The sequence below is a fragment of the Rhinopithecus roxellana genome, chromosome 3 (genome assembly GCF_007565055.1).
Source record: "Rhinopithecus roxellana isolate Shanxi Qingling chromosome 3, ASM756505v1, whole genome shotgun sequence".
Taxonomy (NCBI): Eukaryota; Metazoa; Chordata; class Mammalia; order Primates; family Cercopithecidae; genus Rhinopithecus; species Rhinopithecus roxellana.
The window spans coordinates 85,836,250-86,405,275 of NC_044551.1; the positions used below are offsets into that span (position 1 = coordinate 85,836,250).

General features: G+C 40.9%; 5 protein-coding genes, 1 non-coding gene and 2 pseudogenes across 10 annotated transcripts; 4 read left to right on the forward strand and 4 right to left on the reverse strand.

The window, feature by feature from the left end:
- Positions 1 to 14,146: 14,146 nt before the first annotated feature.
- LOC104656706 lies at positions 14,147 to 15,205 on the forward strand (annotated as a pseudogene).
- A 20,809-nt stretch (positions 15,206 to 36,014) lies between these two features.
- On the reverse strand, positions 36,015 to 427,894 carry ADAMTS12 (ADAM metallopeptidase with thrombospondin type 1 motif 12). Of its 2 annotated transcripts, XM_030927984.1 has the most exons (24): positions 427,437 to 427,894; positions 416,118 to 416,479; positions 266,510 to 266,654; positions 186,418 to 186,614; positions 185,277 to 185,360; positions 162,724 to 162,848; positions 159,028 to 159,177; positions 149,823 to 149,966; positions 149,098 to 149,242; positions 143,665 to 143,757; positions 142,098 to 142,243; positions 137,833 to 138,002; positions 130,904 to 131,037; positions 123,909 to 124,029; positions 118,459 to 118,703; positions 116,922 to 117,060; positions 98,220 to 98,346; positions 90,814 to 91,024; positions 77,660 to 78,778; positions 68,805 to 68,957; positions 57,107 to 57,283; positions 53,436 to 53,579; positions 43,672 to 43,831; positions 36,015 to 36,205 (listed from the first exon to the last, which is right to left on the reverse strand). In XM_030927984.1, exons 1-24 carry the CDS (start codon positions 427,561 to 427,563, stop codon positions 36,027 to 36,029), a joined length of 4,797 nt encoding a protein of 1,598 aa, XP_030783844.1. In that variant the 5' UTR covers positions 427,564 to 427,894; the 3' UTR covers positions 36,015 to 36,026. The 2 variants fall into 2 exon arrangements, with proteins under 2 accessions (XP_030783844.1, XP_030783845.1); XM_030927985.1 differs by lacking the exons at positions 123,909 to 124,029; positions 130,904 to 131,037 and having other exon boundaries at positions 427,437 to 427,789.
- On the forward strand, positions 381,874 to 382,525 carry LOC104678759 (60S ribosomal protein L29). The gene is given in 2 exon segments (XM_010384109.2): positions 381,874 to 382,012; positions 382,015 to 382,525. Coding segments are annotated over 2 exon segments (465 nt in total). The 5' UTR covers positions 381,874 to 381,912; the 3' UTR covers positions 382,380 to 382,525.
- On the reverse strand, positions 422,896 to 422,999 carry LOC115896652. The gene has a single exon (XR_004056561.1). It is a non-coding gene; the product is annotated as a U6 spliceosomal RNA (small nuclear RNA).
- A 40,956-nt stretch (positions 427,895 to 468,850) lies between the features above and the next one.
- On the forward strand, positions 468,851 to 471,374 carry RXFP3 (relaxin family peptide receptor 3). The gene has a single exon (XM_010384108.2). It carries the CDS (start codon positions 469,182 to 469,184, stop codon positions 470,589 to 470,591), a length of 1,410 nt encoding a protein of 469 aa, XP_010382410.2. The 5' UTR covers positions 468,851 to 469,181; the 3' UTR covers positions 470,592 to 471,374.
- A 6,166-nt stretch (positions 471,375 to 477,540) lies between these two features.
- SLC45A2 (solute carrier family 45 member 2) lies at positions 477,541 to 531,555 on the reverse strand. Of its 2 annotated transcripts, XM_010384106.2 has the most exons (7): positions 531,064 to 531,555; positions 529,094 to 529,270; positions 495,695 to 496,020; positions 485,542 to 485,685; positions 484,535 to 484,658; positions 480,142 to 480,353; positions 477,541 to 477,790 (listed from the first exon to the last, which is right to left on the reverse strand). In XM_010384106.2, exons 1-7 carry the CDS (start codon positions 531,446 to 531,448, stop codon positions 477,566 to 477,568), a joined length of 1,593 nt encoding a protein of 530 aa, XP_010382408.1. In that variant the 5' UTR covers positions 531,449 to 531,555; the 3' UTR covers positions 477,541 to 477,565. The 2 variants fall into 2 exon arrangements, with proteins under 2 accessions (XP_010382408.1, XP_010382409.1); XM_010384107.2 differs by lacking the exons at positions 477,541 to 477,790; positions 480,142 to 480,353; positions 495,695 to 496,020 and having other exon boundaries at positions 484,390 to 484,658.
- LOC104678755 lies at positions 508,777 to 510,857 on the forward strand (annotated as a pseudogene).
- Positions 531,556 to 533,466: 1,911 nt separating the features above from the next.
- On the reverse strand, positions 533,467 to 556,885 carry AMACR (alpha-methylacyl-CoA racemase). 3 transcript variants are annotated; one of them, XM_010384103.2, is made up of 6 exons: positions 556,496 to 556,885; positions 554,614 to 554,757; positions 553,448 to 553,608; positions 547,352 to 547,538; positions 537,787 to 538,178; positions 533,467 to 534,850 (listed from the first exon to the last, which is right to left on the reverse strand). In XM_010384103.2, the coding sequence occupies exons 1-6, from the start codon at positions 556,740 to 556,742 to the stop codon at positions 534,746 to 534,748; spliced, it is 1,236 nt and encodes a 411-aa protein (XP_010382405.1). In that variant the 5' UTR covers positions 556,743 to 556,885; the 3' UTR covers positions 533,467 to 534,745. The 3 variants fall into 3 exon arrangements, with proteins under 3 accessions (XP_010382405.1, XP_010382406.1, XP_010382407.1); XM_010384104.2 differs by lacking the exon at positions 533,467 to 534,850 and having other exon boundaries at positions 537,424 to 538,178; positions 547,352 to 547,493; positions 556,496 to 556,860; XM_010384105.1 differs by lacking the exons at positions 533,467 to 534,850; positions 553,448 to 553,608 and having other exon boundaries at positions 538,160 to 538,178; positions 556,496 to 556,860.
- Between the last annotated feature and the right edge of the window lie 12,141 nt (positions 556,886 to 569,026).

Here is a 569,026-nt window from a genome sequence, read left to right on the forward strand (position 1 = left end):
AACCACCATGCATAGCTTCTATTTATCCATTAATTTCTCCCCGCTCGGGAAGTGCAGGAGGGAAGACTGTAGATAAAAGCCTATAATCTGGGTGAGTTTTAATCTTTACTTGGGTAAATTATTTACCCTCCTTATGCCTCAGGGCCTTCATTTGTAAATTGGGAAAAATAAAGATTCTTTTCCTGGGATCATTTATTGAATACTTAGTACATCCCAGGTCTGTTTTAAGCACTTTGTGTGTGTGAAGTTTTAGAGCTCTCACAACAATCCTGAGGCCAGAACTGTTATTAATCCCCTTTTACTAGAGGAAAATATCATTAAATGACCTGCCCATGTTTGTCTTGTTAGCACTCCCTTACTCACTCTACTGTACTTACAAGTAGATATGGGGAAAGAATTAAATAAGATCGATGCAGGAATTTTCGGTGCTGCTTCACCAGTCAGGGACCTCCACAGCCAGCGACACCCTTGCCTGGGCCTTGCTGGGCTCTGGGCTTGCTGCTGGAGGTACCCCACCCACTCGACTCAGTGGGCTGCGCTTGGCTTGTTCTCCAGCTCTGATCCCTCACTCACCATGGGATCCGCTCTCAGCCTGCAGTTGGGCTGGACATGCCGGGACCTACTTCTACTTTGGGTGCCAGCATCTGGATGAGGGGAACGTGGTGGTACCCAAAAAACTTGGAGATGTCAGCAACCCTGAAGCCCCAAAGTGGGTGTTACAGCATGCTGCAATTTTGGCTCGGGGAGCCCCGAAGTCTAGGTCCCCAAAAGGGTTGTAGCTCTTCTTTCCTTCCTGCTACTCACAGCACGGCGAATGGGGAACAGGGCAGTGTTTCAGCCTGTTTGTACTATAGCTCATTCAGTCCTGCTGCCCCACTCTGGCTGGCGGCTCTGGGGCTGGCCTGGCCCTGCCACTGCTTCCTGTTGCATGGGGCAGCTGCTGGACACCAGCAGAGGGTGGAGAGTTACAGTGTTACAGTAGCTCCTTTGTCACTGCTGTTTGTCAGGTCCCAAGTTTTTGTCCTGCATCCAAGAAGAATGAGGTTATGCAGACAACCAGAGGGTGAGAAGGGCAGAGAAAAGTTTTATTGAGTCATGGAACAGCTCCCAGTGGAGAGCCGACTCAAGGACCCGGGTGGTCCCCAACCCAAAGGCAGGTAGTTTCCCAGTGTGGCTCAGAATGGGAGAGTGCATGCTGACTGGGTGTGAGTATGCAAAAAAGGATAAAAAAAGAGGCACCACTCAAAGATGGGCATGGCAGTGCAAACAAAACAAAACAAAACAAAAAAAACAATTAGGGAAGGGTAGGTATATGTAAAATAGGTGAAGGGTGGGGATCAATCAGAGGAAACTGCCCCAAATGGGAAGACAGATTCTCAATCCAGTCCGTGGATTTATCTCTGACCCATAGCTTGGTTTTTCAGACTTTAAACTATCTTCAGCTTGAAGGTCAGGTTTCACCAGGGACCCGCTTCCATCTGCGTAGGCATTTGGCTGCCTCCTGCCACTACCAAGATCACCACTGAAAACTCTTAGATTGTCTAGGTGTGGTGGTCACACCTGTACTCCCAGCACTTTGGGAAGCCAAGGCGGGCAGATCACTGAGTCTAGGAGTTTGAGAGCAGCCTAGGTAACATGGTGAGGCCCCCATCTCTGAAAATAAAAGGTAATTAAAAATAAACAAATAAATAAAACTCTAAGGTAAGTGCTGACAATGTTGAATTTTACCTGGGCCCTGTGATCCTGGAAAACAGCCATGGTTAAAAATACCCCCCACTATCTGTGTTCCCAATATTGCTTTATTGCCAAGAACCATACTTTCCCATATGACTTAGATAGGATGCACAGTTGCCTCTCTTTTTTACCTTTGTAGGGCCAAGGGAAAACTGACCAAAGTCAGATTAAGAAAAAAGGCATACAAATTTATTAATGTGTACAGAGATGAGGGGGAGAGAATCACAGAGTGATTACCCAAACTCCCCAGTGGGGTAGAGAAGCTTACATACCCTTATTTCAGAGGGGAGGGGGAACTGAGGAATATGGTAATTCTGGGAGAAGGAATACATGATTACTAGGGAGAGTGAATGGATGAGGAAACAGAGATTAACTTGTAAATGTTTCTCTTTGGGAATTCAATGAGCCTAAAAGAAGATACTATCTTGTGAAAGGGTGCATTCAAGGTGGTTACATTCATCAGGTCTTCAATCATGCTTTCGCTCTCTCTCTCTTTTTTTTGTTTTTCCTTTTTACTCTGCATCTTCATGATTTTTTTTTCCCCCAGTGGGTAATGAGAGAAAAGAAAAATAATTGTTCTCCTTAGCGGATCTCTGGGGTCTTTATATACATAGGGGAAAAAGACTCGTCTAGATCTCTGTTGATCTTTAAGGGCCTTTAATTTAAAATATTCACCATACCCAGGAGAAATATTTTCAGGTGAAATATTTGGTTTCCTTCACCTTTGACAAGGCCAGACAAAGATCCTCTAAATTCCTATTCTCTGCCTCGTAACTGACTAGCTGAACTTCTTGTGCCCATGGAATCTAAATCTGAACAAAGTGCTTGTTAATCAAACTTTGGTTAAGATTATCTCTTTCCCCTAAATCCCAAAATTTGACCCATCCTCAACCTGAGCTAGCATACAACTCCTTCTTAACACCTCCTCCTGAAAATAGGCTGGCTCCAGGGTCAAGCAGTTTCTGACCTACTACTATCAGATTAGCCACCTCACTCTTTCATTTCTCTGTCCCACCCCAGATTCTTTCTAGCCAAGGGTCTGACTCTGTCCCCCAGGCTGGAGTTCAGTGGTACAATCATACCTTACAGCACTTGACCTCCCAGGCTCAAGCAATCCTCCCCAACTCAGCCCCCCAGTTAGCTCAGTTAGCTGGGACTACAGCATGTACCACCACACCCAGGTAATTATTATTTTTTTGTGTGTGTAGATAGGATCTCACTATATTGCCCAGGTTGGTCTTGAACTCCTCAAGCAATCCTCCCATCTTGGCCTCTCAAAGTGCTGGGACTACAGGCATGAGCCACCATGCTTGGCCTACCATTTTGCCTAACTCTTGAATTTGCAGATCTTGTTGAAGACTTCTCCCTGTTGCAGTAGTCTCCCTCCTTCTATTGCAAAATTCCTTCTTTCCTCTCAGCTCTACTTCTTGAAATAATCTTTTAAAATAAAATTTCTCCTTATCTAAGTGCAGATTTAGTTTTTATTTGACAATGCCTGGCTAGTATGAGTAGATATCACTGTTAGTATTTCCTTAATCCTCTTCCTTCATCGTGGCTAAAACTTATTCAGTATAGACAGGAAGCAACAGGAGAATTCATCTTGCTTTCTATGCAGTCGCCCAATGGGTTCTTCCTGCTCTCTGCATAGACAAAAACGATTCTCTGAGACTGTGGTATTGAAGTAGAGAAAGAGCTTAATTAATTAATGCAGAGCTAGCCAAGCAGAAGTACTGGAATTATTACTCAAATTAGTCTCCCTGAGAACTAGAGATTTTATGGATAATCTGGTGATCAAGGGTCTAGGGAATGGGTGCTGCTGATTGGTTGGAGATAAAATCGTAAGGGTGTGGAAAACAGTTCTCGTACAATGAGTCTGCCTCTAGGTAGGGGCCACAATTCTGATTGAGTCATAAGTCCTGGGTGTACGTAGAGTCAATCAGTTGACAGAATGCAAAAGTCTGAAAAACATCTCAAAAGACCAATCTTAAGTTCTACAATAGTGATATTATCTATAGGAGCAGTTGGGGAATTCACAAATCTTGTGACCTCTGACCACATGACTGTCGAACAGTAAGGGATTATAGGAACTATGCTTACATTTTAGCAGAATTCAGGCCCCTTCCATTATCCTAATCTTGTGATCTTTCATTTGTTTAACAAAGGCAGCTTTGGTCCTTGAGCAAGGAGGGAGGTTAGTTTAAGGGAGGGACTATAATTATCCTTGCTTCAAAGTTAAACTATAAACTGAATTCTTCCCGTGGTTAGCTTGGCCTATGCCCAGGAATGAGTGAGGACAGCTAGCCCGTGAAGCTGAAAGCAAGATAGAGTTGGCCATGCTAGACTTCTCTTACTGTCATAACCTTTACAAAGGTGGTTTCACTTGTACTTAATGAGTGTACATTAATTAATTTTGGTCTCAAAAAGAAAGAGGTGGCATAATTAGACCCTGAATGATTTGAGGGGGATTTATTTACAAGAAAGACCAGTTAAAAAGGTATGGCTGGTGCAAGAGAACCACAAATGATAGTAGCAACAGAGTTTTCACCATTTCTAGGTTTGAGGGGACAGAAGAAGAAAGATACTACCAGTATATGGAAGGATAGAGTCATGTTGAACAGGGCAGTTGGAGAGCAGCATTGACCTACAAACAGCGAAATAACACATTCAACCTGGATCAGCGGAGCAATTATTGTGAAAGTTGACTAAAGCCATCTTCATCAGGTTCACAAGAATTCTGTACAGAAATATAGTTAAGATTAAGCATTAATTGGGCTGCACTTTGGCCCATTTCCTTGTAACCAAAAGTCACATAGCATTAGATGTTGACCATTTGCATGCCTGTTCTTCCTATAGATAGGATTTCTGATGTTAGAATCGTAAGACTTTTGTGTAAGGATTATTTAAGATGTTTTTCAAATCCTGAATTCCAGCAAAACAGCTGACACCAACCAGAGAAATGAAATTCGGATGAGAATACAGTTTCTTCACCTCTCTGTCCTGTGCCTCTATACTGCACTCTTCAACCAATCAGTGATCTCCATACTTTGTCCCACTCTAAAACCTTTAAAAACTTTAGCCCCAAGCCAGGCACGGTGGCTCACACCTGTAATCCCAGCACTTTGGGAGGCTGAGGTGGGTGGATCATTTGGGATCAGGAGTTCAAGACAAGTCTGGCAAACATGGTGAAACCCTGTTTCTACCAAAAATACAAAAAAATTAGTTTGGCATGGTGGCACATGCCTGTAATTCCAGGTACTTGGGAGGCTGAGGGAGGAGAATTGCTTGAACCCAACAGATAGAGGTTGCAGTGAGCCAAGGTCATGCCACTGCACTAGAGGCTGTGTGACAGAATGAGACTCCGTCTCAAAAACAAAAAACAAAAAAACTCTAGCCCCAAACTCCATAGGGAGACGGATTTGAGATTTCCTCCTGTCTCCTCATTCACCAGCCTTGTGATTGAATCTCTTTCTCTGATGCATCTCAGTGTCTGGCTATTGACCTGCCATGTGCATTGAAAAATGGACATATTATGGTTATATGATTATATGAATCGAGTCACTGTTGTAGTACCAAACTAAAACAGGGTGGAGAAGCTTGTGGGGGAAAGCGCTCAAGACACACAATATTACTCCAATAAAGTAATTCTCTGCAAGTCCAGCTGCTGAAACTACCTATTGTAACCTGAAACCAGTTTCATCTATAGTTGCTGAGATAACATGTGCAACTCTAAGACTCATTTTGCACATTGGTGTTGCTCACAAATCAGAGTTTCCTAGCTCTTCAGAACCTTACTAGTGCCAATGAACTTTCTCAGTGGTCAATATGTAACATTTCTCCTTTTTATAAAACTTCTGACCTTCTCTATTCTTCAGATATTCTGATGAACACCTGGTCTGCATGTATGCTCTGAATTGCAATTCCTTCTTCCTGAAATAAATGTTGAATTTCAGAGATTTGTTTGCATATTTTTATTTTGACTTCAACACTACCCCGCCTTATTTTCCTCCCTCCCTTGAATCCTTTGTGGTGGCACTCTTTTGACTACACCCAACAGAAAGTCAAATGTCACATACTAAACTCAACAGAAAGCCAACCGGGCACATAACTTCGGCTCCCGTTGGATTTCTGTTGGTTTTAGTCAAAAGAGTGCCACCACAAAGGATCCAAGGGAGGGAGGAACAGCAGTTCATATAATTCACACAAGTGAGCCTCCGGAGGCAGAAAGTCAGGAGGGAGAGTGGAGGCCTGGAGGAACAAATGGAAAATACCTATCACATAGTGGTTCACAGGCTCGTGTCTTAGACTGTGTTCCCTGGAAACAGTCTCTCAGACTGACAAAATATCTGTAGCTCAATCCAAGAGCTACTTAATGGGAAATATCAAACTTCTTCATTTTAAAGTTAGGGACAAGGCAAGAATATCTATGCTTACTGTAATTATTCCACATTTTTCTGGAGGTAGTAGCTAATATAACACAGACATAAATTATATAAAAGGCACAAAAATAGGAAAGAAGGAGTTAATTTTTCATTAGAACTATAAAGATAAAATATGTTTTACCAGTCAGATTCACACAGACTAAAATGATTATCAAAGTGTTGGATAATGCACTTCATTGGTAATTGTGTAGAGAAACAGGAAATGGGACAGGAAATTACTACAGCCCTCTCCAGGGGACAATCTGGCAACAGCTATTAAAATTAGCCATTAAAATGAAATACATGCATACACTTTCACTAGTGGAGGCAAAAACAAATATATGAAGATGTTAATGTTAGCTCGATTTATAATTGTAAAGGGAACAAACTAAATATCCACCAATGTGGAGTGATGAAATAAATAATAGTAAAATCACGGAAATGAAATGTTATGCAACTTTAAAAATGAATGAAACAAGTTTGTACTAATAAGAAATAATTGCCAAAATATATTGTCGCATAAAAGGAATCAAGATGCAGAAATATGTCTATGCTATGCTATTTTTGTTTGTTTAAAAAATCAACTTATATGCATAGAACATCTTAGGAAGATTACATGAGAAGTCTCGTAATGATGGCTACCTCTGGAGATCAGAACAGGGTACTTATTTGGGAGAAGAGAATAAGAAAGTTTTATATTACATTGTTTTGTACGTTTTGAATTTTATGCCCATTTAAAAATCAGTATAAATAAATTGATAAAAGAGATGGATCCAAATCAAGCAAGTATTTAAGACAATGCAACTGACCAAAGTTTTATAAACAGTAACTACAAGAGCTACAAAATAATCAACTCCCATTCCCCAAAAAGGGAGATGGGGAGATTGACTAACGAAAGACGTGAATTAATAGCAATCTATAGGAGAATGTATTAGAGACTATGAAGATTTATCTGCCCCCAGCCAATAGCTATGGAGCAGAGGGTTGTTTTGTGTCTTGTGTTTAATGACCAGTTAATGGGGCAAGAGCAATGACTGTTAGAACATTCCCTGACATCTAATCCACTTTTCATTTTATAGACTAAATTCAGATGTGGGCCAGGCTTGTAAGGCCTTATCCCACAATGGGCTTGGGCCAGACCCAAGGATGCACCACTTTTGAGCAGGTTAGTGGGTGTCTCTCAGTCTGTCCGTAAAGTATTTCAGTTTCCAGAATTTGCAGAGAGTGTGGCTTGGGCTGGGATGTGCCTGGACACACTGGACTGTTTACCAGCAGAGGGACAATAACCTCTGTTGCTCTCTTGTTTTAAGCAGTAAGTGTAAGAATATCTTGTGTGGCTAAGGGACAAATGTGCCTTAACACTAAGCAATGTGAGACAGGTGACAGTGATCCAGAACTTGAAAATGTTGGGGGTCACCAGTGTGAAATTGAGTTTGAGGGTAGTCCCTCCCACTGAAGAAAGGAAAAATGCCATTGCCCTGTGTTTTGGAAAAACTCTCCCAAATCATGTTTTCCCTCTGCTCTTTATACTACCATCACAATCAACACAGAAGACTTCTGTGACCAAATGTGTAGGAGTTTTCCCCACACACCAGGCAGCAGATGCAAGTTGGTTGTCTTCTAATTCAATCTGGACACGTCTACCTAGAAACAACATCAGATCCCACAGGTTGAGAGCTCCGTCTCACAAGACTGCCCCCTCTTTCCCACCAGTCACAAATCTGGGCCTCTGGAACTTCTGACCAACTAATGTCAAGTTGGGGCTCCCATGATCCCCCCTTTGAGTTTGATTAATTTGCTGGAGCAGCACACAGAACTCAGGGAAACACTGAGGTTTACTGGTTTATTATAAAGGATACTACAGAAAATCCAAGTGAAGAGATGTGTAGAGTGAGGTATGGGGGAAGGGTGCTGAGCTTCCCTGTCCTCCCTGGGTGCACCACTCTCCCTGTGTTCAGCTATTGGGAAGCTCCCCAACCCAGTTCTCTTGGGTTTTTGTGGAAGCTTCTTGAGTCAGCATTTCTTCTCCCAGTTACAGGGTGGGACCCTCTCTGGGGCTGGTCTTGAGACCCACATTCAGAAAGGCTGGAGCAAGAGAAGGTCAGAGAGATTCTGTTTCCTGAGACCTAACATACCAAACATGATAACAAAAGACTGTGTACAAGGGTTGTGGGAGTTATGAGCTGGGGACGAAAAACCAATGTATATACACATGTGTATATGTACGTGTGTGTGTATATATATCCGTGTGTGTCTGTATACATAGGTCTGTGTGTATTTATAAGTATGCATGCGTATGTATCTTACATATCATAACACTACACCCTGCTAACCAGGTTGAACCTGGTCACTCATTGGACAATCCTTACTTTAACTTTTGCAGGGCTTAGTAGAGACCCCTAAATCTTAAAGCCTTTCAATATCCTTTTTTTGATGCTCTTTCAAAATTCAAGGGAGCCAAGAAAATGTGGTGAGATCAAACATCAGTCTCTAGGGTTATAAAACATAAATGTATGTTTTATCTAACCTATTCTTTAACTTACTCTTCTTTAATGGGAGGCCACTTTTTGGTAACTGGAATCCAAACCTGTTTGCCAAAGTAAGTCACAAGTATGTCTTTATATGCTTATGATAGGGTTTTATTTATTTAATTTGTTTTATTTTTTTGAGACAGGGACCTTGAAATAGTGCCCAGGCTAGCCTTGAACTCCTGGGCTCCAGCGATTCTCTCACCTCAGGTTCCCAAATAGCTGGGATTATAGGTGTGTGCCACTGCACCTGGCTACGATAAAGTTTAGTATGTATTAATGTCTCTATCAGCAATTGTTCCTACTATTTAACTTCTGCCAGAAAGAATGGCTCAAGTGTCAATTACTGCCCTCCCTAGGTATTTGTAGGTGAGAAAACATAATTTCTTTTCTTTCTCTTCTTAGGTTTTTAGTTGAAACACTCTCCTGAAAACAAAATAAGGTTAACAAGAGAAAAACAAGCACAAGTTTGTTAACCCGTGCTGTACTCAACATGGGGGAGAGGTCTCAGTTCAACAGTAGTTCTCTCTCAAGACAGTGGCTTAGAGGCTTTGCTTAAATGGTATTTTAACAAAGAGCCATAAATCCCACATAGTGACAAAACAAAGGAGAGAGCAGTTCTAGCCTTTTTTTTTTTTTTTTTTTTTTTTTTTTTTTTTTTGTGACGGAGTCTTGTTCTCTCGTCAAGCTGCAGTACAGTGGCGTGATCTCGGCTCACTGCAATCTCTGCCTCCCGCATTCAAGTGATTCTTCTGCCTCAGCCTCCCAAGTAGCTGGGACTACAGGTGCACGCCACCTTGCCCAGCTAATTTTTGTAATTTTAGTAGAGACGGGGTTTCACCATGTTGGCCGGGATGGTATCAATCTCTTGACCTCATGATCCACCCACCTCTGTGAGCCAGCACACCCGGCCTAGACTTTTCTTTTTCTTTTTTTTTTTTGTGTGTTTGTGTCAGAGAGAGGGCCTCATTATATTACCCAGGCTAAAGTGTGGTGGCAATCATGGCTCACTGAAGTTTCTGTCATCCAGGCCCGAGCAATCCTCCCACCTCCATCTTCTGAGTAACTAGGACTATGGGTGTGCACCACCACATCTGGTTACTTTTTAAATTTTTGTAGGCAGGGTCTTTCTGTGTTGCCCAGGTGGTTCTCCAACTCATGGCCTCAAGGGATCTCCTGGCCTCAGCCTCCTAAAGTGCTGGGATTACAGGTATGAGCCACTGTGCTTGGCTCAGTTCTAGTCTTTTAAAGGGTAGGGGCTGGGCGGCAGTGGCTCATGCCTGTAATCCCGGCACTTTGGGAGGCCGAGCCGGGTGGACCACCTGAGCTCAGGAGTTTGAGACCAGCCTGGCCAACATAGTGAAACCCCATCTCTACTAAAAATACAAAAAATTAGCTGGGTGTGGTGGCGGACACCTGTAGTCCTAGCTACTCGGGAGGCTGAGGCAGGAGAATTGCTTGAACTCACTGCAGAGGTTGCAGTGAGCCGAGATTGTGCTACTGCACTCCAGCCTGGGTGACAGAGTGAGACTCTGTCTCAAATAAATACATAATAAATAAATAAATAATAGTGGGAAAATGTGGGAAGATAGTAAAATCTGTTCCCAGATTCCTCTGGTGCCTGCTGGTACCTGCTCTGGGCCGATGAGCCAGTGCTGTCTCCAGTCAGGAAGGGTTGATGTCCTGCCATTGAGCAAACAGAGACTGGGGCAGGGCATTTCCCTAAGTTCATTCAGTGTGTTTAACTTAACAACCCTCAATATCTTGGGGGAAATAATTTGGCTTCCTTCACATTCACCAGAATTTAAATAGCTCCATGCAACAGATTATGGCGTGCAGGTGCCTGGCTGTGCAATAGAGTAGCTAATTCATTCTGGCAGGTGCATCAGGAAATTACCCCGTTCAGAATCCACCACTCCACAGGAACATTGCTGGACTTTTTCTACAGCTGAGTGACAAAATGGATGATAACTGCTCCAAAAATTTTCTAGTTGGAAAATAACCTTGAATTATTGATTATTTCACTACTTTCAACAGCTAAGCAGAGGAAAATGACATTTAGTCCAGATTGTCTTAGGGAATATGTTATTCATTTACTTTGTGTTGAATTGTAAGATCTGTATATTACATTAATTATAATAAAGCTATATATTTATGTGACATTAACTTAGTCCTCTCCTACTCATTATTTAGTTTAATTTTTAGACAGTGTGAGGATCAGATTTGCTGTAAAACCATTCAGGTTATGGATTAAAATGACCTACAGTGTGTCCTATATAAGGCACCACATGATGAGTTTATTTTAAACTCATTCTAAAAAATTGATTTCCTTACTTCCCATTCCAAGCGTTATGCAACACATTGTATCACTCTTTTCTAGGTTGGCACGGATAGAATTGACATCACTCTCATTTATGATATGAGCCTTTTGGGAAGTATATACTTCCTCCCCCTTTTTATAACTTTAGTATTCCATTTCTACCCCAATAAAGGTATTATATATGTATCTCTTACTGGTATCCATTATTTTGAGAGGATAAGTGTTGAAAATGAAACTACTGAGTCAAAGGGCATACACATTTTGAACATTCTTTGATATATAGGGCCCAATTGCTTTTCAGAAATATGGTACTAACTGATAATTCTATTCTCACTATTTGTGAATTCTTATTCTTTGATATTTTGGCTATTCTAACACAATGTTCCCGTGTTAGAATTTTATAAACATTAGCTAATTTTGTCGATAAAACAGTGTATTGTTTTTAATTTGGATTTTTTAATGTTTCTAGGCTAGTTTGAGGCCATAACTACCAGTTCCTATCCTTTTCTCATGTTAAGAAAAGCATATTTTTCTTTTTTTTTTTTTGAGAAGGAGTCTCGCTCTGTCACCCAGGCCAGGCTGGAGTGCAGTGGCCAGATCTCAGCTCACTGCAAACTCCGCCTCCCGGGTTTACGCCATTCTCCTGCCTCAGCCTCCTGAGTAGCTGGGACTACAGGCGCCCGCCACCTCGCCCAGCTAGTTTTTTGTATTTTTTTTAGTAGAGACGGGGTTTCACCGTGTTAACCAGGATGGTCTCGATCTCCTGACCTCGTGATCCGCCCGCCTCGGCCTCCCAAAGTGCTGGGATTACAGGCTTGAGCCACCGCGCCCGGCAAGCATATTTTTCTTATTACCTTATATAAGCTTTTTATATTATAAAATATTTATTTTTTGTTATGCAACAAAAATTACAGATAAAGCCCTAGCCCAAATTTCTAACCCTAGCCCGATTGCAGATTGCATTCTCAGATAACAATGCAATTTAGATAGAAAATCAAACAAACAAGCAACAAGCCATATATCTGGAAGTTTGAAACACATTTTTAGGGGCCAGGCATGGTGGCTCACAGCAGTAATGCCAGCACTTTGGGAGGTCAACATAAGGAGACCCCCTCTCTATAAAAATAAAATATTAGCTGCGCAAGTGCACACTTGTAGTCCCAGCTATTCTGGAGGCTGAAACAGGAGGATCACTTGAGCCCTGGAATTTGAGGTAACAGTGAGCTATGATTGCACCACTGCATTTCAGCCTGGCCAACAGATATCCTGTCTCTAAACAACAACAACAAAAAATTAACAAACCCATTTTTTTTATTTTAAAAAAGTTTGATTTTTAATTGACAAATAATAATTGTGTGTATTTATGGTGTATAATCTGATGTATGTTATAAATATACACTTCCTGAAAGGAAGTATCCACAGTAGGTACCTAAGTAAGGCAAGACAGAGGTCAGGTCCAGGAAGGCCAGCTCTGAGAGTGCAGAGCAGGGAGTCCGTGTGGAATGGAGGTTTTGTGAGTCAAGGCAGGAAGTCCACATCAGTGAGGTCAGATCCTGGCACCAGAAATCCAGGACAGTTGAAAGACGAAAAGCTGGGGCCCCAGGCCAACAGGAAACAAGAAACTGGAAACCAGTGCCAGAATGATCAAATCAAGGTAATTAGCACATCCATCACTTCAAGTATTTATCATTTCTTTGTCATGAGACCTTAAAATCCTCTTTTTCCTATTTGAAATACATAATACGTTATTACTAACCATTGCCCTTTCAGCTGCGGCTTATTTTTATTCTTCACAGTCCCTTCTAAACTCCAGCAGTATTTCAGAATGGTATTCTGGATCCCACCCCAGATTATTTAAGTCAGGATCTTAAAGTATGGGACCCTTTCAAAAAGGCCTCAGATAATTCTGGTTTATTGGCGGGATTGAAAACCATTGGGTTACTCTAATTTCTGGAATCATTATTCTCTACCTACCTGTTTCCAATTTTCACTAATCACTTTCTTATTAATTTCCTGTAAGCTGGATGCTGAGTCCTCTGCTTGAGTCCTCTGCTTTTTTAAAACCAATAACTTTCTTTGGATCCAATTAAACATGATTCAGTCCTGAGAGTAGACGGTAGACCCAAAAGTTGACTCTTATTCCCCAGATATATTTTTTTCTGTTAATTTACAAGTTTCATATTTGCTTGTTTCAAAGTTTCATGTTTTTAATGTATGCTACTTATTGCTCCATTACAAACCACCCCAAAACTTAGTGGTTGAAAACAACAAAACCCAGATCCTTGTTAGTGGGATGCTGCCACGTGGGCAGGACTGGGTAGGGCATGCTGGTCTCTGCTCCACTTGGTGTTGGCTGGGACGCCTTGACCGGGGCTAGACATGTCTGACTCACATAGCTGCTGCCTTAGTTGCTTTCTTTTCTCCAACAGCATACTGCATTTTTTTAATACAGTGGCTCATGACCATAGAGAGCAAACTGGAAGCTGCCAGGTTTCTTAAGCCCAGGCCTGCGATCAGCAGGGTGCTTCTTTTCCCCCATTCTGTGGGTCAGAGCAACCACAGGCCAGCCCTGATTCAAAGAGAAAGGAAATAGACTCCACTGTTAATGGAGAGGAGTGACAGGTGTGAAGAGGGATGGAAGCTTTAGTTGGGGAAATATCCCAGGTATGTGGAAGGTATGTAAGCTTGAATCATTAAGTGAATGGATGAATGAATAAAATAATAAAAAAGGTATAAAATATTTATTTTGCCTAAGATTTTATTTCTGATAGAAATAAGAAAAAATAGAAAATATTTAAAAAATATACAGACAGGAGACATAGACAATAACAATGTTTCAATCTTTTATATAAGGAAATGTATGTGATGGTATTCATTTTTGCACCAGAAAAGAGGCTAAGGAAAGCAATGGACATGTCGTATTAAGACAGACTGTGTCAGGCCGGATTGTGCGAATCTAGGGCCAAGTCAGCCAGCCCAGAAGGAAGTAACCACAGCAGGTACCTAAATGAGGCAGGACAGGTCGGGAGCAGGCGCCACCGCCAGTGAGAACCCGGGCCCTGAGCCGGGCGGGAGTTTGCTGGGGCTGAGTCTGGGGCGCGCAGGCCCTGACCTTCGCCCTCTGACCTCTCCCCTTGCAGGTGACCATGGGGATCATGTTGGCAGCCAGCTCGCTGCTTGCAGGGCAGCCGCCACCACCTCTGCCGGCCCTCATGGGGCTGCCACCACCTCCGTCCTAGCATCCGGGCTTCAGGTTGCAGCCACTGGGAGGCGGCCTGGGCGCCAGGACCAGTGTGGGTGGAAGTTCGGAACGGACCCCCAGGGCTGCAACTGCCAGTACAGCAGGGGGTGCCGAGGATGTGGCCTGTGGCTGCCTGCCCAAGCCCTGCACATTCGAGGAGTGCTACCGGAAGATCAAGGCGCTGTACATGGAAGGTGTCAAGTTCACAGTGAACAAAAGGTTGAGGAAGCATTTCCAGGTGAACCACATAGTAACCCTCAGCACAATCAGGGAGTCCAACTACCACTCTGGTGTCACGTATATGGGGACAAAGCAGCTGAGTCCCACAGAGGCATTCCCTGTACTGGTGGGTGACATGGACAACAGTGGTGACCTCAATGCTCAGGTCATTCACCAGCTAGGCCCCAGCCTCAGGTCCAATACGGCCATCCAGACCCAGCAGTCTAAGTTTGTGAACTGGCAGGTGGATGGGGAGTACCGGGGCTCTGACTTCATAGTGGACGTCACCCTGGAGAACCCAGCCGTCCTGATGGGTTCAGGAATCCTCGTAACCCACTACCTACAGAGCATAACGCCTTGCCTGGCCCTGGGCAGAGAGCGGGTCTACCACCGACGGCCTGGGGAGGAGCGCACTGTCGAGTCTCTAACTGGGAAATACACATTGAACAACTAGTTGGCAACAGTAACGTTGGGTTGGACATAATACCACAAACCCAGTGACCAGCTGCAGGTGGATGTGGAGTTTGGGGCCAGTACAAGGCTGCAGGACACCAATGTCTCCTTTGGGTAAAAGCTGGACCTGCCCAAGGTCAACCTCCTCTTCAAAGGGTCTGCAGAAAGCAACTGGATCCTGGGTGCCATGCTGGAGAAGCTCCCACCCCTTCCTCTGACACCGGCCCTCGGGGCCTTCCTGAATCACTGCAGGAACAAGTTACGGTGTGGCTTTGGCTTCACCATCGTCTGAGCCCTCCTGACCCTTCCATACCCTATCCTCCTTCAGATTCTACCTCCACCCTCCTCCTGCCACAGAGGGTAGACCTGGGCCCCCTCCCCGTCCCTTCCTTCCCTCCTCTGGGGTCAGGTGGACAGCAGAAAGGAGGGACTCAACCACTCCAGCAGCTGAGAAGGGGATTCTGGAACCAACTGGCGCTTCTGGATTCTGAGTACCAGGGGCAGCGTGTCCAGTGGGCCTGGGGTCGGTCCTGGAAGGGATTCTGGAATTGAGTGGCACACAGGATTCTGAGAACGAGGGGTAGAGGCAGCCAGACAACCTCAGGGAGGAATGTATTGGAGTCCCCATCCTCCAAAGGGCCTGGGCCTGCTCCAAGGGGGCAGTGAGAGGACTTCCCCATCCCTGGTCAGTCTGCCCTGCCGCTATCCACTTTCCCATCTACCCCTCGGTATAAATCATGTTTGTAAGTTATGGAAGAACTGGGACATTTTACAGAAGAAAAATATATATGTATACGTGGAAAAAGAAAACAACAACAAAAAAAAATGAGGCAGGACAGAGGTCAGGTCAAGGAAGGCCAGCTAGTTCAGAGAGTGTGGAGCAGGGTTGGGAGTCAGCATGGAATGGAGGTTTTGTGGGTCAAGGCAGCAAGTCCACATTCAGTGAGGTCAGACCCTGGCACCAGAATTCCAGGACAGTTGAAAGACAGAGCTGAAGGCCTAGGCCAACAGGAAACAAGAAACCAGACACCAGCACCAAGCATAGAGCTTGACCCTGAGCACATTGTCTTTGGAGCTCCTCTTCGACTCCCAGCATGGGGCAGGACTGATCATGCATGATGCTGGGACTCAGTTTATAAAAGGAGACATGTGGCTAGAGTACAGGAATGAGAAGGTCAGAGGCCAACAATTCCTACCAAGTTGGGCTCAGTGAAAACCAGTATCTTCTCTTTGATCAGTCACTCCAAAAAAATACCAGGATGTTCAGGCCATCTATTTCACTGTTTGATCATGCTACCCCAAAGAGTCTTTTGTATGGATATGTAGTTTTTGCCTTACAAAGCCATAGAATACAAAGAATATGCTGATTTTTTTCTTTTTCTTTTTCTTTTCTTTTTTTTTTTTTTTTTTTTTTTTTTTTTTTTCATTTTTTGAGATGGAGTTTCTCTCTTGTTCCCCAGGCTGGAGTGTAATGGCACCATCTCGGTTCACTGCAACCTCTGCCTCCTGGGTTCAAGCGATTCTCCTGCCTCAGCCTCCCAAGTAGCTGGGATTGCAGGCACATGCCATGACACCCAGCTAATTTTTGCCTTTTTAGTAAAGACGGGCTTTCACCATGTTGGCCAGGCTGGTCTTGAACTCCTGAACTTAAGTGATCCATCTGCCTTGGCCTCCCAAAATGCTAGGATTACAAGTGTGAGCCACTTTGCCTGGCCCTATGCTGAATTTTTCTAACTGCCTGACTCTATCGTCCATGCTGAAAACTATCAAACCTATTATGTAACACGTGATATTTTGTATTACTTGCCAAATGTAACAATTCAGTTTTGGAATGGAATCTAGGCAAAACTATAAAGCGGGAAGAGTTTTAGTATGAGTTGGTGATAATAATTTTTTTGCCGGAGGTATTCAAAATGTGATGTGGTAGCCAGCCTCCACGAGGACTCCCTGCAATCCCCACTCCTTGGTATTCACACCCTTGTCTAGGCCCCTCCCACGTTGTATAAGGGTTGGTCTGTGTGACCCATAAAACACACACACATTGTCAGCATTCTGGTCCTTTTCTGAATTAGTGTTTCCCAAAGTGATGTTCTTCAAAATCAGATTGAGCAGAAATGACAATTGTTGTTATGACAAAGAAAACGAAAAAAAAAAAAAAAAAGGAAAATAGTGTGCTAAGCAAAATGAAAAAGTTTCCTTATTTTTAGGACTTCCTAGAGCTTTTAATATGCTAAGTGTAGTGTGAAACTATAGGAAGAATATTGAGAATGCAGGGTATTCTAATCCTATGTGACCCTGGAAATCTTCTTTTTTTGGGGAAGGTTTGCAGCATTATGTTCACCAGTATTCACTTTGGTGAATGCTTCTCTAAAGTTTTCTTGGCTGGGCATGGTGGTAATCTCAGCACTTTAGGAGGTTGAGGTGGGCACATCACCTGAGGTCAGGAGTTCAAGACCAGCCTGGCCAACATGGTGAAACCCTATCTCTACTAAAATCACAAAAAATTAGCCAGGTGTGGTGGTGCATGCCTGTAATCCCAGCTACTCGGGAGGCTGAGGCACGAAAATTGCTTGAATCCAGAAGGCGGAGGTTGCAGTAAGCTGAGATTGTGCCACTGCACTCCAGCCTGAGTGACAGAGTGAGACTCTTGTCTCAAAAAAAAAAGTTTTCTTTGTTAATATTGCTTTGAAAATGTAGTATACTAAACAGAGCATGATACCTTTCACGTGACTGACCAGTAAAAAAGAAAAAATATCTCGTTATAAGATGCAATTTCAACTTTATTAAAACAAAGTCTTCTTTCAACCCATTGATAGCTGAGACAATCCTTTCATTTTTTTTCTTTCTTCTTGGTACCAGGAACCTCCTATACAGCCAGCCTCTATTCTGATGTTGGGGGGGAAAGCACATATGGCATAAATAGGCTATAACATTTTTTAAGAACCAAATTATTTTAGAAAATACTTGAGAAAATATGTCTTTGTGGTTAGATTTGACATGAATACTGAACCAAGATCCCTGAATGATAGACTACAACTCTCAGCTTCCTGAAGATTATTACTCCTTCACTTGTGTTATTTTAAAAATTCATTTATTGCCTTGGATTTAAATCTTAAAAGGTTAATCACAAAACATCAGCTTGATACATTTTTAAAATTAATGGCCCAAAATTGAATCTTAGAAGTTCAGAATTTTTTAGTAATAATTTTTTTTGAAGGAAGAACAAAGACTTCCTTATTTCCAAATCTATCAAATTAGAGAAATTAGAGTAAACCTGTAATACACCTAGTGATAATGAGCTCATCTCACATAAAGCCAAGGACTCAATTCTTATCAAGGGAATGTTTCAGTAATTTGCATGTTTATATCTTGGTTCCTCCTTTCTCACCTGGAAAGTACGTTGAAATTACTTGTTGTAGTAGTCCGTTTTCACACTGCTGATAAAGACATACACCCTTGAGACAGGGAAGGAGAAGAGGTTTAATGAACTTACAGTTCCATATGGCTGGGGAGGCATCACAATCAGGGCCAAAGGCAAGGAGGAGCAAGTCACGTCTTACCTGGATGGTGGTGGGTAGAGACAGAGAGAGCTTGTGCAGGGAAACTCCCATTTTTAAAACCATCAGATCTTGTGAGACTTACTCACTATCATGAGAACAGCATGGGAAAAACCTGCCCCCATGATTCAATTACCTCCCACCAGATTTCTCCCAAGACATGTGGGAATTGTAGGAGTTACAATTCAGATGAGATTTGAGTGGGGACACAGACAAACCATATCACTTGTCAACAATCTCACTTTTATTTGAAGCATAGAAAAGTGTCTTGTTATTTACATTAGGTAAATACATTAGGTATATCTCCTAATGTAAATAACAAGACACTTTTCTATGCTTCAAATAAAAGTGAGATTTTGCAGTACACCAACATGGCACATGTATACATATGTAACAAACCTGCACTTTATGCACATGTACCCTAAAACTTAAAGTATAACTAAAAAAAAAAAAGAAAAGTGTCTTGTTAAATATGAGAAATAAGAGAAAATGTGTAGAAGTACCCAGTCATCTTTAGGAAAAAAGAACTGTCTCAGAGATTCATGGAAAGGACTATTTCAGGTACTCTGGGTCATAGGCTTCTAGGGCACAAGCTTCTGATGGCATTTCTTGTTTGTTTGTTTTTTTTTCAGACAGAGTCTCACAGTGTTGCCCAGGTTGGAGTGCACTGGTGCAATCACGTCTCACACTGCAGCCTTGACATCCTGGGCTTAAGCAATCCTCCCACTTCAGCCTCCCAAGTAGCAGGGACCACAGGTGTGTGCTACCATGCTTGGCTAGTTATCTAACTTTTTGTACAGACTGGGTCTCACTATGTTGCCCAGGCTGGTCTTGAACTCTTGGGCTCAAGCAATCCTCCCTCCTTGGCCTCCCAAAGTATTGGGATTATAGGTATGAGCCATTGGGCCCAGGCTGATGGCATTTCTTAATTATTTTTGAGACCATACCACTGTACTGAGTCAAGATTTCTAGAACTCTAGTGGAGAAGCCAATGGGTTAATGATATTGCTAACCCAGGATTGAACAGAATAATAATTAATTATATATGACTGAATAGATTATGGTTCTTTGAATGAATTACATAGGACTTATAAAAAATGATTATGGATTTGGTTTGGAATCTTGTGGATGCTGTTCTATGTTTTGATTATAAGGAACCTCTTTCTCTCTTCTACATTCTTTGTAATGTGTAACAATTTAGTAGATTGTACTTTTGTAAACAGAACTGGAACAATTCTATTTTTCCTTGGCTTGATTCTTCCAGAATCTGCAAATTCTTATATTTTTATTTTCATGGCAACATAATTTTTCTGCATAGATTCAATGACTCTGACCCCTTTGTTAACAGGACGTAATTAGAAACATTGGTTATATAAACCAAAGCTTTGACTGACTTGACTGACATGTCATATTTGAGAATGACGGTCATAGAAGCATAGAATCGACTGTTAGGAGCTAAGGTTGATTTTATGTAGCTAATGCCTACAAAGATCTCTTGGGAAAACCCAGCCTGGTATCTGGCTTACAGAGTTTCCAGCCTTATAGGTGAGTAAGGAAGGTCACATCCTGGCAGGCCTGGGAACTTTACAATATTTTGGAAACCTTGAGAAGAGAGGAGTTCATCCAAATCTAAAGGTACTGAAGGTAAAGTCTGGTATTGAGCTATTGGCCTGGCTTCCTAGCCTTGACATGCTTTTAGAAGTCTAATCTCAGATTCCTTATGAAAAATTTCAGTAAAGCAAACTAAAAAAGGTCCATGGTATAAATTACCATTCTTTCTGTATTTATGTAAATGATCAGGCCAAATCTAATGATATTGACCCTATTTTATAGTCAAGAAAAATTTTTCTTTGGGATTGTCTTTGATCATAAAAGGATAACTATTGAGAAAAATTTTGTTTTTCATAGAAAATTATAGCACACTATTGTGGTTTATCAGATTCTGATCATATCCATTGTCTTTGAGCTATATAGCATCTCTTTGTTAATTGTAGGTAACTAATGAATATGAAAAAAATCTCCAAAACATGTTAACATGTTACTTACCTGTAAATTGAACTGAATCCTGTCATCTTTCATTCATCGCCAACTCTTACCAAATTTTCAATTCTTCCATTTCTTTTTAAACTAGCCACAACCCTCTCCCTCCTGATGTGGCATCACTGAGAATTAAATCCTAACTGCTGAGATTTTTATTGGAACTCTAGCTTGCTTTGTAGCTGGCCTTCCCCACACCCCACCCACAAGGATCTGAAGAAACATTGAGAGTTAAAGCCCAATGACTTGATATGTACTTCAAAAGTCTCATCACCACAGCAGTCCATGCATGCGCTGGATCTCTCCCTGGACCAGCCATTGTCTGGACCACTAAGGAAGTCTGGCAAAATACTCAGGTCATGCTCATGCATGCCCGTATTGATAGGTCACTCTGAGTATGAACAACATCACCAGTTTTGAAATCTTTGCTTGAAGGAACTCAACCAGCAGCCTCTGGTAACCACCATTCCACTCTATTTCTGTAAGTTTGAATGTTTTAGATTCCACATGCTGTGAGATCATACCGTATCTGTGCCTCGCTTATTTCACTTCACATAATGTCCTCGATGTTTATCCATGTTGTCAGAAATGACAGAATTTCTTGGGTTTTATTTTTTGTTTATTTATGTATTTATTTTTAAAGGCTGAATAGTACCGTATTCCATTGTATGTGTATACACCGCATTTTAAAAATCTATTCATTCATTGATGAATGCTTAGGTTGCTTCCACATCTTGGCTAGTGTGAATAATGTTGCAATAAATGTAGAAGTGCAGATATCTATTCCACATACTAATTTAGTTCCTTTGGGTGTATACATAGCAGTGGGATTGCTGGATCGTATGGCAATTCTATTTTTAGTTTTTTGAAGAACCTCCATACTGTCTTCCAAAATGGCTGTAATAATTTATAATACCACCAACAGTATATAAAGATTGCCTTTTCTCAAAAACCTCACCAACACTTGTTATCTTACATCTTTTTGACGATAGCCTACCTAACATGTGTAAGGTGATAGCTCGTTGTGGCTTTAATTTGCACTTCTCTTATTGTTACAGATGTTGAGCATTTAAAATATGTATCTATTAGCCATCTGTATGTCTTCTTTTGATAAATGTCTATTCAAGTCATTTGCCTGTTTTTGAATAAGGTTATTTGTTTTCTTGTTATTGGATAGTTTGATTTCCCTTGTGTATTTTGGATATTAGCCCCTTATGAATGATTTGCAAATATTTTCTCCCAGTCTGGGGCTTGTCTCTTCACTCTGTTAATTGTTTCCTTTGTTGTACAGGAGCTTTTTAGTTTGACACAATCCCATTTGTCTATTTTTGCTTTTGTTGCCTGTGCTTTTGGGGTCATATCCATAAAATCACTGCCCAGACCATGTCATGGAGTTTTTTTTTTTATATTTTCTTCAAGTAATTTTATAGTTTTAGGTCTTATGTTTTACATCTTATTTCATTTTGAATTGGTTCTTGTATGAGGGGTGAGATAAAGGTACATTTTTATCCTTTTATATGTGAATATCCAGTTTTCTCATTTATTGAAGGTACCGTCTTTCCCGCATTGTGTGTTCTTGGCATCTTTACCAAAAATCAGTTCACCATATGTTTATTTCATTGGTTAATGTGTCTTTTAAAAAATGCTTTTATTTTTCTGGCTTATTTCTACAAGAAAGAAGCCCTAAGGCTTTAGGTTGGTCTGCGTGTTCCCTTCAGGACCATTGCGCCTACACATTATACCAAGGCTGACCACCTTAGGAAGGCTTCATGTTTAGACTTTGGCTGTTTACCTCAAATGCAATTAGGGGTATGTGTGTGTGTGTGTCTCCTATTTATATAAACATTTACATTTTGATAACTTTGATAATTCTTCATTTTTAAATATGCTGGAATCTTCTAAAAATAGAAATGGTCTAGAACTCTTCAAGACCTCTGCCAGACCCTGGGTCCATTTTGCTGACCAGGCCAAGCAATTGAGAGAATAGAGAACTGCTCTGTGACCCTTGGGCCATCTGTATCTGTATCACCTGAAAATTCTGGGGCCTACACCAGACCTGCTAAATCCTCCTGAATCACTGGAGTTGGAGCCAAAGAGCTTGCATTTAAAAAATATTCTTCCATGTAACTTGTGTAAACTCAAGTTTGAGAGCACAGGGCTGAGGAATTAGATGGGTCATTAGACATTGAATTTCTCAAAAAAAGAGTAGGACTGGCAATGGGAAGTGAGGATGAATATACAAATAGACAATGTCCAGACCATAGAACTTTGACCCACAACCTACAGCAACCTTCCCAGGAAGTCAACCTCCTTATCTGCAGTAGGCAACCCAAGAAGCCAGCCTGCTGTAAGTCAGTACTGCAGGAAGCCAGATTGCTGTTTCTATTTTTTGAGACAGAGTCTCACTCTGTTGCCCAGGCTGGGGTGCAATGGTGCAATCATTGTTCACTGCAACCTCCACTTCCCTGGCTTAAGTGATCCTCCCACCTCAGCCTTCTGAGTAGCTGGGGCCACAGGCACACGCCACCATGCCCAGTTCATTTTTATTTTTGCTTGTTTGTAGAGATGGGGTTTTGCCATGTTACCCAGACTGGACTCAAACTCCTGGACTCAAGTGATCCACTTGCCTTGGCCTCCCAAAGTCCTGGGATTACAGGTGTGAGCCACCATTCCCAGCCTAGATTGGTATATTTTAGTGACAATCCAAGAAGCTAAACAACTCCGGTAGCAATCAGCCCCAAATGACCAGGACTTGATTAATAACTGAAAGCTTCCCAAATTTTTGTCCCTATTTGTAATGTAGGACCAAACAGAGAAAGTCAGATATGCACCCTTAATCAATGACATAGGATGACTGCTTCTCATTAGCCTCCTACAGCTTCCCAAGCCAACAGCTTCCCATCAGGGCACACCTGAAGCCTTCCCTTTTGTCCACTGTAAGGTTTTCCCACTCCTCTATCTGTCCTTGAGTCTCTGCCAAAGGACACTGACAGTGGCTGACTCCCTTGCTATAGTAAGTTCAGAATAAATAGACTCTATTTTTCTCATTTGGTTGGTCTTTGTTTATTTCCAGAAGGAAGACTGAAGCAGGAGCCAAAGGCCTTGATAAATATGGAGGAGAGATGAAAGATGATAGAGATGAGGAGTGGAAGAGGGATATTAGGTGGATGGTGTGACTCTCAAGGACACAGGTTCTCCTATGGGTGGCTGAGTGGCAGTGGATGTATCTTGGGCCCACCATCTTTGCCAGGCCCTTTCCTGTACTCTGTTTTAGCTCCGCAGCCACACTGAGAGGTTCTGAGGTAGGCCAAATATTGTTAACACCATCCTACTGATGTGCAAAGAGGTAACAGATATGCTGTCTCTTGGCACCTGGTCCTGAAATCCCTTCTGGGCATTCAATTCCCGATAATCCCTATATGGGAACAACAGAAGCAAAGTCCCAAATGGTCCTGCTGTTACTTCAGCCCGCAGATGTATTCATCATGCTTGATAACTTGATAAGGAGTTACTGAGTTTGGCTTCCTAGAGTGAAATGTGGGAATGTTTTGTGAAATCCCAATAGTTTATTAATGATTCAGAGTGATAATTAGATTCTTTGTCTGAGTGCAGAGAAAAGATAATTGGTACATTTGACCTTGATTTTTTTTTGAGATGGAGTCTTGCTGTGTTGCCCAGGCTGGAGTGCAGTGGCACGATCTCAGCTCACTGCAACCTCCACCTCCTGGGTTCAAGCAATTCTCTTGACTCAGCCTCCCGAGTGGCTGGGACTACAGGTGTGTGCAATCATGCCGGGCTAATTTTTATTTTTATTTTAGTAGAGACAAGATGGGTTTCATAAGGTTGGCCAGACTGGTCTTAAAATCCTGACCTCAAGTGATCCACCTACCTCAGCCTCCCAAAGTGCTGGGATTACAGGCAAAAGCCACCATGCCCAACCTGATAATTGGTGCATTTGAGATAGGCCTTGCCTATATAGCCCCTCTGCCTATGTCTTTTTCTTCTGGGTCCTTTGTGAATCACATTCCTTTCATTAGGCAGGAGTGGAGGCTGATGGGCTGGAAGTGGGTTGGAAGCACACCTCAGAGTTTGAGCTCAAGAAACATTGGTTCTAATTTGTTGATCCCATTCTGGCCAGTCAGTCATGACTAAACAGCTTGCTTTCCTGAGTGGCCCTCTGAAACCTGGGCTTCAGGGCTGGAGCATGCCAACAACTTTCCTAGTCATTCATCTATCCTATTGCCCAGGATAAGCCTGGACCCTGGACCCTACTTGGCCACAAGGTCCTTTTCCTACAAGCATCTTTGCTCATAATTGGAAATTCTCATGAACTACACTGGAGTGGGCAGTACTGCTTCTAGGGCTGGCAAGAGGAGCCCCTGCCCCAAGCCTGGCTTTCTAAGGGCCTGTATTCCAAAAGGCTCAAATGCAAATACTTTTGTCTTTGTGGCTTGGAAACAAAGTTTTTTGAGTTTTGTAACAGACTGAGTGAATAAGAATTATCAAAATACAATACACACATTGGGCTCCCCAGGCCAGAGAAGGATATGGGCCTGACAGCCTATAAGTGCAGGCTAGGGATGCAAAAATCACAGTCTGGGCCCAAGGAAACTCGGGAAAGAGCTGAGCTTATAGTTCGCAACCCCATAGCACCCATGGTGAGTGTCTAGGGACCTGGGTGGACCAGGTCTGTGGATAACTGGCTCCCTCCCCTTTCTCTGCCCATGTGATATTGTTGGAAGGTTTTTAGAATTGTTGCAGGTTATGAGGTGGAAAAGTGAGGCATGGGAGCAAGGAACCTACCTCTCCAGACTCCCTAGGGAGCTTGGCCAGGTCAGTCTCCATCAGGGAATTGGGTTTAGTCATCACCTTGGAGACCTGAGTCTGAGTCACCAAATTCTCAGGAGGCAGGGCTGGCCCAGTGCTAGCTAATTTAGCCTCTCCATCACATGGCTTGTCCTTGGGGGGATGGCTGTGAGATGTTGGATGAGAACAGAGGCCAGGCCTAGAATGTAGCTTGTTTCATGACTTTTAAACCTTTATACATTTGGTATTTGGTCCTTCCATTGTACTCTTACCCCAGGCCTCAAATCCTAAGGAGTAGGCCTGGAGCAAGCATCTTTCAGGTCCCAGAATGGGCAGGAGCACACCAACCACCTGCCTGACAGAGAAGCCATACACAACTTTGGAGAAGCATCTGGCACATGGCTTCCTCCACTCCCTGAGCTGCAAACAGGCTGGGATTAGCAGAGACAAGAGGAGGCTTCAGGTTAGTGCAAGCACAGGGAGGAAGTACCTTCCCCCCGAGTCCCTTCTGAGATGGCCCCATCTGTGCCCTCAGTCTCCTGCCATAGTGCATGGACAGGGAAGGGCACTGTATCTGTACACTTCAGCCTCTGATATTTACACCTCAACTCCTCTCCGTGACCTCAACACACACACCCTACCACATTCGCCACCCCATTGTCTGCTCTCTTGTCCCTAAGCATGACCTGTGTGTTCTCACCTTTTCCTCTCCCCCCCACCCCAACTCTGTTTGCTACCCTCTCCTCCCTCAAGACATCTTTTCTATGAATGGACGAACAAATAGAGATGATTTCCACAAGTTATGAAATTCTTACTATATGCTAGGAGCTATACTAGACATTGGAATTCTCTGAACATCCCTACCACTCACTTGCTGAGTGAGACCAGGGAGAGTGGAGGTTGCAATGTCACAGTAGGTGGTCAGATGGCTGCTCACACTGGGCCTCAAGAAGTGGCATTTTGGGGGGAATGTATCAACTATATTTCAAGGTCTGACCTTTGTTTTGGCAGCTTTAGAAATAAAATTTTCTCTGATTTGGAAGAACTAACATATACTAACCAAGTTCACAAGAAACTGATATATAAACCAAAATATCAACTTATTCTATTTCTAGGGGTATGATTGAAACCAACTTTGCAAAGATTATGACAGTGAGAGAAGTCTATATGGCTTATTCCATCTTGCTTCTAGTCTCAGAGGCTGGCTGTTCTTGCTCATTCCTGGGCATAGGCCAAGCTAACCATGGGAGGAATTTAGTTTATAGTTTAACTTTGAAGCAAGGATGATAACAGTCCCTCCTTAAAACTGATCCCTTCCTTGCTCCAACCGAAAACTGCCTTTGTAAAACTAATGAAAGGCCACGAGATTAGGATTATGAGAGGGGCCTGAATTCTGCTTATATGCAGGCATAGTTTCTATAATCCCCTACTGCTCAGAACCTCTGGCCACAGGTCACAAGATTTGTGACTTCCTCAATTGCTCCTATAGACAACATCACTATTGTAAAACCTAAGATTGGTCTTTCGAGATGTTTTTTCTGATTTTTTTTTCATTCTCGCAACCAACTGACCCCACCCAGACCCTGGACTCATGACTCAGAATGAGGGGAGCAGAGATGATAAGTTGTAGGCCAGCTTCTCAGGATGTGAAAGAATGGAGGGCACCCAAAGCTGGGCTCCCTGTCCCCAAATACTCTTTCACTGTGGGTTGACAATACTTCATTCCCTGAGTTCCAGCACACCATTTTTCTTCCTCCTGTGAGTATTGATAGTCTGTGTTTATTAATATTTGGGGATAAGGGTGTATTTTAAGGTTGCCTGGCATATAGGAGGGAGTTAGGGCAAAAGATTCCCCCACATACCTTAGATCTAGATCTATAAGGCATCAAATTAAGACAACTCAAGACAGGAAGGATTCAGAGTCAAAACCACACAACTCAATAGGATGGAGGCTACAGGTGTGCCCGAGATACTGAACTCCTCGGTGCTCAGGGTGGTCAGGCCTGGTCACATCCGGCTGCTAGTGGTTCACAGTTACTGCAGTGGGCTATGGAAATATGATCATCTTTCTGTGTGCGGTATGTAAAGAGCTTGGGAAGTGCGGTTTTTGCCAACCTGTCTCTTCAATGACAAGGATAAGGCAAAGTGATATAAGCCCAAGAAAGCAGAATCCAATTCTGCAATGTGAGGCATTTAATGTGATTGAGACTCCCAAAGGGACTTAGAGGTCAGGCAGAGCATCTGCGAGAGTGAGAGGTCAGCACCCAGTGAGCGGCCTGAGAAATGGGCTTGAGTGACCCATAAGAAGAATGGATCCTGACCAAGTGTTCAAGGCTGCAGTGAACTATGTTTGCATCACTGCACTTCAGCCTGGGCAACAGAGTGAGACCCTGCTCCCCACTCCCCACCTCCCAAAAAAAGAAGAATGGAGCTTGATACTGACCCATCTGTACTCCTCTCTGTGACACCACACTACCACCCTGGGCTGTGGCCTGACCAAGGCCAGACTGAAAGAGTGGGTAGATTCTGTTTTGCAGGAGAATCAGGTACGCCCACTAGGTTCAAATAGGAGATGCCAGATTTGGTAGCAACACAGCACATTCAGGGCCATTGTTCTCCATATTTCTCTTCTATGATAATGTCAGATGCTGACATTATATGATATAGTTTGGCTGTGGCCCCACCCAAATCTCATCTTGTAGTTCCCATAATCCCCATGTGTCATGGGAGGGACTCAGTGGGAAGTAATTAAAACATGGGGGTGGGTTTTTCCCATGCTGTTATTGTGATAGTGAATAAGTCTCATGAAATCTGATGGTTTTATAAAGAGCAGTTCTCCTGCACAAGCTTTCTTGCCTGCTGCCATGTAAGATGTGCCTTTGCTCTTCCTTCACTTTCCACCATGACTGTGAGGCCTCCCTAGCCATGAAGAACTGTGAGTCCATTAAACCTCTTTTTGTTTATAAATTACTCAGTCTCAGGTATGTCTTTATTAGCAGCATGAGAACAGAATCATACACTTCCCTTGTCCTCATGTTCAGTGTCCTTTCATTTCCCAACATCCACCCAGTTGTCTTACTTCCCCAAAGCAAAACGTGAGACAAGGACTTGGATGCAAATAGCTTATTTAGGAGGTGATCTCAGGAAATAAAAGCAAGAGAGTAGGAAGGGTGAGACGGGAAGGCAAAAGGGCAAACCTGGGGGTGTGTTATAGAGCTTGCTGTTGTGGGCAACTGGGGCTCAACAATGCTGGGACCTCATACAAAGCATGCGGAATCCTCCCAGATTGGTGCATGTGAAGGATGAGAGGTCCAGTGGTCTTAACTCCTTTGCACTTCAGAGCCGTGCATATGTGAGGGTGCTCTGGAACAGAAGGCAGACAGATGCATGCGTGCGCTTGAAGCAAGGGGACTTTGAGCACATACAGAACTTAAATGGGCCTTTGGGAATGTGACATGGGCACCAGAGGTGTCTGCTGCTTCAATCAAAGAGGTTATGTTAGAGCTGTAGTTCTCAAAGTGTGATTCTTCAGAATAGTTGTATCAATATCACTGGGAACTTATTAGAAATGCAAATTCTTGGTTCTGAATCAGAAATTCTGGGGGTGAAGCCTAAGAATGTCCCATACACACCTCCAAGTCAACCCTCAGCCCCACCCAACCCCTAGAGGCAACCACTGTTCTTAATTTTTTCCACTGTAGATTGATTTTGCCTCTTTTCAATAACAATAAAAAAAGGATTATATAGTAAGTACTCTTTTGGGTAAAGCTTCTTGCACTCAGCATAAAGTTTTGAGATTTTTTTCATATTATTGTATCAATAGTTTATTCCTTTTTATTGCTGAGTAATATTCCACTGAATAAATACATCAGTTTGTTTATTCATTTGTCTGTTGATGGATGCCAGATATGTTTCCAGTTTTTGATGATTCTGAATAAAGCTGTAATGAACATTCTTGTACAGGCTTTTTGGACAGGTACCATACTTCTTGCAGGCCAATAATAATAGAGCACATTATGACTGCTTCACCTCTAAACCCCATGGTTATATAACACCATATTCTGTGGCAATCACTCTAACCCAAGGGCTTTCAAACTTTAGTGTGCATATCACAGCCTTCTTGTGCTTCGAAACATCAGACAGCATTGTAGCCCCGCAGTTGAGGGCCATTTGAAATAGAAAAATCACCAAAACAAATACGCAAAAGACATGGCACTAAACGGGCCTTGAAAAGGAAGGCAAAAGGCTGGGTGTGGTAGTTCATGCCTATAACCACAGCACTTTGGGAGGCCAAGGCAGGCAGATCACTTGAGGTCAAGAGTTCAAGGGCAGGCTGGCCAACACAGTGAAACCCCGTCTCTACTAAAAATACAAAAATTAGCTGGGCATGGTGGCTTGTGCCTATAGCCCCAGTTACTCAGGAGGCTGAGGCAGGATAATTGCTTGAACCAGGGAGGTGGAGGTTGCAGTGAGCTGACATTGTGCCACAGCACACCAGCCTGGGCGACAGAGCGAGACTCTGTCACGAAAAAAAAAAAAGAAAAGAAAAAGCAAAAAAGGAATGCAAAGTATCTTATCATCGGAACCCAGCTATGAACATATGTATAAGGATGACTGGAATTTTTCACTACTCTGTGCATGTCCGCAGAAGTGCTGCTACAAACACATTTTATCAAGTAGGTATATTTGCAAATATGGAACTGCAAATAATGAGGATCTATTGTATTTAGAACTTGAAATTTGATACTTCTTTCTTTTTTGAGACAGGGTATTGCTCTGTTGCTCAGGCTGAAGAGCAGTAGTAGCCTGATCATAGCTTACTACAGCCTCTAACAGGCTCAAGCAATCCTCCTGCCTCAGCCTCTCAAGTAGCTAGGACTACAGAGATGCAACACCACATCCAGCTAATTAAAAAATATATATATTTATTGTAGAGACAAGGTCTTACTATGTTACCTATGATGGTTTCAAACTGGCTTCAAGTGATCCTCCCACCTTGGCCTCCCAAAGTGCTGGGATTACTGGTGGACATTACCACACCCAGCTAATTCTTTTTTTTTTTTTTTTTTTTCCAGAGATGGGATCTCACCACGTTGCCAAGGCTGGTCCTGAACTCCTTGTCTGGAGTGATCCTCCCACCTCAGACTTCAAGTGCTGGGATTATAGGCATGAGTCACTGTGTCCAGCCCATGTGGTAGTTTTTAATCAATGTTTCCTCTACCAGGTTTTTCCTTCATGCTAATCTTACCTCTTTCCCATAGGGGCATGAAACCTCCACTTCCAGAGTGGACAGTACTGAGATATCCCTTTGGGGTCTTTATGATAACCCTTTTACATGCTCCTCCCAGGGTAGGAGAGGGTGCTGCTGTTGGTGAAAGTTTGCTGGCCGTGAGACTCTTAGTAACTGAGGTTAATAGGTTGAGTGGTCCATTTCTCTCTGTTTCTTTCTACTCCATCCCCATCTCTCTTGAGCTTGAAGCCTAGAGCTCAGAGAACCACTGGAGGGAGGCCTGCAGATCTCCAGCTGCTTGCCATGCGGGGATGCAGATGTGAAGGGTAGGAAAACCTTTTTTCCATTTGCACCCAAGACATGCTCTCCAAGCCAGCTTTACCACTACTGAAGCTGATATTTTGATCTGGCTGATTATGTCTATTCTCAGTTTGATTGGAAATCTCAATTAGAGGAGGATGATTAATTCAAACTCCTAACATGCCAGTTTTCCATTTTGCTTGCTTTTGATTTATTGCCATAGCTCTAGGATCGAAACATCTTTGTCCCCAGGGGCTGGTTTAAGACTCTTTTGAGCTGTGCTCATTATCGTGTATCCCCTTCAACATCAAGATTCTTTAATCAAGCTGGTGTGCTCTGAACCCTGATGTATTTTTTAGTTCTTTTGAGGTTTTCTGACTTACCTCATCAGTCCTTTCGAGAAGTCTGAATTTTAGTGAAAGTTTAGTTTTACTCAACCAAGATCCCCTGCTACTCATTACAAGGTGATAATTGTTTTAGTGCAGGGTTTTTCAACTTTGGAACTGTTGACATTATGAGCCAGACAATTCTTTGTTGTTGAGGGAATGTTGTCCCATAGAATGTTCAGCAACATTCTGGGCCTCTGTTCACTAGATGCCAATAGCACTCCCTCCCTCTCCCACTGCCCAATTGTGGAAAACAAAAATGTCTCCAGACATTGTCAAAGATCCTCTGGGGAACAAAAATCACCCCTGATTAAGAGCTACTTTTCTAGTGGAAAATATACCTAGTATAGTGGGAGCAGAGTATAGTGGAAAACAGACCCTGTCTTTCTGGCAGGCTCAGGGTAGGTGTCCCAGGGGAAGTAGCATTTGAGCTGGGCTTTGCAGTATTAGCAAGATCTCATAGTCACAGATAGAATAATTTTTCAGGTATAATCAGGGAAGTATCCATGGCTCTCCGCGATGCCTTCTTGACCAAAACTACATTTCCTGCTACTCCCATTCATGCCCTCAAACATCCTAGGGATCACCTGAAGAGACCTGGCTCTTCACTACCCCTGTGGTTTTGTTTATTCCTTGTGAATAGACTCGATCGCTATATGTACAAATTCTGCTTTTGCTAGCTGCATTTACTGAGCTGTGCACCCATCTTTGAATAAGGATTGAATTCCCAAAGCAAATTCCCCTAGAGATGGGTCATTTTCTCTTAAGCATTAAGCCTAAGCTTTGAAGAGATGAAGGAGTAGGTTATGCTGTGAGCAGCATGAATATGTCAAATTCAGTGTTTTGGGGAATTTTAGGCATCACTTCAGATTATCATATGGTGGACTGTGGCAGTTGTTGCACATTCATGAGAAGAGACCGGCTCACCTGGGATGTGACTCATCTGATGATGTACTGATCTAGGGGTAGGGTAGGAGAGAATCTGCAAAGAGTGTGGGAGGAAGAAATTGACAGCATCCTTCCCCAGGTTGCTAAAATCCGTAGTAACATTGGTGGGTGGTGGGAGTTTCACAGCAGGGGTAAAGGAATCACACAGAAACATCAATGAGTTTAGCCATTTATTGATGCCACACACAGGGAGGCTATGATTACAATCTGGTTTTAAGTACCGAGATACCAACCAAGGTACCCCTTGAGGAGGCTGGGTAGAAGGGGAAATGGCGAAGCAGCACAGAGATGCAGGGAGGGCAATGGGTTGGGCCGTGTATGTCATACAATTATTTTGGAGGACAATGACGGGTAGGATTGTGCTTTACCCACCATGTTTTTTTAATAACATAACTTAGAATAATACTTGAATTAGCAGTACAGACAACAGGAGTAGCATCAAATATGTTAGCTAGGTTGTAACACCAGGCAGTTCATGTCATGTGGCCTCTCCTTCAAAAGTGAATCACTGCCGACTGAGCACCAGATACATCGTCCCAGAGATTCATCTTGAAGTCAGAAAGCAGAAGAGCTAAGACCTGCATTCACTGGAGTAGCAGTGTGCAGCTTTCAGAGTTTGGAAGATTTTAGTCACCTGAATGGGGTGTTATTATCGAAAACAGTATCATCCCTCACATTGTGTTTCAGATACTAGATGAAAGTTATCAGAAACATTCACTGACTATCTGAAGGCATCACAGTGGGATGTCAGCAGAGACGTGGATGTCTCAGGAGACTGGACGGCGGTGTGCTCTTCTTTAAGAAAAGCCATCACAAAACAAAGCATTCCTACAAAGGAGGCACTGAAATGATTTCCTGATTGAAGAAAGTAATCACTATTAAGTCTCCTGGAATATTGTTCTCTTGTGGTGTGTTTAATTACATTTTTATTTTAAAGAATTATATTAACCCACAACTGTCCAGAGAAGAGCTAAATATACTACTGTGAAAGACAATGTAAACCAAACTGGGTTTTAGAACGTTAATGCAGTTAAGTACCAGGCCCTGCGATGGCCCTATTTCATAGAGATATGTATCCAGTGTCTCCTGATACACTTCTCAGTTGCTTGTTCCAGGTGAGAAGAAAGAAGGGCCTAGATAAAGTAAACCAACAACTCTGCTTCATGTCAGCATCCAAGTATCAAAGATGTGAAGACACCATGCAGGGTCCTGCCTTCAGAGTCTTCCTGTTGATCTGAGTCCCCTCTTGTACAGCAAGCACTGGGACCTGTCAAAATACTGACGACTCATCACTGAGTGATCGCCAAGGCAACAGATGATACCATCAGGACAGAAAACAGCAAGCCCTGTCTTCATTCTGGAGTCAAGAATGATGGACATCACACAGCTGTCTTACAACACAGCTCTAGTACAGGAAGCAAATATCCATGGCAAATAATTAGGAGCCAATTTTCTGCCTTTGAGAAACTGGAAAAAGACCTAGAATGGAGCACCTGGCCAAACTCTCTCCACACATCTACCATCTTCTCCACCACGTGGGTTGTAAATAACTTGGTCCATTTTGTATACTGAGAAATTTGGCCTAGTTTAGTTGGTTGAGGTCAGTAGGAATCTGAGTTTGTTCCTGAGTTTTGTAAGCCTGGTCATATCCAGGTCTCTGATGACACGTATTTGACCCTATGCTAGTACAGTACCAGGTTAAATCAATACAGCTTACTAAATGAATCCCCCTGAAAGCCTACACTACACTTCAGGGACAGTCTTTGCAAACTGCCTCATTAGTAAATATCAGATTCTTCTCCACTCATGTCACTAACAATTTGTCTCCTATCCTCAAAAACCATTATTCACCAGAGATTGCTATCGGCCAGCAATGTTTACGTTTAAAGGCAGAGAATACAATAACGTAATTATCATCTAGAAATAAATTCTCTGGCTTTAGGTAAACATTTATACTTTCCTCCTGTTTCTGGTCTATCTTGAATTTCATTCCAATCCCACTGTTTTATTTTCCACAGGAATTCATGAGAGTAATACACGTTAATGGCTTGGAAAAAAATAAAAAGCACATACTATTAAATCTTAAATTCAAGGTACCCAAGCAATATAATTGGCATTGGACAGCAACACCATTACATGTTTAACAGAATAGCTATATGGAGAGTTTCACATACACTTACCCATTTGTATGCCTATCTATGTTTACATTAGTTCTGCCACCATCTAGATATTAGCACCATTTTTAAATAGCACCATTCTGCTGAACGGATAGGTAAAGGGAGACAGGGGACACTGTGTTCCATGGGGAGTATTAAGTGTATCTGTGCATGAGTCAGAAAATATGCTGCCCATCACATGAAGGCCACATCCTTGCCTTTCTCCCTGTCAAGAATTGGTTCCGAGATCTTCTTCCATTTGAGGCTTATGCTCCTCCACCCACCCACCTACCCTCTTTCTCTGGGTTCAGTTCATGTAAGTACCTTCCCTTAGAAATCACTTTGTCTAGAAATTTGCTCTGAATTTGAGACCAAGCCTACTTTGACTTCTGGTGGGAGGTAGGAACATCCAGAACAAGCATTCTAACTTTTATTTCAGTTTCTTTGGACTCCCTGATTCACCTGTTCTCCCCAGGGTGAAAGACCTTTATGACTTTCATTTGTGAAATGGAAAAAATACTTGTCCAATAAGACATATTGGGTACACTGAGAAGTAGATCCTCTTTACCTTACTTTTTAGAAATGTTTTTTTCTCTAGATTAGAAGTTTGCACTATGTTCTTGTACTTAGTACAATTTACCTGGTTCTTTGCAATATTTTAATATGGAACCTCGATTTTCCAACCTGAGGGGAGGTGAGGACAGGTGGCAGCCCTAGAGCTGGTCGTAGTGGTCTTAGCTTATACACCCCCTGCAGCAAGACGCTGGTGGCACCTGAGCTCAGGCTTCCTGTATGGACTGTACAGAAGAGAGGAAGTCAGCCAGGAAGACCCATTTTCCCTTCTGCGAAGGAGTGTGTATTTGCCAGGAAAGTGGGAAGAATAAAGGCCCACAGTTCCTTTTCTATAATAGTAAGAAATTGATTTCTGCTCATTTGCTTTTTAAGAGTTTTCATAGAAATGCTCTTTAAGCCAGAAGTGTTTTCTGTGTAAGTGACCTAAATCCCTTAGGCTGTGTTTCTTATGCCTGTTTCCTCTTAGTCTAGTGTCTTGAGGTTGGCAGGGAACTCTAAGTAGCCGAGATATGGAGCCCTACAGGGATGGAGGAAGAGACTGAGGGATGTAACAAGCACTTTCTCTTCCTGCCCTAGTGGAACATGGGGTGAAGAAAGCAGTCCTCTGCCTGCATAAATTAAAGGAATGTTCCTAAAGCTCCACTGTGACATTTTAAATAGCAGCTGCCCCAGGCAGGGAGGAAAAAAAAAAAAAGAAAGGTATTCATCAAGATAAATTAAGAAGATTATTTGTCCCCTGGGTAAGGGTGGCTCTGTTGCCTGATACTCTTGAGGTAGTTGGGGAGAAAACTGGTCTCTTTGTTTTTATCTTCAAGGGAGAACAAAAATACAACATTTCACAAATCTGTAACCTGGCACCTTTCCCAGGAGCCAATACCAGGTGCTGCCTGATTCTCCTAGCTATTTCACCTTCCTATCAGGGAGCAGCAAGTACGGCAGCCTAGGCCTCCTGTGAGGGACATTTTGTGGCTAGAGGAACACAATGGATTTTGTTTCATTATGACCCAAAGTTGAACCTGAAATATATGAAGCAAAACCTCAATGAAGCAGCTCCCAGAGCTAAAGCATGTCATGGTCAGCAGGCTGCTGCAGTCTGGTGGAAGGTGGCTTCCTTTTGGGCTTAGAGTGCTTTGGGCTTTTGGAGCAACCGTTGCCTTCTTTGCCTTTGGCTGTGGGTGATGTGTGTCTGGGGACACGAGAAGCAGCACTGAGCCCTCACGGTGGGCACAGAACATTTCTTCATGGCTTTCAGTGTCTGGCAGAAACTGGCTGACAGCTTGTCCTTGGTGCAAAGTAAATCTGTGAAGGAGAAAAAGAATTAAAAAAAAAGTCCAAAGATTATCCTTTGTAGATATACAAGCACAACTTCTATTAATGTAAGACTTTATATGTCTACCAAGAAAGGAGCCATAACAATTCATAATAGGTGGTATCTACTGAATGTTTATTATGTTTCAGACACTGTGCAAAGTGTTTGTGCTAGACTGAACTATCAGTCATAATTCTTCACTCCCATGTAATTGTGCTATACAGAACATTCCCACCTTGCCATGGCTGCCTGGTGGGTAGAGAATCCTTCTCAACTACTTGTCTTTGGGTTCAGCTCTGTGACTTGCTTTAGACCATGGGATGCTGGTAGACACGATCTCTGTAGTGACTTGGAATGTGCAGGAGGACAAGCCTTCCCTGATGAGCTTCCGTTGTCACCGTAAGAAGAACCTGGCTTGTGCAGCCACCGAGGGTGATAAGAGACACATGGGGTAGACTTAGACTCAACCTACAGTTAGTAGCCAAGGCCAACCAAAGCCCAGCTCAATCACCTGAACCTTGGCTGACCTATAGATGCTCACCAAAAAATACATGACTGTGCATTATATGAAAAACACACACACACGTTTCTAGCAGCATAATTCACAATTGCAAAGACATGGAACCAACCTAAGGGCCCATCAGCCAATGAGTGGATACATGAAAATGTGGTATATATACCCCAGGGAATACTACTCAACCAAAAAAAGAAAAGAAAAAAAAAAAAAAAGGAGTGAAATAATGTCTTTTGCAGCAGCTTGTGTGAAGCTGGAGGCCATTATTCTAAGTGAAGTAACTTTAGGAATGGAAAACCAAATATATGTTCTCATTTATAAATGGGAGCTAAGCTATGAGGACTCAAAGGCATAAGAATGATATAAGGGCCCTAGGGGACCCAGGGAGGAAACTTGGGGGTGGTAAGGAATAAAAGACTACATATTGTATATAGTATACACTGCTTGGCTGATGGGTGCACTAAAATTTCAGAAATCACCACTAAGGAATGTGGGTTTTGGTTATCCCCCACAACTACTTTGGTATCCCCAAAACTATTGAAATTAAAAAAAAGAAAAAAAATACATGACTGTAGTTTTAAACCCCTGAGTGTCAGGGTGCTTTGCTATGCAGTATTGCTATGGAAATAGTTGAATGCAGTGTTTTCCATGCTTCACTACATTTAATCTTTGCAGTGCTACTAGCAGACAAGTATTTTTTCCATTTCACAAATGACTAAAGTAGGGCCTCAAGTAGTGAAGAACTTGTATAAGGTTGTCCAGCTGATAAATGGCAGGGCCAGATCTGAACACAGGTAGTCTTAACTCTACAGCTCATGCTCTCATCAATCATACTATTCAGAGTGTCAGGCCAACAACCAGTCAGCAAAATAACCAGTGCTTCCATGACAGGCGCAGTGGTTCACGCCTGTAATCCCAGCACTTTGGGAGACCAAGGCAGGTGGATCATGAGGTCAAGAATTCGAGACTAGCCTGGCCAACATGGCAAAACCCTGTCTCTACCAAAAATACAAAAATTAGCTGGGCGTGGTGGTGGGCGCCGGCAATCCCAGCTACTCGGGAGGCTGAGGCAGGAGAATTGCTTGAAATCAGAAGGTGGAGGTTGCAGTGAGCCGAGATCATGCCATTGCACCCAGCCTGGGCAAGAGGAGTGAAACTCCATCTTAAAAAAAAAAAAATAACCAATGCTTCCAGAGCGAGTGAGGGATACAGATATATAAACTGTGATCTCTGCCCTGCAGAACTTTACCATGGAGATGAAGGCAGAAGACATGTACAGATAATTCCCAGAGTAAGTATACAATTAGTCACCTGAGTTCCAACCCTTGTTCTCCTCTAACTAGCTCTGGGTAAGTGTGTCCCTTAATTTTCTTGGCCTTACTTTTCCCATACATGAGTTAGGGAATGAGAGTGGGTTGCTCAGGGACCACCCCATACACTCGTACAGGTGGTTCTCAGAGGGCACTGGCCCACAGCTTCCGGGTCTGTAAAGAATTCAATTAGATATTTTTTTTTTCTAGAAAGTGAAATCGTTTTAAGCTTGCCTTGAGTGCCTCTTGGAGCTCTCGTCTTTCTTTCTCCTTTATTCATAGTTCTGAAGAAAAAAGCACTTTCATAAACAGGCCACTATCCTTTGTAAATGGAACAGTCAGAAAAAGTAGAAATGGAAATAAGATCCTCTCCACCCCAAATGTGTGACAGTATCTTTGCGTCTCTATGCTTTTTCCACCTTCAGATCATAAAGGCAAAAAATTCTTTTTATCTCCTCAGAACTCCTTATTCTCTTAACTGTGCCTTATTTTTGTGAACAAATGAATGTCTTCTGTTAGCTTCCAGAGTCCCGTTTGGGGCTCAAGTTTTAAGTGCCCTTAGGAATCGGTAACATATAATGCTCCTAGAATCCAAAACCTGAGTCTTCATCTTTCCTTCTTCAGGGCTCTGCTTTTAGCCTCTTATAAAAACCCCATCTCTCTTAAAACCCCACAGGAAATTGCCTGACACACTTGGAAGTTTCAGAGACAGTACACGTTTTTGTTTTTTGAGACAGCTCCCTCTGTTGCCCAGGTTGGAGTACAGTGGTGCAATGTCGGCTCACTGCAACCCTCCTGGGTTCAAGTGATTCTCCTGCCTCAATCTTCTGAGTAGCTGGGACTACAGGCATGTACTACCACGTCCAGCTACTTTTGTGTGTGTGTGTGTGTATATTTAGTAGAGACTGGGTTTCACCGTGTTGGTCAGGCTGGTCTTGAACTCCTGACCTTGAATGATCTGCCCGCCTCGGCCTCCCAAAGTGCTAGGATTACAGGTGTGAGCCCCTGCGCCTGGCCTTGTTTTTCTTTTTGTTTTAAATTTCCTCCTCAAAATTCAACTTCAGAGAGTACATGTTTTGACCAAGCATGTCTCTTGTGGAATATCCCTCGAGCTCTTCATCTCCCGTGTCCCAGCAGAGCAGAGGGTGTTGTTCATGGGACCTGGGCCGTGCATTGTGTGCGCTGCTGATCGGAACAAGGCAAGGCTTCCTTCCCGGGCTCTGGGAAGCCCCTTGGCAGGGTAGTCCAAGCATCATACAGTCGCTCCAGTTTCTTAGCCAGCCTCTCCTGAAGTCTCTGTGGATGGAGGCTGGAGAGAGCACAGGAGGGGCAGTTCTTTGCCCCACAATCTTGTCGCTGTGAGTCTGTGAGTGCTCTGGGGCTGTTGCCCAGGAGGAGAAAGACAGGAAGGGTAGAGGCTCAGCTGACAGCCACCATCCCACAAAGCTTCTTCTGGCAGCGCTGACCCACATGAGTCCCCTCTGTCTCCATGTCCAAGCAGGCATTATTGTACTACACACTTGGGCACCACACCATACGCTCTCTTGAACTGCTCTGTAAATGGAGTGTGCTAAGGGATAAAGTGCGAGCTCTCAAAGGTATCTGCCATTATAGAAAGGACCTCTAGGAGTCCCCCAAAGTCTTTGCCCTGGTTGTGGGTTGAACTGTATCCTTTGAAATGTACCCCAGCATTGAAGTCCTCACCCTTTGTATCTGTGAATGTGATCTGATTTGGAAATAAGATCTTGGCAGATAGAATTATGATGTCAATTAAGATGAGGTCACTATGAACTAGGGTGGGCCCTTCATCCAACCTGAGTGGTGTCCTTATAAAAAGAGGAGAAGAGACACAGAGACAGACACACAAACAGAGGAGGAAAAGCTGTGCTGAGACACAGATGCAGAGAGGAAAGACAGCCATGTGGTAATGGAGGCAGAGACTGGAATTCAGTTTCTGTAAGCTGAGGAATGTCAGTGATGGCCAGCAACCGCCAGAAGCCAGGAGAATGAGTGTGGCCCTGCCAATACCTTGATTTTGGACTTCTAGCCTCCAGAACTGTGAGAGAATAGATTTCTGTTGTCTTTAGTCACCTAGTTTATTACAGTTTGTTATGGCAGCATGAATATTTGTGCTTGTAGCCCAGGAAGCTAATACACTCCTTCCTCCATGAAAGTAGAAAAAACACAGACACAAATTATTAAGCATATACCACATACTAGGCAATGTTTGACATATACTATACCATTTGATTGTCACAGAAATCAATAGATGTGGGTGCATCTATTCTTTTAATAACTGAGGGTTCCACAGAAGCTTAGCAATAGACCCAACATCACACAGCTGGCATATAGATGGTGCCGCTGTAAACTGAATGTTGTCTCAATAGCTCCCAAGCTTTGTCTCTGAGAGAGTGAATCTCGTGTACTGGTGATGGGGCAGGAGAAGATCACATGAATAGGTCTTCTCTGCCCAGAACATCTTTTTTCCTCAACACAGGAGGCCCACTTGTCAGGTTAGGTCAACACCTAAATGACTGAAAGAAACTCAACCAAGCCTGGAATCCTCACATGCTCCTGGAAACCATGAGATCAAGAGCCTTGCTTTTCAATAGTCCTTGGAGTCTGGATACATGCTAGGTCCTGGGGCCCTCCTTTTTGAGAGTAGGGGACCAGAAGGAAGAGTGGAAGATGAGAGTGGCTTATATTGGCAGTCTGTGTTCCAGAGCTATGTTTAGCAACTTGTTTAGATGATGACCATGAGCCCAACATGATGACAGGGCTCAATTACATCAGTTCTCCCTATTGCTGTGAAACAATGAAGGCTTGTTGTGTTCATCAGTCAATTGGATTCCACTTCCAAAGTACATACAATGCTTATAATTATGGGCAACTTGGAGGGGATATCCCAGTTTGCCTCCGCTGGTTCAACAGAAACCACATTTGGAAATTTAAAGGGACAGTTATACGCCTGTATCTTTGTTGTCATCTGTGTTACAGGGGATAATATTTTGTTCACCAAAGAAGCCTGGAAAACAATTTCAATGTTGTTGACAAATATAGTGTCCATGATTTTGGGTTCCTTGAGGCCAAGAACTGTGTTTTACTCATGTCTTTCTCCTCAGCTCTTAGCACTTCTTTGAGACATTTTGTGATCAATAATATTTTGTTGAATAAGTGAATGAATGAGATCCTATTCATCTGGCAGAATATTCTTTAGCAGAAAATTTAACAACTCAAATGTTCATTTGTATCAACACTGGATCTAAGTATTCTTTCTTTCTTTCTTTTTTTTTTTTTTTTGCCTTTTCTACCCCTCCTCAAATTAAAAATAGCAGCAGCAACAATAACAAAACAACCCCAGGAATGGTAGGCTTAAGGGTTTTGCTCTTGTTTTTTAATCAATATGAATGTAATGCTAAGAATAAAGCTTATACTTGGTAAATGAATTTTCTTGATTTTTTTTTCCACATAGATACATGGAAAGGGTTTTGTAGGCACTAATGTGGAAATAGTAGTTCCAATTTAGATTTTAAGTCATTAAAACTTCAGATGGTTTCTAAAAGAAGTAAAATGACCTGGAGAAAACTAAACCTTACATGAATTCATACCTGATATTATAAAATATACTTAGGATTATGTTATGTTTATTGTGAAAGCTGACTGACAAGAACCTGGGCATTGAATGAATATTTTCAAAGAATTTTAGAGAATTATAGGGGTCAGGGTGGGTGGCTGGCTTCTTAAATCAAGGAATTTCTTACAGTTCCTCTTTCATTTTCCTTCTATGTGAGTAGGCACGGCTCTGCCTTCAAAAGAAGCTAGTAATTAACTTTTGTGGCCCTGATATTTGTCAGTGAATGGAATTCATTGTTAAGCACATCAATTGCCAGCCAACTATTGGTCGCCATTTATTCTGTGTGAGATTTCAAGATGAAAACTACAATCTATGCACTTAACCCTGTTTTGATTATTGAAGATTTTATTGTCCAGCCATAGGACAGTTGAAGTCAACCTACATATAATTCAAAATAACAAGCCCTAACACTAGGCATGATCAACCAAGAGTAAGTGGCTGCTTCAGTTATATAAAAAATAACACAACATAGAAGGGATTCTATAGCCTCAACTGTTTAAAGTATGGTACCATAGAAGGAGATGGAATGAAAGGAAAAGAGTCTCAGATTGGTCCCTTGGTCCAGAACGAGGTGCTTCTCAAACTTTGATGTGCATGTGAATCACCAGGGATCTTGTTAAATGAAGATTCTAATTCAGTAGGTCTAGAGTGAGGCCCAAGAGCCTCAAATTCCCAGGAGATGCCAAGTCAGCTTGTCCAGGGACCATATTTTGAGAAGCAAGAGTCTGGAAGACATGAATAACACCTCAGAAAATGAGCTCTAGGTGACTTCTTCTGTAATTTCAAGTAAGGCCAATGAAAGCCACCCTTAAGTGCAAGTCAGTAAGAAGCTACCTGTGATAATCACACCTAAAGCATTTCCTTGCTCAGTGCATTTTGATCAGGATTTCCAGACTAGATCTCTCTCCTGGCCTCCACACCTGTACAGCAAACGAATCACAGGACACCCCTACCTAGATGACTCACAGACTCCTTAACAAACACGTTCCAAACAGAACTCACTACCTTCCCTCTTTCCCAAAGCCCGTTAGGCTTCCTCTCTCAGTGCATGGTAGCTTCATCTACTCAGCTGCCCAAGTCAAAATTATGGGCATTAGCCTTTCTCTCCTTTCTCCCGGCACAAAGGGCTATCAAATTTTTCTTTTAATGAGCTACTGAATGTACTCACTTTGCTGTTTTTAATTTAATTTAGAAATTTTACATGTCAATGAAGCCCAGACAATCAGTGGAATGGACATTATAGATCGTAGCTGAACCTACCCAGCCTGTAGGAGCTCCTTTGTCTCTCAAACAGAGAGCCTCCTGCAAATTCACTTCTCCTGGGGTAGCCCCTGTCCAATGGCTGAAGAGCGTGGGAGTGTGAATGTACAGCTTGCTGGCTCAGGAGCGGACGACTCACAGGTATAACCTGTGCTCTGGAGCTGCCTGGAGGACCAGTCTGAAGCTAGGACTCAGGTTCCTGAGAAGGCATCCTGGCTGTGTCTCCTCCTTTTTCCATCTGGCTTACTCCACTCCCTTCATGATCTTCCCCGGAAATACTTAATGAATCCCTTGCACACACACTTTCACCCCAGAGCCTGCTTCTGGGGAACCTGGCCTAACACAGTGGTACCAGATTTATAGAGGACCATTTCACACTTGACTGGGTTCCTGAGAAAGGCTGGGATATCTCTTAAGACATTTTTGAAAGCATAGAAATAATTCTCATCCATGTTGGATGACATCAGTGTGAACAGGGTTAGAGAGAGAAAATCATATTTTATGATAGTCAATAAATAATAATAATTAAAAAAGAAAAATGGATGAGATACTCTCTCAAGAAGTTAAGATTCAAACCTCACCAAATCAGATAGCTTGTTCCCAGGGTTACCGGCTGACCTCTTTAACATTAAGATTTTCTGTTGAGTAAAAGAAACGTAAAGCTATCTACAAGCTGCATCATGTAGGATGACATTTGTGCAAAGATCTCTTTCTCCCCAAGCAAACCCATTCACCCACCGGCACTTTTCTTGCAGGCCTGCTGGTTGCATTTTTTGAATTCTGGAGGTCTGGGTTCGTGATCACACAGGCACTGGTCTTGGTCTTCAGTTTGATTGTTCTCTGAGGGCACACAATGGACAGTCCTCTTCTGAAAGCCACCTCCACAGGAAGTGGAACACTGAAAGAGAGGGTGAACAGAGAGTCAGAAGTCGTCCCCACGACTCCCAAGAAAACACCAGTAGAACACCTCCAACCCCACTGTGGTCAAGAATGGAAACATCTCAGTAACTAGAAACCTTTTTGAAGGAGTCATAGAATAAAGGTACTAATAATTTGGAGATGTGAGTTTAGAAAGACTCTGTACTATAGGCTGTGTGGATTGGATCTGACTGAGTTTACTATTAAGTTCTCTGCAGAACGTTCTCTTTCACACATTTCAGAATGGTCTGATGTCTCTCGTCACATGACTACAGCACTGGGCTCCAGGAACCTATGTTGGTGCCGTGGGACCCAGCCAGGCCACACATGACTGGTCTAGGGAAGGTCCCTGCATCAAGCGGGGCCAATAAGTCACTTCCTTGGGAATTTGAATTGAGACCCACCCAGCAAGAGATTCCATCTAAGGCTGAAATTTGAGAACTTGGGTGTTGTTGGTGGCCACATTTCCTGCTAAGTAAAATGAGTGAAAACCAAATGGAAGAAAAGGTGAATGGAATGAAGCATGTGCTTAGAGACGAACAGGAAGGAGGGAGGCATTGCCCATGGGGTTCGCACCCTTCGTTCTAGCTGGAACTCCCAACCCAAACATTCATTTTTGCATCATGAGTATATGGAGTGAAACATATGGAGGGAGGCTGAACTGCAAGCAAAGCAGAATACAATTCCACATCTGGGTCGTGGTACCTTGGTCTGAACTAATTTTGATTTGGGGCTGGGGATTGGATGTGAGGAAAAGGGGTGGAGCTACTAGGAGAGATGAGCGTTGGGTAAAAAGGAAAGTGGGAGGGAAAAGACCCCAGTGGCATGGAGAGAATATGGAATGGGGGTAGGGACAGGGCTGAGCATGGAAGCTGGGGAAGAAACAGAGCAACAGCAGACCCGGGTCTGTGCCTAGCTGGACCAGGTCCTCTCAAGCCATTCTAATGATAAGGTTCCACTGCAATGTTATGATTGCCCACCTGGCTGCAGGAGGGAGATTCGCTGGCCTGTAGAAGCAGTTTACATAAGATTCTTCAGGATGTAAAAAAATGTGCCTGAATTTACCACATATGCTCTTTTCTTAAATTATTATTTTTTGAGGTAAAATATATAAAACATAAAATACACCATTTAAACCATTTTTTTGAGACAAAGTCTGGCTCTATCACCCAGGCAGGAAGGCAGTGGCACAGTCTCAGCTCACTGCAACCTCCCTCTCCCTGGTTCAAGTGATTCTCCTATCTCAGACTCCCAAGTAACTGGGACTACAGGTGTGTGCTACCACACCTAGTTACTTTTTCCTCTGGCACACTCGCTAAGTCAACTGGAAGTTTAGTCATCTGTTTCCAGATTCCAATTTTTTTTTTTTTTTTTTTTTTTTTTTTTTTTTTTTTTTTTTTTTTGGTGAGGGGGAGCTAAAGATAGATCAGGGTAATTTTACAGATTCCAAAATTGTATGGACCCATCTCTCTGCTCTTGTCTCCTGCCCCCATCTTTGTCCTTGTGGGCTTGTGCCAGTTGTAGTATTTTATCCCTTCTGCCTATTTAGTGGAGTTTTGGGAACAAAGGCAAATGTATATGTTCAATCCATAGCTTGTGTAGTTTCACCTAATAATAGATCATGGAGGTTATGAGTGATTCCAAAGGCTGGCCTGGTAGGTGTTAACCACTCTCTCATTATCCCCCCATTCTTTGCTATGCATAATTGGTGAATTCCTGACACACAGCTCTTCTAAGGAACTTCAACCCATGTCCACTCCCAATAGACTCACCTGGAACTCCTTCAGGGAGTTGAAAGGGAGGCTTAAAAATGTTCTTACAATTTGTAATCTTCCATGAGATTGTTTCCCTAAATGGGCCCAAACTTACAGCATTTTTATGACCTCGCATTACATCACATTTTCTCTTTTAGATGTCATGTTTGCTTTGATTAGAGGTATGTATTCTGTTATACAGAGTTCTGAGATATTTATGAAGAGCCTAGTCCTGAAATATATCCAGGCAGCTGGGGCAAGGCCTGCCAAGAGTAAGCATGGTCTCTGCTCAGGCCCATGTGGCTGGAGAAGGCCACTGCTGCCTTGATCCAATCTGCCATTACATTAATGATGAATTTTGGGAAGTTCATGGCTAGACTAGGTACACAAATCTTGCTCATAGCAGTGAATATTAGTTTGGTAACTATTTATTGGGTGCCAACAGATAAACATCCTAACAAAGGGGAAACTGTTAAGTAAATATGATCAATCAACTTGATGGAATATTACTGTAAAGAAAGGATTAACATTGGTCCTGGTTCAGAGTACTTGGAGAGAAAAATGACCTTGAAGTATGGTTTCCTTGGACACTACAGAGTTAAGGTAAATGCAAAAGATGATGACTGTCTTGTCTACTAGGAAATTCCTGACTGTAGGACTGTTCTCTACTGGAGGCCTGTGAGTTGGCATGTGGCCTTGGGCATGTGTGACCAAAATAGTTTAAAATATTGGCAGGAAACTGAGGCTGAGGCTTCTTTGTGTCAGGGTGACCTGCGTGCACCTTGGCTCTCATTTCTTGCTACTCATACATACCACGCTTGACAGACAAGGAAGCAAATGAAGTTGTACTCTTGGATAGTTGCTGAACTTGTATCCTTCGGTAGCAACCTCCTGCAGAGATGAGGCTGTTGTGCCTAATATAATTCCTGCTTGTATCTTTCTACATAGCTAAGTGAATTTGGTGTTAGAGTCAAGCCTATTGTGCCTCACATGTCTGACTGCCAATAGACCGCCAATTTGACACAGCATTAGAGTGGATCATGGCTGTGCCGGTGCAACTATGCAACTATGAACAATGAGAATTACGAACTGTATAGCAACCTACAGATAGCTGGGGGCATTATGTTGGGCAAAATACTGCATTCCCGTGTGTGTAATAATTACAACCATCAAAACATACATGCATGGGAACAAGTTACTTTATAAAAATGTTAGTAGTTGTGATGTTAGTGTATCAGACCATCTTGGCTCCCCTGTCTCCCAGCTCGTGACCCTAGGATCTGTCCCAGCTGAGGTGGCAACCAACTTTCTGAAAGCACAGCCCAGTGGCCTTCACCTCATGCCACTTGTATTAGCCTGGTTTCACACTGCTATAAAGACATACCTGAGACTGGGTAATTTATAAAGAAAAGAGGTTTAATTGACTCAGAGTTCCACAGGGTTGGGGAGGCCTCAGGAAACTTACAATCATGGTGGAAGGGAAGAGGCACAACTTACATGGCAGCAGGTGAGAGAGAGTGGTAAGTGAAGTGGGAGGAGCCCCTTATAAAACCATCAGATCTCATAAGAAATCACTGACTATCACAAGAACAGCATGGGGGAAACTGCCCCCATGATGCACTCACCTGCCTCTGGGTCTCTCCCTTAACACGTGAGAATTACAATCTGAGATGAGATTTGGGTGGGAGCACAGAGCCAAACCATATCACCATGCCTCATGCCTCCCTGCTTCTGATTGGGCTTTCTTGTTGCCAATTAGACATGAGACACAATGGGACTTGCTCAGTGCCCATATCTGGACAATTCAGAAGTATGGCGATATTAGCCCTGTAAAGGGAGACTCCACCAAAGGGAGACAGGAGTTAGTGGATAACTCTTCTCCTTTCCTACTCGTCCCTCCCTTCCTGGATAAACTGCCACAACATGCAGTAGGTCACACAGGTTTTAGAAGCCTTCCTGTGAGAACCAGCAATCAGTTGCTCCTGACACCAAGCGATGGTCAGTTAGGTAAGATAATCAGTCTAGTAACATACCACTTCATTTTTGACTCCCCTTCTCTGCCTCCTTTCTCTTTTCTGTCACCCCTGCTTCCCTGGCATTGAATTTTCAAATAAAGTTAAATTTTTTCTCGAGACTTTATTTGATAGAAAACCTAGGATAAGACAAGTCAGAATGATGGCAGACTCTGTCCATGGGATAATTTTCTTTATTTTGTTTTTCTGAGATGGAGTCTCACTCTGTCACCCAGGCTGGAGTGCAGTGGTGCAATCTCTGTTCACTGTTACCTCCACGTCTTGGGTTCAAGTGATCCTCCTGTCGCAGACTCCCAAGTAGCTGGGATTACAGGCATGTACCACCACATCTGGCTAATTTTTAAATTTTTAGTAGAGATGGGGTTTCACAATGTTGGCCAGGCTGGTCTCAAATAGAAATCCTGGCTTTTCCTAGAGCAAAGAGGAGTTGGCATCTGTCCTAAAGCTTTAGGCATAGTTAGACTTAGTGAGTTTCAGGCCTCTTGTCAGTCCACAGATCAGTTTGCCAGATGGCCAGCCTGTTTGATGGAACAAAATAATTAAACTGTAAATGAAGGAAAGAGGTATTATTCTCCCTAAGTTTGTTTATTGCATAAATAATACTCTATCAGCAATATTGAAAATAAAATTCAGGCCAGGCGTGGTGACTCAAGCCTGTACTCCTAGCACTTTGGGAGGCCAAGGCAGGTGGATCACCTGAGGTCAAGAACAGAGCTTGATGGAGAATGACTTTGACAAGTTGACAGAAGTAGGCTTCGGAAGGTTGGTAATAACAAAGTTCTCTGAACTAAAGGAGCATGCTCTAACCCATCACAAGGAAGCTAAAAACCCTGGAAAAAAGGTTAGATGAATGGCTAACTAGAATAAACAGTGTAGAGAAGACCTTAAAAGACCTGATGGAGCTGAAAACCATGGCATGAGAACTTCGCGATGCATGCACAAGCTTCAATAGCTGGTTCAATCAAGTGGAAGAAACAGTATCAGTGTTTGAAGATCAAATTAATGAAATAAAGCGAGAAGACAAGTTTAGAAAAAACAGAGTAAAAAGGAACAAACAAAGCCGTAGATCTGATCTACGTGAAAAGATCAGATCTACGTTTGATTAGTGTACCTGAAAGTGATGGGGAGAATGGAACCAAGTTGGAAAACACTCTTCAAGATATTATCCAGGAGAACTTCCCTAACCTAGCAAGGCAGGCTAACATTCAAATTCAGGAAATACAGAGAACACCACAAATGTACTCCTTGAGAATAGCAACCCCGAGACACATAATTATCAGATTCACCAAGGCTGAAATGAAGGAAAAAATGTTAAGGGCAGACAGAGAGAAAGGTTGGGTTACCCACAAAAGGAAGCTCATCAGACTAACAGTGGATCTCTCGGCAGAAACCCTACAAGACAGAAGAGAGTGGGGGCCAATATTCAACATTCTTAAAGAAAAGAATTTTCAACCCAGAATTTCATATCCAGCCAAACTAAGCTTCATAAGTGAAGGAGAAATAAAATCCTTTACAGACAAGCAAATGCTGAGAGATTTTGTCACCACCAGGCATGCCTTACAAGAGCTCCTGAAGAAAGCACTAAACATGGAAAGGAACAACTGGTACCAGCCACTGCAAAAACATGCCAAATTTTAAAGACTATCGATGCTTTGAAGAAACTGCATCAATTAATGGGCAAAATAACCAACTAACATCATAATGACAGAATCAAATTAACACATAACAACACTAACCTTAAATGTAAATGGGCTAAATGCCCCAATTAAAAGATACAGACTGGCAAATTGGATAAAGAGTCAAGACCCATCAGTGTGCTATATTCAGGAGACTCATCTCACATGCAGAGACACACATAGGCTCAAAGTGGAGGGATGGAGGAAGATCTACCAAGCAAATGGAAGGCAAAAAAAAAAAAAAAAAAAAAAAAAAAAAAAAAAAAAAAAAAAAAGCAGGGTTTGCAATCCTAGTCTCTAATAAAACAGACTTTAAACCAACAAAGATCAAAAGAGACAAAGAAAGCCATGACATAATGGTAAAGGGATCAATTCAACAAGAAGAGCTAACTATCCTAAATATATATGCACCCAATACTGGAGCACCCAGATTCATAAAGCAAGTCCGTAAAGACCTACAAAGAGTCTCAGACTCCCACACAATAATAATGGGAGATTTAACCTCCCACTGTCAATATTAGACAGATCAACAAGACAGAAGGTTAACAAGGGTCTCCAGGACTTGAACTCAGCTCTGCACCAAGCAGACCTATTTGACATCTACAGAACTCTCCACCCCAAATCAACAGAAGATACATTCTTCTCAGCACCACATCACATTTATTCTAAAATTGACCACATAATTGGAAGTAAAGCACTCCTTAGCAAATATAAAAGAACGGAAATCACAACAAACTGACTCTCAGACCACAGTGCAATCAAATTAGAACTCAGAATTAAGAAACTCACTCAAAACTGTACAACTACATGGAAACTGAACAACCTGCTCTTGAATGACTACTGAGTAAATAACAAAATGAAGGCAGAGATAAAGATGTTCTTTGAAATCAAAGAGAAGAAAGATACAACATACCAGAATCTCTGGAACACATTTAAAGCAGTGTGTAGAGGGAAATTTATAGCACTAAATGCCCACAAGAGAAAGCAGGAAAGATCTAAAATCGACATCCTAACTTCACAATTAAAAGAACTAGAGAAGCAAGAGGAAACAAATTCAAAAGCTAGCAGCAGGCAAGAAACAACTAAGGTCAGATCAGAACGGAAGGAGACAGAGACACAAAAAACCCTTCAAAAAAATCAGTGAATTCAGGAGCTGGTTTTTTGAAAAGATCAACAAAATTGATAGACCGTTAGCAAAACTAATAAAGAAGAAAAGAGAGAAGAATAAAATAGATGCAATAAAAAATGATACAGGGGATATCACCACTGATCCCACAGAGATACAAACTACCATCAGAGAATACTATAAATGCCTCTATGCAAATAAACTAGAAAACCTAGAAGAAATGGATCAATTCCTGGACACATACACCCTACCAAGGCTAAACCAAGAAGAAGTTGAATCTCTCAATAGACTAATTACAGACTCTGAAATTGAGGCTGTAATTAAGAGCCTACCAACCAAAAAAAGTCCAGGACCAGAAGGATTCACAGCCGAACTCTACCAGAGGTACAAAGAGGAGCTAGTACCATTTATTCTGAAACTCTTCCAATCAATAGAAAAAGTGGGATTCCTCCCTAACTCATTGTATGAGGCCAGCATCATCCTGATATCAGAGCCTAGCAGAGACACAACAAAAAAAGAAAATTTTAGACCAATATACCTGATGAACATGGATGCAAAAATCCTCAGTAAAACACTAGCAAACCGAATCAAGGAGCACATCAAAAAGCTTATCCACCATGATCAAGTGGGCTTCATCCTTGGGATGCAAGACTGGTTCAACATATTCAAATCAATAAATGTAATCCAGCATATAAACAGAACCAAAGACAAGAACCACATGATTATCTCAATAGATGCAGAAAAGGCCTTTGACAAAATTCAACAGCCCTTCATGCTAAAAGCTCTCAATAAATTCAGTATTGATGGAATGTATCTCAAAATAATAAGAGCTATTTATGACAAACCCACAGCCAATATCATACTGAATGGGCAAAAACTGGAAGCATTCCCTTTGAAAACAGGCACAAGACAAGTATGCCCTCTCTCACCACTCCTATTCAACATCTTGTTGCAAATTCTGGCCAGGGCAATCAGGCAAGAGAAAGAAATAAAGGGTATTCAATTAGGAAAAGAGGAAGTCAAATTGTCCCCGTTTGCAGATGACACGATTGTATATTTAGAAAACACCACTGTCTCAGCCCAAAATTTCCTTAAGCTGATAAGCAACTTCAGCAAAGTCTCAGGAGACAAAATCAATGTGCAAAAATCACAAGCATTCCTGTACACCAATAACAGACAAACAGAGCCAAATCATGAGTGAACTCCCATTCACAATTGCTACAAAGAGAATAAAATACCTAGGAATCCAACTTACAAGGGATGTGAGGGACCTCTTCAAGGAGAACTACAAACCACTACTCAACAAAATAAAAGAGGATACAAACGGAAGAACATTCCATGCTCATGGATAGGAAGAATCAATATCGTGAAAATGGCCATACTGCCCAAGGTAATTTATAGATTTAATGCCATCCCCATCAAGCTACTAATGACTTTCTTCACAGAATTGAAAAATACTACTTTAAAGTTCATATGGAACCAAAAAAGAGCCCGCATTGCCAAGACAATCACAAGCAAAAAGAACAAAGCTGGAGGCATCAGGCTACCTGACTTCAAATTATACTACAAGTCTACAGTAACCAAAACAGCATGGTACTGGTACCAAAACAGATATATAGACCAATAGAACAGAACAGAGGCCTCAGATACAACACCACACATCTACAGCCATTTGACAAACCCCACAAAAACAAGCAATGGGGAAAGGATTCCCTATTTAATAAATGGTGGTGGGAAAACTGGCTAGTCATATGTAGAAAGCCGAAACCGGATCCCTTCCTTACACCTTATACAAAAATTAATTCAAGATGGATTAAAGACTTAAATGTTAGACCTAAAACCATAAAATCCCTAGAAGAAAACCTAGGCAATACCATTCAGGACATAGGCGTGGGCAAAGACTTCATGACTAAAACACCAAAAGCAATGGCAACAAAAGTCAAAATATACAAATGGGATCCAACTAAACTAAGGAGCTTCTGCACAGCAAAAGAAACTACCATCAGAATGAACAGGCAACCTCCAGAATAGGAGAAAATTTTGGCAATCTACTCATCTGACAAAGGGCTAATATCTAGAATCTGCAAAGAACTTAAATTTACAAGAAAACAAACAACTCCATCAAAAAGTGGGCAAAAGATATGAACAGACATTTCTCAAAAGAAGATATTTATGTAGCCAACAGACACATGAAAAAATGCTCATCATCACTGGTCATCACAGAAATGCAAATCAAAACCACAATGAGATACCATCTCATGCCAGTTAGAATGGCCATCATTAAAAAGTCAAGAAACAACAGATGCTGGAGAGGATGTGGAGAAATAGGAACACTTTTACACTGTTGATGGGAGTGCAAATTAGTTCAACCATTGTGGAAGACAGTGTGGTGATTCCTCAAGGATCTAGAACTAGAAATACCATTTGACCCAGCCATCCCATTACTGAGTATATTCCCAAAGAATTATAAATCATGCCACTATAAAGACACATGCACACGTATGTTTATTGCGGCACTATTCACAATAGCAAAGACTTGGAACCAACCCAAATGTCCATCAACGATAGATTGGACTACGAAAATGTGGCACATATACACCATGGAATACTATGCAGCCACAAAAAAGGATGAGTTCATGTCCTTTGTGGGGACATGAATGCAGCTGGAAACCATCATTGTCAGCAAACTATCGCAAGGGCAGAAAACCAAGCACCGCATGTTCTCACTCATAGGTGGGAATTGAACAATGAGAACACTTGGACACAGGGTGGGGAACATCACACACTGGGGCCTGTCAGGGGGTGGGGGGCTGGGGGAGGGATAGCATTAGGAGAAATACCTAACGTAAGTGATGAGTTGATGAGTGCAGCAAACCAACATGGCATGTAACCTATGTAACAAACCTGCATGTTGTGCACATGTACCCTAGAACTTAAAGTATTTTTAAAAAAAAAAAAGCTAAAGTAAAAAAAAGTATGAATAAACGAGTCTTACCAGGTCCCAGTTCCCAGTGGCCCAGTGACAGCAGAGGTGCTCATTGCAAGACATGGTGGATGTGGGTCTTTTTGTCCAGTCACAGAGGCCTCCTGGACAGAACACTTCTCTCTCCTGAACTCCGCCTCCACAGGACCTGGAGCACTGATATACAGCAGTGACAAGATTAGGTAAAAGTCAGGTGGAGACATGTTTAATGATAAGTGAAGAACTTCATATTGTCATTTTTGTTGTGTACAGTGTTATTAGGAATATAGGTATATGTATTGGAATTTATAGCATTCCTGCAAGTTCCTTACAATGACCACTCACTATTTTTCTTTTAAGTGGGGAAACAAGAATTAAAGAGAGGTAGAAATATTGATGAAGCAAATCCTGAAGACATAAGGAGGAGAAAAGTCAGAAGATGCCAAATAGTCTAATGTTAAACAATATGTCAAAAGGAAGGAATTGTTTTTAAAAGCCTAAATGAGTGGTCATTCCAGAATGGACATTATTTTATTTCACAGAATTGAAAAATACTACTTTAAAGTTCATATGGAACCAAAAAAGAGCCCTCATTGCCAAGACAATCACATTTTGTCTTTTGCATTTTGTCTTTTGAAAAAAGCTTTTTAGAAACAAAAATGTAAAATTTAGGTTTTTTATAATGATTATCTCTGACAGCCCCAAAGGGGGCACACATTTGCAATACAATTTTGTTTGCCTCATATTAAAATGAGATTTAGTCTTCCTTTTCCACTGCATAAAGTTTTAGAATTAAATTTGTCCATAGTAGGAGTAATAAAATGGATGGATTCACTCAGGACTTAGATGCATTGGCTGTAACACTCATAAAATAAATTCAAGATGACAAGTCAGACTTCTAAAAGGGTAGAATTCTGAAACATGTCAGGTTTTTGCTTACTAGAATAATTCTATAAGATACATTATCTCATGTGCATGAGTTTTTTTAGGAGGAAACAAAATAATTCGCCAAGAATATTTGAAAAGTTCTTTGAGTATTTTGAAAAGCACTTAGAAAAATCTTAGTTTTAGCATGGCTACAACAATAACAACAAGAAAATTATGGCTGTCTTGCAAACATCATGTCCATCACATCAGGTAGTATGTGTGTGGTAGTATCATGAAAAACAGGGAAATTATATGCAATTAATCTTTTCTGCTCGATAAAAGAACTAATGTAGCACACCTTCACAATATTCCAGCTTTGAGAATCAACATCAACTTTTTCCCACTTATTCAATCTGTTTTTAACCCCATCTGAGGAGACAGGGAGAGGAATTCCACATCTGGGGTTCTTGTGCATACCTACCTATGTGCACACAGGTTCAGCACCACCTGGGCAAGTAATTTCCAGGAAAATGGGGTCAAAAAAGTGGTTTTCAAATGTTCCTCAGACCAGCAACTTTAGCATCTTCTGAGTATTTGTTAGAAATGCAAAATTTCAGGCCCCACCTCAGATCCCCTGAACTGGCCATTCTGGGGGTAGGACCCATCCATCTGTGCATTGACAAGCCCTCCAGGTTGTCCTGAAGCATGATAAAGCTTGACTACTACTGGTGTAGAGATGGTCCCACAGCTAAAATGCATCTGCCATGGAGGGTAGTCGGGGCGGGCCGATAGCCTTGCCAGATGGGTTCATAACATTCCCAGGATGGCAATCAGCACCACGGGCAGGGAAAGTACCTAAAGATGCCCAGTTCCTTAACAGCAGCTCCGGGTACTCAACTGACTTTTACATTTTCTATCTCTACTGCTGCTTAAGAGGGAACTCTACCACTTTTGTGGTTTGCTCAAAACAGGGCAGTTTAGAAAGAAGGGTGACAGAAGGGCTTCAGGGAACAGGCTCCTGATGGGGATCCTAGAAGCTACTGAGGAAACAAAAGAATAGATCTTTTTCATAACCAGAAAGATTTGATTGCTCATCTTTGATCGCCTGCAAATGCCATTTCTCTGACAGGGCAATCTAAGCTCCTCTCTGAATTCCTGGATTGTGGAAGCTGCTGCCTGAACAGGTCCAGGCCAGGCTCAGTACCTATGGAGAGTTTGGAGGTCTGGGTTCAGAGCCTGGGAGTAGCAGGCACTTCATGTACTCCGGAAATAGGCAGAGGAAGGAGGATGAAGAGGGGACAGTGGTGGCTGCTGCCCCAGAAAACTTTAGGTAGTGGCCCAGAGCCTCAGGAATCAGTGTGGATGCTTGGCCGGTGGGTGGTAAGTAAGTCGGGGCTCAGTCCTCCACAGGCTTTGACACTAACTCTGTAGCCTCAGGTTGGGATTCTTTGCCTTCCCTTCACTGGCGCATGGTAAGTGCCCCGCAAAGTAGTTATTGATTCATTCTTTCTCCTTAGTTCACTTTTTGTTCAATGCCTATTGGGCTAAGTTCCATAGCACAGCAGGATCAAAGATGGGTAATCAAAGATGAGCAATCAAATCTTTCTGGTTGGGAGGCCGGGCGCGGTGGCTCAAGCCTGTAATCCCAGCACTTTGGGAGGCCGAGACGGGCGGATCACGAGGTCGGGAGATCAAGACCATTCTGGCTAACACGGTGAAACCCCATCTCTAATTAAAAAAATACAAAAAACTAGCCGGGTGAGGTGGCGGGCGCCTGTAGTCCCAGCTACTCCGGAGGCTGAGGCAGGAGAATAGCGTGAACCCGGGAGGCGGAGCTTGCAGTGAGCTGAGATCCGGCCACTGCACTCCAGCCTGGGCGACAGAGCAAGACTCCGTCTCAAAAAAAAAAAAAAAAAAAAAAAAAAAAAAAACTTTCTGGTTGCGAATGCCTTGTGTTTGAATTAAAACTCCATTTATTTTCTCATTGTGTGTCTCAGGTACGTTTCTCAACCTAAGTCTCAATTTCTTCCCCTATAAAATAGGATTAAAAATGCCTACCATCCAGGTCATGGAGAGAATTAGACCAAGTATTGCAGGCAAACTGCCTAGCTCCTGGACGCACTCAAAATATGCGGGCTTCCTTTTTTAAATTTTTATTTTTTGGTCTTCTTTCTATCATTTGTGGATGTAGTTGGGAGTGTTTTAGCTGTTGAGATATTTAAACATTTGCCTGTTGAAAACTGAGATCATCACACTTCACCAAAGAACTTCACCAAAGTAACCTTGTTTTCATGTGTCAAAGTAAAACTAAGACCCAGCAGAGCCAGGGCCCTCATAAAGAGAGCACACACACACACACTCACTATTTGTACAATGATCTGAGAGACAGAAGAGATGAAACTCTAATATTATACTGTGTGGAAAAGATAGGGCTGTTTCTCCCAGCCTGACTGCAGAAGCCTCAGAGAGGCATGTTAGGCTCTGTCTGCAAATGGCTCTCATCAGACTCGTCCTTGTTCAGATAATCCCATTGTATTCATTTCCCCAGCAGGAACACCAATTCCCTGGTATATCCATTGGGAGACCAGATTGCAACGTAACACTGAACTGTTGTGATTAAAACCATAACACATTGTCTTTTCCATGGAATTTTTTCACCTCCTCAAACTGTTAGACCCATTCGGCTTCCCAGATACAGGGTTGGGTCACTGAACAGAGGCCAGTCATTGGCAGGACACAGGTGTGGTCTTCCCTGATTTCTACACTTAGGCAGTAACACTGAGATTCATGGCTTGCCAGGTTGTGTGAAGACATCTCTCCCTTTCTGGGGGCCATACCTGGCTCCAAGGCTCCACCTGCCACACCCCACAGGGCTCGGGGTTACAGCTCATGCTCAATGGGGGAGGAATGCCGGCCAGGAACTGGCAGTGAAATGGCCTCAGGTTCCGGTGGTCCCGGCTGTCCACGCACTGTATCTCGCGTATCTTGAAGCCCCCACTGCAGTTTCTGGAGCACTGTGTGGAGAGCAAAAGCAAAGGAGATCTCTGAGTCATTGGCATCAGGCCTCCCTTCCTTCCCCTCAGCCGTGGAGGTGCCAGGCATCCAGTCATAAAGGGGGGTTAGGTCTAGTTCCGGTGAACCCTGCTTTCACTCCCACACCACAGAGCAGGAGGCACCCCAGCAGCTCCTGATGTCGGGAAACAGATGCATAGGAGTGTGCGGGTTTTGAGGGCCAACAGAGGTGGGTGAGAATTCCAGTTCTGCCACTCACTAGTCATGAGCCCCTGGGCCTGTCACTGAAGTACACTGAGCCTCAGGTGTCCCATCTCTAAACTGGGATCATAACTGCTACCTCGCAGCTGTGGGGAGATTATAGACCCTGGGGCTGGAGTGCCTGCTGGTACAGCATCTGCCCCAGTGGGTGGCCATTCCCTCTGGAAGTCACTACTTACTGGAGGCAGAGTGGCCTGCCTATCCCTTCCCAGGAGTAGGCATTGCTGCTAAGCCTTCTCCATCTTTCCTTAAGAATGCTGGTTTTCTCTATGATGCTGGATGCAGAATAGGTTACTATGTGTCTCTCATGAAGGGCCTTGAGTAGGGAAATAAACTGAATCACTACTCAGTGGTTTGACTTATGGGTGTGAGCAAAGGCTGTCCTTGCCCCCACCCTCACCATTCTTCCTGCAGCGCCATCACCTGCAGCCATCACTGAGAGTCTTCTCAGCACTTGCCCCGGATAGCCACTACACAGGCGCTACTCACTCCCCTCCTCTCTGACCCCACCCGCTGTGCAGCAGCCCAGGTTTCCCAGCAGGCTGCTGACTTCCTTTGGACGGTGATAAACACTGATGGGCCTGGGTCACCTACAACCAAGTTTACCCAGCCTGTTCCAGAGTGCTGCTTTTGTTGACTCTCTGACCACTTGGATTTTGGCAGTTCCCTACTCCCCCACCTATAAAGATTTTATCTGATCATAACTTGAGCGTCTGGGACTTGCTCTCTGGTCTGTTTAGAACTCTAGTGCTTGCCATAGCCCTTCTGCTTATCTTCCCTCTGCAGCCTGGTGTCTCATGGCCAGACCTGGCCAGACGGGTCTTGTCACTGCCCACACTGAGGTGGGGAACTGAGGTAGGTGGGATGGAGGCTAACATCTGTGCTCGTCAGCCCAGGTTCTTCCCCAGGTTCTCCTCAGCTTAATACCATGTCCTTGGGGTTCCCATGTCCTGAATGTTCCTTCCTCTATTCTCTGCATTACCCACTACTGTTCCTTTTTTTTATGCCTCAGTTTCAGTGGCACTTCTTCTGAGAGGTCCTCCTGGAATACCTGATCTAAAGGAGGTGATTTCTCTTGTAATTTGTCTCAGCTCCTCTTCTGTTTTCATTCCATAAAGCTAAACTGCAGAGCAACTTTTATTGATTTTGTCCATCCTTTCTACTATCCATCACTGCCATGAAAGCACAGCCTGCCCTGCCCTGTTCTGCATCACACCATGGGTCCCTAGCACAGGGACGGGCACAGTGTAGATGGCCATTATGAAGCTGTTGAATCAACATTGAATTATGAGAAAATGCCAGCTGGAAGGGCTCCTAATGGGCTAAAGAGATCTCTGGTAATTACAGGATAAATAATGTGTTTCTTTACCCTCTGAATCCTTCCATCAATGATCTCATTGGCAGTCTTGGCCAAGGAAACAAGTCACCAAGAAAGGGTGTCCCTTGCTGTAAGGTATATTTTCATCTGGCTCTTCTCTCTGAAGGGTAAAAGACCACACTGTCTTTCTGGCTATGGTGGAATAGCCATGATTCTAGGGCTGTGGTTGAGGAAAGAAAATTCTTCAAGACTTTTCGGTAGACATAGACCCCAAAACACTGCTCCCCCTTCTTCCTCTGATTGGCAGATTTCACCAAGTCACCTGACTTCCAACATTGGTCTGTAGCTTGGAAACACATGGGCCCATGTGACGAGGGGGCAGATTGATGCTCTGATACTTCCATAAATCAAGTGTGTTTAGGTTATCAGAAAAAAGCAATACTTGCTAACAGCTTCCCAAAAGTACAAATGGAAAACTTTATTTTCCTGCCACACAGGAAACACACAGAGAAAAACAGTAACAGCAAGCTTAAAATTTACCACAGAACAAATGAGAAAGCATGTGAATAGCTTCCACTCAAAGCAACTATTTGTCTGACAAAATAAATTTCCAGGAAATAGCACATAGTTAAAACAAGAGTACTTTTTATTAGGAAAAGGGGACATAAAATAAGCATAAAATGAGACTTTACTTTTTTATTTTCCATTTGTTGGTATAATCTGTTATTCCTAAATTTATTTGTCAAATTAGCATTACTCTTTTGTCAAGAGCATGTTCACATTCAGTGGGAAATAAAATTTATTAATACGCTGAAGTCAGTAATGGAAGACACTCACTAAATCTATGATTATTCCATTCCATTTTCAAAAGAGCCTCTGATTCTGTTAGCAAGAGGGAAGTGACAGCATATTAAGTCACTCCAGTCCTAATGCTCTTTTGCTTTTGTGTGCTGAATGACAATTGTGATATTCATTTTCTTATTGCCTGAGAGGAGGGCCATTTGTATTCCTGTTTTCCTAATGTAAAGCCTGCAAATCAGACTAAGGACAAGAGGCAGGCTAATGAGAACAGAAAGACTGGCGAATGCCCTGTTGAAACCAAACAGGTCTGATAGAATCCAGTTACCACATCACTATATCAGTTTGTTTAACTCCTGTGATTTGCAAAGCAAACTGAGTTAGAATGAAAAATACTCTTAGCTTACTGGGGCCACTGGCAGAGGTAAAATGAAATCGAAATGTTTTCTTTCTTGTGCTATTTTTTATTTATGAAGTCTTCCTAATACACTTCCCAGGTTGGACTCCTACAGAGTGTTCAGAGAAGTATAGCACAACTAGCAAACATAGGATTGGGGAACTAACAGACCAAATCCATCTATGACCCTGGCATCAAGTGGCTATGTGACTGCAGATTAATCACTGTACTTCTCTAAGCCTCCATTTCTCCATTGGTATTCGAAAGAGGATAAACTAGATGATTAAACTATCACAGCATTCTACAGTGTCATAAACGTATGAGATCACTGAGTTTGTGCTCTGTTTTGATTTCAGAATACTTTCTTCCTCTCAAAGTTATACATCAAATACTAAATTGGGATATGGAAAGAATTCCTTTCTGACCTTTTCCTTATGCTAAACACATTCATAAGACCCTTAAAATAATTCAAAGATCAGATAGTTGTAGGTGTGCAGTCTTATTTCTGGGTTCTCTATTCTGATCCATTGGTCCATGTGTCCGTTTTTTTTACCAGTACCATGCTGTTTTGGTTACTATAGCCCTGTAGTATACTTTGAAGTCTCTTAGCCTGGTGCCTCCAGCTTTGTTCTTAAGCAATTACAATAAAAGCAGAAATTGACAAATGGGATCTATTAAACTGAAGAGCTTCTGTACAGCAAAAGAAATTATCAACAGAGTAAACACACAACCTACAGAATGGGAGAAAACTTTTGCAAACTATGCATCTGACAAAGCTCTAATATCCAACATCTCTAAGGCACTTAAATTTATACCCAAAAACAAAAAAACCCAAAAAACAAGCAACCACATAAAAAAGTGGGCAAATGACATGAACAGACACTTTTCAAAAAAAGACATACATGAGGTCAACAGTCATATGAAAAATAGCTGAACATCACTGGTCATTAGAGAAATGCAAATCAAAACCACGATGAGATACTATTTCATACCTGTCAAAGTGGCTATTATTAAAAAGTAAAAAAATAACAGATGTTGACGAGGCTGTGGAGAAAAAGGAATGCTTGTACACTGTTGGTAATAGAGTATATTAGTTCAGCCATTGTGAAAGACAGTGTTGGTGATTCCTCAAGACCTAAAGACAGAAATACTATTTGACCCAGCAATTCCATTGCTGGGTATATACCCAAAGGAATATATATTATTCTGTAATAAAGACACATGTACACATATGTTCACTGTGGCACTATCCACAACAGCAAAGACACGGAATCAACCTAAATGCCCATCAATGATAAACTGGATAAAGAAAATGTGGTAATATACACAATGGAATACTATAAAGCCATAAAAAAGAATGAGAACATGTCCTTTGCAGGAACATGGATAGAGCTAGAGGCCATTATCCTTAGCAAACTAACATAGGAACAGAAAACCAAATATCACGTGTTCTCACTTATAAGTGGGAGCTAAATGATGAGAATACATGGACACATGGAGGGGAACAACACACACTGGGGACTAATGGAGGGTGGAATGTGGGAGGAGGGAGAGGATCAGGAAAAATAACTAATGGGCACCAGGCTTAATACCTGGGAGATGAAATAATCTGTGCAAGAAACCCCCATGACACAAGTTTACCTATGTAGCAAACCTGCAATTGTACCCCAAACTGAAAATAAAAGTTAAAAAAAATTTATTCCAAAAATTCCAAGCGGAACAGCATCAAAATTCATGGGTCTGCCTGTCCCTCTCCCCATCCCACTTTCCCCTCATTGAGCACTACTATGTTCCAAGTTCTGTATCTCTACCCTAAGTGGTTTGCAATCTAGCTGGGGCAGGGGAAGTCACATAAATGAATAGAAGAAATAAAGATTACAAGCCATAGTTATCTACAATCTAGTGAGACACAAAGGAGGACACAGTCAACTTCACCTGAAGAAGTCAAGGATAGCTTAAATAAAGGAGTCAAAGCTTGAGCTGAATCTTAATGAGTAAATGCTCACGTGACTGGCAAAATAGTGTGGGGGACATTTGAAGTGGCGGCAATGGCATGCACAGAGGCTGTGAACCCACACGGCTTGACTAGGAACAGTAAGTTGGTCAGAATGCTAGAGTAGGGGGTAGGGGTAGACAGAGAAGATGGGCAGAGGCCATTATGGAGAGCCTTGTGGTGTGGACATTGGTGGTCTTGGGGTCATTTCTTATGTGTTCCTAAAGGCTTCCATTTAATTGGCACTTGTCTAACCATTTCTTCTTGAGAATCTCTTAATCTGAAATGCTCAGGGATGTCAAGAGAGGGTGATGGTTTAGATACAGAAAAAAATTGTATCAAGAAGAAAACTGTTGGGAACAAGCCCCCCCAAAATCTGGCCATAAACTAGCCCCAAGACTGGCCATAAACAAAATCTCTGCAGCACTGTGACATGTTCATGATGGCCATAACGCCCATGCTGGAAGGTTGTGGGTTTACGGGAATGAGGGCAAGGAACACCTGGCCTGCCCAGGGCAGAAAACCGCTTAAAGGCATTCTTAAGCCACAAACAATACCATGAACGATCTGTGCTTTAAGGACATGCTCCTGCTGCAGTTAACCAGCCCAAACTATTCCTTTAATTGGGCCCATCCCTTCGTTTCCCATAAGGGATACTTTTAGTTTATTTAATATGTATAGAAACAATGCTAATGACTGGCTTGCTGTTAATAAATATGTGGGTAAATCTCTGTTCGGGGTTCTCAGCTCTGAAGGCTGTGAGACCCCTGATTTCCCACTTCACACCTCTATATTTCTATGTGTGTGTCTTTAATTCCTCTAACGTCGCTGGATTAGGGTCTTCCCAACCGAGCTGGTCTCGGCAGAAAATAAATGCAGGGATACTCAGTGTATGATCCACCTTTCTGGCTACTCGATTTTTGCCTTCATAGGATAGAAGCTCTCCTATAACATACAATCCTAGGTTTGACTTTTGCACACTGGACTTTAGTAAATGTTTTTGGGAACATGCTGTGTATGAAAGTATGGTTTGTCTGTATTTAGCAAAACAAAGGCTATTCCCCCATTTTATTCATTTGTAAAACTTCAGGTCCATAAAATGCAGCACTGCCACAGACAATCTGTAAAATTCAATAAACATGGAGACAAGAACTAGAATAAGACAGAAGGACTAGTTAGCAAATACATGAAATCCAAGGCCATAAGGAATGGCTGTCACTTCCTGTTACTTTCCAGCAAATAACTTAGATGATAAAGTTACCGCTAAAATAAAATGGCAACATTGCCTATGTGGGAAGACAGATTATTACAAATAAAAGGTAAAAATCTTTCTGATTCATTTCAGAAATAAATCAAGATCTGCTAGACTCAACTATGAAAAGGGCAATGTTCATTCTAACAGAAGTAATAAAGGGGTTGTCAAATCAGCAGTTCCCAAAACTTCAGAAGCAGCAGACAAAATGTCAGTGAGGAAGTGTGTGGAGCTGCCGATGATGCATGGCTTTGCTGTCAAACCCAGCTGAGGATTTTTCAAGCTCATTATTATCTCTTACTACATTTCTTCCATCAGAAGAATCGCTTTTTCTCCCATATGAATTTTTTTAAAAAAATGGGGTCTCACTCTGTTGCCTAGCCTGGAGTGCAGTGGCAGAATCTTGCTTGGCTCACCACAACCTTTGCTTCTTGGGCTCAAGTGATCCACCCACCTCAGCCTCCTGAGTAGCTGAGACTACAGGCATGCGCTCTACCAAGCCGGGCTAATTTTTTGTATTTTCAGTGGAGATGGGGTTTTGCCATATTGCCTAGGCTGGTCTTGAACTGCTGAGGTCAAGTGATCACCTGCCTTGGCCTCCCAAAGTGCTGGGATTACAGGCATGAGCCACTGCGCCTAGCCGCCCCCATACAGATTTTAACATTCTGAAACTGGCATGTGTCCTACAACTGATGTACATATTAGTTGTGTAGTGTTTCATTTTTTTCTGAAAAGTTGTAGTTAAAATGACATAATCCCCCAGGTGACAGTTTTCTTAGAATTGAGACTATTTAGTATTAGTTTTGTGATCAAGTATATATTGATGATTTAAATACTCTAAGCCCTAGTTTCCTTAGTGGGAATTATAAAGTCCTGTATTATGGTAAAAATAAAATTGTTTATCCAAAGCTTCCATGCAATGTCTGGCACGTGGCAGCACTAGCACCCACGGTAGGTCAAATCCTCCAGAGTTCAGGAACATGTTGAGCACCCTGACTGTGTAGTACTGGGGAGTGAACACTTTCTCAGGTCAATTTCTCCATTGGCAGGGCTTACTTCACTAACCTGTCCACAGGCCTCCTGCCCCAAGCCCAGGAAGCAAGAGATTAGTAAATGTCCAATAGCCAGCCCTAACCTTTACCTAGAGCTTGACGTTTGTCCAGGTCCTTATTTGAATGGTCTTTTATCATGTACAGAGTTCATTGCATACATTTTCTCTTTTGATCCTTACAACAATTCTACAAAGTAAGTAGAGGCAATATCATCCACTTCATTTCAGGAATGAGAAAACTAAAGCTCCTAAGTAGTTAGATGAATGGCCAGTGTCACGTGCTGATTAGTGACAGAGTAGGGTTATCATCCCAGATACGTCTGATTCCAAGTCAAGCCCCTCTGGGATTCAATACTGCAGAATTGCATTTTTACAAGACTGGCTCTGGGACAAACCTGAGGATGACAACCTTGATTTTGTTTCAGACAGATTAGTGCATGAAGAGGAAGCAAGCCACTGTGATAAACTACTTCCAGACACTGGAAAGGTAGAGATCTGAATGTCTCGGTCCTCTGTCATGTTGTAAGGAACATGGCTGTGGTTTGGTGAAGGATAGGCCGAGGTAGGCTGCTTACATCCTGTGTGACTCAGCAAGTTTAGAGTGCAGGTGTGTAACTACACTTGTTATCACAGCCATGTAGCCCTAACATGGGAAGGCCATCACTTGGCTCTAAGCCACTGTTGTCTGCAAAAGGTATAACTGCCCTGTTTGACACTGTGCGGTCATGCTAGCACCAAGAGAAAGAGAGAGAGCCAAAGCTGTCCATCTGCAAAGATGGACAGAGGGGAGCCAGGACACAGCTTGACTCGCTCATGCCCAGAGAGAAAGAAAGAGTTAAGCTGCTGACCCTGAAAGCAAGGGAGAGTCAGCCGTGCAGCTGTGTGTGGGAGCCAGACTAAGCAACCGAGACGGGGCGGGCAGTGTAAGAAAGCTGCTGATGAGAGTTGGTGCTGAATAAAATAATCTTTCACCAGCCTACGTCCCCTGAGTGTTCTTTCTGCTCATCCACCCACTCCCTTCAGACTGTAACATGACCTTTGGTATAGTCATAAACCTGACATATGTATATGAGAAAATGTTCACAGCCGTTCTATCAGGCTTCATCAAGAAGTATGGTATTAGAGAAATAAGCCAGTAAAATAATTGCAATCCAGACAGCAATCACAGTGGTAAAAGTTCCTGGTGAGTAACCTGGATGCCTCAGGTATGATACCTGTGGGTTCAGGTGAGGCTGCAACATACCCCGTCATCCTATGAGAATTAAAGTGTTTCTGGATCTGGAGGAGAGATTGCTGGAATAATGCAGAAAATTCCAGTTAAAATTATAATTTTTCTTTCTGAGAAAGTATCTGTGAAAAGGCAAATGATCAGTTTGGCAGAATCTAAACTCTCTGGATATTTAAAGGCAAAACCAGGGATCCTCTTTCCTCCTCTAGATTTTGGAGGTCTGTCACAAAGACAGCAGAAAAGGCCTATCAGAATTAATGAAGCTGAGAGGGAAGGCCTTCAAATCTTTCCTAGCCCATGATGTGGACTTCAGACATCCATATGAAAAAGGGGTCTCCAGCTACTTGAGGCTGAGGCAGGAGTATTGTTTAAGCACAGGAGGTTGAGACTGGAGTGAGCTATGACTGGGCCACTGCACTCCAGTTTGGGTGACAAAGTGAGACTTCACCTCGAAAAAAATATTAATTAGAAAAAGGGGTCACAATAATCAAGATTTGAGATAAAATTTAAGTTAATATCTCTAGGAAAGACAAGCCATGTATGTCAGGAGTCCCCAGTCCCCAGTCTGTTATATTTCAGCCTGTTAGGAATCAGGCTGCACAGCAGGAGGTGAGCATCAGGTGAGCAAGCAAAGCTTTATCTGTATTTACAGCTGCTCCCCATCTCTCACATTACTGCCTGAACTCGACCTCCTGTCAGATCAGCAGCAGTATTAGATTCTCATACGAATGCAAACCCTGTTGTGAACTGTGCATGCAAGGGATCTAGGCTGCACACTCATTATGAAAATCTAATGCCTGATGATCTGTCACTGTCTCCCATCACCCCTAGATGGGACCGTCTAGTTGCAGGAAAACAAGCTCAGGGTTCCCACTGACTCTACATTATGGTGAGTTGTGTAATTATTTCATTATATATTACAATGTAATAATAATAGAAATAAAGTACACAATAAATGTAACGTGTTTGAATCATCCCAAAACCATTTCCTCAGTCTGTGGAAAAGAATTTTGTAGAGATCACAAAACTGGTCTCTAGTGCCAAAAAGGTTAGGGACTGCTGATGTGTGCAATACCCATAACAGAAGTCAGAAAATCAAAAACCAGGGCAACTGACAATCAGTAGTTAAATAGTGTCTTTGATATAAGGTTTATCTATTATCTAATAAAAGAGAACTTTCTTTACTGGTAGGAATAGAGTAATTTTGAGGATTAGAGTTTAGATAGAGCAGTTACCTCATTCTAGTTGAATTTGATGATGTGTTAGAAATAACTCCTACAAAACCACTCAGGGCACTACAGAGATTCATCAATATATCTGCAACCCTACAGGCCATGAGAGAGAGAGAGAGAGGCATGAGAGAGACCCTATAGACAAGGCAAGGAGTCAAGCCAGGCTTTCCTTAGGAGGCCGGACCCCAGAGATGAGCTTGCTGATTCCTCATCCAGGGTTTGCACTGGCTAGAGTCCCTCAGGCTGGAGCTGACCTTTTCAAAACGCAAGCTATTTCACACATCTGTCCTTTTCATGAGCCATGTAATTTCCAACGAAATGATTATTCCCAGTGAGAAGAAAGTGGAACTTTAGGACTTGGTCAACATTTGGCAAGTTCAGGTATATGAGATGTTTCTTGAGATTTCTCTGGATATGGAAGGGAAGTTGTAGCCAAACTTGCAGTCCTTGTTGGATCCTGAGTTTGTTATGAGTTGGAAGAGAAATAAAAAAACCCAGTATTGATCCTTGAAAGAAAAATGATATAAAAAGAGAAAGATGGTGGTAATTTTCTCAAGGAGTAGCCTCACAACCCCTTTCTTCCAAAGACCAGAGCCTTGCTTTGGGAAAGGGTCCTAAAGACCAACCATCAGACAGGAGCATCCCATGTTCCTGTCTGATGGTAAGTCTGCCAGGAGAACTAGAGACAGAAATGCCCAGTGCAACACCTCTGGGTCCTGTTTGTCTGGGGACATGAACTCTTCACTAGATGAAGAAATGAATGTCTAGAGTGATATCAGCTTCCCTAAACCTCTTGGATAGCTCTTTCTTTTCCTTTCTCCTGTGTCTCAGTTATCAAGAGGAACCAGCTCCCTGGAGAGAAGACAGGGGTTAACCAGGCTTCCTAGGGTTGAGCATGTATGGCAAACAGGTATATGCACAGCTCACACCTCTGTACTCCCTACCTGCCAACTGGCCCTCGATCTCGCCGCTGACCAGTGTCTTATAGCCCGGAATTATTCCCCAAGGGCTGGCTAAGCCCTAGTACAGCCATGATAAGCAGATCAGGCCTAGTTAGTGTCTCAAAGCACCAAGGTGTACTAATCTGAAAACCTGATACATTCCTTTCACAAGGAACTATGCAGACAGCACAGCAAAATGAGTAATCACAGTAAGATTGGCAAAGATGGTAAAATTGCACTTTAAAAAGATCAGTATGGTTGGGTGCGGTGGCTCACGCCTGCAATCTCAGCACTTTGGGAGGCCGAGGCAGGTGGATCATTTGAGGTCAGGAGTTCAAGACCAGCCTGGCCAACATAGTGAAACCCCATCTCTACTAAAAATACAAAAATCAGCCTGACGTGGTGGTGGGTGCCTGTCATCCCAGCTATTCAGGAGGCTAAGGCATGAGAATTGCTTGAACCCGGGAGGCGGAGGTTGCAGTGGGCCAAGATCATGCCATTGTACTTCGGCCTAGGTGACAAAGCGAGACTCTGTCTCAATAAATAAATAAATAAATAAGAAGATCACTGCGGGGAGTATGCTTTTAAAGACCAATTATTCTTTATATCTCAGCTTTCTTTTCATTTTGGGTCTGGAAGATTAAACTGTATTATTTGCTTTGTAAAGCACAGGTGATTCATGATTTAATTATATACGTGATAATATAGGATTATTCATTAAAATGCTAAATTGAAGTAATATAGAAATAGCATTGCATGCTAGAGAAGCAACTAATAACCCAAACTTAACTTTTCTGGTTTGTCTTGTAAGAGAAAGGTCAGGTAGGTTACCACATGTGGGTTAATAAAAACTGTACTTCTAAGACTTTTGTGTAACTTGAAGTAGTCCTATGGTAATGCCCATGATTTACTCATCCCTGATTTCATAAGAGGCAAAAGGGAAGCAGAAAGGTAGAAAAAAAACGACTTTGGCAAGTGCTTATGTAAGATTCCCTCCCCAACGCATCCCCACCTTCTCTACCTCCAAGACTCTGCCAAGCCTGATAAGTTACCTTGCTCCAGTTTCCCACTTTCCAGCCAGCACAGGGACGGAGGTGGCATCGCTTTGCTGGGTCAGGTCTCTGGATGGCCGCACAGTCGGAATCCATCTGGGTGCTGCACTCCACCCTTCTCCAGTAGGCCCCCAGACCACATGTGGTGGAGCACTGTGGCAGGGAAGGAGAGAGATGACAGAGGCTGAGTGTCACCTTCCCACACATGCCCCATCGCTGGGATCCTGGAGTCAGTTCTTAGTCCCGGCTGCTCACTAACATTGCCTGTAGAGCTTTTTAAAAATTACCAACACTTGGGACACCCCACTTACACAAATTAATCTGAATCTCCTGGGGTAGGATGCAGGGATGCTCAGTATTAAAAATAACTCCCCAGCTGATTTTAACAAACAACCACGGTTGAGAAACTGATTTGTATGTGGAAGAAAAATTCAATGCAAATGGAAATTTGCTTCCCTTTAAAACTTATCCTGGCAGGCCAGGTGCAGTGGCTCATGCCTCAGTCTTTGGGAGGCTGAGGCAGGAGGATCCTTTGAGCCCAGGAGTTTCAGATCACCTGGGCAACAGAGAGAGAACCCATCTCTAAAGAAATTTAAAAATTAGCCAGCTGTGGTGTTGTGTACTTGCATTCCTAGCTACTTAGGAGGCTGGGTGGTGAGGACTGCTTGAACCTGGGGATTTGAGGCTGCAGTGAGCTATGATTGCACACTGCACTCCGGCCTGGGTGCCAGGGTGAGATCCTGTCTCAAAAGAAAAAAAAGTTAATTATCCTGTCATGATTGCCCAGGGGGCTGCAGAGAAGCTGCCACATTTCCTACGAATGCTGTTCACAGTGGATGTCAGGTCTAGGTGTCTGCCCCTTGCCTCTCCTCTCTAACACTGAATGATACTATCTCACCTATTTCCCTCCATGACAAACCTGCACTGTAGACTGGTATCACTATGGTGTAGATGAAGAGACAGGCTTTCAGAGCTGACCTGCCCAAAGGGTTTTCTGTCTCTAAAACCCAGAACAATATTTGTTACAGTAGTGCTCCTCAAACCTTAGGGACCATATGAATCATCTGGGGACCTTGCTAAATGCAGATTCTGATTCAGTAGATCTGGGGAGGGGAGGCGATTGTGCCTTTTAGCAAGCTCCCAGGTGCTGCCGATGCTGTTGGTCCTCATATCACACTTGGAGTTAGAAAGATGTTATAACATGATGCTTTTCATCCCTCTATCCACTGGTGGTGAACTCAGTTGCCTTTTGCCACACATACAGCTCATTCCCCTCAAAGTGTTTTTGTTTGTTTATAATTCTTAAATATCTCAGGTTTAGCAGGGGGTCACTTTGAAACTATGCAAATGTCCACCACATAATTTGTTCCCTTTTATGTACCTGATTCTTTCCTGTAACTGATTTTTCTTGCATCCCCTCTCCGCTGCTCATCCTTATTAAAAGGGGCTGTTTCTGGACGAGCTAAACACAGTGCTGAACTAAAAAAAAGACAGGGTGGAGGTTCCGTCTATGACATGCTTAAGGTTTGATAGGCTGTAAATAAAGACCAGACTTATGTTTCTCTTGCTGTATCTTCACTCTCCATATAATTTTTTTTTTTTTTTTTTTTTTTGAGATGTAGTCTTGCCTCATTGCCCAGGCTGGAGTGTGGTGGCATGTTCTCGGCTCACTGCAACCTCTGCCTCCCAGGTTCAAGCAATTCTCCTGCCTCAGCCTCTCGAGTAGCTGGGATTACAGGTGCGTGCCACCACACCTAGGTAATTTTGTATTTTTAGCAGAGACAGGGTTTCACCATATTGACCAGGCTGGTCTCAAACTTCTGACCTCAGGTGATCTGCCCTCCTTGGCCTCCCAAAGTGCTGGGATTACAGGCATGAGCCACCATGCCCGGCCTTCACTCTCCATATAATTTTATGTTTCATTTTGTGCACGTTCTTGTGTTATAACACATATATAACATAATAGAGTTCTTAGGTAGATAATCTGTAGATCACAGAAAGAGAAAAGTAGAAATTATTTTCTACTACATCATCATCTTTTCCAAGTGGGTCATTTATAAAGGTAATATATTCTCCTCCTTAAAACTCTTTAGGATTTGATTTCTTTTGTTAAGTTCCTAGCACTTTCTCCTTTGTATCATATTATGTATCTAGGTAATAGAGATAACAGCTGAAGTGCTATAGATTGATTGCACTAATGGCCTGCGTCATTCATACTTCCTTAAACCCATGCTCTTTGCAAGGGGACTTTGTAGCTTCTCTCATCCAGAGGTGGAATTTATTTATCCAGCTCTTGAATCAGGGCTGTTCTTGTGACTTGCCTTGGCCAACAGAAAGCAGTGGATGATGCTGTTCCATTTCTCAAGAGTTGGTGCTTTCCATTCTTGCTCTTGGACCCCTGCCTCTGCTATGAAAGTAAACCTGGGCTGGCCTGCTGGAGGATGAGGGCTCATTACACCCAGTGACCCTGTGGTGACTGACTAACCAAGTCAAGGGTCAGTGTCCAGGTGTTCAGAACTGGAACTGATGTTCGGGGTCACATCAGCACCATATGAACACTGCTCTGAAATGCTGTGGAAAATTGTGCTGTCACTTCCATTCTATACGACCACAGTTTACAGTTAACTGACTGGCCCAAGGGATCTGACTGAATGATGAGGCAATTCAATGACAGGTGAGTCTCTATCAAAATAAGAGCTATACCCATGCACGCTGCATAGCACTGAAGTACTCTGTTTTGTAAATATGGATCAGAGCAAACACTTACTGAGTACTTCCTATGTGCCCGACATTCTTCTGAGTACCTTGCATAGAGTTATTCCTTTTATCTCCTAAGTCATATGAGTTGGGCATTATCATCATCCTCATTTCACAGATGAGGGAAATGAGGTAGAGTGAGGATGTACAGCTGGTAATTTACTGAGTCAGGACTAAACCCCAGAAAGTCTGACTTCAAGGTTTATACCTACTTACAGTGTTAGCTCAGCTTTTATATCAATTACTTAATATTTGAAAACACAATTAAAGGAATGTGCTGTGTCCAGTGGGGCTGTGGACAGACTCCCACAGGCCAGAAGATGGGAGGACATTGCAAGAGCGATTTCAGATCACACCCAAGGAACTTTATAAATCACTTCCCGTTTTAGGGATCAGGAAAAGCTTTGTGTAAGATCAGACTCAAAGCTTGATCCTGAACAGGTAGGATTTAAAAGGGCAGAGGAGAAGGGGAAGGAAATTCCGGGGAGAGGAAGCAGCATGAATAGAGACCCCAGACTGGGAGAGGCAAGAGGTTTAAGGCAACTGAGCTGTTGAAGCTTAGCATGGATGAAGAAAAGTAGGAGGCAGTACGTTTTGAAAGCTTGATTATGTAAGCCTGGGAAGGCTGTTGGATATTGGGTTACAGTAGATTTTATCTGAACAAGTATGAAATGAGGCGATATCAAAGACTTATGTGCAGGGGTTTGGAATGATTAGAATAGCTTTTTGGAGGATGAATTTGGCAGACTGACGTCTTGTGCAACGGTGTGTGGAAAAGATAGGAGAAGGGAGAGGCTGGAGGTGTGTAGACCAGCAAGGAGGCAAGGGCAGGTGTTCTAAGCAGGAGTAGTAACTGAGGTCCTTCACTCTCATCTATTGGGCACCATTGGCATTTGGGACTCAACAATTCTTCCTTATAAGGGACCTTCCTGAATGTCACGAGACTTTTATCATTCATGCCTCTCAGACATTGAATGCTAGTTGCAGCCCCTTCCCCACATTGTTGTAACAAACAAAAGCATCTTCTTTCATCTGTAAATTCCTCCTACCATCAGATTAGAAACCACTGGGCCTTAGACTAACAGAGGACATAAAGAGGAGAGGGCAGGAATGATGAGGTGACACTGACTTGAAAAACGATTACAATTTCTTTTTCTGTAGGACAGAGGAAAATTGATACAAATGGTGATTCTATGGGCTCTAAGATGCGGTGAATGGGAGATAAGTGACTCATTATGGAGAGAGGCAACCCCGAAGAAATAGCTTCAGGAACAGGCAGAAATAAAAATCAAGGACAGTGAGGAACTCAAAACTCAGAGTTTTCATTCTGAACCATGACCTCTCTGACAGTTATTTTTTATTATTATTATTATTATTATTATTATTATTATTATTATTTGAGACAGGGTGTCGCTCTATCATCCAGCCTGGAGTGCAGTGGCTCGAATTTGGCTTACTGCAACCTCTGCCTCCCGGATTCAAGTGTTTCTCATGCCTCAGGCTCCTGAGTAGCTGGGACTACAGGCATGTGCCACCAAGCCTGACTAATTTTTATATTTTTTGTAGAAACAGGGTTTCGCCATGCTGCTCAGGCTCGTCTTGAACTCCTGACCTCAAGTGATCCACCCACCTCAGCCTCCCAGAGTGCTGGGATTACAGGTGTGAGCCATTGTGCTGGCCTTCAGTTCTATTTATTAAACATTTTCTCTCAAAACATGCACAAAGGGAGCAGGCACCACGCCCTGTCACAAGGGGGAACTCCTGCCGAATGCGGAGCTCTGTTCTAGTAATAGTCTTTACAGCTTTGAAAACTCTAGAATCTGAGCCAATATTCTTTTTCCAGCCAAACTGCCAGGAATTAATAGCTGTTAATGGTTCCACAGCTGCTGCCAGGTTTTTTTTTTTTTTTTTTGGTGAGCTATAATGTATTCAATAATAGTTTATTTCTGTCAAAGTCAGATACTGACGTTTGAGATAGAATTAATTCTTTGTATTTTGATTTATTATAATCAAAATGTGTTAATTAACCTTTGAGCTCAAACAGTAATCATAGTTGATGTGTACTTTATTTTGGCTTAGTTTGCATGGATATAGTAATGTCTCATTAAATCAATTGACATTTATCAATTAATTAACATGTATTAAATATTCTCAAGCCAAAATAATTAAAACACACTTAAATGCCATAATTCCACAACTGCTCTGGGTTTTGGTGATGAATGAAAAGATAAGAGGATGGGGAAAAAAGACTAATATCTGGGTGATCATACAACCATTTTGTTTTTAGAGACAATTTCAGTTCATAGGAGCACCATCCAGCAAACAAAAATTCAAATTAAATAGTTGATTCAAATTGAATAGCCAATGACAGTCAATTCAAACGGAATAGCCAAAAACCCAAATCGAATAGTGGTTCATGCCAATAATCTCAGCACTTCGGGAGGCTGAGGCAGAATTTTGCTTGAGGCCAGGAGTTCCAGACTAGCCTGGTCAACGTAACAAGACTCCTATCTCTGCAAAACATAATAAAAAAATTATCTGGGTGCAGTGGTTGGCGATGATAGCGATGAGCTATCATCAAACCACTACACTCCAACCTGGGTGACAGAGTGAGACCCTGTCTCAAAAAAAAGTCAGTGAGTCAGTGACAGACTCCTTCTCTTCTCCTCTCTCTTCTTCCTTCCCCATATCCAATTATTTACAAACCCCAATTTTAAGTTCAAATATATATCAGATATATTTTCCCCTCTTCATCCTGAACATTCTTCTTATAGTTCTCATGCCTCATCTGGACTATTACAATAACCTCCCAATAGGTCAAAATCCTCATTGCTTTGGAATAGGCTCCCTAGAGTCAGCGGCAGAGAGTGCTAGGTATTCGCCATGATCCTCTTTCTTCTTCTGGGCACACAATTGGGTTGCATTTCCCAGCTTCCTTGAGTTTGGTTTGATCTTGTGACCTAGTTCAAGACAATGGAATGTAGGCAGAAGTGATTTGTCCCACTTCAAGGCTTGGGGCATACAACCTCCTGCCGGAGTGCCTCTATGCTCTTTTCCCTTTCTGATTGACTGGGATGGTGTCCCCAGGGCAAATTTGATGATGGGAAGATGGTAGAGCCATTGTCAGCCTGGATTCCCAAATGACTGCACCATCCTCTACCATCAGCACTGCAGACTGGAATCACCTTGTATTGCCACATGACTGATAAGTCAACATCTCTTCTGGTGAGCCATTACTTGTTGGGCTTTATTTGTTACAGAAGCCTAGCCCTCCTAATGTGTGTGAGTGTAGACAAGTGTGATTTCTAATTACATAGGCATACGCACACATGTCATTTGTATTTTAATGGTTCTGATGTCAATCCTACACGTATGCCTTTTATCGCCTACTCTTTCATATTCTGTTTGACCTAGGCTGTTTTATTCTCATGGCCCACAGTGTCATTAATTGTAAGTGCTTTCAGACCTTATCACCATTAACTAAATATCAAAATACAAATTAACTAGTAGCCTCCACTTCCACAACTTGTTTTCTTTGTTTCTCAGTCCACAGAAGCCACACACTATCTAAACCGCGTCGACTGAAGGAAGACAGTAATCCTGCTTATCTGCCCTTTAGGGATACCATGATTTAGGAAGAAAATATATATCTTGAGAGTACTGTTTGACAGGTACTGGCAGGTGCCTCTCCTCAGTGTTCCCTCCGCATTCTGTAGGGCATGCTGAAGCACAAGTAGCTGGACTGCCTTTAGGGGAATCTGAACACTATCACTTCAAAAACACCTAAACAGATCCATTTTGTTTCAAAACATCTAGCCTGGACCCACTGTGGTAATAGAGGGACAATTTGCCCCTGTGAACTCAAGTAACCATGAGTGGCCTCAACGTTATTTTAAATAACTTTCTTGTGAACTATATGATATTCTCATTTGTCTACCCAAGGTCACCACATAACTGGCATTACTTTCATATGTAATATGACCAAAGAAGAAACAAATAAAATCAAAGACACAGAGGATGGTAATATTTTCTGATTTGCAGAGCCAGGGGTCATGAGTTCTGAAGTCCATCTGTCTGAGTTCAAATCCTCGTAGCTCACAGGTTTGTACGATTCTGGCTAGCCACTTAAATTCTCTCAGCTTCAGTTTCCTTGCCTCTGCAATAGGGAAAATACTACCAATCTCCTGGGACCGTGGTAAGGATTAAATGAGAGAATTTACGCTCATTAGCATAAAATCATGCTTATAAAGCCTGATGCATTCTTAGGAAGGAAACTGATTAGGAAAGAAACAGGACTGAAATGTCAGGAGTCATGAGACCCACTCATCTCCTTCCTTCAACAAATTGGCTTACTGTAAGCATGAAAATCTTCTCTATCTCTGAATCTGAATTCTTTACCTCAATGGAGATGATAAGATGACAGAAAATGTGATAACTCATTTTAGAAATCAAACACAAATCAAAGTGAAAACATAGCTCAAATGCAAACAATTGTAGTATTTAATGCAAGAAATTTTGGAGGTGGTTTGAATTTACCTATTTATTGCTTCTAGTCAATTCCATGACCAATGATGTTGATTAATTTATATGAAAGAATTTTGTATAGTTAAGTTGTCAGTTGGTGCTAAAATCCACTAGAGAGATAGCAGATCAGAGTGGGAAGAGATAGAAGGTTCGTCATCCAATTGTGTCTTCAAAGAAATCAGTTAACTGTTACAAATCTCTTTTTCTATTTGTAAATTGGTATCAGTGAGACACTTACCTACTCATCAGGACCATCAAAAGGGAAAAATAAGAGACTACCTGTGAAAATAGTTTGTAAATTACATGCTTTATAAATTGTTATACTTAAAATTGCTATTTTTATATTAGCTGCTAATAGTTTACTTCCCTTTAGCTGGGGAGATGAGTCACAAAATGTCATAAAAATGCTGAATGATTTGAACATGTGATTACTTTGCCGCAAAGTCCTCTTTTGCATTGTTACATTATACTAACGAGTTTGTATACTGCATATTCAGATTTCAAATAGGTGAGAAATGATTTTGATGCTTCAAAGGATGTAATTAGTTCTAGAAATGGAAAGACAAATATCTAGCCAAATTTCTGGAACATGAAAATAGGGGCTAGCATGATGTCATCATGCTTATTTTCTTCTTCCTCTATATTCTAATTCTTTCAATAAGCCAAAATGAATTTTTTAAATGCAAGCACTCAAACAAACCAAAAAGAAAAGGAAAAAAAAAATCACTGATATGGCGAGCTATACAATTGTTTTAACAAGTTTTGTCTTAGGTTTCCATTCTATCTGTGATTACTTCACAATTTTAAACCACGTCTCAAAACTAGGTTTTTTATTGAAATGTGAACTCAGGCCTTTTCAGTCATCCTTCATCATAGAATCATTACAGTTTATAGCTGGAAGGAACATTAGAGGTAATCTACACTTGCCTTATCATTCTGTAGGCAAAAAAAAAAAAAAAAAAGGCTCAGAAAGATAGATGAATTTGCCGTGATTACACAGCCAACTGCCCAGGCTTCCTGGCTTAGTTCAGGGTACATTTCAGTATATCTCACTGCATTTGTTCTCCTTCCCTATATATAAATTTTTAGATTCCCTTTCCAATTACATTTTAAGTCAACCACCAAACAGTTGGCACTTGAACATAGACCACCCAGGGGTCTTCACTGGTCAGTTTATGTTTCTCTGTCTTGTATCTCTGACCTCAAAACAGGTTTCTTAAAGATGGGGACTGCATGATGATTTCAAAGGGCTGCACAGACATTATTCTGTGTGATATATACAACAGCCCTATGAAATGTACAAGGCAGGAACTCTCATTTGGTTGTGGCAGGTAGAACCAGATTAAAAGCTAGACAATATATCTATACAACTTCACAAGTTATATAATTTATATATATATTTTTCCATTTGGAGAGTTGGGGGGTAAGGAGGGAGGTGAGGGCATGGTCTGACTGCTTCCTTTTGTTTTCACAGAATATATTTTAATGCAAGTTGATTTTGAAATTTTCACATGAATTTAACACTCCTAGCTTTTTTCCATGTAACACCAGGCCTTGGGTAGGAAGTGTCTTACCTCGCTCCAGTTTCCGACGATCCAGTGTGCAGAGCCATGGTCGTTTGTGAGCTGCTTGTAATTGGAGGCATTCAGCAAAAAGCCCTCGGCAATCAGACTTGTTGCATCCTCCTCAGTCAGGACTGGTTCAGTACTTTCTGTTTGATTCATGTCGTTTGGAAGTTTCAGATGGTTATGGTTTGCTGTCTTTCCTGAGGGTTCTGGCTGGTGGTCTCCTCCCAGAGGGAGTAGAGTGTCAGCTGGCTTTTCAGTAACCATCCCCTCAACTCTGGGTGTCCCAGTTGTGGGAGTACTGGGCCTTTGGCTGGGGAGCAGTCCTTCCATCACTGTGCTGAAGGGTGGCCACGGGGACTCCCCACTGAGATCTGGTGTCAGTGGAGGTGCAAGTGGCATTTCTGTACTTTCCACTGGAGCGTCATTTCCAGGTACTCTGATCTTGGTCCATATTACAGGGTTGCTTTCATCTTTGCCCTCAGGCTGTTCCCTGTCTTCCCCTGAGCCACTGTGAATCTCCATTTCTGGACCTTTGGTCAAGGTATTGTAAAATGGAGTCACAGGCCAAGTCATAGGGTTGCGGGAAGATGACAAGTCAGAACCACTTGTTGTAGCTACAAGGCCTCCCTCCCATGTAGGACCAGCATCTGAACTGGAAACATTTTCCTCACTTGGCTGAATGCTCATGGATTGGGAAGTGAGGATGGGCTGAGACGTGCTTCCAGTGGAAATGAGATAGCGAGAGCTCAGCTCAGGTTGGGTTGAGCTATCTTGCCACTGTTTCCCACCCATGTCTCCTTCTTTGGAGGCTGTGATAGGACGAGGGCTGCTGATTGCTGCAGGGCTTGTGCTCATAGACTCAGGCCCTATGGGTGTGGTCAGCATTCTGGGCCTGGATGTAGGTAGAGGGACGGGCTTTACGGGGTCCTGCTCAGGTGTTGGTGGGTTTTTTTCATTGGAAATAGTGCCTTTGTTGGGTTTCAGACCTCTCCGGCTAGACGGGCATTGCTGGAGGCCACACAGAGCCCGGCTGTTGGGTTTCCTTGTCACATCGCAAGGTTCATCATGGTTCTTGGCACATGTGACACTGCGAATCCGCACTCCACCACCACAGGAAACAGAACACTAGAAGAGAGAAACAGCTGTTAGTCTGGTGAGAGAAGATGCTTTTGTTCTCATGTTCAGGTCTATAACAGATCAAAACAGGCCTGATGGAAACCGAACTATGCAGCTAAAATTGTCTGCTATCTCTACATTTGGTTTCTGTGCTCTTTCAGTTTTCCATGGAAATATGTATATCCTGGAGACCAGCTGGGACTCAGTCTCAACCATTTATTCTTCACAAACTGAAAATGTAAACCATGACGTAGTCAAACTACATTTCTTTTGGGCTGTGAACCATGGATGGTGGGATCCACAATGAGTGTAATGGTTTATACAAGTCGCCAAATCTTTTAAAGAGCTAGTAAGTCACATTGTCTCTTTTCTGGGATTGTGATTTTATTAAATTAATATATAATGTGTGCATATTCTCTGGAATATGAAATTCGGTATAAGGAACCTTTCCCTTTATATTTGGAAAGCAACCATCATAACTCACACATTTTCCCCAGGTACCTTAAGCTCCATTTTCACTTGCCTGTGGCAGGTGGAATCACATTAAAAGCTAGATAATCACCATACTCACACATGTGCATAGATGTAAGACCTACTCTAAAATTTAAAGGTACATAGTTAATCAAAGGTAGGAAATAGCCCTTCCCAAGGAGTTAGTTGAATCCCTCAGCATGGCACTGAGGTATACATTGGGGTACTGGTAGGGGCCCCTCCCCAATGTTCCCTCCATATTCTGTATGCCACGCTGAAGTCCAAGCAGCTAGACTGCCTTTGGGGGAATCCTAACGGAATGGGCCTTCCTCAGGATACATGGTAAAGAATGTTCATTGCATCAATTTCAACACATGTGGATGGCAGATACGGAGTTGCTATAAAACATGAAATGTCTAAATATTTTGAAAAATCCATGCTTTTACCAAACAGTTCCATTTTTAGCTTCTCTTTCCAATGGCATTTGAAGTCAACCACCAAACAGTTGGCACTTGAACACAGACCACCCAGGGGTCTTCTCTGGTCATTTTACATTTCTCTGTCATGTATCCCTGACCTCAAAGCAGGTTTCTTAAGGATGGGGACCGCATAATGATTTCAGAGGGCTGCACAGACATTATTCTGTGTGACATACATGATGTCCCTATGAGATATACAAGGAAGGAACTGTTATTCTGCCTTCCACAAGTGAGTAACCTGAGACCCAGGAACTCACTTGAAAGGCAGCAAGTCCGCTGTAGAATAAGCATTAGCTTTATTTATTTATTTTTTATTTTATTTTATTTTATTTTTGAGACAGAATCTCGCTCTGTCACCCAGGCTGGAGTGCAGTGGTGCGATCTCGGCTCACTGCAAGCTCTGTCTTCCGTGTTCACACCATTCTCCCGCCTCAGCCTACCGAGTAGCTGGGACTACAGGCGCCAGCCACCACACCCGGCTAATTTTTTTGTATTTTTAGTACAGACGGGTTTCACCGTGTTAGCCAGGATGGTCTCAATCTCCTGAGCTCATGATCCTCCCGCCTTGGCCTCCCAAAGTGCTGGGATTACAGGCGTGAGTCATCGTGAGCAGCCAGCATTAGATTTATTTTTACCCCCATCCCCAAACCTAGCGCAACACACTGTACAAGTAGCTGTCCATGGAGTTCACTCAGGGACTTTTGATTTATGAAAAGCTACCCAAAAGCAGGAACTGTTTTTTATTCGTAATGGAATTCCAGGATAGTTCTGAGGACACAGTGATCACCTTGTACATATTAATTAAGTGACTCTTTTACCTGAAAAAAAAAAAATCAGGAATGGAAAAATTCTCACTCATGAGCTTCTGCATTTAGTTTAAGGTCCTTGCCTTCTCAAGTTCTATTTTCAATTTTCTCTAAGTAGGAACATAATATTGACATAGAAACTTCTCCTTTATTTTGTTTCAATCAAACGTAATCACTCACTGATATATAACGGCTCTGTGAAATCAGTTCTTTTGAAAAGCAGGAGATGCTGTGAGCACAGGAGAATGTACAGCTGAAGGAGTGTCCAACTGTGGATTTGGACCCAACCAGTGAAGCTGTTGACTTAAGATATCCACAAAATATTAAAACAAGTTGCTCCAAGATGGAACTTTCAGGTTTGTTTTGAAATAATAATAAAAATAATTTGGGCGGAAATGATGCTTAATGCACACTCATTTCCTACCAAGGTGGCGGCTACCAACTGCAAGTATCGGAGACCAACAGGGAGGGAACAGTCTCTTCTGGCATGGTCCATGACTCACTTCTCCCTGGACCTGGAAAGGGAAGGCAGGAGGTATTTATCTTCCTGATGTGCTGCATTGTTTCTTCCCTTCTTGTGTAGGAGGATACTCTGTGCTCCATCTATTTTAGTCATGCGGAGTACTTCTCCATTTGTTACATTCTAATCTGAACTTCTTGGATTTTCAAATCCCCACTTTGTAAAATTTATCAGTTTTGTATGTGTGAACACATTTCCATGCTGGCTGCCTCAGGCAGGCTCAGTCTTGAGAGCTGACTGATAACTGAGATCCCAGCTACTGCCAACTCTTCTCAGGCAGCAGGTGACCCTCTTTTGGCTTTCCTTTCCATGAAGTATTAGACTAGATAGTGACATAATAGGAAACGCTTCTATTTTTCTTTTCTTTCTCTTCTTTCTCTTTTTCTTTTTGGTTTGTTTTGACTTGAAATGTTGCTAATATCTCTAAAGAAGTTAGCTTTACTTATACACTTTTACAAAAATTCTTAAAATGCAAAATTATAGGGGCATATCCCCTCCACCTCCCCAGTGAACTATGAAGTAAAAAAACAAAAACAAAAACAAAAACAAAACAAACAAAAAAAAAAAACTATAAAACCTCTGAGAAATAGCTTACATTCCCCGATCTATCATATTAACTCCCTGCATGATTCAGTGACTAAGTCAGCTTCCTCACCTGGAAACAGAGACAGCAGCACCTACCTTTGCAGGCTACTGTGTGGATTACCTTCAACAATAGGCTTAACAGAGGTGGCATAATATATGAAGACAATTAGTGATTGAAAGCTATTATTATCACTGTTCTAATAATGATGCTGATAATAATAACAGTGATCACAACAAAAGGCTTGGGGTTCCCCAATTTCCACTGCTCTTGTGGGTGACACACAGAACTGTCTCATCAGGGAGGTGTGAAGTGAGCAGCTGTCTTGGTGAGGTGAGTGCAGGCACATGTCTACAAGATACTGTGGAGACCCACACACCCCCTAATGGTTTACTGCTGGATGTTTTTAGATTCAGATTTCCTAAAGCTAACAGATGGATATGTGGTTTTCAAATTTACAAATAACAAGAACTAAGTAATCTTACTGATGGTGTGAATTTGCTCAACCTAAAAGAGTAAGGCAGGAGTAAAGAATAGCTACTGTAGCCAGGCGCGGTGGCTCAAGCCTGTAATCCCAGCACTTTGGGAGGCCGAGACGGGCGGATCACGAGGTCAGGAGATCAAGATCATCCTGGCTAACACGGTGAAACCCCGTCTCCACTAAAAAAAATACAAAAAACTAGCCGGGCGAGGTGGCGGGCACCTGTAGTCCCAGCTACTCCGGAGGCCGAGGCAGGAGAATGGCGTAAACCCGGGAGGCGGAGCTTGCAGTGAGCTAAGATCCAGCCACTACACTCCAGCCCAGGCGACAGAGTGGGACTCTGTCTCAAAAAAAAAAGCTACTGTATTAGTTTGTTTTCATGTTGCTATAAAGAAACACCAAGATGGGGAAATTTATAAAGGAAAAAGGTTTAATTGACTCACAGTTCTGCATAGGTGGGGAGGCCTCAGGGAACTTACAATCATGGTAGAAGAGGAAGCAAACACGTCCTTCTTCACATGGTGACAGGAGAGAGAAGTGCAGAGTGAAGAGGGGGAAAGCCCCTTATAAAGCCATCAGATCTCAAGGAAACTCACTGTCACAAGAACAGCATGGGGGAACTGCTCCCATAATCCAATCATTCCCCATGAGGTCCCTCCCTCAACACATGGGGATTACAATTTTGATTACCACTCAAAATGAGATTTGGGTGGGGACACAGAGACAGACCATTTCAGCTATCTAGCTGGTTGCTGAATTAAAATACATTAGATTTTAATATTTTGAAACAGAAGATGGTTCTTGGAGTTCCAAGTAGCAGCCTAACGGTTACATGTGGCCCACTGACATGTATTCTTTGACTTGCTCAATCTTAAAACCCACCAATCTACCAACCAACCAACCAACAAAACACAAAAACCAAAATAGTAGCCAACATTTTAAAAATTAGAAATTTTATGTTAATAAAATTCCTGATTTTTAACTTCTCTTGGAAAAGCTGATGATCTCATCTATAGTTCTCATTCCCAAATAGCAACCCAAAACCTGATTAATGAAGACCTGGGATCTGGGAGTTTATATGTCCCTCAGTGCACCAACCTTTCATCTACCTCTACTTTTCTTAGCCAGCAGACGCTGAATCTTCCAAATAACCCACGATTGCCATTCCTTAGTTCTGGGGCACAGTATGCCCAGCTGGACAGTATTAGCTGTCTGCCAAGCTTATTGGGCCTGAATACAAACTTGCCTTTTCGCCTAGTCACTGCAGAACAGGCACTGCTGCTTTGTATTCAACTCCACGCTTCTTCCAGTACATCTTCCAACTGTGTTAATCTCCTCAGGATCTGTCAAGCTCTACAGATGAGATAAATGCAGTACACAACACCACACTCCAAACCCATCTCAATTGGTAGCTTCAGAATTCTCCAAAACAACTTCAGCTATGATTATCGTATGCCCTTACCTCGTAATTTTGAACCCTGGACTATGCAAGCAGCATGTCAACCTGTTAACCTGCTCTCTAGGAGTCATTTTGCTCTCACTTGTCACCATCCTGGATACAGGTTTCTTGTGGGGGAACCCACTGAGAAAGGGGTTTGCTGCCAAATTTATCAACTCCACCAACCTGTGGTCCACTGTTGGGGGTGAGGAGGCTCACAACTGGCACTGAGCTGTAGTGCTGAGAAAGAGTTTATTCGAAAACACAGTCGGAATTTATCAGAGGGTTTGGGCTAAAGGGCTGAGTAGAGAAACAGTGAATACTTTGGGCATTAAAACATTGAATGCACAATCTCAGAAATTTATAAATGAATAATTAGCTCTCATACAAACACCAGCTTTGAAAACAAGCTAAAACACATAGGTATCTGTTTTGGGTTGAATTGTGTCCCTCTCAAAAAAGATATGTCAAAATCCCAATGCCCCCAATCTCAGAATGTGATCTTATTTGGAGAAAGGATCTTTAAAAAGGTAATCAAGTTACAAGAAGGTCATTAGGTTGGGCCTAGTGGTATCCATATCAAAAGGGGAATCTGAACGCAGTGATCACAGGCAGGTAGAATGTCATCTGAAGATGAAGGCAGAGGTTGGAGTGATGCATTTACAAGCCAATGAGCACCAAAGATTGACATCAAACCACCAGAAGCTGGGAGAAAGGCATGGAGCAAATCGCCCTCCCAGCTTTCAGAAGGAATTCATTTTGCCAACACCTTGACCTTGATTTTGTAGCTTCTGCAGATGTGAGACAATAAATTCCTGTTATTTAATCTGCCCAGTTTGTGGTACTTCGTTAGGGCAGCCCTCGGGAACTGAGACAGTAGCCTAGGTAATTAAAACAAATCAGACCTGATGAGGACAATCAACATAGCTCTCAGCTGGTTTTTTGTAAGTAGTTGTTGCAAAAAGAGGTGCCCATATCTGTTCTCCACAAACCCTGGCCAAGCACAGGCTACTGATGCCTGGGAAGAACTGAGATGTTGACACTAATGACACTCCACACCAAAAGAGGGAGTGACAAGGTCAGAATATCAGGTGACCAGCCCCACAGGAGTGCCTGGAATTGGGGAATCCAGAGGGTCAGCGACTCTCAAAAATGTCCTTATCCCTCCATGCTCTCTCTTCCCTCAGGTGGCAGGGATTTCACGAGTCTAGCTTTGCTTCCCACTTAGCAATAGACATAGCATTGCCTTTTGAGCCACGCCTTCTGTCCCAAGAGCCAGAGACAGCTCATTTGTGAACATCGGCATTCGGTCTATTTGGTTACTCTGCATTCCAACACCCCTGTGATGAGCTTTGTACTATATCGATTCTCAGTACCTTGGTTAAGTGAATGTTTTGTTTGTGTGTTTTTGTCAGGCACAGGAAGGGTCGGTTAAAGATCTTCCTAGACTCTTGGTGTGTCTGCTTTTAAAGCCTCCACCAATGTCCTGTCAAATATATTCAAATGTATTTCTCATCTCAAGTAAAATGTAACTTTTGCTATAAAAAAATTTGAAATTTTTTTTTCCATTTCACTTTTTAAAAATGTTTATGCGTACATAGTAGGTATATATATTTATGGGGTACATGAGATGTTTTGATGCCGGCATGCAATGTGAAATAAGCACATCATAGAGAATGTGGTATCCATCCCCTCAAGCTCTTATCCTTCCAGTTACAAACAATCTAATTATACCCTTTAAGTTATTTTAAAATGTGTAATTAAGTTATTATTAACTATAGTCATCTCATTGTGCTATCAAATAGTAGGTCTTATTCATTCTTTCTATTTTTTTGTACCCATTAATCATCCCCACCTTCCCTGCAAACTCTCACTACTGTTTCTAGCCTCTAGTAACCATCCTTTCACTCTCTATGTCCGTAAGTTCAATTGTTTTGATGTTTAGAGTCCTAAAATAAGTGAGAACATGCAATATTTCTCTTTCGGTGCCTGGCTTATTTCACTTCACATAATGATCTTCAGTTTATCCACGTTGTTGCAAATGACTGAATCTCACTCATTTCTGTGGCTGAACAGTACTCCATCATGTAGAGGTACCACATTTTCTTTATCTGTTCATCTGTTGAGGGACACTTAGGTTGTTTCCAAATCTTAGCTATTGTAAACAGTGCTGCAAAAACATAGGAGTGCAGATATCTCTTTGATAGACTGGTTTCCTTTCCTTTTGGTATATACCCAGCAGTGGGATTGCTGGATCATGTGGTAGCTTAACTTTCACCTTTTTGAGGAACCTCCAAACTGTTCTCCACAGTGGTTAAACTATTTACATTCCTACCAACAGAGTACGAGGGGTCCCTTTTCTCCACATCCTCATCAGCATTTGTTTTTGCCGTCTTTTGGATGTAAGCCATTTTAACTGGGGTAAAAATGGTATCTCATTATAGTTTTGATATGCATTTCTCTGATGATAATGATGTTGAGCACATTTTCATATGCCTGTTTGCCACGAGTATGCCTTCTTTGGAGAAATGTCTATTCAAACCTTTTGCGAAAGGCTGTATCTTTTTCCTGCACTTTTGAAGTTATTCAGGGATGGCAACATTTAATTTTGGGGAAGCTCTGATTTCTCAGCAATCGTTATGCACAGTCTGAAATTCCAACAGAATGAGAAAAGCCAGCCTGCAAATCATTTCCAAACACAAAACATTTCTTACGAATACTAAAAACTGTCATATTGCTACATTTTGCAGATATCTGAGACGTAGTATGGCAAAGTATATATTCAGAGTAGACACTGTGCTGCCTGCATTCAAATCCTGGCTCCATGTGACTTTGGAAAAATTTCTAAATGTTTCTATGCCTCAGTTTCTTCACTTGTATTAATAAAATGGGGCTCAATAAGTCATGGTGAAGATTAAATGTGCTAATACCCATAAAAGTACTTAATAGATACATACATAATACATAGTAATAATGCATACAAAATGCTTGGTATGTATTTGCTATTAATATGTAATTAAATATTGATTTCCGATTTTGCAGGGTCCTTTTGTTTTTATAGAAGCAATGCATGAGGTTTTTTTTCAGGTCTCAAATAGTTGTGCAGGCCCTTGAAAAATCTGTAGGCCAGAAGCACTGCACTTACAGTGTTTCATGCATAAAATGAATGAGCTCCTTGAGCTCAGGGAGGGGCCTGAGCTCCCTGAGTGAAAACTTACGGGGCCACAGATCAGTTCCTTCAGCACATTTGGGTACAACTGATTGAACAAGGTTTGCAAAATCAGATTAGCATGGAAAATAGACTTTTGCCTTCTTGTCTGATAATAATTTAGTGAACACTTACTATTTACCAGGCACTATGCTAAGTGTTTGCATGAATTATCTTCTTCAATTCTTACAATAATCCTATGTTTCTCAATGACAACAGGCTAGGAGAGAATTAACACTGGCTCAAGGCCACACAATTAGAGATTGCCAGGGCTGGAAAACCTAGAAAAATTATCACCCATCATTACATTAGTCTAATTAATAGGAGAAATAACATGTTGGTTTATAGTTGAGGAAACTGAGGTCCTATAAGGAAAAATCATTTTCCTAAGACTGTATAACATGCAATGCAAGTTTATGCAATACAAGACCAGAACTAAGATGGTTCTCTGCGATCTCAGTCAGGACTCTTCCTACTTCCCTTTCTGCCAAGGATGCACTAATCAAACATTTATTAAGTACATGGTGGTTATCCATGCATCCATCCATCCATCCATCCATCCATCCATCCATCCATCCATCCAAGGAAAAAGATGGCACAGCTTTTTACAAAGTATCTGACTGAATCATTCTCTAGTTATATCCTTGGAGTCATTATTACAAATCTCATATAATTTTGGCAAGTTATTTTAAAGCCCTCGTTGGGGGTACCACGGGTGTCTCTTGAAGAAGTGGTACCCTTCCATCTATCAGATAGAAAGAATTATGGAACCCACTGGGCTGCCCTTGTTGCCCTGGTTGTCTGGATGCACTGGGTTAAAGTGAAAGCTTCATCAAAATAACCCTATTATTCTCAGGTTTAGCATGTTGCTCTCTGCTCCCAGGTATGGCTACAGCTTCCAGTTCACCACTTCAATGTCCACAGCCCTTTTATTGTAAACTGCCTGAAAAGCCTTTGGAAAGGAAAACTGTATAAATAAACACACACATCCTGGCTTCTGGAGTGTCCTGTTTGCCACACATACACATTTGAACCCAGGAAGCCATGCTCTAGGGACTGTGCCCCTCACTACTAGACTGGCTGCCTCTCACAAGGCATGCCCCTGAAATGGTGTATCTGGGAAGCAAGAGAGCCACAATAACTTTGATACCTGGTCTCTATTTACAATAAATAGAGTTCCCTTCTTTACCCTCTAAGTCCACAAAGTAGGGTGGGCAAAATCAGGATAAGATTCTTGGTAAAACCTGAGATTGGAGGTGGGAGTCAGGTATCTAGAACATAAGCTTAGAGAAAAGGGGCTGGTCACAGGGGGCAGGAAAGCCTGCCTGGGGCAGCAGGGGAGAGAACTCCCCTTTCTGATTCCTGCTGGAACAGGGAGGAGTGTACTGACCTGGCACAGCTGGGCCCACTCTTCCCTTACTGCTTGAGTTGGTGGAGTGCTTTGATAGGGAAGGGAGCTCATGAATGTACTTTCTCTTTCTTCTCTCTTAGGTTAACCCAGAGAAGGCCATTTTATAGCAATCTAGAAGGCTGTCAGTTCTTGGGCCTTTTGGATCAGTAACCTTACAGTTTTAGACCATCCACAGTGACCCAAATGACACAGTGCAGACCAAATGATGGCTGGAGTAGTGCTCCAACAAATAATGTTGTTCTCCAGACAAAATCTAGACAATAAATACTGCCTGCCAAGAATCGCTATGTCATCTCTCTTTAAAAAAAGTATCTGGGCATAGTTAGAATGTCAAAGACATTTCATCATACTCCAGCAAAGTTCATTAGAAGGTTATTAGTAAGACAGCAGAGACAAGAAAGGAAGACCCGTTTGATGAATATTTTGATACTGATTTAACTAAAAGCACTCCAATGACGTCTTCTGAATGACGGCATTGGCCCAGCCTTTCTGCTCAGCTCTGTCAAGTGGAAGCTAGAAACTGTCCGTGTGTGGTCCACTGACTATGCAATGGCTGCATACGGAACCACAGACCTGAGTGCTTCTTACATCATGCCAACTTTTTGGTCTCTTGTTCTCCAGTTAAGACAGGTTACTACGCTTCCCATAAACATGAACACAATAAGAACTCCTCAGCCAAATCTGTAATTGCAGTCCTCTGAAAAAGCATTAAGATGTTGGCAATTAGTAAATTCTACATGACAAGAATTGTTAACAGTTTTGGATGCAGCCAACACATTTTTGGCAAACAGATTTAATAGGCCAGTCACAATACTCTATTCAGCCTTATTTTGACAACACTGTAATTTACAGAAACCTAGGTTGTGGTGGACTAATAAGGCAGGACAGCCAAATGCTGTGATTATACTCCTCCAGGAATAGCAAAAAGAATGTTTGGTTTATCACTGATGTGTGTACATACATTGGTGAGTGAATCAGTAATACACCCGTATTTGTATGTAGGTATATTTCTTTACCTGCATACCTTTGTCCTTCCTTTCCTTTCTTTCCTTTTTTCTTTTTCTTTTCTGGATCCTATCTCTCCCACTGGATGGAAGTTCTTACCATCTAGGGACTATACTTTCTGTTTCTTTTCTTTTTTTTTTTTTAATTTCACCTAGATGCCCAAGACAACATCCTGTACAGATTCAGAAGGTAAATAAACCTAAACTGTGACATAAGCTAATAAAAGGGAGTCTTGGAAATAAGGTTTCATCAAAGCTGCTGTATTTAAATGAATGTTTTGCTTTCAAATAGGTATCTTCAGAGATGGTACCTTTGCTTAGACACATTTTAGAATTCTTCTTTCAGAGCAGGTGCAAAGCAATCTGTCACATATTTATAATCAAATATTTTTTAAACACAAACATTTTGATCTCATTATTCATTTATCCATCAGGCCCCATTCTAATCGGCTTTCTGTGGCATTCTCCTGAATCAGATATTCTCCATTTTCTCCTGAGTCCTCATAGGAGTTCCTAAAATATCCTGAGCAATGGTGACATTATTGTTATTATTATTTTGAGACAGAGTCTCACTTTCTCAACCAGGCTGGAGTACAGTGTCATGATATCAGTTCACTACAGTCTCGATCTCCCAGGCTTAAGTGATCCTCCTGCCTCAGCCCCCCCAAGTTGCTGGGACTACAGGCATGCCACCATGCCAGGCTAATTGTATTTTCAATAGAGATAGGGTTTCATCATGTTGCTTAGGCTGGTCTCAAACTCCTAAGCTCAAGTGATCCTCCTGCCTCGGCCTCTGAAAGTGCTGGGATTACAGGTGCCTGGCCAGTGGTAGCATTATTATGGAAGCATATGGCTATTCAAGGAAGTTTTTAAGATAAAGTCAGCATCCATCTCTAAACACTGGCCTGTTAATTTTTAAAAAACATGTACTTCCTAGTTATTCCTTAGGTTATTCACTGAACTGCATATAGGGAAGCAGAGCTGAGGCCCTTGGAGACTTTGGGGCCCTCCACTAATAACTGGGAACATGACAAGGCCTGACAAAACCAGATGCCAAAGTGACCCAAAGAAAATTAAAGCCTGGGAGAGCTTTTCATAACCTTCCAGCTTACTGATTTTCAATTATAGTCAGATAATTAGATCAAATTAATTTGGGGAAAATGCAACATTCATCTGAACTTATGTGTCTGATAATAGATGTTATAAACCTTGGTCTGGTTTGGCCTTGACACATGGTGAACAGACGGATAATTTGAGGGGATTTTTCTTAGTGTCAAGTGACACTCTTTTGGTTTGGGTTTACTATAGTGATGTGCTGGTCAATGTTTTATAAATCACTTTTGGGGTGCGTGGGAGGTCCCTGATCTGCTACCAATGGTTTAACAACAGGCCCGGCCAAGCTTCTGATTTATTAATTAGTCGTTATGATCCTGTACTGGCGGGGCGGAATCTACCTCACCCCTGTCAGGTAGTAAGCTGACCATTGAGCAAGTTAGAGCAAGATCCCGTATGAATGGAAAATGAGCAGGCCAGGGATATTTTGCAATTTTACCTAGGGTCACCTCGGATCGGATAATGAGAAGGAAGGCAGGGGCTGATGAAGCTTGAATAATGCCAGTTTCCCCTCTGAGCCCTGAGCTCACCTCACTCCAGTTGCCCACTGTCCAGTCCGAGGGGCACAGGATGTCTCTGTTACAGGAAAGGAGGGTCTTGGGCTTCAGCAGGTGCTGGCAGTCTGTGGGCGGGAGAGCCTGCTCGTCAGAGCCCATGGTCTGGATGCACAGCACGGTTCGCTTCTTCTCCCCGTGGGGCCCGCATGTCGCGGAGCATGCTTCCCACTCCCCTGCCCACCACCTGCAGGCAAACATGGACATGTGAGAGAAGATCGCCAACGTAAGCATACATTCCATTCAACCACTGAGAAAGCAGGGGCAGAAATGCAGATCACAGGGCTGGGAGGGCCATGCAGACACTCCAACCCACTAGGGGGCGTGCTGCAGACAGGGCCACGGTGTCTTCAATCATAACTCCAGAGCTCAGCAGAGTGCCTGGCATAAGCAGTTGCTAAATACGCATGTTTTTGAATGAGAAAAAGATATATATGCATGCCCTCTCTTTTCAGTAAGAAAACTGAGGTCCAGGGTTCTGCTGTGCAACTTTAAGCAAGTTTAAGTCTCACTTTCTCATCTATTCAATGGGTGTAAAAATATATGAGCGTTGGCCGGGCGCGGTGGCTCAAGCCTGTAATCCCAGCACTTTGGGAGGCCGAGGCGGGCGGATCACAAGGTCAGGATATCGAGACCATCCTGGCTAACACGGTGAAACCCCGTCTCTACTAAAAAGTACAAAAAACTAGCCGGGCGAGGTGGCGGGCGCCTGTAGTCCCAGCTACTCGGGAGGCTGAGGCAGGAGAATGGCGTGAACCCGGGAGGCGGAGCTTGCAGTGAGCTGAGATCCGGCCACTGCACTCCAGCCTGGGTGACAGAGCGAGACTCCGTCTCAAAAAAAAAAAAAAAAAAAAAAAAATATATATATATATATATATATATGAGCGTTGTTGCGCATTAAATGAAAGACCAGTTCATGTCAAGTGTATAGTACAGAGCCTGACATATAACAAGAACTCAAGCATTTGTTATGATTTGTTGTTATTTTGACCGTGCTATTGAGTAAAAGAGTCCAATTAGACTCTAGGTCTCCTGGCTCTTAATTGAATGTAAAAGTAGGCACTTTAACATAAATTTTTAAATTATTTAGGAGGTGATCAATTAGGGACATTGCCTTTATTTTTTCCCCTACCTCCTGAAGTCTACTTGTTAATATTTTCACTGCTCCCTTTGATAAGAAATGAGTAGAAAAAGAATAAACTTAAATGAAATAATTTTTTACTCAAGAATCTAGGATGTGGGCCCACTGGTTACACAGAAGTAGCTTTTGAAAATGGCAGGGAGCCATCTCTTGTCCTTCTTCTCCATTATTGTGCAAATCTTCCCCAGCACCGAAGATAGAACAGCTGTCTTCACTCAGTGTGGTTTGGGTCCATTATTGTTCCTCTGTACAGCCCACTTTTCCATCCCTTCGTATAGTAACAAGTGGGACACTTTTATTTCTCATGGGAAAATAGTACACTGAGGGAAGTCCTTCATTCCTGACTTCAAGAAAGCCTCCTGACTTGAGACAGCATTGAATTTTGGTAATTTTGAAGATAAAACTTTTTACTTTTATTTACTAAATATTGGATTTATTTATGTATAATTTCTTTTGATTGTGATACTTTTAGTCTCAAGTTAAAAATATCAGAAGAAAGCAATTCCTCAATTCAATCATATTCTTCATTTAATAAGTAATTGAGATTACTTATTTACTCTTTGGTGTTTAACCTTAGTGGGTAAAGAGCTAATAATATTGGAACAGTATGATGTGAAACCAATAAGTGCCCCACTGTATTAATCTAATTACTTTGTCCTACCTCAGGCTTTTCTAAAGGAGGTCAGGCCAAGAGAATCTATAAAATGCCATTCTGAAAAGGCCTTAATCTGAGTTGATTGAAAGTTTAATTTATCTAAGTACTTGCTATAGGGCTTTCAGCTGTATCACTACAAAGTGATAATGGACGTTCTTGTTTTCTCTTCTTGGAGTTTTCTCTACAGTCCCTTAGGGAACATATTGCCTGTGATTTTGCTGTGGTCTGAATGTGTTCCCTAAAACATATGAGTTAGACACTTAATCCTCAATATAACAGTGTTGGGAGGTGAGGTCTGATGGGAGGTGTTTAGGTCATGATGGCTTTACCATCATGAATGGATTAAGGTCACTTGAAAAAGGATTTGGGAGTGGTTTACTCCCTTTCGCTCTTCTATATGAGGACACAAATGTTTGTCCTCTGTTGCCCTTCCTCCTTCAGCCTTATAAGGATGCAGCAAGAAGGCCCTCGCCAGATCAAATGCTAGTACCATGATCTTGGCCATCCAATCTCCAGAAATGTGAGAAATGTTTCTTTTTAAAAGAAATTTATTTTTTCTTTTTCTTTTTATACAGAAGGGGTCTTGCTTTGTTGCCCAGGCTAGTCTCGAACTCCTGTGCTCAAGTGATCCTTCTGCCTTGGCCTCTCAAAGCTCTGGGATTACAGAGTGAGTCACCATGCCTGGCCAAGAAATAAATTTGTTCTTTATAAATTATCCAGTCTGTGGTATTCTGGTACAGCAACACAAAACGGACTAAAACAGCTTAGTCTTACTCTCACAAGATTAAAGTGAAAACCATCTTCTTTTTTCTTTCTTTTTTTTTTTTTTTTTTTTTTTTTTTTGCTGTAAAGGTCTTCCAGGCCCAGGGCTCAGGAGCCATGGTCCAGTTGTTCTCTGCTGTCCATCTCATTCTTTTGGGTGTTTGCCATAATCCCACCTCTTGTAGGAGATTTCTAATAGAATACTGTTTTTATATTTATGGAGATTTTATGTTTTATCTAAATGTCTGAGAGTGCGTGTGTGTGTGTGTGTGTGTGTGTGTGTGTATGTGTGTGTGCCTATGTTTGAGATCTTTGAAGAGCCTGTAGTTGTTCCAGAATTCTGTAAAAGTTTACTGTACTTTGGATACGAGTCTTCTCTGAGATCAAGTAGAAGGGATGGGTTAGAGACCCTTTGAATCTTTCTTTTATTTTTAAAATAACCCCTCTTTTATCAGTAGCTTCTACCGATTCCCCTATCAGTATGTGCTCCAACAGCGCTGATCGCCAACAAACCAGGACACCTCACTCTTTCTAACCTTCATTACTCAGATAAATGAAAGTCCAAAACTGAATTTGTTAAACCCTTGCTGAGAATAGTAATTTACTTTAAGAAATCAACTTTTATAATTATAATCTTTCTTTGTACGAATCTTTTTCCTAATAGAATTTACATTCCAAAATCCAATTCAACTAAACATTTCACATTCTGACAAAACCATGACTACAGTGCAAGCACTCTTACCTCCTGGTCCTGTGTACACATTGTCTCCATATTCCCATTATATCCCATTCCTCCAGCCTCATTTTCCCTAGCTTTCTTGTCCCCTACACACATCATGCTCAGTCCTTTTTCCCTCTTTCATGGGCTTTTTCCAGTCTCAATGACCTCATTCCTTTCATTTAGATCAGAAGGTCTCAATCAGCAGAGATTTCTGCAGCTTCCCTCCCCAGGGGACATGTGGGAATGTCCAAAGACATTTTTCATCATCACAAATTGGTGGTGACAGGGAAGGGGGGGTGGGTTGCTATTGGCATCTAGTGGATACAGTCCAGGGGTACTGCTACACCTCCTACACTGGCACGAGACAGCTTCCCACAACAAAAAACTATCCAGCTCAAAGCAGCAATAGTGTTGAGGTTGAGAAACCTTGGTTTAAGTCATATGCCATTATTCTGTGGACTGAAACCTACATATAGCTGCCAGAGTTTAACAAAATCACTGTCAGAGGTTTATTGAGTACTTTGGATATGCTAGGCACCACCACAGCTGTGGCCTAGCAGAGTTTTGCTTTTCTGAAAACCAAAGTTCAGAGAGAAGTCAGTAGGGAGAAGGGACACAAATAACCTCTTTCTGGAATCAGATATATTAAATTTTCGAAGAATTTCTTTCTTGACAGCCTCCTCTCTCCTGGAACATGCTCTACAAGGCTTTCATCCTGAAAGCCATTGGCTATGTAATACATTTTTTTATGTTTAATCAAAAGTTTTTATTAAATCTTAAAAAAATCTGTCTCAAATACTCCTTTGGGGAAGAACACAGAATGTTGAAATTGGTTGTAAAAACAAGATATTACTGAAGAAAAAATAAGATTTTTTCTTATTTACTGAAGAAATTTCTTATTTACTAAAGATTTACTGAAGAAATAAATAAGATTAAATCTTGCACGGGAAATTTTTTGGGAAAAGAAATGACAGGTCTCAGTGATGGGTATGAACTTTTCAGAGATCATGGAAATTAGGTGACAGAAGAAGATATTGCAGCTTGAAATTCATATACAAGGAAACTAGTGAACTAAGCTTGCAAAAACAAATAATATTAGTTTATTACTTATTCTTAAAAAAGCAAATCGCCAGGCACGTGGGCTCATGCCTGTAATCCCAGCACTTGCAGAGGCTAAGGCGGGTGGATCACTTGAGGTCAGGAGTTTGAGACCAGTGTGGCCAACATGGTGAAACCCAATCTCTACTAAAAATACAAAAATTAGCCAGATGTGGTGGTGTGCACCTATAATCTCAGCTACTCAGAAGGCTGGGGCAGGAGAATCGCTTGGACCTGGAGGCATGACTTAGTTTTGGAGTCAGCTTTTTCTGTGCATTCATAACATTTTTATTGTGTTTTAATGTGAGCAAAATAGTTTAAATGTAGGGTTCTAGCACTGAAACCTGCTTATCCTGAGATCCTAGGCAGCAGCATGGTGTAGCAGCACATACAGAGGCAGCAGAACAGGCAGATCTGGGTTCAAATCCCAACCCTAAAATTTGTAGCTAAGTGACCGAGGAAAATTTTTGTGAAGGCTTTAGAGTCTTCATTTGTATAATGAGCATAAATGTATCTACAAATTAGGGTTGCTTACAGGTTTAAATGATATGGTTATGTGGAAACAGCTTGAAAAATAGTGGGTTCTTAAAAAGTACTAGTTTTTAATACAGGAACAGAAAACCAAACACTTCATGTTCTCACTCATAAGTGAGAGTTGAACAATGAGAACACATGGACACAGGGATGGGAACATCACACACTGGGGCCTGTAGGGGGTTGGGGGGCAAGGGGAGGGAGAGCATTAGGACAAATACCTAATGCATGCGGGGCTTAAAACCTAGATGCAGCAAACCACCATGGCACATGTACGTCTATGGAACAAACCTGCACGTTCTGCACATGTATCCCAGAACTTAAAGTAAAATGTAAAAAAAGAAGTTCTAGTTTTCTCTGCCGCTGTTTCCCCTAGGGTATGGCATCAAATTTCTCTGAACTTTTATCTCCTCATATACCACCTCAGAGTAATATCCATACCTTGTCTTATGACTATTTCATAAATATCTGTAGAAGCTAAAATGCAATCATAAATAAAAAGGACTTTTGTAAATTGGCCATTGATATGGTTTGGCTGTGTCCCCACCCAAATCTCAGCTTAAATTGTAGCTCCCATAATTCCCACACGTTGTGGGAGGGACCCGGTGGGAGATAATTGAATCGTGGGGGCAGATTGCCCCATACTGTTCTCGTGCTACTGAATGTCTCACAAGATTTGTCGGCTTTATTAGGGCAAACCCCTTTCACTTGGCTCTCGTTCTGTCTTGTCTGTAGCCATGTAAGATATGCTTTTCGCCTCTGCCATGATTGTGAGGCCTCCCCAGCCACTTAGAACTGTGAGTCCATGAAACCTCTTTTTCTTTGCAAATTATCCAGTCTCGGGTATGTCTTTATCAGCAGTGTGAGAATGGACTAATACAACCATTATATCTGAATGTTTCATGGAATTCTACTTAGCTTATCGTATCCTACTTGAGAGTGCATTTTCAGAAATTGAACCTGTAAGTATTATATTATGCCTCATTAACATTCTCAGGAGTCAAAAATCTCACAATTCATGAATTCTGTGCAGTAGTAGGCGATGGACTAGCTCTAAGAAAGGCTCTCTTTCCTGGCTCATTCTTCCCTGAGAAAGTAACATAACTGCAATTTCATATAAAACCTAGTGCTAGCCTTATCTTCCCTTGTCATTTCTAGTTCTTCCTGGCAAAAGAGCCACAGGAAGGAGCTAGAGCAAGGCGAGGCGATGACATATTGCTCTCCTGCTTCAGTAGTGGTGGGGTCCAGCTCCTACCTAGGAAAAGCCACAGAAGAGAAAATAAACCTCTCTCTGAGTTGAGAATACCCTGGCTTCTGGGTCCTGCTAGTTTGGACCACTAAGAGACTGTCATCGGTTTTTTGCAGACAAGAGTCTTGTCTTGACTCTTCTTTCTAACTTAGTTCTTGGATATTTGTTACATTCTAGCTCTTCTTTAGAATCGGCCCTGTCACCTGTTTGATTTATGATACCAGTGAGTCTCCCCCTTGTTTAAATGCCTCATAGTTTGTCTGCGTAGAACTGGGATGAACGCTTGCTGGACTCTGCAACATAAATACATCCCTGTTTAAGGTCGCTAGAGAATGAAGACACTTTTTGGAAATCAACCAATATTCCTTCCTTTCTTCCTCTTTCCTCTCCATCTTTCCCTCCCTCTTTTCTTCTTCTCCTTCTTCCTCCTTTTTCTTTTTCCTTTCTTTTTTCTCTGTCTCTTTTTAAACATAAGCCTGGCATAATAACATCCCAACTACCTTCTAGGATCCCAATCTCTTGAACCAATGTGGTTAGCAATACCCTGAATATTGCTGAATATCTCTATAACAGTGACTATCAACTGAGGATGATTTTACCCTGTAGTGGATATCTGTCAATGTCTGCAGACATTTTCAGTTGTCATAGCCTGGATTCGGAGGGAGGGAGTTCTATCAGCATCTAAGTAAACACAGGCCAGTAATGCTGCTAAGCCTCCTGCAATTCACAAGGCAGCCCCCCACACAAAGAGTCAGCTAGCCCCACGTGTCAGTAATGTTGAGGTTGGGAAAACTTGCTCTCTGAGCCCCCTCTTCTGGGCAGCCTGAAGTACACGTGGGCACTGTGATTAGAAGGTGCCAACCTTTCGTCTGAAGGCTGGAGTTGCACTGGTTATGCCCTTGGAAAATACAACTCTATTAGTGAAACTACTTTTGTGTGATCCACTTAGCATTCTCTTCACCAATGCTTTGGCACTTAGTCTTGCCAAATAATTAAACACAGAACACATCACCTTGTGAAAATACTGCTCTTGGGAGAATTATGTCCTCACAGCTTGCCACAGGCTCCAACAGCATAGCCACAGAAACCTCTAACAGCGTTCTTGTGTTTATCCAAATAACAAAGCCACACATTATTTCTTTATCAGCAAGCATTGGGTCACTCTTGAGTCAGACATCACTGTAGGCAGACACACAGAGCTCCAGCTGTTAGCGATGGTTACCTGGGTGGACAAGCCTTTTCATAGCACTTCTTCTGTCTCCCATTGGGCTGTGTTTCTGGGTCACAGAATGTAGCTTTCACCATCCCACGGCCCTTCTTTATGCAATGGGCAGTCTGGCGGCGGATACCTGGGGGTCGGACAGAAAGAGTCACATGTACTGAATCCTGAGCCCATACGCTCATGGTCAGGTGAGGTGCCTGACCATGTCAACGATCATGCTGATGGCTGATGGGAAAGTTGTTCAAAAGTTACTTGGTTTTTAAAGAAGGGATGAAGAATGGGGACCTCTTGTGATTCACCCTCATGCTGCAATTGGCAAGGGGAGGAGGAGAGCTTGCCTAGGAAAGACTGCAGGTCATAGAGGTAGGAGGTAGTCTGTTTCACAGATTACATTCCAGCCATGGAGACGACACTAACACACACATGCCAGATGGAAAACAAATGAGATTTAAATAATGAAAATAGGCTGGGTGCAGCGGCTCACACCTGTAATCCCAGCGCTTTGGGAGGCAGAGGCAGGTGGATCACTTGAGGTCAGGAGTTCGAGACCAGCCTGGCCAACATGGTGAAATCCTGTCTCAACTAAAAATACAAAAATTAGCCAAGCATGGTGGTGGGCTCCTGTCATCTCAGCTACTCGGGAGGCTGAGGCAAGAGAATCGATTGAACCCAGGAGGCGAATGGTGCAGTGAGCTGAGATCGTGCCACTGCACTCCAGCTTGGGCGACAGAGCGAGACTTCATCTCCAAAATACTCCTGCTACTAATAATGAAAGTAGATGTCATGAACAGGTGTTATGAGGCAATTGCTACATTATTAGCTTAATTAAAGGATAGAAGAGACAGGTATCTTTATATTAGTTGAGGTCGGCAAACTCTTAGAGACTGAAGTACAATTTAAAATAATGTGAAGTTTGAGATGTTATGTTTTTTAAAATACAGGGATTTGATAGCAAGGATTGATAATCCTGCTGCCTTCAGAGACCAGATAGTTAGTGCAAGTAAGGGACTCACACAGAGTCTATAGGCAAATGACGCCTTGTCCCAGGCATTGTTCTAAACTATGTGTATTTATATCATTAATATATTACCTGTTATCTATTATGATGTATAATAACCCAAACCTCTCAACAACCCAATGAGTTCAGCACCATCATTATCATTATCTGACAGGTGAAGAAACTGAGGTACAGTGAAGTCACAAAGGTTGAGAAAGGGAAAGGACCACTGACTTTGATAACTAGGACATCATTACCAAGGGAATGTAGAGGAATGGCCAGACTGTCATGAACTGAAGTGAAGGGGCAGTGAAGAAGTAACTCAGCATCTCCCTTGTACAGGCTAGTGCTTCAATGTGACATGTGAAATACTGGGTGAGAATACTAAAGACTAAGACCCCTGAAAGGCAGAGCAGTCTGTACAAAGGCTGGCACCCTGAGCTCTCGGGATGTCTAGACCTTGTGTGGGCTCATTGGTGTACAGAACTCCAGAACTGGAAAGGCCCTGAGCAATCCAGTGAGCTGATCACCTCCTCACTTTACAGCCGAGGACACTGAGGGGCTTTCCCACAGTCACACAGCTGGCAGGACTGACCTGGAACCTGCTGTCCTACCACCCACCACCTCGCACTGCCTCAGCATGGACTCGCTTAGGCCAAATCCCCCTGATGCCAGATGGCATCTTGTCACTTAAAAAAGTGTCAGAGGGGCTTGCAAAACAGTAAGTAAATCCTTTAAAAAAGATTTTTTTTTTTGAGAAAATTGTGTTTTCAATAGAAAAGTAAACCTTCAATCACTCAGGCTTTCTCAACTAACAGATGTCAGTGGAATAGAGAGTTGGATCATTGACATCAGAGAAGCTGACATGCATCTGCCATTGGAGAGTGGGGAAAAAAAGTTTAGCTGCTTAGAAGTTTCATTCAAGCTTGGGTGGTTTGGCAAATTCTTGACGTCAGAACATGAAAAGGACTATCAGATGACTGTAACAGGTTGGAAACATTCCCAAAAGGCTTGTATCTGTGCATGAATAGCAAAGATAAGTGTGCTTAGTGTTCCTGTCTCCAGAATGGCACAAAACCTTACATAAAATCCCCTTCGGAAAGTTCATAACATTGCATGGGTCAATCCACTGCACCAGCTGGGAGATGAACGGAGAGGCCAGGCAGATGTCATCAAGGGCAAAAGGAAAAGGGATAAGTATGTATCAGAGTTTCTCCACTGACATTAATGGTCCTGGTGACCATTACTCTTCTGTCGGCAACTGCATTCTTATATACGACAGCCCTTGTATGTGCCAGGTACCAAGCTAAGCCCAATCTTCCAATGAGGGCCCCAACACAGTAGGTCGACTTCCCTGACGTTATAGGATAGCAATCCCTGGCCAAGTGCTTCTTTCTCATCTGATGCTTGTGTGTTCATTCGGTAAAATTTGATTTATCGATTCATTTCTTATCTATTTCTGGTTAAATAATAAAAAAAAAGAAAGTAAATAGAATCCAAGGGTCCTGAGTTCTAGTCCCTACTTTCCCTTCTACACAACACTGGGTTTAGTCTGTGGGAAAATGAGAACAGTGATATTCATGCTGTTGGAGGGCAGGAAGCTCAGCTGTTTATCCTGGAAGCATCTCTTACATTTTAAAAGCGATGCTCCATAAAGGGAAGACAAAGTTTAATCATTGGAAACCTTGGATAATGAAAAGATCTGGTTAATATAATTTTATGGTTAACCTAGAAAATGGTTTGTTGCAATGATTGTCAGAATGTTTCAAAATGATACTAGTTCACATTGCCTTCGTGAGTGTGCATATGGCAGCTCATATTTTCCAAAGGTGGCTGCAACAATATTCTCCCGTTCAGCATTCTCTTCTACAACATGACCTTGTCATCCCTCGCTGAGACACTGAATCTAATTCTTCTGGCCTTGAACTAAATGCAGCAGTGATGCCGTGTGACTTCAGAGGCCAGATTAGAAAAGGCCAAGCAACTTCATCGGCTGCATCTGTGTCTCACTCTCGGGACACTCCAGCTACCAGAGTGGGGAAACTCAGTGCCCTTGGAATGGCCACATGTAGGTCGACAGTCAGTCCCAGATGAACCTAGCCCTTGGATCAACCGGCTTAGGTGCCAGTCACATGAATAAAAGAGCATTCACATGGTTCAAGCCCCCAGGCATTTCAGTCTTCCTAGCCAAGGTGCCAAACATAGTGGAACAGAGGCACAGCATACCCAGTGTGTCCTGTCTCAATTTCTGACCCACAGGATCTGTGGCATAATAAAGCGGTGGGTGTTTTACTACACTAATTTAAGGGTGGTTTGTTGTATACCAGGAGTAATGGAAAGAACACTCAATAAGTGTGAGCTTTCTTCTTTCCTCCAGTCAGGACCCAGAGCTGCAATTGAGCTTGGCTTGCTATAGTCCAACCATGATTGATTATATTGATTTTTCATGTTCTCGTCTCTTGTGCTACAGTTCTTCTGTTTTCCCTCCAGATCCACTGTGCCCACTTCGCTTCCCTGCTCTCAACCTCAAGAAGCTCATCCTGTGAATTGCTGTGGCTTCCCATGAGATTTGGGAAATGAAGGCACTACCTCTTTGTTTAACTGCTCCTTCCCCTTAGTTCTTTAGGCCTAGGGGTGGTAGCCTGATTCCCCTGACCCTCCACTGTTAATGGGCAGGGGCAATAAATTACCTTTCCTAATTTCCCTAAACCCTACCCATGTCTTTGAAAGTAGGCAAGGTTGTCAGCTTGACTGTGCTAGCTGTTTCCTGCTGGGTCCCTAACTGGTGATATCTCCTTTGTAGTAAAAATCCCAAACTATTCCTCTTCAGTGACACACTTGTTAACTCTGAAAATCAATTACTGAAATAACAAAATCTTTCTTTGACATAGGATATTGTAATATCTCTTGTGGAGGGGGTTCGAATCAGTCACCCTTTTAAGAGCAGTTATCATTATTGACACTGCAAATGCAGGAAACACAATACGTTCAGCTAAGTCTATGTGACTTTGATCTTTCCCTGGAAATTAAAGAAAGATAAATGATATTGGCTTTTTATTTGGCTTGCTATTTTTCCCTTTCTCTTCTATACTAAATATAGTCCCAAAAGAAATTCCAGCTAATTAAGGATGCCAATAAATCAATGTGTTGCCACAGCACTAAGTTAACTGTTTATCTAGAAGCACTTACCTCAAAAGACACAAAGTAAAAATCAGTCGCATTCCAAAATATATGAGAACTAAATTCAAAATGTTATTTCCAGACCATTCTGAATGCCTTTCCCCATGTAGCAACCAGAACATTGCCATGCAGCAGTAAATACGTAGTAAATCTCATTGGATACTAGCAGTGAAAGGTCAACTAAGTGCCTTTGAAAGAACTGTCTTCCTGTACTTTAAACAGGAGTACTCATCTTGAATGAAAATTATGCCTCAATATAAGGAACAAGCAATGTTCCTTATGTCTAAAAGAAAATGACATAGCACATCATATTCTCAATTCAATATCGAGATTGTAAAATCGAGGGAATTTGTTATGGTTAATTTAATTTGATTCAAAAATTCAGTTTAGACAACTGAAAGACTTAGATAAAACAACTGAAGACATAGCTCATTGTAATGACTTATGGCAAAAATTATAGTATTTCCTATTATGTATAAACTTAAGATTAGATACTTAAGACAGTGAACATTTAATTGCAGCATGTGAAAGTTTCAAGGCATTGTGTACGCAGTCTTTAAAATACTGCTAAGGTCTCCTTTTTAAAATAACCATTTAAGTGAGAATGATACCAGTACAAGTTCAATTGCACATTAGCACATAAATTATAACCCTCCCCAAATTAGACACAACATTGATTTTAATAACAAAAAATGATAACAATCCTGTGACTCAATAGAGAGCTTGTCACTTACAGTTCTCCTAAACAAGTAACAAACATTAACTTCACAGGAAGAAGAGAAGTATAGGAATGGTATATCTAACTCTCTTGTCAATGAGTCCATTCTTAGCCAACTTTCAATTTTGGTTCCCACTAAATATTTACCTTTTTTCTTTCTGGATCTCTTGGTTTCTTCACTTGTTTTCATGCTCTGTGAATTCGGATCCATCCTTCATAATGAAGGCTTTGTCAAAGACAGCTTGGGTCTCATGACTATAGAAGGTCAAACACATTGAAGTGCGTGTGTGTTTGTGTGTGTGTGTATGTGTGTGTGATCAAAAACAATCACAACATCAACAGCACCATCAAAACTGGAACTGGTTTTGAATTCTGCTTTTAACGTTTACTTACTGAGTGATCATGGACAATCCTACTAACCTTCTCAAGCCTCAATTTCCTTGTCCTCATCTTCATGATGGCAAAAGATTATAGTGTAGGGTTGTTGTGAGGACAAAATGATGTATGTATGCATCCTCATATGCCCACGACGTACCCTAAGTCCTGGTACTATGCTGAATGGACACAGAGGGACCCTGAGAAAAGTTTTGGAACCTGAATCCAAAGCCTCTAGGTAACCCACTCATCCAATCATGAATATTAACTCCCTCTAAAATTCTGCTTCCTGCACCTTTTAAGATCAGGGTTGGCTTCACACACTGAGACTAGGGAATAAAGCAAACTCAACTCAGCCAATTCACTAAAGCCCTAGTTTTCATACTCCTGTGATGTAAACTCCTTCCTACAAGCAACTAGACCCTTGTTACACAATTCATTTTTATTTGCTAGCTCAAAAGAACATTGACATTGACTTCAATAACTACAAATATTGAATGTATATTAGATAATAAGATCTTATTTTACTATCATCATTTGTTGAAACCCATACCTCTCACATCAGTAAAACTCCAAGCCACTACATTTTCTCTCCCTGAAATGCCAATGAACTGTTACGTAAGTTCATAAGTTAACTGTCATGGTTATGAGTAACATAAGAATTTATATAAGAAATGCTTAAATAAGGTGCTTAAAGAACGTTTAACAGTCTTAGGTAGAAAAATTCTGCCCTATGAAGGAGATATTTTAAAAATTCACCACAATTGAGAAGTATTCCTGCCTGATTAGGACTCCCCTTCTGTCTCCAAGTCAGGGACCTCATTCACTTAAAGAAAATCAAAGGCCTGCAATGTCTCACAGCTCTCATGGGTTAACAAGAAAAGCAGAGAGCCAGCATTCCACAGAGCACACTGAGCAAGGCAAAGCTTCACAGAAACCAACTGAGAAATTCCAGGCAACCACATTATTAGAGAACAAAACTAGGGGCTTGAAATAAGGGCAGGATGAATCTCTGCTGGCTGCACAGGGTAAAAATGGAACTAGGAAGACTAAATAACAGACCATTCGATTAGCCACTCTGATTAAGGATTCTCATTTCTTCATTAGTGAACTATGACAGAAAGGTTATCAGACCTCCACTGTATATTACTAGTAGTTTATTTTATATATTTATGCATTTAGTAAACTATATAATCCTCATTCCAGAGCATCCATCTCTCAATTCCAATAATTTAATTCCATTAAAATCATCTGAATTCATCCTCCTATTATCTTTATGAAGTCCTACATTATGACAGATCAATATCTGAACTCGGTGGATCCTACCTGACCATTATGGTGGACAAATCAGATGGATTAGCACCAAGATGAGTGCACTTTGAAAATGTTAAAGAAGTACCTGACTCTGAATTTCCAAAGAAGTGTATTCTGCTTTCTAAATATCAGTATATGGTCACAAATCAGGGTCATAGTGGAATAGGTGCTTCTATTTATGAATCTTGTGCTTTATCAAGGATATGTGGACAGTATCTCAAGCATGGTTACACTGAGCTTTAGTAGGAATACTATTGGATAAATCCTGTAGGAACTAATTTCAGTTAACAGAAGTATCTGCTCCACACTAATTTATTTCCAATGAATGTGATCTAGTTTATAACTCAGTTTAGAACAGTCAAACAATCTCCAGGAACTTTGCAGGCATGGTCTTTGCAGGCATGGTCTTTGCAGTTTTCAATATTTGCTTTTCCCTACCAGCACATGACATTTTTTGAACAAAGGGACGATGACTAAACTCCAGAGAGAATTTACCCAGGAGATAAAGGAAACGGAGAAGTCCAGGGTAGGGCAGGAGAAAGTGTTCCCTCTTTTGTGTAGGCCACTGTTGTACCTACAGGCCCCAAAAGGCAGAAACAAGATCACTGAGCACAAAAATGGCAAAGGTCACATTCAGAAGTGAGGAGCTATTTTCCAGAAGTAGGGTCATTCCAGGACACAGAAAATTTTGGTTAGTCTCTATTATAACTGACAGAACTCTGCAGTACTAGGTCTGCAATGAGGGAAAAAGGTGGCTTTTGCATTTCTCTAAAAGTGATCCTGAGCTTTTGCCCAAATATTTTCTTATAAGGAGTCCTGAAGCTTCCTGTGGAGATGCATATCTGTGTCAAGCCATTTCTGCAGATGTTTCTTCACAGATAATCTATTGGCTGAACTGTCATTGGTGATCTTTTGATGGGTGACTCAGATAAATGACTTTCATTAAGCCTTCTGTAATGCATGGTAATTCTCTTCCAAGTTTCCTGAGGAGTAGTCAGTCCTAAATTCCCCTAAAGTCAGAGTGTCACTCCCCATGGTAAGGCAGAAGTAAAAGCAAATGTGGCTGAGGGGAGAGAAGAACATATACTGGCTTGGAGACAAGAATGTCACTGGTGTTCTCTGAGAGTGCCCTTTACCTCTGAGTAGTAAACTGTAGAAAACAGGCTGGCTTTCATACCAGTGAGCTCAGTTTAGACTATTGTCTTGCCAGTTTTTCACATAGATCTCTGATCAAGAACAAAGGTAATAAAATATTTTAAAAATTCAAAATAAGAAAACAACATCTTAGTGAATTTATGCTTAAATACTTCTTTGTTCCAAATGTGTAACAGTAATATATAACATGTAAACATGTAAACAAAATTAGATTATAAAATACAAAAAATAAGGCACCACACTCAAAAGCAGTCAAACAGCCCTGCAAAATACTGAGCAGAACTTAAGTGAAGTGCTTAACTTAAGCAGAGCTCTGTCAGGCTCCTGGCCTTGTTAGTGTCTTACTACCTTCCTAGGCCTGGAACTCATCAAGAGTGAATGCAGTTATTACAAGTATGAATTTATATCATATTAAGTAAACTCTATCCAAGGAATGCCAGTACAGCTCGGTAACAGAAAATCTATTCATAGAGTAACCAAATTAGCATATTAATAGATATAAAACATGATCATCTCAGTAGATACAGAAAAATATCAGGTTGAACACTCATTTATAATGAAAGATGTCATAAACTAGGAATAGAAGAAAATTTATTTTCCCTGATAAAAATCTGAAGGAGCAGGAATGAAGTGGGCAGATCACCTGAGGTCAGGAGTGTGAGACCAGCCTGGCCAACATGGCGAAACCCCGTATCTACTGAAATTACAAAATTAACTGGGTGTGGTGGTACATGCCTGTAATCCCAGCTACTCGGCAGGCTGAGGCAGGAGAATCACTTGAACCTGGGAGGCGGAGTTTGCAGTGAGCCAAAATTATGCCACTGCACTCTAGCTTGGGCAAAAAGACCAAAACTCCATCTCAAAATAAGAAAAAAAAAAGAAAAGGAAGAACCACCACCGCCGCACCCCCAACTACTTAGCACAATCACTCTTGGAGAGTTTTAGGCCTGGGAAGTTAGCAAGACAAGAATTCAATTTTTAATCAAGAGCTCAGCCGACCTACCTGCTGGCTCCATCACTTTATCCAGTATATTGTCAATGTCACCATGAGACAGCAGTTCTAAACAATCATGACAAATCCTGGTCCTGAAATGAGGTCCTGCAGTGTGGTCAGGTAAAACTGCAAAAATGTTAGAAAGGGTGGGGTGCATACAGAGAGAAGATGGGAGAAAAGAGGCAGGAGAGAGAAAAAAGAAAAATGTACTAAAAGGAAATGACACTCTAATCAAGCCTGTAAATTATAATTCCAAAATACATTTAGAGAAATCTAATGCTAAGACAAGCTACAAAGTAATTAGAATAGGAATCCACACTGGGTGAAATAAATTTGATAGGGCACTCTGATAAGCCTTAAAATAAGCATGTTACTGCCTCTGGGCATTTTAATTAGACATATATAAAAATAAACTCTTCTTCAGACCTGTTTCTTGTTACACGCTCTTTGTCGCAGTGAATGATACCACCATTTGGTTACTTACCCAACGGAGCACACAGGGTGTTACCTTTCAATCTTCCCTATGCTCAAATCACTCTCCACTAATAGGTAAATGGAATCAACCACTGAGCCCAGTCTAGCCTATTTCCTAAATAGCTCCACATTTGTACAATTTTTCCATCTTTGTCACTTTAATTTCAGTTCTAGCCACTGTATTATTTCCCTTGACTGCTGCAAAAACTTTGGATCTCTTCTCCTTACCTCTTGTACTTTTCTCCAACACAGAAATAAAATGTTGAGGATGTTCCAATAAATTTTAAAAAGATATAATTTCTATTAGTCGAGCATAATAAATTGTAAAAATGGAAGAAACAAGAATAGATAAATATAAAAATGACAACTAGAAAACTTGGGGAAAATATATAGTCATTGAAATAAAAAATGCTGTGTTGAGGGTAAATTCTAGACAGGACACAGTTGAAGAGTGAGTGAGTGATGTTGAATAAAGTTCTGAGGAACTCAGAATTCAGTTCGAAAGGAAAAAATATTTGGAATATATAAAAAGCATTTAAGATGTGTACAGGGTAGATTGAGAAGTTTTAGCATTCATATAATAGGAGTCACAGAACAGAGAATAAAGAGGATAATCAATGAGTAATATTTAAATAGATAATTACTAAGAATTTTCTGGCACTTCTTTTTAACAATTACATTTTACATATATTCATTCATTTAATTCTCATACCAACCATACAAAATTTCTCACATTTATAGATGAAGAAATTGAAGCACAAAGAAGTTACACAAGGTCATACAGTTGATAGCTGGTTAAGCTGGGATTTAAATCTGAACAGTCTGGTTCCAGAGGCCACAATCTTCTTTTTCTTTGAGACAGAGTCTCACTCTGTTGCCCAGCCTGGAGTGCAGAGGTGCAATCTCAACTCACTGCAACCTTTGCCTCCCTGGTTCAAGTGAATCTCCTGCCTCAGCCTCCCAAGTAGCTGGGACTACAGGCGCGTGTCACCATGCCCGGCTGATCTTTGTGTTTTTTGTAGAGATGGGGTTACATCATGTTGACCAGGCTGGTCTCAAACTCCTGACCTCAGGTGATCTGCCTGCCTTGTCCTCCCAAACTGCTGGGATTACAGGCGTGAGCCACGGCGCCCATCCCAGAGGCTACAATCTTAATGAACTACCATGATATACTAATAGGACTATTTATTACTTAAGAATGAGAAAGAGAGTCATGGGACCAGGGAAGATTTTATACAATTGCAGGAGACACTTGCCTGAATGCATCTCTATCTTAAAGGAAAATAGTAGTCAGTCAACAGGAAGAAAGAATAATATAAATGAATGAGAAAATGAGGAGTACCTATTGACCCATATGGTCAAGGAGAAGTGTGAAGAAACTATAAGGATGAGTTGCCTTCATGCACAGACCACTGTGTGCCCACTCTAGCCACTTGATCTGCAGACAGCTTACCTTTGAATGCATTCCTGAGTCCTATGTGAGGACAGAAGCATGAAGAAAAATCTCCCCCACCTAACTAAAGTAGGACTGACTAGAACCAGTGGAGAAATTTCTTTGGAAGCAAGAACGGCAATGGACAAAACCCACTGTTATTCTTATTTTATATAAAGTTGCAGAGAAAAAAGAAGAAAAGTAACCCAACTCATTTATGAGCCTTCTATAACTTTGACACCCAAGTGAACAAGGAGAGTGTTGGAAGGGAATATTAAAGATAGATCTCATTCATGAATGCAGATACAAAAGTCCTAAGTGAAATATTAGCAAACAGAACTCAACAGTGTATATAATACATGTATGAATTTATACCACATTAAGTAAGCTTTATCAAAGGAATGCCAGTACAGTTCAATAACAGAAAATCTATTCATGAAATAACCAATTCTTTTAGCATATTAACAGAGAAAAACTATATGATCATCTCAGTAGATGGAAAAAAAAATTAAACAGATTCAACACTCATTTATAATAAGGTAATAAGCCAGGAATAGAAGAAAATGTTTTTTGCTGATAAGGATCATCTGAAGCATTCTTATCAAAGTCAGGAGAAAGGCATACATGTCTCTTATTGTCTATTATGATCTATTCCATTCAGCACTCTGCTAGAGGTCCAGTGCAATGTAATGCAATGACTTCAAAAAACAAAAAGTAAAACATCTGGAAGGGAGACAAAAATCTTCTTATTACTGAAACAAAAATTCAAAAAGTTCTACAGACAAACTGAGAACTAATAATAGAGTTTAGAAAGGTTGCTGGATACAAAATTAAAACGCAAAAATGAAGAGCATTCCTAAGTATCTCTAAGGAGAAAATAATTCTTAAAGAATCCCGAGGACTTGAATAGAGAGATCTATTGTATTCATACCTTGGCTAGTCAGGCTCTTTTTTGGTTTCATATGAATTTTAAAATAATGTTTTTCTAGTTCTGTGAAGAATCTAAATGGTAGTTTAATAGGACTAGCATTGAATCTGTAAATTGCTTTGGGCAGTATGACCATTTTAATGATATTGATGCTTCCTTTCCATGAGCATGGAATGTTTTTCCTTTTTTGTGTGTGTGTTATCTCTGATTTCTTTGAGCAGTGTTTTGTGGTTCTTTTTGAAGAGATCTTTCACCTCCCTAGTTAGCTGTATGTATTCAGACCCAGGAAAACTCAGTTTTAAAGGTATCAATCCTCACATAAGAAACATACAAACTGATTACTATTCCAATAAGGATTTTCTTGGAGTTTTACAAATTGATCCTAAAATTTAATAAATAAGCAAAGGCCAGGAATAGACAAGAAGATTTTTAAAGAGAAAGAACTAGATAAGGAATTTTAATACTAACACATACATAAAGCTGCAAAAATTAGAGAACTAGATCATTGCAACAGAATAGGAGACGGGAAAGAGACCCACACCTATAAGCAAATTGGATAAATGCCAGTGAAAGAGCTTCCAGATGGCTGAACACATGGAAGTTCTGGGAGGGTGGAGCACCCAGAGGGTGCATGGAAGCTCTGTGACCTTTTCACACGCCTTGCCCTGTACATCTCTTCATCTGTTTCCTTTGTAACATTCTTTATAAGAAACCAGTAAGTAGCACTGTGCCACACCTGGGAAGGAGGAAGGACACACAAAAAGAATCAAGCATGGAACCTGTCATCCAGGAGTTTACAGTCTGACAAAGGAGATAAGATGTGCACACAAATATTATAATTAAAATTACAAGTCGGCAAATAATCAGAGGCAGATGAAGATGTAGTTTGATCATTTTAACAAGAGAATTTTGTTAAAAACCAAGCTAATAAGATTTTAATGACTACAATTCCTAAAAAGTTGGGTCTTTTTACAGCTATGCTTACAAAACTGGATGGAAAAAGGAAAACAAAAGAGAATCATCACTTATCACGCTTAGAGTTCTCACAGATAGGACACAGCGAGTTTGTTATTTGAGATGCAATTCCTTTGACTCTCTGACAGTGGCAAAGCATCACACAGCTGCCCCAGAGAAGCCACAATGAACTCCGTCTTTTCACATGCAGCTGCAGGAACAAGAGGAAAGAAAACCAGTTCCACCCAGAGGTACAGACAAAGAAAAGAACCCTCCCAAGGAGGCCGCATGGTAAGTGACCATGGAGAGCATCACTCTGTTGGAAAGGCAGGCAAGTTATTAACTTAGTCCTGGCCTTCCTATTTAATGCAAGGCAGTGGTAATGTTTAACAAACCCTGGCTGTAGTGACAAGCCTGGGATCTGATGGAGGAAATCCAATTGAAAAGCAGCCAAGAGAAACAACAAGCTAGAAACAGACGTTCCAGCTACTAGGATGCGTACACATTTAACCTGAATTACATGTAGGTGGGGTGGGATGAGAGGATGAGAGCATTCATTCTAAGTGCTCTCTAGAGATTTCACCTCCTCCCCCATGTAGATATTGTCAAGTGCAGTTATAGCCATCCACTTCAGTTTTGTCAAATTCTCAGTAATTTCTTTAAAATAAGATATTAAAATAATAACAGCTTTAAAAGTGCCAACAAGGAGGGGTTGTCATATTAAATAAATGTGGTTGGAATAATTGATTATTCCTAAGGAAACTGGATTCCTACTTTATACCTCACACAAAAATAAATTTAGGTGGGTTAGACTCCCTATGTGAAATTCAAAATTCTAAAACTTTTAGAAGAAAATAAAGGATCATATCTACATATAGGATAGAAAAGTATTTTTAGTTAAGACATCAAAAGCACAAACATTAAAGGGAACGCAGACAAAATTCATTATATTAAAAATTTAACTTTTTTTTTTTGAGACAGGTTCTCACTCTGTTGCCCAGGCTGGAGTGCAGTGGCAGGATCACGGCTCACTGCAGCCTCAACCTCCTGGGCTCAAGTAATCCTCATGCCTCAGCCCCCAGAGTAGTTGGGACTACAGGGATGCACCACCACCACTACTGGCTAAGTTTTGTGTTTTTTGTAGAGATAGAGTTTCACCATGTTGTCCAGGTTGATCTCGAAATCCTGGGCACAAGTGATTTCCTGCCTCACAAGTGTAATATTTCTACTTAATATGAGTTCTGCTCGGTGTAAATAAGTCAACGCAAACAAAGTTTAAAAGATAAGGCAAAGACTAGAACAGAGACTTGCAACATTTTTGGTTCATATTGTCCTTCGTGTTTCAGTCATTTTTCATGTGGCCTCTATGCAAAATAAGACATTTAACAGTTCCATTCATTAAATAATTCAGTCCTAACTTAATAAAGATTTATGGTCCAACAACTTAGTAGCCATCTGAAAGAATAATACATATAAACTGAGAAACAGGCAGGGCATGGTGGCTCACGCCTGTAATCCCAGCACTTTGGGAGGCCGAAGTGGGCGGATCACCTGAGGTCAGGAGTTCGAGACCCGCCTGACCAACATGGAGAAACCCTGTCTCTACTAAAAATACAAAATTAGCCAGGTGTGGTGGCGCATGCCTGTAATCCTGGCTACTCGGGAGGCTGAGGCAAGAGAGAATCACTTGAGCCCAGGAGGTGGAGGTTGCGGTGAGCCAAGATCTAGCCATCGCACTCCAGCCTGGGCAACAAGAATGAAACTCCATCTCAAATAAACAAAAAAAAAAAAAAAAAAAAAAAAGAAAGAAAGAAAAAATAGTATTTTTGTTTCATTTTAAACTAACTTACGCTGATGAGATGTGTGCATCTATTGGATATTGTACAATTTTTCAAATCTTGGAATGAGACTAGATGCCATATTTCTAGTTTCACATTGATTTTCAGGTGGTACTTGATTTTTTAATCAAAGTAACCACTGAAAAACCAGTTTCACAAACATAGAATGTCATTGAAAAGAATGTAGTGTGACCTAACCTTGAACTACCTCGAGCTAATAGCAGACACATGATGTCCAAGAAATGTTAACTCTTGCTGTGTTTCCCTTTAACATTTCATTGTTTCCCTGGAAAATTTAAAATATTCCATGGCACCCTATGAGTTCACAGATTTACCCCTACAATATGCACAGACTGTATGACCTAGGAATTTTACTTTTAGGTATACATATTAAAGAAGCCCAAATATTGAGGTAATAAGGGAATAATCATAAGGTATTCATTACAGAATTGCAGAAATATTTATAGCTGCAAAATAGTAGAATGTATAAATAAGTCATGATATATTCATGCAATAGAACAGTACACAACCCTTAAAATAAATGTATGAGAGATTGGGCACAGTGGCTCATCCCTGTAATTTCAGCACTTTGGGAGGCCAAGGCAGGTGGATCACTTGAGGTCAGGAGTTTGAGACCAGCCTGGCCAACATGGTGAAACCCCGTCTCTACTAAAAACACAAAAATTAGCTGGATGTGACGGTGCATGCCTGTAATCTCAGTTACTCGGGAGGCTGAGGCAAGAGATCGCTTGAACCCAGAGGCAGAAGTTTCAATGAGCCAAGATTGTGCCATTCCACTCCAGCCTGGGCGACAGAAAAAAAAAAGTACTAGAGCTACTTTAATCAATGTGAATTTACCTCAAAAGCATAATGTTGAGGGGAAAAAAAGACAAAGCATGGTATAGTGCATATGATACTATTTGCAGAAAACTTAAATGCCTGAGAAACAATCCTATATAATGTGTACAGCTATACATATGTATAGTAAAAGTATTTAATCGTATACATAGAATAATAAACACTAGTTTCATGACCCTAGTTAACTTTGGGGAAAAAGTGAAGGAAGTGGAGGTGGAATGCGCTTCTTGATTGTAGTTGTGGGATTTTTTTTTTTTTTTTTGTCTTTAATAGTAAAGATTGAAACAAACAACAGGCCGGGCGCGGTGGCTCAAGCCTGTAATCCCAGCACTTTGGGAGGCCGAGGCAGGCGGATCACAAGGTCAGGAGATCGAGACCATCCTGGCTAACACGGTGAAACCCCGTCTCTACTAAAAAGTACAAAAAACTAGCTGGGCGAGGTGGCGGCGCCTGTAGTCCCAGCTACTTGGGAGGCTGAGGCAGGAGAATGGCGTGAACCCAGGAGGCGGAGCTTGCAGTGAGCTGAGATCCAGCCACTGCACTCCAGCTTGGGCAACAGAGCGAGACTCCATCTCCAAAGAAAAAAAAAAAAAAAAAAAGAAACTAACAACAAAATGGTAAGAGCAATAAAGCTGAGTGCTTAGTGCAAAAGAATTTGTTACTATATTCTCTATTTTGCTAGTATGTTTGAAATGTTTCTCAGTAAAACTAAAATAACACAATAATTAAAAAAATAAAATGATTGCTACCGCCTAGTTGTAACCCATTTAGTATGGAAATCAGTTTGGTAATAAGTTAATATTATCTGGTAATTTGGTGTAAGTCAATTATCAGAATATTTATATTCTTTGAACCTAGAAATTTCACATAGAAATTAAAACTCACGAGACCATTTTTTTTCACAGGTCCCCAAATGCTCATCAGAAGAACAGCAATAAGGAATTGGTTAAGGAAATTTTGCTTTATCTTTTCAGCAAATTAAATGCATCTTTAAAATTGATAGCTATGAAGATTGTATAACACCTGAAAAAGTATCCCTATTGTGATCAGCAAAAATACATGTGTGTAATGTACACAGATGCATCTGTATGCATACAACTTATACATCTATGATTAGAAAAAAATGCATTGAAAGAAAGAAAAGTAGCAAAAGTGCATGTGTTAGGGTGGTGATAATTTTTCATGTTTCAGTAATGTGTTTAACTTACTTTTAAAGTTAAGCTTAAAGTTTTAGCTTAGATGAAATAAAAATCCACCACTGAATGATTCAGTGTTTCAGGCAACATTCCAATGTTATATTTAGCAATGTGTGTCCTGTGTGAATAACAGCATTTCATCCTCTATGTTTGAGAGTATTACAGTAGATAGGCTCTCTTTCTTCTTTGCCAGAGTAAGATTCGCCCTTACTCAAACAAACAGTGAGGCTGAAGTCCAGGTGAGCATGTGAGCATTGTGATCTTTCCCATTAAGGCTTAGTAATCAGAGTGACATTTACCTAGGTAGGTGGAGGTGCTGCTGAAGGCTTAGGCTGTGACAAAACCAAATGTCTGATTCACATCTGGTAAGAGTGTCCAATTTCCTAGCTGACTTCAGATGTCTTTTTATGATCACTGCACACATCAGCCACTTATCTCTTGATTCCTGATGTTCTGAAGTACTGTCTGTGTGATGCAAAGGGTCCATTCTATCTTGAAATAGAAGAGGGTGGAGGATGTTCTCTTGTTTCTTTCGGGAGTCCCTGCCATCAGCACTGGCTGTTTCATTCCATGGTGTCCTGGGACAAATGACTTAGAGCTTAAACTTGTACTTCATAGAAAGATGAGGACAAAGGGGATGACAAATCGACAAAGTATTTATATCTAAAGTCACAATGACTTCATTTTCCTCCCATTGCTCCTCAGGGGAAGATTTTTTCACCGACTTATTTTCTGCTTTAATTGTCTTTGCCTAACTCTAAGCCCAGCCCCCAACCCTGGGCAGTGGTGGGCAGTACGTTTGGAAATGCTAGAGGCAGCAGTAGGAATGGCAGGACTGATTTTCCTATCAACACCGCTCATGGCTGCTGCCACTGACTGCACCTTTGACCTTGATAGATTTCCAGAGGGTTAGTTAGCATTGTCAAAATATCACACAATTTAGAATGAACGTTTTATTCTTATGAATTCTAAAAGCTAACCTTGGCTTTCTGTGCTGAAATGGGGAAAGAAAGAAGCTGATAATATAAAAATTGTTTATAAGGTTGATGGTGCACAGCTCTCAGGGCTGGGAAAGCCAGTGAGCAGGTGCTGCAGAGACCTGGCATGCGAGAAGGAAGCCTGTAGAAGAGTAGGCTATGGTCTTCTGGTTCATTCACTGCTTCACTTTTCTTCCCTTTTGCTACATCACCAGTTCTGGCACATCACTCTATAGCTGCCCTAGTCTTGCAGGTTGCAGTTATAGGCTAGAGGCAAGAAGTTTCAGAACAGACTTAGACGTGACCCAAAGGAGAAAGAGAGGTAGAGGCTTTTGCATATGGTGATATTACTAAAGCCCCCTAAATGAGTGATATAGCCCCATGTATTCAACAGGCCCTGACCCCTGCCTTCATAGGGTTTGGGAAAGTTCATCCAGCACTGCAGCAGAGGGATCCCATGCTCCTCAAATGTCCATGTACCCCTCCATAATTGCTAGCCTCCCTTTGCAGTTAGATGGTACCCATGTGACTAACGCCAACCAAAGAGATGTGAGTGGAAGTGACTTGCAGCACTTCCAGGCCAAGGCTGTCAAAAGAGCCAGGGTGCCTCTCCCATCTTTCTTTCCTTACAGGGCAAGCTGGAAGCCATGTGTTTTGTATGTCTTATGTAGGAAATGAAGCAGAGTCTTCTAACCTGCTTCAGGCATATGATGGGTTAAAAATCAACCTTCATTGTGTTGAATTACTAAGATTTCAATGTTTTTGTTCTTGTGGCAGAACTTATCTCATCCTGACTAATACATGGCAGCAAGTGAACCTCTCCAGTGCTTGATTTTGTGAGAGCAAGCTGCTCCCCTGCTATATGTGTAAAAACAGCTAAACAGGAGATGGAGAAAGAGCACAGGGTTAGGAATCAGAAGAGCTGATTGTAGTTTGAATTTGGCCAAGATTTATGGTACATGTTTGAGGAGTTGTTCCACTTTTGTGGTTCTCAGGTTCTCAACCAGAGCAGTGGCTGTTAATGCTTTTTGTTTGACATGTAACGAAACCTTCAAACAAAGGTTTTATGGAAAACTTTTATCAAAGTTTTTATCAGCTCTATAAAAGGCCAGTATATAGAGCTGGTAAAAGAAAAAATGCCTCTCTTCAAACCATGACCCTGCAGGCTCACTGTTCACAGATGCCCCTGGCCATCTCAGTGGAGCCCTGCAGATCCATGGGCAGACAGCACAAAGCAAATCACTGGTGTAATTGCCTCTACGACCTGCTCTGAGGCTGGCATGGTTTCATAGTGACAGCGGCTGTTTCTCACCTGTCCCGCAGGTCACACTGCACTCTGTCCAGCGGCTGTACTGCCAGAAGTACACCTGCTGCTCAACATCATTGTCGAGGCCATCTTTCTGGATTGTGTACTCATACTTGATGCCAGGGTTAGTCACCTGGAATAGAAGCTAAAAGGCGAGAGAGGGGTCATGTCAAACTGTCATGACTTCATACTGTAAGCCAGTCATGTAAAAACACCACACAATGTCAGTCATCTAAAATTAGTAATGGAAGCATGCATTGGAACAAATGCCATTCAATAGATCTATACCTATGTCTGTGTCTAAGTTCATAACTATAAGTCCACCTCTACCCCTGTAGCTATATATTCTCCATCTAATTATTTCTTGGCTGGATTCCCATGGAAATTTCAGTTCACATAAATGGGGAGATCAAATCATATGGGGAGTACTTTGTGGAAATGGCAAGGAGTGTCCTTTCCAACAATAGGCTGATAGGTTACTTTGTGTTCTTACGTACTTACCAGCTTTGTGAATATAGGTAAGTGCCATAGTTTGCCCATATACAAAGTGGGGATAATAAATAGTGTCTATTTGTAGGATTGTTCTGAGGGTTAAATGAGCAAACACATGTAAAGTGGTTAGAACAGTGCCTCAGCGAATGTCAACTTGTATGATGTTTGTTATTGTTGTCTTATGATGGCTTTCCCTACCTCTCAGGCTACTCAGTACCTTTAACAAATAGTAGTTCTGAGCTGACAATGGTCATGGGCTTTAGCTTAGCGATGCTGCTCTTGGGATCTTCCCCTTACTTCCATCTCCTGCAGGCAGTCTACTCATCACATGTTTAAAATGGATTCACCTTAAACATAGAGGCAGTGGATTGGTTGCTCCCTGGGACTGGGGAAGCAAAGTCTCCTGACACTCACGGATCACAGCTGGCATGCTTGACCTTCAGCTTCTGTGAGCGCTCTGATCTCTGGCTCGAAAAGGATGTCTCTCTAACTTTAGACTGTGGCTGGATCTAACTCCTTGGTCATTTGTCATCCTCAATCTGCTTTGCTGCTATTGGTATATTCATTCCACTCCTTTTCTACAGTTCTGTGCCCAGTATGAAAGACAAATTTCTTGTACCTTTGAAGAACACATATTGTATTCTAACTCCTCTTTCCAGCAAGAATTTCACAAAGCCAAATGCTTTGCTTGAGGACAACACAGAGTAACATGTCAGTTTATCCTCACTGCTGGAAAGCTACTTGGAAACCTGTGCCACAATGACAATAGACTTGAGGAACAATCACCCTCAAACAAGTCAGCCCAGAAGCTGAACTCAAACCTCCCAGTGGGTGGTTTTAGAGCACCTTGCATTTTGTTATGGGGGTTTCAGCAATATCTAGGCAATAAAGGATTAACAGCACAAACTAATATCTCATTCCCCTCCCTGCTCCTTGCTAAAAGAGGTTTTAAAGATTCTTACTTGATGTCACCTAGCAAATACCTAGGGGAAAAAATGAGAAGTATTCTAACTAGTATACATGTCAGCAGTTTCCCTCCTTTCTGCATTACCTGGATCCACACAGACTCATTGGTGGGACCTGTGGCCATCAGCTTTTCCAGGTCTCCTTTCCTGTCATACTGAAAGACAGTCCCTGCCAGCTTATAGTTCCCGTTCCACTGGATAATAAACCCTCCATTCAGGTAATATTTTTCAGGGTCTTCACTCCTGATGGCCAGGAAGTTTCCAGCTCCCTCAATTTCCATTACTCTTATGTCCCTTGCTCCTTTCGGAATGAGCCCAATGTCAACATAACCTAAGGAGAGAAGACATAATCATGAAAGAGGCACGCCAGCTTCTCAGCTGAATGCAAACTGTTTCTGACCCATTGTTCATCCTCTTTCTAGCCTCCCCATCATTTAGTGCCCTTGCTGGATGGCCACTGGCATTGGCAGAAGCACTAATTATGGGGGATTTTCGAGAACTTGGACAGGACCAGAATTCTCAGGAGTTTTGTGACTCAATATGTGCCTGGTTTTGTAAGGAGGGGTGAAATAAGTGCGGATTGGACTCTGAAGCTTTTGTGGTTGATCTAGTATTTATTTTTCTGTAATTTTATGTTGATTGTTCAAAACCCTAAAGCTCCTTGCTAGCTTCCTGCTAGTATTTCTGCTTCCCCCTTTGTTGCTATTAAATTAGACTTCCTAACCATTGTATTGGATACATACTTTACCTCACCCCCCCTTGCCAGCAGGTAATCCTAGCTTCCATTCATTAAGAAAATCCTAGAGGGAATCTCAGATTGTTTGCCACCTGGCTATCTTTAATACAGCCTGTTACGAGGAACTCAACTCTGAGTACAGCCTTTTATTTATATTGCTGAAATAGCAATTTATAATTTATTCTCATGTGTTCTAATTCAGCATTCTGAAAAAGCGTCATATGTTGACATTTACTTAAAGATAACAATCAACTCTAGCCACAGTCTTTTTCTTGTTTAATGGTCATTATGGTAAGAGGCATACTGGTGATAAAAGGAATGAATACTTAGCGGTTGCCAGTGTTTGCCAGGCTCCATGCTAAACATTTTATGCATTCACCTTATTTATGCTTCTTGAGAACCATTACCTCATAAAATGGAAAGAACATGGACTCGGAGGTTGGCATTGTGCAAGGAGTTCTGGGGCAATGGGAGTTGAAAGACTTGGATTCTAGTCTCTGCATTTCTGCAAATCAGCTCTATGACTTTCATTGATTCATCTAACTTTTTGAATCTCATTGCACACAAGGGGACTGAATGATGACGTCTGCGGTCCCTCTCAGCTCTAATAGTCAGTGATTTACTCTTTTGTAGGCTAACTATTCTTTGTTCTTTCAACTTTTTAAAAAAATACATAAAATACAGTTTTAAGACGCTGAAGATCTTGGTGATTTTTCCACTGGATATGCACTAGGTTATTTGGTCTGATGAGCAAGCCCTTCCTCTTTGTCACCTGAAAGTGCCTCAATTTCTTCATGTTCCTCTGGCGCTAAAGAAGTATGGGGTCCTGGGGGTCAAACCCTGGCCTGTCCAGCAAGAATAATTTGCTCTGAAACTGGATACAGATTGCAACCTCAGCCTCATTTTTCAAATTGGCAGCTCTCATCCAGAGGAACCAAAATATGGTTTGTGTAGTATTTAATTAAGTTCCATTTGGCTCTCAAACACTGATTAAAACCACTAATGTATAACCACCTTGGGGAAGATATTGATCACATGTAATTGAGGCTAATGTTTTTAAAAAATAAATGCCCTTCAAGTGTTGCTATCTGCAGTCATTTTCTTACTTAAGATGTTGCATGCCTTTTCATAGCAGAGCTCATGCAGGTAAATCAACTGGCATGAAATACTGTGTCTACCACCTTGCTCCTTGCTTTTAAAAAATGAAAACCTAAATAGAAAAAAAAAATAAACAACAGAGTTTGCTTTTTATTCTTCCACTTAAGAGAGAGAATCCAAAATTAGAAATATTTATTAGGGTTAGATTGAAAGAGGCATACTTAATTTACTGCTTCTGAATAGCTTGTAGATAAAAGAAGGACCAGTAAGAATAGCTCCAAAATACAAGTGGTCCTTCAACAACACAGGGGTTAGGGCATCAAGTCCCTATACAAGTAAAAAACTTTGTGTCTAATTTTTCACTATCCCCAAACTTAACTACTTGACCAGAAGCTTTACCAATAACATCAACAGTCCACTACTACATATTTTTTGTGTTATATGCATTATATATTATATAAGTGTAAGCATTAGCTACTTGTACCAGTATTAGGGGAAGAGGAGAAGCATAATTCCGACCTCAAATAAGAAGTCTCTGGGTCCAAGGAGACCACCTGGAGAAACAATTCCATCACTATCCCACTCTTGAGCACCTTGAGCTAAAAGAATACTCAGGATGCCTGTAATCCCAGCACTTTGGGAGGCCAAGATGGTTGGATCATGAGGTCAGGAGTTTGAGACCAGCCTGGTCAACATGGTGAAACTCCATTTCTACTAAAAAAATACAAAAATTAGCCAGGCATGGTGTCATGCACCTGTAATCCCAGCTACCAGGGAGGCTGAGGCAGGAGAATTATGTGAACCCAGGAGGCAGATACTGCAGTGAGCCTAGATTGTGCCACTGCACTCCAGCCTGGGTGACAGAGCAAGACTCCATCTCAAAAAAAAAAATAGGATGTTTGAAGATGGGGCAAAAGATAGGCCCTCATTTCTGAGATTGTGATAAGAGACATCATGCATTATTGACGCTAACACACATCTTATCCAACAGTTTTTGTGGTCCACAAAAACAGACTTTACTCGCTGGCATATTTGGTCTCCAGTCTTTGACATTTGTAATAAAAATGTGTTCATAAAGAGGTTATATCATTAACCCTGGGCAATTTATCTACAGTGGCCAACTTGTCTCTTTAAAGATTTATGCTGTCCATTTGAGACAATGCTCATTGCAGGCCAATATCTCATGATGATTTATGTGTGGAGGCTCCTGGGAAAGGCTGGTCCATGTCTGATCCCAGGCTTGAGAGCACTGACACGTATGTGTCTGGTTCAGAAACAAATCAGTGTTTGACAGGCTCACAAACCACAGAGTGAGGAAGAAATATATAAAAATAACAGTACCTGGTAGATGTTTTGAGAAGTTAAAATGCTTTGCCTTAGATTTAGACTCTTAGTCTCAGTTATCTCAAAAGAGGGTTGTGAGATAATTGGAATCTTGTAACACACCGCGAGCAACCATAACCCTCTTGTTAGAAACTGGTGGAAAGGAATTGTAGAAAAGGGACATGGGAGAAAGAGAACTGAAAACATAAAGGCACAGGGAGATGTCAAATGCTCAGTGGTGGGCATGTGGTCAGAGGTATTGAGATCTTGCAGGCAGGCAGGGGTAGGGATGACGGGGGAGCAGAAGACATTTAGAATCCCTTTTTCTCATTCCCAAGAGACCAGGGCAGTGGAAAGAACCCAGAATCTATTAGAGTCGGATTTCCTAAAGGATTAAAAGGTTAAGTGGAAGAGACCTGGGGACAACAACTCTGGTTTTCAATTGAGTTATCATAATATTAGAAGAATAGCACTTCAGAGGCCAAGATAGGAACTCATAAAGAAAATTAAATAAAACAAGTCAGCCAGTCGTGGTGGCTCACACCTGTAATCCCAGCACTTTGGGAAGCCAAGGTGGGTGGATCACGAGGTCAAGAGATCAAGACCTTTCTGGGCAACATGGTGAAACCCCATCTCTACTGAAAATACAAAAATTATCTGGGTGTGGTGGCGCATGCCTGTAGTCCCAGCTACTCAGGAGGCTGAGGCAGGAGAATCACTTGAACCCAGCAGACAGAGGTTGCAGTGAGCTGAGATTGCAGCACTGCACTCCAGCCTGGTGACAGGGCGAGACTCTGTCTCAAAAAAACAAAAACAGAAACAGAAACAAACAAACAAAAAACAGGTTAAATGAAGAAATACGATTTTAAGTGTAACTTTTTATAAGTAAGTAAAGCCACTATAAATAATGGAATATATTTACAAAACACCTTTGTAAAGCTTGTAAAAACACTGGCTATCATAGAGTGCTTAATCATAAGCGTAAGACATATGGGTTATCATTCACATTCCGAATAAGTAATCCAGAGAATATTTTTCATCCGTAATAAAGCTAACAATCAAAGCTTTACAATCTTCCAGTGGTAATTCTCATGGGCAGGACAAGCATTACGTCTCACAATTTAACCTTAGTAATCCAATAGCCAAAGATGAAAAAGAGGAATGGAAATTAAATTTAGACTGTTGGTTGTTATGATTACTAGGGAACAATAGGTCATGTAATTAACCGAAGGACACACTTGATCCTCTCAGGATCCTACTCAATAACTTCATCCTGGGTAGGAAGAATGTTTAGAAGAGAGATGTTGTTTTTCCAGAATCCAGGAAAACAGGGCTTTACCATCTCTGAAAGTGGCTATCACTTCCTGTCCTGGGCATCACCGCTGTGTAGCAGACACTGCCCCTCTCCCCTCAGGCCCTACTACAATAGTGCATGATGGATTCTCTACTCCCAGCATCTCTACGTAATCCAGAGAATTAATAGTCTGATCTCCCTAGAGTAACCTCAACCCATGACTGGTGGAAAGTGGTGCATATTATCTCAATTCCTTCACCCCTCAGGTGGGGAAAACTCAGGGGACCAAGATCTGCTGTGGCTCCCATATAATGGTTCACCCTTTCTTAGCTGCCTTCCTTGGGAACTGACTCTTCATTGGGGTCCACCTTTGAAGGTGGACTCTTCATGCCCTGAGGACTATCCATAGCCCAAAGCTGCACAGAAAAGAAACTCCGCAAAAAGTGACTATGGGAAAAGAATAGTAAAGTGTGAGTAAGAAGGGGATGCTAGGTGGAGGAGCTGTCTGGAAAGTCATAAGGCACCAGTGGGTGGGACCCTCTCCCAAGGAGCAATTGGGAATAAAAGAGATTTGATACAACCCTGCCTTGTTTCTCTTTTGACTTTGAATTGAAGGTGTACCCCAATTCTTTTGCCTGTAAACCCATTGCTGGCTTCTGTCCTCACTACAGAATCTGCCCTTGTGTCTGCAGCCTTCCCAGCCAGCTTCTGATCTCTTCTCTCCCCTTGTTCTTGGTCTGTTCCAATGCCATTGGCTTTAATGTTGGATCCTCTTGTGATGCCCATTCCCAAAGAGGATCCTCTCCCAGGGATCACGCTCTTACACCTGTTCCTGTGCACAACCACAAGGCCATTTCAGATCTCTATCTCACTGTGATGCATCTTGTATTTTGTAAGCAATCAACCCCTTTCCTAAAACTGCCAAGGAACCCTTACTGCTTTATGGTAAAGGCTACATTCCATTTTGAATACTTTGAATGTCACAGACTGTTTTAAAAAAAAAAAACAAAAACTAGGAATCAACCAACCATTTATCTTGCCCCCCCACCTTTGATCTCCTGCCACATTATTTATTTGTTTATTACCAGATCCTTCCTTCTGCTTAAACATCTTTCTCACAGTCTGGCAGGAAGAGCCATCTCCCAGGCACACACCGCAGCGATCCTCTGTGGCATTGGAATCGATCTCATAGTCACAGCCAACCATCTGTGGGGAAGAGAGGTGGAGGATGAATACCCAGGTAGGGGATGCCACTCTTGCCTGGATCTGTGACTTCTCCTTTCCCCTTTGGTGCTTCATAAGACTGGACAGGAGGTACCAGGGTACAAGGATAAATGTTTGTTCCTGGTAGCAGCAAGAGGAATATCCAAGCATCCACCAATGGTAAAGGCACTACTTGCTCAGAGGTGAGGGAGGCACACATTGAGTGAGGTCTCTAATTTCCTGAGTCAGAGGCAGAACTGAACAAAATCTATGAAAATGTTCCAAAAATCTAACTATGAAAACGTCTTGGAGTTGAAGCTAGTAGAGCAGCAAGTCTCTTTCAGACATGTTCTCATCCTGGAAAAGGAGAGCCACGAAGCTTGGGGTGTTCTGTGGAAGTGGATACCAAAGAATCATGACACTTAGATTGAAAGTCATGAACCATATCTGACCTTCACCTGGACGTTTCTGTGGCTTGCTTTCTTCTATGACCACAAGGGAAAGCTATACCATATTCCTTTAGTCATAATTTTCTTTCTTGTTTGGGAACGATTGTGTCCAGATAGTTTCATTTCCTTTTTGATCTTTAAAGATCATTTTCTTTCTAACTTGAAAGCCACCTCAAATCTACTCAAAGGAAGAATGGTTTGAATCTTTTTTAAGAGAGAGATGGAATCTTGCTATTTTGCTCAGGCCAGAGTGCAGTAGCTATTCACAGTCAACAGCCTTAAACTCCTGGCCTCCCACCTCAGCCTTCTGAGTAGCTAGGACTATAGGTACCACACCAGGCTTATTTTGAGTCTTTAAATACACCCTCTACCATCTAAACAGAGAATGAATGCCCACAAACAGAAAATAGCTTGATTCTTTAGGTTAATTGTCTTTAATTTCCTTTAGGTCCAAAGACTGTGCTGCTTCACCCAGTTGGGGGAAAAAAATAAAGTGCGATTTTAAAAAATTAATTATGCTAATAACAATAGGAAAAAAAGCAATGTGCGAAACAGGTGCCTTCAGTGACTATGAATAAAATGCCAACCCTTCACAAGCAGTAAGTTTGCGTCAAGCTTGAGAACCCTCTAATAAGCTGACATTTACAACCATATTCCCAGTGGCCTTCATTCCTTCACTGATTTGAAATGATTGCTAGGGAGATTGACTCTGAGGAATATTAATTTTAAAGTATTTTCTTTAATCTCTATCAACAGGGAAATAGATATAAAAATGTGAAGAATAAAGGAAGGAAAGTCAGAAAAGCAAATATCTGAAGCTCAAGTCTTTCTTCTTGAATGGGTAGTTATATTTCTAAACTAATATCTGCCTGCATAACTGAGACACAAGGGTTGGGGGAAGGAGACACACCCATGTCCCCAACATTCTGTCCCACAGCATATTAAATGGGTTCTTGCAGAGACTCACCCAATTTAGTTTTCCTGTGAGCTGTATGCAGTACAGTAAAAATTGAATTAAGTATACAACAGAAGGTCTAGGAAGACATGAACCAGTCTTCCTTGTTGCATATAAAACATAAGGGGCTGGGCCGGGAGCAGTGGCTGAAGCCTGTAATCCCAGCACTTTGGGAGGCCGAGACGGGCGGATCATGAGGTCAGGAGATCGAGACCATCCTGGCTAACACGGTGAAATCCTGTCTCTACTAAAAAATACAAAAAACTAGCCGGGCGAGGTGGCGGGCACCTGTAGTCCCAGCTACTCGGGAGACCGAGGCAGGAGAGTGGCGTGAACCTGGGAGGCGGAGTTTGCAGTGAGCTGAGATCCCACCACTGCACTCCAGCCCAGGCAACAGAGCGAGACTCCGTCTCAAAAAAAAAAAAAAAAAAAAAAAAAAAAAAAAAAAAAAAAAAAAAAAAACCATAAGGGGCTCTCAGAGGAAAAGAAACAAACCTCAGTCTTCTTCGTAACACACTCTGGCAACACAGAAAGCCCACAACAGTATGCTCTTTCTGCCTTCAGCAGCATCAGAGGTGGCTCTGCTGCTGCTACCTAATGTGGGAAATGACTTCAGCATGGCCCTTTTCTGATGTGACTCTGAATATGCCAGGGAGTCACCCCAACAGGTAGTGTGTTTGTGGAAAAAATCACTTTCGTTTCCCATCTTATCAGTTACAGTGGTATTGTGAATAGTGATGGTGGTGGTGGTAATGATGTTGAAGGTGGTGATAATAGTGATGATGTAGTGGTGGTGGTGATGGATAATAATGGTGGGGGGCAGGATGGCGGTAGTGATGGTGGTGGTGGTGGTGATAGTGATGGTGGTGCAGGGTAATGGTGGCAGTGGTGATAGTGGTGATGTGGTAGTAGTGGTGGTGATTTGATGGTGGTGGTGGTGATGTGGTAATGGTGGTAGTGATGATGTGGTGGTGGTTATGGTGGGGTGATGGTGGTAGTGATGGTGGAGTGATGATTGTGGTGGTGGTGGAGATAGTGTTAGTAGTGGGGATGTGGTAGTTGTAGTGGTAATTTGATGGTAGTGGTAGTGGTGGTGGTGATGACATGGTGGTGGTGATGGTTGGGTGATAGTGGCTGGTGGTGGCAGTGGTGGTGATGTGGTAGTGGTGTTGATTTGATGGTGTTAGTGATTTGATGATAGTGGTGGTGGTGATTGGTAATGGTGCTGATTTGATGGTGGTGGTGATAGTAGTGGTGACGTGGTAGTGGTGGTGATTTGATGATGGTGCTTGTGGTGGTGGTGATGATGTGGTGGTGGTGATGGTTGGGTGATAATGGCTGATGGTTGTGGTGGTGATGTGGTGGTGGTGGTGATGTGATGGTGGTGGTGATTTGATGATAGTGGTGGTGGTGATGTGGTAATGGTGCTGATTTGATGGTAGTGGTGGTAGTAGTGGTGATGTGGTAGTAGTAGTGGTGGTGATTTGATGATGGTGGTTGTGGTGGTGATGTGGTGATTTGATAGTGGTGGTGATGATGGTTGTGGTGGTGGTGGTGATGTGGTAGTGGTGGTGGTGGTGGTGGTGGTGGTGGTGATGTGGTAATGGTGGTAGTGATGAGGTCGTGGTGATGGTGGGGTGATGGTGGTAGTGGTGGTGGTGATGGTGGAGTGATGATGGTGGTGGTGGTGGTGATGGAGGTAGTGGTAATGGTGGTTATGTGGTAGTGGTAGTAGTGGTGATGTGGTGATATGATGGTGGTGGTAATGGTGGTGGTGGTGATGTAGTAGTGATGGTTGGGTGATAATGGTAGTGGCGATATGGTGGTGGTGATGGCAGCAGTGGTGGTGGTGATAGTGGGGTGATGGTGATGATGGTGGTGGTGGTGGTAGTGGTGGTGGTATAGCAAGTAATTAACTATGAGAGGAGAGTTGAGAAGGACTCAAGAATGACTTACTGATTTCTGGCCTAGATATCAGTAAACATAGATGGTTTTAGTATCATTCCAAAAAGAAGTACTATAGAAGAACAGGTTGGGGTAAGAATTAGGTATAATTTTAATTTAGAAATGTTAAGATTGAAGTAACTTTTGGGCTTTTGAGGGTCAGGAGATAGGACCTGGTATTCTGAATGTAGATCTGGCTCAGAGCAATTGATTTAGGGATGTTTAGTGTATCACTGAGATGGCCAAAATGGCCTTGGAGATGAAAGAAGGTTCAAATCAGTTTTTGAGAGAAATTAGTGAGGAAGCTAACTCAGGACAGTGGGAAGACTGTCAGGTAAGGATAAAAGCTTAGGTGGATTGAAAACATTGACTTTGTAAGGACATACATATATAACGTTGAATTTTTATTTTAGGGAGTGCATAGTAGGCTAACAGTAAGATCAAAAAAGGGGTGTGATGGGATTGATCCAGAACCTTATCCAGAACTGCGGTAAGAGATTGGGGGAAGGCTAAGAGAAAGTTAGGGAACAGCTGATGGATAGACCAGAATATCTGGTCTATTTCAGAAGGAAATTCAGCCAATGTTATGCTGACTGTGTGAAGAGGGAGGAGTCCAGGAGCTGAAGTCAAGCAACCGGTTACCAGGAGAAAGAGGGGAGAGAGCTGGAAGGTTAGCGAGCCAGCCTCAGATAATGGGTATGAGAGTGAGAGTTCAGAGCTGGAAGAGGGTGGAGGTGAGTAGGGCATTTGCTCATTTTTAAAAGCTTATTCTGTCATCCTGGTAATTTAAAATGGAAGGTGTCCTGAAAAGTCAAAGTTTAAATCTGTATCTTTGATAAACAAGCTTACTAAAGAAAAACTAAGGGAAGGGCACACATAGTTACCTCCCAGAACAAATTCAGTTCTGATCAGGGCTTGATAATTTCCTTGACAATATAATCTGCAACTCTAACATACCAAAATATTGGCAAATAGTGTAATTTCAAAATAGACATGAATATAAGCAACCAAATTTTCATATTCACAAAAAATGTAGATTAGACAAACACTGCATACATTGTTTTCCTGAAAGCATATGTTTTTATGTCAATACATGCTCAATCCCCTTTGAAAAAACTAGTAAATGAATAAGGAGGGTAACAATAAAACTAGCAAATAAGGGGCCTGGAACTACCTACAACCTGGATCCTTGAAGATAAAGTATTTAGGCTATTAAGTATATTTGATTTGACACCATTTTTTTCAGCTTAAAAACTCAAATCAGTGTGGTATAGACAGAAAGTGGGCAAGTATAACTTTTAAAAGGTCTTAAATGGCACCCAGAAAGAGGGAGGCAGGCTGATAAAATCTGGCTTATTCTATCGGGTTCATGTGATTGGCTTCATGAAAGACATCCAACTTGTAATGGTTCTCAATCCTGGCTACTTATTAGAATCGCCTGAGAGCTTTTAGAAATTACTGATGTCTGGGTTCTATTTCAAACCTGTTAATTCAGGATCTCTGGGATGTAGGGTCTGGGCAGTGATGTTTTAAAATCTCCCCAGGTGATTATTATATGCAGCTAGGGCTAAGGACTTTAGTCACTGAGGAGAAAATGTGATGCTGAAATTATCTTTTAGATCTAAATAACTTTGCATTTATAGAAATAGCATCTTTAGCCTGTGATGGAAAACAGGTGCCTTGAACAAAATAAATGAAAAAGCAACTGTATAGAGAAATACGAACCTTCTCAGAGTGCTGAATATTTAGGGGCAAGAGCTTGTCACAGGGAATAATTTTGTCCAGTGGAAAAAAATATTATAAATATTTTTGAAAAACAAATAAAATTTGTTGAGTTTACAGATCTATTTTCTAAGAGTTTATCTTACACCAGGGCCTCTGTTAAGAGCTCAACATATATTACCTGTGAAAGTTGTCAGAATCAAAACGGAGCAACTAATGTTAAGAAAAAACTGGCCGGGCGCGGTGGCTCACGCCTGTAATTCCAGCACTTTGGGAGGCCGAGACGGGTGGATCACGAGGTCAGGAGATCGAGACTATCCTGGCTAACACGGTGAAACCCCGTCTCTACTAAAAAATACAAAAAACTAGCCGGGCGTGGTGGCGGGCGCCTGTAGTCCCAGCTACTCGGGAGGCTGAGGCAGGAGAATGGCGTGAACCCAGGAGGCGGAGCTTGCAGTGAGCTGAGATCCGGCCACTGCACTCCAGCCCGGGCGGCAGAGCGAGACTCTATCTCAAAAAAACAAAACAAAACAAAACAAAACCCTGATAAATACGGCCAGGGAAGGCTAGGAAGAATGAGTTCTCACCCTTGTATGCCTGATGATGAAAAAGGCTCTGCAAAAACCAAAACCTTGCACAAAGGCTATTACAACCTTACACAAAAAATACTTTTGCAATGACATCTGCCCAGCAACTTCCTGAGCAACCTTGAATTGGTGTTACCCTTGTTATTGATCTCTGCAGGAAATAATAATTATTTAAAAACAATTTTGCAATTCTCTTCAACTTTTTTTCCTTTAAAAATTTTCATTTTCTTTTAAAAACCCCTCTCTTCTTTTACCTTCCTAAATATGCACACAGTTAACTGTGGCATACATATTCCCATTGCAATGCACTATTCCCAAATAAGCTTCATTTTCTTTTAGAGAGCCTCTCTCTGTCTGTTATTTAGGTTAACAGACCTTATTTAATCTTTTGACAACCCCAACTAGGCAGATACATAAAAAATTCCAGTTCTATGACAGAAAACTGAGTCTTAGAAAGACGTATAGTATCATACAACTAGTAAATGATGGTACTGAGTTCATATTCTAAAACCCCAGTGCTAAACCATTAGGATTTACTAACTGATCAAAACATTTTCCTTTAACCGATTAAAAACACTTTCTCTCTAAACTGAAATTTATGCCTGGTGGTTGGATCACAAGTCCTGCTCCTCAGTTCCTTGCAAAATAAAATGCAAGCAACAAGAAGGAATTCTTTAATGGTTACACACTTAAAAGCATCAACACATCAGGTCTAAATAATTTATATCAACTTGATTAATGAAGTGAGTGTGGAAAAATCACATAAAAATCAGAAACCTGTTTTGTAACTACTGTCATGCCATCTCTCTGAGAAGCTCGTGTTGATAGTCAATGGAAAGCTAAATGTGAAAATGCATTATGGAAAGCACCATAGAAGCTATTATTAATTTTAGTTTTTCTCAAATTTAATGTCACTGAAATAATCTGGGCTGGGCTTTCCTAATAATTTCTCTTTTTCATGCTCAATGTCTAAAATAATATCATAGTGCACATAAACCAATCAAGAAATGAAGATGACGGCAGAAGGAAAAAAACCATTAAATCCAAAACTGTGACTTTGATGAACACTGAGAAGTCTTGTCTTTTCATTTCACGAACTATATATAAAAAACAGATGAGGTGTAAATGCCATGAAAGCACAAACTTAGAACATCTGACTTCCCAAATTAGTAAAAGTCATGATTTTATAAAGTTGTAGATTAAGGAAACATACCCAATACCTTACATATGCCATTAATACAGACATTTCTGCTGTTGCCGCCTTCAAAGCAAGGGGTACCATCAATGACAGCATCCAGCATTTTCTCAGAAAACTGGCCATCTACGGGTCGGCAGTAGAGCTCACAAGGATGTGCTGAAGGGAAAAAAGAAGGCAAATCCTTGCAAGTTAGCTTTTAGCTCGGCATCCTCCCCTAGGATTCCTCTGTACTTATAACCCCCAAGTGTCATTTACTCTGACGATCCTATCTTTTTACCTGCTTGAGACACATCCTGAAATGTGCCTCAAGACACATTTCACACATTCAGGTGCTGAATCCAAGGATTATTTTTCCTTTTTGAAAACAAGTTTTATAATGAATTAAATTAAAAGATTGCTTTAAAGTACTCTATTCTTTGCTGTAAACGATGACTCCTTTCTATTCAACATTGAATTGTGCTGATAAAAATAAGGCACTGAGCATCTGGGGTTAGCTTAGAAAATAAGTTATTGCAACCAGCCATGAAGGACTCCAGGCAAGCAGGATGCCTGCTTGTTTCTTGCAGCAAAGTAAGTAGACCTCCAGGGGATAGGCATCCCCTCCCATAGGGCCAGCTCATTACTACCACAACCTCCATCACCACCAGCATAACCTGCCCCAACAAATGTCCTCCTCCAGTCTAAGAGGTGCTTAGATTGACAACTATGTGGAAACATTTTTTTTGTTTCCACTGAAGCTGACCTGCTTCTCATAGTGCTCCATCCCATCAACTTGAGTCCTACACTGATTTCATTCTAAGGTTCAGTTTTCTACTCCATTGTGAATGAAGACAGGGTGATCTAGAGCACAGGAATATTTACTTAATAAAATACATACCCACATGTATGTACACAGAATAACCAGAAAGATAGATCACATTTAAATCATAGATTGCCTTAAACATTTTAATAGCGAATACACGCATGTGATAAGAAGAATTCAAATAATTTTCTTATGAATGTAATGAATGCTTTTCTTTAAGTGAAAAACACAACAATGTCTTCTTTGGCAGGGATTTTGGGGTCTCTTCTGGGTGTGTTTATTATGGGCAGGGCTGTTAGTTGCTTCTTTGTGTGATCAGCTGAGGACTCAATAGTACCAGCCACAGGCTATTTGTCATGGGCCCACCTCACTGGGCTGGGCACCAAATGCCAAGACTGAGTGCACAACAATAGCTGTGTCTGCTTGAGGATGCAGTGATCCATGTGGCCAGGAAATGAAAGTGCAAAATTCACACAAATGTAACCATGAGCAAAAGCTCCAAATGCTGAAACACTGAACAAACTTGAGACTGAGGCCAAAAACATCTGTTCAGAGCTTAAAAGAGATAAGTGAACTAGCTCAGAAGCAGAAAATTAGATATTACATGTTCTCACTTTTAAGTGAGAGCTAAACATCGGACATACATAGACATAAAGATGGAGATAGACACTGGGGACTCCAAAAGCAAGGAGGGTGGAAGGAGGGTGAGGGTTGAAAAATTACGTATTGCATACAGTGTTCAATATTTGGGTGCTAGGTACACTAGAACCCCAATCCCTACCATTATGCATGTAATACCCAGGTAACAAACAAGCACATGTGCTCCCTGAATCCAAAAACAAACAAACAAACAAACAAACAACAAAGCTTAAAAGAGAAAGATATGGCACGTGTATACATATGTAACAAACCTGCACGTTGTGCACATGTACCCTAGAACTTAAAGTATAATAATTTTAAAAAATTTAAAAAAAAGAAAGATAAAAGCCAACACGTAAATAAAAAAAACCAATTGATTTCACATAAGGTGCAGTGGATAAGCTGTCTGACAAGATAAAGTCAAAATGAGTTGAAGAGATAATTGGATAAAGAGCCAATGGAAAAGTGTCAAGACTCTGGGACAAAGCATGACTTGGGATTATTGTGTAGCTCCATTTCTGGCAGCATGATTAGCTCTGTTACTGGGCAAACTGGAATAGAAGTACTAAAGGGAGCAACCTGGGAACAAGTCTATTCTCCTAATGATGAGAACATCAATCCAGGTGCTGAATCCAAGGATTACTTCATTAAGACTTTGGTTTAAACTTTAGAATTGGATTTTGGATTTTGTATTTGGAATACATAAAGCAAAAATAGAAAGCAGCCCTGGATAACTCCGGAGCTTTTCTAAGGAATCATCTGTTTCAAGGCTACTGGAAAGAGTTGGGACCACAGCATGTTCATTGCCGCAATGGAATGTTTATTCAGAGAGAAATGGACAGATTCACTAAGTTGCATTTACATAATGGACTGCTATGCAGCCACTAAAAGGAATGAGGTAAACCAGTAAACCACAATGCCATGATCTACTCAGTGAATCAAGATGCAGAATTGGCAAATTGTGGTTCTATCTGTGCGCAGATGAAAACCTGCTGTTAGCATGGTTATCTTGGAGGAATACATTCAATGCAGTGGGATAATAATAATTCATTTTTGTTTCATTCTATGATGTGCACTTGCATTTTTATAAGACACATCTATTCCTTTTAAAAATAATAAGTCTTGGCCCTCACACAGGAAAACTGGAAAAGTCTTCTTTCCCCAGTGATATTTATGACGCATCCCCAGTGATATTTATGACGCATCTCCATAAAGAGGGGCCCTAATTTCAAAACTTTCGTCCACCCTGTTTCCATAACACAGGACTAGTACATGCTTTAAGGTTAGACAGGTTAACTGAAGTACACGGTCCACAAGCAACACACATGTGTGTTGACTATAAGTATAGTGGTTTATGGAGTCTTAGAAATTATCTAGGAAATAACATTTGTAATAACAACAATGACAGCACACAGATCCTCTGCTGCGACTCTCCCAGAGCTCCCACCACCATGACCTATAGGTGTGCCTCAGGCCAGGGAGAACGCTGTGTTTGAAAGCAGTCATCCTAAATGGAAAGTTCAGTGCTACTGAAGACTTTTATAAGGCTGAGCCTGAGGCCCTCCTTCTCTGTCCCCTCCTTCTCTGGCCTTTGTCTTTCATGGTGCTCTGGAAGGGCTCTCGTTATATCATTAAGTTGTCCTGTGACACAGGGATCTAAAGGAGGAGGCAAGGGTGGTAATGGATGGTCTTAATTCTTGGGAGTCATCACTGGTATCAGAGATTCTCTGTGCCGGACATCAACCTTGTTGAGTTCATCATCTCTATAGAGTTGAGTACTTTCCTCGTCTCACATTTATTCCCCTGCCCTGATGCAGCCTTTTGTAGGGTCATGTGATTTTTTTGCCCTCTAGCTTTCAAGAGCTTTCAAGTCCATTTATAATTCAGCTAAGTGAAAGCTCTAAAACTAATTTACTAGTGAACTCTCACCCTCACATTGTCTGATTAATCCTCTCAAAGGGAACTTAGGAAAAGAGATGAACTTACCGAATCAAAGTTCGCATTTTCAATTTTGCAGAAACAGGGTGGCTCAACATTTTTGGATAACGATCTTAATAAATGATAGAAATGAAAGCTCTAACTTGCTAAAAAGAATGAAAATATTTCTTAGGTAAGGAAAAGTTTCGATGCATTTCATGTTTTGTGAATAGACTGGAATGTGAGTTTCATCATTTTAAAGAATCCAGTTTCTAAAATCCATTCACAGGCAGGGCTTCATGGGCATAAGACCTGTGCTTTTACCCAGGACCTCACACTTGGTTGAATGCTGTTGTCTCTGTCTTGCAATTCTTAATCATTTTACCTTTGAACTTGTGCTCGGTAAGGGAAGGCCAAAATGGGAAGGCGGTGTGCACATGAAGAGAAGTGGTGTGCACCCCTGCCGCTCCTCAACAGAGCCCAAGAAATACTAAACCTCAAAGCAAAAGGCATAACTTAAAATGTTTTATTGATGCAAGAAGTTATGTTTAACTTAAAAAGGAAGCTCAGCTTAAGGACTAAAATCAAATCGGCTTGGGGGAAAAAACAAAAATGAAAACTTGTGACTGTATCACAGCCCAAAATCAATCAAGTAATTACCAAGTGTCTGAACTCTTTGGCTAGTCTAAAATGGCATTCTTGTACTTTCTAATACGGTAATCTTATTGTAATCCCCACAATACACAGAAATATGTATTAGTGAAATATAAGAAGGCATTAAAATGAATATATTCTATAGTAACCATAGAAAGGTATAAAAACAAAAGTAGAAATAATTTTTTAAAAATGAATTAAACCCTTGTCATTGATGTTTTATTTTAATTTTATTTTTTATTTTTAAATTTTTTCTGTAGAGGCAGGGTCTTACTTTGTCACCCAGGCTGAAGTGAGGTGGTGCAATCATAGGTCATTACAGCCTCAAACTTCTGTGCTGAAGCGATCCTCCCGCCTCACCCTCCTGACTAGTTAGGTTTACAGGCATGCACCACTATGCCTGGCTGTATTGATGTATTAGATTAGGGTAAGTGCAGTACCCTAGAAATAGAAATAGAAAAAAGAGTTTTCTATTTACTGTGTAGTTTTAAGTTCTGTCTTTTGGTTAAGATGCTTAAGAAGTAAACTTAGAATCACAACTTAAATTATTTAAGCAATATAATAATTAGTCATCAATGCTTATATGTTTAGAAAACACTGGTTTTCAAGGGCAAGATATATAGGTTTAATAAACTAAGCCTTAATCATAATAAAAAGGGTTGTTGGGTTTTCCACCAGAGCTCCTGGCTTATGAAATAATCGAAGGTTTTAAAGACATGAACATTGCCTTAGGGAAAATTAAAAATTCAGTGCATTGGTCCTAAGGAAATGAACTTAACCCAGTCCTTGTGTGTTTTTGTGGTTAACGACCAGGCTGCAGAGTCAGGCCTGGGCTAACTCTTGGTTCTATCTCATAGTCTGAGTTTGGGCAAGTTACATAGGCCCTCTGAACCTATTACCTCATCTCTAAAAATTGGGTCAAAAATAGCTTTCCTTGAAGGGTTATAAAGTGTTGTGTAGTATCACTGTTCACTGAGGGAGTAGAAAACTCTGCTGTATGTTTATTTTATCCTCTGGTGATTTCTAAAAGGATGCCTGGGAGGCTGTAAGGCACTCGATATCTGGCACAGAAAAAATGCTCCATACATCCTTGTTGACATGAATGAACTACTGCCAGGGATGCCTGTTAACTAAGCAAAATAGCAACTCTGTAGACAGAGTATAATGGGGAAAGTAATCAGTGTGCTGTTCAAGGTAGTAGTTATTTAGGTTAGCAGATAAGTCATTGTCTGCTAATGACCAAATAATAGCATAGGAATCTGTAAAGAAACTACCGGGATAGAGGATGAATGCTGATAGACTGGGTAGGAAGTAAGGTCAGAGGGTGGCAAACTTCATCTGAGTTAGAGAAGCAAATCAATCACTCCAAAGTGAGTGGGATTGATGTCAACTTGTGTAACTCTCACTTCTTTAGTACCTATTGCTTTGCTAGTCAAAAAGTAGGCACATGATGAATGCTTGCAAACAAATGAAAAGCAAAGCTGAATCAAATCTTTTTATTCCAAGTCCAGCTACTTGAGCCATCAGAGTTAGATACACACAAATCCAACCGTGTATCTGGGAAGGGGATCCCATACTAAGCACATGTGATACCACTGGAGCAGCTATGCTATCTTAGCTCTGACAGGCTGCTCATTCAGAGTCTACAGGACCACTGACCCAAATAGTTTTAACAAATTGAGAATGTGCAGGATATACATATAGATAGCACGGACTGGATGTGCCTTTCATCACTTGGTAATTTGGGAGTACACCTGGGTATATGCATGAGTTTTCCTGTATTCAAATGCCTGACTCAGGAAACTAAATTGCAACAATAACCGAGTGGTTTTCCCCTCTAGAGCATAAATGACACCGAACAATTGGGGGCAAGGAGCAATCATTGCCCTTGACAACTGAGAGCCATCAGGGTATTTTGGATACTTGAGCTGAGCAAAGCACTGCAGAATCTTTCTTTCAAAAGCTATTGCATAAGTCTAACAGCCCAAATACACGATTCTCAAACCTGTGATTTTTCTTGCGTCCTATCACCCTGGATTTTCTGGAACTCAAAAATCATGAACAATTTGATTAGCTATTTTTTACTACCTTGCCTTAAATTTCTTTAACACAGGAAAATCTTTTCTGTTTCATTTCTTACTCAGATAACAACAAACAACACGAATATGTTTTTAGATGTTGATCTCTAGCTAACGGTCACTGATTCTTCCTCATTTTAAGGAGAGAATGTGTCTGGAAGTTTTGCCAAGGCCGCTGTTCCATTCTCCAACTCCATTATGTCCTCATCCCTCTTGTGCAACATTCAGATGTTTGATTTTACTTTTTACCCTTCTCATACTTCTGTACATATAAAAATGTTGATTTCTGGCCCAGAGCTGGCTTTTGTTCTTTCATTCCTATTTTCTTGCCTTTCCGCCTGTTATTCTACTCCCACTCGGAATGACTCTATTTTGAATGCCTTCCCTTTTCTTTCTTCTGGTGAAAAGACTGCTCATGAAAGCATGAGTAGTCTTCAGAATCATCAACTGCTTCACTGGAAGCCTTTTTGTTGCAATTACTTCAAACCCATAATGACCTTCTCTTCTGAATTTCTGACAAAATCACAGTCAGTTCCTCGTGTCCATCAACAAGCAATTAGTTACTGAATTCCTACATGCCCTATTAATGGCTCAGTTGCACCTCAGCTGTTTTGAAGTGAGTCACCATGTTTTATAAACTTTTATCTCCCACAAAGCCCAGACAGAGTTGAATATATTCAGCCTTCAACATTTACTGATCAACTTAACCAGGTCAGTGTTTCCATCTTCTAAATTACAAAATTCCTGGGGTACAATTTTCTTTGTTAAACTTGGTATGGATCACAGAAACCTTGACTGACAGACAAATGCTTTGAGAATGGCTGTTCCCTAGATCTGAGATACACCATTACAGCTCCTTACCTGGGTTAAAAATGGGAAACCAGTGGTAGAGTTCATTCTTGTAGGGAACAGTGTCAAATTCACTGCACTGCATCTGCCGAAATGTTGGTGCCTCTGAGCGACAGGGGTGGACGTTGCACAAGCGATAGCGTTTTCTTTCTCCAGTGCAATATTTTCCTCCAAACTTTGGCCTACAAATGAAACAGACAAGCTATTCTTTTAGTTTGCTTAAATGCCAACATTTTCCTTTAAAATTCCTGTGGTATCTGGCCTTGACAAACGATGTCTCTCTATGCCCTCAAAATTTACCTTTTAAATAAATGCTTCAAATTTTACACAATTTTTCCTTGCCTGCCAACATTTCAGTCCTAATGTATAGTAGCTTATTTTGAAATAGTTTATTTATCATTTCCACCTATATATCCTCCAGCTGAAATCTATGCCAAAAAGGACACATTTTCCTTTCAAGTAGGCTCCTTCTCTGATTCATATTTGGTGAATTAAAAGTGGTCAGATTTCAGAATCATCCATCTGTGCCTTCCTTGGATCCCACAGTCAATCAGTTGCCTGGTCATCAGCTGTCTACTTACATTTGTTTCATACACTTCAACTTTATAAGAATCAAATCAGTCCAATTCTCATCTTCATTCCTATCTCTACTTTTAAAATTCTTATCTCCATTTCTATCTCTACTTTTAAAATTAAACCCACAGTACAAGCAATTATCAGGTTAAATTTTCAGATGACCTTCATTATTTTAGCTTCTGTTTTAAAATCTCTAATGGCATCCAATGGTCACATTAGCCTCCTGAGCTTGGCATTCAAAACCCTCACAATCCTGCCTTAAGTCACCTTGACAATTTACTTCCCACACTCTGCTTCATGTGACACTGCTCCAGTGGTGCCACCTGTCTTATTTACTATTTCTTTTCTGGGCCTTTGGATAGATTTTTTCCTCCCTTAAAGTCTCCACATGTCTACATATTGCTCATGCTTGAAGAACCAAATAAATGCTACCTCCCTCATGAATCCTTCCTGGATTTCCACCAGAAGTAATTTTTTTTTCTCCTCTTCAGTGACACTTTGTGTGCCAGTTGCCTACACGTCCTGAACCTATCATTCCCAAAGATAGTTCTTTGATGGCACAATCGAAGCTCTGTGTCCTCTATGGTGCCTAATAGTACTTTGGGCATAGAATGCTCTTAATAGATATTCAGTGGGTGAATAAAGTTAATCTTATTTTAGAAAAATCACTCTTCGATTTTTCTTTCCTTTGTGATACACTTGAGGGCATAACAGCCTTACTGTCAGGATCAATGGATCACTCAAAATGGGAGAGGGGTTTACAGCTCTCAGAGAGGTGAGGAAACTATCCTTTGAGAAGGTTCCCAGGCATGGCTTCTGGCCTCCATCTTACGGCAGTATCTGAATCGGGGAGTGTGCCTCCTATTGCAGGAGTGCCAATAGTCTGGAGTTTTAATTTGGCATTATCTTTTTGTTAGGTGGATCTGAACAAGTTACCTTATTTCTCTGAGCCTCAGTTTTTTTTTTCATTTGTAAAATGAGCATAATAGTTTTTATCTCACAAGTCATGAGTACTGCATGAGACAATGCACACACAGATTTAGTAGAGTAGCTAACACAGAATGAGAGCTCAATAACTGATAGCATTTTTTTTTTTGTTATTGTGAATAATAATCAATCAGTATTTATATACTACCATGTGCTCAACACTATGTTCAGGGAGAAGAGAGTGCAAACGAGGGTCAACCCATGCTTTATGCTTCCTAGAAGTTTACAATTTAGTTGAGGAGAAAAAAATAACCTATATAAGAAATGAGAGAAAATTTAAGACAGGAGTTATGTATCACAGACTGAAAGTACAATGAAAGTTTTGTGAAGGGGGAGAGCCATGGAAATGAGGCTAGTTGGGAAGGATTTACAGAAGGGCTTGTAAGACCACTCCTGGAGAATGGTCTTAAAGGATGGCTGGAAAGTGCTTCTCAGTGCAAAGGCAGAAGGCATGTTGAGTGAGCAGTCCAGATGAAATCATATTCCAGAGACACAGAAAGCCAGAACAACTCCACAAAGGATACAGGTGGTAGTGGCAGAGCCAAGATTTGAATCGTCATCTTCCTTGATCCAAGGTCTGAGCTCTTATCCACTGTGTTACACTGCCTGACCACGAAATCCTGAGAGACAGAGAACTCAAATCCTGGCAGTCTTGTCAAGTACTGGTTGCAGCTGTAATTCTTGTTGGTTCTGCAGTACTTTGTTCTCCTTGAATGCCCATGAGACTTTCTATACCTCCCCTCCCTCAATGTGGCCCGAGAAAGCTTGTGTTCCTCGCTCATGAAAGAGCTTTGACCAAGGCAGCTCACATAGTAGGCTCCTCATTTGTTGACTCCCTGTAGGAGGTACCAAGAATTGTCCTTGCTATTTAAGGTTAGGCTAGTTTTCCGTTTGTGATGATGGAGTCACACTCTATGACCCGGTATCTCTCCAATTCATTTCCATCCAATCAGTATCACTGACAGCCTCTTATGAGCCAAGCTCTGCTGGGTTCTCACTAGACAGTTGACCTACAGCAAGGATGCATTCCCAAGATCAGCTGGCTCATGTGGTGGCCTGACTCTGTAACTTGAATCACAGATCCGAATCTATGATGTGGTGCCACTGGCAGTGTTAGCAATGAATTTAAGCAAACCGGCAATGAAGAACAGGCATATCCACTCACCCAAAGAGACTCTATGACAAACTGTGGCCTTGAAGGTGAGAATTAGAACTACCTTTCTCCTGAAGCCAGGTTAGAGATTCATCCTTCACTTCCTCAACTAGGAGTTCCCTTCTCTGGTAGCCACAGGTCACTGACCAGCCTCCCAAGAAGGTTACACACTGGTGGTGTCTGAATATACAGCATTGACAATAAGTCTCAGAGCAAATTGCCTTTCTTTTCTGATCTCTCAAATGAAAACGGAAATCACATTTCTGGATCACATGGAAACAAACTGTTAAATGACAATTTTCTCTAAAAATAAAGTACTCTATGAGAAACTCTTGGTTTTGAATTTTGGAAGTCACAGAAATCCAATATTTAAATGAAAACAACTTTCATCAAAGGGTGAAATTTTGAAATAATTTTGTGAAGAATTTCCAAATGCATGTTTATAAATGTGGTAAATGATAAAGATATCATAATAACTACTGTTTATTGACACCTTATTTTGTAGTAGATACTGTGTTAAATTCCTTACACATACTAACTTATTAACCCTTAGAAAAAATATATAATATATAGCGCATATATGTATATATGTAATGTATAGATGCATATATATACATATATACATATACTTATATATAAATACCATACATCTAGGTAATACAATTATTAACAAAAAGGATAAATAATCTTTGGAACTGAGAAACTGAGGGATAAAATCACTTTTATTGCTTGTCTTTTAAAAATTGTGACTCCGACTCTTCAAAGTAGATAAATGCAAATCTAGGTAAAAGAAACAATATAATTTCCACTTAAAGGAGGTATCACATATACACTTTCAAGAAATTACTTGGGAGACAGTATATCAGAAAATAATGAAATTAAGAATGTAATGTGTATTTGGAAAACAAGCAAGTTTAAATTTACCTCATATATAATATTATCATACAAATAGAATATATGAAAAATTAAGCAATTTGCTTAAACAATTGAAAGTCACTTGTAAAATGACATTTACAGAATCCTTAACAGGCTACTATGGAACTTTAGGGCTTATAAAAATCCTTATCTAAAAATATTAAAATTAATTGTCCTCAAAAATGTATCTATTTTACTAGTTGCTTAAGGAAATAAATATTCTCATAACATTGTATATTCATTATCATTGAAAACAAGCTATAATCTTATCAGCAAAATTGGGTTTCACTAATCTCTACTGATAAAATGGAGTTATTTAAAAAGAGTTAATTGCATAATCTCCTAGAGGCTTTCACATCGATTGCACATTTAAAATAAATTTGCTTTATTTCCCCAAATGATAAAATCAGCTTACTTATCCAAGTTTTAATAAGAATCCAGTGCCAAGCCAAAATGAAACATCACAAAACAGAACCACTTATTTTCCCACTCTCTGTGGATCTTCTTGTTCCTTTTTGTCTCGGGGAACCCATTTAATTTCGCCGGAGGAGGCTTGGGGTCACTGAGGTCATGCCATTCAAGACTGCCTCCACCCCCAATCCCCAGCACATGTGGAGGGAAGGGAAATACATTTATCTGAACTCACTCAGGGTTGTTGCAGAGCCTCTCTGCACTCTGGACTCCAGCCCCACAGGTCCTGGAACAGTGGGACCAGGGTGACCAGCGGCCCCAGCCTCCAGGGATGCTCTCTGGTTTCTTCCCCACTGTGATGCACTTGCCTGCCATACACCACTGGAAAGAGAAGAGACAGAAGATGGCCGTGTCAGCAAGGTTACCATAGCAAGCTGAGCCAAGAGCCCTAGAAGTCCAAACCCAATTCCTGCAAGCAAGCCAGCTTTCTAGAGTCACACATCAAATGTAAAACAAGGAGGGGCCCATACAAGTTTCTGCCAAGAGTCTTGAGTTTTAGAATCAGAGTTTCAGGAATGGAAGGAAACTTTACATTGCCTAATCACAGAGGTGCCACACAGTGTGGATGGCAGATTGCGCTGGAGATTGTAAATCAACATACTACTTCTTTCATTGAGAAAGTCTTGTTATGAAAAGCATGTCAGCTTAGTATGCTTAGTAACATAGTTGCTTAGTAACATAGTTGATTTACTTTCTGGTGCATGATCCTTATCTTGTTGCAAACCACGATAGTTCACAGACTGGTACAGTGACTAGCACTTCTTTATAGCTCTCTGGGTACTTAATGACTGCAGCAGAGAACTCATCCTCTGCAAAAAGTCAATTTCACTGCCAAAACACACTAGTTGTTAGGAAGTTCTTCATCATATCAAGAAAAAAATTCTGCTTTCCTTTAACTCTACCCATTGTTTGCAGCTCTGCCCTTTCAGGCAACTAAGAAAAAATCCACTCTCTTCCCTCTTCAAGGCAATCCTTCCACAACTATCGGTTTAGGAGAGTGAATATACAAAAATGAAAACAAAGGGAAATGCTACGTGGTTGTCATGAATAACCACATTTCCTGGAGGATTTGGACGTGTTTTATTGCCTGATATCCTTTTTGTCCCCTTGTTTTTTTTTGGCCACTGTGCATTTTGTCCAGGTTCAATAATCTCAGTGAGGGGTCCTGCCACACTCAAGCTGCATAAAGATGCCCACTAAACACATAAGCTCTAGGCCCACAAGAAACCCAGTCTAGAGGATATCAAACCTCTCTTGAGTTCTGTGGTGTCTGACTTGCCTGCTTAGTAAAGTAGCAGAACTTCAAGAAATGCAGTCATGTCAGATGATGAGAAAGAAGATGATAAATGGCCTAAATCCTGCATTTTTGGGAAGAAGAAGCTGCTGGCTTATCCTTTCCAATCTTCAATATGTGAGAAAAAAAGTCAAAAGGAAGGCTGATAATAAGCTTAGGAAATGCTGACCGTAAACTCCATAGAAGTTCATCAGGGAAAGATGAAACAGATGTTTTGCAAGTGAAGCATGAAACTGAACCTCAGCCCTCTCTCCTTAACTACCTGCTCCCAATGCAGGTTCGCCAGGAGTGGTGGATGTAGGGTGCTCTCCTGTGGCTGGTCTGACTGTATGACCTCCATCCACTGCTCTTCCCTCAGAGAGAGCTGCCCTCTAGGGCCTTCTCCTCAGCTCCTCCCAAGAACTCTGCCCACTGCCCTCCCACCTCATTCCGTGGCCTGACACATCACCTTCTTCTCACCACATTGAGTTCCATCTGCAGCAGCATCCAGCTTAGAGCGACAAAAGCCCTTCACGGAGCACCACAGTGTCTGGCAGACGTTCTAGAAAACAAATTGCACTTTTTTTTTTGTATTTTCAAAACGTGCCCCAAAGCATTTCTATAGTTATGGTAAAATATGCACACTCATCCCACACACTCATAATAAATGCCACTGTTGCTAGTGACTAAGAGTGACAGAAAGTAATCATTAGAGTTTGCAGTTCAAGCTTAACTTGGACTTTGTCATGATTCATAAACAATGGTCTATAGATCATACTAGGTAATATAGAAATGAGGGATAAAACCTATTTTCTAAGGGTTGAGAGGGTCATTTCTATATGTTTGGCACAATATCCAGCACTCATTGCCCTTGGGAAGGGTAACTGGTGATCGTCTATGAAAGGTAAATCTAAACTGTGGCTAGAAGGCAACCTGATTACTAACAGTTGGGGGTTATAACTTAAGCCTCCTCAGTGAAGAAAACGGAAACTCTTCCATCTAGAAAGCCTTAGCTTGTTCACTTTTACCTAAAGTAGTCAGCTGGTTTCAGTTTCCAGGAAGAGAGCTGCATATTCCTTCTTATTTCTGGACAAAGGAAGGTTGGCAGGATTATCAGATGCCATCTGAAATGGCTTAGCTGCTTCCATCTATCTATTAGTATTTTTTTCTGTCTATTCATCCTCCATAGTTCTGTCCACTTATTGTGTTCTACACTGCATGTTCTTTCATCATATGACTTCATATTTTAAGCCATTTTAGAAAATTATCAATCTTTCTCTCTCTAAACTTTGCCTCTCCTTTCTCTCCTTTTGGAACTGTAATTGTTGCTGATGGACCTTCTTATTCTGTGCTTTGTATTTCAACCTCACTTTCATATTCCTCAGCTCTCAATCTTCTTGTATACGAAAACTGAACAAACTTTCTCCTCCATCACACACCCCTAAGAAGCACCCAAATGGGATGGGAAGTAATTTTCTCAGTTCTAAATTCCAGTTGATTGATTTTCTTTTCAACTGTGTCAAGTCTGCTCTTTAATCCATCCTCTGAATTTTTAAGTCAATAACCACACTTTCCACTTCCAGAAGCTTTATTTATTCCTCCTCATATCTGCCTTACATATATCTTATGGTATTTTTTTCTCATATACAATTCATTCTTATATATTTATTTTATTATACCTATATAAAAATTCAAATTTTGAAAGTTCTTGAGGGCTTATTGTCTCTTCTCATTTAACTGAAGATAGACTACATTAGATTTTGAATTAGAGGCTGAATTATGAACTCATCTGAAGGGTGGCTTTTTTTTTTAATTTTTATTTTATTTTTTTATTTTTTTGAGATGGAGTCTCACTCTGTGGCCCAGGTTAGAGTGCAGTAGGGCAATCTTGGCTCACTGCAAGGTCTGCCTCCTGGGTTCACGCCATTCTCCTGCCTCAGCCTCTTGAGTAGCTGGGACTACAGATGCCCGCCACCACACCTGGCTAATTTTTTGTATTTGTAGTAGAGATGGGGTTTCACAGTATTAGCCAGGATGGTCTTGATCTCCTGACCTCATGGTCTGCCCACCTCAGCCTCCCAAAGTGCTGGGATTACAGGCATGAGCCACTGCAACCGGCCTAGGGTGGCTTTATCTATTGGAGTTTCGTGCCACCTTGGTTGAGTGTTGGTTCCTCTGGGCCAGTTTCACCTTTATTTCCAGGCATCCATGGTATCTCCAGGCCAAATGTTTTATTTATTATTATTATGATTATTATTGCAATGAAGGTACTCAAGCTATACAGGGTACAAATTTAAACTCTAGATTAGCATGAGCATGGCCTGTAGTAAAGAATTTCCAAGTGAGAAAGTTATTCACCAATATTTCCACACCCCCCCCCACTTCCCCACTAGAAACCAAGCTGAGATGAAAGATGCTTCTCTCTCATCTCTCTTTCCTTTTGGTTGATTTCTTCTAGTTCATCCTTTCAGTGAAGCATAACTCTATGAGAATAGCAGTTCATGCAAAGGTCTCGGTTCTAAATCCTGGCCCTGTTCAAGGAGAATAAATCATTGTCTCTTCCAATGTGGATGTGAAAACCCACATAACTCTTCTGTTATCTCCACTTCAGCCTCAATATCTATTCATGCTTATCACTCCCCCTTTTATTCTTTTTCCTTCTTTCTGTGGATTTCTTTTACTTTAAGTTCACTGAGCATTTAGAAAGGATGATGTGCTAGGTGATTGGTACACAGAAACTTTGTACTAATTTTTTTCAATTTATTTGGAGTTTGAACTATTTCAAAATAAAAAGTTATAACATGGGTGATGCTACATTTTCTGGTATTTTAGGGTGTTGTTAATATGGAAAATGATGAGGTTATCTTGGCTGCCATATAAAGGGATCTGAAGTCTTCATTCACTTATCTATTGAGTGCCTACTATGTGGTAGGCATTGCTGAGTGTCAAGGATAAAAATTTCCTCAGAGAGCTGACATGGTAGGAAAGGAGACAGTCCAGTAAACAAGAACCTAGAATACAGTCTAATAAAGCTTTGACATAGCAAATTCAGGATAGGATATAAAAGAATATTTAAGCTGAAACTGAAATGATGAGCAGAAGGGATGATTCCGAGGAACCAGAGTGTGCAGGTTTCTAGAGGTTGTGGAGAACCCAGCACTTTCAGAGAATGGAGGCTGTTCACGACAGATAAACATGGAGTGCAAAAGAGGAGCTGACCAGAGATAAGTAGGGTGTCCTGTTTCTAGTAAACAACAAGATACCCTGGAAAATCCTTACTTCTATAAATCTTCTAAAATCGTGCATAATATATTTTAAATGCTTTTTTAAGTGCATCCTTGAGTCACCAAGAAAGTAAGGAAACTCCCCAAAGGCTAAAAATGTAGCAGAAATGTTAATCTGGAGATGCAAACCTAATTACTTAGATCTTCGATTTATTAGTCACTTAGATACTGGAGACAATGCCTAGGGCCTATGTAAGGTAGGAAGTTGGAGACCTTCATATAAGACCTTAAGTAAAAGGGTGACCTGAAATCTAGGTACACAGAAAACTTGTCTCTTTTGACTTTAACTCTAGAAGGAGTGGTCAGATATTACTCCTAAGAGTTGGTATCCACACTCGCCCCCATGCTGCTCACGAAGTCAACACAACATCAAATCAATAACCTTTTAAACTGACCCAGAGACAGAAGTGAAAATTTTCTCTGAAAGAATGTGCTAGCCATCTGAGCCCTAAAGGAAAACCTGACATAAAGTTTTATAACTAAAAGCTCACCATAAAAGCAAAAAACCACAAAAGGAAATAACACATAATATGTGAAGAAACCCCAAACAGGAGAAACAGATGCACATAGACTCTGAACACTGAAATTACTCAGTATAAATTGCAAAATAAATGTCACATGTTATTAAAGAAATAAAAGATTACATCGAAAGTTTAAAATTAGGAACAAAATACCATGAAAGTGAGAGAAAATTCAGAAAAATAATCAAACAGACTTTTATAAATAAAAATATGATAAATGAGATTAAAAAGTCAATAGACAGGTTAAATATAATGTATAATTGGACAAATCTGAAGAGAGAACTAGTGAACTAGAGGATAAAGATAAATTATACAAAACACAGAGATATAAAGAGATGAAAATGTGAAGGAGAGGCTTCCTGGATAGGGAAGATTAGTGATAAAATTCAATATACATATAATCAGTAGCAGATTAGAGAGTGAAGGGCTGAAACAACATTTTAAAACATAAGGCCAGAGAGCAAGAGAAGAGCAAATTCTGAAGCCTCTTCTTAAGCCATTTTAGGAAATTTGTACTTTATTGCAAGAAAATAGGAAGGCCATGAGATATCCTACTCACAGAGGAGTATTTATAAATCCATTGATAAATGGATTTCCACTTAGAAAGGTTACTTAGGCTGCATTTTGGAAAATGAATCAGAGTTAAGGGGAAGCGTTCAGACTCTACCAATCAGGAAACTGCTATAGTCATCTAGGAATAGGTGGATTTTAGAAATATTTAGGCGGGGCACAGTGGTTCATTCCTGTAATCCCAGCACTTTGGGAGGCCAAGGCGGGTGAATCACCTGAGGTCAGGAGTTTGAGATGAGCCTAACCAACATGGAGAAACCCCATCTCTACTGAAAATACAAAAATTAGCCGGGCCTGTTGGCGTGTCCCTGTAATCCCAGCTACTTGGGAGGCTGAGGCACGAGAATTGCTTGAACTGGGCAGGTGGAGGTTGCAGTGAGCCAAGATCATGCCAGTGCACTCCAGCCTGGGCGACAGAGAAAGACTCTGTCTCAAAAAAAAAAAAAAAAAAAAAAGATTAGGAGGCAGAATTGGCGTAACTTGGTAGCCAGTTAGAAGTGAGGGGTCAGGATTTTTGTATCAATTTTACCTTCTCTGTTAACTTTGCTTGTTCTGTCTAAGCATAGTTATTTACTTTCCCCTTTAAGTTTTTTTCTATGTTTCGGTTTGAATTTATCTCACTGTATTAAAGTTTTTATGCCTGCCTCCTCTACCATGAGCTCCTCGAGGGCAGAGACTTTGTCTTATTAATTTTTGAGTGCTTATATTTTCTTCTTATTCAGTACATAACAGAATCTGGCAGGGATTCAGCGAGACTTGCCTTGTCAATATGTATGTATTAACACAGATACTTTTGCATTATAAGAGATGAGTTCAGAGAACAGACAGTTTCCAAATCACGAAGGACTGCCTCAAAAGGAGCTGGGACTTTATCCTGTGGTCAGCGGGGACCCTAACAGCAAGAGTAGACCATGGTTAGATCGTGTTTTTAAAAAATAACTTGAGCAACAATTTGAATAGGAGGGAGAATAGTAGGAGATAATTACGATAGCAAGGAAAGATGATGAGAGACTGAATTGAGGCAGTGACAGTGATAATGAAGAAGACAGAACAGAGCTATAGATTCTTCAGAAGGTACGGTGTCAAATCCTGAATTATTATTTGGACATTGAAAATAAATGAGAACAATGAATTGGTGAATAAATCCTATTTCTACCTTGGGAGCTCCTGGTACACTTTAGCCAGATGTGAAATTCAAGAAAGGGAGGAATTTTAGGGATTAAGTTAGTTGCTATGGAGTCTGCAGTTGTGAATCACTGTGAATCCTGAAAATCACTGTGGAACAGCCTCAACCACCACCCATTTGCAATGGAATGTAGGGTTTGTAGAATACCAAGGTAGCAATGTCAAGGAATATGACTCCAGCTTAATGTTTTGCCTTACAGACACACCTTGACTTAAAATAAAGCTTCTATTTCTGTATCTGGATGTTCAAATTTCCAAATATTGCCCTGGTCCTTCCTTCAGCATGCTGGAGATCTGAAGCCCTGCATATGCCCAAGAGGTACTAAGATAGCCAACACTTACTTCTACTTCCTGACAGAAGGTAGCATTGGGTCCATACTGTAGCTGGCACTGGTGGTGAACATCATAGATCACTCCGGGGGCAATGACCTTGGACTTCAAGCCTTTCTTTTTAGGTATGTCATCAAGACAGAACCCCCAGCCTCGGCTGAAAACAAGTTGACAGAAATGAGAGGAGTTGTTTAGGATTCCCTTCACTTTGAGCCTTTCATTCAACAGAAACTTCCCTCTGGTTTACTCTTTGTCTTAACTTTATTTTTTACAAGGTAGAGAACCCTCTAGGCCCAAGGAGGGAGTTATTAAAGAAAATGTAAATCATATCCCACAACATAAGCTTAGTTTATCTAGAAAATACAAGCCATGATAAAATTAGAAAATCATTATCCTACTCTCAGTGAGGTTTGAGTGACCACTCTGATCTCCATTGGGTGTTCCTGCCGGTTGCCAAGGACTTAATTCATAATTGGCTCATAAAAAGTTATTTTGGGGCAACAGCAATCTGGGATGGGACAGGATGTTCACCTGCCTGTGGCCAGAGGGCAGAGCCCATCTAGACCTCAGGATCAGAATGCAGAAGTGAAATCTGCCCCTTCTGATGCTACCCTGACACGGTGGCCTGCGGGATGGAACCCAGCCTTTTCCAGGCATCAGCTTCTCTGTGTAAAACTCAACGCAGCTTCCGATTTAAAGAGACCCAGGTAAGGGTATCACAAGACACTGTCACTTACTCCAAGAAGCGGGTGATGTACTCCTCGCTGCACTTGGACCATGTCAGTGGGGTGGGATCGTACTGGAGCTGGCGGGACATGATGTATGGGTGTCTGTCCACGGGCTCACAGTCATTTTCTTTCCCATCATGCTGGATGCCAAAGCTGGCAGGGAGGAACCAAGCACAAGAAGAGCCAGCAGGCAGGCATTAAACAGGAAGAAAAGCCATAGTTTCCCTAAGATCATAATAACCCACAGAGAGCCACATTTGTACAGGAGGCAACTGTTTTCAAAGTGAGGCTTTGAAGTTGGAGGGCATAGCTAATTTTCAAATGAAAAAGTATAGGGAACATTGTAGGCATGCTTTACCTCAGATATGCATCCATGGGAGCCATGCAGCTAATTCAGAAACTTCTTCTTGGCAGATGGCTAAGAGCTCTGTCTGGCTTTGTTTTTATGAATCAGGAGTCAAGAAAGCAAATCCTGCCCCCAGCTATTTGCTTTCTCCTGCTGCAGTAACCACAGCGCATAGCACAAAAAAGCAAAATCTTTCTTCTCCCTTTTTGTCATAATTTAAGAGAGCGTGAAAGGAGAAGCCTCTGGGAGACTTTGTCAAAGCCTACAAGCTTTGAGGGATTGACGTCTTTCTACTATTGCTACAGGAGTTCTCCAACAGGGGACACGTTAGGGAGACCTCCTAATTCAGTAGTGAAGAGCAGCATTTTTAAGACAGATGATCTGTATTTAAACTCTAGCCTTGCCACTTAAATGACCTGTAAATTATTAAAATTTGCCTCATTTTTCCTCTCCTAGAAGATGGGGTAGTCATCCTAGTGCTACAATGAGATCTGAATAGAATAGTTTGAAAACCACTTAACAGGGTACCTGGCAGATAATAAGGGCTTCATAAATGATAGAATTAAAAAAAAATTCTTGTTTTCTTTTTATCACGATCTAGCTTATTTTCCTTTTCCATATGAAAAAGTTTAGACTTTGAGATTTGTCAACAGTCATACAGCTTGTTAGTGGTAAAACTAGGTTTCAGACACAGATCTTTGTGTTCCTAACACAGTGCTGTTGTCCATGTGTCACTTGGTCTGTTCCCTGATGTTCCACTGCCAGGGCTGACCCAGTGAAGCAGCCTTTAAGGGCCTTGAAGAGCAAAACCATTCATCATGGCACGAGGGTGCCTAGGGAAGACAATTCAGAAGCCTTTGTTTATAAGCTATGTTCTCAAGATCACCCAAAGACACTTTCTGAGATTCCCAGAACTCTCTCCACTGGGGTGGACTTTGAGACACTAGACATCTAAACCTGGAGACATTGGCTTAAATTTCCAAATCTTCATGACCTTTCACTCTTTGTAGTGAAATTCAACTCCTCTGACTGGGAAGCTCATATCCAACTTTAATGAAACCTTCTGATCAGTAGTAGAAACTCTTGCTGAGAAGAGTCTTTGGGGGATTCGGAGATTTTCTTGTATTTTCATGCATTATGGTATTATCAGTGTACTTAACAAACTCTAATCACATTCCACATGAATATAAAACTCACAAAGGAGTCAGAGCATTAATGTACAAAGCTCTTACCACTCACCCACAAGGAACGCGATTCAATGAAAGCTTCCTTCTGAGCAGGCTTTCCCTAGCCTGTTATAAACACAGCCCCACCCAGATAATGAAGTACTCTACATGTTTGACTGTTCAGTAGTTAAAATCCTAAACTGCAAGCAAGGTTGTAAAAACCTAAATGAATAATGATCTTCTTAGCTGTGGATATGTCAATACACCAAGTCATATAATCTAGGGCCCTCACAAATGGATTTTTAAGTTTTCTCTCAAAATAAAATTATTCACTTGGGTGATAGCACAAGTTACTTTCTCTTTTGCATTATACACAATCAGTGATGAAACAAACAAGTGTGCAAAAAACAAAGGGATATCTTTGTTATTAAACTATGATGAGTATCTTCTTGGGATATTGATTTATTATATTTTTCTCCTTATGGTCTATCTCAGGCCATTTCATTGACCTCTCCAATGTTTCTCAGTTTGATCCACAGCTAATTAGAATTATACAACTAAAGAAAGAAATACCTGAAAGGCACCTTAACATTTTTTTTTCTATTCTTTATTTTTATAGATTCAGGGGGTACATGTGCAGGTTTTTTACATAGACATATTGTGTAATACTGAGGTTTGGGCTTCTAGTGTACCTATCATCCAAATGGTGAATGTTGTACCCAATAGATTTTCAACTCATTCTCCTCCCACTCTCCCCAGTTTTTGGAGTCCCCAACATACTCATTGTTTAGCTCGCACTTGTAAGTGAGAATATGAAGTGTTTCATTTTCTAAGTTATTTTGCTTAGGATAATGGTCTCCAACTCCATTTATGTTGCTGTAGAAGAAATGATTTCATTCTTTTTTATGGCTGTATAGTATTCCATGGTGTAAACATACCACATTTTCATTATCCAGTCATCTGTTGGTTGATTCCTTGACTTTGCTATTGTGAATAGTGCTGCAATAAACGTATGAATGCAGGTATTTTTTTTACACAATAATTTCTCTTCCTTTGGGTACATAACCAGTAGAGGGATTGCTGGGTCAAATGATAGCTCTAGTTTTAGCTCTTGAGAAACCTCCATACTGTTTCCTATAGAGTTTGTGCTAATTTATATTTCCAACCACAATGGTGTATAAGCATTCTCTTTTCTCCACATCCTCGCTGACAGCTGTCATTTTCTGATTTTTTAATAATACTCATTCTGATTGGTGTCAGATAGTACCTCATTGTGGTTTTAATTTGCATTTCTCTGATAATTAGTGATGTTGAGGATTTTTGATATGTTTATTGGCCACTTTTGTGTCTTCTTTTGAAAAATGTCTGTTCTTATCCTATTCCTACTTTTTAATGTTTTTTTTTTTTTTTTTTTTTTCTTGTTCAGTTGTTTGAATTCCCAATAGATTCTGGATATTAGTCCTTTGTCAGATGTATAGTTTACATCTATTTTCTCCACTGTGTAGGTTGTCTGTTTACTCCATTGATTATTCCTTTTGATGTGTAGAAGCTTTTTTGTTTAGTTAAGTCCCATTTGGCTGTTTCTCGTTTTGTTGCATTTGCTTTTGAGGTCTTAGTCATAAATTCTTCGCCTGGACCAAAACTCCAAAAGAGTTTCTCCTAGGTTTTCTTCTAGGATTTTTGTAGTTTCAGGACTTACATTTAAGTCTTCGATCAATCTTGAGTTAGGTTTTGTATGTGGTGAGAGATAGGGGTCCAGTTTCGTTCTTCTGCATGTGGCTATCCAATTTTGCCAGCACCATTTATTAAATATGGTGTCATTTCCCCATTGTACATTTCTGTCGACTTTGTCAAAGATCAGTTCTCCCATTGTAGATGGGGTCCCCAACATATACAATGATGTTAGGGATAGTTTTGTTTCTTTCTTTCCCATATGTATGCTTTTTATTTCCTTTCCTTGTCTTATTGCACTGGCTGAAACTGTTAGTACTATGTTGAACAAGAATTGGTGAGAATGGACATCCTTGTCTTGTTTTTGATCTTAGGGGAAACATATTCAGTGTTTCAGCATTAAGTATAATATCAGGTTTAATTTTTTTGTAGATGTTCTTTATCAAGTTGACGAAATTTCAATTTCTGAGTGTTTTTTATGATGAATGGATATTAAATTTTGTCAAATGTTTTATCTATTAATATTAATATAATCATGTGGTTTCTCTGTTTTGCCTGTTACAGTGGTAGATTATGCTGATTTTCAAATATTGAGCCAGGCTTGCATCCCTGAAATAAATCCCACTTGGTCATTGTGTCTATTTCTTTTTTTCTTATATTGCTGAATTCTACTTGCTAATATTTTGTTAACTTTTTTTACATCTATATTCATGAAGGGTATTGTTCTTTAGTTTTCTCTTTTGCATTGTCTTTGTCTGAAATTAGTGCAAGGGTAATACTAGCTTCATAAAATTAATTAGAAAGTGTTTCCTTCTCAACCACTTTATTTAGTTTATGATTCTGGGTTGTTGACAGGTCTTTTCTTTTAGCATTGAAAAATATTGCACCACTTCTTTTTTTTTTTTTTTTTTTTTTGAGACGGAGTCTGCTCTGTCGCCCGGGCTGGGGTGCAGTGGCGGGATCTCAGCTCACTGCAAGCTCCGCCCTCCGGGTTTACGCCATTCTCCTGCCTCCGCCACGCCGGCTAGTTTTTTGTATTTTTTAGTAGAGACGGGGTTTCACCATCTTAGCCAGGGTGGTCTCGATCTCCTGACCTCGTGATCCGCCCGTCTTGGCCTCCCAAAGTGCTGGGATTACAGGCTTGAGCCACCGCGCCCGGCCTGCACCACTTCTTTGGGTCGCCATTGTTTCTGATGAGAAATCCACTGTCACTCCAATAGTTTCCCTCCTGTAGATGAGGTATCATTTCTCTCTTGCTGCTTTCAAGATTTTCCTTTCTCTTTAGATTTCAGACATTTAACTATGATAGGCCTGGGTTTTTCTTTGGGTTTAACCTTGTTGAGTTTCTCTCATCTTCTTAAATACGTAGGTTTATGTCTCATCCAATGTGCAGAATTTTTAGCCATTTGTTCTTTGAGCACTTTTTCAATGCTATTGTCTTTTTCCTCTCTTTCTGAGGCTCCAATGACATGAATATAAGATCTTTTGTTATATTCCATGGGTCTCTGAAGTTGTGTTCAATTTCTTTTAGTCTCTTTCTCTTTGTTTATATAGATTACATAATTTCTATCGTTCTCTTTTCTAGGTCATTAATTCTTTCCTCTGTCTCATCCATTCTACTGTTGAGCCCTAGTGTTCACCGAGCTTTTTATTTACATTATTCCATTTTTCAGTTCTACATGTTTGACTTTTCTTTATGTCTTTTATTTCTTAGCTGATACATTATTTTTTCATTTGTTTAAATGCTGTTGGTAATTGCTCATTGAAGCTTTTTCACCATGGCCACTTTGAAATATTTGTCAGCTAATTCTAAAATCTCTGTCATCTCTTGACATTCTTTTTTTTTTTCATTCAGTTTGAGATATTCCTGGTTCTTGGTATAATGAGTGATTTATATTGAAACCTGGAGGTTTTTATATTATGTTATGGATCTTATTTAAATCTTTGGTTTTAGCTTGCTTTTCTGACACTGCTCTGGAGGGGAAGGGAGTGGGGCCACTGCTTCATTACTGCCAAGCTCTGTAGATACCTGAGTTGTGAAAGGGATGGTTCCTTGTTACTGTCTAGGGGTGGATGAAATTTCTGGCTCCCCATGTAATTTGTCCTGACACCACAGGGGTGGGGTTAGGGGAGCCCTCATTACTGGCCTATAGGGATCAAAGTCTTAGTCCCTAATTGGTCTTTTTGACACTACCCAAGTAGTGGTGTTTGGTGCTTTGTTATAGCTCCACACAGATGCAAGTCTAGGCTTCCCACTCAGACTTTGCTAGCATAGAGCCACCGTTTTATAGTTTTTTCTTTCCTTTGCTGTTCACCTGGAGTAGAAGAGTTACTGTCTAAAATTTTCTGTCTTGTTAGACTGTCCCTTTCCTACTCCTTTGGATAGAGATAACAGAATTATGTGGGTGATTTTGCGTGTGTGTGTGTGTGTGTGTGTGTGTGTGTGTATTTCCAGGTTGTTGCCATCATCAGTTCCAAGTCTGGCATATACAAGAGAAAAGAAAAGCCAGGGAACTGACCACCGTGTCACTCTTCAGGTTCTGTGGTTCTCAGCCTGCCTTCCTTCTCTCCATCTTTCAGTCTTCCTACGTTTGTTTTTGATATAGTGTTCAGTGTGTTTCATCATACTAAGTAGAAGGCATATGGAAAAGTATATATATTCTATCTTCCATGACTTAAAACTTTTTTTTTCTTTGACTTAAAACTTTTTAAGGGGTGGCATTTAATGCCCCTGAGTAAGCTATTGGTAACAGATACTACTGGTACCTGTTCATAGACTCACCACTAGCTGACTTCCAGCTGCTAGTATAAGCATCTCTTTACCTGGGATTTCTCCAGAGCCAAATTAGACTGCTCTCCTGAAAGTATCAGGGAATTATTAATAACAACCTCTGGGAACAGCCTTTAACCAACGACTTAAGGGTGTTGGTATATAAAACAGCCCAGTTCTTCTCACCTTGGGTAGGGTAACTCTGAAACGTGTGTTGTATATCGTTCTCGGAGTTGGTCCGTGGGATTAAGGTTCAACTGCTCAGAGTGGAAGCTGCGATAACGAACTGCTTATTGTCTACCTTCCCTGTTCTGTTTTACACTGTACTTCCCTACTGCGATTTCCTTTACCTTCCAAATAAATTAATTGCTCTCAAATCCTTGTCTCAGCGTTGACTTTTTTTTTCAGTTTTATTTATTTATTTTTATTTTATTTTAAGTTCTGGGATACATGTGCAGAATGTGCAGGTTTGTTACATAGGTATACATGTGTCATGGTGGCATGCTGCATCCATCAACCCATCATCTAGGTTTTAAGTCCTGCATGCATTAGGTATGCCTTGAATGCTATCCCTACCCTTTCCTCTGAACCCCGACAGGCCCCAGTGTGTGATGTTCCCCTCCCTGTGTTCATGTGTTCTCACTGTTCAACTCCCACTTAAGAGTAGGAACATGAGGTATTTGGTTTTCTGTTCCTGTGTTACTTTGCGGAGAATAATGGCTTTCTGACTGAACTCAAAGACTGTTCTCTAGTTCTGCCTCCAGTATTCTTTAATTCTTTTACTTAGAAACTTGATATTTAGTTAAAGAGTTCTTTTAGGAGCTAGATTCTCACTTTTTTCATTCATAATTTGAAATAGAACAACAATAACAACAAAAGTATAGGATAAAGAAACCTTATAATAGTTTTATTTCCACAATGCATCAGATAGTTCTGAACTAGTGTTCAGTTTAACCTTACTACAATATCAAAGTGATTCAGGTAGTGACTCCGTTCTAGTCTGTTAAATAATCCACCACTCCCGATAACTACTAAACATCTACCACTATTTGTTTTTGAGTGTTCAGGGAAATTGTGCCCAAGTAACGTTACCATGAGGTTCTTAACTTTATTAGAGAAAATTTGAAATCTGAAAGGAGGATCACACTTGCCATTAGCTTTGTTTACTTAGGTGGCCTTCCTTACAAAGGTGATGTGTCCATGCCCAGGAAGTTAAGTCAATGATTGCCTCAAAAATTGGGCAACATTGCTTTTGAAGGACATGCTTAACATATTCCTTGTTACAAGGTCAGGTTGAACTTGAGGATAGAAAGAACCCATCCTTGGAACACAAAAAGTGAGGATTCAAGAATGTCTTTTTTTTTTTTTTTTTTTTTTTTTTGAGACGGAGTCTCACTCTGTCCCCCGAACTGAGTGCAGTGGCTGGATCTCAGCTCACTGCAAGCTCCGCCTTTCAGGTTCATGCCATTCTCCTGGCTCAGCCTCCCGAGTAGCTGGGACTATAGGTACCCGCCACCTCACCCGGCTAGTTTTTTGTATTTTTTAGTAGAGATGGGGTTTCACCGGGTTAGCCAGGAGGGTCTCGATCTCCTGACCTTGTGATCCGCCCGTCTCGGCCTCCCAAAGAGCTGGGATTACAGGCTTGAGCCACCGCGCCCGGCCTAAGAATGTCTTTTATCAAGCAAAGTCTTTCCCACTTTTCTTTGGTTTGAGTATACCATTGTTGGGATGGCTTGAATGATAACTTCTCAGTTTGAGCCAGTTACAGTCACCTAGCGTTGTTTGGTCAGCAGGTGCTGCTTACAACGATGTCTTGACTGAAGGCCACAGGAGCCATGTCCTTCCACATATCACAATTGGGGACTCCTGTCTGTTTGTGCATAACAATAACTTAACATTTTGCCAGGTTTTATTATCGACATGCCAACAACTATGGCCTAGCCTGATCAAGATGGCCAGCTCCCCTGCATCCCTAATTATTATTTAATGAAAGCAAGTCACTTAGTTTCTCTATCTCTGAATTTTTGACAACTAAGGATACTGGAATATGTCACATTTCTCACCAAGGCTTTTTTGGTGAGAATCCAATAAATCACCTTAAATATTGCCTAGTTCAACCTACTAGTTTTATAGATGAGGAAACAGGTATAGAGTGGTGAAGAGAATTATCTAAGGTCATAATACTGGTCAACAGAAAAGTCAGAACAACAATTCCTTTCTCCAATTCTCAAGGCAATGCTCTGGCTTTATAATACAGGTAAAATTGTTTTAGAAGTGTTATATTAGAAAAGTGGTGAGCAAGCCAAAATTAGAGAGGCCAGGCCTAGAATAATTCAGTCTCCAGTGTTTTTTCCAATCCTGCCTCTTTTCTAGTTGTGCACTAAGAATATTCCCCAGCATTTTTCCTTCTTCAAAGGGAGGAGATCCAAGCTGGTGGATACATGACAGGCGGGGGATATAGTTCAGTGGTTCATTTGCCTCCCCACCCAGTTTCATATTAGTATGATGCTCTCTTATTTGTAGTGAGCAAATATAATGGCAAATAAAGTTACAAATAAGCTAAGATCTTTCCTCCATGGAAACCTCTGATATCTGGTGGAATTCAGAATCTCATTATATCTTCACTCAAGCATTCTGCAACCTGCCTTCAAGGAATTCACCTAATCAAATTCACATATTTTTGTGAACAACGTGGACATCCAGTTAACTGGTGTTCACGTTAAAGTCTTTCCAAGTTTACAGCAGTTTTCAATTTTTTATTTATTCCATGTCCTCCTTTAATAAACATAAGGAAAACGGGACTAACAGTACTATCTATTTCAAAAGGTTGTTGAGCAGATTCAGTGATGCAATAAAAAGCACAATGGCACAAAGTAAGGGTGCAAAAATGTTAGGTTTTGTGGCTTTTTGGTGATATTAACATTATCATTTCATAGGAACTAACCAAGGGTTATTCCTCAATTAAACAACTGAGTTGAAGCTTATCTCTGTCCTTCCTCCATTCTAATCCAGAGAATTGGAGTGGCCTATTTGGTTCTGTGATATGTGTGGGTGTACGTGGTCTGGGCAGTGGGACATTGGAGCCTATGAGGTGTGTTACTATCCCCACTTTACAGATGAAAGCAGAGGTTGAGGAGGGTGAGTTGCAAGCCACATTGTAATTTGAGTCTCCTGACCCCCAATTTGAGGTGCATTCCATTCTCTCTGCTGATACTGACACTTGAATATGGTGAGCAGTCCTCCTTATCATTGGCCCTTTACCTGTGTCCTAGCTCATGGGCAATTGTGAAAGCCAGGGGGAGTCCCGAATCTTCATTGATGTTACAACTGCGGTGAGGCTGACACATTCCTGAAAGGTGAGACAGGCCCAGGGTCTCGCAGGGGCGATTGAAACCAGCACAGATGTCCTTTCTGAAAGCAGAGAATAGAGAAGCTCAGGCGCCCAAAGAAACATCTGGAAAAACCTCCTGGAAAAAAATCTGGGTATAAACTCATTCAATATGGTCTATAAAGTATGCTTGGCATTTTAAAAAAAGTCTACATGAATGTAGGCAGCAATTTTGAATTCACTAAGATGATTCTGATTTTACCTTTTGATTATTGAATTTCACCAACACAGAATGTGGGAAAATGTAGCAAATGTGTTATTTTGAGCTTATTTTGTTCTGGATCTCGGGACATCAAATTACATGATTTGGCCAACAAAAGATTTTATTGAAAACTGAAGTTATTTTGAATTTTTAAATATGGAAGAAACAATCAGCAGTGACTGGAGTTTTTCAAATATGAAAATCCTTTTTAGTCTTTCTGAGGTCTGTGCTCGAAACTCATCTAAGAAGTTCTTTTTCCCATTCCTGAAAAAGACAGTTGGTCCCATCAACCTATCCAGAGATCTAAACATTGTCTATCCAGCCCCATTCTACTGACAATATTGCATATACGAGAGAATGCATGCCTGCATGTGCATGTACACCTAGAATCTCAGAAAATACTAATTATGGCTTTTAAATAGAAAAAACATGCTCCCATAAACTGGTAGAGATTATTTCAATCACAGACAAGAGTTTCGAAAGAGTCATTAATTAGTCATCAGGTTTTCTTTAGCTCAAAAGGAGCTCTTTGCCAAGAGTGACTAGCAGAAATGGCCACAATGTTCTGAACTCTAGTTAACTGAACACCAGCAGCTAACGGGGTTTGCGTGGGCACCATTTCTAGCAACAAATGATCTCCTGCTTTTTTCATCCATTGGGCCATGGAAAATATCCAGACTTTGAGAACCCATGTGAATCTTATAGGACAGGAGAGAGCAGGCCCAGTCTCAGCACATACACCACAAACTCAAATCCGCACTCTCACTAGCAGCAGCAGTTACTAGGGGTTCAGTCCTGGAGAGCAAGATTATACAGCCCAATCATTCACATAACTTCCAGGTCTGTAAGAGAACCAATCAAACACTTTTCTACCCCTGCTGCAGAATGTACTTGTTATTTCATTCAAAAAGCCCAGGTCTGCGTGAAGCTGCTGGAAAAAGATGACTGGTGCTCATTGCTGATCCCCTGACTTTCTCATTTTGATATGGCAGGAGGTCAGGCACATTAAATACTGATTATGGAGTGCCTATGAAGTGTCCAGCACTAAAGAGAAAAGTAGCTAACAAAAGAATTATAGGAGCATGGTTCTTACAGGCAAGCAGCTTAAGTTCTACTTCCACCATGCACTGGGCCATTATGTAACAGAAAATATGCCTTGGCTTGCAGCAGCCACTAGTTGCACATGTGGAACCCACATTGGGTGTGTTCCATGCCAAATCCTCCTTCTCCTGAATGCTGTTCTGTAGAGAACTCTGTTAATGTGGATCTCAGGATAGTCTCTCAGAGGCAAAGCTCAGTCTCATACCTCCCTTCCTTCATGATCCTACCTATTTTTTCAGGCAAGTGGTTTTCAATGAGGGTGGGTGATTTCGCTGTTCATCCCCTTCTAGGGGACATTTGGCAATGTCTGGAGACAGTTTCAGCTGTCAGAGGTTGGAGGAGAGTGCTACTGACATCTCATGGGTAGAGGCCAGATATGCTGCTAAATATCTTACAACATAATAGACAGACCCAACAACAAAGAATCATCAGCCCCAAATGTCAATAGTGCTGAGGGTGGGAAATACTGCTATAGAACTTGAAATGCTCTCCACTGTCTAGGAGCTGTTGAGGTTCAACACACTTTTATGCAAAAAGACCCCTGTCCTAAGGAAGGAAAGTGACTATAAGAAAAAAGGAGAGCAGATCCTTTGTATTCATATTGGGTAATAGCTAAGGGTATGGCTGTTGGGATCAAACTACCTGGACTTAAGTCCCAATTGTACCCGTTAACAGCAATGAGATTTTGGGCAAGAGATATAACCAAGGCTCAGTTTCCCTATATGTAAAATATGAATGATTAATAGTAGCCAACTACCGGTGTTCTTGTGGGAAGTAAATGGAACAATGGCTGTTCTAATAGACATAGCACAGTGCCTGGCCCATAACAAACATTTCACACATGTAAGCTATCATTAACTCACCCATTTCTTCAGGTGAGAATGACAGGAGCATCTCATTCTGCTCTTAGGGAAAGGAAAGACTTTCTGAGACACAACTTAGTGGCCAATGCCATTCCCTGACTTTGGGGTTCTTCCCTATAGAAGTTTCTGTCTGACTGAAGCCTTCACCTGGCCTCTTGACCAGGTCCTCAGTGTCCCCAGGCTGTCTGCTAGCTCCCCAGAGCCCCTGTGCTTACATTCCATACCCACGCTATTTCTCAGAGGAGCTACTGATCAACCCAAGGTCTCTTAGAACCTAATGAACCTGTCACAGGCTTGTGTCAAAAACTTCCTATGGGATACATTTGCATTTAACCAGCGTTTTAATACTTTCACTCAAAAGAGTGATTCTGATGACTGGAGTTTTGGATTACGGCAAGGTAGACATTTGGATAGGGTGGGGGCTGATTATCCTTCCTTGTAGGGATTCTATGCATTGACATGATCTTATCACAGGGACAGATCACAGGGCCAAAATGTTCACAGGCAGCCTATCCTCCACAGGGACAGTGCACACCAAGGGCCTTTCAGTGCTTAAGGTTTTCTGTGGTGGAAGGGCAGGGCCAAGAGGCCTCCCTTACTATACATCCCTGGATTTCTGGACAAATAGGCATAGGGAGCCCGTTCTAATATAAGCCCTTCTTTCATCTAGATTAAAATAAGTGCCTAGTATATATAGGTGCTCAATAAATATTTTTTGAATCAATGAGCAAACATAGCCTTCAAAGAGCAAGAGTTGATCAAGAAAGTTCACTGGATTTTTACAGCTATGAGTTCTGGAAGGTTTGATGGTTCTTATTAGCACTATGGGTTCTATTTGTGATTAGAACAAAATGATATTTTCATGGGAGTAGAAGGGAGAAAGGTGTAATCAAACCAGTCTGCCTACTCAGTAGGGACCTGCTCCCCATATCCTATCCTCAACATCAAACAGTTAAAAAGTGGACTGTTTTCTGTAAAGATATTTCATGTTTCTACATTGTAGAAAAATAAAATAGCAAAGGATTGGAAAGCCCACTCGCTAAAAGTAACAAGAGTCTTTAATGAGGCTCTGCAAACAAGCTTCCTGATTGTTTATAGAGCTACATGAAGAAACCAGTTTTAAAAAGGAAATCATCCTTTTTAAAGGATGGAATAGGAAAGAGGTCTGCATTTTGCCAGCAGATGCAGTTTATTCACAATGAGAGCTTTGTCGTATTAGCAAGTTTGTTGAGCTGTTTCTTCTACTGACAGGGAAGTCAGGAGTTGACTAGATCAAAGACACTGTCTTTATGACAGCAACAAAGAATAGTGAGAATGTCATGAGTTTGAACACCTGGTAAGTCTTTCACATGCCTGCCCTCCCTGCTTTACTGCCCCTGGGTTCTGTATAGTCTCTGGTGTACCTGGTGAGAAGGACAGCCACATCATGATGAACAGGATTGAGGTCACTCTTGGGATTGATACTCTTCTGCCACTTGCAGAAGCTAGACAGTGTCTTCTCTGCATGATGAACTATTTTCAGTCCTTGCTGGAGAAAGAAGAGGAAGAGATTAGCATGGGTGAGCTCACTGTGGTCAGGGACCATTGCATTAGGCATTCGTCTCCAGAGGCATCCAAGTTGGATGAATTCAGGGTGGGTGCATCAGACATTTGGCGGTCATGTGTCAGAGGCCAACTGACTGCTCTTTACTAATCTTCTGCCTTAAACACTCCCACTCTAATGACCTCCACTAGAAGAACCTGAAGGAGAAAATTCCAAGACAGAAATTATCACTGGGATAAGCAACCCTTGAAGAAAATTTTGAAATATATTAGCAATAAACAAAAGCTATTTGAAGGTCTATTGCTGTGTCTCTCTGCATCCTAAGCCAATGCAATATCAAAGAGGCATTCTTATTTCTAATGCAAAATAAGCAGATTGTCAACAAAAGTTTTTTCTTCTCATGAGATATCCTGCAAGGCTAGGGTTGCACTGGATGTTTTCTAACCCTTGAATTTTATCTTGGTTTGACACTCAAGGGTGAAGGACAGTGGATGACAGAATCTCTCCTGGCTGCTGACCAGTTAGAATTGGTCACCTGACAACAAGTAGGATGCTGTAGCAGATGCCCCCAGCCTGCAGTTCCAAGGGCTTCTGAGGCCCATGCCAGCCCTGTGGCATCTGCCTGGCTGGTAGCTACTATTGGGGCTAGGAGGGAAGGGATTACTCCAAATTATCTGAATGAACACTTGTTGAATGGGTAGAAGAAGAAAGAGATAATCAGCCCTTTAGGGGTAATTTGAATTTCTAAAGGAGAAATTACTTTCCCTTGCCTCATTTCTTCAGGGCCTCCACATAGAGCCATCCCTGGTACAGGATGGATTCCACCAGGAGGATGATTAACCTCCACTGGTTAATGTGAGCCTTGCTCTGGGCTCGGTCCAAGAACTTCAGGACAGTCTTTGCATCAAATTATGGGCTTGCTTCTCTACCATTCTGTATTTTGCTGAGGCCCACACCCAAATCATAAAAGGCCTGAGGGGCTTCAGTTATGTGTCAGAGGCATTTTCAGGTCTCTTCATCATAAGTAACTATTATAGACCAGTTTCCTTTTGTGAAAACACCAAAAGGTGGCTTATCATGTGTTCAAAGTCACTGAGCTGCTCAGCATAAAGAATTTAGATGGAAGAAATCGACTTCATTATTTTAATAATCTTCATTGTTACATCATCCAGCAGCATGATATATGGTAGAGGAATTCTGGGGGACGAGCTGGGAATGAGGGAGTCAGCCTCCAATTCAACCAGCCAAGCTGCTGCTAGATTAACAGTCCTCCCCAGATGGGAGCAAACGTGCCCACCGATCATAAAAAACTGGCCAGGTGGCATGAATCAGGAATAAAGGGAAGGGAAAAGAGAAAAGGAAAGAAAAAAAAGGAGGGAAGAAGGAAAGGGAGGAGAGAAAGGAAGGAAACATTTCTTTTGTTTTTTTTTTTCCAGAAAACTATAGTATCCTCTTTTTATTATTTAAGTATTATTCAATGATATCATAAAGCTGGTTGAAAGTGAGGTAAATTATACAAGATTTGAAACAGACAATTGTAGAAGTAAAAGGACAGTAGATATAAACAGTACTGAGAATGATGCCTAGCACATAGTAGGTGACAACTAAATATTTGATAGATTATTAAATAAATGGCAATGGCTGTGTATTAAACTATTGCTTTTAGAGTATATGAACATTTACTATGGTATAACATTTTATTGTTCATTGACCAAATGTCAATGTCTTGAAATTTTATTTAAGTTATAACACCTGAAAATATCATTCATTCTGAAGAACATGCAGGAGAAAAAAATCCAGCATTTGAATCATATACTAACATGCTAATTTTTATAAATAATATTAAAAATATTCCCAGTAGCTTATTTCATTTTATATAAGATTTTGAACAAATAATCATGAGGAAATTCTTCAAAAATATTAATTATTCCCTGTTTTATAGAGAGGATATTCATGAGGTCAGAGAAACGCTTTCCTTTTTTCAAAATGCTTGGTAGTTTTTAAAAATTAAAAAATTATTTTAGAAAAAACTCTCTTCAATGGGAAACATTTCTTGATCATTTACTATGTGCCAGATACTTTTACATACGCTGTCTCTTTTAATTGCATCTACTCAGTATTATTTGTAAAGAAGGCATTGTCATTTTTACTTTATAACAAGGGAAATTAAACCTCAGAGAAGTGAAGAACTAGATTAAGGTCACTTAGCTCAGATATTGAGTCAAAGAATATCAGAAAGGTTCCTAGATAAAACTTGGAGCTGCAGTTGGTCACCAACCTCACTGGGAGGGTGCCTCAGTTCCAGCTCCTTCAGACAGGAAGGCATATTATCACATAAAGCATCAACTATGATCAGATATTTTTTTGGTCTGTTTTTAACCCTACATTTCTTTGTTGTGTTTTGGGAGAGGTCTTTTAGAGAACACTTATTAACTTAACATTACCGTTTACAGTTACCAATAGTATTACCACTTACAATTGTTACAAAAAGTGAAATACTTAGGTATAAATTAACAAAACATATACAGGATCTGTATCCTGAAAATTATAAAATGCTGCTTAAAGAAGTCAACGGCCTAAATCAATAGAGAAACATACTGTGTTAATGGATTTGAAGATTCAACATAATAAAGACATCATCTATTCTCCCAAGCTATGAATGTATAGCTTTATTGCAATTCTAATCAAAATCTCAGCAAGTCTGTTGTAGACACACACACAAGCTCATTCTAAAATTCATGTCAAGTTTATTTAAAAAGTTCCAGGCTTCAGATTAGCTAAAGAAATTCTGAAAAAAAAAAATAAAGTGGAATGAATCACTTCACCTCATATTAAGGCTTACTATATAGCTGTAATAGCCAAGACAGTGTGATATCGGTGCACGGATAGTCACATCGATCAATAAGACAGACAGGGGACCCCAAAAGTAGCCCACCTAGACATGCCCAACTGATTTTTGACAAAGGCAAAAAAGCAATTCACTGAAGGAAAGATAGCCTTTTCAATAAATTATGCTGGATAGCAAGAAAACAAATAATCCAATTGAAAAATGGGCAAAGGACCCAAATAGGTATTTCTCAAAAGAAGACATACAAACGGTCAACAGATTATATATATATATATATAAATTCAACATCACTTATCATCAAGGAAATGCAAATTAAAACTACAATATGATATAGTCTCATACCTGTTAAAACAGCTATTATCAAAAAGATGAAAGATAAGACTTCGAGAGGTTGTGGAGGAAAGGGAACCATTGTACACTGTTGGTGGAAATGTAAATTAGTAGCCATTATGGAAAACAGCTTGGAGGTTTCCCAAAAAATTACAAATAGAACCACCATATGATCCCACAGTCCCATGGGGTATATATCCTAAGGATATACAATCAGTATGTCAAAGAGATATCTGCTATGTTCACTGCAGTATTACTCATAATAGCAAGATACAGAATCAACCTAGGTGCACATGGACTGACGAATGGATAAAGAAACTGTAAGATATACATATCATATATATTCCATTATATGTATATAGTGGAATACTATTCCACCTTAAAAGAGAAGGAAATACTGCCATTTGTGACAAACATGTCACTCTGAAGACATAAGTGAAACAAACCAGGCACAGGAAGACAAATACCACATGATCTCACTTATGTGGGATCTAAAAAAATTAAACTCAGAAGCAGAGATCAGGGGCTGGGGGAAGAGCTGGGAGAGGTTTGTCAAAGGATTCAAAATTTCAGTTTAGATAGGAGGAATAAGTTCAAGAGATCTATTGTACAACTTAGTGACTGTCGTTAATAACAATGTACTATACCGTATACTTGAAAATTGCTAAGAGAGTAGATTTTTAAGTAGTCTCATCATAAAAAAGCAAGCATACACAGTAATGTATGCGTTAATTAGCCTGATTTAGCCATTCCACAATGTACACATATTTCAAAACATGTTGTACACCAAAAATAAATATAATTTTTGTCAATTAAAAAATAAATTTAAAATGTACAAGAGAGAAAGAGAGAAATCAAGAAGAGGGGCCTAAACAAAGCCATGGGCAACAGCCAAGAATTACACCAAATGTGAGAGAAAGACATTAGGTGGAAACCATGGATGTTGTGCCAAACCTCTATTAACCTCAATAGGGAAGACACCAGGTTCAAGAGGCTGCAGAAGAGACCCAAGGCCAGCAAATGAGATGCCATGTCTTATTAGGTGCTTACGTGACAGGGAGAGAGTCCAGTGGCGGGCTGGACAATATACCTGCCGTCCCACCATCGATCCCTCTTGCCTCCCATAAAGATTTATGGGGATCACATCTCTCAGTGGGGAGATGAAACAGGAACATAAGGTCTAGAGGCAGGGAAAACATAAGGCCCATTCACACTTCGGCTATCACAGGAAATATCCTCTCCCATATCACAGGAAATATCCTCTCCCAGGGCATATCCCATAAATGACTTTGTAACTTTACTTCATCCTCTCCATTTACAAAGGGTGTACACCAAGTAACAAATGGAATCCTCTATGGGGTATTTAAACTCCCCAACATTCTGTAACGGGGCCTTTGAGTCTCTAAGCTCAGTCCTGCTCCCACACTGTGGAGTGTACTTTCATTTTCAATAAAACCCTTCATTCCTTCCTTGCTTTGTTTGTGTGTTTTGTCCAATTTTTTGTTTAAGACGCCAAGAACCTGGACACCCTCCACCGTTAACATACACAGTCCAGTGGCGCAGAGCTGGCCAGAAAAACTACAACCACCTGCCGACATCATGTAGTCTATATAGTATTTTCACTTAATAACCTCCTGCTAATAACCTCCACCTGGCAACCTTCATTTACTCCAAAACTCAGGGCCTCAATCCCCTGTACGGCCTGTGTTCCACAGGACGGGGGAGAGGCTCCGGTGTTTATCATAGATAAGGAACAAATCTCTGGGGTGACTCCTCTCGATTCCCTAGCTTGTAACACACATTCACATGTATCTTCCATACAGGGTCTTTTTTATTTATTTATTTATTATTTATTTATTTTTTATTGAGACGGAGTCTCACTCTGTTACCAGGCTGGAGTGCAGTGGCGTGATCTCACATCACTGCAACCTCCACATCCCAGGTTCAAGGGATTCTCCTGCCTCAGCCTCCTGAGTGGCTGAGACTACAGGTGCACACCACCATGCCCAGCTAATTTTTGTATATTTAGTAGACTCAGGGTTTCACTATGTTGGCCAGGATGGTCTTGATCTCTTGACCATGTGATCTGCCTGCCTTGGCCTCTCAAAGTGGTGGGAATACAGGCGTGAGCCACTGCGCCTGGCCACTATACAGGGTCTTTTAAAGGGTATGCTTAAATTATTGCTATTAGGTGTGTTTATACCAGATTAATCAGTTTTTTTATATATGTGAGTCCCAATGAGGTTCTTACATAATAATAAATCCACATTTCATGCTTAGCACGTTATGGCCTATCAATTACTTCCATACTTTATCTTATTTGATTTTGTGAAAAACTGTGTGAAATATTAATAGTTAGGAGAGTGATGATTAACCCTGTCTACTGATAAGAGGAAAGTTTACTTTAGTAATTAGAATTGATCACTAATGGTTCTCAAGTGGTAAAGCCACAAATAGCACATAAAGCTTAAGAGTTACCACTTACTGAAACCCCGTCTTTACTAAAAATACCCAAATTAGCTGGGTATGGTGGTGCACACCTGTAATCCCAGCTACTTGGGAGGCTGAGGCAGGATAACTGCTTGAACCCAAGAGGCAGAGGTTGCAGTGAGCCAAGATTGCATCACTGCACTCTGGCCTGGGCAACAGAGTGAGACTCTGTCTCAGAAAAAAAAAAAAAAAAAAAAGATTTCTCACTTACCAAGACTCACACTTGAAAGAGTAAATATATAAACTCATTAATAAGAATAATTCTGTATGGTTGCAATTGGTTACACCATTGGTTGTATCTGTAGCATTTTTGGCATATTTGCATTTTCCCTAGGTCCTCCATTATTTTATATGCACCTCAAAGACTATATTTTCTCTATAACTCTCTACTTTGCTATGGTGGATGGGAAGATATTGAAGCCCTGCTGATGATTAAATAACCTGAAAACTTACCAAACTCTGTTTAGAGCCCCAATAATGCCTAGCATGGTTCTAAAACACCTTATGAATGATAGCACTCATTAAATCAAAGACTTCTAAAGATAACTGGATAATTAAATATCTATGTATGTTCTATCTTCTAAAAATAATTAGATAACTAAGGATCTCCTCAGTTCTCAGCCACATTCTCCTGACAGCTGTCATTTGAACTGGAGTGGAACTTGGTACCATTTAAAAAGTCATTCTCTATTACTTAGGCTGCCAGAGGCAAGATGGGGAAGCCCAAAGGCAGCAGTTTTGGGGAAAAAAAAAAAAAAAGAAAGTTAAAAAAAAAAAATTCCTGAGCTCCTTTGACAGACTTTTGTCAATTAACTTCACCATACTACTACACCTGCTTCCAGTATCTTTCATCCTAGCATTTGTTTGAATGTGTGCAAGATGCTAGGAAGCAAACCTGACAAATTCTCACCCCAGGCAATAAGAAATAAATGACACAGATACTCCTTGAGTTACAAATGAGTTACGTCCTAATAAACCTGTCATCAATTGAAAATATCATAAGTCCAAAACCCAATGAATACGCCTAACCTACCGAATATTGTAACTTAGCATAGCCTACATTAAATGTGTTCAGAACACTTACATTAGCCTACAATTGGAAAAAAATCATCTCATACAAAGCCTATTTTTCAATAAAGTGTTGAATATCTCATGCAATTTACTGAATATTGTACTAAAAGTGAAAAGATCACATGGGCACTCGAAGTATGATTTCTACTGAATGTATATAATTTTCTCAAGTCAAAAAATCATAAATGGAACCACTGTAAGGGGACACCTGTATTTGTGTTTTGATATTTAGTGCTCCTGGCATCTATTTTTGCCCAGGGATCTGTTCCTTGATGACTGATCTACTGATTGACATTACAGTTACACCTGCCTTGGAGGATTTTTTTTTTTTTTTTTTTTTATGAGGCAGGGTCACCCAGGCTGGAGCGCAGTAGCACAGTCCTCCAGGGTTTAAGCAATTCTTGTGCCTCAGCTTCGTGAGTAGCTGGGACTATAGGCCTGCACCAGCACACCTGGCTACTTTTTCTATTTTTTGATAGAGATGGGGTTTCATCATGTTGGCCAGGCTGATCTCAAACTCCTGACCTCAAGTGATCCGCCTGCCTTGGCCTCCCAAAGGGTTGGGATTACAGGCGTGAGCCACCACACCCGGCCTCTGGAGGATTCTAATCAGATAGTTAGATGATTTGTTCCTCCCTCTTACCCTGCAAATCAGTCACCATCTATCAGACCTGTAACTTTCCCACTGGTAACACAAGTTCAGGGCAAATATCTTGATTCCATAGCAACTCAAGTTCTCAATTTCTTTGTTTTTTGGGGAGAAACTGCAGACAGCAAGCAGAGTCAACCCAAAATAAAAGGTGTTCAGACTAAAACAATAATGAAACATGCATTTTAATAAAGAGATGTAAAGTAAACAAAAATGGGGCTTTGCATTCATTTGAAAAGAGAAAAACAATGGTCTGAATGTAATCAACACAATTAGTTGGTGGACATAAACTTTCGAACAAATGTTTGAAATTTTATTCGAAACTTTTGAATAAAATTGAACATGTCTATGTTCAGCAAATCATAATTCTTTACAGTCCTCCCTGGATTATTATGGATATTTCTAAAGCTCTTTTCCATAAAAAAAGAATACTCTTTCTCCAGTCTTTCTCCTGTTTTCTACCACAGTCTTTTGTTTGTTGCAGTGATATCATCCAGGTCCCTGAAACTTTTGACAACGTTTCACGTTGCCCATGAGGATGTTGCCCATGGGGATGGGGAAGCTCTTACCCAAGCCATACTCAAGCTGTGAAACGTTCCACAGTGAATCCTGTACCAACAGGTAAAGTCCAGGCATCACGTAGGATATGTTATTAGTTCTACTGTGTGTGTTTATTGTGTGAATAGTATGACCTGGGAATAATTCCATTCGCTTTTGGAATACATCACTATATTTGCACTCTATAATGTAGTATATCTGTTAAACTTTTACTTAAATTAATATTACGCTTATTCTGCACTTCTTGAATATATGAGTTGAAGGCCAGAAGGTATAGTATTAAAAGAAAGGCAAAAGTCTTAGATTAAGAAATTCGTAGTGAAAAATTCAAATCCAGATTATAAAGCATTATTTGCACTTGGGAAAAATCAATATATAGTGCTGGAGCAACTAGATATCCATAGGCCAAAAACAAATAAACAAAAAGAGAGAGAGAGAGAAGAATTTCAATCGAAACCTCACAGCTGGTACAAAAATCTTGGTAAGGTCATAGACTTAAATATAAAATGTGAAACTGTGAAACTTCTAGGAAAAAGAAAACATAGGAAATCTTAGGAACCTAGGGATAGGCAAAGAATTTATAGACTTGACACTAATAACACAATTAATAAAAGGAACACTGATAAATTGGATCACATCAAAATTTAAGCACTTTTGCTTTGAAAGAAACCTTATGAAGAGGATAAAAAGATGAGCTACAGCGTGGGAGAAAATACTTGTAAACCATATATTTGACAAAGGACTTACATTTAAAATATGTAAAGAGCTCTCAAAACTCAACAATAAAAAAATAAGAAAATAGGCAAATATCGTAAAGAGACACATCACCAAAGAGGTTACACAAATAGCAAATAAGCACATAAAAAGATATTCAACATTACTAGCTATCAGGGATTGCAAGTTAAAACCACAGTGATGTATTACTCACATTTACCAGAATGGGTAAAATAAAAAATCATGACAACACCCAAATGCTGGTGAGGATGTGGTAAAACTGAATCATTCATGGCTGGTGAGAGTGGAAAATGGTACAGTCATTATGGAAAAACAGTTTGGTAGTTTCTTAAAAATACTACATAGGTGGCCGGGCACAGTGTCTTACGCCTATAATCCCAGCACTCTGGGAGGCTGAGGTGTGCAGATCACTTGAGGATAGGAGTTTGAGACCAGCCTGGCCAACATGGTGAAACCCCTTCCCTACTAAAAGTACAAAAATTAGGCCGGTATGGTGGCGGGTGTCTGTAATCCCAGCTACTCAGGAGGCTGAGGCAGGAGAATTGCTTGCACCCGGGAGGCAGAGATTGCACTGAGCCGAGATCGCGCCACTGCATTCCAGCCTGGTAACAAGAGCGAGACTCCATCTCAAAAAACAAACAAACAAACAAAACCCTACATAGGCAATGACCAGTATAATTTAGCAATTGCATTCCTGTGCCTTTATTCCAGAGAAGTGAAGACTTATGTTCACACAGGAACCTGTAGTTGAACGTCTATAATAGCTTTATTCATAATAGCTAAAACCTGGAAACAACCCAAATGTCCCTCAGTAGGTGAATGGTTAAACAAATAGGTACATATCATAGAATACCACTCAGCAAAAAGGGGACAAACTCTTGATACACACAATTTGAATGGATCTTAAGCGAATTATGCTGAATGAAAAAAATCCAGTCTCAAAAGTCACATCTGGTATTATTCCATTTATATGACATTCTTGAAATGACAAAAATCATACAGATATATTATTACAGAGCAGATTAGTGCTTTTCAGGGATCAGGTAGGTAGGGAAGTATAAAAGGTATGAAAGGGTAGCACGAGGGATACTTGTGAGGTATCTAATGTTATTAGGTATCTAATAACTGTTCTAATGTTAATTGTGGTGATGGTCACACAAACTTATACGTGTTACAAAAATCACATAGAACTAAATGTATACACACATGGTCATGCGCATGCACACACCACTGTGTGCATCTGAAGGTAGGTGGAATTGTTGAAATATCACGTTCTGGGTTGTCTTATTGTACTAAGACTACACAAGATGTTACCATTAGGAGCAAATGAATGAAGGGTAAAAGGAATTTCTCTGTACTATTTCTTACAACTGCATGTGAATGTACAATGAACTCAAAACAAACAGAAAAATACAAAAACATCTTAAAAATAACTGGTCTGAACCAAGGCTGGAGGGTTGCAATAGAAGATCTTATAACACTTTCTGGTATGATCCTATGCAGATTACTCACTGATTATATGTGAGAACTCATACCTTTGAATCGAAGGGAACCTGCAGTCTTTCAGATGAGTTACAGTGGGGAGGAAGAGCCCATGCACTCACACAACCACATACTCACATACCCATAGACACCCACATACTCACAAACACACACATCCACATACATACGCACACACATCCACACACACATCCACATACATACGCACACACATCCACACACACATCCACATACTCACACATCCACATACTCACATACACACACACACCCACATGCTCACAAACACATATCCACATACATACACACCCCCCACATACATACACACACACCTTCATACTCACATACCCATACACACCCACATACTCATAAACACACACATATCCACATACATACACACACATACATACACACACATCCACATACTCACACAGCCACATACATACACACACACACACCCACATGCTCACAAACACATATCCACATACATACACACCCCCCTACCTACATACACACACACCCACATACTCACATACCCACACACCCACATGCTCACATGCCCATACACACCCACATACTCACAAACACATATCCACATACATATACACACATCCACATACTCACATACCCACACACCCACATGCTCACATGCCCATACACACCTACATACTCACAAACACATATCCACATACATACACACACACCCACATACATACACACACATACATACATACACACACATCCACATACTCACATACCCACACACCCACATACACACACCCACATACATAAACACACCCACATACTCACATACACACACGCCCACATACATACACACACCCACATACTCACCCACACACCCACATACTCACATACACACACACTCACACACATACAAACTCACATACTCACATACACACGCACATACTCACATACATACACTCACATACACACACACCCACGTACATACACACACCCACATACACACACACTCACACACATACAAACCCACATACATACACACACACACGTCCACACTCATACATACACACACTCCCACATACATACACACATACATCCACATACATACACACATACACACAGATCCACATAATCACATACACACACCCACATACATACACACCCACACATGTATACACACACCCACATACTCACATACACACACCCACATACATACACACAGAGCCACATACATACACATGCATACATACACATGCATCCACATACATACACACACACATCCACGCTATTCTACATCCACACACTCACACATGGATACACCCACACTAAAGTTAATTAAGATCCCTAATTAAATAGCCATGAATATAAAAGCTTATTAGAGTTGAAGCAGCCACACAGGCAGAAATAGAGCTCTTGTTCTCCCTTAGCACACAGAATCCCTGGCAAGGGCACACTGTTGAAAGGGGGATTTTATCAGATCTGAAAAGCTCTTTCAATATTGTCCTTTTATACATTGGCCTGAATCACCGTTTTGAAAATCTTACATTCCAATCTCTGTGTGTCTGTTTGGAAAAAGTGAATATTGACGAAGGTCCAGTCTCCCACATTCCCGAACCAAATTCAGCATCAGCAAGGACCCACCTTCATCATTGTGGAGAAAGTCATCTTCCAGATGTTGCATTCCAAATGCGGCCTCCAGTGTTTTCATCATAATTGAGAGCCCATTTCCCTGAAGGGCTCCAGGAATTATGCATTTAATAGTCTCATTTAAAGAGTGAGGGACAGTACCTTAGCCAAGTCACAAAGCAGGCATTGGCAGAGCAGGGCTTGGAACACAGGTTTGCAGCTGTGAGTTTAGGACTAGTGGTTTCCAAACTATTGAGGACTTCTCTAAACTCTGCTTTGAATAATTGGAAAGACTTAGCAATTAACCAATGAATGATTATGGCTTATTTCTACTCCTCAACCTCACAATCCTACCCTCAGTGAGGAGACAAACAGAAAAGCAGATAACCTCTTCTTTCGAGATCCTTACCTCTGTCCTTTTCTTACTCTCTGTCCACTTCCCAGGCTCCTCTGTGAGCCCTTCTTCTTCTGCCTTTCCTTTGGTTCATTGCTTAGTTCACTCTCAATCAGTCATAGTTTTGGAAATCACTCCAAAATATGATTGTTGGCTCCCACATCTGTATCTCATTCCAAACCTCTCCCAGAGTTCAAATTTATGAACCTAAATCTCCTGATGGTCACCTCCACAGGTACTTTCAACTCAGCATCCCCGAAATCCTTTCCTCCCACTTCAACCTGCGATTCCTTCTGTGCCTTCTGTGGTTGCAGGAACCACCATGAGCCCAGTTGCCCAATCTAGAAATGCCAGTGTCTTGTTAGCTCCCTCTCCTCCCATATCCTGCATCCCAATCTGTCATCATGTGCTGCTAATTTTACCTCCTCTACATCTTTGCTACTTACTGTCCTTAGCCCAAACCCTCATTTTATGCTTGGTTTACAATATCATGCCCCTTTTCAGATCCATCCTCCTCACTGTTGCCAGGTGGATCAAATCAAAAGTCTGTCCATATCATGACCCATGGCTCAAGATCCTTCAAAGTCTAGCCTCCAGGAAGCTCTCCCTTCATTTGCAACCTCACAGTTCATGCTCCAGCAACAACTGCTTGTATTAGCACTCCCTCAGATCCCCCGCATGTACTCCCACACACCTTCCTTTCTTCTATATGTTCCCTCTTCCTAGATTGCCTTTTTCTCTTACCCCCTTTAACCCATTCAACGTCTACTCATTCTTTAAGATTTAATTTGGGCATTTCCAGGAAGCTTTCCCTGCCCTCTAGTCTGGTTTAGGTTCCTGCCAATATACCTTCTTCAAACTTGGTTCACAGCACTTCCTGTGCTAGGTGGTAATAATCAAATTGTATGCCTGTTTTCCTCTTAGCTCCTCCAGAACAAGAATCGAGGTTTATTCTTCTCCTTGTCTCAGGCATTGAATATATCCTGGTTTACAGCAGGTGTACTGACTGACAAAACTGAGGATGCACACCACCCATGAAGGAAAAGAGAAAAAGGAGAGAATATATCCATTAGGCCAGGAAAAGTGAAGACTAGGTGAATGCGAGGTTTTGTGATAAACTAACAAAGAGGCATGTTCTCCTATGGGTCAGGGAAGGGGCAGTAAAGAGGCCAGAAGTTTGAGAATTCAGTAGAAAATCTGCAATAATAATTCCAGTGCCTGTAATAGGAACTGCTAGTAGAAGATTCTACATGAGTGTCTCATGTTTCTGCACATCATCTGAGCAAAGACATAGGTTTTGTTCTGGAGTATTCTTTGAAGGTTGTTGTAAAGGGAACAGCCTTAGAAGATAACATTTTTCCAGGGAAAAGGAAAGATTTACTTTATGTCCATAATAATAAAGGTGATGGCTTCCTCTGGGGCAAAAGTTGAATAAGTTTGCTTACAATATATTTTAAAGGATTGGGGCTTTCTTATTTTGGGGGTCTTAAGCTGGGATAAAACCCATTGTATGCATAGCATACACTTGGGCTGCCTGCAACACCCCAGTGCAACTTATAGGACAAGAGGGACAGGTGCAAACCGACGCTCGTGTCCCATTATGCTGTGAGCAATAAAGTCCTTGGTCTGTGACTCAGAATTTTCATGTCTTCTGCCAGCATTGCATTCATAAAAGCATGGCAGACTAACTTGTTAGCTTGCAAGCAGGGTAAAATCTTAGATTGCTATGGCTTGAATGTCCCCTCGAAAAATCATGTTGAAATTTGATTGCCAATGTAAAGACATTGGGAGGTAGGACCTTTAAGAGGTGATTAAGAGCCCTTGTAAATGGATTAACGGTTATCACGGGATTAAGTTTGTTATTGAAGGGATGAAAAGGATGAGTTCAGTCCTATTTTCTCTCTCTATCTTGGATGCTTGCTTGCCATGTGATGCCTTCCACCATGGAATGACACTCACCAGATGCTGGTGCCATGCTCTTGGACTTCCCAGTCTCCAGAACTATGGGCCAACTAAACTTCTGTTCTTTATAAATGACCTAGTCTGTGCTATTTTGTTATACAGAATGGAGCAGCAGGTGATGGACTAAAACACAGACCCTGCCTAGTTCTTGACAGGAATAAGGAGGATAACAGAGAAAAGGTGATCAAGCAGTAGTGAGAACCACGTTAAGGTTGGACCACCTGAATATATGGACAGGTCTGCATGGTTGTTGAGATTTCTAGCAGCAGGGCTGTTGGGGAAGGAGTACAAGAGAGGGAAAGACGCTGAATAGTAAAATAAAATCTCAACATAGGATATTCTTCTTATATTCCAGTTTTGCTATAAGAGTAGTTCTGGAATAACCTGAGAGATAGTCATTGATGAGGGGAAAAAATGCTAGGGCTTTAAGTGTACTCTCAAAATCTTTCTTGCTTTATTCCCATTCCTATTTAAAGTTCCTCGTGCAGACAAAGCAAGTGCACAATTAACTGGGTTGATGATTACTTACAGCTTGATACTTTGCCCCTGTGTAGAACTTCCATCTGCAATATGTGACATTTAACACAAATTCAGGGACAGTGTCTTTTCTATTAAATGTCACAGAAAGTTGTAATTGAGCACATTTTTTTCAACCTCTTCAGCATCTTAATCTCCAAGTCTCAGAAGGGGTTAAGTCCAAGAAACACTCATTGAATTTACAGAATGCTCTCTATCGCAGGAGCCTTGAGAATAGTAATTAGTTATGGATTAAAATGAGGCAGCCCTAAGCACACAAAAAATGCAACAGGACTTCAGAGAGACTATGATGGCTCACAATAAATGCGAGGGAACTTGTGGTAAACATTTTCCATAAAGCATCCTGGAAACTATTTGAGCATGTCAAAACAAACCCCCATTCACACTATTTTTTCCTCATTTCCTTTGCAAACAAAAATAGATTGCTCTTTTTGTTTATTTTTTTTTCCACTTCATCTTCTCAAGCTAATCCAATTCACTTTCCACTTCCCCTTTTCTATACATTTGTGTACGTGAATTAACGGGACAGGAAGCTGACCTAGGGGAAATCATAAAAAGCTCATAAAATAGCTCCACATGGGAAATAATTTTGCAAGAACATGCTTCTGTTATAAATTGTTCTCTCTCTTTGTAAGCTCTCTCTATAATGAAAAAATATTGTATTGATTTCTCTTGGAATTTCTGACAGCAGTTTTTGACTCAATGCACAATCTGACCATGCTCTGCTAGTCAGACTTACGCTACTGAAAGAAAGAGGATGAGGACAGAAGAGACAAGCTGTAAAAGGTTGAGTCTGAAACTTCTCATGTGTCTAAGGGACAACTTATCTGATTACCAGAGGAAAGGATACTTTTTTTAAGGTTCAAGGCCAGCTTGGGGAACATAGTGAGACCCCCATCTTTTTAAAAAAATAGCTAGGCATGTTGGCAAGTGCCTGTATTCCTAGCTACTTGGGAGGCTGAGGTGGGAAGATGGCTTGAGGCCAGTAATTCAAAGATACAGGGAACTATGTGCCACTGTACTCCAGCCTGCTTGACAGAGTAAGACTCTGTTCTGTCTTACACACACACACACACACACACACACACACACACACACACACACACAAAGAATAAGTCTAAAAATTCTTTGCCAGTATTTTTGATATTTACCCTGAAAGAACAATACAGACCCACACATCAGCTGTGGGGAGGGGTAAACCACCAGCCTAAATTTTTAAAATCAAGAGGCTTTTAATTCTAGAGTTTCCAAAAAAAAAAGTAGACTCAACACTAAACCACTTTCAGTACACCAAGAAGAATTTCTTTGTGAAAGTGGTCGTCTCCTTCCTGCTGCTATCAGCCCTACTGCTGTACCTTCAAGCCAGCCCAACACCATTAGACTCCTCTGCTGGATGGCATAGTCACCTAGGATGGGATTTACTTGGCTTCATCCAACTCACTCTTATTCCAGTTTTGTCTCTATCTTGTTCTTAAAAGAAGTCTCCAACATCTTATGATCCTGATTTTGTCCTTTAGGTCTTTTATTTTCCTCCAAGGATTTTGAAGTCCTTGTGAAATGAGCATAGTATTAATAAGCTTACAGGGTTTTTGTGGGAGCTAAATGACGATGATGCTGATAAAAAGAATAAGACTGACATTAACAAGTAACACTTACTGAGCAGTTTCTACAAGCCAGATACTATGCTAAGTATTACATGAATGAAGACTTTTGATTCTCGTGACAATGCTATGAAATACATATAATTATCACTATTTTACAAAATGAGGAAATGGAGACATGGACAAGTTAAGTAACCTACCAAAATTATATGGCTAGTAAGGAGTGGAACTAATGATAAATCTGGTACTCTCCATGGTGTCAAGCTGCTCACAAGATTTGGAGGGAAGAGTCTAATCCCATCCCTAACCCCAGGGCAAGAGGGGAGCGGGGAGGGGGCATCAAACAAATTGGTCTAAAATGGAAAGGGCTTAGAGGTCAAGTTTGAGTCCAAGTCCTAGGAGAAAATTAAAAGGATAGAATTTGGGCCATAAAATGAAAATAAGAGCTCAATTAAGGGATAGACAGGGACATGACAGGAATGAGAGCAAGCTGGCTCCTATCTGAACCCACTGTCTGTTTTCTTGGCCCATGGTTTCTTAATATGTTTGACATGTCTTTTCAGAACATGGTTTTGTGTACCTCAGTTACCTCAGTTTCCACTGCTTTGAAATATGACTATCTAGCCTATGAGAAAGCCTCCAAATTGTTCCAAAGTGAGTTTTACACCCAGTACTCCAATTTATTCTCAAAATGTGATGAAATCCCATAGTGGTCTTTAGATGGCAGTAACTGACAAACAAGCTGCATCTTTTGTGTATACCCTAACCTCAAAGTCTCTTGAAACTCACCTCAGAAAAATAAAGCCCCAAATAGTGTTACCCATGAGACGTATTTAGAATAAGAAAGATAAGAGTGATAGAAAGTCACTGATAAAAGGAATCTATCTCAGAGACTCAATCTTGGGATTCCCTACCTCACACACTTTCCACAGAGCCTGAGTGATCTCTCTAATTCCATTTGTTGGTTTGGAATAATCTAGAGTATCCCACAGGATTAGATCCAAAGTCCTTATGTGGCCACAAGGCCCATGGCAACTTAGTTGCCATTGGCCCTGGTTCACTGACAGACTGCTGCCCTCATTCGCACACTTTCTCCTATGTAGTATTTGAACAAATATTTACTGAGGGTCTATTATATACCATTGAGCAACACCAAACTCAACTTCTGCTCTTAAGTCTTACATACTAATTGAGGAAACTGTATCAATCAAATAGATCTAAGATTACAACTGTGAAACATGCTGTGGATGAGAAATGCAGTTTTATGGGAGTCAATAACAGAATCTTACTAGGAAAGGGGGTCAGGAAAGGCTTCCCCATGGAAGTGACACTGGAGTTGTGATCTGAGAGATTAGGTTGTTAACTAAGTGAAGACAAGAAGACAGTCCAGGCAACAACAAGACCAGAGGCAGGCCTTGAAAAACCCTGATGAATAAGACTATTGCTACCTCTCAAGAGCAAAGGCAGGAATAGCGAGAGATGAGAAAGGGAATCAGAAAACCACTGGACTAAACTAAGCCAGGTGTGGCAGAAGGGGTGGCAGGAGGGTGGGTATGATCAGATTACCATTTTCAGATTATCCTAACTACATTGAGGAAACAAGATGAAAAGAAATTTAATTGGTTTTGAGTAGACCAGAAAGTGTATACCACTATAGTCCAGAAAAGAGAAAACTGTAGCTTTAATTGAAGTGATATAAATGGTCAATTTATATGGAGATGGTCAGATAAACGGTCAGTACCTGATAACAGACTTGACATGGGAGGGAGAGAAGGAGGTATCATCAGTGCATCCAGATTTCTGGCTTCTGCAACTGAAAGGATAATGTCGTGTGCAGACATGAGCAACATGGGACAAACTCAAGTGCGAGTGGAGATGGGCAGGTTTTGATTGGCTGCTTTCTCCCCTGCCTCCAGCACAATCACTTTGTTTCCTTTGTATCACAACAAGACTTCTTAACCTCCCATTGTGTGGTCCAATATCAGTGATATGTCCACTGCCTGTCATATGCATAGTGCTGGCTTAAGAATAAAGCCACTGTCCATGCAGGTCCCTCCACCTGGAATTTCCTTCCTGTGTTAGTCCATTTTCACATTGCTATAAAAGAACTGCCCAAGACTGGGTAATTTATAAGGGAAAGAGGTTTAATTGGCTCACAGTTCAGCATGGCTGGGGAGGCCTCAGGAAACTTACAATCATGGTGGAAGGTGAAGGGGAAGCAAGGTACCTTCTTCACAAGGTGGAAGGAAGGAGAAGTGCCGAGCAGAGGGTGAATAGCTGCTTATTAAACCATCAGATCTCATGAGAACTCACTCACTACCACAAGAACAACAAGCGGGAAACCACCCCCATGATTCAATTAGCCTAACCTTATCACTTCCTCACTAGTTAATTCCTTTTATTTTCTAAAATCCCATCTTAGACATCCAAGTACCCTTTCCTATTGCAGTACTTTTATACTCATGCCAATCTTAACTTGAATTTTCTGTTTGTGCTTTTGTGCAGTAGACTCAAAGTTCCTCAGAATCAGGAAATGGGACTTCTGTTCATATTTGCATCCCTGGTGCTAGCACAGGATTTGACATACGCCTAATGATCCACAACTCTCTTCTCATTATGGATTAAGAAAAATGGGCATGGCCGGGCGCGGTGGCTCAAGCCTGTAATCCCAGCACTTTGGGAGGCCGAGACGGGCGGATCACGAGGTCAGGAGATCGAAACCATCCTGGCTAACACGGTGAAACCCCGTCTCTACTAAAAATACAAAAAAAAAAAACTAGCAGGGCGAGGTGGCGGCGCCTGTAGTCCCAGCTACTCGGGAGGCTGAGGCAGGAGAATGGCGTGAACCCGGGAGGCGGAGCTTGCAGTGAGCTGAGATCTGGCCACTGCACTCCAGTCTGGGTGACAGAGCGAGACTCCGTCTCAAAAAAAAAAAAAAAAAAAAAAAAAAAAAAGAAAAATGGGCATGGAGCAATGACGTAACTTCCTTAGAGTTGTTGAACTCAGGTCAACTTGCTCAAAGGAGTCATAGCACTGAATCTCACACTCTGCTTCCTGTGCCTGCCATGGTGACATTAGTTAAGGGCTGGAATCATTGCTGTCTGTTGTTGGGCTGCTTATTAGTCACACATGTGAAGAATGGCTTGAGCCGTTTCCTAGGAGTTAGGAAAATGAGAATTGTGGACTGCAATTCTGCTGTTAACTTGTGAACCCTGTACCAATTAGAGACTCCATAAAAGCTTGAATGAGGATAATATTTGGCAACTGGGATGTAGAGAGTCATGGCTTCCTGAAGCAAGCCATGTGTGTCTATTTACACTTGCAAAACCAGTTTGGTAGAGAAGAGGAGAAACAATGTGACTGTGATGGAGTCAGGGGGCAGTGGCCAATCAAGCTCCTTCAAACAACTTCACTGGCATCAATATGCCACGGAGATGCCCTGGTGACATTATTTCTCGGGAATGAAGAGATGTGGAGTTTAAAGGGGCCTAATCCGTGGAAGCCACATTATGAAATCCTACCAGTGGTGCTGCTGGGACTACAGAGGGTCAAGATTTTTCCTTCTGTTTTATATGACAGCAATTCAAACCCAAGGATTTTTCCTTCTTACTCCCAGAAGTAGCTTTCTCTTTGTTTTTCTTTTTTTGGTCTGAAAATGCTAAATGTTTCTTCACATTTGTATCTAGGAATGCCTATGTGTTCAACCAGTATGACAAAGAAAATTTTTTCTCCAAAGTATCAAAGCATGCTTTTAAAAAGTCAAAAACACAATTCTCATATAAATATATAAGGAGCACATGTTCAAGATATATTTAACTCATTAGCGAGGAGACAGGCAAGATAATTTGGTTCCTTAATGAGGGGATAGGCTAGATGGCAAAGCTGGTTCAAAGGCAGATGCAAAAAATTGATGCAGCTATAGCCAGTGGGGGAGAACTGCTGAATGAGATTGCTAAGTTAGATACAAAATTAGACATCAATTTTTCTTCGTCTGGTTCCACCAACCAATACAACCATCTTCAGAATTATCTTCTCTGCTGGACACAAATCATTTTCACCTCTACTAGGCAAAAACCATTTGTACCCTATCATTTACTACATGTCAACATCTAACTTTACCGCATCTGTGCCCCAATCAATGGTAAACAACCAGTTACATTTTCATAGAGGTGTCTTTAAACCTTGAAAGGATATATAGTTTTCATGTTGCCTGTTTTCCAAGTTTTGGATACATTTTCTTAATAAAAGACCACAGGAAGGGAAATGACATACCCATTGGTATTCCAAGATACCCAAACTGTGTTTCAGGTGACAGAGGGAGATGGGGTTACAGGGGAAAGGAGAAAAAATGGATCCCCACTCCACAGATTGTTTTAAAAATAAACTTCTAACACACATGATCATGGAGATTTTTCCTGTCAAGAAAACAATAAGCCTTCCCTTGGCATTTTGACTGCAGGTCTCTTGCTGATGGGGAGATGAATGATGCGGTTCTTTACATATCCCAGCTGCTGGTTAAGCTCTATAGATTGCAAGGGCATTTCATCAGTTGGTTGGTCCTACTATTCATTACATTTCACTCATTCATTCATTTGTATCCCAGGCACTGTGTTAGGTGTTGGGGATCTAACAGAAAAGAGACACATGGCTTCCGTCCTCATGGAATTCACATTCTGGTAGAGGTGTGATAGGCAAAAAAGAGTAAACAAATACACAGAATCATGATGAATTCTGAGACTGCCATCATTCTGTGATGAAAAGCAATAAGAGGGGTCTACTTTGAATGAATTGGTCACTGAGCCCTCTCTGAAGAGGCAGCATTTATGGAGCATTTACGGAGCATGAGGCATGAGGCATGAGAAGGTGCCAGTCATGTGCAGAACCAGGAGAGGGATGTTTCAGGCACTGGGAACCACAAGTGCATAGACAGTGAGTGTGAGAGTAGGAAACAAGGAAGAGAGTAACATAAGCAAAGACCAGAAAGGCAGATGGAGGCAAGATCATGAAAGTCTCCACAGGTCACAGTAAGAAATTTTGAATTTGTTCTAAAAAGAACCAGAAAGCCATTAAAGGGTTTTGTGCAGTGCAGCACCTCAGTTTGTATTTAAAATGATCAACTATGGCTGCATTTAAAATGATCATCCGTGGAGAATGAATTCTGATGCCAAGGCTGAAAATAGGAAGCAACCATTTGGGAGTTCACTGCAGTAGCCTATGCAAGATATGATAAGGCCAAAACAATGTGATGACTGCAGAGATGATGAACAGTAGGTGGTTTTGAGACGTATTTTAGAAGTAAGACCACGGTGGGCCTTGTTATTGGATGTGGAAGATATGATAAAAGGAATCAAGAATGTCTCCTGGGCTTACATAACCAATGCATAATAGTACTGTTGGGTAAGGTGGTGATTTGGGGAAGGAGGCGGCAGAATTGAGATGATTTAGGCAGGGAGTAGTCAAGGTTCCTTTCTGGATTTATTACGTTTTCAAGACTGAATTGACTTTGACACATTCAGGTGGAGATTTCAAGTAAGTAATTGGATACGAGCCTGAAGCTCAACGAAGACGTCTTGGTTGGAGATATCAATTGAGAGTCTCAGGACATAGATGACATATAAATCTCTTACATTTATATAAGACTTATATTTATATAAATGTAAGTCTCTAAGAATAGATGAAATCTCCAGAGGTAAATGTGCAGATAGACAAGAAGTCCCAAATCTGAGAGACTTGTGTTAAATATGCAAGAAGTAAATTAATAGTATCAAAGGTTCAACATTTCCATGTTTTTCTTACCTTTTACTGAAACCATCCAACCATGTCGTGATTTAGTCTATTTCTTTTGCGGAACATCTTTGGTGACTGTGGTGAGTCTTATGTTTATGTTATTAGATGCAATGACTGTCAAGAGATTCCAACTATGTATATTTTGGAAATGTTATCCATATCCATATCCATATCCCTCTCAGTATCACTGAATTCCCAAGAGAATAACACAGAAATAATATTTTCCTTCTCAATGGACTTCCAAACACTTTCTGGTACCCTCTTTCTTGTCTACCAAGAACTCCCCTGAAAAAAGGAGGTAGGAAGTGTGAGGATATATAGCAGAATAGTGAAGGGAAAATGTTACCTCTTCTTCTTCAAGTAGAATGAGCCGAACCACAACAATGTGAATTGCATTGCCAATGCTTGGGTTATGGAACAACCCGGTGACCTAGGGTCAGAAATAGAAAACCATTAGCTCCACATGAAGAGATAATAAATAAACACCAGAGGAGACAATAGCATTATAATGCACATAAAATAAAGGTTTTCTTATAGGTCAGAAATGTTTAGTGGTATGCTAAGAAGAGTGAAATGTGCCCATGGCTCATTCCACATTACAATATTTAAAGACAATCTTTCAGGGTGATTGCTTGGCTGTGTGTTTGAGGGATTAACATTTTTCTTTTCTTAACCCAGCCCACAGTGTTCTCCTCTTTTATTATCAGTTACTCAGGCAAATACCTTTTCCCATCTCAATAGGACTAACATCCTCTTGAAGGCAGACAACATCAATCATGCAAATAGAAAGCTTTAAATTAGGAGTCATTAACTTTATTCCAATTATATTTCTAACTACTTTGAGGAAATTATGTTCTAGTTCTTGGCCTCAGTTTACCCCTTTGGTTTACCAACATAAACCGATGAGACAAAGCTGCACAAAAAGGATTGAGTCACTTGGTAAATACCTACGAGAAATATATAACTAATAAATGATAAAATGTTCCCAGCATATACAATTTTAAGGGAAAGACTAATTTATCCTGAATTTTCATCCATATTCATCCTTAGGCAGGTAGTAGTTTCACATATATATTTACAAAAATAAGTTAAAAGGACCAAAGAAAGGCCTTTTTTATTTATGTAAGCATTTTTTTTTTTTTTAGATGGAGTCTCACTCTTTTGCCCAGGCTGGAATGCAGTGGCACGGTCTCAGCTCACTGCAACCTCGGCTTCCCGGGTTCAAGCAATTCTCCTGCCTCAGTCTCCTGAGTAGCTGGGATTACAGGCACCTGCCACCACACCAAGCTAATTTTTGTATTTTTAGTAGAGATGGGGTTTCACCATGCTGGTCAGGCTGGTCTCGAACCCCTGACCTCATGATCCACCCACCTTGGCCTCCCAAAGTGCTGGGATTACAGGCGTGAGCCACCGCGCCCAGCCCTATGTAAGCATTTCTAATGATATCTATTCACCAGCTGCCCCAGCCCCCATGTAGTATGGCATACCATGTTCATGATGGTGAGGATGTAGGACTCCACATTCTCACTCCTATGGTATTCAATCATCTTTGTGTCGGCCACCACCAGTGTCTCCACCCATCTCTCCTTGCTGATGGAACGCCGAGAGAGGCTTCTGCTTGGCAAGTTGTGCCTTTCCCACTTCTCCCGCCATAGCTCTTGCTTCTGGGAGATATTAACACTATCTAAACAGTAAACAGAAGACAATGGTCTACCACTGTATATGTCTCATATATTATCTACTTATGTTTGTAAAGATGCAAGGCCATACATTTAATCTACTTTAATAACATAAATGCAATGTCTTTACATACATGACTGAAATAGACCAATTTAAATAAATATGACCAAGAGAAATTTGAATCTTACAGAGAGGTTCAAAAAGTACTTTATAAAAATGTTTATTACCTAGTACATTAAATGATGTCTTCCACTATTGAAAAGGCGTAACCAACAATGGGAACTTTCTCTTTCTTCTCCTCCTCTAAATTATTCAGTGCCTACTGTGTGCAAGGCCATATACCTGGCTTTTAAATGCCACACTGTTTATCCTCATGAATAACTAAGGTACATATTCTTCTCTCCATTTTGCAAATGTGGAAATTGATGCTCAAAGTGGCTGATTAAATAACTTTCCCAAAGCTGCGCAGCCCATCAGTCAGTAAAAGATTCAGTATTTTCTATGCCCTAAAATCATGCATTTTAAAAAATATACACCATACTGTTTCCTACAGAGTAAACATGTATAAAACCATAGTATATATAAGCTGAAAACCTGCCGAAGGTTCCAGGCATTCTACTTGAAGATGGCACAAAAAGAGGTGGAAAAGATCCAAAGAAGGACAGCAAAATTATCAAGGTGACTAACAGATTTTAGTATGAAAAGGATTTGATATATGAGGGTCGTGGTTTGGAAGATGAAATCTAGGAGAGGCTATAGAATGATAAAGAAAGTCAGACAGTAGCTTCACGGAGTCATTCTCAAAATCCCAGAATACTGTAAGTAGGGAGCACGTTCCAACTTGAAAGAGGTCTGTTCAAAACCCAAATGAATAAAAGGCTACCTCACACATCAGGAAGCAAGAACTTAACCCAAGTGGAAGTCAAGTGTAAAAAGTTCCAGTGGGCTCAGAATGGCTTAGGGTGCCAAGGAAAGACAGGTTGACCAGAAGAGAGTAAAGAAAGAAGCCTGGGCTGATACAGGGGCAGCGCCTGGGTCTTTGAAGATTCCTATCAGGATCACAGCCACGAACACTTCCTGCCTCTCCCTCATCTGCACCCGGGGCCCCTGGCAGGGGCAGAACATCGAAGCAGAGTGGCAAACCTCATGTCCCCTTCCTAATCTCGGGTAATGGCTATCCAGTCTGAACTTGAATACTTCAGCAGGAGGAGGGGACACTCAACAACTCACAGGGCATCTTGTTCTATTGGGAAATTCTCGACTGCATTGAGCTGAAACCGGCCTCTCCGTCATTCCTCCTCGTTAGTTCTGGTCCTGTTCTCTGAAACATCTAGAACTACACCCCCTCCTGAGGTCCTGCCTCAGAACCTGAGTTGGAACAACTAACACCATATCCTACCCTCTCCCCTGATGCTCTCTAGGCTGTGGGAGTTGCTTACATTGATTTGTGTGTAACCCTTCCTGGTTCCTCAGTTTCACTGTCCATATGAAGTTAGAACACGTTTGGTGATATTGACAAAAGAAATGATACATCATCATAGGTCTAAATAAATTCAAACTCTAGCGTTGTGAGTTTTACTTCAAAATAATAATGCTGTACTTTGATATAACACTTCTGAGAAATAATCCGGGATTATGTAAACTTTGGAGGGAAGTCCTGTGAAGATTTAAAAACGGGGAGGTGGTTAACCCCTCATCTGAATGGAACCATTTTCTAGTTTCCTTCTCCACTCACTTTGCATGGGGAAGCATGAATTCCGTAAGAAATATCAAGATTTTATCAATGGTTTCTAAAACTTTCTGAAACCCCCTCCCTCATTCCCCCATCAGCTTTTGTCCCTTTTTTGAATCTCATGCGAATGTTTTCAAATCACTATCTGCTTTCAGATGTCTCTAGATAAGCCAAGCAGCCAGCCTCCTTTGAGCCCACGTGGGCTGGTGTTTTCTGAAAGGGCTGTTACAGGTTGGGTTGAGTACAGGAATCGCGTCAATGTGGATTCGGTCCCATCTTTCTCTCAGGCCCCTCCTATCTTGCTGGGCGGGGACAGGTCTGCTGTAACCAGGAGGCTGCTCCGCGCCGCCCTGACCTTGTGTGTGAGGGTGACTGGCAGACAGTTTTCTCACCCAGTGCCCTCACAAAGCCCTTGAGGCCTTAGCCCTTCTTCTCCCTTGGCCCCTGCAGGCTCAGCCTCCCTCCCCTGGGTGCCGGTCCCCTCACAGAGGCTTCAGCTCACCTCAGCAGCCAAAGACTGTGCGGTGCATAGCCCCTCATTAAAGCAGAACCCTGTGCTCCTGGCTGCAGCCTCTGTCCTCACCCTCAGATATCTACTGTTAGGTGCTAGCAGGAAGCTGTCATGGGTGAGAAACATGTAGAAAAAAGAAGTAGTTTCTCTGCTTCCCTTAGTCCTGTCTTTCTTTACTTACTTCTTCTTTACTCTCCCCTTTTTCTACCTTTTATCCCTCAGTGTTGACAAAGAGAGTTGCTAGGCACTGAATGTTTGCATCCTGCCCAGACACAGATGTTGAAGCCCTAATCCCCAAGGTAATGGTATTTGGAGGTGGGGCCTTTAGATGGCAGTTAGGCTGAAATGAATTTGTGACAGTGGAGCCCCCATCACGGGATTAGTGTCCTTATAAGAAAAGGAAGAGACATCAGAGCCCTCTCTTTCTCTCAGAGAGAGGAGACAGATGAAGACACAGCAGGAAGATATATACATCTCTCTCTCTCTCTCTCTATATATATATATTCTTTCTCTCTCTATATATAGACACTGAATATATATTATATATATTTATCTATTTTCTCTTTCTCTATATAGGCACTGTTTGTGTGTGTGTGTATATGTATATATATGAGAGAGACAGAGAGAGAGAGAGAGAGAGAGAGAGAGAGAGAGAGAGAGAGATCTTGGACTTGGCCTTGGACTTCCAGTCTCTAGAATTGTGAGAAATAAATTTCTGCTGTTTAGGACACCCAATCTATAGCATTTTGTTATAGCAGCCTGAGATAACTAAGACACAAGTTTGTTTTTTTTTTTTTTAAAGACATCTTTAAAGTCCAAGTTACTTTCATTTTTTCAGCAAATAGGTAGTTACTCAGTAGTAAACAGTCATATAGGAGGAAATATGGAAATGAGAGATGGGGTCTGCTAAAGGCATGTATCTATGTAAACTTTTTCAACAAAACCTACATTAAGCACTTATTAAAGTTCAGGTCCTATACTAAGCACATAGCACCATACCTCATTTAACTGTGCCAACAAATCTATGAGATAAGCCCTCTTATGATCACCATCTTATAGATGAAGAACTTGAGGCTCAAAAAGATTAGGTAATTGTCCTAAAGTCACATAGTAAATGACAGATTCAGTCATCTGTGTGATTTCACTACAGCAACAACAAACATTTATACAATAGGTTTTCTGGGCAACGCCTGACTTACTGAATCGAGACAAAGAAGTATGTGATGTGATCCTTGACTTTACACAACAACCAATCTATTTCTGGGTGATGAGACATAAACACAAGAAAAATTGCCATCATTGGGGTTCAAGTAATTCCCAAAGAGAAATATCAGTTATATTATAGATAGTGCCGGAAGCTTTGCGGAAGTGGTAGGATCTGAACTGGGCCTTGACAGGACTGAGCTGGGGGAGAGGACTGTATATATGCGGACTGACTCTGCACAGTTCTAGTGAAATCTCAGATTTGATGGAAGAATTGTTTCTACTAAGCAATTTCAGAAAGTACGAGAAACCAGCCCTACACATTTATCTCCAAAGCTGATAACAAAGACAGCTAGTTCTTTGGGTCAGGTGAGGGGCTGATGATTCTGGGAAGCTCGCCTGACTGTTCCCCATCATACACATCACTGCGTTTAGAGATCCCTCTTCTCAGCTGGCATAGCTTCTGGCCACACTTCAATCCGAGTACTTTTTATATTGCTATAATTTCCTGTTATTTAAGGAGCTTTCTAATTAGGCTTTAAGCAACTAAAGGGCTAGAAAAACATCTTCTTTGGCCTTTGCCCCAATCCTAATACCATAACAGGCAAAAGTGGCACCCAGTAAATACCAAATGCACGAGCGAAGAAATGAAGATGAATCAGAACCAATGTATGAACCATACACAAAGAACTGCCAGGTTTGTCAATTTTTTCCATTTGATGACTTTTTTCATTTAAGGAATTATCCCCACTGAAACCATGATGTGCTTTTTTCAAGCAGAGAAATCCAGCCAAATGGGCAGCTTAAGTAAGGAAAATTTCCAGTGCTGAGAGAGGACACAGAGAACTGACTTTCCTAAATGGAAGCTAACAGAGTACAGATGTCTGTCCGGCATTGGCTGAGGTGTTCAGTATGCCTGAGCACTAACAGAACAGAAGTCCTAGAAGATCCCTGGAAAATGCAATTTACTGAGTACTTTTTCCTTCCCCAAGTACTGCAGGCAGCTCTTCACAAAGCTCTCCCTCTTTAGGGATTTTGCAGGTAGCAGAGCCTTCACCTACTGCTGATCTCTGAGTCAGTGTCCACTGCAGCCAGGCAAGGATCATATCTTGATGAAGCCACACGGAGGAACCTGGAGTAGTGCTAGGGAGCAAAGAAAGTGGACACAGATGGTGGAAGACTCTGGAAATTACAAAGTTTCCAGTACATTCAGGAGTGCTTTTTAACGTGCCAGTAGTTTCCAGTTTGAGCAAGGAGGCTGTCTATTCCACTTAGAAAATTGTTCAAGGCTCTGCCTCCAGCCTAACCCTTCCCTCATCTGGATTCTCTTCTACAACCTTATATCAGATTTCCAACAGAGAAGGATTTCTGCCCAGTCAATGCAGCTTGACCACTAACTGGAAATTGGCCACTAATTACTACTGCCTTGTTTGAGGTCCAGCTTCTCCCAAGATGACCTTCTCAAGTTGATCTTCTCCAGCCCACACTCTGCAGCTTCCAGATAAGTGAGACCTAGTACCCTAACTGTCCCACCTTTCTCACCACCTCTGCAAAGTTTCTGAAACATGACACCTGGGCAACAACACAGCAACATAGCTACTAACAGCCACCTGGGATCCAGTGCCTATCAAGAGCCCAACTGGTGCTAAACACTCTTGGATTTGATCATTTATCTTAATTCTCACAATAAAAACATGTAGTAAATGTTATTGCCATTTTAAAATGAGAAAGCTGAGACCCAGAGAGATTATAGAGTTTATTCAAAGTCTCATAGCTAGTAAGCAGCAGGACCAGCATTTTAGCTGGGTTAGTGTGAATCTTATTTAACTTAGCAGCATGGAGATGGGGATGGGATTTCTGGGATCACCTGCCTAAAATTTTCAGCATGAGGAATGGAAAGGATCAACTCAAAAAAAAAAAAAATCATCTATAGAAGAAGTTGGACCCCAAACCAGCTGAGTCCTAGTCCTCCAAGTCCCCACCAGTCTTCAGCAATGCATGAAGGACATTTGTCCAGGAGTGCAGTAGGAGGTAGGTGACCTTTTGATACTAGATTTCTGGAGACAATGTTCTGTTCTTTATATAACTCAGCAAGTGCTACTCAGGGAAGATGTTCTGGACCCAGGGTTGAGGGCTGGAGAGATAGTATCAGGAAAAAAGAAGGAAAGCATCTTAAGACTAATAGGTCCTATCCAGGCCCACTATTGATAGCTGCTCACTCCCCATGCCTACTGGCCTGGCCCAAACCACCTGTGACCTTGGACAAATATTACTATCTCTTCCCCTGTCTAATGAAGAAACTGAATCGAATTCCTATTTTTGTGAGTCATGGAATCTTTCCTTCATACAAAGATTATGCAAAAAGTAAAGAAGAGAATGAACCCCAAAGTTGCTGGGGTCATGGGGTGTGGTGGGTGGCCCCAAAGGGGATTCCACATGGCGCATCGTTAAACCACCAGATGACACCATCTCTGGGGTTCTTCCAGTTCTAGTGTTCTCTGAGTTGGGCAAACACACCTTTCCACTGCCAAGGCATAATTGTGAGCTATCTGCTGCATGCTAGCATTTACTTAGGGTTACCACACACTTGCACCCAGACCCTCTTCTTGGCAGGTCATTGTGGCCTGCCCCAGCAGAGTTGAACACCAGTGCAGGTGTGTGCATCCATTAGCAACAATGGCTGAGCAGCCCGAGGGGCCCAACTCCCCAGACCAGCTTTGGGTAGATTTGAAGGGTCTCCGTAGGAAGCTCATTTTCACTCCACAAAAAGTTTACCTTGCTAACTGTGAACAAAGAATTTTTTTTTACACTTAAGTAATAGACTATTCATTTCTCAAAACTGGCCACTGTTGAAGTACAAACAGCTGCCTTTAAAGAAAAAAAGCAACCTGAGTCTAAGTGTTAGAAACTGCTAGATCCCCAAAAAAAGTACATCCCAGCTTAAGGGTATGGACAAAAAGTATAAGCACCTGAAAAAAAAAGAAAAGAAAAAAGAAAGAAAGAGATGTATTCCCAAAGGCTGGATGGTCCTGCCTGACACTGCACTCACTTCATTCAGAATACATCAAAAAGATGGAAATGGTAGATCATTTGGGACACATGACTCTTCCCAAAATACCAACATAATTACATCAAATATAAGTAAAAAGTATGTTTGAAAATCCTTCCAGAGAGTCAATAATCTGAATGAGTTGAGAATTTATAATGAATTTATATTAAATCCATTATTTATACATTTATATTAGATATAATAATGGATTTATATTAAATCCATTAAATTTATATTAAATCCATTATTATTTTGTTCATTATCTATTTAACATTTGTAATACAAAGTAATTCCACTGATTTGAGGTCTGACCCCACACACTTTTTTCCGTTCCACACTCTCTCATAGAAATGTGCTGATGCATTTCTCACAATGAAGACCAGATGTGGAGGAGGCTGCTGGGGGCAGAAGTAAAATAAACAAAAAATGAAGTAATCAGCCAAGTGGATAATGAGTCCCAGCATGCTTAGACATCGATAGAACTCTGCTGACACACTTCCCTTAGCTTCATGACTGAGGACTAGGGAATAACTCAGGGACTTTCACGCTTCACCCAAGCCTCCCAAAACATTTCTTACAGTTTCTACGTCCATGTCCTCAATGGTGAGCTGGCCATTGCTGCAAGGGTTCAAAAAGAGTTTACTCCTGCACAGTTACATTTCATGTAGGGTATAAAGTTTCTACCAGCCTATAAAAGAAAGACTACCTATATTGTGACTCTCCTGCTGGGAAATTTAGTACATGTTTACAAAGCTCTCTAGACAATGAGTCTCACTTTGTTTTTAGAGGTCCCATTAATACCTAGTGTTCTGAGGAACATTGCTGGAAAAAATACAACTTTTAGGGGATACTAGCTCAGGAAGGAAGTGAGATTCAATGAATATTAAAGTCTTTTCATATTATAAGCCTGTCATTCTATGATGATGTATATGGAAATGAAGGGGAGCAAAGTCTTATCCAGGAACCATAGAGTGGGAACACAATGCTTTCTTCTTAGGGTTCTCCCTGGTCTTAAGGACAGTTTCCATCTTGCCGGACCAGAAATACTGTTAGTTAAATAGAAGCACTAGGGAAGCAGGCGAGACATGGAAGAGAGGTCTCTTGGAAAACGGAGTTATCTTCCATCTGTGGAAAGATAGGTGATGGACCAGCAGGGAGTCATGTTAGCATTTACTTAGGGCTGGTCCTGAGGTTCAGCAGGACCTTCCAAAGACAAGACCATGCTGGAACTCCATGTCTACCTCCTTACACATCCTGGCAGCACTTTTAGAGATTACTCACTAAGACCTACAAGTATAGTATGTGCTCAATAAATATAGTGCAAACTGCTTGAGAGGCTTTTCTTAACGTTCATACCAACCTAAGGCTAACTATTGACCTAAGAATAAAAAATGAATTAGTGCTGTCTAAATAGATCTGGACTATCCTAAGGTGAGACCCCTCTCAGTGTCCCTACCCCACTGGCCCAGACCCTTCTCTGTTGTTTGTGTCAAGTCCTTAAAACTTACCAGGTCAAATACTGAACATGCCTGAGGCAATTTGTGCCTTCCTTTATGATGACTGTGTTAGACTGCCAGTTGTCCTCAACATTTGTTCTTCCTCTCTTCCTCCTTGATTTTTTTCTGGGTGCATGGCTTCCTAGAATATAGACTAAATTTCCTTGCCCCCCCCCTTGCCGTTAAATTCTGACCAATAAGACACAAGGGGAAGGGCTACATGTAACTTTCAGAATTTAAAGGGAAGGCAGAGCCTCTTCTCTTCCTTTGCCTCCTTCCTGGCCTGAATGTGGATGGTTTCAACAAAGTGGATGCCAGATGTTGAAGAAGATGGAATAATATAGAAGAAAGACAATAAAAGGAGGCTGGGTTCCTGATTATGGAGATAAAACCTGGGATGTTTTATTTCCAAATTCCATTTATATGTGAGAAAAATGAAAGTATTTTTCAACTTGAATAGAAGAGGGCTGTCTTGTCTGTTTTGTTTACTCCTTTTACCGCCAGCACTTAGAATAATTCCTTCTACTCAGTAACAATATTTTAAATAAATCAATCTTATGTGAGATTTTCTGCCAGCCAAAACCCATATTATCCTAAGTAAGTGACATGATGACTTAACTCTCCCCTTCATGTTTGGAGGCACTATCTCTTCTCAGAGTCCATAATCCTAGGAGTGAGCTGCTTTCATCTCCAAGTGACAGCATTCGATCTGTCCCCTCAGATCAGCAAGTTGATTACATATAAATAAACAGTGAGTTCTCTTTTACTACCTTCAGTCTGTTAACATAGGAATAAGACTGATTTCCCACAATGGCTTCCAAAAATAGTATTTTCAGAGAAGTCACATATTTACTCTTGTTCTGGAGAAAATAGTCCCATGAGTCCTATGTGTATCTTCTTAAGAGAACTGAGGGTTCCAAGGTTTAGTTGAGAGGGAAAGTGGACACTATTTATGCTTGGAAACCTCATATGTACTTTTAAATGAAACAAGAAAATTCTGGGTGATTCCCACTGGACTGCTTATTTAGTAACACTCTCTCCACTGTCATCAAAGGGTCAGCAAGTCTGTTAGTCAGAAGCCTGCAATTCAAATATCTCTGTTACTGCTACACCCAGCTCACACATAACTGCTTGATATTTCATTTCACCAACTTGACTGCAGGGCATAAATAGATTTAAGTTCTTCCCATACTCCCAGATTGACAAATATTAAGTCGGTGAGTCAACAATAATCAAGCTCAAAGTCAAGAGTAAAAATTCTGTATAATTAGAGAATATATCATAGAGACCCTGAGAAACCATCTGCTCTGTCTTTCAACAGACAGCAACAAAGTAATTCCATACTGTTGAGACTTCAATTTTAAAGAACATGAAAGAGATCATATTTACATATGGCTATATTTACATATATACAAGTTTATTGCATACCTGCGTACACATGAGCATATTTACAGTTCATTCTAATTATCTAATTTCATAAAAATACAATGTCCTACATGCCAACTTATTATAAAAATAGTATTTTATTCATTCAGCTTTTAAAATGTTCTGTTTGAACTAAAAACAAAACACACATGATCAACTCCATAGATGCAGAGGCAGCTTTTGATAAAATGCAACATCCCTTCATGTTAAAAATCCTCAACAGACTAGGCATTGAAGGAACATACCATACAATATAAAGGGCCACCTATGATATATCCACAGCTAATATCATATCAAATGACCAAAAGCTAGAAGCATTCCCCTTGAGAACCAGAACAAGATAAGGATGCTCACTCCCACCAATCCTATTTAGCATAGTACTGGGAGTCTTAGCCAAAGCAATCAGTCAAGAAAAAGAAATAAAAGGTATCCAAATAAGAAGAGAGGAAGTCAAACTCTATCTCTTTTTGCAGATGATATGATTCTATAGCTAGAAAATCCCACTGTCTCCTAGATCTGATCAATGACTTCAGCAAAATCTCAGGATACAAAATCAATGTACAAAATTCAGCATTTCTATATACCAACAACATCCAAGCTGAGAGTCAAATTAAGAATGCAATTCCATGGGGAGAGCCGCGGATCTCCCAACGCGGAGCTTGAGATCTGAGAACGGACAGACTGCCTGCTCAGGTGTGTCCCTGACCCCTGAGTAGCCTAGCTGGGAGAAATCCCCCACTAGGGGCAGTCTGACACCCCACACCTCACAGGGTGGAGTACACCCCTGAGAGGACACTTCCAAAGGAAGAATCAGACAGGTACACTCGCTGTTCAGCAATATTCTATCTTCGGCAACCTCTGCTGCTGATACCCAGGCAAACAGGGTCTGGAGTGGACCTCAAGCAATCTCCAACAGACCAACAGAGAGTCCTTCTGACTGTCAGAAGGAAAACTATCAAACAGGAAGGACACCTATACCAAAACCCCATCAGTTCGTCACCACCATCAAAGACCAGAGACAGATAAAACCACAAAGATGGGGAAGAAGCAGGGCAGAAAAGCTGGAAATTCAAAAAATAAGAGCGCATCTCCCCCTGCAAAGGAGCGCAGCCCATCACCAGCAACGGATCAAAGCTGGTCAGAGAATGACTTGGACGAGAGGAGAGAAGAAGGCTTCAGTCCATCAAACTTATCAGAGCTAAAGGAGGAATTACGTACCCAGCGCAAAGAAACTAAAAATCTTGAAAAAAGAGTGGAAGAATTGACAGCTAGACTCATTAATGCAGAGAAGATCATAAATGAAATGACAGAGATGAAAACCATGACACGAGAAATACGTGACAAATGCACAAGCTTCAGTAACCGACTCGATCAACTGGAAGAAAGAGTATCAGCGATTGAAGATCAAATGAATGAAATGAAGCGAGAAGAGAAACCAAAAGAAAAAAGAAGAAAAAGAAATGAGCAAAGCCTGCAAGAAGTATGGGATTACGTAAAAAGACCAAATCTACGTCTGATTGGGGTGCCTGAAAGTGAGGGGGAAAATGGAACCAAGTTGGAAAACACTCTTCAGGATATCATCCAGGAGAACTTCCCCAACCTAGTAGGGCAGGCCAACATTCAAATTCAGGAAATACAGAGAACGCCACAAAGATACTCCTCCAGAAGAGCAACTCCAAGACACATAATTGCCAGATTCACCAAAGTTGAAATGAAGGAAAAAATCTTAAGGGCAGCCAGAGAGAAAGGTCGGGTCACCCACAAAGGGAAGCCCATCAGACTAACAGCAGATCTCTCGGCAGAAACTCTACAAGCCAGAAGAGAGTGGGGGCCAATATTCAACGTTCTTAAAGAAAAGAATTTTAAACCCAGAATTTCATATCCAGCCAAACTAAGTTTCATAAGTGAAGGAGAAATAAAATCCTTTACAGATAAGCAAATGCTTAGAGATTTTGTCACCACCAGGCCTGCCTTACAAGAGACCCTGAAGGAAGCCCTAAACATGGAAAGGAACAACCGGTACCAGCCATCGCAAAAACTTGGCAAAATGTAAAGACCATCGAGGCTAGGAAGAAACTGCATCAACTAACGAGCAAAATAACCAGTTAATATCATAATGGCAGGATCAAGTTCACACATAACAATATTAACCTTAAATGTTAATGGACTAAATGCTCCAATTAAAAGACACAGACTGGCAAACTGGATAAAGAGTCAAGACCCATCAGTCTGCTGTATTCAGGAGACCCATCTCACATGCAGAGACATACATAGGCTCAAAATAAAGGGATGGAGGAAGATCTACCAAGCAAATGGAGAACAAAAAAAAGCAGGGGTTGCAATCCTAGTCTCTGATAAAACAGACTTTAAACCATCAAAGATCAAAAGAGACAAAGAAGGCCATTACATAATGGTAAAGGGATCAATTCAACAGGAAGAGCTAACTCTCCTAAATATATATGCACCCAATACAGGAGCACCCAGATTCATAAAGCAAGTCCTTAGAGACTTACAAAGAGACTTAGACTCCCATACAATAATAATGGGGGACTTCAACACTCCGCTGTCAACATTAGACAGATCAACGAGACAGAAAGTTAACAAGGATATCCAGGAATTGAACTCATCTCTGCACCAAGCGGACCTAATAGACATCTATAGAACTCTCCACCCCAAATCAACAGAATATACATTCTTCTCAGCACCACATCGCACTTATTCCAAAATTGACCACATAATTGGAAGTAAAGCACTCCTCAGCAAATGTAAAAGAACAGAAATTATAACAAACTGTCTCTCAGACCACAGTGCAATCAAACTAGAACTCAGGACTAAGAAACTCAATCAAAACCGCTCAACTACATGGAAACTGAACAACCTGCTCCTGAATGACTATTGGGTACATAACGAAATGAAAGCGGAAATAAAGATGTTCTTTGATACCAATGAGAACAAAGATACAACATACCAGAATCTCTGGGACACATTTAAAGCAGTGTGTAGAGGGAAATTTATAGCACTAAATGCCCACAAGAGAAAGCAGGAAAGATCTAAAATTGACACTCTAACATCACAATTAAAAGAACTAGAGAGGCAAGAGCAATCACATTCAAAAGCTAGCAGAAGGCAAGAAATAACTAAGATCAGAGCAGAACTGAAGGAGATAGAGACACAAAAAACCCTCCAAAAAATCAATGAATCCAGGAGTTGGTTTTTTGAAAAGATCAACAAAATTGACAGACCGCTAGCAAGGCTAATAAAGAAAAAAAGAGAGAGGAATCAAATAGATGCAATAAAAAATGATAAAGGGGATATCACCACTGACCCCACAGAAATACAAACTACCATCAGAGAATACTATAAACACCTCTACGCAAATCAACTAGAAAATCTAGAAGAAATGGATAATTTCCTGGACACTTACACTCTCCCAAGGCTAAACCAGGAAGAAGTTGAATCCCTGAATAGACCAATAGCAGGCTCTGAAATTGAGGCAACAATTAATAGCCTACCCACCAAAAAAAGTCCAGGACCAGATGGATTCACAGCTGAATTCTACCAGAGGTACAAGGAGGAGCTGGTACCATTCCTTCTGAAACTATTCCAATCAATAGAAAAAGAGGGAATCCTCCCTAACTCATTTTAGGAGGCCAACATCATCCTGATACCAAAGCCTGGCAGAGACACAACAAAAAAAGAGAATTTTAGACCAATATCCCTGATGAACATTGATGCAAAAATCCTCAATAAAATACTGGCAAACCGGATTCAGCAGCACATCAAAAAGCTTATCCACCATGATCAAGTGGGCTTCATCCCTGGGATGCAAGGCTGGTTCAACATTCGCAAATCAATAAACGTAATCCAGCATATAAACAGAACCAAAGACAAGAACCACATGATTGTCTCAATAGATGCAGAAAAGGCTTTTGACAAAATTCAACAGCCCTTCATGCTAAAAACGCTCAATAAATTCGGTATTGATGGAACGTACCTCAAAATAATAAGAGCTATTTATGACAAACCCACAGCTAATATCATACTGAATGGGCAAAAACTGGAAAAATTCCCTTTGAAAACTGGCACAAGACAGGGATGCCCTCTCTCACCAGTCCTATTCAACATAGTGTTGGAAGTTCTGGCTAGGGCAATCAGGCAAGAGAAAGAAATCAAGGGTATCCAGTTAGGAAAAGAAGAAGTCAAATTGTCCCTGTTTGCAGATGACATGATTGTATATTTAGAAAACCCCATCGTCTCAGCCCAAAATCTCCTTAAGCTGATAAGCAACTTCAGCAAAGTCTCAGGATACAAAATTAATGTGCAAAAATCACAAGCATTCTTATACACCAGCAACAGACAAGCAGAGAGCCAAATCAGGAATGAACTTCCATTCACAATTGCTTCAAAGAGAATAAAATACCTAGGAATCCAGCTTACAAGGGATGTAAAGGACCTCTTCAAGGAGAACTACAAACCACTGCTCAGTGAAATCAAAGAGGACACAAACAAATGGAAGAACATACCATGCTCATGGATAGGAAGAATCAATATCGTGAAAATGGCCATACTCCCCAAGGTTATTTATAGATTCAATGCCATCCCCATCAAGCTACCAATGACTTTCTTCACAGAATTGGAAAAAACTGCTTTAAAGTTCATATGGAACCAAAAAAGAGCCCGCATTGCCAAGACAATCCTAAGTCAAAAGGACAAAGCTGGAGGCGTCACGCTACCTGACTTCAAACTATACTACAAGGCTACAGTAACCAAAACAGCATGGTACTGGTACCAAAACAGAGATATAGACCAATGGAACAGAACAGAGTCCTCAGAAATAATACCGCACATCTACAGCCATCTGATCTTTGACAAACCTGAGAGAAACAAGAAATGGGGAAAGGATTCCCTATTTAATAAATGGTGCTGGGAAAATTGGCTAGCCATAAGTAGAAAGCTGAAACTGGATCCTTTCCTTACCCCTTATACGAAGATTAATTCAAGATGGATTAGAGACTTAAATGTTAGACCTAATACCATAAAAACCCTAGAAGAAAATCTAGGTAGTACCATTCAGGACATAGGCATGGGCAAGGACTTCATGTCTAAAACACCAAAAGCAACGGCAGCAAAAGCCATAATTGACAAATGGGATCTAATTAAACTAAAGAGCTTTTGCACAGCAAAAGAAACTACCATCAGAGTGAACAGGCAACCTACAGAATGGGAGAAAATTTTTGCAACCTACTCATCTGACAAAGGGCTAATTTCCAGAATCTACAAAGAACTCAAACAAATATACGAGAAAAAAACAAACAACCCCATCAAAAAGTGGGGAAAGGATATGAACAGACATTTCTCAAAAGAAGATATTCATACAGCCAACAGACACATGAAAAAATGCTCATCATCACTCGCCATCAGAGAAATGCAAATCAAAACCACAATGAGATACCATCTCACACCAGTTAGAATGGCAATCATTAAGAAGTCAGGAAACAACAGGTGTTGGAGAGGATGTGGAGAAATAGGAACACTTTTACACTGTTGGTGGGATTGTAAACTAGTTCAACCATTATGGAAAACAGTATGGCAATTCCTCAAGGATCTAGAACTAGATGTACCATATGACCCAGCCATCCCACTACTGGGTATATACCCAAAGGATTATAAATTAGTCTACTACAAAGACACATGTACACGTATGTTTATTGCGGCACTATTCACAATAGCAAAGACTTGGAATCAACCCAAATGTCCATCTGTGACAGACTGGATTAAGAAAATGTGGCACATATACACCATGGAATACTATGCAGCCATAAAAAAGGATGAGTTTGCGTCCTTTGTAGGGACATGGATGCAGCTGGAAACCATCATTCTTAGCAAACTATCACAAGAAGAGAAAACCAAACACCGCATGTTCTCACTCATAGGTGGGAACTGAACAATGAGATCACTTGGACTCGGGAAGGGGAACATCACACACTGGGGTCTATCATGGGGAGGGGGGAGGGGGGAGGAGGGAGGGATTGCATTGGGGAGTTATACATGATATAAATGATGAATTGATGGGTGCTGACGAGTTGATGGGTGCAGCACACCAACATGGCATAAGTATACATATGTAACAAACCTGCACGTTATGCACATGTACCCTAGAACTTAAAGTATAATAAAAAAAATAAAATAAAATAAAATAAAAAAAAAAAAAAAAAAAAAAAAAAAAAGAATGCAATTCCATTCACAATATCCACAAAAAGGATACAACACCTAGGAATACAGCTGACCAGGGAGGTGAAAGATCTCTATCACAAGAATTACAAAATACTGCTCAAAGAAATCAAAGATGACACAAACAAATGAAAAAGCATTCCATGCTCATGGATAGGAAGAATCAATATTCTTAAAACAGTCACACTGCCCAAAGCAATTTAAAAATTCAAATTTCTTCTCCAATTCTTTTATTAATGTCTGACCTCATAACATAAAAACTAAGGGCTATTCTCCCAACCATCTAAATTGCTCCTCTAGCAAGAGCAATCACACAGTAACCGATATAATTACTGAGAAATATAAACCTATGCAATTTGAGTTTTCATTGATTTCTTGGTTGTTTAAAAGGCAGAAAAGTAGACCTAGGGAAACATGCAAAATCAAGGAGAGAAAAATTACCCTTTTGGTAATAAGGCTTACTACCCTTTTGGTAATAAGCCAGCCATTCTTCTATGATGGTACCTGACAAGTAAAAAGGTTAGAAAATCAGAGCCAGCATTTCTATTAAGGAACTACTGACACACAAAGTATAAAGGGAAAGACTGAACACAGAGAGCCACATGAACGCACTTTCCGGTGAAAGAAAGAACACTTTGGTCTAGAGAAGTCCAGGCCAATATGGCGGCTGCCAGTTATATGCAGCGATGGAAGCTTGAAATGTGCTATATACAAAATGAGATGTGCTGGCTACATTTCAAAGACTCGATATGATGAAAAAGAATGTGAACTATCACACTAATAAGGTATATTGATTACATGTTGAAATAATAATATTCTGGATTATCTTGAGCTAGGAAAAGTATTAACATTCATTTCACTTGTTTTTTCCTTTTCTTCATTTGGCTAGTAGAAAGTTGAAAATTACTTATGTGACTTGCATTGTGACTCACATATTTTTATTGTAGAGCACTTGTTTGGAGCTCAAGACACTTGGATATCCATCTAGGGTCTCCTAGTTATTTGGTATTTTATCTAAAGTCAGACTCACATAATTGCTGTAAGAAAGGAGTCAAGCACCTTACTTGCCACATAGTAAAGTCACAGTATTATTATTCTGTTTTCTTCAGTCCTATCTGCAACTAAAGAGATGAGGTCCATAATAGATCAAAACTCTAACTCCTCTTGTTTTCAGTTAAAGTTTATTTAATTCTGATTAGGGACAGCCTTGTCTTTAACCAGCCTGGCTGTTTTATCCTCACCCTCACCTTGTGAAATGGCTGCCTAGTTACTCACCCACTAGAACAAAGTGACAAGAAAGCAGAATTCAATCAAGAAATTTTTATCAATTATTTCTTCATTCTCTTTTTTAAAGAGAGAGGGGAAGAAATAGAAAGAGAGAGAGAGAGATCAGTAAATTGTGACATAGAGATTTAAAGAGTAACTTCCTATCCATAAACGAATAAATAAAATGTCATATATACAATACAACGGAATATTGTTCAGCCTTATAAACAAAGGAAATTTGGACACGTACTACAAAATGGATGAATCTTGAGGATGTTATACTAAGTGAAAGCAATCAGTAGCAAAAGGACAAATACTGTATAATTCCATTTACATGAGGTACCTTGTGTAGTACAGTTCACAGGGGCAGAAAGTAGAACTCTGGTTTCCAGAGGATGGGAGTAGGGGAGGAAAAGGGAAATGGGAAAAATTGTTTAATTTGTACAAAGTTTGGGTTTGGGGAGATGGAAAAACTGGAGAGGGGATGGATGGTAATGATGGTTGTCTAACAATAGAATATACTTAAAGCCACTGAACTGTACATTTAAAAATGGTTCAAAAGGTAAATTTTCTGTTATGTATATGTCACCAAAAACAAAAAGTAATGTCCATGGTAGATGGTGGATGTCGAATTGAATACAGATTCATCCAATTTCCTGCACTTTAATCGCTGCATTGACAAGTCCCATAGTGCCCCTAAAGAGACTCATCCTTAATCACTGATTCACAATCACTAACATGTGATTATTAAGGTGTTACTGGTTCAGTACTTGTAATTGGAGTTATCAAAATCAGGGTTTTCTGACTGTCAATTAATAAATTATAATTAGCCAGAAATTCCATTGTCCAAAACCTTTCAGTTGTCCAAAGCATTCCAGTTAAATGAGGTTTGACAATAATACAAGTTGAAGATTCTTTTCTGGCACCCTAACTGGATCCTTGATGGCAGTGTGGTTGGTTTTTCCCTCATCTAATTAGAGATGGAGGTCAGGGATAGTGTCACAGCTGGCGAGGGCAGCAAGAGTCTCCTGACATCATGCAGCTGGCTTTCCAGGAAAATCAAAGGAAGGGAAGTAAGTCTGCACTGGGAGGCTGCTTCCAAGACTAGAAAAACTATGGAAAGGCTCAAGTTTGAGTTGATTTTTTCAATAGAGATATTGACTAAAGCTTCATAACCTCTGTGATGTTATCAATACTGACAAACCAGTCTTGGCTTCACCTATGGGCCTCCGCCCGTTCCTGCCCTCTTGAAGCTATTAGAGTTTCCTAGGCAGTTCTTTTTGGCTTAATATGGTCAATGTGAAATGCTGTTCTTCACAGTTCAGCTTGCTTTTTTGGACTATACATTTTAAGCATCTAAATTTTGTTGTCTAATTCTTTCACTCCATTAATTCCTTGTTAGCCCAAGAAAAAAAGCTTTTTATTACATATTTCCCTCTCTAACTTCTCTCTAATATGTAGTTTAAAGCCATCAGTCTTTAAAAATAGGAGTTCTGGAATGTCCTCTTCTCAAAAATGGGATAATGAATTCAATATACTTAAACTGTGATATTTAACTAGGCATAAGGTGTTGTGTATGTATTCAGAAACTGCCGGGCTCTCTACGGAAAGATAAGGTACAAATAATGCCTTTTAATCTCAAGATGTTCTCTTATTTATCGGAGGAGACAAAAGTCATACGTAAGAAACAGAATCACACAAATGATAAATGATTAAATGTCACTAAGAGTGAAGAGAGGCATTTAAAGTGAAAAAGAGATCAAGGTAAACTGAATTCAGTGAGCACCTGTTTGTTTCCCGTTGCCATGCCAGGCTCAGAAATTACAGAGATGAGTAAAAGCAACTTAACTGACATTAAGGGACTCACTATCTAGAGAAGCAGATTGTGGGATATGATGAGGTTTCTCTTCAAATAACCTGATCAATCTTTTATTCTTTAATTCATAGCACCCCCTCCTTTTTCCCTTTTTCTCCTTTTTTTCCTTTTTGCCTTTGTTAGATGCCCAGGCATGCCACAATACCAGGCTTTATTAGTACCGGCTCACATTCCTTTCCTTATTTGGAAAGAGGACTTTCTAGCTTATCACAGACGCCCCTTCCCCTTTCCTCTCCACTTTCTTTTATGTGCCCACCTTATCTAAAAAAAAAACCCAAATGTTTAGCCAACTGGAATTAGTTTAGATTGTACAGCCTGACCCCGGCCAATGGGGAAAGGGTACAGGGCCAGGACTTGCTTCAGGAATAAAGGCTCTCATGCCCCTTTGTTTGGATGTGCTCTCATGGCGACTGGCTAAGGAGGCACCCCTCTGCGCAGAAGTAAAATTGCTTTGCTAAGAATCCTTTGTTTGAGTGTTGAATTTCCTTAGGATTTTGAACGTTATTCCTAACAAGATGGAATAGCTTTACCTCTCAGGGTGGTAAGCAGGTCTTTTGGGATGTGCAGAATACAACTAGATGGAGGAGAAGGGAGAGCCAACTGAGTAAGCAGGATGAACAAATCTGTGGAGAGAAGAATGAACGTCTAGCTTTTTGAGAATTCAGAATAGCCTGGATAATTTCAAACTGCCCAATTCTAAGTTATTTCTATTTGCCAAGTGACCAGAGGATATCAGCTCTCCTAAATGTGACATAATGATGTCACATTTTGCTTATTAAGGTCATCTTATCTTTCTTATTTATTTATTTTTTAAATTATACTTTAAGCTGTAGGGTACATGTGCACAACATACAGGTTGGCACATATGTACACATGTGCCATGTTGGTGTGCTGCACCTATTAACTCATCATTTACATTAGGTTATCTCCTAATGCTATCCCTCTCCCCTACCCCCACCCCACGACAGGCACCAGTGTGTGATGTTCCCTTTCCTATGTCCAAGTGTTCTCATTGTTCAATTCCCACCTATGAGTGAGAACATGCAGTGTTTGGTTTTCTGTCCTTGCGATAGTTTGCTGAGAATGATGGTTTCCAGCTGCATCCATGTCCCTACAAAGGACATGAACTCATCCTTTTTTATGGCTGCATAGTATTCCATGGTGTATATGTGTCACATTTTCTTAATCCAGTCTATCATTGATGGACATTTGGGTTGGTTCCAAGTCTTTGTCATGGTGAATAGTGCCACAATAAACATATATGTGCATGTGTCTTTATAGCAGCATGATTTATAATCCTTTGGGTATATACCCAGTAATAGGATGGCTGGGTCAAATGGTATTTCTAGTTCTAGATCCTTGAGGAATCGCCACACTGTCTTCCACAATGGTTGAACTAGTTTACAGTCCCACCAACAGTGTAAAAGTGTTCCTATTTCTCCACATCCTCTCCAGCACTTGTTGTTTCCTGACTTTTTAACGATTGCCACTCTAACTGGTGTGAAATGGTATCTCACTGTGGTTTTGATTTGCATTTCTCTGATGGCCAGTGATGATGAGCATTTTTTCATGTGTCTGCTGGCTGCACAAATGTCTTCTTTTGAGAAGTGTCTGTTCATATCCTTCACCCACTTTTTGATGGGGTTGTTTTTTTCTTGTAAATTTGTTTGAATCCTACAAAAATCATCTTATCTTTCTGAATCTACACAAGCTGGGATGATGAGAGGAATCCAGCAAGCCTGCAAAAGGTCTGCAGATAGAGGCTGGGCAGGAATCCTAACTTTGCTGCAAAGTTTCCATACAGTGGACCATTCTCATGTCCCTAACTGAGCAATAACTCACTCATCATGGTTCCCAGAAAACAAATATAAAAATAGAAGAATGCCAATGAGATAAGCTGAAAAAATGTAAAGGCAGAATGAGTGACATCGCTATATTCTTCTCAATAGTAATATATTACATTCAGATATTGCTTTACAGCTCACAGCGCCAATGCCTTTAACACAGTAGTTGCTTCTTCTAACAACCTAGGGGTAAGAGAGCAGATATTACTAGTCCCATTTTTCCCCAATAGGTCCATTACATTTTTAAAAGCTTAAATTAAGCCCAGGCACAGTGGCTGATGTCTTTAATCCCAGCACTTTGGGAGACCCAGGTGGGCAGATCACCCGAGGTCAGGAGTTTGAAACCAGCCTGGCCAACATGGTGAAACTCCGTCTCTACTAAAAATACAAAAATTAGCCAGGTGTGATGGTGCATACTGCTAAATGTCTTTTGGAAATAAACTCACTTACTTGTTTTAAGTAAGTTAAAAATATGTGGCTGGGGGTGGTGGCTCATGCCTATAATCCCAGTACTTTGGGAGGCCAAGGTGGGTGGATCACCTGAGGTCAGGAGTTCAAGACAAGCCTGGCCAACATGGTGAAACCCCGTCTCTACCATAACTACAAAAATTACCCTGGTGTGGTGGTAGGCACCTGTAATCCCAGCTACTTGGGAGGCTGAGGCAGGAGAATCGCTTGAATCCGGGAGGCAGAGGTTGCAGTAAACTGAGATCACACCATTGTACTCTAGCCTGGGCAACAAAAGTGAAACTCCATCTCAAACAATAAAAAATAAAAATAAATAAAAATAAAAAGCTTAAGTTAGGAGGCCTAGACATATAGATTAATGGAACAGAACAGAGGACTCAGAAATTGACCCCCATAAAGATGCCTAACAGATTATTGATGAATGTGCAAAGCAATTCAAAGGAGAAAGGATGATCTTCTCAACTAAGATGTTATAGTAATTGGGAATTAACAGGCAAAAATCTTTAAAAAAAAAACCTTGAACTAATATTTACTTCTTATATAAAAATTAACTCAAAATGGATTAAGAACTTAACCATAAAATATAAAATTATAAAAAATTTTTAGAATAAAATATAGGAGAAAATATTTGGGATGAAGGACTAGGCCACAAATTCTAAGACAGTCTATAAAAGAAAAAAATAATAAATTTGACCCCATCAAGTTTACAGTTATTTTCTCTACCCATGTGAAATCTGGAGTTTCATTTTGGATTGATAAAAAGCTCTAAAATTGATTTTGGTGGTGGTCGTACCACTCTGTGCATATGCTAAAAACCACCAGATTGTTGTACACATTAAAATAGTGAATTGTATGCAAATTATATCTCAAGAAAGCTTCTACTAAAAAGAAAAAGCCCATTTGAGGAGAATGAAAAGAAAAGCTACCTACCGGGAGAAAATATTTTCAAACTATATATTTAACAAAGGACTAGTATCAATAATATAAAAAGACTTTCCAAACTTAAGAGTAACAATACAAAAACAAGGAAAATACACAAAGAGAACTGAAGAGGATATCCAGATGTCAAAAAAGCACATGAAAAGTTAGTCAACATCATTAGCTATCAGGGAAATGCAAATTAAAGCCACAATGAGATATTGCTACATATCTATCAGAATGGCTAAAATAAAAAAAAGTGACAACACCAAATGCTGTTGAGGATGTGGAGAAACTGGATCACTCATATACTACTAGTGGAAATATAAAATAGTCTAGGCGCTCTGTTTTAACAAACAGTTTGGCAGTATCTTATAAAACTACACATTCAATTACCATTCAACTCAATAATTTTACTCTTGGGCATTTATCCCAGAGAAATGGAGACTTATGTCCACATAAAAATCTGTAGCAGCTTTATGCATAATAGCTAAAACCTAGAAACAACCCAAATCTGCCTCAACCAGTGAAGGATACATTCATACCGTGGAAGATTACTTGATCATATAAAGTAGAACAAACTCTTGATGGATACAGCAATTTGGATGACTCTCCAGGAAATTATTATGAGTGAAATGAGCCAATCCCAAAGGGCTACACATTTTATGATTCCATTTCTATAACATTTTTAAGTGACAACATTTTAGAAATTTTAGGACAGATTAGTGGTTGCCAAGGGTTAGGATGGAGGGATGAGGGCATGGTAGGGAGGCGGGTATGGTTTTAAAAGATCAACATGAAGGATCCTTGTGGGGCTGGAGCTGTTCAGTATATTGACTGTCAGTGGATGCACAAAAATATACTTGCAATAAAACTGTATAGAACTAATTACACACACACACACACACAAGTACAAGTAAAATTGGGGAAATCTGAATAAGACCAGTGGATTGTATCATTGTCAACATCCTGGTTGTAATACTGTACTATCGTTTTAAAAGATGTTATCATTCAGTGAGACTGGGTTAAGGGTACATGAGATCTCTTTGTATTATATCTTACAGCTCTATGTGAATCTACAATTATCTTGATAAAAATTTTATTTAAAAGGTATATGTCTAGGCTCATACAATAATAGCTTAAACAAAACCTACATGTAACTCCTCAAATTTCTAGTGCAGAGCCAGTGGTGAACTACAACTCTGGCCCAGACAGCCCTTCTGTATTCCCTTCTTGAATGGACTTAGCACCAAGGATAGCAACTTCTGAGGCATGGAGATGAGGGAGTGAAAGAGAAAGTGACAAAAACAGCACATACAATATAATCCCAAGCCGGGGAAATTATAGATATGAGCATAAATAAATGAAAACAAGATAAAGTTAATCAAATACAATTAGCCTATGAAAGGGCCTACTGGGGCTGTCATCTACTAAGGGATTTTTTCCAGGTTCTACTCCCCAGCATCTGAGCACCCTAAGAACCTATGTCCACTTGTGGTTTCCCTGGTGCTGCAGAGCTACTGCTCTCTTCCAAAATCTGTTCTTTCCTCCTTCCTTACTAGTTGAGCTCTGGCTGCCTGGCTATTCTTTTCGTCAAGTATGACCCAATGAATTCCATCTGCACTAATTATAGACTGACCAGGCCAGTATTCACTTCTTTCTCTTGAGCTTTCCCTGAAGCTCAAAGGGGAGTGCCATTGACAACCACCCCACCCACCCCAGCATAGTTCCTGGGAGCAGATCTGAATCAATAAGAAGTTACTCAAATCCTAACATCTAGAATCACTGAGAAGTTATCTTCAGATCTTAAATGGTCAAAATATAAAATAAAATTAAACAAAACAAGCAAGCTCATCCACGCCACGGCAAAGGTGTCTTGAGACTGCCATATAAAGTCAGAAGAAACCCAACAGCCTTGGCCTTCTAAATAACCACTCTCAGAGTTGGCAATCCAGGCAGGGTGGACCCTCATCTCCCAAGTGTTTTGCAAACTGGAGGCTTAACTTGTGGGATTCAGCTTGAAGATACAAAGCCCGTATAACCTTCAGCACAAGATCTTTCCCATTGCCTGCCTTAAGCCGTTTGAAATGAAGATGGAAAATTCCCCATGGCCACAAATCCTAAAACATCCTCATCATTTTCCTTTTTCAAGTTTCCTCTTAATGTGAACTTAAAGGAGAGTGACAACTTCTGACAGTAATCCTTAAGGGACTCTGGTGGTGCATGCACTGGATCAAGTGGATTTTCTGTTTCACAGATGGCTAAATCTAGTCTCCCATAACCCATCCCATAGAAGAAGAGTGTCACTAACACAGCACTAAATGACTGTGTTCACAGAATCTTAACGAGCGCAAAGCTCAATTTAATACGCAACTAGAAAGTCATTCCTCCCCTTAGACACTTTTACAAAAGAGGGGAAATTGACTAAGTGATAAGGTAATTGATGTTAATGTATATAAAGCAACTTCCAGCACTGGTTCTAGAATCAGCCTAGCATCTCTACCAGGGTATTATTTCTTCTGCTGCAGCATTACCTGGTATTGTTGGCGTTCGTGAGTCTTTGACGACTTACACAGGTCTTCCCAATCATCAAAGGAATAATTGTGCCCATCTGAGTTTTCTTACTGAATACTTTCCATCATCTCTTGTGTTTTTAAACAATGGGAATGTGTGGTGGTAGAGACAGGAGTGTGAGTCACACAGAAGGTGTAACTTCCCTGATATTTCATTAGCTAATATTTTTAGACAAATAAGAGTCTACTGTACAATAAGCTTCAAATCAACTGGCTCACCCAGTACAAAAGTGCCCATGAGTGGCAAATGGCACTACATCTATTTTTTCAACTCAGTCACCACAAACTCTACTTAGATGAGAGTTGCCTTCTTTACGAATCAACTGTACATTTTTTTTTCATTGACAAAACCTGACCTTTTATTAAACATTTATTTCGAAAGCAGGCCCAGGAGAGTTCATACAACTGTGAGCTTGATGGATTCTACCTCTTGACTAGAAATTTCTCTTGAGGCAGAAGTAATGCTATTGCAGATGTAGGACCCTCATGCCTTGGCATTAGGCAACCAGAAAGCCTCCTAACGAGTGGCTGGAAATCAGACTGTCTGTAGATGGTACCTCAGTGCCATTCTACAGGCACAGCCATGGGTCTCACTGGATTCCTACAAACTGTTCATCCACAGGTGGGGAGCACCTTGATGATACCCCATTCCTCAAACTTGAATACTTTGAATCTTACCATTGAGAATCTATTTTGATATGCATCACGTGACTAGCAAGTCTCTCATTTCACCAATAAAACCATTTCTGACATTCTCTGTGCTAATTTTCAAAGCCTCTAGTGATGATTAAGATCTGAAGAGTTACGGTCTTTCTAATATAATACCAGCTGACCACCCCTGGAGGATGAATTTTCTTTTCTTTTCAACTGTTTTATTCAGATAGGCTTGACACATGAAAAGCTGTACATATTTAATGTGTACAACTTTATGTGTTTAAAGATAAGTATATACCCATGATACCATCAAACCATCATCACTGTAAGTGTCATAAACTCATCCACAACATCAAAAAGTTTCATTCCACCCCCATTTGTGGTAAAAGCACATAATATAAGATCTGTTCTTTTAGAAAATGTTTAAGTATATAATACAGTACTGTTAATCATAGGCCCTATGTTGTACAGATCTCCAGATCTTATTTATTTTGCATAACTGAAACTTTGCACTCTTTGACTAACACCTCCCCATTTCTTCCTCCCCCCATCCTCTGGTAACCACTGTACTACTCTCTGCTTCTACAAATTATTTCAGATTCCACACATAAACAACATCATATGGCATTTATCTTTCTGTGTCTGGCTTATTTTACTTGACCTAACGTCCTTCAGGGCCAACCATAAGGTCACAAATGGCAGTGCTATCCTTTCCTCATTTTTAAGGGTGAATGGTGTTAAATAAAATTTATAGGAGGCATTGGTTTAGGTTGAGCTTCTGCACTAGGCCCAAGAAACCAAACCAAAAGGGAGTCACTTATGCTAAGTTCCATGCCATTGAGACAAAACTAAGTTGTTACCTGATCTTCCATGAAATCAGGAAAGAGAGCAATAAAAGCCTCATCCCCAGACAGGCCAGTTTTACCTAGTACAATAAGAAAACTCTTCTGCTTTAACCTTTACAAGGAAATTAACTTTCAAATGACCAATTAAGTTTTTTGTTCCCTGTTTTTTTGCATTCTTCAGCCCTTTTCTGCTTATAAAGCCAAACTTCTTTGCACAGCTTATGGGAACACCCATTCTATTCTATAAAATGAGTTGCTGTTTGATCCTAAAATCACAAATAAAAACCAACTAATATCTTTAAACCAAATCTGTTGTAATTGTGTCCTTTGACAATAGTATTCCATTGTATGTATATACCACATTTTCTTTATCCATTCATCTATTGATGAAAATTCAGATCGCTTCCATATCTTGGTTATTGTGAATAATACTGTAATGAATATGAGAAAGCAGATATCTCTTGAAGATCCAGGTTTCAATTCCTTTGAATCTACACCCAGAAGTAGGATTGCTGTAATAAATGGTAACTCTATTTTCATTTTTTAAGGAATATTTGTATTGATTTACATAGTGTCTACACCAATTTACATTTCCACCAAGAGTGTAAAAGGATCTCCTTTTATTCACATCTTCACTAATATTCATTTTCCTTTGTGTTTTTGATAATAGCCCTCCTAATAGGTGTAAAATAATGTCTTAATGTGGTTTTGCTTTGTATCTCCCTTATGATTAGTAATGTTGAGCACATTTTCATATGCTTGTTGGCCATTTATATGTCTTCTTTGAAGAAATTCCTATTTAGGTCCTCTGCCTATTTTTTACATGGCTTCTATGTGCTATTGAGTCATAGGGATATATTTTGGATTTTAACTGCTTATCAGATATGTGGTCTGCAAATATTTTCTCTCATTCCATCAAATGTCTTTCATTTCGTTAATTGTGTCTTTTGCTGTGCAAAAGATTTTTAGTTTAATATAGTCCCACTTGTCTATTTTTGGTTTTGTTACCTATACTTTTGGTTTCATAAGCAAGAAATCATTTCCCAGTCCAATGTTTAGAAATGTTTTTATCCTGCATTTTATTCTAAGAGTTTTATTGTTTCAATCTTGGGGGTTTTTTGTATATAGTGTGAGATAAGGGTTCAATTTTATTCTTTTGCATGTGGGTATTGCTTTTTATCCCTTCCTGTCTACCAGCCTTCCTCTGAGACCCCAAAGTCCATTGTATGATTCATATGCTTTTGCATCCTCGTAGCTTAACTCCCGCTTACAAGTAGAACATATGGTGTTTGGTTTTCCATTTCAGAGTTACTTCACTTAGAATAATGGTCTCCAACTCCATCTAGGTTTCTGAAAATGCCATTTTTCCTCCTTTTTATGGCCAAGCAGTATTCCATGGTATGTGTGTGTGTGTATATATGTATGTATATACATACATACACATACATATATACACATATATATACATACACACATATATATACACACACACACCACATTTTCTTTATACATTCCTTGATTGATGGGCACTTGGGCTGGTTCCATACCTTTGCCTTTGCACAATTTTTAATTGGATGTTTTTTGCTGTTGAGTTGTTCGAGTACTTTGTATATTCTGGATGTTAGTGCTTTATCAGATGAATAGTTTGCCCATATTATCTCCTATAAAACAAGCTGCGAAGACATAAAAATCAGTCATTTTCTTATATGCTAATAATGAACTAGCTGGGCTGGGCATGGTGGCTAAAGCCTATAATCCCAGCACTTTGGGAGGCTGAGGTGAGTAGATCACGTGAGGTCAGGAGTTTGAGACCAGCCTGGCCAACATGTGAAACCCTGTCTCTACTAAAAATACAAAAATTAGCGGGGTGTGGTGGCAGGCACCTGTAATCCCAGCTATTTGGGAGGCTGAGGCAGCAGAATTGCTTGAATCTGGGAGGCAGAGATTGCAGTGAGCCAAGATCACACCATTGCACTCCAGCCTGGGCAACAGAGTGAGACTCCATCTCAAATAAAAATAAAAATAAAAATAATAATAATAATAATAAACTAAAAAAGAATTCAGGAAAGCAATCCTCCTTAAATAGCTACAAAAAATATAACATATTTGGAAATAAATTTAACCAATGTGAAAAACTGATACAAGAAACTATAGAACACTTATGAAAGAAATTGAAGAGGACACAAACTGATCTTCCATGCTTATGAATTGAAATAATTAATATTGTTAAAATAATATGACTAACCAAAGCAATCTACAGATTCAGTGTAACTCCTATCAAAATACCAATGACATTTTTCACAAAAATAGAAAAACAATCTTCAAATTTTTATGTCAACATAGAGTCTTTTTGCATGCTGTTTGTTCTGCCTAGAATACTGTTCCCTTCCCCCTTCATCTCATGAACTCTCATGAGATGCCTGGTCCAGAGCTGAGTTCAAGTCCTGAATATCCCTGTTAATTTTCTGTCTCATTGATCTAATATTGACAGTGGGGTGTTAAAGTCTCCCACTATTATTGTGTGGGAGTCTAAGTCTCTTTGTAGGTCTCTAAGAACTTATTTTATGACTCTGGGTGCTCCTGTATGGGGTGCATATATATTTAGGATAGTTAGCCCTTCTTGTTGCATTGATCCCTTTACCATTACATAATGACCTTCTTCTTCTTTTTTGATCTTTGTTGGTTTAAAATCTGTATCATCAGAGACTAGGATTGCAACCCCTGCTTTTTTTTTTCTCTTTTTCTTTTTTTGCTTCCTATTCAGGTGGCAAATATTCCTCCATCTCTTTATTTTGAGCCTATGTGTGTCTTTGCACATGAGATGGGTCTCTTGAATACAGCACACTGATGGGTCTTGACTCTTTATCCAATTTGCCAGTCTTTGTCTTTTAATTGGGGCATTTAGCCCGTTTACATTTAAGGTTAATATTGTTATATGTGAATTTGATCCTGTCATTATGATGCCAGCTGGTTTATTTCAATAGATGCAGAAAACACCTTCAATAAAAGTCAACACCCCTTAATGCTAAAAACTCTCAATAAACTAGGTATTGATGGAACATACCTCAAAATAATAAGAGCTATTTATGACAAACCCACAGCCAATATCATACTGAATGGGCAAAAGCTGGAAGCATTCCCTTTGAAAACTGGCACAAGACAAGTGTGCCCTTTCTCACCACTCCTATTCAACATAGTATTGGAAGTTCTGGCCAGCGCAATCAAGCAAGATAAAGAACTAAGGCATATTCAAATAGGAAGACAGGAAGTCGAATTGTCTCTGTTTGGGGATGACTTGATTGTACATTTAGAAAACCCCATCGTCTCAGCCCCAAAACACCTTAAGCTGATAAACAACTTCAGCAAGGTCTCAGGATACAAAATCAAGGTGTAAAAATCACAAGCATTCCTACACACCAATAATAGACAAACAGATAACCAAATCATGAGGAAACTCCCATTCACAATTGTTACAAAGAAAATAAAATACCTAGGAATCCAACTTACAAGGGATGTGAAGGACCTCTTCAAGGAGAACTACAAACCACTGCTCAGGAAACAAGAGAAGACACAAACAAATGAAAAAACATTCTATGCTCATGGATAGGAAGAAGCAGTATTGTGAAAATGGCCATACTGCCCAAAGTAATTTATAGATTTAATGCTATTCCCACCAAGCTACCACTGAGTTTCTTCATAGAATTAGGAAAAACTACTTTAACTTTCATATGGAGCCAAAAAAAGAACCCATATAGCCAAGACAATCCTAAGCAAAAAGAACAAAGCTGGAGGCATCATGCTACTTGACTTCAAACTATATTACAAGACTACAGTTACCAAAACAGCATGGCACTGGTACCAAAATAGATATATAGACCAATGGAACAGAACAGAGGCCTCAGAGATAACACCACACATCTACAATCATCTGATCTTTGACAAATCTGACAAAAATAAGTAATAGGGAAAGGATTCCCTATTTAATAAATGGTGTTGGGAAAACTGGCTAGCCATATGCAGGAAACTGAAACTGGACCCCTTCCTTATACTTTATACAAAAATTAACGCAAGATGGATTAAAGACTTAAACATAAGACCTAAAACCATAAAAACCCCAGAAGAAAACCTTGGCAATACCATTCAGAACATAGGTATGGACAAAGTCTTCATGACTAAAACAACAAAAGCCAAAACTGACAAATGGGATTTAATTAAGAGCTTCTACACAGCAAAAGAAACTATCATTAGAGTGAGCAGGTAACCTACAGAATGGGAGAAAATTTTTGCAATCTATCCATCTGACAAAGGGCTAATATCCAGAATCTACAAGGAACTTAAACAAATTTACAAGAAAAAAACAACCCCATCAAAAAGTGGGCAAACAATATGAACAAACACTTCTCAAAAGAAGACATTTATGCAGCCAACAAACATGATAAAAAGCTTATCATCACTGGTCATTTGAGAAATGCAAATCAAAACCAAAATGAGATACCATCTCACACCAGTTAGAATGACCATCAGTAAAAAGTCAGGAAACAACAGATGCTGGCGAGAATGTGGAGAAATAGGAATGCTTTTACACTGTTGGTGGGAAAGTAAATTAGTTCAACCATTGTGGAAGACAGTATGGAGATTCCTAGAATCTAGAAACAGAAATACCATTTGACCCAGCAATCTCATTACTGAGTATATACCCAAAGGATTATAAATCATTCTACTATAAAGACACATGCACATGTATGTTTACTGTAGCACTATTCACAATAGCAAAGACTTGGAACCAACCCAAATGCCCATCAATGATAGACTGGAGAAAGAAAATGTAGCACATATACACCATGGAATATTATGCAGCCATAAAAAAAGATGAGCTCATGTCCTTTGCAGGGACATGGATGAAGCTAGAAACCATCATTCTCAGCAAACTAACACAGGAACAGAAAATCAAACACCACATGTTCTCACTTATAAGTGGGAGTTGAACAGTGAGAACATATGGGCACAGGAAGGGGAACATCACACACCGGGGCTTGTCAGGGGGTGGGGGGCAAGAGGAGGGATGGCATTAGGAGAAATATCTAATGTAGATAACAGGTTGATGTGTGCAGTAAACCACCATGGCACATGTATACCTATGTAACAAACCTGCACATTCTGCACATGTATCCCATATCTTAAAGCATAAAAAAAAAATAAATAAAATAAAAAACAAAACAAAACAAAAACAAACAAAAACAATACTATGGTTCACCATATTAAAAAGAAATTGGGCAAAGAACATGAAGACACTTCTCAAAAGAAGACATTTATGCAGCCAACAAACATGGAAAAAAGCTCAACATCACTGATCATTAGAGAAATGCAAATCAAAACCACAATGAGATACTATCTCAGGCCAGTCATAATGGTGATTATTACAAAGTCAAGAAACAACAGATGCCGGTGAGGCGTGGAGAAATAGGAATGCTTTTACACTGTTGGTGGGAATGTAACTTAGTTCAATCATTATGGAAGACAGTGTGGTGATTCCTCGAAGACCTAGAACCAGAAATACCATTTGACCCAGCAATCTCATTACTGGGTATACAACCAATGGAATATAAATCATTCTATTATAAAGATACATGCACACATATGTTCATTGCAGCACTATTCACAATAGCAAAAATATGAAATCAACCCAAATGCCCATCAATGATAGACTGGATAAAGAAAATGTGGTACATGTACACCATGGAATACTATACAGCCATAAAAAGGAATGAGATAATGTCCCTTGCAGGGACATGGATTGTAGAGGACTGCGTGCTTGCAAACGAGACGTTCCCGATAAGCCCTGCTCTTGCAGACAAAGCAGGACAGTCCTTCTCTGCAAACAGAAAGGGCAAAGGAGCCAGCTGTAAACAGTGAGCTCTGAGAACTGGTTAATGTTTACTGATCTTGGGAGTCAAGGAAAGATCAGAGAAGCAACACATGCCCCATGACTTGATAACATTCCACAAACGGCTGTATAAAATAAAGCAGAGTGTGTCGTTCGGCGCGGCCGCCATGTATATCTTGTCCTGTGTTGTCTTGTGTGTTCATTCCTTTTTTTAGGAAACACGCGGACCCCAACAATGGATGGAGCTAGAAGCCATTATCCTCATCAAACTAAAGCAGAAACAGAAAACCAAACACTGCATGTTCTCACTTACAAGTGGGAGTTGAACAACGGGAACACATGGACACAGGGAGGGGAACAACACACATGGGGGACTGTTGTTGGGGGGATGTGGGGGTTGGGAGACCATCAAGATAAGTAGCTAATGCATGCTGGGCTTAATACCTAGGTGATGGGTTGATAGGTGCAGCAAACCACCATGGCACATGTTTACCTATGTGATAAACCTGCACATGTATTCCAGAAGTTAAAATAAAATAAAATAAAATAGAAAAAAAACTGAAGTCAAAATCCAATCTACCATGAAAATAACATATAAAAATAAAACAAATATTGTCTGAAAAAATGTAGTAGAGTAAGCAATCCATGTAAACCAAGTGTGCCAGATTCTAATTCCAGCTACTTGTTAATAGTTAAAGTCACTTAAACTCTTTGAAGCCAATTCCTTATCTTCAAAATAGGCTTAAAATTGTGTCTTTGTCCCTTCCCAGTACTGTTATCATGACCCAAAGATATGCTAGGTATGACCATTCCATAAAAAGTGTTGTGTATATGGGAGGAATTAGTAACTTGTATTATTTCAGAACTATTTTTAGAGTTTTAAATTTGGAAAATAAAAATTCCTGAAGGCTCAAGCAGCTTGTTAGTGTTTTCCAAGGCACTAATCAGATAAAATTTCTGCTTCTACCCTCCAACCATTGCCATATAAGAGAGTCTGAGAATCTGCATGTAAAAATGATCCTGAATCCAGTTTCCGCCACTGGAGCATGTTGCCAAGGTGGCCAAGGTTGTAGGCTTGGAACTCATCACAACACATTTTAGAGGTTCACCACATCTCCCTTTTCTGATCCCAAATTGTCAAGTCTTCTTGCCACTCTCTCCCTTTGAAACAAATATTTATTGTGCATCTGCTATGACCTAGTCATTGTACTAGAAATTGAGAAGGTATCAGTGAGCAATAATGACATGGCTCCTGGCCTCATGGAATTTGATGGTGAAGACCTACAACAAACAAGTAAGACAGTCACACTTCTCAAAAGTTAGAGGTTGTGCTATGCACTATGGAAGACACAAACAGACTGCTTAAACAACAGCATAGGGAAGAATGCGTTTTAGATAGCATGATCAGGAAGCACCACTTTGAGGGTGTGCCATTTAAGCTGAGACCTCGATAACAAAAAGCCTATGTGCAGACACAGAGAAATAATATTGCAAACATAGAAAAGAGCAAGTGTGGAACTTCTATAGCAGGAAAAATCTTAATGAGCACTAAAAATTTTCAGAAAGAGGACTGGTTGAGACATAGTAAATGTGGGGCAAGTGGTCTAAGAGACTCCCTTGCACGGATAGGAAGGGCCATATGATATACCGTCCTGAGGGATGGCAAAAATAATAAGGAAATTATGTGGTCATTTCTTCCTCTTCTCTCTTGCAGTGGAGATTCCAGTAACAACTTTCAGCACCACCATTTTCAAATACCATGTCCTACCCCTGGACCAGCTTTATCACCAGCTCGGGACCTAAACAATGCCTTTTACACAGAAATCACAACCCAGAGAGTGACTGACTAACCCCACTCAACTTACTCCCAGAACCCTGAATCTCCTCTCCTCTTCCAGCCACATCCCCACCTCCCCATCCAAATTAACGTGGTGCTTTCCAAGGCTCTGTTAATGATTTCTCTCAGGGGTGTCAACCCTTGGTGACCCAGCCCAGTTGCTAGATATCATACAATTTTTACAGCTGACTGGCTGTTTTTACTTCCTTTTCAATTATTATTTTGAAAAACATAAGAAATATTTTGTAACCACAAGTGGCTCAGGAAATTCTAAATTAAAGGCCTTGCAGGGCTGCAGCTGACCCAGTCAGGTCTAACACCCCAGGGGATACACAGCACAAACAGATTTTGGTGTCCTTCCAAACTCACTGCATGATGCTCCAGGCACCACTCCTTACTGTTACTCTCTTAAAGGACAGAACTGTGCAAACAAACACACAAACAACATCCTCCCAAAGAAGAAATATGTACAATCAATGTTAATAAATGAGCATGATCATTGCTTCCCTCATTGCTCTTCTAATATTCTCTCTGAAAATGTCTGGAGTTAGAACTATCAAATTTATTGTCTTTCAAACTCAGAGATACAATTACTACATAAACACAGGGAATATAATGGATCCTGGAGAGAAGGAGGGACCCTAAGGATATGTGCAGAAAGCAGATCACTAATCACTTAATATTAGTTGTACTTGGAATCTTCAAATATCTGCTCAGCCACTTACACTTGAGGTTGTAATTTGAAGAGTAGTATTTCCATATCTTCTGAGGATGCAGTAGGCTACCACTGAAGGCAGGATAGAATGATGTTTGGGCACAGTTTCAAAGCCAAATTAGTACTACCTCTTAGTAACTCCTAAGTAACTTTGTATAACTTACTTGGCTTTGCTCTGCCTCAGCTTCCTCATCTGTAAAATGGAGACATATTGGAATGTATCTAATGAAATTCTGATGAGGATTAAATAAGTTGATGCATAAACCATGTATAACAGTAGCAGGTACTGTAAATACTTACTAAATGTTAAATATTACTATTAATAATTGATCTAACAAATACAAACTGGCTGGAAAACATAAAAAACCTCATTGTTAATTAACAGCCAAGGCAGCATCAGGACTTTGAATGATGGCAGCAGGTCTCAACATATCCCTCCAAAGCACATACTACTCCCAAGAGGTAAAACGTTTTCAGTGCTCTTTGGAGGTAGTTTCCAAATACAGACAAATAATGAAGATTGGGCAGGGAGAAGAACTGAATAGATAGGAAGAGCAGCAAGTTGTGAGAAGGAAGTCATCAAACCCTCATCTTTGCAGTAGATTTGGGGTGGATGCGTTTGCAACACTAAGCCACAGAGATTCAGCTGAAGGTGCTCAGTGAAGTAGTTACTATAGGTTTTAGGAATGACAGAGGTGGGGAAAAGAGTTGGTGAGGTTTGACAAGGTAAAGGATAGAGACAAGGCTAAGTGCAAGATCACTGACGTAGTTGAGAAGCTGTGATGATCTACATAACAAACTGGCAAAGATGAGCTAGTTTGGCCTCTCCATCCAAACCTCGCACCTCTTCAGCCTCTTAAGTCCTTCTTGTACAAAGAGGTGAAGCTGGTTGAGATGAGTTAGTACAATGCTGTCCTTCTGAACACTGGGACTTTAGTTTCCTTGATTCAACATCTGGCTTTGGGGCTGCAAAGTTGCCTGTAAAAAAATCAATGGGGTCATGGCCTAGATCCAATAGCAATCATTTAGTGGCAGAATATGGGATTTGGCTAGACTCTGTGTAGATTGGCCACATTTTAAAATAAATTTAGGACTTGTTAGGGATTTGCATCTTGATTTTAAACATATACTGGACAAATAAACCAAACTCCACACTGGAGATGTAACTGTGGAAGGCCAGTAATCTGAGGCCTTAAGCCTCTGAATGGATGTTTCTGAAAAGATGTTTCCCAATCATTTCTTAGAGTTTGGTTCATAATGTGAAATGCAACAAAAGGAACAATCAGTGTTATTAAAAGGGCCAATCAGGGAGCTATACTTACACTCCTCAGCACACATTGTTTTATCAAGATTTTTTGTATGTAGATATGCCCAGTCAGCAATGGCAGGAGTGTTATTAGCTCACTGCTGAGGAAATCAAGTTCTAGGGAGCAAAAACAGAACCAAGTAAACAGAAACCACCAACATACAAAGTAATGTCCTCATCAGTTCTCAAAAGTTTTAATAACAGCTTTTAAAAATACATATTTAAAAACTAGAACAACTTTTCATTGCTGGTTTTAAACCATTTTTAATCCTCAAAACCACAAGATATCACAAACAGAAATTTGGAAATGGACTCAGTATGGGTGTTTGATTTATATATAGCCTGCTTTATTTCACAAAACAACTAATGTGGGTTCCAAATATAGACAGGATGGCCAGATGACTTAAATCAGGAGACAACAAGCAAAAAAGAGAAAATTGATGAGGAGAAGATAAAATAAACTCAAAATAATGAAACTAGTGAAAAAAATGGGTCAACATATTCTGTTGATTCACTTGTTTGGTTAGTCCACAAAGTTGGCACTAGTTCTTGCCACTACTAAGGAAAAGGCAACTGTGATTAATTCTCAAGTCAGACTGATTATACGACAAGAATCTACTGTCAATAGAAATAAATCTATTTTGGTGATATGAAAAAACCCAGTAAGAACTAGTTATTCTGGTCATTTTCATTCAGAGTAAGAGTCTTAAAGATCTCGTTTCTGACACCAACCTTCTTTTACAGATGAGAGCACAGTAGTCTTGGTTGGACCCCTGCCCTCTAGGAAGAACCTGAAATCTTCATGTGGGCTTGTGATACGACTTGTTTTTATTTGAAAGTCTGGACAATTCAACTCACTTAGAGTCTTTCAGGAGTTGGTGTTTCTTTTAGAGAGTTTTACAAATTGGGGAACCATAGATAGGAGATAAAGTAATAGCCTACAGCTGCCTATATGTTACAGCTGAAGAAGGGGAAAAGCCCCTTTAAACAAATTTAGGATGAGTCAATGGGATATCATCTCACCCCAGTTAGGATGGCTATTGTCAAAAAGATAGAAAAAAAAAATGATGGCAAGGATGCGGAAGAAAAGGTACCCTCATACACTGTTGGTGGTAATGTAAATCAGCAAAGCCACTATAGAAAACAGTATAAGGTTTCTCAAAAAATGAAAAATAGAACTACCATATGATCTAGCAACCCCACTACTGTCTTTTCATCCAAAGGAAAGGAAATCAGCATGTCAAAGGGATGCCTGCACCCCATGTCTATTTCAGCACTATTGATAAAATCCAAGATTTGGAATCAACCTAAGTGTCCAGATGAATAGATAAAGACAATGTGGAATATATACATACTGGAATACTATTCATCCATAAAAATATGAATGAAATACTGTCACTTACAGCAACATGGATGGAACTGGAGGTCATTATGTTAAGTGAAATAATCCAGGCACAGAAAGACGAAAATTACATGTTCTCTCTCATGTGGAATCTAAAAAAGTGGATCTCACGGAGGTAAAGAGTAGAATGATAGTTATCAGAGGTTGAAAGGGGTAGAGCGAAGACAGGGTATGAAGATAAGCTGGTTAATGGGTACAGACATACAGTTACATAGAAGGATTAAGTTCTAGGGTACGATAGCATAGTAGGGTGACTACAGTTAAAAACAATTTATTGTATACTTCAAAATAACTAAATGAAAAGTTTTGAAATGTTCCCAAAATAAAGAAATGATAAATCTTTGAGGTATTTGATATCCTGAATACCCTGATTTGATCACTGTACATTGTATGCATATATCAAAATATCACATGTACCTCACAAATATGTACAATTATTATGTAACAATAAACAAATTTAGAATGAGTGATGATCCATTTTCAGGGCCTGTTGACTTGAAGAGGCTCTCTCTCTCTCTCTCTTTTTTTTTTTAATTCCAGGCAGGAATGTCATAATTGAGTTAAATTTCATTTCATCCCATAGGACAAACCCACAATTATGGAACAAGGGTTGAGCTTCATATGTGGAACTAATGTTTACAAAACCAAACTGGGAAATCACTATGTGTCTATTCTGTGACTTATAGGCAGTAGGGAGGAAGTTTGAAGACTTCCTAACAGTCTTCAGACTTTAGCAAGTTTGGGGGTACCCTTAGGAGAGAGTTCATATGCAGTTGTGGGCATTGTTGGTGAATTCTGGATGGAAATATTTTTTTCTTAATTTTGTTTCTCTAGCATTAGAAAAAATAAGCATATATGAGTGATTAAAACAAAGAAGTAAAAAAAAAAACTTTGACTAGGGGAATCTCTAGAATGATAAAAGTTATTGAGATGCAATCCTAGATTCTTTACAAACTCTTCAGACCAAGCTAATTATTTGGCTTTTGTAGTTGCTTGGCTTCTCGTGGCTGTAGATTTACTACACTCTACAACAGGAGGGTAGCATGTGTTCTGTGTGCTTCTCTTCTGTAAATGAATCCCAGAAAGAACACAAAACACAATGAAACCACCCTTTTTTGTGATAAAGAATAATCCTAGCAGATTTTATAATCACACAAGTAACTATTTTTAAAAATTAACCAAAACATGGGAGAAAGGCAAAAAGATGACTGTGTCACCTTTGTTGTCAGGCCAGGGAGCTGTCTAGCCAACCCTACCCAAGTTTTTTCTGACTCTCTCGAGGCTGGGGACTATAACTTTGTTTGACTCACAATTTACTGTTAATAAGGGCCCAGGCATTTTACAGCTCTGTAAAGATAGATGTTAACTTTTAGAAACATGATAAACTACAAATAATTTTTGTCCAGTAGATAAGATGCTATGATCTGAATTTTTGTGTCCTCACAAAACTCATTTGTTGAAACTGAATCCCCAGTGCAGAGGTATTGAAAGGTGACTAGGTCAGGAATGTGGGGCCCTCATAAACGGGATTAGTGCCCTTATAAAAGAGGCCTGAGAGAGCTTGTTTGTGCCTTCTACCATGTGGAGACACAGAGAAATGGTACCATCTTTTAAGCAGAGACCCAGCCCTCACCAGATATTGAATCTACCTTCACCATTATCTTGGACTTCCTGGTTTCTTGAACTGTTAGAAATAAATTTCTGTTATTTATAAATTAGCCAGTCTAAGATTGTTTTCTCATGGCAACCCAAATGGACTAAAGACACAAAATAACTCCAAAGCTTATGGTTTTATTGTCTTGTAGAAAATCAACCAATTGTGTATCTATCTAACTCAGCAATCTTACTACAGTTTCCTTTTTATTGCAGTGCTTATTTTGGTTTTTCCCTTACTCATATACACATTAGTTTCTCCCATCCTCCTATGAATTAGCCTTGTCATCCTGCTGGTTCTCTCATTATTGAGGAAATTAAGACCTGACACATATTCAATATGGTTTTTATCAGAATTGTGTTTTTTATTTATTGAAAATTAAATTTCATCATGACCAAAGGAACATAGTTCAGCCACCAACAAAATACATTTTGAAAAAACTTGAGTAGTTTTCTTGCAATGATGGATCATCAGATAAAGATAATTTTCTTAAACTCACAAGATTCTTCCAAAATCCCCTGAAAAGCCACTTTCTCCAGCCCAGGCCCAAAGGCTTCAGATTCTTCTCCACTTTCACTTTCCTCCTAATTCTACAGTATAAAATAAAGTATGAGAGAACATGTCTAATAGGACTAAATCTTACTCAGAGGACAGCGGGAGGGGCATCGAACTTTCCAAAGCAGAAACCTTATTTCATTGGTTTGGGAAGGGGAAAAACTAGGAACATGCATACAATAATAATTTTGATCCTACGCTATAGAGTTATGACTCTATCAGTCTGGAAGCTGGAAAATTGGTGTGAGTAGAGATTGAGAAAGAAATTGCATTTTTTTTAAAGCTCTTTTTGTGCTTGTCACAGGAGAGAGGTGTGAGGCAGGGCAAAGGAAGACTGTTCCATGTCCTGGCATCATGACGGATTTGCATGACTTATCTTTCCTCGCTGATGTCTTCCCAGATGGGCCATAAGGAGGAAGAAAGAGGCCTCATTTTATGTTATTCACTGTGTCCATCAGATACGTGAAAGACTGAGGCTCGTGTGGTTAATATTTTGAAATAGATAAGACAAATTCTGCACCCATTGCTTGCCACTTTCTTTCAGCACCATATTGCCTATTTTGCCAGGCAGAAAAGCTTAGTCCTCACAAGTAAACCACCCCTCTCTGCATCCAAATTTCATCTGGTCTTCTAACGGGAACTCAGAGTTGACTTTCCAGCCTCTTTTTCAATGGAATAGTTAAGTGAAAAGTATTCCAGAAGCAATAAACAAATAATGATGGCCCAGTGCCAGATCCTATCAGAAGTGCTTTGCATATATGAATTCATTTAATACACACAATAACCCTGTTAGGTAAGTACTACTCTTACCCTCCTTTTACAGATGAGGGAAGTTAGTTTCTGGATACCACACAGACAGTAAGTGGCAGAGCAGGGATTGAAGCAGCCAGTTTGGCTCTTCACCATGGCACTATATGTCTCTTTTAAATACTCTCCTTCCCCACCAAACACCCTGCACCAAGTAAAAGGCCTTGATCACTGTGAACAATTTAGTGACTCTAATCTTGATATCTTTATTATTTCTACATGCATTCCTCAACTTACACAATTGTGTATTCCAGAAGTTATTATGAAATTAAAACTATGATAAGCCCAAACCCATAAATGATGAACAAAACTGATGAATATATTTTTCTATTTATTTTTGTCTACACTGGATTGAAATAAAACAAGTCAATGTGAAGAATTTGCAATAGTAAGAAAAGAAAATTACATTGGAAGTGAAAGTCATTTTGCCATAGCTGTGACTCATGCTACTCCCTAGTTTCCCATACTTATCTCCACAACAAACTTCTGTGTATTCTGTGTGTTCCCATTTGTGAACAAAAAACAAAAGTTTTACACAATCCTAACATTTTAAATTGTGCTTCTTACGTAGCAGGTTGAATTTGCCTAGGCTGAATACTGTGCTACCTGAGTTTCAGCTGTAATAATATTGGCAAATAATATTTAAAAGTATAATACAGTCTAACATGGACCACAGAATCACAGATTGTGATAAATAGGGCACTAAAGATCATCTATCTCCATATGTATGATTATATTAGATTTTGTATGAGGACATATTAGGCAAATGTCCTTTGTCCAGATAACATGGTTTCTGAGAAAGAATTTAGAAAATTGCTGTAAAGCAGGGGCCCCAACCTCCAGGCCATGAACCAGAATGGTCCGTGGTCTGTTAAGAACCAGGCCACACAGCAGGAGGTGAAGTGGCAGGTGAGCAAGCATTACCATCTGAGCTCTGCCTCCTATCAGATAAGCAGCAGCATTAGATTCTCATAGGAATGCGAACCCTATTCTGAACAGTATATGTGAGGGATCTAGGTTGTGTGCTCCTTATGAGAATCTAATGCCTGATGATCTGTGGTGGAACAGTTTCAACCCAAAACTATCCCACCCTCTCCCAGTCCATAGAAAAATTGTCTTCCATGAAATCAGTCCTTGATGCCCAAAAGGTTGGGAACTGTTGCTGTAAAGAATAGATGGTACTTAATGCTAGAGCTAGAAGAACGCCCACGTGTGATGACTGCTTTTCTGGTAAATGAGGCCACTTTCTGGAGGCCGTTTCTATACTTGATTCACTATACTTGGTCACTATACTTTATTCAGGCTCCTTTACGTGTCATAAAGTGATGAGGAAAGAGTCATTTAGTACAGTACAGCAGTGCACTTTCTAATGAAGGGACCCTGAAAATATCACATGCACTTGCCTAGGTACTTGATTTATGATTGGCTTGAACACCGGAGATCAAGTCAGTCAGCAAAATGCTTATTTTACACTGTGTTGTATTAAATGCCATGGAAGCATCAGGAGTGGCAAAAGTAAGAAAGTCTCTGTTCAGCTTTCTGTGCCTCTGTGTCTATTACAAGCCAGGCAACACGCTGAGAATTTCACATGCCTTGCGGCATTTAATCTTCCTCACAGCCCTGTGAGATGGGTGTGATTGTGCTCATTTTGTCACTGAGGAAATTGAAGTTCTGAGAGCTTAACGATCCACTTGGGATTTAATTCTTAGGTAGGAAGGTAGATGGGTTGTGTGAATGGAAGAGGAATAGATACAGATATTTGCTGCAAAATATGCAAGATATATGCCACAGAGAAGAAAAAGATAGATGCTAAGAAAATACAGAGTGCAGTCATGAAGGAAGTGCTCTGGAGGGAAACCAAGAGGACTTCGTTCCTCACAAGAGGTTTTAGAAGAAGGAATAAGAGCAGGCACCCTCATACACTCTGGGTTGGGTGAAAAGTGATACAACTGTTTTTGGACCTCAATTTGTCAATGTCTGTAAAATGTTCACACTTAATGACCCTTTTGACCTAGCAATTCCATTTCTTTCTTTCTTTCTTTTTTTTTTTTTTTTTTTTGAGATGGAGTCTCGCTCTGTCACCCAGGCTGGAGTGCAATGGCCGGATCTCAGCTCACTGCAAGCTCCGCCTCCCGGCTTTATGCCATTCTCCTGCCTCAGCCTCCCAAGTAGCTGGGACCACAGGCGCCCGCCACCTCCCCCGACTAGTTTTTTGTATTTTTTTTATTAGAGACGGGGTTTCACCATGTTAGCCAGGATGGTCTCGATCTCCTGACCTCGTGATCCGCCCGTCTCGGCCTCCCAAAGTGCTGGGATTACAGGCTTGAGCCACCGCGCCCGGCCAATTCCATTTCTTTTTTTTTTTTTTTTTTTTTTTTGAGACGGAGTCTCGCTCTGTCGCCCAGGCTGGAGTGCAGTGGCCGGATCTCAGCTCACTGCAAGCTCCGCCTCCCGGGTTTACGCCATTCTCCTGCCTCAGCCTCCCGAGTAGCTGGGACTACAGGCGCCCGCCACCTCGCCCGGCTAGTTTTTGGTACTTTTTAGTAGAGACGGGGTTTCACCGTGTTAAATTTAGTTAAGAAATAATTGCACACATGATTAATCAGATCTTCTGACCAGAGAGCAACAAGATGGTTGAGTGGCTCAGCTGTCTAATGATTGCCTACTGAGTAAAGTTATTTCACAGCACCATCACTATCTAAGAATCTTAAGGGGGTTCATCCCGCCAAGTGGCATTTAAACCCCCTAAGCCTAATGTTTTACCCATAGGACAACTCAACTCCTAGACACTGACTTTTGTCATTTTTACTTGCTGGAACTTAAGTCTATTTATGAGATTTGTGGGAACATGGAAAGCAGCAACCTTATTAGTTCTCTTAAAAGTGAAGTTACTATAACAGATGGATGCTATATACTTTTTAAAGGCCTTTCTGCCCATAGTCTAATCCAAAGAAAAAATTGTTTTAAAAATTATTGAAAAATGGAAACCAAAGGGAAATACTTGGTGAGGGTTGCTAGGGGAGGGATTCAAAGCACTCATGTGTATCTACTTTAAATACCTAAATATTATTTGTTGACCTAATTGTATGGTGACCTTATGCATCTGTATCCACAATCTCAAACCCAATATCTTCATTACAGACATTTGCCCAAACATTCCACAAAAAAATCATCCTCATAAAATCATCCAAACAGACATCCATGATCGAAGCTATCCAGAGACTCAAAATTGTGACCAATTCTCATTCCATTGGACAATGGGGTTAAGAGAAATTTATTGGTAAGAATGAAAGGGATTTTTGGCATCCATGTATTATGTTTTTTGAATAAAATTTTAATAGTTTCCATTCACCCCTCACACACACACACACGATCGCCAATTTCAAAAAGTGGTTTTATTTTCCAATTCCATTAAGTATTTTTTTTTCTGGATTCCAGAATAAGCATTCCAAGTTCATTTCAAGTTCAACCATAAATAGGTCATGGAAATTCAATTATTTGATGGTAACCATCAACAATAAACGCTGAGTAGAAAAACCAGAACCAAGAATTTCACCTGTGCTTATATTAATAAAGATTTGCTGGCTCAAGGAAAAAAGATGAGATAAATCTTGCCAGATGGAGAGCAGCTGAGGTGAGCAGCAACAGTATTGGTTCTGCTTTGAAAATGATGTTGTCACCTATTTAAGTGGGATTACATATCTCCTGTTATATGTGCTTATGCCATGTGCAATTTGTCATGCTGGTCCTAGGATCAAGGGAGGCAAAATTGAATGGAGACCAACTGAAACCCTTATAAACTGCTGTTGGGAGGGTAAATTGGTACAATCATTTTGCAAAACTGACAGTTTCAACTAAAGCTTAACATATGCATACTATATGACCCTGCAATTTCACTCTTATGGATGTCTGTGTGTGTGTATGTGTGATGTGTGTGTATTCTCAAAAGCATGTACACATTTTTACCAAAAGACATGTACTAGAACACTGATAGCAACACTAGTGTTATAGCCCAAATGAAAAATATCCAATGCCCAACAATAGGAGAATGGATAAATAAATTGTGAAATAGTCACACAATGGAATTCCGTACAGCAAAGAATGATACGCAACCACATCTAATAGTATGGATGCAGTTGCCAATGTAATGTGACAGAAAAAAACAGACAAGAGAGAGTGTGTATTATTTCACCCATATGAAGCATCAAAAAGGCCAAACTAATCTATTCTGTTAGACGTCAAGGTAGTGGTTAGCTCTGGGGAGAGGGATGACTAGAATGAAGAGGTCCCGGAGGGTCTTCTGGGAGCTGGTCACGTTCTGCTTCTGGGTGTCGGTGTTAGTTACATGGATGTGTTCTGTTTGTGAAAGTTTACACACTGTGCACTTATGATATAATAATTTTTTCAGTTGAATAATGAAAAGTACACATGAGTAAACCCCCTCCGAATCCAGTCAAACAATTGGAATAGGTGGTTGGATCAGGAGACAGAACCAATCATGAGAGGGATTATTGGTTTTTCCCCTCTCTATAGCTCCAACATTGCTGGAGAAAAGGACTCCATGGTCTCTCAGTGTGGGAGGGTCCTTTTCCCTCAATCTGAATTACCACTGCAGAATTATAAAAGTTGATATTTTAAAGGCTGCAAGCCTGCTAGTGCATACAAAATGGCCAGAAGATATTGCTGAGCTGGCAGAGCAAACGCTTGCCCCGAGCCTTTCCTGCCAATGCCAGAGTAAATATTTAATCCTGCATCCTGAGTTGGAGTTGGATTTATCTCAGCTTTCCTGGGTCTATTCCACAGCCTCTCCCTTCACCACCTGCTTCTGTCCTTTATTTGTTTTCAAGGATAAGTTTTTGCTGAGAGCAACATTCGGCAGCTCAGCCTGCCATCTCACATGGATTGGACTGGCCTTCTTTCAATAGTCCTCAGAGCCTCTGAAGGGCTAATACCAAATGCCATGGTCTTTGTTCACAGTGATCTGAGCCTGAGAGTTCTTTATATAAATAAGCAGCAGGATCAGTATGTGAGGACGTTTCCTTTCATTCTGATGGCAATTTGACAAGGCTTCTTCCTTATCCTGGCTTCAGTCAACTTTCCTTTATAACTTGACATAAAAGCACTCATCTGGCCACAATGTTTCTCTTGGTAAGAATATCAAACTGCAATGTGACTAACAATGTGATCTGTCCAAATCAGATCATACATTTTCATATTTGGACCTAAAGAAATGCTATTATAACCGAAAGAGTAATATAGTCCACCGGTAATTGTTTGTTATCAGAATAAAGCAACACAGTGATATAGATCTTTCCAATGGACCAATACTCAAACCTTTACTACTATTGACCCTGTATTGTGTTGTGTATTTAATATCAATAATGATGATGGTAAACAGTTATATTAGTGTTAGTACTGTTCTAAGTGTTTTTACATTATTCATTTTAATGCTCAGAATCACCCTATAAGGTAGACATTATTATATGCCGATTTTACAGATGAATGTTAGGTACAGAGACATTAGGTGATCTGTCTAAAATCTCAGCATTGGTTAGAGGTGAGGCTGAAATGTGAACCCAAGCAGCCCTAATGACTGTCCTAAGAAGAATGATCTTCTTAATATTTTCTTAGACCAAATAACAAAATTAGCTTGTTTCCTTTAAGCACAGTTTGGCTATGCAGAAACGAAGACCATCTTTAGCTGGAAGGGTAAAAAGACTACACAGGGAACATCTACTCTACCAACAAGCCAAGGGAACAGAGGGGAATGGACCAAGAGTAATTCTCACAGCTGGTGAGTTAAAGGCACGTAATTGAGGGCTCACCAGCAAAGCAATGGTTATGTCATGACCCAAAGTCAGGAAGGTGGTCCAGGCAGTGACCACTGTAGTCTAACTAAATTGGAGCAGCAAACTGGCTTACAGTGAGGCATGAGAGGGCTATGAGCAGAGAGGAAGTGCCTGATATACAGCTGCAGAAACAAGGAGGGAAGGAGAACAGACCCTGGAAGCCCAGGAAAAGCAGGGAGAGTGGGTATGAGGATGGGGAAGGTGACAGAGGCAGCTCAGGATCAGGGGTCAAGGCAGGACAGTGCTGTGGCCCTGATGGATGTCTTCAAAAGCTCAGCCTCTCCTGTCATGCATACCTGGACCCTCTAAATGCCTTGCTCTCCTCCTATGCCCTCAGCCTGGGCCGATGCCTCCCCTCCCCATTTTACTGTCATTTGTTATTCTAACCTCAGGTCTCGTGTAAAGGTTTTGGGAAGGGAACTTTGTTTTTCCTTATATTCGCTGTCTATAAAATACTCTCTTATTCTCCCTTTTGTAGAAGAGGAAGAGAAATAATCCCATCTTTTTGCTAACATTTTAATTCTATTTATCTCTCTAAGACCTCAGTCATCCTTTCGACCCTGAACACCTCGATTTATTCTTGTCCTTCTGTTCTTGCCCCTCTGTCTCCAATGTGCATAGATTTCTCGCATCTCATAATAACCGAGCTTGGCCTCATGGTTCCCCACATTGTTCTTTCTCTAACATGGTAGGGGAGAAACACAAGCATTAATCTTAAATCAAAAGAGCTGGGTACAAGCATTGGCCACATCAGTTACAACCTGGGTGGGATTGGCTAAGTCATTTATCCTCTCTGCTCTCACATTTCCTCCTCCAGAAACTGAACAATACAAGCAGTAGAGCATGGCGTGGTGCGTGAAACCCCAGCCCTGGGCAAGCAGAGGTACTTGGTACTTCCCAAGTGTTTCATGTACTCCCTTCCATTTCTTAGCACCCCTTGTTGTCAGATTGGGGCCAATGGCCTGTGCATGGATGTGCCATGTGTTTTTCAAGCTGAGGCAGTTCACAGCTGGTGTCCTCTTCCCTCCCACTCTATCACCATAGTACTTTGGAGAACACATGTTTCAGATGGTAAGGATGAAAGATGTAGGAAGCTGCCTGGCCCCTTCAGATGCAATGCAAGGAAGAAACACATCTTTACTGGGCAAAGCTCCTGAGATTTTCATGGTGCTTGTGGCTCTGTCTAGCATTATTGTCCTGAATATCCCAGAACAAGCATAAGCTAGATCCTGAGTGAGCCTGTACCAAACTCCCTGGTTCTCTCCTATGCTATTGACCAATAGTGTGATCATAGGCACATCTCATCACCTCTCTGGATTTCAGTATTCTCTCTTCTATTATAAATAGAGATTTTTAAACAGTTCTGGATTTTGAGCCCTTTTAAAAACATAAAGCCCTTACTTTAAGTGAAATCTGATGTAGAGGCCCAACATAGAAAACAGAAAAGTGTGGAGAAACTGGTTGATTGGGAGGTCAGGGAGGGGCAGAGACCCCACACAGTCAGCCCCGTTCTCACCACTTTCATCCCTGAAAATGAAAACCAACATAACTCCCTTTATTTATTTATGCTAAATAATACTGGAAACAGACACACTTTTCTGTCCATATCTTAAACAATTCTGAGACCAAGCGAGAATACATTAACCATGTGTTCTGAACATACTGTTACTGAAGAACAAGACTGAGGACCTTGGAAACAGCTTGGTCATCATGGCTAACAGCTTCTTATCAAAATCCACTTACTTCAAAACTCTCACTCATTCAGCCAACCAATCCAAAGCTATTTCCAAAAACTCTTTCCAATCCCAGCCATTATCCCCTATAAGACCTGTCTTGAAATGACCCAGCTCAGGTCCGGAAACCCTATACCTTCCCCCGACTTCCCCATTACATGATACTACTAAGGGTCTCTTGCTACCAAGTTCTCCCTCACTGCAGCATGGCTCATTAGCTTAGCTCTGCTTGATGAACAGGTGTTTCCGGTAGCCTTTGGAATTGACAACTGGCATCCCTGAAACAGCTCCTGACATGATTCTGTAGAAACATTGATTTCTTTCAAAACCACGGAGCTGGGTGATCTCTAAAGCCCCACCAGCTTTAGCATTCTACTTGAATTCCAATCACGATCTCCTTCCAGTTCATCCTCTAGGTTTCCTGGCTCCCTAGACACAATCTCTCTTTCTCTGATAGTTTAAGGTCAAATATTAAGGGACTACATTGGTGCAAGAGCCAGCTGTTCCTCCCCTGCCTGATCGTCTCATTCAGCCCCAAAAGAGTGAGATTCTGCATTACCCAGAACTTTCCCCACTTATGATACTAAACTCTGTTGCCATCCCAGAGCATAGAAACTCTCTGAAGTCTTTAAAGCTCTGTGTGATAAGCTTGCCAAACTAGGGAAAGGAGGAAAGAAGGGCTGAGAGAATCCATGAGGAGGCACCCAAAGTAGATCACAATGGTCAACAACAGAACCTGGACTTGGGCACAACTGAAAGCCTGCAAGGAAACAGGCACACAGCTGCAACTGGGAATGGCCTTGCCAGACACATCGGCGAGGAAGCCCTCACGTTGTGAAGTTCGCAACGATAGCCACACCTCAGCTTGAAGACTTCGTGAGAAGAGTTATCAAAGTAGGTTCCCAGGCAGCGTCAGAATCCTCCGGGAATATGTTATAAATACAAATTCTTGGGTTCCACTCAAAGCTGATTAAACCAGGACTCAAGTGGGGACAACACTCAAAAGTCTGCAACTTAATGAATTCCCCAGGGGATTCTGATGTACGCTCTCATGCGAGAACCAGAGTTATCTTAGAACATACATCCCTAACTCTTCTACTGTATAACCAAGAAAACCAAATAGAGGCCCAGAGAGGCTGAGTCATTTGCTCCAGACCACACAGCTCATTAGTGCCGGGGCCAGGTCAAGAATCCAGGTCCTCCCATGTCCTGTTTTGGGCCACATTCCACTATGTGGCTTAAGCAACGGCCAACAAAGATCTGGGTGTCCAGGATCACCAGAGATTACTCTTGCTTGTAAGGCTCTACAAGCAAGAGCCTTAAATGCAGCAATCTGGTTAGAAGGGAAAGTGTTCAGGGGACTAGTCACGCTGCTTCCTTGCCTTGGTGAGTACACTGATGTCACTCACATTGTAGGTACAGTTGAGGAGGCCTGGGGCAGAGGGCTGCAGATGTGAGCTCCTCAAAAAGCTCTGTGGCTGACCCTCAAGTCTCCGGCCAGTCAACTCACCACCAAAACCCATCAATTTGTCTTTATTATTGTTGAAACAAAAAGCTTTAGACAAATTAAACTTAGCAGAGTTTAACTGAGAGGGAGGAAAAAAAGATTTGCAAATGGGTCAGCACTCACCCAGAACAGATTCAGAGAGACTCTGGACCTGTTCACAGACCTGTTACATGGTCAGACGATATTTATGGACAGAAAAAGGAAAGCAAGTACAGAAACTGCTGGATTGGTTACAGCTGGCATTTGCCTTATGGGAGCACCGTTTGAACAGTTGGCCATCTGTGATTGGTTGAAGTGTGGCCGCTGTGATAGGCCCAGATTCAGCTATTGTTACTGAAGCTTACTCCTAAGTTAGGTTTTGAGTTGTTAACATATTAGATTGCAGTTCAGACTTCAGAATTCAAATATGCAAGTGCAGAGGCTTTCTTAGGTCAAATTCAGCTTGATGTAACAGTACTATCAGAATTCTCCTTAAATGTGTGTGGGCCCCGCAGTTTATAAAGTGCCCTCACTCTGAAGCCACGTGAATCCATCCTTTTGGATGGCCAGGTCCAGGAAACTGCCTGTGCAGATGAGGCATCTTCTGGGCTTGGATCTACGCCGGCTGCAGTTTGTCTCCTTCCAGCTCCAGAGGAAACTCCTGGGTGAATCAAATCTCTAGTCGAGTCAGCTCACCACCTCCAGCAGGCTCTCACAAAGCTTGCTCTCTCTCTCATTTTACCTTTCCTGGAGGGGCGAGGCAGTTGCCACCTGCCCTATGCTGCTGGACACTGCAAAGACAGGATCACCAAGCACAAAAGCAAGGCAGGCTTGGCCCAAGCACGATGAATTGTGGCTGCCACTGGACCTCTGTGTCTGGGTCAAGGTCAGGCCTCACCACCCAGATCTGGCCTGGGTGACAGATGCGTGTATCTCCTTGCATGTCTGAATTCTCAGTTATTCAAGAGAAGGTCCGTCGGGCTCTTGCCTCTTTGTTTCCTCTCCTCTGTGGAGGCATTTCATCGCTTGGCAGCTGCCTCTCCATAGGAGGAAGTTAACGTGGCTGTTTTCTGTGAGCAACTCTGCTTTGAAGTTAGAGCAAACCCAAAGCAAATGAAGCATTAGCTTTACAGACTGTCCTGAGGTCTCCCTTTCCTGGGCATTTTCTGCTTTCCAGACTTTCCAAGGGCTTCAACTGTTGTCAACACATGAGTGTTAACTCAGTTTAATTCAAAGGTGCTCTTGGCGCTCATTCTAAGCTTATTCCCTTTATTGTCACTCTGGCTTTCATTTAATTCCTCAAACAAACCAAGTTGTTTATGCTTGAGGCCTGTATGCATCCTGTTCCCTGGAAGACAGGGATTTTGAATGATTTTCCTAGATTTTGAATGATTAGCTCTGGTTCATTTGTCCATTTTCAGCCTAAAAGTCCTACGGACCATCCTATTGTCTCCTTTGCCCTCTAGTGTTTCATCCCACTAATTCCGTTCCTGGTATTTATTGGTTTGCATGTGTTTATGTTTACTTATTTGTAATTATTTATCTGTTTCTTTACCAGTGTTCCCATGAAGCAGTAGGCTCCCCAAGAGTGCAGCACCTGTCATATTCACACTCTACCCTCAGCATCTTCAATGCAAGCCCTCAATAGATACCCGCAGATTGAGCAAAAGCATCACGATTACAACCCCTCTTATTTTCTAAGGAAAGGAACAAATATATTAAACAAAAATTGGCTCAACACCCTGGGGTGTCGCCTGAAACTCACAGGCGACAGTTAAATGACTCTTAAACATCCTCATCTCCCTTCCAGGGCGGCCCCAAGAGCATCCTCTTCCCCCAGAAGGAGGCCCAGTTTTTTCTGTGCTACTGGATTCTCTGAGGCAGAAGGACATTATCCCACTCGGGATGTTCACTGAAATGAGACATTTCAGCTGAAAATCCACAGGCTATGAGAGAAGTGGAAAGGGGGAGGAGAAGAACAGTGTCAGAGCATTGGACAGGAAAGGGACGCTCTGACCAAAACCTGGAGTAGTTGGCTTCCTTCCGGGACACTGTTGGCTGTGGGATGAGACCTTGGTGGCAGGTGTGACTTCCCCCCTGTCCGAGTCAGCCTCTCAACTCTGCCCATTGCCTCCTCCAGACTCACAAAGCCCTGTTCCTGGTGGCCCTCACCATCCTCTCAGTGTGGCCACTAGTCATGGGCTGTCACTGGAATCAGCCTGGTCCTGGGCCTCTCTGCCAAGGCCATTTTCCCTTTAAGTCTTACCTCTTCTCAGGGAGGAAAAGACAGTATTCCTTCAGACCTCAGGCTCAGGTGACCACCAGCCTCTTCCACAAAACCCCTTAGCACCCCAGCCTAAAGAAGGCCAGCTGCCCCTGTGGAGAGCTCTGACTGTGTGCAGGAAAGGGGAAGGCCATCAGAACAGTCATGGAGAGAAAAGATTTCTAGAATCAAATGACTAACTAGTAATGTCAGGTATGACTGAACTCATCATTTCACCTCTCAGTTGCATTAATCTCATTTATAAAGTATATATTTCGGGGCGGAGCAAGATGGCCAAATAGGAACAGCTCCAGTCTCCAACTCCCAGCGCGAGCGACACAGAAGACCGGTAATTTCTGCATTTTCAACTGAGGTACTGGGGTCATCTCACTAGGGAGTGCCGGACAATCGGTGCTGGTCAGCTGCTGCAGCCTGACCAGCGAGAGCTGAAGCAGGGCGAGGCATCGCCTCACCTGGAAGCGCAAGGGGGAAGGGGATCCGTTTTCCTAGCCAGGGGAACTGAGACACACAACACCTGGAAAATCGGGTAACTCCCACCCCAATACTGCGCTGTAAGCATACAGGCACACCAGGAGAATATATCCCACACCTGGCCGGGAGGGTCCCACGCCCACGAAGCCTCCCTCACTGCTAACACAGCAGCCTGCCGCGATCTATCCGCAAGGCAGCAGCGAGGCTGGGGGAGGGGCGCCCGCCATTGCTGAGGCTTAAGTAGGTAAACAAAGCTGCTGGGAAGCTCGAACTGGGTGGAGCTCACAGCAGCTCAAGGAAGCCTGCCTGTCTCTGTAGTCTCCACCTCTGGGGACAGCGCACAGCTGAAGACCAACAGGGGAAGTAGCGGGAGCCGGTGCAGACACGAACGACTCTGTCTGACAGCTTTGGGGAGAGCCGTGGATCTCCCAACGCGGAGGTTGAGATCTGAGAACGGACAGACTGCCTGCTCAGGTGTGTCCCTGACCCCTGAGTAGCCTAGCTGGGAGAAATCCCCCACTAGGGGCAGTCTGACACCCCACACCTCACAGGGTGGAGTACACCCCTGAGAGGAAACTTCCAAAGGAAGAATCAGACAGGTACACTCGCTGTTCAGCAATATTCTATCTTCGGCAACCTCTGCTGCTGATACCCAGGCAAACAGGGTCTGGAGTGGACCTCAAGCAATCTCCAACAGACCAACAGACAGTTCTTCTGACTGTCAGAAGGAAAACTATCAAACAGGAAGGACACCTATACCAAAACCCCATCAGTACGTCACCACCATGAAAGACCAGAGACAGATAAAACCACAAAGATGGGGAAGAAGCAGGGCAGAAAAGCTGGAAATTCAAAAAATAAGAGCGCATCTCCCCCTGCAAAGGAGCGCAGCCCATCGCCAGCAACGGATCAAAGCTGGTCAGAGAATGACTTGGACGAGAGGAGAAAAGAAGGCTTCAGTCCATCAAACATATCAGAGCTAAAGGAGGAATTACATACCCAGCGCAAAGAAACTAAAAATCTTGAAAAAATGGAAGAATTGACAGCTAGACTAATTAATGCAGAGAAGATTATAAACGAAATGACAGAGATGAAAACCATGACACGAGAAATACGTGACAAATGCACAAGCTTCAGTAACCGACTCGATCAACTGGAAGAAAGAGTATCAGCGATTGAAGATCAAATGAATGAAATGAAGCAAGAAGAGAAACCAAAAGAAAAAAGAAGAAAAAGAAATGAGCAAAGCCTGCAAGAAGTATGGGATTACGTAAAAAGACCAAATCTACGTCTGATTGGGGTGCCTGAAAGTGAGGGGGAAAATGGAACCAAGTTGGAAAACACTCTTCAGGAAATCATCCAGGAGAACTTCCCCAACCTAGTAGGGCAGGCCAACATTCAAATTCAGGAAATACAGAGAACGCCACAAAGATACTCCTCCAGAAGAGCAACTCCAAGACACATAATTGCCAGATTCACCAAAGTTGAAATGAAGGAAAAAATCTTAAGGGCAGCCAGAGAGAAAGGTCGGGTTACCCACAAAGGGAAGCCCATCAGACTAACAGCAGATCTCTCGGCAGAAACTCTACAAGCCAGAAGAGAGTGGGGGCCAATATTCAATGTTCTTAAAGAAAAGAATTTTAAACCCAGAATTTCATATCCAGCCAAACTAAGTTTCATAAGTGAAGGAGAAATAAAATCCTTTACAGATAAGCAAATGCTCAGAGATTTTGTCACCACCAGGCCTGCCTTACAAGAGACCCTGAAGGAAGCCCTAAACATGGAAAGGAACAACCGGTACCAGCCATCGCAAAAACATGCCAAAATGTAAAGACCATCGAGGCTAGGAAGAAACTGCATCAACTAACGAGCAAAATAACCAGTTAATATCATAATGGCAGGATCAAGTTCACACATAACCATATTAACCTTAAATGTTAATGGACTAAATGCTCCAATTAAAAGACACAGACTGGCAAACTGGATAAAGAGTCAAGACCCATCAGTCTGCTGTATTCAGGAGACCCATCTCACATGCAGAGACATACATAGGCTAAAAATAAAGGGATGGAGGAAGATCTACCAAGCAAATGGAGAACAAAAAAAAGCAGGGGTTGCAATCCTTGTCTCTGATAAAACAGACTTTAAACCATCAAAGATCAAAAGAGACAAAGAAGGCCATTACATAATGGTAAAGGGATCAATTCAACAGGAAGAGCTAACCCTCCTAAATATATATGCACCCAATACAGGAGCACCCAGATTCATAAAGCAAGTCCTTAGAGACTTACAAAGAGACTTAGACTCCCATACAATAATAATGGGAGACTTCAACACTCCGCTGTCAACATTAGACAGATCAACGAGACAGAAAGTTAACTAGGATATCCAGGAATTGAACTCATCTCTGCACCAAGCGGACCTAATAGACATCTATAGAACTCTCCACCCCAAATCAACAGAATATACATTCTTCTCAGCACCACATCGCACTTATTCCAAAATTGACCACATAATTGGAAGTAAAGCACTCCTCAGCAAATGTAAAAGAACAGAAATTATAACAAACTGTCTCTCAGACCACAGTGCAATCAAACTAGAACTCAGGACTAAGAAACTCAATCAAAACCGCTCAACTACATGGAAACTGAACAACCTGCTCCTGAATGACTACTGGGTACATAACGAAATGAAAGCGGAAATAAAGATGTTCTTTGAAACCAATGAGAACAAAGATACAACATACCAGAATCTCTGGGACACATTTAAAGCAGTGTGTAGAGGGAAATTTATAGCACTAAATGCCCACAAGAGAAAGCAGGAAAGATCTAAAATTGACACTCTAACATCACAATTAAAAGAACTAGAGAGGCAAGAGGAAACACATTCAAAAGCTAGCAGAAGGCAAGAAATAACTAAGATCAGAGCAGAACTGAAGGAGATAGAGACACAAAAAACCCTCCTAAAAATCAATGAATCCAGGAGTTGGTTTTTTGAAAAGATCAACAAAATTGACAGACCGCTAGCAAGGCTAATAAAGAAGAAAAGAGAGAGGAATCAAATAGATGCAATAAAAAATGATAAAGGGGATATCACCACTGACCCCACAGAAATACAAACTACCATTAGAGAATACTATAAACGCCTCTACGCAAATCAACTAGAAAATCTAGAAGAAATGGATAATTTCCTGGACACTTACACTCTCCCAAGGCTAAACCAGGAAGAAGTTGAATCCCTGAATAGACCAATAGCAGGCTCTGAAATTGAGGCAACAATTAATAGCCTACCCACCAAAAAAAGTCCAGGACCAGATGGATTCACAGCTGAATTCTACCAGAGGTACAAGGAGGAGCTGGTACCATTCCTTCTGAAACTATTCCAATCAATAGAAAAAGAGGGAATCCTCCCTAACTCATTTTATGAGGCCAACATCATCCTGATACCAAAGCCTGGCAGAGACACAACAAAAAAAGAAAATTTTAGACCAATATCCCTGATGAACATTGATGCAAAAATTCTCAATAAAATACTGGCAAACCGGATTCAGCAGCACATCAAAAAGCTTATCCACCATGATCAAGTGGGCTTCATCCCTGGGATGCAAGGCTGGTTCAACATTCGCAAATCAATAAACGTAATCCAGCATATAAACAGAACCAAAGACAAGAACCACATGATTGTCTCAATAGATGCAGAAAAGGCTTTTGACAAAATTCAACAGCCCTTCATGCTAAAAACGCTCAATAAATTCGGTATTGATGGAACGTACCTCAAAATAATAAGAGCTATTTATGACAAACCCACAGCTAATATCATGCTGAATGGGCAAAAACTGGAAAAATTCCCTTTGAAAACTGGCACAAGACAGGGATGCCCTCTCTCACCACTCCTATTCAACATAGTGTTGGAAGTTCTGGCTAGAGCAATCAGGCAAGAGAAAGAAATCAAGGGTATTCAGTTAGGAAAAGAAGAAGTCAAATTGTCCCTGTTTGCAGATGACATGATTGTATATTTAGAAAACCCCATCGTCTCAGCCCAAAATCTCCTTAAGCTGATAAGCAACTTCAGCAAAGTCTCAGGATACAAAATTAATGTGCAAAAATCACAAGCATTCTTATACACCAGTAACAGACAAGCAGAGAGCCAAATCAGGAATGAACTTCCATTCACAATTGCTTCAAAGAGAATAAAATACCTAGGAATCCAACTTACAAGGGATGTAAAGGACCTCTTCAAGGAGAACTACAAACCACTGCTCAGTGAAATCAAAGAGGACACAAACAAATGGAAGAACATACCATGCTCATGGATAGGAAGAATCAATATCGTGAAAATGGCCATACTGCCCAAGGTTATTTATAGATTCAATGCCATCCCCATCAAGCTACCAATGAGTTTCTTCACAGAATTGGAAAAAACGGCTTTAAAGTTCATATGGAACCAAAAAAGAGCCCGCATTGCCAAGACAATCCTAAGTCAAAAGGACAAAGCTGGAGGCGTCACGCTACCTGACTTCAAACTATACTACAAGGCTACAGTAACCAAAACAGCATGGTACTGGTACCAAAACAGAGATATAGACCAATGGAACAGAACAGAGACCTCAGAAATAATACCGCACATCTACAGCCATCTGATCTTTGACAAACCTGAGAGAAACAAGAAATGGGGAAAGGATTCCCTATTTAATAAATGGTGCTGGGAAAATTGGCTAGCCATAAATAGAAAGCTGAAACTGGATCCTTTCCTTACCCCTTATACAAAGATTAATTCAAGATGGATTAGAGACTTAAATGTTAGACCTAATACCATAAAAACCCTAGAAGAAAATCTAGGTAGTACCATTCAGGACATAGGCATGGGCAAGGACTTCATGTCTAAAACACCAAAAGCAACGGCAGCAAAAGCCAAAATTGACAAATGGGATCTAATTAAACTAAAGAGCTTTTGCACAGCAAAAGAAACTACCATCAGAGTGAACAGGCAACCTACAGAATGGGAGAAAATTTTTGCAACCTACTCATCTGACAAAGGGCTAATATCCAGAATCTACAAAGAGCTCAAACAAATATACGAGAATAAAACAAACAACCCCATCAAAAAGTGGGGAAAGGATATGAACAGACATTTCTCAAAAGAAGATATTCATACAGCCAACAGACACATGAAAAAATGCTCATCATCACTCGCCATCAGAGAAATGCAAATCAAAACCACAATGAGATACCATCTCACACCAGTTAGAATGGCAATCATTAAGAAGTCAGGAAACAACAGGTGTTGGAGAGGATGTGGAGAAATAGGAACACTTTTACACTGTTGGTGGGATTGTAAACTAGTTCAACCATTATGGAAAACAGTATGGCAATTCCTCAAGGATCTAGAACTAGATGTACCATATGACCCAGCCATCCCACTACTGGGTATATACCCAAAGGATTATAAATTATTCTACTACAAAGACACATGTACACGTATGTTTATTGCGGCACTATTCACAATAGCAAAGACTTGGAATCAACCCAAATGTCCATCTGTGACAGACTGGATTAAGAAAATGTGGCACATATACACCATGGAATACTATGCAGCCATAAAAAAGGATGAGTTTGCGTCCTTTGTAGGGACATGGATGCAGCTGGAAACCATCATTCTTAGCAAACTATCACAAGAACAGAAAACCAAACACCGCATGTTCTCACTCATAGGTGGGAACTGAACAATGAGATCACTTGGACTCAGGAAGGGGAACATCACGCACTGGGGCCTATCATGGGGAGGGGGGAGGGGGGAGGAGGGAGGGATTGCATTGGGGAGTTATACATGATATAAATGATGAATTGATGGGTGCTGACGAGTTGATGGGTGCAGCACACCAACATGGCATAAGTATACATATGTAACAAACCTGCATGTTATGCACATGTACCCTAGAACTTAAAGTATAATAAAATAAAAAAATTAAAAAAAAAAAAAAAAGACAGCCTAGCAAATAATATAGTGGGTAAATATAGAAGACGGTGTAAATGTATTTTTTTCATTTTTAACTGTTTTCTGACTCAAAAGGAAACTGTATAAAATGATAATTATAAATCTGCATAAATTGACATATAATATATAAAGAGGTCATTTGTATAACAATAATAGCACAAAAGAAAAAGGACAGAACAGAGCTATATAGAAGCCAAGTTTTTGTATACCACTGAAATTAAGTTGATATTAATGTGTACTAGATTAATTATTTAAGATGCTATTTGTAATCCCCAGGGCAACCACTAAGGAATAACTCTAAAAGAGAGTGAAATAAAGGACAAGAGAATTAAAATGAAAAAAAAAATAAATAAATAAAAATAAAGTATATATTTCATTATAAAGTAGCATGTATCATATGTATATATGCTTATATAAATGCACATACATATATATGTATATGTACATGATGTGTATACATGTTAGCACATATGTGTAGGAAAACTGATGAGCATCAAATATGAAATATTAACAATATTGGCTTGGTACCATGATGAGAGTATACTGATATTTTATATTCTTTATACTTGTATGAACCTTCCACATGTTATATTATACAAACTATTAAAAAGGTAAACTGGGACACAATTACATTTTAGAGTTTATTTGAGCAAATAGCGATTCATGAATCAGGCAGCCCCAAACCAGAAGTGCTTCAAGGGTTCCACTGGAGAAACATAAGCGATAAGCTTTTACAGAGTGAATGTGGAAGTCACGCAAAGAAAATATTTGATTGGTTACAGGTATAAAGTTGCCATATTTGATCGATCTCACTGGAAAGTCCCTAGTTGCATAATTACAAGTTAGTTGGCTGCTTCTTATTTGTTGAGCTTAAATTGTTTCGCTCTAATACAAGCATTCACAAGAAATAGCCCAAATTAAGTCTCTTTCCCATTTCCAATGTAAGCAAAGTTAAGGTTATTTTCAAGACCTAACTGGCTTTGTCTGCTTAGGGAGTTTTTGTGGCCTCCATTTTAATTTGCTTTAACAAGACATAACTTACATAATTAGAAGAAGAGTTTAGTAAGAAAATAATTTCCAGACCTCTGACTTCAGAGGGTTGACGTGAGCCCTGGTGGGATGGTACCCTGAAGGGTTCTGAAAAATCAGAGGCATCACCCAAGTGAACATTTGGGATGCTGGAGACGGGCAGGTCAGGCAGCTCCTATGGGTTGGCAAGTGGCAGAGTGTCCCAAAGTTTCTCTCTAAATTAAGGAAGAGACACTGGCAGTGGCTGAGATTGATAACACCCAATTTCAGGCTTTAGAGCAAGCGGGTTGGAAATCAATTTGTGTGTGGATTATGAATCACTGATACGGAGCATGCGGCTTTCCAAATATTACTTACTAAACCACCCAACATTTTCCAAATATAGTAATGATTAAGAGTCTGGCTATTGGCAAAAGTTCCATTCTGGAGCTCCAAGGCAAAAGTTATACATTAGAAGTCTTCTTTCTTCCACCCTGAGGCTCTTGACGAAGTCCTTTACTACCCACCCACGGGTAGAAAGGAGACCCTCCTTGTACAGGTTACAGATCAGATATGAAATCTGAATCTTTCCCTGTGACATGGGATTAGACACAGTTTATGCCAATAGTTGCAAAAACAGCATATGTGTGGCATTGTGTTAAGTATCACTATTGTATAATGTGCTGGTGCTATTATGAGATCAGAGTCCATTAGCGGGTTCGTGTGTGTCTGTGTCTTTGTGTGTGTGTTTCTGTGGGTATGTGTGTGTGGTCAGATTGATCCCTTTTTGGAAGAGGATGGGTTGGGGGAAGACTGGAGGCAGGAGGGGCCACAAAAGCTGTCCTTTTTCTGTTTCTTTCCCTGTGTCTTCTCCTCTTGTATTTGTTCCTTTACATGGTTAAAATATAGTTTAAATGCCTATTTTTATTTTTTCCTATAGAATGTTGATTCATTATCTTAAAGTGATGAATAAAGATCTATAATTGTATTGGTTTTTGTTTTAAAAAACTGTAAAATATACTAAAATCAGTGGTCTTCCAAAGGCAGCTTCCCTCCATTGACCTATAGGAAGCTAGTGTCAAAAGACAGACAGATTCCTCCTTCACTTAATTAGGATTGCTTCATTGGAACCCCCGACTTTATCATACTGTTTCCACACTGGTGTAATATTAACTCTGTTAATATGTTTTCACAAATTCCCAGCTGGACCACAAAAGATAGGCAACCCTTTGCATGGTCCTTTAACTTTGCTCATTTGGAATAACCCAATTATTGTTCTGAAGTTCTTCAGCAATGAAGAAATCTCTACCTTGGCAGAGACAGCAGAAGGGTTGAGAATAACGGGTACTAGCTCAGGAGTCGGACAGACCCAGATAGAAATCCCAGCCACACTTAACTATTTGGGAGATCTCTGACTTGCCTTACTTTCCACATCTGTAAATAGGGATATTAAAAACAGTCTCAGTGTGTTATTGGGAGAATTAAATAAGGGATGTTTGTAGAGGATTTAGCTCAATGTCATGCATATAATAAATAATTTATTTCTAATCACTGCTATTATGAATTAATAAATTCCAGTTTCTTCTCTGCTTATCTTTCTTTCTTTCTTTTTTTTTTTTTTTTTTTTTTTTTTTTTTTTTTTTTGAGACAAGGTCTCACTCTCTCCCCTGGGCTGAAGTGCAGTGGTGTGGTCTTGGCTCACTGCAACTTCAGCCTCCCAGGTTTAAGAGATTCCCATGTCTCAGCCTCCCGAGTAGCTGGGATTACAGGTGTGAGCCACCGCACCTCACCTTATCTTTCTTTTCTCTACAGTAATGTGAGTGTTGAAGACCACAGCCATATACACAGCACAGAAGCCTCTCCTGTTGCCTCATCATGGCAATCCTAAGCTTCATTCAGATGTGCTCAGGAATGGTTTTGATCAGATGCCTTGAAAAGGTATGCATGATAATGAGGCAAGACAGCCAGCAGAGGCTGGGATGTACACTCCAGCTCCAGGATGAAAGGTAAAATCGAGGATATTATATGAGTACTTATATAACCATCTAAAATGTAATCACTTAAAAACGTAAAATCCATTCCAGCTATCAGGCCGTAAATAACAGGTGGCACGCTGAATTTGGTTTATGGGCTGTAGTTAACTGGCCCCTCATCTAGACTCTAGACCAATTTCTGGTCTTCATCCCAACTGCCCCCTGACACCACAACTGTTTTCTTGTTTTTCCTGAGGTCCCAGCTACCTAATGGCCTAATCAGGGAAGTACACTTTAGCTTTAAGCTGCTGGAAAGGTCCAGCACGGACCATGAAATGCTTGGGACAGTGGTAGAACTGCCACTAAGGAAAGGAAACCTCTTCTATTGCTGGCTCCAAACCTCTGGTGCCCAGGAGCATCCTGGTCACTATGAAACTGAAATGCTCCATGTTGATTGATGATGTTGGAAGCTGATCATGTGTTTGATTTTTTCCAGGTCCATATAACATTAAAAGTGTTAAACACTAAACAACATTTAGTGTTGTTTCTTTGAGAATAAAGGATTCTTAGAGCTTTTAAAATGGTAATGATGATAATAAAGGCATCCAAACTACTGTAGTTTCTTTTTTTTTTTTTTTTTTTTTGCTGTTTATTTTTGTTTTTTGTTTTTTTGTTTTTTTGACACGGAGTCTCACTCTTGTCACCCAGACTGGGGTGCAGCAGTGCGATCTCGGCTCACTGCAACCTCCGCCTCCCGGGTTCAAGCGATTCTCTTGCCTCGGCCTCCCAAGTAGCTGGGAACACATGCGTGCACCACCATGCCTGGCTAATTTTTGTATTTTTCGTAGAGACGGGGTTTCAGCATGTTGGCCAGGCTGGTCTCGAACTCCTGACCTCAGTTGATCCACCCACCTCGGCCTCCCAAAATGCTGGGATTACAGGCATGAGCCACCACGCCCAGCCTGTAGTTTGTTTATAAAGCATACAATTGTTGGCATATTTTCCATAACCCAAAAGTGGAAGTTCTGATACTAAGGTTATTTTATATTTATCAGGAGTGGTCCATCAGAGGGTTTTGCACTCTGCAGAATTTTTGTGTTCATGGGCTTCCAATTCTGAAGGCATCCCCTTTCATTCTTGGTATTTACAAACAGGAAAAGAAAGCACAAGCCTCACACAGAAAGTAACCTCAACATTTCCCCAGGATGTTTACGGAATGGGCAGTGTGGAGAGGACATTCCAGTGATGATGCCTGACCACTGTCGGGTTTTTCAATAAAAATGGAAATTGTTACTTCAACAATAACAAGTCTGTGTTGTCCTTTCACTCACACACATTATGAAACTCATCCGGAATTCCCTGTCTTATTCCAGTTATAGGGAACATGATTCAGAACTGGTCTCCGTACTGTAATCTGCTGGGGAACAGCAGGGTAAGCCTTACTGCTTTTCCGAAGATTCCTAGAGAGTTCTGCAAAATGGATAAATCTGGCCTTCAATGGCTTCCAGCAATTCTAAACAGACTGTCAGCATCTTCCCCACGAGTTCAGTCTGCATAAAGGTTTTCATGTCTTTTCACTGTAAAAGCATCCTACATCATGGTCCCTGGAATGGAAATAAAAAGTAGATGCCAGAACCAGCTGCCAACATGTGCTCTTCTGCTTACTGAGAAACACTGAGATCAAGGGAATAACAGAAAAGAAGGTGAAGGTATGAAACATCCCGTGCAAGTACCTGCATTCTGTTTGCTCTGGTAAGAATCCAGTGGCCCTTGTTCTTGGTACTTTGCCATCTTTTACAAAAGGGCACCGATGTTGGGAAGCAGCGTGCTGTGGTCGGACAGGCACTCGTAAGATTGGAAGAACTCCCTCTTCCAGGATCATCTCGAAAGGCGGTGACTCTATCAAATGTTAGCCATTTCCTTCCCTAATTAAGGTTCCTAGTCCCTTATCTGAAATGCTTGTGAGGCCAGATGTGTTTTGGAATTGGGAATTTTTGCAATTATAAAAGAAATTTGGAAAGTCAAATAGTGGTTGCCAGGGGCTGGGGAAAGGGGGAAAGGGGGAAATGGGGAGCTGTTTGATAGGTACAGAGTTTCAGGTTAACAAGTAAAAAGAATTCTGGAGATTGGTTGCACAACAATGTGAATATACAATCAGTATTGAACTGTGCCCTTAAAAGTGGTCAAGATAGTAAATTTTGTGTTATATATATTTTACCACAAATTTTTTAAAAAGTCATTTAATTCATATATTCTATGCTTCCAAATACCTGCGTATTTTCAGGGTAGTACCCTGAAATCAAACACGTGGATATTTCTGCAGCAAAATGTGCAACTAGTCTCACTAACTGAGATTTACAAAATATCATAAATTGCCTCACTATTAATTCAAGTCAGTTTTGCCACCAAGGGAGTTTGCTGAACATTCACTGAAAGACTTTTGGTTTTCAGGGGGCTCTGGAATTTGGAATTGCAGTTTTCAGGAACTGTGAGCCTGCAGCTGTCACTCACCCACCCTACCTTTGCGCAACATTTTCATTACCCACAGTTTACAGAGGAGAAAATAGAAACAAGAAGTAATAGCAGTAGGAAAGTAGTCACTTGTCCAAGGACAGCCAGCTAGTCGGAATCCAAACTTTCTGGTACCACTGTTAAGCCCTCACCTTAACCTCAGGCTACCGTGGGCACAGACAGGCTCACCCCACTACAGAATCTTAAAGAGGTCTCTTGAAGTTTTAAGAAAGATGCCAGAGGATTCATCCCAATATGGGCGCTAGTGGAAAGTATGTGGGATGGGGCTACCTGGGGGCTTTAATAATGGCCTCCCCATCTTAGAAGGCCATAACGCTGCCCTCTCACCAGTCCCTGATAAGTGCCATTCTCCGATGAACTACTGCTCTGTGGCTGTTGGCACTGCCCTTTGACTTTTTTTTTTGGTTACTCAGGCATAAAGCACAGAATCTCGCCAATCAGGTGGGCTTTTCCAATGCTAATAGCTGCTTTAGGCTGGAACTGTTCTCAAGAGATGAAGGTATGTAAATTAAGTGTCTTTGATGCCTCCTGTTTATTCCAGGGGAAATGAGACCAAAAGAGTTCTGAAGTCCCACGAAGAGCTAATTAGAAAAGGCTTAGGCCGGGCATGGTGGCTCAAGCCTGTAATCCCAGCACTTTGGGAGGCCGAGACGGGCGGATCACGAGGTTAGGAGATCGAGACCATCCTGGCTAACACGGTGAAACCCCGTCCCTACTAAAAATACAAAAAACTAGCCGGGCGAGGTGGCGGGCACCTGTAGTCCCAGCTACTCCGGAGGCTGAGGCAGGAGAATGGCATAAACCCAGGAGGCGGAGCTTGCAGTGAGCTGAGATCCGGCCACTGCACTCCAGCCTGGGCGGCAGAGCAAGACTCTGTCTCAAAAAAAAGAAAGAAAAGACTTTCAGCTTTCACCTCTCATGTCACGGGTCACCTGCCCTGTCCTTTGGTTAGGAATGGTTCCCAGTTGCAGATATTGTATCAGAATTGATCTTCCCACCAGACCTGCATTTGTAATGCCTGTCTTCTGCACATCAACATCAGTGCCATGGGAAACCCACTATGTTGGTCAGTTTCCATATCATGGCACTGCCCTGGCTCAGGAAGGACGGAGCCAGTCCTCAAGCCCTCAGCACTGCTGATCCTATTGGGAAGGAGCTGAACAGCCCAGGCCAGTGTTCTGGAGGAACTGGCACAAAGGCTGGTTCCCCGTGCAATGTCTTTGAGAGGATGGAGTGGGGAGAAGATGTTTCATGAGCCTTCTGCCCTTTCTGGTGTCAATTTAGCAGCAGTAATTCTCTAAGAAATGTGGCCAGGGTGCTGGTCAGCTGCTGGTGGGGCTGACATTGGCTATATTCTTAGCACAACTTCTCTGGCCTTTTGTTCGGAGGTGTTTGGACTCCCTTGCTAGTTAGGTTAAACAAAGAGCTCCTCTGTTGACTGAGAGAATACCTCAGGCTTTCAACATGTTGCCTTTAAAGAGAACAGATAGAACTTCTGTAAATCCCTCAGTCATCACAGTTGAGCAAGCCATCTTTACCTCCTGGAGCTGACAGTGTGTGGCGTGATGAATGTTTAAACACACACGTACACCCCACACATCAACACACTCTTTCACAGAACCATAAACACACACACATATAAGCAAACACACACACCTTCTCCATACACACACACACACACACACACACACACACACACACAAACTACACACACACACCCACTGGGCCGAGTTTAGCTGAAACGCTAGGTCCCTGAACTTAGAATAACAACCCTGTTGTATTTGACACTATCAAATGCATGTGGAGTCTTTTTAACCAAATACCACATTTCAGAAGAAATTGTGTATATGTGCATGTGCATGCATGTGTGCGTACATGTGTGGTCTTACACATCTGATGCCAGGATAAGGAGCCATGCCCTGGATAAGTAGGCACTCAAATCTGTCATATTCTCACCTCTCTCCCCGACAGATATTAGGGATCTTGCATCCAGACTCAGTTTCTAGGACTGCCACTTCCTCCCTTCAGTGTTCTGATGCGTGATGATGAGCTAGACACATCCACTCACCCATAACCCTGAAGTTCTGCCGCCTCTTTTGGTCCTGGCTGTCCCTTCTGGGTCAGAGGCAGAGTGCTGGGAGCAGTGGGCCTGTGCTCCTAAGTTTACGGCTGTTAGGGATGGGGCAAGGGTGGAAAGAAGGCAGAAGGCCTGAGAGACAGTTGTCAGGGTTACCAGAAAGATGGGTCAAGATTTTCCCTTTTAGATGTGAGATGCCAGTGTGTACAAGCCCACTTGATGGGCTTTAAACCACATTAGTGTGAATAAAGAATGCCGAGATTGCTTTGTTTCTAGATATTGCAGAATCGAACCAGAAAGACTCATAACTTACGAAAGTTAAGAGAATTCCAACCCCTTCATGTAACTGATGAGGAAAAATAAGGGTGGGATTTATGTAATTTGCCCAAGTCAGGGAATGACAGAGGTGGCTACCAGAACATAATTCTCCCAGTTTCCAGTTCATTTATCTCTCAACTCTAACGTGAAGAAGAGAGAAATATGTAAAACTCATTTGACTGTATATAAGCAAGACTAAAAAGAATAATAAATAATCATTGTTTTTTCATCTATGGCAAATAATACAGCAGTCTCAGGTATATCATTAATGTGTGTCAGATTCACCTCAATTTTTTGCAAGTAAAGCAACCCTAATCCCAGGGACAGCTACATAACTTGTAGAACACAGTGCAAAATAAAAATGTAGGGCTCTGGCCTGGGGCAGGGAGGTCAGTCTTCCCCCTCGCCGAGGGGCCCACTACTCCAGTTCACCACAGATGGGCAGCTCCCAAGGGATTGAAAGCTCTGCACAGGGATGTGTGTGGTACCTGGATGATGGGGCTGCGGGGGTGAGAAGTCCCCTGAGTCATCTGCCAAATGCCATCTTGGGATGGGAGGATGACTGCCATGTCCCACTCCAAGACACTGTGGGGCACACACCCAATCCTGACCCTCCCCATGTTTGCACCCAGGCTCCTACCAGGGGCATAGAGGGATAATGAAGCATAGGCCTCCCTGCTTCCATGTGACCTGGTCACTGCCCAAGACAGGGGGTCCCAGTAGTAGTGGGATTGGAGCAGAAAGGGAGAGGCCAGGTGGGGCTAGGGAACCAAGGGGCTAGGGAGAAAGTGGCAGAGAACCCAACTCCAGAAGGCAGGAGGTAGGCCGTGAGTGAAGCCATGTCCCAGGCTGCAGCCCATGCTCCACTGTCTCCTCAGACTTCACTTACAAAGGGGACATTCAAATATTAAAAACACTAAAAATTTCAAGACGCTACCTCAAAGCACTACACCCCAAGCATGAAACTCTTTCTAGTGTAAGGCCTTGTGTGGCCCCTCTAGCCACAGTCCCATGCAGCCAGCCCTGACAAAACCTCACTGATGTGTGTGTGTGTAGTTTCCTGCTGCACACACAGCGTAGCTAAGTGCTCCTAGATTGGCAGAAGTAAAGAAGCTCTGTGCCGGCAGGATGGCCAGTGGATGCTATGTTTATCTGCTAGGGCTGCCATGACAGAGTGCCGCAGACTGGCGGCCTAAACCACCGAAACAGATTTTCCCACAGTTCTGAAGGCTGGAAGGCCTAGATGAGGTATCTGAAGGTTGGGTTTCTCCTGAGGCCTCTCTCCTTGGCTTACAGATGAGGCTTTCTCTCTGTGTCCTCATGGGGTCTTTCCTCTGGACATGCTTGTGTCCAAATTTCTTCTTCTTATGAGGGAAAAGTCAAAGCCCACTATAATGACCTTATTTTAATTTAATTAAGCCTTTAAGACCCTATCTCCAAATACATTCTGAGGTCCTGGGGGTTAAGACTTCAACATATGGATTTTGGGGAGGACACCATTTAGCTCCTAACAGACATCAGTTCTCAAGTGCTGAATACCAGTAGAAGCAATCTTGGAAGATGGCTCCCTAAGAATCCAAATCCCCCTTTTTTTGGAGATGGAGTCTCACTCTATTGCCAGGCTGGAGTGCAGTGGTGCCATCTCGGCTCACAGCAACCTCTGCCTCCCAGGTTCAAGTGTTTCTCCTGCCTCAATCTCCCAAGTAGCTGGTATTACAGGCATGCGCCACCACGCCCAGCTAATTTTTGTATTTTTAGTAGAGACGGGGTGTTTCACCGTATTGGCCAGGATGGTCTCAATCTCTTGACCTCATGATCTGCCCGCCTCAGCCTCCCAAAGTGCTGGGATTACACCAAAACCACTTTTGTGGCTTATTTTGAGGAAACATTTCTAACCCTCCTAATTACATCAATTCCTCTGCTAGATACTCTTATAGCATTTGTCACAATGTTCATGCATATGATTTTGTGATTTTTGTTTAAGTTATTTTTCCACTAGACTGTAAGTCTCTGAGGGCAGGGCCTAATCTGACAGGTTCAGAGCTGTGTCCTTTAGTACCTGACAAATTAAAATTTCTTGAAAAAAAGGAGGTCAATCAATGACACACAAAGCAATGTAATTAAAGGTCTTGAACTTTCTCATTTTTGGCTTACTGGCCCAAAAAGTGCCCTAGGGGATTCATTAATCTTCCTTTGAAGGGGAGGATTAGAGCATAAACTACATTGATAATTTCCTCAAACATCTGATGTCAAATCTAACAAGTAAACTTCCTTCCCCATTAAAGGATATCACCACATATTTAAAAAAAAAATGTGGTGATATATGAGACTTTCAGCTGCTGCACAGAAATGGGACACTGTGGGGGTGGGAATGTTTGTTTTCCCAAACATTGGCATTAATCAAGCTGTGGGACAAATTCATAGTTAACATTAGTTGCTGCCAAAGAACACATTTGCCTTGCCTCAGTGGCTCCCAGTGCTTTTGGAATGCTGAGACCCTTGCCCCAGGTAAGACTGATATCTACGCACACCCGCAATGCCACACTGCAAACACACGTCATTTGCTCCTGCAATTAATTAACAGACATTTGTTAAATAATTAGTATGCATCAGATACTAGGCTTGATACTTAAAATACAAAGATGTGTCTACTGGTGGAAATAAGATCCAAGTTCAATAGGATAATCACTAATGAAGTTATAATTCACTCATTTATTTACTCACATTTATCTACTCATTCATTCATTCATTCAACATTTACCAGATGCTCATGACTATGATCAGCTCTATCTTAGGCAACTGAAGGATACCGCAGAGAACAAAAGCGAGAAAGTATTTGCCTGGATGGAGCATATTTCTGGTTCATGGAAGACAGATAATAAACCAATAAACAAATGAGCAGCTAAAATAATGTCGGGTGATGACAAGTGTGTGAAAAAATAAAGTAGGATAAAGGGCTTGCAAAGTGATGGAGGGAAGCCATCTCAAACAGTGGTCAGGGAAGGTTTCTCTGGGTATTTTGAGCTGATTAGCATGAAAGGGTGAGCCATAAAGAAATTTGGAAGAGGAATGTTCCAGGCAGAGAGAACAGCCAGGGCAAAGGCCCTTCAGTGAGCCCACTTTAGGGAACACTGAGGAGGCAGAAAAGGAAAGGGAGAGCAGTGGGAGATGAGGTTGATGACAACAAGGGGCCACATCAGAATGCAGATGGAGCTCAAGAAACGGTGGGGGCTAGCAGGCCTCAAAGGCAGTCTAGGGTTGGGGAAGGCGGCATTATTCGAAATGAGACTGGAATAATGCCAGAAATCTTAGTGGACTGGATGAGAATCTGTCCTCCCACTGCCTACAGGAAACTAAAAACTATGCATGCTCTAGGCTCAGGGACCAGCACCCAGTTTGCTAAGATTGCTCTGGCCAACTGGCTGGGTCTCAGGGCCTCATCTTCGGTATCATCCTCCAAGGCTCCTGCCTCTTTTGTATCTGCCTAGAGACCACACCTGCTCCTCTCTACCCAAGAGCTCTCTTAGGTCTCCATCTCTACATTCCTGCTTGCTTCAATATTTTGTTCACCCTTGTATCCTAAGTACCTGGTGTCTGGCACAGTGTGAGTGTGGGAGCTCATTGAGTAAATGAAATAACTTTCTTTTTCTATCTGCATCTACCCATCCAGCTATTCATCCATCCAACCATCCATCCATCCACCCACCCTTCTTTCCTTCTATCCACACATAAATATATACACAATCTGCTTTTCTCCAAAATAAAGATTTTAAGGAGTCCTTTTATTTTTAACTACACCCTCAGGCCACAAGTCACAACCCTTGCCACATCTTTGTCTCTGGTGCACATTCCTCTTTAGGAGTGAGGTAAGTTGCAGCTACTGCTGGTTTGCAGGCCATTCAGAGCACACACTAAATTCCTCCAGGAAAGGGTGGCTATCCTCAGGGTTTAAACTGGCTCCATCTAGGTAAAATAGAAGTATCTAATAAGCTATAAAATGCATCACAGACAGTAAGTTCAATACTTTAGTTGCGCATATTTAAGTTCCTGCTGTGTCCAGGAACTCTGACAGATCTTGAGAACACCCCCGGGCATAAGCAGACATGACTCCTGTCCCCACTGAGCTTCCTGTCTAGGGAAAGACACAGGCAGATACTCATATGATAGAGCCTGTGGTAGGGTATGAAATAGGTAGTGTTCTAATGGAACATTATCTGCGCAGGTCCTACAGAATAAGTAGAAGTCACTCAGAAAAGCATTTGCAGAGAACAAGTTTCAGGGAGAAGAAATCTAAGGGCAAGGGGTAGCGGTGATGAAAAGCAAAGCTTCTTTAAATAATAAAAATGAGGTCAGGATGGCACCAGGCTATATTTGGAGTGACAAGAGAATGCGCTCCCAAAAGGTACTAAAAGAGCTGGGTCTTTATCCTGAGGGTAACGGGTTCACTGACAGGCTTTAGTCATGGGAAAGATACGATCTGATTTGTGTTTTGGAAATATTTCTCTGACTTCTAATGGGAGACATCAAAGGCAGGTAGACTAGTTAGGAGGCTACTGCAATCATCCAAGTGAGAGGCGACAGATGCTGGGGCACAGTTATGACACTGGGGAAAGGCAGACAATCTAGAAAACTATTTCGGGAGGCAGAAATGACAGGACTTGGTAATAATGTGAGTTGGTTGAGGACATGGATTAAAGAAGGCCAACCTCACCAGGGGTTTACTTGCCACACAGAGCTTTGAAGCTAGAAATTTGGTAATTTGTTTTGGGTTTTCTTTTATTTTTTAAAAAAATGAAAGACAGGGTTTCACTGTCACCCAGGCTGGAGTACAGCAGCAAGATTACAGCTCACTGCAGCCTCAATCTCCTGGCTCAAGCAATCCTTCTGCCTCAGTCTTCTGGGTAGCTGGGACTACAGGTGTGTACCACCTTCTGGCCAATTAAAAAAATTTCTTTTTTTCAGTAAAGATGATGTCTTGCTATGTAGCCCAGGCTGGTCTTGAACTCCTGGGGTCAGTCAATCCTCCCACATAGGCCTCCCATAGCACTGGCGTTGCAAGTGTGAGCTGCTGTACCCGGGTCCTTGTTGGTTTTCTTTAGAGTGAATCTCACTTTTTTATCAGAATTTCTGATGACTCTACGGGTGAGGGGTAGAAAGCTCAGAGGCTCTCTCAGGCCTTTGCAGGATGAAGCCAGAAGTTGGGTCAGAACAGAACAAGCCTCCTCCTGCCTCCACCCAAGGCAGATGGCAGCACAGGAATGATGAAAGGCAAAGCTTGAAGCTACTTATTCCTTGCCCTACAGAGTTGTGGGAAATGCCAGAGAGCTTAGGTAGTGAACACATCAAGTAACATTTCTTTAGCATTAGGACATTCTGTCCTACAAAAGAACCATCTGTCAGGTGAAACTGATCCTTTGCTCATATTGATCCAAAGGCCCCCTCCCACCCCAGAATGCCTCCCATAGTGCTCTTGGCTGTTCTGAGTTCAGTTCCACACTGCAGTGCAGCCTCTGCCACGGTGACAGCATGTGCTCACCACAGAGCATCCTGGAGGAGATAAGACAAGCAGATGTTGTGTTTCCAGGAGAGCCGTTTCCTTATCCGGGCATGGAAACCCAGGCACCTGAAGTGATGAAGGAATATACAAAAAGAATATCCAATGCTGAGGAAATGCAAAGAAGATTATCTGCATGAAGGCTGGTTAATGAAAAAAGGCTTAAAAAAAAACTGAGTATCTCAGAGCTACAGAGAAACTATGCTGAGGCCTCTGGCACTCTGAGCAACTAAAGTCTTGGTCTCGAATTTTATCAAGCAAACAAAACTAATAAGGTTATTATTTTATCTCCCTATACATTCATGCATTAAGCATTTCCCCAAATTTTCACCAACAGTCTTTCCATCCCTCTCATTAGTAAAAACTTAAAGTGCTTTATCAATCCTTCCACCAGTCCTTATAGCAGATAATAATAATATATATGCACATGCCACCCCTCCAAAAATAGAAGAAACGATAAAAAACAAATGTAGAGCAACAATTAAAATGTTTACTACCTCATAGCAAAGCAAAGCACAAGCTACTGTGGAACCACCTCTATTCACAAGGCAATCAAGTAATCAAGAAATTCAAGACAAGACTCAGGCAGGTTGTGTCAAGAAATGTTTGTGCTAGCCAAGGAAAACAAATAGTACTATCTATTGAGTACATGTTAAATTCAATATGGAGTATGGTGGTCACTTAGAATCTTTAACTCACTGGATTTCCATGAAATCAGAACAAAATTATAAACATCCCCCAAGTTTATAACTTTGTTCTGATTTATCAGATTGGTGCTCTCACAAGCTAATAAATTCCAAGGAGCTGGTGTTAATGGTATTATACCATTTACACTTATTTATATTTGAGCATGTAATTTTCAAAAGCAACTCACAATTTCCGAATGTCTTAGATAAGAAGTTCACTTGAGGCTTTGATTTCTTACAATAGACCAGATATTCTTAAACATGCTCCAGTATTAAGCCCCTAACAATAGTAAAACACGAAAGAAAGAAGAAATCCTCAGAGGCCAAAAGTAGAAAAAAAAAAGCAAAACAATTCAGACAAAAAAGTAAAAGATGCAGCATGATGATCTTTACGTGTCAACGTGGTTAGGCTGCAGTCCCCGTTATTCAATCGAACACTAATCTGGGTGTTGCTAGGAAGGCATTTTGTAGATGTGATTAAAGCCTATAATCAGTTGGCTGTTAGCAAGGAAAATTACTCCTCATAATGTAGCAGGCCTTATTTAATCAGTCAAAAAGCAGAACTGGGTCTAGAGCAGAGCTGAGATTTTCCAGAAGAAGAAATGCTGTCTTTTTTGGGCACAGCGGTTTCAGCCTGTGCCCGAGAGTTCTAGCCTGACCTTTTGGCTGGCCTGCCCATGAATTTGGGACTTGCCGAGTCAGCCCCCACTATTGCATGAGCCAATTTCTTGCAATGAATTCCTTAATATATATTTCCTACTGGTTGTTCTAATCTGATTGAACCCTGACTGGTACATGGCACTGGTAGCTCATCTGGGATATCTGTTGCTCCCTATTTTTGCTCTGGGGAAAAAAGACATTAGAACTCATAGCGTGAAAAGTCAGTCTAGGGACTAAGTGAAAAAGGAAACCAGAAAACAAGCAAACAAAGTAAATAAAGTAAGCAAACAAAGTGGGCCTTGACTCTAGGTCCAGGGGAGACAACTATTAATTAAGAATCTATAGCCACAAGCCTTAGATTTAGGGCCCATAGATTAGGGCCCAAATTCACAACAGGATATGTGTGACTTTAACATTAAACGTATTGAGATACCACTTCATATTCACCAGACTAACTACATATAAAAGTGAGAATGCCAAGTACTAGATAGAATATAGGAAAATGGGAATTCTTGTTCACTGCTCTTGAACAATTTTGCATTATCTGTTAAAGTCATAGACATATTTATCTTATTGGTTACTAATTTCATTCCACTACTGGGTGGAATGAACCCAGTACTGGAATATCTATGAACCTGTGTACTAGGAAATATGGACAAAAAGGTTCTTTCCAAAATAATGTATAATAGCCCAAGCCTGAAAGCAGTTCAGATCTACTCAAAGGAGATTGGATCGAGTGTGAAAGAATCATGAGATGGAAATTCTACAGAAGAGAAGATGAATGAATTATACCTACATGTCCTAGCAACCCGATATTGAGTAGCAAAAAGTACAAAACTGTCACTAAGATTCCAAATCTCTTGTTGGTCTTACTATATATTTTAAAGATAAAGCCAGGACTAGATCTCTACTTACTCATGGCCTATACCCAAGCTGTCAGTGCTTCAGACAAAGAGCTATATTCTATTTACAATTCTACCCAAAGAGCCTAGGAAAAACCTGGTGCAAAGAAGATACCTCATGGATATTTGTTGAATGAATGAATAAATTTTGAACACAAGCATGTATGCCAGGAGCCAGACCCTATTTTTCTAGCCTAGAGTCCTAATGCATGAAATCCCAGACTCTGACCTTACCTGCCAGGACCCTTTTCTGCCATAGATGACCCAGTATCTGTTCTCATCTGATTGATCTGACCAGTGTTCATTCTTCTTCCCCAGATTTCTGGAACAAAAGTTCCCACAGAGACTTCCATCTAACACCACTCAAATCCCAGTGTGATCATGTTCTCACCAAAAAGCCTTAGAGAAAGGAGCTTGTCTCTGCTGATAAAATGAGGTTTTGAAATTTCCCCTGGATTTAATTCAGGCAAGCTATATTTTCCCACTGTTTACCGTAGATTCTAGAAAGTCAATCTTAGAGGAAACAAGAATTTCAGCAGGGCTTACCAAACATAAGGCTTAGAAAAGCAAACAAAACTAGCATAACAACTTAAGAAAATGTAGCTAAAATTGAGCAAATCGAAAACAAAATAGCATCATATTAAAGGTCTGAAAAACAGAAATTAAGTCACATTGATAAGGGACATATTGTGACACTTGGGCACCTTTCTACGTGGGAAATAAAAATGAGTGAAAGGACAGATTTTAGGAGAAACGAATTGATGTCTTTTCTCTCTTGAAGCACTGGAGTACTTTTAAATTACACCTTTCTTCAATATCTAGAGTGTTCCTCTTTGAACATTACAAAAGTAAATGCTTTATATATGGTAAAGGTGACCTTTTTTTCGTATAATCACAGTAATTCAGCCTGGCAACATCAACTGACCTGCATGAAATGTACTTTAATGTTGGTTAATGATACCACTACTGTCAGTTAATTCTGTCCTCTCTGCAGGGCAATATAGTATAAGAACACTGCAATGACCTGGTTTAGTAAGGCCAAGAACACTTCATTACACCAAGATTTAAAAATTTTAAACGTCATGTGTAGTTTAAGAATATTCACAAGCACATTAGCAATTCTTGAATCTCTAGCTACTATTTAAACAGTAGCTATGCATTACACGTATTGTCTGAGGAAGAGAAATGATCACACATAGTTGATACTTCCTCAATATTTGGAAAAGGCATGTTTCTTCTTTCTTTCCATGAGTGACATATATATTAGACACTAATACACTCTAGCTTCATCTTCTTGGCTATGAAATACTCTTTGTCAGTTCCTTTTTGATGACTTACTGAATTCCTACTTTGCACTGAACCCTCTGTTACACACTGACTGGGGAGGGAATACCTATTCTAATAGGGCTCATGAGAATTATTGATGAAACAAGGTTTATATTCAAGGAAGACTTAAAAAGTAAACCGGAGACTGTATAAAGCTTCAGGTAGAATAGAACTGTGACTCGTGAGCTTGGCTATATTCTGACACCAATTACTCTGATGCTTTTGACAATTCTTTCCCTTCTCTGAGACACAACTATCTCTTTGGTGAAAGAAGGAAGGAAGCTACATAAGGCATCCCTCAAAGGTTCTTCTAGTAGAGCTCTTCAATTCTGATATTCTGGGGTACTAAGCAGATGTAAGAGAGTGTCTTTTTTGTGAATTTCTCTACCAGATACTCTCTCATACTTGCTTAGTACCTCAAGATACAAAGGTGGAGAAATTACAGCTGGTGGAAATTCTATCTGGTGGAGAAATCCCATCTGGTGGAGAAATTAGCAAGGCAAAGATTGTATGGCATTAATCAGAGAAGGTTCTTTAGAAGTGGAAAGTCTTGAGACTGGCCTAGAAGCACAACATGAAATGGGATGACAAACGTTGTAATTGTGGAGTTGCCTATGCCCTAATAGGGGGCCTTGATATTTGTAAACCCCACTCCTTCCCAATCCATCCCTTCTGTTTTCATGACTAAATATTTGCTATTCTCAATTCATTTGTAATTAACTCTGCCTCAATAGGGGAGTTATGAGAGAGAGGTGCTCAAGGTGGGTAGATGAGGAATAGTCTCACTCATTTCACAGAGCAAGGATGCCTACAGGAGCGAGTGTCCAGCCAAGTTCACTCACTATCCTAGTAACTTTCTCCACCGTATTGACATTCTAGTGATTTAAAAGGTACCAGATCACAATGTGTTCCCCATCACCCAGAGTGTCATAGAACTGGACAATTATCCAGGTGATGGATCAACGACAAACAAGAGAACTGCTAGATATTCACATTGAGACTAACTTATCTGTATTGATACCTTCATCACTCAAATCAGCCACATGATATATTTCATCCCTTTTCTTGGTACTTGTTAGAGGATTTAGCCAGTAAGTTATCTAATTTAGAACAAAGCTGCAGTAGCTTAGTGAAGTTAACAATTTAAAGCAGTTGTCTGTTTTTCTGTACAGAAAACATTTTAGACTCAAAAGTTTCTTATTGCTTACATGCTCTGCTAAGATGATAGAAGAAACTCCCAGGGAAGTTGCTATCTGGCACAGGGTCTGGGTGAAGTCTGTAGGGAAGTCGCTATCTGGCACAGGGTCTGGGTGAAGTCTGTAGGGAAGTCGCTATCTGGCACAGGGTCTGGGGGAAGTCTGTAGGGAAGTCGCTATCTGGCACAGGGTCTGGGGGAAGTCTGTAGGGAAGTCGCTATCTGGCACAGGGTCTGGGTGAAGTCTGTAGGGAAGTCGCTATCTGGCACAGGGTCTGGGTGAAGTCTGTAGGGAAGTCGCTATCTGGCACAGGGTCTGGGGGAAGTCTGTAGGGAAGTCGCTATCTGGCACAGGGTCTGGGGGAAGTCTGTAGGGAAGTCGCTATCTGCACAGGGTCTGGGGAAGTCTGTAGGGAAGTCGCTATCTGGCACAGGGTCTGGGGGAAGTCTGTAGGGAAGTCGCTATCTGGCACAGGGTCTGGGGGAAGTCTGTAGGGAAGTCGCTATCTGGCACAGGGTCTGGGTGAAGTCTGTAGGGAAGTCGCTATCTGGCACAGGGTCTGGGGGAAGTCTGTAGGGAAGTCGCTATCTGGCACAGGGTCTGGGGGAAGTCTGTAGGGAAGTCGCTATCTGGCACAGGGTCTGGGGGAAGTCTGTAGGGAAGTCGCTATCTGGCACAGGGTCTGGGGAAGTCTGTAGGGAAGTCGCTATCTGGCACAGGGTCTGGGGGAAGTCTGTAGGGAAGTCGCTATCTGGCACAGGGTCTGGGGGAAGTCTGTAGGGAAGTCGCTATCTGGCACAGGGTCTGGGGAAGTCTGTAGGGAAGTCGCTATCTGGCACAGGGTCTGGGGGAAGTCTGTAGGGAAGTCGCTATCTGGCACAGGGTCTGGGGGAAGTCTGTAGGGAAGTCGCTATCTGGCACAGGGTCTGGGTGAAGTCTGTAGGGAAGTCGCTATCTGGCACAGGGTCTGGGGGAAGTCTGTAGGGAAGTCGCTATCTGGCACAGGGTCTGGGGGAAGTCTGTAGGGAAGTCGCTATCTGGCACAGGGTCTGGGGGAAGTCTGTAGGGAAGTCGCTATCTGGCACAGGGTCTGGGGGAAGTCTGTAGGGAAGTCGCTATCTGGCACAGGGTCTGGGGGAAGTCTGTAGGGAAGTCGCTATCTGGCACAGGGTCTGGGTGAAGTCTGTAGGGAAGCCGCTATCTGGCACAGGGTCTGGGGGAAGTCTGTAGGGAAGTCGCTATCTGGCACAGGGTCTGGGGGAAGTCTGTAGGGAAGTCGCTATCTGGCACAGGGTCTGGGGGAAGTCTGTAGGGAAGTCGCTATCTGGCACAGGGTCTGGGGGAAGTCTGTAGGGAAGTCGCTATCTGGCACAGGGTCTGGGGGAAGTCTGTAGGGAAGTCGCTATCTGGCACAGGGTCTGGGGGAAGTCTGTAGGGAAGTCGCTATCTGGCACAGGGTCTGGGGAAGTCTGTAGGGAAGTCGCTATCTGGCACAGGGTCTGGGTGAAGTCTGTAGGGAAGTCGCTATCTGGCACAGGGTCTGGGGGAAGTCTGTAGGGAAGTCGCTATCTGGCACAGGGTCTGGGGGAAGTCTGTAGGGAAGTCGCTATCTGGCACAGGGTCTGGGGGAAGTCTGTAGGGAAGTCGCTATCTGGCACAGGGTCTGGGGAAGTCTGTAGGGAAGTCGCTATCTGGCACAGGGTCTGGGGAAGTCTGTAGGGAAGTCGCTATCTGGCACAGGGTCTGGGGGAAGTCTGTAGGGAAGTCGCTATCTGGCACAGGTCTGGGGAAGTCTGTAGGGAAGTCGCTATCTGGCACAGGGTCTGGGGGAAGTCTGTAGGGAAGTCGCTATCTGGCACAGGGTCTGGGGGAAGTCTGTAGGGAAGTCGCTATCTGGCACAGGGTCTGGGGGAAGTCTGTAGGGAAGTCGCTATCTGGCACAGGGTCTGGGGGAAGTCTGTAGGGAAGTCGCTATCTGGCACAGGGTCTGGGGGAAGTCTGTAGGGAAGTCGCTATCTGGCACAGGGTCTGGGGGAAGTCTGTAGGGAAGTCGCTATCTGGCACAGGGTCTGGGGGAAGTCTGTAGGGAAGTCGCTATCTGGCACAGGGTCTGGGGAAGTCTGTAGGGAAGTCGCTATCTGGCACAGGGTCTGGGGGAAGTCTGTAGGGAAGTCGCTATCTGGCACAGGGTCTGGGGGAAGTCTGTAGGGAAGTCGCTATCTGGCACAGGGTCTGGGGGAAGTCTGTAGGGAAGTCGCTATTCTGCACAGGGTCTGGGGAAGTCTGTAGGGAAGTCGCTATCTGGCACAGGGTCTGGGGAAGTCTGTAGGGAAGTCGCTATCTGGCACAGGGTCTGGGGGAAGTCTGTAGGGAAGTCGCTATCTGGCACAGGGTCTGGGGGAAGTCTGTAGGGAAGTCGCTATCTGGCACAGGGTCTGGGGGAAGTCTGTAGGGAAGTCGCTATCTGGCACAGGGTCTGGGGAAGTCTGTAGGGAAGTCGCTATCTGGCACAGGGTCTGGGGAAGTCTGTAGGGAAGTCGCTATCTGGCACAGGGTCTGGGGAAGTCTGTAGGGAAGTCGCTATCTGGCACAGGGTCTGGGGGAAGTCTGTAGGGAAGTCGCTTGTCCCCTTGTCCTTTCATTCTCCTATTTGCAAAGCTCCAGTTCTGAGTCCCTCCCGCCCTTTTCAGAATCTACCTTTCCTCACTCCCTCATCATCTGTTTTCTCTTTGCGGTCTACAGTTTCCAAATCGTCAAGACACATAAATAATGTTACGGATTCCTTTTGTTGACGGCCCCTCTGGCATTGTTTTCTTCTCTGAAGAAAGGAGATATTATATAATATTTAAGAAACTGTCCCGATTCCCAATCGTGATAAACTAATGCATAGTTTATTATCTCCTACACAGTAAGAAGAATGCGGGAGTTGCAAGAAGTGACTTGGATCAGTTTACTTCTGAAAACTACCTGAAATTATTTGGGACAAGGCCAAGAGGACCAATTCAGATCATTCTTGGGGCTTAAGGACAGGGAACACAGCTCAGCAAACTGCAGACACAACACTGTGTAGCCGAAAGAGGCTTTACTGAATTCATCATCTGACAATGTGTTGATAATTTTTTCAGTTTTTCTTCACACATTATTATCAGCATCATCAAACATTTAAATCTGCCTTCCATATGCAGATGTGACAAGCTGTCTGGTAATCCATACTAATGCATTATAACACTGCTAATACTGCAAATCATTACATCTTTATTTTAACTATTTTCCTCTACACTATTCAGAAGAGATTTTTTAAAAAAGTCATTATAAATGTCTTATAAGTATCATCAAATAATGTGGCAACGATGCTTTTATTTCCTTCTCATTAAGATGCAGAGACTCGAGTATTGACAAGTGAAAGGGTTTATACAACCAACAAGAATGTACACTTTCTGGCAATAGAATACAGAAGAGATTCGAATGTCATGAAGATATTTTTAAAAAATAATACAGAGGAGATAAGAGACTTGAATAAGAATAGGTCATGTTTTAATAAAACAACCAAAAGAGCAAAACAGATTCCTCAACCCAGGAGGACATGTGAGTCACAATACCCTTTAATCCACAGGTTGGCTCCTTGGTTTCTGGAACTTTCTGCCTCCTGTAAACGATGTGCGGGTGGTACCCTCCCTCAACCAGTGGGTGCTTCTTCACGGGTTCAATGAAAAAGTCTCCATGTGGTAGTTGGAAAAATCCAGTCTGTAAATACATTCAATAAGAAAGTTTATTTTAACCAATTCTATAAACAGACAAAAAACAAAGTGAAAAATTCTACACCTTATGAGTATCTCTGAAACTCCTAAGACCAGTGCTTTCAGAGTCTGCTGTTTGATCTCATAGAAGAGTTACATGCAAATAATTTAGTGAAATACCTTTATAGTCATCGTTATTAAATATTTGGGAGTCACGGATCCCTTTGTGACCTTATTGAATGACACATGAATCTGAAATGCAGCCTACAATTCTTTAGGTTCACAGATTGCTCTAAAACCCATTGCTGGATAGCTATGGATCCCAAATGAAGACCCAGTGTTTCCCAGTTGTTCTATTATGGAGTTGGGATCTATGTCCCATACTCCATTGACAACTTTTAGAACATTTACCTGCATGGGGGTAGCCCAGCCACATATTCACACAACTGTGTGGCTGGAAGTGTTTAATGGCACTCTTCACTCAAGAAAACGAAGAAACATAATGCAAAGTCCTTGATCTGAGACTGAGTTTCAGGGGCCTACAGCAGAAAGCCCTCTGTCAGTTTCTAGGGAAAGGGGGACGTTCTCATTTCACAGATATGAAAATCAGTGATATGCTACAGAACACTGGCCAATGAGTAACTCCTCTTAGAGGTCAAGTCTAGAAGTGCTCTAACCTACAACTCTTGTCCTTTCAGGAGAATGTTTAGTGCCCATTTAAGGTGCTTAGAAAACTGCTTTGTCAATGATCTCCTAAGAATCCGGGTTTAACTCTCAGGATCTCAACACTAAGTCTGTGTAACAAAGGAACTGACCTAGACGGACTGCTTGGGGCATCACATTAAAGTGATCAGGAGCTCAGACTAGGGAATTAAACTAGGTTCAAACTAAACAACTCCTCCATGCAATAGGGAGCAAGTGACTGGCTGAGTTTTTAATTTCTCAGCTGAAAAACAGGATAAATCAAGGGTTGCTATGAAGGGTAAATGAGTTAATATATGCAAAGGTCTTAGAAGAGGGCCTGGCTCATAGTCTCACCTACCATTAGGCTCTTTCTGGATCTCTGATTCCATGTCATTTTATTGTAATAGGGTCTCCAGAGTCAATATAGCAGTTCAGTAAATGTTAAGGTTGCAAAACTGAACTTGGAAACATGGGGGCTTAAGAAAACTGCAGAAGGCTTTCAAGGTTCAAGCTCCTTTCACTATTCATCAGTAACTCAAGGCTTCCTGCTCTGCAGATGAGTCTGAAGACAAGCTGAGGAGCCCCCACAGTCAGGAGGCAAGAGGGGCTCCAACAAAGAGGGATGCTGGTCTCCACCGGACAGCTCTAGACTTGGGAGTCTTTCCAAAATGTTTGCTTCACTGTAGCCAGTAATGTAACAAGATCTTAACACAAACCTCACAATTGGCTTCCTATTTTGATTGCTGACCTTAGAATTTATTTAATAATAAGCACAATAGAAAAAATAGAGCACTTTACTGGGAGTAATAAGAACAGCTGTGTGACCTCGAATGGGTCATGCAAACTTTTTGAGGCACAAAGTCCTCTTCTGTAAAAGGGGGCAACGTCTACTGCCTCATAGTAGTAGGGGAATCAAATGAGGCTGTTAGGGGAATCAAATGAGGTGAAGCTTGTAAAAGTGCCATGCAAACTGCCTTATAAATGCAGAGGGGTAATACTTTAACTACCAGCTCCAATAGCAGTTACATCTGACACAATTTGCTTTTATGCTGACATTGCTCAGAAAACAAGACATTTTTTTCAGTATCTGTCTCTGAGGATAATCTCTGAAACAGGAAGGAAGAACAGACAAGGCCCAAAGACAGTTGTGAAATAACTGCCATAAAATAGTGGGAAACAGACTCTGTGCAGTGCTGAGATTTGGTTCCATTTCTCTTCTGAGTCAGAGACCAGGCACAAAAGGAGAATGTGAACCTGTTGTCAGAAAGCTCATTTATTCCATGGAAACAAAGCAGAAGTCCAGGAGTCCTCAAGGATGATTGGACATAGCGGCCCTTAGTGCACCTGCTATCAGCCCAATACTGATGTCCTTGAAGGAGAAAAACTACGAAAGATACCACCAAGATGAAGGAGTTATTGGTATTTCTTCAGCCTCAAATTTTGGACCCAACTGGCACAGAAGAAACAGATGGGACTCCACTTGAGGACATAATAACCATTTTACACGCAACATGAATGAGAATGCCTGAGAACCAAACCAGCATCTTCCTAAAGGCTTACTCCATTTGCATTCCTCCACAAGGTGGTCTTGCCAGGGTGCATGTGGAAATCACCTATTCAACCTCAATGTTTCTCAGAAGCTACCTGGAAACCTGTGAGAGCTGCTGACTCATCCGCTAGAGGAGAAGCCGGAGATCTGCTGACATGCAAGTAGGTTGCTGGTCCCATGATCCTGTGTGTTTGTCATGGAGAAGGGAAGAGGTAGGAGAGGGGATGAAGCAGCTGTGGGGAGAGAGAGGTGGGGAATTCCTCAGCTAAACTCTGTACCTCTTCTCTCTCCCAACGTATAAACACAGAGCTTTGTACATCTAGTACCCAGGTGAGCCCAGTTTATTGGTCTCCTCTCATCTAACTGGAGCTAGGGTCATGCTAGAAAAAATCACCCATGGTTTGCTTTCCAAAGAAAGGGCTGGCTCCTACTTTCCCTGAAGCAAACTGCCCAAGAGAACCACCTTCTTCGGTTACCAGGTCTGTACCTGAACCAAAGAAAATAGTTTCCATTCCGGTCTTCTTTGCAACCTGCTCACTTCTCTTACGTCTTTAAAGAAGTCTGGAAATGGAATTGAGGAAAAAGTATCCAATTTAGTGCAGACTTACACTGGGCATTCAGAAGAACCTGGGCAGGATGAACCATAGGCTAAAGCTCCAAGATAGACATGCCCCTTCACCCCCCGTGTCATCTGCTCTTCTCCCACCCGGTATCCAGGAGTCTCTGCATACTGCTAACTCTCTTCTGGAAATAAACTCACCTACCTGTTTTAATTAAGTTAAAAATATCTGGCTGGGCACAGTGGCTCACACCTGTAATCCCAGCGCTTTGGGAGGCCAATGTGGGTGGATCACCCGAGGTCAGAAGTTCGAGTCCAGCCTGGCCAACATGGTGAAACAGCATGGTGAAACCCTATCTCTACTAAAACTACAAAAATTAGCCAGGTGTGGTGGCACATGCCTGTAATCCCAGCTATCTGGGAGGCTGAGGCAGGAGAATTGCTTGAGCCTGGGAGGTGGAGGTTGCAGTGAGCCAAGATTGCGACATTGCACTCCAGCCTGGGAGACAAGAGCGAACGAAACTCCGTCTCAAAAAATAAATAAATAAATAAATAAATAAATAAATAAATAAATAAATAAATAAAATAAAAATCTGTGAATGCTTCCCAAGTCTACTAAAAACTGTTTAAAATAAACTTTATTTTGAAGCATTATAAACATATGGAGAGATGTACAAAATCCTAATTGTAAATCCCCATAAATCTTTTATAAAAGGAACACCTAGATGCAGAGATAGAACATTACCAGCAGCTCAGAGACTCCCTGTTCCTTCTCCAGATCAATGACATCCCCCCCGGGTAACAATGATCCTGATTTCCAACACTAAAATGTCTGTTTTGAGCCTATTTTGAATTGTTTGGAGGAAAAATTATTTGATATACACACAAACACAAAAAGGCTACTAGTTCATTTCAAGAGTTAGGGGCTGACCAATAAAAAAAATTTTGTTACAGGGGATGAATTTCCCCTGGCCTGTGAAATCAGACTCTTCATATTGTGTTAGGAGAAATACAGCAAGCCCAGATGGTGGGGATAAGACCAAAGGCTGAGATGCATTGGTGTGAGCCAGCTGGTATCTGACTTCCACTGCTCTTTGATGAGGAAGGATGGGGAAGGATTGTCTCACTCTTCAGTGCAGTTCCAGAGTGAGAAGAGTTGCCCATAATCTTTCCTCCCTCCCTTCAACTTGCATCAACATATTAGTCATCTTGACGTATGTGATATTTACTTCAATTAGTGACAGTGATCTGGGGTTTAGTGGGAAGCTGGCAGCATCTTATATGGAATTTGTGAATAGAATGTTCTAGAGTCACAGAGACTAGAGACCTTGAAGAGTCACCTACCCCATGCTATTGTGCCTTCTGGAGTACCACAGGTAAAGCCTGAAGGGTAAGAGCCAATGATAGTGTAAAAGACACATGAAGGCGCCTCCTGGACTTGTGCGATGGAACTGTGCTTCTGAAACCATCACCTTGCCTTGAAAATTCCTTTTACTCATTTGAAAATCGCAGATGTTACCAGATGAATTTGTTTATTCCTATAGCGATAAAGACAACACAACATATTCTGAAATCAAGAACAGAAAAAAAAAATTGGGGATAAAGAGGTACCCAAGGTACCCAATTATAGTACATGAAGCACTGGAAAAGACATCACCTGTTCCCCATCATATAGACAGGATAAAATAGCACCCCAAAAATTTCTCTTACAAAGTATCAATCCATATTTATCATAGGGTCAGCCCTGTGCTGAGAGGGCTAAGAAAGGTACTGACCCTGCCCTCAAGGTTTACATACAATCCAGCCAGGAAGACAAGGCTGATATTCATTAACAAGTAGGGAAGAGAACAGCAAAGCCCGGGGTAATTTTATGCTGAAAACGAGTTAGTGTTCACACAACTCAAGAGGCAAACCCATGGCCTCTGGTGGCACTGGGCCTAGAGCCCAGACCTGAAGTCCTGTGTCACAGAGCCCTTCCCCACAGAACACAACCCTCACAGGAGCAGCTCTTCCATGGGTGCTATGGATTCTAGCACTGTGTTTCAGAGGCCAGTGAGAGTGGCTGCTTTCAGACAGTGAAGCCAAGATTGAACTTCTACAGACTCCGGAACACTTGGCACAGTCCTGAAGTCATGAGAGGCTCTCTGAATTATTATTTCTTGTTGCTGGTTTGCAAGAGACAAGTTTTTTTCTCATGTAATACACAGCCAAAATCATAAGTCAGCAGAAAGTATAAGTCAAGAGATTACAGAAGCCTCAGAATAAAGAGAGGTGGGAGTAGGATCACTGGGAAGACTTCCCCCAGCACACCCTACCCTCTGCTGTGATGCCTAAGTAGCCTCCATGAAGCCAGTGAAGAGAGTGACCAATGATGTCATCAATTCATGAAGATTTTGCATATGAGTCTGGGCAGCCCTAGTAACTCATGTGGTTTCAGGAAATATGGACTGAAGCCAGGAAGACATTGGTGTATCCACCTGATAGTTACCATGTGCCAAGCAGGTATTGGGGATACAGCAACACAACACAGCTCTGCCCAACAGAACTTCCTGTGGTGATGAAGATGTTCTCTATCTGCAATGTCCAATTTGGGAGCCACTAACCCCATGCAACTGTTGAGCACTTGAGATATAGCCAATGCAATAGAGAAGCTGAATTTTTAAATTTTATTTAAATTTAATTAGCTTAAATTTAAGCAGCCACAGGCAGTTAGTGGCTCCAATATTGGACAGCTTATTTGTAAAGACTGGCCAAGTAAGGAAAGAGAGAGATTCATAATCATAAGCATATTCATCTATAGTGATGAGAGCTGTCATCAGGGCCAGTTTAAGCACTTGCCTTAAAAGAAAATGAACTGCAAAAATGTGACCTACTTCACTATAATGGTTTGGTTTCATGAGCAAATACATCAGGGGCCAGACTGGGAACAGCCATGCACTGCACACAGGCTTCAGAGAATCAATAGAAACACCTGGATATAAAAAAAAAGCAACATTCACAAAAATTAAAATGAATCATTGGGAATAAATGTAACATGATAAGGGCTATGTGAGGGGGCTGCCACTGTCCCGAGGACAGAATAGAATGGGAACAGATGTTCTAGTAGGAACCTGGGACAGGGGCTGTGATCGTGCAGAAGTGGAAGCTGGGTTCCACTTCTGGAGGGAGTTGTACCCTGAGAGCCCTGAAATATCAACTACATGTCCCTCATCCCTCTCAGATGCTTTTTGAAGGAGCCTAATACAACCCTAACATACACAAGACCACATCCACTGGCTGGCAGCTCAGAATCCAAGTCGTGGGAAAAAATATCCCTTTGTTGGAAAATGTACAAAATGGATTCCAAAAGAACAAAGGATCAAAAACGTATGATAGGGTTTAATAGAAACAGCATGAGCTGTGTGATCTTGGACACATTGCATAACACATTGAGCCCCAGTTGTCTCATCTGTAAGATGGAGCAAAATCTATTTTAACTTGCAGCGTTATGACTATCAGAGACACTATATGTAAAATGCCTAGCAGAGGTCGTGGCATATGGTAGGTGCTCAATGAATGCACAGTTTCTTATTTCATCATAGCATCATCTACGGCAAACACAGTATAAAGTGGTGGTTTGAAAGCAGGTACTCTGGAGTCCATTTGCTTGACTCATCTCTTAGCTGCAAGTAACTGAAGCCTAGGCCTCAGTTTCCTCATCTGATAAATAGGAATACTGATAGTAACTTATTAACTCATTAAAGGATTTCATGTGTATTAAACGAGTCAGTGTAAAGTGCTTGGACGAGTATCCATACATAGTAAGTGTCCGATAAGTGTACTGCACTATTACCTCTTATGCTAATATGCTACCATGATATTAACTACTATGATAGTCTAAGGGATGCCTGGGGAACAAGTTAAGGGTTTCTGTAGAAATGGACAGAGACATTTTTTTAAAAGCTATCCCCTGCCACACTGGAGAAACTCAAATAGGCAGAGAGGTGCTGCCCACACACACAGATGGGAGGACTGCCAGGCTGATCCTGAGCCAGCGCTCGGCTGCAAGAAGGGGCCACACTCTGACATTCAGCCTCTGGGCATAATGAACAAAAGCAAGACTCCTTCAGCAGAAGTAGGAAGTGAAGTTGATGGCAGGCAGGCAATGGAGTAACAACTGTTCTCAGAAAAACAATGGCAGTGGGCTTGCCTGAGGGCTGGAGAGAGAAGATGTGGATTTGTGCAAGGGGGTAAAGGGCTCCCACAAAAGTAAAACTAAAATTTCCAGATGTCAGTGTCACTAAAATTCTGAGCAGAAGGAGGAAGGTGTGAACCGATGGACAGCATAGGCAGGATCTAATGGCAAAAGGGTAGAGAGAAGGAAGCAAGACGGAACAGATCATTAGTAGTTGTCATGGGGGATTTGTCAGACTCTGAGTTGACAGAGCCAGGAGGTTGGACATACTCCGACATGCCCAACTCATAGTCCAGATTCAGATACTGGTGGGATAAGGAGAAGGCACTATACATGTTAACTCCAAGTCTCTCTCTCCTCACGGCCACAGACGTAACTTTCTCACAACTGCAAAGCTTGTGGGTCTCACCAACAAGCAGGGAGGTGATGAGAATTGTTCTCCTCTAGGAAGAGGCCTGCCCTTAGTTAACACAAAACAGATCAGATGATACCCCACTAACTGAGGTAGAACCAGTGGTGACTGAATCTGGAAAAATCTGAGCAGGGACAGAATCAATCAATTTCTCTTTTTTCCTCTTTGATAGAGTCTTAGAGCTGGAAACCATGGCTGAGGCTTCTAATCAAGCCTCCAGCACATCCCAGGTACCTTATTGGCCTGAGAAATTGGTTCTTAGGGCATCTCACAGGCAGAATCAAGCAAATTCCCAAATGGAGATTTCTTCAAAGGAATTAGAGCTGAAACTTTCAATAGACTTCCTTTCCAAGTCTCTAAATCAACCATGGATGCCAAGTCCTGGCCTGCTGTATTTCCTGCTGGAAGCAGATTCTATAGCATGGTTTGTTTTTCTCTAGCAAAAGACGCCAGACTTTGGAGACAGGCTAAGTTCAGCACTCAGTTCCAGCATTTTAACAAGCAGTGTAGCTTTGCACAAGTAATTTTGTTTCTCTGAGCCTCAGTTTCCTCATCTGTAAAATGACCATGACAAAATGGTTTTTGCTGACAAGAACTAAACAAGGTAATTCATGAAAAGGATCCCAAACAGTGCCAGCCTTCAGTCAATCTGCTGTCTCTGTGGATGTCCTCACGTTGATGGACAGCATCTCAACTCTTCCATGACTAAATCAGTCATTTCCTTATCCTGAAGTATGGTTAAAACAGTTGTTTATTTCTGGAAATACTCAGTTTTTGGTTTGAGAAGAAAACACTCTGCTCACATAAGACTAGAAAAGTTGCCTTTAACTGAGTACATTTATTTCATTTCAATTCCCAAGAACTGCTCCCACAAAATCACAAACTACTGTCCCTACAGAAAGAAGAGTAAGTCATTGATAGCCACTCAATCCAATAAAATGGATCTTTAGAAATAAAAAATGCAACCACCAAAGAGAATAAGGTATTAGGTGACCCACTAGTCCAGGGGTTTCCTAATTTTAATGTGCAAAAGAATCATATGGAGAGTTTGTTAAAAATGCATATGCCCAAGAGCCCTGCACAGAGATTCAGTAAATCTAGTGTGAGACCCAGGAATCTGCACTGTAGCAAGCATCCTGAGGTTTCTGCTATAGATAATCCATGTACCACCTTTTGGAAGGCACTGCATTCTTCCATCATGTGGCGCTTAATTATTTTCACCTCCCACCCCCCACCTCCAACTGGCATAGCATTAAGGATATAGAGAAGTACTAGTAATGACCCCAATTAACACTTAGTTAACCTTCCTCATCAAAAGAAGTTCCAACTGTGACAATTGCTGATTGCAGTTTGTGAAGACTATTTCCCTGAATTCAAGGTTCACAATGTCTATAAGATTTTGGCAGACTAGGATGATAAAAAGATGTCAAAATAAAAGATTTGAAAAACATTCCAGTAGGCAGGTACCCTAGCTGAATAAATGTTTTGCATTTGAAATGTAAAATAAATGTGAATTTATTTCATGTCAAGAAGAAAATGGGCGTTCTGAAAGAAGCTGGACTGACATACACGCTGAAGAACTCGACAGGACTTCTTGAAAATTAGGAAAGGAATTTTGATGACATCTCAAACCATGCATTTCTGGACTAGCCAATGAAATCAAGGAGCATCAACTAAGAGACACTGCAGCATCCAAAAAGCTCATCAGAACTTCTCTCTAACACTGTTCTCAGGGACAAGGGTATGAGGCCCATAAATGACATCACTGAAAACATGGTTCTTTGAAGCCCTGAGCAAAAAGAGGAATGCCAGAGTCTTCTGGTCATTTCTTTCTACTTATCTTGCACCCAATAATCTTTTATCAGAAAAGTTTTCTGCTTCTTATAATTTCTCTGTCTTTTCTCTCTCTCTTTCTCTCTCTCTCTCTCTCTCTCTCTCTCTCTCTCTCTCTCTCTCTCTGTGTGTGTGTGTGTGTGCTTCTAAGCAGCAATCCACAAACCCACATTTGCCATGTCTCACCAGAAAATAAAGTGTCGGACTAAAAGGAAGAGGAAAACTTGCTAGCACATGGGGAGCCCAGGAAACATGTTATTAGAGAGAACAATGGGAGAGAACCCCCTTCCAGGAGTGAAAGCACTTTCCCTGTGGGAAGCAAAAAGCCATTATGGTGGATTTAGCCTTGACACAGCACTACTTTTTCATGATACACCAGTAGCTCACCATTTTCAAACCAGAAACCATCCTTCACTGGAAGGACACAAAGACTTTCCGAGGCTGAGGAGAACATGGCCCTGGGCCTTCTTCTCCCACCCTGATGGGCAAGGATCCCTGATGAGGGAGTGCTCCCACCCTGGAAGGAGGAGCAGCCAGGCAAGGCTGTTGCCGTGGCCATGTAGTGATCATCCTCCTTACTGTGAAGGCCTCACACACAGCATTCCAGGTATGTTTCACAATGATCTGGGGTAGAGGGGAATATCATCTCTGATGGCTTAGTGATGGCCATAGGCTAACCAGGAGGAATTTGGTAGTGTTGATCTCACCAAGAGTCACAGCAGAGAAAGGGTAGCAAAATGAAGAGGAGATTGAATGAGATGTTAGAGACATAAATGAGGACATTAATAAATATTTATATCTGCATCATGTCTCTAAAACAAAAAGGCAAAGAAAGATTTGACTTACCACAGGGTCTTTCTTTACAGAATATGCCCACACCCACTGTCTCCATTTGCTATGGCCCACTAATATCATAATTATAGCAGAATAAGTTCATTTTAGTTATATGTAATCCCCCACTACCCTGCAAGGAGAATAGGTCTGAGTAACTGTAGTATTTTTTGGCTAGAGGCAATAAAAACCTTCCCACTTAGTCTAATAGGCTTTCACATCCTTGAAGACAACATTAAAGGGGTGGTGGAGAGGAGCTGAGAAAGACTGAAATAATCATGTTTAAGAAAGAACAGGGCCAGGCACAGTGGCTCACACCTATAATCCCAGCACTTTGGGAGGCAGAGGCAGGTGGATCACCTGAGGTCAGGAGTTTGAGACCAACCGGACCAATATGGTAAAACCCCATTTCTACTAAAAATGCAAGATTAGTCAGGCGTGGTGGCATGTGCCTGTAGTCCCAGCTACTCAGGAGGCTGAGACAGGAAAGTGACTTGGACCCAGGAAACGGAGGTTGCAGTGTGCCAAGATCGTGCCATTGCACTCCAGCCTGGGTGACAGAGTGAGTGAGACTCCGTCTCAAAATAATAAATAAATAAATAAAAGAATAAAAAAGTTAGGAGGCCTGGAAATAACCCACATACAAAGAAAGGGGTGAGCTGGAGATGACGAGGCTAGAAGGGAAAAGATCCATGGAGGGAGATGCAGCAGCTGGCGGCCAAAGTGAAAGGTTCGCAGGAATGTTTCCTATCATGGAGCATGATAGGAAATGTACAACATAATCTCCTTTACAAATGTACAACAAAATGTGCAAATGACATCTTCAGTTGACTATTCGTTGTTCTCTAGTATTTCAGAGTGACTAGCAGTGCTGTGTCCTCCTTCCAGGATGGCACAGGGAGAAAAGACAGGATGGGAGCTGAAGCAATACACACCAGGAACCTCTTTTTCTCTTTAAGTATGAGGTAAGATCATCTGCTTAAGGCAAGTAGACGGGCATTTGGGAAGCTGCTCTGACGAATGGGAGAAGGAACTGACCTTTTATGCAGCCAGGTTGAAGGCTTAGCTGAGATTGTGAAAAGCAAGTCAAGGGAAATGACAAAGAAGGCAAATGCAGAGGAAGGGGTGGTCAGAAAGGGGACTGTTTAAGTTTGAGCATTCAGAATTTGTAAAGCAAGCCTGGTGTGGTAGGCTGAATATAGTCCTCCAAAGCTGTCCACGTCCTAATCCCTGCAACCTGCCAATATCTTACTTTACTTAGCAGAAGGGAGTTTGCAGATGTGATTACATTAAAAATCTGGAGACAGGGAGACTGTCCTGCACCATCAGGGTTGATCTATGTAATCAGAAAGGCCTTTATAAGAGGAAGGCAAGAGGATCCGCACAAGTAGGAGATGAAGTGACGGGGCAAGAGGTTGGAGTGATGTGATGAAGGAGCCAGGAGCCAAGGTGACTCTAGAAAATGAAAAAGGCAAGAAAACAGATTTTCCCCTGGACCCTCCAAAAGGAAGACAGCCCTGGCAACACTTGATTTTTGACTTCTGACTCCCAGGATTGGAAGAGAGTAAGTGTGTGTTGTTTTATGTCACTTTGTGGTGATTTGTGAAAGCAGCCCTAGGAAACTAATACACTCTAGGGAGTGGTCATGGAAATGGATCAACAAAGTAGACCCATTCAGGGAAGTCCAGGAGGCCAAAGGACCATGACATTAGGGTATTGGCTGTGACCCACAGTATAAAATCCATTTCATATCACAACCAAGTCACATGCAAACAAATGTTGCAGGAAACAATGCTTCCACCTTTTCCTATATGGGAGGCATTCTGATATATTCCATTCTGTGTCACTCTATTTCATTTATTTTAAATTCTGGTTCCAGATTCAAAACTATTGATATGGAATGGAGAGCTTGGGTTTTAGAGCTAATGTGGATCTGAGTTCTTATAATGATTCTGTGTGACCTTGGTCAAATGGGTTGATGGCTGAGTCTCAACTGTTTCTTCATAGGAGAAACAGGGAATGCATACTTGATACAGCTGCTAAGAACAAACGAAATATTATGAGGAAGCACCTACAGGGCTCTAGTGCCTGGCACATAGCATTCATTAAGAAACAATACTGGTTTCTTCTATAAAATCAGATAATCTTAGCACTGTAAGACACTGCAAGGGCTCTGTTTTCAGCTGATACTGGAGCTGCCTCCTCAAATATGCTCGTCTACACATACAAATGCATTTCCAGCGAGGAGTGACTATTTCTCAAGTCATCTATGATTGTTAAACTACTTTAATTAGAAATCTCTTCCCTTTATGGCATGATGAAAAATCTGTGTCCTTATAATTTCTGTTCATCATCTTAGTTCTGCCTTCTGGAACTATACCTGAATATGTCTAATATCTTTTATACACAATATATCCTTAAATAGATTGGATGACATTTATCATGTGCCACTAAGATTTCTCTTTTCACATTAAATGCTTCCATTCCTTTTGACCATTTGACATTTCCCATTGTGCTAATTCTTCAGCAGTCTGGTCATTCTCCCTGAAACATACTGTAGCTCGTTAATATTCCTCTTGAAATAACACCAGAACTGAACATTGAGAGTCCAGCACTCCAATGCCATCAGCTTTGGAAAAATAAAATAGTGGAAAAAGAATAATTTTTTTCCTTCACAAGAATTAAATTCTTCAGGGAAGAGATTGGTAAGGCAAAACTTCAGTCTAATAAGGACTTACTTCTTTTGGTAGGACTTAATCAAAAGATCTACTTTGTCCATGGTAGATGGGGTGGGTCCAGGAAATGAGCTTTAAAATGGGAAAAATATATAGTGACAACATTGAAGATAGAATGGCTAAGTGCCTCCTAAAGTCTGATGATTTTTTTTTTTCTGAAACAAGGCCCCAAATTGACGAGGCATCTTCATTAGAGTTCAACTCCCACCCCCACCTGCACCTCCAATTCTTACCATTCTCTCAGCATCCAAATTGCCTGCAAACAGTTTAAAGCAGTGCTATTCTGCATGTGAACATAACACACCAAAACCAACCCACTGCAAACAGTCCCAGTCTCTCTGCAAGCTAGGCAGGGAGGCCTGGGTGTTAAATTACAGGGGAAAGGTTGATTTAAAGAATAATGTGAATGATTTTTTTCTTTTCCCAGTGTTTTATTTTGCAAAATTTTAACATTTAAAAATAGACACACATATGTCCCCCCTTAGATTCAACAAGTATTTTGCCACCTTTGATTTCTAACATATATTCTCAACCATTCGAAGGTAACTTGCAGACATCATGGCAAATTAGCCCGAAATACTTCATCAGGCAAGTCTTAAGCAGCAGACATTCTCCTGTATAACCATAGTTCTGTTACTTCCCCTGAGAGAATTAGTAAATATGCCACAATTAAAATAACCTTATTTTCATTCCATGTTCGAATTTCTCAAATTGTCCCCAAAACATCTTAGTTTTGCATTGGTTCTGTCTTTGTTTGTAATCCAAAACCTAATCAAATTTAACATATTGCATCTGGATACAATTTTTTAAAATAATTTCATACTTACTTCAAGCACATTAAAAAGCAGAATATTTCTTAAAAGTAAAATGTACCCTCCATTTTCCAGTAATCTTAACCCTGATCAAGGCAATGTTTTTGGAGATGAACTTGCTGGAAACAAATGACAGCCTGTCTGACACTTAAGTCATGATCCCCAGATCGCTAATGAAGAGCATTCTTAAGCAGAGCACAAAAGTATAACCAATAATCTCTGACCACAGAAAAAAACATAAACATAATGGTTCTTGCCTCTTTTATGCTTTTTCTATAATTTCTACATTTTTTTAACAAAAAAAACAGTTACTTAAAAAATATTTGCCAGTGGTTATCTCTATGTGACACACTTAATTTCATAAGATTAAAGTACAGATGATGTGAGTAGTGAGTTTATTTCATGTAATTTCCAATTTCCTACTTTATAGATTTGAAAGACATGTTTGTTCTTCATTTCTTCCCTTTATTTTCCTTGCTCTTGTTCCATCTTTTCAGATGATTAAATTTCAGATGATGTGATTAAGTGCTCACTGTCTTTCAGGTGATGTGATTAAGTGCTCACTGTCTTGAGTATCTTTGATTTAAATTTAGATATAACAGGAAACACCACTATTTTTTAGCCATAGGTCATTACAATCAGGTAAATCTTCAGTTGTCATCTACACTTCCTAAGTCTGTAAGTCCTAAGTCTACACCTGAAGATATCTAAAACATGTTCCTGTACAGAAGAATCCCAAGTAGTTTAATCTTTCCCCCAGGAGGTGGAACTTAACTGCCCCCTGTGTTTAGTGACTTAGTTTCAAAGAGTAGAGTATTAAAAGAGAAGGAAAAAAGTTACTTTACAATGAGGAAACATGGCAGGCACTACTTCAACCACGTGATCAAGGTTAGCATCAAGTCTTACTGATACATGTGTCCTTGATATGACATGACGAGAGTGGCATTTTATTTCTGCTGTGTTCTTCTCCAAAACCCATAACCCCAGTCTAACCATGAGAAAAACACTAGACGAATCAAATTTAGGAGTATTCTACAAAAAAATCTGACCAATACATCAGGCTAAGGAGAGATGGCAATTAATTGTAATGTGGTGGCCTGGATATTCCTAGAACAGAAAAAATGACATTAGGGGAAAACTAATGAACCCTAAGTAAAGTGTACAACTGAGTTACTAGTAACGTACCAATGTTGCTTCCTTCGTTTTGACAAATATAATTTAATATCATAAGATGTTAACAGTAGGGGAAACTGGATATCATACACAAAGGCTCTCTCCATACTATCTTTTCAGCTTTTCTGTAATTCAATTTTCTGTAATGTTTTTAAACAGTCTAAACATTTTAAAGTGTAGTTTTAAAAAAAGGTACAAATAACTCATTCTTTTTTTATTAGTATTAAAATTGACAGAAGGTTGATCCCAGTCAAAGTTGGAAATGGAAATTTAAAATTATCCCCTAGTAGAACTGTGCAATTACTCTATCAATCTGGCAATGTCATCATATCGTGGTCAAACAGACACTGTGGGAAAATGAGGACTGCATCTGCCTTTCAGAACAATATGCATTGAGAGCCTCAGAAATACATACTTTTGATCTCAACACTCCATCTGTAAAATTCTCTCTGAAAGATCTGATCCAAAATAAGGAAGTCAGCTTGTGCACAAAGATACATATCCACCACTGCATTATTGATAACGATGAATGCTAGGAAACAAACTAATGACCAATAATAATTGCCTGGCAAACAAATTGCACATCTACACAATGGGATGTCATGCAGCAAATAAAAAATGTGTTACATTTTTAACGACATGGAAAAATGTTCATTATATAAACTTAAATGAAAGAAAATTGTGTGTTCAACATGATTCCAACTTTGTAGAAATATATAGGAAATACAGGAAAGAAATACATGTTTTAATTTTAATCACAGTCATTCCTGAATGGTTGGATAATGGTCCTTTTCTCTTTTATACTTTCAGTAAAAATTCTGAACTTGTCACATTAGATATATATTTCTTTTATACTAAAAATAAAGTTATTTTTGAAGCATTTGCTAGTGCGTTTCTTTGCATAATTAGATTACAATTAATTTTTATTTTCCTCTTTGTGCCTTTCTGTATAGAATGTATTACATTATTTTATTATACTTTTCTAAATGCAATGGTTTGAATGGTAACATGTTTTAACAAAAAATAATTTTTTTTAAAGGACACTAAGTGATATATACAAATAGCTTGGATGTTTTAGGGATATTTGTTCATGTGGGAAGCATGATTTTAATTGAAGTTTTAAAAAACACATTCTGTTCCTAACAGCCAGTCATCAGTTTGTGCAATTATGTTGCTAATTAGAGGTCCCCAGGTAAAGTGGCTAAAGGCAGGGAAGAGGAGGGAGAGAAGATAATAGGGAGGAAGAGAGAAGGAAACTATACCAGAAAAAGAAAAGATGGGGAAAAAATAACAGGAGAAGTGGGAAAGGTGAGACAGGAAAAGATGGCACAAGAGCAAGGAAAAAAAGGCAAGAAATGAAGAACAAACATGTCTTTCAAATCTATAAAGTAGGAAATTGGAAATTACATGAAATAAACTCACTAACAGGCAACAGTACAGGGTGAGAGATGATCATAATCAGTAGATAAACCAACAGAGTTAGAACTGGCACCTATTTTTTCTAAAAATTTTTAAAGCTGTTAAAAAAATGCCCTGGGGAGGCAACCATTCATGCTGAGGCTAGTTGATAAAGAACAGCTAACAGGAATGCTGCGCTGGGCAAGAGGTCATTCAGGAGGTCTTCACACTATGGAATTGGGCTGTGCAGTTCACTGATGTTACTCCTGGCCTCTGGTTTCAACCGTACTGCCTTTATTCAGTCAGTCACATGTTTACTTCATTCATGGCAAAAGAGGAAGACCAGAAGAGGAAATAATTTTTGAAATGCATATCTCTAAAGCCAAGGGGGTGATTTTTAATGTCTCTGCTAGCTACAGAGAAATAATAATATCATTAAGCTTTTAGAGGTATAGGGGTTATCAAAATCACTGTTTTGAAAGCTCTTTTAATTCATAAGGAAAATTCTTATTATTTTATAGATGTTTGATTTGCCAGGATATTAGTTTTCAATCATATTTAGATCATGCAACAGAATTGCATTTTGCATGTTTTTAAATTTTAGGTATATGGAAATATGTAGTGATTGTATAGAACATGCCTGTTTTATAGGACTTAGAGCTTAATTTTATTATTCCAAATAATTTACAAGGTTTTTAATGTCCATGTCTTTTATAGTATTTGTGGGTTTTAGCTATAATTTATTTGGTTCAAATATTCTTTATGGAAAAATAGATTCCCACTTATTACCATGTTCAGGAACATGTAGTGGCATGATAAGAAACTACTCAAATTGTTACATACCAAAATGTATATTGTTAAATGAAAGAAAATAAGAGAAGGTATGTTTGGTGGGCAAAATAATAGCCCCCTCAAAGAGGTCCATGCCCTAATTCCCAGAACCTGTGAATATGTTAGATTACATGGTAAAGGAGAATTAAGGTTGCAGATGAAATTAAAGTTGCTAATCAGCTGACCTTCAGATAAGGAGACTAGCTAGGATTATCAAGGTAGGCCTGACTTAATTAAAAAGATTATAACTAGAAGACACAGGCCCAACAGAAAGAACCAGAGAGATGGCAGTATGAGTAAGACTAGGGCCAATGTTGCTGGCTTGGAAGATGGAGAAATGGGGCAAGGGACCTCTAGAAGCTGGAAAAGCTGGGAAAGTGACTCCCAAGAGGGTCTCCTTGGAAATTCCCAAGAGTCTGCACAAGAAAAACAGCCCTACTAACACTGATTTTGACTCACTGAGACCCATTTCAAGCAACTGATTTCCAGAACTGTAAGATAATAAGTTTGCGTTGTTTGAAACCCCACAGCTAAAGCAGCATGGTTACATACATCAGGTGCAAAAGGAGGGACTGTGCCAACCAGAACTGGGTGCCAGCTCTTAATAGAAATGACCTAATCCAGACAAAAGCTAGTGTCCAGTCCTGGGAGGAATAAAAAGGACTAACCTTGCTTCCTGGAAATTTTAGCCACTTAATCCAAACTAAAGCCTCTGCAAGACTTAAAATGAGTCCATTTTATTCACTTACATCAATTACAGGCAGTGATGTGAGTCCATCTCAGCCCCAAGAGTTGCCAAAATCAGCCCAAGAACTACTTGAAAGAAAATGCCAAGTTTGGCAAGGTTGAAATGCAGTTATTTTTTCTACTGGGAAGAAAAGTCAGAACTAGAAAGTCTTAAGATATTTTGTGGATTTGGGACACTTGGGTCAAATGTAAGGCCATGACCGAAAGGAATTTGGTCAAGCAATCAGGAGATGCAGAATTGTACCCTGATGTGAGACCTTATGCAAGTCACCAAATTTTGGGGGTCTCAGGTTTTGCAGCTGAAAAATGGAAATTATAACACCTGTCCTGCCTTCCTCCCATGGGTATTGTGAAAGGCAAATAAAACTATATGCATGACTCTACAAGTAAAGTATGTATATATCCTTCTATCATTTTCAGCTTAATAATCACAATAAACTGTTTCGTTGCAAATCACAATGATGGTGTACGAATGATTTTCTTTTGAAAAATCTCTTGTCTGGGGATGGTGGGTAGTGGCTTTTTAATAATATAATTGTCCCACTAACAAAGTCTCACCATCCATGGACAGCATGAGCTCATGGTTTTAAACATGTCTTCATTCCAAAGGTTCCAAAGAGACCTTCCCAGAACAGTCTGATCTCAAGGGCTTTGGAGAGGAAATGGCCTTATGTGCTGGATCCTGCTTGCTTCCAATTTTGAACTGAGTGCAGAAAAACTTGAAATCTGTGGGGAGTGAGAGATCCCATTTGGATAAAATTTCAACCTTTCTGGGGTCTACTGGGAAATAGTGGGGAAAACTCCATTTTTTCTATTTATTAATTTGTAGTTGGCACACTGTTTGGGGATCCGGGAAAAATATTTAAGAATAAGCTGTGATTCAGCTCCTCTAAGGACAGAGCAGGAGCTTTAAGTAAGTCTATCTTTCATCAGCTATACACCCACAGCTTTATCTGGAGGTTTTGTGGCAATATAGGAATGTTTTTTAAAATGTTTTTCAAATTCATCTGAAATATAAATTCAGAAAAATTCAGGGATCTAAGCAGAGAGTTAGTGTTGCTTTAGGCTCAGGAGAGGATGATTGACATGTTATTTCAAGGTCCCTATCCTCAAATTCTACCCTCATCCCTCCACCCACAGGTACATGTACACTTTTGATGTCACCTTCTAGAAGGTCCTTCCCTGATCACACAATCAAAAATGTTCAGAGCTCCCAACCAGAACTCCTTGTCCTCCTTGCTTTCCTCCTCCTCCTCCTCTTCTCCTTCTCCTTCTTCTTTCTCCTCCTCCTCCTCCTTTTTTTCTTTTTAAATCTTTTTGTAGAGATTCTGATCTTGAACTTCTGACCTCAAACAGTCCTCCTTTCTCAGCCTCCTAAAGTGTTGGGATTTGAGATGTGAGCCAGTGTTCCTGGTCCTCATTACTTTTTAAATTTTTCTTTAAAGGACTTAATATTATAGATAGGCATATATTTACAGGTTAGTAAATGTCACTAATGTCACTCTCTGTATGAGAATTTCAGTTCCCTGATGGGTAGGGCTTTCATCTATTTTGTTTAACACTATATCTATTAAATATATTGCATAGAATGCTACCCAACACATGATAGACACTCAACAAATGTCTGTTTAGTGATGACTGTTGAATAAATGATGCTGAATATCCATAACTAGATCTTTGTTCCTTTAGTTTAAAGTAAAAAAAGTAATCCTGTCTCCTGAAAAATAATTACAGTGGCTTTGGAAGGAGTATCATAGTAAGGTTTTTAACCTGTATGAATGAGTGGGTACCAGTTATTGCCTGGGAGCAGATCTCAAAAAGTCAAAGAAAAATGAGGTCGCAGCCTTGATGATCAAGTGAGACGTTCATCAACACATTAATGGTTCCACTCTGAATGAGGTTTTTCTTCTTTTTTATATTCTTGGATATTCTAAATTTCCTATAATTATTAGTTTCTTTTATTAAAAAGAAATATCCATCCAGCAAAAATAGAATTAGTTTAACAGACAGAGTTTTAGTTTTGCAATGTGATAAGAGTTCTGTGGATGGATGGGTATGGTAGCACAACAATGTCTACCATACCCTCATGTCACTGTGAATACACTCATGTCACTGAATTATACACATAGAAATGGTTAAGATGGTACATTCTATATATTTATTGTAAACAATATTAAATATTCACTATCCTTAAAATGCTAACACTGTGTAGTAAAGTTATGCTGCATACTTGATGTCCTTTGTGGTCTCCTCATCTTTCTTTTCTTTCTTTCTTGACAAGGTCTTGCTCTGTCACCCAGGCTGGAGCACAGTGGCACAATCTCAACTCACTGCAGCCTCAAACAATCCCCTGGGATTAAGCCTCAAGCAGTTACTTCTGGGCTCAAGCAATTCTCCCACCCCAGCCTACCAAACAGCTGGGGCTACAGGTATCTGCCACCATGCCTAGCTAACTTTTTTACTTTTTGTAGATATGGGGCCTCACTATGTGACCAGGCTGTTCTTGAACTCTTGGCCTTAGGTGATATTCTCTATGCGGCCTCCCAAGGTGCTGGTATTATAGGCAAAAACAGGACACTGTCCTGTTTTTGCTGTCTCTGGTCTGGATAAATTACTTACGGTAGCTCTTGTGCAAGGAAACTGTTGTTGAGAGTCTATAATTAAAACTTCACAGAATATACTTAAGCAGTTTCCTTGCACAAGAGCTACCATAAGTAATTTATCCAGACCAGAGACAGCAAAAACAGGACACTGTCATCTGCCTCACCTATCTGGTCCCATCCTGTGCTCACAGCAGACACTGCCATTCATCCTTGGTGCTCTCACCTCACACCTTCAACCATCTCACAGTCCTGAACAAGCAGCCCAGGCATCTTCTACCAGTGGGTCCAACTTAGCAATGTGAGATGAAACTAATTTACTGTGTGATTTAGACACAGCTCCTCCCAAGCTGCTGTATTACTCACTTGGAAAACATCCAGGAGGTCAGGAGATTGAGCAAAAATAATGCCAAGATTAAGAAAAGAGAAGAAGACAGTTTCCCCACACGCCTGTATGCATACATAATAAAGCATATGCCAGAATGAAAACTGAGATACTTATTTTCCAGGTTTCTTGAAAAAGAGCAGTTTGGCTATGCTTCACATACCCTTAGCATAGTCAGAGTTTCTGGGTTAAAGACAGATCCGCGCCCCTCTTAAAAACTGAGCTAATCCTGGATGAGTTTTCACTGGATTAAATTTATTTTAAGCACCACTATTTGAAGCTCATTGAGATAAGCACACCACATGTGATGTGAATAAGGCTTGGACCCTGCCTTCTAGACACAGGAATGAATAACTCTAATATGAAGTGGGCAGTGAGAAGGAACAGATCCCACACTGTGGATGCACATAAGAGAAAGAAATCAATTCCATTTGGGAAGGCTTCAGAAAGAAGGTGTTTGTGATCTGGGCCTTAGATAATGAGTATTACTTTAGAGTTTGGAAAGGTAATCTTTTAGACAGCTGCAAAGACTTTGCAAATAACCTGCATATGGAAGGTGCAAGGCAAAAATAACCAGGATTCTTGAACACATGAGCTGTTCTTGACTGAATCTTTTGTTTTCACTCTTCCTTTTTCTAAGAAGTGCATCTGCTACTTATCTTTTTTTGTTAAATGACTTGTTTCTTTCTGAATTTAGGCTCAGACAGTAACTCTCTGGACACTCCTCAATATCAGTCTACTCGACACTTAGGCCATGTTCTTGATATTTTGATGAGAGCTTCATATAATAGATAGTAGGCAGAGAAGTTTTCTTAGCCTTAAGAACCACATTCCCTTCCATTTTCATTCTTCTCACATAGGGTATTCACAATGAGAACTGGCTGCTGCTGAGTGCACTACGTTCTTTATAAAATGAAACCCTGCTGCCAGTCTGTGGCCTGACATGTGCTCTAAGCATGGACATGTGTCATCTATGGAGCCTCCTTCATGGCTGGTCACAGCTCCAACATTATGGTAGTCAGGATGACAAGGGTCTGTTTTCCTCTGTGAATTCTTAGTTATTGGACTCAAAATTACCCTGACTCCCAGAAGTAGCATGAACCTAAGTATGTGAATAAACCGGGAAGAAGAATGATCATATAGATCAGCTTTCTTGCCTAATCCCAAGTAGTGTTGATGATGTTGAATGTCTTCTCTCCAGGAGCCTAGCCCAGCACCACATACCCTGAGCTACTGGAAAAGCTGCTTTTTGAGGGTGATTATGATTGGTTTTGCATACGTACATATGACTTTCAATTCTTCATGTTGAAGGTAAAAAAAAAACTGAGTTGGCCCTTCCTTGAAAGAAATATGGCCAAGAAGCCACTGACTGTCGGGGCTGCCCAAAGAAAGCAGCTGGCTGAGTTTGCTCGGAATCTACTGTTAGGTTGGTGCAAAAGTATGTACACACACTGCCATCCGCCTCACCTACAAAAGGTGGCACCTCCACTATTGGGAGTGTGGCCTTTCAGGAGGTTACTTCCATTTAAAGTAATGGCAAAAACCACAATTACTTTTGTACCAACCAGTATATTCGACTTTTGTTCCACTTGACCCTAACCTGGTCTGAGATAACCACTTTCATCCATCGAAACAAGAAGCATTTATTAGGTGCTTCCTGTGTGCCAACTTCTCTATCAGAACCCTAAGAATACAGCTGTAAACAAACCAGGCATTCCTGCCCTCATGGGGTTTACAGTCTGGTGGTGAACACGGACAATTAGAATTCCTGACAAAGAAAATTTAAGAGGGAAACCTGGGGGTCCCAGGAAAGGATCTCTAGAGGAATTAAAATCTAAGCTAATCTGGCACCAAATGTTTTGGGTTTGCTTATATACATGTGAACTACACTATTTTTTTTCTAAGCATGATTGTACATGGTGTTATGAAAAAAAAAATCCAAAACTTTGAAACAATACAAAAGGATGAAAGCATGCCCTTTTGGCTCCATACGGAACGTTGTGTAACAGGCCCACCCACTGAAAGGTTAATTCTCTGGAGGACTGTACTCTTATTCCAATTACCCTTGACCTTTGATGAGAGTCCAGAGTCTGTGAAGTTAGAATTAACTTGTAGAAGATTGAAAAGTTGAAAATTATTTTTGTCCAGTGGAAATGCAAATGACTATTATCCAATGGAAAAGATAACCCTGAAAGTTAATATTTATTGCTTTATACAACATTAACCCATTTTGTATCTGTCTTGGCATTCTTATCCCAGTAGCCTGTCATTCATTAACTGTTACTCATATCCTGCTTTGCCCAGCTTTATTCTCCTGCTGGTTTGTTCTTTAATGAGTTAATTAAACTTTCCCAAGTTTCCACTATTGAGAATACTATATCTATGTTTATATGAGAATCACATTTTTGACTTTTTGAAAATGGTATTGTGATGGTGAAAATCATCTAGGTAGAGGGAAGGGATAATGTGGTAAAAATACAGATTCTTAGTCTCCAATTCAAACCTACTGAATCAGCATCTCTGGGTGATAAGCCCTATGAATCCTGATGTTTTTAAAGCTCCCCAGGTCATCCTGATGCAGAAAGTCAATGTGACAGTGTCTGGGAACCACTGGAAGAGAAATACCAAGAATGTCCAAATGTGCGGAGAAGATCTGCTTGACACAAACAGACATCCCATCAACAGAGACATGCACCCCTTATCTTAGCGCTTTGAGCCCTATAAAAATATAATTCTCTTTTGAAGAGTAATAATTAAAGCTATTATGTCACTTATACTTTGGGTTGTGGAAGGACAGGGCAACAAATGGAAGAATATAAGATAATAGGATTTCTGAGGTGGGTAAAGGGCCATGGAAAAGGCGGGGAAAGCTCAAAACAGAGGAAAGGAAGTTCTTGAATTTCACTATTTTGCTCATAGCCCTTACAGACAGAGCATGACTACTTTTAGGAATAAATCATGCTTAATTTACATACCATCAGAGTCCAAAAATATTCAAAGTTTCTTCCAATCAAAGATGTCTGGAGAATTATATGAACAAGGCGGTGGAATAGGACTTTTCAGTATGCATTTCCTCAGAGAAACATCACTTTGGAAAACTAGCCATTAAAGAAAATACTTTTATAAGAACTAAGGAATCCATGTGAGAAATTATAACACCTGGGTGGAGTGCAGAAACATGAAAAGATGCATTGAAGAAGGTAGCACGACAGCTCCACATGATCCACATCACCCTTCCCTAAGCCTGCAGCCTGGTGCAGAGAGAGACCCTCCATGTGGGGTGCTGGGGTCTTGAGTGTTTGTGTCTCCCCAGATTCATATATTGGAGCCTAATCACCAATTTGCTGGAATGAGGAGGTGCACCCTTTGGCGAGGTGATTAGGTAATGAGGACAGAGCCCTCGTGAATGGGATTAGGCCGAAGGGAGCTCATAATCCCTTCTGCCATATGAGGACATCTTTGACTTTAAGTCAAAAACTGTCACAAGAGAGGAAGAAGGTAATTATACAACAATAAAGGAGTTAATTCATGAAGAAGACATAACAATTGTAAATAAATATGCCCCTAACATCAGAGTATCCCAGTGTATGAAACAAATATTAACAGAACTGAAGGAGGAAATAGACAATAATACAATAACAGTAGAAGATTTTAATGCTCTTCCTTTAATATGGATAAAGCATTGAGACAGAAAATAAATAAGGAAACATTGAAACTGAACAACATTGTAGACAAAATGGACCTAATTGATACATACAGAACATTCCATCCAACAGCAGCAAAATATACATTCTTTCAAGTGCAAATGAGACATTCTCCAGGATAGATCATATGTTAGTACACACAAGTCTTAACAAATTTAAGATGACTAAAATTACAGCAAGTATCTTTTCTGACCACAATGGTATGAAACTGGAAATTAACAACAGAAGCAAAATTAGAAAATTCACCAATATGTGGAATCTAAACAATGCACTCCTGAATTCCTGAACCCATGAATCAAGTTGAAATTAAAAGGAAAATCGAAAAATACCTCAAGACAAATGAAAATAGAAACAGCATACCAAAACTTATGGAATACAGCAAAAGCAATTCTAAGAAAGAAGTTTATAGCAATAAACGCCTCCATTAAGGAAAAGAAAAATCTCAAACAAACAACTTAGGTGTATACCTTAAGATACCAGAAAAAAAGGAACAAATTAAGTTCAAAGTTAACAGAAGGCAAGAAATAATAAAGATCAGATCAGAGATAAATAAAATAGAAACTAGAAAAATAACTAGAAGATAAACAAAATTGGCAAACCTTTAGCTAGACTAAGAAAAAAAGAGAAGACTTAAATAATAAAATCAGAAATGAAAGAGGAGCCATTTCAGTTGATACCACATAAAACAAAGGGTCATAACAGACTACTATAAACAATTACACTCCAACAAATTAGAAAACCTAAAATAAATGGATAAATTCCTAGAAACCTACAACCTGCCAAGTCTGAAACATGAAGAAACAGAAAATCTGAACAGACCAATAGTGAATAAGGGATTGAATCAGAAATCAAAAACCTCCCAACAAAGAAAAACTGAGGACCTCTTGGCTTCAGTGCTGAATTCTTCCAAACATTTAAAGAGAAATTAACACCAATCCTTCCCAAACTCTTCCAAAAAATTGAAGAGGTGGAACGACTTCCAAACTCACTGTATGTAGCCAGTATTACCCCGATACCAAAGCCAGACAAGCACACTATTAGAAAAGAAAATGACAGGCCAATATCCCTGATGAACCAAGATGCAAAAAATCCTTAAAATATTAGCAAGCCAAATTCATTGGCACATTAAAAAAAATCATACAACATAATCAAGTAGAATTTATCCCTGGGATGCAAGAATAATTCTACATACAAAAATTTTTAAAAATATGATACATCACATTAACAGAATGAAGGACAAAAATCACATGATCAGCTCAATAGATGCAGAAAGAGCATCTGAAAATATTCAACATCCTTTCATGTCAAAAACTCTCAATAAATTGGGTATAGAAAGAATGTATCTCAACATAATAAAGGCCATATATGACAGGCCCTCAGCTAACAGACTCAATGGTAAAAAGCTGAAAGCTTTTAAGATCAGGAACAAGACAAAGATACCTAGTGTCACCATTTCTATTAAATATGGTGCTGGAAGTCATAGCCAGAGCAGTTAGGCAAGAAAAAGAAATAAGAGGCATCCAAATTGTAAAGGAAGCAGTAAAATTTTCTGTTTGCAGATGACATGGTCTTCTATATAGAAAACCCTAAGGACTCCACCAAAAAAAAAAAAAAAAAAAAAAAAAAAGTTACAACTATTAAATTAATTCCATAAAGTTGCAAATAAAAAATTAACAATCAAAAATTAGTAAGATTTTTATATAGCAACAAAGAGCTACCCCAAAAAGAAGTTAAAAAATCACATTTATACTAGGAGAAACAAAAATAAAATAATTAGAAATAAATGTAATCAAAGAGGTAAAATATATGTACATTGAAAACTGTAAATCACTGATGAAAGAAATTGAAAAAGACATAAATAAATGGAAAGATATCTCATGTTCATCAGTCAGAATAAATGATATACAAAAAGTGTTGGTACTACCCAAAGCAATCTACAGATTCAATGTAATCCCTGTGAAGATTCCAATGCCATTTTTCACATAAATGGAAAAAATTCTGAAATTCATATAGAACCTCAAAAGACCCCTAATAGTCAAAGCTACTTTGAACAAAAAGATGAAGCTGGAAACAAAACATTACCTGATCTCAAAATATACTACAAAGCTATAATAATCAAAACAGCAGAGTACTGGCATTAAAAAAAGACACAACGACTAATGAAACAAATAGAGAGCTCAGAAGTAAACCCACACATTTATGGTCCATTGATCTTCAACAAAGATGTCAAGAACACATGCAATAGGGTAAAGGCAGTCTCTTCAATAAATGGTGTTGGGAAGACTGGATATGCACATTCAGATGAACAAAATTGAACCCTTATCTCACACCATATACAAAAACTAACTCAAAATGGACTAAAACTTAAAACCTGAAACTAAAACTACTAGAAGAAAACTTAGGGAGAAAACTTCCTGACATTGTTCTTAGCAAGATTTTTTTTTTTTTTTTTTAATATGAACTCAAAAGCACAAGCAACAAAGGTGAAAATAGAGAAATTGGATTGCAACAAACTGAAAAGCTTCTGCACAGCAAAGAAAAAGAATCAACAGAGTAAAGAGACAATGTAGGAAATGGGAGAAAATATTTGCAAAGCAGATATCTGACAAGGGGTAAATATCCAAAATACATAAGAAATCTAAACTCAATAACAAGAAAATGAATAACTCAATTAAAAATGGGCAAAGAACCTAAATACATATTACTCAAAAAAAATTCAAGCAGCCAAGAGCTATAACACCACTAACCATCAGGAAAATGCAAATCAAAACCACAATGAGATACCATCTCATACCTGTTAGAATGGCTATAATCAAAAAGACAAAAGATAACAGATTTGAGAAGGTAGGGTGTGGAGAAAATTAAACCCTTGAACACTGTTAGTGGGGATATAAATTAGTACAGCCATTATAGAAAACATCATGAAGTTTCCTTAACAAATTAAAAATAGAACTACCATATAATCCAGCAATCTCACTTCTGGGTATATATCCAAAGGAACTGAAATTACTATGAGACAAAGTCTTGCTTTGTTGCCCAGGCTGGAGTGCAGTGGTGCAATCTTGTCTCACTGCAACCTCCACCTCCCAAGTTCAAGTGATTCTCCTGCCTCAGCCTCCCGAGTAGCTGGGATTACAGGTAGCTGCCACCACACCCAGCTAATTTTTATATTTTAAGTAGAGACAAGGTTTCACCATGTTGGTCAGGCTGGTCTCAAACTCCTGACCTCAAATGATCCACCCGCCTTGGCCTCCCAAAGTGCTGGGATTACAAGCATGAGTCACCACATTTGGCCTGAAATTACTATGTTGAAGAGATGTCTGAACTCCTATGTTCACTGCAGCATTATTCCCAGTAGCCATGATAGGGAATCAACCTAAGTGCCCATCAACAGATAAATGGATAAAGAAAATGTAATGTATATGTATGGCGGAATATTATTTGGCCTTTAAAAGGAAGGAAATCCTGTCATTTGCAACAACATGGATGAACCTGAAGGACATTAAACTAAGTGAAATAAGCCGGCACAGAAAGATAAATACTACATGATCTCACTTATATGTGGAATCTAAAACAGTTGAACTTATAGGAGAGAGCAGGATGGTTGTCACCAAAGACTGGAGGATGGGGGCCATGAAGAGATGTTGGTCAAAAGGTATGAAGTTTCAGTTAAACAAGATGGATAAGTTCTGGAAAGTTAATGTGACTATAGTTAATAATATTGTATTGTACATTTGAAATTTGCCACGAGGGTAGATCTTACATGTTTTTACCACAAAAACTGATAACTGTGAGATGATGGATATGTGAGTTAGCTTAAATATGGTAATCATCTCACAATGGATACAAAAACATGTTGCATACTATAAATACATACAATGTTTATTTGTCAAAAAACCTCAATAAAGCTGCAGGAGGGGAAACCAACCAAGAAGTCTGTTAAGATAAGGATAGAAAATTAATCCATAAAGAGGACTAAAAATTTACCTTAACAATTAAGCATTATTTCTATTCAGAATAAAGTTTGCCTTGAGATTTCTGTCAGTCAAGGTTAAAGAGGAGATCAGGTGAGTTATACAATTCTTATTCTCTGAAAAAAAGAAATGAACCAAATTTTCAGTCATGAAAGACTTTTTTTGACACTAAAATTCTGATCTCATCATACAAGGTATGAGATACTTGACAGATAAGGGATTCAATGATATTTTTATAAACAAAAGTGTGCATGATCTTCATATGGCTGTTTTCTTTCTGCCACCTCTCAATAAAAACCAGTGGTGCCTCCTTAAGGTGAGGTGGTTACAGAGATTGGAAGCATTGAAGGGATATAAGCTAAGGTGGTTCAGGTAGATTGATGCGAAAAGAAACAGAGTTGGGCATTCCATGTGTAAAAGAGCTTTTACAAAAGAGTCAACTTTTGTTTATGCCGCCAAGTATCGATTCTTGTCCCTTATCAGGCTAATATTATATTCAAATTGTTTTCTAATCATATTGCTTCAAGAGAAGAGCAGCCAAGTTCATCCTACTGGGTCAAGCACCCTTGCTTCCTAGCCGACTCCTTTCCTTTTATAGCTCTCTCCTAAGAAGAGTCTAATAAACGTGAGATTGGTCTTTCCCCTTCTCACTACAAGCAACATTTCAGAAGCTCCTGATGGTCTTGCAGCAGGAATGGTCTTATCAGGGAATCTCAGTGGTGGGATGTCATAAGTTTCCAGGCAAAAACTGACAAATACATTCTCTTTTCTTTTTCTTTCTTTACTTTCAAGAAGAATACTGTCATAATAGATACGCAAAATGGGTTGAAACAATGTATTAGGAATAATAAGTGTTTTCTGGGATTAAGCGAATAGCACAGCTATTACAGTTGAGTTCTTGGCGGACATTTATTCTTTCAGACTTCATGCTGTAAGGTAAGAAAATAGACAGCTTCAATTTATACATACATACATATAGATACAGATATACACACACATGCAAATGTCTGTGCATGTATATAATACAGATATGTGTGTGTTTATATGTATACATATCTTAACGGGTCTTAAAATTATTGAACTAAGAGAAATACCAAGAAGTTATCTAACTTAGTCCTTCTCACACATTAAAGTACATGAAAATCATGTAGAGATCTTACTAAATGCCTGTCCTGATTTAGAATATGTGGATGGGGGCTGGAAGTCTGCATTTCTCACAAGCTCCTTGAGGATGGCCATGTGACCAGACCAGGGACCACACTGAGTGACATAACTCACACTGACCAGGCCAATCTGTCAGTGAAAACAAAGAAGCAAACAAAACAGCTGCAGCAGCTGCATATCAGAGAATGGAATCTGCTGAGACACTGGGAGTCACCGACTATAACTGAAATGTCAACCAGTTAAGTTTATCCTGCCTGCCCTTGCATTCTTTCTTATCAACCTGTAAACTCTTATTTATCCATTAAAGCTCAGCTGAATTATGGCTTCCCGTATCTATACCATAACCTCATCTTGAATTGTCTCCGCTTGAGTACACAGCAATAAATAAAGATCTGAAATGATAAATATAACATTTTTCTACTTTCTTCTCTTATTTTTTTAAAAAGCCATAAGTATATGGAAAGCAACAATGCCAACAGTGTATTAATGGATTTAGAATTTATATAGATATAATATATAGAAAATAATAGCACACAGGTGAGGGAGTAAATGGACTGACACTGAAGCAAAGTTATTATATATTACTGAACCACCAAAAAGAAAATAATTTAAAAATATGGTTAAAAGTCAACAGAAGAAATTACATGGCACATTAAAAAATATTTGGTTAGCACAAAACAAGGCAGTAAAAGAGAAACAGAAGAAGAAAAAGACCTGAGACATGAAGAAATAAATAGATGTAAATCCAACCAACATCAATAATGACATTAAATGTGAATAAACACTCAATTCAAAAAACAGAGATTGTCATATAAAATAAAAAAAGTAAGACCCAACCAAAATCTGTCTATAAGAAACACACATTAGATTCACAGACATGGAATGGTCAAAAGTAAAAGAACTGAATAAATGATAAATCATGCAAACAATAATCATAAAAGAGCTAGGTTGGCTACTTTAATAACAAAAAATATTCTAAGGCAAGAAATATTAGAGAAAAATTGAGACATTTCATAAAAATAAAGAGATCAATATATCGAGAAGATATGGTAATTACAAATGTATATGTACTTAACAGAACCATAAAATACATAAAGCAAAAAACTGGCAAAATTGAGGATAAAAATTATTCAAAATTATAGTGTCATATCTCAATATCTCTCTTTTAGTACTTCATGGAAAAACTTGACAGAAAATCAAGAAGGATTTAAAAGACTTCAACAATGCTATCAACTTGACCTTACTGACGATTACAGAACATTTCACCTCATAAAGCAGAATACACATTATCTTAAGTGCATGCCAACTATTCTCCAGGGTAGACCATATGCTAGGCTATAAAATAATTCTAAGAAATGTAAAAGAGTTAAAATCATGCCAAGTAAGTTCTCTGAAAACCAGAATATTAGATTAGAAATCCTAACAGGAATAAATTTGAGAAATTAAACAATAAACTTCTAAATAACCAATGAGTTAAGAAAGAAACCAAAAGAGCAACTATAAAAAATACTGAATTAAATGAAGGTGGAAACAAAACATATGAATTTATGGGTTACAATGAAAATGGTATTTAAAGGGAAGGTTTCTAGCATTAAATATTTAAATTAAAAAAGAAGAAAGTTGAGGGGACCTGGTTCCAAGATGGCAGAATAGGAACAGCTCCAGTCTATAGCTCCCAGCATGAGCAATGCAGAAGACGGGTGATTTCTGCATTTCCAACTGAGGTACCAGGTTCATCTCACCAGGACTTGTTGGAAACTGGGTGTAGCCCATGGAGTGTGAGCCAAAGCAGGGCAGGGCATCACCTCACCCAGGAAGCGCAACGGTTCATGAAATTCCATTTTCTAGCCAAGGGAAGCTGTGACAAACAGTACCTGGAAAATTGGGACACTCCCAACCTAATACTGTGCTTTTCTAAGGGTCTTAGCAAATGGCACACCAGGACATTGTATCCCGTGCCTGGCTCAGAGGGTCCCACGCCCACAGAGCCTTGCTCACTGCTAGCACAGCTGTCCAAGATCGAACTGCAAGGTGGCAGTGAGGCTGGGGGAGGGGCATCCACCATTTCTGATGCTTGAGTAGGTAAACAAAGCAGTCTGGAAGGTCAAACTGGGTGGAGCCCACCGTAGCTCAATGAGGCATGCCTGCCTCTGTAGACTTCACCTCTGGGGGCAGGGCATAGCTGAACAAAAGGCAGCAGAAACTTCTGCAGACTTAAACGTCCCTGTCTGACAGCTTTGAAGAGAGCAGTGGTTCTCCCAGCATGGAGTTGGAGATCTCAGAAGGGAATGACTGCCTCAAGTGGGTCCCTGACCCCCAGGTACCCTAACTGGGAGACATCTCCCAGTAGGGGCCGACTGACACCTCATACAGCTGGGTGCCCCTCTGAGACGAAACCTCCAGAGGAAAGAGCAGGCTACAACATTTGCTGTTCTGCAATATCTGCTATCTGCAGACTCCGCTGGTGATACACAGGAAAGCAGGGTCTGGAGAGGACCTCCAGCAAACTCCAGCAGACCTGCAGCTGAGGGTCCTGACTGTTAGAAGGAAAACTAACAAACAGAAAGGAATAGCATCAACATCAACAAAAAGGACATGCAAACCAAAACCCCACCCATAGGTCACCATCATCAAAGACCAAAGGTAGATAAAGCTACAAAGATGGGCAGAAACCAGAGCAGAAAAGCTGAAAATTCTAAAAATCAGAGCACCTCTTCTCATCCAAAGGAAAAGAGCTCGTCGTCAGCAACAGAACAAAGCTGGACAGAGAATTACTTTGATGAGTTGACAGACTTAGGCTTCAGAAGATCAGTAATAAAAACTTCTCCAAGCTAAAGGAGAATATTCTAACCCATTACAAAGAAGCTAAAAACCTTGAAAAAAGATTAGATGAACAGCTAACTAGAATAAACAGCATAGAGAAGACCTTAAATGACATGATGGAGCTGAAAACCATGACATGAGAACTATGTGACGCATGCACAAGCTTCAGTAGCTGGTTCGATCAAGTGGAAGAAAGGGTATCAGTGATTGAAGATCAAATGAATGAAATGAAGCAAGAAGATAAGCTTAGAGAAAAAAGAGTAAAAAGACACAAACAAAGCCTCCAAGAAATATGGGACTATGTGAAAAGACCAAATCTAGGTCTGATTGGTATACCTGAAAGTGAAGGGGAGAATGGAACCAAGTTGGAAAACACTCTTCAGGATATTATCCTGGAGAACTTCCCCCAACCTAGAAAGGAAGGCCAACATTCAAATTCAGGAAATACGGAGAACACCACAAAGACACTCCTTGAGAAGAGCAACCCCAAGACACATAATTGTCAGATTCACCAAGGCTGAAATGAAGGAAAAAATGTTAAGGACAGACAGAGAGAAAGGTTGGGTTACCCACAAAGGGAAGCTCATCAGACTAACAGCAGATCTCTCAGCAGAAACCCTCCAAGACAGAAGAGCGTGGGCGCCAATATTCAACATTCTTAAAGAAAAGAATTTTCAACCCAGAATTTCATATTCAGCCAAACTAAGCTTCATAAGTGAAGGAGAAATATAATCCTTTACAGACAAGCAAATGCTGAGAGATTTTGTCACCACCAGGCCTGCCTTAGAAGAGCTCCTGAAGGAAGCACTAAACATAGAAAGGAACAACTGGCACCAGACACTGCAGAAACATGCCAAATTGTAAAGACCATCAATGATAGGAAGAAACTGCATCAATGAATGAACAAACTAACCAGCTAACATCATAATGACAGGACCAAATTCACACATAACAATATTAACCTTAAATGTAAATGAGCTAAATGCGTCAAATAAAAGACACAGACTGGCAAATTGGATAAAGAATCAAGACCCATCAGTGTGCTGTATTCAGGAGACCCATCTCATGTGCAGAAACACACATAGGCTCAAAACGAAGGGATGGAGGAAGATCTACCAAGCAAATGGAAAGCAAAAAAAAAGCAGAGGTTGAAATGCTAGTCTCTGATAAAACAGACTTCAAACCAACAAAGATCAAAAGAGACAAAGAAGGCCATTACATAATGGTAAAGGGATCAATTCAACAAGAAGAGCTAACTATCCTAAATATATATGCACCCAACACAGGAGCACCCAAATTCATAAGCAAGTCCTTAGAGACCTACAAAGAGATTTAGACTCCTGCACAGTAATAATGGGAGACTTTAACACCCCACTTTCAACACCAGACAGATCAATGAGGCAGAAAGTTAACAAGGATATCCAGGAATGGAACTCAATGCTGCACCAAGCGGACCTAACAGACATCTACAGAACTCTCCACCCAAATCAACAGAATATGCATTCTTCTCAGCACCACCTCACACTTATTCCAAAATTGGCCACATAGTTGGAAGTAAAGCACTCCTTAGCAAATGTAAAAGAACAGAAATTATAACAAACTGTCTCTCAGACCACAGTGCAATCAATTTAGAACTCAAGATTAAGAAACTCACTCAAAACCACATAACTACATGAAAACTGAACAACGTGCTCCTGAGTGACTACTGGGTAAAGAAAGAAATGAAGGCAGAAATAAAGATGTTCTTTGAAACCAATGAGAACAAAGACACAACATACCAGAATCTCTGGGATACATTTAAAGCAGTGTGTAGAGGGAAATTTATAGCACTAAATGCCCACAAGAGAAAGCAGGAAGGATCTAAAATCAACACCCTGAAATCACCCTAAAAGAACTAGAGAAGCAAGAGCAAACAAATTTAAAAGCTAGTAGAAGGCAAGAAATAACTAAGATCAGAACAGAACTCAAGGAGATAGAGATACAAAAAAAACTCTTCAAAAAATCCATGAATCCAGGAGCTGGTTTTTTGAAAAGAACAACAAAATTGATAGACTGCTAGCAAGACTAAGAAAGAAGAAAAGAGAGAAGAATCAAACAGACACAATAAAAAATGATAAAGGGGATATCACAACTGATCCCAAAGAAATACAAACTACCATAAGAGAACACTATAAACACCTCTACACAAATAAACTAGACAATCTCGAAGAAATGGATAAATTCCTGGCCACATACACTCTCCCAAGACTAAACCAGAAAGAAGTTGAATCCCTGAATAGACCAGCAACAGGTTCTGAAATTGAGGCAATAAATAATAGCTTACCAGCCAAAAAAAGTCCAGCACCAGATGATTCACAGCCAAATTCTATGTGACACATATACACCATGGAATACTATGCAGCCATAAAAACGGATGAGTTCATGTCCATTGTAGGGACATGGATGAAGCTGGAAACCATCATTCTGAGCAAACTATTGCAAGGACAGAAAACCAAACACCGCAGAGGTACAAAAAGGAGCTGGTACCATTCCTTCTGAAACTATTCCAATCAATAGAAAAAGAGGGAATCCTCCCTAACTCATTTTATGAGGCCAGCATCATCCTGATACCAAAGCCTGACAGAGACACAACAAAAAAAGAGAATTTTAGACCAATATCCCTGATGAACATCGATGCAAAAATCCCCAATAAAATACTGGCAAACCGAATCCAGCAGCACACCGAAAAGCTTATCCACCACGATCAAGTTGGCTTCATCCCTAGGATGCAAGGCTGGTACAACATAGGCAAATCGATAAACATAATCCATCACATAAACAGAACCAAAGACAAAAACCACATGAGTATCTCAACAGATGCAGAAACGGCCTTTGAAAAACTTCAACACCCCTTCATGCTAAAAACTCTCAATAAACTAGGTATTGATGGGATGTATCTCAAAATAGTAAGAGCTATTTATGACAAACTCACAGCCAATATCATACTGAATGAGTAAAAACTGGAAGCATTCCCTTTGAAAACTGGCACAAGACAGGGATGCCCTCTGTTATCACTCCTATTCAACATCGTGTTGGAAGTTCTGGCCAGGCAATCAGGCAGGAGGAAGATAAAGGGTATTCAATTAGGAAAAGAGAAAATCAAATTGTCCCTGTTTACAGATGACATGATTGTATATTTAGAAAACCCCATCATCTCAGCCCAGAATCTTGTTAAGCTGATAAGCAACTTCAGCAAAGTCTCAGGATACAAAATCAATGTGCAAAAATCACAAGCATTCCTATACACCAATAACAGACAAACAGAGAGCCAAATCATGAGTGAACAATTGCTACATTCATAATTTCTACAAAGAGAATAAAATACCTAGGAATTCAACTTACAAGGGATGTGAGGAACCTCTTCAAGGAGAACTACAAACCACTGCTCAAAGAAATAAAAGAGGACACAAACAAATGGAAGAACATTCCATGCTCATGGATAGGAAGAATCAGTATTGTGAAAATGGCCATACTGCCCAAGCTAATTTATAGATTCAATGCCATCCCCATCAAGCTACCAATGACTTTCTTCACAGAATTGGAAAAAACTAAAGTTCAAATGGAATCAAAAAAGAGCCTGCATTGCCAAGACAATCCTAAGCAAAAAGAACAAAGCTGGAGGCATCATGCTACCTGACTTCAAACTATACTATAAGCCTACAGTAAACAAAACAGCATGGTACTGGTAACAAAACAGAGATATAGACCAATGGAACAGAACAGAGACCTCAGAAATAATACCACACATCTACAACTACTTGATCTTTGACAAGCCTGAGAAAAACAAGAAATGGGGAAAGGATTGCCTATTTAATAAATGGTGCTGGGAAAACTGGCTAGCCACAAATAGAAAGCTGAAACTGGATCACTTCCTTAAACCTTATACAAAAATTAATTCAAGATGGATTAAAGACTTAAATGTTAGACCTAAAACCGTAAAAACCCTAGAAGAAAACCTAGGCAATACCATTCAGGACATAGGCATGGGCAAGGACTTCATGACTAAAACACCTAAAGCAATGGCAACAAAAGCCAAAACAGACAAATGGGATCTAATTAAACTAAAGAGCTTCTGCACAGCAAAAGAAACTACCATCAGAGTGAACCGGCAACCTACAGAATGGGAGAAAATTTTTGCAATCTACCCATCTGACAAAAAGTTAATATCGAGAATCTACAAAGAACTTAAATTTACAAGAAAAAAATCAAACAACTGCATCAAATAGTAGGCGAAGGATATGAACAGACACTTCTCAAAAGAAGACATTTATGCAGCCAACAGACACAAGAAAAAATGCTCATCATCACTGGCCATCAGAGAAATGCAAATCAAAACCACAATGAGATACTATCTCATATCAGTTAGAATGGCGATCATTAAAAAGTCAGGAAACAACAGGTGCTGGAGAGGATGTGGAAAATAGGAATGCTTTTACATTGTTGGTGGGAGTGTAAACCAGTTTAACCATTGTGGAAGACAGTGTGGCAATTCCTCAAGGATCTAGAACTAGAAATACCATTTGACCCAGCCATCCCATTACTGGATATATACCCAAAGGATTATAAATCATGCTGCTATAAAGACACATGCACACATATGTTTATTGCAGCACTATTCACAATAGCAGAGACTTGGAACCAACCCAAATGTCCATCAATGATAGACTGGATTAAGAATATGTGGCACATATACACCATGGAATACTATGCAGCCATAAAAAAGGATGAGTTCATGCCCTTTGTAGGGACATGGATGAAGCTGGAAACCATCATTCTGAGCAAACTATTGCAAGGACAGAAAACCAAACACCGCATGTTCTCACTCATAGGTGGGAATTGAACAATGAGAATACCTGGACATAGGGTGGGGAACATCACACACTGGGGCCTGTCATGAGGTGGGGGGAGGGGGAAGGGGTAGCATTAGGAGAAATACCTAATGTAAATGACAAGTTAATGGTGCAGCACACCAACATGGCACAGGTATACATATGTAACAAACCTGCACACTGTGCACATGTACCCTAAAATTTAAAGTATAATAAAAAAGAAAAGAGAAAAACTATAAATGCATTTATATAAAAATATTAAAAAGGGACCAAATAAACTCTAACGTAAGGAAAAAATAAAGATCAAATTAAAAATTAATAAAATACAAAAAAGAAAATCAACAGAGAAAAAGTCAACAAAAAACCAAAGGTGGGTTTTTTGACAAAATTGGCAAAATCAATTAGCTAGAATAACTGAGCAATAAGAAAAATAAAATCCAATTACTAAAAACAAGAATAAAAGAGAAAACATCACTATCTGCCTGGCAGAAATTAAAAGAATTACAAGGAGATATTAGCTGTAATAATGTGCCAACAAATCAGACAAATTATATGAATTAGAAAACTCTTAGCAAGACACAAATTACTAAAATGACTCAAGAAGACAAACTATAACAGGTTAAAAGAGCAAATCAGCAATTTAAAAATCTTACCATGAAGAAAAACCCAGGTTTAATAGCTTCACTGATAAATTCTATCAAACATTTAAGGAAAAAATAATATCCGTCCTACACAAACTCTTCCAGGAAACAAATTTTCAGATAAAACTTTCCAACATTTTCTGGAGGCTGTATTGCCCAGACATCAAAGCTAACAAAGACATTAAGAAGACACCACAAGAAAACCTTCAGACCAATTTTTATATGAATAAGGATATACAATTTTTCAACAAAATAATAACAAATCAAATTTAGCAATATATGAAAAACAGTATATATGATGATCAAGTGCGATTTACCCATGAATGCAAAGTTCATTTAAAATTTTAAAATCACTTATTTTAAAACACCAAATTAATAAAATAAAGAACAAAAAACCATATAACCCTCTCAATAGATGTAGAAAAGTCCTTGACAAAAATCAACTACCTATATATAATGAAAACTCTCAGGCAACTAGAAATATGAGGCAGAATTTTCAACCTTATAAAATATATGTTTAAAAAATGTCTACAGCTAACCTCATAGTTAATGATAAAAGACAGAATGCTTTCCCCTAGGATTAAGAACAAGGCAAATAAGTCCCCTCTCACCACTTTCATTCAACACTGTATTGATGGTTAGCCAATGTGATAAGACAAGCAGAAGAAATTAAAGGCATGCAAATTGGAAACAAAGTAAAACTCTTCTTTTATAGACAATACAATTCTTTATTTAGAAAATCCTAAAGAAACTCCAAAAAACTTACTAGATGTAACAAGCAAATTTAGCAAGGTTACAGGACACCAGATCAGTATTAAAAAATTAATTGTATTCTATACCAGAAACAAACAATCCAAAAATGAAACTAAGAAAGTAGTTTCATTTCCAAGATAACCAGAAAGAACAAAATAATTACAAATTAATTTCTAAGTCAATGTGCAATATCTATACCCTGAAATGTACAAAACATTCCCGAGGTCAACTAAAGAATTTCTTAATAGTTACAGAGCCATACCACGTTCAAGGATTAAAGACTCAAGTTTGGGAAATTCTCAAATTGATCTATATATTCTACATACCAAAATTCCAAGTGGCTATTTTGGTAGAAATTAATAAGCTGATTCTAACATTTATATTGAAATAAAAGACTTAGGATATTCAAAATAAATGTTATTAAGAAGAACAAAGTTGCAGGACTTTCACTACCTAATTTCAAAACTTATTGTAAAGTTACAGTAATTAAAAGTGTGGTATTGGCATAAGAAAAGGCATGCAGATCAATGGAAGAAAATAGTGAGCAGTTAACCCTTGCTCATAGGTTAATTTTCAACAAAGTTGGCCCAGGCAATTTAATGATGGAAGGGACAGGAAAAGTGAGAAAGGATATGACACTTTTCACTGGATACCCACGTGAAAAATAATGATGATGGACACCCATCTCATACCACTCCCAAAAATTCACTCAGAATGGATCATAGACACAAATGTAAGGTCTGAAACTATTAGAACTATGAGGAGAAACTGTACGACAAAATCACCATACCTTGGATAAGGCCAAAATTTCCTAGATATGATACCAAAAGCACAACTTGGAAAAAAAAAAAAATGAACTTCAACAAAAGCACAAACTTTGCTCTTCAAAAGATGTCTTAATTGAAATGAAAAGATATAATGCAGAGAGGGAAAAATATTTGCAAACCATATATGTGATAAAAGACTTGTATTCAGAGTTTGTGTACATATGTGTTTGTGTGTGTATATGCTCAAATTCAAGACAAACCAATTACAAAATGGGCAAAAGATTTGAATAGGCACTTCAACAAAGAAATACTGAAAAGATATGCAACATCATTAATTATTAGGGAAATGCAAATTAAAATCATAATTATATACCACTACAAACTCATTTAAATAGCTATAATCTAAAAGATTAGCAATGCCAAATGTTGGCTAACATATGGAAAAACTGAAACCCTTGTACATTGCTGTTGAAAATGTAAAATAGTACAATTATTTTGGAAAACAGTTGGGCAGCTTCTCAAAAGACTAACATAAACATTTCATATAAGCAAGCAATGCCAATCTTAAGATTATTTACTTAAGAGAAATGAAGCATATATCCACACAAAGATTTGTGTGCAAATATTCATGCAGCATTGTTTATAATAGCCCCACGCTAGAAACAATCCAAATGTCCCTTGGCTCATGAATGGATAACAAAATGTGATACATCAATACAATGGAATACTATTCATCAATGAAAAGGAACAAACTGTTGATAAATGCAACATAAATGAACCTCAAAATATTATGCAAAGTGAAAGAAACCAGATACAAAAGACTACATCTTGTATGATTCCGCCATATGACATTTCTTTAAAATGCATCTAATGAAAGACAAACAAGATAACAATATTTGCTTGGGGCTGGGATAGGAACGCAAAGTGATTGCTAATAGGCATGAGTGAACTTTTGGGGGTCATGGAAATATTTTAAAAGTGTATTGTGATGATTCTACAACTGCCTAAATTTACTAAAAATCATTGAACTGTGCACTTACAGTGAATGAATTTTATGGTGTGCAAATAATACCTCAATAAAGCTGTTAAAAACATTTTCATTTTCTAAGAAAATAAAAATAATTTCCTTTCTTTGGGTTTAATGGTTTTCCAACAAGGGTAAAGGGCAGAGATGGGGAGGGAAAGGGAAGAGGACAGAAGGCAGCATATTAAAATCATCTAAGAAGTATTTTTTTTTTAACACACATAGACTTCCTCCTCCCTAGAATAAATATTGAAAGTTGAAGAATACAATTTATTATCAGGAGGCTGTACATACTTTGAAAGTGTTTCCCAGATGATTCTGATATGCATTGCCTCCCAAGCATATTACCCCTGAGAATCTCGCTTGATAGATTGGGTCCTAGTAGTCTGTTTTCAATAAGCAAAGCAGTGATTCTTGTGACCAGATAAGTTTAAGAAGCACAGCCCATGTCTGCAACAGTAGGAACTTTCAGCACTGTGGCAGTGCAACGTGGGATAAATATTAGTCTAGGAAAAACTATTTTTTGACCGTTTATTCACATCTCCCAGTCCCTTGTCAGTGTCAGACACCAGGGATAGCAAGTACCTTCCCAATCCATATAAATTAAACCAACAACTAAGACTCCCACTTCCCCTGCCTTTGGTGGGGATTCTAGTCCATCAAAAGGGATCCCCCTCTTATATCAATAGCAAAGGGCTACTCATTTTATTACAGTTAGGACCAAATCATACTCATTCTACATATTAGTCATGAATAATCTGCTAAGTGGATGCCTAGATGTGGTCCTCTGTGGCTGAAAAGTGCTTTAGTTCTTTCCAATTCAGTGGTTATAAGACTATACCCACCACCCTTTAAAAAGTAATGTATTTTTCTTTGAAACACATTGTCATTCTTTACCCAGTAGGAGTTTTTCCATTCTTGGAAGAAGGTAGGAAACACAAAAAAAAGCATTTGTAGTCACCTCCTATTGATTTATTTTACTGATTGTCAAGTTTACCCCTGAAAAAGATCAGATTGCTGATGTAAAGGCTAACGCTTCCTACAGTTGTTAGAAGAAAGACAGCTTCATAGATGGGAGAACATGGAGCTTCATGAAAATTAAGGCAACTATCCATTGCAGGGTCATTGTCAGTGGACAATGCTTCGAATGTCAACAGCATTCCTAAACCTGCCTAGCAAATTGCTTGAAATTCCTAATATTTTCCAGCATTTGTGGACAAAACCCTCAGCATTTCTATAAAGACATGTTCATCACGAGAACGTGTTTCTTGAGAGAAGAAGGTGACTATGGGCACTTTAGTTGCCACATATATGAGGTTGGTTTGGCAGTGACACTAGTGATTGAAGCCACGCTCTTGGTGGGAGCCACGTGCCGGCACAGGGGCTGCAGGAATTGAGTGTCTTGAAGTCTATGGGCTACCTGTCCACAGTGGTCCATTCTTAAAAAGGCCTACCCTGGTTTCCACATCAGCTTCCCACATACCCACTGCCCCCACCTCTTTGATGTCCCATCCTTGGGGGCCTCTGAGGTATGACTGGTTACAGAACAGTCTCCCGTATAGAAAAGAGTGCTATTTCTTCAACACTTTACAGAGGCAAAGTAAAGCAGGATAGGAAACGGAGCTGTTTTCTCGTGACTCTCCCACACAAACATTTACCGAGCACCTACCATGTGTGAGGCAATGTTCTGGGTGCCAGATAATTGAAGACAAACATACCATAGACCCTGCCACCAGGAAGGGCACAGCTTTGCTCAAATGGGAGGGAAATGGCAACACTTAGCCACCCACCATAATGACCGTCTAAGGATGCCAGTGAGTTCCAGCACAGATGGGCTCCCTTGCCCTGCCTGGGTCACCAGTGAATGTGAAGCATGCCCAGCCCCTCGAGCTACAGTCTTGCTCTGGAATATGGATGTCCGTCCACAGATGGCTCCTTCTGAACAGCCAGTAGGGGTTCCTGTCACTTTTCAAACCTTGGAATAATGTATCTCTTCTAACTGAAACAAGCAACTTCAACCAAAGGAGGTACATTAGTACATTAACGATCTTTTTTTTCCTCTTTTTTTTTTTTTTTTGCCTGTCCAATAAATATGCACAAGTTCAAGGTGAGAAATTTAATTAAATTTCATAATAACTCACTGGAATCATAAGCAAATGTACCAAGAGGGAATGAAAGAGGGGAGGGATGGGAAGGGAAAGGAAGGTAAGGGAAGGAGATGGGAAGAGAGAGAAAAGAAGGGGAAAGAGAAAAAGTAGGACTGCTAAAATATGCCAGGTTCAGGTGCACAAAAAAAGCAAATGTTGTCTTTCTCTTCTTGATAGTTCCACGGAATCTCATTTTCTCAGGAATTCAAGTGAGTTGGTGAGGAAAGGAATAGGGCATGATGAGGAGAAACACAGGAAGCAGGTGCACCAGGAAGCTATTTTGAATTTCTGTGGTCATGAAAGGATCCTTGGATTACAGCCTTGAGAAGGAGAGGGGCTATTCAAAAGGAGGAAGTGGTTTTCACTATAAGCAAACCTATTATCAAAAACCCTACTTACCACCTGTAGACCACTTGGCAGTTACTACAGCACATGCAAACACAGTCACCTTTGTTCTCCCCGTAACTGTAAAAGAGGCCGGGCAGGTATCCCATCCTCTTTTGTTCAGATGCAGAAACTGAGTTTCCTCCACATCGTCTGGCTGCTCCCACAGCAGTTTTTCCACAGCGCTCAGCAGAGGTTCTTCCCTTCCCAGGGGTCTAAGAAACTTCCTCTCTAACAGTGAAATCCCAGCTGGCCAAAAATGTGAGTCAGGGTATAGAAATCTGAACCACATCCACACACTCAGGATCACACGAATTCTGTACATCAAAGCACGATTTTCCTCTCTGAGTCATGATTAGGATCTATGAGAACACAGGAGGTTTCATAGGCTGTGGACATTGTGTGAATTCCCTAGGGGACAGAAAGGTCTCTCTCTCTCTCTCTCTCTCTCTCTCTCTCTCTCTCTCTCACACACACACACACACACACACACGCACACACACTCAGCAAGGAGATAGCCTGATGGCTGCTGTGTCCCAGGCCCAGGGCCTCAAAGCCCCAGAGAACCAGCTGCTGTCCCACCATGGGTGTCTATGAAATAGGGACACAGATACAGCTGCCAATGAAACTCCAGCAGCAGATGCTGCCCACACATGGCCTCCCCCAGGGCTGAGGGCAAGCCATCACCAAGGAGAGGTCCATCCATCACCAAGGAGAGGCAGGCAAGCTCCACCTGCCGGGTTCACGCCATTCTCCTGCCTCAGCCTGCTGAGTAGCTGGGACTACAGGCACCTGCCACCGTGGAACAGCCGCCATTGCCCATGCCTCACTGCTGAATACACAGCCTGCTTTCGGGGTCTCTAGACCGCTCTCGGGGACTCTTCTTTACTCTGTTAGAGAAAAGCCAAGGGAGGTTTCTGCAGCTTCCCTCATTGGTCTCCCTAGAGGAAAGCAGAAGCTAATAACCCTGCCCAACGAGGAGGAAAATGGCTAGAGGCTGTGGAGAGTACATCAACAGCAGTCCCAGGTTTAAAAATCAATGATGAATGTGTTAGCAGCATCAGTGCTTTGATAGAAACACAGACAGGGTTCTTGACAGCCCTTGGCACTTCAGAGCTGTGGCTTGCTTTTCTTTAATTCTGAAAGTACTTACTGTCCCTGACAAATGAACCAACACAGGGGAAAGTCCATTTTCCCATAGTGCTCTCAAGTCTGTTCTTGGCATGGAAGCGCCATGTGGTCTGCAGCCTCTTCTTTCTAAATGGACTGCTCAGGCCTGCCTCTCATGGATTTACTTTGCCTGAGAATATAGCAGTGTTGATTGCCAAAGTATTTTAAAGCAAATCTACTATCTCATGTCATTTCACCCCAAGACTACACTATGAATCCTTAAAATTACGGACCTTTACAAACATAACCATGATATTATTATCACACCTAACAAGGTTATAGAACAATTCCTGGGTGTTATCTAATAGATTATCAAATTTTGTAGTGTTCTTAAAATAAAAAAAAAAACACTCTACAGTTCATCCATTTGAATCAGGTGCGGCCAGAGTCTGCACATAGTATTTGGTTGTTTTTTTCTCTTTAAGTCTGTTTTCTTTTAGAGCAGTTCCATCTCCCTCTTTTTCCTGCCATTGGCTAATTGCAGAAAACAGTTGCTGGTTCTTTAGAATGTCCCACATCTGGCCAGGTGTGGTAGCTCATGCCTGTAATCCCAGCACTTTGGGAGGCCAAGGAGGGTGGATCCCGAGTTCAGGAGATCGAAACCATCCTGCCTAACACAGTGAAACTCCGTGTCTAATAAAATACAAAAAAATGAGTCAGGCACCGTGGTGGGTGCCTGTAGTCCCAGCTACTCAGCAGGCTGAGGCAGGAGAATGGCGTGAACCCGGCAGGAGGAGCTTACAGTGAGCTGAGATCACGCCACTGCACTCCAGCCTGGGTGACAGAGCGAGACTCCATCTCAAAAAAAAAAAAAAAAAAAAAAAAAAATACAAAAATTAGCTGGGCATGGTGGCATGCGCCTGTAGTCCCAGCTATTTGGAAAGCTGAGGCAGGGGAATCGCTTGAACCCAAGAGGCAGAGGTTGCAGTGAGCCAAGATCATGCCACTGCACTCCAGCCTGGCAACAGAGCAAGACTCCGTCTCAAAAAAGTAAAAAAGAAAAAAGAATGTCCCGCATCTGGATTTATCTGTTGCTTTCTCCTTTAACCTTTTTCTCCTGTAAACTGGTCAACAGAGCTAAAGGCTTTATTAAAGTGTGTGTGTGTGTGTATGCACACACACATGTGTGCACATAGAGATTCAGGTATACACACACAAACACACACATACCTGACTCTAATCAAACTTGCATGTTGATATATATATGGCTAAGGTGCAGACATCAGCTACATGTATATGTGTATATATAAGAATACTGAATAGGTGGTGCTGTGTTCTTCCTGTTGCATCCCACAGGAGAAACCCCTAATGTCTGGTTCTTGCACATTTAATGATGTTAACATTGATCAGAGGTTTGCATGGTGATTGCCAGTCCCTTCACTGTAGAGCAAGGGGTCACACTGTCATGATGAAAGCAATCTAGCCAGATCTGAAACCACTCCAGGAGATGGAGGACAAGGCCTCTGCGCTAAGCTCCACTCCTGATTTCTTACCCCACCCAGGTCACAGCTACTCACATGCACAGCAGCATGGCTGGCCTGTGCCTCTTGACTCCCAGCAAGAATTAGCTTTCTGGTAGTTATTGGGTTGGATGTTCAGGCTTAAAACATAAAACTCTCCAATGAAAACATCCTGGGCAATATGAGGTACTGGGAATTTTGAGATTCTCAACCTGACCCTGATATTAATATGCTCTCTAATGTTCGGCAAGTCACCTACACTTTTCTGAATCTCCAACTGTAAAACAAGGGAGTTGGTCTCAATCTCTCCCAGTTCTAAATTCTTAAAAGATATATTTTATTAATCCCTTATACATATATATTTGCTGTGCCTAGAGGCCTTAAAAATTTTTTTAAACAAAACACAGGGACTACTAAATAAAAAAGAACTAGGAAAAGTGTTTATCCAAGCCAATCAGATTTTTATCGCCTGGGAATTAGAAACTTGCACTTCTAGGCAGTGATCTATATAATAGGCAGCTAAGTCACTTTAACAGAAATTCTCTAGAGAAAATGTCCATGAAGGCTTGTTTCTTTGGTCCCTGAAATTTCTGAGTCTTAGTTGTTAAGTCTGTCTGTGGTTCCTTGACATACCCCAGATATCCTTCCAAACCACCCAATCAATTCCTCTCTCTCTCTCTTTTTTTCCTTTTCTTTTTTTGGCCTTAGGATAGCGAGGTTGGTATCTGTCATTTGATACCAAAGGAACCTTTACTAATACCTATCCTCCAAGCCCAGCTCAGATCCCTACACTCCTTGAAGACTATTAGGCAGCATTGACCAGAGTGATGTTTCTTTGCCCATAGGTCCTGGTATTAATTATCTGTAACATCTTTGCACTTATACCTATTCTTAGCTTAAAATGTGCATTCACACTTTTTTTTTTTTTTTTTTTTTTTTTTTTTTTTTTGAGACAAAGTCTCACTTTCTCATCCAAGCTGGAGTGCAGTGGCGCGATCTCGGCTCACTGCAACCTCTGCCTCCCAGGCTCAAGCAATTCTCCTGCCCCAGGCTCCCGAGTAGCTGGGATTACAGGCACCCACCACCATACCCAGCTAATTTGTTTATTTAGTAGAGATGGGGCTTCACCATGTTAGCCAGGCTGGTCTCGAACTCCTGACTTCAAGTGATCTGCCTGCCTCAGCATCCCAAAGTACTGGGATTACAGGCGTGAACCACCGCGCCCAGCCTGCTTTTACACCTTTAAGTCCACTAGATTGGTAGCAAAGGGACCCTGTACTACAGAGTCAATTGCTTGATACCATGAATGTGCATGTCATGTAACTGGCTCCCCTACTTCATCCAGGGCCCATTTGAGAAAATTAGATAGGACTAAAATTCTTACTGTCTGAAAAGTACTGGTTTTCCTTGACCTCGTGATAATATCCCTACAGTTTTACATAACTGACATCTAATTATTGAATTTGGTGGGTTTATTATACTTTTTATCTCTCAAAGAGCCTGGCACAAGTGTCAGGCACAGGTGATGTTCAGCAGATATGTGTTGATTCAGCAGCTGCCACTGCAGCTATCTGACCCTGTGTGGAGCAGTGATTGGCAGAACAGACTGACACTTGGTTATCAGGCTGTTTCCATAGGGATAGAACAAAACCAAGAAGATAGTACCCTTGAAAAGCCAGCCACAGCCTCTTCTCTATACTTGCAGTCCTGCACATGAGGGACAACTTGGTGAGCAGAGTGTGAGTCGAACTCCAACTCCACTCAAATTTTGGCTGGTGTTTTTGTTCAGTGCACAACCTGGACAACTGAACACGGTTCACCTGTGGTTCCCCTGGACTGGCACAGAAGTCAATCTCCCAAAGTAGCCTTCTGAAAGGAGCCTGTGTCCTCTGTTGTCTCTCCCGTAGCACTCCCTAAACATCAAGCACAATAGCAGGCACTGAGTTCTGGGAACCAGGCTTAGTGTCCGTGAATTTGCCTTCATTTGGGATGTGTGCCACAGCAGACCACTGGGGCTTCACCTGCCTCAGGACTTTGGCCTCTTGGCCACCTCGGTTCTTCCTCAATTACGGCTATCCAATTTATCTCCAGTGTGTCTCAAATAAAGGACTAATCTTATTTTATTCCTTGCTAAAAATTTCTGTTCACAAATACAAACAAGAAACATGAGCTCTATTTGGGACCAAGGGCAGATAAACTTTGTGTGTAACGAGGCTGAACACTTAAAATCATGGGTGAAGGTCAGACCTTCCCAACAAAATGAGAATTGGTTCAAAATGTTAAAGCAAAATATCAAATGTTCGCATAGGATAAACTTTGTTTTTTTCATTACTTAAGAATAATATTCTGAATCGTTTAAAATCCTGAATTTTATTAAGCATCCAGGTACAGATGTTTTAGAGAGTTAAGTTTCTTAAAATCTGGATGGACTACAAATATTGACATAAATAGAAAGTTATGTAGTCACATTTTTTAAATTGAATTTAAGATTTTTGGAAATGAGAGACTGTATTGGATTATTTTACCTAAACTTTTTTTTTCTTACTTGTTTAATGCATTTCTACATGAAGCTTGATATCCACATATTCAATTTAATATCCACAGCAACTCAGGGAAGTGGGGGAAAGCCGGCAGTCACAGGCCTCACTCAGCTCCCATGCAAACTGAAGGTCCAATCTCACTCCCACTGTGCCCCCACCAACAACCCCGAGTGTGTTCCCAGGCCAAGGGCGAGATGGGCTTGAAAATTTGCCCGAGGCTATCTTCCTCCCAGCTGTGAGAGAAAAGGGCTTTAGTTGTTCCCTGTCTGTGAAGTCTGCATGCCTGATTTGCACTCTCCTGCAAGTTCTGGTCAGGAGGCTTCTGGCCGCCTTCAAATTGTTACAAAGTTCAGCTAGAGAATTCCTCCTCCCTGTGGAGTTTTATCCCCTGCTCCTCTGGCCACCCTCCGGATGAATCCCTGTGGTGCGGGACAGGAATGGGCTGTTTGGGGACCCAGCGAGCTTCTAGTACCTTCCTGCGGCTTCCCCTGCCTCTGTATTTCGCTTGGCTCTCTAACTGGACTCAGTTCCAGGTAAAGTCGGAAACTTCTCCTGCATACAGACCTTCGGCTTCTCCAGTGGGGGTGTGTGTTTGGGAGAGGAAGGTCCCCCTTTCCCACTTCCGCAGTTGGGGCACTCACAGTATTTGGGGTCCTGCAGGAGCAGTCCGCTTTCTTCAGAGGGTCTGTGGGGCCTCTTGGGATTGCTGGTTTGTTCTTCCAGTCGATCTGGAGCTAAAATTCTGGTCCTTATTATTGCAAGAGTGGAGAGTGGAGGTTGCGCCCGCAAGCAAGCAAGATGGTGCCGACATGGAGAGCGGAAAGCCAGCTGAATGCCTGGGAAGATCCTGGTTTCTGCACCCAGCCTGCTGCAGGAGCTCATTCGCATCCTGCTCCACTGACTTTTCTCTGTATAGCTCTGCCACTCAATTAAGTAAATCAAATATGCACTGTCTGCTGGCAATGGGGACTGAGGTGCAGGTGGGCAGTGCCTGCATTCTAGTTACGGCCCTTCTTACGCTCCATTGTCCTTGGAAACCGGCACTGTGGATGGTCCATCAGTAGCAGCACCAGCACAGCTGCCTGTTAAAATGTGAATGTATCTCAGCAACCCCTGATACGGCAGGCATCTGAGTATACACACCTGAGTATCTTCCTCCATCTTCAAGGGGCCAGCGGGGGAGATCGCTGACTCCAGAACTTGGGAAGAGCACCAAAGCGGTATGATCTCCAGCACTATGAATCACATCCTGAGCTGTCATCTGTGAAAAGTAACTCCATCGGCAGCTTGAAATACTCCTCAAAGGACAGCTCCCTCATGACGTTCTTTTTCTCCCACAGACACCATTATTTACATCTTTTAAAAATTAATTTTAAAAGACCAAGTTTTTTTTAAAAAGACACGTGAAAAGTTCGTTCATTTCAAGCAGCTGGTCACAAGAACAGACACGTGTACAGCAGAGTCTGGATTTTATTTGGAAACCCTAAATGCATAGCAGAGGAAAGCTGGAAAGAATTTATAGTTCTGGCTGTAAAAGCATCATAGGACCCATGGGCTGAAAGATTCCAGTAAATCTAATCTGCAAGCATCTGCCCTGGCACCCAGTGTGCTTACAAATGGCACTGCCCTCCCAGTAAAGAGATGGGAATCATTAGGCTGGCGAATTCAGTGATTGGAAATGTCTCAATATATTATAATACACCAACCCAGATAGAAATCCCTGTAGGAACACCACCACCAAAAAATGTTGCTCTCACCAAATGCCCCATGATGTAGTGCACTAAAAGACATGAGAGACATGGAAAAGGTGGCAGGAATATTAAAAATTACCAAACTCCAGAATCCCTAAATCAAATGAAAAAAATTGAAAACAGGAAAAATAAATCTATTCATGTAGCACTGAAACTAGGAAACAGTCTCATTTCATACCAACAACCTTAAGAAATGTCATTCAGAAGCACAGTTCGGAATAAAATCCAAAGGGACTCCAGCAACTATGTTCCTCAGAGAAGCAGTGGTGAATAAACAGAGTCCTCAAGCTCCTGGCTATACTCCCACCGGGGAGGAATGGGGGAGCTGGGATGTGGGAGTCCCTCTTCCTCTCTGTCAGTAAGAACCACCTCAGCCCAAATGTGGAGGGTTCTATACTCCCCATTGGTAGAAGTAAAGGCTGAAGAGAATGGAGGAACAAAGTGCCTGAGGCCCATTACTTCACACACAATTAAATGCTGGCCTAAGATAAGAACAAAGTCCAGGGAAAAAAATACTTAGAAATTCCATTTGGAGAGCCCTACTCGGAAGAGTCCACTCTCTCTTCCATTGTGATAAACAGAGTCTTTCTAGGCACATGAAGAAATGCTAGAATTTGCAACTTTTATTTTCTGTTGTGGGTACAAGAGAAAAAAACTCACATAAGTGCCCAAAGATGTGTGTGCAACAATGTTGCCCATGGCATTGTTTGTAACATCTAAGTCTCATCTACAGGGACACCAACAGGACAATAGATCATGGCACATATGTACAGTGGATATGCTGCAGAATGTGTCATGCGCGACTGCCATGGCCATCTTCTTCACTCTGGCACCCAGCATAGAACCTGGCATACTCTACCCACCAACAGTCACAGAGTTCATCACCAGTAGCTGCTGGGTGATACATCAGTAAAGGAAAGGAACACACAACCACGCAAACTTTAGAACAAATGCAACTTACATACTGACATGGAAGGATGTCAAGGTATATCGTTGCATGAAAAAACACCAAATTATAGAACACAGTATGACATCGTTTTTATTGTTAGTGATTTTCTACACATTTATTTCTTCATACATTTCTTTTCATTTTAAAATTATATATATTAATATAGGTATGTAGCATTTATATACACCCACAGTGCCTAAAAAAGTGCTGCTCACTGACATCCAGAACTTCTCTTCTTATAGGAGAGCTGAATTCCCTGGCCCCTTGTGGTTGGATGGGGCCTCATGTCTAGTTTTGGCCAATGAGTTGTGAGAGTAAATGACACGTGTCACTTCCAGGCCAGACCATTTACATACCAGCATGGGCCTCAGGGTTTCTTCCCTTTCCTAAGTTTATCTTGAAAGTATGTATGTGCTGAGATCAAGTCTCTGGCAACCTGGATCCTGGAGGGTCTATGAAGAACAGGAAAAGAAATGGTGCAAGGAGCAACTTCAAAAGCCTTCCCAAAGCCAAACTTCACCCTCAACACCATTTGATTAAAAAACATGAAATTATGTGCTTTCAAATCAGAGCTGTGGACTCCCTAAGTCCAGCCTTTGGGAATGGAAGACTGGATGACGAACTCGGTGATTGTTGATGGATAGAGAATCCTTCAAGGAAGCTTGACTTCTCTTCAACTACTGATCAAAGCATGTCCAAATTGAAAGGCAAAAAACTAACAGAAGGCAGGACTGAGAGGACTCTGAGAAACCTTCTTCTATAAAGGTATCTATAAATCCAGGCATGAAAAAATAATATCCCAGTAACAAGAATGTGAACAAGCAACTCTTTACATCACATCAACACATCTAGATGCCTAGCCTCCCACGGCCCCATGCCAGTTGCCAGCAAGAAGAATTTAGAATTCACTTTTATACGCTAAGAGTGGTCAAGGGTCTGTAATCTTCCTGGCCAAGCCTGTTGAAGAGGACTCCTGCCCTGTAAAACAGGAGGAAATGCCACTGACATTGGAATCTATTTAAATGCTATCTCCTGGAGTTACAAGAAATAGAAGAAGTTAGTAAACACTGGGATTAAAGAAGTTGTGAACAGAGTGTGTAACTGCTAGCACTTTGAAAACTCTTTTCTCTAAAATAAAACTCTCATACAACCAATCTGAAACACAGGAGAAAGATTCAGGGATCCAGAGGGACACAGCAAGATTGACCCCAAGTTGACCATGGCTGAGCGCAGAAACCAAAGTGAGCTGGTTTATAATGTCAGAACTTAGTGATGAAGGCTCCCCACAGAGAAATTCTGTACATTCCCAACCACTTTAGACTACGTTTGCATTCCTTATAAAATACAATAATAATACCTTCCTTACTTGGGTTGTTGTAAGGATTAATGGAATTTCATTTGTAATTATTTCTAGCACAATAAATACTGATGTATTTTCTTCTTCTTAAAAAACATTACTATGAATATTTCTCAAGCTATTATGGAACCTAAATGAGTATTAAATAGAGAGCATAGTCCAACTCCACAAATATGCTACACAAATATATATGTTATTCAAATTGCAAGTTTCTAATGTCTGTAGAAAAGTGCTAACATAAAAAGTGAACATAAAGGCTTATAGCAAATGTAGGCTTGGAGAGGTTATTTCATCCATCCTACTGCTTGTTGGTAGTTAAGACATCTGAAAATCTCTTTCCTCAACATCCTCAGTGATGAATTCAAAGAACTGACTATCCTTCTCATCCCTAAATATGAAGGAAATTTCTGAATAAAACAAGTACATCTTAAGTTATATTTTGAATATAACTCAAGTATATTCAAGTATATTCAAAGAGCATCTACTAGATGCCTACTTATATTCTCATGACATTTTTTTTAAATTTCCAAGGGTGGTATATCAGTCTTTTTTTTTTTTTTTTTTTTTTTTTTTTTTTTATTTTTATTTTTTTTTTTTTATTATACTTTAAGTTCTAGGGTACATGTGCATAACGTGCAGGTTTGTTACATATGTATACTTATGCCATGTTGGTGTGCTGCACCCATCAACTCGTCAGCACCCATCAATTCATCATTTCTATCATGTATAACTCCCCAATGCAATCCCTCCCTCCTCTCCCCTCCCCCCTCCCCATGATAGACCCCAGTGTGTGATGTTCCCCTTCCCGAGTCCAAGTGATCTCATTGTTCAGTTCCCACCTATGAGTGAGAACATGCGGTGTTTGGTTTTCTCTTCTTGTGATAGTTTGCTAAGAATGATGGTTTCCAGCTGCATCCATGTCCCTACAAAGGACGCAAACTCATCCTTTTTTATGGCTGCATAGTATTCCATGGTGTATATGTGCCACATTTTCTTAATCCAGTCTGTCACAGATGGACATTTGGGTTGATTCCAAGTCTTTGCTATTGTGAATAGTGCCGCAATAAACATACGTGTACATGTGTCTTTGTAGTAGACTAATTTACAATCCTTTGGGTATATACCCAGTAGTGGGATGGCTGGGTCATATGGTACATCTAGTTCTAGATCCTTGAGGAATTGCCATACTGTTTTCCATAATGGTTGAACTAGTTTACAATCCCACCAACAGTGTAAAAGTGTTCCTATTTCTCCACATCCTCTCCAACACCTGTTGTTTCCTGACTTCTTAATGATTGCCATTCTAACTGGTGTGAGATGGTATCTCATTGTGGTTTTGATTTGCATTTCTCTGATGGCCAGTGATGATGAGCATTTTTTCATGTGTCTGTTGGCTGTATGAATATCTTCTTTTGAGAAATGTCTGTTCATATCCTTTCCCCACTTTTTGATGGGGTTGTTTGTTTTTTTCTCGTATATTTGTTTGAGTTCTTTGTAGATTCTGGATATTAGCCCTTTGTCAGATGAGTAGGTTGCAAAAATTTTCTCCCATTCTGTAGGTTGCCTGTTCACTCTGATGGTAGTTTCTTTTGCTGTGCAAAAGCTCTTTAGTTTAATTAGATCCCATTTGTCAATTTTGGCTTTTACTGCCGTTGCTTTTGGTGTTTTAGACATGAAGTCCTTGCCCATGCCTATGTCCTGAATGGTACTACCTAGATTTTCTTCTAGGGTTTTTATGGTATTAGGTCTAACATTTAAGTCTCTAATCCATCTTGAATTAATCTTCGTATAAGGGGTAAGGAAAGGATCCAGTTTCAGCTTTCTACTTATGGCTAGCCAATTTTCCCAGCACCATTTATTAAATAGGGAATCATTTCCCCATTTCTTGTTTCTCTCAGGTTTGTCAAAGATCAGATGGCTGTAGATGTGCGGTATTATTTCTGAGGACTCTGTTCTGTTCCATTGGTCTATATCTCTGTTTTGGTACCAGTACCATGCTGTTTTGGTTACTGTAGCCTTGTAGTATAGTTTGAAGTCAGGTAGCGTGACGCCTCCAGCTTTGTCCTTTTGACTTAGGATTGTCTTGGCAATGCGGGCTCTTTTTTGGTTCCATATGAACTTTAAAGCAGTTTTTTCCAATTCTGTGAAGAAAGTCATTGGTAGCTTGATGGGGATGGCATTGAATCTATAAATAACCTTGGGGAGTATGGCCATTTTCACGATATTGATTATTCCTATCCATGAGCATGGTATGTTCTTCCATTTGTTTGTGTCCTCTTTGATTTCACTGAGCAGTGGTTTGTAGTTCTCCTTGAAGAGGTCCTTTACATCCCTTGTAAGCTGGATTCCTAGGTATTTTATTCTCTTTGAAGCAATTGTGAATGGAAGTTCATTCCTGATTTGGCTCTCTGCTTGTCTGTTACTGGTGTATAAGAATGCTTGTGATTTTTGCACATTAATTTTGTATCCTGAGACTTTGCTGAAGTTGCTTATCAGCTTAAGGAGATTTTGGGCTGAGACGATGGGGTTTTCTAAATATACAATCATGTCATCTGCAAACAGGGACAATTTGACTTCTTCTTTTCCTAACTGGATACCCTTGATTTCTTTCTCTTGCCTGATTGCCCTAGCCAGAACTTCCAACACTATGTTGAATAGGACTGGTGAGAGAGGGCATCCCTGTCTTGTGCCAGTTTTCAAAGGGAATTTTTCCAGTTTTTGCCCATTCAGTATGATATTAGCTGTGGGTTTGTCATAAATAGCTCTTATTATTTTGAGGTATGTTCCATCAATACCGAATTTATTGAGCGTTTTTAGCATGAAGGGCTGTTGAATTTTGTCAAAAGCCTTTTCTGCATCTATTGAGACAATCATGTGGTTCTTGTCTTTGGTTCTGTTTATATGCTGGATTACGTTTATTGATTTGCGAATGTTGAACCAGCCTTGCATCCCAGGGATGAAGCCCACTTGATCATGGTGGATAAGCTTTTTGATGTGCTGCTGAATCCGGTTTGCCAGTATTTTATTGAGGATTTTTGCATCAATGTTCATCAGGGATATTGGTCTAAAATTCTCTTTTTTTGTTGTGTCTCTGCCAGGCTTTGGTATCAGGATGATGTTGGCCTCATAAAATGAGTTAGGGAGGATTCCCTCTTTTTCTATTGATTGGAATAGTTTCAGAAGGAATGGTACCAGCTCCTCCTTGTACCTCTGGTAGAATTCAGCTGTGAATCCATCTGGTCCTGGACTTTTTTTGGTGGGTAGGCTATTAATTGTTGCCTCAATTTCAGAGCCTGCTATTGGTCTATTCAGGAATTCAACTTCTTCCTGGTTTAGCCTTGGGAGAGTGTAAGTGTCCAGGAAATTATCCATTTCTTCTAGATTTTCTAGTTGATTTGCGTAGAGGCGTTTATAGTATTCTCTGATGGTAGTTTGTATTTCTGTGGGGTCAGTGGTGATATCCCCTTTATCATTTTTTATTGCATCTATTTGATTCCTCTCTCTTTTTTTCTTTATTAGCCTTGCTAGCGGTCTGTCAATTTTGTTGATCTTTTCAAAAAACCAACTCCTGGATTCATTGATTTTTTGGAGGGTTTTTTGTGTCTCTATCTCCTTCAGTTCTGCTCTGATCTTAGTTATTTCTTGCCTTCTGCTAGCTTTTGAATGTGATTGCTCTTGCCTCTCTAGTTCTTTTAATTGTGATGTTAGAGTGTCAATTTTAGATCTTTCCTGCTTTCTCTTGTGGGCATTTAGTGCTATAAATTTCCCTCTACACACTGCTTTAAATGTGTCCCAGAGATTCTGGTATGTTGTATCTTTGTTCTCATTGGTTTCAAAGAACATCTTTATTTCCGCTTTCATTTCGTTATGTACCCAGTAGTCATTCAGGAGCAGGTTGTTCAGTTTCCATGTAGTTGAGCGGTTTTGATTGAGTTTCTTAGTCCTGAGTTCTAGTTTGATTGCACTGTGGTCTGAGAGACAGTTTGTTATAATTTCTGTTCTTTTACATTTGCTGAGGAGTACTTTACTTCCAATTATGTGGTCAATTTTGGAATAAGTGCGATGTGGTGCTGAGAAGAATGTATATTCTGTTGATTTGGGGTGGAGAGTTCTATAGATGTCTATTAGGTCCGCTTGGTGCAGAGATGAGTTCAATTCCTGGATATCCTTGTTAACTTTCTGTCTCGTTGATCTGTCTAATGTTGACAGCGGAGTGTTGAAGTCTCCCATTATTATTGTATGGGAGTCTAAGTCTCTTTGTAAGTCTCTAAGGACTTGCTTTATGAATCTGGGTGCTCCTGTATTGGGTGCATATATATTTAGGAGAGTTAGCTCTTCCTGTTGAATTGATCCCTTTACCATTATGTAATGGCCTTCTTTGTCTCTTTTGATCTTTGATGGTTTAAAGTCTGTTTTATCAGAGACTAGGATTGCAACCCCTGCTTTTTTTTGTTCTCCATTTGCTTGGTAGATCTTCCTCCATCCCTTTATTTTGAGCCTATGTATGTCTCTGCATGTGAGATGGGTCTCCTGAATACAGCAGACTGATGGGTCTTGACTCTTTATCCAGTTTGCCAGTCTGTGTCTTTTAATTGGAGCATTTAGTCCATTAACATTTAAGGTTAATATTGTTATGTGTGAACTTGATCCTGCCATTATGATATTAACTGGTTATTTTGCTCGTTAGTTGATGCAGTTTCTTCCTAGCCTCGATGGTCTTTACATTTTGCCAAGTTTTTGCGATGGCTGGTACCGGTTGTTCCTTTCCATGTTTAGGGCTTCCTTCAGGGTCTCTTGTAAGGCAGGCCTGGTGATGACAAAATCTCTAAGCATTTGCTTATCTGTAAAGGATTTTATTTCTCCTTCACTTATGAAACTTAGTTTGGCTGGATATGAAATTCTGGGTTTAAAATTCTTTTCTTGAAGAACGTTGAATATTGGCCCCCACTCTCTTCTGGCTTGTAGAGTTTCTGCCGAGAGATCTGCTGTTAGTCTGATGGGCTTCCCTTTGTGGGTGACCCGACCTTTCTCTCTGGCTGCCCTTAAGATTTTTTCCTTCATTTCAACTTTGGTGAATCTGGCAATTATGTGTCTTGGAGTTGCTCTTCTCGAGGAGTATCTTTGTGGCGTTCTCTGTATTTCCTGAATTTGAATGTTGGCCTGCCCTACTAGGTTGGGGAAGTTCTCCTGGATGATATCCTGAAGAGTGTTTTCCAACTTGGTTCCATTTTCCCCCTCACTTTCAGGCACCCCAATCAGACGTAGATTTGGTCTTTTTACGTAATCCCATACTTCTTGCAGGCTTTGCTCATTTCTTTTTCTTCTTTTTTCTTTTGGTTTCTCTTCTCGCTTCATTTCATTCATTTGATCTTCAATCGCTGATACTCTTTCTTCCAGTTGATCGAGTCGGTTACTGAAGCTTGTGCATTTGTCACGTATTTCTCGTGTCATGGTTTTCATCTCTGTCATTTCGTTTATGATCTTCTCTGCATTAATGAGTCTAGCTGTCAATTCTTCCACTCTTTTTTCAAGATTTTTAGTTTCTTTGCGCTGGGTACGTAATTCCTCCTTTAGCTCTGATAAGTTTGATGGACTGAAGCCTTCTTCTCTCCTCTCGTCCAAGTCATTCTCTGACCAGCTTTGATCCGTTGCTGGTGATGGGCTGCGCTCCTTTGCAGGGGGAGATGCGCTCTTATTTTTTGAATTTCCAGCTTTTCTGCCCTGCTTCTTCCCCATCTTTGTGGTTTTATCTGTCTCTGGTCTTTGATGGTGGTGACGAACTGATGGGGTTTTGGTATAGGTGTCCTTCCTGTTTGATAGTTTTCCTTCTGACAGTCAGAAGGACTGTCTGTTGGTCTGTTGGAGATTGCTTGAGGTCCACTCCAGACCCTGTTTGCCTGGGTATCAGCAGCAGAGGTTGCCGAAGATAGAATATTGCTGAACAGCGAGTGTACCTGTCTGATTCTTCCTTTGGAAGTGTCCTCTCAGGGGTGTACTCCACCCTGTGAGGTGTGGGGTGTCAGACTGCCCCTAGTGGGGGATTTCTCCCAGCTAGGCTACTCAGGGGTCAGGGACCCACCTGAGCAGGCAGTCTGTCCGTTCTCAGATCTCAACCTCCGCGTTGGGAGATCCGCGGCTCTCCCCAAAGCTGTCAGACAGAGTCGTTCGCGTCTGCACCGGCTCCCGCTACTTCCCCTGTTGGTCTTCAGCTGTGCGCTGTCCCCAGAGGTGGAGACTACAGAGACAGGCAGGCTTCCTTGAGCTGCTGTGAGCTCCACCCAGTTCGAGCTTCCCAGCGGCTTTGTTTACCTACTTAAGCCTCAGCAATGGCGGGCGCCCCTCCCCCAGCCTCGCTGCTGCCTTGCGGATAGATCGCGGCAGACTGCTGTGTTAGCAGTGAGGGAGGCTTCGTGGGCGTGGGACCCTCCCGGCCAGGTGTGGGATATATTCTCCTGGAATGCCTGTATGCTTACAGCGCAGTATTGGGGTGGGAGTTACCCGATTTTCCAGGTGTTGTGTGTCTCAGTTCCCCTGGCTAGGAAAACGGATCCCCTTCCCCCTTGCGCTTCCAGGTGAGGCGATGCCTCGCCCTGCTTCAGCTCTCGCTGGTCAGGCTGCAGCAGCTGACCAGCACCGATTGTCCGGCACTCCCTAGTGAGATGACCCCAGTACCTCAGTTGAAAATGCAGAAATCACCGGTCTTCTGTGTCGCGCTGGGAGTTGGAGACTGGAGTTGTTCCTATTCGGCCATCTTGCTCCGCCCCCCCCCCCGGTATATCAGTCTTTTAGGGCTGCCATAACAAAATACCACAGACTAGGTGGCTTAAACAACAGAAATTTATTTTTCACATTTCTGGATGCTGGAAGTACAAGATCAAGGTGTCAGCAGGCTTGGTTACCCCCAAAAGCCCTCTCTTTGGCTAGCAGACAAGCCTTGTCTCTGTGTCCTCACATGGCCTTTTCTTGTGTCCCTGATGTCTCTTCTTTCTTTCTTTCTTTCTTTTTTTTTTTTTTTTTTTTGATGGAGTCTCACTGTGTCCCCCAGGCTGGAGTGCAATGGAACGATCTCACTTCACTGCAATCTCTGCCTCCCAGGTTCAAGTGATTCTCCCACCTCAGCCTCCCAAGTAGTTGGGACTACAGGCACCCACCATTATGCCCAGCTAATTTTTGTATTTTTGTAGAGACGAAGTTTCACCATGTTGGCCAGGCTGGTCTTGAACTCCTGACTTCAGGTGATCCTCCTGCTTCGACCTCCCAAAGTGCTGGGATTATAGACGTGAGCCACCACCCTTAGCTGCTTCTTATAAGAACTGTGGGTCTGTTGGATTAGGATCTCACTGTTATGATCTCTTTAATTTTAATTACCTCTTTAAAGGCTCTATCTCCAAATACAGTCACATTGGGGGTTAGGACCAACCTATGAATTTGGAGAGACAGTTCAGTTTGTAATAGATAGCATCACCTTAGAAGGGCCCTATGGCATCTGTACAATCCCCTGCTCTCTTCCTGTGTGAGCTTCAGTGGGAGACATGAAGAAAGACAAGACACAGTTTTGTCTACCTGGAGCTCACCATCTATTTGTGGAGGAGACACTTTCCCCATGAACACGGGGCTCACAGGGCAAATATACAAGCCGTGGCTCAAGGCAGCACATGACGGATGAGGCAGCCAGTGCCATGCACTTAAAGATGAGAAGGACCAGTGTGGGCATGTGTGCTCCAGAAGCAGCACTGAAACCCGTGGGAAGTCAATGGCCTGTTCATTAACCATGTTCCTCAGTGTTGCTATATTGGTTGGTTTTCTAATTAAGCGTAAACACAAAATGTCTACCACTTTAGCAAATAAAATCCCACCTTCTTTCTATTCTCCCACAGGGCCTACATATACATACCATCAGGCCTCACTGAGACTCATTCTACCTCACCCTTTCCCAAGGGCTGCTCATACTTCTAGTCCCACCACACTCTCCCTCCTGTGTGTGCAGGGGTTGCTGGGCAGAGCCTTCCCCACTTCAGGCTCTGCAACTGCCTGGAGTGCAAGTTCTTTCCATCCATTCATCAGGCAATCTTCATTCCCAAACCATTTATTGACATGCTAACGGAACCCCTTATTTGGCTTTGAATCTCATCATCTATAAAATGAGAATTATACCCATTGGCTGGGTTGTCAAGGGAACTAAGTAGAAAACTACGTTGTAAACTCTCTACTTCAATGCTGACACATGGTACTGTACATCCTTAATTAATGTATTTCCCATCTCTTTCTTTCTTTGCTGGTCGAAACAGTTGAGTGAACATCTGAAAGCAAGATGGTAGAAGCTGGGCCAAAAGCACTGAATCCAATCAAAGGCACGGGAAGGGGTCTCAGAGTGCCACGTCAGGCTCACAGAGAGTGGCCCTCTTATATGCAACATACACCGTCTTCTCCTCAATCCAGATAAGGGCAACTGAGACAAGGTTGTTAAATGAAGGAGCAACGGAGACCAGAAGGTCAGAGTATTTTCTGGGTTAGTGGAGAAGGGTGACCAACATTCTTGGAAATGTTCCTGGGTCCGCGACTGTGGCCTCCTCTAAGGGCTCAGGTAACACAGGCTGTGCTAATCAGGCACTTAAGCCAAAGGGAATACCAATATATACTGACTTTGATGACTTCAGCAAAATACAAAGGCAGTTCTAATTTTCACTTATTCAGTAGACTGACAACGATACACACACTAAAATCTGGTGAATAGCTCAGTCAGTCTATAAATACCAAAATAATTGTGGAGATGTTAAGTTCAAGGCACCATACCAGTGTTGCAGGATTGGAGAAGAGAAAAGGCTGGAGTCATAAGGGAGTATAACACACGTCCCTGCCCAAAGACCTTAGTCTAGTGAGGCAGATGAAACAAAGAACATGACAAATAAACATCAGGACTGGAAGACTTGAGCTGAGGGGAACACTCAGAAAATGAGTCACTGCGGATGTGTGGGCTTTCCAAAGAGCTCAATACGATGCAAACTTGGTCACGATCCACAAGATTTTCTCACAGAACTGAGTTTTGACCATTTCCCATAGCCTTTTACTATTTGTTTCTACCACAGTTCTCACAAGTTGAAGGTTTTTCCCAGAAATAAACAATCTGAGTGGTTTTGCATTAATCAATTTTGGAGTTGTCAGATTTCTTAATCAATTCGAAAGTATTTTTTTGAGCTCTAGTTTATATAAGCTTCACCAGACTAAAGACTGTAGAGGATACAATTAATTGGTAGCCTCAGTCTTCTCCTACAAGAAGTTTACATTCAATGGTGTACTGGAGCCCCCATGTACCTGCTTGTAAGGACCATTTGCTAAATATCCAGAAATTTTGTGAGCTGGTATTAAACAGAGATGTGGTTGCTTGAATAATGGTATATATGTCCTAATCCCTGGATCCTGTGCATGTTAACTTATATAACAACCAAAAAAAAAAAAAAGATTTTGCAGTTGTAATTAAGTTAAGCATCTTGAGATGGAAAGATTATCTAGATGGATCCTAAATGTAATCATATGTATGCTTATGAGAGGAATGCAGAAGATTTGACACACACAGAAGAGGAGAAGATGCTGGAACCATGGAGTCAGAAACTGAAGTGATGTAGCCACAAGCCAAGCAATGCCATGAACCACTAGAAGCTGGAAGAGGCAAGGAGAATACCGCCCCCCCCCAGCCCCACCAGAGTCTCCAGAGGGAGTGTAGTCTTGCTAACACCTTGATTTCAGTCCATGAAACCGATTTTGGACTTTGGACCTCAAGAACTAAGAGAATATATTTTTGTTGTTTTAAGGCATCAAGTTGGTGGTAATTTGTTACACAGCTGTAGGGAACTGATACAGGTGGGTAGCCTGAAATCAGCCATGGTGGGAGTATCCACACCACAGAAATTGGCAAATGCTACAAATCAGGGCTTTTAGTTTTAGAGACCTGGTTTGCTCACATCATAACTGAGTAAATCAGCCTTAAACAACTAGCAAATGTCACTTCATGGCATGACATGACAGGATATGCTGTGATATGACATGATATAATGTGATATGACATGATACACTAGGAAACACACTCAACTTATAACCAGGTTCCTCATTCTGAATCTTCCCCAAACAGGTTCTATCTGTTATTAGGCAGGTCTCTTTTCTTCTCACTGTGGTTTGGTCTCCTTCCAGAAAAAACAAGAGCCTCAAAACAAACTCATTCATTCTAGAAACATTTAGTAAGCACTTACAATGTAGCAGAAATGGTGCTGAAGGTACAAAGGTAAGCAAGTCCCAATGCCAGTCACTGAAGAATGAATACTCATTGTGACATCAGACGGCCAAGCAACAAGAAAATGCTGGTGTGAGGTTGAAGATTAAGGGTAACTGCTGGGGTGTTTCCCATCTTTGTGATTTCCACTCTTTGTGATCCCAGTGCCAAATCATTGACATATTAAAGTGGAGCTTTCAGTGGAAGATTGCTATCGTCTGAATGTCTGTGTCCCTCCAAAATGTATGTTAAAAACCTGATCACCAGTGTAATGCTATTAGGAGGTAGGGCTTTGGGAAGGTGACCAGGCCATGAGAATGGAGCCCTCATGAATGAGATCAGTGCCTTATAAGAAAGGCCCCAGAGAGCTGCCTCCTCTTTTGACCATGTTCAGTTACAGTGAGAAGACACTATCGATGAATTAGGAGGTGGGCCTTCAACACCAGTCACTGAATCTGCCAGCATTTTGATCTCGGACTTCCCAGCCTCCAGTACTATGAGAAATTAATTTCTGTTATTGATAAGCCACTCACATATAATAGTTTGTTATAGCAGCCCAAAAGGACTAAGAGAAGTTCTCCCACACTAATCAAACAGCTTTCTTTGAAAGGGGCTGTGTTGGAAAGTTGTTCCTCTGTTGAACTCAAGCTCAAACAACTAAGCAAAGCTAAGCTGGGCCAAGTACAACACTGGATCCTAATCATAGGCAGGTAGCATTTGTCAAACAAGATGACACCACCCACGATGTCACAGAAGTGGAGTTGGTGCTCATCATCAAAGATGCCACTGCTCCACGGGATGCACCACCCATTGGTGCTGTGGTAACAGCAACATGCAAACCACTGCTAGGATGGCCACCTGGTTCCTGTTCTCTGCATCTTCCCCATGACTCCTGTTAAATGCCTTCACTGAGTGCTCTGCTTAAAGTTTTAAGATTTCAGGCAACTTCCTCTTCCCAGGTGGCATCTAAAGTTAACATCCAGGGATAGCCAACAGAAAACCACCTAGCCTTCCCTTTTTAAGACACCACACCTCAGGGGCCCTACTCTGATTCCCAAGTAAATTCTTAGACATCCTTTCAAGCTACAGATGTTAGCAATAGCAGTCCTCTATGGGAGACGTAATACAGTTGCTATTACTAGGCAATTTGCACAGGGTAACAAGTTTACTGTTCCAAATGTGGGAACTATTTGGGGCACAATTCTGTTTATTCCTTCATGTAATAAATGCTTATTGAGGAGCTCTGCATGCCAGACAATTAACTAGATACTGGAGATCCAAACGCAAGTGAAAACCATCCCCTGCCCTCAGAAGGAGACTTACCCATAATCAGCAAGTGTCACTGGTATTATAAGGTAAGGATATCCAGGGAACAGCGAGGCACAAAGGAGGTGGTAGACAGTCTCTCTAGAGGGCCAGGAAAAGACTCATACATGATAAGGTACATGGATCCAGGGAAGATGAAGGCAGTGTGGGATTGCTTTTGAAATTCTCCAAATTCCCCCATAAAAGCAGACAGACAAACTAAGATGACTAAACAAACAAACAAAAAAAACCACAGACAAAACTATTACAAACCCCAAAAGAAGTGTGGTGGGAACAAACATCTGATAGAACCAGACACATTACTGGTGACTGGACATAAGCCCTGTTAATGAGAAACTTACATTTAGAGAGTCAATTAAGCACATGCTGTACACAACCTAAAGTGGTAAATGCTACCTTGGTCATTCGAGTTCACTGTTACATGCCTTGAAGTGTGGGGTGCACTGGCCTGAACCGTTCTGGTTGGGTTTGAATCCTTAGGATGCTACCAACAAATAACATTGAGAAATACCCAGCCACTTTCATCTTCTCCAATGGTGGGCAATGTTCTCCATTGCCCAAAGTGCAATGATCTCTATGATTCATGGGAGGTCAGATGAAGAGTGAGACGATTGTATTAGTCTGTTCCTGCACTGCTAATAAAGGCATACGCAAGACGGGGTAATTTATAGAGGAAAGAGGTTTAATTCTCCCAGTTCCACATGGCTGGGGAGGCCTCACAATCGTGGCAAAAGGCAAAGGGGAAGTAAGATGCATCTTACACGGCAGCAGGCAAGAGGGTGTGTGCAGGGGAACTGCCCTTTTATAAAACCATCAAATCTCATGAGACTTATTTATTATCACAAGAACAGCATGGGAAAAACCTGCCCCCATGATTCAATTACCACCTACTGGATCCCTCCCACAACACGTGGGGATTACTACAATTCAAGGTGAGCTCTGGGTGTGGACACAGAGCCAAACCATATCAACAAGGTAGGGGAAGAAGACAAGAGCCTAGCTGTGCTGCCTATTGGCTGGACATCCTTTACCAAATGTCTTTAACTTCCCCAGGCCTTAATTCTCTCATTAAAAATGGAGAAAGATATAACACACACCTCATAGGCTATTATAAGGACCGAATGGGATAATGTATGTGGGTGAGTAGAAGTCTTTGCAAACTAAAAACTGCTCCAAAATACATTACCTTCATTCATAGGCCACAGTAGATTAGGTTATTCATATATATATTCCCTTCCTGTTCCCCCATCTCCATGTGCAGAGTAGAGTTCCCTGCCCCTTGACTTTGGGCTCATCCATGTGACTTCTTTTGTTGGAAGGGATGTTAGCAAACCCACTGCAAACAAGCTATGAATGCACTGTGGTGCTAACCTTCTGCACCCCCATTACTGCCATGGGAAGAGCCTCCTGCCAACCTGGCCTTAGAAGGAACACATAGGGAGCAGACCTGAGCCCAACCCCGCATGAGGGGTCAAGCCCAGCTCTCTCACAGCTGGAAGGAGAGCCAGCCAGCCAACTCCTGACTCACATGCAGGTGTGTGAGCAAGAATAAATGATGGCTGTTTTAAGCCACTGAGTTTTAGGGTGGCATTCCCCAACACGTGCTGAAAGGTACATAGCCCATCACTTCCCTTCTCAGCCTAAGAGGTCCTGGGAAATTGACAGTATTGTAGAAACCATTTTGATAAAATATTTGCAATGCAATTCACAAGTGAAAAGAATGATATGGCCAAAAGGAAGAACTAGTCTAAGGCAGTGAGGTGGGTGAACGGTGGCATCAGAATCATTCAGAAATTTCAAATTACATATAACCTGACCTGCTCACCATCCCCATTCCGTTCATTCCTGTAGATATTTATCAACCCAAGAGTAAGGAGGTGAAGAGACAGAACATTGTACTCCAATAAATCATAGTAAGAAAACCCTGCACTACAGAATAAAAAAATATGTGAAAGCCAATGGGGATCAGCACAGCAAAGATGAAGTTCCCATTCATTCCCACTTTGCACTCCCGCCACACAGACAATGTCTGACTAGTGCCAACGTACTCATGAAAGCAGGCGTCATGAAGTCTGTAGTATACTGGAAATATTTCAGTCTACTCAGTGTGATATCATGTAAGCATCAGTTAATTTTAATTTAAATTCTAAGATTGGTCAAGCTAACAATATGCTTTATACACAGCCCTGGGGTGGTCAGCTAGCATTACAACAAAAAGAGCCACCCTCCAGGAGGGATTCCCCAAATACTTCTACTACCTAGGTCAACATCAACAATCCACAGCTTGCTAATTATTACATAACAAATTTTAAAAATTATTGGTAAAAGTGAGGTCTTGTTAATTAGCATATTAGCGTAATGAACACTAGACATTTAGTCTCACTAAAGAAATTAAAGATGTTGGAGATGCATAAACTGCCATGGTAGTTGAGCAATATTCTCCATTTCATGAGCAAGGTATGAGACCCCAGCAAGGCTCAAACTCTATATAGGGCACTTGAGGCTTAATCCTCAATCAGATCCACATCCAACAATTGATCACATTAGGAGGATCACTGACTGCACAGCCTTGTAATGTGGCTATGGCTGTGCTGAATCTGCAGACCATCCTAACGGAGTGAGGTCTCCTAAGGGGAGAGAGTGGAGGCTTTCATCAAGCTCACAGAATAGACCTATGCACTATTTTTGTTTCTACCTTGATAATGAATGTTTGTCTAATAAATGTATGTGTGACAGGAGAAAAGAGGTTATGATATGTATGCTGTGAAGGAAAAAAGGGCTGGGTGCAGTGGCTTATGCCTGTAATCCCAGCACTTTGGGAGGCTGAGGTGGGAGGATAGCTTGAGCCCAGGAGTTCGAGCTTACAGTGAGCTGTGATTGTGCCATTGCACTCCAGGCTGGGTAACAGAGAAAGATTTTGTCTCTGAAAAGAAAAGGGGAAAAAAAGCTGCCTCTCATTTGAAAAAAAAAAAAAAAAAAGACTTTGTAAAGAACATAAACTGCAGAACACTTAAAAGTAAAAAAATTAATTTAAACTTTATTATGTTTAGAGTCTGCTGCTAAGTGGTAAATAAGTGTAAATATCTAAAATTAGATACTTTTTTACAATTTCAAGTAAGATGAATAATTATTTAAAAATTCATGATTTATTCTTCCATCTACTGGCTACAAATCTGTTGTGAATTTCAGCTTACTCATTAGTTATAGAAGTCATGTGTACCTTGAAGGAATGTTGTAAGTATTTAATGAAATGAAATTAATTTAATGGGGCTTTTCAATACCAGTCTGTGGAATGGAAATGGTGTTGGGCAGTTATAGCAGAAAGAAGTAACTTTTATCATCCTTACATGGAAAAGCAGAAACATCAGAACCTAATTTTAAACGATTCAATGAAATCCAAGTCAAGGAGTCTCAGCTTTGGCCCAGTGATGGAGCTGATGCCAACAATCCCTTTCTCCATGATTCCTGCCAATAGTACATTACAGGCTCTGTCTGAGCTTCTTGATGTGCAAAAACATGTTACTGAGGCCAAAACCTGGAAACTTTCATCTAGATTCTAGATCTTCTAAATGTGTTGGTTACTCTAGAATTTAGTTGGGGGGGAGGTAAGTTTACATTTCTTTTAAGAAAATGAATACTGTCATATTTCAGATTTCCAATGCATCCTATGTATCCTGTTCACTTTGTCTTTAAAGTTTTCTCCTGACGATGGCTGTCATCCATCCGGTTGCCATCATCCCCGTGCAGCCACCACACAGAAACTGCCGACGCCAGATGGCTCCTGCCCACACTCTAACTCCTGCAATCCACTTACCATTTGACTGCCTTTATGATAGGTTAAAAATGTATATCTACTCGTGTCATTCCCCTGTTAAAACTCATTAATGGTTTTCCATGCTCTCAGAATAAATTCTGAATTCCCACATACAGCATACAAGGCCCTTTCTCCTCTGGCCTCTGTGTGTCTCTAATCATTTTTCTCCTTTCTCTGTCTGTTTCAGCAATATTAGACTTTTATCTCCTCCAGGGTTCCACATTCCCTTCGGCCTTTGGACTTCTGTACTCACTGCTTTTCATTTCTCTCTCTCTGATATAGTCATTTTACAGATAAGAAAACTAAAGTTCAGAGAAAGGAAGTGACTCAGCCACGGACACTTCACCTGTTTCTTCATTAAGGAAACATCTAGATTTCTAAATACAGGAGAGGAAGACAGTAGCATGGCTCCAGAATCAGACAGACTCAGCTTCAACTTTTAGCTTCATCATTTACTAACTGTGAAATCTTAGTCAAATGACCCAACTCTTCTGTAATCTTTGTTTTCCTCATCTATAAAATAATGGTAGAGCCTATATCATTGGGTACCAGTGAGGATAAACTGAGATGATAGATGTAAAGTTCCTATTTCAGAGCCTGGCACACAATAAGCATTAAATAAAAATCTAGTGGTATTGATTTAATTATTGTTTTCATAATCATTGGTTGGCTTGATTCTTGACTTTTCAGATTTAAATTTAATGCAGTCATAAAAATGAAGGCATAATTAATTCACCCAGAAATATGGGACCACTTCAAGAACAGAGAGTAAATTACTTGTATCAGATGAAAGATCATTACATACATACCTGGGCAAGTGCAAATGAAACTTGTGTGGAATTCAAAGAAAGCCAAAATGAATAATGGTTATTCAAAGTTAGTGGGCAAAAAGAAGCAGATGTGGAAGGCAGAGTGCAGTTTGTTGATGAGGAGTTGGAGCTGGGATGCAGCTAGTACGTGCGGGCCTCTCCGGAAGTTTCACTACAGAAGAGGAAAGAGCTTTTTGTTGTTTCTCTCAAGTGATTAGAGCATGTTGGAATGCATGCAGGATGGAGTTAGCAGTAGAGGACACAGTGAAAATGAAGGACAGAAAGGTGGTAAGTGATTCTTCAAAGTTCGCAAGGCAGGAGAAACAACAGGATCAAAGGCTCAAGGGAAGGGGAAGCAAGAGCTGTGTACAGAAAGAAGGACTTGCGTGTAGTTAGAAGGAATTAGACGTGTCTTTACATACACTAGTACAGTTTTCTGCAATGGCTGTGGGGAGCAGGACCTGGGAAAAGCTATTTCCAGTTGCAGAGATGCCTTTGGTATATGGAGTCTCTGTCAACAGTGGTTCTCAAAGTTGGCTCAGCCTTGGACTCCCTGGGAAGCTTTTAAAAACTCTGATCTCCGTTATGCCCCATGCCAATTAAATCAGTATCTCTGTGGTGGGACACAGGCATCATTAATCAAAGCAAAACAAGACAAAAGCAGGAGATTCTAATGTGCAGTCAAGTCTGAGAACCAGTTATCTAGAGGTATTATATGAATGAATTGCATATGGTTAGAATAAAATTGTATATGGTTAGAACCAAAAATAACTTCAGCAAACCTTTGGTTTTGTCTCTTTAAAATCAACACTACACCAGCAAATGTATAAAGGAAATAGAATAGAAAATATCAGAGTGCATTGCATATAAAAAGGGAAAACATGATTTTGATAAGCATGTCTATTTACACACATTCATATGAAAGAACTGGGTACAGATATAAAATGTTTTTCTTATTAGGTCAGGGTCAAAAAAGCTTGAAAACCACTGATCTAGATAAACTCCTTTCATGGATGAAGAAACTGAGGCCCAAGGAGATTAAAAGCCTTCCTTAAAGTTACACAAACAAAAAAGCCAATTCCGGACTAGAATGTAGTTTCCCTGACTACTTTCAGGGTGACCCTTGACCCTCTGTTTCCTGTGGGTTTTGGTTTCCTCTTCTTAGCACTATGATAAACTTTCCGAAGGCAAGGATTATGTCTTCAATTCTTTAGGGTTACCCACATTTACCCATTTCTATGGTTTCCACATCCCACTTCTCTCCCATGGAGTCCAGTTTTTTTCTTATTGAAGTAGTTTTTCCACAAAGCTCTCTTTTGTTCTTTGCTTGAAATTGTTTTTGTTTTGGTCTCACTTTGAATGATAGTTCACCTCATCAGGGATTCTCAAACTGTAATGAGCATTTAAAACACCAGGGATCCTGTTAAACTGCAGACCATGATGCAGTCAGCCTGGGGTAGATTCTGCATTTCTTACTCACTTCTAGGTGATTCTGGTGCTGCCAGTCCTTGGACCACAGTTTGAGTAGCAAGAGTTTAGCAGATTCACAATTCTATATTGACAGTTACTTTCCACTCCTCCCACCCTGCCCCCAAATGCTTTGAAGATGTTTTCTTGTCTTGTGGCTTCTATGATTGCTAATGAAAAATTTTATAACAGTCTAATATTTGTTTTTAAGAAACTTCTCAATCCCTTTGATTACTTTCAAAATTTTTATCTATCTTTGGTGTGTCCTAATTGTGCTGTGATGCACCTAGATTTACGTTTATTTATCCGACTTGGGATGACTTCTTCAATCTGGGGATTGAGCCTCTCATCACTTCTGAAAATGATCAGTCATTACTCCCTGCAATATGGCATTCTTACAATTATGGATTGTAATTACATTACATACCTGCAATTATGGATATTGCATTCCAGCAGGAGGAGACACACAATAAGCAAAAGACATAAATAAGTAAAGTGAGTACTTAAGAGGTAAGGGGTGCTAGGGCCAAAAGAAAAGAAAAGGCTGCTGTGGGTGGGGATGGAGGTGCAATTTCAAATATGATGGTCAGGGTCGGGCTCACTGGGAACGTGACATTTTAGTAAAGACGTGGAGCATGCTGGAGAGAGAGTGTTCCAGGCAGATGGGAGGCAGTATCAATCCTTTAGTAGAGACTGGGGGTGGGGGTGAAAGAGGAGGGAGAATCATATAGGGGCTTAGCACAGAAGGAGTACCAAAGAAGTAAAAGGCATTTTAATCCTGAAGAAGTTTAACTGGAAAAAAAAAAAAAAAAAAACAGATTAGAAGCACTGAAGATATGATCCATTGGAAAACGTTGAATTACAGAGTCCTCAGAGTGCTCAGTGGAGAGGCAGGAGTGGAAGCACAAAAGTGGTCCTGCAATGCAAATACTCCTCCCTGAAAACCCCCGGCCCAAACATAATGCATTTTACTGTCTAGAGAATGCTACTGGGTAAACAGAACACTCATCTGGTAGCAGAAAAAAATGCTTGAAAATAGGCCTGTAAAAATAAAAATCCACTCATGAATTTAATGTCCTTTCAATAGGATTTTTGTGATAGGTTCCTCTTGGATTGTATCCCTCTAAAAATCCCATGTTTACATAACCAAAAGTGGGGCAAGTTTTAATCAGGCATAACAACTACTTTTCATTTTCTCTTCCACTTGCAGGATGATCAGAAGTAAATGTTCCAATTGCAGTAAATCCATGCAAAAAGCTTTTTTGGCTTACTACACCCCACGCCCCCACATATGTGATTTATCTTTTTTGTTTACACTATTGGTCCTATTCAATATGTGTCTTTTATTGTAAGCAATTTCAAACCTGACTAGAAGGGAAGTTGTGGAAAAGAGTACAAAAAAAGTGAAGTAATCTCTAGAAATCTAGACTTGATTCTTACGTGAATCCCTGGGATAGCTGAGAGCCCTAAGAGTTCTGTGGGTACCAGCAAAACAAGGGATAAGACAGCATCATCCAGGAATTTTGCCCTGAAATTGAAAGGAAAGGTTTTTCTTCTGCCCCACTTCTAGTCTCAGGGCTCAGAATAAAGCCAAGACTGTCTTTACTTGACTCAACAATGGCCCCTGAAGACAGTGGGCTAGTTATCCCTTAGCCAGGCTCTGTCACGTACATGTCCATACACTCCTCAGCCATCTTGCTTCATATCTAAATTAAGTCCCAGTCACTCCCTGTGCTCCTTGTCCCACCTCTTTGCTGGGTTCTCTCCAGTGTATCATCTGCCTTTTAGTTACAGTCGTTTGATGTGTGGGATGACGTGTCATGGCAGGAAAAGCACTGGTCTTGCAGCCAACTCCTTGAAGACCAAAATACAAGTCTTGGCCCTGCTCATGACCTTGGACTCTAAGCCCTAGTTTCCTCATCTGATAAGCAACAACTACAAAAATGTGGGGGCTAACAGTACATACTATGCCAACTCATAGAGTAAAATCAAACTCAATAACGAAACATAAGAGCACTTTGTCAGCAGGATGATCAAAACTAGAGCTTCCCAAACTTCAAATTACTTCAAAATTCCCCAGGGAGTTTGTATAAAGGGGAAAAACTGATAATAAACATATTAAACAAGGAAAATATATATAGTTTGTTAGAAGGTAGTCAGTGCAAAGGTGAAATTCAAAGCATGGCAGGGCAGTGCAGGGGAAGGATGACTTCAATTAGGGTGGTCACAGCAAGTCACATTGAGAAGGTGACATCTGAAGCCTTATTGAGAAGGTGATGTCTGAAATGACTTAAAAGGGGTGACCATCATGCCGATATCTGGGAGAAGAGTGGTCAGGAAGAGGAAATGGAACAAGAAGGGCAAAAGCCCTTTGGGGAAAGGGTGCTCACTGTGTTCAAGGAACAAGAGGACCAGAATGGCTGGAGGAGAAAGGATTCAAGGAGACTAGAGAGAAAATGGGGCCATATCCTCCAGGGCCCCATAAGTTGTAGTAAGGGCTTTTGACTTTTACTCTGAGTGAGATGGACACCACTGGAGGAGGCCATAAAATGCATTGTGTTTTGAGCAGACATCTGGCTGTGGCACCAAGAATAGCCTGTAGGGGAATAAAGCAGAAGCTGAGAAACCAGTTAGGAGATGACAGCATTAACCCAGGTGAGACAAAAAGGTGTCCTGGACCAGGACAGTTCTGGTGGAGGAAGAGAGAGTGATTGGAATCTAGACCCGTGCCGAAGGCAGAGCCAGCCAGATTTACAGATGAACTTGGGAGGTGAGAGGAAGAGAGGGTGAAGTCAGGGATGATACAAAGGATAGTGAAACCACTAACTCAAAGATTTGTCAGTAGCTGGGTGTGGTGTCTCAAGTCTATAATCCCAGCACTTTGTGAGGCCAAGGCGGGTGGATTGTTTGAGCCCAGTAGTTTGAGACCAGGCTGGGCAACAAAGAAATACCTCGTTTCTATAAATTAAAAAAAAAAAAAATAGCCAGTCTTGGTGATATGTGCTTGTGGTCCCAGCTACTTGGGAGGGTGAGATGAGAAAATCACTTGAGCCCAGGTGGTCAAGGCTGGAGTGAGCCATGGTGGTGCAACTGCACCCCAGCCTGGGGGACAGAGCAAGACTCCAGCTCAAAAATAAAGATTAGTGAGTAGTGATTGTTAGTAGGACAGATATTGATAGGAGAATTAGAAGTTCAGTTTTAGGCAAGTTAGTTTCTTAAGCTTAAATGAATATATGGAAAAATGAACACATTTTAAGTGGGCAGCTCAATGAATCTGTACACAGAGAACATACCAAGTTACTCATCCCAAGATCAAAAAGAGAGTATTCTCTCCAACAGAGAAGTTTCCCTCACACACCTCTTGGTCATCACCCATCCCAAAGATAACTATTATTCTGATATTCATAAACATAGATTAGTTTTGCCTGGTTTTCAACTTCATGTAAATAAATAAAATTATACAATATCAACTCCTGTGTTTGACTTTTTTCATTCAGTATTAACTTTGCGAGTATCATTCACATTGTTAAATATAACAATGGTTCATATATTTTCCGTTGTTGTGCATTATTCTATTGTTTGAATACATCACAACTTATTTATCTGTTCAACTGTTGATGGATATTAGGCTTGTTTTCAATTTGGGGCTATTATTGATACTGCTGCCATAAGCACTCTTTTTTTTTTTTTTTTTTTTTTTTTTTTTTTTTTTTTTTTTTTTATTATACTTTAAGTTCTAGGGTACATGTGCATAACGTGCAGGTTTGTTACATATGTATACTTATGCCATGTTGGTGTGCTGCACCCATCAACTCGTCAGCACCCATCAATTCATCATTTATATCATGTATAATTCCCCAATGCAATCCCTCCCTCCTCCCCCCTCCCCCCTCCCCATGATAGACCCCAGTGTGTGATGTTCCCCTTCCCGAGTCCAAGTGATCTCATTGTTCAGTTCCCACCTATGAGTGAGAACATGCGGTGTTTGGTTTTCTCTTCTTGTGATAGTTTGCTAAGAATGATGGTTTCCAGCTGCATCCATGTCCCTACAAAGGACACAAACTCATCCTTTTTTATGGCTGCATAGTATTCCATGGTGTATATGTGCTACATTTTCTTAATCCAGTCTGTCACAGATGGACATTTGGGTTGATTCCAAGTCTTTGCTATTGTGAATAGTGCCGCAATAAACATACGTGTACATGTGTCTTTGTAGTAGACTAATTTATAATCCTTTGGGTATATACCCAGTAGTGGGATGGCTGGGTCATATGGTACATCTAGTTCTAGATCCTTGAGGAATTGCCATACTCTTTTCCATAATGGTTGAACTAGTTTACAATCCCACCAACAGTGTAAAAGTGTTCCTATTTCTCCACATCCTCTCCAACACCTGTTGTTTCCTGACTTCTTAATGATTGCCATTCTAACTGGTGTGAGATGGTATCTCATTGTGGTTTTGATTTGCATTTCTCTGATGGCCAGTGATGATGAGCATTTTTTCATGTGTCTGTTGGCTGTATGAATATCTTCTTTTGAGAAATGTCTGTTCATATCCTTTCCCCACTTTTTGATGGGGTTGTTTGTTTTTTTCTCGTATATTTGTTTGAGTTCTTTGTAGATTCTGGATATTAGCCCTTTGTCAGATGAGTAGGTTGCAAAAATTTTCTCCCATTCTGTAGGTTGCCTGTTCACTCTGATGGTAGTTTCTTTTGCTGTGCAAAAGCTCTTTAGTTTAATTAGATCCCATTTGTCAATTATGGCTTTTGCTGCCGTTGCTTTTGGTGTTTTAGACATGAAGTCCTTGCCCATGCCTATGTCCTGAATGGTACTACCTAGATTTTCTTCTAGGGTTTTTATGGTATTAGGTCTAACATTTAAGTCTCTAATCCATCTTGAATTAATCTTCGTATAAGGGGTAAGGAAAGGATCCAGTTTCAGCTTTCTACTTATGGCTAGCCAATTTTCCCAGCACCATTTATTAAATAGGGAATCCTTTCCCCATTTCTTGTTTCTCTCAGGTTTGTCAAAGATCAGATGGCTGTAGATGTGCGGTATTATTTCTGAGGACTCTGTTCTGTTCCATTGGTCTATATCTCTGTTTTGGTACCAGTACCATGCTGTTTTGGTTACTGTAGCCTTGTAGTATAGTTTGAAGTCAGGTAGCGTGACGCCTCCAGCTTTGTCCTTTTGACTTAGGATTGTCTTGGCAATGCGGGCTCTTTTTTGGTTCCATATGAACTTTAAAGCAGTTTTTTCCAATTCTGTGAAGAAAGTCATTGGTAGCTTGATGGGGATGGCATTGAATCTATAAATAACCTTGGGGAGTATGGCCATTTTCACGATATTGATTCTTCCTATCCATGAGCATGGTATGTTCTTCCATTTGTTTGTGTCCTCTTTGATTTCACTGAGCAGTGGTTTGTAGTTCTCCTTGAAGAGGTCCTTTACATCCCTTGTAAGCTGGATTCCTAGGTATTTTATTCTCTTTGAAGCAATTGTGAATGGAAGTTCATTCCTGATTTGGCTCTCTGCTTGTCTGTTGCTGGTGTATAAGAATGCTTGTGATTTTTGCACATTAATTTTGTATCCTGAGACTTTGCTGAAGTTGCTTATCAGCTTAAGGAGATTTTGGGCTGAGACGATGGGGTTTTCTAAATATACAATCATGTCATCTGCAAACAGGGACAATTTGACTTCTTCTTTTCCTAACTGGATACCCTTGATTTCTTTCTCTTGCCTGATTGCCCTAGCCAGAACTTCCAACACTATGTTGAATAGGAGTGGTGAGAGAGGGCATCCCTGTCTTGTGCCAGTTTTCAAAGGGAATTTTTCCAGTTTTTGCCCATTCAGTATGATATTAGCTGTGGGTTTGTCATAAATAGCTCTTATTATTTTGAGGTACGTTCCATCAATACCGAATTTATTGAGCGTTTTTAGCATGAAGGGCTGTTGAATTTTGTCAAAAGCCTTTTCTGCATCTATTGAGACAATCATGTGGTTCTTGTCTTTGGTTCTGTTTATATGCTGGATTACGTTTATTGATTTGCGAATGTTGAACCAGCCTTGCATCCCAGGGATGAAGCCCACTTGATCATGGTGGATAAGCTTTTTGATGTGCTGCTGAATCCGGTTTGCCAGTATTTTATTGAGGATTTTTGCATCAATGTTCATCAGGGATATTGGTCTAAAATTCTCTTTTTTTGTTGTGTCTCTGCCAGGCTTTGGTATCAGGATGATGTTGGCCTCATAAAATGAGTTAGGGAGGATTCCCTCTTTTTCTATTGATTGGAATAGTTTCAGAAGGAATGGTACCAGCTCCTCCTTGTACCTCTGGTAGAATTCAGCTGTGAATCCATCTGGTCCTGGACTTTTTTTGGTGGGTAGGCTATTAATTGTTGCCTCAATTTCAGAGCCTGCTATTGGTCTATTCAGGGATTCAACTTCTTCCTGGTTTAGCCTTGGGAGAGTGTAAGTGTCCAGGAAATTATCCATTTCTTCTAGATTTTCTAGTTGATTTGCGTAGAGGCGTTTATAGTATTCTCTGATGGTAGTTTGTATTTCTGTGGGGTCAGTGGTGATATCCCCTTTATCATTTTTTATTGCATCTATTTGATTCCTCTCTCTTTTTTTCTTTATTAGCCTTGCTAGCGGTCTGTCAATTTTGTTGATCTTTTCAAAAAACCAACTCCTGGATTCATTGATTTTTTGGAGGGTTTTTTGTGTCTCTATCTCCTTCAGTTCTGCTCTGATCTTAGTTATTTCTTGCCTTCTGCTAGCTTTTGAATGTGATTGCTCTTGCCTCTCTAGTTCTTTTAATTGTGATGTTAGAGTGTCAATTTTAGATCTTTCCTGCTTTCTCTTGTGGGCATTTAGTGCTATAAATTTCCCTCTACACACTGCTTTAAATGTGTCCCAGAGATTCTGGTATGTTGTATCTTTGTTCTCATTGGTTTCAAAGAACATCTTTATTTCCGCTTTCATTTCGTTATGTACCCAGTAGTCATTCAGGAGCAGGTTGTTCAGTTTCCATGTAGTTGAGCGGTTTTGATTGAGTTTCTTAGTCCTGAGTTCTAGTTTGATTGCACTGTGGTCTGAGAGACAGTTTGTTATAATTTCTGTTCTTTTACATTTGCTGAGGAGTGCTTTACTTCCAATTATGTGGTCAATTTTGGAATAAGTGCGATGTGGTGCTGAGAAGAATGTATATTCTGTTGATTTGGGGTGGAGAGTTCTGTAGATGTCTATTAGGTCCGCTTGGTGCAGAGATGAGTTCAATTCCTGGATATCCTTGTTAACTTTCTGTCTCGTTGATCTGTCTAATGTTGACAGCGGAGTGTTGAAGTCCCCCATTATTATTGTATGGGAGTCTAAGTCTCTTTGTAAGTCTCTAAGGACTTGCTTTATGAATCTGGGTGCTCCTGTATTGGGTGCATATATATTTAGGAGAGTTAGCTCTTCCTGTTGAATTGATCCCTTTACCATTATGTAATGGCCTTCTTTGTCTCTTTTGATCTTTGATGGTTTAAAGTCTGTTTTATCAGAGACTAGGATTGCAACCCCTGCTTTTTTTTGTTCTCCATTTGCTTGGTAGATCTTCCTCCATCTCTTTATTTTGAGCCTATGTATGTCTCTGCATGTGAGATGGGTCTCCTGAATACAGCAGACTGATGGGTCTTGACTCTTTATCCAGTTTGCCAGTCTGTGTCTTTTAATTGGAGCATTTAGTCCATTAACATTTAAGGTTAATATTGTTATGTGTGAACTTGATCCTGCCATTATGATATTAACTGGTTATTTTGCTCGTTAGTTGATGCAGTTTCTTCCTAGCCTCGATGGTCTTTACATTTTGCCAAGTTTTTGCGATGGCTGGTACCGGTTGTTCCTTTCCATGTTTAGGGCTTCCTTCAGGGTCTCTTGTAAGGCAGGCCTGGTGGTGACAAAATCTCTAAGCATTTGCTTATCTGTAAAGAATTTTATTTCTCCTTCACTTATGAAACTTAGTTTGGCTGGATATGAAATTCTGGGTTGAAAATTCTTTTCTTTAAGAACGTTGAATATTGGCCCCCACTCTCTTCTGGCTTGTAGAGTTTCTGCCGAGAGATCTGCTGTTAGTCTGATGGGCTTCCCTTTGTGGGTGACCCGACCTTTCTCTCTGGCTGCCCTTAAGATTTTTTCCTTCATTTCAACTTTGGTGAATCTGGCAATTATGTGTCTTGGAGTTGCTCTTCTCGAGGAGTATCTTTGTGGCGTTCTCTGTATTTCCTGAATTTGAATGTTGGCCTGCCCTACTAGGTTGGGGAAGTTCTCCTGGATGATATCCTGAAGAGTGTTTTCCAACTTGGTTCCATTTTCCCCCTCACTTTCAGGCACCCCAATCAGACGTAGATTTGGTCTTTTTACGTAATCCCATACTTCTTGCAGGCTTTGCTCATTTCTTTTTCTTCTTTTTTCTTTTGGTTTCTCTTCTCGCTTCATTTCATTCATTTGATCTTCAATCGCTGATACTCTTTCTTCCAGTTGATCGAGTCGGTTACTGAAGCTTGTGCATTTGTCACGTATTTCTCGTGTCATGGTTTTCATCTCTGTCATTTCGTTTATGATCTTCTCTGCATTAATGAGTCTAGCTGTCAATTCTTCCACTCTTTTTTCAAGATTTTTAGTTTCTTTGCGCTGGGTACGTAATTCCTCCTTTAGCTCTGATAAGTTTGATGGACTGAAGCCTTCTTCTCTCCTCTCGTCCAAGTCATTCTCTGACCAGCTTTGATCCGTTGCTGGTGATGGGCTGCGCTCCTTTGCAGGGGGAGATGCGCTCTTATTTTTTGAATTTCCAGCTTTTCTGCCCTGCTTCTTCCCCATCTTTGTGGTTTTATCTGTCTCTGGTCTTTGATGGTGGTGACGAACTGATGGGGTTTTGGTATAGGTGTCCTTCCTGTTTGATAGTTTTCCTTCTGACAGTCAGAAGGACTCTCTGTTGGTCTGTTGGAGATTGCTTGAGGTCCACTCCAGACCCTGTTTGCCTGGGTATCAGCAGCAGAGGTTGCCAAAGATAGAATATTGCTGAACAGCGAGTGTACCTGTCTGATTCTTCCTTTGGAAGTGTCCTCTCAGGGGTGTACTCCACCCTGGGAGGTGTGGGGTGTCAGACTGCCCCTAGTGGGGGATTTCTCCCAGCTAGGCTACTCAGGGGTCAGGGACACACCTGAGCAGGCAGTCTGTCCGTTCTCAGATCTCAACCTCCGCGTTGGGAGATCCGCGGCTCTCCCCAAAGCTGTCAGACAGAGTCGTTCGCGTCTGCACCGGCTCCTGCTACTTCCCCTGTTGGTCTTCAGCTGTGCGCTGTCCCCAGAGGTGGAGACTACAGAGACAGGCAGGCTTCCTTGAGCTGCTGTGAGCTCCACCCAGTTCGAGCTTCCCAGCGGCTTTGTTTACCTACTTAAGCCTCAGCAATGGCGGGCGCCCCTCCCCCAGCCTCGCTGCTGCCTTGCGGATAGATCGCGGCAGACTGCTGTGTTAGCAGTGAGGGAGGCTTCGTGGGCGTGGGACCCTCCCGGCCAGGTGTGGGATATATTCTCCTGGAATGCCTGTATGCTTACAGCGCAGTATTGGGGTGGGAGTTACCCGATTTTCCAGGTGTTGTGTGTCTCAGTTCCCCTGGCTAGGAAAACGGATCCCCTTCCCCCTTGCGCTTCCAGGTGAGGCGATGCCTCGCCCTGCTTCAGCTCTCGCTGGTCAGGCTGCAGCAGCTGACCAGCACCGATTGTCCGGCACTCCCTAGTGAGATGACCCCAGTACCTCAGTTGAAAATGCAGAAATCACCGGTCTTCTGTGTCGCTCGCGCTGGGAGTTGGAGACTGGAGTTGTTCCTATTCGGCCATCTTGCTCCGCCCCCCATAAGCACTCTTGTACATACTTTTGTCACACATATATGTGCATGGGTCCTGGGTATATATCCATATACACATATGTCTGATGCATCTTTTCATTTAGAACCTAGCCAAGATGCCATAAGGAAGCCCAGGCAGCCATGAGGAAAGACTCACGTGAAGGAGAATCAAAAGTCAAACACAAAAGAGTTTATTTTGTCTAATTCTATTTACATGAAGTTCAAAAACAGAAAAAAATCAATTCATGTTGAATTCCCAAGTGATAGCCAGTACCAACTTGCAGCCATGTGGGTGACTTGCTGGATCATGCAAAACAGGTTCCCAGCATTGTACACCGACTTAAAGTCCTACCAGCAATATTTAAAGAGTCTATATTGCTCTGCATCCTCCCCAGTAGTTGTGCTGCCAGGCTTGTTTGTCTGCTTTTTTCATTTTAGCCATCTTGATTGGTATGTGATGTTATGTTGTCATTCCCTGATAACAACTTATATTTCTCTGATAACACATGGTGAGCACATTTTTATACCTATTGGTAATTTGAATATCCTTTCTTTGCAAAGTACTTGTTCAAGTTTTCTGTGAATCTTTTAATTGATTGCTGTGGTCGATTAAAGGTGGTTACAAGTTCTTTGCAGCAATTCCCATACACTCTGAGTGGTGGAATAGATTTCTCTACCCCCTTGAATCTGGGCTGAGTCACTGACTGCTTTGATCAGTAGAATACAGTGGAAATGATGCACTGCCAGTTCTGAGCCTAGGAGGGCTGACAGCTGCTGTGTCCTCTTACTTGGAACCTAGCTACCAGGCTACAAGGAAACTCAATAAATAATATGGGAATGCCCATATGGAAAATAATTAAAGTCTCAGTCTAACAGCTCCAGCTGGATTCCCAAGTGACAGCCAGTACCAACTTGTGGGCCATGTGAATGGTCAGTCTTGGAAGTGGATTCTCTAATCCCCATCAAGCTACCTCATCTGATACAATGTGGAGCAGACACATGCTGTCCCCTCTGAGCTCTGCCCAAATTGCAAAACTAACAAATTGCTCAAATTACAAAAATAACATGGTTGAGAGGCGGAGCAAGATGGCCGAATAGGAACAGCTCCAGTCTCCAACTCCCAGTGCGAGCGACACAGAAGACCGGTGATTTCTGCATTTTCAACTGAGGTACTGGGGTCATCTCACTAGGGAGTGCCGGACAATAGGTGCTGGTCAGCTGCTGCAGCCCGACCAGCAAGAGCCAAAGCAGGGTGAGGCATCGCCTCACCTGGGAAGCGCAAGGCGGAAGGGAATCCCTTTTCCAAGCCAGGGGAACTGAGACACACAACACCTGGAAAATCGGGTAACTCCCACCCCAATACTGCGCTTTAAGCAAACGGGCACACCAGGAGATTATACCCACTCCTGGCCAGGACGGTCCCACGGCCACGGAGCCTCCCTCATTGCTAGCACAGCAGTCTGCGATCTAACCGCAAGGCAGCAGCGAGGCTGGGGGAGGGGTGCCCGCCATTGCTGAGGCTTAAGTAGGTAAACAAAGCCGCTGGGAAGCTCGAACTGGGTGGAGCTCACAGCACCTCAAGGAAACCTGCCTGTCTCTGTAGACTCCACCTATGGGGACAGGGCACAGCTAAAAAACAACAACAAAAAAAGCAGCAGAAACCTGCCCAGACGCAGCAACTGACTCTGTCTGACAGCTTTGAAAAGAGCAGTGGATCTCCCAACACGGAGGTTGAGATCTGAGAAGGGACAGACTGCCTGCTCAAGTGGGTCCCTGACCCCTGAGTAGCCTAACTGGGAGACATGCCCCACTAGGGGCAGTCTGACACCCCACACCTCACAGGGTGGAGTACACCCCTGAGAGGAAGCTTCCAAAGTAAGAATCAGACAGGTACACTTGCTGTTCAGCAATATTCTATCTTCTGCAACCTCTGCTGCTGATACCCAGGCAAACAGGGTCTGGAGTGGACCTCAAGCAATCTCCAACAGACCTACAGCTGAGGGTCCTGACTGTCAGAAGGAAAACTATCAAACAGGAAGGACACCTATACCAAAACCCCATCAGTACATCACCATCATCAAAGACCAGAGGCAGATAAAACCACAAAGATGGGGAAAAAGCAGGGCAGAAAAGCTGGAAATTCAAAAAATAAGAGCGCATCTCCCCCTGCAAAGGAGCAGCCCATCGCCAGCAACGGATCAAAGCTGGTCAGAGAATGACTTTGACGAGATGAGAGAAGAAGGCTTCAGTCCATCAAACTTCTCAGAGCTAAAGGAGGAATTACGTACTCAGCGCAAAGAAACTAAAAATCTTGAAAAAAGAGTGGAAGAATTGATAGCTAGAATAATTAATGCAGAGAAGGTCATAAACGAAATGACAGAGAAATACGTGACAAATGCACAAGCTTCAGTAACCGACTTGATCAACTGGAAGAAAGAGTATCATCGATTGAGGATCAAATGAATGAAATGAAGCGAGAAGAGAAACCAAAAGAAAAAAGAAGAAAAAGAAATGAACAAAGCCTGCAAGAAGTATGGGATTACGCAAAAAGACCAAATCTACGTCTGATTGGGGTGCCTGAAAGTGAGGGGGAAAATGGAACCAAGTTGGAAAACACTCTTCAGGATATCATTCAGGAGACTTCCCCAACCTAGTAGGGCAGGCCAACATTCAAATTCAGGAAATACAGAGAACACCACAAAGATACTCCTCGAGAAGAGCAACTCCAAGACACATAATTGCCAGATTCACCAAAGTTGAAATGAAGGAAAAAATCTTAAGGGCAGCCAGAGAGAAAGGTCGGGTTACCCACAAAGGGAAGCCCATCAGACTAACAGCACACCTCTCGGCAGAAACTCTACAAGCCAGAAGAGAGTGGGGACCAATATTCAACATTCTTAAGGAAAAGAATTTTCAACCCAGAATTTCATATCCAGCCAAACTAAATTTCATAAGTAAAGGAGAAATAAAATCCTTTACAGATAAGCAAATGCTTAGAGATTATGTCACCACCAGGCCTGCCTTACAAGAGACCCTGAAGGAAGCCCTAAACATGGAAAGGAACAACCGGTACCAGCCATTGCAAAAACATGCCAAAATGTAAAGACCATCAAGGCTAGGAAGAAACTGCATCAACTAACGAGCAAAATAACCAGCTAATATTATAATGGCAGGATCAAGTTCACACATAACAATATTAACTTTAAATGTAAATGGACTAAATGCTCCAATTAAAAGACACAGACTGGCAAACTGGATAAAGAGTCAAGATCCATCAGTCTGCTGTATTCAGGAGACCCATCTCACATGCAGAGACAAACATAGGCTCAAAATAAAGAGATGGAGGAAGATCTACCAAGCAAATGGAGAACGAAAAAAAGCAGGGGTTGCAATCCTAGTCTCTGATAAAATAGACTTTAAACCATCAAAGATCAAAAGAGACAAAGAAGGCCATTACATAATGGTAAAGGGATCAATTCAACAGGAAGAGCTAACTCTCCTAAATATATATGCACCCAATACAGGAGCACCCAAATTCATAAAGCAAGTCCTTAGAGACTTACAAAGAGACTTAGACTCCCATACAATAATAATGGGAGACTTCAACACTCCACTGTCAACATTAGACAGATCAACAAGACAGAAAGTTAACAAGGATATCCAGGACTTGAACTCATCTCTGCACCAAGAGGACCTAATAGACATCTATAGAACTCTCCACCCCAAATCAACAGAATATACATTCTTCTCAGCACCACATCGCACTTATTCCAAAATTGACCACATAATTGGAAGTAAAGCACTCCTTAGCAAATGTAAAAGAACAGAAATTATAACAAACTGTCTCTCAGACCACAGTGCAATCAAACTAGAATTCAGGACTAAGAAACTCAATCAAAACCACTAAACTACATGGAAACTGAACAACCTGCTCCTGAATGACTACTGGGTACATACCGAAATGAAGGCAGAAATAAAGATATTCTTTGAAACCAATGAGAACAAAGATACAACATACCAGAATCTCTGGGACACATTTAAAGCAGTGTGTAGAGAGAAATTTATAGCACTAAATGCCCACAAGAGAAAGCTGGAAAGATCTAAAATTGACACTCTAACATCACAATTAAAAGAACTGGAGAAGCAAGAGCAAACACATTCAAAAGCTAGCAGAAGGCAAGAAATAACTAAGATCAGAGCAGAACTGAAGGAGATAGAGACACAAAAAACCCTCCAAAAAATCAATGAATCCAGGAGTTAGTTTCTTGAAAAAATCAACAAAATTGACAGACCGCTAGCAAGACTAATAAAGAAGAAAAGAGAGAAGAATCAAATAGACGCAATAAGAAATGATAAAGGGGATATCACCACCGACCCCACAGAAACACAAACTACCATCAGAGAATACTATAAACACCTCTACGCAAATCAACTAGAAAATCCAGAAGAAATGGATAATTTCCTGGACACTTACACTCTTCCAAGACTTAACCAGGAAGAAGTTGAATCCCTGAATAGACCAATAGCAGGCTCTGAAACTGAGGCAATAACTAATAGCCTACCAACCAAAAAAAGTCCAGGATCAGATGGATTCACAGCTGAATTCTACCAGAGGTACAAGGAGGAGCTGGTACCATTCCTTCTGAAACTATTCCAATCAATAGAAAAAGAAGGAATCCTCCCTAACTCATTTTATGAGGCCAACATCATCCTGATAGCAAAGCCTGGCAGAGACACAACAAAAAAAGAGAATTTTAGATCAATATCCCTGATGAACATCGATACAAAAATCCTCAATAAAATACTGGCAAACCGGATTCAGCAGCACATCAAAAAGCTTATCCACCATGATCAAGTGGGCTTCATCCCTGGGATGCAAGGCTGGTTCAACATTTGCAAATCAATAAATGTAATCCAGCATATAAACAGAACCAAAGACAAGAACCACATGATTATCTCAATAGATGCAGAAAAGGCTTTTGACAAAATTCAACAGCCCTTCATGCTAAAAACGCTCAATAAATTCGGTATTGATGGAACGTACCTCAAAATAATAAGAGCTATTTATGACAAACCCACAGCCAATATCATACGGAATGGGCAAAAACTGGAAAAATTCCCTTTGAAAACTGGCACAAGACAGGGATGCCCTCTCTCACCAGTCCTATTCAACACAGTGTTGGAAGTTCTGGCTAGGGCAATCAGGCAAGAGAAAGAAATCAAGGGTATCCAGTTAGGAAAAGAAGAAGTCAAATTGTCCCTGTTTGCAGATGACATGATTGTATATTTAGAAAACCCCATTGTCTCAGCCCAAAATCTCCTTAAGTTGATAAGCAACTTCAGCAAAGTCTCAGGATACAAAATTAATGTGCAAAAATCACAAGCATTCTTATACACCAGTAACAGAAAAACAGAGAGCCAAATCAAGAAGGAACTTCCATTCACAATTGCTTCAAAGAGAATAAAATACCTAGGAATCCAACTTACAAGGGATGTAAAGGACCTCTTCAAGGAGAACTACAAACCACTGCTCAGTGAAATCAAAGAGGACACAAACAAATGGAAGAACATACCATGCTCATGGATAGGAAGAATCAGTATCGTGAAAATGGCCATACTGCCCAAGGTTATTTATAGATTCAATGCCATCCCCATCAAGCTACCAATGAGTTTCTTCACAGAATTGGAAAAAACGGCTTTAAAGTTCATATGGAACCAAAAAAGAGCCCGCATTGCCAAGACAATCCTAAGTCAAAAGGACAAAGCTGGAGGCATCACGCTACCTGACTTCAAACTATACTACAAGGCTACAGTAACCAAAACAGCATGGTACTGGTACCAAAACAGAGATATAGACCAATGGAACAGAACAGAGTCCTCAGAAATAATACCACACATCTACAGCCATCTGATCTTTGACAAACCTGAGAGAAACAAGAAATGGGGAAAGGATTCCCTATTTAATAAATGGTGCTGGGAAAATTGGCTAGCCATAAGTAGAAAGCTGAAACTGGATCCTTTCCTTACTCCTTATACGAAAATTAATTCAAGATGGATTACAGACTTAAATGTTAGACCTAATACCATAAAAACCCTAGAAGAAAACCTAGGTAGTACCATTCAGGACATAGGCATGGGCAAGGACTTCATGTCTAAAACACGAAAAGCAACGGCAACAAAAGCCAAAATTGACAAATGGGATCTCATTAAACTAAAGAGCTTCTGCACAGCAAAAGAAACTACCATCAGAGTGAACAGGCAACCTACAGAATGGCAGAAAATTTTTGCAATCTACTCATCTGACAAAGGGCTAATATCCAGAATCTACAAAGAACTCAAACAAATATACAAGAAAAAAACAAACAACCTCATCAAAAAGTTGGCAAAGGATATGAACAGACACTTCTCAAAAGAAGACATTCATACAGCCAACAGACTCATGAAAAAATGCTCATCATCACTCGCCATCAGAGAAATGCAAATCAAAACCACAATGAGATACCATCTCACACCAGTTAGAATGACAATCATTAAAAAGTCAGGAAACAAGAGGTGCTGGAGAGGATGTGGAGAAATAGGAACACTTCTACACTGTTGGTGGGATTGTAAACTAGTTCAACCATTATGGAAAACAGTATGGCGATTCCTCAAGGATCTAGAACTAGATGTACCATATGACCCAGCCATCCCACTACTGGGTATATACCCAAAGGATTATAAATCATGCTGCTATAAAGACACATGCACACGTATGTTTATTGTGGCACTATTCACAATAGCAAAGACTTGGAATCAACCCAAATGTCCATCAGTGACAGACTGGATTAAGAAAATGTGACACATATACACCATGGAATATTATGCAGCCATAAAAAAGGATGAGTTTGTGTCCTTTGTAGGGACATGGATGCAGCTGGAAACCATCATTCTTAGCAAACTATCACAAGAACAGAAAACCAAACACCGCATGTTCTCACTCATAGGTGGGAACTGAACAATGACATCACTTGGACTCGGGAAGGGGAACATCACACATCGGGGCCTATCATGGGGAGGGGGGAGGGGGGAGGGGGGAGGGATTGCATTGGGAGTTATACCTGATATAAATGACGAATTGATGGGTGCTGATGAGTTGATGGGTGCAGCACACCAACATGGCACAAGTATACATATGTAACAAACCTGCACGTTATGCACATGTACCCTAGAACTTAAAGTATAATAATAAAAAAAAAAATGGTTACTTTTTTAAAGCCACTAAGTTTTGGGGTGGTTTGCTATTGGGTATATATCCATACACACATACGGATAAGTATGGTAATAGTTAAGTAAAAATAGCTTTCTGTCTTTTCTTACTGATTTTCAGGAAATTGTTGCATATACCGAATATGAATCCTTTGTTGCAAGTATGTTCTTCAAATACTTTCTCCCAATCTGTGGCTTGCTATTTTCCTCCCTTAATGATGTCTTTAATTATAATGAAATCCAATGTATCAATCTTTTCCTTTATTTTAGTGTTTTAATGAAGGAATTGCTCCTTGCTCCAATGTTATAAATATTTTCCCCTGTATTATATTCTAGAAATTGAATGATTTTCTTCTTTATACTAAAACCTGAAATCAATCTGGAACTGATTTTGCTTATGATATGAGATATGGGTTGAGATTCACTTTTTTTTCCATATAGATATCTAATTCACCATCGCAATTATTGAAAAGGCCATCCTTTTCCTGCATTGTAATATTACCCTGCTCCTAAATTAAGTGATTGCATGTGAGATCTGTTTCTGGACTTACTGTTCGGTTCCATTTGGATAAGTTAAATTTAAATTTTCTGTTAGCTCAATTAAGTGAAGCGGTCAATTAAGCAGTTAGATACATGACTTTGAAATCCAAAGCAGATATTTAGGATGAAGATATAAATTTGGGAATCATATGTTTATAGGTTTTCTGAAAAAGCCAATCTCAATGAAACTGGATGGAATCACCCAGGGAATATAAGTGTAGATGAGGAGAGGGGAAACCCAGGCATTGAATCCTAGGATCCTTCAACATTAAGAGGCTGGGAAAAAGAAAGAACTAGAAAAATGGAGAGGCAAGTGTGCAATATGCACACTAGAAAAAGTTCTTCACGGAAGCCAGGCATGGTGGCTCATGTCTGTAATCCCAGCACTTTGGGAGGCTGAGGCAGGTGGATCACCTGAGGTCAGGGGTTCAAAACCAGCCCGGCCAACATGGTGAAACCCTGTCTCTACTAAAAATACAAAAAAAAAAAAAAAAAAAAAAAAATAGCCAGGTGTGGTGGTGGGCTCCTGTAATCCCAGCTACTCGGGAGGCTGAGGCAGAAGAATTGCTTGAACCCGGGAGGCGGAGGTTGCAGTGAGCTGAGATGGCGCCACTGCACTCCCGCCTGGGTGACAGAGCGAGACTCTGTCTCAAAAGAAAAAAAAAAAAAAGTTATTCATGGAAGACAAAATGATCAACTGTGTCAGTGACGATGACAAGTCAAGTAAACTTGTGACCTCGACCAGAGGAACTGACAAGACACTCTAGAAAAGAGGAGTGATGGAGACAAATTCTCAATTTGTAGCGTTTAGGAAAGAATAGGAAAAGGAGTAATGAGAGACAATGAGTTTTGTTGCAAATACTGTCAGTAGTTTTGTTACAGATGTGGAGCAGAGATTGCCAACTCAGGTGCTGGGCTTGCCAAGACAAGGTTGCTGTTGTTATTGTTGTTAAATATGGAAGAAATAACAGCAAGATGGTGCAATGAAGGGGAAATTAACAATGCAGGAGAAATAATTTGCTATTACACCTCTGCACTGATTACTTTTGCAGGCTAGCATCTCTTCCCTTGCACCCTCTGGGTCTTGGAGACTGGCGCACAGGTCAGGGAAGTTGTTACAAACTGTTTCCATTAAAGTCATAGATTAAAGCCCCACTGTGACAGTATTTGGAGGCAAGCCTTTGGGAGGTAATTAATAGGTTTAGATGAGGCGCTGAGAGTAGAGCACCTATACTGAATTAGTGCTATTATAAGATGAGGACACACCAGAGTTTCCTCCCTCTGCCATGTGAAGATGCAGCAAGAAGTTAGTCAGTGCCTGCAAGCCAGAAAGAGGGCCCTTGCCCTGAACCTGACCATCCTGGCACCCTGATCTCAGACTTCCAGCCTCCAGAACTTTAAGAAAGGAATATCTGTTTTTTAAGTCACCTAGTCCACAGTGTTCTATTATAGAAGCCTCAGCTAAAAAAGAAGATTTTAGAGAATTATGGGGAACAAACTTAGCTAGGACATCAAAGTTAAAGATGTTGCACAATGAGCAGGGCTGATATCCAGGGGTCCTGGCAAATGACGGAGAGAGGAAGGGATGGTCCTGAAAGCAGGAAAGGTAAGTTTTACCCAGATCACAAAGGTATCCAGGACTAGTCCTAATTCCATCTCCTCTAACTATCCAGCAAGGATTCCTCTAAAGTTTTGATGATATTAATGGAGACCCTCTTTCTTCTCCTTCCTTTCACAGCTGCTGTGGACCAGCATCCATCAGTTCCCATACCAAGAAAATGTCCAGATGGATGTCCTGTGCTCTCTCATGCGTATTCCTGGTCTCCGCCTGCAAATTCATTGCAAATTTGCCATCCTTCAAACAAAGAGTAGTGTGATTCTATGGGAGCAATCAAAGTAAAATATTAGAATTTTGCTCTTTGCAGGGGGAATTTCATCTTTGAAATGAAGAGCAGTAGATTTAAATTAAACATAAAGCAAAGTGCCAACAATAATCAAGTTGTTATCATGTTGGAATATGTTAAAAGCATCACCTGCATTATCTGCTTCTAAGTATGCTTTTGTGTTGCCTATCCTGGACCTGTTAGAAGAACTATATAGAGATCTTTTAACATATGTTTATTAGACCATGAGTGGTATTTGCAAAAGATATAAAGACAACTGCTAAATAGTTCATCGGTAGAGGAGATAATAAACTCCTCTGCCAGTAGCCAGTAGAACTGAAGCCAGTTTTGACTGAGAGAAGAAATGTCTGTTTGATTATGGAGTTGGGTTTTTTAATTACTAAACTATACATTGCTATAGCTTAATATATAAGGAAAATTTGGAAAATATAGATCAGGAGAATAATCTCATGCAATCCTATTCACAATAGCAAAGACACAGATTCAACCTAAACGCCCATCAATGATAGATTGAATAAGAAAATGTGGTGCATATACACCATGGAATACTATGCAGCCATGAAAAAGAACAAGATCATGTCGTTTGTAAGGACATGGATGGAGCTGGAGGTTGTTATCCTTAGCAAAGTAATGCATGAACAGAAAACCAAATACAGCATGTTCTCACCTGTGAGTGGTAGCTAAATGATGAAAACACATGGACACATAGAGGAAAACAACACACACTGGGGCCTTTCAGAGGGTGAAGTGTGGGAGAAGGGAGAGGATCAGGAAAAATAACTAATGGGTACTAGGCTTAATACCTAGGTCATGACATAATTTGTACAACAAACCTGCATGACACAAGTTTACCTATGTAACACACCTGCACTTGTACCCCAGAAGCTAAAATAAAACTTAATAATAATCATCATCCACATGATCATAACACCAGTAATGACCATTGACGACATTCTTATAGTTTTACTACATTTATATCTATAATCATTATAATTTAAAAATTTGAATCATATCATGTATTGCTTTTCATATTTAGCCATCTTATGAATTCCTTTTTTTACTTTCAAATAATCTTCCCAAATACTGGGAATGACTACATAATTTTCCACTGTATGAAGATACGCCAATTGTTGGGCATTTCTCTATTGTTTGGCATTTAGTTTGTTTCCAATTTATGTATTTCATTATTATAGTCAATGCTGTGTTAATCATCACAGTCACTGATATATAGTGGATATACTGGAAATAAAATCCTAGAAATGAAATTATAATGTTTTAGGTCATACAAATTTTTGTTATTTCGATCTGCATTAAGAAATTGCCCACTGAACACTCATGTCACGATTTTTTTTCAATCAGCAGTACGTGACTGAGGCATCTCTCCACTCTCTCAGTACTCATTGTCAACTTTAACATAATTGAAATATATAAGGCAACACATTTTACTTAAAATATTAAATTTTAAAAAATCATTCCCATTGCTTAGCTACTCCAAGTCACATTTTTATCAAATACATGAAGCCTACTTCCCTTCTCTAGCTGTGAACTTGCTACACAGATGTTAATTACCCAGCTTCACCCTTTCAATCCTCTTAATGAAGGGTTTTCAGTATAATAATGTTTCTCTGCCAACCAAGTCACTGATTACTACATTCCAGCTCTTCATTTAGAACTGCTGAATTTTAGATTTGCTAAAACTGTCTACCTTCTGTCTAGACTAAAATAGTAAAACTTACTCTTCCAAATGTGTTTAATCAAGATTTAGGCATCTTCAAGTCACATTCTGTTTTGTTTTTACAAGTGTCCTCTATAATAATATTTATGAAAAATAACTACTGTATTTTTCCCTCACTCCTGGTCTCCTCTCTGTCCTTGGAATCTACAACTTATTACCATGGAATATTCCATGTTCCACAATTGAGAGCTCCTATTTCTGTCTTCCATGCTGGGGAAATGCCTTAAATCCTGATTTCTTTAATTTTAATGCCTTGGAAATGAAAAGCCACATGATGCTCCATTTGGTCTCTAACCCTGCGTAGAAAATTCACTTGCAAAAGCTTTCTAAGTAGCCAACCTCACCCTGGGGACGTATAATTGCCCACTTGGACACAGAGCATGCAAGCACAGCCCTGGGAGGAAGATTTGAGTTCTGGCTTTGAGTTCTGGCTTTAGTTCTGCAAATGAGGAAATTGGTTTATATTTTCTATAAGGCCTCTTTAATTCTTTAATCTTCATGGTGTTCTCAAAAACTTCCTTAATTACCAATAAAAAGTGAACTTATAGACATCAAGTGTTTTTCAACTTATCAGCTGCAAATGGCTAGAGGGTTGCAGCAAAATTTAAAAGAATCCTCTAATCCTTGCGCACATATATATTTTCTTGGTCCACAAATCTACAGATACTATGATTGTTACTATTATCATTCAGGAGATCTCCAAAATTAATTGGCATTTAAAAGGAGTACTCTTCTTATTAAAAAATTTAAATAAATAAAATAAAATCATGGCACTAAAGAAAAAAAACATCACTGCATAGCTCAAGGAAAATACAGGCCGGGAATGGTGGCTCATGCCTCTAATCCTAGCACTTTGCGGAACCAAGGTGGGAGGATTGCTTGAGGCCACTAGTTCGAGATCAGCCTGGCAACTTGGCAAGACTCCAAGTCTACAAATAAAAGAATTAAAGAACTAAAAAATTAGCCAGATGTGATGGTGCACACCATAGTACTAGCTACTTGGAAGGCTGAAGTGGGAGGATCCTTTGAGCCCAGGAGTTTGAGACTGCAGTGAGCTTGATCACACCACTTCACTCCAACCTGGGTGACAGAGGAAGACCCCATTTCTAAAAACAAAAAAAAAAAAAGAAAGAAAAAGAAAAATACAAAGCCCTCCTTGAGACTGCCCATAATATTGACTGCATTATCTATTCTGCAACTTAATTATATTCAACTGAGAGCTTTTCTGCCTAGGTAGCAAGCTCAACTGCCTTCAGGGCCAAACTGGTAACATGAATGAGTGAAGCACACTGGCTGTTATTCTTTCAAAATTGGCACATGCTTTATACTTAGAAGCAGCAACAATCTTCACTTTCACAAGGAATTATGCCTTCTCCCATCTTTGTGATACATTTAACATCCTAGGCGTATCTTTTGTTATTCTCTCTTTTTTATATAGTTATCCATAAGGTTATCCTTCAACCATCAGCAAACAAGGTACTAATATAATGATCAATGGTGACTGTTCCATGTTGGTCTTAGTGTCAGAAAAAAAGAGAGGCAGTGGTGGGAGCTACAGTGAGTAGACAGGGCTCACCCTGTAGGGAGGGGAGACTCAGGCCCCAGTGACTCTGGCCCAGTTGGCATAAAAGCCTATTGCTATAACATTTTCTGTCTTTTTTCTTTTTCTTTTTTTTTTTTTTTTAAGAAAAAGGAACTTGACATGTTTAGGCGGAAACTCCTGATAGTTACCTGTCAGTTTTGGCTTATTTTCAATATTATGGAAGCCAAATAAAATATGTTGTATGTCTTTGTGAATCAGTTTCAGAATGACCCTTGAGATTCCTTCAATGAGAAAAAATTATCTGATTGAGACAAGGGTCTCATTTTAGAATCAAAAACTGAGGGTAAATTGGGGCAGAGGAGGGAGAGCATGAAGAAAAAGAATTGATGAATATGTTGGTTAACTGGACTGTGGTGATCATTACACAATGCATATATATATCAAATCATGTTATACACCTTGATATATACAATTTTGACTTGTCAGTTATATACCTCAATAAAGCTGGGTGAAAAAGAAAAAAGTTTTAAATTGTTAAAGAGTCCCAAGCATATCATGGTCATGAGCCAATTCACTCACTGAGGAGAACCCCTTTCTTCTCAATAGTAATAGATCATAACAAGCACTAAGATATACTAAGAACTAAATCCCAGATACTAGGCTAGGGTTTTATATGGTTAATTTTACTTCACCTCAAGGTCACACAGCTTGAGCCTGCCCGAGGACTCAAACCCTAGACCTCTATGTTACCTTCCCGTGAAGCCACCTGCCAGAAGAAGGGAACAGAAAGGGGTGACTTACGGGTTTGTAGCAGCCCCAATGAAGAGCTGTGGGCCTCAAATGCCCTTGAAGGTAAGTTCCCTTCTCTATTAAAAGACCATTTGCTCAGTTCATTTTTAGAGGAGGACATTGCCCCCAAGTTTACATTTCTGTAGGCTTCAATGGAATGAGTTAGTCAATATAAAAATAAAAAACAAATGAGTAATCATAACATAATCATGCCTAAAGAATAGATTCCTCCACTCTAAGTCACTGTCTTCATCCAGACCAGGAGGGTAAAGCAAGAAAGAGAGGGCTGTGCTGGTTGCCTGAGAAGAGGAGCCCGTCAGCTGTGCTAATGAGTGGCTGTCTAGGGGCGGGCCATCAGTTCAGGAGCACAAGTGAGGAAGAAAGGCTCGTGACAGTGTTTGCAGCTGAGACTGCCTCGGTGTTCACCTTCCCGTTTCCTCTTTCTGGGCACACAAGACAACTTCCCAGCATCCCTTGCTCTGTAAAGTTACACAATTAAGGCTGGGATGATACTTCCCAATCTGGCCCCTAAAATCTCCTAGAAGACTGTCAGCTCATACCTTGATAGCTTTTCAGCAGAATGGGAAGTGAGGGACTCCAACATTGCAAAAGTGACATGATGAAGGAGTTTTGATTCCTGAGCTACCACTGGAAGGACAGTTATTTCTTGGAGGGGAGCCATCCACTAGAGATGCTGACCCAGACTGTGCTATCATGTGAATGAGAAACAAAATTTGATATTAGCCACTAAAATTTGGCAGCTCTGTGTTAAAAGTAGCTAGCAAGCACATCCTAATAGATTTCCCAAGAAAACTACAGTGGTTTCATCTATACTCATGCAAAGATCCAGTTTGCAAAATCATTTCTGCTCTGCAAAGAGCTTACTGTTAAGAAGGTCCCAGAGGTGGCTCCACAAAGCATGCTGAAAATCCCTTATATGTATGAAGAGTCAAGTCATCTACTGAAATTCCAGACAAATCTTCCTGATTATGTGCAAGAACACAGAGTACCTGCAAGTTTCCAAGATTCTGGTGATATCAATGACCGTGCTGTGAGCTCCAGCTTTTTAGACAGGAAACCTGGGCTGGATATAACATTTCATTAGATGAGAGATTTAGCCAGTGGCCAAACCTGGATGACTGTAAGTAAGAGCTGCATGAATGTCGCAGAAACTCTGGCAAAGAGGAAAATTTGTACGTTCAGGATTTGTGTTGTAGATGCTACACAAACCCAAAAGGAACTAAAGGGCAAAAAGCATATGAGGCTCTTAACTAATTGCCCAAAACTATTTCATCACGGTAGTGCTTTACAATTTTTATGTGATCAGAATCGTTTTTGTTTTTGCAAAGAAAGATCAGGTAATTTCTAGTGATTAATTCTAAAATGTACGGTTTTTGTTTAGCAAGTCGATAGTGGAAAAAGCAATAATTAATTATACAAAGAAAACTCTCTGGAAGTGGGAGAGAAAGTAAGACCAAATGGCAAGCAATTCTTTCCAAATGAGTTTTTTAGCTTAACTCCTCTGTGGAGATCTTGCTAGCAGTATTTTTGTCATGTAGTTCCTCAATTATGTAACCAGAAGGGAGTGTCTCCAAACTAGAATCAAGCTTGATCTAGACACTATGGCAGCACAAGTCCACCTCTGTAAATTGGATTTAGAAAACTCCACACTGGAACAGATCTCTACCTTGCCATAGTTGAATAGGCTGTACACATCATTTGATTTTGTTATGTGAACTGCATTTAGGAGGTGTTAAAAAAAGAAGTCCTTTTAAAAACAAGGAAGATGAAACTACATCACCTCTATATTCCTAGATGATTTGCTGGTGAGAAGAGTTAGGGACATTTCTAAGGGAAGTCAAGAAATTGTTTTCTCTACTTCTCTTTGAAAATTTTATATTCAATTTATGCATCTTGATGAGGTCTACAATAGTGTGCTTAGCAAAGAACTTTTCTTCCTGAGTCACGGAACTTAAACGTTTAAAAATGATAGTCTGCTCAGTGAGGGCAAAAGATTCACAGCCCACCTAACTCACCCATTACAAAAAATGTTAATTAAAAAAATAATAATATTAATACTAGTAAATTTGGAAAAGAGTATATGCAAAGGTTTAAGTATTGGTAATTCAATTTGCATATACATATGTGTGCACACATATATGTATGAATGTATATATGCATGAATTCATGTACATGCATGAATATACATATGCTTTTAAGTCTATTTGTTTGAAAACATAGAAACATTCTTGATGAAAATGTGTACCACTACCCATTATTGGCTATTTAACAAATAACCTAAATTAATAATGAAGCTAAATTAATAGCAATTTATAATTAAAAACAAGTACCAAATAAATAATAAACAGTAAAACAAGTATCCAATAAAAATAAACAGCTAAGTTCCACCTTGATGGGAAACTTCTGTCCCCAACTGCAGAACTGCAGCCATCCACATGTTTAGATGGTAGTGAGACCTCAGCTACAATTGCCAGGCATTATGGGGAGACGGGACTTCTTAGTAAAATACCAAATTAGAGTCTATAATAAGCTCCAGTCATGTGCTGACTTTATGAATACTAAAATTTAATGACCTTAATAAGTCACGTAATTGTCTGTTATTAAATAGCTCTCAGTTCATCCACAAAAATTAATGTCTATGGAATTATGTGTCTCATTCACCGCATAAAGACCCGGTCCCTTTCTCAGGCCATTAAGATGCTGCTCAAGGCAAACAGGTGGGCCTGGGGCAGCACTTTCAGAACTGACCCTGCTGAGACCACAACCTTGGCCACCATCAACCAATATTAAGTCTTTTAGGAAGTTAAGAATGGAGGAACGTCAGTCTTATTTATATCGAAGAAACAGATTAGAAGTTACAGCAGGAACATTATACTTGTAGCTCAGGAAGACTGTGTTTTCTTTTCATCCACAATATTAAAATATAAGATCCCAAATATTTTTCCACTGCATATTTTTCTTTAGCAGTAATTAGAAAAACATACAGCTCAAGGAATAATAGCTGAGTTCAGGAGTTATACTGAAAAAGCCAATCTTAGCTTTTCTAGACTTTAGTTTCTTCATCTGTAAAATGGCTATAATAATAATAGTTTCTACCTATAGGGCTCTTATAAAGATTAAATAGTGGAATCAAAGGTGAGTAAACCATGGTCCATGGGCCAAACCTGGCCCATTTGTAAATAAAGTTCTATGAGAACAGAGTCATGGCCATTTGTTTATGCATTGTCTATGCTGCTTCACCCTGTAACAGGAGAGTTGAGTAACTGTGAGAGAGACCACATGGCTCATAAAGCCTGAAATATTTACTATCTGGCTTTTTATAAAAAATCTCTCCCACGCCTGATACAATCCACATATATCATTTTGTACAAGTCCTAGTATGTAAACACTTAGCTATTGTTTTCTATTTAGAGTTTTGTATTTTGTGACTTGCAAAAATAAACTTGTGAACTGTAAGGTGATAGAAAGCTGAACAATTGGCAATGAAAACTAGATTCTGGAATCAGGTTCTCAGAATATTTGATTTCAAGGAAAAGTTACCCAGACATATAAAATCATTAAGAACAGAGCTACTTTGACTAGAGCCATGGTGGGGGACCTGGAAAAATACTATATCAAACATACATAATTATGTAGGTGCTCCTTAAAACCTAAAGAAATTAATTGAAAATATAAAATCTAAAGCCTGAATGCCAGCGGGCTTTTTCTTTGTTTCTCATGTGACTTTATAAGCCACAAGAGCAAATAATGGCAATAGCGTAAGGTAACTAATTACTAATATCATACCTTTATACACCTACTACATACCCACAAAAAATTTTTTAAATAATAATATCATTCCTTGAATAAAGGAAGTAAACAGATGGATTCTCAAGTCACTCTGTTTTCATGAAGCTTTCCCCTTACCTGATATTTTATACTCCATGCATTTCCAAAAGGAATACTTTGCAGAAAAGAGATACAGCACTTGTTTGACACCTCTTGAGAATCGACTCGGAAGGAAATCTTGACATCTCAGGCAAGATCTTCTTTACAGTAAGATGACTGCATTTCTGATCCCAAGCTAAGGACAGTGCTAGCAGGAGACGATGCAGAAAAAGGCTGGGCATACACAGGGGCAGGAAAACAGCCCCAGGCTAGGAGGACCTGGAAAATGTAACTGAAAAACTATTCTTCAAAGTCAGTTGTCAACAACATCAACCCCATCCAGGGAGAATACATGGTTACACTTGGCAGGCTGTGGGGAACAGATGAGGCAGTGTGACTAAGTCAAGTCACCCACAAGAACGTGGCGTTTTTGTGGTGTTTGAAACACTTCAGCTAGATAAGCCTAAATTGGTTTCCTTTATAGCAAAACTATCTGCCACTCATCATATTCATGCCAATATCAGGTTTCTCATGGTGTATACTATGACATATTTACTCCCAGACCAACTCAGGATTTAAAAGGAAGATGAGATCTTTATAGGCTAGGAATTCTCTAGTGGACACACTAATGAACAAATAAATGTGAAACCATCTCCTAGAGATCAACGATACCAGGAAAATAAATAAACAAATAAATAAAACTGATCCCTAGGTCAGTCTGACATGCCGACTTCCAAGATGGCTCCCAAGATTCCAAGTTCCTGGAGTAGGTACGTCTCCCAGTCATTCAAAGGAACACTAATCTACATACTGTGTGAAGGGACTGTGCTGAAGTAAGTAAGGTTCCAAAACAGTTGACCTTAAAATATGGAGATTATCAGGGTCACCGTGGCCTAATCACTTGAGCTCTTTGAAAGCCGAGTTTTCTCCAGCTGGTTACAGGGATGCAAGTCGGTGATGGGAAACAGAAGAGGATCTGATGTGTCACTGCTGGGTTGAAGATGAAGGAGGGTCACATAGCAAGAAATGCAGTTAGTCTCTAGAAGCCAATGGTGTCACTGGTTTATCACTCAAAGAAACAGGGGCTTCAGTCCTACAGCTGCAAAGAACTGAGCTTAGAAACAGACTTCTCCCCACAGTCTCTAGAGAATTCAGCCCGTTAATACCTTCATTTCAGTCTGTGCTACCCTAAGCCAAGAACCCACTCATGCTGTGTCAGATTTCTGGCCTACAGAACAGTGAGCTAATAAATAGGTATTGTTCCAAAGTTTCTAAGTTTGTGGTAGCTTATTATGCAGCAATAGAAACTTATTACCTCAGCAAATTTCCTTTTATCCCCATTCCCCTGTCTTACTCCATTGTACTCATAGGAAAACTACCCTGTTGTGCTTTGACATGTATCCTTGCATTTGGATATGTCCTTGGAGAAAAAAATAATACATAGATAGATAGATGGATAGATAGATAGTATGTTTTTGTTTGCTAATGTAGTTTATTTTATATCGATAGTATTGTGTCATAAATACTATGCTATTTATTGTCATTAAAAAAACTCAGATATATCTTGTTAACATCTATCCATTTGCTGTGGGTATATCTAGTGAGTTCCTTCTAACTGCTACAAAATATTCCATAGTGTGTATTTGCTATGTTTTTCTTTATGCATTTTACTAAGTTGACCTTCAGTTCCTTTACCAAAATCAGCACTGTGATCATTTCCTCGTAATCCTATCTAAGAATTCCTCCAGGGTACATACCTAAGAATAGGATGGTTGGGTCACAGGATATATGACCACTTATTTGAAATGCACTCTCAGACTTCTCTCTCAAATGGTCACACCAGGCTACTCCCCTGGCACTGCAAGGGGTCCTATTTTCTACATCTGCCAAGATTTGACATTACCCACTTCTGAGACTTTGTCAATCTCCCAGGTATAAAGTAACATCAAGTACTTTTAATTTGTGTTTTTCTGAATCATTGAGTTTTGTATCACTTCATATATTTATTAAGCACTTCAGTTTCCCCTTTTGTGAAATGCCCTCTCATGTGCTTTTGTCAATTTTTCTACTAGATCTCCCATCTTTACCTTATTTATTTCCAGAATACCCTCTACCTTTTAGACACCTAACTCTTCAGGTATCTCTTGCTGTTATATCTTTCTATTAACTCAGAAATGCTTAATTTTATATAATCATATTTCTCAACGTTTTGCTATATAATCTGTGTTTTATTTGCATCTTTATTAAGAAATATGTTCCTACCACTAAGTCACTAAAATATTATCCTACATTTTCTTTTGTTGGCTTCATACTTTTACCTTTCACGTTTCAGTCTTTAATCCACCTAGGGCCCATATTTGTATGAGACCCTCTAGTTTTATTTTTCTCCATATTATAAGGCAGTTTTCCTAACACCATCTGCTCAACAATCCACCCTGGGTGGAGGTAAGATGAGAAATATGGATGTGGTTGGGAAATCAACATAATCCCACTGTTCTGTGGCAGAGGGGATAATGCAGTGACTTGTTGGTGGAGAAGAGGTAAAGGGAGGGATCTGTCTCAGTAGATTCAGCCTTGAACATCCTCTTTGGCCCCTGTGTTGCAGTTACTAATTCTTTATTTATCTTTTCCTATTGGAAACTAAAATCCCTTTCCCCTTGGGATGGGGGGTGGGAGGGAAAGGGTCAGGCTGCTGTTTGCCTTCTCAGCCCTGGTGACACTAACAACGGGCATACACCACACTGCCTCTGAATGAGTTCCAGTCCAGCACATGGCCATCTTAAAACCTCTTTCATCACATAATTGATACAGTTCAATGAGATAAACAGATGGCACCTTTTGTCAGGCTACTTGCATGCCAATGATGGGAAAAGAACCCATCAGAGGCTCATACTCATGAGCTGTGCTCCTCCCCAAGCTGGCATCCCTGAATGTAACATGAGGGAAGACACTCAGGCTGTTGCCGGGCTTGGCCTTAGAGATGGGGCATCCCGGACCTGCCTTACTAGCAAAGCTTCATCCAGATATGACCTTTCACTGCATACTCTATTGTTTCTCTGTTTGCTTTGGTTTCATTCTTAATAGTTCTTTGAGTTGCTGTTTTATTACTGCGTACTTTAAATTCACTACTCTTCTTTCCATCCTTCTTCTCTTCTCACCAGCCAGGACCTTCCCTCCCCATCTTTCCAAAGCAGCACAGGGCTGCTTTGACTTCAACTTCAAATTCAGCCTGGAAGTTAAGAAATGATTTCCCAGGAACTGCATAGAAGGAGGATCTGACCATTGGCCTCTGTGCTGCCCACTGCCTCCTTCAGTCTCCGTGGGTCTTAATAATTAATTCCTCCTGAGGCATGTTGTTGCATGGGCCTCTCTGTTCCCTTGAACTCATTCCCTGGAAATAATTCCTCTACACATCTGAGAGCAGATTTCACTTAACTAAGCAGCTGTGGTCAGAAAGTACAAATTCCCCTTTAAAAATGGCCCTTTCAAAAAAAAAAAGGCCCTTTCCAGTCCCACTCTAAAGTTGGCCAGCTTTCCTCAGTTCCCAAAGAATTCACCCTCTTTGTACTGAGAAATCCATCTGGCCCCAGTCCTTTTCCATCTGAGGCAACCAGCCTCAGTGACATTCAGAGAGTCCTTTCCATAACTCTCTTGGTCTAGCCCATACCTACCTCTAACTCGATAAAATGTTAGAACCCTGAGCCCTAACATAGGAAGAAAGGGAGGCCAGTCAGCCCAAACTGGAAGACAGGTCAGGGATATCAGAGATAAATCAAATTTAGGATCTTAAATTGGAAATGAGGCAGACATTTCTAGCTATGCTGTGGGCATGAGGCTGTGATGGATTAAAGAAGAAACGATGGGACAACTTTGGAGAAAGGAAGGATCCATGAAGTAGGAAGACCTCAGTTAAATGGTCCAAAAAGGGCCCTGGAGAGCCATTGTACAGCCCAGATCCCTTCAGAAGATAGAGGGAAGAGGTGATATGAGGAGATAAATGGCAAAAAGGAGCTGAGACAATTGGAATATAAACTTGATCAATGTCACAATTTTATATAAGGCCAGCTCAATTACATGATTAGAAGTATATTCACAAGAGAAAATAGTCAGAAAATGGTCAGCCTACCAAGAAAGCAGCCAATTGACATAAAACATAGAAATGTCTGGGGACAAGAGGTCCTAAAAACTTTAAAGCCACTTGCTAAAGAATTCTGTCTTAGCTGGGCATAGTGGCTCATGACTGTAATCCCAGCACTTTGGGAGTCCAAGGCTGGAGGATCACTTGAGCTCAGGAGCTCAAGAGCAGCCTGGGCAACTTATTGAGACATTGTCTCTACTAAAAATTGAAAAAAAAAAAAAATTAGCCAAGAGTTGTGGTGCACACCTGTAGTCTCAGCTACTTGGGAGGCTGAGATGGGAGTGCTGTTTGAGCCCAGGAGGTTGAGGCTGCAGTGAACCATGATTACACCACTGCTCTCCAGCTTAGGCAACAGAGCAAGACTCTCTCTATATATATAGCTTCCATTTATATTGCTTCCACTCATATTAGTATATGTATATAGTGATATAGACAGTGTCTTACTGTATATGTACAGAAATTAAATATATATATTAATTTTAAAAAGAATTCTTTCCTTTTTTCAGTTTCTGCAAAAGAAGCCCATACGAAAACAGTTGCATGATTTGGTGCTTTTGGTTTGGTTCCTGATTTAATTCCGTTTTCAAAACGATCTCCTTCATGGCTATGCTACAAACAGACTCTTAATTTATGGAGAACACACATAAAAACACACACACATAGCTCCATATGATACACCAGAAGAATGGTTAAAACAATTGCAATAATAATAGGTGAAAACAATAGAGAATATTTACTATGTAGGACATATTTACTATGACATTCTTTTAAGCATGTTATATATATTAACTCATTGAAGCCACATCCTATGGACTGCTACAATTTGCTACAATTTATATCCCTTATTAAAGATGAGGTGAGGCATATAGAGATTGAATATCTCGTCCAAGATTATACAATGAAAAGATGACAGAACTAGAATTCCAATCCATGCACTCTGCTTCCAGAATCCATCACTAAAACCACTCTACTATACTGCCTCTTAAAGGATGGTGAGTTATCTGCCTAGCAAAAATAAATAGTGATCTTAAGTGTTGCTATCCTGTGAAAGTTTCTGCACAAATTAGCTGAAATAGTAGTCTAGCTTCTAAAGGCAAAGATTTTGCTTGATTTATTGCATTTCGAGAACTAATAGCAGGTGCATTGTTGGTTCCAGTTGAAGAGTCCTGCTTCCATCTTCCAGTTGGTTCTCCTTCTGGATGATTCATCACTCCCCAAACCACATGATTGTAACAAGCTTAATCCACATTTACTGTGCTGCTTAATTACCAATAGAATAATAGCTGAAATTAAGCTGACTCCTTAATTACCTTCTTTTTATTCTGGCTGCTTTTTATGATTCTTATCCCTCCTGCCTTCACAGGGAACCAAATATATTGCCATTATAAATGACCAACTCTCCAAGATGAGAACTTCGGGTGGCAGAGACAGTCCTGAAAGCCCTGCTCTATGGCCAAGGCCACTGCAGAAGCTAGAAGTGGGGAGGTCCTCTCAAGGACCCCTGACACCCAGAAAGCATTCTGCCAGGAATTACAAAACTGTTACCATTAGGAGACAGGATTCACAGGGTCCCTGCAAGGTAAATGGTACCAAGCACAGTCCCTTCTCTTCTGAAGAATGCAGTGATTTCTGCAGTTTTCAGGTTCACACTTCAAGTGATCACCAAGACTGTCATTAATGAACTATTACTGAAACTATCTGATAGATTCACATGAACAGGTGGAAACAGTATCTGTAGCTTGATTTCCAAAGAAAAACCTGGGACTGTGTGGGAGGATATATAGGTTGGTGGCTGGAATGATTAGATAGGAAGGGGGTCTTTTATTCATTTCCAAGTTGTGCCCCTGACTCCTTGTGTGAGATTCATCGAAGTCCACAAGCTTACTATGCTTCAGTTTCCTCATTTGCACTACAAGAACAGGTTCTACCTATTTGCTTTGCAAGGAGAACAACCCAATAAATAACTGAACATTTTGGGAGGAGAACAAAAACCCTTTGGATATGGGCGCAGTACATCTATTTAAAGTCACTATGTGAAAACTGAAAATAATCATTGTAGTTGGAATATTCTCAAGCACAAAAGAGAATTCCCTCTTCTTGTACTCAGATTTAAATCGAGTTCCATTCAACAAATGTGCAAGCAAATGTGTTAGACATTAAAGACTCAGCAACACACATCATGTGTACAATTTCTACCATCTGGCAACGCGCATGCTCAGAGAGAGTGTTCCCACCAGGCACTGGTGGGGTGGTGGGGTTTTCATTTGATATGGCTTGGTTTGGGGACAATAACGCAACTTTGGTTTATTTGAAAGGATGGTTACAAAGAGCTGGATTTCCCCGTCTTTAATTGTAACCCATACTTTGCTTCCATTTATATCAGTATAAATATAAGGTCCATTCCCTCTGACTCTCACATATGCACTAAAGACAGCCATGGGAGACAGAAACCAGACTGAACAATTGGCCTGAAATCAATTGGCCTGAAATCAAAAAGTGAAGGGGAAAAAAGCAATTTGCTTATTTCTCTATCTTTAAATTTCACTTTTTAAATTCAGTCAATATCATCTGTCTTATTCACATAGATTCCAGGGAAGCTTTTGTTTCTCTCTAGTCATTGATCTTCCGGAAGTACAATAGCTATAAATAAGTCACCATGAAATAAAAGCAGAACTTGTGAGTCACTGCTGCCATTGTTTCCTAAGAACACATGGGAATTACTGTGAGATGATGAACATGAATAAATATGGTGATGATGTGAAGGCAGAGGGAAGAAATAAAATTTCTGTTCAAAGAAACAATATTCCAGTAAGTTCCAAGTACACCTCAAACTGTGTAACAGTGTTTGCTTTTTTAGTTTATTTGTACCCATTGGCCTCATCAGATTTAAGCTCAAAGGACCAAGCTCTGACAAGCATTTCTGTATCTGTGACTGGGAAGTCACACAGCAAGGACACATGAGGTCATAATCATTGCAACATGAATTCTCACAGCTGCCTCTTCAGGGGAGCTCATGGACTTTGTCATTTGTATCAGCTCTCTTTTCTTTTCAGAGATGAAGAGTGATTCATTTTCACCTTTCAAGGACCAGTCCTAAGTCTTTACATCTCTTCAAAAACCTCCCTAGAACACGTTAGCTAAAATATCTCAAATTGTATAATTAACATATAAAAGGTGCATTTGACTATATCTGTTAGGAAATTAAGTGCCTTACAATGGAGAGTAGATGCAACCAAGGAAGAAAAAAAGTTTCCTCTACAATGCTCTCCACCTGCAAACTCTCTCTCAAAAAACATCCAAGCCTTTGTGAATCGTTAAACAGATGGTGGCACAGCCATTCAATGAAATCTTCTGTAGCTGGAAAAATTAATTCACAAAAAAATCATGACTTTGGAAATGATTACAATAAAATATTAAATAAAAAACAGAATTCAAAGCTAAATATATAAAATGATGTAAAGTATTAACTACATGCACAGGAAAAAAATGGGGCTATATTAGTTTGCTAGCACTGCCATAGCAAGGTACCACAAAGTGGCTTAATCAACAAAAATTTGTTTTCTCACAATTTCGGAGGCTGGAAATCCAACACCAAAGTGTAGGCAAGGTTAGTTCCTTCAGAGTGCTTGTGAGGGAAGAATCTGTTCCAGCCCAGCTTGGTGGCTTTAGATGGCCGTCTTGTCCCTCTGTCTCAAATCATCATCCCTCTCTATGCTTCTATGTCCAAATTTTCTCTTGTTTTAAGGACAACAGTCATACTGGAGTAAGGTCTGATTTTAAGTTAGTTACCCCTTTAAAGACCCTATCTTCATATATGGTTCTATTCTGAGGTACTGGAGGTTAAGACTTCAACATGAATTTTTTGGGGGACCACAATACAGTCCATAACAGGGGACCAATATACAAGATTGTTTTAGTGGTGGAATGAGGGGCAATTTTCATTTTTATCTTTGGTAGTTTCATGAGTGTTTCAAATATTCTACAATTCTACAATAATTCTAATTATTTTCAAATTTAGAGAAAACAATGATATCTATATTTGAAACATGTTTTTAGCATTCTTGAGGGTTTCCATCAGAGCCACATTCTTAGCAAGGAGTTAACCACCAGGCATATGTTAGGGAAAAACCCACTCCTCTCTCAGGAACCCATGACCCTCTGTGAACTCTTGGCTTGCATTCCGAAAGGCCAGGGGCCCTGCCCTTCTCTATGAACCCCCACTGGAGGAGTCAGAAGGACAAAGCCATCCTCCAAAGTCAGGTCAATCCCCCTTAACCACCATACCATACACATACCTTTCACCCAAGTTCCCTGGGCAGGTATGAATTTAGGACAGATGTCCCCAGTTTCCTGGAGGATTAGGACACTGTGTTCTATGTCTACACATATGCTGCTGTTGGCAAAAAATTATTCTTTCAAATGCCTGCTTAAAATACATATTTAGGTCACAAGTAAAAGGTCTGAGGCCTTGCTGATAGTGCTTTTTGGACTGATTTTGATCCACCTAATATCCTTGAGAATGGTGAAGCCCCATTGGCCCTTGCAGGGAGAGGCAGCAGGAAAGAAGCAGGAAACTCACCCGACCCTGTGGCAACACCTGCCAAGTAATATCAACAGAATATAAACAACCGTACTTTCCATAACCCAGGAATGTGGCTAACCATTTTTCAAATACTATCTCTTTAATCCTCAGGACAACCCATGAAACTGAATCTATTTTTTAGAAATAAGGAAACAGAGAAGTTACTTGTCCAAGATGCACAGCTAATAAATGGTCCAGCCAGGATTGGTACCCAGAACCCCGGTTCATAAGCTCCCAGGACCGTAAGTCCACAAAGGCTGGAGGGCCATGTCTGTTTTACTGTATCCCCAGTGAGGTCCATACTGAGGATTTGTTGAGTAATGAAAGAACAAGACCAAATGAGCTTTTTACTGAGAGTCCATGGCACCAGGTCAAGACCTGTTAAGCATTATCCCTAATCCTTGCACTAACTTTGTAAAATTAAGAGTATTCTCTTACTCCATCCAGGCTGCTATAGGAAAATGCTATCAACTTTGTAGCTTATAAAAAACAGAAATTTATTTTTCACAGTTCTGGAGGCTGGGAAGTCTGATATCAAAGTGCCTGTAGATTCAGTATCTGGCGAGGGCCTGTCTCCTAGTTCATAGGTGGTGCATTCTTGCTCACGCGGTGGAAGAACTAAATTAGATCGCTGGGGCCTCTTTTACAAAGACACTAATCCCATCAGGAGTGCTCCCCTTCATGACCTAATCACCTCCCAATGGCCCTACCTACTAATACCATTACCTTGGGTGTAAGGATTTTAACGTATCAATTTTGGAGAGACACAAACATACAGACCACAGCCATTACTGTCCCCATTTTAGAGTTGAGATAATTGAGGTTTAAAGAAATGAAATATATGCAAGGTTCTCAGGACTGGAAAATACAGAGCAGTATAAGATTTTCTGCCCTCATAGAATTCATGATCAAACTGAGGATAATATCAATCTGTCTCTCTCTCTCCCTGTCTATCCGGGCAGTTTATGCTAAGACCCAAATGAGGGAAATAGCAACATATGCCCCAGAAGTTCGGCACATGTATGGATGTCACTGGGTTTGTTTTTGTTTTCGTGAACCCCACATCCTCAGCACGTTAAGTTATCACAAAGCATTCCCTCAAGTGAAAAAGCCCAGTGTGTGAGCACAAAATCTGAAAATCATAGGGCCATGCCCACTGTGGTTGGCTGGGTGGAGGGAGAAGCAGGGATGCAGGCTGTTCACCAGCCACAAAAGACTTCCTCAGCCTGAAGGAGGGGGCCGGGCCAATTTGGAAGGATTTGAAAGGCCCCAGGCAGTCCCTGACCCTAGACAATGTCCCTGGCATAAACTCTAACATTCTCCGGCTCATCACACTGGACCAGCCTTCTCCAAACACCCTCCTCTGACGTGCAAATACCCAGGTAGACAGGTGAGGCACATTACATTTCTGGGAGAGGGTAAAGATCAGCTGCAAAACCTGGAAGGCTGGGAATGGATTCATTCAACAAATGTTTATTTATTTAACTAAATATTAAGGACATAACAGAAGAACAAGGGTGGACAGGACAAGAACTCTGCTCTGAGGGCACTTCCATTACAGCAGGGGAGGCAGACAAGGGGGCTGAGGCAACAAAAAAGCACAAAGTCCATTCTGCACAAAGTGCTGGGGAGGAAGGAAATATGAAACATGAAAGAAAAAGAAAGTGAGGCGGAGAATGACCCAGAGAGCCCAGCAGCTCTCAGAGGAGGTGGCAGGAAAGTTGAGAACTGAGCGAGAAGAACCTGGGTGGAGGTAACAAATGTCTAGGCCACAGATAGCAGCAGGTAAACAGACTGGGGCTAGGAAAGAGCACGGAGCATCTAGGCCAGGGTAGCCAGAGCCTAGAGAGCTGGTGGTAGAATGGGAAGGTCGCAGGCTGCAGAGAGAGGTCATCTGGCCTCCAGGAGAGTCTGGCTTTAAAAATTTTTTTTTCTTTAGAGGCAGGGTCTCACTGTGTTGTCCAGGCTGGTCCTGACCTCCTAGGCTTAAGCAATCTTCCTGCCTGGGCCTTCCAAATTGCTAGGATTACAGGCTTGGAACACCATGCCCAGCCCTGGCTTTTAACCAGAGAACAATGGGAAAATCCTGGGGGGCTTAGCACACCAGAGAAGCCCCCCACTGTATGCTTTAACATGGCCCATGTATACACATGTAACAAATTTAAAGTATAATAAAAATTAAAAAAAAAAAAAAAAAAAAAGTCCCTCTGCCTGTCCTGTGCAGACAAACTCTTAGGGAAGAATGAGACCAAGTTAGAGATGAGGGCTGGGCTCGAGTAGGGGAGTGGACAGACAGGACTTGAAATGTATTACTTTTGTCATTACTTTTAATGGGAAAAACTGCAATTACTTATGCACCAACATAATACTTTTGAGACAGAATTGACCAGGCAATGGAAGGACTGAATGGCAATGGTGGAAAGTGGAGATGGGTCAGTTACTAGGCCAGTCTCAGTTGAGTTGCTGCTTTTAATTACCTCTTCCAAAGATGTACTGGAGGAAGTCCTCATAAGCACTTTGCTTGCCACACCCACACAAATAAACAAATTCCTTTGACAACGTACCACTTGGTTCCACCAAGAAATTCTCGAAAATCCTTCATTTCTTGAAGGAATTTGACCCCACAGGGCAGGGCATGTCTTTGTTTGCAGCTGAATGGGATTTCTGGGCTTAAGAGCACTTCCCATTCCCTTCCTAGCATCTGCATGGTTCTTTTGGTTGGTCCTTTTTGAAATGTATAATGATTTTGTAAAATAAAGCTTAAGAGGATATGTGGAATATGACAGTAACAAAACCAAGGAGATGGGTCAATGACAGTGAATATCTGGATCCAATCACTGAGTTACTTAGTAAACACTTCTTACACCAGAACGCTGGGGAGAATTAGTTTTGAAAGAAGCCTCATTTGTAACTTTTAACCAGAAAACAGATTTCCTGTTGAGCAAAGCCTGCCTTTCTGAAAACATACTGTCAAGAAATTAGAAGTAGACAATAGAGGGTACAATATAGAAATTATAATTTACTAAGCCCAGTAAAGCATCACAATTAAATCTGTATTTGTGGTTCCACTTAACAGCTCTCATATATTTTTTTAGTGAGAACTGTCATGAAGAATAGCACTGTGTTTTAATTACTCCCCACAACATCCCCACAGAAAGGATTACAGAGGAGCTCTCCTGTGCCTCACGTGGACTCACACAGGTCCGTGGTGTCTAGCTTCCAGGATGAGCAATGACTATGTACATTTAAAGACTATGAAGCAATGGTTAACACTTAAGAGCTGAAAGGACTAAAGACATTCAGTAACAAGAACCACATCAGTTATATAGTTTGTTAGATTTCTAATGGCAGATTTCAACGGTGTCAAAGGACTAAAAAAGGAAAATTAAAACATTGGAAATGATAGTGTTAGACAAAGAGAGGAATAAATGCAGACAAAAAGAATCGTAGGCCACAAAGGTATTCAAGAAGCAGAACTAGGCCAGGCATGGTGCCTCACGCCTGTAATCCCAGCCCTTTGGGAGGCTGAGGCAGGCAGATCACTTGAGGTCAGGAGTTTGAGACCAGCCTGGCCAACATGGTTTAACCCCATCTCTACTAAAGATACAAAAACTAGCTGGGTGTGGTGGTGCATGCCGGTAGTCCCAGCTATGTGGAAGCTGAGGCAGGAGAATCGCTTGAAACTGAAAGGCAAAGGTTGCAGTGAGCTGCGATCGTGCCACTGCACTCCAGCCTGGGTTACAAAGCAACAGTCTGTCACAGAAAAAAAAAAACAAAAACAAAAACAAAGCAACAGTCTGTCAAAAAAAAGAAGCAGCAGCAGCAGAAGTAACAGGAAAGTGGAGAAAGGGAGAAGGACGGAAAAGAGGAAAGATGGAGCAGAGAAGAGGACTTGGGGAGGGGTGAAGGAACTGAAGTGAGTAGGAAGAAAAAAGTGAAGAGGAAGAGTTTACCACAGAATAAGGAAGGTCATTTCCAAAGAGAAAAAGTACCTGTAGGGCAGATAATGGACTACAACTCTTAGAAACAATAACATGGTTTTGTTTATCCCTTCTGCTGGATAAAGAACGATTGGATTCAAACTCCCAATTCTGACATTAACCTGAGTTGCTATGTCAACTGTATGTCCAACCTCCTTTGATTGCAGTTCCCTCCTCTAAAATGAGAAGATCCTAAAACAGGTCTTTTCCAACTTGATCTTTCTGTGATTTAAAAATGAGGCAGAACAGCGTTGAGATGAAGATCACAGGAGCCGAGGGTAGTCTTTTTTAATCTCCACTCCATATGTGCCTTTTAGAAAGGCACTTAACATGTTTGTGCCTCAGTATCCTTGTCTACAAATAGGAGTTGATAAGAATATCTATGTCATAAGATTCTAGTAAGGATTGGCAATATACGCTGTGTGTGCTATTATCAGCAGAGATCTTTTATCCCACATTCCAAGTGTCTTTTATAGGCTAATCAATATGAGGGACGGTAGGTTTAACCAGGTTTTAGACCTGAATTTCGGTGTATGCTATTGTCAGTCATTTTATTGTCACACTAATTGGTGTGTGTCCTTTCCACATCTATGCATTACTGAGTCACACTGAGGCATGTGCTTTTCCTTCTTTATAGGATCCCAGGTCAATTTTCTTTCCTAGTTGAATACGTGGTGGCTCCAACTCTGGAAGGGAAGCAGAGAATGAGGTCTGTGCTCCATGCTGAGGGGAGCTGCTGAAGACTGAGGGTCCTTTCTTGGTTTCCACCAACATCAAGCTTCTTGCCTCCTAGGTTTGACTGTCCACTTTAAAACTCCTTCCACAACACAGTGTTCTTTCCACCCTTATCCCCACCACCATGTCATGCCCATTCAAAAAGGTTGTATCGCATTCTTCACTGAAACTCAAGCAATACAAACATTAGCCCTGCTTCTCTGCATTTGTCCGTGCTATCATTTTTGTTCACTATAAACAAATACAGTATTTTGCTTGGTAACTTGGTGAAATGGGAAGGAGAAAGTTCTGTGTTTTAGTAGGGTTGAATCAAGTGACTAGCTAGGGAGAAAAAGACACTACAAAAAGAAGATGGTTTGGGCATTAAATAACTCAAATTTATTCCTCTAAATGTATTTTGATGAAAAGATAAATTTTTCTAAGCAAACTCACTGATTTTCCATTCACTGACTTCCTTGACAAAGCCTAAGGGATCTCCATTTGCAGAAAGACACCAACCATCCAGGAAGGAGGAAGTGCCCCAGAGGCAAGTTTACTTACACGCATTTTCTCCAAAGCTTTACAACAGCAGGGTGATCTTGGGCCAGGATTGAAATATCAGCACAGCCTATTTTATTCTTTTATATCTTCATCTTCCTCTTTGTAAGGTCTTAGGTAAAGATACACAATGCTTGAGCTCTAGGGTCTCACTGTATGCATTCAAATTCTCTCCTTACTACTTCTGTTTAGAAAGGGTTTCCTAACTCTATCTCCTTGCCTCAGTTTCTCCATCCCACCCTTTAATTAACCATGGCATGTTGGTGAAGACCTCAGGATGAAGAACCTGGCAGCCTGGTTAACTCACAGCTTGGCCACAGATGTGCCACCTTGAGCAACTCACCTTGAGCAAGTCACAGTTCCCTGCGGCCTGTTTCCTCTTCTCAACAGTGGAGATGATAATAGTATCACCTCCTAGATTGGTTGTGAAGGTTATGTGAAATGAAGAAGTAAGCACCTCTGACAGTGCCTGGCACACACAGTCAGGTGTTGAAACTCGTTATAGCCATGGGAAGCTGTACTAACAGTATTCAGCTCTATGTCCAAGGCCCCAGGAATGCAGCAGCCTTACTGCAGCCCTAGCCTTCTGGCATATGAGACCCTGGATCCCCAGGGCCACCCAGTAGGGATAGGAGGAATCCTCGGCCTGCAGGTGCAGTCCTTGTTTAATCACTGATCCAGCCACAAATCAGCCTCTGACACCTTTGATTTAGAGCAGTGCTAATCCAAAGGCAGCCTCAGATGCAGTACTAAGCCAAATCAGCCTCAGTTAGTGCAGTGCTAAACCAAATCAGCCTCAGATGCTTTAGGTTTAGTGCAGTGCTCAAATCAACTGAGACTAAGTCTTTCAGTTCTGCTAAACTGAGCTGCTCCCACCCTTAGCACTGCCATATCCCCCCAGTCTGTGTGGCACACATGACCAACTGAGCTGCTCCCACCCTTTGCTCTGTCATATCCCCCCAGTCTGTGTGGCACAGATGACCACACAGTCTCCTGGCTGGATTTTCTCCCTGAACCCCAGACTGTTCAGTCAGGCTTCGATAGCCACAGCCCTTACCAGTACCGCTAGGGTTTGGTGGCTCCAGGCCCTGCTGCAACTCCCTCCACCTCCTGCCCCACAACCTCACAGTTCTCTGCAGCTACTCCCTCCTTCCTTTTCATCCTTGCTGTAGCATAAAAGGCCTGTACTTCCATCTAAGGCAAAGTCTTCTCACTGTGCTCTCAGCTTTGGACCTCTTACTTCCTCTGGGACTTCATTTCACCAACCATCCTGTCTCTGGTAAACCTCTGGTTCCCCTGTGGCTTTGCTCATCTCTCTTTCAACTTCCAAAAGAAAAAGTCAACTCACACTTTTTGTTCTCCTCATGCACTGACCTGCATTTTTCTTTCTTTCAAATAGGGTGGCCTACATTTGGAGCATAACCCATTTTTGCCTAGTGTTCTACTATTGGAATGCTAAGCTTGTAGGAGTTATTTATATCCTACTGCTCAAGGTCATCACCAAGGTCTGATTTTTCACACACAAAAAAATTGCAATCTCTGGCATAAATGGGTTAATTTCCTACTATTCAGTATTGCCTGTAAGTGCATTATGGTTTCTGCTCTCTCCACATCAATGAGACTGCTATGCTAGCGTTCCTGACAATGCAATGCAAGAAGGAGCACTTGTGCTGAGTCCTAGGTGCTACCAAGTGGTCAGCAGTAGGGGAGGGTATTCTGAGAGAGAAGTAATTTTATGTACAGACTCATGCTTCTCTCCTCATCAAAATCTTTCAGCCAGGGCCGCATGGGTCAATAGGTTCTACATCTCACTCTTACACAACCATGATATTCCACACCCTGACACGTCTTCATTTTCCCCTTACATTATCCCCTTTTTGACTTCATGATCTCCCTGAAAACTGGGACACTCAAGTAAATGCCATTAACACCACTCATGCAATCGGGTGAAGCCTCAGTTTTGTCTCCTTAACCATCTCTTAGCAATGCCTTCTCAATCTCCAGAACAAAAGGATTATGACTTGACTATGTTAGGACATCTAGGTAGACAGACCCAACGAGTCATTGGAAATGTTCATCTGTAACTCATAAGAGAAGGAAAATAATTGGTAATCCTATGCAAAAAAGTGAAATGTGCTTTCTTCATGCCTTTTCTCCCCTCACTCTTTCATCTTTGTCGTGGTCCTCATTCTTCCTTTCTAACTTTTACATAAACTTAAAAGTGCTTTACTTAGGGATCTATTACAAGTTATTCTGCTGAATCACAGTAAAATAGAATTTGCTTTGGGGATGGCTCCAGTATAAGTAAATCCTCAAGGTTGCAGCTTTCCACAAAGGGAGGGTTCACAGAAGTCTAAGTCCCCATAGCATAAAAGCTTTTAGAGCAAAAATAATTTAAAACAGGAGTTGTCCACACTGCAATTTTTAAACAGAGCTTTTCATGCTGAAATTAGCACAAAGCTTACTTAATATCCAGAGTGCTGCATAAAGAACTATTGAGGAAACACGAGGGGCAGCTGGAAAAACAGAGGAAAGTGGGAGGCAGGCACGGTGCCAGGCGCTGGGGCAGCCTCTCTATCTAAGCCCCCTAACAGTGCAGAGACCCTGTAGGAGACGCATAAAATGACAGAAGGCTCCAGGACACCAGGACAGTGGGCATCATACCAAGAGCCAGGATAACAGTGGGGTGTGAACACACATTCAGGAAGCTAAGTCTAGAACAACTACAAAAGAGAACCAGACTTGGTGAGCTCCAAGAAACACTAATGTAGAGCTGGGAATTTGTAGCTAAGCCAGCATAGGGTCAACTTCATGGATTTGTTGTGAAGGTTACAGGAAATGAAAAAGTAAGCAATGCTGAGAGTGGCTGGCACTCACAGTCTAAATTCCCATAGCATGAGTTGGAAGGGTCCTTGGTGATCACCCAGACAAACATGGTGCCCTTCTCTCCCCTACCTTTCCCTTCCTGAACAGTTCAGGTCTGAAGCCCTTAAGCAGGGCAGATAAAAGTAGGCATCTGTGTGGGGTTGGAAGGAGAGGAGAGCTGAGGTGGACTAGAGCAGAAGACCATAGGCTGAGGAGCGTGAAGACAGCTGCATAGGCATGATACACGGTGCAGAGTAACAGAGCCCAGGACTGAGCAAGGTGAGAAAAAGATCTGTGTTAATGAGAAAGAGGTACAGTGCTGGGCTTCTGAGCCTGAGCAAGCTAAGGTGGACAGCTCCAGAGGGAGGCAGTCTGACTGGAGAATCAATGCCCCGTGGTTTGGTGTGGAGGTCAGAGCCCAAGCAGGGTGAGGAGGGCATCCATATTAGGCAAGGGGGTAACAAGTATCCAGCACAGAATGTGGGAACTGAATTTTGGTGAGAAGAGAGCAAGGAGTGGTAGCAATAATGGAGATGGGATATTAATCATAAACAGGGAGATTGATCAAACACTAAGGAGAATGGGAATCAGTTACACCATTGTCAGAGAAGATATTTTCACAAATACAAAAAGGAAGAAAACCAGAATGAATACTATGATGTTGGCCTGGAAGTGAAGGTACAGTAGTTACCTCTTATCCACAAAGGAAATGTTCCAAGACCTCCAGTGGATGCCTGAGACCATGGATAATACCAAATCCTATATGTGCTACGGTTTTGGATCTGATAACCAATAAGTGATTAACAGGCAAATGGCCTAGGCAGTGTGGATACTGAACAAAGATATGAGCAGGATGGTACAAGATCTCATACTACTCAGAATGGCACACAATTTAAAACTTATGAATTATGTATTTCTGAAATGTTTTACTTAAAATTTTCAGACCACAGTCGGCCATTGAAAACAGAAAGTGGCTTCCGGTTCTAGGAGCTTCGGGAGCAGCGGCTAAAGGTGCAGACATGGCCAAGTCCAAGAACCACACCACACACAACCAGTCCCGAAAATGGCACAGAAATGGTATCAAGAAACCCCGATCACAAAGATACGAATCTCTTAAGGGGTGGACCCCAAGTTCCTGAGGAACATGCGCTTTGCCAAGAAGCACAACAAGAAGGGCCTAAAGAAGATGCAGGCCAACAATGCCAAGGCCATGAGTGCATGTGCCGAGGCTGTCAAGGCCCTCGTAAAGCCCAAGGAGGTTAAGCCCAAGATCCCAAAGGGTGTCAGCCGCAAGCTTGATCGACTTGCCTACATTGCCCACCCCAAGCTTGGGAAGCGTGCTCGTGCTCGCATTGCCAAGGGGCTCCGGCTGTGCCGGCCAAAGGCCAAGGCCAAGGATCAAACCAAGGCTCAGGCTGCAGCTCCAGTTTCAATTCCAGCTCAGGCTCCCAAAGGTGCCCAGGCCACTACAAAGGCTACAGAGTAGGTATCTCTGTGTGCCAACGTGAGGACAGAAGGACTGGTGCGACCCCCCATCCCCACCTCCGGGCTGCCATCTGCATGGCGCTGTGGTCCTCCTGTGCTGTTTGTACAAATAAACCTGAGGCAGGATTTGTTAGCCTCTGTCTATGATCCTGGGAAAAAAAAAAAAAAAAAAAACAGAAAGTGAAGCCATAGATAAGGGAGGACTACAACATTAGTGTACACCCATAATTTTCCATACATGTATATCAGTATATAGATACACTCATAACTATAGCTGCAAAAGGGTGTCATGGCTTACATGCACCTATGCACGTATACACACAATATTCTCTACCTCTGTCCATGGAGAGGGGCTGGAACAGCAGCACCCGAGAGCAATGAGCACATTTTGTGCCCAGATCTTTGCTTTGAAACATCACTCTTCAGAGAAGGGAGAAAAAGTTTCCCTGAAGTAATAATTATAGGGCTGGGAAAGTACAAAATGACCCTAGAACATCTTATTGTCCCAGAAAGCAAGAGCATACTCAAAGAATGACAGGACAAGGCAAAAGACACAGAAACCAGATTGAAGGGGCTCCCATTGGCCAAACTGAGATAATTGAGTATCATAATACTGCTGTTCTGTATTAATAATAACATATATAACAATAACATATATTAAATAATGATGTTACATCAGTGTAGACATAAGCACAAGACCATACCATATAAATAAATGAATAAATAAACTGCAAGTCTGATGAGGAACAGAGTGCTCACATAGTTTCAAAGTATTTTCCCTCAAATACTTATTAATTAGAAAGAGAAAAAAGACTAACTTTACAGTAGAGAAGCCTAGTAGACATCACCTTAATCAAGTAACCAAAATGAGTAGCAGAAATGAAACAAATCAAAAGTATGTGGCACTTGATAGGACGCAATGAGAAAATACAGGGTCACGTCTCTATTTCTGCCAAAGGAGCTGTCTTTCCACTCATGGTGGAAAGCGAAGTGGGGCTGGTATCACACGGTGAGAGACGAAGCAAGAGAGAGAACGAAAGCAAAAGAGGGAGCAGAGGAGGTGCCAGGCTCTTGTCAACAACCAGGTTTCGCAGTGGGAACTCACTCCCACAAAATGGCAGCTCCCCATACATTAAGGATCCACTCCAGTGACCCAAACACCTCCCACTAGGGCCCACCTCCAACACTGGGGATCAAACTTCAGCATGAAATTTTGAGGGGACAAATATTCAAACTATATCATGCACATAATCTGAATCAAATCATGAGCCAACATCAGACAAACCCAAATTGAGGGACATTCTACAAAATAACTCGTCTATAATCTTCAAAAGTGTCATGGTCATAAGAGCTAAAGAAAGGCTGAGGAATTATTCTAGACTGAAGAAATTGGAGACTTAATAACTAAATGCAACATATGAATCTGGATCACTTTGGTACAAATAACATTATTAAAACAGCAAAATTTGAACGGAGTCTGAGAGTTAGATGGTAGTAGGATTGGATGAACGAATAACAATGTTCTGACTTTGATGGTGGCTTGTTGTTTTGCAGATTGTCCTTGTTTGCATGAAATACAGCTCAGTTATTCAGAGAAGATGGAGGATTGGGTAGGCAACTTACTCCCAAACGGTTTTATAAACAAAAATTAAGTTATTGGTCTTTATTTGCAAACTTTTCAGTAAGTGTGAAACTGTCTCAAAACAAAACAAAAAACATTTTAAGACCACATATAAGACAGTACTACTTGTTTCTTTCAGTGAAAATTTTGAAATAATTTTAAATACTATTTAAGTAAATTAAACACCCTTCCATCCCATACATGCAATCACAGGCTAAAGTTAAGCAGGAAAAAAAAAAAAAATCCAGATACAAAACAATACATACTTTATGATTACACTTAAATAAAATTTAAAAATAGGTAAATTCAATCTTTGGTGTTAGAAAGTCAAAAAGTGTTCATACTCGAGGAGGGATGGTGCTGGGAAAAATTTATAACACCATTACGTAACCACTGCCATTTTACATTTTATATATATTGAATCATTCAATATGAGCTCTTATGTCTAGCTTCCTTTGCTTAACATTATGTTAGTGAGATTCATCCATGTTTTCGCATGTAGATGTAGCTCATTCATTTTCAGTGCCGTAGAGTATTCCATTGTGTGAATATATGAAAATGTATGTATCATCTTCGTGATGATGATTTTTCCAGCTGTGGTCATTATTAATAAACCTGCTATCAACATTGCTTTACACGTATTTTGCTGCACATATATGCAGAATTCTGCATCATAGGGTATATTCAAACGTAGCTGATTATGCCAAACACTTTCCCAAGTTGTTGACCCAATTTGAATTCCCATAAGCAGTGCATAAAAGTTTCCAATTCATTTTTATTCTCAATGTCATGTACTATTTCCATTACTTACTAGATATTCCATATGTTTGATTAACTGAATTCCTCTGTCTCTAAAATAAACAGCCACCTTAAACATCAGGCTTTCATAGTGATGCACTCCTTCCCTCTGTTCTCCATCCTCAAAATAAAACCAAACACTTGAAATGCTGTAATAGCCCCCAAAGCCAGTAATAGAATTCAGTTTCTAAAGTTCCATTTACTCATTTTTCTAGGTCAAGCTCAAATGTCCATCTTCTAGGAAGACGGCCCTGATTGCTGTTCCAGAGCTCATGTTTTCCTCCATCCTCTGAGAAGAGCAATGATAGGCAACACAAGACTCAACAGTTCCGGAGTGTATCATGTGAAGGCTTCCAAGGCAAAGCTAGAGATCTTGATGGGGGTGGGGGTGGCTACATCTTATATTTCTTTGTGTCCTCAATAGTAGTAAACACGGTGCAGAACACGCAATGGGTACTCCATAAATACTTGTTAATAAATTCCTGAAACTTTGTTCTGATTAAGGAAATGTGTATCCCCTGAGGTTTGAAGGCTTTTCAACACAACCATAAAGCAATGAGTCCTAAAAAGATAAAATAAAATTGCATACCAATGAGCTCATCTGATGATCAAAGACCATATTCTTGGGCTTCCCCAAGATGTAGCAATATTGCTTCTTTCTTCTGATGTACTAGATTAACAAGGAGCTTCTCTTGGCCACCAATACCTCCTTTCTGTCTTCTTTCCCCCTTGGCTACTTATCCGGGCAAGACACCAGCTGCCTCTGATCAAGTTCCAGAAAGGGAAGACAAACAACTTCGTGGGGGCTCTGTCCTACAGTAGAACTCCCAAGTTGGCTTGTGAGAAGAACTGAGAGTGAAGCCCGAATCCAGCACAAAGGCCCTGAGAGAAGGAAAGTTAAAGGTGCTATGTTATAGATGTGTAGACCTGTGCTATGTTATAGATGTGTAGATCTATCTCAGAGATATGTGGATTTTCACATATCCACAAGCATTTTCTACCTATGTCCAGACCCAAGGGTAGCACCTTCATGCAAGCCTGGCCAGACCACACGTTCACCGCCCACGGGCCACTATTAAAAAATAGGAAGTTTCGGCCAGGCGCAGTGGCTCGTGCCTGTAATCCCAGCACTTTGGGAGGCCAAGGTGGGTGAATCACCTGAGGCCAGGAGTTCGAGACCAGCCTGACCAACATGGAGAAACCCCATCTCCACTAAAAACACAAAAATTAGCTGGGCAAGGTGGCACATGCCTGTAATCCCAGCTACTCAGGAGGCTGAAGCAGGAGAATCGCCTGAATCCAGGAGGTGGAGGTTGCTGTGAGCCGAGATCACGCCATTGCAATCCAGCCTGGGTAACAAGAGCAAATCTCCGTCTCAAAAAAAAAAAAAAAAAAAAAAAAAAAAGCAAAAGGAAGTTTCAAGGACTTGATCAAACCCAGAATGATTATACCCAAATGATCAAGTATAGGATTACTTAATTGCCAAGGAAGACAAAAGTAGCAGTAAGTTAGACAGAGGTGATCTTGGAGAAGCTCAGGTGAAGCTGTTACCAGAAAACAGGCCACCTTTTCTGGTACAGGTGGGGCATAGCACCTGTAAGATGAATGAGGTAGAAGACTGTATTCACCAAAGATCTGTCACAGGAAGAAATTAATTGTGTTTCCAAGGATATCCTCTCCCTTCCATAAAGAGTGAAGCAATGGCCAGGTGCCGTGGCTCATGCCCGTAATCCCAGCACTTAGGGAGGCTGAGGCGGGCAGATCACTTGAGGTCAGGAGTTCGAGACCAGCCTGGCCAACATGGTGAAACCCCATCTCTACTAAAAATACAAAAAGTAGCAGGGCATTGTGGCAGGTGCGTGTAATCCCAACCACTTGGGAGGCTGAGGCAGGAGAATCGCTTGAATCCAGGAGGCGGAGGCTGCAATGAGCCAAGATCGCACCACTGCACTCCAGCCTGGGTGACAGAGCGAGACGCCGTCTGAAAAAAAAAAAAAAAGGGAAGCAAGGAAATGCCTGAGTACCTGGAGTTGCCCAGATCACCACCAGCCACCTTGGAGTGTCTCAGCTCAGCCAGAACCCAGAACCTGAAGTGCCAGTTGTCACCCAACAGGAAGTCAACATGAGGGCAGAGGACAGACAAACAAGCGACATAGTGAGATGAGAGATGGAGGGATTTCAGAAGCTTCTGTGAATGTGAATGTGAAACGCTGAAGACAAGAACAAGGTCTATACAAGATTTTAAGAAAACTACAGGACATTCCCTATGATACACGTGTCTATATCATGAGAAATGTTACTCTCCAATCCTGAGAAGTCAAATTTGTGTTTCCTTCATTGGTATTAGTTGCAAAACTGGACTTCAGAGAGTCCCATCTTTTATACAGGTTACATGAGGTTGTTGGAATTGTTGACATGTATTCTGGATCAGTTGCCCCAGTGACATCCTGGGGAAAATGCAAGCAGGCTTCTATTCTCAGCAGAAGTATTTTCAGGGTCTGTCACCTAGGGTGATTGCAAGTATTAACAATGAAAAACAGAACTGGGAGGGCAGGCCTTGGAGAAGCAGAAGAGAAAACATGAATCTAGAATGTAGATTATTAGCTTACAAACCTAACTGCACTAGAATCACCTAAGTAGCTTTAATGTGTATATATTATACACACACATGATAGATAGATAGATAGATAGATAGATAGATAGATAGATAGATAGATATACAGATATATTTATTGCATGGCATATTATATATATATTATATACACTATACTAGTAGCAGAGGCAGGTGGGAGATGTATTTTACAGTGTAAACCCTTTTTATCTTTTAAGTTTTGTAGCATGTGAATGTATTACCTGCTAAACATGTAAAACGAAGGGGGAAAAGCCTAGATTCCTCTCGTGGAGATTTACACTCTCAATAGATGATCTGTTCTTACTATATCATCTATACCGAGCAGATCTCACCACCAGACTGTGACCCACCCTTACCATGAGCTTCTAATGGTCCGTCACCTGCACGTCAGTTAGAGCAGGTGAAAGGGGACTTCCTGATCCAGGATGCGGCATGGTCTCAAATGCCTCTGGGTTTCAGAGACCACCACTCAGCAGAAAGTTTCACGAGGATAGAGGATTAATCAGACCTCACGGAAAGCTGGTCACAGTGACTTCTGGGAGGCCTTCTTGTTCCCTTTCACAAAAGAGTTCTTGGTGCAGCACTATGCTAAGTGCTACACACCCATCCTCTCAACCAAAACAGGAACTGTCAGCACTTTTTACAATCTCAGAGAGAACGTGCCCAAAGTTACAGAGCTAATGACTGAAATCTGCCTACCTGGAAAACCCAACAGGCTCTCGACACCATAGGCCTCTCTCATCACAGCAGCCTTTTCCTCACAGGTCTGATACCAGCATCATGCTGCCACCATCCATGTCCACAGGACAGAAAATGTTACAGCGTAAATATCTACTCTGGATGACCTGGGCTAGGACATTGTTTCTCACTTTCACATTTTTTGACTGTTTAGTTTTTCAGATTCAAAGGTCAAAGAGCGGTTTTCCCATCCTGCTGATCCCTGGGCTACAAGGATCCAGTTCACCCAAAGTAGCAGATCTAAAGAGGCAAAGTCTTGTCTAAGGTCACCCGCCAATAAAACAAACAACAATATACCTAATCACGCCGTGAGGTGATATGCTGTGGTCAGAGTTCCTGAGTTCTATAAGATCTTAGAAATTAATCAGCCTTCATTTCCCAGAAAAAGAAGCTGGAATCTTCAATGTTAAAAAACTTCTCTTAGAGCTTCTGGCTAGATGGGAACATTCAGACGTAAATTTCAGGTCTCCCAACTCCAACTCCAGTGCTTTCGAATGACAAAATACTCTTCGGAAGTCTTAAGCCTAAATCACAGTGGACTAAGCTAGAAATAAAAATAAAAGGAAAGACAGCCTATTTGTCAAATTTGAATCTTTATTGAAACAGTTGAATTAACTATTTGAATTAAAAGGATTTACTAGCAAAAGAGAGAATCCTTTCCAGAGAAGGGATGTAAAGCACTCACCAATACATCTCAAATCCTTCTCTGGTCATTGCCAAAGCAACTGTTATCACAACCTTCCAGATAGAAAAGAGCATCTGCTCAGAAGGGAAAGTGGATTGCTGCCCAGTCCCCCACATATCCAACCTCCAAGTTCAGATGTGCCCTCTGCTGCAACACAATTTCACATAAATGATGAAAAAAGATGCAGAGATGCTTTTACGTCTTTTTTAGTAACCCTAGCTGATTTCATTCATTTATTCTGCACCACACGTTCAGGCAAAACCCCTTTCTGCAGACTTATTCTGCATTAGCTACTCGTGATACAGGCATGCACATGCTCATGTGCACACATGCAAGTGCAAGCACACACAAACACCATAGCCTGCTTATTAATGAACTCTAATTTGTCTGGAAGCTCTGCCATGAGTGGCACATTCCCCATATTCTTTCCTTATCAAGCTCTGTAGAGGTTGGAATACATAAGACACCACTGACTATTCCTAAGCCTTATATTAGCTAACAGCTTAACCTCCTGTGTTTCTTCTGCAAATGTGCTAACAACAACAACAACAACAACAAAACCAAATTGTAAAAACAACTAAAACAAAGTAAGACCAAGGAAGAGAAAGAAAAGCCAAAGAAAATTCCCAGAAAGCTCATAAACAGAGAGAAAAAAAGTCATTAGAGATCAGCTGAGAATATTGAAGGATTAGAAAGAGAAAGAATCAGTTGTAAACTTTTAAAAAGTTTTTAAAAAGGTTTTCTAGAAGAAAGAAAGGCTGCTTGGAAGAAAGATAGTAATATCTGATGACCCACTAAGAGACTGAAAGTTGTGCATTTTAAAATTAAGTGACTAATTTCTTATGGCCAAAGCAGAAATCAAACAGGAAAAAAACAGTCTAAAGAAAAATCTGCCATAAACAGGGTACAGGGGGTGAGTGGATGGAGGATGGATAAAGAGAGGAGTAAGAATCAGTGACATCAAATGGGGCTGTTTAGCATGAAATTTCATAATGTGATAAATCTGTTTCAGAAATAGTTTATTGTCCTCCCAGCCAATTTAATTGCAGAACTATGAAAGAATGTCTACATGGAAATGTGCAGTCTGCAAGTTAGAGAAATGGTCTGGTAGGAAGCATTAGAGTATGAAATTCACTCTGTTTAAATAAATGTCTGAAATCCCTCAAGGAGAGAAAGAAGCAAATCCAACAACATACACCATTGGGAAAAAAACTAAGAAGGTCATTTGTATGTGTTTGTTGAGAGGAAGATTTTCAGTATTTGATTGTTTGAAAGGCCTTAAAAGCAATTAACAGGTATCATCAATAAAAAGGCAAACACACAGGATGGCTGCAGTTCATGGAGACACACAAAAAGAAACACATGCGTACCTTCTCTAAATCCCCATTCATTTAGTCAGGGATCTAGAACTTATAGAGGCAAGGTGGCCACAGCCCGTCAGGAGCAGGGGCCATGCCTCCTGCCCCTACCCCTGCCGTCCCTAGGGTGCACTGCTCTCAGCCCTGTCTGCATGAGTACTGTCCTCCTGGAGCCGAGCAGGGAGCCTAATTCTTGTTTTGCCACTGGCCTGTTATACACAGATTTTAATCACCACCTTGGCAAACTCCACACTGATAGTCTCTTAAGAGAATATTTATAACTTCAAGGTCTCTTCATTCTTGACCTAAACTTAGAATCAACAAGGTCCATCCCCTTAAGACAGGAATAAAACCATCAACAATGCTAGCTGTCGTTGTCTGTCCCAGTCCTTCTGTGGCCCAGAAAGCCTGTCTCTTCTCAACAGCTTAGATGAAAACACCAAAACAAGAGATTACTGCTTGGCACACTCATCAAGCAGACAAGAATTAAAGAGCATGAGAAGAACCAGCAAGTTTTTTGGTAAGAGCTATCCATGCCAAAGACACAGATTTGAACATAACGCAACACAGCAGAGAACAGGGGAGCAGAAAAGGATGACAATGAATGGGTGCATTTGGCCAAATGACCCATCTTTTTTGGCTTCCAAGTTCCCATGTATCTTCTCAGTCTTTTCCTGAATCACATTATCTAAGATTCCTCTTCCACTCCTTCACCCATCAACATTGATTAGAGCAGCATCATTCCCTGCTACTGTTTTAAGCATCATTAGGCTTTCAGACAAACAATTTGCCACAAGGATGCAAGACATAAAAAGGTGAACTCAAATAGAATTAGTGTCTGTGTTTAATGGGTCAACGCTTCTCAAAATTTAATGCACATACAAATCACCTGGGGATCTTGTTAAAATTTAGGTCTAATTCAGCAGATTGGGGTAGGATCTGAGAATGTGCATTTCTAACAAGCTGTCAGGGGATGCCCATCCTGGTCCCTGGACTGCAAGGATCCAGTTCACCCAAAGTAACAGTGCTAAAGAGACAACGTCTTGTCTAAAGTAACACAGTGCATAGTCGAGCTAAGACTTGAGCTCAGCTCCTCTGACTCCCAAATTCAGTAGAATTGCCCTGTATGAAAAATATGTCAAGCCTCCACATGGGTTGTCTGGTTAAAAATAAATCAGTCATGTCATACTGAAAGATCACCTCCAATGACAAGTAAAACAATTTTTCAGTTACAGAACATAAAAACTAGGCCTCCTCCCATTTTTCAAAGTCCTTATTAATATCTGTAAATCAATGGGGACATTTTCAAAAGGAATTAGATTTCTTTAATATTTGAGCTCCCTACCTGTGATTCATGTTTGGTCAAAAAGAACAGAAATATTAATCCATGAATTATTATGGAGGGAGGCTCTGGACACCTAGTCTTCAGTTTAGGTAATGAAAACAGAGATGAGATTCAAAGTAAAGTCTCCAGAAGAGATATACACCAGAAGGGAGTAACATCTGTGGGCTGCATTTGTGTAGACCCTTAAGCCATGTCACTAACCCTATAATAGAGAATCTGGCCTCTTTCCCTAGTAAAAGCAAAGATCATTCTCCATTCCTTCTCCTGTACCATCCCTAGACCATAACAAGGTCTGCTGATTCAAGACACAGCAGAAAGAAGAAAACAATGCTACTTCTTAAAATATAGGTTCGTCAATTCTCTCCCTCCCATCTCCAATTCGTCATGATGGGAACTCACAAAATAAACCTGATGAACTGAAAAGTAAGCAGAAAGACAAAAAGGGAGGGAGGGGGAAAAAAACCACTCCTATTTATGAGACTGCAGCACAAAGCACTGATAGTGGCAGGAGGAATTTCCGCCAGCCGGAGGCCCCATTCCAAAGTCTCATGTCTGAGTAAGCATGGGTCTTACCAGGCAACCTCCAAAGGTCAGAGGTGAGAGAGGATTCCTCATCCTGGGGGGCAGAGTCAGGGGATAAGCAGGGCATTTATTTCCCTCCCCCTGGTGGGGGACAACAAACCCTGACACACAGGCATCCTGCAACTCAAATCAGTGATTTCTGCCAATGAGCCACAAAGTTCAGGATCAGGAAACAAGGCAAGAATCCTTACCTGGGCAAGTTTTCCCACACAGCTCTGCCAGTAGATTTCATTCCTCAGCTACATCACCCCAGGCTTCAGCCAGCATTCAAGAACAAGAGGGCAGAAACGGTCACATTCTTCGATTGTATGGAAAAGAAACCAACAGAATTTTCCATCTGGGCCAAGAACTGAACTGCACTTGAAAGAGTAACGTGGTAAGAAGCATGTCCCCTCTCTCAATAGAGACACCATCAGATGGCACAGATTTTTAAATGTCACTAATCCTCGCTCATAGCATTCACACAGCTAAACAGAGAGAATGTTTAATCCTTGCATTTCTGGAAATTAGAATCTAAGGAAGCTTAACAAGTTCAAATTATTGTAACAGCATATCCTAGGACAAATTGATTTCTTGCTGGTTACAAGCTGGAAAGCTATTCCAAAGCTCCATGGTGTCCTACATGTTAAAAGAAGGAAGATTAAATTTCTTTTGGGAGCAGACATTCTATTTGTTCTGGTGATGAAAATAAAAATTGTCTTCATCTCGATGTAAAGGTGGTTAAACAGGGAAACAAGAGTCATGTTTGCCTTTGAACATGACTACTGGGTTTATGTTTCAGCAGAAATGTGTCACTGCAGTTTTGCACATTTGTATGAGAGAAATGGTTTTTTTCTCTGCATATTTACAGAATGTGAGTCTTTATATAATTGTATCTTTTTTGTTGTTGTTGTTTTTGAGACAGGGTCTTGCTCTATTGCTCGGGCTAGAGTGCAGTGGCATGATCACAGCTCATTAGAGCCCACCAACCACTCAGGCTCAAGCAATTCTCCCACCTCAAGCTCCCAAGTAGTTGGGACTATAGGCAAGCGCCACCACACCCAGTTATTTTATTTATTTATTTATTTATTTATTTATTTATTTATTTATTTATAGTGATGGTGTCTCACTACGTTGCCTAGGCTTGTCTCCAACTCCTGGGTTCAAACAATCCTCCTGCCTCAGCCTCCCAAAGTGCTGGGATTACCGGCATGAGCCACTATACCCAGCATAATTGTGTCTTCTTGAGGCCTCCCCATTTGTATTCCAGCTCAAACAGTTCTTCACTGGAGATAGAAGCAAAACCCGAATGATTTCAAGAAATAGACACAGACTTGTTTTTCACCTTGAATCAAAGGAGAGATTGGATAGGGAATTGGTCAGGACCTGCTGTGGTTCAGTGGAAAAGGATCTGTTGATTAATATACACACATTCCCCCTGCCCAAAACCTTCCTGCTCTGCTGTTTGAGACTGAATAACTCAGGCTTTGGGAAACATGCTGGTGATGGACTATTGTGTCATCTGGGAACATAAAGTTGGGCCAAATCCTATGGGGTAAGGGGCTACGTGACTCCTATAGTCATATATATTTGTGCAAATTGCAAGAAGGCATGCAGGAAAGGCAGGTGAAATTGTAAAAGGTAGCCTCTCCAGAAAAAGCGGCAGCCGATGGGATGATTTGCACCTCTAATCCCAGCCATTTGGGAGACCCCATCTCTAAATTTTAAAGGACTACTCAAAAAAAAAAAAAAAAAAAATACAAGAGGCCATAGGTATATGAAAAGGTGGGAAACTTCATGGAATATCAGGGAAATGAATATCAAAACCACTAGATATAGCCCTGCACCTGTCAGAATGGCTGTTATAAAAAAGACCAGGGATAACAAGTTTGGCCATGATGTGAAGAAAAGAAAACCCTTGTATCCTGCTGGTGGGAATGTAGATTGGTACAGCCATTACAGAAAACAGTGTGAAAGTTCCTCAAAAACTAAAAGTAAATTACCATATGATTCAGCAATTCCACTTTTGGGTATATATCCAAAGGAATTGAAATCACTATCTTCAAGAGATAGCTGCAATCCCATGTTTATAGCCAAGACATGGAAACAGCCTAAATGTCCACTGACAGACAAATGGATAAAGAAATTTGATACATGTACACATGTGTGTATGTATGATAAAATATTACACAGCCTTTAAAATGAAGGAAAACCTGTCATGTGTGACAACATGGGTGAACCAGGAGAATGCCATGTTAAGTGAAGTAAGGCAGATGCAGAAAGACAAATATTGCATGATATCATTTATATGTCATTTATATGTGGAACCAATGGTCAAACTCACAGAGGCAAAGAGTAGAATGGTGGTTGCGAGAGCCTGGGGAAAGCGGGAAATGGGGAGATGTTGCACAAAGGGTACACAGTTTCTGTTATGTAAGATGATTAATTTCTAGAGAGCTAATGTAAAACAATGTGACTGTGTTAACAATACTCAGATGTATACTTGAAATTCGCTGAGAGGGTAGATTTTAAGTGCTCTGATCACAAAAAAAAAAAGAAAGAAAAAGAAAGAAAATGGTAATTATATGAGGTGATGAATATGCTGGTTCACTTGACTGTGGTTATTATTACATATACATATATATCAAATCACCAAGTTGTACATCTTAAATATATACAATTTTTGTTCGTCAATTATACTTCAATAAGGCTGGAAAAGAAAAATTTGAAGCTCCAAAGCAAAGGGAATTTGATAAGTTCAGTTATGAATTGAAACCTCTCTTATGTTCCCTGAGAAACACACAGAAAAATTGGAATTATATTTACTTCTGCCTCTTAATGAATAAGTTAGATGTTACAGCAAAGGAAATTGCCAGAGGCAGAGATAAACATTATACACTGATAACCATGTCACTTCACCTAGAAGGCCTAAATGTATAGCAATCCTAAATGTATATGCACCAAACAATGGAGGTGCAAAATATGTGAAGAAAATCTGATAGAACTGAAACAATAAATAGACAAACTCACAATCATAGTTGGAGACTTCAATAGTTCTGTCTCTCGAAAAATGACAGAACAACTAGACAGAAAATCCGCTAGGGTAGAATAAAAGAATTCAACAAAACCATCAGCCAACAGTATCTAATAAAACATGTATTAAACACTCTCTCCAACAGCAAGACACACATTCTTTTCAAGATAGCACTATAAAATATATTTCAAGAAATCTAAAAGAATTGAAATCATATAAACTGTGTCCTCTGACTACAAGGAAATTAAAATGGAATTCAATAACAGAAAGATAACAGGAAAACCTCCAAGCACTTGCAAACTAGATACTTCTAAATAATCCATGGGTCAACGAAAAAGTCTCAAACAAATTAAAAACTTCAGTGAACTAGATGAAAATAAAAATGCAACATATCAAAACTGTAGGACACAGAAAAAGCAATGTTGAGAGGAAAAGCTAAAGCGCAAAATGCTTACATTAGAAAAGACCAAGTCCAGGTGTGGTGGTTCATGCCTATAATCCCAGCACTTTGAAAGGACATGGTGGGAAGACTGTTTGAGCCCAAGAACTCAAGACCAGCCAAGGCAACATAGTGAGACCCAATCTTTACAAAAGATTTTAAAAATTAGCCAGGTGTGGTGGTGCACACCAGTAGTCTCAGCTACTTGAGAGGCTGAGGTGGGAGGATTGCTTGATCCCAAGAGGATTAGGCTGCAGTGAGCCAAGATTACACCACTACACTCCAGCATGTCACAGAGCGACTGACACCATCTCAAAAAAAAAAAAAAAAAATGCTAACAACTACAAAAAGTTGGGACCTGGGTAAGATGGCCAAATAGTAACAGCTGTGGTCTGCAGCTCCCAGTGAGATCAATGCAGAAGGCAGGTGATTTCTACATTTCCAACTGAGGTACCCACCTAATCTCACTGGAACTGATTAGACAGTGAGTGCAGCCCACAGAGGGTGAGCAGAAGCAGGGTGTGGTGTCACCTCACACAGGAAGTGCAAGGGGTCAAGGAACTCCCTTCCTTAGCCAAGGGAAACGGTGAGGGACTGTGCCATGAGGAATAGTACATTCTAGCCCAGATACTATGCTTTTCCCATGGTCTTCGCAATTTGCAAACCAGAAGATTCCCTCAGGTGCCTATGCCATCAGGGCCCTAGGTTTTAAGCACAAAACTGAGCAGCCATTTGGGCAGACACCAAGCTAGCTGCAGGAGTTTTTTTTCATACCCCAGTAGCACCTGGAATGCCAGCGAGACAGAACCATTCACTCCCCTGGAAAGGGGCTGAAGCCAGGGAGCCAAGTGGCCTAGCTCAGTGGATCCCATCCCGACGGAGTCCAGCAAACTAAGATCCACTGGCTTGAAATTCTCATTGCCAGCACAGCAGTCTGAAGTCAACCTGGGATGTACTAGCTTGGTGCGGGGAGGGACATAAGCCATTACTGAGGCTTGTTTAGGGGGTTTTCCCCTCAGAGTGTAAACAGAGCTGAGCTGGGAAGAATGAACTGGGCAGAGCCCACCACAGCTCAACAAAGCCACTGTAGCTAGACTGCCTCGCTAGATTCCTCCTCTCTGGGCAGGGCATCTCTGTAAGAAAGGCAGCAGCCCCAGTCAGGGACTTATAGATAAAACTCCCATCTCCCTGAGACAGAGCATTTGGAGGAAAGTGTGGCTGTGAGCACAGTTTCAGCAGACTTAAACATTCCTGCCTGCCAGCTCTGAAGAGAGGAGCAGATCTCCCAGCACAGCGCTCAAGCTCTGCTAAGGGACAGACTGCCTCTTCAAGTGGGTCCCCGACCCCTATGCCTACTGACTGGGAGACACTTCCAGGCAGGGGTCAACAGACACCTCATACAGGAGAGCTCCAGCTGGCATCTGGTGAGTACCCCTCTGGGATGAATCTTCCAGAGAAAGAAACAGGCAGCAATCTTTGCTGTTCTGCAGCCTTCTCTGGTAATACCCAGGCAAACAGGGTCTGGAGTGAACCTCCAGCAAACTCCAGCAGACCTGCAGAAGAGGGGCCTGACTGTTAGAAGGAAAACTAACAAACAAATGAATAGCATCAACATTAACAAAAAGGACATCCAAAGAAAAAACCCCATCTGAAGGTCACCAACATCAAAGACCAAAGGTAGAAAAATCCATGAAAATGAGGAAAAACCAGTGCAAAAAGGCTGAAAATTCCAAAAACCAGAATGCCTCTTCTCCTTCAAAGGATCACAACTCCTTGCCAGCAAGGGAACAAAACTGGACAGAGAATGAGTCTGACAAACTGACAAAAGTAGGCTTCAGAAGGTGGGTAATAACAAACTCCTCCAAGATAAAAAAGAATGTTCTAGCCCAATGCAAGGAAGCTAAGAACCTTGAAAAAAAGGGTAGAGAAATTGCTACTAGAATAACCAGTTTAAAGAAGAACATAAATGACCTGATGGAGCTAAAAAACACAGCACAAGAACTTCATAAAGCATACACAAGTATCAACAGCTAAATCAATCAAGTGGAAGAAAGGATATCAGAGACTGAAGATCAACTTAATGAAATAAAGTGTGAAGACAAGATTAGAGATAAAAGAATGTAAAGGAATGAACAAAGCCTCCAAGAAATATGTGACTTTGTGAAAAGACTACGTTTGATTAATGTATCTGAAAGTGTAGGGAAGAATGGAACCAAGTTGGAAAACACGCTTCAGGATATTATCCAGGAGAACTTCCCAACCTAGCAAGGCAGGCCAACATTCAAATTCAGAAAATAGAGAGAATACCACAAAGAAACTCCTCGAGAAGAGAAACCCCAAGACACACTGCTTAGATTCACCAAGGTTGAAATGAAGGAAAAAATGTTAAGGGCAGCCAGAGAGAAAGGTTGGGTAACCCACAAAGGGAAGCCCATCAGACTAACAGTGGAACTCTTGGCAGAAACCCTACAAGCCAGAAGAGAGTGGGGGCCAATATTCAACATTCTTAAAGAATTTTCAACCCAAAATTTCATATCCAGCCAAACCAAGCTTCGTAAGTGAAGGAGAAATAAAATCCTTTACAGATAAGCAAATGCTGAGAGATTTTGTCACCACGAGGCCTGGCTTACAAGAGCTCCTGAAGGAAACACTAAATATGGAAAGGAAAAACCAGTACCAGCCACTGCAAAAACATACCAAATTGTAAAGACCATTGATGCCATGAAGAAACTGCATCAACTAATGGGCAAAATAATCAGCTAGCATCATAATGACAGGATCAAATTCACACATAACAATATTAACCTTAAATGTAAATAGGCTAAATGCCACAATTAATAGACACACACTGGCAAATTGGATAGAGTCAAGACCCAAGGGTGTGCCGTATTCAGAAGCTCACTTTCACTTGCAAGGACACAGAGGCTCAAATTATAGGGATGGAGGAATATTTAACCAAGCAAACTGAAAGGAAAAAAAAAAGCAGGGGTTATAATCCTAGTCTCTGATCAAACAGAATCTAAGCCAAGAAAGATCAAAAAAGACAAAGAAATGCATTACATAATGGTAAAGGGTTCAATGCAACAAGAACAGCTAACTATCTTAAATATATACCTGTAGGGAGACCCGTGAAACTATTGCTACGGAATAAAAGATGAAATGCTCCTGATTATTGTAAATACAAAATTGCATGCAGGATTGTGTGAAGACAATGCCAGGTTGGGCTGTCAGAATGAGCCAACAGTGCGTGATGTGCCTCCCCCTGCAGAGAACCTATGAATGGATGTGCAGTCAGGGAGGTTTCAAATCACCAAGATTCCTATCCCAGAAAAGAAGATGTTCACAACTCTGGGAATGGAATGTGACCCTTGTGGACAGCCTACAAATGGACGCATGGGGGCCGCCTGTTCATATGGATAAGACAGGGCTATAAATGCCCTCATCTTGCCACGGCTCTTCTAGGTTCTTCTAGGCCTCTTTAGGGTTAAGGCATACTCCCTTCTGAGAATTTCTGGTCTAACTGGTTGTCTAGCTTCACGTCCTGTTTCTATGAATTGTTTGTAACCAGATTTTGCTGCACCTGCTTCTGCTGATTAATATCTTGCTAATCAAAGGTTATGGAAAGATTGTGTTTCTGTTTTAAGGCTCTGTTAGAAATTACTGATACACACACTGCATTGTAAATTCTTATCTCTATATACTGTACTTCTGCATACAGATGTTATGTTAAAGAACTACTTCATCCCCATGTGACCATCTCACCTCATAATCAAACAACCATAAATCCCTCACTAACCTACCCCTACCCTCATTAAATTTAATAATAAATGCTGGTATATCCAGTACATTGGCAGCATCACAGGACCAGAAGGCAGTGACCCCCCTGGACCCAGCTTTCACTATCTTGTGTGTGTCTATTATTTCTCAACCTGCCGATACACCTGGGAATGAAGAAAGAGCCTCATTGTATTGCGGGCTGCTGGCCAGATCCTGCAATATATACCCACCCAATACAGGAGCACCTAGATTCATAAAGCAAGTTCTTAGAGACCCACAAAGAAACTTAGACCCCCATACAATAATAGTGGGAGACTTTAACACCCACTGTCAATATGAGACAGATCAATGAGACAGAGAATTAACAAGGATATTCAGGACCTGAACTCAGCTCTGGAACAAGTGGACCTAACAGACATCTACAGTACTCTCTACCCAAAATCAACAGAATATACATTCTTCGCAGCACCACATCACACTTATTTTAAAATTGACCACATAATTGGATATAAAACACTCCTCAGCAAATGTAAAAGAATAGAAATCATAACTGACAGTCTCTCAGACCACATTGCAATCAAATTAGAAGTCAGGATTAAGACACTCACTCAAAACCTCACAACTACATGGAAACTGAACAACTTGCTCATGAATGACTACTGGGCAAATAACAGAATTAAGGCATAATAAAGAACTCTTTGAAACCAATGAGAACAAAGATACAACACACCAGAATCTCTGGGACACAGCTAAAGCAGTGTTTAGAGGGAAATATGTAGCACTAAATGTTCACAGAAGAAAGCGGGAAAGATCTAAAACCGACACCTGAACATCACAATTAAAAGAACTAGAGAAGCAAGAACAAACAAATTCAAAAGCTAGCAAAAGATAAGAAATAACTAAGATCAGAGCAGAACTGAAGGAGATAGAGACACAAAAAACCCTTCAAAAAGTCAATGAATCCAGGAGCTGGTTTTTTTGAAAAGATTAACAAAATAGATAGACTGCCAGCCAGACTAATAAAGAAGAAAAGAGAGAAGAATCAAATAGACACAATAAAAGATAGTAAAAGGGATTATCACCACTGATCCCACAGAAATAGGGGAGGGATAGCATTAGGAGAAATACCTAATGTAGATGCTGGGTTGATGGGTACAGCAAACAACCATGGCACGTGTATACCTATGTAAAAATCCTGCATGTTCTGCACATGTATCCCAGAACTTAAAGTATTAAAAAAGAAAAACAAAAGTTCAGGGCCAGATGAATTCACAGCTTAATTCTATAAGACATCAAAAGAAAAATCAGTACTAATCCTACTGAAACTATTCCAAAGATTAAGAAAAAGGAAATTTTCTTTAAATCCTTCTATGAAACCAATATCACCCTGATACCAAAACCAGGAAAGGTCATAACAACAACAACAGAAACTACAAACCAATATCCCTGATGAATACAGATGCAAAAATCCTCAATACAATACTAGCAAACCAAACCCAACAGCACATCAGAAAGATAATACAGCATGAACAAGTGGGTTTCATCCCAGGGATGCAGGGATGGTTTAAAGTATGCAAGTCAATATATATGATACATCACATAAACAGAAATAAGAACAAAAGCCATATGATCACGTTGATAGATACAGAAGAAGCATTTGATAAAGTCCAGCATTTCTTTATAATAAAAACCCTCAATAAACTGGGCATATAATGGACATACCTCAAAATAACAAAAGCCATATATTACAAACCCACAGTCAATATCATACTGAATGGGGGAAAGTTGAAAGCACTCCCTCTGAGAAATGGAACAAGACAAGGATGCTCACTTTCACCACTTCCATTCAACATAGTACTGGAAGTCCTAGACAGAGCAATCAGGCAGGAGAAAGAAATAAAGGACATCCAAATTGGAAAACAGAAAGTCAAACTATTGCTGTTCATTGATGATATGATTTTATAACTAGAAAACCCTAAAGACTCCTTCAAAAGACTCCTAGATTTGATAAACGAATTCAATAAAGTATCAGGTTATAAAATCAATGTACAAATATCAGTAGCATTGCTATACACCAATAACAACCATGCTAAGAATCAAATCAAGAACTCAATCCCTTCAACAACCACTACAAAAGCAAAATACCTAGAAATATACATAACCAAGGAGATAAAAGATCTCTACAAGGAGAACTATAAAACACCACTGAAAGAAATGACACAAACAACCAGAAACACATTCCATGCTCATGGATTAGAAAAATCAATATCAGGAAAGTGACCATACTTCAAAAGTAATCTATAGATTCAATGTAATTTCTATCAAAATACCAACATCATTTTCCACAGAATTAGAAAACAATCTGAAAATTCATATAGAACCAAAGAAAGACCCTGAATATCCAAAGCAATCCTACATAAAAAGAACAAATCCGGAGGCATCACATTACCTCACTTCAAGTTACACTACAAGGCTATAGATACCAAAAGAGCATGGTATTGGTATAAAAGTAGATACATAGACCAAGGGAACAGAATAGAAAACCCAGAAATAAAGCCAAATACTTGTAGCCAACTGATCTTTGACAAAGCATACAAAAATATAAATTGGGGAACGGATACCCCATTTAATAAATGGTGCTGGGAAAACTACATCCACATGTAGAAGAATTAAACTGGATCCTTATCTCTCACCTTATACAAAAGTCAACCCAAGATGAATCAAAGACTTAAATTTAAGACCTGAAACCATAAAAGTTGTAGAAGAAAATCTAGGAAAAACTCTTCTGGACATTGGCCTATGCAAAAAAATTATGACTAGGACCCCAAAAGCAAATGCAACAAAACAAAAAAACAAACCAATAGGATCTAATTAAACTAAATGGCTTCTGCACAGCAAAATAAGTAATAATCGGAGTGAATAGACAGTCCACAGAATGAGAGACAATATTTGCTAACTATGCATCCAAAGAAGGACCAATGTCCAGAATCTACAAGGAACTCAAACAAATCAGCAAGAAAAAAAAGATAATCCCATCCAAAAGTGGGCAAATGAAATGAACAGACATTTCTCAAAAGAAGATAAACAAATGGCCAAAAACCATATGAAAAAATGCTGAACATCACTAATTATCAAAGAAATGAAAATTCAAACTACAATGAGATACTACTTTACCCCTGCAAAAGTGGCCATTATTAAAAGTCAAAAAATAAATAAATAAATGTTGGCATAGGTGTGGTAAAAGTTGTGGTGAAAGGCAATGCTTATACACTGCTGGCAGAAATGTAAATTAGCAAAACCTCTATGGAAAACAGTACGGGGATTTCCTAAAGAACTAAAAGTAGATCTACTATTTGATCCAGAAATCCCACTACTGGGTATCTGCTCAAAGGAAAAGTCATTATATAAAAGAGACAACTGAATACATGTGTTTATTGCAACAAAATCCACAATTGCAAAGACATGGAACCAACCTAAGTGTCCATTGACCAACAAATGGATAAAGAAAATGTGGTATATATACACCATGAAATACTACCCAGCCATAAAAAAATAAGAAAATAATGTCTTTTGCAGAAACTTGGATGGAGCTAAAGGCCATTATTCTAAGTGAAGTAACTCAGGAATGGAAAACCAAATACTGTATGTTCTCACTTATAGGTTGAAGCTAAGCTATGGATAATCAAAAGCATATGGGGTGGTATAATGGACTTTGGAGACTCAGAAGTGGGAGGTTGGGAGGGAGATGAGTGATAAAAAAAAAACCCACATATTGGATGGTGTATACTAGTTGGGTGATGTGTGCACTAAAATCTCAGACTTCAACACTATACAATTCATCCATGTAACTAAAAACTTTTTTATACCCCAAAAGCTATTGAAATAAATACATATATATGTATATGTATTGAAATAAATACATATATATGTGTATAAACAAAGTTTTTAAACAAAAATTATGTAGTGTTGGATGTACTGTTATATATATGTCCACAAGTTAAAAAGAATCTTCTAGATTCTTAAAGAATGTTTTATCTGCTTGTTTTATCAATTATACTAATTCAAATGTAATATGAAGTTTGATATGGTTTGGATTTGTGTCCCCACCCAAATCTCAGGTAGAATTGTAATCCCCAGTGTTGGAGGAGGGGCCTGATGGGAGGTGATTGGATCACAGGGAAAAATTTGCTCCTTGCTGGTCTCATGATCGGGAGTGAGTTCTCATGAGATTTGGTTATTTAAAAGTGTGTAGCATCTCCCCCTCCATTCTCTTTTCCTCCTTCTCTGACTGTGTAATATGTTCTTCCTTCCTCTTGACCTTCCACCACGACTAAATTTCTTGAGGCCTCCTCGGCCATGCTTTCTGTACAGCCTATGAAACTATGAGTCAATTAAACCTCTTTTCTTTATTAATTACTCAGTCACAGATAGTTCTCTTTTTTTGTTTTTTGTTTTTTTGTTTGTTTGTTTTGACAGAGTCTCACTCTGTCGCAAGGCTGGAGTGCAGTGGCACAATCTTGGCTCACTGCAGCCTCCACCTCCTGGATTCAAGCAATTCTCCTGCCTCAGACTCCTGAGTAGCTGGGACTACAGTCATGTGCTGCCACGCCGGGCTAATTTTTTTGTGTGTTTTTAGTAGAGACAGGGTTTCACCATGTTGGCCAGGATGGTCTTGATCTCCTGACCTCATGATCCGCCCACGAAGTGCGGCATTGCTATAAAGATACCTGAAAATGTGGAAGTGACATTGGAACTGGATAATAAGCAGAAGTTGGAATAGTTTGGAGGGCTCCAAAGAAGACAGGAAGATGAGGAAAAGTTTACAACTTCCAGAAGACTTGTTAAATTGCTGTGACCAAAATGCTGATAGTGATATGGACAATCCAGGCTGATAGTGATATGGAAGTCCAGGCTGAGGTGGTTGCAGATGGAGATGAGGAACTTGTTGGGGACTGGAGCAAGGGTCATTTTTGTTATATATTAGCAAACAGGTTGGAGGCATTGTGCTCCTGCCCTAGAGCTCTGTGGGGCTTTGAACTTGAGAATAATGATTTAGAGTATCTGGTGGAAGAAATTTCTGAGGAGCAAAATGTTTAAGATGTGGCCTGGTTGCTTCTAGAAACCTATGCTTATATTTGTGAGCAAAGAAATGACCTGGAACTGGAACTTATATTTAAAAGCAAGCTTGTCCAACCCATTGGCCACATGCAGCCCAGGATGGTTATGAATGTGGCCCAACACAAGTTTGTAAACTTTCTTAAACATCATGACATTTGTTTGCAAATTTTTTTAGCTCATCAGCTATTATTAGTGTCAGTGTATTTTATGTGTAGCCCAAGACAATTATTCTTCTTCCAATGTGGCCCAGAGAAGCCAAAATATAGAACACCTCTTTCTAAAAGGAAAGCAGACTGTAAAAGTTTGGAAAATTTGCAGCCTGGCCATGTGGCAGAAAATAAAAACCCACTTTCTGAGGAGGAATTCAAACTAGCTGTAGAAATTTGTATAAGCAAAGAGGAGCTGAATGTTAATAGTCAAGACAATGAGGAAAATGCCTCAAAAGCATTCTAGAGACCTTTGCAGCAGCTGCTCCCATCACAGACCCAGAGGTTGAGGAGAAAATAATGGGCCAGGCCCAGGGCTCTACTGCCCTGTGCAACCTTGGGACACTGCTCCCTGTGTCCCAGCCACTCCAGCTCCAGCCATGGCTAAAAGGGTCCCAGACATATTTCAGGCCACTGCTCCAGAGGGTGCAAGCTGTAAGCCTCGGTGGATTCCACATAGTGTTATGCCTGCAGGTGCGTACAGGTCAAGAGTTGAGGACCGGGGCCTCCACCTAGACTTCAGAGTATGTATGAAAATGCCTGGATGTCCAGGAAGAAGTCTGCTGCAGGGGTGGAGCCCTCATGGAGACCCTCTCCTAGGGCACTGCAGAGGAGAAATGTGTGGTTGAAACCCCTACACAGGCTCCCCACCAGGGCACTGACTAGAGGAGCTCTGAGAAAAGGAATACCATCTTCCAAATCCCATAATGATAGAGCCACTGCCAGCTTGAATCATGCACCAAAAAAAGCTATGGGCACTCAACTGAGCTTGTGGAAGTGGCCCTAGGGGGCTGTACCCTGCAGTGCCACAAAAGCAGAGATTCCCAAGGCCTTGGGAGCCCACCCCTTGCATCAGTGTGGCCTGAATGTAAGACATAAAGTCAAAGAAGATTATTTCAGAGCTTTAAGATTTAATGACTACCCTAATGGATTTTGAACTTGCACTGGGGCCTATAGCCCATTTGTTCTGGTTGATTTCTTACTTCTGGAACATATGTTTTTACCCAATTTCTGTACCTCTGTATCTTGGAAGTAACTGACTTGTTTTTTATTTCACAGGCTCACAGGCAGAAGGGACATGCTTTGTCTCAGATGAGACTTTGGACTGTGGACTTTGAGTTAATGCTGAAATGAGTTAAGACTTGTGAAATTGTTGAGAAAGGGTGACAGTATTTTGCAATGTGGGAATAATGTGATATTTAGGAGAGGCCAGGGTGAAATTATATGGTTTGGATTTGTGTCCCTGTCCAAATCCCATAGCAAATTGTAATCCCCAGTTGTGGTGGAGGAGACTGATGGGAGGTGATTGGCTCATGGGGACAGATTTCCCCCTTGTTGTTCTTGTGATAGTGAGTGAGTTCTCATGACATCTGATTGTTTAAAAGTGTGTAGTGCCTACCCCTTCATTCTCTCTTCCTCCTTCTCTGGCTATGTAAGATGTGCCTCCTTCCCCTTTGCCTTCTGCCATGACTGTAAGTTTTCTGAGGTCTCCAAGTCATGCTTCTTGTACAGCCTATGGAACTGTAAGCCAGTTAAATCTCTTTTCTTTATAAATCACCCAGTCTGAGGTAGTTCTTTATAGCTATGTGACAATGAACTAACAAGAAGGTTAAAGTAAAATTTACCCCCCACAAAAGATATGAGAACAATGAAGAAATCAATACATAAATTTAACAACTTAGATAAAATAAACTAATTCCTCAATAAACACAAACTACCACAACTTACTCAAAATGAAATAGAAAATTTGAATAGCTCTATTAAGAATTATATTAAGAATATAAAATTCGTAACTTTTAAAAACTCCCAAAAAGGAAATCTCTAGGCCCAGATAGTTTCAATACAAATTCTACCAAACATTTAAAGATAACTAACATAAATTCTAGGCAACCTCTTCCAGAAAACAGAAGATAAGCAAACACTACCCAAATCATTTTATAAAGCTAATATTAACCCGATACCAAAATCAGATACAAACAGTACGGAAAAGAAAGGAAAACTACAAAAGAATATCCTTCATAAACACAGATGCAAAAATCCTTTTAAAAATATTAGCAAATAGAATTTAGTGATATACAAAAAGAATTGTACATCACAACCAAGTTGGATTATTTCCAAAGATGCAAAGCTGTTTCAGTATCTGAAAAATGAGCCAATGCCACCTTAGGTAACTAGAGAAAAAAAAAGAGCAAATTAGATTCATTGAGAAAAAAATAAATAGTAAAAATTAGAGCAGAAATCAATGAAATTAAAGGTAGAAAAAACAATAACACCAAACGCTAATTATCTTAAAAGATCAATAAAATAAGTAAGCCTTGAGTTAGGCTAAGAAAAAAAGAAAAAGGAAACAAATTCCCAATACCAGAAATGAAAGATGGGGTATCACTACAGATTCCATGGACATTAAATATTGCCCACTCTCAGGTAGTTCTCTATAGCAATGTTAGAACAAACATTTCTCACATGTTCATTATGTGAGAAATATTATAGAATATTATATTATATTAGAGAATAAAGAATAAAGGAATATTATGAACAACTATATGCCCCAATATTTGGTAATCTAGATGAAATGAAACAATTTCTTGAATGACACAATCTTTCAAAACACAGACAAGAAAAAATAGGCAATGTAAATAGGTCTGTATCTATTTTAAAAATTGAATCAATAATTAACAACCCTCCAAAAGTAAAATCATCAGGCCCAGATAGGTTCACTGGTGAACTCTACCAAACATTTAAAGAAATTACGTCAATTTTCTGAAATATCTCTCAGAAGACAGAAGCAGAGCGAATTCTTCCTAACTTATTCCATGAGGCCATCAACACCAAAACCAAAGTCATTACAAGAAAAGAAAACTACAGACCAATTTCTCTGATAAACATAGATGCAAAACCCCTCAAGCAAATTGAATGCAACAATGTATAACAAGACATTTTTTCTGCTCCCTGTGTCCTCACCACTCCAGCTCCGGCCATGGCTAAAAGGGACCCAGACATATTTCAGGCAGGACACACCATATAACACAATCAAGCAGGATTTATCCCAGGTATTCAAGGCTAGTCCAACATTCAAAAATTGATTAATGTAATCCATGACATTGACAGGCTAAAGAAAAAAAATTACATGATCATACCAATAGATGGAGAAAAAATAGTTAACAAAATCCAACATCCATTTATCATAACATATCCCAGTAAAATAGGAACAGAGACAAACTTCTTCAATTTAAAAAAGAATATCTTTTCATACTTATGAGAAACTAGAAGCTTTCCCACTAAGATCAAGAGTAAGGCAAAGATATACTCTCTCACCACTCCTTTTTTATATCATATCGAAAGTCCTAGGTAATACAATAAAACAAGAAAAGGAAATATGAGATACACTAACTGCAAAGGAGTAAATAATACTTTGTTCACAGATGACATGAATGCTGTGTAGATTAAAAAATAACAATAATAACAACAACAACAAAAAAACTCCAGAAACTAACAGGCCATTATAGCATGTGATTGTACCCAGCCTTCAAGGACACAAGATTGATGAAGTGAGTTGTTTTACTATATACCAGCAATGAACAAGAAGTATTTAAAATTAAAAACATAATACCATGTACATTACCATTCTCCAAAAATTAAATACTTAGGTATACATCTAACAAAATATGTACAAGGTCTATATGAGCGAAAATACAAAATTCTGATGAAGGAAATAAAAGAAGAAATAACTAAATGAAGAGATATTCCATGCTCATGAATAGGAAGACTCAATATTATCAACATGTTAGTTCTTTCCACCTTAATCTATAGACTCAATGCAATCCCAGCCAAAATCTCAGCAATTTACTTTGTGGATATTCACAAAATGATTCTAAAATTTATATGGAGAGGCAAAACACACAGAATAGCCAATACAATATGGAAGGAGAAGTGGAGAACTGACACTATCGGACTTCAAGATTTACATTAAAGGTATAATAATCAAGACCACATGGTATTAGTCAAAGAATAAACAAATAGATAATGAAACAGAATAAAGAGCCCAGAAATAGACCAACATAAATATAATCAACTTATCTTTGACAAAGGGGCAAAGGCAATGTAATGAAGTAAAGACAGGCTTTTCAACAAATGGTGCTGAACAAATGAACATTCACATGCAAAAATAATCTAGACACCCTTTGGGAAAACTAACTCAATAAATCTTATATTCTTCAAGAAAATTAATGCAAAATGGATGACAGAGTTAAATGTAGAACACAAAACTATAAAACTCTTAGCGATAATATAGGAGAAAAATCTAGATAACCTTGTGTCCATCAATGACTCTTTAGATACAACATCAAAGGAATTACCCATAAAAGAAAAAATTGATAAGCTGAACTTTATTAAACTTGAAAATGTCTGCTCTGTGAAACACACCATCTAGGGAATGAAAAGACAAGTCATATACTGGGAGAAAATATTTGCAAAATACATCTGATAAATCAACTGCTGTCAAAATATATAAAGAACTCTTAATACTCAACAATAAGGAAATTAACAAACTGATTAAAAACTAGAACAAAGACCTTAACAGGAACCTCACTGAAGAAGACATGCAGATGACAGGCATATAAAATGATATTCCACATCATACGCATTTCCATGGTGAAGAAAATGCAAATTAAAACAAAAATGAGATACCACATCTATTGGAATGGTCAAAATCCAGAACACTGACAATACCAAATGCTAGCAAAGATATGGCGCAATAGGAACTCTCCTTTGTTGCTGGTGAGAATGCAAAATAGTGCAGCCATTTTGGAAGACAATTTGGCTGCTTCTTACATGACTAAACATATTCTTACCACACAATCCAGCAGTAACACTTCTTGGTATTTACCTAAATGAGTTGAAAACTCTTGTCCACACAGAAATCTGCACAAGGATATTAATAGCAGTATTATCAATAACTGCCAAAACTTAAAAGCAATGAAGATGTCTTTCAGTGGGTGAATGAATACATACACTGTACATCCAGATAATAAAATATTATTCAGCACTAAAAAGAAATGAGCTTTCAAGCCATAAAAAAAACATGAGGGAGCCAGGCGTGGTGGCTCACGCCTGTAATCCCAGCACTTTGGGAGGCCGAGGTGGGCGAATCACGCGGTCAGGAGACTGAGACCATCCTGACCAACATGGTGAAACCCCGTCTCTACTACGAATACAAAAATTAGCTGGGCATTGTGGCGCATGCCTGTAATCCTGGCTACTCGGGAGGCTGAGGCAGGAGAATTGCTTGAACCAGGGAGTTGGAGGTTGCAGTGAGCCAAGATCATGCCACTGCACTCCAGTCTAGTGACAGAGCGAGATATATTACTAAGTGAAAAAAGCCAATCTGAAAAGGCTACATACTGTATGCTTACAACTATATGACATTCTAGAAAATGCAAAACTAAAAAGATCAGTGGTTTCCAGGGGTAGGAGAGTGGAGAAATGAACAGGTGGAGCACAGAAAATTTTCAGGGCAGTGAAAATATTCTATATAAGAATATAATGGTGGATATATGTCATTTTAAATTGGTCCAAACCTATAGAATGTACAACACCAAGAGTAAACTCTAATGTAAACAATAAAGTTTAGGTGATAATGATGTGTTGACATATATTCATCAATTGTAACAAAGGTACTACTCTAGTGGGGGATGCTGATAATGGGAGAAACTATGTATGTGTAGGAGCAGGGAGATTATGAGATATCTCTTTACTTTCCTCTCAATTTTGGTATAAACCTAACACTGCTATTAAAAAATAAAGACTTTTTTAAAAAAATGAATCAATGCAGTCCATCACATTAATAGGCTAAAGAAGAAAAGTCACATGAGCATATCAACTGATGCAGAAAAAGCATTTTACAAAAAAAGGTCTCAGAAAACTTCCTTGACTTAATAGAAAACATCTATAAAAACAAAACAAAACAGATACTTAACATAAACAAGATACTTAACAAAAGTCTGAATGCCTTCTCCCTAAGACTGGAGAAAAGGCAAGAGATGTTGCTCTCCCCATTCTTATTCAATATAGTGCTCAAAATTCTAGCCAATGTAATAAAGCAAGAAAAGAAAATTGAAAGGGATATGAAGAGAAAAGAAGAAATAAAACTGCCCCATTGGCAAATGACATTATTGTATACATAGAAAATCCCAAAGAATCTTCAAAAAAACCATCTTAGAGCTAATAAGAGAGTTTAACAAATTCACAGTATACAAAGTAAACATACAAAAATTAATTATGTGTTTACATACTAGCAATAAGCACATGAATACTAAAATTAAAAATATAAGGACTTAGAAAATGAGACATTTAGGTGTAAATCTAACAAAACACATATAGAGCTAGGATGTTGAAAGCTACACAACACTGATGGAAAAAAATCAAAGAAGATCTAAATAAATCAAGACACATACCATGTTCATGGATCGCAAAACTTGACATAGCAAAGACATCGATTCTTCCCAAACTAATATAGAGATTTAATACAATTCCTATTAAAATCCTAGCAAGATTTTGTAGACAAGATTATTACAAAATTTGTATGGAAGGAGAGAGAAACTAGAATTACTAAAATAATTTTGAAAAAGTGGACTAAAATGGGAGGAATCAGTCTACCTGATTTCAAGACTAATTATACAGCTACAGTTATGAAGACTGTGTGCTATTGATGGAACAGAACCTAAAACTCAGAAAGAGACTCACAAAAATACATCCAGCTAATTTTTTACAAAAGTGCAAAAGCAACTTAATGAAAGAAAAACAGACTTTTAACAAATGGTGCTGGAACAATCAGACATCCATAGGCAAACAACAAAGCAAGAAAGGAAGGAAGAGAGAAAAGAATGGAGGAGGGGAGGGAGGAGAACCTCTAAGTCTCATACCTCATATAAAAATTAACTCAAAATAGATTACAGACTTAAATATAAAATATAAATATGAGGTAATGGCAGCAGGAGAGAAATGGGTACAGTTATAAAATGATAACATGAGGGATTCTTGTGATGGAAAAGTGTGTCATCTTGACATCAATGTTAAAATCCTGGCTGTGATACTGTACAGTTATGTTGCAAGATGTTGCCATCAGAGGAAACTGGGTAGAGGATATATACCAATACCTCTTTGAATTAGTTCTTACAACTGTTATGAATCTACAACTATTTTCAAAACAAAAAGTTTAGCATAAAAATACTAAGAAACACCTCTCAAAAGTTTAATCCATATTTGAGTTTAAAACAAGAAAGGAAATCTCAATGCACCTAAAGAGAAAGGCAAACTTAAGGACAGAGAGTACATGGAAGTTAAAGCTGGATGGCCCTTGAGAGATCCATGACCAGCTATTCAGATTAAGAATTAGAATTTAATTTCCCAGCAGGGGCTGGAATGAGAGTTTTTGATAGAGCCAAGAACTGTATTCGCTTTAATAAAGCCTGAGCTAAGAAATGTTATGAACAGGAATTAAATAATGTGCTGTAAACAGAAATTAAAATTATTAGTTTAACGATCCAGGTACACAGTCCAGAGGATAAGGGCTTGGCAGAATTAGAATGCCTCATGAAAAATCAGAACCCCAATCCTGTCTTATGCATGAGGGTAGATATTTTGCACTATCCTTCCAGTGCAGACATCTAAACTAAAACACTAACAACAAATTCACTTGGAACCAATCCTGTAGTGCCCCTGGCAACAGCAAAACCAAAATGACCCCCACTGTGATACTCACTCCTGAGGATAAATTCAGAGTCTAGCTGATTAAAGAACACAGTTCCTCCATCAAAAAGCTGAGAATGGAACAAATCAACTAAACTGTCAAAATAAACAAATTCCACAATGCCAATGTTGTGAAAGTGTTGACGGGGGAAGGGTAGTGAAAATGGTAGAGATGACAGAGGAGAGCTGCTGAGCTGAGACATGGGCTGACTTGGTCTGGGAGCAGCCTCAAAGAGGACAAGGGCTGGAGCCATGCTAGAGTACATTAAATGGAGGAAGGAGGTTGTCCCACAACTTCCCATAGGTAGCTTTTCTAGGGTCCTCAGTATGAAATCATCTTGAGTCTGCTCCAGAGGAGACTAAATGAGCCTCAAATCGTAGACAACTCCAAGAGAACACAGTCTCCAACATCGCATTCAGATGACCACATCTGAAACAAAGAAAGCCAGGTTTGCACCTCAGGAATGACAAGCAGATGCCCTGGTCCACATGAAAGTGTTTCCTTCCTAAGAAGGACTTCCCAAATGCTACTTCTGCCCCTAGAAGTGGAGAAGAGCTTACAGCCAGCAGATCCTAGGTCTGCCATCCTGTGAATTTGAATGTAGGGCCATACTTGGGTGAGAGAACAACTACACTGGATGTCACACCCTAGACACATGATCAGAAGTCAGACACAAGTCCAACCACTATTCTTTTGACTAGGACCACTCTAGGTGGATACTGGCAAATTTGGCACACAAGCAAATGAACTTGAATCCAGTCAAATAGTGCACACACAGAAAGGAAAGAAACTCATTTGACTTTGGGTTTTGTAACCATCCATTTTTTTCTTTTTTTTTTGTAACCATCCATTAAACATCCAATTACGTGTAAAAGATTCCAAAATAATCCTCCAAGTAGAAGGTTTCTTCTGGGAAAATCGTTCACTGATCTGGATGTGAAAGTTTCCCATCATCTTAACTAACATTTTGTGCTTCTGAACTTCATATGAATCTGAAATTTGCATCTGAAAATGCCTACATGGTAGTACTCCTGCTCCTTGGGGACATTTGAAATTGAAAGGGTCCTAGTATTCCATTCCCAAGTCTGGGAAAATGCTAAACAACATGCAATTTCCTTTAGAAAGCACAAGATGAAAGTGGGGAGCAATTTACAGCAGTGGTTTCACCCCTGGTTGCTCATTATCATCACCTGGGGAGATCTGGTACTTCAGAGTAATATTGGCCAATACCACCCGTTAACGCCCACTTATGCTAATCCAGTGGTTGGCAACATTGACTGCACTTTAGAATCTCCTGAGGAGCTTTAAAAAATGCTGATGCCTGGACTCTTTCCTCAGACCAATGAAATCAAAACATCTAGGCTGTGAGGTTGGGGCATGGGTCCATTTTTAAAGCTAGACAGCTAGTCTTAATGTTGAGCCAGGGTTAAGAATGACTACTCTAGTTCAGGGCTTCTCAAACTTCAGTGGGCATCAGAATCTCCTGGAGAGCTAATTAAAACAAAGGTTTCAGACAGGCAAATCTATAGAGATCAAATATAGATTAGCGGTTCCCTAGGACTGGAGGAATGGGGGAATGGGTAAGTGACTGCTGAGGGATATAGGTTTCTTTGTGGGCTAACGAAAATATGCTAAAATTTATGGTGATGGTTGCACAACTCTGAATACATTTAAAGCCACTGAGCTGTAAACTTTAAGTGGGTTAACTGTATGTATGTGAATTATATCTCAATAAAGCAGCTAAACACACACAGAGAGATTTTTGTCCATTCCCCAGAGATTCCAACACACTAGGTCTGAAGTGAAGCCCAGGGGTTCGTCTTTGTAATGAGCTCCCATTCAATGTGATGTTGATTCTGCAGGTCCACAGACCATACTGCTCCATCCCATGGAAGCATGCTGATGTTTAATGAGCATGATAATGTTCATCATCAGGGGCTCTTTCTTCAGTTCTGGCCATAGAGGATTGGGTGCCATGATGCTTCCAGGGTTGTCTCACAGGAATGAGAGCCAGGATTGCAAAGGGGAGATGTGATATGAGTCTAGAGCAAGCCTAGAGGATGACAGCCATGGAACTGGGAAATGTTCTGCAGCTCAACAAAGCCCCTGATGAGGCCCAGAGAGAAGAGGAAAAGAAAAATAGAAAACCATTAACCATTCTTGATTTTGTGCTATGATCTAATTAGGGGGAAATGATAAATACCTAATATGAAAATCCAAATTTACAGAAAGAGGCAAAGCAAGACTTTCCATTTATTGTATAAAGCAATTCATCCCCAGAGGTCCTCTGGAAAACTTAAACCGCTGGATAATGTTTTACTGAATTTTCTCACAGTATTCTGGCAAAGTCAAACTCTAGAAATACAAGATAAATGCAGCCCTAAATTACAAAGTACAGAAATTCTTAGCAAAATGGTAGTAACAATGGGAGGATTTGGAACAAGTGCCTTTTGCAGGAATGCCAGTGCCACTAGAAATTTTGCTTAGCAAACCAACCCTGGCACAGGGGCCAAAGCTGAAAACATGGACTCCTCCAAAACCACCTTCAGGACTCTGGGATTCCTTCCCCTGCAGTCACTCACTCCCTAAACACACATCTCAAAAAATCTCAACAGAATTCCTGAGCATTGTTTGCCCTGCAGTTGCTGGTGGGCTGTCACTATTGGCTGCATTTTGAGATACAGCGTATAACGGTAGAAAGATCGAACCCAAGGTAACTTGCACAGTGGATTTATTCAATATCTCCAAGCTGCCTCATCTGCTAAAACGAGGCAAAGAGGACAATGAACATAAATCACATAGTAAACCACATAGTCCAGTGCTTGGTATATTCAAATAATATAACAGCAGCAGCCAATATTCATCGAGTGTTTATTGTTTATTAAACACTTCACAATACTCTATTAAAAGTGTCGGCAAACTTTTTCTGAAAGATCAGACAGCAAATATTGTGCAGTTCCTCAGCCATACAGTAACTACCCCAACTACTCAGCTCTGTTTTTGCAGTTCAAAAACAGCCATAGACAATCTGTAAACACACAGCATATCTGCCTTTCAATAAAACTTTATTTATAAAAACAAGAGGCAGGCCAGATTTGGCCTATGGTTCATAGTTTGCCAAACCTTGCTCCATGAGGTAGATACTACTATTATCTCCATTTTACAGATGAGAAAACAGAGGCACAAAGGGATCAATTGACTGCCTGAGGTTCCCTCATGAAGTCTGATTATGAAGCACACAGAGTCAACTATTACATCACAGCAGCTGCTATCACCATCATTATTCATAACATTCTCACTCAGTTCAAATTTAAGTTCTGTTCGTTCAAAATATGCTGTTCAGCCCATCAGTCAACAATACCTTCAGAGCTGCCTCGGAGGCTGAAGACCAAACTCAAATCCTCCCTCTTCTTCCTCCTCCAACCCCGCCCTGATGTTCCTGGTTGGAGTTCTGTCTGCCTCCTCTGAACCCTCAGTGCCCTTACTCTTTGTACCTCTCAATTCAATCTCTTTTATTTATTAAACACGTTCTCGCCAACCCCTTTGGAGGCCAGGATCATCACCTGACAGGGGCTCAACTCCCCTATGTCAGTGCATCTATGAACTTGTTGGTAGTAGGTCTACTGGCTGAGACTCTAGGGGCTGGAGCAGAGGAAGGAGATGCCAGAGCTTGCACTCACCAGTCCATAGCAGGCACTGAGGGCTGCTGTCCCAACTCTGGTGCCCTGCTGTAGAACCGTGCCACTGAGATGGCAGAGCGGGGCAGAGGAAGCCATCATCTTAACTCGGGAGAGGTTCCCATATCTCTTCTCCATGATGTAGCTATTGGAAAGAAATCCTCGATTGACCGTCAAGTTAAAAAACAGGTCCTTCTCCTCGTGAGAAATTCTGTAGTACACCCAGTTCTCTGAGCCATCCAAATCTCTCCTCCTCCTGCTGCTCGTGATGGGATAGTGCAAGCCATATGACAAAAAATGCCCACTGGCGTCTACTCGGACTGGACCCACCACGTGGTATTCTGGCAGGCCCTTGATAAAATGCTCTGAAAGAAAAAGAGAAATGAAAGAACAGTGAGAGAGACTGGTAGTAAGGCAAAGCCACTTTTGTTTGGAACTTGGATGCTAGCTTTCTTCTTTTTTCTTTTTTTTTTTTTTTGAAATGAAGTTTCACTCTTGTTGCCTAGGCTGGAGTGCAATGGCACGATCCGGGCTCACTGCAACCTTCTCCTCATGGGTTCAAGCGATTCTCCTGCCTCAGCCTGCCGAGTAGCTGGGATTATAAGCATGTGCCACAATGCCTGGCTAATTTTGTATCTTTTTTAGTAGAGACGGGGTTTCTCCATGTTGGTCAGGCTGCTCTCGAACTCCTCAGGTGATCCACCTGCCTCGCCCTTCCAAAGTGCTGGGATTACAGGTGTGAGCCACCATACCCGGCTGCTAGCTTTTTAATTATACAATCCCACTGTTGAATTGAAGTTTAGAGATCCTTTCCATCATACAAATACTGTTAACATTAAATTCCCAGAACAATTTAAATTTACCTGGTGCCTCCTCCTCAGTGACATGATATCAGGTGTTTTACCAGAGACAAATTAAGATGGGAATTAATCCGTGATGGGCACTGTTAGAAAAGGGGCAAGGTCTGCATGAGGAACAGGAATCTTTCAAGTCTAGAGTTCAGTAAGACAAATTACAGGGCTTCACTGTGGATTATAAGGTGCTTCAATACATCAAGAACTTCCTGTTAAAGTCAGATTAGAGGGAAAAAAACAAAATCATGGCGAACTCATCATATGCACGCTGATCACACCAATTACAGCATAAGAGTGTTCCATAATGTAGCAAAGAGTGCACAAAAGAAGCTGGATTTTAAAAAAATGTTTACCAAATGCATATAATAAGGGGATCTATCAGGATCCGAGGCATTGGCTCAAAACATAAAAACTGCCACTTTAAAAATGCAAGACTGGAACACTTGCTCCTTCCCCACACGAGAACACATACACATTGTGACCTACTCAAATTTGCCTCCCTACCACTACCTCCTTATTTTGATGTTTGAGAATAACAAAGGATCTACCTAGCAGAGAATTTATCATCACTCTGGATTATAGACTTCTTTTTTTTGTTTGGTTTTGTTTTGCTTTGTATTGTTTTCTGAGATGGAGTTTTGCACTTGTTGCCTAGGCTGGAGTGCAATGGCATGATCTCAGCTCACCGCAACCTCCGCCTCCCAGGTTCAGGCAATTCTCCTACCTCAGCCTCCTAAGTAGCCGGGATTACAGGTATGCGCCACCACACCCGGCTAATTTTGTATTTTTCATAGAGACGACGCCATGTTGACCAGGCTGGTCTTGAACTCCTGACCTCAGGTGATCCACCCACCTCGGCCTCCCAAAACCATTAACCATTTAGTAAGATAAACTAATATGTTGCTAAAAAAAAAAAAAAAAAAAAAAAAAAAAAAAAAAAAAAAAAAAAAATTCTACTTGTCACTTCTCAGTTGTAGTTTTGCACTTTGTAACTTGCTTTACTTTGCTCATATAACTTCTCCAACTAGAATGTATTTTGCATTCTATCAAAATCCTGTTTAAGCATTCAAGTCTCAACTCAAATCCTTCCTCTTTATTCTCCTAGTGTCCCTGGCTAAACTTCTCTCACCTTTCCCTGAACCCTCATGCCCTTACTTTCTGTACCTCCCAGAATGACTTTATTTTATATTGCCTTTTATTATACAATTTATCCCCAAAACTGCCAGAATCTTACACATCACAGGTGCTCAGTTCTTATGTGTTGATGTATCAGTAAACACTATCGCAGCTGGTTAATTAAAATAACTGGACTTGATGGGCTACAATTATAAAAGAGCTTTTTTTTTTTTTTTTTTTTCTTCCAGGCAACTACCTCCAAACCCTTTGTGGAATCATTCTTGTCTGCCTTGGATTAAATATGGGGCAGAACACAGAGTTTTCACTATCAGGCACTAGCAAATGGTCTCCATTTTTAGGCATAAAAAGCCCGGCTCCATTATTTCCGACTGCAGCAGCTAGGCACAACAGACCACACGGCAACATGGGCAAATCTTCACAGCAATGCTCCATGAAAAACAAGAAATAAAACAAGCTAATGCAGAGCTATTTACATTCACGGAAAATACACACACATGAAAACAATAATACAAAGTTTTCCAGAACACATTGGAACAAGAAATACATACGGAACCCATTAAAATGGTTTTCCATGGGGAAGAATTAGAGTAGGGAGTGGGAACAGAAATGCACAAATATATATATGAAAAAAAGCTTTGTCGCAAATTCATGACACTAGTGTGCCATGAACTGAAGTGTATAACTGACTCAGTCCTCTCTCCTGCCCACTCGCTCCCTAAGAAATGTCTGCTCCAATCTAGTATTGGAGGACCTTTCAAGTCTAGACCTACCAAAGAGAGAAACTGTGGGTGGGTGAGGCGGATGCTCTTATAGTATTTCCCTCTGGCTGCTCTTCTCCTCTGCTACTCACAGTGATGCTTCTGGCTCCTCCAGGGCTCGAACAGGGAAGGGAGTTAGGGGCAGAAAATATCTTATTCAGCTGGGTATATAGCAACAGTATCATCTAGCAATGGTGCCCTGTATGTAGCCAGTGTCCACAGGCTGACTGGCCCCTTCTATTAAGAGAAGCTCTGTGGCCACTGGGAAACCTCTGCTCCCTTCAGGTCCCTCAGTGTGGATAATTCCTCCTCCGACTGGCCACCCACTGCCTCCCTATCTTCTACCCCTTTTCTGAAACCACATCACCCCTGCAGGGCATCCTCTTTGGCATCTTTCCAAGATGATCCACATCTTGTTGCCTTTCATGAGGTCCAAATCTGGCTCACAAGAAGCAACCATGATCCCTGCCATCCCCTTCACCCCCACACCACGTCATGAAAATCAGGCCACTCCTGGCCGTGCTCTTGGTCAGCTCTGTTACCAAATGTCATTCCAGGCAGTCTTTTGCCTATCAGTATTTTAAGGCTAAAATGCTAGTGACCATGCTCCCCAAGCCCATAGCAAACCCTCAAGATCTCTAGCTGTCCCTTCACTTGCCTTGAGTTGGGGCACAGTAGGGGGAATGAATGCCCTAGCATTCTCATCTCTCCTGAAGGAATTCTCTCTCTGAAATCTCTCCACTGGCCTTTAAGCCTCTCCTCACGCGCATACTAGGAGAGTGAAGGAATTAGAATCACACCATCCCCCTGCAAGTCCCACACACATGGTCTGAAATTTCTCTTTAAGTATGTGTAGAAAATTAATCTTTTTTTTTCTTCTCAGACTTAAGGTCTGGGCAGGAACTGAGACAAAAGAGGGAGTCCCATTTGAATACCCTGTTACACATGCAAGTCTCTGCATCTCTATCAAAACAGAAAATAAGCATCTTTTCTAGCAGATTATTTTTTCAAAAAGCCAGATTGACTGATTTAAGGGGAGCACGAATGAAAAGCAACCACATTTTAAAAAATGAATTCTGAACAAAATGTTATACTCTTCCAAGTCAAATGAGCTATAACCTGTTGAAAACTCTGAAAAGAATTGAAAATATCTTATTTGCTATACTAAGAAAACAACTATAATAAAATTTAGGTTGTCATGAAACAGAAACCAACAAGTGTGATTCTAAATCAATCTTACATTATTAAAAATTACTCTAAATTTTTATGTAAGTTGATATATCAAAATAATTGTGACAATTTTACAGAAATATGGAAACAATAGGATATAATAAAGGGGCAATAAATGTATAATTGCATCTCTACTATAATTGCAACTGTGAGACATATTAATATATATGCATATGAATAAAGCGTTTGAAATAATGGGTAAGAGTGAACATTTTTATGATGATGAGATTTGGGGTGTGGTTTTCCTTTCAAAATTTGTAGTTCCTGTGTTGCTTTTCCCAGTTAAAAATAAATAGGTGAGAAGGATTGAATGGGGGAGTGCTATGCTGGCTTATGAGAGAACCATATAGAATATCCAGTAGACAAGATAAGTGAGGCATGCCTGTGCCCCATGACACAAGGCTGTCTGACACTGGTCACTCCCGATGCCCTGCTGATGGTACCCATTACAGCTGGCTACATCCTGAGGGAAGAATTCACCTTGGAAGATGCATCCCTTGACTGAGACTGCTGGAGATGGGGACGGGGCAGCTAGAGTAGAGCTCGAGGTCTTCTCAGGCAATAGGAAAGCAAAATAAGTTTGGAGCGACAGATCCACAGGAGTGTTAGCAGGAGACAAGGGCGTGAGAAAAAGCAGGCCAGGGTAGAGGCAGGCTTAAATGGCAGGCTTGGTATTCTGCCATCAAGGCCATCCAGCAGAGAGAAGCAATAATCCCAGATCTGAGTTAGAAGAACTGCAATGGGAAGAGTGTGGCGGAAGCAAACTTAATCTAGGAGTTATCTCAATTTATCCAGAAAACAACATTTTTTCTCATAAATTTTCTGACTTAAAATATTCTTGATAGAAACTGCCTCTGAAGATACATCTCACAAATTTAAATATGATTTTTGAAAGTATAAAATGAAAGATGAAAGTTTGCCTATGCCCTAGCACCTATTGCCCAATAAATAAAAGAGCAAACACATTTATAAATTTTGACCCAGTTGCTTTTGATCTAATGACTTTTTAAGAGAGCCAATCTACATTGGCTATAGAATAATACGATAATAATTATAGTGTTTCATAAGCGCTTGCTGTGAGCCAGGTACCATAAGTCTTTCCTCATTCAATACTCACAACAACCCTGTGATAGAGATTCAGTTGTTATCCCCATTTCACAATTAAGGAAACTGCGTGTAGGAAGTCACTATGCCACATTATATAACATTCCTTGGATTGAAACGCTGTGCCTCCTATTTCAAAACCATGCTCTAACCACCACACTTCATTAGTAAATAAAGAAAAGCAGCTGCTCTTGGCAGAGAGCGTAGCAGGGTTAGAGGTAATAACACTGCTCCTAGGGATGGTGATCTAACCAGACAAGAAGCGCTTCACTTCTTTACGCCTCCATTTTCTTAGCAATCAATGGACATAGTAATTGCCTCTTTGTCGGGCAAAGTGATAGGGAATAAGATCGGTTTTCCCTCCTGATCTGATTACATAGGAGGCAGCTAAACCATGGCAGCCCATAGGTGTGGATGGAAATCAGGGGTCACTTACAAAGTGTGGTTTGTGTTGGTGACCCAAGCTCAGCTACCTCAACTATACAATGGGCATAATAATAGCATCTACCTCCTAGGCTGGGAGTGAGGCTCCAATGCATTAATATATTTAAAAGATTTAAAATTGTGCTTGACAAATAACATTCATTAGTTAAACACTAGCACTGTTGGTTTTAAAGGTAGAAACTTGGCTACCAGGGATCACTGTGGACATAGACATGAATAACCTCCAAGCAGAGATAGGAGAGAAGCCCACACTCACCTTAGCCTCCTCTCCATAGGCTAAGATTAGTTTTGCAGATTTGTTAGCTATAACCTTGGCCAATGAAAGCCGAACTCAGAGGAGATATGATAGCAATGGAGAAATAGGTGTCAAGAAATAATAATAGCTCCTAATTTTTATCATTTCTGTGGTCAAGTACTACATTAAGAGTATGCCAGCTTGGTCTTATCTAATCCTCACAATTCTGTGGGTAAGCATTATTAACTGTATCCCTCATCTGGGGCTCTACTTCCATCTCTGTAAAGTGACAACAATGAGGGATGAGGATTTGTTCCTGGGCAATCTGATCTCAGAGCACACACTCCTAAGCTCTGCCCTCACTGCGTGCATCACCAGGGTCTGTTACCCAGCACAGATGTCAAGGCGGGTTATCAATAAGGTGTGGGGTTGGGAGGGCCAGAGGCTGAGATACACGAAAATTACATCACAATCTATACAAGGGTGTGTAGCAATACATTATAAGCTCCTAATACTTTGATTTGCCTTGTTTAAAATTATATTGGAAGCCTCAGTCCACAAGTTTCAATGGTACTTCATGAGAAGCTCTTGAGTAAAGGCTGTTGGCACAAGCGCTTTTTAAAATACAAAACAAGGCATCTTTTACCCTCAGCTTAGAAAGAACAGAGGTAAGAGTATTTACTAGCTTTGTACAGTTTAGGCTAAATCTATAGTATTTTTTTTTTTTTTTTTCAGACAGAGTCCTGCTCTGTTGCCCAGGCTGGCATGATCTCGGCAGCCCACTACAACCTCTGCCTCCAGGGTTAAAGAGATTTTCCTGCCTCAGTCTCCCAAGTAGTTGGGACTACAGGCGTGCACCGCTACACCTGGCCGATTTTTGTATTTTTAGTAGAGACAGGGTTTCACTGTGTTGACCAGGCTGGTCTCAAACTCCTGACCTCAGGTGATGCACCCGCCTTGGCCTCCCAAAATGCTGGGATTATAGGCATGAGCCACCACGTCCGGCCTATTCTTTTTTCTTTTTAATGCAACGCTTCACAGATTTGCATGTCATCCTTGAGCAGTGGCCACACTAATCTCTGTATCGGTACAATGTTAGTATATGTGCTTCCAAAGCGAGCATTATCTGTACTTATTCTTTATATTTATTTCTATCTTAGAAAGAATTGAATTTCTAAGATCCCTTTCTAACAAAAGATTATGAAATTTCTATAGTAGAGGTTTTTTTCATAATTATCTTCCATGGAAAATAACTGTAACCTTGCAACACTATTTTTATTATAGAAATTTACACATGTTGGAATGTTGTGAAGAACTGTGTTGGTCTCCTCAAAATTGTAAAGTATGCCACAGAAGTTTGGATTTGCTCATCAACTCTATGATAACTAATGTGCTAACTATATAGATTATTATAATCAACGCAATATATCAAATCTGTGAACTCTCTTCTTACATTAAGAAAACAGCTGAAATCCTTTCCTCCTTACAGAATTTTTAAAAAATAGAATACATAAATAATTAAAACTCTTATCTGAAAACACTGCAACATTCCCTCTGTTTCTTGCACAAGCCTAAAGCTCATCTCTAATATGGAATAAAGTGCCTGTCCTGTTGATTTCACAGAGATGTCAGGAGCAAAAGAGGTCATGGAACAGACTGGCGCTTTGTAAACAGCATAGGGATAAACAACCCAAAGGGGATATGATTGGCTGTAGAAGAGAGGCAGTATGTTGTGTGCGAGATTAATATTTCCTGTTGTTCTGATACTTGGTTGTGAACCAAGAAATCCTGTGTAAGTCACAGCACATTCCTATATCACAACTGAGCAATGTGGAAAAAATACTGGGCAATTAGTCAAATAGCCTGTTTCTATGTTTCTAGTCCCAGAAAGGACTGGATTTATCTCCATACTCCTTCCAACGACTAAAATCCTGATTTAGCCCAACTCTGAGAACTAGAAGGAACCTAAAAAGTTATGTAGTGTCTGAATCTAGAGACTCAGTCTCCAACCATGGAACCCTGTGCAATTCCCTTTACCCTCCTCGTGAAGGGGCATTTATTAGGTGCTCAATCGTATATGCTGACTAACTGATGCCCTAGACCTCCCATTCCTTATCCATAAAAGTAAAAAGGGGGCCAGGCATGGTGGCTCATTCCTGTAATTGCAGCATTTTGGGGAGGCTAAAGTGGGAGGATTGCTTAAGGCCAGGAGTTCAAGATCAGTCTGGACAACATAGCTAGACCTCATCTCCATAACAAAATAAATTAAATATTTCAAAAATAAAAATGGGTGAGATGATCTCCGAAGTAATTTGTAAGTTTAAACGTTCAGGATTTGAGTGCATTCAAAAATGCTATCAAAGTGGAAATGGAAGTCTTAGGAAATTGGTTATTTGTGAGGATGTAGGTAGGTCATTTGGAGGGAAAACCCAGGCCATCCTAATCCCAGATAGCCTTAGAATTTCATTCTCTATTGGTTTGCCCTCATCCATCCCTTCCTCCTTCTTTCTGACTCTCCTTCTTAATTCTAAGTATAAGTCTGCTTGGAAATTTCTCCTCTGAGATATGAATGGAAACTTCTCAAAAGAAGACATTTATGCAGCCAACAGACACATGAAAAATGCTCATCATCACTAGCCATCAGAGAAATGCAAATCAAAACCACAATGAGATACCATCTCACACCAGTTAGAAAGGTGATCATTAAAAAGTCAGGAAACAACAGGTGCTGGAGAGGATGTGGAGAAATAGGAACACTTTTACACTGTTGGTGGGACTGTAAACTAGTTCAACCATTGTGGAAGAAAGTGTGGCGATTCCTCAAGGATCTAGAACTAGAAATACCATTTGACCCAGCCATCCCATTACTGGGTATATACCCAAAGGATTATAAATCATGCTGCTATAAAGAAACATGCACACATGTTTACTGCGGCACTATTCACAATAGCAAAGACTTGGAACCAACCCAAACGTCCATCAGTGACAGACTGGATTAAGAAAATGTGGCACATATACACCATGGAATACTATGCAGCCATAAAAAGGATGAGTTCATGTCCTTTGGAGGGACATGGATGAAGCTGGAAACCACCATTCTCAGCAAACTATTGCAAGAACAGAAAACCAAACACAATTATGTTCTCACTCATAGGTGGGAACTGAACAATGAGAACACTTGGACACAGGAAGGGGAACATCACACACTGGGGCCTGTCATGGGGTAGGGGGAGGGGAGAGGGATAGCATTAGGGGATATATCTAATGTAAATGACGAGTTAATGGGTGCAGCACACCAACATGGCACATGTATACATATGTAACAAACCTGCACGTTGTGCACATGTACCCTAGAACTTAAAGTATAATAAAAAAGAAAAAAAAAAAAAAAAGAAATTTCTCCTTTGCACCAAATGTGGATTATTTGTAAATCCACTAGGAAATTGATAGTGGTTGGTGAAATGCTTTTAAAAACTGAAATTATTGGCTGGGTGCAGTAGCTCACACCTGTAACCCCAGCACTTTAAGCGGCCAAGGTGGGCAGATCACCTGAGGTCAGGAGTTGGAGACAGCCTGGCCAACATGGTGAAACCTTGTCTGTACTAAAAATACAAAAATTAGCCGGGCATAGTGACACACATCTGTAATCCCAGCTACTCAGGAGACTGAGACAGAAGAATCACTTGAACCCGGGAGGCAGAGGCTGCAGTGAGCTGAGATCGTACCACCACACTCCAGCCTGAGAGAGAAAGCGAGACCCAGTCTCAAAAAAAAAAAAAACTGAAATTATTTTTAAACCTAAATAAATATAGATCACCAATAAGCTTGGAGCACGTTATAGGTTTTTTTGAACAGTGGATACTCTCAGCACATAGTTCTAGATAGAGGTGACTAGGGAAAATAATCATATCTCACTTTTCAGAGAGCAAAAACCATGGCCCATGGCCCAGTGGTGTCTGCTTCACACCAAGCTGAATTCCCTTACAATGAACATGTGGAGCAAGCAGAGCTGAAAATCAACCCAGGAGAATGTGTGTCTTTGAACGAAATCATCTCCAAATGCCCTGGGAAGTGCTTGCAGGCTTTGTTTGTGCTGCCCCAGAAGGGAGACCTTTCACAAAGGAACTGTTTTTCAAAGAACAACAAGGCCTGCTATTTTAAACTTGGGGGTGGGAGATTGTATCTGGACCGTTTACACAAGTGAGTGCTGGCTGACTGACATCTAACCCCAGTGTTTGCTGGCTCCAGCTTTCCAAGTAAAGCAAAGAGAGGGACTTGCTTCTGACACGTCTTGAAGCCACAGCAGATGAGTTGTCCAGCAATATTTGAATTTTACCACATGGGCAGAAAACCCTGCTCAGAAATCCTAAACAAGGACAGGCTGGTGATGTTTATCAACCAAGTGACCTTGGTAATTAAAGGGATGTCAGAAAACTATGCAGGACACTTCCCAAAGCTTCAGCACAGTCAGCAAACACAGGACTTAGTGCATGCTAACCCAGTGCTCTGTGTGCATGTGCATGCGTGTGTGTGCATATGCGTGTGTGTGTGCGCGTGTATCCTTATTATTGCTACAGGGCAGTGCTGCATGATTCTAAGAGTCAGACTACCTGGGCTCAAAACCCTGCTCTACATTAGCTGGCCTCATAAGCTCTCCAAGCTGCAGCATCCTCATCTGTACAGCAGGGACAGCAACACTGGTACCTGCACCCTGGAAGGCTATTGCCAGTGGTGGGATGGGATGACCCAGAGTGCCACATGGGCCATTGCTGCTGCTAGGACTGTCTACCCCCAGAGGTACAATGAACCCCCCACCAAACACGAAGGTGCCTCTGACCCTTCCAAGTCCAATAAACTGCTGAGTGTTAGGCTTAAAAGAATAACAACAACAACAAATTGTCCATCAGAATGCTTCCAGTGCTTTCTACAATAACATGAGTCCAGATATTCAGAAAGAAAAGCTGCCAGCTGTGGTCAGTGAGACAGGACAGGAAAAAGTGCGCCCTTACGGAGGTATAGTTCCCCCAAAAGGACTATTCTTTTAAAAACACAATCCTAAATCTTTCCAGGAAACCAAAACACAGCCAAGCCTGCTCAGCAGGGGGGAAGAATCACATTTCCCCTTTCCTGACCAGAAGTTTAAAACTAACTAGAAACACTGCAATGACTGCCAGTAGCCAGTTGGCACTTAAAAAAATGATAATTTTCCATGTTTAGAGTCTGAAAAACAGGGGATCGAAACAGTACAGCATTTAAAGAGGAGACAAAAGAGAAAAAGTTACCAGCTACCTCTTGGGTCTTTCAAAGACCGCAGTGTCATCCCTGTAAAAGAGAGAGCAAGGTACTCACCTTTCTGTAAGAATGAACGACTCATCACCTTAAGCACTGAATTCTGAGAAAGCCTAGGTTCCTGAGCTCCCAGCCCAGATTTCCTTACAACGCAGCCAAATGGCTTTGCAGAGTTCAGTTCTGCCGGGTGGGGGAAGGGAAAAAGGAGCAACAAAGTTCCTGCATGTCTCACCACCACTGTTTTAAAAAGAAATAAAGAAGAGTCACTAACCTTGCCTCCTGTCCGGGAAGCGAACCGGGCCTGGCGGAGGCTGTCTCCCATAGCAAAGCGCCCCAAAGTTAAGGAGCTGGGCCACCACAGAAAGGTTTGCAAGCCAGCTCCTGTGGGCACATGGCATGATTCAGTTGTTGGGGAGAAGAAAAGTCAGAAAAGTTTTAGCCCTCAGCTCCAGAAATCAAGTGCTCCCCTGTGGCCCAGCAGGAAGATGCAGGGGTGCATGGTCCAGGCGCGAGAAGGCAGCGACTGCAAAGCTGCCCGCGATCTCCCTGTGCTTTTTTAAGCAGAAAGGGGCTAGACACCTTTTTCCCCTCCCTCCTCCTGAAAGGGGAGTGATCCAGCTGACAGTGTCCGCTTTCGGTGGAGTGTGGAATGGGCCGGAGCGGGAGGGCGCAGTCCACCCCGGTCCCCACCCCTCCGCCTCCCGCATGCCCCGCGGCCTCGCAGCCCACTTGGTGCATCTTCCTCCGGGACTCCCACCCCCGCGCTCCTCCGGCCCCGCCCCGAGCGCCGGGCCCAGCTGGCCGAGCCGGCCAAATAGGGGAGACCCGGGAGAGCCGCCCTGGGCGGCACTTGGGAAGCTGCGAGCGAGAGGCCCCCAGGCCACCCCGACCAGCGTGCTTAAATATACGCTCAAAATGATGAGAACAGAGTTGGGGCAGAGGGGGGCCCCACTCCCTTCATCCTTCCGCTCTCAGCGCTGCTCCCTCCCATACTGTTCTCCTCCAAGTTCCTGAACTTTTCCCAACATCTCTCTATCAAGACTCCTCACCCACTCGGACCGCTCCGGGATTCTCTTCCACTGGAAAACCAATAGGCGATTTTTCTCTTTGCCAAGTCACACAAAGGGAAATGGGCTGCGCTCATCTGCTAATGTGACCTCAGGCAAGCCCCCTCATCTGTGCGATGAGGTGACTGCAGCAAATGCCTGTGGGCCCCTCTGAGTCTGCCGGTCTCTATGTGGCTTTTCTGCTTTTAGAACCCCATCTTTCCTAGCCCATCTCCATTCACTCAAAAGGAAACCAGGAGAGTGGAGGAAGTCAGTCAGCTCAGGAAGGTGTTAAGGTATCTCCCCAGTTTCCCTGAACTGGCTACCCTGGAGGGGCATCCATTCATTCAGAGGCTCAAGCTTTTACATCGGTGAGAGAATGCCACAATCCAGGACGCTTGCCAGGCGTCTTGAGAATTTACTGGGCTAATCCAGCCAAGATTTTTCACCTCTGAGCTGAAGCAGGCCTCCTTACTCCATTCAGGAAGAATTCGGCCCCAATATTGAGTTTTCCCTGGCTGCCAGCCAACCACATGTGTTAATCAAGAGGTCTAGGATACCAACCTACTCAACCTTACATAGGGACAGAGCCGCCAAGGCAAACTCAGTGGCCCAAAAGCAAAGTGGTCCTCTCAGATCTGGAACACATGGGCACCAAGACTTTTAGAAGTATATGCTAGTTTCCTATTATTGTTGTTACAAGTTACCATACATTCAGTGGCTTGAAACAACTCAGATTTCTTATGTGACAGTTCTGGAAATCAGATATCTGAAACTGGTCTCACTGGGCTAAAAAAAATCAAGGAGTTAGCACAGCTGCATTCATTTCTGAAGACTCTAGGGGAGAATCTGTTGTCTTGCCTTTTCCAACTTCTAGAGGCTGCCTGAATTCCTCAGCTCATGGCCCTCTTCCCCCATCAAAGCAAGCAATGGCCCTTTGAGTCTTTCTCACATCACATCACTCTTCTTCCTCCCTTTTCCACTTATAAGGACCCTTGCTATTACATTAGACATATCCTGGTTATCCAGGATACTCTCCTAATTAGCTGATTAGCAACCTTAATTCCATCTGCAACCTTAAATCCCCTTTGCATGTAACAGAACATGTTTTGTCGTCACGAGCAAGTCAAAGAACTACTCTGAGCCTTTTTTCTGTTACATGAGCATTAGGCAGCAGGATCACAACTGGAATTAAAAGATATTCAGATAACACAGGCATGATGATCTGCATTTGCAAGGACATTGAAGAACCACTTTGGGCTAGAATTCTTTTTGTTTCTTTTCCTTTCTTCCTCTTCCCCTTCTTTGCTTCCCTTCACCCTTTCTTTGTTTCTCTCTCCTCCTTGTACTCCTCCTGTTTCTCTTCTTCTTCCACCTTTTTTTCTCCTGCTGTTCCTTTTAATAGCAAGCAAGATCTTGTCCAAAGGGCAAGATCACTCCTAGCTCCCAGGTCCTAGAGAAGAGATTTGTCTCTCAGGCAGAAACCTGAAGAACTCTGGAGAACTGCTGAGTTCCACCAATATCAGGGACGATACATTGAACACTCTAGCTTCACAGGTTAGCCTCTTCAACTCTAATGGCATTTCCCTTATTCCTTCTCCCATCTAGTCTCAAGATCATAACCAGGAATATCCATTATCCATAAGTCAACCAAGACTGAAATATTAAAATTATAAAATCCCACTAACGCTATGTATTCTGCCAGTCCTTCCAAACCTTTGTACCCAGTACTTTGGATCTTCAGCCTAGTAGGACCTTCTAGTCCCTTGATCTCCCATCTTTGGTTTTCTAATAATCAGCATCTCTCTGGGCTGACCACCTTTTCTGCCCAGTCATACCCTTTGATCCACCTCCTTAAACCAGTACATTCAACATCTCATATCTTCTTCATCAAAATCTGACTTTGTTTTACCCCAGCTGCTGATTTTCTCTGCTCTTTGTTTCCAAGTGCTGTTGAAAAAACTCACATAATTGCATCTAATTGTGCAACTATCAATTCATGTCTCCAACTTTAGCAAGTTCTCAACATGACTTAGCACAAATACACATTCTGCTACTATTCTAACGTTCCTCCTACTCTTTCCAGAATTTACAAAATCTCTCCAAAGCTTGGAGTTACCTCAGCATAGAGAGACTTAATCCTCCTCAACTTTGCTTCTGCTTAATGAGAAAAGGTAACAAATCCCTTGATGACCAAGGTTGGTAGCAAAAAAAAAAAAAAAGCCAACTACCTTTCCTGCCCACTGGAGATAGCAGAACTGTGAATCACTGTATAGTATCCAAACTACCCCTGAGCTTATACAAACATACTGCCCTTGAGGAAACACTGCAAAACCATGCAAGATTCCAGAGGTGAATGATAGCTAAGAATAGCAAGCATTTATTACATGCTGACTATACGCTTGGCTCTGTGCTAAAGACTATATGGGCATTGCTTTACTTAAACTTCATAAAAAACTTATTATGTGGGTACCATTAGTATCTTCATTTTATAGATGAGGAAGCAGACACTGAAAGGTTAAGTAACTTGCCTAGGATTAAACCTAGGATTAAATGGCTATGAAAGTAAAATCAGGATGAAGCAGTAAAGTTCAGAGAAGATGTAGCAAAATCACTAAGTCGATTCAAATATAGGTCTGTTTTACTTCAGGCCCCTAGTAATGTCCTCATCCACAAAGAGTGAAGAAGATTAGAATACTGACATATGGACATCATTAGAATGCCTTGGGTGGTAATTTAGTCCATTATAGTATTTTCCAAGTAAAAATGCAGTTGTAACCCCAGATCTAAGATACCTCACAAAGAGCTCCCTCTGTTTCATTAGCAAATCAGGCAGAAAAAATGTTCATACATTCCTAATAAACCCTTAGGGTCACAAGGGATGGCTGAAGTTCAAGGAAAATTAGCTCAATGCATCTTTCAGAGCTGTCACTAGCATTGGAAAGACAAAAAATAAATTGACAGTGGCCCAAAAAACCCTGACTTGGCCCTAAGAATCACAAATGAATATGCCACAAAAAGAGACTTTACATCTGTTAATTCTGCCTAAATACCACAATCATCATCTCATAATAATAATCATTGTGTTGAACATTACAGTTTTTAAGGTGTTACTGCTATGCAGGTCAAAGGGTAGAAGGGAGAAAAATCTTCATCTGACGTTTTCAAGAGTAGTTAGACCTTAACTCCATCTGAAACTCAAAAAGTAGTGACTTCGAACATCATATTTAAATATTGTTGCCACATGCATTATATTCTTTTAAATCTTTCTGCAACCAGATCTCACAAGAATTCACTCAAGTTACTGAGACCACAAAAGTCTCTTTTATTTTTAACTCCACTTCCAACTTTGCTGTAAGTTTGAGATTATTTCCAAATTTTGTTAAACTATCAAATGTCATAGTCTGTTCTCATTCTTTACAATGATTGAAAGCTTGGTAGAGATGCTGTAGAAATTTTTGGAAATTAGGGAGGCCTTTAATGACATGTTTATCTTTTATATTCTAGAACTTAGCCAACTAAATGCCTATGTATGGTAGTTTTTGGTGCAACTGGGTAAAAGTGTCCATGCTGACAGCTGTGGATCTTACCATTATCATACTGGTCTCATGCTGGTCCTGAACCACATGGGCACTATCCCCTTTCTTTCATTCAACCTTAAAGATTAAATCTGAGTTAAAGAATAGTGTGCCCATTTTTTCCCATGGAAAGGAAGAAATTAAGGATGAAATGTATCAGAGACACTTTCAGTACTACCCATTTAGCAAAAAGAAAATACTCCATTTATTTATTCAACAAATATTATTGACGGTCTACTATGTCTAGGTACTGAGAATGGAACAATGAATAAAATAAGAGTCTCTTTTCTCATACATGCATGCATACACTCTAGTGTGGGCTTGTGGGAGGTAGAAAATAAACAAGTAAATAGAGAATATGTGCTATAGTGATAAATGCAATGGATAACAATAAGCAGACTAAGGAGAACAAGGAGTGATTGAGAGGGGATAGGTTACAATTTTATATGAGGGGGTCAAGAGGGGTCTTTCTAATAAGATGATATTAGCAGCAACCAGAAGCAAGTAAGAACCTGAGCAAAATAGATATCTAGGAGAAGAATATTCCAGGCTGGGAAAACAGTAATAGCAAAGACCTTCAATTGGAAATAAGTAGAAACATGCTTGGAGAGCCCAAGAAAGCAAGGAGTTTGGTGTGGCTGGAGTGTGTGGGCAAGGGTAGAATGATGGTAGAAGTGGGGAGGTTGTGTATGTTCTTAGAGACCATAGTGAGAACTCTGAATTTTACCCTGGACAAGTTAAGAAGCACTGAGGATTTTGCATAGAGGAGTGACAAGAACTCACTTAGGAGTTAAAAGGATCTCTTTGGGTGCTGGGTTGAGAATGACTGCAGAGAGGTAAAGGCAGATGCACAGAGAGCAGTTAGGAGGTTGTTGGATTAATCCGAGCAAGAGATAATGGTGGATTAGATCAGGTGTTAGCAAAAGACAGGGAGAATTAATCAGATTCTGGATTTATTCTGAAGGTAGAACCAACAGGACTTTCTGATTATTTCAATGTGTGGCACAAGAGAAAGCAAGAAGTCACGGATAACTAAAAGGTTTAGCATTGCCAGTAATTAAGATGGGGAAGATGGTAAGTAGAAAATATTTGAAAAAAAAAAAAAAGAAAAGAAAATATTTGGTGGGGAAAATCAGAAATTCAGTTTGAGACATGTTTAGATATCTCTTAGATATCCAAATGGAAATGTCAAGTAGATTGTTGGATATACAAGACTGAGCTTCAGATAGAAGTCCAGGTTGGAGGTATCCTTTTGGAAGCCATAGTAGTCACATGGATGAGAGTACCTATGAGTGAATTCAGCAGACAAGAAAGTAGACATGGGGACTAAACTGTGAGGTACTACAATATTTAGAGTTATAGGAAATAAAGAGAAATCAGTAAAGACCAAGGAGTGAGCAATGAGATAAGAAGAGACCCAACACAGCATGTTTTCTTTGAAATCAAGTGAGAAAGGAGCCGTTATTCAATAGTTCAAACGGAGTAAGAGCTGGAAAGGAGTCCTGGCTCTTCATACTAAGCTGCATGGAAGACAAAAGTGGAAGAGTGACACCAAAGACTGAGTCTGATCAGTTAAGAAACAATAACTCCACATACCAATAAATGCAGTGCGATCAATGTCCTTGAAATCTGTCCAGATTAGAAATTCCCTCATGGCGAGTGTTGTCAGGAAGAGATGAGAGTACTAAGGAATGTCCACAGTCCTAGTTTACCCCATTCTTTATGTTCTCTTAACTCACTGAGTTCAACCAGAAGCCTAAGAGAGCCTGGAGTGTGCCTCTCCTCCTCAGAGCGGGAGACCAGGGAGTTCTGCTGTGATCTGAGAGAGCCACTGCCTCTATTTTTCACTGTTCTTTGGTGTCCTCCTGGGATCACTGAGAGGAAGACATCAGCTGCGCCCTCAAGAAAGTTAGAAGTGAGTACATTAGATTAGTTCAGGTAGCAGTAACAAGATACAGTCATGCATCACTTGATGGAGATGCATCATGTAAAATGTGTCTTCTGTAAGTTATTTTCATCATTGACAATGATCAAGTCACCTAACAACTTACAGAAACCTAGATGGCATAGTCTACTGCACACCTGCGATACATTATATGACCTATGACTCTTAGTCTACAAGCCTATTTAGCACATTACTGTACTGAATACTGTAAGCAATTGTAACACAATGGGAAGTAGTTGTGTATCCAAACATATCTAAATATAGAAAAAGTACAGTTAAAATACAGTATAAAAGATAGAATGTGGCACATCTTTGTAGAGCAGCTCCATTATAATCAAATGAGACCACTGTCATATATGCAGTCCATTGTTGAACAAGTTGTTGTTATGCAGTGAATGACTGCATCATACTAGTACCCACTCTTTTTTTTACCTTCATTGAGGTATAATTTAACATAGAATAAGCTGAACATATTTAAAGTGCACACTTTTATAAAAACTGAGATGAATACACCTGTTAAATAATCATCACAATACATTTTGACATATATATACCAGAAACTTTCTCCTGCCCCTTTGTAATCCCATTCTCCCATTTCTACTTGCATCACCACCAACCACAGTCAGCCACTGTTCTGTTGTCTGTTACTGTAGATGGGTTTGCATTTTCTACAATTTTATGTAAATAGAGTCTACAGTATGCACTTACTTTTGTCTGCCTTCTTTAACTTGGCATACTCACTTGAGATCTGTGGATATTGTGTGCCAATACATTGGTCCTTTTTATTTCTGAGTTGTATTCTACTTTATAGATATACCACAATGGGTCTATTCATTCACCTCCTCATTAAATATCTATTGACCATTGGAAAAATTATGGAGGGAAAACATGGTCAAGGATGCCTAGCCTAGAAGCAAGCAGATGCATGCATACCACTATTCATGTTAAAGATCTTTCCCTGGAGTCGAGGAGGCAAGGACCCCAAGTGCTCCAACAACTGCATGTCAATGGACAGTACATGTTTCTCCTCAGGATAAAATGATGTTGGGCCAGATGCAGTGACTCACAACTGTCATTCCAGCACTTTGGGAGGCTGAAGCAGAAGGATCACTTGAGCCCAGAAGTTCAAGACCAGGCTGGGCAACATACGGAGATCCTTTCTCTATCAAAAATAAATAAATAAATAAATAGCTGGGCATGGTGGTGGATGCCTGTAGTCCCAACTACTCAGGAGGCTGAGGTGGGAGAATTTCTTGAGCCTGGGAGTTAGAGGCTGAAGTGAGCCATGATCGTACCACCGTAGTCTAGCCTGAGCAATAGAGTGAGAACTTGTCTCAAAAAAAAAAAAAAAAAGTGACTTTAAAAGATACACATTAACAAAAAATCAGCTTTGAAGTTACCCCTAGATTAAGATTAAAGATTTCCTGTGGCTTTGTTGAGTCTCAACACAGCTTGACCACACTGCTAGAGAGAAGTGTAGGTTATCTCCACAACCACAAGATGAGCATTTGCAGCACTTTGATTCTTTGGAGCACAGAAATACAGAATTTGTGGTCTCAGGCATTCCTGCCTCTGCTAACGCCTTTATCCATCTCTGCCATGCTCTACAAATGGTGCCCACCTTGCCGGGGGCGGGGCAGGGAGGCCTCCTTTGTTACTTTATAGCCCCTCTGTGTGTTACAGATAACACTTGACATACTGTGAGTTACTTGTTTTGCTCTCACCTGAAATCTGCACCAAGTCTCTTGGGAGGCCTCCAAGATCAAAGGATTGTACTGATTTAGCCACTACTTCCTAGAGTAAAGCAGTAGCCAGAATCAGATTAAAGTGTTGTGATTCAGCTTTTGAAGGCAAGAGTGGCGATATATCTCTGAATAGCCTGATGGAGTCTTTGAAAGCCAGTGTGAGAAAATCAGGTACACTGGTTATGTTGATTGAATACACAGGTTACTATGTAAGGCAGAGGGAAGTCTGTGAAGAACTCACAAAAAGGAGTGATGCCACCAAGTAGGGAATTAGAAAGCAGGCAACTGAGCTGCCTTTCGTACAGTGAGATTCGAGTTCATTAGATGCTGATGATTGATTTTCTACTGATTATAAACTGTAGGTACAGAGAATATGTTTTATTCATTTCTGCATTTCCCTCAAAGATGAGCCTGGTGAATAAATACTTGATTAGAGGATGGCTGTGTGGGAGGATGACCTAGTGGGGAACATTCTGGGGAAGGATCTGGGCTTTGAGGCCCCCTATTAAAAAGAGTTGGTTTCCTCGCCAAACCCCCACCTGACCTTGGGAAACAGATTCTGGAGTTAGTGTTAGACTATTCTCTCCTCTCTTTGCCTTCAGGAATAAACTACTTTGCAGATTTTCTCAAAGCAAAAGTACCTATTTAAATCATCAGTCACTTAAGCAAGAAGAGGTTTGTGAATATTGACCTAAGGGCCACTTGTTATAACAGACACCTCCACAGAAGGTGAGGCATGGCTGCTGCTCAGGAGCTCAGGAGCTCAGGAGCTTTTGCACTGTTCTAGATACACCCTCTGTCATTTCTACATGTGGGTCTGGCTCCAGTATCTAAGAGTATAGATAAGAAAAAGTAGCCAGTGGCTGGGGCTGTGCTGGTAAGGATGTGGCCACTGAGACCCAATATCTCATGTAATAACAGTTGTTTTGGGGGAAAGGGTACAATATCTATAATTTGCTTCAAAATATTTTATTGTCAATTATTCTTGTGTGTTACTTTTACACCCTAGAAAAAAGAGCCCAGGTGTAATGGGTCACACCTGTAATCCCAGCACTTTGAGAGGCCGAAGTGGGCAGATCACTGGAGCCCAGGAGTTTGAAACCAGCCTGTGCAACATAGCAAAACCCCATCTCTACAAAAAATACAAAAATTAGCCAGGTGTGGTGGGTCACACCTGCAGTCCCAGCTACTCAGGAGGCTGAGATGGGAGGATCACTTGAGCCTGGGGAGGCTGAAGCTACAGTGAGCCATGATCACACCACTATACTTCAGCCTGGGCAACAGAGTGAGATCCTGTCTCAAAAAATATATAAATAAACAAGTACATATTTTTTAAAAGAATATGGGCTGGGTGTGGTGACTCATCCCTGTAATCCCAACACTTTGGGAGGCCAAGGCAGGAGGATCACTTGCACTCAGGACTTTGAGACCAGCCTGGGCAACATAGTAAGACCTCGTCTCTACTAAAAAAAAAATTTAAATTAAAAAAAAAGAATATGAACCCAAAGAATGGTGAAGTAATATGTAATCAAGTTTATGCTACAAGTCAGCAACTGAAAAATACTTCAACTATCTTTATCTCTGATAAGTACCAGATGTTTCTTAACTAGAATGTTTAAGATATCTGGCTTGACTGAGATATTATAGAGACAATCCCCAAACTTATATAAACAGGATATAAAAAAAGGGATTTCTGCTTTTAATCTTAATGGAGTAATAGGGATGCAATTTGCCCTCTCAACTCAAACAAGTAAAAAACAATGGGCAAAATACATAAAACAACATGTTTCAGACATTGGGCAACTAGCAGCATGGGGCAATAATTCCTGAGAAAAGGCAAACAAGTGATGTGAGACCAACAATTAACCAGCTTACTTTCTAGAGAGACTTTCCAGGTTGTACTGCTGGGAGAGAAGGGTAGGATCCCAAACGGCTCAATGGTATCTCTGAGTTGGAGTCAGCTAAGAACCGGAGGAGGCCAAAATGGCTAGGAGTTTGCACAGGAGACTGCAGAAAAGGAAGGACTTGCCCAGAGAGGAGAGAGCTACATACACAAAGAGTTCCAGAAATGTCTAGAGGGTTCCCTTCAAACCTTTAACTGAGCATTGCTCACCCTCTGCATGTGTAGAAACAACCTGAGGCAGGAGGAAAAAAGGAAACACTAGAAAGCTTCAGGTGTAATAATGCCAGTGATTACACAGGGCCAGAGACAATTTGTTGTCCCACCAGCCAAACTGGAAAAAACGTTGTAATATACAGGCATCAGAATATTGCTTCAGTAATGAGGCAAAATTAGACCTGGAATAAAAGTTGCTCTAGTCTCACATTTTACAAAAGCAAATCTTCAAAGGACCAAACTTCATAAGTAATCGAAATGTGACCCAAAGTGCAAGAACCAAGTGCAAGAATATTTAAAGAAATTTTTTAAATATCCAGCATCCAACAAGGTAAAATTTACTGTGTGTCATTCAATAAAAATAATTGCCTGGCATAAAAAGCAGAAAATACAGTTCAAAATAAGGAGAAAAGCCAATCAACAGAAACGGACCCAGATATGACACTGATAAGCATCAGTAGCTAAAGATATTTTTAGAGTTGTAACAATTTTATTCTATAAGTTTAAGAAAGTAGACGAGCATATTGAGGAAAGACATGAGAGATATGAAAAAGACCCAATTCCAAACTTCTAGGGATGAAGAAAACAAAATCTGAGATGAAAACTGCTCTGCTTAATATTACACTGGTATTAATAATTGATTAGACACTGCAGAAGAAAATATTAGTAAATTTGAAGACATAGAAACTATCCAAAGTGAAATACACAAGGAAAAAGACTGACAGAAAAACTGCATCAAGGAGCTATGGAACAACTCCAAGAAGCCTAATTTGTATGTAATTGAAGTCCACAAAAGGGTTAAGGGGGAACAAAGACCATTCAGAGAAATAATGGTCAAAATTTTTCAAACATTGAAGAAGGCTATAAACCCACATATCCAAGAAATTTAATGAATCTCATGCACAAGAAACAAAGAAAACTACCCCAAAGAGCATCACAATCCAATTGCTCAAAACCAGTGATAAATGGAAAATCTTAAAAGCAGCCAGAAAAATAAGACATATTACATGTAGAACAAAAAGGGAAAATGAAAGAAATTTTCACTTAAAACGTTACAAGCCAGAAAACAGTGGAGCAACAGCTCTGAGGTATTAAAAGCAAAAAAAAAAAAAAAAAAAAAAAAAAAAAGAGAAAAGTTAAAATTCTATAATCAGTAAAAAAAATACTTTCAGACTCTAAGATGAAATGCGTTTTCTCGGACACACAAAAATCAAAGTAATTCAAACAAAAACAGACTTACACATACATTGTTGTCTGCACAGAGTACTGCGTCGTGAACCATCTGTGGGTCTCTCAGCCGTGAATACCAGCACCTGTTCTGGTGGAGGTGGCAGGGGAGTAAAATGGACTCTGTGAGGGTCCTTAGTTTTGGTTGTTTAATCCACTATTTTTGTGCTGGTTGCCTCCTGCCAGGAGGTGGTGCTTTCCAGAAAGCATCGCTGTAGTAGTGTGGAGAGGGAACGGTGGTGGGCGGAGCCCTAGAACTCCCAAGAGTATATGCCCTTTGTCTTCAGTTACCAGGGTGGGTAGGGAAGGGCCACTGCGTGGGGGCAGGGCTAGGCGTGTCTGAGCTCAGACTCTCCTTAGGCTGGTCTTGCTGCGGCTGCTGTGGGGGATGGGGTGAGGTTTCCAGGTCAATGGAGTTATGTTCCTGGGAGGATGATGGCTGCCTCTACTACGTCATGCAGGTTTCCAGAGAAGTGGAGGAAAGCCGGCCGTCACAGGTCTCACCCAGCTCCTATGCAAACCGAAGGGCCTGTCTCACTCCCACCATGCCCCACCTCCCCGTGACAGCACCGAGTCTGTTTCCAGGCAGTGGGTGAGCAGGGCTGAGAACTTGCCCCAGGCTACCCACCTCTCAGCTGCAAAAGCAAGCATGGCTCTCCTTCTTCCCCAGCCTGTGGAGTCTGCACACTTGATTCATGCCCTCCCCTGAGTTCTGGCCAAGAGGCTTCTCAATCCGTTCAAATTGTTACAAAGTTCAGCTGGAGATTTCCTTTTCCCTGTGGCCTTTTCCCAGTGTCACCCTCCCAAAGGACCCCTCTGAGGCCAGGCAGAAATTGCTTGCTAGAGGACCCACCGAATTCACAGGGCTTTCCCTGCTGCTTCCTCTACCCCTGTATTTCACTCTGCTTTCTCAATTGACTCAGCTCCAGGTGAGGTCAGAATCTTCTCCGGTTATCTAGACCTTCAGTTTCAGGTGTGTGTTTGGGGGCAGATGAGCTCCCTTTCCCACTTCCACAGTTTGGGCACTCACAGTATGTGGGGTGTCTCCCAGGTCCTGCAGAAGCAATCTGCTTCCTTCAGAGGGTCTGGGGATCCTCTCAGGTTTTCTGACTTATTCCTGCAGTTGTTCTGGAGGAAAAAATCACATTGGGAGCCTCCACATGCTACTCTGTCTGTCCAAGTCCAGGCTGCAATATAGTCCTGCCTCTCATCTGCCATGATCCAGATTTACACATACTTTGTTAATTGACTTTAATAAATAATACCAAGTCAATTCAATGGATGAAATAATCACTTCAATAAATGATGCTGGAACAACTGGATAATTATATACAAAAATTTACCTTGATCTTCAATTCACGCCAAATTCAAATATGAATTTAAAAGGGATTATAAGGCTGGCCACGGTGGCTCACACCTGTAATCCCAGCACTTTGGGAGGCCGAGGTGGGCAGATCACCTGAGGTCAGGAGTTCAAGACCAGCATGGTCAACAAGGTGAAACCTCATCTCTACTAAAAATACAAAAATTATCTGGTCATGGTGGAAGGTGCCTATAATACCAGCTACTTGGGAGGCTGAGGCAAGAGAATCACTTGAACCCAGGAAGCAGAGGTTGCAGGGAGCCGAGATTAAGCCATTGCACTCCAGCCTGGGCAACAAGAGTAAAATTCCATCTCAAATAAATAAATAAATAAATAAATAAATAAACGGAGGAGAGGGGGGATTATATTTATTTTTCAAGAGAAATTTAAGAGTTAAATATATGCAACATTAGAATAAACTTTAGCAGAAATTCTAAGTGAACCTGGGTTTGGAAAATATTTTAAAAATACAACCCAAAAGCTTTCATAGTTTCTAAAGATAAGTAAGAAAAATATATATATGCTAAAAGCACAAACTCTAAAAAAAACAAATAAATTACTTGGACTTCATCAAAATTAAAAGCTTTTGCTCTTGAAAAGACACTGCTATGAAAATGAAAAGTTGATGCCTGGGCATGGTGGTTCACATCTGTAATTCCAGCACTTTGGGAGGCCGAGGTGGGTGGATCATGAGGTTGAGTTTGAGACCAGCCTGACCAGCATGGTGAAACCCTGCCTCTACTAAAACTACAAAAATTATTACCCAGGCATGGTGGTGCATGCCTGTAATCTCAGCTACTCAGGAGACTGAGGCAAGAGAATCACCTGAACCCAGAAGGCGGAGGTTGCAGTGAGTCGAGATTGTGCCACTGCACTCCTGCCTGGGCAATGGAGCAAGACTCCATCTCAAAAAAAAAAAAGGGCGGGGGAGGGGATGAGAGGAGGGGAGGGAAAAGGTGAATCAAGGACTAGAAAAAACTATTTGCAAAACATGTATCTTAAAAATTATGTAAATTGTTAATATGTAAAGATCTCTCACTGCTAAATGAATAAAACACAACCAATAAAAATGGACAAAATATTTAAATGAACACTTCACCACAAAAGATTTATAGATGCCAAATAAACACATGAAAAGACTGTTAACATCATTAGTCATTAGGGAAATGCAAATTAAAACCACAATGAGATATTGTTATGCAGTGGAAAGGCTAAAATTTAAAAGGCTAACCATACCAAGTATGGATATCTTGATATGTAGGAACTGAACTCTCATACACTGCTTGTACAAATGTAAATGGTATAACTACTTTTGAAAATAGTTTGGCAGTTTCTTGAAAAGTTGCATATACACCTACCATATGACCTAACCATTCTACACTTTGGTATTTACTGAAGAGAAATGACTGCAGTATATCCACACAAAGATTTATATACAAATGTTTATAACAGTTTCATTTTTAGTAGCCCAAAGCTGGCAGTAATTCAAACCTATCAACAGTTGAAAGAATAAACAAACTGTGATATATCCTTATTGTGGAATAACACTCAACAATAAAAAGGAGTAAACTATGTTGCAGGAAGTCAGGGACCCCAAATGGAGGGACAAGCTGGAGCCATGGCAGAGGAACATAAATTGTGAAGATTTCATGGACATTTATCACTTCCCTAATAATACTCTTATAATTTCTTACGCCTGTCTTACTTTAATCTCTTAATCCTGTTATCTTCGTAAACTGAGGATGTATGTCACCTCAGAACCCTGTGATGATTGCATTAACTGCACTAATTGATTGTAAAACATGTGTGTTTGAACAATATGAAATCAATGCACCTTGAAAATGAACAGAATAACAGTGATTTTAGGGAACAAGGGAAGACAACCATAAGGTCTGACTGCCTGCAGGGTCAGGCAAAAATGCCATATTTTTCTTCTTGCAGAGAGCCTATAAACAGATGTGCAAGTAGGAGAGATATCACTAAATTATTTTCCTAGCAAGGAATATTGATATTTAATACTCTGGGAAAAGAATTGCTTTCCTTGGGGAAAGTCTATAGACAGCTGCTCTGGGAGTGTCTGTCTTATGTGGTTGAGATGAGGACTGAAATACACCCTGGTCTTCTGCAGTACACTCAGGCTTATTAGGGTGGGGGAAAAAACACTCCCTGGTAAATTTGATATCAGACCAGTTCTCTGCTCTTGAACTCTGTTTTCTGTTGTTTAAGATATTTATCAAGACAATGTGTGTACAGCTGAACACAGACCCTCATCAGTAATTCTAATTTTGCCTTTTGCCCTTTTATCTTTGCTTTTGTCCTTGCCCTATTTCCTCAGAAGCATGTGATTTTTGTGACCTACACTCTGTTCGTACACCCCCTCCCCTTTTGAAATCTCTAATAAAAACTTGCTGCTTTTGCAGCTAAGGTGGGCATCATGGACCTACCAATATGTGATGTTACCCCCCGGCAGCCGAGCTATAAAATTCCTCTCTTTGTGCTCTTTCTCTTTATTTCTCAGATCAGTCAACACTTAGGGAAAATAGAAAGAACCTATGTTGAAATATTGGGGGCAGGTCCCCCCAATAAAACTACACTCAGTAGCATGGATAAATTGCAAAATAATTATGCTCAGTGGAAAAAAAAAGCTCGACTTTTTCTAAAGCACAAAACAATGATATATATGATTCCATTTATATGGAATTCTAGGTTAAGCAAACTATAGTGACAGAGGCAAATCAGAATGAGTGAGTCTGAAAGAGAGACAGATTACAAAGGGGCAAGAAAAAACTTCAGGCATGTTAAAATCAAGTGTTTAAAAGCATATGCACTTTATTATGTGTGAATTATATTGCAGTTTTAAACATTGATAAAACATTGTCGCATTTTTCTGAGGTAAATCCTTGATGCTAGATGCTAGCTAGATTCATCAAACCTGCAGAAGAATGGTTTTGGTTTGCATTTCCCTAATGATTCATGATATTGAGCATTTTTTTCACACACCTGTTGGCCATCTGTATGTCTTCTTTTGAGAAATGTTTATTCAGGTCTCAATTACCATATGATCCAGCAATCTTATTACTGGGTATATATCCAAAGGAAATGGAATCAGTATGTCGAAGAGATATCTGCACTCCTATGTTTGTTGGAGCACTATTCACAATAGCCAAAATATGGAATCAACCTAAGTGTCTAACAGCAGATAAATGGATAAAGAAAATGTGATAGATAAACACAATGGCATACTATTTGGCCATAAAAAAAAATGAAAATTCTGCCACTTGGTACAACATGGGAGAACCTGGAGGATATTGTGTTAAATGAAATAAGCCAGACCAAAAAGACAAATATCATATGATCTCATTCATATATGAAATCTAAAAAAGTTGATCTCATAATAGTAGAGAGTACAATGAGGGTTACCAGAGACTAGGGTGGTTAGGGGGAAGAGGGGATGGGAAATGTTGGTCAAAGGATGCATAACTACAGTTAGATAGAAGAAATAAATTTCAAGAGATCTACTGTATGGCAAGGTTTTTATACTTGATGATATACTATATTCTTGAAAGAGAGTAGATGTTATATGCTTTTTCCACAAAAAATGATAAAATGAGGTAATACATTTGTTAATTATCTAGATTTAACCATTCCACAATGGATAAATACTTCAAAACATCATATTGTATACAATAAAAGCATAAAATGGTGCCAATTTTTTAAACTTTTTAAAAAAATACATAGTAAAAAGAACTTAGAAGCTATACATAAAGAGTCAGTCTAAGTTAGTTTGCAATGATGGAGGTGGGAAGAGTGCAGGGGCTGATATTCAAAAGCACTCCTCAATGACTTTGTAGTGGTTAGACCTATGTGCAAATGCTACAGTCATTCCTCTGATCATTGTAAACAAGCAAGAAGAAGAGTGGGAATGTGAGCTCTTGGACTGAATATGAGGCCACTGGAAGCATCTAGGATTGGAGTTCCCAGTCTATCTCTGATTGAGTCACACACGGGCCTAGGAGGTAACAGGGAGTTAAAATTCCTTGTGTCATTCTTAAAAGACAGCAGAGGATCTGGGGCAATGCTTTTTAACCTCAGCTGCGTATTAGAATAACCTGCAAAACTTTGCAAAAATAACATCTGGATCTTAATCCAGACCTACAAAATCCAAATTCCTAGGGGGAGGAACCCAGAGTTTGGAATGTTTTTAAACTCCTCAACAGCTGTCCTTAAGATAGCTAAGAAAACAATGCATCAACAGTTTATTCTGTGGCAGAATAATCAATTGGAAAAATTTTACTGTATTTTGTTTTTTTCTTAAATGGATATTCATAACTTTAGAAAGGAAAAGCAGCCAAGGCCCATACCTGCTCCCCTCCCCCTAATCCCTCACATCCTTACATCCTTATTGTCTTTTGCCTGAACTTTATTTCAGGGGAAGAGTAATAACTAATTCCTTCCTTCCTTCCTTCCTGTATTTCTTCATTCTTTCTCAATGTGTTTCAGAGTGGGAGTTGGGGAAAGGCTACTTCTTTGTTTTAGAACAGTGATTCTCAAACTTCAATATATCAAAATCATCTGGTAGTCTTGTGAAAACCTAGATTGTTGGGTCCCAGGCCCAGAGTTTCTGATACAGTAGATATCAGGTATGGCCAGAGTGTGCATGTCTACAAACTCCCAGGTGATGTTGATGCTGCCTGCTGGGAGCACATTTTGACAACCACTATTTTAGAGGGTTTGCCATGATTAGGTTGAATTATTTCTCAATGGTCGAATGGATGAGTTCAATAATTTAAAAAGGAAGTGCTAAAGTCCAAGAGGTCATGAACTGTAGGGACTGGGATAGGAGAGAGGTTGGAGACTTAGAAGAGTTCAAAGCTTGCCTTCATGCTTTCCTGAGTGAGGAGGCCTGCATGGGTGTCAATAGCAAGTGGACCTATGGGGTCATCCTGCTGAGACACTCAACAGAGGTGACCAGGGCTGAGCTCAGCATAAAAAGAAGCTGCCGGTGGAGCTGCACAATTTGTTAGGCCATTCAGACGTGACATGCAACAACATCAGCAGGGTCCCTGTGTGGCACCAGAACCAGGGTCCTCTCTCTCTTTCCAACTGCATGAGCCCTAGGGTACAGCTGAAGAGGAACAGGCTACCAGAGATGATTGGTCTTGATGTCTCTCCAACTTAGTTAGAGGAGGCTTAACCCAGCCTGAATTTAATTTAGAAAAATAATGAAATGTGATAAATGTCCTCTGAACACTATGGAGTAGTCAAGACCTGTTTTAATATCTTCTGCTGAAACAAGACCCCAACAACTCTTTGACTAGGAAGCATGGTTGTTACCCTGATTACAGAGGCCCCCTCAGCTGGGGCAAATTTCAGGTGGGATATTGCTTCCCACACATGGAGAATGAAAATTGCCAGGTTGTGAGCATGCGGAATGTGGAGAGGACCAGAGAAGCATTTGAAATGGAGCTCACAGGTTACTACAGGGTATTCTAACCGTAAATGCATTCTCTGTGTTAAGTGGGTGTTAGTGGTTAGGAAAGAAATGGAATTAACGTCTCATTCATAGGTTCAAGCTGCATATGATTTTCTAGGCATATGTCAGGAGCTGGGGTACAAAGGTGGATGAGATATGACTACAGTTCTCAAGAGGTATTCGGTGTAGAGAAGGGGTGGTCATTTATTATTGTGTATGTCTAAGGCAGTAATAGGTACTATAATAAATATTCATGCAAAGTTCAATGGCAGCACAGAAAGAGTAATTCATTCTGTCTAGGGAATATTGGGAATAAGAGAATCCTTCAAAGAAAAAACAATGTGTGAGTTGAATCTTGGAGAACAATTAGTAGTTTACCAGACAACAGGGACAGAAGAAAAATATCTATCTGAGCAAAAAGAGTGATGGGGCAGGCAAAGAAGAGAGGCGGATTGCTTCAAAATGTAGGGAATGACCTGTGGGCTAGTGTCAGCACAATTCAGTGTTTTGGTATTGCAGCTGGTGGGGAAAGGTTGACAAGAGGATATAATAGAAGGCGGGACCATATTGAGAAGACCCCATATTCATATTCCACTGGTATGAGGGAATTTAACAGTATTAGTTTAAAAAAATATTTATATGTCTTCATACTTACAGGTTAACCACTGTCCTGAGAGCACTAAGTAACCCCTGCCCCAAGCTACTCTCATCCTCTCCTGAGATCCCCTTCAAGCATCTATCATCACGCAACTAGAAGGTTAATACTTGATATTGCAGAAACTCTCCATGTATTACTCTGCTCCTATCTTTAAAATTTTCATACTTCTTTTTTTCTATGTAAGTAGTTTATTTGTCTTTCTCCAGTATTTTGATTTGGAAGATTAGATGTTTAACCTCTCATCTTTTTAAAAATGTGCACATACAACTCTACACTTCCCTCTAAGCACTGCTTTAGTTGCAACCTACCAATATTGATGTTTCACATTTCTATTATGATTTGGTTTAAAATATTGTTTAATATCTCTTGTTAATTTTTCTTTCACTTATAGGTTGCTTAAATGTGTGGCTTAATTTCAAAACATTTGAGGGATGTCTAGTTATCCTTCTTTCATTGATTACTAGTTTAATTCTACTGTGCACAAAATACATACTCTGATTTCAATCCTTTGAAATTTTTTGAAATTTGATTTTGGTCCAGCATGTGGTCTCTTTTGATGAATGTACTATGCATCCTTGAAAAAAGTGTATATTTTCTGTTTGTTGAGAGTAGGGTGTAGAACTTACCCTTAGGATGTGTTCCTTCTGGAGTTTCAACCAACAGCTTAGACAAATTACTTGTGCCCTTCCACTTTACCAGGTTGGAACTTCAATCTCTGTTGCCCTAGCACTGTGTAATTGTTGAAATATCTGCTTAGATATTTCCCTCCAACTCCTGTTTTCCACAGGTTATCATGATATCCTGCCCTGCTGTGCTACGCAGCATTTAAGATGTCGCCCGTGACCCACGCACTCTTGTGTGGCCCTCTCCTCTTTGAGTGTGGACTCTCCTTTAAAGAAGAAGATATGGCAGAAGTATTGGGAGTGTCTGTGCTGATAGGAGGTTATAAGAAGGAGGTTATAAGAAGACTATAGCTTCTATGCTAAGCACTCTCTCCCTATCACATCACACACTCCGGTGGAAACCAGTTGCCATGCTGTGAGGCAGCCAGAGGAGAATCCCACGGGGTGAAAGATGGAGACCTGCTATGTGAGTGAGCTTAGAATTAGTTTCCTCTGCCTATCAGTCAAGGCTTCACATAAAACCATAACCCTAACTGATAGTTCGACTGCAACCTCATCAGAGAGAGACATTGAGCTAATGGCATTTTGCTGCACCTGGATTCTTGACTCATAGAAATTGTGCAATAATAAATGTTCATCGTTTTAAGCCATAAATTTTTCACGTAATTTGTTATTATGCAAACAGTAACTAATACAAAGTATTACCAGTGGAAAAGGAGAGAAGTAAATAGATTCAAGAAAAAATAATTTTTTGAGACCATGCTAGCAGAACCTACTAGGTCGGGTTAGATTTGGTATAAAGGAAAATGAGAAATAAAGAATTATTCTTGGGATTTTAGCTTACACAGATAAGGGAATAGTAATGCCACTAAGCAAGATTGAGAAATCTGAAGGAAAATCAGCAACCACATGGGAATATCAAGTAGCAATTGAATAGACAACTCTGGAGTTCTGGAGGTAAAAGACTGCAAGTATAGATTTGGGATAATAATGGTATCAGCCTCACTGGTTGTGATCATTAGGTTAGCTGATGAAGATGAAACCCTTTGCACAGTGTACACAGTTGTTACCTGTGGTAGGTAGAATTGTGCTCCCGAAAAAGATATGTTCAAGTCCTAACCCCTGGTATCTATAAATGTGATCTTATTTGAAAATAAGGTCGTTGTAGATGTAATTAGTTGAAATAAGGTCATATTGGATTATTGTGAGCCCTAATTCAGCTGATGGCCTCATATAAAGAGAAAACAGAGACACAGAGATACACACAGAAATGACTATGTCATCTGAAGTCAGAGACAGAGATTGGAGTGATGGGATGGTATGATAGTCTGTTTTGTGTTTCCATAAAGGAATACCTGAAACTGGGTAATATATAAAGAAAAGAGATTTATTTGGCTCACAGTTCTGCAGGTTGTACAAGCATGGCACTAGGATCTGCTTGGACTTCTGCGGTGAAGCCTCAGGAATCTTGTACCCATGGCAAACGAAAAAGCCACCCAGTGTGTAGTAACTTGTTACAACAAGGCTATAAAACTAATAAAGTGTCCCAATAAATGTGAATGGTCATCATGGTTTCTATTATTATCCATATTGTATCATTGTTGTCATTGTTATATGTCCAAACACCTAAGACATTACTTTGTATATATAAGAACTCAATTCACAATTATAGTAGGATAAAAGATTTGTCATATGTGTAGATTAAAAAGAAGTAATGCAGTGTGAGGGGCAGCCACACATACTCCAAAGGGGTCTTGAAAGAATAGATTCTTTTCCCTCCTATCTGAAAACCCACTTTGCCTGTACAATTTCAGGGTCTAGAAGTTCTGATTATATATCTCCTCTTTAACTTGACTCCAGGAGTGATTTTCTGTCCTCTAATCCAGATCCACCTAAATTATTCCTCCGTACTACAGTCTTCCAAAACAAACTATCCATGTGACTACAGGCTCCTCCAAACCTACATCCTAGCCTTTACTAACACATTACTTACATATTACATTTTTTGGATTGTAACCTTATATATTTACTCAACTTTTCATGACACTTTATTTTCTCTCTAATTATAAGTACTTAAAGGTCAGAAGAACAGTCTTTATCTTTAAAAATACCACAGAGTGCTTTTCTTAGACATAATGGTTATTCCTACATTTTTAACAGACATATCTCCTGATCACAACATCTTGAAACTATAAGATGAGGACTTTTTGGTATTTTTTTTTAATTTCAGTTGGTTTTGGGGGAACAGGTGGTATTTGATTACATGTATAAGTTCTTTAGTGGTGATTTCTCAGATTTCAGTGCACCCATCACCTGAGCAGTGTGCACTGCACCCAGTGTGTAGTCTTTTATCCCTCACTCACCTCCCATCTTTTCCCCTGAGTCCCCAAAGTCCACTGCATCATTCTTATGCCTTTATGTCCTTACAGCTTAGCTCCCTCTTTTGAGTGAGAGCATACAATGTTTGGTTTTCCATTCCTGAGTTACTTCACTTAGAACAATGGTCTCCAACTTCATCCAGGTTGCTGCAAATGCTATTATTTCATTCCTTTGTATGGCTGCATAGTATTCCATAGTATAAATGCACCACATTTTCTTTATTCACTGGTTAATTGATGGGCATTTGGGCTGGTTCCATATTTTTGCAATTATGAATTGTGCTGCTACAAACATGCATGTGCAAGTATCTTTTTTGATAATGACTTCTTTTCCTCTGGGTAGAAACCCAGAAATGGGATTGCTTGATCAAACGGTAGATCTACTTTTAGTTCTTTAAGGAATCTCCATACTGTTTTCCATAGCAGTTGTACTAGTTTATAGTCTCACTAGCAAAAATTACCAACAAAAAAAGTCCCTGACCAGATAGAATTCAGCTGTGAATCTATCTGGTCATGGACTTTTTTGGTCGACAATTTGTTTTACTACCATTTCCATCTCATATCTCACTGCTTGTTATTGGTCTGTTCAGTTTCTATTTCTTTCTAGTTTAATCTAGGAGGGTTGTATATTTCCAGGAATTTAACCATCTCCTCTAGGTTTTCTTTTTTTTTAAGTTTTTTGAGATTAGTGTTGTTGTTGTTGTTTTTATTATACTTTAAGTTCTAGGGTACATGTGCAAACGTGCAGGTTTGTTACATAGGTATACATGTGCCACATTGACTAGTCATTTACATTAGGTGTTTCTCCTAATCCTATCCCTCCCCCAGGCCCCCAACCCCCTCAGCAGGCCCCAGTGTGTGATGTTACCCTCCCTGTGTCCATGTGTTCTCATTGTTCAACTCTCACTTATGAGTGAGAACATATAGTGTTTGCTTTCTGTCCTTGTGATAGTTTGCTGAGAATTATGATTTCCAGCTTCATCTATGTCCCTGCAAAGGACATGAACTCATCCTTTTTATGGCTGCATAATATTCCATGGTGTATATGTGCCACATTTTCTTTATCCAGTCTATTATTGACAGACATTTGGGTTGGTTCCAAGTCTTTGCTATTGTGAATAGTGCCACAATATACATACGTGTGCACGTGTCTTTATAGTAGCATGATTTATAATCCTTTGGGTATATACCCAGTAATGGGATTGCTGGGTCAAGTGGTATTTCTAGTTCTAGATCCTTGAGGAATCATCACACTGTCTTCCATAATAGTTGAACTAATTTACACTCCCATGAACAGTGTAAAAGCGTTCGTATTTCTCCATATCCTCTCCAGCATCTGTTGTTTCCTGACTTTTTAATGATCACCATTCTAACGGGCGTGCATCTCCTCTAGGTTTTCTAGTTTGTGCACATAAATCTGTTCATAGTAGCATTGAATGATCTTTCATATTTCTGTGGTATTGGTTGTAATATCTTTGGTTTCATTTCTAATTTAGCTTATTTGGATCTTTTCTCTTCTTTTTATGGTTAATCTTGCTAATGGTCTATTGATTTTGTTTATCTTTGCAAAGAACCAGCTTTTTACTTTATTTATCTTTTGTATTTCATTTGTTTTACTTTTATTTAGTTCTTATCTGATCTTTGTTATTTTTTTTCTTCTGCTGGGTTTGGGTTTGGTTTGTTCTTGTTTCTCTAGTTCCTTGAGGTGTGACCTTAGATTGTCTACTTGTGCTCTTTCAGACTTTTTGATGTAGACATCTAAGGCTATGAACTTTTCTCTTAGAACCACCTGATATGGTTTGGCTGTGTCCCCACTCAAATCTCATCTTGAATTATTGGCTCCCATAATCCCCACATATCATAGGAGAGACCTGGTGGGAAGTAATTGAATAATCGGGGTGGGTTTTCCCATGCTGTTCTTGTGATAGTGAATAAGTCTCACAAGATCTGATGGTTTTACAAAGGACAGTTTCCATGCACAAACTCTCTTGTCTGCCACCATGTAACATGTGACTGCTTCTCCTTCACCTGCCACCATAATTGTGAGGCCTCCTCAGTCATGTGGAACTGTGAGTCCATTAAATCTCTTTCTCTTCATAACTTATGCAATCTTGGATATCTTTTCATAGCAGTATGAAAATAGACAAATACAGTAAATTGGTACTGCAGAGAATGGGGTGCTGCTGTAAAGATACCTAAAAATGTAGAAGCAACTTTGGAACTGGGTAACAGGCAGAGGTTGGAACAGTCTGGAGGGCTCAGAAGAAGATAGGAAAATGTGGGAAAGTTTGGAATTTCCTAGAGATTTGTTGAATGGCTTTGACCAAAATTCTGATACTGCTATAGATGATAAAGTCCAGGCTGAGGTGGTCTCAGATGGAGATGAGGAACTTGTTGAGAACTGGAGGAAGGGTGATTCTTGCTATGCTTTAGCAAAGAGACTGGTGGCATTTTACCCCTGCCCTAGAGATCTATGGAAATTTGAACTTGAGAAAGATGATGTAGGGCATCTGGCAGAATAATTCCAAGCAGCAAAGTGTTCAAGGGGTGACTTGGGTGCTTCTAAAAATATTGAGTTTTATTCATTCACAAAGATATGGTTTGAAATAGGAACTTGTGTTTAAAAGGGAAGCAGGGCATAAAAGTTCAGAAAATGTACAGCCTGACAATGCGATAGAAAAGAAAAACTCATTTTCTGAGGAGAAATTCAAGGTGGCTGCAGGAATTTGCATGAGTAAGGAAGAGCCAAATGTTAATAGCCAAGACAATGGGGGAAATGTCTCCAGGGCATGCTAGAGGTCGTCATGGCAGCTCTTCTAATCACAAGCCTGGAGGCCTAAGAGGAAATAATGGTTTCTTGGGCTGGATCCAGGATCCCACTGCTGTGTGCATCCAGAGGAACTTGGTGCCCTGTGTCCCAGTTGCTCCGGTTCCAGCTGTGGCTAAAAGGGGTCAAGGTACAGCTCAGGCCATAGGTTCAGAGGATACAAGCCCCAAGCCTTGGCAACTCCCACATGGTGTTGAGCCTGCAGGTACACAGCAGTCAAGAACTGAGGTTTGGGAACCTCCACCTGGATTTCAGAAGATGTATGGAAATGCCTGTATGTCCAGGCAGAAGTTTGCTGCAGGGGCGGGACCCTCATGGACAACCTTTGCTAGGGCAGTGCAGAAGAGAAATGTGGGGTAGGAGTCCCCACTGGGACACTGCCTAGTGAAGCTGTGAGAAGGGGGCCATTGTCCTCCAGAATGGCACCTGGAAATGGCACAACACTCAATGCCAGCCTGTGAAAGCAGCCAGGAGGGGGACTATACCCTGCAAAGCCACAGAGTCAGAGCTGCCCAAGACCATGGGAGCCTGCCTTTTGTATCAGCATGTCCTGGATATGAGACATGGAGTCAAAGGAGATAATTTTGGGACTTTAAGGCTTAATGACTGCTGTACTGGATTTCAGACTTGTATGGTGCCTGTAGTCCCTAGGTTTTGGCCAATTTCTCCCATTTGGAATGAGTGTATTTATCTAATGCCTGTACCCCCATTGTATCTAGGAAGTAACTAACTTGCTTTTGATTTTACAGGCTCATAGACAGAAGGGACTTGCCTTGTCTCAGATAAGCCTTTGGACTGCAGACTTTTGAGTTAATGCTGGAATGAGTTAAGGCTTTGGGGGACTGTTGGGAAGAGATCACTTTGAAATGTGAGGACATGAGATTTGGGAGGTGTCAGGGGTGGAATTATATGGTTTGGCTGTGTCCCCACCCAAATCTCATCTCGAATTGTAGTTCCCATAATTCCCATGTGTTGTGGGAGGGACCCAGTGGGAGGTAATTGAATTATGGTGGCAGGTTTCTCCCATGCTGTTTCCATGATAGTGAATAAGTCTCATAAGATCTGATGGTTTTATAAAGGGGAGTTTCCCTGCATATGTTCTCTTGCCTGCCTCCACGCAAGATGTGCCTTTGCTCCTCCTTTGCCTCCACCATGATTATGAGGCCCCCCAGCTATGTGGAACTATGAGTCCATTAAATCTCTTTTTCTTTATATATTACCCAGTCTTGGGTATTTCTTCATATTTATATAAAAATGAACTAATACACTGCCTTTGCTGTATCCCACAGGTTTTGACAGTGTATGTCACTATTATTGTTCAGTTCAAAGAACTTTTTAATATTCATCTTGATTTCATTGTGGACCCAATGGTCATTCAAGAGCAAGTTATTTAATTTCCATCTATTTGCACCATCATGAGGGTTCTGTTTGGAGTCTATTTTCAATTTTATTCCACTGTCATCTGAGAGAATATTTGATGTAATTTCAATTTTCTTAAATTTACTGAGACTTGTTTTGGGACCTTTTATATGTTCTATCTTGGAGAATGTTCTACGTGTGGATGAATAGACTGTCTGTTCTGCAGTTATTGGGTGGAATGTTCTGTAAATACCTGTTAAGTCCATTTGTTCTAGGGTATAGTTTAAGTGCATTGTTTCTTTATTGACTTTTTCTCTATGACTTCTTTACTGCTGTCAGTGGAGTATTGAGGTCCCCCACTATTATTGTGTTGCTGTCTATCTCATTTCTTAGGTCTAGTAGTAATGTTTTATAAATTTGGGAGCTCCAGTGTTAGGTGCGTGTGTCTTTAGGATTGTGATATTTTCCTGTTGGACAAGTCCTTTTATCATTATATAATGTCTCTCTTTGTCTTTTTTTAACTGCTGTTGCTTTAAAGTTTGTTTTGTCTGATATAAGAATAGCTACTCCTGCTCACTTTTCATGTCCATTTGCATGAAATATCTTTTTGCACACCTTTACCTTAAATTTATGTGAGTCCTTATGTGTTCGGTGAGTCTCTTGAAGACAGCAGATACTTGGTTGATGAATTCTTATCCATTCTGCCATTCTGTATCTTTTAAGTGGAGCATTAGGCCATTTACATTCAATGTTAGTATTGAGATGTGAGGTACTATTTGATTCACTGTGCTAGCTGTTGACTGAATACCTCTTCGTGTGTGTGTGTGTGTGTGTGTGTGTGTGTGTGTGTGTGTGTGTTATTGTTTCATGGGTCCTATGAGATTTATGCTTTAAGGGGGTTCTATTTTGGAGTACTTCAAGGGTTTAAGATTTAAAGCTCCTTTTAGCATTTCTTGTAGTGCTGGCTTGGTAGTGGCACATTCTCTCAACATTTGTTTATCTGAAAAAGACTGTATATTTCCTTCATTCATGAAGTTTAATTTTTCCTACATACAAAATTCTTGCCTGATAAAGATAGGACCCCAATTCCTTCTAGCTTGTAGGGCTTCTGCTAATAAATTTGCTGTTAGTCTGATAGGTTTTCCTTTACAGGTTACCTAATGCTTTTGCCTCACAACTCCTCATTTTTCTAAGTTCCCAGCCCACACCATGGTTGCCTTACAATCTTTCATCATACAGCAATTAGTATGATCTTTATACAGTTTAAATTGGATTCCACAATGTTCCTGCTATCTTAATTTGGACTCTCCCCAAATCAGATCCAGAACCAAAAATTCAAGTGAAAGTAGTTTATTTGGAAGATGACCTCAGATAACACTACAAGTGGAGTGGAGAAGTGAGATAGAGAAGAAATCTAATAAAGGGTGTATTGTCAAGCAAGTTTCCACTCCATCAACTAAAGGTTTATCTCTAAACTCTGGGAAACAGAGTAAGCACACATCAGAGTTGCTCTGCCGAAGAAGCAAGGTAGCCAGGATATTTATACATCAATTCCCATCATAAACTCCCCTGAGAGTTGAGAGTGGAGGGTTAAATTTCCACCACCTCTAGGCTGCCCCACAGCATGCAAGGAAGGTTCTGACTGCCACAGAAAGGCCTTGGGGAAACAGTCTCCAGAGCTGGTACTTGAAATTCAAACCAGCAAACAGGGAAATGGCATGTGCTGAGGTGAGAGGTGCAGGGTACAAACAGCATCTACTGCACCTATATGTATCCCTCTGGTGGCTTCCTGTTGTGTTGTAAGTGCAATCCAAATTCTCAAGTATGGCCTCCTAGGCTCTTTCCACAGTCTTTTCATATGTCTCTCCCTCTCCCATGCACAGCTGACTTTGGTTCTTTGCTCTTTGCCTGCTAGATGGATCTGCCTAAATCTATCAGTCAAATGTTCTTTGGAGTTGGAGTAGAAGAACCTTTAATCATTTTCAGGCATATTCACTTGCCCTGTCTTCTTCTTCTTTAAAAATTGTTGTTCTGCTGGAACCCATGAAGACAAACTTGAATTTAGTAAAATCCCTCTCACTACCTCCAGAACTTACAATGCAGATGACCTACAGAAGAAGCTGGTACCTTTTGCTATGGAGCTGCTCATGTGCCTGGCCCAGGATTCAAAACAAGCTGAAGAAAGAGATATGGTAGAAAGTGGAAGAGCTGAAATCCCAGATGCTGCCCAATGCCAATAAAGTAGCATGGAGGTTACTTAAAATGTGAGCAAGATACAACAATGCCTCTTGCCATACACAGAAATGGTTACCGTTTCATTTCCACCTCTACACCCCTTAAGTCCTTGATGATGGCACTAACTTCTGCAGGATTTCTCCAAGTATGTGGTATGACTTTTGGTTTACTATTTTGGTGGGGAGAAGCCACTCTACTAGCTTCTACTTGGTCTTTCCTACCACAGTAGCCCTCACTCCATGGACCAGGGAACCAATAGAGGAATTCTACCCATTGTTGAGTAATTCAATTATTCATTCTGTAACTGAGTAAATAACTACAATGTGATTTAGGGGACACACTAAGCCCACCCTGTGACAGAGCTTAGCCAAAACTTCATTGATCACCTGATGTCCATAAGCTTCTGCTCTGATGAGTGGCCCACAATGCAATGTTGGGTCTTTAGGAATTAGTGTCAATTCACAGCCAAAGTCTAGCTATTTCTTCTCCTCTATTCCAAGTCACACTGGCAAATGAATGCAAGTTCTTTTGGTGAAAGCTAAAGAGAATGATAACAATACAAATTTGTGGCCATTTTTCACAGTTCTTCCTTGAAGGTACCTGGCCTCCCCTTCATCCAAGGGACTCCACATCTATAAACTGGTTCAAGTCTGGTAATTATTTGAGGAATAACATCTCTGTTACCGTGATTCAAGTTAGGCCTCTGTTTGCAAAGTTTAGTGATGTTTTGCTTGTACATATCAAGTAAGACCTTACAACGTTGTCTCCCTATTTGAGTCCTAGAAACAATGGTCAGTTAGCACTGAAGTCATAGGTCAAACCATTCTGATCATTGCTTCCACTTTGCTGCATACTGTCATGCCTTTCCTACTTCATCTTTACTAATTCAGGGCCTCCACTGGGCCCCTGCCACCCTGGAATACCAATATCTCCATTGAATTCAAGGAGTCTAGTTCAATGACAGCAGTTCCCATTTGCATTCCTGGCCTACTGATAACAACTCCACAGAGGTCTTCAAAGATGCCCAGGGTCCCCTCATGAATGTATTTCTTGCTGTCTTGTTGAAAGAGTACACACAGTTAGGGATGAGTGAGCAGATCTTACATGGTAAATCTACTTTACCATGCCTATCTTCCTAAGCCTCTGGGTAATGTCCCTTGTAGTGTACTGAGACATTTCCAAAATTTCTGGCATTTCAGTTTTATTTTGTCTAGAATACTTCTAGATCCATGTTGCAGCCAACAAACAAGTATACTGTTAGAGCCACTTCCTATAGCTTGAACTAACATACTAAACCTAGAATCTCTGCACGCTGTACTCATATCAACAAATGTGACCAGACCAGCATTATATTTCTTCCACCATAATCCAGCACTCTTAGGATCCATTTCCATAAATGTTCTCAGTTTCCATCAACAACATTGATAAACTTGCAATTATTTTGGTGTATACTATACTTGCTTCATGTGTCACACTAAAGTATTCCCAAACTCCCTGTGGCCTGCCAGGACTTGGTCTGATTAGACAGTGGAGGTAGTCCTTAGGATGACCAAAAGCCCTTTGCAAGGCTCTAACCTCAGGGCAGAACATCATGGTTCCTTTAGGCAAGGAGAGGCTAACATCCTCAGATAGGGAAGAACCTAATGTTTTTTAAGATATGGAGAAAAGATTTTTCACAGTTCAAAGACAGTTTGAGGATACTTTAGTGATGATTACATTGAACAAACCAGGATAATTGCTAATTTCAATGGAGACAAAACATTGTGCAAGAGAAAAAAAAAAAAAACAATTGCTATATACTGTATGGCTCAATCGTTAGTAAAGTCATTACAGTATAAAGGCTGGATATTGATCTTTCAAAAGTACAACAGAACCAAATGGGGAGGTGTTAGAATGTTATTAGAAGTGAAAGAGCAATGTGTGAGAAAAAGGGCTACTTACCTTCCACAGCAGGAAGTGAAAAACAATGCCTACAATGAAAACATAGAGTAGCAATATAAGCATATCAACTAGAGTTATTGAGCTATATAGCAAAAGAATTGGTTAAAATATCTGAATGTGCCTATGGGCAGAAGAAATATAGAGGACCCAGCCATTGGGGAACTGCAAATTTTCATATTTTACTCTTCCACAAGTGCTTCTGACTTAATTGTTTTAAGATTGGCACTGGGCATCAGTATTTTAAACGGTTTCAATTCACCCTTGCTTTAATGTACAGGTGGCTTTAAGCTAGATGCAGGTATAGGTTAGGCAAAAATAAAATATTTTAAAATGTCAATTCCCCTAGCGTTACACTTGGATATTCTACATGAGTGGATAGTTAGGGGAAACTTGTAAGTTACCTTTTACGGATTTTTGGATTGCCTTCCTAAGAGTATACCACCTGAATGTAAACTCCAATCAACAAGCCTTTTCTGTGCTCACACATGTGAAAGATTTGGGCACAGCACTAAGAGCAAGCAACCACGATGATGATACATGGCTTGTCCACAAGAGGATGACACCCTTTGAAATGAGATGAGAAATATACTGAAAGAGCCACAGCACTCCTTACATAGGGACGTCTGCCTTAAGAAACTTGCTAATAGAGTGTTCTAAGATTGAGAGGGGGAAAAAAATCATGCCTGTTTCTTTCTTTTGTTTTCTTTTTTTTTTGAGATGGAGTCTCTCTCTGTTGCCCAGGCTGGAGTGCAATGGTGTGATCTTGGCTCACTGCAACCTTCACCTCCTGGGTTCAGGCAATTCTTCCTGCCTCAGCCTCCCAAGTAGCTAGGATTACAGGTGCCCGCCACCACACACAGCTAGTGTTTGTATTTTTAGTAGAGATGGGGTTTCACCATTTGGCCAGACTGGTCTGTAACTCCTGACTGACTTCAAGTGATCCACCCGCCTTGGCCTCCCAAAGTGCTGGGATTACAGGCGTGAGCCACTGCCCCCAGCCTACCTGTTTCTTAAGAAATTAGGAAAGGCTTCCCAAAGAAGGTAACATTTTGCCTTAAAGTACAGGTCAGATTGAAACACATTAAAATGAGGGAAAAAATAAAACATTCACAAGAACATTTTTAGCAAAGGCACCAAGCTGGGAAAACAGAGATTGACATGTGTGCATCCACAGTGATAAAACTTGACAATCAGATTAATGAGTGAGGATGGGGAAGCAAGTGGTGGCTGATGTAAAACCAGACTATCGTGGGCTAGGCGCAGTGGCTCACGCCTGTAATCCCAGCACTTTGGGAGGCTGAGGCGGGTGGATCTCTAGGTCAGGAGTTCAAGACCAGCCTAGCCAACATGGTGAAATCCCGTCTCTACTAACACTACAAAAATTAGCGGGGCATAGTGACAGGCGCCTGTAATCCCAGCTACTTGGGAGACTCAGGCAGGAGAATCACTTGAACCCGGGAGCAGAAGTTGCAGTGAGCCGAGATCACGCCACTGCACTCCAGCCTGGACAACAGAGTAAGACTCTGTCTCAAAAATAACATAAAATAAAATAAAATAAAATAAAATAAAATAAAACAAAACAAAACAATGGAGAAAGAAATCTCTTTTTATTTTTCCACAAAGTAGATCCTCCTGAACAATACCATCAAATTATCCACCAGCCTAATTTTTTGGTAGAAATTTATACAGTAAGATTTTGGTAATATTTTAACAGTACACTGACATGGTATTTGACCATGACTGTGATGCCTCACTCCTTGAAATTTTTAGATCCTGTTTGAGTAAACCATGGCCCATACTTTTAAGATAAGTGATCTAAAATATCCTTAAGTGTTTTTGGAAAAGAAGTCATTTGAAAAGGGATTTTTTAGGCTGGGCACGTGGGCACAGTGGCTCTTGCCTGTAATCCCAGCACTTTGGGAAGGCGAGGTGGGCAGATCACGAGGTCAGGAGATTAAGACCATCCTGGCTAACAGGGTGAAACCCTGTCTCTACTAAAAATACAAAAAATTAGCCAGGCGTGGTGGCACACACCTGTAGTCCCAGCTACTCGGGAGGCTGAGGCAGGAGAATCACTTGAACCCGGGAGGCTGAGGTTATAGTGAGCCAAGATCACACCTCTGCACTTCAGTCTGAGTGACAGAGGAAGACTCCATCTCAGAAAAAGGAAAAAGGATTTTTTTGGTTCCATAACACAGGCTTAGTTAAGCAATAGTATAAATTCTTGCACATGATCTGTGGTTCATTGTCAAGAACAGATTCAAAAAATCAAGTACATTCAATGTGTGTTAGCATTCCAGCAGCAGTCTCCAAGGGTCACACTTGGGAACAGGTTCTCCTGGGGTACTGTAACCACCCAAAGTGTTCACCTTGCCTACCGCCTAGACAGAGCCAATTTATCAAGAAAGGGAAATTGCAATGCAGAAAGAGTCATTCACGCAGAGCCAGCTCTGCAGCAGACCCAGAGTTTTGTTATTATTCAAATCAGTCTCCCTGAGCATTCAGGGATCAGAGTTTTAAAAAATAATTTGGTGGGTAGGGGCTCAGGAAGTGGGGTGTGCTGATTGGTTAGGTTGGAGATAGAATCATAGTGGGGGTCAAAGAGAGATTTGCTTGCTGTCTTCTGTTCCTGGGTGGGATTGCAGAACTGGTTGAGCCAGATTAAGTCTGGGTGGTGTCAGCTTATCCATCAAGTACAGGGTCTGCAAAATATTTCAAGCAGTGATCTTAAGTTTTACAATAGTGATGTTGTCCCCATTAGCAATTTGGGGAGATTCAGACTCTTGCAACCAGAAGCTGCATAACCCTTAAACCATAATTTCTACTCTTGTAGCTAATTTGTTACTCCTACGAAGGCAGACTGGTCCCGAGGCAAGAAGGGTTTTTTTTTTTTTTCCGGGAAAATGCTGTTATCGATTTTGTTTCAGAGTCAAATCATAAACCGAATGCCTTCCAGAAGCTAGTTCAGCCTATGCCCAGGAATGAGCAAGGACAGCTTAAAAGTTAGAAGCAAGATGGGGTCAGCTAGGTCTGATCTCTTTCACTGTCATAATTTCCTCAGTTATAATTTTTCAAAGGCAGTAGCAGTTTTAGCTTGGGTCTCATGTTGGTTCGTATTCACGGCCTGAGGTACCTCCAGAGCACATGACCCTCACAGTCCAACAATGAAGAGATATCACCTGTCGGGCTTCAGTATCCCCTTCTCTGTATCTCTTTTACTTCCAATTGCAGTGTATGACAAACCATCATTGCAGATTAATTCTTTGAGATTTAAAATTTACATAGTGTGTTAGAACTAGAATAAAAGTTAGTCCAGAGATTCTCAAACTTGAAAAAAATAGTATCACCTGGAAGAATGTTTGAAATGTAGATTCCTGGGCTCCTTTCCAATCCACTGGAATCAGAATCCGGGGTCTGAAGAGCGATGCAACTCATATTTTTTAGCAAGCTCTGGTTGATTCTGATGTCACCGACTCAGTGTCTATCCCAGAATATTCAAGAACCTCAATTCCTTCATTATACAAATGAGGAACCTGAGACCCAGAAGCATTGTTCCGGGACCAAACTGAGGGTCGGGCTTCTATCTCTCATGGCATAATAATGAGATGCAAATGAACTAGGGAAGAAGAGAGTTTTTATTTCTGTAACCGGTTAACAGGGAGAAGGCCTGGAAATTATCACCAGATCAATTCAAAATTAAAAAGTTTTCCAGAACTTATATACCTTCTAAGCTATTTGTCTACTTGTAAGTGTGCATTCATCTAAAGACATAAGTGATTAACTTCTTTTAATCTATAACTAAAGTCTGAGTCTTGAAGACCTTTCTGTGGAGCCTCAGTAATCTTACTTAATCTAAATGGAGCCAGGTGCTGGGGTGATTACCCTCATCTTGTCTCCTGCTAAATTACGGAGGCTTTTTTGAGGAGTTTCTTCAGATCCCCAAGCAAACTTATTGGAGGCCTGGGGAGTGTCTTCAGCCCCACGATAAAACTTGTTTAATCCTAAGTGGGTCCTGTTAAGAATCCCTTCATTATTTTGTCATGCTTTAAGGCCCAGGAAAGGCCTAGGCAAAACTCTTGATGGGCTTTTGTTACACACCAGCCTTTGCATAAGGGCACTAGCTTTTCATTTGAACTTAACCACTCAGTCAGTACTGAAAGAGTCGCTACGGAGGCCTGTGTTTGGTGAGACTTGGCCTTCTACACTGCCATTTGACTGGGGTATATCGTTATCTGGTTACTTGGTGTCAGACCCCAGATTTCTTACTTCCAAATAAGAATGCCCTATCCCTGGGCTTCTCTTTTCAATATTCAAAGTCCCTATTAAATTAGAATGCCTGCTGGAGAAGTCTAACCTGCATCTTAGTTGGGAGACATCTTAGTTGGGAGAACCTTTGAAAACAAAGTTCCAAAGGTGCAACGCGTGTCTGTTTGTATTTTCCTTGACTTGCAGAATGGGCTCGGGAGGACCAGCAGCACAATGTTCTCAGGCTGTGGACAGACCCCTGAGTGCGCCAGAGCCTTCCTTAGCACAGCGGTGATGGAGGCGGCATCCAGCAGCCACAGGACTAAACCGTTCCACTGAGGGTGGACATCAGAACCTCCAATGTGCCAAGGTCTGGTTTTCCTGAACTTCTCTTCCATCCAGGCAATGTCAGGGAAGTCTTGGCCATACTGTATGAGCCAGAGCCTCTGAAGTTTCCCAAGGGAGGTTTGCTCATCTATTTAAAAGAAATTAGCAAGCTCTGCTTTAGCTTAACTGAAGAGCATCTAGAGAAAGGATGGGGATTTCTAGTTAAAAGGATGCATTGCACCAATGCTCAGAGAGGTGTGTATGTAGCATAAAAAATATAACATGCTATTCTGTGTACACACTTCCAACTCCCACCTAAAGGGGAGGTCCCTTGAATTGTTTTCCTAGAAGTGAGAATGGGTTAACAAAAGATTCTTTCACAGTCTCCTGCCATTTCCCTTTCTAACGAATGGCCCATGTTTAGCCCAATGGTTCGCAAACTTGGGGAAGGAAGAGATATTTGCCTCCAGGGTATGTTCGGCAATGTTTGGAGACAGTTTTGATTGTCTGACAAGACAAAATCTGGGATTGCTACTGGTATCTAACAAGTAGAGGCCAGAAATGCATACAATAGAGGCCTTCCCACATAACAATGAATTATATGGCCTAAAATGTCAATAGTTTCAAGGTTGAGAAATTTTAATTTAGACTAAACTGACTGCTTAGGTTAGCTGTCCTACTTGAGGACCCCAAAGGCTCAAACTCTTTGATTTGTTAGGCAGTTAATGGACTCAATTAGAGTCAGTTGACTCAATTAAAGACTCAGTTAATAAACCAAAGGGTGAAATGTTAGTCAATATCTCTGTATCCCTTTCTAATTCTGTCACTGACTTGCCAGTTGAACTGAGACAAACTTTTGTCTCTCCTGTTGACTTAGTTTCTTTGGTTGCTAGAAATCAATGAGAATAGCTTTTGAGTTTCATTGGTATCTCCTCTCCCAGTGTCTGCCTCCTGAAATAGTGCCCCAAGGTTTTCAATGGTCTCCATGTCCATAAATCCAATGAACATTTCTCCTTTTTTGCCTTCCTTGGCCTCACGTTAGACACAGCATTAGATACAGCCCCTGCTTTTTTTACCCTACATTTCTTTTATTTCTTGGCTTCTATGTGTGAAAGGAAAGTATCTTGGGCCCCCAAAGGCACTAAGGAAAACTCAAGCTGGAAACTGCTTGAGCAAATCTGCCTCCCTTTCTATTCGAAGTCACCCCTCTGCTCACTGAGATAGATGCATATCTGATTTACCTCCTTTGGAAAGGCTAATCAGAAACTCAAAAGAATGCAACCCTTCATGTATCACCTGTCTGTGACCTGGAAGCTCCCTCCCCATTTCAAGTCTTCCTGCCTTTGCTTCAAGTTGTCCCGCCTTTCCAGAATGAACCAATGTACTTCTTATATATATTGATTGATGTCTCAAGTCTCCCTAAAATGTATATAACCAAGCTGTGCCCCCACTACCTTGGGCACATGTCATCAGGACTTCCTGAGGCTGTGTCATGGGCTGGTGTCCTCAACCCTGGCAAAATAAACGTTCTAAATTAACGGAGACCTGTCTTGGATTTCAGGGTTCACATGTCACAGGCTCCTAGCTTTCCTCCTTTCTAGCTCTAATTCTCATTGTCAGAAACAGTGAGAATAGTCATTAAATATACATGTAGCAATGATCATCAACAGGCTTTCCACCCTCTGCCAGACAGTCCAGTCTCAGAGTTCCCCTAGGTTTAACAAGAGATTTCTTCTCACTCTACACTTTTTCTCTAGACAGTCTCATCAATGTTAAAGTTTCAATTATAATCTATATGCTGCGGACCCACATATTTTTATCTTCTCTGAGTCACTGATTCACATATTCAACTGTCTTTTTGACATCTGAATTTGATTGGGGCATTCACAGTCTCATATGTCCAGTCTGAATGTGTCATCTTCCCCCACCTCACTTGCTCTGCGTTTCTACCTACCCACATGCTCAGGGTAAAAACTTGAAAGCTTTTAATTTCTCCTTACCTTCACCCTTTCGTTGTATGTAGTCCACCCCCAAGTACTGTCAAATCAGTCTCTTAAATGCCTATTTAAATCTTACTCTGTCCCGCATCCCTGTAGACTGAAGTACAATCATCTCTCTCCTGAACTATTGCTATATAGCTTCCTAATTGTCTTGATTTATATCAGCTCTGCCCCTTCCAGTCTACTCATCACACTACATCTAGAGTGATGGTTTGATGCAAAACTGATTGGATTGCTCCCCTGCTTAAAATTTTCCAATGTCCTCCATTACTCCAAAGTCATAGATCAAATTTCTGCGGTTGGAAATGTTTTGACACCTGCCCATGTCACCAGACTATCTAGTACTATTTACTTTGTCTCCCTGTGTTGTAGGCACTTCAGCTTCTTTCTGTACTACAAAACCATCGTGCTCCTTCCTGCCCAGTGCCTTCACTCAGGCTGTTCCTTCTGCCCCGAGTCGTCTTTCTTCCACTTTCCTTACGCCCACCCCACCCCCATTTAACCTTTTGTTTACAGCTTTCTAGAGAAAAAAATATTATTAATTGAATATATATGTATAAATATAAATATATACATATAGCAATTGGAAATCCATATTGATCTTAAAAATCTTTAATTTGAAAAGACGTGAATCTTATAATTGGATAAATATGCTTGTAAATAGTTGAAAGTTAGTTGCTTGCACATGGTTTTATAACTTTCTATTTTACTCTGTTTTCCTTCTTATAGTAATTATAATCATACCATTTTTTTGAATTTTTTTTTTTTATTTTTTGAAATGGAATCTTGCTCTGTTACCCAGGCTGGAGTCCAGAGGTGTGATCTCAGCTCACTGCAACCCCACCTCCTGGGCTCAAGCAAGTCTCCTTGCTCATCATCCAGAGTAGCTTGGACCACAGGCATGCGCCACCACACACAGCCAAGTTTTGTATTTTTAGTAGAGACGGGGTTTCACCATGTTGACTAGTCTGGTCTTGAACTCCTGACCTTAAATGATCTGCCTGCCTCAACACCCCAAAGTGCTGAAATTACAGACATGAGACAGTGTGCCCAACCCAGAATTCATATTTTTAATATGTGTCTCTCATCTGTTAGAATGTGAGTTCTGGTAAATAGTATTTACCACTAAATCTCTAGTACATGACACAGTATCTAGCACAAAGTTGGTGTTAAGATTAACCAACATGTTCAAATCAGAATTGCTCCATTTCCCATTAGGTAATGTTCAAGCCAGACTTGTGTGCCCACCCTGTGCTAGTTTCCATTGCTATTATAACACATGACCACAAATGTCGTGGCTTAAAAGAAGGCACATTTATTCTCTTACAGTTCTGGAGATCAGAGGTTCAAAAACAGTTTCACTAGAGTAAAGCCAAGATGTCAGAAGAGCTGGTTTCTTCTTGAGGCTTTAGGAGAGAATCCATCTTTTTGCTTAGTTTAGCTTCTAGTGGCTGCAAAGTTCCTTTGGCTGTATAAAGTAACACCCAAGGGCTTGGGAAATGGGATGTGGACATATTTGTGTGTGTGGGGGGAGGAGGCATTATTCAGCCTACCACCCACCCCTTTGTCGAAAAACAAAAATGTGGAAGACTTAGATCCAAATTGGGAAATGGAGCATGGATCAAGAGACATCACATAAGAGTCAAGACCATGTTTTAGACGTGGTATGGCTCCTTCCTAGTGGTGAGATCCTTGGTAAACTCCTTCATTTCTTCAAGCCTCCTCTGCAAAATGCTAGACCAAAGCAGGTGATTTCTTCCCTTCTCATGGGCTCCCAGTGGTTACATGCTACAGTATGATTTTATGCTATCCTCATGGCTTCCCATGGCCCACATGGCTTCAGGAACACAAAAGAAACCCAGAAAAAGGTTTCAAGTTCCCATACTCTTCCACTGTGAATGAGAGACAATTTCTTGCTGCTGATTTTCCTCCAGGCCCCCATCACAGCCTGGTTTCAATTTTGGTAAGAAGAAGGACAGAGAAACAGACCACATATGTAACATAACAAGCTCTGCACCCTTCCTCCTTTATGGTTTCTTTAAGTACCAACATAGAAAACTCCCTCCCAAAACACCTAAAACTGGAATATCCCATAAAAGTATAACTATTTATTACCTACCCACTCCTTAAAAAATATAAAAGGGAAATAATAAAAGAGCTAAAATTATTGCCCACTCATCTGGCATGAATCATTACATTCTAGATAACTTAGTCATGCACAAAACTAAGCAAAAAAATACAGTCTTAGACACTTGTAGATTGCACACTCATCTAGATTAAGAATCCCAGAGAGGATCAAAATAGAGGATTTATGACTTTCAGCCTATCTCAGTGCTTGGCAAGAGTAAGTGGCCAATGAATGTGAGATGAATTGAATCAGGCCCCTATAATTTTTTCACAAAGTGTGAATATGTACATGTGATTTGGAGCAGATCAAGTAGATATATTCCTGGATGTGTCTAGAAGCACTGAGAAGCTATGTATGTGTGGGATGGAGGTCATTGGTGTGAACATACCAAAAACTTAACAGCAGAGGCTTTCAGGGTATGCCCCAGCTTTTCTTGTGTTTCAATAGCCCCTTGAAATATTAGAAAAGAGAAATAGAAACAGAGATGAAGAGAGAGATACATTTTATGGAGAAATAACTAGTTAAAAATAAAGTCAAAACTGAGTGTGAAAGTGAGGCTACTAAAATCAGGGTAACAGTCATCCATAGAAATAACTTGTGCTTTGGGAGGAATCCTCAGGGAAGGGGTCATCTCCAGATTAAGAAGTGATCAAAGGAGATGGTTTGCATTTGGCTAGGTTTTTACTAAAGCCCTGACTCCCTCTAGTGGGCAGGCAGAGCAGTGCAGCATCCGTAGCAAGGTGTGCGCTCTTTACAGGGCTAAAAGTCCTTTGGAATCAAGAGTCTTTCTTTTTGCGGGCGTGGAGGGAGGAGAGGGGGGGGGCGGAGGGAGTGGATGAGTGGATGGGCGTGCGGTACTGGCTGGAGGGCGTAGGTATCGGAGGGCTGCTCCTTGCTTGCTTTTGGCGGGCTGGATTGCTGTCTGTTGCGTGGTCTTTAGGGAGTCGGGCGGAGTTGGATCGTTCTCATTACGGCTTTTCTTACTTCCTTCCTTCCTTCCTTCCTTCCTTCCTTCCTTCCTTCCTTCCTTCCTTCCTTCCTTCCTTCCTTCCTTCCTTCCTTCCTTCCTTCCTTCCTTCCTTCCTTTCCTTTCTTTTTCTTTCTTTCTTTTTTCTTTCTTTCTTTCTTTCTTTTCTTTTCTTTTCTTTTCTTTTCTTTTCTTTTCTTTCTTTTTCTGTTTCTTATCTCCTCAGCTTGAAGGTTTCATCCTCTTTATCTCCTTAAGTAAAGCTGGGAGTTCTGTAGTACTCCAGGAGTGAGGACAATTATGCTTAAGACACTTTGGTTTCAGTTTAGTCCCAGACCGAGGGAAAACATTTCAAAATTTTAAAGTAAATCCTTAAAAGTGTAATTTACACCAGAGCGATTGACCTAGCATTTATGTAGACTGCAGTTTGAGAAGTAATTCAAACGGTTTCCACTCATTCCCTTGGAAGAGTCCTTAGAATGTGCTTCCATTGGTCTGAAAAATGTCTGAAAAAGAATCCTGATGCTAACAGTACTGGAAATAGAAGAGCTGGTAGTTCACGATCAGCCCGGTGGTATCCTCTATTCTATTTGCATCTAGGTAAAGAGACTGTGGGCTGTATGTGATCAGACAATTTGTTGAAGCCCTTTGGGCCTAGGGCATTTAATTTCTGTGAAGTAGGCACATCAGTTATTTGCTCTGTTTTTGTATCACCTCTCAGAATACATTAAAGTAGGGGCAACCCTTGAACCCAGACTTCTGCCATGTGAAGACCCTTTGAAAATCCTGACTAACACAGGCACTGCGTAAGTGGTCAACTAATTAAAGAGGGGAGGTGGAGCTGTCCTTTGTGTATCCAATAAGTACCCATCATCTCATTTGAGCATGAAAAGAGGCCACTGTTATTACTTTCAAGAAGGAAAGTAAGCAGGATAGCTCATATTTTTGGAACCATTTCTCACCAAATGGAATAATTCCAGTGATAAAGTGGGAGTGAGGAAGAAAGAAAAAAAAAACCCTAATCATAATGTTTGGGAATAAGAAAGAGGAAACTCACGTCAAAGTCGACTTTCTCCTGCGGGTGCAAAATAAAGGCTTAAGACTGCTCCTGCTGAAACTTTGGGGAGGAAAACGGGAGCTGGCGGGTGGGCTTTGCCTGCCACTCAGCTGTCCCTCGCGGCGCGGGCGCGGCTGGATTCAGCACCTCGGAAAGCGCCCCTCGCGGCGCCCCAGGATTACGCATGCTCCTTGGGGCCCTCCGCCTCGGCCGTGCAAGTGCCACTGTAACTGGTGAGCACCGCTGGCAACCCACCCGGAGTTGACAACCGCGGAAAGACGCAGACACCCACTGATCTCCAGGCAACAGAGCGAGATGGATGGAACTCTACGATCTCTTTCTCTCCAAGGACGGAAACCTCATCCAAGCAGTCCCAGAGGAAACCGACAAAGGTATTTGAAAGGGAGCGAGTGGCCCCAAATCGCAAAATTGAGCGACTGTGGGAGTTATGCGCCAATGCCCCAGTGACCGCGGGACACGGAGAGGGGAAGTCTGCGTTGTACATAAGGACCTAGGGACTCCAAGCTTGGCCTGACAACCCTTGGACGCCGAGTGCTTCCCTTATGGGCTGCGCTCCTCAACTCTGCTCCAAAGCAGCCACTGAGCTCAACTCCTGCGTCCAGGGCGGTTCGCTGCGCGCCAGGACGCGCTTAGTACCCAGTTCCTGGGCTCTCTCTTCAGCAGCTACTTTGAAAGCTCCCACGGACGTCCCGCAGGCTAGCCTGGGAACAAAACCGGGGTAAACCGTCCCCAGAACGTGACCTAGAGGTACCTACGCATGCAGATGGCCGATGCAGCCGCGATAGCCACCATGAATAAGGCAGCAGGTGGGGACAAGCTAGCAGAACTCTTCAGTCTGGTCCCGGACCTTCTGGAGGCGGCCAACACGAGTGGTAATGCGTCGCTGCAGCTTCCGGACTTGTGGTGGGAGCTGGGGCTGGAGTTGCCGGACGGCGCGCCGCCAGGACATCCTCCGGGCAGCGGCGGGGCAGAGAGCGTGGACACCGAATCCCGGGTGCGGATTCTTATCAGCGTGGTGTACTGGGTGGTGTGCGCCCTGGGGTTGGCGGGCAACCTGCTGGTGCTCTACCTGATGAAGAACATGCAGGGCTGGCGCAAGTCCTCTATCAACCTTTTCGTCACCAACCTGGCACTGACGGACTTTCAGTTTGTGCTCACCCTGCCCTTCTGGGCGGTGGAGAACGCTCTTGACTTCAAATGGCCCTTCGGCAAGGCCATGTGTAAGATCGTGTCCATGGTAACTTCCATGAACATGTACGCCAGCGTCTTCTTCCTCACTGCCATGAGTGCAACACGCTACCACTCGGTGGCCTCGGCTCTGAAGAGCCACCGGACGCGAAGACACGACCAGGGCGACTGCTGTGGCTGGAGCCTGGGGGACAGCTGCTGCTTCTCGGCCAAGGCGCTGTGTGTGTGCATCTGGGCTTTGGCAGCCCTGTCCTCGCTGCCCAATGCCATTTTCTCCACCACTGTCAAGGTGATGGGCGAGGAGCTGTGCCTGGTGCGCTTCCCGGACAAGTTGCTGGGCCGCGACAGGCAGTTCTGGCTGGGCCTCTACCACTTGCAGAAGGTGCTGTTGGGCTTCGTGCTGCCGCTGGGCATCATTAGCTTGTGCTACCTGCTGCTGGTGCGCTTCATCTCCGACCGCCGCGTGGCAGGGCCCGAAGGAGGGGATGCGGTAGCCAGAGGAGGCCCGGTCGGAGCCAGCGCCCGGAGACTGTCGAAGGTGACCAAATCAGTGACCATCGTTGTCTTGTCCTTCTTCTTGTGTTGGCTGCCCAACCAGGCGCTCACCACCTGGAGCATCCTCATCAAGTTCAATGCAGTGCCCTTCAGCCAGGAGTATTTCCTGTGCCAGGTATACGCGTTCCCTGTGAGCGTGTGCCTGGCGCACTCTAACAGCTGCCTCAACCCCATCCTCTACTGCCTCGTGCGCCGCGAGTTCCGCAAGGCGCTCAAGAGCCTGCTGTGGCGCATCGCGTCTCCTTCGCTCACCAGCATGCGCCCCTTCACCGCCACTACCAAGCCGGAGCCCGAGGATCAGAGGCTGCAGGCCCTGGCGCCGCTCCGCGCGGCCGCGGAGCCGGACCTGCTCTACTACCCACCTGGCGTCGTGGTCTACAGCAGGGGGCGCTACGACCTGCTGCCCAGCAGCTCTGCCTACTGACGCGGGCCTCAGGCCCAGGGCACGCCGTCGGGGGCAAGGTGGCCTTCCCTGGGCGGTGAAGGAGGCGAATGGATTAAGGAGGGTTTGGGGCAGAGTCGAGGGTGGGGGGAGGGGGAGCATTTAAGAAGTAGGTGGGAGGAGGATGGATAGAGCATGGAGGAGGAGCCTGTGGATAGGCCGGAGGACCTTCTCTGGAGAGGGGATGCTTCGAAACCAGGTGGAGAGAGGAAGCTGGCAAAGGGGCAGAGATGAGCCCCACGGGCCATACCGCCAACCTCCGCTTCGCACCCACAGCCTCTCCTTACTCTTCCCACGCTGGGCAGTGTGAAGGCGCCCAGAAGCGGAGAGAAGCAGCAAAAATGTAAAGAAATTGGCACAGGGAGCGGGGCTTAGCCAAATGATGCGCAGACAATTGTGCCCGTTTATTCCTGCGACTTCTGCGGAGAGTGCAGCCGCCGCCACAAACTCTCCTTTGCGCCTTGGCTAACGAGACTGCAGCAGCACCAAGGACCTACTTGCTGCGGGGCTGCCCCAGGAATCTAGAGCTGGGAGGCAAGAAACGTTTTTGGAGTTAAGAAAGAGAACTGACCATCCTGATCTGTCCCCAGGAGAAACGGCAAAGGAAAGCCACTTCCCATGGAGTCATTATGACGATTATCATTCCGGACTGAGCCAGCGGGAACACGCTGAGCCGGACCTAGCTGCACAGCCCCGGAGCTCAGACGTTAGCAGGGGGATAACACCTGTCCCCTGCTTGGGAGAGCGATTCTCTGGGGAGTGGCGTCACTGAGGGAGGGAGCGGACGCAGTGTAATTAGAAGGGCTGGTTAAGGAAATTTCTTCAGGCTGCTGCCCCAAAAGGTAAAAGGGGGCTCATATACTCACTTGGTGGCACAATTGGAAATGGAGTGCTGGAGCATTGCGAGGAGGAAGCCCGGGCGCTCCAGTTCTTCTGAGAGCAGACTGGGTGCCTGTAGGCACTCTGGTCTGCGTGCTGCCGGTGAGCTGGGCCCAGAGGCACCTTGAAGAGTTCTACTGGGAAGAGTGGGGGCACTTCTGCATTTCCTCCCTTCCCACGCTTTGGGAATCAAGCTGTTCCTTTGATTGAGGCCCTGGACCAGCGAGTAGAGGGATGGTTCAGTATTTTTTTTTTTTTCTTCTGGCAGGCTTAGATAGAAGAGCAAGAAATGCCGCAGAAATGTATTGGGGCGGGGGGCAGGGGAAGGGGAATCTTGGAAACCAAATTCCTAGAAGCTGGGTCGGATCTCTCAAACGGAGGTGTGGGGTAGGAAAGAAAATAGTAGGTTCAGGTACTATGTTCTAAAGGAAGCAGAGTACTGGAGAAACTGTTCTGAGGGTATCACCAGAATTTCAGATGTAGGCTTCTTTATTGCTTATATTATTGACAAGAGAAGGTAGGAAATAGGAATTCCCATCTGACATTACCATCACCAATTTTCATTTATTCTAAAGAGCGCTTTACATATTGAGCATGCGTGACAAATTCTTTTCCCAGCCTCCAGACAGTTTATGGAGCTGTCTTTGAAGATTGCCTCACATTTCTCATGTCGACTCTGTTCTGACCACAGGAGCTTAAGATGTTAAACCCTCACTAAGTCCTTTCTTGAGGCTCTTCTGAGAACTGGGATCAAACATCAGTCTACCCACCCATCTGCTGGCTTTGATAGAGGTACTGCTACTCTCTTTGGCAACCTGGTTTGGGGTCAAGAAACCAATGATGCAGGCACCCACTGGGGTGGTTGTTTTAATATAATAAATAGCCATTCATAAAAACAGGTCTGTTTAAAGAGCCTCTTGAACAGTAAAATTGTTTAGTAATGTGAAAAGTTTTTCTGCAGTATCTGACATTCGGAGCTCAAAATGTGAGATCTACAACTCCCACCTTCCCTGATCCGCTTTTTGTGATTGCAAAACACACTGAAATGACTAAACACTCATGCCTTCTCACAAAAGCAGTAGGTGCCAGTCTGGATCCTGAGCAGTCTTGTGAAGTCAGCTCATTTAGAAAACTGAACGGTGTGTTTGTTTTGAAGTAGTCCGTTTTCTTCTTCACCCTTTGGGAAGAACATTTATTGATATAGACATTGAATAGCAATTGGGCTAACAAAGACTGAAATGTAAGCTCCACAAAAGTCCCCCAAATACAAAATACATGAAAAAGTAAACACGGGAAAAAACTAACATTTGCATGGTGGGAGACCCATCTATAACACGGATAATAGACTCTTGATGAGAGATTCTTGTCAAAGCAAATTACCATTTCAATTTTAACAATAGAATAATGTGTGGATAGCTCAGAATTCTTAGGAAAGGGTGTTGAAGTATGTGCATCTGCCACTAAGGGCACTAGAAAAACAGAAGAGAAGGAGCTGGAGGAATGGAAAAAAAAAAACCTCTATAAAAAGGGTCACTTTGTCCAAATCCCAAGCACCGGGCTTCTGAGAACATGGCAGGAGGAATCATAGATTATGACTTTGATCTACCACAAGGACAAAGGGGTCACCAAGGAAATGGTCAGATCAATTGTAATCAACAATTACTTTTTGAGTGGCTGTTATGTGCCAGCCCCTGTGCAGGGTGCTGAGGTGATATGCATGAACCAGACATGTTTCTGACTTCCACATGTAAAAGGACAGACAGCCGTGAGCACAAGCAAGATAAGACAGGGAATGATGAGCTGAATGTCAAAGTAAGGTTGAAAGAAAGAAAGACAAAGGAAGGAAAGGTTGATCCTGCTGGGAGATCAGACTTTCTGATCAAAATAATATTTGAGATAGGTCTAGATATATGGTCATAGTTTAGGCAGAATGGCAGTGGTGGGTTCGGAGGCAGAGAGGATATTCAAAGCTAATAAAATGTGGTGACTAAAAGCCTTAATGTTGGAATGTCAGATGCTTGATTGGGAACGTCAGAAGCAGGAAACAAAGTAGTAGGGATTCTCTTTCTCTTGCAGTATTTCCCAGGATTTCTGTTGAGAGTATGCGTCCTTGTACTAGTTTTATTTGTCTGGGGAAAGGAAATTTCTTTTGCCAGAAAGAATATGTCATTGGTATAGTGAGAACAAATACTTAGATCCCCAAATGTGGTTAAAAGCTTTGAAAATTGGATTATATTTATTCATTCAAACCTCAAGGGAGCTGAGTTCAATGAGTATTTGCATATTTGTGTGTGTGTGTGTGTGCGCGCGTGCATGTATGCCCTGTGGTTGGTTAGGGATGACTACATTTGACTTCTTGGGGGTTCAATAAGATGGCCCTCAGCTATGGATCACCTTTCCAGCTGGTCCATCTATTCATTTCAAATCTTCACACATCAGAACAGTTTTTGAAGAAACGGGCAGGAAATAAACACTGAACCTCGGAGAGGATTCCATTTCTAAACCCTGCAGAGGCCAAGTACAGGTAGGGGAAGTAAGAGAGGTGGTTTGTCGCTGTTTCTTTCCTAATGCTAAGAGCTATGTGCCATGAGGTTCCCTGAGCGTTTACCTATCCTCATCCAACACTATGGGGTTGGGAGCAGGTGTTTTCCCTGATGGCCTAAGTGAGTCAAGAACTTATTTCTCCAGGATAGATGATGGTGGGGGGATGGGAGGGTGGAGTAGAGAAGAAGTAGTAGTTTTGTACATATTCTGTAAAAGGAATGAGATTATTTCATTTGGGAGTGAATGTACTAATATAATACAGGAGGACTTGATTGGGAAGCAGAAAATGAGAAGGGAGCAAGGCTTGGAGGGTGATAAGTGAAAGAGCATGCTCAAGCCAGAGAAGACAGCCTAGTTGGGTCTGGAAAGCACCAGCGATCTGGAGAGAATGGGACAGACACACTGCAGGAGCCTGGATAAGGAAGCCGCATGTCCTGCAGGTGACGAAGTTGAGCAGGGGGCAGGAAGAGGTGGCCACTTTAGCATAAACTCCTGCCCTCCATTGTTCTCCCAACATATACACTAGAAGTGGCTAGATTCACAGGGGTGTTTCAGATGCCTTGCTCCACACCACTAGCACTGCCTCAGTCACAGGTATAAGAACCAGGTAGCTGCAGAGAGTGGGTTCTTTAAACACAAAGGAGGCATTGGTAGAATTGCAGCAACAAAGTGGAAGCCCAAGTAGCAGAAGGAGGAAGAGAGTGCGTGTGACATATCAGGGATGCCACTGCCTTTTGAGACCCTTGGGGAGGCTGGGAAGGAGAAGGAGGCTGCAGCACAGAATGACAACAAATGGCTCTGTGCTCCTAGGCTGGCTGACTTCGGTAGATACTGTCGTTAGACCTGGGCCGCCAGGGCCCCTGGTCTGGGTGTCATCATTAGAGGACCCTGCTCTGCCCCTTCACCTCCCCACATGGCAAGGAACCCACAGGGCCTTCTGCAGTTTGTGCCCTGCCAGTCTTCCCACCTGGTTGATTATGCTTGGGTATCTGAGACCTTGAAATTTCTTGTCCAAATGGCCCTGAGTCTATTTACAAGGAATCCATGGGTTCTTTCTTGAGTCTATCCTCCAGAGGGAATTCCATGCCACTGAGTCTGTCCACCCTTAGGTGGCTAAGGGTTGCCATTTGCAGGAGCGGTAGAGGGTGGCAGCAGGTGGGAGACTGTGGATGTGCTGATGCCAGTATGCACACAAGGACTGTACACTGCCTAGGTAGAGAGAAGAGTGGGGGGAGCAGCGAAGAGGGATGGGGTGTGGATCACATGTCTCCATTCTTGCTCTTGCCCTGGACCCTGCAGGGGCAGTAAATGTACTAATATAATACAGGAGGACCTGACTGGGAAGCAGAAAATGAGAAGGGCTCCTTATCCAGGCTCCTGCAGAGTGTCTGTCCCATTCTCTCCAGATCGCTGGTGCTTTCCAGACCCATCTAGGCTGTCTTCTCTGGCTTGAGCATGCTCTTTTACTTATCGCCCTCCAAGCCTTGCTCCCTTCTCATTTTCTGCTTTCCAATCAGGTCCTCCTGTATTATATTAGTACATTCACTCCCAAATTTTCCCTGTGAGAAGCTGTGTGAAGGAAGACCCAAAGCCCAGCAAAAAAACAACCAGAGCAGGCCTACTCTTCTCAGGACGGCTACAAATGAGCTGACACTGCAGGGGCCTGGCCATGCTACTGAATCTACTCATTCTCCTAGGCACGGGACGCACAGAAACAACACACCAAGTCCCAAATTTCCCATTTCTCAAAAACAGCTCATTTCCCTTCTCCAAATTCCCTTCCAGCACCAAAGATTTTGGTCAGTTACAAGTTGAGCCGAGGCAATGACTACTCTACCAGACCCTAGATCAAGTAGGAAGAGGAACCACACAATTCTTCTAACTTATAAAAACGTGGGCAGATCTGTATTCTGCACTGGTCAGGTACATCCAGGGTTGTGTAGGCAAATACTTAAGACTGGGGAACAGGACAATGAGCTTTTAACACTAGTGACAATCGCTAGCTCCGATCAAGTTCCAGACACCAGGCTAAGCACTGTCCATACAGGAAGCAGCAGAACCAAAGTGGCAGGGTTCAAAGTCCAGCTCTGTCACTTAATAATTATGTGGTTTCAGATAAGTTATATCTTTCTGCCTCCATTTCTTTATCTAAAAAATGGAGAGCGGTAACAGCACCCACTCCCACAATTGCTGTGTTAACGTTAAAACATTTAGAATAGTGGTAAAGACTCCATAAATGTCATGGTCTGTGTTTTGATGTTTGTTTGTCTGTTTGTTTTGAGATCAAGACTCACTTTGTCTCCCAGAGTGGAGTGCAGTGACACAATCACAGCTCACTACAGCCTCGATCACCCAGGCTCAAGCAATTCTCCCACCTCACCTTCCCCAAAAGTTGGGACTATAGACATGCACCACCATGCCCAGCTAAGTTTTAAAATATTTTTTGTAGAGAGAGGGTCTCCCTATGTTTCCCAGGCTGGTCTCAAACTCCTGGCCTCAAGGGATCCCCCTGCCTCTATCTCCTAAAGTGCTAGGATTACAGGTATGAGCCACTATGCCTGAACCAATGTTATGTATTATTAATCATCACAACTCTCTGAGATAGCAATTCTTATCCCAAATGTATAGATGAGCAAGTGTGCCTTGGGGAGATTACATAGTTTGCTGTTGAGTGGCAAAGCCAGGATTCAAAACCAGCTGATTCCAAAACATGATTTTTATTAAACCATGCTGTCTCTCAAGGCTGCTAAAAACCTCATCATGGGGAAAGCAGTTGAAGGGGTATGATTAGAGAAAAACTGCTTAGCTTGGAGAAGAGAAGATCATAGGAGAAACAGGGAGCTCTCTTTTGAAAGACTTTTGTATCAAATCCAGAAGACAAATCAAGGGTGCAGACTAGAGAGAAATATTTTTACTGTGTCAATGAAATGAACTACTTTAAAGTGATGAATCCTCCAGCATGAGATGTTTGAGTAGACTTGTCAGGGGTATCATAAAGTAATAGGAATTAATTATGAGCAAATTAAATATGAATAAATTAATATCAGAGAATAAATCACTAACAATATTTTGAATATCTGTGAATTTGATGAAATATATGACTCCCCAATATATATGGACCCTTGGCTAAAAAAAAATCAAATCACTTCATAGAACACATCCAAGCATCATATGTGGAATTTGTCTGCTTCTCAGGTCTCAGAAAGACCTGCAATGCCCTGTGAAAAGCAGCTCCTGCCTCTCCCTTACCCCTGCACTGAGATGCAATGAGAAAGGCATGTGTAGGCACTACCACCCACACTTACGCCTTGCTGCCAATGCATGGAGGCATAGTCCAGACAAACGTTGCCTGATATATGGGGACTGTTGTGCAGAGGATTGGTTTAAAGTGAGAGATGGGCAGATTCTATGGCTGAAATCACAATACTGGGCATCCAATGGGCAGACCCTAAGATTCAGAGCTGCAGAAAATGTTAACTCCCTGCCATGTGCTTCTCTGTGTCTGAGGTTAGGGTCATTGTCTCTTTATTGACCTAATCCACGTATCTAACAAAGAGAGCCACAAAGCAACAGCCTATCAGTGCCGTCGCAGATGCTGTGATCACCACGATGACGACGCTCCCGGCTGTGTTGACCAGAAAGCCCAGGCCACCTCCAACTAAGATCTGAGCCAGCTGCACCATGCAGGTGAGGGTGGCGCAGTCCATGCCCTTCCCTCTCACGCTGTTGTCTGGATCCCCTCCTGGAGCCTGCTGCCTCTGCAAAGGAAGCACAGAAACACCATTTGACCTACAAAGAACTGTCATTTAGGGCACAAGTCGGCAAAACTTTTCTGTGACCAACCAGATAGTAAATACTTTGGCTTTGTAGATTATACAGCCCTGGTCGTAACTACTCAACTCTGCTCTTGTAGTGCAAAAGCAGGGGCAATGTGGAGCTGAGTTGCCTTTCCAATATAGATTGATGGACATTATTAGCATTTGATTTCATGGAATTTTCATGAATTGGTGATGTGGAACTGAACTGAATATTGATGGCTATTAGCATTTGATTTTATGCAATTTTCATGAATTGGTGATGTGGAACTGAACTGAATACTGACGGGTATTAGCATTTGATTTCAAGTAATTTTCACTTGTTACAAGATATTAAGCTTCTTTTGAATGTTTTTTCAATCATTTAAACAATTAAAAGGAATTCTTAGCTCACAGACTGTACAAAAACAAGTGGTGGGCCATAATCAATACAATGTAATGGACACTTAATAAATATCTCATTCTTTTCCTTTCTTAGTGTTAAAAATTCAAAGATTTTAAGAAGGATGTTGAATTGTTGATGTCCTTAAGAGAAGCAACTTTAAAAGGCATTTCAATCTTTTAAAATATGGTTGCTACTTGATTAATATAATGTTTGGTTAATATTTGATATTTGGTCTGAACTGGTTGATAACTTTGTCATTTGTGGCATATCTCTTATGTGCTGGGCCTGGGTTTTTTTTATTTGTTACTTTATTTCAACCTCAACACCTCCCTAGATGCACATGTTATTATCATTCCCCCCATGGTAACAATTAAAATACTAGCTATCATATTTTGAGTCTTTGTCAGGTGCTAGGGGGCACCATGCTAAGCACATCCACTATCTTGTTTGCTTTTCTCTAAGGTAAATAACATTCTTTCCATTTGCCTCATGAGGAAACTGAGGGTCTGCGAGGTTAAATGATGATTTCCTACACTATTGGGCAAAAAAAAGCATTATGCTGAAAAACTCATATTATCCTTAAAATAAGAAAGGAAAATAAGAAAACAGATTTATATTTGCTTGGTTTTTATTTTAAAATGCTGGAAAGATTAACAAAAAACCTAGTAAGAGTGGTAACATGTTGGCATTTGAGGGAGATAGTAAATGGAAAAGGGAGCACGCAGTGTGCACTTTTGTATATCATTGTGAATATATTATCTCACTTAAAAATGAACTCATTCTAAGTGCTACCTAATAAACAAATAAATAACATCCCCAGTGTAACACAGCTTCCAAGTGAAAGAGGCAGGATTTGAATCCAGGTTTCTCTGAGCTTGAAGCATAGGTTTTCTTCCCCTAGTACCATGTAATACTCTCCTTGGAGGGACAGTTTTTTATGATAACTATCCCATTAGCAGCAACATCGCTGTCATGCACTAAATCCTTGGTGACAATGTTTGCCAGGGGATGAGGAAAGCCACAACTCTTTTTTGAAATGTTTTTACTCCTGGTGTGGATCTGCCCTGCTGCCAGATCAAATGATGAAAAACATGGTCAGAATTATAGTCTCATGTTTATGTGTTCAGTGTTTTTGCAGTTTCATGCTGAGCTGGATTAAACTTGGAGTTATCTCTGTAGCTTTTATATCATTGCTCCAGTTAAGGAACTGCAAGCCTATTTTCATGGGAAGAAAGTTGCAATTTTGGTAAGAAGAGGTGGTAATTTTAGAGTGGAAATACCAACTCTGTTATAGGCATTGCTTAGGTGCTTGTTCACTAGTTGAGTTCCAAGGTTTAAACGGCGCAGGTTCCGCTCAGGGCAGCAAAGTGGGGATTACCACCCATGATTCCAGCTTTCCTTCTCGCACATAGGGTCTGACTTACTAAAATCTGGACTCCATTGCCTAGGACTTTCCTACCCTCAACAAATAATGCCGAGAAATTCCACCATGCACCTCTGCAGGTAGGGAGACCCTTATTGTGGGTATCCAGAAATGCTGCAGGTGCACCAGGGAGACCTATGAAGTGGTTATAGAAGACCTGGGTCCCCCTTTTTTGTCTCTGTGTAATTGTGGACTGGTTTCTCCGCCTCACCAAGCCTTCTTTTTCTAATCAGAAAAATGGGAGTAACACTCCTTGCCCTACAGCTCCCTAAGTGAGCAGGGGTTGAGAGTAAGGACAGGAGAGCTGGCTGCCCTGGGCTTTGGCATGCCTGTACCAGATCGTGATTGCAGTTGGTTGGGCATTTGACTGCTGCCATTTCAAGAACCCTTATTTTCCAGCTCTGCTCTACACATTGCTACCAAATCCTCCCCAGCCTTCAGATGAGTCTGGATGTTACCCAAGGCAGAGGTTCAACGACAGCACACCTCCTTTTCTTCCTCGTGGTGGTACTCAGTAATGAGGTTAAAGGGCACAGTGTACAGGGTGCTGGACATTACACCAAACAGGCTGCACAGGACCAGGGTGGAGTAGACATTGGGGAAGAGCCCAATAAATCCTGTCCCCACGCCAAACAGCAAATATCCCGTGAAGTAAAGACCCTTTAATCCAATGCAAGATACCAAAAATTTCTGAAAGTCTGTGGAAAGAAGAGAGGGAGAAATTACAGCTGGCAGTGCCTCACAACATTTAACAATTTCAGACAATCCTTTATTCTGAAGATTCATTTTTTTAGACATCCTTTGATACTGAGCCAGGAACAAAAGAATCCTCTTATCTGTGGGTTGGAAACAGCTGGCTTTTGGAACCATTTTAAAGACCTTTGCATAAAGGACAGCTTGAAATTGCCTTGCTAGGCTGATTTTTTTTCTAAAAGAAGAGTCTGGCACTGTTTAGCAGACAGCTGGATAGCAAAAAGAAGTGAGAAAGGTGGTGGAAAAGCTGACCTAACTATGGGAACCTGGGGCTGCAAGAAAAGTATGGGTTATTCTGAATCAGTTGGGCTGTAGCCCCATAGGACCAAAATAACACAGGCCTATCTTGGTCCTATGACCCAACGTCGGGTTGGGGAAAACTGAAACAACCAAAATATACAGAATGATCTAAGTCCCCACCTGAATAGAGTCTGCACACCTGAGAAGGAGGTAAATGATGTGCAACTATCTGAAGACACTTTCCCTGACTTGCCAGTCCTTCCCAGGCTGGTAATGGGCTCCCACAGCACCCAGCATCTCCTCGTCGCTGGCTCCCTAACTCTTGGTAAGCAAGTTCCTTGGCTTCTCAAAATCCCAGCTTCCTCATCTGAAAACTGGGAATAGTAAAACCATCTTTTGGAGTTGTTGGCAGGATCAAGTGAGATGAAGCCTCCATGAAATCACCCAGCCTAATGCCTAGCATGTAGAAAACATCCAATTAATGTGGCTGTTGCTACTGCAACAGGCTGAGCTGGAGACAGTTGACTCTTAACTGGGTTTCTCTTCTAGCAGGTCAGCTTGGCTTGCTTGTATCAGTATAGTGGTACAGCTAATTTTTAAAAATGAAAAATTCTGCTTTAAAACATTTTACAAGGTTTTCCACAATGGCAAGAAAAAATCCCTAAATTGTTTTTCTCTTCCTTTCTTAATCGGTTGTTTTTAATCCACACATTCCTCATCTCTCCCCTGCCCCATTCTCCTGGAACACAAGAATCAGGGGATAAATAACAGATACTTGAAATGTGGCTATTCAAGAATGAAACTTTCCATATCTATTCATATAATTATTGGACTTACATCTGTAGACAAGCAACCTTGTTTCTAGTACATTCGAATCAATTATGAAACTAAACACTGTCTCACATTGATTGAAGACAAAGCTCTGAAAATGACAAGTGGGCAACATTGCTTCCTCTATTAAACTTATACTATGCCTGGAGGACTGTTGCTAAAGTTGAGAATAAAAAAAATGAGAATAAAGCTAGATAAGTTTCTGCTTGCTTAATAATTATATTTATATAGAAAATGTAATCTAAGGTGTCTCAATACCTAAAAGATACCATCAACACCCATTAGGGAAATGCTCTTATCCAAGTGTGTATGCCAGCAGAGGAGAAGGCAAAGTAGGATAAAGAGGTATTTAGAAACATAAGTAACTTCAATACAAAGACTGAAAGTCTGGCAAAGAATACTTTATTCACAAAGATAATTCAATGAACTTCACGGCCAAGCTTGCATTGCCCTCTGATGGGTCTGATACCCAGTGGTAGTCATATCATCACACAATGCCTCTCTTCAGGACTGGGGGGAAATTATAGATTTAAGCACCAGCTATGACTAGTATATTATGGTATAAACAATTGGGCATGTCTTAGTACCTAGTGTTGGTATTCTAATTGGTATACGTGTACCTGCTGTCTACAAAAGGAGCTTGGAAACAAGTCCCTATCATCTTTCTCCACCTTAGCAGCCAGATTGTCCTGCCAACCTCCACATGGATAGAAACTCTGAATCTGCTCCTGATGTTACGTGATGAGTCCAAAATAGAGGGTAATATCATGAGCTCTGGAAGGAGAGGAAAGGATTGATTCTGCCTAGAGTGGGTTGAGGTGCAGGGAGAAGAAAACTTGGATGATTTCACCGAGGAAGTAATATTTAGTTGGGTATAAAACCATTATTAGAAGTTGTCTAGTTGGGGAAGTAGAAAGAACAGTTCAGGTAGAAGAAACTAAAAGCAGTGCAAATACACAGAAATGAGAAAGTCTGCATAGTGGGTCACTGACGGTAGTTAATTGACATGGGAGTGAAAGAGGGCAAAGTATGAACTAGGTCAAACTGTGAAAAGCTCAGGAATTTGACTTTATCCTATGGGCATGGAGAGCCCCTAAAATCCTTGAGCAGAGTTGGCTAGTATTTTATAAATAAAATGCTGATTTGAATTTACAATGGTAGGGATCCAGTAGATTTATACATTAATACAACTTTGGAAAACTATTCAACTAATAATTTCTTTTGTAACTAGAAAGGCTTTTAACTAGGAGTGACCTAAAAATAACATGCTTTAAAGTTTCAAACGCCATGAAATTTATGTAGACAAGACTGATGGAATGTTATCTAGTAGGGGTTCCTTGAGGAAAAAGAAGTTTAGATTGACACATTTTTTTTTTTCCTTACAAAGATGAAGGTAGGGCTGGATATAGTGCCTCATGCCTGTAATCCCAGCACTTTGGGAGGCTGAGGCGGAGGATCACTTAAGTCCAGGATATCGAGACTAGCCTGGGCAATGTAGGGAGACCTTGTCTCTCCAAAAAAAAAAAAAAAAAAAAAAGAAGAAAAATTAAATTAATAAACCAGGCACAGTGGCATGTGCTTGTGGTCCTGGGTACTCAGAGGGCTGGGACTTGCTTAAGCCCAGAAGGTTGAGGCTGCAGTGAGCCATGATCACACCATGCACTCCAGCCCAGGTAGCAGAGTAAGACTTTGTCTTTAAAAAAGAAGAAAAACAGACAAAAAAAAGAATGAGTGTAGTAGTAAATAGTCCCCTCAGCCCTTGAAATCATGAAGGACTTAAGATGGATAATTTACCAAACCCTTTTAGTCTAGCATTCTCTTATTCTATTTTAAGTGCTTGAAATCTTCCTCCTAGAATTTTTCTTAGTTTGCATACTCCAAGAGGAAGAAAAGAGTTTGCTAAATAAATGTAAGCTTTAAGCACTACTATTTGGGTATCATAAATTTTAACATAATGAATGTTGTGGTTATGTGATTATTGGGCTCATCAACTTCTTGCATGTTTATATGAGGTCCCCTTTTCCCAATTGTGCTCACTGTTTAAGAGATCTTGAGGCAGGTTTCCTGCTGTGCTATGGCTGAGTAAAGGGAAGGGGAAGGGGCCCTCACATACATCCACCCTTTCTCCCCACAAGCAGCAGGCTGACGGTGACAGAGTGAGTCCCTGTGAGAATGGTAACAGGGATTCTCCCCATCTTTTCTCACTTCCTTCACCCAGGCCATATCCCTGCTGTCCTCTGGACCTGTCCAAGGCCCAAAGCCCTGAGTTGGGGGTCAGTTATTCTTACAATTTTGCAGAAGAAGAGCTCTTTATAATTAGGAGAACTGCATACATTTTTCAGGCCAGACTTTTCACTTAATTCAATATATATACAACTTGGAGATATCCACATACAGTAACAAGTACAATGCAGCCTGTGAGATGCCCTGGAGTTGTAGCCCAGCCACTTGGACTTATGTAAAGACAGTAGCAGAAATCCCTTTGTTCAGTGTCTTTATAGCTGCAACTTAGGTGAGTGGAGGTTAAGAGGCTCAGAAAAGCTGGCACCTGGGAAGGAAAGCCAGATGTCCCCAATCCTGGTGTGGTGCTCCTATAACCTACCCAGCTACACATCTAAGCTAAGGTCATTTTGCATGCTGACTTTGTCACCTGTTATGTTAACATTGCTTCTCTTCTGTGTCGTCTACAAATCTGATACGCCTGTCTATGAAATGCCACCAACGATCTTGCTCCAGTAGAACATGAACTTGCTGGGACTCATCCATCCAACACTTCATCTTGTAAAGATTCCCTTTTATTTTCCAGAGAAACTTGATCAGGAACCCACTGATTCCAAGTGCAAAGTAATCAGTGAGGAAAATGACACCTAGAATTCATGATGATAAAAGGATGCTTCCTATGGTCCTTTCTAAGGTAATAGCTTTTCCTGACGTCCATAGATTTATTAAGAATCTGGTATTTTAAACAGCAGAGAATACACATAAACATATCAAATCCAAGTTGTGCTAGACCAGAAACTTTTAGAAGACATCCTTAGGAGAGAGAAAAACTTACAAGAATAAAGTGAGGAAGACACGGAGTTGATGCACAAGCCCCAACATCCAACCTCGACTCCTCTTTCGTAGATGAGAAACTCTGTGGAGTTGTGTGCACTATAGGGATCCCCACCGTACACAATCTGAAAGAGAGGTTGGAGGCTGTTGAGGTACAAATGCAATGTAGTAAGAACCCATTCTCATGCACTTTGCTTCTCCACCCCTGGGGAGCAAAGGTCCCTGCCTGAAGGACCCTTTCTAGAGTACAGAGCTGATGCTGTCATGACCAAGTCGCCCCTTCCATCCTATCACATCTTCATTCAAGGACCTATCAGAAATCTAATGCTTGCTGCATCAGGTCTCAACAACACTCTCTCGCATCCTTAACATTCCTCCTTCCATCTCACAGCTGGTCCCACCTTACTTAGGCAATCCCACCACTCATCTTCTGCTACAGTCAATCGGCTTCTGACTCACCTCCACATGGGCCATTCCTGTTCCTGCTTGGAATGTTTTCTCCCTCTCTCATACTCCTCTAACTCCTACTAACCCTTCAAGGCCCAGACCATACTGCACTTTTTTATTTGTAGTTATTATTATATTTTATTTTTTAAGAGACAGGGTCTTGCTCTGTCACTCAAAATGGAGTACAGTGGCACAATCATAGGTCACTGCATGCTTGAACTCCTGGCCTCAAATGATTCTTCCACCTTGGCCTCCGAAAGTACTGAGATTACAGGCATGATCCACCATGCCCAGCCTGAGCCCTGCCATGATTGGTACGGCTCACATCAGTTTGCCCTATTTGTTGCATTTGATTAGATACTAGCAGGCTCTGTAGTGTCCTCTAGTTGTCTAGGGTGTAATGGCATGTTTCTAGACCTGTCTGTAAGCCAGCTTCTTGATGGTACTCTTTCCTACATTCTCACTGTGCCAATCCTAGAGGATAGCCCAGAAGAACCTCAACAGGTATTAATAGAGTAAATGATGTGTAACAGTGAGTGTGTGCACAGACACGTTCATTACCTGGCCCATGAAATCTGTGAAGAAGAGCATGTTGGACAGGAAGGCCGTCCATCCAATGAGGTGGCTGATGCAAAGGTAGCGGTAGTGAGGAGGCATGCTCACCAGTGCTCTCAGCAGTGACTTTAATGTCATTTCCCTGCAAGTCTGAAATAAAACATGAAACAGAGGTGTGACCTTCGCTGCAGAAACTCAGCCAGCTAAGGGAGCCAGAGCACACAGCCATATTATGTATTTGTCAGTCAGCCATCACATGAAGTGTCACTTTTCCTGGACATGGAACTAGGTTTCCCTGGAGCAGACTCACAGGAGGTATTCTGTTAACCATGAGTGATGGCTTAGCAGTTTCAGGCCCAGAATGAGGCTTTGGACCCAAGGGCAAAGGGAATGGGAATGATGCTAACTTCAGGCCAAGGTGTAGGAGACATTGAGCATCCTATCTCTGAATGACAGAACTGTTGCACAAGGACAAAGCTCACAGTCATAAGCCAGCTCTTAGATGATTATAATTCTTGGGTCTCTTAACTATGAGAGCACAGTAGGCAAATCCAAGATGTCTGTCATGATCATGTTCCCCTAATGTCATCTCTGTGATTATGTGCTGTTACATGGCAAAGGGATTTTGCAGATATATTAATAATTAAGGTAACTAGTCAGCTGACCTTAAGTTAATTGAAAGGGAGATTACCTGGGTGATCCTAACCAAATCCCATGAGCCCTTGAAAAGTACAGAATTTTCTCCAGTTGGTAGTAGAAGGGAAAGTCAGAGTAACTCAAAGCACAAGAAATGCCTACTTTGAAGGTGGAGGAAGCCACATGAAAAGGACCTGAGAGTGACATTTAGTGTCTGAGAACAACTCCAGGCCAACAGTCCACAACAAAGCAGGGACCTCAGTCCTAAAACCACAGGAACCGCATTCTGCCAACATCCTGAATGTGCTTAGGGGCAGTCTTTTCCCACTGAGCTTCCAGATGAGAATACAGCTCTGCTAACACTTTGACTTCACACTTGTAAGACCCTGTGCAGAAAACCTAGTGCAGCTCACCCAGGCTTCTGATCTATGGAACTGTGAGATAATAAACTGCTGTTGTTTTAAGCAGCTAAGTTTGTGAAAATTTTTTATTTATTAGAGCATTAATACAGAGAGCCAGTCAGCTCCCTGTTCTTAGCCAGCTGTCTCCTCCCAGGTTATTTCTCTGGATTCTAATGATAGCAGAAACATGTTAATGAGCCCTAATTGAGTTAGAAGTAAGAACAATGTAGAACTCAAATATATATATTTATACACACACACACGCACACATACGAGGGGTCTTCAATATGTTAATGGAAAATGCATACTATGAAAAAATTATGTATGGATTTCAAAAAAATTTTTGAAGCAAAATAAACTCATACTAACTTGCTATAGTATGTCTGAAGAAGATTTAGTTTGAGGCACCAAGAAGGGTAAGACAACAGTTTGAAAAGGGCCCCTAACAGAGCCACGTGAATTCTACTAGAATTGAAGCTAGAATAAACATCACTTATGGCGAAGCTTTGGTGGAAGAATGGTGAAATCACAGATTTCTTTTTTAAAGTTTATGAAGACAATGTCCCAAAGAAATCAGCAGTTTACAAATGGATAACTCATTTTAGGAAGGAACCAGGTGGTGTTAAAGATGAAGTCCTCAGGGGCAGACCATCCACATCAATTTGCAAATAAAAAAGTTAATCATGTTTATGCCCTAATTGAAAAGGACTGACAATTAGTGGCAGAAAAAAAAGTCAACACCATAGACATCTCAGTTGGTTCAGTTTACATAATTGTGACTGAAAAGTTAAGGTTCAGCAAACCTCCCACTCAATGGGTACCAAAAGTATTGTGCCCAGATCAACTTCAGACAAGAGCAGAGCTTTCAAGGAAAATTTTAAACATGTAGGATCAAGATCCTGAAACATTTCTTCAAAAAGTTGTAACAGGAGATGAAACATGGCTTTACCAGTATGATCCTGAAAATAAAGCACAATCAAAGCAATGGCTACTGAGAGGTAGAAATGGTCCAGTCAAAGCAAAAGCAGATAGGTCAAGAGAAAAGACTATGACAACAGTTTTTTGGGGATGCTTGGGCATTTTGCATCTTGACTTTCTGGAAGGCCAAAGATTGATAATATCTACTTACTATGAGAGTGTCTTGAGAAAGTTAGCCAAAGTTTTAGCAGAAAAACATCCATAAAAACTTCACCAGAAAGTCTTTGTCCACCATAACAATGCTCCTGCTCATTCCTCTCAACAAACAAGGGCAATATTGTGATAGTTTTAATGGAATGTCTTTAGGCATCAACCCTACAGTCCTGATTTAGCTCCTTCTGACTTCTGTTTCATAATCTTAAAAAATCTATGAAGGGCACCCGTGGTTTTTCAGCTAATAATGTAAAAAAGACTGCATTGACATGGCGAAATCTCCAGGATCCCCAGTTCTTTAGGGATGGGCTAAATGCCTGGCATCATTGCTTACAAAAGAAAGCAATGAACTCAATGGAGCTTATATTAAGAAATAAAGTTTATTCTTTTTAAATTTTGTCTTTTCATTCGATTTTTCCATTGACTTTAGGAAGGCCCATCCCACACACATATATGTAAAAAAATGAATATATAGGCCTGTGATTATTTAATTTAGATTTAAATTAGGTTAAAACCAGAAGCTATAGTTTTTTTGGTTTCAGAAACATTGAGAGAATGAGAAACTTTAAACTATTGATGCAATTGTTTTGAAATACCAAGAATGATAATAGCCTTTAGCATCTTGTCATATAAGAGAAGAAAGAAACCTTGGGAATATTAAGTGATTAGCTTCCCTGAAGACACTGAGACCATAAACATCAGACGAGATTTGGTAATGGGTCTTTCTTGTCATATTTTTATTTATTCTGAATCATAACATTGAGTACTGGCTAGTTTATAAGACAGTCTACTGAGATTTTCTATTTTAACTGTAACAACATATTTTTTATACTTCTTAACCTTATACAATCATGCATTTTACTTCTTTGTTGTGGAAAATTATATTCACCCATTTTAGTTTTGTTGTGTAAGTTGACTTTTTCAAATTCATCAGTCTTGCAGTATCTAGCCCACTGACCATAACTATAGTCATTTTCTGATAATAAGTGTTAAACACTACAGGCATTTCCCTGGATTGAAGGAAAATAACTGTTTTTCTGCAAGTAGAATATGGTACCTGTAAAAATAAATGATTATAACAGAAATGAAGTTCAGAATTACTACTTTTTCCTCAACCACAGAAAGAAGCAGCTAACAACATAGCCCAAGAAACAACAGCCTAGTTTTCATGCCTCCAACTAAATGGTTTGTCTTCACTTTCCTTCCTCTCTTTCCAAAAATGTAAAACTGAGAAAGTGAATCTGGCCAAGTATTCAGCCTCATTCTAAATATTAATATATGCTTCTGACTTATACATAATTTTCAGCCTGCTTTCATTGTTAGCCTAATTTGTCCTTTCTTCTAAAAATAAACATGAGCTTTCAAAATGTGCTTAGTATTTCTGTAAAAGCTGGGAGTGTAAATATTCAAAGCCCCTTTGTATATTGTAACTCAGAATAAAAACTCAGCTGGCATATTATTCCTGACTCATCAATTCGCTTGTAAAACCCTTTTAATCGTTCTGAAACCTCGGGAGTTGTTTTACTGCATTTATTTTGCACCACTGTCAGCTGTAGACTGGGTGGTGATGAATTTACAAGCGAAAAAGGTACAGAGTCTATCAGGGAGAAAGAAAACTTCACAAACGTGCCCTCAAAAGGAGACTTTTTAAATGTTAAAGGGAGCAACTGATGGCATGGAGGAATTGGAGATAGATTTTATGAGATCTGGTTTAAACTCATGAAATAATTCAGCCCTCTTGCCATTAAAAAAGAAAAATTTGTTCTTAAATTACACAGCCACCCTTATTTTGGAAAGCAATGTCTTTGGCAAGCAATAACAGCCCTGCAGCCTTGGCCCTGACCCTGGAAATGTGCAGACTTCTTTTGCTTAACTGGAGACCTCCCAGGGCACACATTTGGAAGAGAAGTGCAAATCCATGGCTTTGAGAGTAAGATGTATTACTCTGTGCTTTGTTCTTACTTTATCTTTTTGTCTTATTTTATTTGCTTATTTATTTATATTTTTAGAGGTGGGGTCTCACTCTGTTGCTCCAACAAGTGTGCAGCAGCATGATCACAGCTCACTGCAGCATCAAACACTTGGGCTCAATGGATCCTCCCACTTCGGCCTCATGAGTTGCTGGGACTATAGGAATGAGCCACTGCACTGGTCTCAATTTGTTTTTTAAACCAAATAACGAAATCATTCAGAGCCTACAAAATTTTTTATGTGGCCCCTACTAGAAAGTTCATTGTATCTGTTGTATTTATTTTTGGATTTGTGTGGGAGTTCCATGCCTTTCAAAAGGCTTCCACTCAGTTGATTTCATTTGATCCTCACAGCAACCTCTGAGTGGATGAGACAACCCCTGCCTATGCAACTCTTGGAGGGGGAGTCCCAGTCTATCTAAGGGAACATCAAAGAGGCAGATAACCTATCAAGGTGTTACCTGTTACCAAGTATATACTTACCTTTAGTAAAACCCCATCTTGTTTTGTTCCCCAAACCACCACATTATTTTAAAATTTTTGCTTTCACATTATTTGATTACTTTTTTCCTTATTTTTTATCTATTGTAGACATTTTGGATGTATTGCAGAATTTAAAAATAGAAAATTAAAGCTTCCTGTGAGCCTATCATCCAGACTTTCCATTTTTGGTATATTTCCTTTCCATTTTTCCTCTATGTATGCAGCTTTGTTTTCTCCCAAAATAAAGATTGTTTTGTGTATGTAGTGTATATTTTACCTGATATATTTTTATTAAATCTTCAGAAACATACATTTTTAATGACTGCATGAATTTTATCATATAGATATTCCATGATTCTTTGGCTGTCCTGCATAAATGCACAAAGGGCTCCAATCCAACTAGGAATCTTAGAGTTCTGGTTTGTTGGTGAAGGAAGGGCAAGGAGTATAGGTATTATCCACCAGGCAGCCTGGTGTCGGGAAAGAGGGTTGCATCCAGGCATTAGGAGACATAAAATCTCATATTTTCTCTACTTGTGTGATCGAGGTAAAATGAAGGCTTTATCCCAATGACCTCATAGTTCCTCCTTGCACTCTTATAGTTATGGAAAACACTGCACTCATCCTAAAATAGGAGCTACTGTTGGAGTCAGATGAATAGATTACTCTCTTCAACTGCATTCTCCTATCAACTGGCATGGGGAGAGGCAGGTTGATGTGCTGTGGCAACTCAACTCCAAGGCAGTCACATTGATAGAATGAGGCCTTCTTTCAGCAGATCATAGTCAACCATTTTGCCAATTCAAACATAAGCAGTGTTGAAGTTTACTTTTGCATTTATTTTGGAAAAATGTTAAGCAAATGAACAGAGTAAACAATACTGGAGGAAGCGCTTGATCTCAAGGAAAAACTACTTACAGAATTTTATAATTAAGAGCTAAGATGTATTGCTTTTATTCATATACATGACTGAATACAAAAAAATGAGGTTTTCTACTGACTATAAGTAGCAAAAAAAAAAAAAAAAATCCTTAAAATACCATTAAAATAAAGTACAGTTTTTAGTTTTGTAAACCACTTAGCTAAATGTAATGTGGTATCCTAGATTGGATCAGAAAAAGGATATTACCCAGGAATGGGATAGCTGGATCAAATGGTAGTTCTACTTTCAGTTCTTTTTTTTTTCTTTTTTTATTGTACTTTAAGTTCTAGGGTACATGTTCACAAAGTGCAGGTTTGTTACATATGTATACGTGTGCCATGCTGGTGTGCTGCACCCATTAACTCGACATTTACATTAGGTATATCTCCTAATGCTATCCCTCCCCCCTCCCCCCACCCCACAACAGGCCCCAGTGTGTGATGTTCCCCTTCCTGTGTCCAAGTGTTCTCATTGTTCAATTCCCAGGTGAGAACATGCGGTGTTTGGTTTTCTGTTCTTGCGATAGTTTGCTGAGAATGATGGTTTCCAGCTTCATCCATGTCCCTACAAAGTGCATTAACTCATCCTTTTTTATGACTGCATAGTATTCCATGGTGTATATGTGCCACATTTTCTTTATCCAGGCTATCATTGATGGGCATTTGGGTTGTTCCAAGTCTTTGCTATTGTGGATAGTGCCGCAATAAACATACGTGTGCATGTGTTTTTATAGAGCATGATTTGTAATCCTTTGGGTATATACCCAGTAATGGGATGGCGGGGTCAAATGGTATTTCTAGTTCTAGATCCTTGAGGAAATGCCACACTGTCCTCCACAATGGCTGAACTAGTTTACAGTCCCACCAACAGTGTAAAAGTGTTCCTATTTCTCCATATCCTCTCCAGCACCTGTTGTTTCCTGACTTTTTAATGATTGCCATTCTCACTGATGTGAGATGGCCGTCAGAGAAATGCAAATCAAAACCACAATGAGATACCTTTCAGTTCTTTAAGGAATCTCCACACTGTTTTCCATAGTGGTTGTACAAGTTTACATCCCCACCAGCAGTGTAGAAGTGTCCCCTGTTCACTGCATCCACGTCAACATCTTTTTTTTTATTATTGCCATTCTTGTGACATACATATTATGTGTATACACACACACACACACACACACATATATACACATATATATCTCTCACAGTTTTTTATTCACTTTTTGACTGATGGGCATTTAGGTTGGTTCCATGTTTTTGCAATTGCGAACTGTGCTGCTGTAAACATGAGTGCACAAGTATTTTATATATATATGATGGAATAGTACTCAGCCATAAAAGGAATGAATTAATGGCATTCACAGTGACCTAGATGAGATTGAAGAATATTATTCTAAGTGAAGTAACTCAGGAATGGAAAACCAAACATTGTATGTTCTTAGTCATAAGTGGGAGCTAAGCTATGAGGATGCAAAGGCATAAGAGTGACACAATGGATGTTGGGGACTCAGGGGGTAAGGGTGGAAAGCGGATGAGGGATAAAAGACTACAAATTGGGTGCAGTGTGTACTGCTCAGGTGATGGGTGCACCAAAATCTCACAAATCACCACTAAAGAACTTACTCATGTAATCAACCACCACCTGTTCCCCAATAACCTATGAAAAAAAATTTTTTTTAAAAAAAGGACATTAGTAGAAAAACGGTGAAATTCAAATAAATCTGCTGTTTACCTAACAGTACTGAAGCAGTGTTAATTTCTTAGTTTTAACAAATGTAACAAATGTACATGACGTTAACATAAGAGAGAAGCTGGTAAAGCATAGATAGGAACTCTCTCTACTATCTGCAACTTTTTTGGAAATCTAAAATTACTCAAAAATTAAACTTTGATTAAGAAAGCAAAATAACACATAGGCACGCTTTGCTAGGTGACAACTCCATGGGGTAGAACAAGGGCTCTGGTGTTCACTACAGTCTTCTGATGCTCAGCGTTGGGTCTGGCAGGGGTAACTAATAACTATTGAATAAATAAAATAATGTACAAGTGAATGAACCATGCACACAGTGCAACTCATTCCAAGAAATCTTATTGTTCACCCAAATACACCCTCCTCTTTATTTCCTGTAGTCAGCAGCCAGATTAATATCAAAAACAAAAAACTAACCAAAAAAAAAAAAAAAAAAAAAAAAAAGCTAACATCAGTGAGTCCTCTGCCCCACTAGTTTTGATGGACCTCCATCATCTACCTAATAAAATTTTAGTTCTTATGCTGGCATTCAAAAGCATCCAAAATCTGTCTCCAATTTGCTTTCCTAACTTTAGTTCTAAAGTTACAAACTCTATGATCTACGGAACCACTTATACTTTCTGCAAATATGCTTCACACTTTTAAAATATTTTTTTTTATATCTGTGGCTTTGCTGATGTTCTTCTGTCAGAATTATTTTTCCCCCAAAATCTCTATTCAAATCCTAACTAACATTCAAGGTAGAACTCAGGGGTGATCACCTCCATGACGCCTTTCTCCATTTATTTAGGCACAATCCTTCCCTCTTTAAAACTAAAAGCAGTTGTTATTATGCCATTTGTGGCCACCTTGGAAATGTGCCTTTTGGGTCACCTACTGGAGAAAACACAGTTGATCGATAGCTCCGAATGCTGCCTCTCTGGATCCATTGCTCCTGTTCCTGCCAAGGAACTCTGTTCCTGTACCTGTTCCTGCCAAGGTCACCCTTTTCCTGGCTGTTCCCAGATAGGGACTAAGCAAGACGGGGGGTATTAGTGTTAGCCTGTTCCTACAAGAGCTGGGACTCCTCTAAGGAGCAACTTTGGCTGGAGGACTCCCATTTGGCCTGGGTGAAGCTTTCTTGGAACTTCACTGCATCTGAGAGTCTTCCTACCCTACCCTCTTTCCTTTCCTTTCTCCTTTCACAGGTATTTGACTTGCGTCAAATACTTTCCCTTCCTATTTCTACTTTCTCCACTTCATCTTTCATGCTGTTTTCTCCAATGACTCTCTTACATGTCAAATCCTATCTTGGTGCCTTTTTAAAAGATCTGAACTGATACATTGTTTCTATAGCATTTACCATGTTCTATCATGGATTATGAGTCATGATACAAACGACTTATGCCACCTGTTAGGCTATAAATTCCTGGGCATATAGACTGGACATTTGTCAGTTTTATGGTCCCCAAATATCTAGTACAGCGCTTTGCACATACTCAGTACCCCAAGCTGTTTGTTAAATGAATAATGATTATAATGTGTTGATATACTTATGTGAAGTTTGAAAAAGTGTCTTTGCATGCTTTATCTTAGTTGAACATCCTAACAATCCTAGAAAATAGACTGGCCAAGCCAACAAGAGAAGCTGACCTCACAGGAAGGTGAGATTTACTGAGCTTATCTGAAAGTTGTTGGAGTCCAGATTTGTGTTCCCTGTTTGTGTTTAAAGCACTCAGTGTTCTGTCAGGGTCATAATAACAAGACCTAAACCCAACAGCTTACTATGTGGTAGCAAACACTCTAAGTAACTTTACATGGATTAGCCCCTGCAACCTGCACAAAACCCTTGTAGGTAGATGGAATCATTTTCTCATTTAACAGAAATGTAAATGCCCAAAGTCATGCAATCCAGAGATGATATAGCCAGGATTTAAGCACTGCGCTCTTAATCTTTAGGTTACCCTATAGCAAGTAGTTATTTGTGATTCATTGAATGAATAACACAGGTCAGCAGCTAGAGGAACCAAGAATTGAACTTAAGTCTTCTACAACCTTTTGTCAATCAAGGAATCCTTTGTTCTATATCCCTGAGGTTTTAGCATTCAATTTTAGCTTGAAGGAAAATGCAATTACTTCCTCTGTGTTGTCCAATAGAACTTTCTACAATGATGAGAATGTCTTACATCTGCACCGTCCTATATTTTAGCTATAAGCCTATGTGGCCTTTGAACATTTGAAACGTAGCTAAAGCAACTGAAGAAATGAAGTTCTAATTTTATTTTTATTTTAATTTAAATAATCCCATGGGATTATTAGCTACTCTATTGCTCAGCTTCATTCTAGTCTCTTCTCTGATCATTTCATCTGAATGTGTTCTCATTCCTCTGGCAGTTAGTTGAGTTTTATTTCAGATTTTAAGCTGATGAATTCACTGTGCAGTTCACTGAAAATGAACTAAAATATCCAGTCAACTCATGACAGGTAAATTCAATATGCCCAACTCAGACACCAACCCAAGGATGCTACCATTTAGAGGAAAAAATTTCTAATTTATGATCCTAATCTAAGAGGATATTTCTTCTGGCCTAAGGATAATTTTAGCCTTCCCTTGAGGCCTAACCTTTCTCAACTGGCTTCATCTTCCTTGGTTGGATGCTCTGAGAGGAGTAAGAGACAGGATGACCAGAGGAAAATGCAGACATTTTTCTTTGACATATAAAATTTTAATTCCAAGAGATGATAGCTACTGGGGATTTGGGAATTCAGTCAGACTCCATGAAACTCTTCACATCAAACAAACGCACAAAACAAAGAATGTTTTTAAAAAAGAAGAGAACAAAGAGCAAGAATATTTTTCCCATGTAAAGAAAAAAATGTTGCATCTTTACCTGTTCGGCATGATTTTTGTTTTTTGTTCCCTGCATTGCCAGCTCTGGATTTACATAACCATTTTTAACTTTCTCGATAGAACCATACTCGTACATTCCATCTGATGACAATGGAGGGTCTTGAGGGGTTTGCTGTGGGGGAATGCCCTTTGCAACATCTGTAAGTGGGGCTTCAGAGATACTGCACAGATGAACAATAAGACACAAAGTGAGCACCAACGCAGAGAAGAAGAACATGACCTGGAATTCTGTACCCAGCAGTCTTCCCAGTTCCAGATGGGCCCAGTCTATAGCACCCGAAAGGTAACCCAGGGCACCTCCGAAACCTGGAAAGCAAGAAAAGCTGTGTTAGCATATTTAGCAAATTATTGTTCATTTTCCTCATGCGTAGACACTCCCCTTCAGTGGGAAAATTCCCTGAAGACAGCAGAGGCAGCCTGGAGATGATTGGAAAAGAAATACAGCAAGAGGCTGAAAAACACGCAGCCAGGGAATGTGGATTCAAGTTTTGGCTCTAGCATTTACTTGCTGAGACCTTGGGCTTCCTCACCCAGAACATGGAGGTAATAGTAGAAGAGTAACCTACTCGTAGGGTCATGGTTTGAAAATAGAAAGTGTTCAGGATGGGGCCACACACATAGCAAGGGCTTACTAAGTATTGCTACCATCAGAGATACTGTGACCTTTCCAAAGTGCATTCTCTAGACTGCTTTTGAACTTAAATTTCTCACCAGAAAAAGCCCCAAAGAAAACCAATTTATGGCAGCAATAAAATTAAATGACTTGTAGTTTCTCTATTATTAAGCTTCCCAGGATGACATAAGCTTGCAAAGGCCAAACACTCTCAAAAGCTGTCTTTCTTCCTCTATTAGAAGCTCAAGGTACTTGTTCCCAGTTGATAGCTGGGAACAGGAAATAATGAGAACAAAAGCTTACACATGAATTTTTAAAACTCCTATTCTCATTTCACAGGACTCCAACCTGAGGTCTTTTTGGTGCTTGTTTTATCTTCTCAGGCTTAAACATAGTGTCACTTGAGGGATACTGAGGAAAAGCTCCTCAAAATCTATCCCACCCTAATTATCCAATATTTAAAATCCGATTATTAGTTATTCCTTTTTTGAGTTTCTGTTTTAAAATACACGTGTTCCTGGTATGGGCAAGAAATTACTCAGCACCAAAGTAGTAACTGTTCCTCAGATGTTCCTTCTGGTGCAGACATTAGTGACTTCTGATAAAGGTGGGAAGATAGCATGGGGGGGGGGGAGGGGACGGTGGACATACTATAGGATGTCAAGGGAATTAAAGAGTTGAGTGCCGGATATATCCTCTACATATGTCACAAACTTATGTAGGGCTGATCCTCCTGTCAAAATTCTTTAAACATCAAACTCCTATCATGCCTAACAACCACAATTTATCTAGCTGAACAGATCAGCTTTCAATTTTGTTTTTGATTTTTTTTGTGTGTATATGAGTGAAGTCTCTATTTTATTTCTCAGATAAGTACAATATCTTCACAAGCTAGGGAATCAAGGAAGAAAATAGAACTAAAGGAGTTCCTCTCTAATCCTAAACATCTAAAGTTACATCTTGAGTTACCCTGACCTCAAGAACACAAACCTGAATGCCAAGTACCATGAATCCTAGTTTATTCAAGTTAGTGAGAGAATAGATGATTTTGGTCACTTCATATTCTGGTTAGTTTCAATTTAACATAGAGACTATTTATGGAGGATCAACAATCTAATCATTGCATTCCAAAAATAAAGCATCCTTAGCATGTCCTGAATGCTGAGGTGTTTTAAGGCAGAATTATAAGAAACTGTGGCCCATGGGGCACAGTGAAGTAAGACATATAGTCTCTGGAAGCAAGAAATTTATGATCTAGTTATGTGTGATGAGCATATACATAAACAGAAAATTGACAGGTGACGGTGAAGTGCCCAGAATTTGAGAGAAAAAGAAGGTCCTGAAACAGCCATACTCTATGACTGATTCAGAAGAATGTTCTGGGCTTTGCGGTGCCTCTGGTTATTATTAGACAATGACTATTCATTTGTGGAGATGCAGAAGGTATCAGAAGTCATGCGTCAAGCCAGGCAATCAACCAATAAGAATGTATTAAGTCTGCTCCTCAACCCATTATGACAACAAAAATGTCTCTAGATATTGCCAAATATCTCCGAGGGAAGGAGGTTGAAAAGTGGCCCTTAGTTTAGAACCCCTGACTTAAGTCAACCCTATGACAGACACATTCCTTTTTTGAAACTATCATTTGTAAACAGATCAAGGGTTTCATATTGCCATTCAATTATCTTATCACTTATGCCTCTATCTTTCAAATTTTTGTTCAGCTGAGCATTACTGGTTGCCTCAGTTGGAAGAATGTAGAGCAGAAGACCCCTGCTCATTTGAAAGAATTGATATGTGAAATAAATCCTCCACTGTGCAATGGAATGGTAGTTTTATTTTATGGAAAAAAATAAGGATATGCATATAATGATGGATTTATATTAGAGGTTAATTTGGACAATTGGGTCCTACAATTGGGGAGTTTCCTGATGCAGTTGCATGTCTACTGGTTTAGTTTAGTTCAATAAACATGTATTGAGCTCTAAATATATGTAAATGACTCTACTAACTTCTGGGGATATAAACATAAACAAGACACAGTTTCTCATTTTTTCCCCAGAAGGTGGTTTCAAGTGGGAGAAGCAGATAATGGGAGAAGCTACTTTCAAAACGGTAATAAATGATAAGCTAGAACTCAGAGCTGCGTACTCAGAGTACAAAGGAGTTTTGAAGAGTCGATTATTGGTGCTAGTTAATGGTATCAAGGTAATGTCGATTATTAGTAAATCTGACAGGATTTCTCTTCATTAGCAATGAAGGTTGTAAGAGTTCAATATATCAATGAATTAAAAAAAATTTGGAAGTAAAAGGAGATTGGAAGAATTAGATCAGAAAGCTATGAGCTTTAGTGGTTCTGTGATGGAAGACCACACAGAGGGAAGAAGGGATTTGGAATCATGCCTGATTTCCATTCCCATCTTTGTGCTTTCTAGTCACATGCTTTTGGGCACTTCTCTGAGAAATGAGGGTGGTGCTGCCTCTCCTCATCTGAATTTATTGAGGATTAATGCAAATAATCCATGTCAAGCTCCAGTACATACCATGGCAGAACCAGGTCCCAAACTGAGCTACCTGCTGACTTCCTACAGTAACCCTAATTCCAGAACCTCCCCTAGAAGCAGGAGAAGATACCTACTGCACTGAACTGGCTGAAGACAGCCTGCCTGGAGCTCGCTGAAAAGATTTAGTCATTTTAGGCCTGGTGATTAGAACTAGTGGATCATTCTGAGGGCTGAGACCTGGGCTTACCCCTGACCCTATTGTGGCATGTGGCAAGTATCAAGAAAGTAAAATATATCTCAAACATGGAAAGTGTAAAAATTGCAACTGCTTGATTTTTAAAATATTCCTCTAGAGCAGCCTTCTTAAACTTTAATGCATCACTCTGAGTGGCCAGGTGACAGCAGTTTCCAACTAGTTTCCTTTCTTGAGAAATGGTACTTTGTTGTCACAGGATATTTGACCCACAGTTCATAACTGATAAAGCACGGTGATTTGCAGTCCTGAAATTAAGGTAGTTTGCAGATATGAATAGGGTTTTTGTAGCCTGGTAGGGAAATTATTCCAAAAGTATTACAGAGGTGTTATACTTTTATTGTCTTGTAGAAGGTTAACCAGATTCATATTTAGTCTAACATTTTTTATTTTGCTAGTCACACACATGCACACACACACACACACACACACACACACACATACACATTTCCTGCAAGAACCTGAGGGAACTCTTCTTATATCTTCCCCATTGGTTCCTTTATTAATGTGTTAATTTAAAACCTTGACATATGCTATAACTTAGAGAATTATTAGCACTCTCTTATCTTAGGGAAGGGGGTAAAAAAAAAAATACGGGAAAATCTGTCTTATTTGTCCCAAAGCTACTGTTTTGAAGTACTTGTAGCTGCAAGTTACAATAGTACAAGAGGACATGCCAGGAAAGCAAAGTGGGCCACTGGGGAATTATCCTAACAGAATATTAAGACAATGGAAAAAAATATTTAAACTTTATCTATTTGCTGCCTCAGATATGATGAGGGCCAGTAGAGGGCTGTAGGAATTCATTAAAGGCCTTTCTTTTGCTGCTTCTGCTTAAGCCAAGGGTTTTATCTTCAAAGACAATCTCCCCAACAAAACCTAATTGTCTGCGCTATGATAAAGGCTGATAGTTTTACCATTTTACCACCTCCCACACCTACATCCAGACTGTATTTACCTCTGCTGCCAAAATCAGCCTCTTTGAGGCCCCTGGAATCAATTACCAGGCTATTGGGCAAGCCATAAGCCAGAGCGTTTGGAGGACATCTGCTGCCACATTAGCTAATGAGCTTTTACAAAGAAGGGCCAGAAGTCGTCCAGCTGGCTCCTTCCTCACAAAGCCAGGCTGTATTGTCAAACTCAGGAGAATAAATGGCTTTAGAAGACAGATGTCATATTTCATAACTAATGATGCAACTTGAACAATGGCACATCATGGAAGAAGTCCAAATATATAGAAATATGTAAAAAAATTTCTTTAGTCCACAACTATGATAGGTAAAATGGGAAACTGGCAAACTGTCAGTACTGAGGGATCTAAAGGACGAAAGGAAACTCAAGAGAGTCCATCTAAATCAAACTCTGCACCTACCATCTGCCTGTAACTGCCTGCAGGCATCAGTGTGTGGCTTAGCAAGCTCAGCACCAGGGCTGACACAGCTCAAGTCATGAGAGCTAGTTGTGTGCTGTTTGCTACTTTCCTCTGAAGGAGGACAGACTAAAGAACTCCCATCTTCCCATGGTGTTCATGAGAAAGTCATTCTGATTCTTTTCTACATGTTGAAAAAAATAGCAATGAAAGTATCAGATTAGGTTCATGCTTCCTACCTATTCCCAGCAGGTACATACTAAATCCTGGACAGTTAACATAAGTACCAGCTACTCTCTCTCTCTCTCTCTCTCTCTCTCTCTCTCTGTGTGTGTGTGTGTGTGTGTGTGTGTGTGTGTATGTGTGTGTGTTGTCCTTGACCCATTTGTTTATCAATAGAAATTGTTGGAGCACCTACCTTCACCAGGAACTGTGCTAGACACTTGAGATACATCAATGAGCAAGACAGACATGACCTCTGCCCTCTTGGAGGCTGAGTACAGGAAAAGCAGTCAAAATGATACATGTGTTGTGTTCCCAATGAAAAGAAAAAAAAATTAAAACTAAAAAAGTTTTAAAATTAAAATTAAAAAAAAAAAATGATACATATGCTCTGGTCAAAGACAAGAGCTTGACCAGACAAGTTGATCTGATATTTCTTTAGGTTTACAAAGCAACTTTTCTCTTCAAAGATGCTAAGATAATACGTTTAAAATATTGTTCACTGTTTCCATCCACCTACCTCTAAACCTGGTTCCCTTTCTCTCACTGGGCCCTTCCTTCACATTTAAACTGGGCCAGGATGCCTCATTGCTTTGAGGACAGGATGTAATGGTGCAGAGCAGAGAAATAAGAATGGTTTGTCTTGCTTCTGAGTTCCAAAAGCCCTTAGGCTGCAAAGGCATAGAGAGTAGATTCATTAGAAAATGTGCAGATGGGGAGCAAGATGGCCGAATAGGAACAGCTCCAGTCTTCAACTCCCAGCGCGAGCGACACAGAAGACCGGTGATTTCTGCATTTTCAACTGAGGTACTGGGGTCATCTCACTAGGGAGTGCCGGACAATTGGTGCTGGTCAGCTGCTGCAGCCTGACCAGCGAGAGCTGAAGCAGGGCGAGGCATCACCTCACCTGGAAGCGCAAGGGGGAAGGGAATCCCTTTTCCTAGCCAGGGGAACTGAGACACACAACACCTGGAAAATCGGGTAACTCCCACCCCAATACTGCGCTTTAAGCAAACAGGCACACCAGGAGAATATATCTCACACCTGGCCGGGAGGGTCCCACGCCCACGGAGCCTCCCTCATTGCTAACACAGCAGTCTGCGGCGATCTATCCGCAAGGCAGCAGCGAGGCTGGGGGAGGGGCGCCCGCCATTGCTGAGGCTTAAGTAGGTAAACAAAGCCGCTGGGAAGCTCGAACTGGGTGGAGCTCACAGCAGCTCAAGGAAGCCTGCCTGTCTCTGTAGACTCCACCTCTGGGGACAGCGCACAGCTGAAGACCAACAGGGGAAGCAGCAGGGGCCTGTACAGACGCAAACGACTCTGTCTGACAGCTTTGGGGAGAGCCGTGGATCTCCCAACGCGGAGGTCGAGATCTGAGAACGGACAGACTGCCTGCTCAGGTGGGTCCCTGACCCCTGAGTAGCCTAGCTGGAGACATCCCCCACTAGGGGCAGTCTGACACCCCACACCTCACAGGGTGGAGTACACCCCTGAGAGGAAGCTTCCAAAGGAAGAATCAGACAGGTACACTCGCTGTTCAGCAATATTCTATCTTCTGCAACCTCTGCTGCTGATACCCAGGCAAACAGGGTCGGGAGTGGACCTCAAGCAATCTCTAACAGACCTATAGCTGAGGGTCCTGACTGTCAGAAGGAAAACTATCAAACAGGAAGGAGACCTATACCAAAACCCCATCAGTACGTCACCGTCATCAAAGACCAGAGACAGATAATACCACAAAGATGGGGAAGAAGCAGGGCAGAAAAGCTGGAAATTCAAAAAATAAGAGCGCATCTCCCCCTGCAAAGGAGCGCAGCCCATCACCAGCAATGGATCAAAGCTGGTCAGAGAATGACTTTGATGAGATGAGAGAAGAAGTCTTCAGTCCATCAAACTTCTCAGAGCCAAAGGAGGAATTACATACCCAGCGCAAAGAAACTAAAAATCTTGAAAAAAGAGTGGAAGAATTGACAGCTAGACTAATTAATGCAGAGAAGGTCATAAACGAAATGACAGAGATGAAAACCATGACACGAGAAATACGTGACAAATCCACAAGCTTTAGTAACCGACTCGATCAACTGGAAGAAAGAGTATCAGCGATTGAGGATCAAATGAATGAAATGAAGCGAGAAGAGAAACCAAAAGAAAAAAGAAGAAAAAGAAATGAACAAAGCCTGCAAGAAGTATGGGATTATGTAAAAAGACCAAATCTACGTCTGATTGGGGTGCCTGAAAGTGAGGGAGAAAATGGAACCAAGTTGGAAAACACTCTTCAGGATATCATCCAGGAGAACTTCCCCAACCTAGTAGGGCAGGCCAACATTCAAATTCAGGAAATACAGAGAACGCCACAAAGATATTCCTCCAGAAGAGCAACTCCAAGACACATAATTGCCAGATTCACCAAAGTTGAAATGAAGGAAAAAATCTTAAGGGCAGCCAGAGAGAAAGGTCGGGTTACCCACAAAGGGAAGCCCATCAGACTAACAGCAGATCTCTGGGCAGAAACTCTACAAGCCAGAAGAGAGTGGGGGCCAATATTCAACGTTCTTAAAGAAAAGAATTTTCAACCCAGAATTTCATATCCAGCCAAATTAAGTTTCATCAGTGAAGGAGAAATAAAATCCTTTACAGATAAGCAAATGCTTAGAGATTTTGTCACCATCAGGCCTGCCTTACAAGAGACCCTGAAGGAAGCCCTAAACATGGAAAGGAACAACCGGTACCAGCCATTGCAAAAACATGCCAAAATGTAAAGACCATCGAGGCTAGGAAGAAACTGCATCGACTAACGAGCAAAATAATATCATAATGACAGGATCAAGTTCACACATAACAATATTAACCTTAAATGTAAATGGACTAAATGCTCCAATTAAAAGACACAGACTGGCAAACTGGATAAAGAGTCAAGACCCATCAGTCTGCTGTATTCAGGAGACCCATCTCACATGCAGAGACATACATAGGCTAAAAATAAAGGGATGGAGGAAGATCTACGAAGCAAATGGAGAACAAAAAAAAGCAGGGGTTGCAATCCTAGTCTCTGATAAAACAGACTTTAAACCATCAAAGATCAAAAGAGACAAAGAAGGCCATTACATAATGGTAAAGGGATCAATTCAACAGGAAGAGCTAACTATCCTAAATATATATGCACCCAATACAGGAGCACCCAGATTCATAAAGCAAGTCCTTAGAGACTTACAAAGAGACTTAGACTCCCATACAATAATAATGGGAGACTTCAACACTCCACTGTCAACATTAGACAGATCAACGAGACAGAAAGTTAACTAGGATATCCAGGAATTGAACTCATCTCTGCACCAAGCGGACCTAATAGACATCTATAGAACTCTCCACCCCAAATCAACAGAATATACATTCTTCTCAGCACCACATCGCACTTATTCTAAAATTGACCACATAATTGGAAGTAAAGCACTCCTCAGCAAATATAAAAGAGCAGAAATTATAACAAACTCTCTCTCAGACCACAGTGCAATCAAACTAGAACTCAGGTCTAAGAAACTCAATCAAAACCCCTCCACTACATGGAAACTGAACAACCTGCTCCTGAATGACTACTGGGTACATAACGAAATGAAAGCAGAAATAAAGATGTTCTTTGAAACCAATGAGAACAAAGATACAACATACCAGAATCTCTGGGACACATTTAAACCAGTGTGTAGAGGGAAATTTATAGCACTAAATGCCCACAAGAGAAAGCAGGAAAGATCTAAAATTGACACTCTAACATCACAATTAAAAGAACTAGAGAGGCAAGAGCAAACACATTCAAAAGCTAGCAGAAGGCAAGAAATAACTAAGATCAGAGCAGAACTGAAGGAGATAGAGACACAAAAAACCCTCCAAAAAATCAATGAATCCAGGAGTTGGTTTTTTGAAAAGATCAACAAAATTGACAGACCACTAGCAAGACTAATAAAGAAGAAAAGAGAGAGGAATCAAATAGATGCAATAAAAAATGATAAAGGGGATATCACCACCGACCCCACAGAAATACAAACAACCATCAGAGAATACTATAAACGCCTCTACGCAAATCAACTAGAAAATCTAGAAGAAATGGATAATTTCCTGGACACTGACACTCTCCCAAGACTAAACCAGGAAGAAGTTGAATCCCTGAATAGACCAATAGCAGGCTCTGAAATTGAGGCAACAATTAATAGCCTACCCACCAAAAAAAGTCCAGGACCAGATGGATTCACAGCTGAATTCTACCAGAGGTACAAAGAGGAGCTGGTACCATTCCTTCTGAAACTATTCCAATCAATAGAAAAAGAGGGAATCCTCCCTAACTCATTTTATGAGGCCAACATCATCCTGATACCAAAGCCTGGCAGAGACACAACAAAAAAAGAGAATTTTAGACCAATATCCCTGATGAACATCGATGCAAAAATTCTCAATAAAATACTGGCAAACCGGATTCAGCAGCACATCAAAAAGCTTATCCACCATGATCAAGTGGGCTTCATCCCTGGGATGCAAGGCTGGTTCAACATTCGCAAATCAATAAACGTAATCCAGCATATAAAGAGAACCAAAGACAAGAACCACATGATTATCTCAACAGATGCAGAAAAGGCTTTTGACAAAATTCAACAGCCCTTCATGCTAAAAACGCTCAATAAATTCGGTATCGATGGAACGTACCTCAAAATAATAAGAGCTATTTATGACAAACCCACAGCTAATATCATGCTGAATGGGCAAAAACTGGAAAAATTCCCTTTGAAAACTGGCACAAGACAGGGATGCCCTCTGTCACCACAACTATTCAACATAGTGTTGGAAGTTCTGGCTAGGGCAATCAGGCAAGAGAAAGAAATCAAGCATATCCAATTAGGAAAAGAAGAAGTCAAATTGTCCCTGTTTGCAGATGACATGATTGTATATTTAGAAAACCCCATCGTCTCAGCCCAAAATCTCCTTAAGCTGATAAGCAACTTCAGTAAAGTCTCAGGATACAAAATTATTGTGCAAAAATCACAAGCATTCTTATACACCAGTAACAGACAAGCAGAGAGCCAAATCAGGAATGAACTTCCATTCACAATTGCTTCAAAGAGAATAAAATACCTAGGAATCCAACTTACAAGGGATGTAAAGGACCTCTTCAAGGAGAACTACAAACCACTGCTCAGTGAAATAAAAGAGGACACAAACAAATGGAAAAACATACCATGCTCATGGATGGGAAGAATCAATATCATGAAAATGGCCATACTGCCCAAGGTTATTTATAGATTCAATGCCATCCCCATCAAGCTACCGATGAGTTTCTTCACAGAATTGGAAAAAACTGCTTTAAAGTTCATATGGAACCAAAAAAGAGCCCGCATTGCCAAGACAATCCTAAGTCAAAAGGACAAAGCTGGAGGCATCACGCTACCTGACTTCAAACTATACTACAAGGCTACAGTAACCAAAACAGCATGGTACTGGTACCAAAACAGAGATATAGACCAATGGAACAGAACAGAGTCCTCAGAAATAATACCACACATCTACAGCCATCTGATCTTTGACAAACCTGAGAGCAACAAGAAATGGGGAAAGGATTCCCTATTCAATAAATGGTGCTGGGAAAATTGGCTAGCCATAAGTAGAAAGCTGAAACTGGATCCTTTCCTTACCCCTTATATGAAGATTAATTCAAGATGGATTAGAGACTTAAATGTTAGACCTAATACCATAAAAACCCTAGAAGAAAATCTAGGTAGTACCATTCAGGAAATAGGCATGGGCAAGGACTTCATGTCCAAAACACCAAAAGCAATGACAACAAAAGCCAAAATTGACAAATGGGATCTAATTAAACTAAAGAGCTTCTGCACAGCAAAAGAAACTACCATCAGAGTGAACAGGCAACCTACAGAATGGGAGAAAATTTTTGCAACCTACTCATCTGACAAAGGGCTAATATCCAGAATCTACAAAGAACTCAAACAAATATACAAGAAAAAAACAAACAACCCCATCAAAAAGTGGGGAAAGGATATGAACAGACATTTCTCAAAAGAAGACATTCATACAGCCAACAGACACATGAAAAAATGCTCATCATCACTCGCCATCAGAGAAATGCAAATCAAAACCACAATGAGATACCATCTCACACCAGTTAGAATGGCAATCATTAAGAAGTCAGGAAACAACAGGTGTTGGAGAGGATGTGGAGAAATAGGAACACTTTTACACTGTTGGTGGGATTGTAAACTAGTTCAACCATTATGGAAAACAGTATGGCAATTCCTCAAGGATCTAGAACTAAATGTACCATATGACCCAGCCATCTCACTACTGGGTATATACCCAAAGGATTATAAATTATTCTACTACAGAGACACATGTACACGTATGTTTATTGCGGCACTATTCACAATAGCAAAGACTTGGAATCAACCCAAATGTCCATCTGTGACAGACTGGATTAAGAAAATGTGGCACATATACACCATGGAATACTATGCAGCCATAAAAAAGGATGAGTTTGCGTCCTTTGTAGGGACATGGATGCAGCTGGAAACCATCATTCTTAGCAAACTATCACAAGAACAGAAAACCAAACACCGCATGTTCTCACTCATAGGTGGGAAGTGAACAATGAGATCACTTGGACTCGGGAAGGGGAACATCACACACTGGGGCCTATCATGGGGAGGGGGGAGGAGGGAGGGATTGCATTGGGGAGTTATACATGATAGAAATGATGAATTGATGGGTGCTGACGAGTTGATGGGTGCAGCACACCAACATGGCATAAGTATACATATGTAACAAACCTGCACGTTATGCACATGTACCCTAGAACTTAAAGTATAATAAAAAAATTTAAAAAAAAAAAAGGAAAAAAAAAAGAAAATGTGCTTTAAGCACCAGGCTTCCCAGGCTAGACAGAGCATTCATGATGGTGCACACATATTGGTAAATCCCTTAGGCAGTGTTGGTCTTGCTGCCTGCTTGATGGGCCTAGCTAGAGTTGGAGCCTTCCCCTGGAAGGCTTGGGGGATCCAAGAGCAGAGAAGATAGGTGCCTCATTTCCTGATCAGACCCCATGGAGGCAGTAAGAACTCCAGGAAGAAAAGGCTGTGCAGGAGGTCAGGCATTAATTGGTCTCGTTCTGGAGCCATTTATGGCTGTCTTGAGCTTTCTTAAAGTCTACAGAACTAATATTTCCAGTTCTGAGTTATAATGACTCAGCACACTGTGAAGTATTTTGCAAAATGCTTTAACTCCTCCTAGTGGTGACCAGGGAGCACGGAGCACAAATGCTAAAATGAAAAAGCTCAGGACTAGAAGTCATCAGTTGAGTCAGACAGCCCCTGTGAGCCACTGCAAATCTTCTCGGTCCCCACCTGACTCCCTTGCTCCAGCAGCTGCTGCAGTGACCAAATCTAAGCCAGCTTTGGCCAGGTTTGCACTGGACAAATGCATCTAGACAGTGCCTAACCTGAAGGAAGACAGAAACAACTGGGGTTCAGGGCTTACAAAACCCATGGTACTACCCTTAGTCAGTCAGTATAGACTGGATTAATCTTCCCTCATTCATCCCCTACATAGAGTGTTCTTTGGTGCCCTTCCTAAGCCTCCTCAGAGCCAGCTCTGTAATGCTTATTGTTTGTCTTGTTCCTCTCCACCATTTCCTTGCTCTTGCTCTCTAAAATCCCTTCCCAAATAAACCATCTGTATACAAACCTCTGGGGTTCAACTTTTAGAGGAATCCAGACTAACTCATGAACCACATCTTTGGTTAGCTGGTTGGTTGGCTGGCTTGTTGGTTGGTTGGTTGGTTGGTTGATTTTGCCCCTAGTCTACCACTAACCAGCTGTGTGACCTTGGGTTAGACACTTTACCGCTCAACAACACAGCTTAATCATTGATAAAATGAGAATGTTAAAATTGAATATCCATCCCACCAATAGTTTTTGAGCACCTTCTATATTTCAAGCACTATTCAAGGTAGTGGTCAATGAACAGGAAACACAATGTTCTTATACTTGAGGAGCTTATATGATGGTTAGAGAGACAGACAACAAACAACAAAGAAATGGCACTTCTCATCATGGCAGACCCTAGAGATAAGATGTTTCAGGACTACTGCAAGAAGCTGCCGGAGTGCATGGAGATGGACGGCCATCTTAAGGAGCTAAGAGAACAATTCAAAGAATTTACCAAGCCGTATGAAAAGTCTGAAAATGATCTGAAGGCCCTAAAAAGTGTTGGGCAGATTGTGAGCAATGTGCTTAAACAATTAACCGAAGAACAATTCATTGTTAAAGCTGTAGAGGGACGAAGACATGTTGAGAGTTGTTGTCGACAGCTTCACAAAAGTAGCTGAAGCCAGGAACAAGAGTTGCTTTGAATAGGACTACACTAACTATCATGAGATATTTACCAAGAGAGGTGGAGCCACTGATTTATAACATGTCTCATGAGGATCCTGGGATGTTTCTTATTCTGAGACTGGAGGGCTATCAGAATAGATGGAGGAATTGAATAACCCAGTTATTCCAGCATGTAGGAATAATGCCTTCAAAAGGCTGTATGTTATGTAGACCACCATAAACAGGAAAAACACTCTTGGCACACAAGCTATTGTTAACCAGCTGGACTGCGATTTTTTTCTTTTCTTTTTTTTTTTTTTTGGAGACAGGGTCTCACTCTATTGTCCAGGCTGGAATGCAGTACTGCAATCTTGGCTCACTGCAACCTCCACCTCCCCGGCTCAAGTGATCCTCCCACGTCAGCCTCCAGAGTGGCTCAGACCACAGGTGTGCACCATCACACCCAGCTAATTTTTAATTAATTAATTAATTTTTATTTATTTATTTATTTATTTATTTATTTTGAGACGGAGTCTCTCTCTGTCGCCCAGGCTGGAGTGCAGTTGCCGGATCTCAGCTCACTGCAAGCTCCGCCTCCCGGGTTTACGCCATTCTCCTGCCTCAGCCTCCCGAGTAGCTGGGACTACAGGCACCAGCCACCTCGCCCGGCTAGCTTTTTGTATTTTTTAGTAGAGATGGGGTTTCACCGTGTTAGCCAGGATGGTCTCGAACTCCTGACCTCGTGATCTGCCCGTCTCGGCCTCCCAAAGTGCTGGGATTACAGGCTTGAGCCACCGCGCCCGGCATATTTATTTATTTTGAGACGGAGTCTCATCTGTTGCCCAGGCTGGAGTGCAGTGGCATGATCTTGGTTCGCTGTAACCTACGCCTTCTGCGTTAAAGCGATTCTCCTGCCTCAGCCTTCTGAGTAGCTGGGATTACAGGCATGCACCCCCATGCCTGACTAATTTTCGTATTTTTAGTACAGGCAGAATTTCACCACGTTGGCCAGGCTGGTCTTGAATTCCTGACCTCAGGTAATCCACCCACCTTGGCCTCCCAAAGTGCTGGAATTACAGGTGTGAGCCACCACACCCAGTTTCCCAGCTAATTTTTGTATCTTCTGTAGAGATGGGGTTTCACCATGGTATCCAGGTCCACCTGCCTTGGCCTCCCACAGTGTTGGGATTACAGGTGTAAGCCACCATGCCTGGCCAGGACTGCAATTTCTTAAAGGTTGTATCTCGTCCTATTGTAGACAAGTACGCTGGTGAAAGTGCTCATTGGATCAGAGAAATGTTTAATTATGCCAGGGACCATCCACCATGCATCATTTTTATGGATGCAATAGATGCTATTGATGGTTGTCAGTTTTCCAAGGGTACTTCAGCTGACAAAGAGATTCAGATAACTTTAATGGAGTTACTGAATCAAATGGATGGATTTGATACTCTGCATAGAGTTAAAATATTCATGGCTACCAACAGACCAAATACACTGGATCTTGCTTTGCTGCATCCAGGAAGATTAGATAGAAAAAAAAATACATATTGATTTGCCAAACGAACAAGCAAGGTTAGACATATTAAAAATCCATGCAAGTCCCATTACAAAGCATGGTGAAATTGATTATGGAGCAATTGTGAAGTTTTCAGATGACTTTAGTGGAGGAGACCTGAGAAATGTTTGTACTGAAGCAGGTATGTTTGCAATTCATGCTGATCACGGTTTTGCAAAACAGGAAGGCTTCATGAAAGGTTAGAAAGTGGCTGATTCTAAGACGCTAGAGCTTAAATTGGACTATAAACCTGTGTAATTTACTTTTTGATGGCTATATAACAGACGTTGGCGTATTGTGAAAATGAAGTTAAAGAAAACAATATATGTATTGCCAATGATCTCATTAAAAGTGTATGAATAAAAATATGAGTAACATCATACAAATTAATATAATAATTCAGTAATCCAACTTTTACAGTTGATATGGAAGAAGTTTCTATGTTTGCTAATATCTCATTTATTGCAGCAGAAGTTACAAAAGAAGAATGTGTTAAAGCTTTTCATATTTGCTAGGTGAGCATTTTATAAGAAATTGAAAATGGTTTGAGGTAGTAGGATAAGAAAGCATTTTTTATGACTTGTTTTATATCATTTGTTTTCCTCATTCTAAAAAGTTGAATAAGATCTGTTTGATTCAGATCTACAAAAATAAATAAATGAAAAAATAATACAATGTCAGGTAATGATGGGTACCTCTGTGACGGGAGTCAGGGCTGGGGGTGTGTGTTTGTAATCAGAGTAACAAAGCAAGGAGACCAAAAGTCAGTTGCCGATTGGTACCTGGGAAAGCACTTTGGAGCAGAGGAAAGAGGGAGGACAAAGTCCCCCAGATTCCCGCTTCTCTAATCTGACTTTGAGATTCTTTGAGAGTTGTGTTGATCACGTTTGAATGGAAAAGAGATGGCAATTTGCAGACTCAATCACCCTAAATTGCATAAATCACCCTTATTATCCACAAGCTGAAATCCCTGTATCCTTGGTTTCTGCCCTGGCCACATCCTTTCCAAGTTGCCTGAATGAGGAGATGTGATAGTCTACCATGGGTGGAACTTCAAAGGTTTTGTTTGATGAAACAAAACCAATCATCTAGAGATGATTCATAGATGAGAAAAGGTCAAAACAGTCTCACACATGAAATGGCTCCTTTTCACTGTGTAAAAGGTTTAGTCAAAGAGTCCCATGTTTCAATTTCATTTTTAAGACTCTTTTCTTAGCCCTTAATCATTTGCTATTTAGAGCATTTGCTGCATGTTCACATTTTTTCTGCATACTTTGAAGTATTAAAACACAAAAGTTAAAAGAAGTTGATACCTGACAAGTTACCCATTCTTTTTCCAAAGATGTAGTGGGGCAAGTTTCTCACTGAGTCATTACAAATAAAATGTTTGCAGCCGTAGTTGGGATAGTGGAAATCAAGTGAATATAAACGTTTGGTGTTTCATCTCTTTAGGTTAGATCAAACCCTTTAGAGGGTTCCTTGTGCTGTGCCTGTGACCCTTGCAAGGCGGTTAATAACTAACATGGTGTAGAGATTTGCAAGCCTGTGAATGAACGAAAGTTCAGAAATGCTGAGGCTACTCTGCAGTGAATAGGAGGAACCAGGAGCTGAACAGGGCTGGCCTTTCCTGTCATGCCTGATCCCAGCCTCCCGCCAAGCAAGCAAGAAAGCCCACTGCTAAGAACAGCAAAGTCTTGGGTTCAAGCAGCAAAAATATGCTCGGTTAGACTCCCCGGGTACAAAAGAATTTCCAGCCTTCCCTGGATTCCACAGCCTCAGGGGCACCCAGCAGTGAAGGATCTGTGTGGTAAGAAGATGTGGGTGGACCCAACAGACCTACCATGGCTACCACATATGCCAGGGATGGAGGAGGGTAGAGTTGCCTTTAAATATGAAAGACAGAAGCTAAAGGAATTAAATGTCTCCCTAGGAGCCAGTACAATTTTTTCTCTAGAAAATCCCAAAAAATGTCAGAAATATGCTGGGAAATATTTTGGTAGTGAACGCTTGGACGCTTATTTATGAAGCATTTGGAAATACTGGGCCAGAACTACAGTCCTGAAACAAACAAAAAGAATTTCAGTTTACTGGGATGATTGGATTCCTTGGGTGAATAATATTTTGCTGTTGATGAAAAATCAAAATGGGCCCTGACACTGAACATGCCTTTGCCAGAAAATGTTTGTTTCAAGCGGAATGCTGTAGTTATCTCTTTGTCAAGGGCATGTAAATTCAGAAAGTTTGGCGTGTATGCAAAGACAGTGCAGAGTGACAAGGCCCTGCTTGTTATTTTCACTCATCTTTTAATGCAGTTTTTCATTCAGAGTGAGGATACCACAGTGGGGTCACATAGCCCAGGTTTAACTCACCAGAATTCAACTATTCACACTTTGAACACAGGGAGGAAGAGAGAGATTACAAGAAAGACAAGAGTAACATTTTAAATAGTATGAATAATTCTATTAATTTCAGGTGTAAACATTAAAGGAGAGATAAATCTGCATATATATATACATATACATATGTATATATATATGCAGGTTTGTACACACAAAACAAAGCATGTTGTATTTTAGGAGTAATCTGAGAGATACTCCTAAAATTATGACATTACGAATAATGTCGACTGTCACTGTCACTGAGTTGGGGACTTTAGAATCAGCCTTAAACAAAGTGAGAGACTCCATGCACTGTCCTACAAGAGGAAGATGTTTTAAGTTGTTTTTCTAGTCACAGAGAGAAGTTGCTTTGAGCCATCCACACAACCTCAGCTGTTCCCATATGACCAAAGACATGCACTGGAGACAGTTGGCTGAGGTTTGGGCTTCAGTGCTGGTTTTGAGACAGAGGAACGTAATTAAATGAGCATATTTGTCTAATTGGTGCAATTTGTCGTGTCATGTAAAACCATGAATTATAAACAGGGTTATGTAACCTTGGGGTCTCCTTTTACACAATTAACATATTTAAGTGCCTGCTAACAGCAAGGCAATGAATTAGAAGCCATGGGGAATTTGCAGGTAAACCCTCATTGGGGAGTTTATGAATCTTGTAGGAGGGGTAGATAAATACATTGTAAATTACAATACAGGGGAGAGAGTGAACAAATGTGCAGATCAGGTAAAACTGTGAGAAGTGAAGTATATCACTTCAAAATATAATTATCCTTTCATTATTTACTTATATATGGGACTTTAAAAGCTCTGATTCATTTTCTTATAATAGTCTTGGTCTTTAATTATTCTTATTAAGCTAACATTCAACTGTGTTTGTATTTTATGTGATAGGTACCAGCTTTGACTATTCAATAGTAATTACTCCTTTCTTCTTGCTAATAGAACCTCAATGTGTTTTAGGGAGATATATGACCAACTCCCCGCAAAACCCTCACTTTTCAACCTCTTTAGGCCACTGAATGCTCACATAACCCAATTCTGCCTAATGAGAAACAAGCAGAACTGTGGGGGAGGGGAGGCTTCTAGGGCAGATTTGCTTTCTTCATTTAAAGAGCTAATGTAGGCTCTTTCCCCTTCCCCATTCCTTCTCCCTGACCCTCCTCTCCCCTCCTCCTGTCTTTAAACGAACAAGAACTATGGACTCGCATCAACTGTCTTGCATCCAGGAGGCAACATATCCATAAAGCTGCCAAGGAAACATGAAATTGTTGGCTCTGACATCTAACAGCTGACTGAAAGCCAGCAGACACCTACTTCCAGACTTTGTGTTACATAAGAAAAATAAGCCTCTGTCTTTAAGCCACTGTTTTGTTGGCTTTAGTGACTTGCAACCAACCCCTTCCTAATCATTCTATTCCTTAAGCATATACCAAGTGCTGCTAGGGAAGGGGGCAAGAACACGGGGAAGGGCTGAAGGAAATCAGCCTGGATTTTAGGGTGGCCGTACCAGTCCCCCCAAAAGATTGTTAAGGTGCACATAACATTGTCTCTCATTCACACATCCCTTAACCTTTAACTCGTTCACATGTATGTTACCTCTGGATAGTCCCCTTCCCTCAAGAAGTTTATGGTGTAATGAGTGTGATTAGAAATGTATTCAAATAACTAACACGGAAGGTGGAAAATGGCAAAGGCCAAGAAAGAGACTATAAGAAAATAGCGCTTTAGAGCTGAGCTGTTTATTTAAGGTGGGAGGTGGTAAAATGTTTTCCTCAGGGTGTGAGCCAAATTTTCCTTTGTCACCAACTGCCCCTCCCTCCAAGGATGGGGTGGAGGTTGGAGGGGTGAGGGGGGTGGGAGAGATTTTCTTCTCCTCCCTGCAGGAAGATCTTAAAAGGAGCATTCTGCATGAGAACCTGAGAACAGCTAGATTGGAACACAATACTCCAGTTTCATAACTGCTCTTATGAACACAAAAAGACCTTTTGTGTTTTTCTTGTTTATTTGAAAATTCTAGAATATCTTCATTATGCAAAGAAGGAAAAGACAAGGGATTGGGGAGGAGGGAAGAGAGAGAAAAGCACGTGTGCTCCCTCCACATCCCATCCAAGCTTCAGGAGCTGGACTCAGTGGCAACAAGGATAAAAGTGAAAGGGCTCAATTATGGGCTCAATTGTGTTCCTCTACTCCCCAGATTCCTGTGTTGATGCCCTAACCCTCAATGGGACTGTATTTGTAGACAAGGCCTTTAAAGAGGTAATTAAGGTTAAATGAGACCGTAAGGGTGGAGCCCTAATTCAAATCCAATAGGACTGGTGTTCACATAAGAATAGGAAGAGACAGTGAGGGTGCAGGTGCACAGAAGAAAGGCCATGTGAGGACAAAGCAAGAAGGAGGCTGTCTGTCGGCCAGGAAGAGAGGCCTCACCAGAAACCAAGCCTGACAGCCTCTTGATCTTGGATTTCCATACTCCAGAACTGTGAGAAAATGAATTTCTGTTGTTTAAGCCACCCAGTCAGTGATATTCTGGCATGGCAGCCCAAAGAGACCATAAAGGCCCCAGGAGGAGATGAAAATTCATGATGTATGTGTGATCAACTGCAGCCTCAATGGTCTCTTCCTAATGGAGTTGTCTACCTCACTGGCACCTTTATGTTCATCTGATCAATAAACTTTTGTGCTTTGATTATTTTGTGGATCTAGTCCCTGACCAAGTTAGAAATTAAGTATACCTGCAATTTAGAAGAGAATGAGGGCCTTTGTTCCTAGAAAATGAGTGAGCATTTCCAAGCAGATCTCCACAGGTAGAAAAGGGGAAAGAAACCTTCAGTGTGAGCAAAGACCCAGAACCTGAAGAAGGAAGGGCTGGCTCCTTCATTTATCCCATTGGTATTTATTTTGAACACCTACAATATGCCAGGCAGTGGTAGAGGAGTGAGGGATGCAGGGAATAAAACCGACCTGCCTGCTGCTCCTTGGAACATGATGAAAAAGTATTCACAGCACAGAGAATGTGGAAAGAGTAATGGGAAGTAAAGCTTGGAGAGTAGGATGGGAACAGATTGTCGCAGCTTTGAACCTCTGTCTAGGAAAATATTATTTACCCAGGAGGCACATAAGGAGCCATTGCAGCTCATCAAGCAGGAAAGTGTCCTGGTCATGGCTGGCTTTTAAAAATATGAATCTGGAAGCTATCAGTTGGCTCAATTGGAGTGGGAAGAAACTGGACACTAGAGAACAGTTAAAGGATGAGTACTGCAAACCAATAATAAAATTCTAAGGCCTCCAACTGACTGAGTGGACACCCCTTCTTGGCCAAAGGGATCCCAAAGAAACCTGAAAACCTGGTTCAGGCCATGATGGGAAGGGAGGTGTTGGACATACCCTGTTATAACTCCTCCCTTTGGAGTTTAGACACAACTAACCAGCATTAACATTACAACAGAGATCATAAGACTGCCATACAAAACAGACTCTTTGTAGTAATAGGATGCCAAATTCCAACCTGACTCTGGTATACCATCACATGACAGATAACAAACCCTAAAGAAAATTAATATGTTTTACCCAAAATATATTTATTTGATATATTTTTGAATGCTGCTGTAAAGCCATCTTTTGTGGGGGAAATTTTTTCCTATAGAGAACCTCCTTCCCTTAATAGTTTTTTTTTTTTGTTTTTTTGTTTTTTGTTTTTTTTTTTTGTAGAGAGCCTGACACCTTCTAAGACTCAGAAAGAGACATTTACCGTCTATTCTCTCTGAAACTTGCTATCTGGAGGCTTCATCTACATAACAAGAACCTTGGCTTCCACAATCCTCCTTAACTCAAGAATTTCTTTCTGTTGACTTCAACTCTTTAGGCAAAGCTTAACTCTTTGAATCAATTGCCAATTGAAAACATTTTGACTCCACCTATAACCTGTGAGCCCCTCTCCTCAAGATTCCCCACCTTTCTGGGCTGAACCAATGTATTCCTTATGTTTATTGATTTATATTTTTGCCTGTAACTTCTAGCTCCCTACAATATATAAAACCAAGCTATAACTCTACCAGCTTGGGCAACTGTTCTGAGGACCTCTTGAGGTTGTGTTCCAAGCCATAGTCATTCATATTTGGCTCAGAATAAACTTCTTCAAATATTTTAATTTTTTTCCATCAACAGTACTAAAGCTCAGATGAGATGTAGTAAGAGCCTGAATGAAGGTAACATTAAAATTATTGATATTTGCTGGCACCATACCGTATACTAATATCAACAGAAAATCTCAAATGCTTATTGTCTTAAACTCATAAAAATACTGTTGATGAAAAGAGTCAAACTCTGTAAAATATTTGAAGAGATATATTCTGAGCCAAATATGAAGACCATGGCCTGTGATGCAGCTCTAGGAGATCCTGAAACATGTGCCCAAGGCAGTAGGGCTACAGCTTGCTTGGTTTTATACATTTTATAGAGACATCAGACATCAATCAATACATGTAAGATGTACATTGGTTTGGTCTGGAAAGGTAGGACAAATCGAAGTGGGGACTCCCAGGTCATAGGAAGATTCAAAGATTTCCTGATTGGCAATTTTGAAAGAGTTTATCTATAGACTTGGAAGCAATAGAAGAGAGTGTCTGAGTTAAAATAAGGGGTTGTGGAAACCAAGGTTCTTATTACACAGATGAAGCCTCCATGTCGCAGGCTTCAGAGAGAATAGATTGTAAATGTTTCTCATCAGACTTCAAAAGGTGCCAGACACTTTAGTTAATTCTATGCTAAATCAGGAAAATAACTGGAAAGGGAAGAATGAGGAATACAGAAGATAGATTTTCCCCACAAGAGACAACTTTTCAGGGCCATTTCAAAATATATCAAAGAAATGTACTTTGGGGTGTGGGGAAAAGAAAGAGAGATCAGCCTGTTACTGTGTCTATATAGAAAGAAGTAGACATAAGAGACTCCATTTTGTTCTGTATTTGAGATGCTGTTAATCTGTGACCCTACCCCCAACCTTGTCCTTGCAAGAGACATGTGCTGTGGTGACTCAAAGTTTAAAGGATTTTGGGCTGTGCAGGGTGTGCTTTGTTAAACAAGTGCCTGAAGGCAGCTTGCTGGTTACACAATGTTGCTCTTTATGCACTAAAAAGGTTCATGAAGATGCTTACATATGCATATCAAGGCACAACACTTTTCCTTAAACTTATTCATGTCACAGAGAACTTTATTCATATTTCTTACTGCTGACTTTCTCCCTATAATGATCCTATTATCCTGCCACTTACTTTTCTTTAAGATGGTAAAGATAATTATCAATAAATACTAAGGGAACTCAGAGACCGGTGCCGGCGTGGGTCCTCTGTATGCTGAGCGCCGTCCCCTGGGCCCACTTTTTCTTTCTCTATGCTTTTTCTCTGTGTCTCATTTCTTTTCTCAAGTCTCTCATTCCACCTAACGAGAAATGCCCACAGGTGTGGAGGAGCAGGCCACCCCTTCATCTGGTGCCCAACGTGGGAGCTTTTCTTTAAGGTGAAGGTACGCTGGAGCATGGTCATTGAGGACAAGTCGATGAGAGACTCCCGAGTATGTCTACAGTCAGCCGTGTGGTAAACTTGTGCGCTCGGAAGAACCCAGGGTAACAATGGGGCAAACTAAAAGTAAATATGCCTCTTATCGCAGCTTTATTAAAATTCTCTTAAAAAGAGGGGGAGTTAAAGTCTCTACCAAAAGTCTAATTATGCTATTTCAAACAATAGAACAGTTTTGCCCATGGTTTCCGGAACAGGGAACTTTAGATCTAAAAGACTGGGAAAAAATTGGCAAAGAATTAAAACAAGCAAGTAGGGAAGGTAAAATCATCCCACTTACAGTATGGAATGATTGGGTCATTATTAAAGTAGCTTTAGAACCATTTTAAACAGAAGAAGATAGCGTTCCAGTTTCTGATGTCCCTAAAAGCTGTGCAGTAGATTGTGAAGAGGCAGGGATAGAATCCCGGAAAGGAATGGAAAGTTCACACTGTACATGTGTAGCGGAGCCGGTAATGTCTCGGTCAATGCAAAATGTTGACGATAATCAATTACAGGAGGTGATATATCCTGAAACGTTAAAATTAGAAGAAAAAGGTCCAGAATTAGCAGAGCCATCAGAGTCTAAACCACAATGGCCAATTCCTCTTACAGCAGCTCAGATGCCTGTAACTTTACAACCTCAAATGCAGGTTAAACAAGTACAAACTCCAAAAGAAGATCAAATAGAAAAAGATAGAGTCTCTGTCATGGCAATGCCAATCCAAATACAGTGTCCACAATATCAGCCAGTAGAAAGTAAGACCCAGCCGCCAGGAGCCTATCAATACTGGCCGCCAGCCGAACTTCAGTATCGACTGCCCCCAGAAAATCCATATGGACAGACAGGAACATTTCCAGCGCCACAGGGCAGGGTGCCATATCCTCAGCCGCCCACCATGAGACTTAATCCTACAGCACCGCCTAGTACACAGGGTAGTGCATTACATAAAATTATTGATGAGGCAAGAAAACAAGGAGATATTGAGGCATGGCAATTCCCAGTAATATTAGAATCAAGACCACCTGGAGAAGGGGCCCAAGAGGGAAAGCCTCCTGTAGCTGAAGCCAGATATGAATCCTTTTCTATAAAAATGCTAAAAGAAATGAAAGAGGGAGTAAAACAGTATGGGCCCAACTCTCCTTACATGAGAACATTATTAGATTCCATTGCTCATGGACATAGACTCATTCCTTATGATTGGGAGATTCTGGCAAAATCATCACTCTCACCCTCTCAATTTTTACAATTTAAGACTTGGTGGATTGATGGGGCACAAGTGCAGGTCTGAAGAAATAGGACTGCCAATCCTCCAATTAACATAGATGCAGATCAACTATTAGGAATAGGTCAAAATTGGAGCACTGCTAGCCAACAAGTAATAACGCCAAATGAAGCCATTGAGCAAATTAGGGCTATCTGCCTTAGGGCCTGGGAGAAAATCCAAGACCCAGGAACCACCTGCCCCTCCTTTAATACAATAAGACAAGACTCTAAAGAGCCTTACCCTGATTTTGCAACAAGACTTCAAGATGCTGCTCAAAAGTCAATTACTGATGAGAATACCCGTAAGGTCATAGTGGAGTTGATGGCATATGAAAATGCCAATCCTGATTGTCAACCAGCCATTAAGCCATTAAAAGGAAGGGTTCCGGCAGGATCAGATGTAATCTCAGAGTACGTTAAAGCCTGCGATGGAATTGGAGGAGCTACGCATAAAGCTATGCTTATGGCTCAAGCAATCACAGGAGTTGCTTTAGGAGGACAAGTTAGCACATCTGGGGGAAAATGTTATAATTGTGGTCAAATTGGTCATCTAAAAAAAATTGCCTAGTCTCAAATAAACAAAATGTAACTACTCAAGCTACTACCACAATAGATAAAGAGCCACCTGGCCTATGTCCAAGATGTAAAAAGGGATAACATTGGGGTAATCAATGTCGTTCTAAATTTGATAAAAATGGGCAACCACTGTCGGGAAATGAGAGGAGGGGCCAGCCTCAGGCCCTGCAACAAACTGGGGCATTCCAAATTCAACCCTTTGTTCCTCAGGGTTTTCAGGAATAACATCCCCCACTGTCGCAAGTGTCTCAGGGAATAAGCCAGTTATCACAATACAGCAATTATCCCCCGCCACAAGTGGCAGTGCAGCAGTAGATTTATGTACTATACAAGCAGTCTCTCTGTTTCCAGGGCAGCCTCCATGAAAAATTCCCACAGGGATATACGGCCCATTGCCTGAAGGGTCTGTAGGACTAATCTTAGGAAGATGAAGTTTAAATCCAAAGGGAGTTCAAATTCATACTGGTGTGGTTGATTCAGACTATAAAGGCGAAATTCAATTGGTTATTACTTCCTCAATTCCTTGGAGTGCCAGTCCAGGAGACAGGATTGCTCAATTATTACTCCTACCTTATATTAAAGTTGGAAACAGTGAGATAAAAAGAACAGGAGGGTTTGGAAGCACTGATCCGGCAGGAAAGGCTGCATATTGGGCAAGTCAGGTCTCTGAGAGCAGACCTGTGTGTAAGGCCATTATTCAAGGAAAATAGTTTGAAGGGTTGGTAGATACTGGAGCAGATGTCTCTGTCATTTCTTTAAATCAGTGGCCAAAAAATTGGCCTAAACAAAAGGCTGTTACAAGACTTGTTGGCATAGGCACAGCTTCAGAAGTGTATCAAAGTACAATGATTTTACATTGTTTAGGGCCAGATAATCAAGATAGTACTGTTCAGCCAATGATTACTTCAATTCCTGTTCATCTATGGGGTCGAGATTTGTTACAACAATGGGGTGCGGAAATCATTATGCCTGGTCCATTATACAGCCCCACAAGTCAAAAAATAATGACTAAGATGGGATATATACCAGGAAAGGGATTAGGAAAAAATGAAAATAGCATTAAAGTCCCAATTAACACTGAGAAAAATCAAGAAAGAAAAGGAATAGGGAATCCTTTTTAGGGGCGGCCACTGTAGAGCCTCCTACACCCATTCCATTGACTTGGAAAACAGAAAAACTGGTATGGGTAAATCAGTGGCCACTACCGAAACAAAAACTGGAGGCTTTGCATTTATTAGCAAAGGAACAATTAGAAAAGGGACACACTGAGTCTTCATTCTCGCCCTGGAATTCTCCTATATTTGTAATTCAGAAAAAATCAGGCAAATGGTGTATGTTAATGGACTTAAGAGCCATAAATGCCGTAATTCAACCCATGGGGCCTCTCCAACCCTGATTGCCCTCTCCGGCCATGATCCCAAAAGACTGGCCTTTAATTATAATTGATCTAAAGGATTGCTTTTTTACCATTCCTCTGGCAGAGCAAGATTGTGAAAAATTTGCCTTTACTATATCAGCCATAAATAATAAAGAACCAGCCACCAGGTTTCAGTGGAAAGTACTACCTCAGGGAATGCTTAATAGTCCAACTATTTGTCAAACTTTCATAGGTCAAGTCCTTCAACCAGTTAGAGACAAATTTTCAGATTGTTATATCATTGACCATATTGATGATATTTTATGTGCTGCAGAAACAAGAGACAAATTAATTGACTGTTACACATTTCTGCAAGCAGAGGTTGCCAATGCAGGACTAACAATAGCATCTGATAAGATCCAAACCTCTACTCCTTTTCATTATTTAGGGATGCAGATAGAAAATAGAAAAATTAAGCCACAAAAAATAGAAATAAGAGAAGACATATTAAAAACAAATGACTTTCAGAAATTGTTAGGCGATATTAATTGGATTTGGCCAACTCTAGGCATTCCTACTTATGCCATGTCAAATTTGTTCTCTATCCTAAGAGGAGACCCAGACTTAAATAGTAGAAGAATATTAACCCCAGAGACAACAAAAGAAATTAAATTAGTGGAAGAAAAATTTCAGTCAGTGCAAATAAGTAGAACAGATCCCTTAGCCGCACTCCAACTTTTGATTTTTGCTACTGTACGTTTTCCAACAGGCATCATTGCTCAAAATACTGATCTTGTGGAGTGGTCATTCCTTCCTCACAGTACAATTAAGACTTTTAAGGCCGGGCGCGGTGGCTCAAGCCTGTAATCCCAGCACTTTGGGAGGCCGAGACGGGCGGATCACGAGGTCGGGAGATCGAGACCATCCTGGCTAACACGGTGAAACCCCGTCTCTACTAAAAATACAAAAACTAGCCGGGCGACATGGCGGGCGCCTGTAGTCCCAGTTACTCGGGAGGCTGAGGCAGGAGAATGGCCTAAATCTGGGAGGCGGAGCTTGCAGTGAGCTGAGATCCGGTCACTGCACTCCAGCCCGGGGCAACAGAGCGAGACTCCGCTTCAAAAAAAAAAAAAAAAAAAAAAAAAAAAAAAGACTTTTACATTGTACTTGGATCATATAGCTACATTAATTGGTCAGGCAAGATTACGAATAATAAAATTGTGTGGTAATGACCCAGACAAAATAGTTGTTCCTTTAACCAAGGAACAAGTTAGACAAGCCTTTATCAATTCTGGTGCATGGCAGATTGGTCTTGCTGATTTTGTGGGAATTATTGATAATCATTACCCAAAAACAAAAATCTTCCAGTTTTTAAAATTGACTACTTGGATTTTACCTAAAATTACCAGACATGAACCTTTAGAAAATGCTCTGACAGTATTTACTGACGGTTCCAGCAATGGAAAAGCGGCTTACACAGGGCCAAAAGAGTGAGTAATCAAAACTCAATATCAATCGGCTCAAAGGGCAGAGCTGGTTGCAGTCATTACAGTGTTACAAGATTTTAATCAACCTGCTAATATTGTATCAGATTCTGCATATGTAGTACAGGCTACAAGGGATGTTGAGACAGCTCTAATTAAATATAGCATGGATGACCAGTTAAACCAGCTGTTCAATTTATTACAACAAACTGTAAGAAAAAGGAATTTCCCATTTTATGTTACTCATATTCGAGCACACACTAATTTACCAGGACCTTTAAATAAAGCAAATGAACAAGCTGACTTACTGGTATCCTCTGCATTCATAAAAGCACAAGAACTTCATGCTTTGACTCATGTAAATGCAGCAGGGTTAAAAAACAAATATAATGTCACATGGAAACAGGCAAAAGATATTGTACAACATTGCACCCAGTGTCAAGTACCACACCTGCCCACTCAAGAGGCAGGAGTTAATCCCAGAGGTCTGTGTCCTAATGCATTATGGCAAATGGATGTTACACATGTACCTTCATTTGGAAAATTACCATATGTTCATGTAACAGTTGATACTTATTCACATTTCACATGGGCAACCTGCCAGACAGGAGAAAGTACTTCCCATGTTAAAAAACATTTATTATCTTGTTTTGCTGTAATGGGAGATCCAGAAAAAATTAAAACTGACAATGGACCAGGTTACTGTAGTAAAGCTTTCCAAAAATTCTTAAATCAGTGGAATATTACACATACAACAGGAATTCCTTATAATTCCCAAGGACAGGCCATAGTTGAAAGAACTAATAGAACACTCAAAACTCAGTTAGTTAAACAAAAAGAAGGGGGAGACAGTAAGGAGTGTACCACTCCTCAGATGCAGCTTAATCTAGCACTCTATACTTTAAATTTTTTAAACATTTATAGAAATCAGACTACTACTTCTGCAGAACAACATCTTACTGGTAAAAAGAACAGTCCACATGAAGGAAAACTGATTTGGTGGAAAGACAACAAAAATAGGACATGGGAAATAGGGAAGGTGATAACCTGGGGAAGAGGTTTTGCTTGTGTTTCACCAGGAGAAAATCAGCTTCCTGTTTGGATACCCACTAGACATTTGAAGTTCTACAATGAACCCACTGGAGATGCAAAGAAAAGCACCTCCACGGAGAAGGAAACACCGCAATTGAGCACCATTGACTCGCAAGATGAACTAAGTGGTGATATCAGAAGAACAGATGAAGTCACCAAGCACCAAGAAGGTGGAGCTGCCAACCTGGGCAGTTAAAGAAGCTGACACCGTTAGCTGGAAAAAGCCTAGCTAGCACAAAGGTGACACAAACCCCAGAAAAAATGCTGCTTGCAGCTTTAATGATTGTATCAATGGTGGGAAGTCTCCCCATGGCTGCAGGAGCAGGTGCAGCTAGTTATACCTACTGGGCCTATGTGCCTTTCCCACCCTTAATTCAGGCAGTCACATGGATGGATAATCCTATTGAAGTATATATTAATAATAGCGTATGGGTACCTGGTCCCACAGATGATTGTTGCCCTGCCAAACCGGAGGAAGAAGGAATGATGATAAATATTTCCACTGGGTATCGTTATCCTCCTATTTGCCTAGGAAGAGCACCAGGATGTTTAATGCCTGCTGTCCAAAATTGGTTGGTAGAAGTACCTACTGTCAGTCCCACCAGTAGATTTACTTATCACATGGTAAGCGGAATGTCACTCAAACCACAGGTAAACTATTTACAAGACTTTTCTTATCAAAGATCATTAAAATTTAGGCCAAAAGGGAAACCTTGCCCCAAGGAGATTCCCAAAGAATCAAAAGATTTAGTTTGGGAAGAATGTGTGGCTAATAGTGCGGTGATGTTACGAAACAATACATTCGGAACTGTTATAGATTGGGCACCTCGAGGTCAATTCTACCACAATTGCACAGGACAAACTCAATTCTGTCCCAGTGCACAAGTGAGTCCAACTGTTGATAGTGACTTAACAGAAAGTTTAGATGAACATAAGCACAAAAAATTACAGTCTTTCTACCCTTGGATATGGGGAGAAAAGGTAATCTCTACTCCAAGACCAAAAACAATAAGTCCTGTTTTTGGTCCTGAACATCCAGAATTATGGAGGCTTACTGTGGCTTCATACTGCCTTAGAATTTGGTCTGGAAATCAAACTATAGAAACAAGAGATTGTAAGCCATTTTATTCTATCAATCTAAATTCCAGTCTAACAGTTCCTTTACAAAGTTGTGTAAAGCCCCCTTATATGTTAGTCATAGGAAATATAGTTATTAAACCAGACTCCCAAACTATAACTTGTGAAAATTGCAGATTGTTTACTTGCATTGATTTGACTTTTGATTGGCAGCACCGTATTCTGCTAGTGAGAGCAAGAGAAGGCATGTGGATTCCTGTGTCCATGGACCGACCGTAGGAGGCCTCGCCACCCATCCATATTTTGACTGAAGTATTAAAAGGTGTTTTAAATAGATCCAAAAGATTCATTTTTACTTTAATTGCAGTGATTATGGGATTAATTGCAATCACAGCTACAGCTTCTGTGGCAGGAGTTGCATTGCACTCTTCTGTTCAGACAGTAAACTTTGTTGACAATTGGCAAAAGAATTCCACAAGGTTGTGGAATTCACAATCTGGTATCGATCAAAAATTGGCAAATCAAATTAATGATCTTAGACAAACTATCATTTGGATGGGAGATAGACTCATGAGCTTGGAACATCGTTTCCAGTTACAGTGTGACTGGAATACGTCAGATTTTTGTATTACACCCCAAGTTTATAATGAGTCTGAACATCACTGGGACGTGGTTAGACACCATCTACAGGGAAGAGAAGATAATCTCACTTTAGACATTTCTAAATTAAAAGAACAAATTTTTGAAGCCTCTCAAAGTCACTTAAATATTGTGCCTGGAGCTGAGGCGTTAGATCAAGTGGCAAAAAATCTTTATGGATTAAACCCCACGACTTGGATTGAGTCTATTAGAAACTCTACTGCAGTAAATTTTGCAATTATGTATCTCTGTTTAATCGGCTTGTTTTTAGTGTGCTGGACCAGTCAAAGAATCCCGCTTCAAAATCGAGAGAAGGAACAAGCCTTCATCGCCATGGCACATTTATATAAAAGGAAAGGGAAAAAGGATGTTGCGGGAAGTCAGGGACCTTAAACAGAGGGACCGGCTAAAGCCACGGCAGAAAAACATAAAATGTGAAGACTTCATGGACATTTATTAGTTCTCCCAAATTAATACTTTTATAATTTCCTATATCTGTCTTTAATCTCTTAATCCCATCATCTTCTTTGTAAGCTGAGGAGGATATATGTCACCTCAGGACCCTGTGATGATTGCGTTAACTACACAAATTGTTTGTAGAGCATGTGTGTTTGAACAATATGAAATCTGGGCATCTTGAAAAAAGAACAGGATAACAGCGATGTTCAGGGAACAAGGGAGGTAACCTTGAACTGGTCGCCGGTGAGCCGGACGGAACAGAGCCATATTTCTTCTCTTTTTACATGCAAATAGGAGAAATATCACTGAATTCTTTTTCTCAGCAAGGAATATCCCTGAGAAAGAGAATGCACTCTGAGGGTAGGCCTATAAACGACCCCTTTGGAAGCTTGCCGCCTTTTATGGTTGAAGCCGAAGGGACGAAATAAGCCCCGGTCTCCTGTAGCACTCCCAGGCTTATTAGGACGAAGAAATTCCCACCTAATAAATTTTGGTCAGACGGGTTGTCTGCTCTCAAACTCTGTTTCCTGATAAGATGTTATCAATGACAATGCATGCCCGAAATTTCATTAGCAATTTTAATTTTAATATTAACGCCATCCTGTGATCTCATCCTGCCTCCACTTGCTTTGTGATATTTTATTACTTTGTGAAGTGTGTGATCTCTGTGTTGGTACCAGAAACTGAGGCAATTGCAGAAGTTGCTGATGGCCTCGCAAATCTTAACCCTGTCACTTCGGTTAAGACCATCTAAAGTACTACTATTGTAAATTTCATATTAATTCTTGTGTGCCTGTTCTGTCTGCTGTTAGTCGGCAGGTATACCCAAGAGTTTCAAAGAGACAGCGACATCGAGAACGAGCCATGATGACAATGGTGGTTTTGTTGAAAAAAAAGGGGGAAATGTGGGGAAAAGAAAGAGAGATCAGCCTGTTACTGTGTCTATATAGAAAGAAGTAGACATAAGAGACTCCATTTTGTTCTGTATTTGAGATACTGTTAATCTGTGACCCTACACCCAACCTTGTCCTTGCAAGAGACATGTGCTGTGGTGACTCAAAGTTTAAAGGATTTTGGGCTGTGCAGGGTGTGTTTTGTTAAACAAGTGCCTGAAGGCAGCTTGCTGGTTGCACAATGTTGCTCTTTATGCACTAAAAAGGTTTATGGAGATGCTTACATATGCATATCAAGGCACAGCACTTTTCCTTAAACTTATTCATGTCACAGAGAACTTTATTCATATTTCTTACTGCTGACTTTCTCCCTATAATGATCCTATTATCCTGCCACTTACTTTTCTTTAAGATGGTAAAGATAATTATCAATAAATACTAAGGGAACTCAGAGACCGGTGCCGGCGTGGGTCCTCTGCATGCTGAGCGCCGGTCCCCTGGGCCCACTTTTTCTTTCTCTGTACTTTGTCTGTCTCATTTCTTTTCTCAAGTCTCTCGTTCCACCTAACAAGAAATGCCCACAGGTGTGGAGGGGTAGGCCACCCCTTCATTGGGTAAAATACTTCTATTTCTTTCAGGGCCCACTTTGTTGTCATGTTGATACCTAATTGCTACAAACAGTCCGTTTTGTCAGTTTTAAAGTTTCTGCTTTAATGTTAATGCTGATCAACTGTGCTTGAACTCCAAAGGGACAGAAGTATAATGAGGCATGAGCAGTCTTAGCTCTAGAGACAGAAACTGTGTGCAAAACTTGAGCTCTTGCTTTTCATGGACTTACCTGGCCATAGAAGAAGACAGAATACATCAAAACATAAATAAATGCATTGGCTACGAAGACAATGAAACAAGGTGGGCTGACAGAGTCCCCCTCTTAGATATAAAAATCATCTTGGGCCAGGATCCTCCTGTCGCCTTATATTTCAATGCCTAGTTCTAGCACAGTACTAACTGGTGCTCTGAGTAGCATTGCTCTAAACAATTGATGAACAGTAACCAAAGTAGGCTGGCAACAGCCCCAAGAGATCAAGAGAGCCCCCATTTTCCTCCTGGCATGAACTTTTTCAAATCACAAGGTTGAGGAAATGCCAACCCTTTATATAACTAAGAAATCTCTAAGACATGGAGCTTTTTGTTTGCTTGGTTTGTTTCTCTTTTTGTTTTTTTAAATGTGGTTCTTAGGACACCTGCCACAAAATCATCTGGGATTTTTATTAAATAAAATACAAATATCTGGGCCCTGCATCAGACCCACTGAATCAGAATAACTGGAGAAGGAGCCCAGGCAACTGTATTTTCAATGACCTCCTAAGGAATGTGGATGCTACATTGCTGATGCTTGAGATCCACTGCTCTAATGCAAACGCGCAATCCACAAGGCTTCTTTTCATTTCAGTTGTAATTGTCTCCACAAAGCATTCTTAAGAAAGCTCTTCTGTAAACTTCCTTTGCAGAAACCGCAGCACCAGTCACAAGCTGACTGTTCAGAGAAATGCATGGGGAGACAGGGCCCGCGTGATTGGAGCAGCCCATCAACTGACCCATTCATTCGAAAAACTCCACGTGTAGAGACACTGGATGGCTTTAGTGGAAGCGCCTCATTGTCTGGGGAGCTGAAGGAGAGACTTTCTGGAATATTCCCTACCTGTGAAGAGGGCATGGTAGTGGAGACCCTTCTCCTTGTCCTGATGGGAGCAGACATCAAATAAGTAGGCTTTGATGGGCCCATCAATGAAGTCAGCAGCAAAATCAAAGAGAACCACACCTATCATGGTGACACTTATGGCCCAAACCAGCTTCTTCCTTGGGTTAGCAATCAAAGCTAAAAGAAAAATAAACATTGGTCTCCTAAATCCTGTTTTAGAACCATCCGTGTTTTGTAATTTCCACCTAAACTTCTTGCCATAAAATCATCTTCCTTGCTTTTATTTTGCTTTTTTCCCAAATAAAAATACCTTCATTTTTTTTAAGGTTTTAAAAATTATGCAACGAAAGTCCAGAAAACACAAATATGTGGAGACAGAAAGTAAATTAGTACTTGCCTAGGGCTGGTGCATAGGAGAAAAGCTGACGTGACTGTTGATGGCAATGGGTTTCTTTTTGGGGTGATGAAAATGTTCTAGAATTAGAGAGTGGTAATGGTTGCACAACCTTGTGAATATACTAAAAGGCACTGCATTGTACACTTCTAATTAGTGAAATTTCTGGTGCATAAAATATCTCTTTAAATAAAAAAGCATGCATGCTTATCGCAAACAATTCCAATTATATAAAAAAAGCTGAGGGAGATGCTTCCAGTCCCAGCCCCACTGAAGGTCAGGCTTTGAGGCCTCCTTTTACTCACTTCTGCACATACAGACACAGGTGTACAATGGTAGTCAAATGCAGTGCTTCTCAAAGTTTGGCATGTTGAACTATCACTTGTACGTCTTGTTAAAATACAAATTTCTGGCCCCATCCCCAAGACTCTGATTCAATTGGTGGGCCTGAAGTGGGACTGAGAAACTGCATCTCTAACAGCCCCTGCTGATGCTGAGGGGCAGGTCAGAGGCCACATCTTTGAACAGCACTGACCCAGTAACCAACTTTCTTCATATAATTTCAGCTCCTCACAATTTTTAATAGCTGGATTTTCATTCTATGGATACCCTGTAATTCATTTACCCAATCTCCTATAAAAGATACATTGTTGTTCTCTGGTTTCAGGTTGTTTTTTAAACTTAAGAATAGCATAGATTATCTACACGTTTTAAAAATTACAGTATAAAATTAAATGAACAGTAAGCCTACCCGCCGCTTCTCACCTCCAGTCCTTTAGTAATCCTCCTTACAGTCAACAATGCTTGCCAGCTTTTTGTTCATTCTCCCGGAAATAGCCTACATTTGTACATTTATGCTTTCTTTGAAGTATGTACAAATGATAATTGATTATCCTGCCTCATAATCATCTATTCTGCTAGCTTGAGAGTTAATGGTCTAAAAATGTGTGCTATTTTTAGCGATCCTCTTTGCAATGCAACTTTATTGTACTACCATCAACTACTGATTAATTGGTAGCTGATTAATGGCTAGAAAAAATGCCTACTCTCAGGTTTGATTTTGTCCGGAATTCGCAATGCCAGAAAGGTCCTCTTGAGCTGATGGGCTTATGCCCTCTGCCTATTAAAATGCTCTACATAAAACTATGAACAGAATTAACTCACTTGGATACACAGGTGAATTATTGTAAATATTTATGGAGCTATTTGGCAGCTGGTCAATTTGATAAGAGTATTAAATAGAGCATAATGGGCTCAAAAAGTAACTCAATTGATAAATATGTAAAAATATTCAATTTGATAAAATAGATACAGATTTAATAAAATAGATACAAATTTAATCCTATTTTTAAATCTTCACAACAATGAAAGATGTTTATTTTGATATTTCTAGAAGTAGAGGCTCCCCAGCCACAGACTCTGGGCCAAATTTGTGAAAGGGGAAGTTCATTGTAACCTAGGAGAGATCAATTGTAACAAATTTCTAGGAAAGGTCAAACAAATTAATATTCTTCTCCTGCAGAGGTACACACCAGGACACATATCCCTGCCTGCCCACCTTGTGCAGCCGACTTACCTGCTACAACAGTGTCCCCATTGAGGTACAGAGCCATGCCCACGAGCATCATGACTCCCAGGGTGAGGATGTAGGGTCTCCGGCGGCCCCACCTGGACCGGCAGTGGTCGCTGGCCGATCCGACCACGGGCTGCAGCAGGAATCCCAGGATGGGGCTGAGGAACCACACAATGCTGTACAGACTATTGGGCAGACCCACGCTGAGCAGGACTGGGGTCACATACGCTGCCTCCACCGCGTAGCAGAACTCTCGTCCGAACATGGCCATGCTGTGCATAATGAGTCTGCTGGTGGGTCTTTTAGGTGGCTCCACAGAGTCAAAGGGGTCATGATCAGCTAGGGATTTACAGATGTGGCCACCAGCCTGCCCACTGTTGCCACCCATGGCCACTGGGAGAGGAACCTTCCTGTGAGCCCACCACCTCCTGTGTGGTGCTAGGGTCTGTGCTTCAAACTGGGTTTGCGGAGCCTGGCCGAGCAATCAACAGAGATGGTCAGGCTGGGGGAGGGGCTCAAATTCTTTCCTGCCTCTAAGATCACAAGTTATGATGAGAGGGAGGGGGTGGTGCTGGAAAGCATGACAGAGATTAGCAGCTGTGAATGAGCCCTCTGGCTCCTTAAGACGTTGGAATATTTTTCTAAAGGGATCCTCCTTTGTACTGTTCCCTCTCTTTCTCTCTCTCTCTCTCTCTCTCTCACACACATACACAATTACACGTGATCACACACGGCTTCTCTCCCTCTCTCTCACACACACGTTATTATACGTGATGACACACACGGTTATCTCAGACGGTATTACACATAATCACAAACACAGTTTCTCTCACAGATGTTATTGCACACGGTCATACACATGAGTTCTTTCAGAAGCTATTACACATGATCACACACATGGCCTCTCTCACACACACATGCTATTACACACGATCACACACATGGCTTTTCTGTTACACACATGCTATTACACATGATCACACATGGTTTCTCTCTCACACACATGCTATTACACATGATCCATACGGCTTCTCTCACAAACACATGCTATTACACATGATCACACACATGACTTCTCACACACACGTCATTACACATGATCAAACGGCTTCTCACTCTTGTACACACGTTATTATACACGATCACACACGGCTTCTCTCTCACATACACTATTGCACATGATCACACATGGGACTTCTCTCACACATTATTACACATGATCGGACACATGGCTTCTGTCACACACACATGCTATTACACATTATCACACATGGCTTCTCTCTCACACTCATGCTATTACACATGATCAAACACATAGCTTCTCTCTCTCACACCCGTGTTATTACACATCACACAAGGCTTCTCACATACACTTTTTTTTACATGATCACACACATGGTTTCTCTCATGAACACACAATTACACATCACACATGGCTTCTCTCACACACATGTTATTTTACATGATTACACATGGCTTCTCTCACACATGCTATTACACATGATCACACACATGGCTGTGAGGTAATAAAGCCTTATTACATAGAGGTTATGTCAAAATGTAAATAAAATTGATATCTTTTTATAAACTTTTTATAAATACAGACATTCTATTTTTTCCTGACTACAAGTTTTCTACACACATAGCTCAGGAGTGAAATAACTAGATTTAAAATGGTGGCAGGTCACACCCTTCTTCAAATCATTAGCTGTGTCAGATCGCCCTGATATTTCTCCTCATTGTACTTAATACATTCTACGATGAGATAATTCTGAGTTTATTGCATATCCTGTGTTTGTCTTTGATTTCCTCAAGAGCAGAGAACAGGTCTGTTTTGCTCATTATGTTATCCCCAGCAAGGATCATGATACGTGGCACCTAGTAGATCCTCAATAAATATTTTCTAAAGGAATTACTGAGTGAATAAAACATACACACTACATTTTGTGCTGCCTATCTGCTCAGATCTATTTCCTTTGGTGTTCTTTATCTTATGGGGCTACATTTCCAGGATTCCCTTGTTTTCTGGCTTCTAGGTAGATTTGGCTAATAGGAGGCACTGGTAGGAAGACTAGGGGAGAGAGAGAAGGAAAGAAGCCAGGATATTTCCCTAGATTTCTTTCTTCTCCCTGAGGTATTACTGGCAGTGTCTGTGTCTCCAAGGTGGGTGCAGCAACTTTGGCTTCTGGGTCCAGGTAACACCAGCTTTTTCCCATCACCCCTGCATTCATAGGAGTGGTCCTGGCTTCCTAGTTTTGTTCATATCAAGGTTGCCTCACTATCTCCTGGGCTTCTCTGCTCTTTAATCACCAGTGGAATTCTTTATATTAAATTTCCTCTGTTTTAAAAACTTCGAGTGGGTTATATTTTCCTTGCTGGACCGTGAGTTCAAATGAAAAGTCTGAGTTGTAGGGAAAGCAATCTTTTTATTATTTATTTATTTAGAGATAGGGTCTTGTTCTGTTGCCTGGGCTAGAGTGCAGTGGCGCAATCCTAATTCACTGTGGCCTCAAACTCTGGGCTCAAGTGATCCTCCTGCCCCACCCTTAAGCAGCTAGGACTACAGGCACACAGCTCCATACCTGGATAATTTTTTAATTTTAATTTTGTAGAAATGGAGGTCCAGCTATATTCCCCAGGCTGGTCTTGAACTCTTGGCCTCAAGTGATCCTCCATGCCTGGGCTGGAAAACATAGCCTTATGGGAAAGTTCCTAAAAATGGTTGATGAACAAGACTGAAGGCCAGAATATGAAAGCTTAAACTTTGATTCTGCCTCTTCCTACTTGCATATTCCTGAGCAAATAATTTCAACTGGTATTTCTAAAACTGTGCCAAGGCACCCAGGGCATTAGAGTGACCTCACAAGAGTATCTCATAATATTTAAAAATTTGAACACATAAACACAATGAAACTCAACATCTGTCAGACATCACATGAACTACTAATGAGGTAGTTCATGCCTTCAACGTAAGATTGCACTACAATCCTTCTGATAATTTCATATTTTTGTGAGACTGGGTTTCCCAGTCAGTCTGATAGAAAAGCAAGTACTATATGGACATTAACATGGAGCAGAAAGTGAGGGCAGCAGTGTCCAATCTCATTCCAGGTGAGAAGTTGCACACTGTCCAATAGGTGCATACATCTCCTTAGTAAGTAGTTGTGATTAACAATGAAACAGAAATGAAAAATATATTTTCTTTTATGTGTATTATATTTTTAAACAGCGAATAAGTTGGTAGGACATAAATATTTAATTTGTTGGGACCTAATTATTTATAAATTGAATGGTTAGATATTTAATTTGGCCTAAGTCACCATGAAAAAATTACTGCAGTGCTAAGGGAAACATGAACTAAGAAACCCTTCTGAGTCTCTGTTTTCTCATCTGTAAAATGAAGAAACTTGCCCCACCTTCCCCTTACAATTGATTGCTGAAGGACAGTTGAGATACTGTGCATAATGGACCTTATTGATGGCCTACGCAACATCCATTCTCTACTTCCTCTACTCCGATGGCACCTGGATTAGATTGTGGAATCTTCCCCTTCATTACATGCCTTTAGGAAGTTGAATCCAGGGAAGCTCCGGGAGCAGGCTGGTTTTATGTAAAGACATAAAACTAGATGCTCATTGTTAGCTTGTCTTCTTTTTCAAAGATTGGTATAAGAAAGGCTTGTAACTTAACTCAGTCCAAGGAGACACAAGACGACTTGCTGGGGACTCCTGAGATCTTTATTTCTGGATATTGCTGTGCGTGGGTATAAGATCCAGAACTTGCTACCAGCCTGAGGAGAAATCAAACACGTGGACAATGGAAAGCTGACAGCCCAGAGAACCGCAGGGAAACAGGGCCGAGTGACTGGACACAGGAAACCCTAAAACTGACCGTCCCTCTGGACTCTAGGTAGTGAGCCAACACATTTCCTCATTATTTTGGATATTGTTTTTTTGCAGTTGAAGGCATTCTGATTCAATATAGGTGAAACTATTTTGCAAATTACATAGTGTGATGCAATTGTTGCTAAAGTTCGGAATGTGCTTAGAGGGAGATCATGAACACCAAGACTAAAGGCCTGGATGCAGCCTATCACCCTGTTTCATGTGACTTTTATTTATCACCATACAGTTTGTGGCATTTCACCATTTCCTACATTGTAGAATCAAGAATGTAAATAAATGTATATCAATGTCTTCAAGAATGTATCATTCTTCTTTCACTAGAATTTGCCACCTTCAATTGCCTGCTTCTCTTCCACTCTCCTTAAAACTTCCTATTTTCTCCTTACCTGTCCCCTTTACTTACTTCTAAATCTACAGCTTGTCAAAAGTTAACTGAAAAATAGAGGTATAACATTTTTTTGCACAGGGTCTTAGACTCTTCAGAAAAAGGAAAGTATGGGTCACTAACAAAAGCTACTAACCTTGCTTTTATATATTCACCCTTTAAAAGTTCACAACCTACAAAAACCAATTCTTCATTTGAACATTTTGTGTAAAGTCAACTAATTACAGAAATCAATGCTCTAAGCTAGCCTGTTTATTTACAGATTTTTTGCCAACTTGCTTTTATCCTTTCCCTCACTGGTCGATTCAACAGCTATTTTTTTGAGCACCTATTATAAAAGCAACCAAGGTAAAAAGATTTGGTCCATATCCATTAGGATAGTGCTACTCAAAGTGCAGTCATCGAACCAGAATCATAATCACCTGGAAGCTTGGTGGAAATGCACATTCATGGTTCTTACCCTAGACCCATTGCTGTAGAATCTCTGGAGGTGGGGCTCAGGAATCTGTTTTAACAGTATCTCCAAGTAATTATTTTGCCCGCTAGAGCCATTAATCTGGGAACATATGGCCTAGTGAATAATTTTGTAAAGTATAGTAAAGGCAATTACTATCCTTGCAGATGTGTATGAAGTGAGATGGAAACATAGAAAGGGCCTTAACAATACAAGCTAACACTGAGCACCTAGGATGTTTAGGCACTTCACAGGCATTGTCTTAGACATCACAATGATACAGTGAGATTTGAACCCAAGGCCCTTCTGACTCCACAACTCATAATTACTGTACAAAACTACCCTAGGGCTGAGCAGCACAGGAAGTTTCACAAAGAAGGCTGTGTTCCAGCCCATTCTGAGTTTGCTAGATCAACAGACTGGAGCAAAGCGGTCTTGATAGTCCTGGAAAATAATGGTGCAGTACATAGAAAGGAATGGAAACAAGAGAGACCATAGCATAGTTAGGAATTTCAGGTAGTTCAATGTAAGTCCTGGGGAACAGGAGGACAGGGATGGGCCTGGACAGCTAGATAGAAGTCTTATTGTAAGTAAAGGTTTGATATGCTACGTAAATGAGTTTATATTCTACTCTGCAGGAAAAAAGACCACCACAAGATTTTTGCAGGACTGAAAATTCAGTGTGGTATCAAAAACATACCCAGTGGAGTAACATGATAATAATAATAAGGCAATGATGCTAGAGGTCAAGGCTGATAGGGCAACTGAACTGAAGTCTTGGGAAGAGATAAGAGGGGCCTGAATGAAAAGTGCAATGGGGGACAGGCAGAGGGAATGGATTCAAGTGCCGTTAAAGTAGAATTGACAGCACTTCACTCTTGAGATGTATTCATTTAATACATATTTACTAAGTTTCTGCTATGCACTTGGCACTATTCTAGGAACTAGGGATTTTACAATGAACGAAACATACAAAATCCCTCATAAAGCTCCCATTCTAGTGCGTGCTGGTGGGCTGGCGGGGGTGGGAGGGGAGACTGGGGTTAATAAGCATATATGTCAATAGTGGTATATGGTACAAAGAAAAACAACATAGGGAGAGGGGATAGCAAGTGATTAGGTGGCTGCTATTTTAGACAGAGGCTAGGAAAGGACTCTCTGCAGGGGGACAATTGGGCAGTGGCCTCAATGAAGTCAGGATAAGCAGAGGACCTATGAGGGCAGAGATAGGCATAGTGGGAATGGAAGCAGGAGACTGGTGAGAGAGAAGGACTTGCCTGGCAGGACGCAGATGATGGCACAATCTGAGAAAAAGAGGCATGTCAGTGAGGCTAACAGGCAGCTGCACAGAGAAGGCTGGCTCCCAGCAGAGAGGGTTAGACAGAGGGGTGGGAGTTATCTGCCAGAAACCCGGAGATCATCCTGCCAACATTCCCATTCAAAGACACTGACTGAATGATTTCCTGTCAAATTAAAATGGCCAGACTTCTCTATTTAAGGACATTCATTTTGGTAAACAGTAGAGCCAAAAATATTTCAAAGATTCACAAAATGCTATTTAAATGGTATTTAAAGGGTTTTCTTAGAAGCGTTGTACAAACTTAAAAGGACAAGTACACTTTAGGGAAAAAGAAAGCTTTATTTCATAAATTACGTTATATTAACTCATTCAAAATATAAGTCAAGAATCTTAATATCAATAGATTATATCAAGCAAACTGGTAGGCAGAATAACTACCATAATTTAGTATAAGTACCCAAAGTATTTATAAATCAAAAGCCCTAATGATAACCATTTTTAGAATTGAATCATCACTGTAGAATCAGAGTCTGTAATTCTTTTCTTGATTAGAGTGGTAGGACACTGCAATACTGTTCCTCCATATTTCCACGCATACAATGTTATGTGTTACTCTACACTGTAAATGCAGTATTCAAATTCACTTGAGCTGTGGGCCTGGAAGTTAGAGACTAGCTTTTACCTTATTACTTTCAATGATTTTATCTGACTTAAGCTGATCAATCTCTTCACGGCTGAATCCAAATTCGTCAAGTATCTCCTCAGTGTGTTCTCCTACAAAAGGATCCCTTTTGAAAGAAGGGATGGCTGGGGTGTTTGACAGCAGAGGTGCAGGGCGGGGGCTCATGTTCTGCTCCTCATTGGTGATAAACGAGCCCCGTTCCTTGCTGTGATCATGATGAACAACCTCCTCTAAAGTCAGAACCGGAGTCACACAGGCATCTGTGCCGTCAAAGATTTGACACCACTCTGCCTTTGTCTTCTTTGCAAACACAGCTGCAAACTTCTTCTTCATTTCTGGCCAATCATCCATGCTCATCTGATTGGGAAGTTCATCAGACTTTAGTCCAAGTCCTGAGGAAAAATACAATTTCTTAAATTATCATGCTTTGAACAGAGCTATTATAATCAATAAAAATGAATGCTGAGCCCCCTGTACTATGCAAAATAAAATGTTCTATAAGAGCTTCTAAATCAGTCAAGAGAAAAAAAATGTAAAGTCAGTTTAAGGTTGGAGCCAAAGGCTGGAGAGGGCAGAGGTAGTCAGACTTGTCACCACCAAGATTTCATTATTCATATTTCATCAAAAGTAGTCTGTTCTCAATGGTCTGGTTTCCAGAAATTGATTTCCTACCTCTGAGTAGATTTTGAAAACAAATTTCCCCAGGATGTTATTAGCCAGTCATACTGAGTTAAAATAACTCCCTAATCTCTATAATGTATTCAAACCTTATAAAAAATATGAACAATTTTATACATGACCATCTCAGTTTCCAAGGAAGAAGCCTGAAGACAAATTATTTAATTCAGGATTGCAATTTTATAAATACATTCATTTATCTTTATTTTGTTAAAATAAAAGAGCTAGAATGGCCAGGAGTGATGGCATGAGTATAGTGCAAGCTACTCAAGAGGCTGAGGCTGGAGGATTGCTTGAGCCCAGGAGTTCAGGGCCCAGCCTGGGCAACACAGCAAGACCCCCATCATCCATCATCCATCCACCAATCCATCCATCCATCCATCCGTCCATCCATCCATCCATCCATCCATCCATCCATCCATCCATCCATACATACATACATACATACATTTTTAAAATAAAAGAGCCCCAAAGGGCTTTGTACTGGGATAAAGGACTTGTAAGGTAACCAAAGACTCATGCAAATTGTTCCTGTAACAAACAAAACAAACTTATCAGCCAGCCAGTCAACAATGGGGGCATGCAGACTTTCCTCTCCGGCATGAAAGGAACTTGAAGTGCCCATCAAGACCACAGTGCAGAGATCATGACAGCAGCTACCTGGGGATTTAACAGGAAAGGTGGCCTCTCTAGCTCTTGACCTCATCTGTGTTTCCTTTACTGACTATGTGGGCCTACCCCTGCAGACATGCCCAAACTCCAGTGCTGATTAAATTATACCCAGAGAGCAGGGCCACTTTACAATAGTTGGTGCAAATGTCCCTTTTCTTCCCTCATATAAGCGGGTTTTTAAAAGTGCATGGCTAAGTGTCAAATGATAACGAAAGGCCCTTTCTTTAGGCATAACACTGTGTATAAGTTTAGCCAAGTTAATTGAATAATCTTCACTTATAGAATACCTTCCTTCTCCAGCATGTTGACAATCAAGGCCAATTTTAAGTTGCTCTGAAGATGGTAAAGTCCCTATAGAGGTAAGAAGACATAAATACTGAAGCCTCTTCTTAAGGTTTTGAGGGCTATGAGGAAATAAAAAGAACTAACACAGTTCCAGATTTTTGTAAGTAGTCTCCTGTGGAATATATAAGTACATTTTCTTCTGTAACCAACAGTTCCATTCAAATACCGGGATGGATAAGAGGCCATAGTTTCAGGTTATCACTATAATCTACAGGATATCTTTCACTTGATGTTCTTTCTTCATTGCCCTGAACTCTGTGAGTGAAAGGCACATAAAATGAGCAGCGAGCAAAAAGTAGTGACCTTCACATGCTTTTAAAACAGTCTCTTTTTATCAGACTGTGATCAGAATCATAACACTAAGTAAAGCTGGAGCCAATATGTTGTCTCTTTAACTTTATAGTTGAGATTACACAGGTCATAGTTTGTATGCTAGAAAAATACTAGAAATCAAAAGTCCCCAGATCCTACCCTACCTCTAACACCCCAAATCTCCCACTGTCTACCATGGCTTCGCAGCCCACAATCTTCCATCCTGCCCATGACCCTGACCAAGGTCACAGGATTGAACACCAGTGGTTTAAGGTGAGCTGTTTGCTGTGCTCCTGACACTCCAATATGGAACTTGGAATCCAGTCCCAAGTCTCAGAATCCATAATTGTATAAATACAGTTATAGATTGTGACTAGTTGTTATGGTAAAATCACTATGAAATTTCTGGTATTTTAAGTCAAACAGATTTTCAGGAACTAGCCCAGGGATTCAGATACCATTTAAAACTTGGGGAAGCATGTTTTGATTTCAAAAAAACTGCGCCACCTCTGCCCCACACACACACGATTACAAAAAATGCTTATTCTTTTAAGTACATGCCATAAACTTTACTGCTTTATAATATTAAGTATATAGTAAGCAGTCAAAATTCATGTTGTAAGTATTCAATGATATATGTCCAGGATGGCAATTGTAAACATTATTTTATTATTATTATTATTTTTGAGACGGAGTCTCACTCTGTCACCCAGGCTGGAGTGCAGTGGTGCGATCTCAGCTTACTCGAAGCTCCGCCTCCCATGTTCATGTCATTCTCCCACCTCAGCCTCCCTATTATTTATTTATTTAAGACAGAGTCTCACACTATTGCCCGGGCTGGAGTGCAATGGCACGATCTCGGCTCACTGCAACCTCTGCCTCCCGGGTTCAAGCGATTCTCCTGCCTCAGCCTCCCAAGTAGCTGGGATTACAGGTGCCTGTCACTATGCCTGGCTAATTTTTTTGTATTTTTTAGTAGAGATGGGGTTTCACTATGTTGGCCGGGCTGGTCTCAAACTCCTGACCTCGTGATCTGCCTGCCTCGGCCTCCTAGAGTGTTGGGATTACAGGCGTGAGCCACTGCATCCAGCCATAAACATTATTTTTATAATGAAAAATTGGAAAAAATGTAAATGAACTTGCATAGGGAATTGGTTATATAAATTTTAATACAGGCAGATAAAAAATATGATATGGCTGCTATATAAAATGGGTGAGGGTAAAGATCTTTTGTACTGACATGTACTGAACGTCTTTACTATATTGTTGTATAAAAAGCTATAAATTATAAATTTATATAATTATATATATATATAAATTATAAATTGTAAAACAGAAAATAATTGCTGGGTATTGTGGCTCATGCCTGTAATCCTAGCACTTTGGAAGGCTGAGGCAGGAAGATCACTTGAGCCCAGGAGTTCAAGACCAACCTGGGCAACATAGTAAGACCCTGTCTCTACAAAAAAATCAAAAAGCCAGGCATGGTGGCACAGGCCTGTGGTCGTAGCTACATGGGAGGCTGAAGCAGGAGGACTGCTTAAGCCCAGGAGGTCAAGACTGCAGTGAGCCATGTTTGTGCTACTGCACTCAAGCCTAGGCAACAGTGTAAGACCCTGTCTCAAAAAATAAAATAGAATAGAATTGTGCATTTGTATATGTACAATAAAAATTCTTGAAGGCCATATCCCAAATTTTCCCAAAGTGGAAGAACAAAAGAAAATTTTCCCTTCTTACTTTTTAAAATCTGTATTGCTTATTTTTTTCCTAGCAAACATATAATTTTAAATTTTTATTTCATTTTTGAAAATTGTGGTAAAATATACATAAAGTTTACCATTTCAGCCATTTTTTGGTGCACAGTGCTAGGGCATTAAGTACCCTCACACTGCTTTACAGCCATCACCACCGTCCATCTGTACCACACAACTCCTGAATTTCTTCATCTTTTCAAACAGAAACTTTGAACCTATTAAACATTAACTCCCGCTCCTACCTCCCCACAGCCCCTGGCAACCACCATTCATTCTACTTTCTGTCTCTATGAACTTGACCACTTTAGATATTTCACACAGTGGAATCATATAGTATTTGCCCTTTGGTGACTGACTTATTTCACTCAGCATAATGTCTTCAAGATTCATCTCTGTTGTAACGTGTTGGAATTTTCTCGTTTTTTTTTTTCAGGCTGAAAAACATTACATTTTATTCACCCATTCATCTGTTGATGGACACTTGAGTTGCTTCTACCTCTTGGCTATTGTGAATAATGTCACTATGAACACAGATATACAAATATCTGTTTGAGTCACTGCCTCCAATTCTTTTGGTTATATACTTAGAAGTGGAATTGCTAGATCATACAATTCTATGTAAAATTTTCTGAGGAAATGCCATGCTGTTTTTGACAGTGGCTACACCACTTTACATTCTCATTGGTAGTACACAAGTGTTTCATTTCCTCACACCCTTGCCAACAATTGCTATTTTGTATTTTTCAGAAATAATAATTTGAAGGCCAGGAGTGGTGGCTCACACCTCTAATCCCAGTACTATGGGAAGCTAAGGGGGAGCAGATCACTTGAGGTCAGGAGTTCGAGACCAGCCTGGTCAACATGGTGAAACTCCATTTCTACTAAAAATACAAAAATTAGCCAGGCATGGTGATGGGCACCTGTAATTCCAGCTACGCAGGAGGCTGAGGCAGGAGAATCACTTGAACCCAGGAGGCAGAGGTTGTAGTTAGCCGAGATCACGCCACTGCACTCCAATCTGGGTAACAGAGATCACCCAGCTTTTGAAAATTATCTCCTGATAAAACAGCTTTTGAAAATTATCTATTGCTTACCTGATTGTACTATAAGAACCTTGCTATCTCAAAAATGTCATAAAATTCTCAATGTTTTCAGATTTTTTTGTCCTAGAAAATAGCAGGGATGCAGCAGAGTATGTACTTTAAAAAGACTTTGCATACTTATGTTCAGAAACTGAAGATATAAATTAAAGTATGGTCTCAAAGATCTAAAACACAAAGGGGAGTAAATTAGGTATGTAATTAGTACTACCTCAAAAATTATTATTATTATTGTTGTTGTTGTTCTGATACATAGTCTTGCTCTGTCACCCAGGCTGGAGGGCAGTGATGCGACCTCAGTGCACTGCAACCTCCGCCTCCCAGGTTCAAGTGATTCTTGTGCCTCAGCCTCCCGAGCAGCTGGGATTACAGACATGTGCCACCATACCTGGCTAATTTTTGTATTTGTAGTAGAGACGGGGTTTCACCGTGTTGCCCAGGCTGATCTTGAACTCCTGACCTCAAGCGATCGATCCACCTGCCTCGGACTCCGAAAGTGCTGGAATTACAGGCATAGCCATCGCACCCGGTCCTCAAAAAATTATTACAGATGTGGGGGTTTGTCCAGTAGGACTTGAGAGAGAAGAAATGTATATGTGATTAGTAAAAGTAGCATTTTTGTAAATAAATCTTATAAAAGAAAGATAATGCTGAGGCATTTTGGCATGGACTACGTAGATAAAGTCCAAGGTGATTTAACATGCTATCTCCTAGAGCACAGGCCATCTGTCAGCTAAGGATCCTAGGTAAACTTTGAAGGGAGATGAGGGTTAAGGATACCATAAAAGGCTATGGATGCAAAAAGAGGGGGCTGTAAAAAATCAGGGGAGTTACAAAGTTTAAACTCAGCAGAAGAATACCCAGGAGAAGGTGATCAGGAGTTAAGGGATTGGTACAATGACCCTGCTAGAAGAATGTTGTCTTGTTTCCTTTTCAGTGTTTCCAGAAAGGCTTATTCATTGAGGTGAAGTGTGGATGTGAAAAATGAGCCTGCTCCACACATACAGCAGTCCTTCTTCATCCGAGGTTTGGCTTTCTGTGGTTTCAGTTACCCACAGTCAACTGTGGTCTGAAAATATTGAATGAAAAATTCCAGAAATAATTCATAAATTTAAATTGCATGCTGTTCTGAGTAGCATGATGCATGATGAAACCTCACAACGTCCTGCTCCATCTTGCCCTGGACATGAATCGTGTCCATCCTATCCATACTGTGGGGCTACCAACCCATTAGTCACTTAGTAGCCAACTAGGTTATCAGGTTGACTACTGCAGTATTGCGGTGCTTGTGTTCAAGTAACCCTTATTTTACTTCCTAAGGGCCGCAAAGGTTGTAGGTGAAGGTGATGCTGGCAATGTGGATATGCCAAAGAGAAGCCTAAAGTGCTTCCCTTAGGTGAAAAGGTGAAAGCTCTCAGCTTAAGGGAAGAATAAAACTCGTAAGCTGAGGTTGCTAAAATCGATGGCTAAAAATGAATCTTATATTCATGAGATTATGAAGAAGGGGAGAAGGAAAAATAAATTCATGCTAGTTTTGCTGTCACAACTCAAACTGAAAAGTTACAGCTATAGTACATGGTAAGTGCTTAATAAAGATGGAAAATGCATTAACTTTGTGGGTGGAAGACATAAATAGAAACAACTTCCAATTGACAGCAATCAGATTCAGTACTACTGCAGTTTCAGGCATCCACTGGGGGTCTTGCAATGCATCCCCCAAAGATAAGAGAGGACTACCGTATGTTTTAAAATAACAGGATACATCAAGGAAGGGAGTTAACTTCCAGAGTGGCAGAATAAGAGCCTTCAAAAACCTGTGTTAAAGCAATGAGAACACTAACAACAACTGTCAGAATTAACTTTTTCATAATTCTGGAAATTAAAAGCTGCAGCAATCCAAGGCACATTTATTCAAGAAAAACAGCTGAATCTCAGTAAGACCAGTGAGCTTTGTGGTGTTAGAACTTGTGCCAATGTCATCCCTCTCCCTGTGGTAGCCTTGAAAAGCAACTTCCCCTCAACTCTGGTCAGTTCTGAAAACCAGCAGGAGAATAGACCTGAGAGGAGGAAAATAAGTTTGGAGCTTCCCCCAAAAATCCCACCCCCAGAGAACTGTCATTATTTAGCCTGTCGGGCAGGTCCCTGAAAGGCTCCATTTTCAGGGCTTGTCTTTCTGTGATCTAACTCAGAGCTCACTTTGCTCTAGCCCTAAAATGCTGATTAAAAAAAAAAAAAAAGGCAATATTTTATCGCAGCTGTCTTAGGTGGTGTTACTTATTGCAGCTAATGAGATGCTGACCAAAAAACTTAAAAGAAAAAAACTGGGGAATGGTATATCCATAGGGGGCTTTGAAAAGCTCCAACATGTTCCTGGGAATTTTTTTACACCTCTTGAGAAGGCCACACACACGCACACGTGCAGGACAGTGCGAATGCCCGGGAGAGATCTGAAAAAGCCCTCCTCTCTCACCTCTGGCTGACCTTGAGGCTCTTCACAAGCAAGAAGTTAAGGCACGTAGCGCTTCATAAAAAGATGGGAGATTTATTGGTTCAAGGCATTTAAGGGCCACAGTGGCTCATGCCTGAAATCCCAGTACTTTGGGAGGCTGAGGCAGGAGGATTGCTTGAGATCAGGAGTTCAAGATCAGCCTGAGCAAAATAGCAAGATTCCGTTTCTACAAATAATAAAAAATTAGCCAGGTGTGGTCGTGTGTGCCTATAGTCCCAGCTACTTGGGAGACTGAAGCAGGAGAATCGCTTGCACCCCGGAGTTCAAGGCTGCAGTTGGCTATGATCACACCACTGCACTCCAGCCTGGGCAACAAAGCGAGATCCTGTCCCCTAGATTAAAACAAACAAGCAAACAAAAAAGGCATTTAAGGACATTTCTGTCCAATCATTAGCTGAAGCTCACTCAGTTGACTTCGGTGGCTACACATGCCAAAGAATACAGATTTAATTTAAGAAAATCATTAAACAAACAGCAACAATAACAAGTCCAGGACTGAGGTCCTGAGGAGTCCTGGGAGGTTGTCATATTGAATTATTTAAAATGTCCAGTACTGTTTTAAAATTTTACACATTTATTTTCATTAAAACTTATTTAAGTCACTTTGGACCCAGCATGTCCTTAGGTTTTACCCATTCATTCAACTGCTCTGCTGTGAGACAGCCAAGTTCAACGGCAGTTTCCTTTAAGGTCGATCCATTTCGGGGTGTTGTCTTAGCAATCTCTGCTGCTTTGTCATACTCTATATGAGGGTTGAGAGCTGTCACCAACATTAGCGACTTCTTCATTAGCTTCTTGATCCTTTCTGTATTGGTCTGGATTCCCTCTATGCAATTTTCTGTGAAGGAAACTGAAGCATCCCCCAGCAGCCTGAGTGTAACACTACGTTTTAAATCATCATTGGCTTGAAAATATCCAACTCAATATGGCCTTTGCTACCTCCAACGGTTACAGCCACACAATACCCCATGACCTGGGCTGCAAGGATGGTCATCGCTTCACACTGAGTAGGGTTTACCTTGCCTGGCACGACACTGCTTCCTGTTGCATTTTCAGCAAGGTCAGTTCTCCCAGACCTGGCCAAGGACCAGAACTCAGAAAATGAGTGTCATTTGCTATCTTCGTCAGACTGCAGGTGGTAGTGTTCATGGCTCCACAGAGCTCCGCCAGAGCATCATGAGCAGCCAGAGCTTCCAATTTATTTGGAGCAGTGACGAAAGGCAAGCTTTTCAATTTCTGGACAGAGAGGTACCCTTTTTGATCTAGATAAACCATTCTGTTCTTCTCTAGTTTTTCCAACTATATTCGAATAGGTGAAGTTAGTATGTTTAATCATAAAATGCTTTCAGTTGCTTGCAAACACAATTATTCCATCAGATGAGAACACATCAAAAATTTGAAAAATTAAAAAAAATCATTCCAGCTATATGCAAATAACTTTTAATATATGCATCTGAAAAGCTACCAAACATAACAATGAAACCTGAAACTTGTAGTAGAAAGGTAAATGCACTGTGATCAGCTTTCACATCACTTCAGAGTATATTCTGAAACTTCTTAGATTCTACATTATTTATAGAGTGAATTTTAAATTCAAACATTTCTCAGGAACAAAATGACTCCCATCCAATTATTTAATTAGAGAAGAAGAGATCCCAAATTTTCTTGCTAATTTATGGCAACTTGCCAAGAAGGCAAGAATCTGCAAGACAGGTAATCTGCAAAGGCATAGTGATATAGTAACATATTCTAACAGAATCTCATTTGCCAAAATCTTTCCATGCTCTGGTGACTTCTGACATTGAAGTGCCATAAGGCACATCTACCAAGGAATAGCAGCTGGTAGAACACTGAATGGAAAGCGACCAATGTGGGCAGTTCATTTCTAGGGAAGAGTAAGATCTGGGCACACAGGGGCAAGATTATCCAACACAAGGAGTGAAATGAAAGCACCGAACATCCTACAAAAGGGGTTATTATTTTTAAAACCCTCAGCTATTTTACAGACTAGTAAGACTGCTGGTCAATTTAAAAGCCATGGAAAATGCCCCACATTATACTGACGGCTATAATTAGGTTAATTAGAAACTGGCTATATAATAAAAGACATCATAGATTCCAAAAGTCTTTAAAATAGAACCAAAGAACATCCACAGCAAAAGGGGAGCTGAGGGAGACACATGAAGTTTATTTACCTTTGATCAGCAGCTCGTAGAACTGGGGTTCTATTGCTCCAACAGCCATGAATTCCCCATCTGCTGTCCTGTAAGTCGTATAGAAAGGTGCACCACCATCCAACATGTTCTGTCCTCGAGGTGCTTCCCACAGACTTGATTTCTGAGTTTTCCACAGAAAAGAACTTAAATAAGCTGTTCCTTCCACCTTTGAGAAAACAGAATACAAAACAAATCCAGACAACTCAAGTGTCAAAGCACGAATAATTTCTCCTATTCAAGTTAAAAAAATATTTGCATAAAAATTCTTATCTTAGAGTATACGAAGATTCTACCTAATTATACAACTTCTCTGGTATTTCCAGAAAGTGAGTTAGAGCAGTTTGTATTAGAATAGCAATTGGCTGCACTATTCAGTTCTGAAAATACTGTAAGACCTAGAAGGAATGACTTTTGTTCTCCATTTCTAGTAAGATTGGCAAAATGCTGGTGATTTTTAGCTAGGTGAGGGTACATGGAAGATCACTGTACTATTCTCTCTACTTTTTATAATGTTAAAAACTGCCAAGACAAAAAATTAAAAATTCAAAGAGCTTTCAAAAATGCATCTCCTGATCTCCATACCTATAAACACGCACAGATGTAAGAACCATAGCACGTTTTAAAGGTAAATCTCATAATAGTAAAATTTGACTTGTTCTAGCTCGATTCCAATCCCAAGAAAACTGTATTTGAGTATTTAATATATGTTATATTTAGTAATCACTAGAAAGCTATAAAGTAAACTAACAATACGGATGGCAGGTATGTGCATTTTCTGAGTCCAGGCAAACTGGTTTGGGAATGCCACCTTCCCACTGAGTTCTGAAGCAATCACACGATAAAGTACAGTTACCACAAGGCTCAAACTCAAAGGCTGGAGGCACTGATTTATTTGAAGAGGATCATGTTCTGATCTTTATGTCTTTTATAAGCCTAATGTCTCCAGCATCCAAGGGAGAAGGCCCTCAAAACATCCTTGTCTCAAAAGTTACCAATAGAGGAGACCTCGTTCCAGCTGCTAGCAATTTCTCAGTTACTGGCTGTGAAACAACCACAAAATGTATCTTTGGATATATCCAATTTTCCCTTTTAACTTGAAACTTCATACACAACTGAATTTATGGCTATGACACTTATTATCACCAAATAGCTGAGTTCATGTAAGTGGCCTACGGCAGTGCCTTTTTTTGAGGCTGGATTACAGAGATGTTAGAGTTCCACATTTATACACACACACAGAGACATATATATACACATATGCATATATATGTGCACTATTCTAAATATATTTTATGTTTATGTTATTTAAGCACATATTTAAATGTATCCTATACCAAATTCTGACTCATCAGAGCCTCAACTCATTAACATTTGTTGCTAGACTTTAAAATACAGCTTTTCCTTCCAATTTTGCATAAATGTTACCTTGTATTTGAAACACTATTAAGGAAAACTTTTGTTCTGCATGGTTCTCCTCCCCTCTTAATTTGTGCTTACTCATACAAAACCAACAAGTTAGCACCTTCAATAAGCAAGTGCCTGCTTTCCGCTCAAGCTTTGTTTCTCTCAGAGCCTAATGCCAAATCAGTTGGGCAATAACAGATGAACTGGGAGCCAGCTAGCTTGTCATACAGTGCAAGAGAGAGTTTTCACAGAGAGTTCTGCATATTGTTTATCTGACTTTCATGTTCAGGCCAAAGAATGTGAGAAGTTTTTAGACACTGTAGTGAGTTGACCTTGAAAGAAAACATTTTTGTTCTGGTTCATCATAAATGAAATGCTATCTGAAATTTTAAGCAAGTTTTTAAAAATATAAGTTTTTTGTTTTGTTTTGTTTTTTGTTTTTAAATGGAGGGTTGCTCTTTTGCCCAGGTTGAAGTGCAGTGGCACAATCTCAGCTCACTGCAATCTCCGCCTCCAGGGTTCAAGTGATTCTCCTGCCTCAGACTCCCGGTCAAAACGAAATATAGTAATAAACTGAATACTGAAAGTGATGAGACAATCACCCATAAACTCTAACTTCTAGTGTTTGTGTTCAGAACAGCTTCACTGGTCTGACAAAATAATATATAAATATTGAGTATGTAAACATAAAATGTTTTATGCTAATAAAATACCCCTTTAATCTCTTTTATATGTTGAATGTCCTAATGAGATTGCTGAAAAATAGACGTGTTAACAGTTACAGGTCCAGTTGGGCCCACTCAGGACAAAAACAAGCTCTGGTCCAATCCTTAGCATCAGAGTGGGGTACAGGCCAAGAAATACAGCAGGAACCCTCCTCGTCTCATCGTAAGGCCTGGCAGTGGCTACCCTGGCACACGGCTTCTCTTGCCCCATTACTCATACACCATGCATGTCACAGTCGAGAGCCCCCTGACACGGGGAAACCGCAGCCTCAATTTGCCACCAACCTTTGATACTGTTAAAAGAAAAACTTTAGACAAATTAATTTAAGAGTTTGAGCAAAGAATGACTCACGAATTGGGCAGTCTGTGGAACCAGACTAGGTTCAGAGTGACTAGTGTAGTCCTGTGGCCAGAGAGGACTTATGGACAGAAAACGGAAAGTGATGTACAGAAAACAGAAGAGAGGTACAGAAACAGCCAGACTGGTTACAACTGGGCCTTTGCCTTGTTTGAACATGGTTTGAACAGCTGGCCACCTGGGATTGGTTGAAGTACGGCAGCTGTGATTGGCTGAGACTTGCTGCTTATTACAAAAGTAGGTTACAGTCTGTTTACACATCCAGTTAGGTCACAGCTCACTATGTAAGAGAAACCTTTAGGTGGAACTTAAAATATGTAAGGGGGCAGCTTTACGCTACAGTTAATTTAACAACAGTGTGCTCATCATGTGAGCCCAGATTGAGTGTAAATACAGCAAAACACACTCCATATTCCAGAGTTATCTTAACCATGGTTTCCAAGGAAGCAGCACTACAATAAGGCAGACCGCAGCTCTTCACAGGCAGGCCCAGGTCTGGAATTGTGCTGCTAAACAATGTGAAAACTTTCGGCCCATTAGAAGGCATCTGCCTCCCCCTAATCAGCTTCTACAATTGCCTGTACCACAAGGGTTCCTAGTGATGAAGTAATGACTATGATTTACTGATTCTTTTAGCCTTAAGTAATTAGCAAATACTTACTATCCCCTAATGGAAATATGAGCCCAGAAGAAAGATGACAACATTTTCACATACCCTAAAACCTTACTAACTTCTTTATATTATTTATTTATTTTGAGACAGGGTCTTGCTCTGTTACCCAGGCTGGAGTGCAGTGATGTAATCTCAGCTCACTGCAACCTCTGCCTCCTGGGTTCAAGCAATTCTCATGCCTCAGCCTTCCAGGTAGTGTGTTGGGGTCCGCGTGTTTCCTAAACAAAGGAATGAACACACAAGACAACACAGGACAAGACATACATGGTGGCCGCGCCGAACGGCACACTCTGCTTTATTTTATACAGCCGTTTGCGGAATGTTACCAAGTCATGGGGCATGTGTTGCTTCTCTGACAGTTCCCAGAGCCCATGTTTACAGCTGGCTCCTTTGTCCTTTCTGTTTGCAGAGAAGGACCGTCCTGCTTTGTCTGCAAGCAGGGCTTATCGGGAACGTCTCATTTGCGAGCACGCAGTCCACTACATAGTGGGACTACAGACACGTAAGTTAATTTTTTGTATTTTAATAGAGATGGGGTTTCACCATGTTGGCCAGGCTGGTCTCGAACTCCTGACCTAAGGTGATCCACCCACCTCGGCCTCCCAAAGTCCTGGGATTACAGGCGTGAGCCACCATGCCCAGCCAAACTTACTATCTTCTAATCATTATATAATTCTGATTAGCTACATTCTGCTGAAAGCAGCAATAACTTTTTATTTATATTTGATGATAATCAATTGCACCTCTTCAGTAAATTATTCAAATTATTACTAGAGAAGTATCTAGCCTCAAATTCTCCTTAACACTCCCCAGGTCCCATTTTTGCTCTTAGTTCATTCCTTTTGGACCCCAGGGACCATGCCCATGGGGCAGCAGGGGAAGTTGTTGAAAGCAGTGGCTTTAGGGTCCAACTGCCTCAGGCAGTGCTTTGGACCCTTTCCCGTCATCTGCTTTAGAGGAAGGTAGTTAACCTCTCCAAGCCTTCAAGTCTTCAATGCCAATGACAGTAGCACGTCTCCCTCAGGAAGTTGTGTGGATCACAGAAGCCCTGTGGAAGGTACCGGTCTTGAGTTTGGCGGGTACTGGTATAAAGCCGGTGCTGCTATCTCATGCAGCAACTATGCCATGACCATGCCAAGAGCTGGCCCACAAAAGATAAACCACACTCCCCTGCCGCTGGTACACACTTCAGAGAGGGCACACCGGAAAGTGTGAGATGTGCCCTGATGACAGTGTCCCAGAGGTACACATTCAGTACAGGGCGGGTCATGATTCATCATGAAGAGAAGGAAGCACAGGCTGAAGCTCTGGAGATGAGGGGTTTCTGGTAGAAAACGGATTTTGTGAAAATCATCAAGGACCCAATCCAGTTGACACTCTCAGTCTCTAAACTCTTGATGTATCCACCAACATTTGACCCTCTGACCATTCCTTTCTTTGGTTTCCATGACAACACTCCATTCTGCTTCTCTCCTTAGCTGTCCTCAGCCCTTGCTTCTCTTCTCTGCCTATGCATTCCTTAAATGCCAGTGTTCTGTCCCCTTTCCTAGTGGATCACATAGTCTCATATGGCTCCCAAATGACTCTGAAATCTGTTTCCAGTCCCTAACCTCAAGTATCCCTCCTGGATATCTCAAAGGCACTTCAAAACTGAAATGACCAAAACTGAGTTCCTTTTCTTCTAGTAAAAATAATCACAATGACAAACTTTAACAGAGGGCCCACTGTACGCCAAGCACTGCTTCCACACTGAACAATGGATGAACTCATTGAATTCTCATAGCATCTAACAATGCTATGAGGAGGATGTCAGTATTATCTTCATTTTACAAAGGAAACTACAGCACAGAGAGGTGAAATAACTTGCCCAAGATCACAGAGCTAGTAAATGGCAGAGCTAGGATGGAGGTAGTCAGCTGCCACTCTATGCTCTGACCACAGTGTCCAGCAGTCCTCCTTCAGGACACTAGCAGGTCATCCAAGCCAGAAACCTGGGAGCCAGCCCTAACTTCTCCCTTTTCACTCCCTGTCAGTCCACTATCAATTCCCAGCAATTTTACATCTCAAATGTCCCTTCAATGCAAACCAACTCTACTATTAACTGCTTTAGTACTTGCCCTGATCTCTTCAGCAATAACCCAGTAATTGGTCTCTCTACCTCCAGTCTTGTCTCCTCAAATCTATTCTCCATCCTACCTCCAAATGTCTGTGAAAATGCAAACATGCAGTGGTGGTGCTGGAGTGCGCTCTCTTACCCACTAGCTGTGAGATCTTGAGCAAATGGCTACGCTTCCGTTCCCTTCTCTTTAAAATAACAATGTATTACAAATGCAGTTTTGAGAATAAGAAGAAATCACACAGGGAATGTGCTCAGCAGAACATGAGTAAGCATTCATTGGATGACAGTGAACAAACAGAAGCGTTATGATATCAGAGTATCCCCTATAAAACGCAGTAGGAAGGTTTAGATAGGGAGGTCCATTTCACCTCAGCATCCCTAAGAATTTTCTCTCTCTGCCGAGGGAGACTTCTTGAACTTTGTTTGAATGATGACTGCTTGAAAATGATATACTAAGCACAAGAGATACTTGGGGAAAATTGCTGAAATATTTAGGTTGGCAAATATTTGGCAAAACCTGCAAGTACTTTTGCACCAACCTAAAACAACATAGGAATCAGATGAGTCACAGAAAGTTTACAGAACTGACTCCAAGAATAGACGATCAAAATATGACATTCTAACAGATATATAAAGGACATGAGGCTATTTTAAAAAGAAAAGGATATCTTGGTAACTTGGATTGAAACTTCAAATGTCATTTATCTCTTGTCTTCTTAAAAAAAAAAAAGATTTTAAGCAGCCATATCTTAAACTTAGGGACAAGTGGCAGGCATCTACCCCAATTAATACTTACCATATTTGCATCAATGACCTGACCCTTGCCAGAGCGTGTGCGTTCAAAAAGAGCCATCATGATGCCAAACACGCACATAAGACCACCACCAGCAAAATCAGCCAGGAGATTCAGCGGGGCATACGGATTCTCACCATTTCTGCCAATTTTTGAGAGAACACCTACATCATTAAAAACAAATTTAATGTCTCTTTTAAATTTAATCTCTTCTTAAAATAAATATGTGAGCATCTTAGAGGAATAATCAATCTCTCCAGTAGATAATCCAAGTGAAAGCTGGTATACATCACTTTTCCAAGAGCTTAGTCAGTAAACTTATAAACAGGCTTTCCCTCAAGACGGGATCCTTGTTTTGCTGTTTTCCTTTCTAAAACCTCTTCCAACCAAAATTTTCAAATATTGCTAAGTTTTTACTCACTCACTTTTGGAAAAGAAAATGATTATTTATTTTGTGGTTTTAAACCAGTAAATGCACTTTCATTTTTATTAGAAAGAAATGCAAGAAAATACTTGTACACAAGAAAAGAAAGGAATTTAATTTTTAAATAGATGTGAAAAGCCAATTCTATTACCCATTTCTTTCCTCAACTTTTAAATGTGTACTCACAGAAAGTCTGGAACGTCCTGTAGTCAACAACACACCGTTCTTAGAATTCTGGAATCAGGCCTATCTCACATGTTTTCATAGGCAAAAACGCTAATAAAGTGATATTATGACCTGAAAACCATGGGCTTTTTCTAGCACTCATAGAAGTCTGAAACAATGACTCAGGCAATGATTCTCAAAATGGTGGGTAGAGATTTTGGGGTAGGGCGAAGTAGCTGTCAGAATCGAACTATGTCAACATTTTCAAACTACAGAGCAACCATCCCTAGTACCCAGTAAGCCTCTTAATTCCTAGCCGGGGCTTGTCTGAGATTTGATTCAACAAATGTAGTAAATAAATGATGGTAGCGGGCATGTATTATCCTTCGAACGTGTTAAGGGGTGGAGTGAGGGAAGGTTGAGAATGATTGTTTCAAGCCCCAAACCAATCCATTTTAAACACCCATGCTCTCCTGATTCTGATAATATTTAAATCTTCATCTTTAAGAATTATTGTTAATCATACATACCTGTAGATCTTGATGGAATAAAAGTATAGACTAAATTTTTTTCAACATACCTGACAAAGCCAAATAGTTGATATCATGGCCAGCTAACCGGGAGAAGCTTCCTGACTGGCCAAATCCAGTCAGCCTGGCATAAATAAGCCTTGGATTATCCCGCTGCAGAATCTCTGGGCCGAGTTGGAGTTTCTCCATGACACCTTAAGAGAAAAGTAACAATCTTCTTAAGAGAGTATGAATTGAGGATGGAGATAATCCCTTCTCTGAGACAAACATAAAATAGCACTATTGCAAGTAATATTAATAACATTTGCTCTGGGCTAATGGCATGTTTACAGCAGTTAAGGCCCCAAAGAGTGAAGCCAACATTTCTGGAATGTGTGGCTTCTTTCCAGGATGTAATTTCTCCTGGTACATCCCTGTTTCCCTCTAGGTTTATCCAAGCCTATTTATTCAATCCCCAGAGCAGGATCTCATGCCTTTAGTAAATCCCTTTTCTCTCTTTCTATACCGCATCAGTGTTTACCACATCCCACCTCAGCTGCACTTGCTTGTACATCCATACACTTATCTTCCCTATCAGCTCACGAGCTCCTCCTGCAGAATTCACACCTGATCTGTTTCCACAGGCGCTAAACTTCCTAGCATTAGTACCTTCACGAAAAAGTTTAGCACCCATCTGTAGAAAGAGAGGTTAGTGACAATAGGACCTGAGAGTTTTTAAGCTATCAAGTATAATATTTATAGCACAAACCCCAGGTAACCTGCACCTGAAGTTTCCTGGAATTAAAAGTAATCAAAATTACATAATAAACTCACTGTCCTTACTCTCCTAAGGCTAAAATAAATCACAGAAAACCTTTAGTCATCTACCTAGATAAACACCAGTCACAATCCCTCACCCAGAGGCTATACCCATATTCCCAGCCAACCTTCCTCCTAATAACAAGACCTTGGACAAGCCTCCTTCATCTTAAATGGAGCATTCTTAAATTATTACATAAACGTAATTATTAAATCATTATTGTTACAAGCCTCAAATATGGCCCTGAGGGTTAAATGAGTTAACGCATTTAAATAAGCCTGGTGTCCCGTATGTCAAGGCAGTTGCGGCTGGGATGGAGAGAAATAGTCCGAGTGGGCTAAAGAACAAAATGACTGTATCGATAATCATTGAAATTGGATGTGGTGAAAGGAAGACTGGAGTCCATGATGAAGTACAAGTTTCGGATTCAGGCATTCACTAAAATAAATAATACAGAAGGTAGAGATGCTGTTTTAGAAGGAAGGAAAGGCTCAGTTTGAGATCTGTAGAAGCTGCCTGGCGGACAGTCTTGACGGCGATGCCCAGGACCTGTGTATGCCAGCGTCTGCGGTTCTGAAAGGGGAAGTCTACAAAAAGGTGAAAATGATGGGAATGGGTAACGGGGCTCCAGGGAGCAGATGCTGCGACTTATCACGCCAGCGTTTCAGGCAGGGAGCGTAAGCCTGGGTCCGTGGAAGGCTTGAGGGTACAGTACTCCAAAACTGTAGCCGAATAACCGCCTATATGCAGTTTTCCAGGAGGGGAATCCTATGGCTTTCATTAGATTTTTCCAGGGTTCAAGACCCTCAATTAATTAAGAAAGGCAAATACAGAACGTTTTTTAGAAAAAAAAAAAAAAAAAAAAAAAAAGAGGAACTTGGGAAGGAGTCAGAATAGCCAAAGGAGAAATCGGGCAACAGCACTATCTCAGAACCCAAGTTTTGGACAATCAAGTTTGGGATGAATGATCACTAACAATACCCTAGGAGGCAAAAATATCTAGAAGGCTGAGGCGGACAAGGATTCCTGCGGCAACAGGGCAAAGGTGTGGCGGGTGCAGCCTGGATCGAATGGCCAGACCCTCTCCCTTCCGCGGGAACTTCCAGAGAGCAGCCCGCGGGGCCCGGGCTCACCGCTGCGGAAGGGCTCCAGCAGCACGTCCGACCGCGCGCACAGACGCCGCAGCACGGCTGCTCCCCGCGGCTGCTTCAGGTCCAGCACCAGCGAGCGCTTGCCTCGGCCCAAGCGGCTCATGTCGTAGTGGGAGCCCGGCCGCTCTACGCGCACCACCCGCGCCCCGAAGTCCGCCAGGACCATAGCACAGAACGGGCCCGGGGCCAGGCCGGCCAACTCCACGACCGAGATGCCCCGCAGTGCCATGGCGCTCCCCAGTGCACCCTGAATGAGACTGAGCAGCCCTTTGCCCCAGGCCAGCAGCCTACAGGAAGCTGTCCCCAGGCCGGGCGCCCCGCCCCCAGCCCCGGCGCCGCGCCCCAAATGCGCCACCCCTGCCACTCTTTTGTGCGCCTGTGTGAGCCCGCGGAGTCTGCGCACTGGCGCTCTTCCCGCCCGGTCTACCGTTACTGCCAGTGGCAAATTGGTTAGGTTGCTTTCCTTTTTCTGCAACCTAAATTGCTGAGTGCTAAATTGCAGGGACTGACCTATGGAGCTCCTGCCTGTTACCGTCCTCTCTGGACGCTTTTATTGCCACCATGGCGATACCCAGCAGTTGTACCATTTGAGCCCCAAGTCCTGCCGTGCTCTAGGGAAATAAAATAACAGAAACACATAAGAACAAGGCAAAAGCGTTTTCTTCCCTAGGCTGCAGATTGTCTTTTTCACCGCCCCTGCTTAGCTAGCTAGCTAGCTGGCAATTTAATCCAGAAACGGCTTGTGATCCCTCGTAGATACACTCATTTTGAGTTACAAACTCTGGATTACGTGTCTTTTTTAAAAAGTTTAGACTACACTAGGAAAATTGTTCTAGTATCAGAAGAACATCAGGGGTGTGGTGCTCATCAGAGCTAAATGAGAACGCTTTTAAAGTGTTAGTTTGTCTTCTGCCATTTCTACAGAAAGCTGCAATTGCAGGTTTTCAACCTAATACGTGATATTTAAGAAAAAAAAAAAAGCAATTGCAAATAGCCTCACTGCTTTTACAAATCATTTTCTCTCTTCTAGATACAGCCCGTCAGGTGTCCTAACATAATTTTTGACATCTCTAGGAATTTGAATAGAACCAGAAATAGGTGCCAGAGACATGCCTGCACTAATCTTGAGTGTGGGTTTATGTATTTCTCAAGCAAATGATTAAATCAAAAGCAAAACTTGGCACGATTGTAATCAAGATCTTTTAGGCAAGAAAGTCATGATGAGTTTCAGAATTATTTTAGGACTCTGTGGCTTTCTCTTCATAGAAATAGAAAAAAAAATCCTGAAATTTTTATAAAACCACAAAAGATCCTCAATAGCCAAAGCAACACTGAACAAAAAGAACAGAGCAGGAAGCAACACACTACCGGAATTCAAATTATGCTACCAAGGTGTAGTAACCAAAACAGCATACTATTGGCATAAAACAGATGCAAAGACCAATGGAACAAAATAAAGAACCCCAACATGTATTTACAGCCAGCTGATTATCAGCAAAAACACCAAGCACATACATTAAGGAAAGGACATTCTATTCAATAAGTAGTGCTGGAAAAACTGGAAATTCATATGCAGAAGAATGAAACCAGACCCCTATCCCACACCACATACAAAAATCAACTCAGAATGGATTAAAAGACTTAGATGCACAACCCAAAACTGTAAAACTACTATAAGAAAACAGATAAAACACTTCAGGACATTGACCTAGGCACAGATTTCATGACTAAGATTTCAAAAGCATAGGCAACAAAAACAAAAAATAGACAAATGGGACTATGTTAAACCAAAAAGTTTCTGCACAACAGAGGAAACAACAGAATAAAGAAGCAACTTACTGAATAGGAGAAAATGTTTTGCAAATTATTCATCCAACAAGTGACTAATATGAAGGATATACAAGAAACTCGAACAACTCAACAGCAAAAAATCAAATAATCTCATTAAAAAGTGGGCAAAGGATCTGAACAGACATTTCTCAAAAGACATACAAATGGCCAACAGGTATATGAAAAAATGCTCAACATCACTAATCATCAGAGAAATGCACATCAAAACCACAATGAGATATCATCTTACTTCAGTTAGACTGGCTATTATCGAAAAGACAAAAAATAACAAATGCTGGCAAAGATGCAGGGAAGAAGAACTTACATACACTGTTGGTGGGAATGTAAATTAGTTTAGCTATTATGGAAAACAATATGGAGGTTTGTGAGGAAACTAAAAATAGAACTACTATCTGATCCAGCAATCCCACTACTGGATATATATCCAAAAGTATCAGGGAACCTGCCCCCAATATTTCAACATAGGTTCTTTCTATTTTCCCTAAGTGTCGGCCAGTCTGAAAAATAAAGGGAAAGAGTACAAAGAGAGGAATTTTACAACTGGGCTACCGGAGGTGACATCACATATCGGTAGGTCCGTAATGTCCACCTGAGCCGCAAAACCAGCAAGTTTTTATTAAGGATTTCAAAAGGGGTGGGGGGTGTAAGAACAGGGATTAGGTCACAAAGATCACATGCTTCAAAGGGCAAAAAAGAAGAACAAAGATCACATGTTTCTGAGGCCAATAAAGATCACAAGGCAAAGGGCAAAGCAAAGATCACAAGGCAAAATGCAAAATCAAAAACTCCTGATAAGGGTCTATGTTCGGCTGTGCATGTATTGTCTTGATAAACATCTTAACAGAAAACAGGATTCGAGAGCAGAGAACCAGTCTGATAAAAATTTACCAAGCTGGAATTTCCTAATCCTAGTAAGCCTGAGGGTACTGCAGGAGACTAGGGCCTATCAGTCCTTAACTGCATAAGACGAACACTCCCAGAATGGCCATTTATAGACCTCCCCCGAGGAATGCATTCCTTTCCCAGGATCTTAATTATTAATATTCCTTGCTAGGAAAAGAATTCAGCGATATCTTCCCTACTTGTATGTCCGTTTATAGGCTGTCTGCAAGAAGAAAAATATGGCTGTCTTCTGCTCAACCCCGTGGGCAGTCAGACCTTATGGTTGTCTTCCCTTGTTCCCTGAAAATCACCATTATTCTGTTCTTTTTCAAGGTGCACTGATTTCATATTGTTCAAACAGACGTTTTACAATCAATTTGTATAATAGTGGTCCTGAGGTGACATACATTCTCAGCTTATGAAGATAACAGGATTAAGAGATTAAAGTAAAGACAGCATAAGAAATTATGAGTATTATTTGGGAACTGATAAATGTCCATGAAATCTTCACAATTTACATTCAGAGACTGCAGTAAAGACAGACGTAAGAAATTACAAAAGTATTAATTTGGGGAACAAATAAATGTCCACGAAATCTTCACAATTTATGTTCCCCTGCTGCGGCTCCAGCCAGTCCCTCCATTCAGGGTCCCTGACTTCCCGCAACACAAAAGAAATGAAATTAGTATGTCAAAGGAACACCTGTACCCACATGTTTATTGCAGCACTATCCACAATAACCAAAATATGGAATCAATTTGAGTGTCCATTACTGGATGAAGGGACAAAGAAAATGTGTACATATACACAATAAAATACTGTTTGGTCATAAAAAAGGGACGAAATCCTGTCATCTGCAGCAACATGGATGGAACTCGAGGTCATTATATCAAGTGAAATAAATTAGACACAGAAAGAAAAGTATCACATGTTCTCACTCAGATGTGGGAGCTAAAAATTTGGTCTCATAAAGAGTAGAATGATAGGGGGCAGAAATGAAGAGAGATTGGGTATGAACATGTAGTTAGATAGAAGGAATAAATAATAGCTAAATAATAATATTTGATAGCACAGTTGAGTGACTATAGTTAACAGCAGTATATCGTATATTTCAAAATAGTGGCCAGATGCAGTGGCTCACACTTGTGATCCCAGCACTTTGTGGGGTTGATGCAGCAGGATCACTTGAGGCCAGAAGTTCAAAACCATCCTGGGCAACATAGTGAGACCCCATCTCTACAAAAAACTTGAAAAATTGGTGAAACCCCGTCTCTACTGAAAATACAAAAATTGGCCGAGCATGGTGGCTTGCATCTGTAATCCCAACTACCAGGGAGGCTGAGACAGGAGAATCACTTGAACTGGGAAGGTGGGGGTTGCAGTGAGCTGAGATCGCACCACTGCACTCCAGCCTGGGAGACAGAGCAAGACTCTGTCTTGGGGAAAAAAAAAAAAAAAACTTGAAAAATTATCTGGATGTGGTGTACACCTATAAATCTACATACCCATGAGGTTGAGGTCTGAGGATCACTTGGGCCCATGCGTTTGAGGCTTCAGTGAGCTATAATCACACCACTGCATTCTAGCTTGGGAGACAGAGTGGGATCCTATTGCAAAACAAAAAACAAAAAACAAAACAAAACAAAAAAACAGAAACAAACAAACAGAAAGCTAGAAGAGAAGATTTGAAATGTTTCCAACACAAAACAATCATAAATATTCTGGGTGATGAATATCCTAAAAACCCCGATTTGATCATTACACATTGTATGCATGTATCAAAATATCACATGTACTCCATAAATATGTACGAATATTATATATTAACAATAAATCAATAAAAATTTATATGTTGAAGCCCTAACTGTCAGTACCTCAGAATGTGACTGTATTTGGAGACAGGGCCAAAATGAAATCATATGGGCAAGCCCTTATCCAATATGACTAATATTCAATCCTGGTATCCGTAGAAGAGGAGATTAGGACCCAAAAAACACAGATCTAGGGGAACCATGTGAGGACACAGTGAGATCAAGTGAGGACACTTGCTGTCTTCAAGCCAAGGAGAGAGGCTTCAGAAGAAACTAAACCTGCCAACATCTTGATCTTGCACTTTTATCCTCCAGAACTGTGATAAATTAAACTATTGTTTAAGCCAACCAGTCTGCGGTATTTCGTCATGGCAGCCTTAGTAAACAAATACACCCTCTGCCCCACAATTACAGATGAGGTCTCTAACCAGGGTCTCAGGTCACCCAATAGACTTCATTTTATAACTCAGATAATTGCTGTAGCTATGGAACCATGCTTCCTAGATTATGGGTTTATTCACCATAAATAATCCTTTGGCCAGGGATATCTTGTAAGTGCATTCAGTCTTTCAATTCTCTTCCTCCTAGACAGTATCATGCATCTATTTACACAAAATCCAGTTAATATGGATATTCACTTGCATTTTTCTTTCTCCTACAGGGCATCTCTGTAGTAAAGGGGTAAATGCATCATAATGCAAGCTGCTTTTAACTCCTTCCATAGCTAAAGTCTTTAATTTCCACCTGTAGCTAGATTTCTTTGCCTTCCCACCATCGCATTCAAGAGATAAACACGGCCAGGTGCGGTGGCTCATGCCTGAAATCCCAGTAATGTGGATGGCCAAGGTGAGTGGATCACTTAATGTCAGGAGTTTGAGACCAGCCTGGCCAACACGGTGGAACCCCATCTCTACTAAAAATACAAAAATTAGCTGGGCATGGTGGCCCCTGTAATCTACTCCAGAGGCTGAGGCAGGAGAATTGCTTGAAACCAGGAGGTGGAAGTTGCAGTGAGCTGAGATCATGCCACTGTACTCGAGCCTGGGTGACAGAGTGAGACTCAGTTTTCAAAAAAAAGATAGAGACAAACACTCCCATGATTTTGATGTCCTACAGTCCATTATATCTATCTGCAGACATAACTGTACTATTTATATACTGTATTTTTTGTCAAAATATTATTTTGTTTTTTTGTTTGATAAAGTATAGTATATTGCATTTATTTTTCTGAACTACCTTACCACTCAATTTTATGTTAACTGGCTTCCCATTTCTACTACTGCCTCTTAGATCCGTCAGGATTCTTGGCATAAATACAAAAAAAAGTTCACTGGAAGGATACCAAGTAGCTATATAATTGCTGGGAAAGCTAGAATTCAGGCAATTGGCAGGGCACAGAATAGTCTGGGCTGCTAGAGTCACATTCAAGGTTGCAGCATGAATGTCTGGTTAGGATAGACAGTCTGCACGGAGACTCCACTCACCCCTGCCCTGCTGAACTCCTGCCTGCTGTGCAGGATCGACACCAGCCTAAATCTGACCCAAAAGGGCAGAGGGACTAACTTGAAGGGCCTCCCGCTGACAATTAAGATGGAGCCGTTAAGCTGGAATAATGACTGTGATGGATTAAAACACATCAAATATTATGAACATTCATGAGTTCACAATAATGGTTTTTAAAGCCTTCATTAATCCCTGTTGGAGGTTGTTAGGGCACCAACTTTTTACTGTAAAAGTTGAATATTTGTCTTGCCCTCCATATGAATGGTATTTCAGGATAACCAAATAGCTAATGAAAGACTATCTGTCTTTAAAACTTTCACTATTTTGCAACCCCAAATGAAATAGCAGATTTAAGCTATAATCCTAAGTGGCTACTGAAAACCTTAGGCAAAAAGCTAAAGGGGGAAATGTCTTAGTCTCTTCAGCTACTGTAACAAATCCCCATAGACTGGGTGACTTAAACAGACACTGATTTCTAATAGTTCTGGAGGCTGGGAATTCCAAAATCGAAGTGCTGGCAGTGTCAGTTCTTGGTGAGGGCACTCTTTGTGGCTTCTCATTATGTTCTCACAGGGTGGAGAGTGGAGGGAGAGAAAGAGAGAGGCAAGCCCTCTCTCATGTCCCATGAGGACACTAATCCCCTCATGAGAACCCCACCCTCCTGACTCATCACCTCCTGTATTAGTCTATTCTCTTTTTTTTTTTTTTTTTTTTTTTTTTTTTTGAGACGGAGTCTTGCTCTGCCACCCAGGCTGGAGTGCAGTGGCCGGCTCTCAGCTCACTGCAAGCTCCGCCTCCCGAGTTCACGCCATTCTCCTGTCTCAGCCTCCCGAGTAGCTGGGACTACAGGCGCCCGCCTCGTCGCCCGGCTAGTTTTTTGTATTTTTTAGTAGAGACGGGGTTTCACCGTATTAACCAGAATGGTCTCGATCTCCTGACCTCGTGATCCGCCCGTCTCAGCCTCCCAAAGTGCTGGGATTACAGGCTTGAGCCACCGCGCCCGGCGTATTAGTCTATTCTCACACTGCTATGAAGAAATATCAGAGACTGGGTAATTTATAAAGGAAAGAGGTTTGACTCACAGTTCAGCATGGCTGGGGAGGCCTCAAGAAACTATTATGGCCCAAGGTGAAAGGGAATCAAGGCATCTTCTTCATAAGGCAGCAGGAAGGAAAAAAGCTAGCAGATCTTGTCAGAGCTCTCTCACTATCAATGAGAACAGCATGGGAAAAACCGCCCCTGTGATCCAATTACTTCCCACTGGGTCCCTCTCACAACACATGCAGATTACAGGAACTACGATTCAAGATGAGATTTGGGTGGGGACACAGCCAAACCACATCACCTCCCAAAGGTCCCATCACCAAATACCATCACACTGGGGATTAGGATTTCAATATGTGAATTTTGGGGCAATACAAAGATTCAGTCCATATCAGGGAACTTTATAATGTATAAATCTGGCTTTGACATCCTGAATCCACTGATCAACTTTACAGGAGGTACTATGTACCTCACTGTATGATGCAATGGACAGAACCACCTATGAAGTTTTTCTGCAAAAATCTGAGGCCTAAATTTAAACAAGCATCTTATTTATCTACTTATAGGAAATATAGAGGATAGAGGATAAACCAAAGGATATAATTGGCAAAATCCACAATGTTAGAAAGTCAATTATAAAAAAGCAAGAAATTATTGCACATTTAAAAAGACTTAGATACATCAATCGAATATAATATACAAATATTGTTTGAAATCCTGTTTTAACCAAACATACAGTAGGAAGATATTTGTAAGACAATTGGGATATTGTTAAACACTGACTGGATACTTGATAATATTAAGATTTTTTTTTCCTTTTGAGATTATCATTTTTCTTTTTGTGGTTATCATATTTTTTCTTTTTTTTTTAAAATAGAGTCAACCAGTTTCAAATTCCTAGACTCAAGCGATCCACCTGCCTTAGCCTCCCAAAGTGCTGGGATGACAGGCATGAGTCACCTCACCCTGCCCATGTTTTCTTTTTATGGTTGTTTTTTTAAACTAATCTCTCTGAGATACATGCTGAAGTGTTATAGGCCTTGAAAGCTAATGAAGGAACTTATAATTTCTGACTAACTGGGTTTAAGAATTGCTATGAATCTTTGGTCTTTGTCACTCTCATTCCCTTCTTTTGTGAATAGAAACTTTTATACCTGTTATATGTATTTTCCTGTCCTACTATTTTATTAGATGTGGGGGGCCAATAACTTTTGTTTTTGGTTTCACAGGTTAGCAGATCAAAAGGAACTGTACTCAAGGAGCTGGACTGAAGAATTACTTCCAAAAAGCCTCATCCATATCTGGACATGATGCAGAGGATGACATTCTAGACTTTGAGATGATGCTATGACGATGATATGAGATCTCTGAGGACCTTGCAAGAAAATGACTATATTTTGCACATGGGAAGTATTTGGGTCATTAGGGGCTGGAGGTCAATCTAAGGTTGACTCTAAGATGGACCAGTTGATCCCCTCCTCCTGGAATTCATGCCCTTATGAAACTCCCTCCCTTTGACTTTGGGCTGGCCTGGTGACTTGCTTCCAGCCAATAGAATACCACAAGGTGATGGAATGTCACTTCCATGATTAAGTTCTAAGTTGTTGTGGCTTTTATCTTGCTAGCAGACTTTCTGCATATTATTCTCAGTTTCCAGCTTTGATGAAGTTAGCAGTTCACTGGACAAGCCCATATCGTAATGAGCTGAGAGTGGCTTCCAGACAACAGCTAGCAAAGAACTGAGGCCCTCAGCCCAACACCCTCAACAAATGGAGTTTTGCCAGCAATCTTAGTGAACATGGAAGCAGAGCCTTCTCTAACTGAGCTTTCAGATGACCCAGCCCTGGTCCGTGACGGTAGCCCTGTGAGAGCTTCTGAAGCAGAGTCTGGCTGAGCCATGGCTGGACTCTTGACCCACACAAACCATAAAATAATGAATGTGTGCTATTTTAAGCTGTTAGTTTGTGGTCATTATGTATCAGTAAATAATTAAAACATGCAGTAACTAATTATCTTTTAACAATTCTTTGAGGTACATGCTAGTAGACAACCCAATTTTACAAATGGGGAAACTCAGGCACAGACATTGAGTAACTTGCCCAAAGTAACTCATTTATGCCAAGAGGGGAGAAACTTCTTTCTTATTCCACCATATTGCTATGAGACTAAAGAGTCAAGATGAGTGACAGTGGGTGTGTTTTGTGGGGTTGCTGCAGGGGAGATAAGGGTAAAGAGTAGTTTTAAGGCATTCTGCAAAGCATGGTGTTGCTATGTCCATTCCACTGGATTAGCACTTACCATCCAAACAAGGGTTGTGCCTCCTTACCTTGCATTGTCCAATAAACATTTGGAGAAGACATGGTGCGGGGGTGGTGGGGAGAGGGTGGGATGTATGGTCAGCATTAGCTAGCCGTGAAAGTTGCAGACACCAGGATGAAATCACTTTCATCAGACTCAGGCAAAATAGAGCTGGTAAAGCCCAAAAAAGAGGATGCTCATGCTTATATGTCTGGCATAAGAACTGTTCCCAAGAACTTTCTAAAAACCCTTTGGTTTATGACTAGACATTCTCCTGGACTGCAATAATTCAGATAAGATGTTCTCAAGAACACTTGCCCACTAACAGCATCTCCATCAATAAACTGCTAACAATTCTGGCTTTCAACTTCTAGAACCAACGAACTCTGTTTCTAAGCACCTTATGTAAACCTTTTTTTGCCAACAAAAGTTCCCCTTGCCCTTCCCTCACCAAAGGTACTCGTGGTTTGCCATTCCATGCATTCAGATTATAATACTTATTTATATTACCAAGTAAACCCAACATATTTAATTTTTTTCTAGTGTCTTTTTTTGTAAGGTTGACATAATCAATGCTTGTTTTTAAAAGAAAAAAAAAATGTGAGCACCTCAAAGCCTCCCATTTTCAGTAGATTGATTTTCCTAAAACTTTGCCCTGGTTACCTCAAAACATTGATCACAGTTTAACAGTGATTCTTTAGCTGCTAATTTAAGTACAGATCACACCTTGGCATTGAAAGCCTATGGCATTTCTTCTATCTCCCTTTCTAGCTGTACCTGCTTTAATGTATTGCTGATGTACGCTGCATCAGCAATTCATTCCAGGCTGACTGCACACTATGCTGTTGCATACAAAGAGCTTGCAGTTTCCTTGCCTCTTTTTTACCAAACTATTTTTCATTGCATAGAACACTTTTTCGCCCATCCTCATGAATCACAACCTTACCTATCTGCAGCATTTCTGGCATTCTCAAATATTGCTAGTAGGAGTGCAGATTTCTTGGAGGACAATTTGACAATATTTATTGGCAATGTTGAACCTTACCTGAGCCCTGTGTTCTTGGAAAGGCACTTTAAAAATCCTCCTTCCCTTTTGTTCTGGGAAACGGCTTGCTGCAAGGAATCATGCTTGCTCTTATGACTTAAAACTTTCTTGTTTACGTAGGACATGACCAGGCACAGACCCTCTAAATTCCCACTTTTTTGTCTTATATATATTAGCTAAAGTGTTTGTTGAACTGTTCAATCTGGGCAAAATGCAAACTAACTTAACTTGACCAAAGTTTAGTAAGGCTTTTCCCCTTTGCCCAGGCACCTAAACTTTGGCCCACTTTGGGCAATGGAACATGGAACCATGTTAAAGTCAACAGCCCCTCCTCCAGGGAACTGGCTGAACTCAGGAAAAAGTGTTCCCTGGTCAATGTCCCATCATACCTGTCACTCGTCCCATCTCCTGCACCCAGTTCTTGTTTACTTCTCTGCATAAAAGAAAGCCTATTTGTGTCTGACCTCTGAGCTACAGATCTCATAGATCTCAAAGCCTTCTCCCTATTGTCATAGTCACCTTCCCCTTATGGCAATAATCCTATTGAATAAAGTCCCTCCTTACATAAGTTTAAGCTGTTTTTTTTTTTTTTTTTTTTTTAAATTTGACATTACTAACAGCTTTTAAAAATATCTAGGCTTTTTGATCAAATAATCCCACTTGTAGAAAATTAAAGGAAACAATGATAAAGCACACATAGTTTATTTTTTTTTTAAAAAGCGAATGCTCATGACATATTATTTGTAATAGAAAAAAATACTAGAAAAGCGAAAATATTTTCCAAATAGGAAAGTTAAATAAATTATGTAGCCATTAAAAATATGTTTTCAAATTGTCCCTAGTAACATTTGAGAGTGTTCTTGATGTGTTAGCCCAAACCATTAGAGCAAGATACAAAAATATATAAAAAGCTAATTTCAAATTGTTTGTCTTATTACTATGTTGAAAAAATAAAGGCCATAAATACATGCAGGAAAAGACTGAAATAAACATTTTAAAATATTAATATTATTTAATATTTGATGGGGTGATTGATTTTATTCTAAATATTTTGAGGAATTTTACAAATTTTCTATAGTATTTTTTTGTAATCAAAATATTTTATTTATATATAGATATATATATATATTTAAATATTACACTTCAAACATACCAAAGCAAGAAATTGTCTCTGGCCATCAAATATTATCTTTTCTACAAGTTTTTCTTATCAAAATATTATATATATATATATTTAAATATAACACTTCAAACATCCAAAGCAAGAAATTGTCTCTGGCCATCAAATATTATCTTTTCTACAAGCTTTTCTTATCAAAATATTATATATATGTGTATGTGTGTGTGTGTGTGTGTATATATATATATATATACACATAACACTTCAAACATACCAAAGCAAGAAATTGTCTCTGGCCATCAAATATTATCTTTTCTACAAGCTTTTCTTATGCTCTCAGCTAATTACTGTTTCTCTCTCTCCTGTGGATTCCTAGCCCTTTGCCTTCTATGGATGTAAAAACATTTTACTTTATGTTATGTTATCCATGTACTTATTCCCTTTAGCCTATTGTCCTCTACTAGGTTGAAAAATTAGGGGAGGTAAGAATTGTATTTTAAATGCCATAGGAGTGCCTGGAATAGCACAGTATCTTGCATAAAGTAAATGTTTATTAATTCCCGCCACATCGTTTAGAGTTTACATTTGCATATTCCATCCTCTGTATTTTTTTTTTACATTTTAATTTGACTTCAGCTTTTATTCATGATACACTCAATAAAATTCCTTCAGTATAATCTCTTTGTTGTCCAAGGGTCAAATATAATGTTTTCTACCCTGGAAAATTATCAAAGCTGATCATTATGTGAAACAGTTCTACACCGTATTTGCATCCCTGAAGCAATCAGAAACTCACGTGCTTTGTTTGCAGAGTTGATTTAAGATTTAGAATTTGCCGCCAGGCGCGGTGGCTCACGCCTGTAATCCCAGCACTTTGGAAGACCGAGGCAGGCAGATCACCTGAGGTCAGGAGTTGCAGACCAGCCTGGTCAACATGGTGAAACCCCGTCTCTATTAAA

What these genes read in the sequence shown, in the direction of transcription:
- RXFP3 (XM_010384108.2), top strand. Translation starts at nt 469,182, where the DNA reads ATGCAGATGGCCGATGCAGCCGCGATAGCCACCATGAATAAGGCAGCA.
- AMACR (XM_010384103.2), bottom strand. Translation starts at nt 556,742, where the DNA reads ATGGCACTGCGGGGCATCTCGGTCGTGGAGTTGGCCGGCCTGGCCCCG. An exon ending in CAACTATTTGGCTTTGTCAG is followed by an intron (nt 553,609 to 554,613) that starts GTATGTTGAAAA and finishes TTAATGATGTAG; the next exon opens with GTGTTCTCTCAAAAATTGGC. An exon ending in CTACGAGCTGCTGATCAAAG is followed by an intron (nt 538,179 to 547,351) that starts GTAAATAAACTT and finishes ATTTTTCCTCAG; the next exon opens with GACTTGGACTAAAGTCTGAT.
- SLC45A2 (XM_010384106.2), bottom strand. Translation starts at nt 531,448, where the DNA reads ATGGGTGGCAACAGTGGGCAGGCTGGTGGCCACATCTGTAAATCCCTA. An exon ending in CTACCATGCCCTCTTCACAG is followed by an intron (nt 496,021 to 529,093) that starts GTAGGGAATATT and finishes CTTGCTTTCCAG; the next exon opens with GTTTCGGAGGTGCCCTGGGT. An exon ending in ACCACGAGGAAGAAAAGGAG is followed by an intron (nt 477,791 to 480,141) that starts GTGTGCTGTCGT and finishes CTTCCTTTGCAG; the next exon opens with AGGCAGCAGGCTCCAGGAGG.
- ADAMTS12 (XM_030927984.1), bottom strand. Translation starts at nt 427,563, where the DNA reads ATGCCATGTGCCCACAGGAGCTGGCTTGCAAACCTTTCTGTGGTGGCC. An exon ending in ATGAGTCTGTGTGGATCCAG is followed by an intron (nt 117,061 to 118,458) that starts GTAATGCAGAAA and finishes CTCGCCTTTTAG; the next exon opens with CTTCTATTCCAGGTGACTAA. An exon ending in GAAAAGGCTTGTCCACCCAG is followed by an intron (nt 91,025 to 98,219) that starts GTAACCATCGCT and finishes GTTTGCCTGCAG; the next exon opens with GTGGTGGGCAGGGGAGTGGG.